Source organism: Acinonyx jubatus, chromosome B2 (assembly GCF_027475565.1).
Source record: "Acinonyx jubatus isolate Ajub_Pintada_27869175 chromosome B2, VMU_Ajub_asm_v1.0, whole genome shotgun sequence".
Lineage (NCBI taxonomy): Eukaryota > Metazoa > Chordata > Mammalia > Carnivora > Felidae > Acinonyx > Acinonyx jubatus.
In genome coordinates, this window is record NC_069385.1 from 580,896 (window position 1) to 1,150,964 (window position 570,069).

The 570,069-nt window shown below is 51.2% G+C and overlaps 6 protein-coding genes and 8 long non-coding RNA genes across 22 annotated transcripts; 9 read left to right on the forward strand and 5 right to left on the reverse strand.

Annotated features, from left to right (window-relative positions):
• Nucleotides 1-7,404: 7,404 nt before the first annotated feature.
• On the forward strand, nt 7,405-13,978 carry LOC128315442 (uncharacterized). The gene is made up of 3 exons (XR_008298192.1): nt 7,405-8,618; nt 10,466-12,146; nt 12,943-13,978. It is a non-coding gene; the product is annotated as an uncharacterized LOC128315442 (long non-coding RNA).
• Nucleotides 13,979-47,147: 33,169 nt separating this feature from the next.
• On the reverse strand, nt 47,148-53,976 carry LOC113598569 (uncharacterized). Its single transcript, XR_003419169.2, has 3 exons — nt 52,952-53,976; nt 51,323-51,935; nt 47,148-47,856 (listed from the first exon to the last, which is right to left on the reverse strand). It is a non-coding gene; the product is annotated as an uncharacterized LOC113598569 (long non-coding RNA).
• Nucleotides 53,977-69,891: 15,915 nt separating this feature from the next.
• LOC128315443 (uncharacterized) lies at nt 69,892-72,684 on the reverse strand. Of its 2 annotated transcripts, none has more exons than XR_008298194.1 (2): nt 72,082-72,684; nt 69,892-71,311 (listed from the first exon to the last, which is right to left on the reverse strand). It is a non-coding gene; the product is annotated as an uncharacterized LOC128315443 (long non-coding RNA). The 2 variants fall into 2 exon arrangements; XR_008298193.1 differs by lacking the exon at nt 72,082-72,684 and adding an exon at nt 71,824-72,060.
• An 11,797-nt stretch (nt 72,685-84,481) lies between these two features.
• On the reverse strand, nt 84,482-113,334 carry ERMARD (ER membrane associated RNA degradation). The gene is made up of 19 exons (XM_015076353.3): nt 112,925-113,334; nt 111,849-111,925; nt 109,922-110,090; nt 109,269-109,408; nt 107,974-108,075; nt 107,364-107,453; nt 105,284-105,381; nt 104,704-104,840; nt 102,944-103,058; nt 102,107-102,209; nt 99,236-99,265; nt 97,461-97,529; nt 95,953-96,126; nt 92,774-92,857; nt 91,032-91,105; nt 90,326-90,451; nt 89,781-89,999; nt 88,779-88,892; nt 84,482-87,337 (listed from the first exon to the last, which is right to left on the reverse strand). Exons 2-19 carry the CDS (start codon nt 111,918-111,920, stop codon nt 87,154-87,156), a joined length of 2,100 nt encoding a protein of 699 aa, XP_014931839.2. The 5' UTR covers nt 111,921-111,925; nt 112,925-113,334; the 3' UTR covers nt 84,482-87,153.
• A 74-nt stretch (nt 113,335-113,408) lies between these two features.
• DYNLT2 (dynein light chain Tctex-type 2) lies at nt 113,409-130,733 on the forward strand. 3 transcript variants are annotated; one of them, XM_027056422.2, is made up of 4 exons: nt 113,409-113,595; nt 125,569-125,775; nt 127,991-128,149; nt 130,464-130,733. In XM_027056422.2, exons 1-4 carry the CDS (start codon nt 113,485-113,487, stop codon nt 130,572-130,574), a joined length of 588 nt encoding a protein of 195 aa, XP_026912223.1. In that variant the 5' UTR covers nt 113,409-113,484; the 3' UTR covers nt 130,575-130,733. The 3 variants fall into 3 exon arrangements, 1 of the variants encoding a protein (XP_026912223.1); XR_008298190.1 differs by lacking the exons at nt 127,991-128,149; nt 130,464-130,733 and adding an exon at nt 127,019-127,975 and having other exon boundaries at nt 113,451-114,920; XR_008298191.1 differs by lacking the exons at nt 127,991-128,149; nt 130,464-130,733 and adding an exon at nt 127,019-127,975 and having other exon boundaries at nt 113,451-114,280.
• A 730-nt stretch (nt 130,734-131,463) lies between these two features.
• Nucleotides 131,464-140,821, reverse strand: LOC113598572 (uncharacterized). 3 transcript variants are annotated; one of them, XR_003419173.2, is made up of 5 exons: nt 140,385-140,821; nt 139,839-140,003; nt 135,110-135,798; nt 131,952-134,674; nt 131,464-131,723 (listed from the first exon to the last, which is right to left on the reverse strand). It is a non-coding gene; the product is annotated as an uncharacterized LOC113598572 (long non-coding RNA). The 3 variants fall into 3 exon arrangements; XR_008298195.1 differs by having other exon boundaries at nt 139,839-140,821; XR_003419172.2 differs by lacking the exons at nt 139,839-140,003; nt 140,385-140,821 and having other exon boundaries at nt 135,110-137,477.
• A 955-nt stretch (nt 140,822-141,776) lies between these two features.
• On the forward strand, nt 141,777-160,557 carry PHF10 (PHD finger protein 10). 2 transcript variants are annotated; one of them, XM_053221946.1, is made up of 12 exons: nt 141,777-141,935; nt 144,009-144,115; nt 146,444-146,574; nt 147,174-147,251; nt 149,126-149,259; nt 149,356-149,505; nt 150,144-150,253; nt 151,776-151,929; nt 154,150-154,305; nt 158,739-158,847; nt 159,112-159,300; nt 160,368-160,557. In XM_053221946.1, the coding sequence occupies exons 1-12, from the start codon at nt 141,849-141,851 to the stop codon at nt 160,451-160,453; spliced, it is 1,491 nt and encodes a 496-aa protein (XP_053077921.1). In that variant the 5' UTR covers nt 141,777-141,848; the 3' UTR covers nt 160,454-160,557. The 2 variants fall into 2 exon arrangements, with proteins under 2 accessions (XP_053077921.1, XP_026912136.2); XM_027056335.2 differs by having other exon boundaries at nt 141,778-141,935; nt 147,168-147,251.
• Nucleotides 160,558-161,144: 587 nt separating this feature from the next.
• CB2H6orf120 (chromosome B2 C6orf120 homolog) lies at nt 161,145-162,382 on the reverse strand. Its single transcript, XM_027056424.2, has 2 exons — nt 162,254-162,382; nt 161,145-161,963 (listed from the first exon to the last, which is right to left on the reverse strand). The coding sequence occupies exon 2, from the start codon at nt 161,920-161,922 to the stop codon at nt 161,368-161,370; it is 555 nt and encodes a 184-aa protein (XP_026912225.1). The 5' UTR covers nt 161,923-161,963; nt 162,254-162,382; the 3' UTR covers nt 161,145-161,367.
• LOC128315445 (uncharacterized) lies at nt 162,219-172,483 on the forward strand. The gene is made up of 3 exons (XR_008298198.1): nt 162,219-162,536; nt 170,102-170,204; nt 172,128-172,483. It is a non-coding gene; the product is annotated as an uncharacterized LOC128315445 (long non-coding RNA).
• Nucleotides 172,484-172,492: 9 nt separating this feature from the next.
• On the forward strand, nt 172,493-323,181 carry WDR27 (WD repeat domain 27). Its single transcript, XM_053223181.1, is given in 25 exon segments — nt 172,493-172,691; nt 178,700-178,841; nt 183,150-183,274; nt 185,353-185,466; nt 186,687-186,738; nt 188,267-188,337; nt 190,109-190,226; nt 191,853-191,985; nt 193,358-193,461; nt 194,443-194,510; nt 194,709-194,829; nt 195,225-195,308; nt 200,572-200,650; nt 203,002-203,079; nt 206,104-206,201; nt 207,400-207,489; nt 212,212-212,333; nt 213,172-213,354; nt 217,604-217,747; nt 231,908-232,005; nt 233,011-233,113; nt 246,688-246,786; nt 246,916-247,058; nt 322,960-323,135; nt 323,138-323,181. Coding segments are annotated over 25 exon segments (2,778 nt in total). The 5' UTR covers nt 172,493-172,502.
• Nucleotides 307,202-311,344, forward strand: LOC128315444 (uncharacterized). Of its 2 annotated transcripts, none has more exons than XR_008298197.1 (3): nt 307,202-307,693; nt 307,735-311,030; nt 311,308-311,344. It is a non-coding gene; the product is annotated as an uncharacterized LOC128315444 (long non-coding RNA). The 2 variants fall into 2 exon arrangements; XR_008298196.1 differs by lacking the exon at nt 311,308-311,344 and adding an exon at nt 311,183-311,302.
• Nucleotides 323,182-323,534: 353 nt separating the features above from the next.
• LOC113598571 (uncharacterized) lies at nt 323,535-327,300 on the forward strand. Its single transcript, XR_003419171.2, has 2 exons — nt 323,535-324,766; nt 325,382-327,300. It is a non-coding gene; the product is annotated as an uncharacterized LOC113598571 (long non-coding RNA).
• A 137,211-nt stretch (nt 327,301-464,511) lies between these two features.
• Nucleotides 464,512-489,127, forward strand: THBS2 (thrombospondin 2). Of its 2 annotated transcripts, none has more exons than XM_027056425.2 (22): nt 464,512-464,905; nt 467,462-467,533; nt 469,137-469,693; nt 470,850-470,934; nt 473,399-473,595; nt 474,625-474,765; nt 475,299-475,395; nt 475,854-476,024; nt 476,164-476,340; nt 477,006-477,179; nt 477,876-478,003; nt 478,074-478,226; nt 478,683-478,901; nt 479,823-479,930; nt 480,525-480,684; nt 481,890-482,008; nt 482,565-482,799; nt 484,234-484,461; nt 484,911-485,182; nt 485,640-485,737; nt 486,145-486,284; nt 487,162-489,127. In XM_027056425.2, the coding sequence occupies exons 2-22, from the start codon at nt 467,482-467,484 to the stop codon at nt 487,167-487,169; spliced, it is 3,519 nt and encodes a 1,172-aa protein (XP_026912226.1). In that variant the 5' UTR covers nt 464,512-464,905; nt 467,462-467,481; the 3' UTR covers nt 487,170-489,127. The 2 variants fall into 2 exon arrangements, with proteins under 2 accessions (XP_026912226.1, XP_026912227.1); XM_027056426.2 differs by lacking the exon at nt 464,512-464,905 and adding an exon at nt 464,969-466,323.
• A 70,125-nt stretch (nt 489,128-559,252) lies between these two features.
• LOC128315795 (uncharacterized) lies at nt 559,253-561,158 on the forward strand. Its single transcript, XR_008298869.1, has 3 exons — nt 559,253-559,315; nt 560,233-560,340; nt 560,438-561,158. It is a non-coding gene; the product is annotated as an uncharacterized LOC128315795 (long non-coding RNA).
• Nucleotides 561,159-570,069: the final 8,911 nt, after the last annotated feature.

The window sequence follows — 570,069 nt, forward strand, 5'->3', positions numbered from 1 at the left end:
GTCACTTGGCTTTGCTCCTGAAGCCGATACCGCACTGTATGTCAACTAACTTGGATTTAAATTTAAAAAATAAAATAGGGGTGCCTGGGTGGCTCAGTCAGTTGGGCGTCCGACCTCAGCTCGGGTCACAATCTCGCGGTCCGTGAGTTCGAGCCCCGCGTCGGGCTCTGGGCTGATGGCTCAGAGCCTGGAGCCTGCTTCCGATTCTGTGTCTCCCTCTCTCTCTGCCCCTCCCCCATTCATGCTCTGTCTCTCTCTGTCTCAAAAATAAATAAACGTTAAAAAAAAATTTTAAAAATAAAATAAAATAAAAGGCAAAAAACAGAAGACATTCTAGTCCTCCTGTGGAAACGAAGGGAAAAGTGCAGCTGTCGTGGAAAGGTGTCCACGTCCCCGGGGTGAACCGTGTTCCGAGGAGTTCGAGTCAAGGTGTTTGGGAAATGTGGGAGCGGCCGAGGGCAGATGTGCTCCCACAAACTGGTGTGGCTGAAACGTGGTGCTGGGTGAGCGTGCTGAATGTCCTCCTTGTCGGTCAGCCACCCCAGAAGCCCGAGTGGCTCCGGGCACCCGCCGGGGACACAGAACCTTCTCTCAGGCACCCAAGGCCTGGCGGGTCTCAGAAGACTGCCCCGTCGGGGCCACAGAGTCACACACAGTTTTCCTTTGCTGTCACTACAGCACGTGACTGGTACACCTCGCTGCAGCCTCAAGGGTGCGGTTGGGGAGCGGACGACCCCCTGCTCTTCCGGGGGCTTCTCCCTGGCTGGTTTGTCAGATGCCCGACAGAAGCCTCCGTGGAATGGGAGCCATATGGCTTAGGAGCCACCACGTCGGCAAGATGGTTCTGAATTCCGCAGAGAAGCTTTTCACGAGTCTAACTTCATGCCCACAAGACCCTCGACAGGCAGGTGCACCGAGCTCACACAGACTAACAAATGCTTGTAACGGGCAAGTACGTGTGGAGTTTAACTGCCCACATTTTCGGAGAAGAAAACCAAGTTTTAGTGAAACACAGTCAGCTGATCTCTGCACTCGTGCCTCCAAGCCCCATCTGGGGCTTCCCGCCCCTGCCCCCCTCGCCCTGCTCCAGGTACGAAAGGCCCCACCCCTCTCCTCACGGCCCCTTCGAGGAGGAGACAATGTCACCCTGGGACTGGCTTTGCTGGACACTCTGTCAAGGCAGTCACCGTCCTCACAGACAGGCGAGCCCTTCCTCCCAGGGACCGGCCGGGGACTCAGCCCAGAATCCAGACACCAGGCCCCCTCCTGACACCAGCTTTATCCCCACTGCGACCGGCAGACCCGAAGGCCCCCTCAGCCCAGGGGCGGGGTCCGTTCGGCTTAACTTAGCCTCCCAGAGCCCCCAGGTGCCACCCAGCCCACCCCTGCATGGGGCTCACCGCCCTCCAAACAGACGCCTGCCCCACATCTCCCTTCCACGTGGCCTCCAAATGTGCCAGAGCACACGGGCATCATTGATGACGAAATAGGAAAAGTCTCCTTTGGTTTGACGGTGTGTGTGCATGTGCCTTGTGTGTGCATGTGTGATGTATATGTGCATTGCAGGGTGTGCGTGTGTGTGCCCAGGTGTGAGTGTGTGTGTGCACGTGGTATGAGCGTGTGTGTGTGTGATATATGTGGTACACATGTGTGTATGTGTGACCTGTGGTGTGCGCCATGTGTGTGAGCACACGTGTGTGCATACATGTGTGTATATGCGTGATCATGTGTGCGCATTGTGTGCGTGTGTGGGCACATGTGAGCTTGTGTGTGCGTGTGTGAGTACGTGTGCGCATATGTGTGATCATGTGTGTACGTGTGCACGCATGTGTGCGAGCATGTGTGTGCGTGTGTGAGCACATGTGAGCGTGTGTGCATGTGTGAGCATGTGCGCACGTGTGTGAACACATCTGTGCATGTGTGTGATCATATGTGTACGTGTGCGCATGTGTTCGAGCGTGTGTGCGTACATGTGCGTACGCGTGTGTGCATGTGTGAGCACATGCGAGCGTGTGTGAGAGCATGTGTGTGTGCATGTGTGAGCATGTGTGTGATCATGTGTGTACATGTGCACGCATGTGTGCGAGTGTGTGTGTGCGTGTGTGTGAGCACATGTGAGCGTGTGTGCATGTGTGAGCACTGTGCACATGTGTGAACACATCTGTGCATGTGTGATCATGTGTGCGAGTGTGTGCGTACATGTGTGTGCATGTGCATATGTGAGCATGTGTGTGAGCATGTGTGTGTGAGCACATGTGTGCGTGTGTGTGTACACGTGGGTCTGTTTCTCTTAAGAACTGATCCACCTCCCCAGGTTCACCTGTCCTCTCCGGGTGGGAGAAGGGGACTTTCCAGGGGAGGCAAATGCACTCAGTTCACACAGCTGGCAAGCCACAGGGTCCTTGCTCTGGGCATCACATCTGCTCACCTTGCAAGATGGTCCTTGGCCCCACGTGAACAGCACTTTCCTGAGGACATGGTGACACTCTTGTCAAAGCCTGAACTTGCTCCTCTGACCAAGGGCTTAAGGGCTCACAGCCACCGGCCTCATTCTGCGGCAGAAACCTGGTCGTGGGGTCCCCAGCAGCAGCGTGGTGGGAACACGTTCTGCTCTGCAGGTGCCTGGCCAGGGGCGCTGGGGAGTCCAGCAGCTGGGCAAACCCTGAGGACAAGGGCGAGGGCTCCGTCCCGGGCCCAGGTCCCGGCGCCCGAGTGAGGCGGCCTGGGGGGATGGCAGCGCCTCCTGCGGCCCAGGGCCTGGGGACAGCAGCTCATGCATCGCTGCCTTGCTGGCTCGAGGTTCTGGGAGTTGGAAAGAGCCTGTCCTGCAGGCGGCCGCTCCAAGGAGCCCCCGGAGCCCGCATCAGACCGCGAGTGTGCACGCTGTGGTGTCCGGGCCCACCCCGGACGGCTGACCCACCAACTCCAGCCGGCCGGGGGACCGCATTTGGGATCCCCCTCGCCAGGTGACTTCCCACGGGCCAGAGCTCCCGGGTGCAGATGGGAGGGCGTGGGGGCGGTGGGGGGCAGGGGCGGGTCACAGCCTGGATCACGGGAGGGTCTGTGCACCACCTGGCGTCTGCAGTGCTGGGGAGGCCGTTCCGGGGCAAACGAGGCTGCCAGTGTCCACTGAGGCACGTGGCCTGCAGCCACCCGCTGCTCAGGGGCTATGGGTCCAAGCTGTGGGTCTCAGGAGGCCTGTTCTTACTGTAATTTCTGGAAGGCAAGGCACAGTCATTCCTGAGGCAGTCTTCGCTTCCTCTAGGTGGTGCCAAGCCTTCCTTCCTCTCACACAGTGGAAGTGGGGGCCGCTCACCCTCTCCACATAACGCGGGCCCGTCCGTGAGCCCCGGGCCTCCCCTGCTCTCTGCTCACCTGGCGCTTTGTGGTGGGGAGGCTGAGGGCTCCGGCGTCCGAAGAAGCGTTGGGCCGGTTCCCCCCCGGGCCCCCAGAGCCTCTCCATTGCCTTCCACCTTCTGCCGACCCTGCAGGGCAGGGTGGTGTCTGAGTCCGCACGGAGGTGGCCCTGTTCCTTCCGGTGAGGCCCAGGGCTCTGCATTTGCAAGGGCCTCAGAGACTCATGTCGGAGCAGGGCTTGTGGGAGCCAGTGGGGCCTCGCTGTGACGGGACCCCAATAGACCGGGCCGCACATCGGGTCCTGGCAGATTCCCAAGAACGTCAGGTCCCGGTTGTGGGCAGGGACACTATCTCCCTGGGTGCAGTTTCCACCAAGAAAGGTGTCTCATAACACAGGCCACGGCCGGAGCATCCCCTGCCTTCGTCCCGGCCACGGGTGGGGACCGGTGCGGTGGTGGATGCCCAACACTCAGGGTCATCGCTGTCAGGTCGGGGCAGGATGACAGTACTCTTGGTACAGGGGGTGGGCAAACCCATTTCTTAGGCACAAAACTTTCCATGAAGTAGTTGACCTAGATTCTTCCAACGGTTCAAGATCAGGCAAGTTCTTCTGTCTGGAAACCTCACTTTGCCTGTCAGATGCTTACGAGCAGCACACAGCCTTGTGGGGTGTCTTCTCTGCTGAGAAGAAGGACTTTCGGCCCTGGGGTCCGAGCCTGCGGCACATGCTTTCAGAGCTTCCACTCCTCGTAGCCTCCCAGGCCGCCAAGGTGCAGGCGAGGTGCGTTTTCTGCAGCAAATTTCCCTCTTTGTCACAGAGACAAGCACCAATCCAGGGTCCAAGCCGCCCACCTGCGCCTGTCCTGGCTGACGCTTAGATGACCCTGCACGTCCCCTGGCTTCACATCTGTCTCTCCAACTGGACCCTTTGATCAGGGGAGAAAGGGGCTGCTCATCAACCAGGACGTGTCTAACACCTCGGAAAGTTGCCGGCACTCGGAAAGGGCTGGAAGGCAGGCCTGAATCCACAGCCGAGGGGAGAATCAAGCGGCGGCTGGTGGTGGCCCCAGGACTGTCAAGCCAGCGTCTTCCCAGGCTGGCCTTCCTTCCAGTGTCTCTGAGCTGGGCTGGACGGGGTGTGCTGGGAGCACATCCTCTCCCCACACACGGGACCCATCGGCCGTGCAGCACAACGACCCGGAGGGCAGCCCACACACACGCAGCTCCAGGAGAAGTCCTCCCAAGGTCTCAGTGCCTCGAGCCGCAGGGTCCTCGCTGGAGGAGCCACAACCCAGGCCGAGCCCGGCGCTCTGCTCCCCACAGACTCAGGGCACCGCACATCTTTGGGGGTTTCAAATTGCTCGGCCTGTGCAAGAAAGAAAGAAATGTCCTGTCACTAGAAGAAAAGAGCCCATCAGAATGGTTTCAGGATGTGCTTGGGGACGGAGGAACCTGAGCCACGGGGATGCTGCTGTGTGTGAGGGCAGGACACCTGGGAGGCTCTGACCTCACATATGAAGGGGCTCTCACCCAGTTCCAACCTGCCTCATGTTGCCCTGAATGCGTGAGCTCCAGGCGACACGTGGGTGCAGACCACCTCCTGACAACAGTGACCGAAAAAGACATGCTTCCTGCAGCCCGAGGCATGTAGACAGACGTTCACACCAGAGCTGCCCAGGATGAGCACGGACCTCCACACCGCGGGCTGCCCGGGGGGACACGGACGTCCACACCGCGGGCTGCCCCGGGGGGACACGGACGTCCACACCGCGGGCTGCCCGGAGCAGGGTGTGGAGACCTTCGGTTGTGACACACGCTTTTCCACTGGCAACTTTTCAAGGCTTTTTTTTTGTTTCCTCAGCACAGGAACCGTCCTGCAAAGGGCCTGAGTCATACGTTGATTACATCAAAGACTGTTTGTCTTGGTCTGCAGCCTGTTTGGGTTCAAACCAAGATAAATTGCAAACTGGCTCAAGCTGCTAACAAACACGCACGTTTTCAGCCGTGCCTGGCGAGGAGAGCACCGTGTGCTCAGGGTGTGTGGCCCAGCACCCCGTCCTGTCCTTATTCAGCAAGTCGCTGATGGAACACAGCAAAGGGCACGTGTGCAGGCCGCCCGGCGCCCCTGCTACTTGCTGGCACCCAGTGTGCTCTGGGCAGTGGCAAAATTGCCCTCTCGCCCCCAGAAGCGGGGGGTGGGGGGGCGACACAGAGGGAGGCCCTGCCCTCTGCCCCAGCTTCCCACAGCGGAAGCCGGGACCCGTGGGGCGGGATTCCCACCAGGGTCTCCCCGGGCTGAAGCCACACTGCTCCCTGCAGGTTCCCCTCCCTGGGTCATGGAACTGGGGCTCCCACCTCCGTCCCCCGTCTCCATGGGGACGGCCCTCAGCTCCCAGGGGCCGCGACTCACGGCTCCTTGCCAGGCCGTCCATAGCGTGGGCATTTGTGGGAAGATTACAGCGCGTCCTGCAGCCACGGGCCGGGGAAGACGTTGCTGCCAGAGGGCCTGACTGCCCGGGCACCTCCCTGCTGCAGGTCAGCAGCTGGGGCCCTAAGCACACCCACCCTTCAGGCTGCACATGCACGGGGTGACAGGAAGGGGCTGGGACCGCCGGGCACCAGAGCTCTGTCCTCACGCCCCTCAAGGAGCACTTTTGTGACCTTCTGGGATGCAGGAACCTCCCCCTCCCAGAGCCAGACTGGAAGGAGGAAGAATGAGCTGGATGTGGCTGGGACACGCTTGTCCTACCAGCGCCACAGTGACGTCTGCTGTGATGTGAGATGCTTTGTGGGTCTGTCTGGTTGCTCTTCACTCAGCAACTGCTCCCGGGTCACCTGGAGCTGCATGGGAGCTCTCCTTGTCCTGGAGGAGGTCACACGGCCCTGGCATTCACTGGGGACTCGAGGAGTGTGCCGTGACAGGAGCTGAGGAGCCCAGAGCCATCGAGGCACGGCCAGCGTGCTCCCAGCTCCAGAGCTCAAGTGCTCTGTGTCCTGACCCAGGGGCTGCTGCTCCCAGACTGCACAGTGACAGTGCAGAACTAGGTCTTCCCGCTGCAGAGGGAGGTCAGGGGTCCTCCTGTCCACCGTCCCCCTCCCCCCACACCGGCCCCCAAACTCGAGACCCGCGAGTACTCCCGAATCGCTGGCTCACTTCCGAATACCTCCTGTGCCATGCACTCTGCGCCTGGGGTCCGGGGGCGGAGACAGAGCAGGGCACGGGACCTCAGGGACTCCTCCTTCTCGAGGAGCCTGGCTCTGGTCGAGCAGACAGGCGAGAAGCAAACGAGGTCGCTCAGATCACAGGAAGTGGTTGTTGGGGGAAATAAATACAGGACACACCAGACTTGCCACGGACAGCGGGGCCTGCTGAGGCCAATGAGGAGGAGCGAGGGCCAGGACCCAGTGAGCATAGAGCCGCTGTGTGGACCGCGCCGTGCAGAGCAGCCGCGCAGGGTGGCTCCCGCCAAAGACCCGGGATGGGACGAGCTCCAGTGTCCCGGCCGCAGACAAGGCTGAGGGCCGTCGCCTCAGCTGGAAGGGAACGGGGCTGCCCTTGGGACTTTGCGGGCCTGGGAGGAGCCCGATTTTACCCTAAACACAGTGAAACCAAGCCACCCATGTTGCCCGGGAGACGGAGAAACCCCTGAGCCGGGCCAGTGAAGCAAGCGGCTGGCACGGCCCCTCCGGTCCCCTCGCCTCATCACTGTCACCTGCACACACACTGGAGGACCCTCCACGGCCCTCCCTGTGTGTCCACGTTGGCACACGGTGAGCGCAGAGCCCCTGGAAGCCCGGTGCCAGGCAGACCCGGGCCCCAGGCTGGGTGGCGTGCCAGTGCCCAGGCAGCACCAGGGAGAGCGACCGGCTGGTCAGCCTGGAGCTGGAGGCCGGGCTCTGGCTGTGCCACGTGAACTGTCCCGGGCCCAGGGAGTGCTGCACCTGCGGAGCCTCGTGGGACAACACGCAGTGGCCGGAGGGCGGGGGGCCGGGTGTCCATCAGGTGCCTCCATCAGGCCCTGAGGGCAGGGCCACCAAGCCCCCCAGGGTCTGTGGGCACATTAAGTGGGGCTCTAGGAAGCTGTCTGGATGGGAGAACAGAAACGTGGCCTTCCCGGAGATGAGCAAAGCGTTTGCACGGTCCCGGAGGTGAAACCCGCGTGCTCCAGTGACTTCGACAACTCTCCCGCACAGCCGCCTCCCGTCCGGGGCCGTCTGGACGGCTCCCAGCGCAGAGCAGGCTCGGTGCGTGAGGCCGGCCGGTGACCTGGCCCGGGGCGGAGCGGGCGTCCCCGGCCCGCCTCCCTGCGGCGGCCTCCCCGGGCATTCCCCGCGGTGTCGGAGAGTATTTTCTCAGTGATAACTAAGAAAGAAAGCAGGTCACCGGGCACTTCCCCCCATTGTTTCCCCTTTTTATCGCCGGCTGAACAACCACAGCTGCCCCCCCGGGGCCAAGCCCGGCAGTCTGAACACAGGAAGCCCGGGCTCCCAGAAGCCGGCCTCTCGGCGAGGGCACTGAACACGGCCAGAACCTGTGAACACCTGACCTGACGGATGTCGGGTCCTCCCGTTCCGGAAAGGGCAGGCCCGGGTGCGAGGCTGGGGAGGAGGGCACAGGTGCTGCCCCAAGTGCTGCCGGAGAGCCGTCCGGGGGCCCCCCGAGGCCGGGGCCCCACCGGCGACTCATGCCTTCCTGAGCTTGTTGCCTCAGCGGGAAATCCAGCCAAGTGTCCCGTGCGCCCTCCCTCACGGGCCAACAGAGAGGGCCAGACAAACTGTAAAGTGCTGTGTCAGCTACCGCGGTGTCAGTGGGCGCTCCTCTGGCCCTGCGCTCCGCCCCCGGCAGGGCGGTGTCCTGAGAGCGGCTCACCCGGCAGGCCTAGGGGTGCGAGGCCGGGAGGACTGGCAGGAGCGGACGTGGCCGTGGCCAGCCCCGGCGTGGCAGGAGACACCCCTTCTCCCACCAGCGAGGGGCTCCTCCTCAGTTTTGGAGGACATTTTCAAGGTCACCTGGGTCATCCTTCCGTCACATTCTGGACTGTTCCCAGCAGGCCCCATGGTCCTGGTGGGCCGCGCTCCCCGAGGAACGTTCCGGTTCTGGAGACTGCTGAGAGCCACACAGTTCCCGGATTTCACCTGCAGGTCTTGGCCACACCCCTTCAGAGGATGCGCGTCACATACAAGTCCTCTCCGCCACGGCAGCCCCTAAACGATGCGAGGAGCAGGAGTGCGTTTGTCGAGCGGCACCCGGCAAACAAACGGTGATTATCTGCTTTTGTGAGACACTGTGGGTTCAGAACGAGCAAAGCACCATCGCTTTTTTGCTAGGGCTCTCAGAGAAGAACAGGCTTTAAATAGATGATGGATTGTCACAGCGGTAACAAGAATGATGACGATAGACCGATGGAGAGACAGAGATGATGGGTAGGTGCAGATGAGTAAGAGATGATAGACAAATAAATGGCAGACAGACAGACAGACAGACGCGGACAGATGACAGACGTTTGTTTTCGAGACGACTTGGGACACATCACGGTGGGCTCGAGCAAGGTGCCTTATGAAGCCTGAGAGAGGAGCTCAGTCCGGGAGTTCAAGAAAACCTGATGAGGAGGCAGAGCCTGCAGTGGGCGCCTTAGCGTGCTCTCACAAAACAAAATGCTTTTATTCCTCCGAGTAACACGGATTAAATTCTCCTCGATGTCCTGGTCTTTTTCCTTTTCATATTCATCTATCAGTTTCATCTGCCATGTGCAAGCGCTGGGTGCAGGTGCAGGGCCTGAGAGACGCCCAGAGGCCGCCCGCGGTGCCGTGGGTCTGGCGGGGTACACGGGGCACAGCAGCTCGGCGATGAGGGTCGCTCAGGGCTGTGCATTCACGGAAGGTGCGCCCAGAGCTGGGGGCCGAGAAGGTTCTTGCAGGAAGTGTTTTCGGGGCATGGACAGATGACGAGGATTAGTTAGCAGGACCAGGGACCCCGGGTATGGCTGGAGTGTAGATGTAGGGGGCCCTCAGGCATGGGGACATTGCAGAGGCAGCAGGACCACCGTATTTACCCTGAGGACCATGATGTGACCCAAGGAGGCCTTCCGAGCAGAGGGGTGACATGATGGCATGGGGGCCTGGCCAGGAGGGTGGGAGCCAGCCCCCAAGGTAACCCAGGTGGGGAGAGAGGCCTGGCCAGGTGGGGGTGCAGGCAGGGAGGCGAGCCGGGAAGCAAGACGCAGGGGTGAGGCCCCAGTTCCTGACAGGCAACAGGGCCCAGGAAGCTCAGAGAAGGCACCTGGAGGACAGGTCTGTTCCTGACACAGCGCATGTGACGATCCTTGGACTCCATCGACCTGACAGCTGTGGGGACCTGGCCGGGGAATCGGACGCAAAGCTGTAAACATGGGCCTGTCACGGAAGGGGCTCTAGGACCGCAGGACCCCTGTCGGCAGGTTTGCTCGCGCGGGATGGACTGCGCAGGGGAAGGGGGAAGTGGAGGAAAGAGGCCACGCAAACCTCAGTGCCAGGCCTCGTCTGTTGTTGCCACGTTCACACACCCTCTGCTCCAGGAGCAGATCACAGGGTTGCCGACCTGAAAGTGACTTTCCTTAGGCCCCCTCCCGGCAGCATGCCAGGGCAACTCTGCCAGTGTAGACACCACACAAGGTCAGAAAGTAGACAGCATGCAAGCCCATTTCGGTGGCATCAGTGAGGGTGGGTCCCTGGGAGTGGGTTCCTGGGAGGATGGGCTCCCAAGGATGGGCCCCAGGGGGTGGGTCCCCAAAGATAGGTCCCTGGGAGTGGGTTCCCGGGGGGGGCGGGCTCCCAAGGATGGGCCCCAGGGGTGGGTCCCTGGCCCTGGGAGCCCCACCAAGGACAACAGGTTCCCCAGTGTGTCCGGTCCCTGGGCCTAGTGCCTTCTGCACTGGCTCCCAGCTCTACTAAGATTCTGTAAGTAATTCCCTACAGAAGGAATCTCCAAATATCCAATGTGGCTTCTGCTGTCCTGAGGGCCACACAGAGAACTGTGTGAGAACAGCATTCATGGGGGGAGCGGTGAGAAAGGGGCCAGGAGGGTGGCAACAAGAAGCTGTGGGTGGTATAACCAGGGCGGTTTTGGCAGCCGGCACAGAAGCACACCGCAGACTGGCGTGGAGAAGAGACCCGGGGAAGCAGAGGCCGCTGCTCGGACACACCATTGTGTTTTCTGTGGAGAGGAAAGAGGTGGGACACCTCTGTTTGGCCCTGGGCACAGGTAGCAGGCGGGGCACAGGGGCGGGCAGAGGTGGGACCGCTGGGGGAGGGTCTGCTGGGGGCGGGGGGGGCGGGGGCGGGCTGGGTGTGCACAGGAGGAAGGGGCCGGGAAGGTGCCCAGCAACACGGGTGTGGGGGTCACGGGACGGAGTGGGGCCGCGGCAAGGCGCCTGGGGTTGAGGTCACCGCACTGACTACTCCGGGCACCACACACATTGCTGGCAGGGGGTGCCGCTGGCCGGCCGTGGGTCTTTCATCTCTCCCTTCTCGTCCACGTGGCGCCCCTGCAGGTGACCGAGTGACCCTGGTGCCCCTGCGGGTGACAGAGTGACCCCAGGCTCCAGGCAGGAACGGAGTTCAGAGCTGGACAGGCATCTGGGCTGGGGTGGCCCAGCATAGGAGGTGTGGCCACACCCCGGGCCCTGCTGGAGGAGCTGTGGCCCCAGAGCCCTGATGCTCAGGGTGAAGTTGCTTCACGGGCCCCCAAGCTCCAGCTCACGCTGGGAGGCTCCCAGAGCCCGGCCTGCCCAGTCAGGGCCCCACAGCCTGGGGGGCCCCGGCGGATGTTCAGGCTAAACGGCCTGCTCTTGGAGGGCCCACCCACCGCAGGCTCCCTTCCCTCCACGGGCTCCTCGGGGAGGAGGTATCCAACAGGTAGGCTGAGAGCTTCTGACGGGTCCAGACCCCTGCTCAGGCAGCGCTGCCCCCACCTCGGAGTGAAGGACCGCGGGATCAGCGCAGCCCTGCGTCAGCACAGCCTGCCGAGCGGTGTAGCGGTGTTGAAAGTGGCCCGCGGCCCACAGCGACATCTGGCCGTGCCACGCAGGGGAGAGGGCGGACAGGCGGGAGATGGTGGAGGTGGGGCCCGCGGCCCTGTGGCTGATGCCACCCGACGTTTCCCTGGGGGCCTTTACCGCTGAGTCACCTGCAGAAGATAAGGCCGGAGAGTTCCGCAGGAAATCGAGGCGTCTCGGGGACGTGTGTCTGGACCTGCGGGGTCATCACGTGAGACAGGGTATTTGGGAGGGAAAGTAGGGGGGCCCCACCCCCTACCGCAGAGGAGGGCACCCACGGCCCATCCCTCCTTCCTCCTCCTCTGGGCCTGGGCCGTGCCAAGTTCGGTCCACCTTGGTTCTCACTCACTGAGAGGCCTCTGGAGGTGACAGTGTGCCTGTGCAGCTCTTGCCTGAAAGCCCGTTGGAGCTTTTCACAAATGATATGAAAAGGCCCCCAGACCCTGCAGGTCCCGCCTCAGCTGCTCTCAGTCAACCCACACGGTTTCCACTCCTGGTCCCAGTTTAACTTCTGGAACCCAGTGGGGTGCCCCGGTTCCCTCACCCCTGGGATCCCATGGGATCCTGTGGGACACCCCTGGTTCCCCCTGGGATCGTGTGGGATGCCCCATTCTCTTCCCAGGTAAGCTGACTATTGTAAACTCACCAACAGCTATCACACCCCAGGATGGTTAGCTCATGTGTCCGCCTGGCTGGGCCACAGCACCAGCATTTGGCCAAATACCTGTCCAGATGTCACTGTGAGCATATTTTCAGGTGAGATCAACACTTAAATCAGCCAACTTTGAGTAAAGCAGATGATCCCTCACAGCAGGGGCCACATCCAAGCAGGGGGAGACACCGGGACACTGGGAGAAACTGAGGTCCGTGGAGGAAGGAGGAATCCCCCTCCAGAAGGCCTTACTCTTCCTGGCCCACCCTGTAAATCTCAGACTTGCCAGAATCCACAATTTTATGAGCCAATCCCTTAAAATAGATGTCCTTCTCTCTCCGTCTCTTTCTGAACATGCAATTAATGTTCATTCAGCAAATCATTGTAAATCTTTTATCTACAACTGTATCTCAGGACCTATAACATTGCCCCACACATAGCCAGTGATCAAAAACGTATTTTCATCAATAGATGAATATTTTGGATAGATGAATAGAGAACAGTGAGTTAACGAGTACCTCTTTGCCAACTCTACACTGGGTATGCGAGACACTTTGATGTACAAGAACAACATAGTACGGTCTCCAGGAAACTGACAGTGCCCTCCTTATGTGTGGACCACAGCTGAGCACAATGCTCTAGCAGTTGCCTGAGTGCAGAGTAAAATGGGTCTATCACCTCCTTTCTTCAGGACCCTATGCATTTGTTAATATGGCCTAAATATTCCCCAGGGTTGGAGGCTGTTGTAGACTGAACCTACTGCTCCTCTAGGTTTCATTTCCAGCCGCACCCAGGGAAGGGAGTGGTAAAGGGAGCAGGGTGCACTGGGAAGGACATGGGGAAGGAGCGATGGCAGGGCTGAGCAGGCCTCTTAAGTCCCTGACCACGTTCTCCCCACAGCACTATGTATCTGATTCTCTGTCTGGCAAGCATGTTGGCCTCTTCGTCCATCATGGCACAATTTTCACCCTGTGAGGGTCTGGAGGGAAGCGACCGTCTGGAGTGACTGTGCTGCTCCTTCTGAAGATAGTGCTAGAAGCCTGGGGAGACCCAGCAGGAGGGGGACCGTGGGGTTGTCTGAGGAGAGCTGGCCCCACAAGTCCACGTAAATCAGAGTCAAGTTAATCCTGTGGCATGCGGGAAGGGGCCAGGGGAGCACGGACTCCGAGAGCAGAGGATAAAACAGCCATAGCCGGGGCACCGGGGACTGCGTTGGGGAAGAGACGGCCAGCCCCTGCAGGGCCACTCACCACTCGATGGCTCGTCCCTGAGCGCAGCGCCTCACGTATTCTAGGCGGGGTGTTCTCCCGTCCATATGCGTGTGACTTCAAAGTACAGCAGCATGAAGGTGTCTTAGTCGCTGATCATTTAAATAACAAGAAATCATACACTGAAAAGAAACCCTGTATCTTTTTCTACCGAAATATAATTTCATGATATGACAAAAAAGTAGAACTAGAAGCTTCTGTTGCCATGAGACATGATGAAACCACTTCCCACAAACCCACAAGGGCAGCGCCGGCTCAGGCTGCCGGAGGCGACCCACGGCGAGCAGGGAGGCCACCCGCCAAGGGGCATCCCTCCCGCCCACACCCTCCCGCAGGGTGACTGGAGGGTCCTTGTCAGGCCAGAGGGCCCCTCTGCGCCCAGCTCCTGCCACAGCACAAGGGCACGCTGGCCAGCACAGGGCCGTGTTCGAGGAGGGGCAGGAGACAAGGAAAGGAGGGACTCTCCAGCTCCAAGCATCCCCCACACTCTTCTGTTCTGACCCCTGCCCCCACCCCCTCAACCCTGGCCTTCGTGCTGGGCCACAGGCAGGGACCTGCCCTCTTTTCCTTTGGTTCTAAGACATTAGCACCTTACGTGATGAAGCCAGTTCCCCTGTGTGAGGCCCCCTGTGCTCCCTCCCAGCTCCTCTGCTCTCTCCCGACCCCCCTGTGCTCCCTCCCGGCTCCTCTGTGCTCCCACCTGACCCCCTCTCTGCTCCCTCCCGGCCCCCTCTGTGCTCCCTCCTGGCCCCTCTGTGCTCCCTACCGGCCCCTCTCTGCTCCCACCTGGCCCCCTCTGTGCTCCACCTGGCCCCCTCTGTGCTCCCTCCCGGCCCCTCTGTGCTCCCACCTGGCCCCCTCTCTGCTCCCTCCCAGCTCCTCTATGCTCCCTCGCGGCCCCTCTGTGCTCCCTCCCGGCCCCTTTGTGCTCCCACCTGGCCCCTTCTGTGCTCCCTCCCGGCCCCCTCTGTGCTCCACCTGGCCCCTTCTGTGCTCCCTCCCAGCCCTTTGTACTCCCACCTGACCCCCTCTCTGCTCCCTCCCGGCCCCCTCTGTGCTCCCTCCCGGCCCCTTTGTGCTCCCACCTGACCCCCTCTCTGCTCCCTCCCGGCCCCCTCTGTGCTCCCTCCTGGCCCCTCTGTGCTCCCTACCGGCCCCTCTCTGCTCCCACCCGGCCCCCTCTGTGCTCCCACCTGGCCCCCTCTGTGCTCCCTCCTGGCCCCCTCTGTGCTCCACCTGGCCCCCTCTTTGCTCCCTCTCAGCTCCCCTATGCTCCCACCTGGCCCCTTCTGTGCTCCCTCCCAGCCCTTTGTGCTCTCACCTGGCCCCCTCTGTTCTCCCTCCTGACACCCTCTGTGTTCCCTCCCGACCCCTCTCTGCTCCCTCTGGGCCCCTCTATGCTCCCTCCTGGCCCTTCTCTGCTCCCTATCGGCCCCTCTGTGTTCCCACCTGGCCCCCCCTGTGCTCCCTCCCAGCTCCACTGTGCTCCCACCTGGCCCCCTCTGTGCTCCCTCCCAGCTCCTCTGTGCTCCCACCTGGCCCCCTCTCTGCTCCCTCCCGACCCCCTCTCTGCTCCCTCCTGGCCCCTCTCTGCTCCCTACCGGCCCCTCTGTGTTCCCACCTGGCCCCCTCTGTGCTCCCTCCCAGCTCCACTGTGCTCCCACCTGGCCTCCTCTGTGCTCCCACCGCCCCCTGGAAGCCAGTGATTGGCAGGTCCAGCTGCAGCGGCTGCCGCAGGCCCCTCCAGGCTCCCCTGACAGATGTTTTAATCTACTGTTTGAAGAATGACTTCTGCGCAGCTCTGGGGCTCACACATCTGTTTCTGTTTAGAATGCAGAGGCGTTTCAAACAGCCAGGCTCTGCCACCCCGGGAACTGTTTAACCGGCGGCCACGTTGCTTACATTATCCATTACAGCCAGGGAAGGATTTACGGCAGGCGGGCTGGACATACTTTTAAGCTCTGTAAAATAGATCACTCATTTCAAAAAAGAGAACAGTTTAGCTTCCTAAACACATCCTTTTTTGAAAGGAGATATTTACTTTATTAACCCATAAAAACATCAGGGAGCATAAAGCTTCCAGAACCGTTCATGTTTCAGCCGCTAGAGCTCCCGTAAGGAGGCAGCTTCTGGCCTCACCCCTTGGCTGTGACCCCTGATCTCACCGCTCACGGTTCCCGTGCTCCTGGCAGCACAGCCACTCGGCAGGTCCCTGCGAGAGGACAGGTCCCGCAGGAGAGACGCCAGGGGCGGAGTGACCTGGCGTGCAATAATCGTTTATTAAAATAATTTAAGAATCACTTTCTGGGGCGCCTGAGTGGCTCAGTCGGTTGAGCGTCCGACTTCGGCTCAGGTCATGATCTCCTGGTCTGTGAGCTCGAGCCCTGTGTCGGGTTCTGTGCTGACCGCTCGGAGCCTGGAGGCTGCTTCGGATTCTGTGTCTCCCCATCTCTCTGCCCCTCCCATGCTCATGCTCTGTCTCTCTCTGTCTCAAAAATAAATAAACATTAAAAAAAATGACTTTCCACATAAACTTGAATGCGGGAAAACCAAGAGGTATCTGTAGGTTATAAATATCAGAGGTCACTTTTGAGAGCATCAGGGCCTGTAAACCAGGTGTTTAACCAAGTTGGAGAGAAAGGAAAAGAATTTATTGAGTGAATGCTGTGTGCTTGTTGCTTCCCCATCACCATAAAGGGACTAATGGCCCCTGATGATGGGTTGGGGTCACATCCCACACACATCTCTGTATAGAACCCTCCCAAACACTCTGTGGTGGGACCACCCCACGCCGCAGAGGCAAACCCGCAGGAAGTGGCCCGCCTACGGTCACTTAGCTCACCCGCGGGGCCGAGACCCACCGCCCCAACCGCTGCGCGGCGGCCTGGGCCAAGGACTCGAGACGAGCGGTCCCCTAAGAACACGGCACCAGCTCTGAAAAGCTGTAGGGTTCCAGCCAGGTCTGCCTGGCACCAAATCTCAAGCTTTATTTCCAGGAAATATACCAGGTAGCTTAAAGCATGTGATGGGTGCTGGCGTGTCTGGGCAATGTCATTTGGGGATTTTTCTTCCCAGTTCTGAGAAGAAATGCTTCTTTTATTTTCCATAAATCTCCATTTTTCTACTAGCAAATACGAAAAGAGGAAGAAGTAGAGACACCATCTCTCTGTTCTTTGCGGCCACCTCTTGTAGGGCTGAGGGGCAGGGACGCCCCGTCACACCCTGGCTGGCTGCCGCAAGGGCCCGAGGGGGCACTGGAGCACCATGTGCAGAAGGAAGCCCGTGGCTGGTGCTCAGGTGGCCTCGTACTCAGAGATGGAGGGACCGCGTGCTGGAATCGTACGGTCCCCTCCTCACCGCCTCTGCCCCTGCTGCCCAGCCAGAGGAGACGAATGCACGTGCAGAAACCCCTCCTGGCCAGCACCCTGCCGCCGGGGTTCTCACGGCCCCAGCCAGCTGCTGAGTGCACAGCACGCCGTCTTCAGTTCCACACCACGTGGAAACCGTCACCTCCGCTGGGATTTCAGCAAGCGAGACTCCAGACGCCACGCCAAGCAAAGAGGAAGCCTGTGTTTTCCATGCAGGGCCGTGGACGTCCTACTCTCCAAACCCATCAACGGCACGGGCCACTCCCAATATTTTCGTGCAAACGCAGCCTGCGCAGCCCATGTCCTGAAAACAAGGTGCACACTCCCCAAAAGGCACAGGTAAATTTGTATACAGTCTTTTTTTTTTTTTTTTTTTAATGTTTATTTCTTTCTGAGAGAGCATGAGCGGGGAAGGGGCAGAGAGAGAGGCAGGCACAGAATCCGAAGCAGGCTCCAGGCTCCGAGCTGTCAGCACACAGCCCGACGCGGGGCTCAAACCCACAAACCTCGAGATCGCGACCTGAGCTGAAGTCGGACGCTTAACCAGCTGAGCCACCCAGGCGCCCCCACTCTTTTAGATGAAAAAAGTGTTTTACAAAAAGTAACTGCAAATATTGGCTTTTTCACTTTGAACTATTGTGCAGGCAACAAGCCGCCTCTCTCAAGGAGATTCGTCAACGGAAATGACATGAAAACATCAGCTTGGAATGATCTGCCCTGGGAAGGGACACAGGCCTCACGTCCCAGGAGGGGGACAGACAGCCAGAGAAGTCAGCTCAGAGAGGACATCCCTCCTGCCTTGAGAAGCACCAACAGGCAGCACAGAAAGGCCACGGGGATCCCTCCATGAGGCCAGCCTCGCACAGGGCTGCCCCGCCGAGAACAAGCAGTATGTCCCCCGCACCCAGTATTGGGCCCATTTTGGGTGCGATTCCGTGTGCCAGAGCAGAGCTCTTCAACAGAAAGTGAGCTTCTGAGACCACAGGGAAGCCGGTGGCCAAGGACTAGAAAGGGGAAGGGAGACCCCACAGATAGCCAGGGTGCCGGCATGTCAGGAACCCAGGATGACGCGTACCTGTGTGGAATAAACGTGGCCACCTGTGCCACCGAGGGCCAAGTCCGGCCCAACCTAAGCCCTAGGTACCTGCTCCCCTCACAAACAAGCTTGAGGCCCCATGGCCAGCACGAAGGCAGCTGTGTCCCGCCACAGGGTGGACACTTCCCACTGGACCCTGACAGAGAAGCACAGAAACGGAGGGAGGGCAGGCCCTTGGGAACAGCTAAGGACGTTTGAAAAGGCAATTTTATGTCTGTCGAAGCCGACAAAAGACAGGAGCTTGTGTTTTCCATCTTGTTTCATTTCATTTTTAGAGGAACTCATTTTATTGCACTTTTCAAAAGGAGATAACAAATAGAAAATAAAATTTTGAAAACTCTGGTTTTCATCGCAGGGAGTTGGGGAAGTACTGATTGAAGCAGCAGAAAAACTCGGGTAAGAGAAAAGAAAAAGTAACATGTTAGGTCTGTTCTCTCGGTCTCCCAAATACAGGAGAGCCTCGCAGGGCACAGTGTTATTTGTCTGCAGCACCAAGAATCCAGCTCCACGTTCTTTTGGATTCTCCGCCTGGATCTCGGGAATTGGTTCAGTGTTGGCTACAATGGCCCAGGCAGCAAGGAACGGGATACAGTGTAAACAATTCGGTAAATTGGAAGTTCTCGGTTGACACACGGCTGAAGCGTGATACCAACTCTCTGACCACTAGATGACAGTTTTAGGTGGCTAAGTATGAAGTTTGATTTTACAAAATGTTTGGTAAGATCTCATTGAAATTTTTAAAAATTAAATTTAGATGTGGCTTTAGTTAAATTTGAATCAAAATTTTGATATTAATTAAATATGATTAATTTGCATTTTTCTATTCTTACAATAGAATCCTGAATATTTAAAAGAAATACATATTTTAAGACAAATTTTTTTAATTTATTGTTTCTTTATATTTAATTTATTTTGTGATGTAAATTAGACCTTTAAGGGCAATAGAACATAAATAACAGGAAAATCGTGATTTTTTATCAACATAGCTTTTGCAGACTATGTAAAACTTTATGAATTCTGTACGCTTCTAGTTTCATATAATGTAAATGTTAACAACCCACCAAGAGGATACCCAAACAGGCACAATAATAATTGAATTAAGCTGTCTCTGTTATTTTTACAATTTTTAGCAAATAAACATAATTTTATACATTTTTTTAATTTTCCTTGCAAATCTCTAGTTTTCAATGTAGAAAGACAGAAATATTTTATTTACCAGCTTGTTAACTCAGTTTATAAGTTTCCAGGATTTCAGCCTTGTGGCCCGGGCCCTCCCCCCCCCCCCCCCCCGTATTTGCTCTGAGCCCACACTGAGGGGGCCTTGACATTAGAGTAAATCCACTCGAGACTTTATTCTTCTTTCCTGGTATCATTCAGCTTTAGAGTCCAAGGCCAGAAGAGCCTTTCCAACCGGCCCGACGCGGGTCCCTTGTCCCTTCCCAAGGGGCAAACGGGGGTCCTCAGTCAGCGGAAACTCTTTGGGGCGTGCAGGCAGGCGCTCTCGGCCGCTCCGGGGCTGCAGCCTTGGCCTCACACTCACACACCTCCCTCCCGTCAACCTGCGAGCTTTGGAGAAAAGCGTGAGGCTTGGTAGGCTGAGGCTCAGGGGAGTGGGGTTCTCCCCAACCTAAGAAAAGGTTCCAAGAGACCCCAGGGAGGCGGCGGAGAGCCCGGAGGCAGGTGGCAGGCGCTGAACGCGACAGAGGCTTTCTTGCCCGTGTCCCAGAGGCCGACAGGAATTCCGCTCCTGAGGGGACACGCGCTCTGCCCCCACCGGCCCAGCTCTGCGCACACGAGAGCACAGACACTTGTTCGTCACTCACTAGTGTTAACTGCACGGTTTAATTAGGTGAGCCTCATCCTGATCCAATCCGTGCATGAAAATAGAGTCATCGTGTCCACGAAACCTAAGCCGAGTGCTTTGAAAAGAGTGCAGGGAAAAGTCACAGAAAAAGACCTAGGTGTGGATGAGACACCTGTGAATAAATGGAGGAGAAGTCACAAAAATCCGGTCAGATTCTGCTCTCGGAGCCCTCCGCCCGCGTCCCCGTCAGTCGGTTCTTGCTCGGCCTAATTCCCCGCCTCTCCTGATCGTTTTCTAGTGGATCCATCTCACCGTCCGGGCTGGATTGAATGGAGGGTTGGCCGAGAAAGTGCCTCCTTGGTTGGGAAGATAGACGGTCAGACGCAGCGACGAGCTAGTAAATGTTCACAGTCTGCTGTCTGGAAAGAAGACAGGGCCCTGACTTAGACCGGTGCCCGGTTTCCCAGGTGGAAAAGATGCCTCACAGACCGCTTAAGGCCACGCTCGGCGTGGAGCTGGGAGACACGCGCACAGGGTGGCCAGGGAGGCGTGGGCCAGCAGCAGAGTGCACGGGTCAGATGGTGGCCGGCGAGGCGTGGGCCAGCCCTTCACCCTCTGGGCCTCACCAAGCCCCGCCGGACGGGACCGAAGGGCACCGAGGATGCAGAGGTGCGGTCATGGACAATGCCCCCCGCACACACTTCTGTCCCAGCTGGAATGTCAAACTTGGCATGTTCAGTGAGCAAGGTCAGAGAGGGGCCGGCTGGCGCCGACGGTTCTGACCGGGCTCCTGTGTCCATGTGTGCCGATTCCCTCCCGCCCCTCTGCTGTTCACTGAGACGTTTTACCCCCGTCGGTTCACGTTTCTCCAGAACCTGCTGTACAAGGGCTCTGTCTGACCTTCCTTGGAAACTGAACCCAAACAGCATGAAAACTCGGTCACCCAGAATCTAAGAAGCTGGAGGAGGCCTGAGGAAGACCGTTTTAGAAGCTGGACTAGAGAGTGGGAGGAATTTGGTCTTTGTGTTTTCTCTTGGCTTACTGGATGTATTCTTTATTCCCAGAGATAGATAATAATAAAATGAAACATGTTCTCCTGAAATGTCTACACTCTTCTGTGGAAAAAAGCCACGTGGTGTTTGCTTTCTTATTATTCTCAACGATAGCAGCATTTGGAAGGGAAATGGCGCTGAGGGGCCAGAGCTGGCCAGGGCGGGGTGCAGAGCAGAAAAGAGGGGTAAGAACCATCCCTCCCGATTCTTCTTTCTATGACGAATCCAGAAAGTCACCGACAGAGGACACGTGGGAGGTGCTTCAGGACCCCGGGCGTCCCGGGTGCTCGGGGTGGGTCCCGCCGCCGTGTTAGCGGCACAGGATGCTCCCCCCGCCCCCACACGAGCGAAGCTGGGCTGTTCCACCTCCAGCCACACAAGGAGGCCCAGGCTCCCCGGGTCTGCACATCTGTGGCCTCGGAGATTAGCAGTGCGGCACATCAACCTCCCAGCTTATCGTGGTCGCCAAACCCAACTGCATGTTGTATATAAAAATCTTGATCTTGCGATCTTGGCCTTCAGATTTCACTCCACTGTAATCAATAACTTGTCACGTATAAATAAGACAAACGCTACCTAATGGCCCCATGTTTATCGAGTCAATATATGGCGTGGAGGGAATTCCTTGGCATTGTTTGTACGCGGTATAAATATTTAAGATCTCACCAGTAACAGGAGTTTCTGTGTATATTATACAGAGTTCTCTTCTATCCGGTTTGAAGAAGGAGTATGAAGGAGCGGATGCAAATTGTCCAAACAAACATTTGTTTCTTCCTCCAGCTGGGCAGGTTGCCATCACTCCTCCGGGGGAACCCCGGTGGTCCCAGCTTGTACACTCAGGCGGGGCACCGCTGGGCTGGGGTTGGGAGAGGTACGGGGCGGGGGCTGACGTGTTGTGCAGCGTGCTGTGCCGTGCCGTTGTGAGTGTAGCGAGGTCTCGTATGGCGTCATCTTACAGGTGTGGTATGATGCGCTGTGAGATGTAGTGTGGTATGTGGTGTGTTGTGAGGTGTGGTATGTTGTTTGAGGTTTGGTGAGGTGTTGTGTGGTGTGGTGTTGTGTTGAGGCGTGGTGAAGTGTAGTACGTTGTTTAGGTGTGGTGAGGTATTACGTGGTGATGCGTGGTAAGGTGTTGTGCGGTATTGTGTGTTGGGGTGTGGTGAAGTGTAGTAAATTGTTTGTGGTGCCGTGAGGTGTGGTGAGGTGGGTGGTGTTGTGAGGTGTCATGCGGTAAGGTGTGGTGAGGTACACTATGTTGTTTGAGGTGTGGTCGGATGTTGTGTGTTGAGCTGTGGTATTGTGAGGTGTGGTAAGATGTTGCATGGTGTTGTGAGGTGTGGTGTTGAGACGTGGTGGAGTATGTTGCGTGAGGTGTGGTGAGGTGGGTGAGGTGCTATGTGGTGAGGTGTTGTGTGGTGAGGCGTAGTGATGTATGGTGAGGTGTGGTGAAAGGCTGTGAGATGCGGTAAGGTGTGTGTGTGGAGGTGTGGTGAGGTGTGGTAAGGTGTTGTGTGGTGAGGCGCTGTGTGGTGTTGTGAGGTGTCGTGTTGAGGTGTGAAGTGGAGTATGTTGTGTGAGGTGTGGTGAGGTACTGTGCGTTGAGGTGCTGTGCGGTGTGGTGAGACGTGTGAGGCGTGGTGAGGCGCTGTGTGGTGTTGTGAGGTGTCGTGTTGAGCTGTGGTGAGGTGGAGTGGAGCATGTTGTATGAGATGCGGTGAGGTGTGGTAAGGTGTGGTGTGTTGTTGTGCGTTGGGTTGCTGCCTGCCGCCCCTGCGGTTGGCCAACTGGAGGAAGGTATCAGGTCCGGCTGGCACCTTGGAAACATCAAACCCTGCGGGGAGGGGAAGCGCTGACGTGTGGGAAGAGGCCGGCGACAAAGCGTCTGGCCCTCAGGCCCCTGGGGACCCTGAGCTGCCGCTGTGAAGAGTGAGTTCTGTCTACAGAGCGACCAGTCCTAATGTCAGTCCTCCGGGCTTCCTCATCTTTATGTCCCAATAATCCAGAGGATGCCAAATTCTTACCTGAGCCAACTCAGGTAAGTTTCTGTTTCTAGAACAGAAAGCGGCCAGGATGCCGGTGGGCTGAGGGTCTCGCGTCGGAACTCAGCACAACACGCGTCTTCGGGAAGCCGTTTCTCCACCTTGGGTCCTCGCTCTGTACAGGATCCCTCCTTCACGCGTTCGCTAGCGTGTGCTTGCGGGAAACATGACACACAGGGAAGGAGACGGTGTCCAAAGTGGAGGCCCCGCTGCGGCATCCGGCAGGTCCTCTCCCGGGACGCCGCGGATCGCCGGGACCACGTGGGAAGTCTGCAGAAAGGTAGTATCGTTGCCCATTTCTGCCTGGCGGACCTCTACCGGCGACACGAAAGTGGACAGGAGATGTCGCAAGCCCAGCTCGGATGCGGCAGCAGCGGCACACTCACTTAAGGGGGGGCGGAGAGGGTCAGCCGGCTTTTCCCGCCAGCTACCGGGAAATAAGATGCCTGGTTAGGAATCACGTCAGGGGCAGGATTGCGGGGCCGCTCGGGGTCTCTCGCGGAGTGGCTGGGGTGGTGGGGGGGGACAGTGGCCTCAGGGGGCAGGTGAGTTCCTGAGACCTCCTCCGGCCAGTGATGCCAACTCTTGGTGAACGTCATCATCTGAACGGTTTCATAGTCTTGTCGTCTCTCTCTTGTTCTCTAAGGAAAAAGGAGAAAGAAACAGACAAGTTACCAAATGCAGGACCTTGGGGGTCCCCTGCAGGGGGACCGGCCACAGCTGGGCAGGATCCCCACCTCCCTTCACAGGAAGTACTTCCTGAACCCCACGGCTCGGCTCTAGACCAGAACGGAGTGTCTCCTCCTCGGTCCTGCCCGCCGTGAGCACAGCGGTCTCTCAGCGCTGCACGCAGCCCATCCGTTCCAAGGTGCTCCATACAACGTATGAAACAGTAAGATTCCGCACACTCTCCTGCGCGTGCTCCCTGGTGACCAGCAGACAGCAGCCCCGGAGCTTCGTCCGTCTCATCCCAGTACGTTGTCCTGTTCTGGGCTCGGCGTGGCCCTGCAGGATTTGGTTAACACACTACCTTTCATCGTCTGTTTCTCAAGCTCGAAAAGGCAAGACCGTCTCAAAAGTTGCTCTCTGACCCCCAGCTAGCTCGGATTCTACCAGAAGAGTAAATCTGTGTTATCTTCTCGAATGGTTTAGGAGCAGAGCTAGCAAATTGGATGACAGGCTTCTAATACTATCAGGAAGCCCTGCACCTGTGAAACAACCCGTTTCCAAGTGTGGGGAGAACATGGGTGAGGAGGGGGCAGGGGGTGAGGGCACCGAGAAGGAAAGGAGAAACGCGTGGGGTGAGGCAGAGGGATTTGCACGCGGTGGGAGACAGGGCTCACACGTGGCAGGCTCACAACCACGCAGGCCTGGGAGGGACTTGGCCTCTCTGTGCCTCGGTTTCCTCATTGCCTCAAATTGTTCCAAGCCACTTTAAGCCACTTGGGAAGGTATCTGCAATGCCGTGCGCACCGTCCCCACACAGGGCACGCACCGTCCACAGACCAAGCAGCCCTGAGTGAAGTAGCCATGGCCTTGTGTGTGTGTGTGTGTGTGTGTGTGTGTGTAAGAGAAACAGAGGAAAGAGGGCAGGGACATCACTGAGTGGAATTTCAATGCACAGCGACAAGCATTTAAACAAGCACGGCCCTCGGGCACCGTGTGCAGAAGGAGTCACATGAACGTCCTTCCCTTGAGAGGTGCCGCCTCATCTGCTAAAAGGGAAACATGAGAGTGAGGCGAAGCCTTCCCAATACGAGAAAAGAGATTTTCTGATCCACCGGGGAATGCCGAGCCGGCCCCCGAGCGGCACCCCGCGTGTCCGGCCATGCCGCCGACCGAGCTCCAGGACCGCGGGGCCAGGCGAGTGGACAGACGCCTGCCCGGGAGGGGCTCCTTCCAGAAGTGCCAGCAAAGCAGGCTGCTGGCTCTGGGGGCAAGCCCACCCCCTGCCGCCCCCTTTCAATGAACCGAAATCGGCTTCCAAAGAAAGGCCCGGTCCCGAGCCGGTGGCTCCGACTGGGGTTCAAAAGCAGCCGGAGGCTCCCCTCCGTCCTTCCCGTGGACCCGCTCGGAGCAGGGGGAGCACCGGATGGGCAAGCCGCACGCAAGGTGCCTGTTCACACCCAGAGCAAGGCCCCCGGGGTGGCGGGCTCCACGCGCAGGAGCCCTGACGGGGCCGAGGGTGCACGCCGTGGCAGGGGCAGGCGACGTCCAGGGAGCGGCAACTTCGTTTTGGAAGAGTAGGGTCTGCACCTCAGGGACGGAGGGCCGACAAGGACCCAGAGCTCACGGCTCCGGGTCTCAGAGGGGACGAGCACACACGCCAGCGTGGCCACCAGGCTCCCGTGCGTTTGGTGCCCGATGCTGAGGAGAGGAACACCGGCGACCACGTGGAAATGACCGCAGAGGGGTCCAGTGGCCGGCATGTGGCCTCCGGGTATTATCGGTGAAGCGAGGGCCATGCACCTGCCCTGCGTTGGGCTCCGTGGCGCCGGTTCGAAGCCACACTAGGGCGCCTCAACCCACACGCACGTGACTCGGCAGCCTGACGGAGCCCTCCTCGCGAGCGCTGCCTGGGAACGTGTTTGCTTTTCTGAGGACACTGCCTTTGTCGGAGGGACGCTGGCCATTTCCCTTCCCACCGGGCCCACAGAGTCCGCTAGCCCCCTCGACACCTTCAGAGGGGGCATCTTCAAACCTTCGGGGTCCACCCAGCCAGAACGCCCCCCCCGCTGAGCCGAGGGGAATAGCGACACCGAGTGAGGGCACCAGGGTGACCACGAGGTGCCACACAAAGGGCTGGAACGAGGCCCTCCGTGGCCCGTCGGCAGGTGCTTCTGACCGGCTCGCCTCGGTGCCTGCAGACCTCCCACGCAGCTTGTTCAGAGGGGCCACGCGCGTGTAGTCCTCCCGGGTTCAGACTCGTCTCTCGAAATCCAGCCTCGTTGTCTCCGTTTGTCTGAAACGATGTCTCTCCCTGCCCTTGGGCAGCGTTTAGTTGGATGGAAAACAGTCGTGTATCCCCAGCCATTGGGCCCCGACGGCCGCTGCTCGGCCCCGACGGCTCCGCCCGCCTCCCCCCCCCCCCCCCCCCACTGCAGACACGGCCATTGGAGGCCCGCGGCCCGCGCTCCGACTCGTGTCCCCTCTCACCAGCGGCGTGGCGGTCGGGACGACACAGGGACGGAGGGCCCCGAAGGAGAACCTGCAGGACAAGAGGCAGACAGGACACACCCGGAAGCTCTGCCTCACAGCCGGCCCATCGTCATGGGGGAATGTCCCTGCCGGCGAAGCCAGAGGCGCAAAGTGGTTTGCTCCCTCCGTGGGGCCGGCCCAGAGCGCACAGCCAGGTGGGCCCCCCAGGCGGAGCTCTGCGGGGGCCGATCCCGTCTGTGCACTGGCCGTGGCCGTGTCCCCAGGCTGTGCCGCAGCCCCCAGTGCCCGTGACAGAGGCCGTGGTTCGGCAAAGCCTGACAGTTACCGCCTGGATGTCCACAGCATTTCCGTCCGTGGCTGTCCCCCGTTCTGATGGCATAGGGAGAGGACCCCATGCACTCGCACGCAGAGAGCTCACCAGGCCAGAGCCAAGTTGGGGTGCATGCTGAGACCCCTGGCCACCCAAGGAAGGAGGCCACGAGGGACTCAGGCCATGAGGGACCCAGGGAGGGAGACCACGAGGGACCCAGGGAGGAAGAATACAAGGGACCCAGGGGAGGAGGCCACAAGGGACCCAAGGAGGGAGGCCAGAGAGACCCAGGGAGGGAGACCACGAGGGACCCAGGGAGGGGGAATACAAGGGACCCAGGGAAGGAGGCCACAAGGGACCCAGGGAGGGAGGCCAGAGGGACCCAGGGAGGGAGACCACGAGGGACCCAGGGAAGGAGGCCACGAGGGACCCAGGGAAGGAGGCCACGGGGGACCCAGGGAGGGAGGCCATGAGGCACCCAGAGAGGGAGGCCGCGAGGGACCCAGGGAAGGATGCCACGAGGGACCCAGGGAGGGAGGCCACGGGGGACCCAGGGAGGGAGGCCATGAGGCACCCAGAGAGGGAGGCCGCGAGGGACCCAGGGAAGGAGGCCACGAGGGACCCAGGGAGGGAGGCCATGAGGCACCCAGGGAAGGAGGCCACGAGGCACCCAGGGAGGGAGGCCACGAGGGACCCAGGCCACGAGGTACCCAGGGAGGGAGGCCACTAGGCACCCAGGGAGGGAGGCCACGAGGGACCCAGGCCACAAGGCACCCAGGGAAGGAAGCCACGAGGGCCCCAGGGAGGGAGGCCACGAGGCACCCAGGCCTCCCGGGTGCTGCCGACTGCTGCCTGGTCTCAAGGGACTTGTGTTCTGTTGATGTCGCCAGACTTCTCAAGCTGATACCACAGGATGGGAGACCCCAGGGTGCATCGTGCTGAGACTCGCGTGGGGATGAGAGCTGAACAACTGGTCTGTCCATGTCTTTCTTTTGCAATCTAGGCCCCACGTGCCATCTGTGCACAGGGAGGCGTCCACAGCTCGGATGTGGGTGGGGACCGGGGGAGCCAGAACTGCCTGGGGCTCTGACACCACGACTCTGAGAGATCAGGATTCCTGTGGTTAGAGACACCTTCCTGCCCATTGGTACACAGTCAGCACTTAATAGATGACCACTGCTCCAAAGAGCCCCTCAAGAGAACCCTGCTTTGGGGCAGGTCCCCTGCCTGGCAGGCAGAGGCTGTCACCCAGCTCACCCAGCCAGGGGACAGGGCCCAGCAGGCAGGGGACAGGGCCAATGGCCCTGAGTGGCGGGCACTCAGGGGACAGGGCCCAGTGGCCAGGGGACAGAGCCCAGCAGGCAGGGGACAGGGCCCAGCAGCCAGAGGACAGAGCCCAGTGACCAAGGGACAGGGCCCAGCAGGCAAGGGACAGGGCCCAGTGACCAGGGCCCAGTGGCCAGGGGACAGAGCCCAGTGGCCAGGGACAGGGCCTAGCAGGCAAGGGACAGGGCCTAGTGGCCAGGGGACAGGACCCAGCGGCCAGGGGACAGAGCCCAGCAGGCAGGGGACAGGGCCCAGCAGACAGGGGACAGGGCCCAGCGGCCAGGGGACAGGGCCCAGCAGGCAGGGGACAAGGCTCAGCAGGCAGGGGACAGGGCCCAGCGGCCAGGGGACAGGGCCCAGCAGGCAAGGGACAGGGCCCAGTGACCAGGGGACAGGGCCCAGCGGCCAAGGGACAGGGCCCAGCAGTCCATGCAAAGGCAGGAGGGCTGCCAGCCTGAAGGAGGCTCAGGAATGGGTGGGAGGCCCCAGTCAGCCCAGCCTGCTTACGGCACGTCCGCGTCCCTGTGCAGGGCGCCCACCCCTCGTGTCAGGGCCGCCCGGTGCAGGTGGCAGGACACACATGACACTTGGCAGCAGGGCCGAGGCCGGGGCTGGGTCCTCCCACCTCCCGACTGCGGTGAGCCCGTGTCACCGGTGCGGGACCCACGCTCAGGACCGGCTCCCGTGGCTTCCGTAGGCTGTTCCCACTTCTGGACCACGTGTGTGGGCCAGCACAGCCTTCCTCGGCACAGTCCCACCATGCACATGCTCACACACACACACACACGCCAGACACAGTCACACACAAGCACGCACACTCGGCGACACGCATTCACACACGCACACAGACTTACGTCACACATGCACACTTACTGATGAGCGTTCAGACATGCACAGCATTCAGACACACATAGATTCACATGCACACGATTGTGACAGGTGTTCACACACGCACGGTATTCACACAAGCACACGGACACGCACACGTGTGCACGCGCATGCACGCTCACACCCACGATGACACGCATTTGCTCACACGCATTCACGGGCGTGTGCTCACACACACATTCACATGCACACACGTGCGCACTCACTGACACGTGTTTGCTCAATCACGCACACTCTCAGACACACAGTCCACAAACGAGCAGCGGATTTCACCTCCTCTCTGAGGAGCTGGAACGCGACACACACACACAGCCGAAGGGACGGCCATGACACCGTGTCACGCAGAGAAGCGGTTTGCAGAGCTGTTTCTGTGCGTGTGTCTTTCCATCTTTGCTAAAAAAGAAGGGAAGTTAAACATAAACAGACAAAATTGTTCCTTTGGGCCAAAGTGTCTGGGTTTTAAGCCGCTCTTCCCATAACATTGCATTCTTTGTGTCAAGTATTTAAGGCACGGAAGTGAGACAGATGGAGAGGAGCGTCCGTGTGCCCACGTAGACACATCTGCCCGACACGGGGCAGTCCCGTGGTGGCGTGTGGAGTGACACTAGATTGGCATTTATCCCCGGGGACATGACGTGGCTGAGGGAAGCATCAACAGTATATCGCTGGTTACACGACGCAGCCCGTCTAAACCAGAAGGGCCCCCGAGCCATGCGGAGAAGGCAAAACACCACTGGCCGTCCGGGTGCCATTTCCATAAACGAGGAGCCACCGCCTGGCCACTCCTCCACCTCCCCACCTCGGGAGCAAGTAGGCGAGCCCCGCAGTTGGCACCCAGTGGAGTCCCCACTCAGATTACCCTTGTCCCGTGCGGCTGGCACGTGGCGGTTACGCGGTGAAGAGACGCGCACCGCTGGCCGACGCGCTGCCCCCGTTTGAGGGGCGGGCTGCCAACTTGGGTGTTTGGTTTATGGCAACGCCGGGCTCAGGAGCTCTGTGAACCCACGGGCGGCAACCACGGGACGCTCTGTTAGGTGTGACCCGGTGGCCGCCCCTAGCCACACCTGCTGACCGGCCCCGGGTGGACGGACGGCCCGTCTGGCCGCTCACACGCAGCGCACGACCCGCCCACGCCCGCAAACGGGACGCTGGGGATTCAGGACACTCGGGAAACGCCTGCCACCTTCCTCGGGCTCCGCGACTCCGAGCCGCCCAGGATGGTGCCGGGCAGTGCGCGTTCTCCCCGCAGGCGCCCCGCGGGGCGCCCTGCACCGCTGTCGCCTGCACGCCACTCAAACACACGCGACCCGTGTCCACGCTGGTCTGATCGCCAGGAGCCCGGGCAGACCCACCTGCAAGGACACACGTCCCAAGCCAAGCTCTGCAGGATCCCACGGCTCCTTCTTAGATGCCGGCGAAGCCAGACTGTGTCCCTGGAATTGTTCCTTCACCCAGATACTCAATCTATAGTTTACAATACCCCAATTATTGTGGGTTATTATATAATTATGTGTATCTTGATATACAATATTAATTTTTAAGATGCAGCTTTAGGTCCCCCTCCCCGGCAACCAAACTTAGAGTCCGGCCTGAGGAAAACCAGGCTCACAGACCGGTGCTCCGCGTCAGTGGAGAGAGATCATCTTTAACTTTGTCTCTGGGGTCGCCCTTCACGGAATCCAGAGGAAGCTGCTGCTAAAGGGTTGGGTTTGGGAAAACCAGCCTTCCTCTCTCTGGGATGGGCCAGCACAGCACGTGACCCTGGGAGGTCTGCATCCGGGTGTCCCGGACAGGGCTGTGGCCACGGGGGCATGAGCCACGCTCCCCTCCTGCCTGGGGCGGCAGCCGGCACACTCTCGCTGAGGGAGTTCAGCCCCGAAGTCTCATCCGAGGCGTGGTCAAGGTCACAGGGACGGCCGTCCGGTGCCCCAGCCCGGCCTCTGCAGCCTGGCACGAGGGGAGCTTCTGGACCATCCCATCCGGAAGAAGCACCTGTCACCCCCGGGATCTCCCATCTGTGGCTCCTGCGCTCCAGGCCACCATAGCAGGAGCGAGCAGGGCAGACGCACTAGCTTCCCGACACCGGCTCTTGATGTGGCCCCGCTGTTCTTGGTGACAATCCATCATTGGCCATCACGTGGCCTCACCGCCAGCCCTGGAGGGGTGTGGCCAACGTGGTGACAGCCAGATAGCATCTGTCAGCACAGACGATCACCGTGACCGTCACTGGCCCCGCCGGGCCCTGTGCTCACACGCGCACCTGGCTACACCCGCCACGTTTGTCCACGCAGGCCTCGCCCGGGCCGCACAGCTCGCTCCACACAGCCACCGTTTCTCTCTACCCGTGGAGGGGCCGGGTCACTCCACCTCGGAGTTCCAGAACCGAATCGGGAACTCAGTCTGCTGGGATTCGAGCGTGAGACGTGAAGAAAACGACACCTTGCAGGTCGAGGATGCAGGGGACAAACACCACGGCCACGGGGGTTCCAGGCCCTTTGTGGCCAGAAGGGAGTGGGCCATGGCTGGACCTGGGGCCACGGGACCGGGGGGCAGGTGAGGACCATGGGCTCTCCCCTGCAGCCCAGCGTGTGCGAGACGTGCGGTGGGGGCAGGGAACCAGGGAACCAGGGACAGGGCATCCGGAGCCCAAGTCTGGGTGTGCACGGCCAGCGGGTCCACCCTGCGGCAGCCACCCCACACTGGCCCAAGAGGTGCGGCCTGTGCTCTGGGGACACTGTGGGCTCGAGACAGGAAGCCGGTGACCCCTGGGCCTGCACGGGGAGGTGGGAAGAACTCATCGGCCACAGGGGCGCCGGGGAAGGCGGCACCTCTAGACTGCGGGTCATGGAAAGTGTCCCCTTAGACCAGGGGGCACGCACGATAAACACACACAGCAGGCGGACAGGTGAACCGAAGTCGCGTCCCGGGAGCGTGTGCACCTGTGCTCAGGGCAGTGAGGAGCAGGCTCCAGGCCTCCGGAAGCACGTGTCACCCGCCTTCTCCCACTGCCCTGGGCCTAGGGACGGAGGGGAAGCAGAGGCCCCACCTTAGGTCCAGACACCGCTTGCCACAGGCAGGCCCCATCTCCAGCCCTGGACAGAGAGAGACAAATGGTTTGTGCCCCAGGCCGCCAGACTTAGACCATGCTTGGCGGGCACTCTGCACACAGATGTCACCCGGGGGAGCTGCTGGCCGCCTGGGGACACATTTACCGCCTTACCTCTGCTGTCTCACCTGTAACATGACGGCACCAGTGCCTGCCTGCCAGGTGCTGGGAGGGTCGAGTGAGGAGCCTGCGAGCAGCGTGAGGGCAGCTCCACCCTCATGGGGGCGGGTGGGTTGGGGGTGAACGTGCGCCCTGCTCTCAGGGTCTTCCAGAAAGACACAGCAAGCGTGTGTGTGCTGTGTGTGTACGTGTGCACACGTGTGTGTGTCTTTAGGGAGAGAGGCAGAGAGGTCTAGGCAAGCCGCCGCTGGGAGATTCCCCATCCCCGGGCGCCTCAGACTTCCCTCCCTGTGGCCTTCGGCTGATTCGACGAGGCCCACCGCGTGCAGAGGATGATCTGTGTGACCCCTTCTGCTGGTTTACATGGTAGTCTCATCCTAAAATCCCCTTCTAAGCGACATCCACAGTAACGTTTAACCACATATCTCGGTGCTGCGGCCCCACCAAGTGGGCACATAAAGTCGGCCACCCCGGCCAGCCTCCACAGCGGCCACACGGCATACGTGCCTGACGGTGAGGTCGGCCCCTGGCGGGTGCTTCCTTCCCGGGAAATGTGGACGCGTGGCGCTCGTCAGACCCCATGCTCCTCGTGCCAGCCGTTAAAAGAGACTCCCTGAGTGAGCATCACGGCTAGACTCGTGTGTCCGCCTAGCCGGGTCATGGCGCCCAGTTGTCTGGCCAACACCGGCCCAGGTGTTGCTGCAAAGGTGTCCGTGGATGTGGTGTCTGAGCACAGCCGACGTCCTCGGTGGCTGGGGGTCCCATCCAACAGCTGCAGGCTTTAGGAGTAAAACCGGAGGTTTCCTGGGAACAAGGAATCCTGTCACGAATGTGTCCCACGGAGACCCTCCGGAGCCTCCGGCCAGCTGTGGAATCTGCACACCCGCCAGCCTGTCAGGCTCTTCTGTTCCTCACAGGACCCCCTGCACCACGTGGCCCATTGGTCTGTTTCTCTGACTGATGTGGGGCTTCCAAAAGGCCACGCGGCCCAAGACCCTGAGGGAGGGGACGGGGCGAAGCCACAGCTGATCCCGTTCTTGCCTGCACGACCCCCAGAGCGGGTTCCAGAGCCCGATTCCCCGCACTGACAGACACACCCTGGACGGCCAGGCACGCTGACCTCCTGTCACCGCTTAGCACCGAACAACTACCCGCTTCCAAAGGCAATGATTCCAGTTTTGTTACGATGTGTTGTGCTATTTTCCCAGGAGAGACCAAGGAAACCACTTCTGGAGACGACGCCCTGACAGTGACGTGTGCCACGGACAGAAGAGACCGGACGGCCCTGCGGGCCACCAGCCTGGACTCCACGCGGGCCACGCAGGCCATGTGGGCCACGCCAGGTCCTAAATTAACAGGTATTTCTAGCCTCACCTCCCATCCCTATGGTAAGGAGAGAGAACAGACACGTCTATTCTAAAAGCAGTGTTGTTGGGGGGCGGGGGGGGCACCTGGGGGCTCAGAAGTTACAGCAGGGGCACCAGCAGGGCTCAGTCAGTTGAGCACCCGACTTCGGCTCAGGACGTGATCTCATGGTTCGTGGGTTCGAGCCCCGTGTCGGGCTCTGTGCTGACAGCTCGGAGCCTGGAGCCGGCTTCGGATTCTGTGTCTCCCTCTCTCTCTGCCCCTGCCCCACTTGTGCTCTGTCTCTCTGTATCTCTCAAAAATAAGTAAACATAAATAAGCAAATAAATACATAAATACATAAATAAAAGCAGTGTCAGTGAATGATTCGGTTTTCGTTCAGGGCATTTGTTCACTTGCTCTTAGCTCACCAGAGCAGGTGTGGGGCTGACCTGATTTTGTAATTAGGAGGGCCCAGAACAGCGCATGGGGTCACCCCAGCACAGATCACACTGACAAACGGTCCTGGGGCTGCAGGGAACGTGCACTTGGACGGGTTTACGTGAGGACTCCCCCGACACCCCTCCAGTTATCTGCTTACAGACCCTGATTTCCATGGGAACAGAGGGGCTCCCCGGGGAAGCTGCCTGCCGCCCATAGTTAGCATACAGACATGCGATCCGGGAGAATGGTGAGAACAGAATTCAAAATGGGATGAAGGAAACTGGAGGCAGAAAGGACGCTGCCTGCGGGGTCAGACGGGGGCGTCAGGAGGTCTGGGGCATCATATGACTGTCCCAAGCCTATCACTGTGAGACAGGCACACTCCAGAGCAGCATGTGTGCACACGCAGGAGCACACACGTGTGTGTATGTGTATGCATGCCGACTCTCGTGTGCACATGCACACAGGTTCCTACATGTGCACACGTACACATGTGCCTGGACGTGTGTGTGCACCATATACACACATACATGTGAACACACGCAGACTTGTGTGCGTGCATGTACGTGTGAATGCACAAGCATGTACACACGTCCACGAGCACACACGTGCATGCATGTCCACAGGTACACACATGACTGTGCGTGTACCGCAGAGGGGGCCGTGGTCTCAAGTCGTAGGCTCCTCTGGCAGCTGGAAAGGTAAGGAAGCAGATCTCCCCTCGGGCTTCCGGAAGGAACGAGCCCTGGAAACACCCTGACGTTGACCCTCTGAGACCGAGTGTGGACTTCCAACCTCCGGAAGCGTAGGAATAAATCTGTGCTCTTCTATCCCAGTGGTTATTTTTTGCAGCATCAATGAGACACTGATACAGACACCGCTGTGATTTATTTCACTGAACTGTAAGGACAAAAAGATTAAAAAAAAAAAAAAACTATAAGGACTTCCATAGGCCACATTTAACCTTAGACCCTAACTCTATTTTCTCCGTAAGATTTTATGATTTTCAACTACAGATTTTCCTGTGATGAAGGTTTACGGAAACATAGCTCGTAGTCTCAGGAAAGTGTTAGTTCACCGAGCATCTTTCAGTCTCTAGTATTTCATCAAATCTCTATTTTCACAGGGTCTCAGGTTTTCACCACAAAAAGGAGGCAGTATTGGTCAAAGATTTAGCAGCATTGCTAGGCCAAACTCCAGGTGAGACACGGGCAAAACAGAGTCCCAAAGTCAGGTCCCAAAGCCCCTGGAGGAGTTTTGCACACACCTCCAGGTCTCGATCCGTGGCACGCCCCCCTTTGCACACGGGGAGAGCACTTAGGCGTGCCGCACGCTGTCCTCTTCTGACATTTCCTCCTCTACGCTGCGCCCCGGCCGGGGGTGGAGCTGGGGCGTCCCCGAGCCCAGGTGATCTGCGCACCCTGGCCAGCCTGTACACGGTCTCCCGTGGGCACACGTCCTGGAGGATAGGCCCAAGGGCCAGGCTTTCTGCTACCGGGCAGCTCTGTGTTTGCTTGTTTGCAAGGGTTGCGAGGCCAGCCATGACCGAAATACTGATGCAGGCTCATTCAAGGTGAGCAGGGCCGGGCGAGGAAGTAGGTGAGTCCAGAAAAGGGCATTTTAAGTTCGAGACATCTTGTGTTATCTGAGCAGCAATACCCAGCACTCTCTTTTTTTTAATGTTTATTTATTTTTGAGAGAGAGAGAGAGACAGTGAGTGAGCAGGGGAGGGGCAGAGAGAAGGGGAGGCATAGAATCTGAAGCAGGCTCCAGGCTCGGAGCTGTCAGCACAGAGCCCGACACGGGGCTCGAACTCACAGAGTGTGAGATCATGACCCGAGCCGAAGTCGGACGCCTAATTGACTGAGCCACCCAGGCGCCCCAATACCCAGCACTCTTGCAGACACCCACACCTGGAGAGGGAGACCTGGGGCAGAAATATGAAGTCGGGAACCACGGGCTTGTACTTCTCAGTTAGCAGTACAGGACTGAGCGGGACAGCCCAGGACGAATGTGCAGCTATAAGGGGAGGCGATCAAGGCTGGAATTGGGGAAACGCCAACATTAGGACCCATGCGGAGAAAGAGCATTTAGAACAATCACAGAGAGGATGTCACGGAAACTCTCCGAGAAAGGAGAGTTTCAAAAGAGAGAAAATGGATCAAAACCAATGGCAGCTGAGACCCTGTTGGATTTGGCCACTACGGCTCCTCGTGGCCCTGGTGGTGGCAGCCACGGGGGTGAGAGCCAGACAGAGAGAGGGGAGGTGGGAGAACAGGACACATCGACACGACTGCTCAACACAGAAGAGGCTTCAAACACCGTGTTGTGCCCTGAAGAGAACACAATACTGAACGTCAGCCGTACCCAGTGAAAATAGGTACAAATAAACAAATAACTGTGTCTTTAGAATGATAAACTAAGACAGAGAGAGACTCCCGCCTCTCTCTACAGCGGGAAGAAAAGCCAGTGGCCGGGCCGCGGGGAAGGGGTCGTGTACAAAGAGGGAAATCTTTCGGAGATGGAAACAGGGGGTATGTTTGTGGATCTCGGGCCACGGCTGACGGGCCTCCCACATCGGAAAACGTCGGCCTAGCGTGGTAGTTGCGTCGAACTTGTGTCTTCTTCAGAAACCCCCCCTTGTGGATTTTCCTGAGCTTGGAAGTCGAGGACCCTCAGCCTAACGTCCTGGCCTAGAGCAAGAGGGAGCGGAGGGCTCCCCCTGGAAGGGCTCCTGCCACACAGATAGAGAGCCCGGATCTTGCCACCTGAGCCTGCATCTAAATGCCAATCTACAGAGGAAGCAGAGAAGACAAGGAAACGCCACAAAGATGCAGCAGCGACGCCCAGAATGGAGAAAAATAACCAGGAAAAATAACCAAGTTTCTTCAACAGAAATGTTGTTTCTGAAAGGGGTAGGAAGCATCCCAGACGAAGGGACACGTCGCCCACACGCTCCGTGTGGGGTGAGTTCAGAGTCATCCAGCACGAGGACCCTGGCCAAACACCGGGGGAAAGCAGGCCTTGGACGAAATCAGGAAATTATTCTTAAGTGTGGTCGCTGAGGTAACGGTATCGTGGTGGCGTCAGAGGCATGGAACAAGCGGATGAAATTATACGTGCCCATCAAATCCTTGTGGGGACACAGCTGAGCACGAGGACCAGGACGCGGCCAATTCCTGGCTCTGCTGACAGAGTTCACCACGCTTCTGTCTTTGCTTTGGGACACGTTTGAAAAGCTTTCGCGTAAAGGGTTCGGAAAGAAACGGGCTTATTGTTGCCGCTTCCACTGACCTCCGTGTATTTTTGCCACCCGGTGTCCACGTGTTCTGAGCTCCCTGTCCACGCACATGACACCCCGGGGTCCCCTGGCGGCCAGACACCAGGACGGAAGGACGTCGGCCCGGCAGACATCGGCCCCTCCGCACAGCCCTCCCCCCCGCCCCCCAATGCGCGGCGACAGGACCTCAAGGCTGCCAACGTGGGGGCACCGCCGACACCCAGATCGAGGACACGACCGTGCCTCGGCCGGGTGCCCGCCAGCCCGACGGCCCCCCGGACGTGCCGGCCCACAGAACCCGGCAAGTGAGAGGGCTCGAGGGAACGGAGGGCGGGGACCAGAGGAGGAGGGTCAAGATGGAAACCGCGGCTCCGTGACAAATATATTTTAATGAGTTCAGCTGTGCCTTTTTGTGCCCGGGATCAATAGGCAGCGTGTGAACGGCCATTGATGAGCAGAGGTCACAGCTGTTGAATGCGGTGCGCAAGCCGGCCTGCGGGTTTGGGGTGCGGCTCGCGGCTGCTCACTGATTTGTTACACTTGGCGGAGCGGCATCGCAGCCCCGTCGGGGGCGCGGGACCGGCCGGCCTGCCGGCAGCGGCCGCCTGTCCTCAGAGCAGCCGAGGGGCTCCCGGCACCGACCCACCGGAGCGTCGGGAGCTCCACTCTCGCGGCCGGGGCGGCCCAGGAGGGGCAGTTGCAGGAGAAGGGAGCCTCCCGCGTCCAGGGAGGAACCGTCTGTAAAATCCAAGGATTCTCTGTGACCTCGGTGTGCACGCTGTCCGATAAAACACACACCCTTTATTATTTTTCTTTTCACCTGAAGCTGGCATGTGCACTCGGTGGGTCCCGGGGCCGGCGTCCCTGAGAGGGTCCCCATGTCCCCGTGGAGCCCCTGACCCGGCACCATGGCCACAACCACGAGGACGGGGCGCGGGCGGACGAAGGAACGACAGACCACACTGGCCTCTCCTGACACACGCCCAGGGGACGGCACGCAGGGGCCCGAGGGGGACATGGGCCCAGGACCCCGGGAGCAGCGGCTTCTCCTGCCTGGGACTTGGGCACCCCCGCCACCGCTCACCGTGTCTGTGCATCCGTGCGTGGCCGCAGGGAGCTGTCCCGCCCTCCTGGGCCTGTCCCGGGGTCCTGGGGTTCCAAGAAAGTCACTGCTCACGCTGTTCCCGAAGGAGTGCAGGGACACGGCCCGGACGAGGCGGGAGACGCTGTCCCGAGAGAAGAGGAAACATGACGCGCATGCCCTCGGGACCGGCCTTCAAATTACGTCACCACACGGTGTCGGGGCCACACCAGCCACCACCACTGACCTCCGGAGGGACTGGGGCTGCTTTTGACAAGCCTGGGGTCCAGCGGGGGACACCGCAAATCAGGATGGCCTTGTCGGCCCGGCCGGACCCTCCCTCAGCCTGTGACGCCTCAGAAGGAAAGCGGGCAAAGCCACCTGGAAGGGACGGGAGCCGTGTTGTTCGTCCGGCCAGAAGAATGAACAGAAGGACTGTTCGTTGGTTCGTGTTATTTGGCCAGAAAAGGAGAAGAAAGTGCTACAAATCGCGTGAGGCAAACCTATGTGGCATCCGTGCTTGTTAAGTAGGACTGGCGGGCAGCTACGCGGCCCCCAAGCCTGCCTGAGCCCCGTCCTCTTTCCTGTACGGGCTCACGGCGCCCGGCCAGATCGGATTCCACACGGACCACTCACCTCCTGCTTTATTTCCCTCTGAGTTTATCCGTTGTTTTCACCCAGATTATACTTGTTGGGCCCATACTACGTGCTGCGCACACACAGGGGCGAGGGGGTGATCCCTGCAGCTGCGCAGGAGGGAGCAGACGGCGTCGTGTAGGCCCAGCGGCTGGGCAGAGACGCGTTGCACCGCGTTGACTGCTCAGAGCAATTATTCCACCCAAGTCTGTACCCGGTCTTGGACGGTGGAGCCGGGAAGGTGTGAGGGACGACAGAGTGAGTAGCTCTTTGCACAGGCCTTAAAAGTTACCATGGGGCTCTCTGAACATCCCTGAGGCATCATAAACACCTGCCATCTTCTGTGGCCACAAATTCCTAAATCTACGTTAGTACCAAATCGTGCACCGTTCCCACGCCATCGTGTTTGGGCCGTTTCTTGGTGTTAATGTTGCTCTCTTCTGGCGATACAGCTTCCTGGCTATTCACTCATTCATTTCCACGTGTGTCACTACCTACAGATAGTATGCAAGCCATCTGCGAACACACACCTGAGAACGACCCGTGGGTCCTACCGTGTCCACCACGGGCACCCCCCGGGAACTGGGGGTAAATGCAGAAAGTCGGGCCTCACTCCAGACACACTGCAGCCGTCTCTATTTAGTAAGATCCGCACCCAAGCTTGAGAAGTGCTGGGCCAGGGGAGAGATCGCACACGCTAGTGCAAAGACGATTGGTGTCTGTGCCCCCGCAGAACACCGGGGGAACAAGTGAGCCCCGGTTACGATGGCCTCTCACACGGTCACTATCTTAACTGAGCTCTACTAAAGCCTCAGAAGGACATTGTGACTGTGGAGGTCTGCTGTCCGTATTGATGGAAGACAAAAACTGAGGCTTTAGAAGTAAGCAGAGTGGTTTGCTCCAGTCCACTCGGCGAGTAAGTGGGATGATGTGGACTCAAACCCGGGTTTTTGTCTGAACCTGACAGGTCGTGAACCGCCATCTGGTGATCACGTCACAGCTGTGGTTGCCGTGGTTTACAGGAGGCTCTGTCCACGTGGCTAGGTGACCCCCCCCCCCCCTTAATACCTGCACCTGTCTGACTCGTTGGGACCTCTGGGGACCTACCCCTAAGGCACCACCTTCAGTGTCAGGCCTGACCAATGCGACCTCTCTCCGCTCATGTCCTCCCAGACCCTTCCAGCCCCCAGGAACCATTGGGGCGGGGGGTGTGCTAGGGCCACAGCAATGGGTGCGACTTCACGTCCCAGCAAAGGTGAGGCTCAGGAGGGCCGAAGAGACAGAGAAAGGGAGGAGGTGTTTCAAACAGGCTTTCGTCCTCTACAGAAAATGCGACGCTCGCCTGCATCGTATGTGACCTTGCAAAGCCAGTCTGGGCGCTCTGGTTCCCCTCTGCACTGAGTTACCCCAGGGGAAGTGGTTCAGCTCTCTGCCTACTTGGTGAAGAAAAGAATGGTCAGCATAGTGACAGCGGGGCCCTAAGTAGACAGAACTGTTTCTCAGGGAGAAGGTCCTATGGGAGATGAGAGAGAGAGAGAGAGAGATGCAGCTTGCCCCCAGAGTGGTGTCCCAACGCCAGGCGTCCCCTCCTGGATGGGCAGGAAAGACTCTGCAGCCCCAGAGCCCTGCCAGGCCAGCGGCCAGAGAAGGGTGTTCGCTCAAGGGAAACAGGAGCCTGCCACACCCCGAGGGGACCCGACACCGACTGCCCCCCGGGAAGTCCGCTGCCCTAGGGAGTGAGCCTCTGTCTGTCGGCACAGCTGGTCTCTCGAGGGCTCACATCTGCCACGATGTCTTAGTGCCGCTGAACAAAGGAAGAGCCATACAGAGAGAGTCCTAAGTGATAGTAAACGTGCCAGGGGACTGCCCCCCGCACCCCGTTCAGCTATTTAGCTGCGGGAAACCCACTAGTAGGTGAGGGTCTGTGGGACACGACCAAGTTTATTGGGTCCCTTACCGCACCCTAAGGGTGTGGGCTTTTGCATATATGTGCAAATGTTTTCTATAAAATTCATTTTTATGTGCAAGTTAAAATTTCTTTACACTGTGTCTCCAATAAGGTCCCAAATTCATAACTGCACAATGTGATATAGCTCATTGCCTCTTGCTAACTGGTACCATAAAACATGTGATTCCGTGCACATGTGTCTTCTCCTGCTGGCTCCACAGCAGCCAAATACAGAGGCCATTTTAATCCTGCTTGATATCATCCTCAAAGAACAAAATGGTCACTCCTCCTGGTGGAAAACACCAGCCCAAAGGGAAAGCCAAACCATCACATATTTCCCTTGTACGACGGCCACAGCTGCAGCTGAATGACGGTCACTGCAAGTGGTCTTGTGCAGGGAAGGTGAGCGTGATGCGGGTGCGACCTGAGTCGGAATTCCTCCCATCGATCAAACGTCGCTTCAAAGAGTACGCTTCCCTCCATATTTTAAGCAATTAGACTTTTCTTTTAAAGTATTTATTTATTTATTTATTTATTTACTTTGAAAGCGGGGGAGGCTGGTGGGCGGAGAGAATCCCAAGCAGGCTCCCAGCTGTCATCACAGATCCCGATGCGGGGTCCGTCCTGTGAACTGAGAGCTGAAATCCTGGTTTCAGCTGAGCTGAAATCAAGAGCCAGATGCCCAACCGACTGAGCCACCCAGGTGCTCCAAGTAATTCGAATTTTTAAGAATGCACATGCACTGAGTAAAATGAGAGGCATCTGAGAAAGTATGTACTGGCTTCTTGGAGGAAAAAAATCAGTATACTTGGGTGTCCCCATGATCCAGTCACACAACTCGAACCTCTCATTAACATACAAAGTCAAGACAATATTAATGGCAAAAAGCATTACTATGGTGTCGCAATCATTCCTCTGGAATTAAACCTTTTACTAAATGCCAGATCTCCATCCAGAAATTGAAACCACATACAACGGGCTCAAGGACATAATTTCTATTTTCATAGCTGTTGATCATCTGCTACAGGTGAGACAATTCACTGGGCTAAAAGCTAGACGTCGTCCACATCAGTCTTCTTCACTTGGAAAAAACATTCTCAGAAGTCAGAAACTAGGTAGTCATTACTGTTCATTTATAGTTATTGAAATAATCACTTTATTGTGTATAAATTACATACAGAGGCCAATCACAGGCTCCACATGTCTTGAGAGAAAATAACCTAGTTGGGCAGCTCTCCATCCCACGGACAAACTGCCCAAGTACACGCAACCCAAACCAAAATGGCACCCTGGTTGAGATGCTCCCATTTTCCAGGAAGGAAATGGGAAGATCCCAGATGTCTCATGTTCCTGGTTTGCCCAAGGACTGAGCCGTGGAAGCTTCAAACTGGCCCTTGGCATTTGCACATGGACCCGTGCGCCCTTTCTGTTCCCCAGGGGCACAAACACAGCTGTGGGTGCGGTGCCCTCTGGTGGGAGGGATGTGCAATTGCAGGGTGGCGGTTGAAGCCACCCCTGCTGCTCTGGAAAGACTTAGCCTCCTGGTCAAGCTACCTGACGTTGAGCAGGCCAAGCCCCAGGATGCGGGTATAGTTAGAACTGGTGGTGATTAAATACCAGCACAGTGTAAGATTCCTCCACCCTTCCCTGGCAATTCCCCATTGGCGTCTCAAAATCTCATGAGGAAGGGTCAGAAAGTAGCAGACGCAGATAAATTAAAAAGGTAGAATGGGGTGCCTGGGGGGCTCAGTCAGTTAAGCATCCGACTTCAGCTCAGGTCATGATCTCACGGTTCGTGGGTTCGAGCCCCACATCGGGCTCTGTGCCGACAGCTCAGAGCCTGGAGCTGCTTCGGATTCTATGTCTCCCTCTCTCTCTGCCCCTCCCCCATTCATGCTCTGTCTCTCTCTCAAAAATAAATAAACATTTTAAAAAAATTTTAATAAATAAATAAATAAGAGATCCTTCAGCAAAATGAAATATCCCAAAATGACTCACGGGCCGACTCCAGGCTCGCGCATAACACCGTCACTCCAGCAAGGAGGCCGTGAGCTACATCGGGCCTCCCAGGCTGAGACGGCATCACCTGCACCAGACCGAAGAAAGAGCAGGTGTCCTGGCTCGGAGAGGGGACTGCCCCCAGGGGTCACAGGCAGGCAGAATATCCCACAAGGGGGCTGGGCTGGCCATATCTCCCAGACCACGGTGCCCATTTATCATTTCCTGCACGTGGGTGACGGGGGCTCTTGACCCAGCGTGAGGAGGTAGGGTCTTATTCCATGGCAGGCTTCTCATGCAGCCACGTTCACCATAATCAGGAAACATTCCCGAGCCGAGGTCTGCGGTCAGTGGACTGCTTCCACTGAGGCAGGTCAGTCCCACCCGTGCCACGTGGGTAGCAGTGAGGATGGGCACGTCCCAAAGGGGAGTCCTCGTGTGGTTAGGGAGGAGAGGACAGGAAGGCATGCCGGGCGGGCAGCCAGGGGCCCTGTGTGTGGACTGGTGTTATTTTGTCCAAAAAGAAAAATAAGGGACCACCCGGGTGGCTCAGTCGGTTAAGTGTCCGACTTCGGCTCGGGTCATGATCTCACAGTTCGTGAGTTCGAACCCCGTGTCGGTCCCTGTGTTGACGGCTCAGACCCAGGAGCCTGCTTCAGATTCTGTGTCTCCCTCTCTTTCTGCTCGTCTCCCTCTCGTGCTCTCTCTCTCTCAAGAATAAATAAACATTAAAAAAAATTAAAGAATAAGGTAAAATACCCAGGCAAGATTAGTGGCAGGTATATTTTTACGGAGACTGTTCTATTTTCTGCAGCCTCAAAATCATGCCCAACCACAGATCCTCAGAGCCTGGAACCCTAAAATGAGTTCCAGAGTGCCCCTAGTGTTTGAGTCCTGAGAAAACAATATTCCAGAAGGAGGCAGGGCAGTGGCTGCCTCGCCGACCGTGGCGCACTTCCCGCTGAGGCCACCACGTGCCGGCGGTAAACGTCAGAGGCCTGAGAGGACCAGGCGACAGGTGCGTGGCGGGAGAAGCACATCATGATGAAAACACCAGACTGGGATGATGAAACGGGCTGCCTGCCTTTCCTCAGAAGCAGGAACCACCCAGGAAACCTCGTGCCTGGTCGACACGGGGGCCACGCCAGGCGAATGAAACAGAATCAGATCGAGCCCCGGTTCAGACAGAATAAATAGCCTAAAGAAGTCAGGCATCCGCACAGACAAGAGAAAGCAATGATATATAAAAACTAGAAAGAAGCGAGGAAGGCTGTTTGCAGATGACGGGACGAGATTGGTCTGAAACCCTGTTCGAGCGGAAAATGCAGGAAAGGGCTCCACGCGAAGGGGCACATGCGGGCCTGCCAGGCCCGCGAGGGGCCCCGGGTCTTCCGGAGCCAGTGATGGGAGCCCCGTGGGCGGGCGCCCAGCAGGTGCCGGCGAGCAGCGAGACCAGAGGGGTCCGGGCGGCAGGAAGAGGGGCGCTGGGCCCTTGTAGACGGCTTGAGCAGGAGCGCAGCGTGAGCTGACAGGGATTTCACAGATCCCGAAGACAGAAAGGCGTCCGCACTGGATCTGATTCTCAAGCTCCTTTGTGAGACAGTGAGACGCGGTGTGTAAACTTTACACAGAGGGGACACCTGCTGGGTGGAACCGGGCCAGGGAGGTGCGGGCACGATGGGTAACCGTGGAGGTCGGGTGGGGGGCGCACGGGCCTCCGACCCCGCTTCCTTCTCTGGGGCTGCTGTGGGTCGACCCCCGGCCCAGTCCTGCAGGGAGCCCGCTCAGCGTGCCAGCAACCTCGAGGCCCTGAATGGGCTGCAAAGCCCGGTACTCGCTCTCAGGGCACAAAGTCAGCTTCCTGGCCCCCCCCCCCCCCCCCCGGCCCTTCCCCGCTCATCCCGTTCTTGCCACGTGACCCCAGCCTGGTTCTTATCCGCCCTGTCCCTGCCCACACCTGTCACGGCCGCCGTGTCTGCGGATGTCTGGCTACCACACCTGTCTCCCTTTTCATTTCAGTGAATTGAGACACTAAGTGCCCCCCCAGGGACTCCCCTCAGGCCTCCAGTGACCTTTCCAGAAAAAAGTGGCCCCTTCAGTGGGAAGCCTTAACTGCTTCCCTGCCCAGATTCCAGGAGGTTCCCTGCTCAGGTTTCAGGAGCTGCCTGCCTTGCCTCCCCACCGACCCCCCCCTCCCCCGGGGCCATTCTGTCTGCCCAGGCATTTAATTAACTAATTACAACCTGCTCACATGAGTCCCCAGAACATGGTGTTCAGAGTGCAATTTTTTCCTTCCAATGCATTTATTATGAGCCCAGAATACATCTGATAGGCTCTCCCCGAGGGGATGCAGTGATAATTGGTCCCCCCATCTGCCGAGTGGCTCTGAACCGTCGGTCGCGCACGCTGCGTCTGGGGTGCACAACAGGGAGGGCAGGGGGGCGTCTGGGACGTGGCTGGCACTCAGTCGCATGAGCGGCCACAGGGGACCCACCCAGGCTGTGACTGCGGGGTGGGGCAGACAAGCTCCTGTGACCTGGCTACGCTGTCTCTCCCGCCCAAGAGCAAGCCTGCAGGCCGCTGAGGGGTGGAGAGTCGGGCCCCAGCCCGAGACTGGTTCCTAATCGTCTGGCAGCAAACAAAAACTGCCTTGGGTTGTGGGTCCCAGATCCGCTGGCCCGGAAAGCCCCCGGGTTTTGCCGGGGTCCCAGGGCAGCGCCCCTCCTCCTGGGTGGGGTGGAAAGCTGGGGGGAGCCGCGCTGCACCCCTGTGTCTCTGGGTCCTGGGCTTCGAGATGACCCAGCAAGTGTGCGGGGGGGGGGGGGGGGTCGGGGGTTTCTCAGCACAGCGACGCCAAGGAGGGGCTCCAGGGCCCGGCCTGGAGGGGCCAGGAGCCAGGGAGACACGAGTCGGCACCCCTTTGCTGTTGTGACCAACGACTGTCCCGCAGCCCCTCCCATCCGGCCTCACTGGGCTGACCTCAGGGGCCAGCAGCTCTGGGCCCCTTGGGAAACTCAGGACAGGACCTCTCTCAGTTCATCTTCCGGCTTCTGGAGGCTGCCCGTGGCCCTTGGCTTGGGCCCTTCCCCACCTCCAAAGCCAGCGAAGCCCTTCCCACGCCCCACCCCTCGGACCACCCTTTCTGCCCCCACATCCACCTGTGAGGACCCTGGTGATGGCATCGGACCCACCCGGCTGTGCCAGGATAACCTCCCTGTTTTAAGGCCAGCTGCTTGGCAACACGAATTCCATCTGCCTCAATTCTCTGTTATGTAAACTAACGTATCTGCAGGATTGGGGATCAAAACATGAACGTCTCTGGGGAGCACGTCTTCTCCCTCCACACACCCTAAGAAAATTTTAAGGTGGAAGCTTTTAAAATTGCAAAGGAAAAACTCTATCAGCGCCTGGCAAGAACGATGGAATTTCTCTCTCCGGCTGGTCCGAGAAATCTGTGCCTCTCCCGTCGTAGGACGTGATCCACATAGGTCTATTGTGCTGGGAAATAGTATTTGCCGATGAAGCCACCTGGACTGGAGTCCATGCTTTGGAAGATTTTTAACTAAAAAAAAAACTAGTTTCTTTAATAAATGCAGACTATTCCGTTTATTTCTTCTTGAGTGTGCTTTAATAGTTTGTGGCTTTCAAAAAAATTTTTAAGTTTATTTGTTGAGAGAGACAGTGTGCACACACGAGTGGGGGAGGGGCAGAGAGAGAGGAGAGAGAGAGAATCCCAAGCAGGCTTCATGCTGTCAGAGCAGACCCCAACTCAGGGCTCGATCCCACAACCCTGGGATCATGACCTGAAGTGAAACCAACAGTCCGATGCTTAACCAACTGAGCCACCCAGGCGCCCCTCAAAATTCTGTTTTGAATTCATTCCTTTCCTCTATTGTTTGCCGGTTTCCGGTTTTCACATAGTTCAAAATATATCCTAAGTTCCTCGCATATCTTCTTTGCCTTATGGCTTATTTAAGCGTGTCACATAATTTTCAAGTAGTTGGAGGGTCTCTGAATATCTTTTTGCTATCAATTTCCACATCAATTTTATTGTGGTCAGAAAACATGTTTTGTATGATTTCAGTTCCTTTAACTTTATCATAGCTTTTTGTAGCCCAGGAGGGTTTATTGGGTGGATTTCGTGTCCAGCCAAGAATACACGTGTGTTCCTGTCACCGAGGCTGCGGGGGGTGCTGTGCTGGTCTCGGCCCTCGCCCTGGTGGGTCTTCCACCCGCGGGTGCCGCCAATTACCGATAAAGGGGTACTGAAGTCTGCGACTACAGTCATTGATTCCTTATTGCTTTTTTCAGATATATCAGTTTGTATTTCGTGTATTTTGAAGTTCTTCTATTAAGCGGGTGCTCACTTAGGATTGTAAATTGGTAAATTGACCATTTATCATTACGTCGTCTCCCTCTTCCTTGCTCTGAAGTCTCCTTGTCTGATATCGATGTAGTGCCTGCAACGTTTCTTTATGGTCGTTCGCGTGGTACAGGAGGCTCCTGTAAACAGCACAGCTGGCTTTTTTCTCTTTTTTTTTTTTAATTTTTTTTTTTTAACATTTATTTCTTTTTGAGACAGAGAGAGACAGAGCATGAACGGGGGAGGGTGACAGAGAGAGGGAGACACAGAATCTGAAACAGGCTTCAGTCTCTGAGCTGTCAGCACAGAGCCCGATGTGGGGCTCGAACCCACGGACCGTGAGATCATGACCTGAGCCGAAGTCGGACGCTTAACCGACGGAGCCACCCAGGCGCCCCCTGGCTTTTTTTTTCAAAATCCAATCTGATAATCTCTCTTCTTTAATGTTTGTTTATTTTTGACACAGAGAGAGAGAGAGAGAGAGAGAGAGAGAGAGAGAGAGTGAGTGGGGGAGGGGCAGAGAGAGAGGGAGACACAGAATCCGAAGCAGCTCCAGGCGCCGAGCTGTCAGCACAGAGCTGGACGCGGGGCTCGAACCCGCGAACCATGAGATCATGACCTGAGCCAAAGTCAACGCTCAACCAACTGAGCCACCCAGGAGCCCCAGATAATCTCTCTTTTTTAATTAATATGTTTAAGCCATTTGTATTTAATTCAGTTACTAATATGTTTGGATATAAGTTTACTATTTTATTGTTTTGTTTGTCCCCTATATTTTTCATTGTTTTCTTTCTCCCTTTCTGTCTTTCTTAGAATTCTTAGAATATTTTTTACTCTTCTATGTTAACCTCTCTGTTGGGTCTGGTCTATGTCACTCTGTACAGCTGTGTGACTATGTAGTCGCTGGAGTTAATAAATCAATTTAGAAGTTTAACTTTTCACTGTCTACTTAGAGTTGAAGTTCTTCTGCAGAACAAAGAGGCTAGGCTCAGGGGGTCCATGCTCAAGGGGCCACAATCTGGGAGGCCTCATGCATGGATCATGCTCTTCGATTACTGTCTTGAAATCGTTCACGACTGTGGACGGGGGCCTCACGTTTTCATCTTGCTCTGTGTCCCGCAGTTAGTGTAACCAGTACTGAGTGTGATGAGAGGTCCAGACATTTTGGTTCTCTTCTTACAGATCTGCATAAAACATGTAATACGTAGTTTTTGAATTGGGGGGTGATGGGTTTTTTTAAGTCTTTTTTTTTTTAAGTTTATTTATTTATTTATTTTGAGAGAGAGGGAGTGGGGAGGGGCAGAGAGAAAAAGGGAGAGAGAGAATCCCAAGCAGGCTCCACGCTGTCACCGCAGAGGGCAACTAGGGGCTTGAACCGTGAGATCATGACCTGAGCCAAAGTCAAGAGTCAGACCTCAACCGACTGAACCATCTTGGTGCCCCAGTACGTAGTTTTTAATATAACACACTGTCTATTAAGTTAATCTAGGGGCAAAAAGAAACATCACGTCTGGGACTGGTTTGCTGTAAAAACATGCTGCTCCGTATATGTGTTTCTGACCCTTGGGGTCCTGCCCTCAATCCGACCTCAGAAGCCGAGGCTTGTATAGCTCGCTGTCCCCTTAAGTGGACGACACACAGCCTTGCCTTTGAGGAGCACACAGGCTAATAAGAAAAACAGTCTAATGGGGAAACAAGTGCAGGCCATGGAGGAAAACTGACGTGCACAAATCCCAGCATTTACGGGGTGCTGTCCTGGGACTTAGGAGACCCTGGAAATGTCTAGATTCTGCATAGTCAGGTTTGGTGTCACCAGCGAGATCAAGGTCAGGACCTGTGACCCACCCTGTGGCCTCCTGGCACTTCCACCAAATGTGTTTAAACTCCAGGGATCTTGCAAGAAAACCCACAGCACATAAAAGAAAATGTTGACGTTTTTATGTGTATTTACTTTGTATCTTATCCCACGTAAAATTCTACATTTTTCTATATAATGTAGATATATTAGAACACTGCTTATGGATGTGAGTTATAAATACATAGGCATAGGTTAGCCATGCTCAGTCAGAGCACTAACTCTGGGCGCAATCGAAGGCGGGGGCAGACAGTGCCTCTGAGCAAGTCCCAGAGACACGAGATTGGGGTAGGCTAGAGTCTCTCAGCACATCCTTAACAAACATGAAAGATGCATGGCCAGGAGCGTTCTGGGGGCTCAGTCAGTGGAGCACCTGACTCTTGATTTCAGCTCAGGTCATGATCTCAGGGTCATGGGATCAAGCCCCCTGTTGGGCTCCGTGCTGACAGCCTGCTTGGGATTCCCTCTCTCTCTCTCTCTCTTCTCTCATTCTCTCATTCTCTCCCTCTGCCCCTCCCCTGCTGGCGCTCTCTCTCTCTCTCTCAAAATAAATAAATAAAACTTTTTAAAAAGATGCATAGTTAATAAATAGGTATATTTCTTTTTAAAAAGATCCCACAAGACCATACCCATATAGAGCACAGACGCCCACAGGCACACAAGAAGGCAGAGATCACAGCTTTGCCGGGATGAAGGAAGGCGCTTCTATGCCGCGGGGGGGGGGGGACACTGTCCTGGCTGGAGTCGACTGGCCCTCTGAGTTGGGGTGGCCGGGGGATCCCTGGGACTTCATGGCTTTGATGGAAGCAGCTGGTAGGTTCCCTGTTTGGGGGAGGGGCAGAGTCGGGGGGGGGGGGGTGGAGGGAGGGGGTTATACCTGTTCTAACAGGCCTTTCCGGTAGTGCTGTGGGCCCCTGGGGAGGCTCAGCCCAGCGGCGGGCGGGGGGGGGGGAGCCCAGCAGCCCAGCAAGCATACCAGTGTGTGCTCAGACACCAGCAGAGCAGGTATATCAAAAAACCAATATCATAAAAAGATGAAGAAAAGTTCGGCTTGGACAAACTTACCAAGAATTTTGTAATCGGAAGACCTAGGAGGACTTTTTTTAACTCTTTTCATAGTTAAAGGTATGTCTTGTTCCAAAACACAGTTTGCACTTGAATTACATGTGGGAGAGAACCATGGGGGCTGTGAATGGGGGCCTAAGTGCTCACCCCCGCCCCGCAGGCGAGGCCGAGGTCACTGCCCTGCGCCCCTTGTGCGGGCCCCTTCGAGACAGCCTCCCCTCCTGTCCCATTGGATGCTCTCCCTGCGAGGGGCCTCCTCGAGGTCGTTGCCCCCACCAGGCATCTTGGCTGGTTCTGGCAGGGAGGCTTCAGCCAGCGGCCAGGGGGCCCCACCGCCTGCTGCCTGCCCCCCACCCCCACCCCGTGCTCCTGTGTAAACAGCCCCACCAACAGGGTTTAACCCTTGGTCCTAGTCTCCCCAATCCCCAGGCAGATTCCACCAGCTCCAGGGTGCACCCGGGATCTGCCTGCGCCACAGGGTCAATCAATCCATCGATCAAGCACGCCCACCTTTGTTAGCAGAGCCTTGTCCCCCCTTTCGCCCCCCTGCACTGCACCCCACCCCCACCCCCCTTCTGGAGCCCCCAGGGCCTGGAAGGCGGGACTAACTGGGCCACTCCCAGGGGCACCTGGTCCCCTAAGGCAGCCTCCCTGCCCCCACCCACCTGCAGCAGGCCCCAGCCCGGCCTGGCATTGCCTCCCTTCCTGTCTCCTCTCTCTGAGGGCCACCCACCCCCACCTCAGGCTCCCCTCCCCTTGTACTCACAGCACTTACAGGGGCTGAGGTTGCCCTTTACCGTTTGGGAGGCCCGAGGGAGCAGAGCCCCTTGCCACCTGTCCCCAGACTTATTCCAAGAGCCACCAACAGTGTGTGGTGCACAGTGAATGCTGAATTCATAAAGACGACAGAGGGAGGCAGGTAAGGGCAGTTGCAAATTTGGGCCAATGACCCTAATCTGGCCTGTAGATATGTTTTATTTGGTCTCCGTTTCTCTTAAAAAAAAAAAAAAAAAAAAAACATGTTTATGTTAAAATCAGGAGGTCTCACACTGAAACCCAGATTTCCAGATCCTTGAGGAAAGGCTGCTGGCGGCCTGGCCTGCTCCCCCAGCCTGGCGGTAGCTTCCTGCACCACTCTGGGTGGCCCTCTCCTGCCCACGCAAGTCCCTGCCCACGTCCGATGTGGAATGGAATGTGCAGAGGCCACGGGAGGCCCGACGGAACCAGTAGAGGCCCCCCCCCCATCTTTTCTAAGAGCGAAGGCCCTGAGGAAACGCTGGGCACCTGTCTGCCCGGCTCAGGCCGCTCTCTGCCCTCGCTAGACCTCAGCCCTGCTTCCAGAGCCTCACGGCCGGGCACGCACCTTCACCTGCACTGTTCAGACGGGGTGGAGACTGAGCCTGGGACTCAGCCTGGATCTGAAATTTTCTCCAGCTACATATTTTCCACCTGGGCCCCAGCGCAGGGCCCCCATTGGGGGCCACCCCCCCCCCCACACACACACGTCCCGCAAGCAGGTGGACGATTCACCTGACTGTGTGTGTTAACTGAACCTTGGAGGCTGAGCTGGGCGGCTCCTGGGACCAGGTGGGTACAGCCTGGGAAGTGCCAGGATCCAGGGCCACGCTCCAGGTGCCCCGCAGCGGCCCCCAGGCACACACGCTGAGCCCTCAGCCCACATGGCCTCCAGCGCCCCCCCCCGCCCCCCCCCCCCCACTCCCCCAACTGACCAGCCCCTCCTGTCCGGCGCAGACCCCGATGTGCTCCCTCGAGATGCTTCCTCTCAGGGCAAGTCTTTCCTGCGATTTGAAGTCGCATGTGAGGGGACTGGTCTGCAGACAGGGGGCCTTGCTGAGCAGCCCCAGGTGAGCAGTCTTCTCCCAAGGGGAACCTGTTTGAATTCAGACCGGAGCAACAGCGCTCACCTCAGTTCCTGGTGAGACATGGTTGAGGGTCCTTCTTGGGGGGCACCTGTCACTTGGGGGTTACGGGCTGGCCCTTACGCATGCTGATGCCTACTGGAAGGAGCAGTAGATTTTTTACCAAAGGGGGCACCCGGTGGCTACAAGATCTCAGATCCAATGGGCAGAGTGCCCGCACCCCAGCTGGGAGAGACGGCCCCTCTCCCCATCGGCAGGCGCCGGTCCTGGAGCTCGGCCTGGGCACACGGCTTTCACAGAACTCACAGACAGAAACCAGGGAAACGCCGCGTCGTCTGCCCCCTCTGCCGGCTCTCCCTGTGTGTTACCGGCCATCATCCACCTGCTGACGGGCTCCATGAAAAACGGTTTCAGGATTCCAAGGTGTCATTGAGGGTGACACTCTTCATACTTGTCATTCAGGCTGCATTAGACAAAGATAAATACAGGAAAAAGACAACTCAGAAGACGGCAACTTCTCAAAGAAGGTGCGTTCAAACAGGATCCAGGAGACACCTCTGCCACACACAGCGGCTGCAGGGGCCGTGGCCGGAGGGAGGCAGGAGGCAGTGGGAGCAGCGGGGAGCAGGGCCTGAACTCAATGCCGCAGCACTGCCACCTTCTCGTAGTTATTTGGGGATTTGCAAAACACCTTTCTTCCAAAAAGCTTAAAACATTTTAAGCCTGTTAACTCTGTGGTCATAATGGACAAACCAAGAGGCAACTTTTGTCTCCTTCCGGGTGAAAACGGAAGCTCTGTGGTGAGGGAAGAGCATGTGGCCACAGCTCAAACCACAGCTCGGACCGTGGCTCGGACCACAGCTCGAACCACCCACTCCCCACTGAGGTGAGGGCAGAAATGCCAGTAAATGGGATCTTTCCCGTTGATGCTCCCTCTCCTGGGTGCCGCAGCGGACCTGCCCTCACCATTTAATTCTTGCAGCAGAAACAGGGCCGAACAGAGGCGGCCACGTCCTCTCAAACAGGTGCAGGTTGAAGGAAAAGCCTGCATCTTCAACTAAGAACCTGCGTGCCAGCCCAGCTCACCCAGTGAATAAACAACACATGATGTCTGGGCACCGAGAGGCCAGCGTAAAATTAGTTCGTGGATTCTCCGTGGAAAACTGGCTGTGATTTACAGCATGTCCAAACCTCTCACTGATGCTTTTGTACAAAACACTTGCCCCACACCCTCAGACATTCTTCAGTTGCTAGGATCTTACTGGGGGGCCTGGGGGGCTCAGTCGGTTAAGCATCTGACTTCGGCTCAGGTCATGATCTCGCGATCGGTGAGTTCGAGCCCCATGTCGGGCTCTGCTGACAGCTCGGAGCCTGGAGCCTGCTTCGGATTCTGTGTCTCCCTGTCTCTCTGCCCCTCTCCCGCTCACACTCTCGAAAATAAGTAAACGTTAAAAAAAAGAAAAAGCTATAGGATCTTACCATTTGATTATGTCCCCGAAGGCAATGTGCCCTTTCATGTGACTCATGTTCCTTACGAAGAGTCACACAAACGGCCCACTTGAGGTAGCAACTTCCAGCAGCAGGTGCAGAAAAGGCTCTACAGCCCGTGGAAGATCTGCTTGGCTGCACGTGCGTGAACGTACTTCCAACCCGCCGCACAGCGGCCAGTGGCTCCCACAGTTCTAGGTCTTGCAGAACTCACAACAGCTTTATTTGATCTGAGTAGTTTCTGCTGATGCACAATTCAGATTCCTCCAAGAAGGAAACTCAGCGTTTAAAGTCCCTCCCCTGGAGAAACAAAGTCTAAAAACGCCCACACGTTTGTAGTGCGTAGTGTGCCAGCCTCTGAGGAAGAGGGTGAGGGACACGTGTGTGCACACACACTCGCATTCTCCAGCTCGGTGGGGGGAGGGGTGCTCTGCGGCTGGCACAGCCAGGTTCTGGAAACCACCCCACATTCCTGACAGGCCTGGAGCTGCCCGTGGAGCCTGCCAGGACACGGAGCCCCTAACGACCATTTTCAAGACCTAAATCCCCAAATAAAGCTCATGTTGGAGAACAGGACTCCGTGTTTAATTCACGCATGATGCCGACAAAGTCAAAGTCACGGCCTTGCTCTGTTCTGCAGGTGCAATCTGTAATTCTGTCCCGGATAATCGCCTTACAAACGCACGTCCCTGGGGACAAGTCTGTCTGAGGGAAATCACTTAATTGGAGAGATGCACACTCTTCCCAATTAGCGACAAAAATTAAAATTCACGCCCAATCCTCATGTTTAGCCATAATTGTGGTCAGTGACATCATCACCAGACGGTCAGCAGACGGTATCTGTGAGCCTTCGTCCGCCTGTGTCCCGCACCACCGCACGCCCAGGCTGGCTCCGGGGAAGGGCCTGAGCAGGCTCGGCTCACGGGGAGGAGACAGAGACCCAGGACCGAAGCCTGGGGAGCACCGGTGGGGATGAGCCACGGGGCCCGGATTCAGAATGTGGTGTCCAAGCCCCAGAGCTGGGACGCCCAGAATGGAGGCCGAGCTCTGTAATCAGGGAGTCGCCTCCAGGCCGGCAGGCAGAGCGCCTCAGGGCACACCTGTGCAGGGGTGAGGTTGGCGGGCAGGAGGAGGGGGAAAAGGCAGGGGAGGCAGGCCGGTAGGGTGCGGGGTCCGCCATCAGTGGTGAGGGGAGACGCGGTCGGCACGCGGGACAGGAAGCTCACCCGTGACGATGGCACCCGGGGCAGGAGGTGTGCCCCTCAAACCTAGGCTTGGAGGTGAAGGAAGGCTGTGGGGACTGCCGTGGCCTCCTGCGTCCACGGGGACCATCGCCTGCAGAGGGCTCCGCAGACGGTGCGGGCAGGACGCGGGGTGAGGCGGGCTGCTTCAGAGAGAGTGCTGGACGCAGCCACCCCTGGTCCCTCAGACCTATCCCACCTGGAACGCCGCCTCTCCGACGGCAAGCCGGCCACCCTCAGCGGCCTCGGGAGCAGCCCCGGAGGTCCCACTGCACAGAGAAGGGGGTCGAGGCCCCGCGGGCAAAGCGATCTGCCCCAGGTCGCGTGGGCTTGGGAAACCAGCTCGAGTCCCCGCAGTGGGCTTCCCTTCCTTCCCACCACCCGGCTAAGCAGACAGCGGGGTGGCTGTGGACACGGGAGGCCAGCGGGGACACCAGAAGGCATCTAGGCTTTGAGGGTCTTTGTGCTCAACCCCCCTCGCTCCCACGGGGATGCCAGAGCCGGGTGCCCACCCGGGCTGAGCCCGAGTTTTCACTTATTTCCCTCTTGACAAACCCCATTGTCCAGCTAAATCAGCTGGCAAAGCCCTGGGAGAACGCCCCCAAGGCCGTCAAAGGACCCGGGTCCAGAGGCACAAAGCCCACCCTCAGCCCCCAGCCGCATGCCAGGGGCAGCCCAACACAATGCTACCCACCGTCCCCAGACCCCAACCGCAGGCCTCTGCTGCTAGATTAAGACGCTAATCCACACTTCATCTCCGGTCCTTTGAGGCCGTTTTTAAAGGTAATTCAGCGCTACCATCTGGGGACTTGAGACAAAACCTTGGGCAAGAGTGACCTTTGATTGCCTTGGAGGCGCTAACGAAGGCTTCCACAGGTGAAGCCTTTCTGTTCCCTCCCTGACGATGCTGATTGATAACACGGAGCTAATCTCTCGCCTTTGTTCCCAGGGGGCAAAGGTTCGAGAGCGCCTTTCAGTCCAGGCCTTTCAACTATCCAGCGAGTAAATCATAACAGGACCGGAGGCCCCGGGATTAATTCCCTGCGGGAAATGCTCTCCTGGGTCCCTAATGAGCACGGCCTCTCCGGGACAGAAGGGGCTTCTCCCTTCCCTTGGAAACGGGAGAGATTCCCGCACCTCGTGGCCAGTGTGCCATGAACGAGAAGGGCAAAATCAGAGGGTTTAACCATGTGCAGTGTTCACGCAGCTGATGTAGACGGGCGTCAGCGACAGGAAGAGGGAGATGGCCCGGCGTGCCTGACCGGCCGCTCCGCTCCTGACAAACCCCCGCTCGGGTGCCGAGTTTTCCCGGGAGCCCCTGACTCGGCGACACCTTGTGTCCGGGGGTGTCTCCACACCTGTTCCAGCCATGTGTCTTCACAGGGCTTCACGCCCTAGACCAGCACCCCCAACAGAGACACAGCGAGAGCCACGGCAACGGTCTCTTTTCACATATGTCTTCAGAATCTGGGGTGCGTTTTATGCATATAGCACGTCTCGGTTCAGAGGAGCCTTGCGTGGCGGTGGCCACGGAATCGGCGAGCCTGGTGCTCTCCGGCACCGTGGCTGGGCTCCTGACCACAGCACAGCGCTCACAGGACCCATGTGTGCGAGACGGGCACTCACACCGCAAAGAGCAATCTTTCAGAGCTTACAGGCATTTGAAGAGTGACCTCAGATACGTAATGTGCAAGTCACAGGAATGAATGTGTAATGGTAGAATGTTGTCAGTGGATGAGGATATTAGAAGGAAAGGGAGTGATTTTCAGAATCCCTGTAACCCGCCACGTGGCTGCCTTCACAGGATGGCATGTATTTAGGTTCAGCTCGCCATTCCAATGGGGGGACGTTCCCAGACACCAGCCGGGTGGGGGTGTCTGTCTAGTCAACTCAGTTCTGACACCATGTCCCTGGAGATAGACTCAGACCCCACAGGTCAGGGGCTCAGTCCCGGAAGGCCGTCCCCCACTTCGGATGCCAGTCTCCGGTCCAGACTGTCACCTGTGCTCCTGACCCCACCGGCTGTAGATCAGAAGTGCCCAAGACCTTCTGGGGTTCAATTAATTTGCTCGAGCGGCTCACAGAACTCAGAGGAGCTTCGGTTTATTATGAAAGAACGGGACTCAGGAACGGCCAGATGGGAGAGGTGGGCGCAGGGCAGGTGTGGGGACGGGGTGGCGACCTTCCACGCCCTCTCCACGTGCGTCACTCCCCCCAAATCCCCGCGTGTCCACCGACCCAGAAGCCCTCCAAACCATCCATGGGGGTGGCGGTGGTGGCTCCTTTACACCTGCGTGATTGACGAAACCCTCGGCCACTGGTGGTTGAACCCAACCTCCGCCCCCCCCCCCCCATGGAGGTCAGGGGGTGGGAGGGAAAATTTCAACCTGTAATCCTGTGATTATTTCCCTGGCCAGCTGCCCCCACCCTTAGGGCTTTCCAAAGGTCACCTCGTTAACACAACAAAGGACACCTTGGTCACTCTCTTGGCTGAGACCAAATACATACTCATTTTAAACCACAACCTGGCACTATGGAATCGCTTCTCGAGAACAAATGCGATGAGCTGAGAAGACTAACGATCCACCAAGGAGAGACGCAAGTGGACAGGGACAGGTCAGGAAATCCCTCCTTCCAGAAATTTCCACCTTTGAGAGACATCAGAGGGAATGAGATCTCATGGGGATGGGAGGCACCGATGGGCTCCAGACCTGCTGCCGAGGCCCTTGGGGGTAGAAGACCTTTGCCCCGGGTTGGCTTAGCCACAAAAAACCTCTCGGGGTCCCGGGGCATGAGTGACAAACGTCCTTAGTTCAGCAATCGAGGACACACGCGCACGGAGTGGCTGTGAAGCCACGGAACTGAAACAGCTATGGTGCACAATGCCTGGGCCCGGCCGAATCTTCAGGAAGGGGCAGCCACGGCCCCGGAAACACAGCCGCCAGGGCTCGGTCAGGAAAGGAGAAATTCCATTTCCAGTAACCTTTCCCTCAAAGTTCCCCGGGAAGTGGAGAAACTAACCTCAGGAAGACAGCTGCGGTGGGGGTGGGGGGCAGCCAACACGGGGTTCCCTCAGGTGAGTTCATCGTAGGGCAGATCTGACAGAGACCATAATGTTGGGGTCTCCTGGGGGGCTCACTCTGTTAAGGCCCCACTCTCGGTTTAGGCTCAGGTCATGGTCTCACCGTCTGTGAGTTCCAGCCCTGAGTCCGGCTCTGCCCTGACAGCATGGAACCTGCTTGGGATTCTCCCTCTCTCTCTGTCTCTGTCTCTCCCTCTCTCTCTTTCTCTCTCAAAAATAAATAAATAAATAAATAAACAAACAAACAAACGTTAAAAAAAGATATAGGCACACCTGGGTGGCTCAGTCAGTTAAGCATCCGACTTCAGCTCAGGTCATGCATGATCTCATGGTTCGTGAGTTCGAGCCCCGCGTTGGACTCTGTGCTGACGGCTCGGAGCCTGGAGCCTGCTTCGGATTCTGTGTCTCCCTCTCTCTCTGCTCCTCCCCTGCTCACACTCTGTGTCTCTCACTGAGCCCCCAGGGCTCACATATATGTGAGTATGTATGTCAAGATTATATGTGTCCATATTCAGATTATATATGTATTATATATTTAGATTACATATGTAAATCAGGGTGCCTGGGTGGCTCAGTCGGTTGAGTGTTTGATTCGGCCTGGGTCATGATCTCACGGTTCATGGGTTTGGGCCCCGTGTTGGTCTCTGTGCTGACAGCTCAGAGCCTAGAGCCTGCTGCCGATTCTGTGTCTCCCTCTCTCTCTGCCCCTCCCCCGCTCATGCTTTGTCTCTTTCTCTCTCTCTCTCTCTAAAATAAAAGTAAACATCTTTTTAAAGAGAGAAATGAAGAAAAAGCATCCATTTTTAAAACACAGCATTATTGAATGAAAACAGATGGAATTTTTAAAAAGCAGGTGGCTATGAAGAAGCAGTTAGAAATCTCAGAACTAAAACTGTAGCCACTGACATTTTTAAAAACTCAACAGGGGGAATAAGCGTCAGCCGGGACACAAGAGAGCTTCCGTGGCTCAAAAGACAGGGCTCTGGGCTCCAGGCTCTGGGACAGCTTTCGTCCCAGCCTCAAACCATTAGAGGCACGGCTCACAGGCCAAGAGGAAAAAGCGAGAGCTCCGATGCGCGTCTTAATGGTGATAAAGTGTCCCCTGAAAAACAGAGAGCTGAGGACTTTCGCGAATTAGAGAGGCAACTTCAGGCCGGTGGGACATTCGTGTCCAGAAGGAAGCAAGGCTGCAGAACGGCCCCGCGGAGGGGAGATCGCCACTGCCGGAGGGCGGGAAGTCGGGCTTAGAGCCTTGGCCCACGCCCCACCTGCCACGGGGGTTCCGGGGACACAGGAGTGACGTCCCCACGGTGGCAAGGGGAGCGACGTGAGCCATGGTGTGTGCTCGCCCAGTGTCATTTAAGAATGAGAGAAAACAAAGATTTCCACAAATAGCTAAGGGTGTTTTCTACTTCCAAACCTCCCAAAAAGGATTGTTAAATGAGTATTTTGGCGAGAAGAAAAGCAAAAGCTAATAGATGCAGGTGATATTAGGACAATGGTGAGCACGGACATGGTGTGTCCGTAAGTTTAATTAAATATTAAATGTAAATGAAATGGATAAGTAGGGGCGCCTGGGTGGCTCAGTCGGCTAAGCGGTGACTTTGACCCAGGTCATGATCTCGCGGTTCGTGAGTTTGAGCCCCGTGTCGGGCCCTGTGCTGACAGCTCAGAGCCTGGAGCCTGCTTCGGATTCTGTGTCTCCCTCTCTCTCTGCTCCTCCCCCGCTCATGCTCTGTCTCACTCTGTCTCTCTCTGAAAAATACATAAACATTAAAAAAAATTTTTAAATCAATAAGTAATATCATGTTGAAATGTAGGTAGTTAAAAACATTAAAATATTTTTCCTGTTTGGAAGGATAGTAATACCAAGCAGACTCTGAATTGTTAAAAATAAAATTATAGTAAGATACGCATGTTAAGATGTTAGGGTAGATTTCAAAAGAAGAGAAATTAAAAACAAAAAAGAGGGGAGACGTGTGGGGTCTTTGGGGAGGTGGCATTCAGACACTGAGAGCACGAAGACATCTGCACAAATGGAACGTATGCGGGTCACGTGGAACTCATGGACGGGAGGGCTGGTTTTGCAAATACAGCAATTGTCCCCCTTACGGGCCTATGAGTTAAATGCTGTTCCAATCAGAATTCCTGAAAGATTTATTCTGGAATTTGACCACCTGACCCTAAATGTCGTTAGAGCAAAACTTAGGAATAGCAGAGAATAGCTGAAACGCAGAGGGGATGGGACGACGGTGGTGTCGTGACGGGCGGGGACACGGACAGAACAGAGGGTCCAGAAACAGGCACACAGATTTCCAGAATGTTGACCTGTGGCAGAGGCCTGCAAATGAGTGAAGAAAGAAAGCACTACTAAAAAGTAACGGTGAGGGGCGCCTGGGTGGCTCAGTCGGTTGAGCGTCCAATTTCGGCTCTGGTCATGATCTCGCGGTCTGTGAGTTCGAGCCCCTGCATCAGGCTCTGTGCTGTCAGCTCAGAGCCCTCTTTGGATTCTCCGTCCTCCTTTGTCTCTGCCCCTCCCCCACTTGTGCTCTTTCAAAAATAAATAAACATTAAAAAAATAAAAAGTAATGTTGATATGACATCAAAAGCACAGACAATAAAAGGAAAAACAAAAAATCACATCAAAGTAATCACTTCTGTGCACCAAAGGACACTACCAAGAAAGCAAAGGGCCTACACGATGGGAGAAAATATTTACAAATCACATATCTGATGAGGGATTAATATCCAGAATATATAAAGAACTCTTACAACTCAACAAAAAACAAGCAAATTTTTAAATGGGTAGAGGACTTGAATAGGAGTTTCTCCGAAGAAGACACACACAATAAACACATGAGAAACGCTCACCACCATTAGTCATCAGGGAAACGCAAATCAAAACCACAATGAGATACTGCTCCGCACCTGTCAGAATGGCACCCTTGTGCATCGTGGGCGGGAACACACAACGGTGCAGCTGCTACGGAAAACAGCCTATTGTTCCTCAAAAAGTTAGACATAGAATTCCTGCGTGGCCACTGCTCAATACATGCCCAGAATAACTGAAGGCAAGAACTCGCAGAGATGATTGTCCAAGCGTGTTCCCATCAGCATTATTCACATCAACAGGTGAACAAAACATGGCCACTATGTACTGGGAATACTCTCCAGCCGCAAAAGGGAATGAAAACTGGACACGTAGGTGGACATGGAAAGCGTGACGCTCACCAAAATAAACAGACAAAGGACAGGTTCTGCGTGCCTGCCATGTATACGAGGCGCCAGGACAACAAAGTCACAGGGACAAAAGGTAGATGAGAGGTGGGGGTCAGTGATCACCAGGGACACAGTTGTGGGTAAAGACAGCGGTGACGGTCACATATTTAAGGTCTCTGCAAGGCACGCTTACGCAAATACTTCCATGACAGATGTACTGTGTCTGTTTTACATTGAAAAATAGCCTGCAAAGTTGTTTATGATAAAATAATATTCCTCCCTCAAACTTTACTCATACATAAAGTTCCTGGTGGACTAAAACCATCAAAGTAAGAAGCAAAACATTAAGGTTTTGGAAGTAAATATAGGAAAATATCTTTATGATCACCAGAGGGGAACTTATTTTAAAATACAAACAAACATGACCCCTCCCAAAAAAGGTGAATAAATCTGACTCCCTTAAAATGAACAGTTTCTGTGCCCGTGTTGGTGTCTTAGTTTTGACCAACGTAAGAGGGCGACACAAGATGAAGACGGGGAAGCCGGTGAGGGGTCAACAACTTGTTAAAAATAATCATTTCTGTGAATCAGAATAGGAAAAGATACTTAACACACACACACCCAGCGAATATTAATTTGCAAAATTTGAAAGCGTTCCTACAAAGCGGTTTAAAAACTGAGCTCGATAGGAAAAAGGGTTACGGCGAGCAGGCAGGCACAGAAACATAGACGCTTATGTGTCACACGTCTCAGCTTCACTATTGACCAGGAAGCGCAAGTGTAAAAAGGAAACAGGTATCATTCCACACCCTTTAGGAACGCGAAACTGTACAGCATGAAACACGGTGGTGTGCTCGACGGGGGGGCCAATCCGGCGTGTCAGCCTCACGCTGAATGTGGACGCGCCCTGGGACCCAGAGCTCCCACAAGAGCACCTGCCTGAATGATCCAGAAGGTCAACGGAAGCGCCTGAACAGCCTGCACAGATCGACAGCTCAGTGAACTGTGGATCATAGATGCCACGTGGATGCCACGTGGAAACTGAGATGAGTAGATTAGAGCACACACACCAACTAAATAAACCCAGAGGTGATTTTTCAAAACAGTCAAGGACCAGTAAGTAACAGGCTCCGAGCAAACAGGCCGGCGCCCACCGTGAGCCCCCATACCTGTGCGGACGGGTAACCACCAGCCCCGGGGAGGCTCACAATCGTCTGCTGGAACTTTTTTGTTTTCGAACTTTTCACGACATTTCCCATCGGCCGCCTCTTTCTCCGCCACTCGGGAGCAGAGCTTGCACAACCGGCCCTCGCGTGGCCGCTATATGCCCAGACCCCTGGCCCTGTCGCAGGCTGGGTGAGGTCCATTGCAGCCTTGAAGGAAGGTCCTCAGCTGGCCCTGGGCGCTTGGGCCACGGGATGAAAGACCCAGGTGGTTGTTGTGAGCTGCCTGACCACCCTGCTTCGTCCCACAACCTGCAGGCCCCTCTCTCTGGCCGTGGCCACAGACACCCTGCACCTCCAGCTCCCAGGCCCCCCTGGCTCCGCTCCTGCCCCCACTGCACCTCACCTGCTGGTGGTTACAGGTCCAGATTCCCAGGCCACACACTCCATTGGCCCGAGTCATTTCTGGGCCCCGCCACGGAGACCACCAGGCTGACGGCTGCTCAGGCACCACCCAGGTCCCACACTGTGGTTGGTTGCAGGGGCTGGTATCTGGTACAGGAGGGCAAGGTTTGCAGGCCAGAAGAGGACACACACAGGCAAAGGAGGAGGCGGGACCCATGGGGCAGCTGGGCGTCTGGATGGGGACAGACGGGCAGATAGAATGCCAGCTAGAGAGTCTGGGCTCAGACCACGGACTGCGACAGTCATTGCTGTGTTTTGAGGACAAGAATGACATAAAGGGCCATATACCATTTTCGTCCCATTTCATAGGTAAGGAACCTGCAGCTTGGGGACCAGGGAGCTTGTCCGGGGACACAGCTCGTCCCTGGGGCCAGAGGACTCCCCCCCCAGATCCCTGGTTCCACTGCCCCACCTCACGGCACGAAGTCAAGGGCAGCTCTCTGCTGCCAGTGTTGGGGTGCCCTCAGGGGGGCCCAGAGGATAGATGGGCGCCCCATCCACATTCCTGCCAGGCACCTGCTGGTTTTCTTCTGCACAGGGATGGCTGCTCCCATGCAGGGACTTCCTCTGGGGCCGATTGCTCTCCGAAGCATAAATGCCCACCGCGGGGCATGACACCGGCTGGTGCAGCCCCTGCCTCTTCCCTATTCCTGCCTCTGAGCTGCATCCTTCACAGGCCCCTTGGGAGGGTGCCTGTGACGGTGTGTCAGTGGTGATGGGTGCAGTGACGGGCACTGGCCTCTGGGGCCCGTGCAACGTTCACTCAACTGCACCTGTCAGATCCAGCTGCCTGGGGCGGTGGGGACAGGAGCAGACAGGTGGCCTTGGCCGTGCTCATCTGAGAAAACTTGCAGCACGGGGGAGACGTAAGCAGCGGGACATCAGGGAGGAGGGACCCGGGTGCCCCAGGATGACGTCCGGGAGCATTGGACAGCAGGGCCAGCTGACGGGAGGGGCATGCTCTGGTCCTCGGAGATGGGATCGAGCGTGAACAAAGGTGGTAACCTAGAGACGACTGGAGTGACCATTCTGTTGATGGAAAGGTTGGCCTCAGAGCACATCTTCGACCTCCTGCCTCCTGGCGTGTGTTTCTGGGGACACATCTCAATCCCATGTGCCCAGGCCCTGGGGTCGGTTGGGCCAAGGGGTCGGGGGCTCGTGTCTCATGGGCCTCCTTCTGGCTGGGCAGCCAGCTTCTGGAAGCTGGTGTCTTGAGTGGGGACAGTGACCCTGGTCTGCGACGGGGTTGCTGGGATGCTGTCAGAAAGGGGAGAGCCCCTTCCCGGCCTCTAAGAATACAGCCACACACGATCTGTCTGGGACGTGAGCAGACAGGCTGAGGGCCCATGGGAGTCCCCGAAGTGCTGAAATCCATCCCGAGGGTTCCCAAATCAGTGCCCGGGTCCCCTCCCTTCGGGCTAGGGTGATGGCCTTTCCATGGGAAGCCGGTCCACTCGGTCCCGGGAAAGCTGAAGACAGACACAGGAGCAGCCTCAGCTCCTTGCAGATGGACAGCCGGACCCCGTGTTCTTTGTGGAAATGAACGTGCCCGTCCCAGGACAACCTCCCGCCCCCGGCCACCCCAGCTCCGCTCCCCACTGCCCAGTGTGCCTTCCGTCCACGCGGTTCACCTGCCATGCCCGCTGCCCAGAGAGACCCTCCACGGGCCGGCCTCCGCCTTTCCGTCTGGCAGAGATGCCCGTGACCAGAACAGGCTCAGGACGGGCCAGTGGGGGCTCAGGAAGCACTGACCTCCCCCCGCTCCCCTGCCCCAACCCACTCCGGGGGCCCTGCCCGCTGGCGCACCCTGCAGGGCCCGAGCAGCCGGCGGCGTGGACGGAGCAGCCAGTGTAGATGAACCGCGTCCTGCGGTCACAGCAGCCCAGGCCAAGCCCGGAGCCGCCACCAGCTGGAGGACAAAGCAGGCTGCTGGCAGGAGCTTCCCCTTGGAGGGAAAATCGGATTAAGGGCTCCGTCGGGGCTGCCAAAGCCCGAGCCTGAGACCGGGCGGGAGCCGTGGGGGCAGGGCAGGCGCCTGGCTGCGGGACGCGGGGACAGATTGTGTTTTGGCAGCTGAGGGAACGGCTGGCAGGAAGGGTGGTGTGCGCGTGGCAGCACAGACTAATGATGTGTGATGGTTGCAGGCGCTTGGCTGGGACACCAGGTGAGAGAGGGGACGCGCGGGCACGTGCTCCCTGCCGCCCGGCCGAGGGCGCCGTGTGCGGGGGCCAAGGACAGAAGCGTTCCCGAAGTCGCAGGAGTGGGTCCCTTGCGTCCTGGCTTCGGGCACAGTTCACCGTCAGGCAGGCCCACCCGCCCCCCCCTCCCCCCCCCGTGGGGCTTTCCCTGGGCTGACGGGGAGCCGGTCTGTGGATCAGACACCCTGCGGCGGCCGGGCCACAGGGAGGGGCGGGTGCCCACCGTCCCAGCGTGGGGGCCTCCCGTCCCCCCGCGTGAGGAGCGGGGCTCCGCACACGGCCCTCTGGCACCTCCCGCAGGAGCCTGGCTGCGTCCCTGTGTTGGGCACATATCTGTCAAGAAGATTAGTTTCAATTTGCCATGAATGTTTTCAAACTCCTTCCTTATACATGAAAGTGTCACCACCTCATCTCAGCCTCTGCCAAGTTGAATGGCAAGTGTGTAAGAGTGAGTTTTCTGTTTTCTGGGAAAATAAATAAATAACACTCACTTTACATAATCCCTTGGCCCATGCCAGCGAGCTGGTTCCTTGCAGGGAGATCCCCTGGTGCACACGGGTCCTCCTGGCTGCGGCGTGTGCGTTCTAGTCTGAATCGTCCTTCAAGAAATCTAGGCCGAAGCAAAGACCTAACGTTTTGACTGAAATTTTATATTACATTCACAGAAGCTGGGCTCACAGGACAGGCTTGGACCAATGCTTCGTCACTTTATAAAAAGTAAATCCCATCAAAACCTGTCCTTCCAGAGGGCAGAGAATAAAGGGACAAGAGCCTGCAAGTCCTACCCACCAAGCACACTGGCTGCGTGCGTGGCAGGGCGCCTAGGGTCTCACGTGTGTGCCGCACGCCTTCCCGACAGAATGGGAGACTTTCGAGAGCCGGGGACACCGCCACGCTTCCCAGATTTGCTCTGGGACAGAGCTGAGCGTGGCCATGCTTCTCCGGTGCGCTCAGGCCCGTCCCTGACTCTACAGCTGCTTCTTTAGCAAGCAACCTTTAAACCATCGAAGAAGCTCTCTCCTTCGCCGCCCTGCTCCTGTGCCCAGCCATCCTCACCCCTGGAACATGCTGGAACCAGGCTTGAGCGGTTCTTGCCTGGTTTACTCACTCCCCAAGCTTCCTCTGGATGCATGGCCTCCAAACTGGATCTGCTGGCTTGCAGCCACCGTGGCCTCCCCATCCACTCGAGGTACCCTGCTTTCTAAAGGCCTCCCGCTACACGGCACTCGGCCCCATGTACACGTGAAGCCCTTTTAAGATGCATCCAGGAGTGACAGCCGTGGAGAATCAGCCTTCAGACAAGCCCTGGAAGACCAGAAAACAGGGCTTGATTCCACATTGTTGCTGGACTGACGAGTTTTGTTACTGTTGTTAGTGATGGCTTGTGCTTTTTGGGACATGGCCGCGTCAAAGCTTTGAAACTCATGCATCATAAGAAATCACTGACAGGGCACCTGGGTGGCTCTGTGGGTTGAGCATCCGACTTCGGCTCAGGTCATGATCTCATGGTCCGTAAGCTCGAGCCCCGTGTTGGCTTCTGTGCTGACAGCTCAGAGCCCGGAGCCTGCTTCGGATTGTCTCCCTCACTCTCTGCCCCTCCCCTGCTCACACGGTCTCTCTCTCTCTCTCTCTCTCTCTCAAAAATAAATAAATAAATAAACATTAACAAAATTCTAGAATATTGTTTAAATTTCCTTTGGAAGACAACAGAGAGAGCCATACCCCATGCTGAAATATGCTTCTAGGGGCACCTGCATGGCTCAGTCCGACTTCGGCTCAGGTCATGATCTCGCGGTCGGTGAGTTCAAGTCCCGCGTCGGGCTCTGTGCCGACAGCTCGGAGCCCGGAGCCTGCTTCCGATTCTGTGTCTCCCTCGTTCTCTGCCCCTCCCCTGCTCACGCTCTGTCTCTCTCTGTCTTTTGAAAATAAGTAAACATTAAACAAAAAAAAATTAAAAAAAAAAAACACGGATTAGTTTAAACAACCACGAATCTGGAGTGTGAGCAGACCCCATGCTGGAAGACCCCGCGTTACGCAGTCACCCTGTGGAACCCCTCACCCACCCGGAGGCACCACTGACCAGGGAGGCAATCCCTATGGCAGGCGGCTCAGGGGAAAGCAAGCATGCCCCAAGTTAATAGCTCTCGATTCCACAGTTCTTGATCACCTCCCCCAGCTTCGAGGTGATATACTTATTTCCAGCTTCACTGCAGAGGAGACAAATAAATAATCCACGTGTCTGTGTTGTAGACCATTTAAAGACACCTCCGTGACACACATACCATCAAACACTGGATACTGGGTGTGATGCTAGAGATTTATGAGTCCAGACCCAGTGCTCGGTCTCCCCGCGTCCTTACTCAATTCCCAGGAGATCGACATCATTTAAAAGCCTGAAGATTGCTTCCTTTTAATGTCACATGCCCACTCTACGTTGGAGGTAGAAATGTTTTTCCACTCTTGATTCCCAGTCAGCACAAAGCCATAATGTGATCCTGCAGAATTGAGAGGTTGACAAACAAGGTCAGGACACAAAGGTGTTTCAGAGACTGCGGCATCCCCTTGGCCCCCCGCCCCTCCCTCCACGGTTGCCAAGGAGACCAGGGCTCAGGCCCGTCCATCTTACCAGCAGGCATCTGTGGACTCAAATTTCCTTGTTTTCTTGCTTATTTTTTATTTGATTTTTAAAAAGGGCTTAAAAAGTGTGCATCATGTCAACTTAAAATTACCGACTTGATTTTTACGTCGCCTACTTACCAACATACCAACCTCTGCCTACCCACCCATACATGCCTGCTTTGTTCAAGAAAGAATTTAAGATGCCATACTGAACATCACTTTATTCATCTAAATAAATATGTGTATGTTATATGCATAGATTCTGTTTCAAACTCAGAGGAAAAATGTAAACTTTCAATACTGGCACAATTGCACTAGCTCTGAGTTTTTTCTGCTACAGTATTTTCTTAAATTAACCCAAGACGCCGATGAACTCCAGGTGTGCAAGAAAACGGCATGTCTTTATGGAGAATGGGGTTTGGATGATACGTGCCACAGGCTGCAGCCGTACATAATTACATGTCAAAATAAGATTCAAAACCTTGGTTTCAAAAGCTGCTTATGGGAACTTTATCTTGCAATAGATCCAAGGTATTTTAAAAATGGGATCATCTTCATTGAAGCTGAAAAAGTATTTAATAAAATTCAGCAGTAAAAACTTTAATAAAATAGAATTAGATGTTTTCTTAACATGTTAAGATACATCTATCTAAACCCAAAAGACAATAGCAAGTGAAAACCAAGTAATAAGAAAATTTAGTAAGATATCAGAGTATAAAATTAATATCAAGAAACCAACAACTTTATAAGATACAATGGAAAAAATACCCCTATTTAATAAGCCAAGGAAGATAAAGTATCGGGAATAAATTTAACAAAGTTAAGATCTACATGAGAAACATTTTATTTGAACAAGTGGAGAGGAAGACTCGATATCACAGAATGTCACTCTTCCCCCACTAATTTTATAAATCAGCGTATTAATAAACATGCAATTAATGAAAAAATAAAGATGCAACAAGGTTTTTCTGGATCTTTGTGGGTTTGTTTGTTTGTTTTGGTTTTGGTTTGTTTTTTTGCAGAGAGAAGAGTGGACAATCTTATCCTAATGTTTAAATAGAAAAAAAAACAACAAGAATAAGCGGGAAAATCCTAAAAGAAAGGGTTAAGAAAAATACATAGCCCTACTAGCTCTTAAATCACATAATAACCTTAATAATTAAAACATTGCTGTGCTGGCTCACAACAGACATACAGAACAACATAAAACCATAGAAAGTATAGGTAAATGCAAAACTACGTGAGAAATTAGCATAAAGCACACATGACATTTCAGATTAGTGTTGAAAAACATGACTGATGAATGGCATTAGGGACGACTGAGTCGCTATCCAGCAAATAAATAAAAAATAAAAGCCACCCCCATATCTCATATTACACATCAAATTCCAAAAACATCAAATACTTAAATGTTAAAAAATAAAATCGTAAAAGTAATCATTGAAATTATGGCAAATATCTTTATCACTTGGCAGTCAAGGGAAGACTCTGCTAATTTAAGCCAAAAAGCCAAATGCAGTAAAAGAAGGATTTATAAATTCAACCACATAAAAACAAAACTTCTGCATGAAAAACTTGCCATCGGAAGTCAAGATGGACAAAAAAAAAAAAAAAAAAAATATATATATATATATATATACGTATATATATATATGTCATCTCCTATCACAATCTATATCCTTAATATATAAAGAGCTCCTAGAAACCAATATGAAAGATAAAGATTAGCAACCCAACAGATAAATGGGAAATTACTTTAACTAAACAGTCCAGTGAAAACACAGGAAGATGCTCAACCTTATGAATAATAGAAAACCTATTCAGTTGGCAAAATACTCAGTTACTTAGACTGTGGAAGTAGAGGTGCTTTCATACATTAAGAGGGTAAATTTTATAAACCATATGGACAATAGTTTGGAAACAGCTATAAAATTTCAAAGAAGTCATATATCCTTTGAGTTATTTTTCTAGTAGGAACTGATTCTAACGATAAGTGCAAAATGACATATATCCAAGGCTTTTAGTCCAGCATTATTTAACGAAAGATTCGCAACAACTTAAGTATACACCAACAGGAAACATCCACACAATGGAATACCATGCAGCTTTTAAAAATGGAGACGTTCTCCATGTACTAATATGGCAGATGCTCCAACATATACTGTTAAGCAAAAAAGCAAAGTGTAGAACAGTAAGTATGCTACTGCTTGTATAAAAAAGCACAGGGAGAGTGGAAGTGAGCATACATATTCATCCTTGTTTGTACCTGCATTAGGAAACTAGGTGTACATAATAATCACAACTCATATCCTCAACATATAAAGAGCTCCAATCCAAGAAATCAGTAAGAAAGACTTTTTTAAGTTTTTGTTTATGTTGAGACAGAGCGAGCAGGGGAGGGGCAGAGAGAGAGGGAGAAAGAGATTCCCAAGCAAGCTCTGAGCAGTCAGTGCAGAGCCCAACGCAGGGCTCAATCTAACAAACTGAGAGACCATGACCTGGGGTGAAATCAAGACGGACACTTAACCGACTGAGCGACCCAGGCGCCCCAATAAGAAAGAATTTTTTACACAGGAGAATGTAGAGAAACTGGGCAGAGGGGGACAGAGATGAAAAGCAGACATTACACTGAATACGTTTTCATGTTTTTTATTTCTAAACCATGTGAATTATTACCCATTCAAAAATTTAAATTTAACAAATAGATTTTAGGGGGTAAACTTATCTTTTTTATTTAAAGAACACTTTTATGTTTGAGCTTCACATAATGTATATTACTATTTCCCAACTGGACAGACTGCCACTGACCTCATGGACCAATTATTTTAGCATGATAGACAACAAAAAATTTAACTTAAATATTATATGGTTTGTGTTTACTCACAAGTTCAGTCAACACTAATATCTTTTCCTACAATATGATTTTCTGTTTTCTCTTTCGGTCTCTACGAAATATGGACTCTGCAAAACCCCTTGATCAGCTAGCTCCCTGGAACTGTGTTTGGTCACATCCTGCAGAACCGGAACAACTCTGTCACCAGTCCCCACAGCACCACAGGCCAGCTTCTGCGTGGGACAGGTGGAGTCAGGCATTTCCGGTTACTGGAATCACAGCCACGTGGTTCGCTGGGATGTATAGTCAGAGAGGAGACCCCTGGGCGTGTCGAAACCCGACGTCTGAGGAAATCGACCCTCCAGCCCCGGGAAGTCTGGGACTCTGCAGACTTCGGTGGGGGGCACCGTCTCTCTCCTGCCACTGTTCCTCTCTGTCCTGTGTCCCAGCGGCGCTGTTTCACCCCAGACATCTGCAGTCTGCCAGTCCTTTCCCGGAACTAGTCAGTGGCCAGCCAGGGAAAAGACGGGAACCATCGATCAGACACAAGGGAGTCTGGAAATTTGTGACGTTCCCGTGGAGGCTGAGGCTCCAAGTCCCGCGTTGCTGACAAGGCCACAGCCCAGTGGCCTGCCCACGCACAGCCTGTGTCCCCCTGGCATTCGAGTTCCTCTACCCTCTTGCTGACCTGCAGGCCTCGGCCCAGTTCAGGGGCCCTGCTGACCACCCGGCCTGCCCACCTTGTCTCTTGGCCCGGGCTCGGCCCCTGGCCCGCTCGGTCGCTCTGTGACTTGGGTAGGTGCCAATCCCCGTGAAGAGCGGCCGCCGCCTCGCTGGGTGAGCTCGAGGTTGATGATGACCGTGGATATAAAGGCAGGCGGCGTCTAGAGGGGTCAGTGTCCCCACAGTCACACCCCTTGGGCTCTGTTTCTGTCTCACCCACCTCTACCCTAGGCAGGCCCCGCGGACCCCTGTCCTTTCTTGTGAGGTGTGCTCGGCCGGGCCCTGGGCTGACGGCCACCGGCCCTGTCTCTGCTCCTGCGCCCGCTGGCTCTGCCACGCGGGGTTCTGGAGGCCACAGCAAAGGAGTCCCGTGGCCGAGCCACCGCGTGTTCTGGAAGAGGTGATGGGGGGGGGGGTGGGATCTGGGCGACATGGCAGAAACCATGAGATCGGGCAGGAGCGCCCCAGGACTAGCTGAGCCGCTGGAGGACAGCATTTCTCCGAGGTGCTGGGCTCGCGGTCTGGGGCTCTCAGCCGCGGGGTGTCTCGGGATTGCTCATTAGGCACAGGCAGAAGGCAGGGGGAATGCCATCGGGATTCGTGCCAAGCAGAACCTGGCACACGGGGGCCCTCGGCAGCAAGACGTGTGTGCAGAACCACGGGCGGGGGAGGGACGCAGGGGCGCGGCTGGACGTTCCGACGCCATCTGGACGCGTCCCCACCATTTGTCTGCCGGCTGGATGTCGCACCTCCTGGGTCCCTGTGGGGCATCTGCAGCCATCACACCTTCTTGTTGTGTGTTCCTGATCTGCGCAAACACAAGGCAAATGGGCCCCCTGCTGACTCATCAGGTGCCTGACCATTCCCAGGCCACACTCGGCGGGCGTTACAAGGTACTCAGGGCTGACCCGCTACCCGCCTCCCTGGGAAAGAACAGGAGCCTGGAGCTGCCCGCTCCTCCCTCCTCCCAGAGGTATGAACGCAGGGCTGGGCCGGACCTGGTGTGCCTCCCTAACCGCACCCCTCCCCTCACCCCAGCTGCCAGCCCCACTCAGACCCCTTCTCCGCCTCGGAAGCCACTCTCCGGTTCTGTAATTTAACGGTCTCACGGACCGATCCTCAAATCCCTGCTTCCTGCTGCACTCAGCCACATCCTCCCCACTGGTGTCCTCCGCCGTGCCCGCCCGTGCCCGCTCAGGGCATGCTGACACTTTCCCGAGGCCCAGGGCCGCCCCCGGCTCTCCTGGCCCCGACCCGCCCTCCTCAGCGCCCGGCCTCCGGGCCGAGCCCCACGGGGCCACGCGTGCTCCCTCCGCTCACCCTCCGCCACCGCCGGGTCCTCCAGGCTGCTCACATGGCCACCCAGGCGCCAAAAACACGAGGCTTCCCGGGCCTCACCCCCGGTCACATCTCCAGGGCATCGCTCTCTTCCCCCGACTCCCTCCCGCCCCAGCTAGGTCCTTCTCCTGCTTTCGGTCCGCTTTTCTGGTTCTCGCCAGCGTCCTGCCCTCCTCTCCCTCCTCACACCACAGACCCCACGTCCAAGCAGACGAGGCTACGACCCCGAGACCCACTCACAGTTGGCTCCACGAACAGAGAGAAGAGGAAGCCAAGAGGGCCCTGGTGACCCCGATCTCTGCCCGCGCCTCCCTGCTGCCCGGACAGACTGAGGACGACGAGCTGAGCCTCCGGGCGCCCACGGCACGGCACCACTCTCCGTCCCCGGCCCTCCGCCACCGGACCTCTCTCCCGCTGCCCTCGGCCCCCCTCTGCGCTAGGCCGGGGGTCACATCTCAAATGCCGGAGGGTCCTTGAGCCTCCCCGCAGCACGTCACCCCCACAGTGACTGACTGGGTCTATTTTTATGTAACTTGCATACAAGCCACAGAATCTGAATAATCGGCTGCCAAAGGGAAGGGAAAGAAAGAACCTGGAATCCAATCCAACCCAGTCCCTAGAAAGAACCGAGAAGCAGGAACCCAGGCCCTCGAGGCTCTGAAACCAAGGGGAGGCCGAGATTTCTCAGCCACCTTAGGTCTGCCAAGGTGGGTAGTGAGGGCAGGAGGACAGCTCCGGGCCTGGGGCTGGCGGGCTGGAGCAGAGCTGGCCTTCTGCCTGTAGGGCCTCACCTCTCAGACCCTCCCCTCCTCACCTCTGAGACCCTCCTCCCTCTCAGACCCTCCCCTCCTCCCCTCTCAGACCCTCCTCCCCTCTGAGACCCTCCCCTCCTCCCCTCTGAGACCCTCCTCCCTCTGAGACCCTCCCCTCCTCACCTCTCAGACCCTGCTGTCACCTCTCAGACCCTCCCCTCCTCACCTCTGAGACCCTCCTCCCTCTCAGACCCTCCCCTCCTCCCCTCTCAGACCCTCCTCCCCTCTGAGACCCTCCCCTCCTCCCCTCTGAGACCCTCCTCCCTCTGAGACCCTCCCCTCCTCACCTCTCAGACCCTGCTGTCACCTCTCAGACCCTCCCCTCCTCACCTCTGAGACCCTCCTCCCTCTCAGACCCTCCCCTCCTCCCCTCTGACCCTCCTCCCTCTCAGACCCTCCCCTCCTCACCTCTCAGACCCTGCTCTCACCTCTCAGACCCTCCCCTCCTCACCTGAGACCCTCCTCCCTCTCAGACCCTCCCCTCCTCCCCTCTCAGACCCTCCTCCCTCTCAGACCCTCCCCTCCTCACCTCTCAGACCCTGCTCTCACCTCTCAGACCCTCCCCTCCTCACCTCTCAGACCCTCCTCCCTCTCAGACCCTCCCCTCCTCACCTGAGACCCTCCTCCCTCTCAGACCCTCCCCTCCTCCCCTCTCAGACCCTCCTCCCTCTCAGACCCTCCCCTCCTCACCTCTCAGACCCTGCTCTCACCTCTCAGACCCTCCCCTCCTCACCTGAGACCCTCCTCCCTCTCAGACCCTCCCCTCCTCCCCTCTCAGACCCTCCTCCCTCTCAGACCCTCCCCTCCTCACCTCTCAGACCCTCCCCTCCTCACCCCCTCGGGGTTGCCGTGGGGATCTGTTTCTGGACGATGTGCATCAGGATGACCATCTGCAAAGGCCCCACGGAGGGATCCAGAGGCCGTTTGCGGGGAGCCACAGGAGGGGCACACGGCCGCCCGCTGGGATGTGCTGTGGGGGGGGCGGGGGACGTGGCCCAGGGCGGCCTCCCTGACAGGAGAGGCCGCCTGGAAAGGGCCAGCTACCGTTCTCCTTTCCCTCACACGCTCTCTGAGCCTTAGTTGCCTCGCTCTGCACTGGAGTTAATAACACCATCTGGCTCGGGGCTCCGCACAGACGTGAGCCGTTAACGATGGCCACGCACTGTGTGTGGAAGCGAACGGCTCGCTCGGCTGGGCGGTATTTGATATCTATGGTGATGGGCTGTGCCTGTGGGCTTCACAGACTGAGTTTATGACTGGATTTTGAAGCTAACGTTAAACGCTTTAAGGCAACTAAATGATGTGTCAGAAGAGCTTCCTGCCTTCACGCAGGGACTTGCACAGATGAACTTAAGATCTGATCTTAGATCCTCCGTAAATCCTCCCGAAGTCATTCGTGTTGCCCCTTCCCACGACCCCAGGGCACCCGGCGGGAGGAGGCTGGTCCGGGTCTTCTAGAAAGCAGCCCGCAGGCCACAGCCGCTCAGACGGCCGGAGCCCTGGCAGCCGCGTGGGCAGCTTGCGGTAACAGCCAGGTGGGAACTGGTGTCTACACTGACAATAACCAGTTGTCAGAAGACACTCCCCACGGCACACCCACACCCGCACGCCCTCCCCCGCGGGAAATCCAGCCCGCCCTCAAACAAAGAACTCCCCCTGCCCCAGACGGCGCCCGCAGTCCCTCTGGACCACCGCCCTGCTCTCCCATGCAGGAAGGGCCGCGCTCCCATCCTCGCCCCTTGTAAGTGGACGAGTCAGTCAGTGAACCCATGGTGAGCCCCGCACCGACCAGGCGTGGGTCCTGCGGGCCCTGTCCCCCATTCCGGCCCGGTGGCTGGCATGACGCCTTCCCCCCGTGTGTGAGCAGCGCTGGGGACAGAGGCACACGTCCCCCCGTGTGTGAGCAGTGACAGAGGGACGTGTCCCCTGTGTGTGAGCAGTGACAGAGGGACACATCCGATATGTGAGCAGTGACGGGGGGACACGTCCCCCTGGGTGTGAGCAGTGACAGAGGCACATGTCCCCCTGTGTGTGAGCAGTGACAGAGGGACACATCCGATGTGTGAGCAGTGACGGGGGGACACGTCCCCCCGTGTGTGAGCAGTGACAGAGGGACGTGTCCCCCCATGTGTGAGCAGTGACAGAGGGACACATCCGATGTGTGAGCAGTGACGGGGGGACACGTCCCCCTGGGTGTGAGCAGTGACAGAGGCACACGTCCCCCATGTGTGAGCAGTAACAGAGGGACACGTTCCCCCATGTGTGAGCAGTGACAGGGGACACACCCCCCTGTGTGTGAGCAGTGACAGAGGCACACATCCGATGTGTGAGCAGTGATGGGGGGACGTGTCCCCCCCGTGTGTGAGCAGTGACAGAGGCACATGTCCCCCTGTGTGTGAGCAGTGACAGAGGCACACGTCCCCCATGTGTGAGCAGTGACAGGGGGACATGTCCTCCCGTGTGTGAGCAGTGACAGAGGGACACATCCGATGTGTGAGCAGTGTTGGGGGGACATGTCCCTCCGTGTGTGAGCAGTGACAGAGGGACGTGTCCCCGTGTGTGAGCAGTGACAGAGGCACACATCCGATGTGTGAGCAGTGTTGGGGGGACGTGTCCCCCCGTGTGAGCAGTGACAGAGGCACACATCCCCCCACGTGTGAGCAGTGACAGAGGCACACGTCCCCGTGTGTGAGCAGTGTTGGGGGGACGTGTCCCCCCGTGTGTGAGCAGTGACAGAGGCACACGTCCCCCTGTGTGTGAGCAGTGACAGAAGCACACGTCCCCCCGTGTGTGAGCAGTGACAGAGGCACATGTCCGATGTGTGAGCAGTGTTGGGGGGACGTGTCCCCCGTGTGTGAGCAGTGACAGAGGCACACGTCCCCCATGTGTGAGCAGTGACGGGGGGACACGTCCCCCCATGTGTGAGCAGTGACAGAGGCACACATCCCCCCGCCCCCCCATGTGTGAGCAGTCCTGGGGGCGGGGGGACACGTGTCACCTGACCCAAGGTCACAGAGGCTCACCTCCAGGGTGGCCATCATCAGCTACAGCAAGGAGGTGTCAGTGCGAAGTTCCTTTGCTAAACGGCGCCACCACGCGTGTCCTGGAGAAAATGCACACGCCCTGTGTCACTATGGCCTCCTCACGCTGCTCTGGGAAACCCCAAGTCTGTTCCCAGGAGCGGCTTGCCAATCAAATCTCTAAAACGCAAAACAAATGTCACCAAGACATGACCAACCATGTTTGCGCAGACAGCCCCCTCTGGATAGGATCTTGGGCACCAGGGCCCCTGCCCTGAGCCTGGAGCGGGGAGCACACTGTGAGCAGTCGGGGGAGGGGGCCGCCAGCTCTGAGCTGGGGGGGAGGGGGAGGGGATGCCCCTGCCCTGAAGCAGTGGTGGGGCTGGTTGGGGCGGGGGGGGGGGGGGCTGCCTGTCCTGAACTGTGCAGGCATCCCGTGAGCAGTGGTGGGGAGACGCCCCTGCCGTGATACAGGGGGGGATGGGGTGCCTCTGCCCTGAGCCAGGGGGGCTGTCTTGAACGGTGGGGACATCCCCATGCAGGGTGGGGGAGACGATGAGCCGAGGTGGGGGCACCCCGTGAGGGGGGGCGGAGGGAGGGGAGAGGACGCTCCTGCCGTGAGCCAAGGTGGGGAAGGAGAGGATGCCCCTGCGGTTAGCACGTGGTGGCGGGTGGGCGGGGGGGGGGGGGGGGGGGCCCTGCCGTCAGCCCAGGGGACAGACAGGCCTCTCTGTGCACAGGCCACGAGTCACTCCAAGTCACAGCCCAAAGGGTATTCCTCGGGTCGACCCCACGTCACTGCTCACCTCTAACCTGAGGCAGAGGACCCATTGACCTGACACAGCAGCTGGGGAAGGCAAGCCACGCTGAGGGTGTTGGGTACGTGCCGTGGGTCAAGTCCCCCGCTGCAGGGCAGAAGTCCACGTGAGGACGGGGACTCTGGCTGGCAAGCTGCCTGCGTGGCGGCACCCTTCAGCAAGTCAAAGCGAGAGGGCGTCTGCCCCTTGCTGGTGAGCTCTACGTGACTTCGGCTGGGATGGGACCAGCACAGAGACAGGTGACATCCGTGGCTGAGTCTGCAGGAAGGCAGTGGCGCCTCGGTGTAGGTGAGTGTGCACCGGAGGGTCAGCAGGGCCTCCCGGAGGCAGGAAGACAGCCCCGGCCACTGCACCCATCACCTGCCCCCCAAAGTCCCCACACTACTCTGTACAGGAGGCACGCACTGGGTCTCAGGGCTCCCGGGACCTTGTGCAGGACATCCTCACGGAGGCTGGCTTTTTGCTGCATATTCCCAAGGGGAGACACTTGTCCCACCGCTGAGCTCAGACCATGCAAGCTGAGTGTCCGGGGCTGGCTGCGCCACTCTTGAGGCCCGGCACAAAATGAAACTCCAGGTGCTCCGCCGGAAAGCTGTTCTTTCCTCCACGGTTTCCGTTAGGGGCTGGGTCGCGTCCCCAAAGTGCGTTATGTTGAAGTCTGAACTCCCAGACCTCGGAACGTGCCTGTATGTGGAAGTAGGGCTTTTAACAAAGTGATTAGGTTAAGACGAGGTCTTCATGTTGAAGACGAGATCGACACCTACAGCCAGTGGCTCTCGGTAAGCAGATGGCCCTCCACAGTGTGTGGGCACCCTGGCCACCAGCTAAAGGCCTGAACAGCTGCGACAGAGCTTCCGCACAGGGGAAAGCCTTCTCCCCGTGGCTGGAACACGAGGTCTTGCCCCAGTGTCCAGCCTGCCCTGCAGACTCCAGCCTTGCCAGCCTCCAAACCCAGTGAGCCCATCTCCAATTTCTCACCAGAGGCCAGACCCACACAGGGTTCTGTTGGTCCCGTTTCTCTGGAGAACCCTGCCTGATGCTCCCCGTGCCAAGGCCTGGGGCTCAATCACGTCCACACGCTCCCTCTCACCACAGAAGGTGCCCTGCTTGCGGGTTCTGGGGATGAAGACACGGAGGTCTTGGTGAGGTTGGTGGCGGCCCCCGGCCTCCTGCAGCCGCAGGAATGAAGAAGGCCTATTCTAGCTTCCTCGTTTGTGTCTCTACAAACACTAGTTTTTTTTCCTTTCTCTCTCTTCGTATTTGAAGCAAATGCTGGTTCAGACTACAAGCGTGGCTCCCCAGAGCCGTCAGCGCCCTCCCCTGCCCAGCCCGTCACAGGAAACGTGCCTGCCTTGATCCGCTTATGCAGGCTGTGCCTTTCCAGGAGCCCTTCCGTTTCTTCAAGGTCGTCCAATTTGTTCACAGCAGTCTCCTACGACCCCCTGCAGTTCAGTGGTGGCAGCTGTAATGTCTCCTCTTCCATTCAGGATTTATTTGGGTCCTCCCTCCTTCCTTGGTAAGTCTAGCTAAAGTTTTGTCAATTTTGTTTAGATTTTCAAAAAAAAAAACCCCACTTTTGTTTCTATGTCATCTCAGTCTCCATTTATCTGATTTATCCTTCATTCTGCTAAGTTCAGATTTAGTCTGTTCTTGTTCTTATCTGGTTTCTTGGGATGTAAAGTGAGGTTGTTTCTGGGAGATCTTGTTTCATAATGTAGGCATTTATCACTATAAACTTCCCTTCGGAACTGCTTTTGCAAGTTGGGGTATGATGTGTTTCTGTGTTAGTTTGTCTCACGATTTTGAGACAACTTTTTGATTCCCTTTTTGAGGTCTTCTTTATCGATGGTTGAGTGTATCAATTTCCACAGATTTTTTTAGTTTTCCAGTTTCCCTCCTGTTGTTGATCTTTAGTTCCACAACATTCCGATTGGAAAAGGTACTTGATGTGATCTCACTCTTCTTAAATGTGTTGACACTTGCTCTGATGCCCGTATGTGCTCTGCTGGAGAGCGCCACATGGACACTCGACAAGGATGTGCGTTCTGCTGTTGTTGGACGAAATGTTCCCTGTTAGGTCGATTTGGTCTGTTACTCAGTTTCCTTATTGATTTTGTCTGGATGACGTACCCACTGTTGAAGTGGCACTAAAGTCTCCTGACACCATTGTATTGCTTTTCTTCCTTTCGTTCTCTTAATATTTGCTTTATGTATTTAGACGTTCCAATGTTGGGTGCGTATGTATTCACAGTGATCAAACCCTCTTGATGAATCGCCCCCTTTATCACTATGTGATGATCTTCTCTGACCCCTGTGACAGATTTTATCCGAAAGTCTATCTTGTCTGATGAGTCCAGCCACCCCGGCCCTGCTCTGGTTCCACGTGCAGGAAAACCTCACTCCATTCCCTCACTTTCAGCCTGTGCGTGTCCTTAAAGCTAACGCGAGTCTCTTGTAGGCAACATATTGTTGGATCTTGGTGTCTGCTTTTTTTTTTTTTTTATCCAGTCGGTCATTCTGTGTCTTTTGGTTAGAAAATTTAACCCACTTCCGTTAAAAGTAACTAATGGTAGGTAAGGACTCACTATTGCCATTTGTTCATTGTTTTCTGATGGTTCTGCACTACTTTCACTCCTTTCTTCCTTTCTCAGTCTTCCTTAGTGACTTGTGGGGCTTTTTTGTGGTAGCCTATTTTGATTCCTTTTTCTGTAACTTTTGTGTGTCTACTAGAGAGGGTTTCTTTGTGGTAACCCTAAGACTTACCTAAAGTGGCTGATAGTTACAAGTCTTTCAAGCTGATAATAACCTCATTCAATCATACACAAGCTCTACACGTTCATCCCCATCAGATGCTACTGATGTCACATTTGACATCTTGTAAATCGTGTGTCCATTAACAAATTATTGTAGCTAGTTATTTTTATTATTTTGCCTTTTAACTTTTATACCAAAGCTACGTGATTTATGCCCCAACGTTACCTATTACAGGAATCTGAATTCACTATGTATTTACCACTACCACTGAGTTTTAGAAGTTGTGGCTTTACCAGTTTCCAGTCGAAGAACTCCCTTCAGTATTTCTTGTAAGGTAGGGCCAGTGATAATGGACCCCTTCAGCTTTCGTCTGTCTGGGTAGATCCTTATTTATTCTTCATTTCCAAGCAGAGCATTCTTGGTTCGCGGTTTTTACTTTCAGCACTTTGGGACAAGGACCTACTTCGGAATCTGCGGTTGGGTCTGCTGATGGCGGCCTGTTACCAGGTGTGTAGACCAGTGTGGTTCCCACGCAGTCCCTGGGCCGGCAGGACTGGCCCCAGATAGCAGCTGAGATGGGGCTGGCGCCAAGTGGCAGGGCTAATCCGGGCCCACGGCCAGGACTGAGGTCTGCGGGATCGCCTTTAGGGGCACACACAGGTATGCTTCCTGTTGGGTCCCTGGGCAGGTGGGTCCACTCCCAGACCACAGCTGAGAGGGGCTTCAGGCTCCACAGTCCGACGGAGCTCAGTGGGCCTGCCTCCGGGGACACAGAGGAGCAGTGACACACCCACCTTGTGCCCACTCTGAGTCTCGCCGAACCCCCACACATCACGGGTCCACTGGCATATTTTGTTCATGAGGCATCAAGAACACTGTTACGTGGACGAGGCAGCAAGGGATGGCAGACAGGTACCTCCTCTGTTCACACAGAGCCCACGGTCCGCCAGACTTCACTTACAAAATTCAAGTTCAAAGATAAAGAAGTGTCAGAAGATGACACCACAGAGCAGCAAGCCCAGTCAGTCCTCTTGAGTACAGGGTCCCTCCCATGTGACCATGCGGTCTCACTGCCATGAGGCCAGCCCCGTGTGTCCTTTGTCACACAGCCTTATCAGAGGCCACCCACGAAGGAACTAAGGACACAACTCCCCAGAGGTCCCATCTCCCCACCAGGGGTGGCCTGAAACCTCCTCTCCGATCCCCCAGACAGCCTTCCACACACAAGCCTCTTAGCGAGATCAGCAACACTCTCTTAGGGCTCTGGATTCTCGCTCTCTCCATTTTGTCCCACACAGACTCTTTGGCCCCTCAGCTTTGCCATGCAGAGTATGTGCCCAGGGGTTTTCAGCTGGAACTGTTTTCCAAAATAGTTCCTTCCCCTCATTGCCAGAAGCAGATATCCAAAGAAGACTTCCTTAACTAACAGAATATATCTACAAGAAATCACTAAGGGACACATGGCTCAGTGATGGAACATTAGAAGGAACAAGAAGTTGTTCCTTCCTTTCCATGGTGCCAACTCCTGTTCTCACTTGCAGAAATGCCCGTGCACAAGGAAGTGACCTGGGAGATACGTTCCCACATGTGGTGGCAACGTGGAGAGCCTGGGACACCATGCAAAGGAACCAAGATATTTTGCACAGAAGGTGTTTATTTAGAGGAAGAACGTGACCTGACCAGTGGCTGGGGAACACAGTTCTCTGGCCCAGAGAATGGGCTGGAGAAGTGAGAGAAGCTAGGGTCTCGAGCAAGCCGTCAGATGGTGAGCACGGGCATGGGCAGCACCAGAGGTGGTGGGATGGAGGGGAAATTGTGAGGTGAATGCAGGCACATGCTCCTGAAGTTTCTAGCACTGATGTCTGGGATCCTGCTGGTGTCTTTGGTCAAGACGGAGCACACTCAGGAAGGACTCAGGGAGGAGGAGGCTACACGAAGGAACGCGGTCGTGGGCGCTGGTGCTAAGCGGTCCAGGAGGCAGAAGATTGCCTTAAGGTCAGGGCTTGAGATAGTTGGGAGTCATCGGTATAAAAGTGGGGAAAATAACTTGCAATTTAGAGCAAAATCCTATCACACCTTTTTGTGCCTCCTGAGTGCTGGGCCATTCATCTGGGTAGAGAACTCTTGGGTTTAGAAAAGCAATCTGGTTGGACATCTTGTTTGAGAAAAGTAAGACTCCCCCTTGTAATAGCTTAATGGGAGGTAAGAGCAGAGAAAAATTAATTTCTTGGTAATATGAAGTGAGAGAGACTGAATCCCCTTGGACAGCTCTAGATAGAGGAGGTGAGAACCCAAACAAGTGGGAGAAAATGGGGATGTAAGGAGCACTAGGGAAACGGGGTCGGGGTCCCTGGGACAGACAGACACGGTCAATGAGGAACCCCAATGACGGGCTGTTTTGGGGGAGACTGAGGACTGATACTCAAGTGGAAGCGGCTTCCTTTTCTGTATGACTGCGGGGGCTTCCACAGAAGGTGGCCCCACAGCCAGCCCTTTGCTGGGGTGCTTGATGGGCACGGGGGGGGGGGGGGGCCAGACCTGGGGCAGCCACCAGCACATGCAACCCCTCCTTGACCCAGTGTCTGCGTCTTCTTTCTTTCACACTTTTTATTTCCAGTCCGCATGAATCTGCTGAAAGCCTCAGTTTTCCCAAACCAACCCAAGTGCCACCTCGTGGAGCACCCCAAGTCCGCCCCGGGGGGAATGCGCGCTTCATCCACGCACACCATCTATTTCAACAAACGCTCACTCCACTTGCTCTCGCTCTGACATCACTTCCGCCACTGACTCACCCGGAGAGGAACGTGCTCATTTACAGCCTTTGGTGCCGCTAGCCCCTCACAACAGGGACAGAATCTGTGTTCGTGCAAACTTGAGCCATCTGGTTTTGTGAACAACATTTCTAACTGCAAACCCACAAATCGGCATTGTTGGTATTAGTGTTGTAAACTCGAACTTGGTTAACGGGAAGGATGACTCTGCCTTGGGTGTGCTGACAACAACCAAATTTCTGTGCCTGCACAACAAAGGCCATACACTTGGCAAAACCCAAAGAGTGGGACGAACCTGATGTGCAGGGGCTCATTCTGCTGCTAAGAAACTGACCTCTTCCTGCTGCTTTCCAGAAAACATCCAGGAATGTGTCCTCCGAGTGGTCTGCCCAGGTCCTCACACCTGAGCAGTGGACAGGCACACGGCCAGGGTCTAGGTACCAGTCTGGGAGGAAGAGAGGTCGTGTGGGCGTCCAGGACACTTCCGGTTGGAGACGGGGGTGCCCCCACACGTGTGGGCAGAGCACAAGGCTGGGGAAGCTCGCAGGGGCCGTGGGAGCCGGCGCCCGGACGGATCACACACAGAGCCGCTGTAGTGGGTGCACAAGGTAGGGTCTGGTGGCCTCCAACCCCAAGTTCCAGAGAGCCCCCGGCCGCAGGAACGTCCTCCCACAGTGCCTGAGGCTGGCCGCTCCTGAGGCTGCTGCCAGGAACCCTCACAGATCGTCACCTCTGCTTCTTCCTGCTCCCACACAGGTAAGTGCGTCAACCCCAGCAGGCACAGTGAAAAGTACAAAGTTCCACCCAAAAAAAAAACTGTTGAATTTTTCCAGATTGTATCGGCAGAGTACTGGGGAGCACACGCGGGGATCAGTAACGTCTAGGTGCTGGGTGATAAAGAGACAATACTGACCCAGGCACAAGGCCCTGAGTTCTAGGCTTCACGACGGCCGCACCAAGCACACGCACTTGGCCTAGCTTCCCTGACGCACTTCAGAGGAAGAGGCCCCAAAGCTCAGGGAGGCAGGAATATTTGAGTTTTGTTGGTTGTTAATGAGGGGACTACATTGCCAAGAGCATCTACAAGCAGCGTCCAGACACTGAGAAAACACACTGGCAAGGGGACCCTGGCATCCCGGGCAGGTCCGCAGCGCTGTCCCCTTCAGGCGAGGACAACAGAAGAACTGCCACAATCTGCATTACTCAGTTTTATCGGGAAGGACCTAGAGCGCCAGGTCCTGGAAGGACTGGAAAATAAGAGTGTGCATGGGCACGGTTCTGGCCACGGCCGCGGGGTCCCAGCACTAAGCTGGCGATCAGACCCGCCAGCTCACCATGGGGCTCCACAGGCAGGAACATGTGGGCAGTCCTGACGTCACCCTCGGTCTGGTGGACGGAGATGCCACTAAGGTCATGCAACAGAGACCCCCCCCCCCCAACACACACACACCCAGCAAATTCCCAGGACTGAGCCAGTTCGCGGGCCCAGAACCTCTTTCTCAGAGGGATGGCTGGGTCCCCTGGCCCTCAAGGTCTAGTGGAAAAGGGAAGCTTACAGCATGGCCTCTTACCTCCAAGATGGTGAAACCAAAAGCCATATTGCTTTGATGGGAATTTCTGAGGTGAGTCCCCATGTGACCTGTGCCCGTCTGGCCTATGAGAAGGCAGCCAGATGTCGGTGAGCGGGCACGGGTTGAGCGGCCAGCTCGGCTGCAGACGCCGCCCCGGATGTGGCTTCTTCAGATCAATACGGCCCAGCCTCTGGCCTGCAGCCTGCCGCGGCCCCGCCCTGTCCGCCTGCTACCAAACCTACTGGCAGCAGGCCAGACAGCGCACCTCCACAGGCTTGTGTGCGGGCTGGGCCACCTCCCCGGTTCTTCAGCACATGCCGGAGCCCAAGGCCGTCCCGCGGGCCAGTCCACCCGTGGACGATGTGTGGCACCCAGGAAATGAGAGATACTCCAGATGTCTGGATGAAAGACGTGAAGGCCAAAGGGTGGGGCACAAACCCACAAGAACGCAGGGGGTCGCAGTCCGGAAGGTTCCAGGGACCCAGGGATCAGGGAATGTTCCAGTATATCCTGCAAAGGGAAGAGCTGTTTCTGTGTCTTACGCCCACTGCCGCTGGAATGAAGCAAGTTACCAGGGAGCCTCTTTTGGGTTCTGGGAGTAACACTCGGCCTTGCTGTTCTGTTCTATACAACCGCCAGCTTCGCAGGAGGTCCAGAATAAGAAAATGCTCCACAACGGGTTGATGTGAAAGCTGCTGTCCCCCTCAGGCCGTGGTGCCGCCCGGATCCCACAGCAGGACGCACCGCGGTGATCATCCTGCAGTTCTTCTGCGGCCCAAGACAGACTAAGACTGCACTGCGCCATGGAGCCGGTCAGAGCGTAGCTGACCCTTTGTGCCATTAGGCCGGGCAGCTGCCGGGGCACTTCAGCACTACACAGAAGTCTCGCACACACGCACACACACACACGGGCTCGAGCGTGTCCCGAGGGCACAGGCTGCACACGCAAATGGTTCAGACCCCAGAGCACCTACCCTGCTACACCGGCCCTTCGTCGGGTACCCACGGTCTCCCGGAGTTTCCACTGATCAGACGCCCGATGTGAGAAGGTCCTACTTGATTTCTGTACAAGACCACTGACACCAACTAAAGACGAAAGTTGTAGCATCACAGCCTCAAGGGTGACCCTAAGGGAGGATCGCCAGGTGTCCCGTGGCAAAGCACGGCCTTAGGCGTTATCTGCAGAACAACTACCACGGTTCTGTCCCAGAACGCTAGGGGCGCGTGCCTGGGAGGGGGCCCTACCAGGGCAGGCACCACACGCAGTTGTCCACGTTCCCTGGACACAGCGGAGCCAGGAGGACGGAGCTACAGGAAAACAGGCAACGAGAAAGCGCTTGGCTAGACGGTCAGTGACGGAGTAAGACTGGAAAATCGGTGGCAAGCGGTGTCTAAGCTCTGGACAGGGACCGCGGAAGAGGGAAGTGCTTAGGCCTCCTGAGAAGAGCTGCGGGCAGAAGCCGTACCCCACACGGGTGCCCACCACCGGCACCCGGGGACGCAGTGGCCTGTCCCTGGACGTGACTGCTCTCAGTCAGCGGGCTCACAAAGCCTCCCTCACCGCCGTCGTTCTGACAGCACTGCTTCCGAGAAGCCCAGCAAGGAGGCCCGTGGACCACACCCGCCACGCACTCCGAAGTGGCCAGCTGGAGGACGTGGCGGGGGACAGACGCATCTACGCTGGCTGGCAGCCGTGCCTCGTGGGGTTGCTGTCCCCTGAGATGGGCCTCATGCCCCGAACTGCCACTCAGCTTACAGCGCGTCTCACTGCCAGCACACAGGTGGCGGAAGCACGAGCGATGGGAACAGTTCCTCTCCTTACAGTCCCTGAGCCACTAGCCTGTCTCGTAATTCTGGACTGTGCTGGCTGGAAGGTTCCTGAGAAGCTTCCACAGAGGGACACGGGTGCCCCACTGGCCTGCAGGCTGAGAGGCCGCCCGTCTCCCCGGATGCCTCGTGTCAATAAACAAAAAGGCCAAGAGGGGTTGACCGTGACGGTGTGGGCGACTGCTCCTCACTCGCTTAGGGACAGGCGTGCTGCCAGACAGGGGAGCAGGGACGAGTGTGTCTGGAATCGAGGGGTCATCTGGGGAACCTCCGAGTATTCCCACGTCCAGGGATCAGAGCTGGTGGGGAACTAGTTGGCAAAACCGGAAAGACTTGAGAGAAACCCTTCGGGAAAGCAGCCTGGGCCACCCTACCAGGTAAGTGGCCAAGGGCAGAGGAACACGGAATGTGCTGGAGAAAAGGGGATTTTTAATACCAACTTCTGCAGATCACCAGGTGCACAGGCCCCACCTATTCCTTCGCAGGTTTGGTAAGTATATGGGTTCTCTTGTCTGCCCTTTTCCGGTCCAGCTCCAACATCAGCAGGGTTAAGAGTGGTTACTCCTACAAATCGTCACTTAGATTCTGGCCAAGGGAGGTTGTGACCACCTGCCAAAGAACACGTCCCAGGAACAGAAACGGGGACTTGTGGGATTCGGGGTCTACACTTGCAAACAGCAAGGATGCTTTACAGGGGCAGAAGCTCGGTGCTCTGCCTTCACCCAGGAGTTTAGTTTAAAAAAGGTGTGGCGGGTACGGAGTTGGCAAAGGGATGGACGGAATGTGCCAGAATGTTTGTCATCCCACAGCACCATCCCTCGACACCGTTCTCCGACAGCAAAGAAGCCAGAAACGCACGTGCTGGATGTCCTTCCTTGGAGGGCTGTGGGTTAGAACCTGCCGGCCAGGTTTGCAAAGCAGAGAGGAGGCCACAGTTCACTGTACGTGGCCTAGCGCACATGCAGACCTGGGGTCCGGACAGCCTCACGGGGGCCCTGACGGCTGCTGGCTTTGCAGCTGCCACCTGAGACAGACAGACAGACAGCTGCAGCGGCACAGGGAGCCCTGGAGAAACGCAGACCGTGGCTCTCTGGGCTGGACTGAGGTGGCTGCACCCTGTCCCTCACCCCTCCGGCTCTCCCTGCTCCTGCATGGGACTCTCCTTACCCTGACACGTGCCCGGGCTCCTGCTCTCCCAGCCATGTGCTGCCCGGCACCCACGTCTGCCTGGCGTACCTCCCAGGAGCTGTTCCTCCTGACCCTTCCCATGGGACCTGGATCGTCCAACCTCACTCCCAGCTCCGGGGATGAGGCCAGACTGGCCCAAGCTCACTCTCTGTGTCCCGGTGGTTGCTCAGGACTGGACACCTACACAGCTTGGCCAGTGAGTACAGACGGTGGCAGGGTCCCGGCCACAGTGACAGTTTTCAAGAGTTCTCTGGGTGACATGGGGTGAAAAGCACCCCTGCCCCTGGACACTGTGTCATGGCGGGGGGGGGGGGGGGGGGGGGCACCAAACTGCCACGGCCACTTGATTTTGGGATGGGACCCAGCCTGAGGTTCACACCGACTCAGGAACAGCAAATCAGAAAACCGCAGAGAAACGGAATTGGATCCCTGATCAAACAGACCCTGGAAACCACCCTACCTTTGGATTTTCAATTTCCATGCAGGTAAATAAAGCCTGTGTGGACCGGGTTTCTGGATGTCGCCCAAAGCATCTTGACCTGTAAGTGCTTTCACAGAACCCCTTTACTTGTGGATTTCCTGGCTAAATGTATTAACATCTGTTTCTTCTCACTGAAAGTCCAAATTTTCAACAGAGCTGTACGCGTAAGAACGATCGCTTCATTCCACTTGTTCCTCTCTTGGCTGGTGTAAACCACCAGGTTCTCCGTGTACTGCAAGATCGACTTTAAGAACCTGTTTTAATAAAAAGAAATGAACTCCTTTATTCTATCATAGAATGCCCCAATGATTTAAATGCACTCTCTTCCTTTTGGGATCCAAACTATTGGACTTAATTTCTGTCTGCAAACTCGAGAGAGAGAAGTACATGCAGAACGGAAACGGGAGCACAGGAGTCAGAGGGAGATGCCGAGACGCCTCCCGATTGGAGAGGGGGCTGGACTCCCGCGAGTTTTACACACCCGGGGGCCTTTTCAAACTTACTCTCAGCTCCGGTGAAATGGTTTTAGGAGACAGAACTGAGTTCCAGAAAGGGTGTTAGAGTCCACATGGATTAAATGCCACATGATAAACACACACGCACGTAACGGGGAACAGGCGAGCCCCGGGGCCCCGCGTGCGGGCTGCTCTCAGTCCTGGGCTCCTGTGCACCCGGCGCCTGCCCTCGCGACGAGCCCTATAGCTGCACCGCCTCGTGGGACACCTTCTGCTGTGGCAGCACTGCTGACATGCGTTCACCAAACTGTCCACATCCCTCCTCCCGACTGAGAGGAATCAGTCACGCTTGTATTTTCCAAGTTCTCTCCAGTCTGCCAAGTAGTCTAAGATGTTTTCCAGAGTCTAACTCCAAGTATTTTCAAACTTGGAAGTTAAAAGAATAATGCACTAAAAATCCACAGATGCTTCGTCTAGAGAGTGGTTCTCAGTTGGGGAGGACACTGTATCTGGGGATGTCTACACCACTTATGGCTATCCCGGGGCGCCGCTCCCGCCCTGCGTATCCACACAGCCACCGCAGAGGACCCCCCAGCCCAGAGCATCAGCAGTGCTAAAGCCACCAGTCATTAACATTCTGCAAGTTCACTGCCCTTGTTCCCACTTGGGTTCCATGATTCTTTAAGAAAACGTCGGTCATGTTTTCGTGATCATTTTTTTTTTTATTTTTTAAGTTTAGTTATTTATTCTGAAAGAGACAGAGAGGCAGAACAAGCAGAGGAGAGGCAGACAGAGAGAACAGAAGATCCGAAGCAGGCTCCACGCTGACAGCAGAGCGCCCGACGTGGGGCTCGAACTCACGAACCGTGAGATCATGACCTGGGCCGCGGTCGAACGCTCAACCGAGCCACCCAGGCACCCCTCATATCCGTCGTAAACACGAGGTACGTGTTACCTCCAAACTAGCAGCAATACCCGTCCCTGGGTGGTGTCGCTACACAGAGTGAGGAATTCTGAAAGCACTCACAAGTGCGTCACATAAATTTTCTGAAGTGAGCCTACACAGTGTTAGTTTGAAAGGTTCACAAACTTGCCCCAAAGTCCAAGAGAAAAATGGCGAAGAGCCAACCAAGACTGGGGGGTTTCAAAAAAATGTATCAAGGAAAATAACCAATAGAAGTGAAAATTGCTGACAATTACCAAGACATAGTTTCATTTCTCATAGGCAGGACATACTTACTTTAGATACTGTTGATATTCGCAAGTATTTTTTCCATGAACCACATGAATGTTGACCAATTCCAGCGCAATCAGCAGTAAAATCAGGTAAAGCACAGGAGACAGAAGCTTAATACTAAAAACAGACAACAAACAGTTAAAATTTGACAAACGAAAGTATTTTTCACTTTCATGAACGCAAACCCTTTTTCAATAGTTTTTTCTTTTCAAGGGAACTGAAATGCAAACTTCTCAAGAGGAGGCTGCCTCTGTGGCAGTTTCCCCGTGTGCCCCCCCCCCACCCCTTTGCTGCCGCCACCTGCCCGCCCCGCCCCCCCTCAGGAGCAGCCTCTCAGGAGGCTGGTCCCCAGCAGGACGGTGCCCAGCTGCCCAGGAGCAGGACTTGCTAGCAGGCTCCACACCCCGTGCTTCCACCGGCCCTGAGTCTCTGTGCCACCAGCCAGCATCTTACTTCTAGTCTGATGTTTGGCAAAGGACTCTCGCAAGAATAGATACGCCTATGGCTGTAACGTGAAGACGTGTGCAACGTCTCCAGGACTCAAAGATACTACAATCAAAGTAAGATACTATCTCGCCCGTGAGACTGGAAGAGCATTTTCTCAAATACACCATTTGGGGAAGGATGTACATACAATAGCTGCTAAGAGTGTAACTGCGTGTTACCTTTCAGAAGCAGCCAGGGAACACCTGTTAAAAGTGTTCGAGACACAGATGCCACTCAACCCAAAGCTCTAGTAATCTGTCCAAAATTGTAATTTCCTAAGGATGGAACACGTCCTGAAATACACACAGGTGAAGACACCAGAAGGCAGACGCACCCAGGTTGACCTGCTGTTAATATTTAAAATCCGAATATTCTTTCGGGTTGGTAACACCCATATTCTCATATGCCCAAATTGCAATAGTGTTTAAAATCACGTGCCAGAACTTTCTGAAAAAGCATCAGAACCGCATCCCGAGAGAACTCCTGCCCAACAGGGACCCGGGACGGCGAGCCACACACCTACTCAGCATGTGCAGATACGTCTGTCTCTGCCGGGAGCGCAGCCTCCGTTCCACCCACTGCTGCTGTCTGAGCTCCGCGGAGGCAGCGACCTGGCTGGACACACGGGCACAGTGTGCTGTGATGTTTCGGAGGACAGTGAGCACTTCCAGAACGGTTCTGGGACAGAACAGAGTTGGCACGGGGGTGCCGCAGAGTTCACGGATCACCTGGGGCCACCTGGGGATTAGAGCCTGAGTTCTCATGGGGCACGTGCACCGCCCGGGCTCCCTGGAAGGTCAGCTTCCGGAGAGCGTGGCCAGTCGTGCACTGTGCCTAGGCCAACATGACACACGGCAGGCGACACACATGCTGGACTGGGGGGGACGGGGCACAGGACCGGCTCGTCAGGCACAGCGCACGCGCACAAGCCCGTCGAGGCTCATCTCCCCGCTCCCCTGGCGGCACAACCACCGTGGGATCTGATGCCGCCACAAGCTCGCCCAGTTGGAGACACACACAACGCGGAGTCTGTGACCACGATTCAACAACTCCCAGACGCTTACTTCTCAGCAGGAAGGCTGTCCAAGCCCCTAGCGACACGGTGATCCTCAGGCAGGTGGTGACACAGCTCAGACATGATTTCTGTAAGTAAAGAGTTGCAGGCATCGGTCTCAGAATGACCTTCTAATCTGAAAGACAGAATATTTAAAGATACAGGATGACGATTAAATGCCAATCGGTGCCCGTGCGCGATGATTATTTCAGTGGTTCACTGAGCAAAGCACTTCATCTGCAACTTAGTTTCCCCAGACATCAAAGAAAACAGGCTCCGTCGAGGCAGTGGTACGAGCACAGTACGACTGCTCACAAAAGGGACAGGTCACCCGTGCGTCCTCCAGGAGAACCTGGGACCTGCTACATCCTGACTCCAAGCGACCTCTCCACCCCGGCTCTCTCCTCAGCTTCAGACCCCGCTTCTCACCACCAAGTCTCGCTAGTGGACACCACCCTCCTCCCTCACCGCCCGGCCCGGCCCCCTCCCCCCACCCCCGTGCAGAGACCGAGGCTCACTCTGACCCGCCCCGCACTCGGTCGTTCCCCCTCCCCCCACGTCACCCCCCCCCCAGCACTCGGTCATCGTCCCCTCCACCCACCCCCGCACTCGGTGATCCCCCGAGCACACACACCCCACCTCCCCACCCCCTCCCTGCACTCGGCCAGCACACCTCTCGAGGCTGGCGTTCGCCGGGGCCCCAGGATGGAACTCACCTGGCAGCCTCCTCGGCTTCTGTGGGCAAAGACAGGAGGGGCCAAGCCCCGAGACTCTTCTCACAGCTCAGCACCTGCAAGGAAAATACCCTATTGCCCTTAAAGCTTTTATAGAATGGCCTGGAAAACACGTTTGCAAACTGCTACAGACGTAGCAACCAACAGCATTCCGGAAGACGCATGTTGGTAAAATTGTTACAGATCTTACATTTTAAAACTAGATGGCAGGGCTTGGCTATTCAATAGAATCAGATAAGGGAAGGCCGGTGAGGTCAACAGGGGATTGGAAGGTAGTTAACACCTGGACTAGCTGTAAAACTTATCCCCAACTCTTTTGGCGCCTCTCGTTTGAGAGCCGAGGTCAACAATTCTCCTCCATCGCCGAGTCAGGACTCGCTGTAGTGAGTGGCCTTCACCCAGACAACACAGCAGAAGTTAGGCTGTGTGACTCTGGACGACAGGTCACAGAGGGCTGGGCCTCTCCTGGGGAAGCCAGCAATCGGGAAGCCCTGCACCAACTTCTCATCCCCTCACACGGAACACCGAGCCAGCGGAGCCCAGACTTCTGATGCATGAAAGTGGGAGCATGTTAAACACTGCTGTTGACACCACTGAATGTGGGTAATTTATGCGGCAATAATAAGCAAGCAATGACCCTACAAGGGACAGGATACAAGACTGCCTAATGAAAAACGGATAAACAACGGACAGCAGGAATAAGAGGCTGCAGGCAAGGGTGATCATCTGAAACACCCACTGTGGGGCACGGAGGGGCCATGGAAGCAGCAGCCAAGGAGCAAGGGGGCCTCGTGGGGCTGGAGATTCAGCCGCAGAGGTCCACGGACAAAGCCTGCCTTCCTGAGGCCTCTCCTCCTTCCGGGACCTCCCTCCCTCCTGTCTCTGCGTGTGGAGTCCTGCAGGCAGCTTCCGGTGGCCTCCCTGCCAGCGACTCTTGTTGGGAAGCTCAGAGCCACGACGGGCAGGCTAAGTGGGCGGTGCAGCTATGTCAGCCCGATGTCTCGCTGCCAAACTAGAACCCACCGGACCCAGCTATTCGGGCTGAATTCTCTCACATGGCCCCAGCACGGTAGAACACCCCTCACGTCGACTGCCGACAACCCCTTGGAAGTGACACTATTTTTCTTGGGACGTCATAAATCGGTGGACAGAGTTCCCTCCAGCTGCCACTGCAAATCTCTCTCTAAACCCCTTACGTGCGGATTTTATAGCTTCCGTTGAGGGGCCAATCTCACCGATGAATTTCTAAGTTAGCAACTGTCATGATCATGATGTTCTCGGAGGCGACCCCGTTCTTGCCCCTCGTGCCACATTCCTATCCCCCTACGTGTGCCTGAGGTAAAGTGCCGAAGCCAGTTTCCACACTGGAACTTCCTGGCGGAACCGCTCTCAGGTTTGTGCTTTGCTTGCTTTAATTTAGGAGCGGACAAAAGCTGGTCTTATGTGGTTAAAGGAACATGGCCATTCTTCACCACCGACGGACAAAGAGCGTCAGTGGTCCTGAGTCAAAGGCAATAATAATGACAAGAGCCCACCAGGGCCCCACGATGATCCAACCACCATGCATCAGGTACTAAAAACACCTGAAGAAACAAACGCTCCAATGACTTAAACTGCCGGAAGCGGAACAGGAGGTTCAGAGGACGGAGCCACCTGGGGCCCACAAAGGCTCCGCTGCACGGGCCCGCGCGTGCGCCCCTCCCGGAGGCCTGGGCGCGACTCACCTGTTTTCTCAGCTGAGACACCGGGTGGACGTGAGCACGGTAGTTTTCGGCGACACCGACCAGTGACCTTGTCGCCGCCTTTTCCTGGTTCAGAGAAAACAGACCGCGGTTAGGATGACGTCTGGTCAGGCCTGTACTTTTCTTCTACCGAATGCTAATCACACGGGAGTCCCAATTTCCCATTACCTTCCTTCACAGAATCCCACTCAGCTGTAACAGAGCAAGGCTCTTCATTAAAACAGGTTCGAGGCAGCAGTCAAACCATAACCAACACGATTTTTTTAAATGAAGCCAATTAACAATGATAAATAACAAAGGCCATGTCTGCTCTTTGTTCACGATCAAGGACGCTAGAAATAAGTGAGAAAGAAGAAAACGATTCCAAACAAACAACTGGGAACGTAAGAACTTCTCGTAAGAAACCAGAATGGGAATCTAGACATTAAAAATCAGTACAACCAAAAGTTATATCACTATGAATACTTCATTACTAAACACATAAACGTTGAAGAAAATAGTAAAATGACATTATTCACAGCTGACGTAACCGTGTAACCTGAAACTCCAAGCTGGCTGGCTAAAAACCATCAGAAACAAGTCAGTGAATTGCCTGCTGACTAATTTAACACACCAATAATCAATGAACGGCTTCCCCACACAGAAGCTCTAACTACCCAGAATTCTCAACGGCACAAAGCAAGTCGCCAAGTAGCCAGACGTAAGTTACGTGAAGAAATACGCTGACCCTGTCATTCGCTCGAAGACCCAAGTCCTACACGCAGCTGATGGAGTTCTGGGCCACGTGCACAAGACCCACGGACAGCCACGATTCCCACGTGGAATGATCAGTGATGAGCCACAGAGGCCCTGGGGCCCGGCAGTCGCCAGAGCACACGGCTTCTCCTCAGAGGGGATGCGGCAGCGGGAGGGCGGTGGACACGAGGAGGGGGCGTGTGGAGGATCGCTCTGGCAGCCGTGCAGACAAGAGAACAGAGGGGCCATCGCGGGGAGGGCAGGTGGAGGGTAGGCAGGGGGCGGGGGAGCAGCTCAGCCCAGCAGGTGCACACGGTGCAGGGAGAAACGCGTCGGGACATACACTAGGGTGGAGGACGGAACACGGCGTGCGGTCATGCAAAGAGAGGACTCTGGCCTTGGGATGGCACTGCCACTCGGGGGAGGCTCGGGGAGGGGAGGCTGAGGACGTGGAGACACCGCGTTGGGGAATAATGTTCACTATTATAAAAAAAACATCAAATATCCCTACGTTAACCCATCATCTCATTCCTGTTTGTTGCCTGGTTAGTCTTAGGCTTTGTGTTTATTGTGTAATTACACAAGTTTGGCTGCAATACTAAGTAGAGAGGAGGCAGGGAAACTCTACAAGGTAAGACAGATGGGAAAATAACCCTACAGATGCTCAGCTCCATCACGAAGGTCAGTACAGATACACCCCGAGCACCCAAGACCAAGGCCACTGCACACAGCACAGAGATGCTGTCTCCTAAATGCTGCTGGGCCACCTTGGAAGTGACTTGTCAAAGAAAAAGGGCCAAGAAAACAAAAAACAACAAGTAAATCTAGATTCTCTCACTCCCAGATGAAGTAAGTTCCAGCTGGATCAAAAGACCTACATGGGGGGGGGGGCTGTAAAGTTACTAGGGAAATGCGTAAATATGTTTATAATTTTGGAAAGCAAAGGATTTTTTAAGAATAATTCCAAATGCATAAGCCAAAATGAAAAAAACCTCAAAACTGAAGTAGGCAGCAACAGGCACACTGGAGAAGGCGCACACGGCTAATAAACCAGTGGGGAGAAGCACAAAATGGAAAAAAACATTAACAGTTCACAAAAGAACTACACACTTCCAACAGCCACAAGAAAAGATAGCCAAGTCACCCCCAAAATACAAGAAGATAAAAACAAAGTCTCGCCGGTACCTTCTGCTTCAGAACTTCACTTTCATAAAGTCACTTACACAAGTGTCCAAATGAACAGTGTCCTTCAGACATTATAATTAGGAGCGTTCCCCACGAGGGAAAATTAGAATTCAGCCGTCAGTGAAGGACGACTTACGTAAATAAGGGCATACTGATACAAATGGAATGTCAAGTCGCAGATAAAAATAAGGTAACACACTGTTCGTGAAAACGCTAGCTACAGAACAGAACGTGTCTGTGCAGCGAGCCACACTGCTGTGCTCGTGGAAAGACACAGACAGCACATGCTAACAGTGGTCCCCTCAGGAGAAGGCCTGCCTCAGTGCCTTCTCACGTCAGTCTTTCCATCTTGGTGGAACTTTTCAGACAATTTTTACAGTAACTGTTACATGTATGATTTGAAAAAGGATTAAAAAAAGAATAACCCAAATTGTTTTAAAATAAGAATTATGGTTTATCGATAGATGCAAATATTCTGCCCCATCGATCTGAGTTGTTTGTAAAATTTTCTGATTTAGTTAATCCCATTTACACTTGTCTGGTTTGTAGCATCTGTGAAGGATACATTTTTTTTTAATGTGCATCCAAGTTAGTTAGCATACAGTGCAATAATGATTTCGGGAGTAAATCCCAGTGATTCATCCCCTATGTGTAACACCCTGTGCTCATCCCAAGTGCCCTCCTTAATGCCCATCCCCCATCTAGCCCATCCCCCCCACCCACTCCCAGCAATCCTCAGTTTGTTCCCTATATTTAAGAGTCTCTTCTGTTTTGTCCCCCTTCCTGTTTTTATATTATTTTTGTTTCCCTTTCCTCGTGTTCGTCTGTTCTGTGTCTTAAAGCCCTCATGAGTGAAGTCGTATGATATTTGTCTTTCTCTGACTAATTTCGCTTAGCATAATACCCTCCAGTTCCATCCATGTAGTTGCAAATGGCTAGACTTCATTCTTTTTGATGGCTGAGTAATTTTCCATTGTACATACACACTCCACATTTATCCGTTGAAAATACGTTTTTAAGAACTAGGTTAAATTACTTTAGATTACATGATGCTCACCTACTTGTTGCGGCAAACGCATGCGCAACTGTAATCAGGTCACAAGTGTCGGTTCTGCTGGAGGCATACTGTAACTCAGATGCGTTTCCACAAAAGATGATTAAGGCCGAATGACATGTGAGAACAAACTACTCTTTCACAGCCGAGTAACCGCGAATCCCCCGGTTTTCTCCCTGTACGTTACCTTAAGCACTGACAACAGGCCTTCGTCGACGAATCGGAGTAAAAGCACGGTGGAAAATGCAAGCAATTGGTTCGCCGCTTCTTTTGGAAATTCGGGGAAGTTGATCTCCCCGTGGCTCAGATGGTCTCTTACACGAGGACCCTCCTGATGGTTCAGGAAATCCCAAAGAAACTCCTTCGGGAAAATGAACAGAAGAGACTTTGTCGGGTTTCTCAACCAAGGGAAGGAAAGCGCCGAGGCCCCGGACGGACCATCCTGACGGTCACGGAGCAGCAGCGCTGGCTTGCAGAGACGAGAAAACCGAGCTTCCAGACCGGAGTCCTCGCTAGTGGTGCCCAGGTACGTGCGGGCCTCCGGCTGAGGGGGCCCCCAGGCCTCTAACTCTGCCCGTGGCCCAGCTGCCTGGCCACAGCGACAAGAGGCCAGCTCCAGCGCTGTAGGGCCCCCGCCCCCCCCCCCACCTGCGTCTCACTCCTGTCGGCCCTGAGCCAAGGGGCTGAGGCATCCACACCTGGAAGCGAATTTGCCTTCCACAGAGCAAGCACCGCTGTCCCCCCGTGAATACAGCCCCCACATCCCCCCCACCTGGGGCCGCTCCCTCCCAGCGCCCTCTCTCCCATCATGGCCTCCTCCTCCATGAAGCCTGATTAAGACAGCAGCTTCTTTCTCAATAGCACCGGCGGGGGCGGGGCACAGAAAGACAAAAAACTGCCAGTGGACGGAAGAGTCACAAAGATTGAGGATGGAAACAAATGGCGGATAAACTAGCTCAATCATCCTAATGTCCTGACGGCAGAAATGACGCCCCAAGAGCACACAGAGTCTCGCTAATGTCCCACAGGGACTAGAATCCAGGCTGCAAAACTCTCAGTGAAAGGAACAAATACAGGGGCGCCCAGTGGCGCAGTCGGTTAAGCGTCCGACTTCAGCTCAGAACAGGATCTCATAGTTCGTGGGTTCGAGCCCCACGCTGGGCTCTGCGCTGGCAGCAGAGTGGGTCCTCTGTCTCCCACTCTCTCTTTCTCAAACATAAACAAACATTTTTTAAGTTAAAAAAAGGAATAAAAAATTCTACTTACAGTCCAAAGTAGCTACTATAGTATCTTCATAAAGTAAAAAAAAAAAAAAAAAAGAAATTGGTAACAGGAAATGGCTCTACATAATTCTCTGTCCTCTTCCAACATGCACACTCGCACACTCACTAGTCACACCTGACTTCTGCCGCTGCTCACAAGGCAAACCTGGCTCCCCCAGCAGCCCACACCACACAACAGACCCAAATATACTTTGGAAAGCGGGTCTTAGATAACCAGCCAGAAGCCAGGCCCCGGAGCTGCAGTCACAGCCTAGCAAGTGTCTGTGACACGTGTCAAGTTGACACAGCGCGGGAGTGGCTCAGAAGCACTTTGGGGAGCACGTCACAGGTCAAAATTAACCTCACTTTGGAGAAGTGCTAATCACACCCATAAATGTAAGAATATTGGATCAGAAAAGGCCTAGAATTTTACCATTGCAGGCTCTCCAAGGAAAAGAGGAAGTTGATTGAGTTTACCATCATTCAAGTGCTTTGCCAATATCTAAAAGACCAAAAATAAATATATGGATTAATTAGTACACACACACACACACACATACACACACACACACACAGTACCTTCAGCATCCAAGGAGATGTATCGTTGATACGACATGCTACGTAAGCACAAAGCAAGTTAAATGTAACAAGGACAGTCTTAAAAACATGGCAGCCACCCGTTAAAGAAAGCTTTTCTTAACCAGTATAATGACTTTAGGAATAGATATGAATGTATATATATCTTAACTGTGTGAGTACATGTGTGTTTACGTGTATTTATATGCATATGTGTGATAACATATATATGTGATGCATGTATTTACACGTGTGTACATCTATGTGTATTTGTATGTATGGGTACGTGTGTGTTTTGTACGTACATGTGTTGATGTGTGTTTACATGTATATGCGTATGTCTACATGTGTGTTTATGTATTTGTGTATATATGAGCACATGTGTTTGCATTTATCTGTATATGTTTATACAGATCTATGTACATACGTATATGCACGTGTGTATCTGTGTTTATAAATGTGTCTGTGTGTATGTGCATACTTCTATGTGTGTGTGTGTTTATGTATATTTATGTGTGTGTTCACGTTGCATTCATATGCATAAGTGTGCGTACATGTGGATGTGTACAGAAGCATCCATCAGAGTTACTTCAAAGGCCACTTCTTAATTCACCAGACTTTGGAACCCAGCCACCCAATCCACTCCTACAGACCTAATCCTATACAGATAGGACTACACTATCTATTTCAATCTTCACAGTATCAAATGCATCATCTATTTAAACCACAGCAAATTATTTACCTAATGGAATAAAGTTTGCAGGTAAACTGGCACACAGTTTAATCCCACCCACCCATTCACTTAAGGAATCTAAGCGTTCTCTTAAAGGCGAAGTAATCTGAACACTCAAATCTCTCCACAGACACTCTCCCTTTGTTTCCTCCTGTAGGCTAACTCTGAATCATACTTCAAGCTAGATAAGAATCATTAGCTACCCACACAAAACCCTCTATACTATAAAGTGATAAAAGGTATTTTCAATGGTAATTTTTACTATTCCAGATTTTCACATTCAGAATCACACATCCAAGTCACAGAATAAATGCCTAAGTGTATATTGTACACACACAGAGGTAGTTCACTTATATTTCATTTGAAAAATAAGCAAGTGTCAATCTTAAATCTAAAGTGTAACCTCCAGGGGCACCTGGGTGGCTCAGTCGGTTGAGCGACTGACTTGGCTCAGGTCATGATCTCGTGGTTTGTGCATTCAAGCCCCGCGTCGGGCTCTGTGCTTACAACAGCTCAGAGTCTGAAGCCTGCTTTGCATTCTGGGTCTCCCTCTCTATCTCTTTCTCTGCCCCTCCCCTGCTCACGTTCTCTCTTTCAAAAATAAACATAATAAATAAACAAGTAAATCAATAAATGAATAAATAAGTAAATAAATAAAACCTCCAAATAATTACAGAATATAATATTAATATCTCTTGACATTTTCCAATATGTGTCCTTCTATAACTCGAGAAACAAGGTTAATGATACTGGATCTCAAAATCAGTCTGGAAGACTATACTTAACTCTATAATAAGGGTGATGTGGCTTTTTTTTTGGCATATATGACTACCAACATTTTCCTGTGTAACAGACAATAATGTTTTGTTTGTTTCAAGATATTCTGTAAGTTTACTTACTTCATCGAAGGTGGTATAAAGAGCTGTTGACTTGAGAAAAGGAAAGAAAAGAAATAATTAAAGCAAAATGTGAGTACAGTAACGTTATTCAAAGCAGGAAAAAAATTCTAGTACATGGCCACAAACACGAAAACTTCTTCCAAAAATTATCTGGCAACGCTTTGGGTAGAATGTCCTATACAACGTAACAGCACGAAAGGCTGTCCTGTATGACGTAACAGCTTGAGAGGCACAGGGCCACGTGAAGACACCACTCCCACAGCACTCTGGGTCAGAAACCTCCCGTTGCCTCACAAAGCACGACTCACACACACGATCTTGGCCGGTGGCTCGTCTTCGCGGGCAGGAGAGCACAACTCAACGTGCCCTCCAACGAGCAGCCGTGTTTTGCGTGCTTCCTGGTGTAACCACTACTGTTTACACGCACAGGCTCCGGAGCCGCTGCCCCAACACATAAGCCCAGCTTCCACCCTCCCCGGAAGGGAAGCCCAGGGCACCTCCACACGTGGGCTTCTCTGCAAATTGGGACATGAGCAACTCCTGTCTCAAAAGGCTGCTGGGGAATTCAGGAAGATTTTGCACACGCTGTGATGCAATCGGTATCTTGTGGGAACCAGCTCTCAAGAAAAGTGTCTCATCTCTTAACGCTTATTAATGTATTTCCAATCTAACATTATGAAATTACCTCCGACGTTTATGATATAGAGGATTACGAAGTCTGTATCCTTCACTCCCAAACCTATACCACTGACCCTAAAATTTCTCTAAGCGCTCTTCTAAACATCCGACTGCCTACTCAAGACCCCCCGACCACTTCCTCATAAAAGCTGAACTGCTCATTTATCCCCATAAACTGCACACATTAACTTCTACCTTGTTTTACAGAATTGGTACAAATGGCTTACCTGTCACCCCTAAACACGTAAGCTTCTTAGAAGACACAAAGTCTCACTCATTTTCTTCCTATCTGCCACCACTCTCAGAGACCTTATGCTATAAGTATTCAGTAAATAATAGCGTGTGCACAGCACTTTATGGCTTTATAGAGTATTTTCGCGTGTGTGTTGCCTTATGAACAAACTGATGCTATGTTTATTCTGAACAAGAGCCTGGGCGACAATTTAAGATATTCTTTGATCAATTACTTCCTCCGTGGAAACAGTCCTCTTTTTATTTGTGTGGTCAAATAACAATAGCCGGATGTGTTTAAACCGCATAGCGGTGAGCACGCTGCCGTGAAGAAAGCCCAGCGGTGCTCGAGTGAGAGCTCTGACAAACGGGGGTTCTAGCTCTTTCTTCCAGAAGGCAGATGCCGCACAACAGTGCCCGGCACTGCCCTGGGCAGAGCCAACGTGAAAGGCACCAGGCGTGGGCACCAGGGGCACAAATGTGAACCTTCCGCTCCTGAGGAACCTGCACCAGAAACTGTACACAAATGCACAGAAGGCAAAGCAGAACAGCCTCGAGATAAAACAGAAACAGGACGCAGAGGAGCGAAGTTGGAGAGTCTGCGTGGATGAGGCTCTGGGGGTCACTGATGCGGCCTGAAGTGGTCAGGCAGGGGACGGTGGGCACAGCCCTAGGAGAGACACACATGTTCCGGAACCAGGGAGAGGCCTCGATTAAGCCGGAGGAACTGGGACAGGAGACAAGCCACGGGAACGCTGGGCCGCACGGAGGCCCCAGCAGGCCACACGGGAGGACGACACTCGCTGCAGGCACCGGGGTGCCGCTAACAAGTTTTATGCAGATGAGACCATAAAAGACAGAAGAATATTCATCAGTGTGTAAAACAACTTGCGGTAGGGTGAGAGAAGGATCAGAGTCATAAAGAGCACTGGGAGGGGAGCCAGACGAGGCCTCAGCACTGGAAAGGAGGGACCCAGGAGGAATCAGGGGCAGGACAGACGGGCAGGGCCGGGAACTGAGTGGCCGGGGTGGTGCGGAAGGCCACTGCGAAGTGACCAAGCGAAGGAGGACAACAGGGAATACCAGAGAACAAATCTGTGGGAGAGAAAACAAGCTTTTCAGAAGTATGGTAGTTTGAGACGCTGGGGAAAACCCCTACGAAAGCGTTTGGTGAACATGTGTACACCTGACCCGGGAAGTAGGGGAGAGTGCTTCCTTGGGGGGCACTGTGGCCCATGCTAGAAACTTCCATCCTGGCACTGCTCTGGCTACATCCACAATGCTGTGTATGCTGGCTTTCATTTTCATTAGATCCAAAGTATTCTCTAATCGTTCTTCCCGCAGAGGTAAGGCAGCTGAAGACGTGGCAGTAAGATCTCCCAGGGGGCAAATGCGGGAGCACTACGCTGAGAACAGAATTTTGACAGATGTTTCTAGAAAGGGGCAAAATGGAGGAAGCTGAGCTGGTCAAAGAAAGAAGAGGCCAGGTCCAGCGGCCCCTGCCGCTGGCCCCCAATACAGACCCCTCCTTTCCTCTACCCTCCGCATCCTCTGACGGTCAACGGGGCATGTGGCCACCCAGAAACCTCTCCAAGCCACCGCCCAGAGGAAGCGGTGTCCTTGAACGGCCACACTGTAGGCCACGGACCACCTCATGGGGTTACAATGGTACACCAATAATAACGGCTATGGGGACAAGATAAGTGGTTTCTACTTCTCTGACACCGAGTTTAAAATACTTGGGAATACTACTATCAAAAACGATCACAGATAATCCTAAGTCCTCTAAAATCGTTATAACAGGAAGCCACAAAAAATGGCACTCAAGCCTTCCAAAGAGAATTCTTAGCTAAAAAAATTCGTTTCATGGTGAACAAAAAGAAGAGATTCAAAACGTCAGCAAGTCCAGAAAACGGGCAATACAGCAGCAACCACCCCCATGGATCACCGAAGCACAGGTACCTCAGCCGTCAGAAGTCTCTGTGGACACTTGTTAACGACGGCAAACACTCTCCTGAGTCCCATCTCCAGCTGCGGCAGTAACAACACGGCACAGTCAGCAAACCTGCAGACAGAAGTAACCAAGTAAATCCCGGAGCTTTAAAAGCAAACACGGGCGCCAACCCCAAGTGACGCCGCTTTATTCCAGAGGTCACCCTCGTGTGCTCAAAGCCTGGAGGGCAGAGGGCACAGCAATAAAACCGAAACGCAGTCTCATTTGCCTGGTGATTTTAAACTCATTTCCGCTGTTTTTGTGTATCAGAGGAAACATGTTTAGAAGCTTCAGGAGAATGACATGTCATCACGGGTCGGCCTGATTCTTCCCATCACTGGTAAGAAACACTCAAGTACCAGGATTTCAGGGGTTCTCGGGGTACAAGTACCAGGATTTTGGGGGGTTCTCGGGGTACAAATGAACACACAATGACAGAACCGGAGGGAAGCAGAGGTCATGCCTCCGGAGCGCTTCTGCCCCGCCTTCAGGAAACAGCCTGGCTTCTCCCCTCCCTTGTCTCCAGCAGGGGACCCACAAGAGGCCCTCCCAGAGTGAGAACTCCGTTGACTCTGAACAAGAACTGTCTTTGTCGACTGTTCCAAAAGGACAACACGAGGCGTTTAACACCCAATTACAGCTACCTTTTCGCTCACTGTGAGAGGATATCTTGTGCTCGACCCTCCTGGAGGAAGCCCCACCTCTCTTCCATTCCAGCAGCAGAAAACATGGACAGTAAAGGGTTTTAAGAGGGACCAGCTTCCTGACTATCAAGAACCTCTGAGTCCACACCCTCAGTTAGTTACCTGTGTGCCTCGAACCTGATTAACGCCTCTTCCCAGTATGGCAACATGATTTTTAATATAAAAGTGGATTTCTTCATCACTTCTTCTAACACTGGAAGTACCTCAGAGGTCATATCTGCAAAATAACAAACATATATTTTTACATGTTTATTTAGAGAGACCTGGAAAGAGAACATGCACACAGGAGGGGCAGAAGGAGAGACGGAGGGAGACAGGGAGAGGCGGAGAGGGGGAGTGGGGGAGTGGGGGAGAGGGGGAGAGGGGGAGAGGGAACCCCCAGCAGGCTCCACACTGTCAGCACAGAGCCCAACAGGAGGCCTGATCCCAAGACTGTGAGATCCCGACTTAAGCCAAGATAGAGCCAGTCATTTGACCGACTGAGCCACCCAGGCCCTAAGAGAAAAGTATTTTTAAGTACCGTCACACTCATCAACTGAAGAGACACAGAACCAGACCGCGGAGGGATGCCCATGACCGACCTGTCCAGGCTGATGAAGCAGGCCTGGGGCAGCGGCACACGCCGTCCAAGAGTGAGACCGGCAGACTGGAGCCCGGCTGTGGGTGGCCGTGGACACCCTGGGGCCAAGGGCACAGGGACAAGGGTCCCCTTGGCGTTTTAGGCTACGACAACTTTTGAGCAGAAGAGTTCAGGGCGGACCAGCTGACCACGCTTGACCGAGAAAAGTGAAATACATTTTCGGAAGACAGGAGAATAGGAGTGGACTATGCATGACGAGGACACGTAGGCTCGTCCTTGGGAACAAATGTGCCCTCTGGTGGGATGCTGATGGGGGGGGAGGGGGTGTCTGCACCTCCCCATCTATTTTGTTCTAAACTCAAAACTGTTCCACAACTAAAGTCTCAAGAAGTATATGCGATCGGCAGTCAGCAGAGGACCCAGCAGTCCGCGTCACCAAAGGCACGGACCGGACCCCCGGACCCAGGACTGCAGAGATCTGGGCTGCGCCCCGTGACGCGCGTCAGAGACCCCGCTGCCACACCCCTACAGCCCCGGGGAGGGGGGAGGAAGGGGCTTGGAGCAAACACATGTTTAACTGTGCTTTCCAGGTTTTGTGTCCCCTGCCCCCATTAATTTGGTAAACGGCTCTGCCATAGAAAAAAGAAGACGGAGGAGGCCATCTATGCTGTTGGCCTTTTTGGCATAATGAGCATGCGCACACAGGCACAAGAGCTAAAAGGAGAAGGGAATGCACGTTTCAAAATGGTCCTGAGCCACCTGTGCATCAACATGCCCGGAGGATAAACTCATAATTGACTCACGCAGCCACGACTCTCACAGCCTCCCCACCACAACCCACGGAAAGAGGGAAGGTTTCTTGTTTGTTATTGAATTAGACATCTATTTCATGGTTCCATTGGCACATTTTTTTTTTAGTGTTTATTTATTCATTTACTTATTTTGAGAGAGACAGAGAACGAGCAGGGGAGGGGCAGAGAGAGAAGGGAGAGAATCCCAAGCAGGTTCCGCACTGTCAGCGCGGAGCTAATGCAGGGCTCCGTCGCTAACTGTGATTCATGACCTGAGCTGAAATCAAGAGTCAGATCCCGACTGAGTCCCCAGGTACCCAGGGAAGGTTTTACGTAGCAAATTTAAGAGGTTCTTCATGCAACTTTTGAAGGCATCTCGCCTCTGGAGCATAACAGTCCACCTACAGGGTTCAAGTCCCCGTGCTACTTAATGACTTTATACATATCTGTACGAAGACACATCCAGGACAAATGGGGAGCGTAGTACTTGCCTGGGAAAACGGCCAAATCCTCAAGGTCTGGAAGAGCTCTGAAAGGTCGGTGCACCAATGCAAATTTAGTTTGTCGCAAGTAACTCTTTAGCAGCTGACCCAAGCCCGCTGTCAACAGCGTCATCATCGAACAGTATCTAGTGTGCAACACCATAGCATGTTAGAAAATGAACCACCATCCACATAAAGAGCTCTACTGTCAAAGAACAAGCTTAAAATTAAGAAAGCAAGCCATCATTAAATCGCAGGGAGGTCCCCCTCGCGGCAGGGATTAACCTAATGCAATGGCGGGAGGTGGGGGGTGGGGGGGGGAGCCAAAGCCTGGCAGACTCGGGAGCCACCCTCCAGGAGGCCGAGCACCCCACCGCTTCCGTCAGGCCCACCCTCAGAACTGCCCTTGGGGTGGATGGCAGCGGAGTCCCAACCCCGTCACCACGCCAGGTGTTCATCCGCCCCATTTTATCTTCAAATTCTCACTTCAAAACTCTCATCTTTTCCAAAATACACTCACGGGAAATTCAAGACAAACAAACTCTTAGTGCACTAAAGAAGCGAGAAAATGACTTCATCAGCAACGTACTTCGGAGGGACTTCGTGAGGGGACGCAAACCCATGCCACAGGATGTTACGCAGATTGAGCCCGCGGGGAGATCCAAGGAAGACTTTCAGTACGTCCATCTGACCAGGTTAGGAACAGCAGATTACTGAATGGTTGCATAACTACTGGACAAACCGATATAACATACAGTGGGAAGAGGTTTGCTTTCTTCTTGAGAACAGACCCAGGGCTTTGGCTAAACAGAAGGAGCAGTAACAGTAGTAACACGCAAACATTTACTGGGCGTGTAAGACATCAGACACATTTTGTGTGTATTTATTGCTCATTCACGCTCCCAACAACCTCTGGGAAGGCACGACTATTATTCCCACTCTGCAAATGAGAAGTACAGCATAGAGAGGTGAAACCAAGGCCTCAGGGAACCCAGAACTATAAAGGGGGATGGGATCTATCCCAGGCTCCGCAGCTTTCCTACTGGACATCAAGTCTGCCTCCTATCTAGACCAAATAAAACCATGCGGTGAACAGAAACCTCACAGAAAGTAGCGTGTGTTCGCGCGGTAAACTCCAGGAAGCAGACCCCGTGAGGGGGCCAGACCACTGAGGCTCCCATCCCAGGCCTCCCCGACCTCACTGTCTGACCTGAAGCCTCACCTGCCTCTGTCCCTCCGCGCATACGGTCAAGATGCCCCTGACGGGGTTCCTGCTCATCAGAATGCAAGAGCCACACACGTCTGTGGGCTGCCTCTGGGCTTGGAACGCCACGCTTGGGAACAGAGTCAGGAAAAAGGGAAGATATGCAGACACTCAACTCAAAAGCGGGCCACGCGAGAAAGAAGAGTGAGCATCCAGAAGACTCGGGAAAGGACTGAAAGCCTCCTGGCGGAGGAGGAAACAGACCCACCGTCACGTTCTCTCAAAGGCAGGGTGAGCCGGAGAGTTATAAAGAGGGGTTCGCCCGCAAAATGGCTCTTCCATGCAACTCCAGACACCTCCTGCTCACATTGGTCCTTACTCCTTTAATATTCGTATCTAATATTGGTAATCACGATGATATTCATTTCACTACATTCGTTTTTAACTTAATACTAACTTTAGTGAATTGTTCACACCACCTGGGCCATCAGAAACACACAAGCCAACGAGCCGGTGGACCCTCAAGGCGCTGGGCGTGGCTGCAGGCAGGAAAGGCCACCGGCACCCAGGCAGACAAGGAGACAGCCCCAGACCATGGGATCTGTTTCAGAACTCAGTGTAACAACAAGACTTTTGTACTTTTCTTTACCTCACATTCTCCACTAAAGAAAATGATCTTTCAGCGACAAGGAACCACTGTAAAGTGGGAGAGCTTTACTGAAAACAGATTTCTTACCCCCAAAATAATGTATTAGAGCTTGTAACATGTTACAGGATCATTTTAAACACCTTCCAGGCTTGGCGGGCTCCACTTTCTGCGGGACGCTACCCTGGCTCTCCCCTTCACCCTGACCCTGCCTCATCAGTTGCCTAACGGTTACTCATTAGTCTTAAACAACTTGGGTCACATGGCCTGCAGAAGATTTTGAAAAAGTAAATAGCTCTGCATGTTTTTCAGTTGGCACCTAATTTTTTTTCACCCTAAAGTCTGAGCAGTTGCAAAGGGTATAAATTCCCACACGTTAAAAATACTGAGATTTTAGGATAAAAGTATATCACTCTTTAAATGGTTAAAATTGTATTCTAGAATAAGTTACTGTAATTCTTAATATAAAATTAATGAAAGCAATAGAGTTCAAGCTGTCCACCTGGTGGCCCCACAGCTCATGACACCAGAGGCACCACACTGCAGGTTGTCAGCCCGAGGACAATACCGCCCAGCTCAGCAACTATAGCTCATCAACCAGAGGCTATTCTACCGCACTGAGACTCAGGCTGAGAGAGAGGTGGAAAAGTGGCCGGAAAAGTGGCAATTTTGAAAGGGGCGGTGGGAAAGGAACGTATGATTTAATTATTGACATAATTTTTTCTTAATGCAGCATCAATTTTTAAGGCACAAAACTGTAGCTAACACGAACTGTTTTGTGTTGTGCCTACTCTCCCAGTTTTAGAAGAACAAACTTACCACAGACTGCCCAAAGACCTGAGCAAGCTCCTTAGATGCAAGCAGATCTCTTAAAAGAAAAGGACATTCCTTCCCATTCAGTAAAAATACCTAAAAATCAAACAAGAATTGTATTACAGTCCCATTATGAGACAAAAAATGTGAAGAAAAAACTCACCCAAAAGTCACTGATTGTGCAAATGAGGGGAGAAAAGCACTGAAGACATCAATGTTTGATTCCATAATCATTCAAAAAGAAAAATATTAAAATCTCTGTCATGGGGCGCTTGGGGCTCAGTCGGTTAGGCATCCGACCTCAGCTCAGGTCACGGTCTCAAGGTTTGTGAGTTCGAGCCCCGCGTGGGGCTCTGTGTTGACAGCCTGGAGCCTAGAGCCTGCTTTGGATTCTGTGTCTCCCTCTGTCTGCCCCTCCCCGAGTCATGTTCGTGCTCACTCTCTCTCTCTCTCTCTCTCACTCTCAAAATAAATAAATAAACAAACATCTGTGTTAAATGATTACATTTAATAGAAAACCAGTAATTAAAGTCAAGAAATCTAAATACAGCTGTAAAAGTTTTATGTTCATTCAGATACTTTACTAAACCAACAAAGAAAGAGTTCTCACACTTACATCACCCAAAGCCCGTTCTAGACATGCTGTCAGTTTCATTAAGCTAAGAGAAATAGCAGGAGATTGAAGGCTTTCCAAAGCATCAAGTATTTCAGGAAATAACTGTTGAGAGTAGGACATACATTAGAATTAGTGCTCAACAAGAAATATTACTCAAAGTAACAATAGTATTAATGAAATTCAAACTTCTAAAGGTTTCACCTGGTATATTTTTATGACTTTTTTGGTATAGGTACACATTTTCTACATAAATATACAGTTGAACCCTGAACACGGGGTTTGAACTCCACAGGTCCACTTAGATGTGGATTTTTTTTCCATAAATATAGTACAGTATTGTGTGTTTTTTTCTTCATGATTTTCTTAGTAACTTTTCTCTAACTTACTTTGTTGTAAGAATACAGTATATAAATCATAAAACATACAGAACATGTGGTAATTGACTGCTTATGCTACCAGTAAGGCTTCTGGTCAAGAGTAGGCTGTTAGTGGTTAAGTTTTGAGGGAGTCAAAAGTTACATGCAGATTTTCAACTGGACAGGGGGTGACCACCCCTACGCCCGTGCTGTTCAAGACTCAACTACAATAATATCTAAAAGATCAAAAAAATGTTTAATACGTTAGAAGTTTTTCAAAAGTTTTTTCTTCAATGTTTATCGAAAGCAATAAATCTGTCATAAAAAGTCAAATATCTTGACCTAAACCTTATTTTCTATTTTGATTAGTTCTTAAAAAAAAACAAAAACAAAACCTGTCCCTTAAGAGCCAAGAAAAGGGGAGAAGCAGTGACCCATCTACTCCACATCAGAAAACTCTAAGTATTTTAGAACTAGACCTTGTAGAGCTACTGCTCTGTTGTGGACATTTAATGTGCCAGCTGGAATGGCTGGTTTGAACCAACCAAGAAACCAACCCAACTGCGTGGCCCCAAACTACCCCTCCCCTCTTTGATTCAGCCTCAACAAACCAAGCATCCCCACCCCATTTCTTTGTCCCACTGTCTCAACAACACCTTACTGTCTGTCCACAAGGTCTTTTGTTCTGGAGCGGTCCATTCTCGTCTGTCCCAGGACCAGCACCCATGTGCCTAACAACCTCCCCAGCCCCCAATACGGATAATGCATCCAAAAACTTCCTTTGTTCACAGGATGTGCTTCTCAGCTCAGGCCAAGTTTTCCCTTTTCACAGGTGGAGGCTAGAGGATGAGGGGACCCCTTTAAAGTTAGCAGGTAATGAGGGCCTCTAAGTAGACTCTGTGAAGTCTTCTATTTCTAAAGACTGTTTGTAAGCCAAACCTCTGGAAAAGCTGTCCACTGCAGCCACGGTGTATAACAGATTTCAAACTGCTCCTTGGTCAGAGATAACAAATGTGAGTGGACGGCCTCACACACAGGGCCCAGCAGCCTCACACTTCCTGGGTAATCCAGACTCTGGGCTTCAAGGAGAAGGAAACAAGTGTTAGTATCACAGCTTCACATTCTGTGATGAAAATGCCTAAATCATCGGGGCGCCTGGGTGGCTCCGTTGGTTAAGTGTCCGACTCCTGATTTCAGCTCAGGCCACGATCTCACAATACAGGCGTTCGAACCCCACCTCGGGCTCAATGCTCGTGGCGTGGAACTTACTTGGGATTCTCTCTCCCCCTTCTCTCTGCCCCTACTCTTTTCTCTCTCAAAATAAATAAATAACCTTAAAAAATTAAAAAAGAAAATGCCTAAATCATCAAAGAAAAAACGTTTTTATTATGAAGTTTCCACAAAATCAACAACCAGTTTATAATTAAACTTACAATAAAGATACTCAGTTGTTGCTGGAAATAAGTTACATAGCACTTATCTGGTAATAAAAGAAAAATACACTGTCAGTAGGGTTTAGGGAAATTTTACAGGCAAGACACATTCAATGGAACAGTACGGACAGATACCTGGGGCACAGAGAACATACAGACCTGATTCTGTATAAATCACGCAGTCTGTGATTGTCTTCCAGCATACTTCACCCCTCTGAGTTACAATGCTATTGATATCACAAGTTTCTCTGACTTCAAACCCAAATTTACAGATCATATCGTAGACTGAGGGAGAAAGACAAGTGGCAATAGGATCTTCTAATAGCATCTGAAATACAAAGAAGACACTATTTAACAAGTAAAAATGGAATATCAATTATATATTCAAGTCACGAGGAAATCCTATTCTCTATCCAGGTATAGCTACTGTTAACATACTTTCTGGCTATGGTGAGAGCTGTATCATTAAACATGATTAAATATTTTTTTAATGTTTATTTATTCTTTCAGAGAGAGAGCGAGCGAGCGAGCAAGCACACGCACGTGAGCAAGGGAGGGGCAGAAAGAGAGGGAGACACAGAATCTGAAGCAGGCTCCAGGCTCGGAGCTGTCAGTGCAGAGCCCGACGTGTGGTTCGAAGTCACAGACCATGCCATCATGACCTGAGCCTGAGCCGAAGCCAAAGCTGAAGCCGGACACTTAACCAACTGAGCCACCCAAGCACCCCAAAATGTGATTAAATATTAATTAAAGATAGTTTACATACATGTTTTCAAATAAATGTTGAAGGTTTGAAATTATTAATAATATTTAAGACATGAGTTTACAAAGCTCAGCACATCTGCCTTCCTATACTATCTCACAGCTATCAAAATGAGCAATTTTTTTCAATGGGGAATGGAAAGGCAGAAAATCAAGCATAATGAACTAAATCACAAGTAAAAAGCTTGCCTCTGACTCTTTATATGGTGTAAAAAGCAGCAAACCACACTGGTTTTCCATGAGGGATCAAATAAAATCAAAATCCTCAGCATTATCCCCACATTACACTAACATCATTCTATAAACCTGCAAAGGAGTCACACTCTGCAGCTAAAATTATCCTGGGGTCTTTATTTGATGCATCAAGGGGTGTCTGTCCTAACATCAGGGATTAAGCCCTGGCACTCCCTAGACTGGACGCCGGCCCGTATCCAGTGTCGCCCGTTCGCCCCACCTGCTCCCCAGTTTCACCTCCCACTCTCAGCCCCACCTGTCAACCCATCTTCCACAGGCCCTAGCAATTCGGGTATCGCCCGAGAAACGTGCACCAAATAACCAGTGATGCCACGACCCTACACACCACACTCTACTCGGCCACTGAGGGATGACAGGCGCCGCAAGACAGGACCAAGAGGGGACCTGCTCCCACAGCCTGGGCCTTCCTGTCCACTTTCTGTTCCTTTGAGCTTCTCCGAGGCAGTGGCAGCGCCTCCTGCTCCAGCAGCTGGATCCGGTCTGAGGCGGGCCCAGCTGCATCACCGTTCCCCCAGCAGACCACCACCACCTGTCCAGTATCTGCTCGTCAAAGGTCCGCTTCCCAGAATTGCCAGACCCTCCAAGTAGCTGAGAGGCACCCCCTCTTCCTTAGAGATCCAAGCTTCACTAGGTGGGACCTTCCTCCCAGCTCCCAAGTTTTAAAATTCCAACACTTCCCTTAGTTCTCAGAGTGCAACAGGTAGTGACTGCTTCCCGTGGTTACCACCTCCACAATTCTTTTAGGGATCTCTCTTTATTCTTTTTATAACAATTCTATACCTTGTTAACTCTTTATTAAATACTCTTAGTTCAAAAACTAGTGTGGTTTGTCACCTAAATGATACGGAAATAAAACCCTAAAGAATTACTTTCGTATGAAAAAGGACTCCTTGCATTTTTAAAAAGCATTTGAAATCTAAAGGAATGAGCTATAAAGTTCTGGAGTGACAAGTAGCAGACAAATATTTTTGCACAAGAGCCCATCTACTCCACCGCTGCAGGCCCTGGATGGCAACAGAAGTCTTAAGAAATATCTTCTCTTCTGGCTGTAGTCACCCGATCAACGTACCTGCCCCAGACTGTCGTATCCTACAGCACCAAGGTCAGGTCTTCTACGAGTCGTACCCCCAGGACACAGCATGGCCCCTGCGCACCGCAAACGTACACAAAGAGTTAACTGAACGAGGGCTCATCCTACGTGGAGTCTACCTGGGCTCATCTTCAAGTTCCTACAACCTTCAGCTTTTGGGAATAACAATATCCTACCCCCTACCAAGACACAATGATAGAAGTTGGCTTTTATGTTAACTTTCAAGCACATACTCTCTTGTACAATTAAGGACCTCACGTTAATTAAGAAACAAAAATCCCACTTCAAATCAAAGAAATATTACATACTGCCATATTTTGTCACTTGTGACAATTAAATACATTTTCCTGTATATTACAGTTACAAACAAGCCTGTCCTCCCATTAGAAGCCAGAAACCCTGCATGTGTGCGTGTGCGTGCACCCATACCATTACTCTTGGAAACATCAGTGTCTTGTCCAGAGCTAGTATGGGGTAGCGCAAATGGCCTATGCTCAGGGGCTAGAAAGACTTAAATTTGGATTCCTCCTTACTCGTTGTCCCTCTTGCCTTGAAAACGTTAGTATTCTGGGCCTCCGTTCTAACTGTAAATGGTGCAGGGTATTATCATCTTCCGCGCTGCAGTAATTAGAGATAATACTTGAAAAGCGTCTAGCACATTGTACTCAAAAAGTAGCTATCGCTAAAAGTGATGATAGATGTTTTATATTTCACTGCAGGAGGGCAGAAAACAAAACCCTGTGGGGCAACCCCATACAATCCGTGCTACAGCCATTGAGACCTTTGTGATTTATTTAATGTCACCAAAACGGCCTAAAAACGTGGAATTTCAATTTCAAGTATCCACTGCAAGGGTAATTACTACACAGCGCTTCCCATATTACTTCGTGCACTACACAAACCTCCTTTAGGGCATGGAGACCAGTCTGAACACACACAAGTTATGGGCGTGTGCTGCTTGCACGACCCTGGCTCCAGGCATCCATAGAAACGTGGCTGTTGCTGACTCGGAGCCTGTGAGTCCCCGCGCGCGAGAATACTACATTATTTCTTACACTATCTACTCGCGAATTTCAGCCTGGGACCTGCAAGGTGCGGGGAACTGCGCCCCTGGAACAACTGGGGGTCGAGGCGGCGCTCAGAAGAACGAGGGCAAAGGGTGCGTCTTCGGGGTCAGAGTCGGGTGCCCATCTTCTGTCTGGTCGCGGACGAGGGGCGGGCAAGGCCGACCTGCTTCCGCGGCGGCGCGCGCGCAGACCCGCCGGAGCCCCGGGGACGCCGGCCGAGGGCGCGCCCCGCCACGGCCCACTCAGCCAGATGGGTACCGCCGACGCTGTACCTCCTCCTGCCCGCACCGCGGCGGGCACCCGGCACGCCCACAGCGCGCTCGGGGGCGCACCTGCACCTCACCTCTCCCCGCCCCGCTCCTCCTCCAGGACTTCCGGCTCCTGTCGGCCGGCGCCGCCAGATGACGCTTGCCTCTCCCCGCCCCTCCCTCCCGGCCGCACTTCCGGCTGGCGCGGCGCAGGCGCGCGACTTGAGCTCTCGCGGGACGCGGCCTAGGCGCTTGGGAAGGGCGGAGGCGGGTCGCTGGGCGTGGTGGCGAGCGGGCGGCATGGAGAAGGGCGGTCACGGCGGGAAATCGGCGGCCGTCCCGGCCCCTCACTTGCAGCCGCCGCCGCAGCCTCGGAAGGAGAGGAGGCCCAGCATGTTCGAGAAGGAGGCAGTGAGTGCGGGGACGGCGGGGCTGCGCCGACCCCCGCTGGGGCTCGGAGTGCGGTGGCCGGCGGCGCGGCGCGGCTGTCGGGAGCGGCCGTCTCCCTCCACGCTCCGCTGGACGCCTGATGCCGGGGTGGTTAGTGCCACGCTCAGACCAGGGCCGTTGTCCGGCCGGGCACGTGTGTGTGCGCGCTGCCTGGAAGGAAGGAAACGTGGCGCGTGTGCCAAGCACACGACGAGATGTTTTGAGTTTTAAGAAACACCAGCGGGCTCGGTATTTGAGGGACATACGGGAGGAAAAAAAGTTAAATTGAAAATATTCTGCCTATTAATTTCTAGTCTGGAATTAATGGAAGATGCCATTCAAGTGTATTGGTGGAATAACACCGGGATTTCTGGAAGACCGTAGTCCGAGTACCATCACTGTAATCGAGACTCCCATCTTGTATTGAGACCTAAAGTGAAAAGAACATTTACAGTACAAAACTGTAATGACCGAGCTGAGACTGGAACCTATGTCCTGGGACTGCTGGTCTACTTGTGTAACGGTTTCTTCTACTTCGTCGGAGCCGAAATGGACAGGATGCAGGAGAGACGTGATTGCAAAGATTCTTCCTTAGTGAAGGGATAAGATGATAGAAGGAAAACCGAATCAGAAGACCCATATTATATATAAGGAAGAAATGGTAGAGGTGTGAGTTTTCACGTTAGAATCTGTCATTTTCAAACCACACACGCATGCTGTATCCCCAAGGGGATCGTTGCAGTTGGAAGCCACTGTGAAGGATGCAGTGTAGTTGTACCCCTTGAGTATATTGTGGGGGGAAAGAAGGCAGTTACTCTAGAGAAGCATTCTCTTAATAGAAAAGAACAAAATGCAGATTTTGTTTTGGGGAGGTGTAGGGAGCTAATAATACCTCTTTTTTCCAACTGACATGTAACACAGGCTGCAAATAAAACAGATTTCTGATGAAGGACTTCTACTTGCAGCCAACATGGAATTACTCCTACCAGAAACTACTGATAATAGCACAAGATGTGTGAAACAGTGGTTTTACCATTGATGGGATGTAAAACAAGACAGGATCCTGATCTCAGGGGGGGAGAAACAGGAACAGTGAACCCCAAGATTACCCCTGACTGCTTGATGAGGGATTGCAGCCCACACCTGTGGAGAGGTCTTGCTTAGCTGAGAAGGATTTGGGAGCCAGGGTAGATAAAGCTGGTATGAGTGCAGAGCAGAGTATTGAAGAGGAATGAGCTGTACAAACAGCCCCAAGGATCTGCAAAGGATTTTCCTCAAGTCTTCAGCTTAGTGCATCAGTGCATCTGGTAAGGAAGCCACCAAAGGGAGCAGAAAAAAAATCCTTGCACTCCCACAAAATCATTTGCTTTCCCCCCAGTAAGTGTGGAAAACCATAGGGCATTGGTTAGAGTGCCAAGAAGTGTGTTGTCTCAGTACTGGGGGAAGAAATAGCACTAGACTCCAAGATTTTTCTAGGCTGGTCTATCAGAGCTCAAAAGCAAACCTCCAGAGAATTAAACTGTTTCTGTTACTACATGCTAGAAAAAAGCTCAAGAGAACTCAAAGGAATGCAGAAGTACATACCAAAAATGAGGGTGAAATTTACAGGATCTTGTGTCCAATAAAATATTTGCAGACTCTCAAAGAAACAGGAAAATACAACCTAAAGTGAGAGGAAACAGTAAGAGCACTCAGAAATGACAAACGGCAAAGACAGAGTTAATATAAAAGATCTCTAGTTACTGTGAAAAAATTACTGTATTAGTTTTTGTCAAATTAAAACAGTTATATAATATTCATATTATAAAACAGTTAATGCATTCTGTATGTGCAAAAATGTACAGAAAAAATTGAGTATGTGAAATCCAAATGAAACCCTACAGTTGAAAAATAACAATGTCAGAGATGTAGAATACACTGAATGGAAATAGATTGGACACTGCAGAAGAGAGGATTGGTGAACCTAAAGACAGCAATAGAAAGAAGGCCTGAAGAAAATATATTAGGAGACAAAATGAGATGTGGGGAAATTTCTGATACAAAATATATATATATATATAGAATATCAGAAATTGACAAACAAAACTATAAACCCACAAATCCAAGAAACTCAGTGAACTTCAAGCACAAGAAACATGGAAGAAAATTATGCTGAGACATGTAGTAGTCAAACTGCTTAAAATCAATGATTTTAAGCAATGGAGAAAATCAGAAAACTAAGTACTGAAGAATGATGAAATGAAAATAGGTTTTTCACCAGAAACAATGCAAGCCAGAACACTGAAGCATCTTTCATTACTTTAAAGTATCTTTAAAGTTGAAAGAACCATCAACCTTGAATTCTATACCCAGTGAAAATATTTTTCAAAAACAGAGGCAAAATAATGGGTTTTTCAGATATATGAAAATGAAAACTCACCAACAGACCTATGCTATCTGATATGTGAAAGGAAATCCTTCAGGCAAAAGGAATATGATAAGAGTTGTAAATATCTAGATGAAAGAATAGAAAACATTGAGAGTGGTAAATATGTAGGTAAATATATTTTTTTTCAGCATTACTGTGGGGAGCCTGGGTGGCTCAGTTGGCCAAGAGTCAGACTTTGGCTCAGGCTGTGATCTCACAGTTCATGAATCTGAGCCCCATGTCAGACTCTGCTGTCAGCACAGAGCCCACTTCAGATCCTCTGTCCTCTCTGCCGCTCCCCTGCTTGCATGTGCTCATGCACTCTCTCTCTCTCCAAAAATAAAGTTTTTTTTAAAAAGATTATTGGCTGATTAAATCCAGAATAACATATTTTGGGGCTTGTGCCCCCAAAACATTTTATTTATAGAAGTAAAATACATGACAATTCTAGCACAAAGACCAGAGAGTTGGCAGGAGGAGGCATATTCCATTGTAGGACTCTTGCTGTATGTGAAGTGGCATAATATGACTTGAAAGTAGACTGATAGGGGCACCTGGGTGGCTCAGTCGGTTGGGCGTCCGACTTCGGCTCAGGTCATGATCTCACGGTCCGTGAGTTTGAGCCCTGCGTTGGGCTCTGTGCTGACAGCTCAGAGCCTGGAGCCTGCTTCAGATTCTGTGTCTCCCTCTCTCTCTGACCCTCCCCCGTTCGTGTTCTGTCTCAAAAATAAATAAACATTAAAAAAAAAATTAAAAAAGAAAGTAGACTGATAAAGATACATACTATCAAGCCTAAAACTACCACTGGGAAACAATAAAGTTACTAGGCCAACAGATAACAGGTGAATCATGAAAGATACTTAAAGGAAAGCCTAAAAAATACAAAGAACAGGGGCACCTGGCTAGCTCAGTTGGTAGAGCATGTGACTCTTGATCTTGAGGTTGTAAGTTTGAGCCCCATGTTGGGTGTAGAGATTACTTAAAATCTTTACAAAAATAAAAGCAAAGCAAGGATTAAACATAACCATGATAATTACGTTAAGTGTAAATGTTATAAATACCCCAATTAAAATTCAGATTACTTATGAAATCTGAGTACAAGATTGTACTCAGTACAAAATACAAGATGAAACTATATATTGTCTACAAGAAACACTAAAGAAAGGATGGGAAAAGATATACCATGTGAAGACTAATAGAATACTGGAGTACATATATTAGTATCAAACAAAATACATTTCTAACAATATTATAAGAGATAAAGGGAATCATTTCGTAATGTTGAAAAGTCAATTCATCAGAAAGGCCTAACAGTCTTAAGGTTTTTTTGCACCTAAAGTCAAAGCTTTGAAATACAGGAAACAAGAATTTCATGTATCCTTACAGAAATTGACATCCATAATTACAGATGGAAATTTCAATATAAGTATCTCTATCAATAATTGATGGAACAAATAGACAAAAACTAATAAAGATATAAAAGAATATAAAGGAACAATAATAACTTGTATTAGTGCACTTTAATCACATACTCCATGCAACCTCAGCTGAGTAAATGTTCTTTAGAAGTGCACATGAGGGGCACCTGGTTAGCTCAGTGAGCTCAGCAACCGACTTCAGCTCAGGTCATGACCTCATGGTTCCTGAGTTTGAACCCCACATGGGGCTCCACACCGGGAGTGTGGAGTCTGGGGTTCTTCCTCTCTCCTCTCTCTGCCCCTTTTCCACTCAAACTTTCTCTCAAAATAAATAAACTTAAAAAGTGTGCATGAGACATCACTAAGAATATCTCCTGGGACAGGAAACAAGTCCCAATAACTTTAAAAGGAGTCAGGTAACACAAAGTATTTTGACCAAGATACCAAAGTATCTTTGACCATAATGGAATAAATCAGAAATCGTTAACAGAAGGGTATATTGAAAAATGTAAATTGTCTGAAAATTAAATGACACACTTCTGAATAACCCAGGGTAAAAGAAAATGAAAGAAGATATTTTCAACTGAATGAAAATACAACATTTCAAAAACTGTAGGGTGTACCTATAGCAGTACTTGGGGAAATTTGTAGCCCTAAATACCTATATTAGAAAAATTTCAAGTCTAAACTCAAACAAAAGTCAGGAGGTAATAAAAAGTGAAAGTCAATGAAATAGCAAACTAAAAACAAGAAGATTAGTGAAACCAAAAATATTTTGGAAAGATCAATAAACTTGATAAACCTCCAGCCTAAAAGTTGACAAACAACAGCCTATAGGACAAATCTAGCTTGCTACCTATTTTTGTACAGCCTATGAGCTAAGAATGGCTTGTATGTTTTTAAAAGGTAATTTTAAAAGGATAGATGGAGACGGGGGATGCAGAGGAGGAAAGGGGACAGTTGGAAGAAGAGAAACAGTGGCTACTACCACAGCTGGCCCGCAATGCATAAATATTCACTAGCTGGCGAGAGAGAGAAAGTTTGCCAACCCTTGCTGAAGCCAGACTAATCAGGAAAAGAAAATAAAAAGACCAATTCTCAATACCAGGAATGAAAAAGAAGAATCACTACAGACCCGATAAACATTTTAAAAAGATCATAAATACCAAAAACATCTATGATCCTAATTTCAACAACTTGGATAAAATGCACAAGTTCCTTGGAAAACACAAATATGAGTTGAACCGTGTTCCCCTAGGATTCATATGTTAAAGCCCTAATCCCCAGTACCTCAGGATGTGAGGGTATATGGAGATGGGGCCTTTAAAGAGCTAACTAAGTTAGATTGAGACTGTTAGGGTATGCCCTAATCCAGTCTCACTTGTGTCCTTTTGAGAAAAGGAGATTAGGGCACAGATACATAGGGCAAAGCATGCACAACAGAATAACTGTGTGAGGAGGCAGCAAGACAGCAGCCATCTGCAAGAGAGAGGCCTTAGGAGAAACCAATCCTGCTGGCAATTTGATCTTGCATTTCCAGCCTCCAGAATTGTGCGCCAATAAATTTCTGTTGTTTAAGCTACCTGGTCTGTGGTATTTTGTTATGGCAGGTCTAGCAAACTGATATATAGACAAACTACTGTAGCTCACTCTAGAAATAATAGATACCCTGAATGGTCCGTATATCTATTTAAAAAAGTGACTATGTTGTGTAAAACCTTTCCATAAAGAAAACTCCAGGCCCACATGGCTTTTATGGTGAGTTTTGCCAAATATTCTAGTGTTCTGGAAAAATGAAGAGAAGGGAATTCTTCCCAATTCATCCTATGAGGCCAGCATTTACCTTGCTGTCAAAACCAGAATAATAACAAGAAAACATACCAATATTCCTCATGAACATAGATGCAAAAATTCTTAACAAAACTCTAGCAAATTAAATACAACAACATAGAAGAAAGACAAAATATATATATATTGTACCTAATACAGGAGCCCCTAAGTACATAAAGCAAACACTAACAGACATAAAGGGAGAAATAGCAATACAATAGCATTAGGAGACTTTAGCACCCCACTTACATCAATGGGTAGATTATTCAGACAAAAAGTAAGAAAACATCAGCCTTAAATGACATATTAGACCAGATGGACTTAACAGATATGTACAGAACATTCCATCCAGAAGCAGAATACACATTCTTCTCAAGTACATATGGAACATTCTCCAGGACCTATCACATGTTAGGCCACAAAATAAGTCTTCATAAATTTAAGGAGACTAAAATATGAAGCATTGTTACCAACCACAATGGTATGGAACTAGAAGTCAATTATAAGAAGAAAACAAAAACTCACAATACGTGAGGATTAAAAATATTCTAGGGAACAACGAATGTGTCAATGTAAAAATCAAAAAAGTTTAAAAATTCCATGTGACAAATGAAAATGGAAATACAACATACCAAAATTTATAGACTGCAACAAAAGCATTTCCAAGAGGGGGTTTCATAACAAATGCCTATATCAAAAAACAAAGATCTCAAATAAGCAATCTAGCTTTATACTTCAAGGACTGGAAAAAGACCCAAAGTTAGTAGAAATGAGGAAATATTTGAGCAGAAGTAAATGGAGACTAAAAGGACAACAGAAAAGATCAGTGAAATTAAGAAGTTGTTCTTTGAAAAGATAAAATTGACAAACCTTTATCTATATTCACCAAGAAATAAAGGGAGAGGGCTCAAAATCAGAATGAAAGAGGAGACATTTCAACTGTTACCACAGAAATACAAAGGATCATAAGAGATTACTACCAGTATTACTACCAGATATGCCAACAACTTGACAACCCAGGAAAAAATGGATAAATTCCTAAAATTGAAAAATCCAAACAGAGCAATTACTAGTAAGGAGATTGAATCAGTAAACCAAAGCCTCCCAACAAACAAAAGTCCAGGGCCAGATGGCTTCACTAATGAATTCTAAACATTCAAAGAAGAATGAATAGCAATATCCTCAAATTCTTCAAAAGAATAAAAGAGGAGGAACACATCCAAACTAATTTCATGAGACCACATTACCCTGATACCAAAACTATACAAGGATACCACAGAAGACTACAGGCCAATAAACATGATGAATGTTAGATGCAAAAATCCTCAACAAAATATTAGCAAACTAAATTTTACAATATATTAAAAGGATCATACACCATGATCAAGTGGGATTTGTTCCAGAGATGCAAAGGTGGTTCAAAACCTCCAACAGTACAAGATAGTGCGTTAGCAAAATGAAGGATAAAAATCTTAACATCTCAATAGATAACAGTAAAAGCAGTGAGTAAAACTCAATCTCCACTTATCATAAAAACACTCAACAAAGTGGTTATGGAGGGAACATACCTCATCATAACAAAGGTCATATCTGACAAGCTCACAGTGAACATGATGCTCAATGGTGAAAACCTAAAAGCTTTTCCTCTAAGTCCAGGAATAAAATAAGGACACCCACTCTCACCACTTTTCTTCAACATTGTATTGGAAATCCTAGCCAGAGAAATTAGGAGAAAGAAGGAAAAGGCAACCAAATTAGGAAAGGAAAAAGTAAAACTGTCACTATTTGTGTATGACATGATATTATAAACCCTAAAGACTCCCTCAAACAACTGTTAGAACTAATAAACAAATTTAGTAAAATTACAGGATACAAAATCAATGTACAAAAAATCGATTGCATTTCTATACACAAACTATCAGAAAGAAATTAAGAACACAATCCCATTTACAACTGCATAAAAGACAATAAAATGTCTAGGGCTAGATTTAACCAAGGAGGTGAAAGTCCTCTACAGTGAAAACTATAGGACACTGATGAAAGGAATTGAAGAAGACACAAATAAATGGAAAGATATTCAATGCTCATAAATTGAAAGAATTAATATTAAATTGTACATACTACCCAAAGCAATCTACAGATTCAGTGCAATCCCTAATAAAATTCCAATGGCATTTTTCATAGAATAAGTAATCCCAAATTTTATATGGAATCACAAAAAACCTTAAATATCCAAAGCAATATGGAGAAAGAAGAACAAAGCTGGAAGCATCTCACTTTCTGATTTCAAACTGTGTTATGAAGCTATAACAATCAAAACAGTATGGCACTGGCGTAAACAGACACATAAGCCAATAGAACGGAATAGAGTCCAGAAATAAACACACACATTTATGGTGAATTAATTTATAACAAAGGAGGGGCACCTGGGTGGCTCAGTTAAGTGTCTGACTTCGGCTCAGGCCATGATCTCACAGTTTGTGGGTTTGAGCCCCGCATCAAGCTCTGTGCTGACAGCTAAGAGGCCTGCTTCGGATTCTGTGTCTCCCTCTCTCTCTGCCCCTCCCCCATTCACACTCTGTCTCTCAAAAATAAATAAACATTAAAAAAATTAATAATTATAACAAAGGAGCCAAGAATATATAATGGGGAAAGGACAGTCTTTTCAATAGTTGGTGTTGGGAAAACTGGACCACTATCCTACATGTACACAAAAATAAACTCAAAATAGATTAAGGCCTGAAACCATAAAACTACAAAAAGAAAACATAGGCAGTAAACTCCTTGACCTCAGTCTTGGTGATGATTTTTTGATCTAACTCCGAAAGCAAAGGCAACAAAGCAAAAATAAAAAGGTGGGGCTACAGCAAACTAAAAAGTTTGTGCACAGCAAAGGAAATCAAGAAAATGAAAAAGCAACCTACTGAATGGGAGAGATTATTTGCAAATCACATATCTGATAAGGTTTAGTATCCAAAATATATAAAGAACTCATTAAACTGAACAGCAAATAAATCTAGCAATTGAATTAAAAAATGGCCAGAAGATCTGCATAGGTATTGTCCAAAGAAGACATCTAGATGGCCAACAAGTACATGAAACAATGCTCAAGATCCCTAATTATCAGGAAAATGCACATCAAAAGCACAGTGAGATGTTACCTCACCCCTTAGATTGACTATTGTCGAAAAGACAAGAGATAACAAGTGTTGGCAAGGATGTGGAGAAAAGGGTTCCAACAAGGGTTGGCAAGGATGTGGAGAAAAGAAGAGGGTTCTCTTGCACTGTTGGTAAGAATGTAAATTGGTACTGCCACTATGCAAAACAGTGTTGAGTTTCCTCAAAAAATTAAAAGTAGAACTACCATACAATTCAGCAATTCCATTTCTGGGTATTTGTCCAAAGAAAATGAAAACACTAATTTTAAAAGATATATGTATTCCTATATTTATTGCAGCATTATTTACAATAGCCAACATATAAAAACAACCTAAATATATATATCAGCCATAAAAAAAGAATGAGATCTTGCCATTTGCAATAATGCGTGTGGACGTTGAGAGCATTAGGCTAAGTGAAATAAGTCGGACAAATACTGAATGATCTCACTATATGTGAAATCTAAAAATAAAAATGGGTGAAGGGCGTCAAAGGTACAAACATCCTATAAAAGATGATGATGATGATGATGATGATGATGATGATGATAATGATGATGGTATATTAAGTTTAAGTGAGGTTTTTTCCAGGAATTCAAGGTTGGTTAAATATTCAAAAATCATATAACCATATTAACAAACTATTAATGATGAAAAATAGGCCGGCAAATGGTAACCTTTCTACTCAAATTAAATCAGCTGACCCAAGTAGTCACGGCACAGCTGGACAATGACGTATGTCTAAGATGATGGCCTATCTCTACGAAATATATGCGGTGGTGAGACAGGTGATATGTACTTGTTATAATCAGATGTGAAGAGAAGAGCTGGAAGACTACACTAAACTGAAAAAGAAAAGGTTCTTTCTCTCGCCAACTGCCCAGTCAGATAAACCCCCTCAGAGGGGTGCAGAAGGGGAAGTGTTGCTCCAGTGCCAGTTTCAGCCACATATAGAAGCATCAGTGGTAGAGAATAAATACTCTCTCACAATACTCGTAGGATTGTGATTTTTAATATATACATTTTAAACTATTGGCCTCTGCAGTAAGATATGAAAAGGAGGAGGGAGGATAGAAATATGTAGACCTGTATTATATATTTAGAAAAATCTAGAAGTAATAAACATTAAAATAAATAAAAGGTTAATAGCTGGGTGCAGCAGTAATTCTACATTAAAACAATTCCTAAAACCATAAAATGTGTTTTTAAGTCACCTTAAAGGCTCATCAAAAGAACACCAAAATAATAAATGCTTCAGAATAAATTGAAAGATTTGTGTTAACATAAAAAAAATCCCGGGAAATAAAAATTCTTTTTTTTTAAAAAGTTAATTTATTTTGAGGGACAGGAAGAGAGAGAGCAAGATCAGGGGAGGGGCAGAAAGAGAGGGAGAAAGAGAGAACCCCAGGCAGGTTCCATGCTGTCAGCACAGAGCCCCACGTTGGGCTTAATCTCACGAACTGTGAGATCATGACTTGAGCAGAAACCAAGTCAGGAGCTTAACCGACTGAGCCCCTCGGGTGCCCAGGAAGTACAGATTCTTACACAAATGTCAAAGCAAACCATGTGCCTGGTTAGAAAAGTGATTATAAATCTATGGAGTTGTTTAGTTAACATTATTTGTTAAAAACATTGTAAAGTTATTACCTTCATCCAGGCCCTGATCTCCCTGTAATCCACTCACCACACCACCAGAATGACCTTTTAAAACTGTAATTTAGAACATATCACTTGCTCGCTTAAATTTTTCCAGCGGCTTCTCACTGTTCTGAGAATAAGATCCAAAGCCCTTACCACATTCTATTCAGTGCTGCACAGCTTACTCCTTGGTTGCCTTCCTAGCTTCGTTGTGTCACCACTCTGCCTCGTTCAGAACACTTGAGATACACCGAGCACAAACCTGCTCTTAGAGCACACTAAGTTTTTGCCTTGAAGCCTCTGCCCTTTCTATTTCCTGTTCTTTTGGGGCTGAGGGGCCTTCTCTGATCATTCAGTCTAAATAGACCTTCACAGGAGTTTCTACCAAGTCATGGGATTTTATAGCAATTGCCACTATTTAAGTTAGCTTGTTTTCCTAAATACTTTTTTTTTATTATTTTTTATTTATTATTATTTATTTTTTTTAATGTTTATTTATTTTTGAGACAGAGAGAGACAGAGCATGAATGGGGGATCAGAGGGTCAGAGAGAGAGGGAGACACAGAATCCGAAGCAGCTCCAGGCTCTGAGCTGTCAGCACAGAGCCTGACACGGGGCTCGAACTCACAGACCATGAGATCTTGACCTGAGCTGAAGTCGGAAGCTCAACCGACTGAGCCACCCAGGCACCCCTCCTAAATACTTCTTAGTTGTCGATCAGCCCTCCTCTCCACTAGCCGGATAACTCCATAAATGCAGATGTCTTGACTATGAATTAACACAAGCAGAACAATTAATTCCTAGCTATTTCAATAAGGCTCACCCCTGTAACTTCAGAGCCTCGGACATTTCTCTGGACCATATTAGGCACCAAATAAATATTTCTTTAAGGAGTGTTGAATGTCACAGAATGAATGTTGAAAAAGCATAGAATAACGTATGTACCAAATCAATACATTCTTTTCAACTTAAGATTTATGTAATGTTATGTTATGTAAATATGCAAATGACTTATGTAAATAATAGTATTAATTAGTCAAAGATGACTAAATAAAATTAAAATAATTAAAATTATAAGGAGACAATAAAGGATAATATTTTCATAACTTCGGGGTAGAAAACTTGAGTTTTCTTTACATGACTGTCTCCTAGCCACCCAGTTGCCCTCTCTGCAGCCTGTCTTCTTTCCAGGTCTTTGTATCTTCCATGGATATTTTAAATATATGTATGCAAATTTGTGTTCGTATGTGTTTGTGTTTATAGATAAATAGAGGGATGACAGCTAGCTAGCTAGATTCTTTTTTTTCTCTCCCCTTTACCAAATCGATAGCCAGGAGTGAATTAGTAAATGTACGATTTAACAACCTCTTAATCACGGAAGTCAGAATGGATTTCCAAAGTCTGTGTCAGCTTTGTCCCATTGCACTAGGGTTCTTAAATCTAAAATTTCATTTTACAATTTAAGAAATAATCTTTCTCTCTTCTTCTCCCCCCCTCTTTTCAGTATGCGCAAATTTTGAGAGAAAGACTGAGAGAATCATTTCATGATGTTCAGTATGTAGAGCCTCCATTTGATGATTCAATTGCTGATTTAGGTAAAGAATGGAAGAGTGCCCTGGCAAAATTAAAGTTTGCTAATTCATATAGAATGGAGCCATTGAAAAAATTCCAAGCTCATTCCGTGGAAACTAAAGTCCAGCAGATATTAAAGGTAGGTTGATGAGTACATATGATAGCAATATCTAAGCTTCGGAGGTTTGATAAACTGTGTTAAGCTTTATGACCGTATATTTACCCTCACTGACTTTTTGTAGCATTTATCTCTGAAAATATGAAAGTACTTTGTATTCATACTCAAGAATCTTCACATCGATGCTATAAGCTAGATTTAAAGGAAATATTCTTTTGTTATTTCATTCAACTCCTAATTATCCATAAATTATTTATCCCTTACATTCCACGTTTGCCCGTATTTGGAGGAATGAGTTAAATAAAACACACTGTGTATGTGTGGAAAGTTGGTTCCTGTGTACTAACACGTCTAAGGACAGGCAGCCGCCAATGATGCATAGGTTTTCTTCTTTAAACTTGCTGGAATCTAAAGTTCTTTTAAGACAGTTGTTTGAAACTCAGGCACTTGTTCCCAGACTAGTCCAAAATAGCTGCTTCAATGTAACGAACTGAATACTGTATTACTAACATGAAGACCAATGTTATTTATACTAGTATTGGTATCTGAAGGCTGCATTGTTCAGATGAAGATAATTCCTTCATCACTTTTCTTAACCTCCAGTTTACAAGGTACATTCCTTCAGTAACAACTGATGTGAGCTAGCTGTTGGGAAGAAAGCATCTAATTTATTTTGTATAAATATTTAGTACTCCTTTAATCATAGCAAAATTAATTCTTTAAGTGAATTAACTTTTATTGATACGGAAGAATATTTAGGAGGCCTACTCTAACCTCCCTCCACTACTATAGACAGGTACATTTCTAACCTAAACTAATAACTGTCGGATGATATTTGGCAATGATATTATGACTCATGGCTTTGGGAAATAGAGAAATTCAACTCAATTTGATACATTAAAATAATTATTGATTACCTTCTTCTCCTATCTAATTAACAGCAAGCATTTGTGACATGAAAGTATACATTATCACGTGTCCCTTGCTTGGCCTTACTACATAGACTAAGTTCAGACTTACTGATTTCAAATTGTATTTACATAGGATAATTTGCAGAATTGCACTGAGCATCATGGGGCCTAAAACAGCTGATTGGATATGTAGGTGGATGACTAGGGGTCATAAAGAGGCCAGGGATTTTCCCTTGGGTTCATGGAAAATTCAACATAGTTCTACATGCAGAAATAATAGTGTTTCCTGATGGAGCTTGCGGGCATCTTCCTATAGCAAGCACTCATTACAGTCATTACTTGTTAAATAACAGCATCTGGGGAGGCGAAGCCTGAGGTCCGTTGGGCAGATTCAGAAGAGAGAATGGATGTTGCGAAGCGTTTGAAAGATGGAGCCACAGCCAAATGCCTAAGGGAAATGAATGCTTCTACACCCAGTTTTAGGTCCAGCAGCATTCTAGAAGGGACTCAAAACTCTTTGTTTTTACTTGCCTATACAATTAGCTGGTAGGAGTTCATCTGTTATGGCGGGACCCAGAACTGTGGTTAATTCATTGGTCTGAATCAGTAGGTCAAAGTCAGTCAAAGACGCCTGCAGTCTGCTCACTAGGTGGTCCAGTCTGCTTCCGGTTTGTAGGAACGCCTCGCGCTTCATGGCTCACATCTGTCTCCCCAGCTGTGATTAATCCACAGCAGACATGGCCAGAAGCTTTCCATCTCCTCAGTGCTCGCCGGGAGTCCACAGAGAAGCCATGGGGAAAGGGTTGGAGAGGTGGCTTCGGTTCAGGAAGACTGCGAAGGACAGGATCACAGAGTACAGGCCGTGGAGGATGGAGATCACAGCAAATGGGCCACGGAGGATGGGATCACAGGGTACAGGCTCTGGTCCAGGAAACCCAAGCCTTAGGAAAACTAAAGTCTGAATTTTCACAAACATGTAAATTATAGAAAGATTTCCTTTGTCTACCCTAAGAATTCCCAGAAGCATTCTTTTAAAATTCCCCTGTGTCTCCCTGCTGTCTGATGGGGTGATCCAGTGAAGGAAAACTTACAGCCCGAGGGTTGGTGATGGAGAGCAATTGAATGTAATTAAAAACCAAAATAAATTTTATTCAACATTGTTATTGAAACAAACTGGTAAGCACAACATACATTTCATATCATTTGGTTAGGAATGCATGTATTTTTTTAAAGTTATATGTATTTTTTAGATACATGTTTTCTTGAATTTTTATGTAGAAGATATTTGGTTTGAAGATTAAAATATTTTTTCTATTTTTTTGAAGGAAAGTCTTAAAGATGTCAAATATGATGATGAAGTCTTCTCTCATTTGTCACTTGAATTAGCAGACCGCATATTGTCAGCAGTGAAAGAATTTGGGTACCACCGTTACAAGTTCATTATAAAAGTATTATTTATTCAAAAGACCGGCCAGGCAATAAATGTAAGTACTATAGTGATCCAGCATCTATCAGTTAGAGCTCTAAGGTCTCCTCTGTGGTGATGTGATAATTACCGTGATGCCTGTCTCCAAGGCACTTTAAGACCCCGAGGTGCCTCTCTAAGAAGGATAATTGTGTTAACTATCTCTTCCTTCACTGCATATTATTTGAAAAGTACTAACCCAGAAATGGCAATTTTCTACTGATAATTTACAAAATTGTATGGCTATCCTGTTCCTTGATCATACCCAATTTGACCATTTAATGTCATTTGATAATTAGCCAGTAAGTTTATTTTGAGCACTAATGGGTGTGAGGTACTGAGAAAAAGACAGAGAATGAGACATGGTCCATGATTATGATTCTCAGGGAGTTTTCACTGCACTCAAGGAAAGAAAGCAATGCAGATGGGAGTTTAAGAAATGGAATAGTGTACGGGGCGCCTGGGGGGCTCAGTCGTTTGAGCGTCCGACTTCGGCTCAGGTCATGATCTCTTGGTTCGTGGGTTCAAGCTCCAGGTCGGGCTCTGTGCCGACGGCTCGGAGCCCGGAGCCCGCTTTGGATTCTGTGTCTCCTTCTCTCTCTGCCCCTCCCCCACTTGTGCTCTGTCTCTCTCTGTCTCTCAAAAATGAATAAACGTAAAAAAAATGTTAAAAAATTAAAAAAAGGAAATGAAAGAGTGTGGACGGGGGAGCACATAGGTGCCAGAGTCCAGTTGGCCTAGGTATGAACACTGGCGGCGACAATCACAGCCCGTGATTGAAGAGCCTGGGCTCTTCATCTATAAAATGGGGGTGATACACCTGTTGGCTGGAGGGGCTCTGAGGATTACACGAGACGGGCCATGTTACCGTCCTCAACCCAGTCTCCAGTGCAGAGCCCTCGGTAATCAGCAAGGCTGTTGTGCTCAGTTACGAATGCAAACACACACCTCTAGGCCACGTGAGAGTGAATGTGTGGCAGCTGGGCATATGACGTGCACCGCGGGTGGGGGGGAAGTGTATCCGGAAGCAGGGCAGGGGGCTTCTGGCCACACAAGAGTCAGCAAGACAGACGTGGTCCTGGCTCCCGGCGAGAAGAGAACGCCACCACATACTCCTAGATGGTGATAGGTGCTCCCGAGAGGAAATTAAGGTAGGACACTTTGATAGAATGGCAGAGCGGCCGCCGGGATTGTCTGGAGACGGGGAAGCCCCCCTAAAATCTGAATGGCAAGAGAAAACCGGCTGTGCCAGAGACCCGGAAGAAGAACTTGCAAGCGGAGAAAACGTGAGTGTGAAGACGCTAAGGCAGGGGGACCTCCGTGTGCTTGGTTGATAGCCTGTGTGCTCGCGGTACGTTTCGGTGGTGGGGTCCAGTGTGATGTGTATCAGCACCACACAACACACCGCCCCAGGTTTAGCCTAACACGGCAGCTGTTTCTTTGCTCGTCATTCTGCGGAGCAGCCCCGCTGCCGTACCGGGTTTTCCTGCTGGTCTCCCGACACCCTGCCCCCGGTCCCTTTGCTGGGCCGTGGGTACAAGCTCATCCTCGCGTCTGCTGGCCGGCGCTGGCTATTGGTTGGAGCACCTGGGATCTCCTGCACGGGAGCCACCGTCGTCCAGTGGACTGAGCGGGTTTCCTTACGTGGACGTCTCCTCACAGGGCTCTGAGAAGGCTGGAGCAGAAGACCTCTGGAGACTGGGCTGCCAAGTCACCCATCACATTCTTTTGCTCAGGGCAGGTCCCAAGGCGCACTCGTACTCAAGGGGTGGGGAAATAGACTCACCCTCTGGGAGAAGACACAAAAGGTTTGTGGCCGTTTAGAGCCGCCATGGAAAAGCAGGCTGTAGTCAAATTGTGTGTGGCTTTGTAAGCGAAGCAAAGGATTTAGAATTTTCTCCAGCAGCCAGCTGGTATAAGCAACACCGTTTCTTTATTTCAAAACAAGGTTCTGACAGACTTTCACTGGAAAATATTGTAAGGATGGAAAGGAACATTCTGTATCACGGGCTATGACACGGCAGAGAAGTAGTGTATGCAGAAGTCTTAGACCCGGTTTTCAGGGGCTCCCGCTCTTGCCCCGGACACTCAGACGCTCGCTGCTGAGGTCGAGTCTCTGTGTCAGATAAGACTGGCTCCAGGAAGAAGAGGGGGCCCAGGAAGCATCACTATGAAGTCTTCAGGAAAGGGGAGATTGGACACACTACTTTTTAAATATCACTTTCTAAGATACTTACGCATCTTAAAAAAATACATCAAACTTGTATAGACTTAAAAATCGTTTCTTAACGTGTTCAGTCTAAGGTTGGTCTTTTGCAATTGGTCTGTCCCAGGTTGCCAGCAGATGGATCTGGGATGTGGCATGGGACAGCTGGGTTGCTGCGAAACACGAAACGGAAACGTACGTGGCCTTGGCCCTGGTGTTTGCTCTTTATTGTGAGTAGGGAGTGTTTACTCCTCAACTTTGCAGAGACACAGGACATCTGTAGATCTGTGAACCTCACCGTAGACGTTGATTCCCTGCACTTTGGCCTCCAGTTGAAGCTTCATTGTATCATTTTAACAGCAAACAAGTAAAGGCTGGATTGTTTTTACCTTTATAATTTACTAGTTATCATATTTATTAATGCTCTGTTACCCCCAAAGTAGGAAAGTATGAGTGAGTGACACATAGAGATAGATAGATATGAATATATAAGTGCTTAGAGTGGATTCTAAGATAGGGAAATTATCATTCTTGTTAGATTTAAGACAATCAGAATTCGCTAGAGGAAATTATGACACAACTTAGTAAAGCGTCAATTAAATGTTAAAATCGATTTTGGAAAACTTCTAAAGGCAGATGTACTTTTGAATGGTATTTTAATATGTTGTATGTGTTCTTTTGAAAGGAATTACCAAGTTTGAAAGAAAGACACTTTCTATAATGTAATTATACACTTTCTAATAACGTAGTTAGCACATCCCTAGCCAATCAAAATGCTTAAAATGTGTGGGTGTTCTATTTGTTAGTCTGTTAATTAAGTGCTTTTTAGATGCGGGAAGTGAAACACCTAACCCATTTGTTTATTTTAAAAAGAGAGAGAGAGAGGCACCAGGGTGGCTCAGTTGGTTGAGCACTTGACTCCTAATTTTGGCTCAGGTCATGATCTCACGGTCCGTGAGTTCGAGTTCCGCGTCAGGCTCTGGGCTGATGGCTCGGAGCCTGGAGCCTGTTTCCGATTCTGTGTCTCCCTCTCTCTCTGCCCCTCCCCCGTTCATGCTCTGTCTCTCTCTGTCCCAAAAATAAATAAACGTTGAAAAAAAAAATAAAAAAAAAAAAGAGAGAGAGAGAGAGAGGCACCAGGGTGGCTCAGTTGGTTGAGCACTTGACTGTCAATTTTGGCTCAGGTCATGATCTCACAGTCAGGAGACTGAGCCCCATGTCGGGCTCTGCACTGAGCGTGGAGCCTGCTTGGGATTCTCCCTCTCTCCCCCTCTGCCCCTCCTCTGGTTCTCTCTCTCTCTCTGTCTAAAAGATGAAAATTTTCTTTTCCAGGCACTGGATCAGGGATCCAGTTTCTTCTGTCTTTCTCCTCTCTCCCTAGACTTTTCTGTACATTTGTTTAACTGGGTATAATTTTTTTTTAATTTTTTTTAACGTTTATTTATTTTTCAGACAGAGAGAGACACAGCATGAACGGGAGGGGCAGGGAGAGAGGGAAACACAGAATCGGAAGCAGGCTCCAGGCTCTGAGCCATCAGCCCAGAGCTTGACGCGGGGCTCGAACTCGTGAGATCGTGACCTGAGCTGAAGTCGGACGCTTAACCGACTGAGCCACCCAGGCGCCTGTTTAACTGGGTATAATTTAATCATGTTCTTATCTATGACCAGATGGGTCAAATTCACTCCTCGGGACGGGGGCTGTATCCCCCTTTGCTGAAGCACCCAGCTACATGAAAAGAGTGGATACAACTATAAATCAGGGCTCGTCCAGCAGGAAGCAGGGGTGGGCTTGGAGCAGGCAACCGATAATGTCTGTGATCATACGAGTTTACGAGTGATTATCAGAACATGAAAAACGGTGTCAAACTTAACGGATGGTGAAAATACCCAGTAGTTAGTTTGAATAATCCAAAGGCTGGAAGATAGAAAGGTAGAGGAGAGTTTTCTTTTCACTTATGATGACCCAGGACTAAGAGTTCCATGCTACGCAGCATAAACATGATAGTTGTCACCCAAAGAATCTTCAGGACAGGAGTTCTGAGTTGTGAACCTTGGACACAGAAGAAGTTAGTAATAAGAAGCCTATGTAACCGCTCATGTTATGCAATGTACCTTCCTGGTGAACTTGCAGGATAAATTCATTGTAAAATATACTGCCTCATCACACTGTTTGTAAAATGAGGATTATACCTTCCTCCTAAGGTCAGTGTGTGAATTAAGTGAGGTAATAAATAACCAAGAGCCTATGCCCAGCACTTGACAGCTCTGGAGACCATTACCTGCTTTCGCCATCTGGTTTGACATCTCAGAATCACCTGCAGCTTTTCTCGTTCTCTTCCCTTCTCCCAACCCCCGTACGTGTTCAATTGTTAAATTCCACCGACTCTAATTTTTTGAAGTGACTCAGAGTCAGCGCCGTGGCTCGTCCGGGCCCCCACTTCTCCCGCATCTATCCCAGCGCCCCTTTCTTCCCACGCACTCATTTGTCAGAGGTTCTGTTCCACCACACCCCGCGTCCACTGTGTCCCGGCACCGTGTGAGGTGCGGGGTGTGGAGCAGGGCCCTCACCAGACCCCATGGCACGGGCGACCTGTGAGAAATGAGTGTGCCTCCGGGAAGGCAGCGGCGTCCCCCAGGGCGGACCCGGGAGCACACGCTTCGCCTCACGCACGAGACTGGTGATGTCGCCATCTGGATGTCACCCCCTGGGCCAGGTCCCCTCAGTTTCCTGAGGTTTAATGGAGTCCGGGTGCCTGTAAATCTCTCTGACCCCGGAGTGCTCCTCACTGCTGCCCCCACTTGACCTCCCCTGTCATCAGGCTGCCTTACACGCCCTCCTGTCTCTTGCCCTCCTGTCTTTTCCGTTAGAGCCTCCCTCCCACCACAAAGACCTCTTCCCATCTCTCCTCCCCAAGCCGGATGGAGGCCTCTAGCCACCTCTGCGTGAGCCGGCAGAAGGGGGCAGTCACCCTGGGGCCGCTGGACCGTCCCGCCACATAGTCAGGACCGTAACTTCTGAACCAGTTTCCCACTGTCCTTAGCGAGCCCTAAGGATGAGTCGCAAGAGATGTGACGCGGATGTTTGCTTCAGCCACGAGAGAGATCTGCACCTCACTGATCTGACTTCCTGCCTCTCCAAGCTTCTCACGGCGGGCTAGCGACCTCCCTTTGCGCCTTCACAGAACAGCATCCTCTCCTCCAGATGTATTTTGAGTTCCTTTTGCTTAACAAGGCCTGGCTTGTCCCCACGGAAGAGGCCCTGTGATGTGGAAGGGAGATATATGCAAAGCAACCTCCAAGACTGAAGGAGCCATCAGACCCAAAGGAAAAGGCCATGCCCGGCTTGACAAGAAGTGGTTTGTGGTTCTGTACAGATGGAAGCCTGTCTCTGGGGGGCAGGGGACAAGGAGATCTCCACGACCCTACCTTCCTTGAGACCTGCTTTTCTAGCCCTGGGGGCTGTGTGGACGTGGGGGACCAGCCAGGGGGAGATGGTTGAGAATCTGTGTGTCTCCTAGTCCCCCCCACCCCCAACCCCGCCCCAGGCCCGAGCAGGCAGGTGGGCCCGAGAGTGTGTCCAAGAGTGTGCCAAAGGGTGTGGTTGAACAGGGGGAAGAGCCTGGTCGGGCAGGGAGGGGGGCTGCGTCCCAGAAGGCCACAGGTGGCAAAGCGGTCCTCATGGCTGGTGCGGCTCGTCCAAGATGACGTCAGTCTGACTCACACTCCCCACCCCAGTCCCTCAGCGAAAGCTGCCGGGAGGTACCGCGAGCGGCCCCTCTGACCTTGAACCACTCCAGCTCCTGGCAAAGTGTGCCGTGTGGGTTCACAACTCTTCACGTGTGTGCACCGCTACTGCCCACGGCCCCTGGCTTGCTCCTTCTCGTTAGCTACTTGGAGACGTGAGCCAAGGGACCCCAATCCCCATCTCCACTCGACTCCTGCTGCCCGTTCTTTGTGACTTCGATATCACGCAGATAACTGTCCACTAAGGCAGTCCTCACTGGGGCATGTTCTAGTATGCACAAATTTTAATCGCCACAGTTTAGTTAAACAGCACCGGTCCCCCAATAACGGGGGTCAGATTTCAGTTACCACGCTATGTTGCTATGTTAACTGCGTGACTGCATCGGCTACAAACTTCACAGCCAGTTGTCAGGCCACAGGTCGCTGTGTTAATGACTGACCTGCATCATCAACCTCCCTGCAAAGCCTGTCGGTGACTCGTCACCGCACTTCAGTTATCCAGCGGCTCAGGTCACAACACAGCAACAAAGCAGGTTCTCGCATTGCCTCCTTGTCTCCCGGTGACAGACCCACATGATGTTTTACAACAATGAGCTGTCAAAGGAAAACTGTTTTACGTTAAAATTTCATTTTATACAATTTACCAAAAAAGTTGAAAGTGTTAAAGAAATAAGAAATGAGGATGTTGAAAACAAAATTGGATGTGATTAGAAAATTTGAAATTGACAAGAGCAAAGTGAGCTACGATGAGATCTAAGCCCGCACGAGGTCCCTTAGGAACCACAGGGAGAAAGCCCGATGAGTGAAGAAACATGGTAACGTTGGAACCACATCCTTTAGTTTAAATTGCTCGAGGAACAGAAAAACTTTCTTCTACTCTGGATGGAGGACCAATAACAACAATGATAATGATAATGATAGTAATAAATCCTAATCAGTTTGGCCAGCATTCAGGTCAAGTGTTGATGGTAGTTGCCATGTTGAAAGAAAACTGTGACTACACAGAGAGACTGGTAGACAAGCTCTTACCGCAGTAAAGTCCGGTTTCATCATCTTGGAAGTGCACAAGACTTGATTAGCGCTGAGCTCGATGGTTAAGCTGCGGGCCCAGGCCAGGGCACTGCTGGGAAGCCTGCACCCAGATTCCACGGGTCAGGTAGGGCAGGTGGTCCAGACAAAGGATGCAGATATCTCAAGGAGGTGACATTGGTAAACGACTTCACATTAAAGACACTTAGAGATACTATACAACATTGAAAATGCAAAACAAAACGTTGGGAGGAGCAGGGAAACTTATCAAGGCCCAGAAAAGGGAAGTGATATTATGAGAAGGCAAGCACCATTCAAACCAGTCTTGGTAAAGTCTTTACACAGAAATTAATGACTAATTCCCAGTGTTTCTCATTTTAAAATACAGGGTACTAAATAAATATTAGTTTTACAATTAATAAAATTCTCTATACATTTACAGGTGGCAGTAAGGGAGTTTTAAATGTTTCACCAAAAGTTTTTTTAAGTCATCAGACAATTGTGATTTTTCTCTTTGATTATTATGATCACTTTGCATGGTTTCAGTTTCTGTGCTCATTTTTATGGTCCTGTGCTCTCATGAAAACTAGGATGTCTGTTTTCTGGCTTCTTAATTCCTTGACCCACTCATCGAGTGGCCTTTTCCTGTCGCCCACCTTGGTCACCTACTCCTTGGTTCATCCTGTAGACTTTGTCATTATCAGTGATGTGGGAAAACAAAGACAGAAAGAAATGTAGACAAAATTAAATTTCCTCATAACCTGCAGCCCATTGACAAATTCTTGAGGCAGGCAGAGTAAAACGTTCCTCCAGGAACAACCTACGTCTTAATGTTAATGCTTTGCTAGAGGGAAAAACAACCTTAGCCGGACGACAGCTAGGCCTCTGGTATCTCAGGAGTCCTCTTTAGCATATGAAAGTCCTTCTGGAGGCCTCCCTTTGATTTACCTCCCCCAACTCCAAGGTGTGTAACCAGTCACTCCTCAGGACCCCCGCGCAGCTCTTTCGGCCCACAAGTCCTGTCCCTGTGCTTTAATAACATCACCCTGTTGCACCAAAAACATCTCAAGAGTTCTTTCTTGGTCATTGGCTCTGAACCCCCGCCATCCCTCCAAACCTCACCAATCAATATAAGTATGACCTCTGAAACCTCACGTTCTAGCTGGCTATTCTCGCAGTCATTTCCTGTCCTTAGAGCTCAGCACCTATAGACCCTTACTGAAATCTGTACACCGTTTACTAGCCCATCGTTACAATCACTCGCTCACAAACACAAGTTCCTTTGCCCCTCTTACTCATCTGGTAAAACCCTTGTGAACGAAAAGCATATCCACTTTGGACTAGCCTGAATTCAAGCAGCCACATTTGCCAGAGAACATGGAAAAACCAGACCGACTGGTTTCACTCCTGAGTTCTCCACCACAAAATTCCGGGAGGCGAATCACTTGGCCTCCTAGGAACTTGGCCTCCTTGCTCTCCGCACCTTTCCCCCTACTTCCTATATTCCTCTCCTCTCCTCACTCTCAGGTGACGGCTTCACCTCGTATTTCATTCGGGAAAGGAAAAGTATCAGAGGTTCTTTACCACTCAGTCTCAGAAACCATGTGCGTCTGCAGCCACATTCCGTTTTCTAAGTCGTCACAATGTATGCATTGAGCGTAGTGCTGTCAGGGGCTTACCCGCACCTGTACTGGCTTCTGGCCTTCCCAGAGCTGCCTCCCAGCCTCCCTCCTTCCCTTGCTCTCTGGCCCCGCGACTCCTCCTCTGCTCCTCCTCCTCAGTGTGCAAACTTGCTCAGGTCCCACCTTGAAGACAATACCCCAGCTCCCCAGCTGCCTCCTTTCTCCAGTACTTGTTATAGCCCAACTTCTCATACTAGTCACCTGCTCCCTCCTCAAGGGGCTTCCCACTAGTTTCTGAAGCTGCCGCTCCTTTGAGACACCTCAAAATAATTAAGTGTGCTAACTCCCCCCAGATTGCTAAACGCACTGGACATTTTTCTCTCATCTTATACAACCTCTCATTTGACATAGTTGACCAGTCCTTCTTTTCGAAACACGCTATCCTCTCAATTTATAATACCTGTCACTTAGTTTCCTGCTCCTTTTTTTTTTTTAATTTTTTTTTTTTTTACATTTATTTTTGAGAAACAGTGAGACAAAGCATGAACGGGGGAGGGGCGGAGAGAGTAGGAGACACAGAATCTGAAGCAGGCTTCAGGCTCTGAGCAAGCGGTCAGCACAGAGCCTGATGCGGGGCTCAAACCCACGAACTGTGAGATCATGACCTGAGCCGAAGTCGGACGCTCAACCAACTGAGCCACCCAGGCGCCCCTCCTGCTCCTTTTTTTTTGTTAATGTTTATTTATTTTGAGAGAGAGAGAGAGAGAGAGAGAGAGAGAGAGAGTGTGTGTGTGTGTGTGTGTGTGTGTGTGTGTGTGTGTGGAGCAAGTGGGGGAGGGGCAGAGAGAGGGAGAGAGTCCCAGGGGCTGGGTCCCACGACCCGGAGATCGGAGATCGTGACCTGAGCTGAAATCAAGAGTCAAGGGCTTAACCCACTGAGCCACCCAGGCGCCCCTCTGCACCTTTTCTGCCTTTTTTTTAGCCTAGTACATATTAAGATAGTATTTGGTGAGCAAATGAATAATTCTTTATATTTCTATCACCTAACGTAATTCTTAGTTCATAGTTGCTTTCTGTAAAATATTTGTGAAATAATTGAGTGGACATTATTGTTTTAATCCTACAAATGAGGAAACGGAGGGTCAGAGAGACTAAAAATTTACCCATTATTAATGGCCATGTGGCCATTAAGTGACACAGTTGGTATTGAAACCAAAATCCTCACTTGTACCCCAATGTCTATAGTGGCACTCTCAACAATAGCCAAATTGTGGAAAGAGCCTAAATGTCCATCAACTGACGAATGCATAAAGAAATTGTGGTTTATATACACAATGGAATACTACGTGGCAATGAGAAAGAATAAAATATGGCCCTTTGTAGCAACATGGATGCAACCGGAGAGTGTTATGCTAAGTGAAATAAGCCATACAGAGAAAGACAGATACCATATGTTTTCACTCTTACGTGGATCCTGAGAAACTTAACAGAAACCCATGGGGGAGGGGAAGGAAAAAAAAAAGGGAGGTTAGAGTGGGAGAGAGCCAAAGCGTAAGAGACTCTTAAAAACTGAGAACTGGGGCGCCTGGGTGGCTCAGTCGGTTAAGCGTCCGACTTCAGCTCAGGTCATGATCTCATGGCGTGTGATTTCAAGCCCCGCGTCGGGCTCTGTGCTGACAGCTCAGATTCCCGTTTCAGATTCTGTGTCTCCCTCTCTCTCTGCCCCTCCCCCGTTCAAGCTCTGTCTCTCTCTGTCTCAAAAATAAATAAACATTTAAAAAAAATTAAAAAAAAAACTGAGAACTGAGGGTTGATGGGGGGTGGGAGGGAGGGGAGGGTGGGTGATGGGTATGGAGGAGGGCACCTTTTGGGATGAGCACTGGGTATTGTATGGAAACCAATTTGACAATAAATTTCATATATTGGAAAAAAAAAAAAACAAACCAAAATCCTAATCCTAACTCCTAATCTTTGTTTTTACCATGGCATCATACTGGCGCCCTGTGTATTTCACTCCTGGAATTTGCCTTTACATACCCCATTCTCAAGCCACATTGGAATGGTTGATGTTCCTAAATATGCTTCCTATTCCCCCCCCCCCCCCTCAGTCTTTTTCAGGCTTGAAACCCTGTTTCCATTTCCAATTGTGTATTTCCCTGTAATTGCCCTACCAGTCTCTTAAGATACTTTTCAAATTCTGTGTCAACCTTAAAATCTTAACTTTTGTACTTGCAAGTAAATTATCTGCTGCCTAAACTGCCTTTAATAATATTTATATATTTGTATAATATTTGGCATTGAAACTGCCCACGGACAGGGACTGTAATCCACGGAGTGCACCTTAATACTCTGCCTTACCTTTCATGCTGAAAGGCTGAATCCGTATTTAAAAAAAATTTTTTTTAACATTTATTCATTTTTGAGAATGAGAGAGACCAAGCATGAGTGGGGGAGGGGCAGAGAGAGAGGGAGGCACAGAATCTGAAGCAGGCTCCAGGCCCCTTCGGAGCTGTCAGCACAGGGCCGGAACTCATGGACTGCGAGATCATGACCTGAGCTGAAGTTGGATGCTTAACTGGCTGAGCCACCCAGGCGCCCCTGAATCAGTATTTTTTGGCTTGGAATGAAGAGTTTTAAATTTGTGTCTGATCTAGAGACAGAATACCCAAGGGAAAAGAGTAGACCTGAATAACTGAATGTATAGATATATACATTCAGTTATATTCTGAATATATATATGTATATATGTGGCTATATATATTTATTGTTGAATTCTATCAGGAGAATCTGAGTGAGGGCCTTGATCAGTTAAGAGAATTTGGGAGAAGTTGATTGTCTTTCCCAGTGGACTCAGGCAGGCTGTTTCCTTCAGGGGGTAGGGAAATAGGGAGCTCGTCTGACTGAGGTTGTGAGTAAAAGCAAGGTTTAGCTTAGGAGCCATTTGTGAATCTTCAGCTATTGGTGCCATGTCTTTTCTGATGGGAATGGAAATCAGGAGTGGGTGGGCTGGAGGAGCCATGGGCTAGAAGGAGTGCAAACTTTTGCAAACATAATGAATGAAAGGGAAGCCACATGGTACTCTAAATCCTAGAACCTTTGTCTGTTACCTTGAAAAATCATCCACACTCTCAGCTAATACCGTCTGCTAAGAGGTCAACTTTTCACAAATTTCCGGAACTCTTGTGGTCACAGCTGCCTGCCATGTTCTTTTAAGGTTCAGTTCCAAACGTGTGTGTGAGAAATCCTCGAGGTGACGAGGTGAAGTCTAACAACTAGAATTAATAATAAATTCAGTTCCCATCATGTCGGTGCCTTCTGCGGACGGGCCTCCCACTTTACCCTGCATGCCCTTTGCAAAAACGCTGAAGACCCAGGCCTTCTCCTCACTGTACACAGGAGACAGGGGGACGTGATCGGCCATGTGCAGCGAGCAAGGCTGGGCTGGGAAAGGTCGGGAGGGTCCACAGCCTTTTGGGGGCAGCTGACCAGCCTTAGGGAGCCCCCAAGGCAGCCTTCCAGGCACAGCTTTCCGTGCGTGCCCGGCCCACCTGCCTGTCTGCCTGCCTGCCTAGGGTCTCAGCTGCAGGCTGCTGCACAGAGCACATTCCAACCCAAAATTACACGCACGCAAGTTGAATTTCAGGCACTCTTACACTGTAGGATTTCGACAGGCCCTCCGGTGGCTGCGCGTAAACTTTTCAAAGGAGAGCCGCCCAGGGTGTCATTGGAACGCACGCGCTCCAGGGCAGGTGGCTCAGGAGCCGCGGAGAGCGCGAGGCCGCCGGCAGAGAACAAAGGCAGAGGCGGGCAGGGGCGGTGGCGGAGGACGCAGAGCCAGGAAATGGGCGAGGGCTCCCACAGCCCCCCGAGACACAGCCCACCCGGGCGGTGCCGGGACGAGGGGAGCCCGGGGGGAAGGGGGCGGGGCGCTCGGGATTGAGGGGGAGGGGCGGCCCCCCTGGAGAGAAGGTCCCTCGGGAGAGAGGAGTAGGAGGACGGGGAGCCCCGCGCGGGGAAGGGTGCGGAGGCCGCGGAGGATCCCTTGGGGGGAGGGGAGGGGAGGGGCCCCGGAGGGTCCTTCGGGCGAGGAGGGGGGAAGGGCGGCGGGGACCCCTGTGGGGAGGGGGCGGAGGCCGCGGCGGGTCCCTTGGGGTGGCCGGGGTGGGGTGGGGAGAAGGGGAGGGGGAGGCGGAGACCCCTGAGGGAGGGGGCGGAGGCAGCGTTGGGGCCCCGGGGTGAGCCTTGGGGGAGCGGTGGCGAGGACCCCTGGGGGTTGGGGGCGGAGGGACCCTCGGGCGAGGAGGGGGGAGGGGCGGCGGGGACCCCTCCTCCAGGGGGAGGGGGCAAAGGATTCCCCCCGCCCCTCCCCCCCACCCCGGGAGAGGCGGGGCGGCGGCGGCGGGGACCCCCGGGCGGGGCGGCGCGGGCGCGGTGGGAGGAGAGGGGCTGACGTGTGGCGGGGCCGGGCCGGGCCGGGCCGGGGGCCGCGGGGAGGGGGCGGCAGCGAGCGCGCCAAGCGGCGGCGGGCCGGGGCGGGGCTGGGGGCTGAGAGGACGGCGGGAGGTGGGGCCGCGGAGCGCGCCGGGCTGCGGCGGGCCGGGCGGTGGGGTGGCGGCGGCGCGGCGGCGGCGGCCGGAGGATCGCGCGGGGCCGCGGCGAGCGGCGGGGCGGGAGCGGCGGAGGGCCGGGGGCCGAGGGGGGCCGCGGCGGGCGGCGGGCGGGGAGCCGGCGGCGGAAGGGCGCGGCGCGCGGGGCCCGGGAGCGCCGGCGCGGCGGGGACGGCCGAGGCCGGCGGCCGGGGCGCCGCGGCGGAGCGGGCCGGCGCGGCGAGCGGCCGGCGGGGCTGAGGCGCGCGGGCCGCCGGCGGCCTCCTTCCGCCCCCTCGGCCGCGGCGGCCCGGCGGCGCGCTGGCGGCGGCCATGGCGGTGGCGGCGGCGCTGGCGGGCCGCGGGGCGCGCGGCGGCAGGGGCCGGCCCCCGGGCGGCGGCGGGCGGGCGGAGGGGGCGGGGCCCGGGCGGCGGGCGGCCCGCGCGGCGGCAGCGGCGGCGGCGGCGGCGGCGGCGGCCGGGACGAGGCGGCGGCGGCGGCGGAGGCGGCGGCGCGGGGCGCTAGGGCTGATGGCGGCGGCGGCCGGCCCCGGGACGGCGCTGTCCCCGCGGCCGTGCGACAGCGACCCGGCCACCCCCGGAGTGCCGTCCCCGAAGGTGAGGAGCGGCGCCGGGCGGGGCGGGGCGGGGACGGGCCGGGGGCGGCGGGGGGGGGGAGCCGAGGCGGGCGGCGGGGCCGGGCCGCGCGTTTCCCGCCCGGACGAGCCTCAGGCCGTGGCGCACTCCCCCACCCCCCACCCCCGAGGCCGCCCGGCTGCCCGGTCGGTCCCCGAGGCGGCGGGGGGAGGCCTGGCCCGCGGGTGCCGGGTTCGGAGAGCGCCTCGCGGAAGCGGCCCCGGGGCTGCGGCCGGTCCGGCCTCGTGCGGGGACTCGGGCCCGGTGGAGCCCCCGGGCGCCCCCGCCAGCACCCCCTGGAGTCCGCTAAGTCGCAGGAACTGAGTGGCGGCCGGCGCGCGGCTCCGCCGGCGAACTTAGTTTTTACCGCCCTTGGGGACGCAGCCCCGCCGATGGCTTGTGCGGAACCGCCGGGGTCGGGGGTGGGGGGTGTCGGCTGCGGCCCGGGGGCGGTCGGGGGCGCCGGGGGTCCCCCCGGTCCTTCGTGCACCTGCGCGGGCGGGGGCCGCGGCGTCAGAGCACCGCCCGGGAAGCCGTGCCTTCAGCTCTGCGTTTTTAACTTTTCTGGACTGTTTCAACTTTTTAAGCAAGAGGAGTATACTTAAATCGACATACAAGTGCTCAAAATGCCCAGAAGCGAGTAAAACGGCCAAGGAAAACAAAACAACCAAAAACCAAAAAAACGGCAACAAAACCCCCCTTGAATCAATTTGCCTAGAGGGAGTTATGCCTGAAATGTTGACTCTGAACTGTCTTAATCGTGATGCTTACTGTTAAATGTTATTTTTTTTGGGTACATTTAATTTCTGCTCTCCATCTCTTACCTGGTTGTCTTTCTTAATAGGAATGTACCAGGGCTCTGTAATTGAATGGTGCTTATACGGAAACCCAAACGGACAATGTAGCGTATGTTTATCTGTTTGGGAAAGAATCTGAGTAAATTCCTAGTGGCTGGAGCCGTCTGAGGCTAAGGATCATCACGGTGATATGAACTAACTTTATAGGGCACTCAGTATCTGCTAGGCCTTGATCTAAGCGCTGCCCAGTGTTCAGCTCATTTAACCCTTCCCTTAGGCAAGCCCTGCAGGCTCAGTGATGGTCTCAGAACTGGAGCGCTGGCAGACAGCCCCTGGGCTGGTGAAGGGTAGTGCCCTGTGAGCGCCCCCGTCCAGCTGTGGCATGGCCAGCGACTTTTATAGTTGTCTTCTACTTTTTACAGTTGTCTTTTATATAGCAAGAGGACCATGGTATTGAACAGAATTTTGTCTTACAAATCTATGTTTCGTTGATTATTTTTTTTAAAAGGTATTTTTGTAAGCGTGACAATCATCAAGCTTTAGCTAATATGTGAGTAAGTCAGTTTCCTGACATTTGACGCATCACTCCTGAGTGGATGGTGCAACTTGGTCTTGATGTTACTGTCTCCTCACGGACAATGTCGCCTAAACATGTTGAAGCCTCCCGTTGGCTGGGGTGTGTACTGTGTGCTGCTGTATAGACGAATGACTCTTATTAGGGCACGTTTTTGCCAAATGTTTGCAATGTAAGAAAAAAATGAACAGGATCGGTAACTTGTCCTTAGCCCTCGTATGCCCTTTTCCCATGGGAATAGAAATATGTAAGAGAGCCCGTTAGCATAGGCCGATCAACCAGCCATATGTTGAGTTAAACACTAAATGATCCATACGTTTGTTTTTTTTTTCCCCTACCTGGGATAGGACGCTTTGCTTTAATTTAAGTGTTGTAGCAATTTTACGTGTTTGTTTAAACCACAGGGCGTTGTAAAAGGTCGGTTTAGATTTACAGGTTAATTGAGAATTTTCTTATTTTGATTATTGCAGATCACTTTTTAGTTGTTTTTTTTTTTTTTTTTTCCAGGTCTCGCCAAGCCAGAATCTTGGCCCCTTTTAATTGCAGTAGAAAGTTAACATTTGTGTAGTAGGTTGTCCTTAAAAAGCCTTTAAGTTGAGCCTTTTAGCAGGTCTGGGATGAGACGTAATCCTGTGTTCCTTATTTTTTATTGTTTCTTATGTTTTGAATGTTTTAAATGTATAGGATGATAATGAAGATAATTCAAACGATGGGACCCAGCCATCCAAGAGGAGGCGAATGGGCTCTGGAGATAGCTCTAGGAGCTGTGAGACTCCAAGTCAGGATCTCGGGTACTGTCGTTTCATTGCTCAGTAGCAGTCCTGTGGTGTTTCTCTCCCTGCACCCTCTCCCTCCTCCCTCCTTCCTCCTCCCTCCTCCCCGCCCCGGCCAGGGCAGACACTACCCATGCTTTTGCTACTCCGTGCAATTAAATGTTTTTATTGTGATAAAATACACACAAAATTCACCATCTTAACTATTTTGATGGCATTCACAAGGTCGTAGAGCTGTCACCACCAGCTTTGTCTAAAATGTTTTCACTGCTGCCAACGGAAACTTCGTAATCATCAAGGAATAAAAGTTGCTATTTTTCTCTTTCCCCAGCCCCTGGCAACCGTTGTTCGACTGCCTTAATGAATTTGCCTATGTTAGGGGCGCCTCGTATAATATTTAGGGAATCCTACAGTGTTTGTCCTGTTGTGTCTGGCTTGTTTCAGTTAGCATCGTTTCTTGAAAGTTCCTCCGTGTTGTGTGTGTGTTAGGACTTCCTTTCTCTCTAAGCCTGTGTCGTACTCCACTGTGTGGACCGTGCATTTCGTCGCACTTTCCTCTACTGACGAGGTAGGGTTGTTTTCCTCTTTTGGCTGTTGTGAATAACGCTGCTGTGAATGTGGGGGTATGAGTACCTGTCCAGAGTCCCTGTTTTAAAGTAATGTTTTTGTAATGTTTATTTATTTTTGAGAGCGAGAAAGGGTGTGAGCGTGAGTGGGGGCGGGGCAGAGAGAGAGAGGGAGACACAACCCAAAACAAGCTCTAGGCTCTGAGGTGTCAGCACAGAGCCCAACGCGGGGCTCGAACCCATGAACCGTGAGATCGTGACTTGAGCCCAAGTCGGACACTCAACCGACTGAGCCATCCAGGCGCTCACGGTCCCTGTGTTCAGTTCCTTTGGGTATATCCCGTGGAGAAAAATAGCTGGTTCATACTGTAATTCTGTTTTTAGCTTTTGAGGACCCCCCCCCAAACTGATTTCCGCAGCAGACTCCCCATTCTCTGTTCCTACTAGCAGTGCACACAGTTGCAGTTTGCTCACGTCCTTCCCGATTTGTTTTTCCCAGTTCTTGTGATTGTGGCCGTCCTAAGAGATACGAGCTGGCACCTCACTGTGGTTTTGGTTTGAATTTCCATAAGGACTAGTGATGTTGACCATCTTGTCATGTGCTTTTGTGTAAATCTTTTGGGGAGATGTCTACTTAAGTGTTTTCGCTCTTTTTAAGTTGGGTTGTTTGTTTTTTTGTTGTTGAGTTGCAGTGTTTTAGGCATTCTGGACGTTCATCCCTTGTGAGGTACGGGACTCGCAGATACTTTCTTCTATTCCATAGTTTGCCTTTTCACTCCATTGGTAGTGTCCTTTGATGCGCACAATTTTTAATTCTGCTGAAGTCCAAATGATTACTTTTCTTTTGTTGCTCATGACTTTGGTGTCAGATCTACGATCCATCGCCAGATCTGAGATCATGAAGAGCGACTCCTGTGTTTTCTTCTAAGAGTTTTCTAGTTTTGGTTCTTGTACTGAGGTCGTTGACCTATTTTTGAATGTGGTAGGAGGTAAGGGTCCAATTTCATGCTTTTGCATTTGGATGTCCAGTTTCCCAGCACTAGTTTTGAAGAAACCTCTTCTTTTTGTTTGTCACTTTTAATTGGGTTCATAAAACCGTCCCATTCTTGCCTCTATTGTCCGTTGATGAGATTTAGAGGTTGCGTTGGCCAGGTCCAGAAACCTGTAGTCAGCTCTTCAGGATTGGGGTCGATGGGCAATACACTGGCACCATCAGACTAGGTCTGTTCTCTTTCCGTTCTCTTCTGGATTTGTGGAGTCTTTGAGAACAAACGACTGGTCTGTAGTTCAGTTCATTGAGTAACGGGTTTTGGAGTGTTGCTTTCTTCGCTGTTTGTGACTCACTGAATAGCAGATGGGAAAAAGGTTGATGACTTGTACTTGGGTGGACGAAAGAGTGGGCATTGGGTGTGAAGCCTGAGACTGAGAATTCAGAATGGGTATCACCACCGTGTTGTGGCCGTGTAGATCTCTTACGCTACAGAATTCCTTTACTCCTCCCGGTTGTGAGTGGCGTACGAAGTGTCTGGTGTTCCGTGTTTAGTGGCGCACGTGGTTGCTTCCTTTCCCTCTGCCTGTTTTGTATTCTTGGGACACACGTGAGACCTGGGAGCTGGTTTGTATTGCAGAGTCAGAAGACGGAGTGAGCACTTAAATAATTAAACTAGTTGTACAAAGTTCTTAAAAATAAACATTCTCAAAAATAGATCCCCCCAAAATAGAAATGATTAAAATTTAATAAAAGCCACATTTAAGGCATAATGCGTATTTCTGTGCTTAGCTTTAGCTACTATCCAGCAGAAAATTTGATAGAGTACAAATGGCCACCTGATGAAACAGGAGAATACTATATGCTTCAAGAGCAAGTCAGTGAATATTTGGGTGTGACCTCCTTTAAGCGGAAATATCCAGGTATTAAGTCTTAGTTTATGTAACAGATTAAGTCTAACTTTTAACTAATTGGGATTCTTTCGGATAGGTTGTCAATTTCCGAATACTTGAGTATGGATCATTTGTAACGCACTTTATGTTCTGCTGGCTGCTTTTCATTTGCTGCTGTCACCCAACATCTCTCTCTACTCCTAGTTGACTCTCCTGCCTTATAAACTGACTTAAAAGCGAAATGAGGAAGGTGAATTTCCTGGGGAATGTTGTAGAAAAAGTCATTGTATAGCCATAAGCATCAGGGCTCTGGTCCTTGACCCTTGCTCCCTGACCTTCGCCACGGAGGCAGCTGCACGGGCTGGGTCTGCATTTGAGAAAGGCTGTCTGTGTCAACTAAGTTAGTCTTGCTCTGGGTTAACTTTTATTTCTTAAATTCGTAAGATTGCATGGTCTCTAATAATCTTCGGAAAAGATAACACGCAGTACTTTTAAATCTGTGAAGAGTTTAACTTTTGAAACTTTTTAAGAAGTTTTTTAAGTTTTTAAAGTTTTACGTATGCATAATGTCACAAATGTAAAAGACTTTTTAATAGTCTTCTGGTTTTTTTTTTTTTTTGGAGATTTAGAGCGACGAGATCTGTCTCACAAAGAGAAGCTCTACCTGAGAGAGCTGAATGTCATCACAGAAACTCAGTGCACTCTAGGTAACGCTCTGCATGCGAAGGTTGAGAGCGTGCGTTCACGACGTGGTACTGGATGGGCATCGATCCCCTTTCTTAAAGGATTTTACAAAATTAATAAAATAGATTGAAGTATTTAAGTGCTAGATTGTTTACTTTTAGTTTTTGTGAAAATAAAGGAAAATGACATTTTAAAGCAATATCATTTTCTATTAGCTTTCACGGAAGCGTCAGAGCATGTGTTACGTGGAAAGTTTTACAGTAGTTTTTAAAAGTGTTGGTCTTTATCTCTTAAAAGGCACATTTTGCTCAGTTTTTAGTTCTGTATCATCTCCATGCTTGCTTTGCAGTTTTTCTTACATAAACATAGTAGTGCAATGTGGGTACTTTTTAACACAAAACCGTGGGTGTTTGTCACAGGGATTGGTTTAATCTGATACTATGAGTCTTGAAAATTACGTGTATGGCTTGTGTGTGTGCTGATGCTTCTGTTGAAATTGTAATGGGCTTGTATAGTGTTTCTAGTGTATTGATTTGAAGACCAAGAATTGGGATACATTGAAAAACGTTTTTTTTCTTCTAATATCATTACTTAGTTAAGGATATTGGATTAGGAATAATCCTTGGGGCGCCTGGGTGGCTCAGTTGGTTAATAAGCGTCCATGACTTCGGCTCAGGTCATGATCTCATGGCTTGTGGGTTCGAGTCCTTTGTCAGGCTCTGTGCTGACAGCTCAGAGCCTGGAGCCCGCTTCAGATTCTGTGTCTGTCTGTCTGTCTGTCTGTCTGTCTGTCTGTCTCTTCTCTCTGCCTCTCCCCTGCTCACTCTCTCTCTCAAAAATAAACATTAAAAAAAAAAAATCCTTAATCTTGAATTGTCTATGGTTAGTGTGCATCATTATTTAGCGATTGTTTTTATTTTCTATTTTTTTATTAAAAAAAATTTTTTTTTAATGTTTTATTTATTTTTGAGACAGGGAGAGACAGAGCATGAACAGGGGAGGGTCAGAGAGAGGGAGACACAGAATCTGAAACAGGCTTCAGGCTCTGAGCTGTCAGCACAGAGCCCGACGCGGGGCTCAAACTCACAGACTGAGGTCATGACCTGAGCCGAAGTCGGCCGCTTAACCGACTGAGCCACCCAGGCGCCCCTTAGCAATTGTTTTTAATAAAGAGATACATGTTTTTAGTACTTTGATCTTAAAAAAATTTTTGGTTGAAAAATTGATATATTTTCCTTGGACTCTTTGAAAAAAAATTTTTTTTAATGTTTATTTTTGAGAGAGAGACAGAGCGTGAGCAGGGGAGGGGCAGAGAGAGAGGGAGGCACAGAATACGAAGCAGCTCCAGGCTCTGAGCTGTCGGCACACAACCCAACGTGGGGCTTGAACTCATGAACTGCAAGATCGTGACCTGACCGAAAGTCAGACGCTTCACTGACTGAGCCACCCAGGCGCCCCTCCTTTGCATCTTTGATGAGCTTTTATTTATTTTATTTTTTTCAATTTAAGTTTATTTATTTATTTTTGAGAGAAAGAGAGTAAGCAGAGGAGGGGGCAGACAGAGAGGGAGAGAGAGAGAATTCCAAGCAGGCTCCACACTGTCAGCACAGAGCCTGAGGTGGGGCTCGAACTCACAGACCTTGAGATCATGAACTGAAATCAAGAGTTGGACACTTAACTGACTGAGCCACCCAGGCGCCCCCATGAGCTTTTTAAAAATTGTTTGACTTTACATTATGAATATTGTTTTACTATTTTTGAATATATTACAGTATTTTCCTTGGACTATTGGAAAACCTTTAAATAGTAGTTTGAAGGAAAAGCAAATTTTGAAAAATGGTTTTGTTCACTTAACCTTCAAAGAGCTTTTCTACTATCCTTTTTTTGTCTACGATAGGTCTAACAGCATTGCGCAGTGATGAAGTGATTGATTTAATGATAAAAGAGTATCCAGCCAAACATGCTGAGTACTCTGTTATTTTACAAGAAAAAGAACGTCAGCGAATTACAGATCATTATAAAGAGTATTCTGTAAGTATTGAGTGACTGCCATCTTTTAGTGGGTTTAGGGAGAACGACATTTTGTAAGGTCATATGTGATTTCCGAATGTAATATTTTTATTTCAGCAAATGCAACAACAGAATACTCAGAAAGTTGAAGCCAGCAAAGTGCCCGAGTACATTAAGAAAGCTGCCAAAAAAGCAGCCGAATTTAACAGCAACTTGAACCGGGAGCGCATGGAAGAGAGAAGAGCGTATTTTGACTTGCAGACACACGTAGGATTGCTTACATTCATTAGTTCCTGAACCTCACTTATTGCTTGTTATGGTAGAGTGCTTAGTACCTCCTTTATTATTGTTATTTTTTGTACCGGCAGTTGTGTCCTTTTCTGCCCCAGAACTTAAGATAGAATTTTTAACGATGCGCCAGTGACACTCTGTTCGCACGCGCGCGTGTGTGTTGGTGGGAGGGACCTTTTGCTTTGTGGCTGACCTGCCGAACGAGACTAATAGGTATATATCATACTTGTTTGTCCCAAGGGTCGTCGTAAGGCATTTCTGCGTTTATCGACTTAACTCTCACAGTTGCCCTGTGAGGTTGAAACTAGTCATTTTCTCATTTCATGGACGAGGACGTTGAGCTGCAGGGGTTTTAGAAGTTGCCCGGGCCCCCTTGTTCTTTGGGGGTGAGAAACACACCGCCTTTCCCCAGACACGATGGCCATGGTGAAGAGCCAGATAAAACTCACCTGTGCGGCTAGTAACACCACCTGCCCTTGGCTTCTAGTTCTTAGTGTCTCCGATATTTTAGCTTTTGGGGGGAGGAGTGCAGTGGAGCACAAGAGGGATTTGTTTCCTAAAGCCTTGTTTCCTGGCGTGGAATCAGTTTTGTATTTCTCTTCATGTTACCCTAGGTTATCCAGGTGCCTCAAGGGAAGTACAAAGTGTTACCGACAGAGCGAACCAAGGTCAGTTCTTACCCAGTGGCCCTCATCCCGGGACAGTTCCAGGAATATTACAAAAGGTATTCGTTGGTTTTATCAGCATTTCTATTGGGTGTTGGTGAGGGACTTCAGAGTCCTGTGTACTTGCCTCCAGAAAGTTTCTGCTCTGTAAGTCCCGCCCTAACATGCTGTGTGAGGTCTGTCCCTGCTGTCTCCTGTGGCTCTGCGGTGAAGGACACCCTTCGACTGGAATTTGAACGTCTGCTCCTAAAGCCGCCACTGCCCGTCTCCTGCCCACCTCCTGTGTCTCCGTGGACAGGTGCCGGAGCGTCCACAGTGCACTTCGTGGCCCCGTGGCACCCGTGTCACTGAAAGCTTGCTGGGAATACAGACTCCCAGGCCTGCCGACTGTTGGCCCCGTTTTTACGGCCGCCCGCTGGACAGTACCGGCTCAGTCTGCAGAGCGTGTGGAGCGCGGAGCGCGGCCGCCCTGGCCTGGCCGCTGCTCCCACTCCGTGGAGCAAGAACGTCACTTCTCTCTTTCCCAGGCTGGGGGGCACTGAGAGCGAGGCTAACACAGGACCATCTTGTTTGAGAATCTCCGCTTTTACTTCAGCTTTAAACCTTATGCTGTTTAGGATAGAGACTGTTCTTTATAGGGTTTAAAACTGACGATAGGATCATACTATTTGAAAGTCCAATTTAAATCATAGGTTAGCGGATTTTAGTTTTTTTATTTTGGGGTCAGCAAATTATTATCTTTTGTTTACTTAAAAAATTTTTTTTAATGCTTATTTTTGAGAGACAGCATGAGTGGGGGAGGGGCAGAGAGAGAGAGGGAGACACAGAATCCCAAGCAGGCTCCAGGCTCTGAGCTGTTGGCACAGAGCCTGACGCGGGGCTCGAATCCACAAAGTACGAGGTCATGACCTGAGCTGAAGTCGGACGCTTAACCGACTGAGCCCCCGGACACCTCTGTGCCTGCTTCTTAACGCAGGTTTTCCAGTGCGGACAGGGTGCGAAGCGGCGGAGGGCGGGCCGCGGATGGGAGCGGCGACAATAAGTCAGCTGCTGCGGGTGCCACCCGACTCTGGGCGAGGGGTTGTGATGTCTAGTTTTGGACAGGATAGATGATGACACTTGTTAGAATACATGCTTCATAAGTTTTTAAGTAACTTGCTGCTCAAAATTTTGTTCCTTAAATCCAAGTGTTTTGTCTGCCTGTGGCGGACCCACAGATCGCGAGGACTTAGGGAGCTGGGAAGGAGGGGGCGTCAGGCGGCCTGGGGTTTGTGCGGGGTTCCGCCTTCCTCTGCTGATATTTTTATTTTCCTCCTTTTTGGGGTTGAGGATAAAGGACGGAGACATTCTCTTTTGACAGAAAGAATCAAAGGAATATTTTATGCTCTTAGCCTGATGAAAAAATGTTTGGGCTTTTTATGTATTACTCTCCAAAATGAAAACTCATTTATTACATGTGTAATCATTTTCCAAAAGTATTTGTGGTTAACTGAGAAAATTAGGGCCATCTTTGTGGCTCGCAGATTCGTTCGTTCACGTTCCTAATAAAAGGGAACTGAAACCCGTCCCTCTGAACCTCAGGTACTCAGCAGACGAGCTGCGGTATCTGCCGTTAAACACGGCCCTCTACGAGCCCCCGCTGGACCCTGAGCTGCCGGCCCTGGATAGCGACGGTGACTCGGACGACGCCGAGGACGGTCGAGGCGACGAGAAGCGGAAACATAAAGGCACTTCGGTAGGAACATCTCTCTGTACGAGGAGGCGTCTCCTTTAAGTGCGTGCTGACTGCTCTCCCGGAGCACGTCACCCTCTGTTTCAAGGTCGGCGGCCTGTAATTCCCCGAAAGCTGCCATTAGGAAAACGACTCTGTGCTAGACACAGACTGTGTGCCTTTGTAAGTGTTGTTAAAGTCGCCCCTTTGTAGTTCTCACAGGCAGGTCAGGGAAGGGTACAGACCTTACTGTGCAATTCTGTATTCGGCTGTCTTGGTTTGGGGAGCACGTTCGCTTGTGTGCCTGTTGCGTAATTAATCATCGTAGGCTTCCTACGGGAAGTGTTCAGAGCACCGATCCGTTACCGGGCAAGGTGGCGGTGTCCGTGGGAGCGAAGGAGAGCAGACGCTGTGACGGCAGAGGATTCTGGTTTGACTCGGCCCGTGTGTCAGGCGGCTCGCCGCTCTCAGCCTTCACGGGGTCCCACCTGAGTCCGGGAGCGGGCCACCTTCTGGGGGCGGGCGTGTTTGTCACCAGCAACTTCTGAAACATTTAATGATGCGTGTCGCATAAGATCAGATGCCGTTCGAGTATTAAAGTGACGATACCGCTTCTGTCCTGTCATTTTGGGAAAAGGGGCGCTGTGGTGTGGCCAGGACATGTTGGAGGTGACTTTCCTTCATTCTGCTTGTAGGAGTATAAATGAGTCCAACATTTCAGGAGAGCATTTCATGGTATCTACCAAGATTTTTAATTTCCTCAGAATTTGACCTAGCAAATACACTAACAGTTTATCTGAAGGATAAAATTTAAGTAGGAAAAAATGTCCATTGGAGTGTTAACGGTAGTTTTATAATGAAAATTAAGAATAAACCTCATGTCGGGGTGCCTGGGTGGCTGAGTCGGTTAAGCGTCCAACTTCAGCCCAGGTCACAATCTCACGGTCCGTGAGTTCGAGCCCTGCGTCGGGCTCTGGGCTGATGGCTCAGAGCCTGGAGCCTGCTTCCGATTCTGTGTCTCCCTCTCTCTCTGACCCTCCCCCATTCATGCTCTGTCTCTGTCTCAAAAGTAAAATAAACGTTTAAAAAAAAAAAATTAAAAAAAAAAAAGAATAAACCTCATGTCAACAGTGGGTGATATATTTACACGATAGTAATGAAGTTCAGAGAAGATTTAGTGATGTAATAAAATGCACACAATACTTAATTGAAAAACGTGTATACACAGTGTAATCCAGTTTTGTGTTTTATTTATTTTTATTTTTTTAAATGTTTATTTTAGAGAGAGTGCTTGTGTGTGCATGCACAGGCGGGGGAGGGGCAGACGGAGGGGGACAGAGGATCCAAAGCAGTCTCTGCGCCGACAGCAGAGCCCCATATGGGCTTAAACTTGCAACCCTTGAGATCGTGACCTGAGCTGAAGTCAGTCGCTTAACCGACTGAGCCCCCCAGGCGCCCCTCAAGTTTTGTGTTTTTTGTGTTTTTTTTTAAATGAGGGGATATGTGTAGGTGGGGTGTGTGTGTGAGTGTGTGAATCTGGTATCTGTGTGTGTGCAGACACACCTAGAAAAATTAAAAGGAGATGCAGTCATGTTCCCAGGAGTTGTCTCAGAATGCTTACCGGAGTGGTTATGGATAACCCAATTTTTTCATTTATAATTTTCATAATTTATATGAAAGTAACATTTTTATTTTAACTAGAAAATTTTAAGTCAACAAATGAAGCATTAGATGGTCATATACCAAGCTTTTAAACTTTGAACACCTAAAACGTATCCGATGCTGTCGTGAAGGCTCAGTGATCGCTGCACTGGCCTACGAGCGCGTACTTGAAGAACTTCTTTAGTGACGTTTATTACTCGGTAAAAATATCCTCGCTTATTTAAGACAGTTTATTCCTTAAATAGTTTTTTCTACGAAACAAGTAGGCTCCCTTGTGATATGGCAAAATGGTGTAGCGCCGGCTGGCGTAGATCACTCTGCTGGTGTTGATTAAGGCGGGACACAAAGTTGGTTAAGGTACAGTCAGCTTTCTGCTGTCATGTGTAAGACAGATAAGTGATTTTTAACATGACCTGTTTAGTCTCTACTGGGAAAAGTTTTCTTATAATTATCTTTTTATTTTTAAATTGACGGAACTTTGAAACCTTTTTTTTCTTTTTGAATGTTTGCTGTAGTTTTCAGAATTCGCACTCAAATCTGTGTGAATTCCAAGGAATCTTTGTCTTTGCCTTTGACCTCCAGGACAGTTCCTCCGGCAACGTTTCTGAAGGAGAAGGCCTTCCCGACGGCCAGGAGGAGCCTCTCCCGGGAAGACAGAGATCCAAGGACAAAGCTGCTACTCCAAGAAAAGATGCTTCCAAACGTTCTGTACTGTCCAAGTCAGTCCCTGGGTACAAGGTAGAAGAAAAAAGCCCCTGACTCCGCTTCCTTCCTGAGCAGCCTCTCTCCCCGAGATAGTTTAACTCTGACTCCGAGCGGTGGAGGCCTGCCTGCTGCGTCCACTGCTGTCCTGTGCTGTGTGCCCTCTGTCAGCTTCCTCCTGTTGTGCTTTATTTTCCTGGTGGCTTTTCTGTCACTTCTGCCTATGGTTTAGCTTCTGTTTTCTGTATATGTACAATTTATAAGAAAATCTTTTTTTGTCTTTTAAACAATAACCAGGCAAGTATGGATTTTAAAAAAATTACTTCCTAGCAGAACTTTGTACTTTGTTTCTTTGGGGTAAAGATCATAATTATCTGGCATTTGAAATATCCTAGTATTTCGTATAGCTGAGCATGCTAAGCTGTAAAGTCTGGGTGGATAGACTCTTAGAATAAGCTGCCTCTCCTGGAGAAAGATCTGGGTTTAATTTAAGATTACTTGATCCATTTGCCAAATTCAACGAACTCTGTGATAGAAAACAGGAAAACCTGTTATTTACATTGTGGTGATTTTTAGCCTGACCTTGGCAAATAGTCTCTATGCTTCTATGACAAGGATTGAAATGTTATTTAGTGACGTGATCTGGCTTCTGTCTGTATATACTTGTTAACTTCCGGTCTGGCTGTTCTCAGAGGAAGGTATTATGCTATCAGCAATATTATTTTTGTGGTTCCTCCTGCTGTCTGTCCCTTCCCCTCCAGAGGCTTAGGTGAGAGGTGAGTGGCCTTATCCCTAGATGGGGGGTTAGGAATGTCCTAAAAAGACTGGAATTAGCCGCACAGTTTTATGTTCTGGGTGGTAATAGTAAAAGTGACCATTCATAGGGTCTGGAATGTGTCAGAATATGCTTTCCATTGTGGTTACGAAAGTGTTTTGAAGGAACGTTTTCCAGTAAGGTGATTGGGTAGTTTTACCGAGTGGGATTGTTAAACAATTGTCGTGTGTCAGATTGGGGTCGCGGTGGATGATCTGGAAGAACAGGGGCGAGCGAGCTGCCAGCCGGCTTCCCTTCCTCAGCCAGAACCTTCTCATGGTTCACTTCCCTTTCTTTTCCTGAAGTGAAAAAAGCAAGTTAACAAATGTGTGTATTCAATCCACATTTAATTAGAAAATGCCTTTATGTGATGATCAATTTTGAAACACACACGTTTTTCCGGCCGATGGCGAGCAAATCCCAAGCTTCATTCGCATCAGGTGGCTTGGGGGGGCTGCGGCCGTGTGGTTTTTATACTTGTTTTTACGTATACGGCTTACCTAATTTTTTAAACTAAAGACGTAAATTAATGCTTAATAATCAAAAGCAAATGAACTCCAAAGATTAAATCTTGGAAAGTTAGCCTGGTGTGTGCGTGCTGGTCTGCAAATGGGAGCGGCCGCACAGAGCACCCTGTCTGCGTTTCGGAGCCCTTTCAGAGTGAGCCTGAATTCATCATGGGTTCAGAGTGCAGAGTGTCGAAGCAGATGTTTAATAGGGGCTGAAAATGAAGAATTATTCCACAGTATCATTGATTTAATATGCAAGAAATCATATAGATTAACTTACATTGATATGACTCAAGGGAGTGTAATCGGCAAAATACACATTTTATGACTTCTGTGAACATTTTTAGTAGTTTAAAGTGTTTCAGGTATTTCAGAGTTTAGAACAACCAGTATCTAGACTTCATACATTAATATGAACATGTTTATTAAAAGTAACCTCTCTATGAAAAATATATTAATAAGCCAAGATGTGCCTAAACATTAGGGTACTTCAAGCTGAAGCTCATATATGCGAATGTGCTGGAGTTAAGGAAAATGATGGCGTAGCTGATGTCTTGCTTAATAAGATTCACTAGTGCTTGCCCTTAATTTGTAGGACAGTATTATTTGGGTTACATTAACCTGAAATTAAAGCATATTGTTAGGAGTCAGGCCTGGGTTGCGAGTATATAATTAAAATCTATACTATGCTTCTGCTGCCGTGAAAGTCTCGCTTATCTTTGGTTATTTTTCAAGCAGGAAAGTAAGGGTATCGTGAGCCTTGTATTTGAGATGGTGAGAGCTGTTCGGATGAGTATTTTAATTTTCTTATCAGCAGTGACACTTTGATGTTGCGGTTTCTAGAACTGTCTCTGTCAGACACGGGGTTCTGTTCCACCCGTCTTCGCAGGAGTTCTGCACACTGTTCCCTTCCTACTCCATCACAGCAGTCTCCTTCAGACACTGGCTTCCCAGCTGGTGGAACTGGGTGTGAGCAGTGTGGCTGGCTTCTCAGAGAGCTGAGTGCTTGAGCGAACAGAGAATTGCCATAGAAAATGCTGCCGGGCTGGCTAGCTCGCTCGCGCTCTCTCTCTCTCTCTCTCTCTCTCTGTCTCTGTTTCTCTGTCTGTCTCCTCCCCTGTCACTCCCTCTTTTCATCAAGATGAAGACTATTGGGTAAGAAAAATTCTAAGTGACTTAACGAAATACTATGATTTCAAGCTTAGAAGTAAACCTAGAATTTTCTTGGTGTCCCTTTTTATCATAGGTGTTTAATGTATGTTTTAATGGCTGTAGAACTTGAATTGCTCTAGAATGTGAATGACTAGCCTTGTGTTTTCCTCATTTTTGACTTTTGTAAGGGACCTCCCATGAGGAGTTCTCCTTTTAGAGTTTGATACTGTGTAGTTACTTCCCTGACTTCAGTGAAAGATAATCCAGTACGTGGTATGCCAGTGTCTAACTTCAACTACACGTATTAAAGAAGTAGATCTTTCACATTCAGTGCAGGCGGCATGACCAAAGGAGGTGGTTATTTGGCTGTGCTGAGAGGTAGCTTTCTGCTGTATATTACGGCAGTTCCAGATTTGGTCGTCACTGAATCGGAACTTGGGTCCTAGAAGTGCACTTGTAGCTATTTTTTATTTACTGTAGGAAACACAGTGAGAACCTTATTCTTAGAATGTAGCAGCAACAACGGAAGGGGACTGCTTTGTAAGACGCGCACGGTTGAGCACGTGACACTGCCCTTGTGTTGGGGAGCAGGGTATAGAGATACACATACAGGAGATGTAGAATAGTTAACGGTAAAGTTTTATATGTATGTTTTAACTCCCATGATATTTATTATTTTGTAGAGACGTTTGTGATTGTTTAGAGTTATTGTTTTTATTATATTTATGTATAAGGTTGACTTTTTTTTAAATAAATAAGCCAAAAATTATTTTTGAACGCCTCTGTCATCTTTTGCAAAAGAAAGACAATTAAAAAAAAATAAACTTAAAGAATTAAGAACAAATTGTTTAGGCCTTGCAGGTTTTGAAGGTGGCAGTGAGACATTTCAAAGCTGGAATACTATATACAAAGTTAGAGTTTCCTTTAGGCTCCTCTTTGGTTTAATAACTTAGGAGAGGGAAATAGAAGATGCATTTGGCTGGGTTGGGATAAAGCAGAAATACGGCAATTTGGTAACTTCCCCCCACTTCCTGTAGACACATGGTCCTAGCCCATCCATCTTGGCCTACGCTCGCTCTCCTTTTTCTGCCACAGTTACTTACATACTCATGTAGCATGAGTGAACATCATTTTATTACGGTCAAAACTGGGATGTTTGAATGTTCTCCCTCCCCCGGTAATCGTAGGTGCTGTGAATCTTTTCTTCTTTGTCCTTTTCCATGTGTCGCTAAGTGTGTTTTAAAACCCAAATATACCTTCGTTGGATGGAGCAAATTTTTAATCTGAAAAAAAGAATGGTACTCAAAATATGAGGGTGTCTGTAATTTTTTATTATTTTTTTTGCTTGCTTGAAAACTTTTCTCTTTTGTTTTGTATCTCATACGAATGCTTTCCCCTAAGTATAAACTCTTTTATTATTAGATATGCAAAGGGAATAATCACAGCTGTTTCCCTGAAACATTTGTGCACGTGACAATGTATGGATGAGACATCTTCCAATTAAAAATATTAAAACATTGATTTTATAACTTAGGTTTTATAGATCTATTTTTACAATTTGGGAAATAATCAGTTTTTAAACAAAATCAGTATATAAGCTGCTTAAGACTGAGTCTTCTGTTTTATAAGAAGCCTTACTTACGTGTAAAGGTCATTTGGTACCTGAATTTCTTCTTCCAATTAATAGTGCAGTTTGACATTGCACTTAGTTTTTTCCCCTTCCAGCTCATTTTGCAGATCTTACTGTGCATGTAGGGAATGTAGAATGCTACACTTAATCCGGACGTAGATCATGCTGTTGACAAAATTTTAAAACGAAACCTAAGGCTTTAGTCAGTAGGCCGTTGTATTTTGAAAGCTGACTCTCTCAAGTTAGGTCTTTCTAAAAGATTGTTAACAAGTTACTAAAAGTAAAGATAAGGCAGTGACAATTCCTTATGAACCCATAGTGAGTACTTCTGGCATGAATTTATAGCCCTCTTCTACCCTTCCAGCCAAAGGTCATTCCAAATGCTCTATGTGGAATTTGTCTGAAGGGTAAGGAGTCCAACAAGAAAGGGAAGGCTGAATCACTTATACACTGCTCCCAGTGTGATAATAGTGGTAAGTATTGACATGTCTTCTTAACATTTTAACCATCCTATTTGTTGCTTCAGAAACCAGGATTTTTAGTTGTCAGACCTGAATCAAATCTCCAAGTATAGAGGGTAACTTGTAACGCATAGAAAAGAAGCCCATGGGTTTTCATCTCTTTGGTGATTGGACACTGTAGCCATTCTTGAGAAATCCCGATGCAAACTAGCATTTTATTGTGCCATGTTAAGTTCCAAGCTCTTTTGTGAAATACTAATACTGGTTTTGGTTTAGGCCACCCTTCTTGCCTGGATATGACCATGGAGCTTGTTTCTATGATTAAGACCTACCCTTGGCAGTGTATGGAGTGTAAAACTTGCATTGTATGTGGACAACCCCACCATGAAGAAGAAATGATGTTCTGTGATGTGTGTGACAGAGGTTATCATACTTTTTGTGTGGGCCTTGGTGCTATTCCATCAGGTAAAGATTACAAAAAGGAGTGAAGGGACTGTCCCGTCATTTTTTTAAAGGCTGCATAAACACCGTAAAGATCCTTCTATTGCCAAGAAGTTACCAGAGCCGTGATTCTCCACATAGTGTCCATGTGCCTTTCATCCCTAGGTAGCCCGGCTAAAGGACAAATGGGTGTCAGGGGGCCTCGTCCAAGTTTTGGAATAGGGCTCAATGTATAGAATGAACTCAAGTCTTTCTAGTGAGAGCTAAAGCAAGAGCATCCGTTTGTTTCAAAACCTTGATTTTATTTTTATGTCCTCTATTCAGAAACTTAACAAAAATGACTGCTATGCCTTTATAAATAGTAAACCAGATTTCTAGAAAATGAGGCAGCATGACAATTCCAGATAACTTTGGAACAAAGCTGAAGAATAAATCACAGTAATTGGACTAAAATGTTACATACGATTGTGTAAATTTGAACTGACTTGCATAGTTAACACTGTACAATACTTTATGAAACACACGCCTAGAACGGTTTCCTGGGAGTCGTTAAGAAGCAGGTGACTTAAAGTTCGGTAGTAAATCAGATGGAGGAAGTGCCTAGGTGGGGTTCACCGCTGTGCGGTCAGATGCTTGAGACGTTTAAAGTGCTGTGTCTGGTGCACCAGGACTTGAGAGGACGTTTGCACATGCAGCTGCCACTGAGCAGCAGAGAAAAAGGCTGAAGATAAGCCCAAGTCAGTAACGGGGTTTATACAGGATATGTACTTTTGAACTTCTAAAGGATGACAGTGTTTGGGTTTCAGAAAGGATTGTGGTAGTTTTTTAAAGGTCCAGATCATTGTATGGTATTGATCTCCGCCCCTGCCCCGCCCCAACTTGCACTGGATTTTACGTGGCATTGATTACACTGGTTGTCCTCAGGGAAGTTTCCGTTTTTCTCCTTAAATTAAGTAACTTACAGGTGCCTCTCACGTCACACATCCACAAAAAAATATCACTAGTGGTAGCTAAGGAAGGAGAGCCAAATAGGTTTACAATTCAGTCCTAAAAAATTAAATTTCATACTAAACTAACAATTTTTCTCCTAGGTCGCTGGATTTGTGACTGTTGTCAGCGAGCCCCCCCAACACCCAGGAAAGTGGGCAGAAGGGGGAAAAACAGCAAAGAGGGATAAAATAGTTTTTGACCCCAACATTGTAATACGGATTTAAATGAACTACTTGGTGCCAATTTATTTACATTCTTGATTTTATGCCAATAAAAGATTTCTGAAATTCATGATGTGCTTAAAATGTTAAGTTGATTTATTTGTTATAAGCTACTATTCCTCTTAAAACCAATTTCAGGTAGAGAAATAGTTCATTTTTCTTTCTTTCTTTCTTTTTTTTTTTAAGTCTCTTAGGGCTTTGGCTCTCTCCAGAAATTCAGTGGAAATATATGCAACTTAATTGAAGTACTTAACTTTATTTCTCTTTGGCCTGAAACTTTATTTGCATGAAGTTTTCCTAATCTGTATTGTTTCTGGCCAGTCATGGGTAGCATAACAAAATTACTTAATAATGGACGAATTTTAATTGCTAAGATAGCTGCAGGTGATCAATGCAAATGACCTTAACCGGCAGGGGGCAGGGGGGCAGGGGCACACCTGGGATCCACCTGGGGCGCAGGCGTGGAGCTTTAGGCCGCACCCCGGCGAAGAGATAGGAAGGGGTACATTTCGGACCTGTTCAAGGTTTGCACCTCACCTAGAACCGCTACCTGGAGTGAAGGTGCAGCTGCCGACCTGTCCATCTGAGCCGCGCGGCGGCAGGAAAGGTGCTGCATTTTGCCTAACCCTCCTAGTCCCCTGACAAACCGATCAAACCGGAGTTTAAACATTTTATTGTGCGTATTCCTCTTACAGGAACTTTGAGGACTGAAAAAGCAACATCGTTCTTGCCGCTTTCCCTACTTTCGGGGTAAATGAGGTAACGAAATCCTATGGCTTTGTTTGGAACGTGACCTCCCGGCGGATAAACGGAGCCGGGTTCGGAGGCCCGCAGTCCCCGGCACGTCTTATCAGGGTGTCTTCCGAGCACGTCCGAGGGATCAGAAGAGAATCTCAAGTACCAGTTTCAAAACACTAATTAAGACGGTCCAGAGCACGGACTCCTCCTCCGGGGGCGCGTCCTCGGGCGCGGACGCCGGCCGCTGGCTTGGGCCGGTCCCGTCGGCGTAGGCCGCCTCCCCGAACGGGGACTGCTCCACCGCCCGGTCGTAATACACTTTCATCTCGAACTCGCTCTCGTGGTGGGACGGGTGCCCGTACACCCCGATGCCCACGGGCCGCCGGAAGTGCGCGGGGATGGACACCGCGTCCGGGCCGCACGTCACCGACTGCAGGTCGTAGTCGTCGAAGCTCGGGTGCAGCGTGCTGTCGGACACGTACAGGTCCGCGTCCCCCCTCACGCTCCGCATCTGGAGGACGATCTTCCCCTCGTGGTTCAACCTCAGGTAGCTGTAGTTCCCCGCGCCTATGTGCCCCTGCACCACGTGCAGGAGGAGCCACTCCTCGGGAACCTCCTCCTCGTCCGGGGGGCTCCCCGACCACGCGAGCTGCGAGGCCAGCAGGAGCAGCAGAGCGCGCCGCCAGGCGGCTGCCATGCCCGACGCCGGGGGCCGTCACCTGCTAGTCCGCGGGCGTCCTGCAGGACCAGAGGGGACACTCAGCGCGCCCGCGCCGCCCGGCGCCAGGCCGCCGCTGGGGGCCCGGGGAGGGGGAAGAAGGGGAGGGAGGAGGGAGGCGGGGTGGAGGAGAGGGAGAGGAGGTGAGAAGGGAGGCGCGCGGGAGGGTGGAGGAGGGGAGGGACACAGGGGGCGCGGGGCCGAGCGGAGGGGCGGATCGAGGGGAGACGACTCCGCCAGGGGCGGGAAGGGGGGGGGGGCCCGCGGGCGGCGGCGGGGTGGCGGGCCGGCCTCCGGGCCCTGGACTCACCGCCGCTCCCCGCCGGGTGCCGCGTCCGGAGCATCGGGCCCAGCGCCGGGCCGCCGCGCCGGAGCAGCCGGAAGTGGGGCGGCACCCGGAAGTGAGGCGTGCCCGGAAGCGAAGGTCCTTTGGGCTCTCGCGGGAATGACGAGAGTCTCGTGGCCTCTGAGCCGCGGCGGCTGGTAACCAGGGCGACGGCGGGTGGGGCGGGCCGCCGGCTCCCAGCTCTCTAGGTGCTCCCAGTGCCGGAGCGTCCGCCTCGCGGGCCGTGCGGGGTCCGAGCCGCCCCCAGGTGACAGCCCGGTGCGCCCGAAGAGACCCTTGTCGGGGCGCCTGTTACCCGTCCTGTGCTCGCCGCGACCGAGCGTCCGCCTCGCGGGCTGTGCGCGGGGTCCGGCCGGGCCCCAGGCGAGAGACCCTTGCGCAGCGCTTGCTATCTGTTCTCCGTTCCTCGTAAGAACATGGTACTTTTTCAAATTCTCCTAAAAGAGGCTTCAAAATGTAGTTGTGTTTATTTTCAGGATACTTTGTTAATTTGGAACCTGAGATTAAGGGCACCCTATTGGTCATTTTCGGCTCAGGTCATGTCCTGGTTCATGGGTTCGAGCTCCGTGTCGGCTCTGTGCTGACAGCTCGGAGCCTGGAGCCTGCCTCAGCTTCTGTGTCTCCCTCTCCCTCTCTCTACGCCTCCCCCACTCATGCTCTGTCTGTCTCTGTCTCTCTCAAAAATAAACATTACAAAAAATTTAAATAACAAAAGGAAAGGAGTTTTATCATTTTAAAAAATTTATTCACTTAGAGAAAGCCTGCGTGCGCACGCATGCAAAAGTGGGAGAGGGACGGGGGGGGGGGTGGGTGTAGAGAATCCCAAGCAGGCTCCACGCTGTCAGCACAGAGCCTGATGCGGGCTGGAAATCAAGAACCCTGAGATCATGACCTGAGTTGAGGTCAAGAGTCTGATGCTTAACCAAGTGAGCCCCCCGGGCGCCCTGGAAATGAAAACCAGTGTGGTAGCGACAGTCAGGAGTCAGCGATTTGTGCTCACCTAACAAGTGATGGAGGCACAAAAGTGCGCACTGCGTGGTTTGAGAATTGACAGTCTACAGAATCAGCTTCTCCAGTCTGGCTAACAGAAAGAGGGCATAGTCTTTTTTTCGTTTTTTTTTTTTTTGATTTTTTAATGTTTATTTTTGAGAGAGAGAGGAGACAGAGAGAGATAACATGAGCAGGGGAGGGGCAGAGAGAGAAGGAGACACAGAATCCGAAGCAGACTCCGTGCTCCGAGCTGTCAGCCCAGAGCCCGACGTGGGGCTCGAACTCACCAGGCGCGAGATCATGACCTGAGCTGAAGTCGGCCGCTCAACCGACTGAGCCACTGGACGCCCCCATTTTTGTTTTTAATTAAAGCAGCTGTATAGAAAGAGTACTATTATCTTTAAATCGTATTTTAGGGGCTCGTGGCTGGCCCGGTTGAGCGGCTGACTCTTGGTTTGGGCTGGGGCGGTGATCTCCTGGTTTGTGAGTGTGAGCCCTGAGCTGGGCTCTGCATTGTGCCCAGAGTCTGCTTGTGATTCTCTCTCTCCCCGCTCCCCTCTGCCCCTCCCCCCACTCGCACCCACTCTCTCTGGATAAATAAACTTAAAAACATTTAGGGAAGGACTGATGGACGCAGAAAAGAGTGTGCATGATCTGGCGCCCTTCCCACACCTTTGTCATCAGCCGCTGCTCCGTATTTCAGTAGTTGTAGCCTCAGGATAGCTGGAGGTCGAACCCCCCTCCTGTTCTGGCTCGGTTGCAGAGTCATCAAGGATACTTTGTCATTTTCTCCGACCAGCTTACCATGAGTCTTTCTGAGGTGGCGAGCACTTTAACGGCCTTTAAGTGCTTGACCTGTGCCCACCGATGTCCCCAGCTTTTTTGGCTTTCAAGACTCCCATTAGCTATTAGCCTTTACTTACTACGAAATGTTATTCACCTGAGGTCTGGTGCTGGACCCAGGCCAGCTTAAACTGGGCCCAGTTTTTTAGGTTGGACCCAGTCTGGTACCACCAGCAGTTCCCAGTGTGGGATCCAGGCAGAGTCAGGAGAGAATTTGGGGAGGGATTCCGACCAAGTGGGGAACCGTGGAAATGGAATTAGGTGAGGAGCTCAGCACGGAGAGAGCAGAGCTCAGAACCCGCAGGAGCGCACCCACGGCCCTCCGGAGCCAGGACAGGCACTCACTGTGGCCGCAGGGTACCATGCCTGTGCGTGTCCTCGTCCCGCCGCTGTCAGAGAGCGCTCCAGACCCCAGCACGGCTGCCACGTCCGGCACCTAACAGACTCGGCTGAGTAGATTGAAAGACCAGACTGGCTGTTTCATGGTGCTTGAGTCGGGCAGCATCCCATCTCGCAATGGAGAGGAGCTCTGCTGAGCTGGGGGGAAGGGAGGGTGGAAAAGGAAATTATTAGAGAATGCGTTGTTTCCGGCAAGGTCGCCTTCCTCAGGGGAGTGGATGGGGTCTGTGGGGCACATCAAATCTGGTCACTAGAGCTGAGCAGGTAATTCTGAGCTGCGTGGTAAGCAGTTACGTTCCTGGGGATGGAGACTGCAGTTAGATGTTAAGTCTTGGTCTGCTGATGGGATTTAGCGCACTGACTACATTTAGGTCCTGCTGTCTCCTTTTTAACAATTCAAATATTTATTGAATACCTAACACGTACGAGGTACTAGGACACGTTTTTTCCCTTTCCCAGAGCTAGACGTTAATCGGTTATATACTCTTACGTGTGTGTATGTATATACACTTGACCTTTGAACAGCGTGGGGGTTAGGGATGCCCACCCCCCATGCAGTTGAAAATCTGTGTATAACTTTTGACTCCCTGAAAACTTTACTAATAGCCTGCTGTTGAGTAGAAGCCTTACCCACAACATAAACAGTTGACACACATTTTGTATGTAATCTGAACTACGTACCATATTCTTACAACGAAGTCATTAGAGAAAAGAAAATGTTATTAAGGAAATGATAAGGAAAATACGTTTACAGTGCTGTACTGTGTTTGCTGAAAAAAAAATCTGTGTATAAGTGGACCCGTGCAGTTCACACCCGTGTTGTTGAGGGAGGAGCAAATCCGAGGAATGAGCGGAGTCACGAGGGGACGATGAACGGCGCTGGGGCTGTGGTGTCAGATGAGCTCCGGGCCCAGGAGTTTGCTCTCCCTCTTCAGAAAGAGGGGCAGCTGTGGGCAGCGGCTGAGCTGCCGTTGTCATCATACCCCTGGTTTGGTCATCCCTTGATTGTGGCCCAGAGGGAGCTCCTTAGGGAACTAAATTCCCCTCAGGCTGCCTAGGGACGAGGCATGGGAACAGGTAAGGATGCCTGGCCTGGGAACAGGTGAGTCTCAAGGAGAGCGCGCTGGCTTCCTGTAACCCAGCAGCTGGCACCCTACGGGTAATCGAGCCCAAACAGGGAAGGCGGTGCCCCACATGCAATGCATGTTTATTGCAGGAAAATGCCAGGCTGCCCACGTGGCAGCAGTGCAGCTAGAGACCTCCGTCCGGGGTGGGAATTGGTGTTGAGTGAGTGCAGGCGGTCACCCCGCGGGTGTGGGCCGCGTGCTGTCAGCATCGCAGAGCCCTGTGGCCCTGTCGTCATCGCTACCTGCCTGTTTCCCACAGGCGGCCACTCTCCTCCCTAACGTGTGCGTTGAGCTCTTCCAGCCGACGAGCTAAGACCGACCAGTCGCTCTCGCGTCGCGGGACGCTGTGCGGTCACCTAGGGTGCGCATGGGTGCCATCGGGGTGGAGCGGACCGCTGCCGCGAGCGCGCCCCCTTGATCAGGTGCTCTCCGGCGCGGAGGCCCGAGTGCCACCCCGAGGACTCTGCTCTGTGGCCCCTGTTTCTCAGTGCGCGCGCCCAGCAGAGAGAGACCCGGCCCCGGGTCCGTTTTTCTGCGTGGTTCTTCAGCCGACACTCCTCCTCCTGAGGGTTTGGAAGTTGGTCAATACTGTGTCCCTCTCGTAGTCTTTTTGATTTTAGCCATTCTGACGGGGGTACGGTTTTCATTTTTTATTTCGACTGGCATTTCTCTGGCGATTAGCGAGGACGAGCATCTTTTCCGGTTAATTGGCCATTTGGAGATCTTTCATCCAGTGGCTGTTGCACGTTTTTCTACTGGCTTGTCTGGCTGAGGATCTGTACGAGTCCTTTGTAGGTTCTGGATACGCTTAGCTTGAAGAGTTGCTCATCGTTCCTACTTCGCAGCTTGTCTTTTCGCTCACTGGTGTCTTCTGAAGAATGTAAGTTTTGTGTTTGTGGATTTTATTATTATATTTATTATTGTGGATATATCGTATAGGAGTTCATCCTTCTTGAACATCTGAATGTTAATAGGGACTTAAATGCACGTGCTTTTTTTTTTCTCAGTTATCTATTCCTCTTCTGACAGGGACACTTGAGCCCGCTTCGGTGGCCGCTCTTCCCTGTCCTGGCCGCAAGGGTCACGGTCCGTGCCCCCTCAGGCCGACCGGTCAGCATAGTTTCATCCCTCTGATCACATGATAAAGTCAAGGCCAAGAAGTGGCCCAGACTAGCCCAGACTCACACAGCGTGTACGGGGTTGGATGGAAGAGATGGCCGCTCTTCCCAGTGCACCAGAGCGTGGGAGGGCGACCGTGGGGGCCGCTGGCCACCGTGTTGCCGGCAAGTGGCAGCAGAAGGTGGAAACTGGAGCCCACACACACACGCGCACAGCTGCAGGCTGAGAGGCCAGGCCGGGCTGGCTCGGGCTGTTGCGTGGAGTCCCGCACAGACCTTCCAGTTAAAGGTCTGTCCCTCCAGAGAGTTCTCTTTCTTCCGGGTGGATTAGGCTGAGCTTCCTGCGGTTTACGCTGAAAAGGCTCTCGCCGATGTGCAGAGTGAACTGTCTTAATGTCATCTTTTTAAATGTCAACACTGTGTTCCGCTGAATGTAAGGACTGTCATTGCATTTTATGTTATAATCAATGCTACTTTGGGAAATGTACGATGATTTACTTGTTCTAAATTTATGGAATGGAAATTTTTGAATCAAAGAATATGTACCTTTTAAAACATTTTGATACACGTTGCCGAATAGCCAAAGCTTATGTCCATTTATTGTCTTACCAGCAGTGAATGAGAAAAAGTCTGCATCGATGATATTTTATATTGGGCACTGGTATGAATCCTTTTGTGAACTTATTGTTCCTGTTTAGTTTTTTGAATTACAAAAATACTTTTATTTATTTATTTTTCCATCGTGATACATGTACTCTTTAACCTCCATCCCCTGTCTCCCCCATCCCACCATCCACCTGCCCTCTGGTAACCACCCATTCGTTGTCTATAGTTAATAGTCTGTTTCTTGCTTTGTCTCTCTTTCTCTCTTTTTTTCCTCTGCTTGTTTGTTTTGTTTCTTAAATTTCACACACGAGTGAAATCATATGGTATTTGTCTTTTTCTGACTTATTTTGCTTAGCATAATACACTCTGGTTCCATCTACATCATTGCAAATGCAAGATTTTATTCTTTTATGGCGGAGTAATACTCCATTGTGTATATATACACCACATCTTTATCAGTTTATCAATTGATGGAGACTTGGGCTCCTTCCATAATTTGGCTATCCCTTTGAATTAGTGTTTTTATATTCTTTGGGTAAATACCTAGTACCCAGTTTGCATTCCCACCAACAGCGCAAGAGGGTTCCTCTTTCTCTGCATCCTCATCAACACCTGTTGTTTATTGTGCTGTTGATTTTAGCTATTTTGACAGGTGTGAGGTGGTATCTCATTGTGGTTTTGACTTGTGTTTCCCTGGTAATGAGTGATGTTGAGCATCTTTTCATGAGACTGTTAGCCATCTGGATGTCTTCTTTGGAGAGATACCTCTTCATGTCTTCTGCCCATTTTTTAAAGTGAATTGTTTGTTGTTTTGGGTATTGAGTTTATCAATTCTTTATATGTTTTGGATAGATACTAACCCTTTATCAGATATGCCGTTTGCAAATATCTTCTATTCCGTAGGCTGTCTTGCAGTTTTGTGATTGTTTTCTTCACTGGGCACAAGCCTTTTATTTTGATATAGTCCCAGTAGCCTATTGTTGCTTTATTTCCCTTGCCTCCAGAGATGTGTCTAGAAAGAAGTTGCTACAGTTGATGTCAAGGAGGTTATTGCCTGTGTTCTCTAGAATTTTTATGCTTTCAGGTCTCATATTTAGGTATTTAATCCACTTTCAGTATAGTGTAAGAAGGTGGTCCAGTTTCATTATTTTTCACATGGCTGTCCAGTTTTCCTGATACCATTTGTTAAAGAGGTTGTCCTTTTTCCGTGGGATAGTCTTTCCTGCTCTATCAAAGATGAGTTGACCATACGGTTTTGGGTCCATTTCTGGGTTTTCTATTCTGTTCTGTTGATCTATGTATCTGTTTTTGTGCCAGTACCATACTGTCCTGATTACTACGGCTTTGTGATGTAACGTGGAAGTCCGGAATGGTGATGCCTCCAGTTTTGTTTTTCTTTTTCAAGATTGTTTTGGCTATTTGGAGTCTTTTGTGTTTACATACAAATTTTAGGATTGTTTGTTCTAATTCTGTGAAAAATGCTGTTTGATATTTTGATAGGGATTGCATAAATGTATAGATTACTTGGGTAGTATAGACATTTTAACAATGTTTGCTCTTTCAGTCCGTGAGCATGGAATGTCTTTCCATTTCTTTGTGTCATCTTGAATTTCTTTCTTCAGTGTTTTATTTATAGTTTTCAGAGTACAGGTCTTTCACCTCTTCAGTTAAGTTTATTCCTAGATATCCTAATTGTTTTTGGTGCAATTATAAGTGGAATTGTTTCCTTAATTTCTCTTTCTCCTGCTTTCATGTAGAGGAATGCAACAGATCTTGTACATTAGTTTTGTGTCCTGTGACTTTAATGAATTCATTTATCTGTCCTACTAGTTTCTTGGGGGAGACTTTAGGGTTTTCTGTATATAGTATCATGTCCTCTGCAAATAGTAAGAGTTTTACTTCTTCCTTACCAGTTTGGATGCCTTTTATTTCTTTTTCTTGTCTGATTGCTGTGGCCACAACTTCTAGTACTATGTTGAATAACAGTGATGAGAGTGGGCATCCTTATCTTATTCCTGACCTTAGGGGAACAGCTGTCAGTTTTCCCCTGCTGAGTATAATGTTTGCTGTAAGGTTTTCATATGATGCCTTTTATTGCTCCTCTGTGGTTTGTCTTCTTTTTCTATTGAGGTTTTATTTCTTTATAATAGCTCTCAAATATTAAGGATGTTAATTCTTTCCTTTTATTTTTACAGATTTATCACTAGTTTTTTGTTTTTGAATTTTCGATAGTATTTTATAATGGGCAATCTGTCTGAAATTTAATTGTTTTTGTTATTATTTCCCAAATGGTTATGTAGTTGTCCCTGAACAAATAAAATGATTTGTTTCGTGTAGCTGAAGGTAACATTCTTTCATCCTTTATTCCAGTTAAGCTCCAGTTCCGTCCAGGGGTTCCTGCCTCAGCAGGGATTTCCAGCAGCCTGTGGGTGGAAAGTTAGGAGGGCCGGCAGCCCAAGGCCAAGGGGACTGCAGCTCTGTCCAAGGAAAGGCCAGCAGGAGCACACGCATCGCTAGTGACTCTCAAGGCAGCACAGATAGAATGAGTGGGTTCTGGGGTGGCCGATTCCTTCTGAGAGGCTGTCTGGGGGCTGCTCCAAGCCCGGTCACCAGCAGGTGGAGTGGGCGTTGTTACAGACGCCAAGCCATTTAGAGCAGCAGTGAGTGGCTGAGCCGGTATCTCCCCTGCAAATCTATTTGACCGTGAACCCACGCTGCTCCCTGCACAGATTGCCGCTGCTGCTTTCTTAGGTCAGTGGAAGTGTGAAGTCACCTGTGGCCCCTGCTCTGTGTGTGCCATGGCAGAGGTGCCACCAATGAGGAGTCAGAAATGTGAGTTCCCACTGTGGCAATGCCACTAATGAGTTTCATCGAACCCTTACTAACCCTCTGATTTTTTCACCTGTAAGATGGGAAAAAACATTTAACAATTTTAAAGCTCTATTGTAAGTGTCAAATGATATCACATATTTATTGATATACCCAAATCTGCATGTTAATATGTAGAAAAATGATTTTTAAACTGTACATTGGTGTACAGATGCTATGATTTGCTATAATGGTGCTGAATGTTACAGGGATTACAGAAGAGATCAAGACAGTTCTTGGTTTATAAAAGTTTATGTTGAAGAAATAAGATGAGATTTAATCACAGTCTTATTTGGTAGACTCTTTGGTAGAATGGGTAGATTCTTTTCTGTTAAAAAAAATTTTTTTTTTAATGTTTATTTATTTTTGAGAGAGACAGAGACAGAATGTGAGTGGGTTAGGGGCAGAGAGAGAGAGAGAGAGACACAGAATCCCAAGCAGGCCCCAGGCTCTGAGCCGTCAGCACAGAGCCTGACGTGGGGCTCGAACCCACAGACCGCGAGATCATGACCTGAGCCGAAGTTGGACGCACAACCAACTGAGCCCCCCAGGGGCCCCTCTTTTTTGTTTTTTAAAAAATTTTATGTCTTTAATTCTCATGAAAATGTAAATATTTTACTCGAAGTAGTGCTTCTTTCTCTTAAAAGTTTTTTTTTTATTCAAGTGTAACTGACATACGTTGCCAAATTAGTTTCGGGTGTGCAATAGAGTGATTCGGCACTTCTGTACTTTTCTCAGTGCTTGTCCCAAGTCTGCCTGTCACACGTCGGCCACCCACCTCCCCTCTGGTGACCAGTGGTTTGTTCTCCGTATTTAGGTTTTTTTGGTCTGTTTTTTCCTTTGTTTTATTTCTCAAATTCCGCATATGAGTGAGGTCATACGGTATTTGTCTTTCCCACACTGACTTATCTTACTTAGTATTGTGCTCTCTGGGTCCACCCATGTCATTGCACATGGCAAGATCTCATTCTTTTTTTAATGGCTGAGTAATATTCCTGTGTGTGTGTGTGTGTGTGTGTGTGTGTGTGTGTCTGTGTGTCTGTCTGTCTCCCACATCTTCTTTATCCAGTCAGTGGGTGAATTCTTAAGATTTTGAAACATTTGTAATGTTTAATATATTCTTTCGTCTGTTTCTTAAGATTTCTTTATGCTTTGGGGAAGCAGTGGAAGGAGCTACATGGTAATTTCACTTCATCCACTTGGGACACTTTCTTTCATCACCAACTATATGCCGGCCACTGTGCTAGGGACTGGGTACTTCAAAATGATAAAACCCAAAAAGCAAATTGTGGTAACTTTGAAACATTTTGCTATTTTTTTTTTTTATATGAAACTGCCTGCTGTGTCTTGGCAATTGCAAGAATAATAAATAAAGTTTATGAATTGGGGAAGAATGTGCATTAATATATTCAAAATGTTTTTATTTTTTCCAAATACTGCACAATTTTCAAGCCTTTAAAAATCACCTCTTATTTGTTATAAGAAAGAATGTTCGTTATATGGGAGATCGTGGAGTGTGAGTCCTCTGACTGTACTTTGAGAACTTTATCACTTGTACTTCCCCCGTAGCCTGGTATCTTGGCCTTATACATGATAGAATAAGGGTTTCTAGTCAGGTCCTGGAAACACCGGTGCATCTGAGCCAGCGTCACACAGCAGGAGGATTGCCGCCCAGGGGCCTGACCCCAGCCCTGCATTCTGCCTCTGCAGGGGTGACCTGGGTCAGGGTTGTGAAACGGTTAAATAGATCCAAGGTGGGCAGTAGGAGATACAGATTCACATTGCACTTTACCACCAATTTGCTTGGAAAATTTGGAAAATGATTTAGTATCTCAGTTATCGATAACAGTAATCAGTCTCAGTGGTAACTTTCTGAATACTCCTCAGTGCTAGCGCTGGGCTCACGCGCCGCAGACCACGCCATCCCAGACCGTCTCTGTGAGGCGTAGCTCTGTCCATCTCCGGTGGTGGAAGCAGATTCCGCAAGGCTGAGCGAGGTCTGTCGAGTAGGAAGAGGGGGACTTGCATCAAGGTCTGTTTAATCTGGAAGCCCCTGGGAGGAGGGAGCTGTTGTGTGTACAGAACCTTCAGGACTTTGAGTAATCCCTTCTTTTTCCTGGGGGTGTGGTGTAGGAGGTGAGTAAGCAGCTGTGGCATACTGTGTGTGTGATCACACTCATCATGGTGAGTAAACAGACCGTCGTCTGTGTAACACACCAACACCTTCATTGTCTTCTGCGTCCCTGCGTTTTCCGATTGAGGATGGAAGAGCCACAGGGGTTTTTCTCCACTGGTGACGGCTGTGTCGGTGACACGGTCACAGAAAGGTGCCTGGTCGAATCTAAGGAGCCCGTGTCCCATGTTCAGTTTGCTTGTGGCCTGTGGTTCTGCGCTTTCCCTTTAGATGGGAATGAACTTTGCGTGTGGAGCACCAAGGACCCCTCTTACCAGGTACCGAAAAAGTTTTGTGTGTTGTTTGATGAGTCCAGGGACTTGGAGAGCCTCGCGGTCACCTGTCCGTCCCTCTGATGCTGTTCGGGTGATGCTACCTTCCGCGGACTCAGCCACCAGCCAGGGGAGGAGAACGTCAACAAAACAAAACCGCTGTGTTCGTTTTTGAGTTTTAGACAATACGCTGCCTGGAATCACTTTATTGAAGACGTTTTTTCTTTAATAAGAATATAAGCAAGAAGAGGCTCATCTTAATCAAGATAAGGTGAATTCTTCTAGATTTTAGATATAGCATATTTAAGGAAGTTCGTTACGTTTTTTGCAGAATATTTCACATCAAACTGACAGCTTTAAAGACATGAGTTTTCATTCAAAGATTACTCCGTGACTAGTGTGACTATCTCAATGCTCTTAAAAGCAAGTTTCGTTGTACAAAATGCAAAAGTAAATTCTGTCAGCATTTTTGGCATCGGGATAATCCTTATCTTCATTTTGGGCTTCCGGAGTTGGAGGCCGATGATTACCGCACATGCCTCAGTGCTGTGTCTGCCTGAGAAGCCCCTCTAACGTGCCATCTTACTGGCACCCACTTTACTACGAGAAGTCGTTCATCATCGTTGAAGAGAAATCTATAGTTTGATTTTTTCCTATTGAGTTACGAGAGGTTTTTCTGTGTTTCTTCACCACAACTTATGCTGATGAATTGGGCCTACATTCTGATGTCCAGCTTGATGTTTCTCACTTTTTCAGTGGGGTGTGGAAGACTCAGAAAAATGTGTCCCGGATATTACGTGCCATCGTTGCGATTGTAACAAGGTGAACACCACTGGGTAGCTACCATCCAGGCCTCCTCTCAGCCTGTGCTCCCTTCTCTCCTCCCTCAACTCCTGGGGCCACATGCTGGTTTTGCTCCTGTTGGAACTCTGTGTGAGTGGGGTCGTGCATTGTGCTGGACTCCTTGATTCACTGTTAGGTTCGTGGGACCCGTCCACGTTTTCATCACTGCGTAGTATTCCACTGCATGGATAGACCACACTTAATCCTTTCCCTTATTGGTGGAGATCTGTTTCGTTTCCATGTTTCAACTGCTACAAGCATGTTTGTATATGTTTTTTGGTACACTCGTGCGTACAGTTGCTGAGGCGCATTGAATGCGTATATTTAGTTTAGTAGATAATGCCGAGATTCCCAGAGTGTTGTACCAACCTGCACTCCGTCAAAGGGTGTGTAAGAGTTCTAGTGGATTCACATCCTCGCCTGTACTTGGTCTTTTTACTTTTGGGCCTTTTGGTGAGGGTCAGGGTACTTATTTGTAATTTGCAATTCTTTGATGATTAAAGTATTGGCCATTTGGACTTTCTCTCTTGTGACATGTGTTCAGTTTCATGCTATTTTTCTGGTGGATTATCTGTCATTTTCCTATTGACCTGAAGGATTTCTTTATGTATTCTAAATAAAAACTTCACATTAGTTTGCATTTTGTAGAGTTTTATGCCAGTGGAATCAGACAGTGCATACTCTTTGTGTCTGGCATCTTTCACTTAGAGTGACTATTTTGGAAGTTACCTGCTTCGTTGCATGTATCAGTGGTTCATCTGTTTTCAGTATTGAGAACATTTCCCTTGTGTGAACGTACTATAATTTATTATTCATTCTCCTGGTGGTGGGCATTTAGGATATTGTCAGTTTTGAGTATGACAGATAAAATGCTGTGAATATTTGCCCATCTCTGTTTGTAAATGTCAGGTCACATTGCTTGATCATGTTCTTTGCATCTTCTACTCATGACCTCTGGTTCTGTCACTTACTAAGAGAGGCGTATCGGAGTCTGTGGCTAGACGTAGCTTGTCTCTTTTCCTTCCGTCAATTTTGCTCCGTGTATTTTGGAGCTCTGTCATTAAGCACATGTATGTTTAGTATCTTTATAGTCTCTTGGTGAATTGACACTCTTAATGTTATGAAGTGACATTTCTTTATCCCTGGTAATATTTCTTGTTCTGAAAATTTGGCTACACTTTTTCTTTTTAGGGGCTACTTTTTACCTTTTTTTTTTTTTTTTAAGGACTTTATTATTTTTTCAAAAGCAGTTTTAGATTGACAGCAAAATTGAGGGGATGGTACAGAGATTTCCTATATGCCCCCTGTGTCAACCCCACCAAACACACAACCTCCCCCACTATCAGCACCCTGCACCAGAGTCCTGCATTTGTTGCAACTGATGAACCTACATTGACACGTCATCATCACCCAGAGTCCACCATTTACCTTAGGGGTCAGTCTTGGTGTTGTACATTCTATAGATTTGGGCAGATATATAATGATGTCTGTCCACCGTTTAGTATCTGTCTTCTTATTCTCTTGGTGTTGTCTTTGATGGAGCAGAAATTTTTAATTTTAATGAAGTCCAGCCTGTCAGTTCTTTCTTTCATGGATCATGCCTTTGGTGGCTTATCTGAAAAGTCATCACCAAATTTAAGTCATCTAGATTTTCTCCCGTGTTATTTTTTAGGAGTTTACAGTTTTCTCTATTGTATTGCCTTTGTTCCTTAGTCAGAATTCAGTTGACTGTATTTCTGGCTCTCTCTTCTCTGCCATTGATCTATTTTTCCTTTCTTGTGCCAATACCACTGCTCTTGATTAGAGTAGCTTCACAGTAAGTCTCACAGTCAGATAGTGTCAGTCCTCCAATTCTGTTGTTCTTCTTCATTATCATGAGACTATCCTGGTTCTTTGCCTCTATGTAAACTTGAAAATCAGTTTGTTGATTTTGATTGGGTTGCATTAAATCTGTAGATCAAGTTGGGAAGAACTGACATGTTGATAATATTGAGTCTTTCTATCCATGAACATGGAATATCTCTCCATTCATTTACTTTTTTGATTTCTGTCAACAGAGTTTTATTTTTTCTCATAGAGAACTTACACAGTTTTGCTAGATTTGTCCCTCAGCATTTCGTTTGTTTGGGTGGTAATGTAAATGGTATTGTGTTTTTAATTTCAAATTCTACTTATTTATTGCTGGTATATAGGAAACCAGTGGAATTTTGTGTACTAACTTTGTATCCCTACAAGCTTGCTATAATTCTTAGTTTCAGTTTTTTTTTTTTTTTTTTTGCCAGTTCTTTGGATTTTCTACATAGGTGAGCATATCATCCATGAACAAAGTTTTATTTCTTTTTTCTCGGTCACTATACCTTTAAACTTCCTTTTATATTGTTATTGCATTAGCTAAGACCCCCAGTATAATGTTGAAAAGGAGTGGTGAAGGGGACCTACTTGTCTTGTTTCTAATCTTGGTGGGGAAGCTTATAGTTTCTCACCATTTAATACATTAGCTTTTGTTATGTTGTGGATACTCTGTATCAAGTTGAGGAAGTTCCGTCTATTCCTACTATACTGATAGTTTTTATGATGAATTGCTATTGGATTTTGTCAAATGCTTTTTCTACGTTTTTGATATTTTTATGTGATTTTTTTTCTTTAGCCTGTTGATGTGATGGATTAATTATTTTCAAATGTTGAACCAGCCTTGCATATTTGGAATAAATTTCCAAATCTCACTTGGTCATGGTATATAATTTTTTATACATTATTTGGTTTGATTTGCTAATATTTTGAATATTTGTTGAGTTCTGGATCTATGTTCATGAAATATATTGATTTTTAATTTTCTTGTGATGTCTTTGTCTGGTTTTGGAATTAGGGTAATGCTGGCCTGATAGAATGAGTAAGGAAGTATTTACTCTGTTTCCTCTGAAAATAGTGTTTTCTATTTTCTTTCTTCAGTCTCCTGAAAGAGATTTTGGAGAATTAGTAAAATTTCTTCCTTAAATATTGGGTAGAATTCACCAGTGCATCCATCTTGGTCTGGTGCTTTCTGTTTTGGAAGGTTATTAACTACTGATTGTTTATATCTCTATTTAACCTTTTGAACATATGGAATAGAATTAGGACTGTTTTGATGTCCTTATCTAGTAATTCTGCAATCTGGATTGGTTCTGGTTTTGTTTCAAGGCCATCTGGATGATTTGTCAGTAGGTGTTTTCCATGGGTATGTATTTCTCTTGGTTTTTGACTGAATAATCTTGACTCCTTGAGTACCTGATTATTTTTGATTGACTGCTAGACAGTCAGTATTAAAAAAAAATGCACAGCTGGTTTGAGGCTCTGGATGACCTTAACTTCTTGCAGAGATAATTTATGTTTGCTTCTGATAGCTGGCTGGGTGAGGAGGGCACTGGCAATTTCCGGTCACTCTAAGCCAGTCAGGGATTATGAGAACTTGGAGGTGGGCTTGTGAGCACTCTTCTATGGCCCGTTCACCTCTCCTCCTTGGACCTGGTCCTTTGGGTCACTACTCTAGCCCTGGGTGTTTGGCAACATGCCCTTCCCTCCCACTGCAGTGGGCTGTATTCTTTTTTTAAAGCAGTGTTTTAAAATGTGGTGTTTTAGGGGCGCCTGGGTGGCTCAGTCGGTTAAGGGGCCGACTTCGGCTCAGGTCATGATCTCGCGGTCCGTGAGTTCGAGCCCCGCGTCGGGCTCTGTGCTGACAGCTCAGAGCCTGGAGCCTGTTTCAGATTCTGTGTCTCCCTCTCTCTGACCCTTCCCCGCTCATGCTCTGTCTCTCTCTGTCTCAAAAATAAATAAACATTAAAAAAAAGTTTTTAAATGTGGTGTTTTAAGGAAAAAAAATGCACGGAGTCCTCACCTTAAGGCTGTCAACTCTATTCTCAGAGGTACTTTGCAGGCAGTGGAATTCTTTGCCCTTATCCCAATAAGATAATTCTGTTTGTACCTGAAAATGATGCATTTAATTACGCCACATTTGTGCTTCTAGTCCCGTGAGTATCTCAGCTTTCAATGGCCTCTACCGGAATTGTCAGAAGGCTGCGTTTTGGTAGAAGTCTTCACGGGTGAATGGCCTCCCATGCTGGATCCCTTCTCTCAGTTTCCTTTTTCTCTGGTCTTAATTCTTTGTTGCTTTCATTGCTCTCTGGTGCCTTATCTTGCTCATCTAGATTTTTTTTTTTTTTTGCAAATTTTGCCAGTTTTTCTTGTCGTTCTCATCAGGAGGTTGGTACAGATGAACTGGCCTGCCATGAGCAGGTCCCCCTGTTTGCGCGATGGCCCTCACGTCAAAGCACCTACTGTGTGCTGGCTGTCAGCTCGAAAGGAGCTCCCTTAGCACAGCCCAGACAACCTCTGATCTTTCCTGATTCCGTGCCGTCTTCCTTATGCCCCCATTCCCCTAGGGATTCAGCCCGAACACTGATTACCTTTGCTCTTGTCCCTCTTCTATCTCGCGATGCCCGTTGGTCACAGAGCCTTTGGTTCATTGTCTGCCCCCGTCTCCATCCCTGTCACCCTAGTTCAGGCCTTTACTGTGCTGTCTTCGGAGTGTTTGGTCTCACTGTGTCCCCAGTATCGTCCCTCTTCCACCCTTGCAGCAGTGTTACAAGTCTGGTCACAGATTCCTCTGCTTGCACGTTTCTGCCGGCTTCCGGTTTCCTCATGCTTGGTCAAAGCTGTGAACACGTTCGTCACAGTGTCGCACTTGCCCAGGCTTTCTGTGGCCCCATCGCCTTCCTCGCTTGTACCAGCAGCCTCGTAAATGTGCCTCGTCTCCCAGCGACCGGAACACTCCCCTCCTCTTGCGGATCCTTCTCATTTCCTCAGCGTCCAGCACAGCAGGACCTCTGTGGCACACTGCAGGGACGCGACACACATTTGCTTAATTCATGACTGATGAGGAAATGGAAGAGTCAGGTGACCTGTATCATTTTACTAGTGCGCGTGATCCACGATGTTGAGTAACGGTAAGATGGTTCACCTGACCGTAATTTAATAGTACATTCACAGGAATTTTAATAAGTGAATATATGAAAGAAACATATTTGAAAAATTCAAGCCATTTGGTTTCTTAGGTTTGAGGTTATGCCATTATGTTCCTTTATTCTTTAAGTGTTCTCTGTAGTTGATGATATTTCTCTTCTTGTTAACTTTGTTAGCCTCTAATCCTAAGAGGACACCATCAGCCGATCACTGCTGTGACATTTGGAAATACAGTGAATCCACTTCTCATCTGTTCCGCATCACAGGATTATGTTATGTTGTGGAGTCTGGATGAGTGCAGACAGAAAGTGCTTCTAGGTAAATGAACCCTTAAAATACATTTAAAAAAGTATAAAAGGGAACGACTCACCCTTAAATAGACTTGGTAACATACAGGGGCTTGGGAGCATTTTTGACTCCTTTACCCTTGAAACTGAGTGTCCAAGCTGGATGTTCTGTGTGGGAAGCTTACCAGGCATTCACACGTGCTGACTTTTGCCGTGTGTGGATCTGATGTGATAGGCTCATTAGTTTTAATCTTACGTATTTCCTTATTTTGATATCTGTGATTTTTTTGGACCTCTGAAAACAGGTAGGCAACTGAAGTGTTCTTTCCTTACAGAGACCGTGAGGGGAGGGAAACACATTTCAAATAGGCAAGTAACTGGTTGTTGGTTGTGGGGAGCGCAGCAGAGAAAGGCAAGGTGTCGACAGAGGACGTGGGCAGGACACGTCCACGTGGTGTCATCTCTGGGGAGGTGGCTTTTGAACTGGGGGATGAGGAGGAGCTGGACGCAAGTGAGGGCCGGTGCCGGACGGTGGCCCCGTGCCACGTGGGAGCGGCGTTGCTGGCAGAGCCGGCCGTGTGCGCACGGGCCCTCTGTGCGCGGAACCTGACCTGTCTGAAGAGCTGAGAGGGAGCCTGCGGAGTGGGAGCATGGGGACATTAGAGCTTGAGCAAACAAAGTTGAGAAGTTAGGTGAGGACCACGGTAAGGAGTGTGAACATTATGTGATTAGTGACACTGAGAATCCGTAGGACTACTCCAAATAGGTGTCAGGGGACCTTAGGCGACCGTGTACATGATAGTAGTATATGTCCGTGTGTATAAAACGCAGTTAATAGAATGGAAGACCTCACTTCATTTAATTTGTAGCGTGAGCGCAGTATCAGTGTATCACCACAGCACACACACACGTACTTCTGTGATACACACGCATGTGGTACAGACGTAGCCACACACACATACACATAAATAGTATATACATATGCTCATACATATGCAGTGCACAAACATACGTAGTGCACGCAAGCACAGTGCATGCATGAATGTACATACGCATGGCGCACCCACATAGAGCACGCACACGTATATAAACGTGTCATGCACATGCACGATACACATCGTACACAAAGCACATACACGTATAACATACACACATGCACATGTAACATACATGCATGTGCAAATAGTACATACACACCTGCACATATACACACGTAGTATTTGTACGCACATATAGCACGTACATACACACCCACACATACGTGCACATATTCGATATTTATGTAGTACCCACACATGTACATACATATGTGGCTACGCACATGTAAACCTACACACATACACCTACACAGATAGTGCACACATACATATGCATGCACACACATAGTACATAATGCATGCATATGTGTAGATACAATAGTACATACATACAGGGATGTGCATACAGGCATGCATGTATACGTATAGTGCACATATATACACTTATACGTATACATGCACACAGAGTATATGCAGACATACACAGATACACACATAGTGCATATACATTCATGCACGCAGTGCATGCTACACACTACATGCATACGTGAGCACATATGCATATGTGCACGCACACGTATATACGCAGTACATAGACCTGCATACACATACGTAGATGGACACATGTGCATATAGTACACACATAAAGCACACGCACACACATGTACGTATGTATACAGCACACACAGGTATACATGTACACATAACATGTACACGTGTGCACAGCACACACATAAGTATATAACCCATGTACATTTGTGTATATGCATACACGTACACACGTGCATACCACACATGTGAATATAGTAATAGCAACACACATGTGCCTATGTGTATAGCACGTGCACACACACGTGCGTCAGCATACAACACGCACACATGTACCTGTGTGTATAGCACACACACGTGTAGTAAGCACACACCACACATGTACCCATGTGTGCAGCACATGCTCACACATGCATGTAAGCATACAGCACACACATGTACCTGTGTATGTAAGCACACAGCACGCACACACATGTACATGTGTATCTACCATGTGCATACATGTACGTAAGTATACACATGTGTACCTGTGTGTATAGCACATACACGCACGTACATAAACACAGAGCACTCACGTACATGTACATGTTGTGTAGCACGTGCACACACATGAATGTGTGTACACAGGGCACGCACACACATCTGTGCAGTGAACCCCATGTTAGTGATTTGTTCCCCGTATGGGTCTTTGTCAATAAGTAGCCTTCCGTGTTGGAAGGGCTGTGTCCCAAGGTTTATTTTTAAGTCGCCCTTCAGAACTCCTGTACGTTTTGACACACGTGGTCCACTGCATGGACAGGGGGTCGAAGCTGGGCCCTGGGGCACAGCATTCACGCTCACACGGAGCTCAGTCTGGTGGGTGTGCCAGGGCTGCTCTTGTGTCTTCAGCTGTGGCAGTGGGACCGGAACGGGCTCGTTCTGCCCTCACTGCAGGGATGGGGGTGCGGTTCTCAGAAGCCGCAGGCTGCTGCCTGTGCCCCCGTGGCCTGGGCCGGGTGCAACGCAGCCAGGCTTGGTTTCTGCGCCCGTGGAGAAGGCAGGCTCACTTACAGTACCTTTGCGTCCAAGAGCGATTTGTGTTTGCACTTGGACTTGGGACACGGCATGTGGCCTGGGACCTTGGAGTGCTCCATCATTGGTCACTTGTCCTCAGTCTCCTTTGCTGGCTCGTTGTCACTCTCCCACCTCTTAACGTTGGCACAGGGGCTTTTCCTGTTGCCCCTCAAAAATCACTCCCTTGATGACAGCCAGGCTCTGACAGCTGCCACCTGTGCTCTCGCCGAGGCCTCGGTCCCGACTGCGGCCTCGGGTGTGAACTGCCCTGGACGCGCCCACGTGCACAGCTGATAGCTCTGAAGCTTACCTGTCCTGACCACCTTTCCCGCACCTGCCTCCCATAGCTTTCCCTGCGGCCGCTCCGGTCAGAAGTCATGGCATTGTGTCCTGTCTTCCTTCCTCGCCTCCACGTCCTCCCAACCCACGGCTTCCGTCTGCTCTCCCTTCAGAACACATGCAAAGCGTGGATGCTTCTCACACCTGCCTTCACCGTGCCCCACAGGTTCACTCACTGGCGCATTGTGCTGGCGCTTCCCGCTCCCCCCGTTCTGTCCCAGTCCTGTCCCAGGGCTCTGCTCTCAACTCCACAGCCAGGGCTCCCTGCGAAATTGGAGTCTGAGTGCATCACACCGCTGCCCAAAGCTCTCCAGGGCCTTGCCGACAAAGCTACAGGACCCCTACCTCTACCCCCAGCTTCAGGGAACAGTCCAGGCATAGTGGCCTACCCCCAGGGCCATCTCAGGATCCCTGCTGATTCTGCCACATCCAATTCTCCGGTGCCGTGGGCCCTTCTGACCACCACCCTGGACCCCAGTCCCCTTTTGTGCTTTGCTTTTTCTTACAGTGTTCACTTCCTTCTAGCACTGTATGTAATTCATTGACATATTTTGGTTATTGGTGTCTAAGTGCCCCCACCTCCTACCCCAGAGTAAGCTTTCCATGAAGGCGGGACTTGGTTTTGTTTGTTGGTCTATCCCGAGTGCCTGTAGAGATGCCAGGGGTAGCATCGGTGCCTGCTAAATACTCGTGGAGGGGACCCATGGGATTAGCCTGGCCAGACTAGAACTCCCACGTGGTGTGTGCACGGCTCCCTTTCTGTAGGCTCGGGGTCTTGCTGTTGACATGACCTTGCTGGACAGCAGGCAGCCTCAGTCCCACGGCCCAGCCCTGGTGGTGCTGAGTCCTCACTGCCCGGTGCTGGCTTGGTCGAGGGGCCCTGCTTGAAGCTGAGGGCTGGCTTGTGTCGTTGCCTTGGCCCCACAGGCCTGCCCGGAGACGTCCTCGTGGTGTGGGCAGGTCTCGGAGGCTCGGATGGGCGCCCTGTGCCTTTGCCTGTCTGGAGCGAGCCCGGGCAGCTCGCGCGGCCAGGCCTGGAGCAGGTGTGGTCACGGGGGGAGGGACGAACCGGGACCGTGGGCCATTCTGTGTGACCCTCACACGTTCGCACGTGCAGCCTTCGCAGAGGCCTGTTATCTGCAAAGGCACAGAGTCATCTTCCGATGGACGGTTCTTGCGTTCCGCATACTTCCAGAAGAACTGTTTGGACTTGATGGTTTTAGTACCGTCGAGGAGCTAACGTCATGTCAGAGTCCTTGTTACTCCGCATCACGTAGAGAGAGAGGGCTGCATGGTCGGTGATTCCCTGTGGCTCGTGGGCCACTCTGACGGCCTGACACTAACAGTGAAACTCCCTCTAGGGCTGACTCCTCGAGGGCTCGTCCTGGGCACTCTTCTGGGGAAGGCACTGTATTTGAGGCTGAGCCCGGACGACCGAGCAGCTGCGGTGTGTGCCGGGAATAAAATCTTTATGCTGGATACCGAGGTGGGTGCCGCGTCTGCCGGCGGGGCCTCCTTGGGGCCCTGCCCGCCTCTCATCGACAGTATTTTCACGTGGGCGTATTTTCGTCAGGGTGTTAGGGAAAGCGAGGGAAAACACGTCTTTGTCCTGCGCTGGGAAAAAGCCCCCTGAACCAGCTACTGCTGTTTCAGGCCAGTTAGGAAACCTGTGCACGGAATCTGGCTATCAGGGTGCTGAGTGAGGGCGCTCAGTCCGATCTCGTTTCTCTCATTTCCTTCTCCTCTGCGGACCTCTCAAAGCCCTCACAGAGTGCCGCTTTCGTTGATCTCTTTTACAAAACTTGCTTTCTTCGGGAGCTGGATGTTTCTCACTTATCTCTTCACTGGGATGGGTGTAAGGGACTGTGTCTCCCCTTCCTCTTGGTGACTTCAAGTCTCGCATCTGATTCTGAAATGGGAGCCCTGGAGGGTCAGCCAGGTGTAAGAGAGCAGGGGTGGGGCGGGAGGGGGGGGGTTGAAGGAGGCCTCTTGTTTCCTCAGGGTTACGTCTGCCAGAGACTTTGGGGACAGATCATCCAAGGCCTGGTGTTGTGTCTTGGCTGCTATTTGCCAAATGAGTGCAGTTAACAAAGCTCTTAGCCTATGAAGAGTGTTTTTGCCACACCCACTTAAAAAACGCTAGGTTATGGAGAACGTTAGGCATGAAATCTTGCTTGAGGATTAGCTGATGGCAGGCTTTCTGTGTGCTAGGCAGTTTGGGGCCCAGAGTGTCCATTTCTGCGTTCAAGTGATTTTTGGCCAAATTGTGAAATTGAGGCTCACACAAAGGGCTAGTGTTGTCGGTGAAGTCACAGGTGAGGGGACGTGTCCTAGGGTTCAGAATGGCTTTGGGGGTTGTTCGGCGATGCAGGGCTCACCGCCCTTGTGGGACGAGCCAGGAGGGCAGAGAGCCCTGTCCGTCCCGGAAGCAGAGATGCAGGACCGGAGTCAGGTGTCAACCCCGCGGGCGAGCAGGGAGGTGACGCCTGTTGGCTCCACCGGCCAGCCCACGCTGCCCTCTCCCTTCCTTAGCGGCCTGTACGAGGTGAGTGCGGGCTGCCCATGAACCTGGGGTGTGGTAGCACCGTTCCCCGAGCACTAGGGAGGGCCCGGTTTGTGAGACTTGCTCTGAGAGACTTTAAATGAGTGTGAGCACTTAAACTAACGTAAGCCATGACCATAAGTACTGAGAGGAAATGGGGTATTCTTTAGGACAGTGTCGTGTTACGGAAGTTGGAGGCAGCAGAAATGTGTATGTCCTCACGTCCAATCTGGAAGTGAGCCTGTTCTTGTGCACATCGCCACCTCGCCGTTTGTTTTGGCCCATCTGGTGACGAGAGGCAGAAGTGGCCGTGCCGCACAGGGGTCTCTGGTCGCTCTGGGAACGTCTTCTCGGTGTAAGTGCTTACTTGTTGGTCAAGTCGCTGTGTGGATACGGCTGCGTACATATTCCCCGCATGCGTGTGCGGGGACATGATCTTGTCTGACCGGATGCTGTAGGGGTTGAAGAGCAGTCCTGACCCCAGGTGCCCGGAGTCCCAGGTGAACAGCACCAGCACCTCTCGGCCACGCTATGTGATTCCGGCTTGTGACGCTGTCTTCTGGGGCTGCCTGGTTGTAACAGGCTTCAGGGGCTTAGGAGGAAGGCTAGCTTGGTAGTAGATGAACACGCTGTCCTGTGTTATCTCAAGACGCCGTCCCCACCCCTGCAGGGCTGTTCTGGGAAGTCCTGGCACTGGAGGGTGGCTTCAGGGCAGCACACGGTGTAGATGGGAAGGTGCGAGAGCCCGGCCTTCCTGCTGCCTGGCTCTGTTCTGGATCGGCCTCAGTTAGCCTTGTCTCTAAACTTGCCGTGCACATGGCCCCGGGAGGCCTCTGCTTCCTTACCTCTCAGCTCAGCCATCTGAGTTTGAACTTGTAGGTTTATATACAAGTACTTTTCACATTTGGAAAAGGGAATTGTGTAGACTTTAACAGAAACCGTTTTCTGTGAGATGTATGTAACTTCTTAACAAGAGTTGCCAGAACATTCAGTTACTGATCTTCCTTCACAAACTCTCCCAGAGCCGGTCTACACTAGCTGTGCTGGAGGGTCACTGGGGCCCCGTGACTGCAGCTGAGTTCTGTCCATGGCAAACACATATCATCATTTCAGTGTCTGAAGACAGAAGCTTTAAGGTAAGGGCATGGGCACCGGGATACTTCAGATGCTTTCTAGAAGGACTTTCTGGTTTGTGGTCCCTGCACATACACTCTTGTGTCGGCCAGGAGTGTCCCAACGTCCCCAGCTGGGCTTGGGTTACCTGCGGGCCCCTCCTCCTCAAGTCCAGGGCCTTCGGGAGCTAGAACATCAACTTTACTTCCATGTTACTTCCTAAGGGCCCAGAGCAGAAGAAGCATCTTCCGGTAGCAGAGGATTCAGTCAGAACTAAACTGAGGTTGAGAAGGAAAGAACTTAAGAAATTTTTTTTTAACGTTTTATTTATTTTTGAGACAGAGACAGAGCATGGACAGGGGAGGGGCAGAGAGAGAGGGAGACACAGAATCCGAAACAGGCTCCAGGCTCTGAGCTGTCAGCACAGAGCCCGACGCGGGGCTCGAACCCACGACCCGCGAGATCATGACCTGAGCTGAAGTCGGACGCCCAACCGACTGAGCCACCCAGGCGCCCCGAGAAGGAAAGAACTTAAAAAGCCAGCTAAGCTCCCATCAGGCTCCAAGCCAGCCGGTATTAGGTCTGTTATCTTATTGGCCAAGTGAGGACTTCTCCATGGTGACTGGAAGAAAGGTTGAGGGTAATTTAGGCACATCTGCAGAGTGACAGAGGAGAGAGACGGAAAATACTTCTGTTGTCTTCTGGAAGTTTCTGCCCCGTAGAATTGGCCTCACGGGTGCTGTTTCCCGTGCTGTGAGCAGGCCGCCTGGGCTCAGCTCCAGTCCTTCCAGCTGCTGGTGATAGATGAGCGGTGCTGTGCCTCACTTTTCCTGTCTTTAAGATGGACTTTTCCTGTCTTTAAGATGTCTCACGGGGGCTCGGAGAATGGGAGCTGATGTTTGGAGAGCATTGGAGGGTGCCCGAAAAAATAAACATGTACTTTTAGTCAGGGTATCAATTACTGTGGCCTTCACACCTCTTCTTGGCAACATCTCCAGCCTCGTCTTGGGTCTTCCCAAACCCACAGATTGTTATTTCTGGAAATGCTAGCTTTCCCCCCTGTGATTCTGACACCTTTTATGGTGTTGCTACAGTTTTATTGTTTATGTGCCTGTTTTATTACTATTTTCTCCTTTAGGTAACCGTTCACGTGAATTAATTTGTAATTGAGCAGAAGCATTAGTCCACGCTGTGTCAAATGGCAGAATTGTACCTCCTCTAAAAACCAAGTGTCTCTCCAAAGGTCTGGGACCATCACGCGGGATCACCACTGTACAGCTCAGCAGTGCTAACAGGTGACTGGACCTGCGGACAGATGTCCTGTTGGTGGGCCGCGTGCTGCTCTGTAGGCTGGACGCGCCCCATCCAGGGTCTCCGTGCCCCTCACGAGCAGCTGTGTCGCACCCGTCTGCACAGTGTAAGGATTCACTTCACAGGCACATTTCCCGAAGTTTTTAACTTAAAATTGAGCATGTGTGTGCTTTCTGGAAGCGCCATCCAGTGAGGCCTCTGCAGGAGGCATCTGCCCCACGGGCCGAGCGTGTGGTCGGGCAGAGTTTGCACGGTCCTGTGCTGCAGGCCATCCTGTGCCCTCCTCACACTGTCTGTGCACCGGTGAGTCCCCGGCATGCGTCGGCAGGTCCCTGCAGAGCGTGCCGTCCTGGCCTGCGGTGCCCTCTGCCTCCCTCCGCCTCCAGGGCTGCTGTCCCAGCACCCTGAGCGTCTCCTACTTCACATGGGGGAGGGGGCAGAGAACTAACAGAAGACGGTCCCTTTCTTGGGATGAGTCCCGTGAAAACACAGCTTAACCGACATGCAGCTGCCTTGTGATCTGGTGCAGTTTCTGCTATATTTCCCAAAGGATTCAGCATTCTTCCTGGTACCACTCATCCGTGTGTGGAACAGAATGTTTTAACAACTTGAATCCGTTTGTCAATCACAGGGACAAAGCACATCTCTTAGAATTATGTTGGAATTCTTTTCCTGAAATTAATTATGTGGAATTATTTGTCAAGAAAATAATTACAAACTTGATTTTGCATATCATTTATAGTTTATGTAGGGCATACAATGGTTAAAAAAATTTTTTTTAACATTTATTTATTTTTGAGAGACAGAGAGACAGAGCACGAGTGGGGGAGGGGCCGAGAGAGAGGGAGACACAGAATCCGAAGCAGCTCCAGGCTCCGAGCTGTCAGCCCAGGGCCCGACGCGGGGCTCGAACTCACGGACCGCGAGATCGTGACCTGAGCCGAGGTCGGACGCTCAACCGACTGAGCCATCCAGAGGCCCCGGGCATACAATGGTTTTAAATGTCCCATTTATTTTAATTCTCCTTCTGAATTCTTGACAATTTAGATTCAGAATAAGTTTTAGATTAAATGACACATGCTAGGCCACAATTTAAACAGTAGGCATCATTTAATTGGCGTTTTCCTGACTAGACCCACGAGTTTATTCCTGTTGCAAGTTTAATGCCATTTGGGCACTAGTGCTGTTGATGGTGTGGGTGTGGGGCTGCCTGGCATCGGTCGTGCGGGAGAGCTTTGAACGGACCGGTCCATTGGCTCCGACCTGGACTGGAAGCTTCTCCCCACCCCCGCCACGTCCCCCCCCCCCCCCCCCCCGCCCTTTTTCTGGTGGGCGGTGTCGCTACTTCCCTCACACACGTTCTCAGAACGTGTCTGCACTTGAGGTTTTTATTTGCTGGTGAAGAAGTTACTTCAGGATAGTTCAGACTTGACTAAAAATATGTGTAAGTAAAACCTGGATAGCTTTCAGTTTAAATATTTACAGCTCAATTTTTACGTATTCCCACTGTAGCCTCCCCGCTCCTGAGTCTCCTCGTGGATGAAAAGAGCCAGCAGTTGGTGGCAGGATGTGCAGACGGGCAGGTGAGGGGACCGCAGGCTGGAATCTCAGTTCCAAACGTGACGGTGACCGCACGAGCGTCTGCAGAGAGGTCTCTGCTCCGACGCTCGCGTGTGTTCTTTCTGGTTTGAAGACACCGTTGACCCCAGCAGCCGAGCTGTTCCTTCTGGGGTCGCGGCATCCGTGTGGGGCTCACTCGCACGCACCCACAGCCTGTGAAGAGCCAGCTTTATGGAGCTTGAAAAATTGGAAGATACTTGATCTTTTTCAGAATTTAGTTTCTCAGGTGAGCCATTCAGGTGTGCTTCCCCAAGTATGGATTCTGTTCTCTTCTTACACAGTTGCTGTGGAGAAAATTTGGGCAGGATACTGTATTAGGAAGTAACCAAACACCCCCATTCAGGCACTTCCGGTCAGCACACGTGTGGGGCTCCCCTCGCCAGGCAGTCCTCCACCACTCTGGCTGGACGGCCTGCAGTTTAATTCCGTTCTGACACTGTCTAGGTGGAGACCCACAGGTTAAGGGCTCAGGCCGTGAGACTCCACCCCCCTTCAGATGCCAGTCACAGGTGGTAGGTCCCCGGCTACTCCTGCCTGCAAATTGGAGGTTCCCACGCCCCCGCTTGGGGTTCGACTAATTTGCTAGAGAGCCTTGCGGAACTCGGGAAGCGTTTATTTACGGGTTCACCTGTCTATTAAAGGGTGTGATGGAGAACACAGACAGCAGCCAGATGGGGGGTGTAGATGGCGAGGGGGGGAGGGTCCCGCGTGTAGAGCTGGGGGTGGGGTCAGCCTCCCAGTGTGGACGCGGCCACCAGCCTGGAAGCTGGGTGTAACGGAGGCCTCGTCAAGTAGGTGCGATTGATTAACTCGTTGCCCGCTGGTGATTGAACCCAACCCAACCTCCAGGTCAGGGGCTGGACCGAAAGCTGCCAGCCTCTCATCACCTGTGGCTCCCCTGGCCACCTGCCCCCACCCTTGGGGCTTTCCAACAGGCACTTCGTTCACACAACAAAAGACACCTTTGTCCTTCTCTTCACTTGGGAAATTCCGAGGGTTTTAAAGGAGCTCTGTGTCAGGAACAGGAAATCCACATACATGGATTTCTTAGTTATAAGTCACAGTATCACGGGTGTATTTTTGGAAACGAGGAAATTTTATCTTTCTTTTTTTTTTTTAATTTTTTTTTTTAATGTTTGTTTATTTTTGAGACAGAGAGAGACAGAGCATGAACAGGGGAGGGTCAGAGAGAGAGGGAGACACAGAATCTGAAACAGGCTCCGGGCTCCGAGCTGTCAGCACAGAGCCCGATGCAGGGCACGAACCCACGGACCGCGAGATCATGACCTGGGCCGAAGTCGGAAGCTCAACCGACTGAGCCACCCAGGCGCCCCTATCTTTCTTTTTGACAAAGGTGACTGCTGTCACCTGTGTCTTTTGGCCGGGTGACACGTGGGTGTATTCGCACCTGTGTGTCCGTGCCCTTGGGCTCCGAGAGACTGGCGTGGACCGTGGGGGTCAGAGCACATCGCCCTCCTGGGCGGAGTGTTGTGAGTCAGAGGGGGCGTCTGCACCCAAGTCGGGGGGCCGAAGAAGCACCCGGAGGCTCCGCTGTGGAGGGAAGGGAGGTGTCCAAGCCGCCTCTGAGGCCACGTGCAGTGTGTCTCCCTCTCCTGACCCGTCTTTCTCCTTGGGCTCGAGCCACGCCCACCTGTGATGACGGGCTTCCGTGCGTGCGCGCGCGCGTGTGTGTGCGTGTGCGTGCGTGTGTGTGCGCCTGCTCTGCTTTCTCAGCTTTGGGTCTTCAGTTTGGTTGAAAGACATCATTATCGTTATGTGACCCGAGTTGACCTAAAGAAGAAGAGAGAGACTTTCTCCAGGAGGGTCGAGTCCAGGTTGTGCAGCCTGCCAGGTAATGCCACTCAGACCCCCGCCCCCCCACCCTGCCCCATGGGGTTCCCGCCCTGGTGCTCTCCAAGCTGATCAGCCTGCGAGGGTCCTGGGTTACGGGAGGGGGCCGGAGAGGGGGCGGGGACAAGTGGAGCGTCTGACCTCAGAGCTCCACCAGCACCGGGCGGATCTTGTGAGGGAGGATGGGGTGGGCCAGTCACCCCATCCTGTGTGCAGGGCGCTGCGGTCCGGTGACCAGGAGAGCGTGTGTTCCCCGGCCCAAGGCAGCGGCTTCCTGGCTGCTGTGGGTTGTCATGGTGCTGAGGGGTCCAGGGTGGACAGACCTACCTTCCAGAGCTGTTCCATGCCGAGCTGACTGAGCAGACTGGTGCCCTGCGTGTCCCCATCCCCCACCCTCAGCCGGCCTCCCCTGCGTGCCCACACCCCTCCCCCCCTCCCCCCGCTGCGTGACCCCATCACCTCCTGGGCCTCCTCTGTGCTCCCCTGTCCCTCATCCCCTCCCCCCCCAGGACGCCCCTGTGCGTCCCCATCCCCTTGGGCTGGCCCAGTCCCTTTGCTCTGCACTATTCTCCCTCTGCCCACAGTTGGTTCTGATGGGGGAAACAAAGGCAGAAAGACGTGATAAAGTTGAAATTCCTTATACCCTGAAGCCCACTGACAAGATACTTGAGGCCGGCAGAGGAAAATGTTTCTCCGGGAACTCCCTTTGTCTTCACGGTAGTGCTTTGCTAGAGGGAAGAACCACCTTAGCCTGGCAATAGCCAGGCCTCCAGGATCTTAAGTGGCTACTTTAGCAGACGAAAGTCCTTCTGGGGACCCCCCTAGTCTTTACCTCCCCCCGCTCCCAAGTGCATAACCTGTCACTCCTCGGGACCCCAGTGCAGCCCTTCCTGCCCTCGGGTCCCGTCCCCGTGCGTGCTTTAATAAAACCGTCCTGTTGCACGGAAGACGTCTCAAGAATCCTTTCTTGGCTGTTGGCCCTGGACCCCCACCCCCACTCCAGACCTCATCAGCCCCTACCTGGCCACACCTCCCTCCCTCACCCTCTGCGCTCGTACCTACCACAGTGTCACAACGGGAGTGGATGGTCTGTGGGGAGAGCTGTGGACTTCCCTCCTCGGTCCAGCCTGGGACTCCTGTGGGGCACGGGCAGTGCACTGACTCCCCGTCACAGCGAGTTCGGCTTTTCCCTGCTGCCCCCAAGTCTCTCACCATTCGTCCTGCTCTTTGGTGTAGCTTGTGTCTCCCCTCCCCTCCTCTGGCCTTCCCGAAGGTCAGAAATTACCTTTATTCAGTGTACCTGCTTTCTTCCCAATGCTTTACATCTTGGTTTTCATGACCTCTCGTGCAAAGGCCCATGTTTTAGCAGGTAAACCTGATCCTGCCTTAAGAACAGGGTTAAACTCTAGGTGTGCCTGACACTCCACGTTCCTTCTTTCCAGGCCTCACGTATGGGGGCTGCTCTGTATTTGTAACCTTGTTCTTTACCTCGTGTACGTCTGAGGGCCTTCCTTGACTCGTGACCTGATTACTCTAGCCCACGTGTATTTCCATCAACATCCCGTGGTGCCAACTGTTTGCCTTTAACTCGACTGACCATTTTAATCTCAGCTCAGATTATCAATAGTTCTGTTCCTAGAGGAGAATCAGCGTCCCTGTGCACACGGCCTGGAGGAAGGAGAGGACATGGAAGGAAGCCTGCCTGTCCTGGGCCTGGCTCCCTGTGACCTTTCGCCCCTGCTCAGTTCTGAGTGTGGATGGCGAGTATGATGAACTTGGCCAGTGCCATGTGAAGAAAACTTTACCAAATTAGGTTCATTTTTGAAGAACGATTAAACTAAAACCAAATTATTTTTGTCTGTTAGAATAATAATAACTGTGAAGTGTTTTTAGGACTGCATGCTTCGAGTCTTAAAGTTGGTAAACTTGGTCAATTATTTCTAAGTCTATTTAATAAAAGAAATATTAATTTTAATTTCACTCACCAAAATCTAGGCAGATCTTAAAAAAAATATTTTTAATGTTTATTCATTTTGGGGAGACAGAGTGGGGGAGGGCAGCGAGAGAGGGAGACACAGAATCTGAAGCGGGCTCCAGGCTCTGAGCTGTCAGCACAGAGCCCGACGCAGGGCTCAAACCTACGAAGCGTGGGATCATGACCTGGGCCAAAGTCGGACGCCCAACCGACTGAGCCCCCTAGGCGTCCCTAGGTAGATCTTGATTGCATAATAAGGTAAAGGAGGATATAATCGTGACTCCCTCTAAACTTCCCCCATCTGTCTGTATATCAGACACTTAAGAATGTATCATGATGGCTTTTACTGAGTGTGGAAAGGTCTAGGGACGACGGGGCCTCTGGTCTCCCTGGACAAGGGGGGTGCTCCCCTGGACGGGGAGCTGGCCGTGCTGTAGGGCCAAGTGTCCGCACAGGTGCCAGGCTGGGTGGGAACACACATCTGGCCTGTGCTTTGGTCAGGGCCAGGCCTTCCGCCCCTGGGGTGCACGTGGGGTGGCAGGGACCCACCTGCTTGGCCGCCTTCTGGACGGCCGCGGGTGTGTGTGGGCCTGAGAATGAGCCCAGAGTGAGAAAGAGACAGTCCTAGAGCCGTGTGAGGCTCCAGGGGACCGAGTGGCAGGCGGGAGAGAGGGCGTGGAGAGTCCTTCAGAGTCCAAGTCTGGCATAGCCAGAGGAGGCCTATTGGCCCTTTGTTAACGTTGACCCTGTTTGCGCATCAATGGAAGAGGAGGCAGAGCTGTGGTCGGTATCTCCTGAGCTCTGCCACGGTGGTCTGTTCCCTGTTAGCAGGGCTCCTCATCTCCAGACACCACCTGGCAGGACGCAGGTGCCACGTGGCCGCCTCGAAGGGATGGACGTGGCACCGGCTGCCACCTTGAGCTCGGAAGAAGTGATAGCCTTGCAGGTGACAGTCGAGTTGCGGTCAGGTCGTGGCCGTCTCGTCTTCACTGGACAGTGGGTTTCCAGGAAACCCGAGACCGTTGAACACCAGCCTGATCGAGTGCGGTTCTGGGTCATAAATGCCGAGAGCCGGCTGCCTGCTCAGTGGCAGCTGTGGGACGGAAGCCTGAGGGGTGAGACCGCCACGTCATTCTCTCTTTTTCTTTGAAAATTAGCCTGCCTTCTGAGAGTGCCCCGTGCCTGTGGGTTGGAAGCTCCTCTGGCTTACTCATACTTAACTTGGCGAACTTCGAATTGGAAGGCGTTTTACGTTACAAGGGTAAGGTGAAAGTTCAGGTCACCTTTGATCTAAATTTCATGTAACTTCTATTAATGTCTTCCTCTGCCACGGGAGGGTGACATCTTCAGCGTAGAAAGTCTGGTCACCAGAACGTGCAGACGAGGCGTGTTCGCCATGCGTCAGGCCACGGGCAGCTTCTGGGTCCCAAGGCCATGCTGTTAGCTCACTCCGACCTCTGGGTGGGTCTCCCTTCCCTTGGTCCTCGGTGCCCCTGTCTTCTGTGCGCAGGGCTCCGAGGGACACTTCTCAGGGCTGCCGCGCCTGTCCCGAGCTTATACCAAGGGCTTTTGAGTCCACACTGTCCATATTTCCTGCTGACGACTTGACACCTGTGACTGGACAGCCCCCCAGCTTGTCCGACTCCACGGTCTGGACTGACCTGGGGCGGCTCCCGTCTGTTCTCAGATTCTGCGGCCTCCACGCCGGGAGTTGCCCTGCCAGTAATGTGGGCGTGATTCCTGACTCCGTCCCTCCTTCCCTCCCCGAGCTTGCCCCCCTCAGGAGCCTCCTGCAGGCACAGCCCATGTCACCTGTAAGAGCAGTCTCCCTACTTTCTCCTTTAAGGCCCCTGTGTTTTGGGGACAGAGTCCGTGTTCTTAGCCTGGCCCAGCCCAGCCTCTCTCCTCGTTGGAGGTCACTGCCCGTTTCGACCGTCACTTACTTGCAGACTTTGCTTGAACCCTCCAAACCTCTGCTGACCTGAGTGCCTTCTTCTCCTCCCCCTGCTTGCCCTTGAAGGTTCACCGGAGCTCCTCTTAGATCTGGGTGTGTGTGTGTGTGCCCCTGGAATTGTGTTACCGGGGCTCGCCCCAGCTGCCCTATGCCTTCTCCGCCGGATTGAGCTGCCCCAGGGCAAGGGCTCTCGGGAGCGCACAGGCCCACGTGCGGTGGCCGTGCAGGCACGTGGGGTTCGTTCCCCCGTAAACGTTGCTTGTTTGTCTCTCTTTGCTGGAAATTAAGATTTCAGGAGCCTCAGCATTCAGGTTGCCGGATCGTGCGCAATGATGAGCAAGGCCGGCGGGCAAAAGGTGAGACCTGAAACGTGCCGTCCTCAGACCCTGCCGAGTGCATCGGTACGCGTCCTTTCCTCCACGTGGTGGAGTGTGACCTCGCGTGTGACGTTTGGCACGCGATAACTGCCCACATGACAGGAGCAGCCTTACTCTGTGTGGTTGGGGTCACGGGTGTGTGCTCACTGTTGACCGTGTGACAACTGCCCCGTGCAGGCCATCTGCTTACTGACGTCCATGTTTGGCGGTCAGATCGCCGTGTTGGAAATCCGTCTCGCGGCTCTGGTGCGGTCTCGGCAAGGTCTCGGCGCCGGAAGGAGCCTGTCGGTGCTGCCTCGGTAGGGTCTTCTCTGGTAGGATTTCCGCATGCGGCTTTCCCCGCTCAGGAGCTTACGTTCCTGTCGATTCTAAGAATTAAAAGTAAAGTTGAGTGAACGCCCAACTCCCCTGACCTGTTCGAAAGAAATTCTTGCTCATGGCATTGCTTCTGTCTTGTTTAAAAGTAAATGATTCATACTTAATTTTCAACGTAAAAGTATTTTATTTCAGGATAGCATGTAAATTATAAAAGAGCCGTTTTGTTAAGAATAGTAAAGATTATTTCTTAGAAGAAGAGGAATAAGCTTGATCGTTTCCAAAGATCGCACATCCGTGTCTACACGGGCTGATCCCTTGTGATGTCCCGACAACGTGCATTTTGCGAGTTTGTTCTCCTGGCGATCTGTCTGCCTGGTGGCTGTGTCCTGTCCACGTCTCCGCTGCACTTCAGAATTGCTGAGGAGCACAGGACCCCACCGGCGCCTCAGCGGCGGTCCGGTTAGTACCCCCTGCTCTGGGACGTGGCGCACTGACCTGCTCTGTGGATTCGTGTTTGTGCGCGTGGAAATTCGGCATTTCCTCTGTCCATCGCTGCTTCGTTTCTCTGCCTCTCGTGTATTTTTTACATGCTCTTTGTGGTAGGGAATGTGCTAGATATTTTGTTTTCCTGAATCGGGTATCATTCATAGGAATTCAAAAACAAGTGCTCTAGGGGCGCCTGGGGGGCTCAGTCGGTTAAGCGTCTGACTTGGGCTCGGGTCATGATCTCACGGTTCGTGAGTTCGAGCCCCACGTTGGGCTCTGTGCTGACAGCTTGGAGCCTGGAGCCTGCTTCGGATTCTGTCTCCCTCTCTCTCTGCCCCTCCCCTGCTCATGCTCTGTTTCTCTCTCTCTCTCTCTCTCTCTCTCTCTGTCAAAAATAAATAAAAACACTAAAAAAAAAAAAATTAAAAAAACCAAATGCTCTACCGGCCAGAACATACATGTGGATGCCCAGTTATTGATCACGGGACTGATTTTTTTCGTCTCTCTTTGCTGAAGATTGTAAAGCCATTGCCAAGCATCACATCGTTTTACCCCTGCAGACTTGAGTATGCGTTTCTAAAACACAGACGTGTGCTTAGTGGCCGTGATGCCATTATCAAAACCAACAGCGATTCTTTCGTGTCCTTTATTAATTAGCCAGCCCAGATAAGTTATTCCTCATTGTCTCAAAAATCTTTCTCATTGTATTATTATAAGCAGAAAACAAATCCGCATGTTGCTTTTTACAAAGAAGTAATTTTAAAGTTCTGTTTTAAGATGCCAGACTTCATTACATTTTCCATTTATTTTCATTGTTGAGAATCACTGACAGTGATTCTTTTTTCCCTTTTGTTGACCAACCCGGAGTCCTAATCAGTGTGGTTAAGCCGCTTGTTGACCTAATTACAAAACAACAGAGGTGCTCAGTCTGCTTGTATCTCCATCTTTGATGAGGGACCCCAGCTCCTGGAGGGGGCACGACTGCAGGTGCAGGTGCCCTCCTGCTAGGTCGTCCTGGCTCTGGCTCTGGAAGGGCGGGGGGCTGTGCTGTCATCACACCCGTGTCCCGCCGCCCCCTCCCTTGTCCACGAGACCTTCTGAAGGCCTCCACTGTTCTTAACTGTGTTGCTCTGTGGCTCCCCCAGCCCCACCCAGCCGAGTCCCTCTGGGGAAGGCGTGCACGGACTGTCACCCTCATACCTCCCCTCCCACGTGGTCACTGCAGGCCGGGTCCCCTCCTTCGGGATCTGGGATCCCCTCTGCTGGGTTTCTGAGCCGCGGCCTCCCGTTCTTCTGGCTCTGTCCCTCCCTCAGTCCGAATACCCAGCCCTGTGTCGCTTCGGGAGTAGAAGTCCGTCCATCCTTCAATGGCGGCCTCCTCAGAGAAGTTTAAATTCCTATGTAGTTATGTTAGTGAAAACCGAAAGTCTTTACTAGGCATATGTTACGGCTTTATACTTAATTGGTGCGGTAAAAGTTGTTTTTCATATTCTTTTTAAAAACATGTTCTGTTCATTTATTTCTTCTTTCTTATATTTTTCATTGTGGTAGAATATGTATAATGTAAAATTTAACATTTTAACCATTAAAAATTTTTTGTAAATATTTTATTTATTTTTTTGAGAGAGACAGAGCGTGAGCAGGGGAGGGACAGAGAGAGAGGGAGACAGAATCTGAAGCAGGCTCCAGGCTCTGAGCTGTCAGCATAGAGCCTGACATGGGGCTCGAACTCCTGAACCATGAGATCTTGACCTGAGCTGAAGTCTCACAATTAACCGACTGAGCCACCCAGGCGCCCCACATTTTAACCATTTTTAAGTGTACAGCTCATTGGCATTAAGTGCCTTCATATTGTTGCATGATGTAAAGTCTTTTACAATAATTTTATTAATACCAAAAATTATGTATATGTTTTTATTAAAATTACTTGGAAAAAAGTTGTGACAGATATTAATTAAATTGCTAATTAGTTGGAATATTAGGTTGCTTAGATAATATTCCGAAATTCTAAATACATTTTTACTCAAAGAAAATTACTTAGACTGGATGAACTCTATGTTAAGTGGCCACTGATGCTCTGTTTTTTACCTCTAAGTGTGGCCAGTTATTTTCATCACCACACATGTGACTTGGCATGTCAAAAGCATAATCTTATGGCTCCTCTGTATGGAACTCTGTTATGAAATGAGACACATAATTTCCTCTTTCTTTTATTACCTCACTCATTTCTTTAGATTTTATTCTTGTTTTATTTAGAGTACCCTTAAAAATGTTTTTTTTTTTTTCATTTTTTGCTAGTATGGATCATCTTATTCGGATGAGTCTATATGATATACCATGCTTCACAGCTAAGTGATGCGTAGAACAAAACCTTTGATAAGAACAGTCGTGTAGACAGTAAGGCTTATTACGGAGATTATAATTTCTCTGTAACCAGGGACAGGTGCAATTTCAGACAGTTGATTTTTATGACAGTTTTATGTCTTGTTTAAAAAGTATTCATATGGAGAGTTAATGCAGATGACCGATTTATAGTTGTGCTAGAATCTAAAAATTTGCATCCCTCTAGTTGCAAGAAGCATAATAGAAATAAACACATGCAATGAGCTGATATATTTTAATACTTAAAGCATTTATTAAAATAATATGCCCTTCCATAAATATGAACTTTATTCTAGTACTTTCAAGACTTTTTCATAACCAAGTACCCAAATGCATCTGTTATTTTATTATCTGATTTGGAAAATATTTTCCGTTTGCTTTGTTTTTCTCGGAGATTTTTTCTCCTTCACTTGCCACTGAGGTGGAGAGAGGTTTTCTGGGTCCCCCCTGGGAGCAGTTGTATTTCCAGGCCTTCCCCGAGGTGCCTCGTTCCCCGGGTGGGGCTCTGCCTTCGGCGAGCCGGATGCTTTTTGGGTTCCTGGTCACGTGGGTGTCATTTTAGTGATTTGCTCACTCGCTTCACTTGGTTTTTGATGGGTATATGGTCCAGGTTATCAGGCTTGAAATAGTGCCAGATACAGAACTGAGTTTCTTTGTTAAAAAACAAAACAAAACAAAACTATTTTCAAAATAATGCAATACTGTGCAAGTATCCGTTTTTTCTAAAGCTACTTTATACTGTTGTACAGAGTATTCATATTGGATACCAAGTATTAAATGTTTGTAAAAATCAATACTTCTGGCAGAATTTTATTTTGCCTGAAAGGATTTGAGATTTGTAAATATTTGTGTTAAGTTCATGCAGTGTCAGAGTTTTTATCAGTTGGCAGTGCTGTGGAAAACTTAGTAGGATAAGAAATTTCGTTGCCACTGAGGTGCACAGGTGTAGTCATGGTTAAGTGCTTTATCTTTCTTACTGCTCTATCATGTGGTAAACGAGTACCTGAGAGAAATGTGAGCTGATTTAAGATCATTGCTGTTCTTGTTTGTAGAAAAGATCTATTTGTCACAGCTTTATAGAGCGAGTTACTCCACGATGGCTGGTTTCTAGTGTGCCACGGACGGGATTTCACATAGACGGGTTCTGTGTGTGGCCTGTTTTATTACGACGTGAGCTGATGTGTTAGTCTACATGGTGTTTGGAACATGTGCTGTTGAGCACATACTGCAATTCAGTATCGTTTGAGGAATGAGAAAACGTTTTTTGTTGTTTTCTTATACTTGCAATACCCTTGATTTAACCTTCTTTGCTGGTATCGGTTGGTTTGGCATTGCGTGCGAAACCTCTTCGGTTTATAGTGAATGGCCTCCTTCCATGCATGTGAACTTTTGTGTTCTCAAGGAACTTTTTTCTCGGCATGTTACACATTTGCTACTTTTTTTCTATAATTTATTTATTTTTTATAATTTAAGTCCAAATTAGCACATGGTGCAACAGTGATTTCAGGAGTAGATTCCTTAAGCCCCTTCCCCATTTAGCCCACCCCTCCATCACACAACCCCTCCAGCACCCCTCTGTTCTCCATATTTTAGAGTCTCTTATGTTTTGCCTCCCTCTCTGTATTTGTCTTATTTTTGCTTCCCTTCCCTTATGTTCGTTCATCTGTTTTGTATCTTAAAGTCCTCATATGAGTGAAGTCATACCATTTTTGTCTTTCTGTGATTACTTTCGCTTAGCATAATACCCTCTAGTTCCATCCACGTTGCTGCAAATGGCAAGATTTCATCCTCTCTCATCGCCAAGTAATACTCCATCGTATATATAAACTACATCTTCCTTATCCATTCATCCATTGATGGACATTTGGGCTCTTGCCATACTTTAGCTATTGTTGATAGTGCTGCTGTAAACACGGGGGTGCATGTGTTCCTTCGAAACAGCACACCTGTATCCCTTGGATAAATACCTAGTAGTGCAGTTGCTGGGTTGTAGGGTAGTTCTATTTTTAGTTTTTTGAGGAACCTCCACACTGTTTTCCAGAGCGGCTGCACCAGCTGGCATTCCCACCAACAATGCAAAAGAGATCCTCTTTCTCTGCATCCTCGCCAGCATCTGTTGTTGCCTGAGTTGCTAATGTTAGCCATTCTGACAGGTGGTATCTCATGGTGGTTTTGATTTGTGTTTCCCTGATGATGAGTGCCGTTGAGCATTGTTTCATGTGTCGTTTGGCCATCCGGATGTCTTCTTTGGAGAAGTGTCTCTTCATGTCTTTTGCCCATTTCTTTACTGGATTATTTGTTTTCTGGGTGTGGCGTTTGATAAGTTGTTTATAGATTTTAGATACTAACCCTTTATCTGATTAGTCGTTTGCAAATATCTTCTCCCATTCTGTCGGTTGCCTTTTAGTTTTGCTGATGGTTTCCTTTGCTGTGCAGAAGCATTTAATTTTGATGAGGTTCCAATAGTTCATTTCTGCTTTCGTTTCCCTTGCCTCTGGAGACGTGTTGAGTAAGAAGTTCCTGCTGCCAAGATCAGAGAGGTTTTTGTCTGCTTTCTCCTCAAGGATTTTGATGGCTTCCTGTCTTACATTTAGGTCTTTCATCCATTTTGAGTTTATTTTTGTGTCTGGTATAAGAAAATGGTCTAGGTTCATTCTTCTGCATGTCGCTGTCCAGTTTTCCCAACCCCGTTTGTTGAAGAGACTGTCTTTATTCCATTGGATATTCTTTCCTGCTTTGTCAAAGATTAGTTGGCCTTACGTTTGTGGGTCCATTTCTGGTCTATTCTGTGCCATTGATCTGAGTGTCTGTTTTTGTGCCAGTAACATCTACTTTTTAAACTCGTTTCACACAGCGGTACGGAGCACCGTTCAGGACCAGCCTCTGGTTTTCCACGGCAAAGTGAGGTCATCTGGGTATGCGACCGCCCCGCAGTGAGTAACTAGGCCTGGAGAGGCGGGAAAGATGTGTGTGGAGGGCCACCCCCGGGTGCAGGGCAGGGACACGTGGACAGCAGTCAACACGAGGCCGCAGCAAGCCCCTCCTGTGTGCTCGCCATGTGCTCGCCTCTCGGGCGCCCTTTGGTCCTGATTGACGGCAGCGATGGTGCCTGGTGACCTTGTCAGGTGCCAGGACAGGGGCGGACCTGCCTGGGAGAGGGGGACGCAGGGACGGAGACCTGGCTGCCGGGGCTTTCTGGGAGCAGTAGATGCAGTGTATTCAGACCTGGTTTGGTGGGTTGGGGAGGGAGGGAGTCAATGATGACGAAATTGGGAACAACGTGGTATCTGGGGAGTTTCAAGTACAGCAGAGCCTTGAAATCCCCTTGTCTTTCCGGAATGCCGCATTTCTTGGAAGCGGACTTTGCTTTTCTGTGTGAAATGCACGTCGGCCTCTGACGTCTTCTCACCCCAAATCTTGATCTGTTCCGTGCTCTTCACATACTGAGCGGAACGGTCCTGGGGGCCCCACTCGGAACGCAGGTCAGGGCTTTGGGAGGCTCTCTGGGGTCACCCGTCCCCTGACCCGCTTATGCCATGCTCTCCCTCCCCCTCGCCCCTGGCCTCCGCGTCCATCCCTCTGCCTCAGGGCTCTCCATCGGCCCTTTCTTCCCCCTCATGCGCTTCCCTGAGGCTCACATGGGTGCTGCTTATGGGGCAGCCAGTCTTGCTTCTATCCAGGCTGCCTGGACACCATGCCCACCTCTGCCGTGATTCCCTCTCAGCCCTTGCCTGCTTTATTCTCTCTGGCACGACTGGCTAGCATGACTTCGTGCTTTACTTATTATTTATTCTTTAAACCTCTGGTCCTGGTACAGCACTTGGCACTTAGACCCTCTCACAAAGTACTGATGGATGACGGATGGACAGATGGATGGATGGATGGATGATAGATGGGTGGGTGGATGATGGATGGATGGGTAGGTGGATGGATGGATGGATTCTGGATCCTTGCCTCAACAAAATTGCACACTAGTTCATACACCATGCCTGTGGGCACCAGCTGTAGTGTGATCTGCTGTGTTCAGTGTGGACTTCTGGGGTCCCTTATATTAAGGCACGTCTTGAGTTTTCTTTCCTGTGTGGGTGCCCAGGGGGAGGAAGAGGCCAGACCACGAACAGCCCTGAGCACCAACCTGGGAGTTTGAACTTTATGGGAAAAGTACAGCATGATGTTACAGTATTTTAAATGTCAAGGATCACCTTGTCAGGATATGCGGCACGGTGACCTGTCAGAGGCAGTGGGAGGGGCAGATGGAAGGAGGCGAGCCCAGCCCGGACCGTGTCCGCCTCCCTCCTGGTGTGCTTCTTGTGCTCCGGCAGCATTCTGGCTCCTTCTCACATGTTCCCTGCTGGTCCCCGCTCAGTGGTCTCTTACCCTTTGTTCTCTTTTCTCCCATCCTCAAGTGACTGGCATCCTCCCTCCTCCGGGCCCCAGGGGACTTTCAGATCCTGTGGCAGTGCAGAGCCTCTGGCGGTGGCCCGGGGCCAGGCCACCCCCTCATGCCCCTTGGTCTGATGGCTCCGGGCACGGCCCGAAGCCAAGCCTGCTACTGACACTGCAAGGCTTGGATGCGGGTGTGGGATGGGGGTGTGGCTGTCCCTCGTCTGTCCCCGGAGCTCAGCACCATGTGCCCCAGCATCTCTGGGAGCTTGTTTCTTCATCTTAAAAACCATCTTAAAAACAGGTGCCTGTTCAGCCACCGCCAGCATTTAATCTAATTCTGTTCAAGAGAGAATTCAGTGTGACTTGCCAGGAATTTCTCTTCTGTCTCTGAGTAGGTTTGCAAAATAATGTTCACAAGTGAAGTTTCGTTTCTGTTATGATTATATAAATTTATTCTCCAAAAGGAAACAATATCATAAGAATCATGTTTTGTATTCACTTTAAGGGGATTCTGACTTTGGGAGCAGTTTTTTGATTTATACATCTTTCACACACACCTCACAAAATGGGACCAATAGATAATTTGCGGTGTGATCTTTACACAGAAATGGTTATCTTAGTGTTTTTCTAGTAGTCAAAATTTGTAAGTGAGTAGCTCAGTATTATCCAGAATTTTTATGTCCAGATATATTTTCAGCAGTGCAATAGCCAGTGTAGATATATAATTGAAACAATAGCTGTTACAATTAGAGTAAGTGAGTGTTCGCTTTATCACTAGTTGGGACACTGAAAACGTCTATATGTTTATATGTTCTGTATGTTTTGCTGCAAAATACAGGTCTCTTAAGAAGCTTGGAGCTGTCATCTTTGAGATGACGTAAGAGTTTTCTTTACACAGCGTCACTATGTTTTCACCCAAGACCAACACCAGGAATAACGGTGACAGCCCTTCACGCCGCAGGAGCAGTCACAGGTGGTGCGTCATGAACTTGCCTTTCAAGGTAGATGTAGCATACTTTGGGGAGGCCCTTTAAATACTGTCAGTGAATTTGTTTCAAACAGGTGTCCAACCTTGGGAGTACCAGATGTGTACATGGCCCACGTATACACAGCGTGTGCACGTTATTCGTATATGTATGTCCTTTTCCTCAGATTCAGTTCTTCCGTATTCATTTTTCAGACAGGCTGCTATTTTTACCGTCTTGACAACTTGGCAATATTTTTTTCTTTCTTTAAATCCAAGTTAGTTAACATATAGTGTGATAATGGTTTCAGGGGTAGAACCCAGTGATTCACCACCTACACACGACACCCAGTGCGCATCCCAGCAAGTGCCCTCCTCAGTGCCCATCACCCACCTACACCATCTCCCCCCACCTCCCCTCCAGTGACCCTCAGTCTTCAGAGTCTCTCTTGCGGTTTGCCTCCCTCTCTGTATTTATCTTATTTTTCCTTCCCTTTCCCTATGTTCATCTGTTTTGTTTCTTAAATTCCACACGTGAGTGAAATCATATGGTATTTGTCTCTTTCTGACGGACTCATTTTGCTGAACACGATACCCTCTGGTTCCATCCATGTTTGCTGCAAATGGCAACACTTCCTTCTTTTTGATCGCTGAGTCATAACCCATCGTGTGTATACAAACCGCTTCTTTATCCATTTGTCAGTCAGTGGACATTTGGGCTCTTTCCATACTTAGGCTATTGTTGATAGCGCAGCTATAAACGTTGGGGTGCCTGCGCCCCTCAAAACAGCATCCCTGTATTCCTTGGATAAATACCTAGTAGTGCAATTGCTGGGGCATAGGGTAGTTCTATTTTTAGTTTTTTGAGGAACCTCCATACTGTTTTCCAGAGTGGCTGCACCAGTTTGCATTCCCACCAGCAGTGCAAGAGATCCTCTTTCTCCGCATCCTCACCAACCTCTGTTGTTGCCCGAGTTGCTAATGTTAGCCATGCTGACAGGTGTCAGGTGGTATCTCCTGGTGGTTACGATTTGTATTTCCCTGATGATGAGTGATGTGGAGCATCTTTTCATGTGTCGCTTGGCCATCTGGATGTCTTCTTTGGAGAAGTGTCTATTCATGTCTCTTCCCCATTTCTTCACTGGATTATTTGTTTTTTGGGTGTTGGGTTTGATTTGTTTATCGTCTTGTGGATACTAACCCTTTACCAAATATGTCATTTGCAAATATCTCCTCCCATTCCATCAGTTGCCTTTTAGTTTTGTTGAGAGATTCCTTCTCTGTGCAGAAGCTTTTTATCTCGATGAGGTCCCAATAGTTCATTTTTGCTTTTGTTTCTCTTGCCTCTAGAGGCAATAGTTAATTTTTGTTAAAATACTGTTTTAAGAAAGTGTTGTAGCCAGCGATGGATCATTCTTGATAAGTTTCTTGCTTAATAATTGGACAGAAAAATTTGATCAGTTTATGGGCTCCAGGCGAATATTGAATGGCCGGCGATGAGCTCACTGACATGGATGCGCTTCTTGTGGGACGCACTGCTGCCCACGATGTGCGGACCGTGGCCAACCTGCCGATCCCCAGGCCCCACGTGCCTAGACGGGAAGGTGTTTGGGGGACCTCTAGGACCTAGATTCCCTCATTTGGATGGAGACTATGGCTGGTGGTATCAAATTATCACCCACTCCAGTCTACAGCCCGTCTACACCCACACGGGGATGGAGACTATGGACGACGGGAGTGAAGTGTCACTGACTCCAGTCTGCAGCCCGTCTGTACTTGAGCAGTCACTTGCCAGATGCTGGTTTTGCCCATGTGTTGTGACGTTTTTCTTAAGCTCCATTGCTCTTCCTGCCCGTCTGTGCTGCTCCTGTATCAGTGGGTCAGCGACGGTGGGGATGTGCCCGCAGCAGGTGCCCTCGGACCCTGGGACAGCTCTGCTCAAGAAAGAGCCCTGCTCAACTCGGATCTTTCTGGTGGCTTTTTCCTATGAGAGCCCAGCTCTCCAGACAGAGTCAGCTGTCTCTGCTGCAATTCCAGCCCCGGGGGCATTGCATTGAGGGGTTTCCGGAGACCCCAAACAACGTCCTGGGCACAGGCAAGTGTTTCTCAGGGAGAGGCTCCTCTGAACACCCACCAAATTTCCCTTTGAAGGGACGGTGCTGCCTGGCTGGGGGCGGGCCTGCAAGCCCGTCTTCCCAGCTTTTACTGCATTAGAGACATGAGTAAATGTGTCTAACTTGTCTTCCGTAACCTTCAGCTTTTACAACAACCTGTCTTCAGATCATAGCTACTTTCCTTTCTGCCCTGTGCAGTGTGCCTGGAACTTTCCACGTCCCCCTAACCTGTGGCAGTGCTGCCTGACAGGTGGTTTTGTGCTCTGTTTACACTGGATTCTGGGACTGCGGTGGGAAGGACGTGGAGGCCACGTGGGTGCCAGTGAGGGGCCTGGGCTCCTGTGCCCTGGCCAGTCCCCAGGCCTCTGGGCCAGCTGCTGCTCAGAGGCTACCAGGCCAGCTGCTGAAAATGAACAACGGGGGGACTTTGCCTAAAGATCTGAATGCCTTCCGTGGGCTGTGCTGCCTTGCCCCCAGGCCCTGCGGGTTCCACGCCACCCAGCCTGCCCCTGCACAGGGCCCTGACCGTCGGTCCTTCTCCCCAAGTCCATGGTCTCTCACAGACTTCAGGTGTGATTATTTTCTGGGCAGGTAGAAGCCATTTGCAGATTGTCTGAGTAATTAGTGGATAGTCACCCACACGGAATCTGAAACTGGGAAGTGAAGTGTGTTTTCTCTTGCTAAGATGCTCTCATCTGGTCATCCCAGGGTCCCCTTCAGTTATGTGAAACAGGAGAAATCCTTGACATTTTGTACTTAAAACATGTGCATTATTTCATGGCTTTGAATGTGTTTCTGTACGTTCAAAGTCGATAGAATAAAATCGCACATCTGGATAGGCGAACCCTTTCTAGTTTATTTTTTTATTTCTAACCTCACTTTGAACTCTCTTGATTTTCATTTTCTCTCATGTTCCTTCAAGTAAGGAGTACCCTCTGGAGAGTTCTCCGCCAACCAGACTCCACAAGCGGCGTGTGCTTGCCCACGGGCCAGCCGCCGCGCTCTGTGTCCAGTTCTCGGGTACGCCGAGTCCAGGGGCCGCCATCACCGCGTGTGCGAGGGTCTCTTCCCTGCCGCTGCTTCACTGGAAACGGAGTTCAAAGTCTTGGTTACTTGAAGTTGTCTGGCGTGCCGGGGTCTGGACGAAAGCCAGCGGCACCTGGAATGGGGGCGGTGGCCCTTGTGCCGGCCGCTGATGGGGTGCAGGAGCCTTGGGTAGGGGCTCTGCCCGCTCCCTCTGCCGGCTCCTCTTGGGGGGCAGGGGCGGATGACCTCGGGGTCCCACGTCAGCTCCCTCCCTCCCTTCCCGATGGAGCCTCTCCGAGCCCGCGGGTGCTTGTCTCTCAGGCACAGGCACAGGCAGCGCCCCTTCCAGACTGATCCTCCAGACCCTCAGCGTTTTTCCTGAGCAGGTTTGCAGAAGTGGGGAGCCGCTCTCACCTGGGCGGCTCTCCTCTTCGAGGCCTTTTTTCAGAAGCACATGTCGTTTCCGGATTTACGTGGAGTCAGTCAGGGTGGGGAGAAGGCTTGTGTCTGGGGGTCAGGACCCGCCCCACCCGTCTCCACGAGTGTTCCACCAGCCGTGCCCCTCAGGACTTTAAGCGCATTCATTCCCACAGCTTATCGTTACTTACAGCTGTTTTTATATAATTCCAGCCAAAGCATATTTTGAATAATTTTGGGAAATTAGGTAACGTACTCTCAGTGGTCAAGTATCTTTGTGATATTCAACGGGCTTGCTTGTGATTATATGATTCTATGAGACGATTAGAAATAAGGTAGGAGCCTCGGGTTTGAAAATTACAGGTGGGGAGGGGTTCTGTAGTTTAGTTCTGTACTGTTTTAGGGATCTGTTTAAATAAGACTGCTTAGCTGAATAACGTGTGTCTGAAAAAATCTGTTGATGGGAGGCAGGGCGCCCTGGGGATTAGGGTACTTTGGGTTCAGGTCCCAGCGCTGACTCTTGACTAGCCCTGCAGCCTGGGTGTGCCGCCTCAGCTCCTGCCTCTCGGGCTCTCTCTGAAGGAAGCCGGGGGGACGTCACCTGGTGGGCCCTCAAAGGGTGCTGGTGGCTGTTGAGCAGATGCTGTTTGCTGTAGATTCTCTCACTACCTGGGAAACCCAGCCTCAAGCCGGCTACCAGTTCTGTCCCCCTGTTTTGAGTGTACCTCCAGTGAGCTGTGACTTTATAGGCATTTCTCTTACTCTTTTTATGCAGGAGATGGGCGGTGGCTGGCCTGTGGCTTAGCCAACCACTTGTCGCTGGTCTTCCGTGCTGATCTTACTGGGACACCTGCTGTCTTCTCAGGTACAGTGTGTGGGCTCCTTTGGTCCTGGGTGTCGGTTGCCACGTGCCCTTCCAATCCCTTCAAGATCAGAACAGAATAGAGCTGAGGCCCTCGTGGAGGTTTAGCAAACTAGATCGGCCCCACCACGCTGGGTGGAGGGTGCGGCCGGGGCAGCGGGCACTTCTGGCACAGGTGCCCCGAGGTCAGGGAACAAAGCTTTTGCAAAGGTCCAGGGGAGGGGGTACAGTCAGATCTCGCAGACGTGTGACCGAAGCACATTCGGAAGGTCAGGAGGGCTTGTATACAGACATTTTTATAAACATAATGAGGCGAGTAGACTCGAAGTGAGGGCAGTGGTGTGGGAAGTCTCACTGTTTTAGTTTCCTGATAGGTTCCTGGTCCTGGAGCCCTGAGTGACCCCCCACGCTTGCTTGGGCTCCTGGAGCCGCTCGCTTTAAGACTCACACTCAGTACGTGTTTTAGCAACAACAAAAACCCAAAAAGCGAATGCTGTCAGTCCAGGTGTTTCTGTGATATAGGTGGATGGGGTGCAGGCGTGGGGGGGGCACAGGTGTGGTGGTGGGGACGGGGGTGCAGGCAAGGGGATGGGGGGCACAGGTATGGTGCAGGTGTGATGGGGGCAGTGGGGTGCAGGTGTGGTGGTGGGGGGACAGGGCGTGCAGGCAGGAGTACGGGGGGGCGCAGGTGTGGTGGGGGGACGGGGGGTGCAGGCGGGGAGCAGAGGGGTACAGGTATGGTGCAGGTGTGGTGGTGCAGGTGTGGTGGGGCCGAGGGGGTGCAGGCAGGGGTATGGGGGACACAGGTATGGTGCAGGTGTGGTGGGGAGATGGGGGCAGCGGCAGGGGGCAGGGCAGCACAGGTATGGTGCAGGTGTGGTGGCGGGGGTGGGGGCAAGGCGCAGGTGTGTGTGTGGGGGGCAGGCGCATGCTCCCCAGCATCCTGCGGACTCAGGCTACCTCATCTTGGCAGCAAGGAGTAGGGGCCCCTGTGGAAGGTGCTCATCATCCCCTGCGCATCCTGTGGCTCCTTCCTGGCTCAAAACCGTCATCCTGAATGTTCTCGTTAAGGCACCTTCCGTGTTCTGGTCTTTCTGTTGCTCAACAATTGTTATAAGTAGCAATTATGTTGGACGTGGACATTTCTCTGTATTTTATTGCAGGAATAGGGCTTGTGGCTGAATTAAGATAATGCAGTAGATTTTTTTTTTTTTAATATTTATTTATTTTTGAGACAGGGAGAGATAGCATGAACAGGGGAGGGTCAGAGAGAGAGGGAGACACAGAATCTGAAACAGGCTCCAGGCTCTGAGCTGTCAGCACAGAGCCCGACGCGGGGCTCGAACTCATGGACTGCGAGATCATGACCTGAGCCGAAGTTGGACGCTTAACCGACTGAGCCACCCGGGCGCCCCAATGCAGTAGATATTTGAACTCGCCTATTTGTGTTTTGGGGAAGAGTCATTCTTACCCAACTGTTCTTACCCTACCTGTTCTAGGACATCGTTCCACCTTATGCAGCTGGTTTAATAGTCCTGTAATTCAGCTTTGAAAGAATGAGTGCTTTTTCAACACTTACTGTGGGAAGCAGGAAAATGGGCGCTTTTATCGCCATCATCATCCAAGACAGAGATATAAATCTGGGTACTTTGTTGTGGGTAGAATCGGACGCTGAATTAGAATTCCCTTTGCAGCACTTGGAGTGGATTCTCAGAGGGCACAGCTGGGTGTGCCTCCTGGTCTGAAAACCAGTGTTCATGATGGCGTTCATTTAATAAGGGTGCCCACGTTTGTGCTGTAGAATTTAGGACACTTTCTGTCCCACCTTGTGCAGCACCAGCCTTGGAACTTCTGCCCCTCGTCAGCAAGTGCTGGGCACAGAGCAGACGGGGGGGACGTGCCTGAGGCTGAGGGGTGTTAACAGTGAGAGTCTGGGGCCAGCCACTTCAGGAGATTAGATTTAATTAAGACTTTATTAAATGTTACAGAATTGCATAAAAACGTGTTCTTAAAAAAGGTGGAATGAGGTTTAGAACCTCTCGCCTCCTGGTGTCAAGTTCTCTGTCCGCTGGAGCTCAAGCCATGCCATTGGCGTCCACGTTCCTTTTCTGTGGTGCGGGGGTCACACACCCCGGGTGTGGCCGTGGCCCCAGGGAAGGAGAGGACTCAAATGTGTTTTGTGCCCTGTTCATTCGATTTCTGAGACTTAATGTCCCCAGCACGCACAACACGGGCATCTGCCATCCAGGTCCGCGTGGTCCAGCGAGAGGGCCGTGTGTGCAGCACAGAACTGAGCACAGGTCAGCCTGGGTCCTTCACGGGCACACTGAGCAGCTGGAGCTGGGGTCCCAGCGCCAGGCCTTGAGGTCACAGCTGCTTGTGTGCAGGGTGGAGCTCGGAGGAGAAGGTGCCATGGGGGTTCTGGTTGTTCTCATTCGGAGTCAGAGAGGTCTGTCCCTCCCCTCTGAGCTGACGCCCTGGGTGGGCTCCTAAGGGCCGCAGCGACACTGGAGGACCAGCGGAGGGCGTCCCTTTAGTGTCTGCATCAGGAGTGCTTCTGCCTTCTCTGGTGACTCAGTTGGCCTTGTCTGGGTGCCCAGGCTTGGAACAGCAGTTAGCGGTGGGAGGGGTGGGAGGGACACAAGGACAGGAGGAGGATGTCCCCATGCTGCAGTGGGTTATCACTTAATTGGGAAGAATGACACCCAGCGAGATGCAACCTGCGGCTTCGGCCTCATTCCCTGGGGGAGGCGGTGGGGGAGGGGCCCTGAGACACTTCAGTGAACCCTCCCGGGCGCCCTCTCCGGTGGCGGTTACAAGCCTCCTTCCCCTGGAGGCCCCAGCCTTGCTCCGCGGCCCAGCAGCAGTGATGATGCCCCTTACGGGGCCTCGGTCCTTCTGCTGAAACTCCCACAAGCCCCCACCAGGGGGCAGCAGCGCCACTGCAGGTGAAATTCTGGTTGGACTCTTTATAAACCTTTCCTGCTTCCCCATCTTTCTCCTGTTGCTTTTCCTGCGAGTGTGATGTGATCCTGCAGTTCATGGTCTCATCTTTGGTGGTCTGGCCGCAGCAGGAACGTCTGCACGATGCCTGGGGCTCCATCTGCGTTCAGGCAGGTGGGCACCGCGGCAGAGCCAGGTCCCGGATGCGGTGCTCGCCTGGGGTCCCTCCCCACAGTCCTGGCTGGATGTGGGGATGTGGTGCCTGCGCAGGAAGGCAGCCTTGTGTGGCGCGGGGGCCACTGGGCCTGCCACATGGGTCCAGCCTCCCTGGTACTGCCCACCCTCTCTGTTCTCACTTCTGAAAGCCCACTGTTTTCATATCTGAAACCGCACACGCCCCATGACTGCCTTGTCCCTGCCTTTCCTTGGGCTCCTCCCCCTGTCAGAGAAGCAGGTGGCCGCAGGGTCAGACTGGCTTTAAGATACCTCCCCGGGGTGACGACCTTTCTAAGTGGTCACCCATGGCCTTGCTCTGTGGCCCAGCAGTGGTGGTGACTCCCCCTTACAGGGCCTTAGTCCTTCTGCTGAAACTCCCACAAGCCCCCACTAGGGGGCAGCAGGTGAGCAGCAGCCCGAAGGGAGGAGCAGGACCAGCGGCCGGGGTGGGGTCCAGGGACCGAGTCCATCCTCTGTGGTCAGCTCAGAGCTGGGGCGCACGGTCGGCCTATCCCACTGACCACGTGTGTGATTGGGGGAGACACCCCGTGGGTGCCCCAGCCCTGCACCGGGGTGCATGTCTGTCAAGGGGAAGGTGCCGCAGAGACCTCCCGATGCATGTAAACGCAGAGGTCCGGCCTTCCCGTTGCCCCACATGAGGATGGGGCCACCAGAGCGCGCGTCTTGGCTGTTTGACGCCTCCGCGGCGGTGGTGGTGGCACAAGTCAAGGGGTCACAGTGGCCCAAAGAACAGACTGCACTTGTCATTTTAGAACTTGTCTCTAGGGGTTTTGGTAAGAAGTGGGAAGCAGGTAACTGCTGTTTCTTGACCACTTTTCTTTCTTTTCAGCTGTGTGTGTGGCTCCTCTCTGTGCAGCACATTTGACAAACTGTTGGGGGACGGCCTGTCTACCGACTGGCGGCCAGCAAGGGCCTAACAAATACTCACACTGTACCTGACTGTGGGCAGTAAATCCTCATAACTGTTCTCTTCAGTATTGAAAGACCAACAGTTCCTTGAGATGTGTTATCATGAAGTCCATGGATTTTTTTTCTTTCTTTTAATATTTTTTAACGTTTATTTATTTTTGAGAGAGAGAGACAGAGCATGAGTGGGGGGGGGGGCAGAGAGAGGGGGAGACAGAGTGGGAAGCAGGCTCCAGGCTCTGAGCTGTCAGCACAGAGCCGGACACGGGGCTCGAACTCACGAGCTGTGAGATCATGACCTGAGCCGAAGTTGGACGCTTAACTGACTGAGCCTCCCAGGCACCCCTGGAGTCCACAGATTTCTATACATTTTATAAGTTTCTGCATTTTGTTTCTTCTTTAAAGACACAAATGCACACATACTTTGGGGCTTTATGTTTCAAGTATGATTTCTGAAATCGCTCTATCAATAGCCATGTCAAGTCTTTAAATGAGGCAGAAGTCACCTTCTCCATCTTTGGTTTCACTGGTGTCACCGTGGCTTGGGAAGCCCTCTGGCCTGGCTGGTGGTTCCTAGAAGCTGCACTCGGCTGTGCCGCATGAAGGTTCCAGGCGCCCCCTCTGTCTCCCTCCCATTAGGTCACGACGGGGCAGTGAGCACCGTGTGCTGGAGTCATGATGGCCGGTGGCTGCTGTCCACTTCCCTGGAAGGGACGCCGAGGGTGTGGTCGCTGCGTAGGGCGGAGCTCGTGCTGTGTGTGGTAAGGGACTTCACAGTGACCACGCGGTGTCACAAGCTCACAGCGCCTTCTCGGGGCCCCAGGTTCTTGCCCTAACTGGGAGGCTGAGGCCAGGGTAAGCCGGAGATGCATCAGAACCGACAGCGGCTGATGATGAAGTGTCTTCTTAAATGTGTGCGTATGTGTATTTACCCACACACCTGACGTGCACACACACAGCTGCGTGTGAGCATTTTAATGTGCTTGGAGGTGACCGTCTGGAGACAGTGGGTGAGGCACGAAGGGAAGGTGGGATCATCTCACGGCCAGGATGGGAAAGGGGGGTAGTCAGAAGAGGAGCCCACAAACTGCAAATTGTCAGAGATGTGGCTCTCTTATTCCCGTGAGTCGTGTTGTTAAGGGGGGTCGAGCCCTAGGAGAATGAGCCGGGAGGGGAGGCGCGTCAGACCTGGGGCCCTGAGTCGAGAAGTTTGGCAGCAGGTTCAAGGGGACGCACTTGCTTGAGGGCCGTGACACTGCTGTCTCGGACGTTCTGAGATACAGGCTGAGAGCAGAGCCCTCAGACTCCTCGTGGTGAGAATTTTGTCTCTATTAAAATCCTTGCTACTCCACGTGTTCACTGTCAAGTGTCAGTCTTCCTTTAAAGTCTAAGTGGCCAGAATTCCAAATATGTACTACTTGGAACATCTTTTAGGAGTAGTCAGGGAGAGGGAACAAAATTGGAAACCGGTTCTAACACAATCTGTCTGTACATTTAAGGTAGATGTTTGGGGTTAACACGAAGACTGTCCTGTTTCGAGCAGTGGAGTTTCTTGCTAACGTCTGTTGTGTTGGCAGTAACTACCGATCTGCGTTATAGGGCAGAGACCTGTTCCCGAAGCCCATGCAGTCCGCCCAGTTTTACTACCTGGACGCTTTTATATTGTGTTCTTCTGGACCTGAACTTCAGCTCCTGAAGTGTCACATTGACACGAGCAAGGATGAGATAAGAAGGTACGTAGCCTCCTCTTTTACATTTTCTCTCTGTAGTGGGGGGCGCTGTGTTTCAGGGCTGACGTTATGAAACAAGAGTGTTTCCATTTGAATGTTATGTACAGGGTGGTCACAGCCTGGCCAGCTGCTGCCAGGAGCTGGGTGAGCGGTCTCTCCCTGCCCGGGGCCGCGGTGCGGGGCTTCGGAAGGTGGCGTTCCCGCCTCGATGGACGTTGTGTGGGACGATTACTACTGTGTTTATGGTGAAGTTAAAGATGAAACGTTTCCTACACACGCACACACACACGTGCTGAATATACTAAATGCCTGTTTAGCTACACCTCCCTTTGGCAAATATTAACACTTTTTTTGTTCGTTTCCAAAGTTTTTAAAGAAATGAAAAATTACAGGGATAAATAGAGGGCTGCCTTTCCAGGCCTTTCCTGCCCCTCTTTCCTCTGCCCCCTTTTTTGTTTTTTTTTCTTACCAGGGTGAGGGTAGCTGCCATCAGCCCAGTACAAAACTACCAGTACCATTGACCGTATTTCCTTGTGCTGCACTTCCGTCCCTGACCTTGACCTCCCCTCTGCCAGCCCCCAGTTCTGTACGTATGAATCTGTTTGTGTTTCGTCGTTGCTTGTTTTTAGATTCCACTTGTAAGTGCGGTCATACGGTGTCTGTTTTTCTCGGACTTACTTCACTGAGCACAGTACCCTCTGGGCCCATCCTTGCTGCAGATTCAAGACCTTAATCTTTCTTGTGTCTGAGTAATATCCCATTTGTGTGTGTGTGTCTCTGTAGGTCTCTCCCTCTGTGTGTGTGTGTGTCTCTCCCTGTGTGTGTGTCTTGTATGTGTGTCTGTCTATCTCACTGTGTGTGTGTGTGTGTGTGTGTTGTGTGTGTGCGCACGCGCCGCGTCCTCTCCGTCCATCAGTCAGTGGACACTGGGGCTTCTCCCGTGCTGTGGCTGTTGTGACTTCCCTCTTGCTGAGACCCTGGTGTGTTTGCTTCCCATCCGTGGTTCTAGGTTTGCTGTATCTCTAGGTTTCCACGCGGTTTTATTGAGTCTTTAAACGCAGCACGCCTTTCATAATAATCAAAATTACGCCTGTGAGACTCAGCCGCGCTCACGAACGGAACTTTGGTCTGTTTGCGCACCGTCGTGAGATTTTATACGGTAGGAACGTGCCGCACGTCCTCCCCCATCCTCTGGTTGACCGATACCTGCGTCTTCCGACTTGTCATTCTCACCGGTGCCTTAGGGACGGATTGCGGGGTGCCTGCCTGGAAGTGGGGCTGTGGGGGCGCGTAGGGTGTCTTCAAACCCGCCTTCTGGGTGCCTGGCAGCAAGCTGTGTGCGGCACACACGGTGAGGGCAGGCCGTGTTGTCCTCCGGAGGCTGTCCGTCCTGCCCTCCTTCCTGTAACTCGATGCCTGATGATGGCTTTCCCGGCACGTCCCGAGCCACCCGGAGGTGGGAGGTCCATGGGGTGGACCACCCCCCTGAGAACCGCCCAGTGCCCTCAGTGTGTGCTGGTTGCCTTCTGTCGCTTCTCGCTTTATGCCGTGAAGGTGGCTGCCGTGGCTCCAGGCATCACGTTCATATTTCTTATGTGGCAAGATGAAGGGGGAGACTTTGCTGAAGCCTGCAGGCTGCAGGCCCCTGGGCGCGTGGCAGGGACTGTCAGAATCTGTAAACGAGGTTCCCTTACACAGCACATGTGGGAAGTTGCCCCTGCATCGGCTCGCCTGTGCTCTTGCTTTGGAGCATGTGGGTTTGAATGAGCTAGTGTGAGCTCGGGGTCTGGCTTGCGAGTCACTGTGGGATCTGTTTCATCCCCGTTGTGCCCATTGGGAGACCCATGGGTAAGTTTTCAGCTTAGCGGCCTTACTGGATAGCTTTTTAATTGTGGATGGAGGGATCCATAGCACACATCCCCAGATCTCAGCCGGAAGATCGGCCTACTTCTAGGTCAGGCCGGGACACGGGTGCCGAGGCCAGGATGGGTGTGGGTCAGGTGCGATGGATCCATGAGGCCGCTCCTGCGGCTAGACAGACGGCACAGAGTGCCCTGGGCTTCCAGTAGCGTCTGCGGCCTTCCCCACGCACACTCTGCCTGGCACACACACTCACCCTCAGCCCGTCCCCGGAGACCCCCTGCGGGCCACCCGGCCTCACTGCCCAGGGGCCCCAGCCTGCGGTGCTGGGGTGACGACAGGGCGGGCTGCCGGCCCCTCCCCCAGCCGTGTGCAGTGTTGCAAGGAGGAAGCCGCGACACAGGGAAGTCCCCGTCGGAAGTAGGAAGGCGGGGGACGGGTGAGTCGCGTGTCAAGTGACGTCCGTCGGGACCCAGCAGAGGTCCTGCCTGCCCCGGGTGGATTCCCCGGGAGGACCTCCCTCGTCTGTACGTCCGGCTTCGGGCCCCCCGTCCGTCGCGGGTGCTCATGCTCCATGTGTCCTCTGGGCTGCGGTGCGGCACCGCGCGCCGGCTGGTCTGAGTGACGTGCTCTCCGCCGGTGAGAGTCTGGGGCGAGCTACGAGGATCCGGAGGCTTGCTGGCTGTCGCAAGCCCAGCGTTTCCGTGTCGTCTTGGTTTTGATGATACAGGTCCCGGGAAAGAGGTACTGGGCCGGCTTCCAGTCCAGCGGCCAGAGCCAGGGCGTGCAGGCGATTCCTCCTTGCACACCCTGGCCTGGCACACGCTTATGTGGCCCGAGCCTCCGGTGGGTGGTGGTGTGCAGCCAGGGGAAGCCTCCCCCTGCTCTGTCTGGGGAGGGGCCCCTGTGGCAGCTGCTGGAGAAGCGCCTGTCCCCAGGCCTGTCGCTCAGGCTGCAGCGTCTTCCCCACGTGTCCCAGCGTCAGCTGGAGGTGGTGACTGTGAAACGGCCGGGGCTTTGCATGATGGGACTCTGAACCTTGCACAGACTGCAGGCGTGAGCGCCTCTCAGCAGGACTGTCTGTTGTTCCGGAAGGCTGCGGGCCGGCCCCTCGGTGCACACTTGCTCTTGTCTGGGAGCAGAGACGGAAGTGCCGTGCGCCCAGCGGCACGTCCCCCCGCCCCCCTGCCCTTCCTCTCCCTCTGAGCCTGAGGGGGTGCATGGCCCGCGATGCCACGGGAATGCGGTGCCCAAACGGGGAGTCCCCATGCACCCCCACTCCCTGTGATTTCAGCCGTGCGTGTCCTCTCTTTGCTTGCACCCTCTGTTCTTTCTGAACAGCGTCGCCTGGCCTGTGCTGTCCACAGACGGAGCAGCCGCTCTCTGTCCCGTTAACCACCTGCTGTGCGGTCCAGCGCCGGTTTTCAGTGGGGATGCACAGTAATTTATGGGGTCTGTGCGCTGGCACTGAGCCTTACTGCCGACCTCCTGTGACTCCACTCCATTTGTCCCTCGAGCCCCACAACCCTGTCCCCAGGACCTGTTCTCTGGGTGCCCGTCTCTGTGCCCACCCTGATGTCATGGCCCCAGGCCCCCCGCCCAGCCTTTACTTCTCTCCAGGAAGGAGCAGGCTGACGGCCTGTTTCACCCTCCACGTCAGCCGCCACCCCATATCTCCCTCCACCCTCCCCACCCCTTTGCCCATCACCCACCTGAACCTGCTTGTGGCAGTTCTTACCCAACTGGGCCGACCCGCCGTCTCCCCTGGGCCCTCCTGGGCCATCCCACCATTTCCCCAGGGCCAGCCATGCCCTCCCTGGGTTAGGGCCACATCCTGAGATTGCCAGCGGGTTCCTTTCCTGTACAGAATTATTGTTAGGAATTGTCGAGGCTGTGTGTGTGTGTGTGTGTTTTTTTTTTTTAATGTTTATTTATTTTTGAGACAGAGAGAGACAGAGCATGAATGGGGGGGGGGGGGGTCAGAGAGAGAGGGAGACACAGACTCCGAAGCAGGCTCCAGGCTCCGAGCCGTCCGCACAGAGCCCGACGCGGGGCTCGAACTCACGAACCGCGAGATCGTGACCTGAGCTGAAGTCGATGCTTAACCGACTGAGCCACCCAGGAACTCCTGTTTTTTGAGTTTTTATAGCTAGCATCATCCCTTTTAATTAAAAAGCATTGATTTTGATTTATTTAGAAGGAGAGCTCTGACCTTTAGGAATTCTTAGAAAATTTTCATTTATTCAAAGGTCTAAGTTACATTCTTCTGAATGTAATGGGCGGTGGGGGGGGGAGATGGGGGGAGGGGGGCCAGGGCTGTGACCACGTCTCTGTGGAGCTTCCGAAAGTCACAGCCAGTCACCCGCTGTGTCTCCTGGTGTCTCCAGAGGTGGTACCAGAACGAATAGGCCTGTTCACTCCCCGAGGTGGGTTATTGAGAGGAGTTCCCTAACTGTCACGCAGACCTGGTGCTCACCGCGGGCCGGGACAAGACCGTGGAGGTGTTCGACCTCAATGCGGGCTGCAGTGCAGCCGTGATAGTGGAAGCCCATTCACGGCCTGTGCACCAAATCTGTCAGAATAAGGTGAGTTTTGACGGTATGCGTCGTGTGCCGAGTGTTGCGTTCACAGTATTTAACGGGTACAAAGTTTGGTGCAGTTTTGTACCAGTTTGCTGCGAAACTCAATGCTCGTTTTTAATCATTACATTTTCCGAGCCTTGATGTTTGACCTTAGAAGATATTTTACTATCATGTTGAACGTGAATTTTTGTACTTCTGTCTTTATTTTATGGGCCCATTTTTCAACTTTACTGTAATACATTACCTCTTAAAACTTGATGGAGAGTTTGGGTGTTTCAGGCACTCACAGGGTTGAGTGATGGTCACATAGGTCCTGCAGTGATGTGAAGCAGCCTTCAGGGGCCAGTAGTTTCTCTTTTTAGGACGCAGCTACTCTGTGTTAGAGACGTAGCTTAGAACTACCTACAGCTGAGGGCTGCAGACCTGAGATTGGAGGAGGTGCCGTGTTGATGAATTCATTGTCTCATAGTTTAGTTTAAAAGACACTTTGCTACCCAAAAGTACATCTAAGAGATTTATGAGAAAAGCTTTTGTTTTTAAGACTCATCTACAATTTTGATTTTTGATATATTTTGAATGACATTCCAAATGAAGGGTTTAATTTATAATGCCTTCTGAAATATGCATTATGATTTCAAGAGTATTATTGCTTAAAAATTTTTTTTTTTTTAGTGCTAGCATTTATTTTTGAGAGAGAGAGAGAGCAAGTGCACAAGCCGGGGAGGGGCAGAGAGAGAGGGAGACATAGAATCCGAAGCAGGCACCAGGCTCTGGGCTGTCAGCACAGAATCTGACACGGGGCTCGAACCCACAAACCGTGAGATCACGACCTGAGCCGAAGTCGGATGCTTAACTGACTGAACCACCCAGGCGTCTTAAGAGTGTTATTGTCTTTAAGTGAAGTCTTACTGGATTGGTTAAAAAGTCTTTGTTATCTATAATTTCAACACACTATTCCAGGTTTCCTTTAAATTTCTGTTTAATGGGGCAGGTGTGGTCTGATAACTCTGCAAAGTTTTGTAGCTGGTTTGCCTGGGAAAGGGCACCAATTCTGGAGCGCGGACTTGCACCCTCCCGAGGCAGACGCTGTCCTTCTGGATAAACGGGTGCGGGAGCTGTTGGGTCCAGAGTCAGACTTTGTCCACGTGTAGGCAGACCTGTGGCTCCTGTGGGTGGTCCCCGAGAGCTGTCAGTCTTCATGGCTCCGTAGGTGTGGCCGAGGGGTGTCAGTGAGCCTGGGTCAAAGTCAGAGCATTGGGATGGGGACAGGGAGATGCCAGGGGAGGGTGGCAGACCTGAGAGATGTGACATTGTCGCTTGCTCCCATTTTGTGGGCATCCTTGGTCTTGCGGGGAGGCCCTTTGAAGGCTCAGACGGGCATCTCATCTCCAAGGTCTTCGCAACACTGTGCCCTTGGAGGTTAATCATTTTGTACATTTCGCATTTTGGCAGGAGAAGGTTTTTCCCATTTGCAGACACCATGGGTGGAAAACACCAGCCTGAAGAAAGGTGTTGAGGAGAGTAGTATTTATGTACTTCTTCCTGTATTTGTACAGACTCTTATGTAAAAACGGAACAAAGACATTTTAAACCCTGGGCGGTAGGTCTCCCAGACGAATGAAGCAATTCTTTTGAAGAATTTTGTAACATTTTATGAGGTTACTAAAATAGCAGACTTTAAAAACATACGGCATGTGAGTCATAGCAGCTCTGTGTGAAGATATCCCGTGTCTTCTGGGAAGGCTGCGAGGGAAGGGGGTCAGCTCGTTAATGGCAGGAGTGGGCAGGACCACCTTGTCATCGTGGATCTTCTGTTGCTAATTTCACAGTAAGATCTGTCAAGATTGGGTTTAAGATTGATTATTAAACCTTACGAATTTCTGGACCTTTAAATGAATTTGATAATTGAGCCACATTTAAAATGATTGTTAACCTAATATCTGTCTTATTTTTTAGGCATTATGATATATTTATTTTTATTTTATTTTTTTTAATGTTTATTTTTGAGAGAGAGAGAGACAGAGTACGAGTGGGAGAGGGGCAGAGAGAGAGAGAGAGGGAGGGAGACAGAGAATCGGAAGCAGGATCCAGGCTCTGAGCTGTCAGCACAGAGCCCGACGTGGGGCTCGAACCCACGAATTGTGAGATCATGACCTGAGCCGAAGTCAGATGCTTATCCAACTGAGCCACTCAGGCGCCCCAATGATTTCTTTTAAATTCGGGTGCAACTCAGGTGTTGATAGGTGACGTTTTGATGTCAAATTTTGGAGGATAATTGTGACTTGTTGAAGTTGTTGAGTGGAACTTTCCGGCAAAGGCCTTGGACTTTCAGTGCAGACGGTCACCTTTGTGGCACCTAGAACAATCCTCTTGCTTAGAATCTGCTCACTCAGGACTTGCCAATTTGAATCACGGCTAACTGTTAACCAGCAGAAGCAGTTCCTTATTTAGGAAATGACACACAAATGCAGGGGGCAGTGGGCTTCTTAAACAGACCCACCAGCACATAGGTTTTGGGGTTAAGTTTTGACAAATAGCCTTGAAAAATGTTTAAGGTATTATTCTCTAAATGCAATCTATAAAATTTATCTAGATATAAAAATTTCCAACATTCATGTCTCTCTCTTGAAATGTTATAAAGTTAGATATTTGGTCAGTTTTTCTAGAATTTCTGTGGGTCCTTGTTAATACAACAGGTGAGAATTGACTAATTTTACCCAATATTTCCATTCTTGAGTTAGAATGTTTCAGTAAGATAAATGTGGATTTCATGTGTGATGTTCTTTTATGTTGTAATTGTTGCATTTCAAATATTTCTCACCATTTCTCACACTTGTTACTTTTTGTCTCTGATATGAATTAATAGAAAAAGATTTTTTCACTTAATTTTTGAGCTTATTCCACATGATTCTTTATTAGAGGGAGTCGTTTCAGAGCCAGTCACCCCACCACCAGCACCGTCACCACCGTCATCACTGATGGCGTTTTGGGGTGATGGGGGGTTCGTAGCCGATGGCCAGGAAAGAGAGACAGGCCCCGCTGTCACCACTGTCATCATCACTATCACAGTATCATTTTTTGTTTATGGAAAGTGGTTTATGAACATTTCCCTTGTGAGGCTCTATTTTCTTTTTCTTTTACTTGTTCTGTTCTTTATTTCTTTCTGGGGTTTATCACAGAGCCATGAAGACTTCACCTACATGAAACTTGTGTATCAGAGCTCAGTCTGATATTTTTTTTTTCCATCTGGCTCCAAATTTGTTTTTAAATGGTTTCAGCTGATTAAATTGGAAGTGCAAGATACAATTTTGGGCTTTTAAATACTTTTTACTTATAAAAAATAAAGCCCTAGCTTTAAAATAACGGTAAAGACAGTTTTTTTTAAACTTAACCGATTTTTCTCATAGGCGATGAGAGATGTGACTGCAGTGATGGGGGCAGGTTTTGTGTCCCTGGAGACTAGAGAAGGCTGCGTTTGCCTGGGACTGTGTGGTGTCTCATGTTGTCAGGTAGAAGTCGATTCTATGAGGGGTTTGAGGCTACAGAGAATAGAGAGGTTGCCCGCGTCCATGCAGTTGTGAGTCTGGGCTGAAAGCCGGGCTCCTGTAGACAGACTCCTGCACGTGAGCCGTGGACGTGGGCCGATGTGCAGTGTCCCTGCGAGTGTGCCCCGTGCTGTGTGTCGCGGAGGCCGCACGTGAGGGAGTGACTTCCGGGAGAATCTGCACGCAGACTCTGCTGCTCTCCTGCGTCATCCCATCTGGTGGCCTCAGGTGTTGGCGTGGACCTCCGGTCTCAGGCTGGGCCCAGGCCCTTTCGTTGTTCCGTAGGCGGCTTCTGTGGGACGCCTTGAGGCCCGGTGATTTTTGGCTCTGTAGGGGGCACTCGCCAGGACAGGAGGCAAATCCCAGACGTTTCCCTGTTGCGCACGTAGAGGTGAACATGCCGTAGCTGGTGTGTGCTGAGCTGCCCCACGTCCGCACGTCACGTTCTTAGCAGGCGTGAACTCAGCCTTTCCGGGACCCTGACTCCTAGGCGTGGAAACAGAGACCCGCAGCCCGGTTCCAGAGACGCACCGGCACCGAGTGTGCCCCCGGCAGGCCGTCTGGCCGCAGAGCTTGTGGCGCAAAGCCCCGCGGGAGGCCGTTGTCTGGGAGCCTCCCTGCTGGCTTCTCTGCATCCAGGCTCGGGGCTCCCCCCACCCCGATGAGGAGCCTCATGAGCACAGTGGTGATGCTGTCACTCCACACGTGCAGCACTTACCACTGCGGGGTCTTGGGGGGTGGCCGAGACCAGACGCCCCGGCACCTGCCCCTTTGTCCCCAGCACGCCTGTGGCCTGGACTGTATGAGGGCTTGCATGCACGCACGTGTATGTGTAGGTGTGTGAGCACCTGTGTGTGCGTGTGTGTACGTGTCTGTCTTAACCTATTAACTCATTCATTTAATGTTTATTTGTTAATTTTTGAGGGGGGGAGGGAGGGGCAGAGAGAGAGGGAGACAGAATCCCAAGCGGACTCCACACTGCCAGCACAGAGCCTGATGCGGAGCTTGATCTCGCGAACCCTGGATCGCGACCTGAGCCCAAATCAAGAGTCAGATGCTCAACTGACGGAGCCACCCAGGCGCCCTCAACTAATTCACGTAAACGTGTCTCTGAGCAAGTCTGCACCTGGCCTGTGCTGAGCGCTGGGACATGTGCGTGAAGGGGAGAGCGGTGGCCTCACACTTGAGGACTTTGTATCCTTACAAAAGAAGTGGGTTCACACGACGTCGGACACCCTGTGCCAAGCCTCCTCTGGGGCTCCTTTCCGAGGAGGTGATGTGGGCAGCGGGCACGTGAGGTGGGTGAGGGGCCAGGTATGCATCAGGAGGGCACCGTTCAGGGAACGGGCACCACTCATGCTCCAGCCCATGTGGTGGTGAAGCCAAGAGTGGGCGTCGGGCTGCAGAACCTCTGACTGGGGGCAGGCTTGTTGGCCCTGGTAAGAATCTGGGTTTATTTATGTATTTTAATTTTTTTTTAACTTTCTATAATTTATTTATTTTTTATAATTCACATCCAAGTTGCACATTGTGCAACATGATTTCAGGAGTAGATTCCTTAAGCCCCTTACCCGTTTAGCCCATACCCCCTCCTCAACCCCTCCAGCAACCCTCTGTTTTCTGTATTTAAGAGTCTCTTGTGTTTTGTCCCCCTCCCTGTTTTTATATTATTTTTGCTTCCCTTCCCTTATGTTCATCTGTTCGGATCTTAAAGTCCTCATGTGAGTGAAGTCATATGATATTTGTCTTTCTCTGACTAATTTCACTTAGCATAATACCCTCCAGTTCCATCCATGTAGTTGCAAATGGCAAGATTTCATTTTTTTTTTGATTGCTGAGTAATACTCCACTGTATATATGAACCACGTCTTCTTTATCCATTCATCCATCAATGGACATTTGGGCTCTCTCCATACTTTGGCTATCGTTGATAGTGCTGCTATAAACACTGGGGTGCATATGCCCCTTCAAAACGGCACACCTGTATCCCGTGGATAAATGCCTAGTAGTGCCATTGCTGGGTCGTAGGGTAGTTCTATTTTTAATTTTTTGAGGAACCTCCACACTGTTTTCCAGAGTGGCTGCACCAGCTTGCATTCCCACCAGCACTGCAAGAGATCCTCTTTTTCCACATCCTCACCAACATTTGTTGTTGCCTGAATTGTTAATGTTAGCCATTCTGACAGGGGTAAGTTGGTATCTCATGGTGGTTTTGATTTGTATTTTTCTAATGATGAGTGATGTTGAGCATTTTTTGTGTTGGTTAGCCATCTGGGTATCTTCTTTGGAGAAGTGTCTATTCATGTCTGTTGCCCATTTCTTCACTGGATTATTTGTTTTTTGGGTGTTGAGTTTGGTTAAGTTCTCTATAGATTTTGGGTACTAACCCTTTATCTGATATGTTGTTTGCAAGTATCTTCTCCCCTTCTGTTGGTTGCCTTTTAATTTTGTTGATTGTTCCCTTCAGCGTGCAGAACCTTTTTCTCTTGATGAGGTCCCAATAGTTCATTTTTGCTTTTGTTTCCCTTGCCTCCAGACATGTGTTGAGTAAGAAGTTGCTATGGCCGAGGTGAAAGAGGTTTTTGCCTGCTTTCTTCTCTAGGATTTTGATGGCTTCCTGTCTTACGTTTAGGTCTTTCATCCATGTTGAGTTTATTTTTGTGTCTGGTGTAAGAAAGTGGTCCAGGTTCATTCTTCTGCATGTCGCTGTCCAGTTTTCCCAGTACCATTTGCTGAAGAGACTGTCTTTATTCCGTTGGATACTCTTTCCTGCTTTGTCGAAGATTAGTTGGCCATACGTGTGTGGGTCTATTTCTGGGTTCTCTATTCTGTTTCGCTGCTCTGAGTGTCTGTTCTTGTGCCAGTACCATACTGTCTTGATGATTACAGCTTTGTAATACAGCTTGGAGTCCAGAATTGTGATGCCTCCAGCTTTGGTTTTCTTTTTCAAGATTGCTTTGGCTATTTGGGGTCTTTTCTGGTTCCATAGACATTTTAGGATTGTTTGTTCTAGCTCTGTGAAGAATGCCAGTGTTATTTTGATAGGGATTGCCTTGAATATGTAGAGTGCTTTGGGGAATATTGACATTTTAACAATATTTGTTCTTCCTATCTAGGAGCATGGAATCTTTTTCCATTTTTTTGTGTCTCCTTCAATTTCATTCATAAGCTTTCTATAGTTTTCAGTGTATAGATTTTTCACCTCTTTGGTTAGATTTATTCCTAGATATTTTATGGTTTTTGGTGCAGTTGTAAATGGGATCGATTCCTTGATTTCTCTTTCTGTTGCCTCATTGATGGTGTATGGGAGTGCAACAGATTTCTGTACGTTGATTTTATATCCTGCACCTTTGCTGAATTCGTGGATCGGTTCTAGCAGTTTTTTGGTGGAATCTTGGGTTTTCCATAGAGAGTGTCATGTCATCTATGAAGAGTGAAAGTTTGACCTCCTCCTGGCTGATTTGGATGCCTTTTATTTCTTTGTGTTGTCTGATTGTTGAGGCACAGACTTCCAATACCATGCTGAACAATAGTGGCGAGAGTGGACATCCCTGTTGTGTTCCTGACCTTAGGGGGAAAGCTCTCAGTTTTTCCCCATTGAGGATGATATTAGCAGTGGGTCGTTCATATACGGTTTCTATGATCTTGATGTATGATCCTTCTATCCCTACTTTGAGTGTTTTTATTAAGAAAGGATGCTGTATTTTGTCAAATGCTTTGTCTGCATCTATTGAGAAGGTCATGTGGTTCTTGTCCTTTCTTTTATTGATGTGATGTATCACATTGATTGCTTTGTGGATATTGAACCAGCCCAGTATCCCAGGTATAAATCCCACTTGGTCGTGGTGAATAGTTTTTTTTTAACGTATTGTGGGATCTGGTTGGCTAGTATCTTGTTGAGGATTTTTGCATCCATGTTCATCAGGGAAATTGGCCTATAGTTCTCCTTTTTAGTGGGGTCTTTGTCTGGTTTTGGTATCAAGGTAATGCTAGCTTCACAGAAAGAGTTTGGAAGTTTTCCTTCCATTTCTATTTTTTGGAACAGCTTCAAGAGAACAGGTGTTAACTTTTCTTTAAATGTTTGGTAGAATTCCCCTGGAAAGCCATCTGGCCCCGGACTCTTGCTTTTTGGGAGATTTTTGATTACTAATTTGATTTCTTTACTGGTTATGGGTCTGTTCACGTTTCTATAACTTCCTGTTTCGGTTTTGGTCATTTATGTGTTCCTAGGAATTTGTCCATTCCTTCCAGATTGCCCATTTTATTGGAGTATAATTGCTTGTAATATTCTCTTATTATTGTTTATATTTCTGCTGTGTTGGTTGTGATCTCTCCTGTTTCATTCTTGATTTTATTTATTTGGGTCCTTTCCTTTTTCTTTTTGATCAAACTGGCTAGGGGTTTATCAATTTTGTGAATTCTTTCAAAGAACCAGCTTCTGGTTTCATTGATCTGTTTATTTTGGTTTCGATAGCATTGATTTCTGCTCTAATCTTTATTATTTCCTGTCTTCTGCTGTATTTGGGTTTTATTTGTTGTTCTTTTTCCAGTTCTTTAAGGTGTAAGGTTAAGTTGTGTATCTGTGACCTTTCTTCTTCTTTAGGAAGGCCTGGATTGCTATATACTTCCCTCTTATGGCCACCTTTGCTGCATCCCAGAGGTTTTGGGCTGCGGTGTTAGCATTTTCATTGGCTTCCATGTACTTTTTAATTTCCTCTTTAACTTCTTGGTTAGCCCATTCATTCTTTAGCAGGATGGTCTTTAATCTCTTAAGTATTTGTTATCTTTCCACATTTTTTCTTGTGGTTGATTTTGAGTTTCATAGCCTTGTGGTCTGAAAATACGCACGGTGTGATCTCAAGCTTTTTGTACTTATTGAGGGCTGATTTGTGTCCCAGTATGTGATGTATTCTGGAGAATGTTCTATGTGCACTGGAGAAGAGTGTATATTTCACTGCTTTAGGATGAAATGTTCTGAATATATCTGTTAAGTACATTTGGTCCAGTGTGTCATTCAAAACCATTGTTTCCTTGTTGATTTTATGTTTAGATGATCTGTCCATTGTTGTAATTGGGGTGTTGATGTCTCCTACTATTATGGTATTATTATCAGTGAGTTTCTTTATGTTTTTGACTAATTGATTTATATATTTGGGTGCTCCACATTTGGAGGCTAAATGTTTACAATTGTTAGGTCTTCTTGGTGGATAGACCCCTTAATTATGATATAATGCCCTTCTTCATCTCTTGTTAGAGTCTTTATTTTAAAGTCTAGATTGTCTGATACGAGTATGGATACTCCGGCTTTCTTTTGGCAATCATTACCATGATAGATGGTTCTTCATCCCCTTGCTTTCAATTTGAAGGTGTCTTTAGGTCTAAAGTGGGTCCCTTGTAAACAGTATATAGATGGATCCTGTTTTCTTATCCATTCTGTTACCCTATGTCTTTTGATTGGAACATTTAGTCCATTGACATTTAGAGTAAGTACTGAAAGATATGAATTTATTGCCATTATGTTACTTGTAGAGTTGGAGTTTCTGGTGGTGTTCTCTGGTCCTTTCTAGTCTTTGCTGATTTTGGTCTGTTTTTGTTTTTGTTTTAACGTCTTTCCTCCCCTCAGAGAGTCCCCCTTAAAATTTCTTTCAGGGCTGGTTTAGTGGTCATGAACTCCTTTAATTTTTGTTTGGGAAACTTGTATTCTGAATGACAGCCTTGCTGGATAAGTAATTTTTGGCTGCATATATTTCTGCTCCTGGGGATTCGCCCTTCCCACCAGAGCACTGCCAGGTATGGAGCTGTGGAATTTAAGATTCTGCACTGCCCCTGTTGATAGAGTCTTAGTGGAATTTAAACCCTCTCCTTTCTCCTTTCTCCCATTTTAGTTCAGTCCCTTGTGTACTCTTTGTTTCTCTCCAGCTGATTTCGGGAGGGTGGATGCTATCCCATACCCTCCCCGTCTCTGTCCTGTCTCCACAAGCAAAAACAGCTCCTTGCCCCCCTCCCGCGGCTTCTCTCTCCCGCAGCTGGCCTCCCCGCGCCGCGTACCTGGTGAGTTCTGTGGTTCAGGTTGCGCACATCGTTTTCTAGGTGTGCAGGGTGGTTGTGTTGACCTGGCTGTATTTCAGGGATGAGAGATGCAAAAAAGCCTTCCGGGCTGCTCCGCCCTCTCGGCCCTGCTCCCAGAATCTGGGTTTCTGGCAGGTACCTGGCAACCGTGGTGAAGGTGGGGCAAGAAGGGGAGTGGCCTCACTGATTCTTGCGCCCGTGGGCGTGAGCCGCGTGCGCAGACGCGTGATGCGGCCGTAAGGCCCAGCTGCGCTCCGCCCCGTGCGCCCCTCGGCAGTGGTGACTGGCACCCCGCAGACGCGGTTGTGCTCTGTCAGCTCCCGCCGGCCAGGAGGCAGGCTGGACAGGGAAGGGGGGACGTGCTCGCGGGCAGCAGCACCGGCCAGTCGGGGCCCCCTTCGGGGCCTCGCTCGGCTCAGGGGTGACGGCGCCGGCTTCTGAGGTCCCCTTCGCCGCCGGTGTTCCTGGCCTCGCAGCTGCGGCCGTGTCCCCGTGTACCGCCTGCTCCTCCGGCCGCGAGCGGCTTCGTGGCGGGGCCTCCGGCTGCGCTCTTTGGCTGGCTCAGCGCTCCCACGTGCGGCCGCCGCTCCCACGGTGGGCTCGGGGGTGGGACCCGGAGAGGCCGGCTTCGGCGGTCCTGGTGGGACACGGTGGCCTCCCGCTGGCAGCGCCCCGTGGCTCAGCCTGGCTTCAGGGAGTGGGCTCAGGCTGGCGGCCGTGTCCTGATGGACTCCCGGGTCTCCGTGACAGTGTCTGCGTTTAGGTGGCACCCAGACGGAGGGCTAGGAATCTTCGCCCCAGAGACATCCGGGAAGACCGTGTGGCCGCCGGCAGCCGGCGCGGAACCTTGTGAAGATCCGGCTTCCCTGCCCCTTGGGTGACAGCGTGACCATTCCGTGTGTTCCTCTCTCATCAAGGCCTCTTTTTGTTACGAGTTACGTTGCACGTGCTTTAGGAAACTGCGTCAAGTTTCTTCCCCGTTGAGTAGCAGCGTGTGCAGTGACCGAGTGTTCCCCAAACTGACATGGTCTTTCAGTGACTGTGATATTTTGGGGACCATTGTGGTGTGCTCTTGGATGAGAGGTGGGAGGGAAAATAGTCCTGAGGTTTCCAGTGGGAACACAACTGGTTTTACTTCCTGAGAATAACCTTCTGAATGGTGTATGATGGGAGGGGAGTGGGATGTAAGGCTCCAGAGGCTCCCAGTGTTTTAGTAGCTTGTTTTCTTAAACTTCTGTCGAATTTTTGTTCAGTTACACCACATACATCAAAGTGTTCCAACTAGCTGCAGCCATATGGGAGCTGCTACCCAGGAATTGTCACGGAACAAGTCCCAATTTAGGAGAAGCACAAATGCTAAGTGGCCCAAATGTCGTATTTCCAGGAAAGTGTAAAATAGATCTTTGCTAATTTCTTTTAAGCTTAGGACCCGCAGAGCTACATGCGTCACACATCAGTAATGCCCTTTTGCAAGCATCCCAGTGCACGGTCCCAAGAATTGCCCCTGCGGTCGCTGGACAAGTTTATCACATTAACAAGAGTACCATATGCATCAAAAAGCGAGGGCCACAGTTTCCTCTCTTTAAATTGTGTTATATCATTGAGTAGCTTATTTTTACAATGAAAACACATACATCTTTTATGGCTTATTGATCACTTTAAAAATCATAGTGCTTTTTTTCATATATATATTAAACACTTGACTATTACTTTTGTTTCTGTGCCTACATTAGATATATGCATTTTTGTGATGTAAATACATAACGCTAGACAGCTAATTTGAATTGGAAAATTAAATATGTAAAGCTTTAACTAGTTTTCTAACAAAAACATATTATCACACAGAAAACTTTAGTTTCTCAGAAATAATGGTCACTAGGGGTGCCTGGGTGGCTCAGTCGGTTAAGTAGCTGACTTCAGCTCAGGTTATGATCTTGTGGCCCTTGAGTTCGAGCCCCGTGTCGGGTTCTGTGCTGTCATGACAGCTCAGAGCCTGGAGGCTGCTTTGGATTCTGTGTCTCCCTCTTTCTTTGCCCCTCTTCTGTTCACGCTCTCTCTCTCTCTGTCTCTCTCTCAAAAAATAAATAAACGTTGAAAAAAATTAAGAAGTAATGTTCACTAAAATCCATATAATTGCCTTAAAATATATTGCTTTATCTTTAGATCTTGTAGTTTTATTTTTTTAAAGAAATGAAATGGTTATGGATAGACAGTTCTGCTCTTTCTGTCTCCTCCTTTGATAACCACAACTGAATTTGGTGTGGATCTTTTGCAAGTATGTGTTCAGAAATATGTCCGGTGTTGTGTGGTACATTGTTCTCTTAGATACTAGCAGCAAAGTACCTATTTCTGCTGCCTGATTTTAATTCCCATTATAGGTATGAATTTCATCCATTTCTGTGAATTTATGGTGTACACATTTAAGCCTACAAAGTTCCCCTCAATACTGCGTAAGCTGCAGTTTCCAGGTTTTAGCATGTGGTATTTATTATTTAGCAGTAAATATTTTCTAATGTCCATTATGATTTTTTTAACCTAGGCTTTATTTAGATGTGCTTTTAGATTTCCACATATATAAGCTTGTTTTCAGGAATCTTCTTGTTACTGATTTCTAATTTTATGGCATTGTATTCAGAGCACACGCTCTATATAACAGAGTCTCTTCTGTCTGGTAAGATTTTTGTACTTACTGAGAATCTGACTCTCTGGTTGGTTTTTATAGGTGTGTGTGTGTGTGTGTGTGTGTGTGTGTGTGTGTGTAACGAATAAGCTCTTGGAACATGTTTGCATAGATATCTATTGGCCCAACATTATTAAGTATATTCAAATTATTCAAGATTTACTAATTTTTTTGTACTCTTGGTTTTTTTTTAAGTAGAGAAATGTAGTTAAGATCTTTGTCTCTCTGACTGTAATCGTGTCACTTTCTTCTTATAATTCTATTAATTTTAGCCTTATGTATTTACAGGCTATATTATTGGGTATATTTACGTCAGACTTCTTATATTTTATAGTACTTATAAACTGTTTTTAATTAGGTCTTATTTGCCTTACATCTATTTCTTCTAGTACTTATGCAATCCATCTTGCCTTCTTTTATTTAATACATGCTGTTTTTCTCCTACCTTTCACATTCAGCCTTTAAAAATAATATGTTTTAAGTGTTTTTCTTGAAGTCCAACTAAGAATTTTTTTACTTGTTTCGTCTGTTTGCGATTACTGTGATTGCTCATACATTTGATCTTATTTTGTGCATTGTCTTCTACGTTAAAGAAAAAAAACCTTCTGCACTGTCTATTTATCATGAATTTTCTTTGCTTCTTCATTTCTTCTTCCTTAGCCTCTATTGGACTGATTGAAAACATTTTTAACTCTCCTTTTATCCCTGTGAAAGCTTTCAGTTTTTTACTGGTTGGCTTCAGGAGACTAGCAATGTTGTAAGGTACTTTAAATATACAATCATCTGCCCGTCTGCCTTTCTGTGAAACTATGTCTGTGTTTTATTCTTCTCATACTCAGTGCCTTGCAAAGTGCCCACTGTTTAGTAGATGATCCCTGAATGTTGCTGGATGTCTGTTGAATTGTCGGGATGTTATGAGTGACCTTGTGTCGGCTCGTGGACCGCTAATCCACATTGAGATCAGGAGCTGGATGGCCGTGAGAGGATTCCTGATTCCTCTGTCTCGTGTTTGTCACCTGAAGTGGTATAAAATAGTTTACGTCTCACAAGTTTGTTAAGAGGATGAAATGTTCAGTGTTTAGAATGCTGTCTGGTACAGAGTTAAGACTCTCTCCCTCTATGTATTAGTTTATTATTGTTATGGATTTATGTAAACCTTCATTTCCTGTTTGTAACTGAAGAATAACTTCTACATATGTCAAGATAAAAGCTTTCAGATATACTTCATTAAATTTTTCTTAATCGTTTGGATATTCTTGACATGGAAGGGAGAGGGAAATTGTTATGAACCATAATATATTTAATGTTTGAGGCCAAAAATTGTGCTGTAGATGGAGTGCGCTCCATTCCATGAGACATTTTAAGTCGCTAGAGCGTGAGGAGGGGTGACGATCAGATCAGAGGCGGGTCCTCAGAGGGACCCTGCCCAGTGACATGGGCTGGATTTCACACAAGTCCGTGCACAGACAGCTGCATGGGGGTCTTAGGATGTTATGGTCGGCAGATTAACAACTGACTCCAAACCTCGAATTCCTTAGTAAGGGCATCTTTCAGATGATTTACTGAAGATGGATTATGTTCTGCACTTTAAAAATAAATTTTGGTGTATTAATGTTATAGTCTTTGGATCTTTTATTGTACTTCTATAACTTTCAGTGGCATTTTGCATTTGGAAATCATACACCAATAATTCTCAAGGTCAAAATGTACCATTAGTAATTATCCAGAAGGAAGTTCTTGAAGCCCAATTCTGAAATTGTTATAAATAAGAAAAGAAGCTTTGTGTTAATTTCTTACTTTGGATCAGTGTAATGTTTATTAATTCAGCCTTTAAAGAACGCATCTTGTTTCTTCCCCTTACAATCACAGGGATCATCATTCACGACCCAACAATATCAGGTTTATAACCTTTTTGCCACCACAGCCATTGGCGATGGGATAAAGCTGTGGGACTTGAGAACCCTGAGGTGAGGCCTTGCAGCTGCGGTATGTGAAAGACGCTTCTTTTAAAGCTCCCGAGGCCCTTTGCCTCAGTATCTGTAAACTCAGTTTGATCTCTTTTTCCCAAATGCGACAAGGTTGTGGTGAATCTGTTCACACTGACCAGTCTAAGAAAAGTCTGATTTCTACACGGAACAGGCCATCTAAGTTTGGAATGTTAAAATAAGAGGTGCTGGTATTTGCTCTGCGGCGCGTGTGACATGTGGCCTCTGAGGGTCAGAGATGCACGGGGAGGTCATTAGATGCTCATAAACCACAGCATATACATGCATGTTCCTGTTCTCTAAAAATATACGTATTTGACCGTTGTATTATGGGGCATAATCACTAAATATATAGTGTGTATAACAAAACGTGGCAAGTATTTGTGTGTGTATATGCACACCTGTGGATTCACAAGGACAGAATTAACAGTCTTCGCTCTCGTCTGTAATCGCTAAAAACAATGCAAAAGCCCCTCCGACACGTGGAGGGGACGTTCTGCGAGGCCATCTTGGGCAGGCACTGAAGTTCTGGACCAGGGGCTCTGTGTGACACCGCAGTGCCGCCTGGAGCCCAGCCCCGTGCAGGTGACAAAGGCTTTCTCAGGGCTGCCTGGTGACCCCAGAAAGTGCTGGGCATTTTCTCAGTAAAACCAGCATTAGTTCCCTGACCCACGTTACAGTAAACAGTTGTGCGTCACACTTCGTGAATAGTTGGTGTGGCCCTTAATCAGCCTTGATAGAATGTTGCGCCTCCCAGAAGTCTTTGAATCACTGATGCAAATGATTTATGACTTTAAAACGTTTTTATATTTTAAAGACCTAGAATAGCCTGCTTGTCGCACAAGAATTCTCACGCATAAGCATGCTCTCTCACTGCCGATTTGTGCATTGTTGTGTAGACGAGCCACAAGTCAGTGTCTTTTTCCTCATTTGTGTTAAAATTTAAAATATCATTTTTTTTCCTGGTATTTCTTCTCTTTCCTGTAGATGTGAGCGCCGTTTTGAAGGACATCCAAACCACGGATACCCATGTGGAATTGCTTTTAGCCCTTGTGGACGCTACGTGGCTTCTGGTGCCGAGGACAGACACGTATGTACTGCTATGGTGTGTTTGTTGGTCTTTGGTCATGAGATCCACTCATTCTTGTGGAAACCGTTTAATGTTGTTGCACATTAGGATAAAAATTGATTTTAAAAAGCTTAATTATCGGCCAGTGTTTGAGACTTTAATAGTATTTTTTTAGGTTTATTTATTTATTTTGAGAGAGGGAAGAGAGAGCACAAGGGAGGGGCAGAGAGAGAGAGGGAGAGAGAGAATCCCAAGCAGGCTCTGTGCTTGAACTCACGTCCCGTGAGATCGTGACCTGAATCGAGATCAAGTCGGACGCTTAACCCATTGAGCCACCTGGTGCCCCATAAGTAATAGTATTTTAATAACAATAATGTAGGAGGTTTGAAAGGTCATCGTGGTATTTTTGGTGAAGCGTGATTATTTTACACTCCATTCATTCATTAATTTATTTCTTTATTCATTTATCAATCGTTGTACAAATTGCCTTCCACGTGAAAGGCATCGCTATGTGTGTATTTTCTGTGACTCACCAGATAACGCTAATAAATAAAATACCAGATCAAAGTATTTAACCGGGAGTACTCCTTCCGCTATCTTAGGAAACGAGGTACTTATTTCATTTTTATTTTCTCTCACCTCCCAAAGAAGTGTCTTTGTTTGCAGGGCTTAGGAGGGAACCACGCTCCAGGGAAGGGGAATTCCGGAACGGGCCCCGGTGTAGTTAGCATTTGGCAGCGTCCAGGCTGCCGTCTTCTGTGCTTATTGGCCCCCGCCCCCAGGTTGTGAGGACGGTTCCCCTGGTCTCTCCGTTGCCCCTGTTGGGCCCCAGCGACTAGCCCTGAACTACTGAGCTCTAGGTCTGCCCCACCACCTTGCCCAGCTCTTCGTCAACACGAATTTCCTAACTGCCAGCGACTTCCTTTGGGCGTGACTTGTTCCGTGTGTAGTCTGGAATGTGGCATTAGGGATGCAGTATTGAGGGTGTCGTCTGTCAGGTTATACTTAAGGATTTGGTCGTTGGTGGTACTGGATGTGAGAGACGGATGTGTTCCCCTCGGTCAGCCAGGGTGTCAGCCTGTCGTCTGCGGTGGTGTCGCACCCGTGGGACTCACCGTGCCATGTCGTCTGCGGCCAGTGGCTGCACGGTGACCCAGGGGATCTCCCTGAGCAGCTCGCGGGTCGCCCTCGCCTCGGGTGCCCTCCAGGTAGAGCCGCAGGTCACTCGTGGTCCACACGCCCCCGTGGATGTGGCTGTAGTCCTCCCTACGTCCCCAGAGGGCGGCGTTGGGGAGATGAACACCCGCGTTCTCCAACTCACCTGGCATGTGTTTTACTGTGCAAAAGTGGCAAAGTCCAAGTTTACGTGTGGAACAGCTCAGCAGGACACACACCTCCTCCCGCTGATTAGTAATGGGTCATTGATGGATAGAGAGGTCATGTAGCTTCTTCAGCGGACGGGGTCACGGCTGTTGGGGACCACTGTTCGATCTGCGAGAGCATGTGGATCAGAAAGATGCCCTTTCCCTGGGCTTTGCCGCCGGGTTTGCCAATCAGGAGCGGGAGGGGCTCTGAACTCCTGAGCAAACTGCTGCAGCCAGCGGGCAGCTGCAGGTGCTGAAACAAAGTTCCGATGGAGGTGTTTTCTGCTTTCAGCTTTTTCTGCCGGAGAACCCTCCTTTTTCTCAAGCTCTTCCTGTAGCTTTTAATATTCTTCACAGTCACATCTTTCCAGTCACTTCTCAGTGGCTCAGAAAGTGGTTGACCACGTGACTGTCTGAGACCTGATAGCCAGTTGTGACACTCAGAATGTTTCTGTTGGTTTTCACCCTCATCCGGTAAAAATTGTGATGCTCATTTGTCACGTGGACCCACTGACTCCTTTCAAAGGTACTTATCAGCACTGACTTCTCAGGATCAGTGACCCGTTTCACTTTTCCTGCCACAATCCATGGGTACTTATGGAGCTAACAGGAATGTGCGATTTCTCTCCACTTCGGTTAATCGTGCCCCAGGTTCTTACCTGGTGTCAGATTGTTTCCGGTCACCTCCCTCTGTGGGTACACAGTGTGGAGGAGCACTGAGCAATGTGGAGCAGAGTGCCTGGGCCACACCCTAGCTGGCCCCCAGCCCCAGCCCGCCCCCCAGCCCGCAGATGCCTTTTCAATATACAGATTTAAGTAATCTGTGAGAAAGCTACAATTTTAATGTTCTGTTCAATTATTGTCTGAAAAAATTTTCTTCAGGGACTCCAGTTATATGTAGGTTGAGTCTCTTTTGCCCGATGTTTGTATCTTTCATCTTGAATGTTTTAATGATTTTCTTTACTCAGTTATGGATGTATTTATTTTTCTCCCTTATATCCTCTTTTTCCCTTATTGTGCTTTCTGGAGTATCTACTTTCTACTACATTCATTCAAATTTGACCTTCATTTCTGAAAATTTTTTTCTAATGCTTTCCTAACACTTACCAGTTTTCATGTAACATAGTCCTGTGTCTAGTAATTTTATTTCTGAGCTCTTCTGTTTCTACTTTAGCAGTTCTGTTACTGTTTATGTGTTTTCTTTTCTTTTTTTTTTAAATGTTTATTTAGAGGGCGGGAGAACTTAAGTGGGAGAGGAGCAGAGAGAGAGGAGACAGAATTCCAAGTAGGCTCTGTGCTATCAACTTGACACGGGGCACGAACCCACGAACCATGAGATCGTGACCTGAGCTGAAATCAAGAGTCAGTGTTTCGACTGAGCCACCCAGGTATCCCAGATTTATGTGTTTTCTTGATTTCTGTCAGTTTATTTTCAAATACATTGTTAGTTTTCATCTGCATAGAAAACACATTTTTCTGTGTAGTCTCTTGTCTGTGAGAATTTCTTTGGTTCGTGCTCATCTTTTGTAGAAAGGACTGTCATATCCAGAGTTTGTATCATACATGCAATAGAAAACGGGACATCTGGGAGAAATAGAGACAAAGTTTCGACAGGCAATTTGGAGCATATTTTGAAGATTCTTGTATGCCACTAAAGATACTTGGTCTGTATTCTCCATGACATTGGAGCACTAGTAGAATATTTTAAGCAGAAAAGCATCATGATCAGCAATAATTTGTAGCCATTAAAATCAGTTTTTTAAAGTCTTCCATTATAATTAAGGATTTTTTTTTCCTTCTTAAGGTTATATTACTTTTGCTTTTTCTATTTTGCAAGTACGTTATCAGGTGCATACAGATTTAGAATTGTGATATTTTCTACATAGATTGGCGTTGTTATCATTATTAAAGTCCCTCATCTCTAGTAATGCTTTAAGCCTTAATGTCTACTTGAGACTTACATATTCTCATATCACCTTCATTTCCCATCTTTCTATTTTCAGTGTTTCTGTGACTTTATACTCTTAATTTCAATTATTATATTTTCTAGCTGCACTCAGAAATATGGTGAATAAAAGAAAATGGTGGTCAAAAATTTCAAGAAAATTCAATGTGTATCTCGAAATCTGGGATGGTATGCTTCCAGTGTTGTTTTTGGTTTTCAGAATTGCTTTGAGCAATCTACACATTCAATACAATTCCTTTACAGAATTAGAACAAATAATCCTAAAATTTATATGGAACCACAGAAGACCTTGAATAGCTGGTTTTTTTAGTGGCAGAGGAAACATCCAAACATGAAATAAAATCATAAAATGAAAGCTCTCTTTGTTTATAAGTACAGCTGACCATTTGAAAACATGGGGGGGTAGGGGTACCGACCTCCTGCACAGTCAAAAATTCATATACAACTCTTTTTTTAATGTTCATTTGTTTTTGAGAGAGCGTGCATGGGGGAGGGGCAGAGAGAGAGAGGTAGAAGATCTAAAGCCGGCTCTGCCCTGACAGCAGAGAGCCTGATGTGGGGCTTGAACTCTTGAACTGTGAGATCATGACCTGAGCTGAAGTCGACCCTTAACTGACTGAGCCACCCAGGCGCCCCCAAAAATTCACATACAACTTTTGCTTCTCCCCAAACTTAATTATCAGTAACCTACTGTTGAGCAGAAGACTTAACATGACACGAACAGTTGCTTAACACATATTTTCTGTGTTATATGTGTTGTGTAATGTATTTTTTAATGTGTTTTTATAATAAAGTCAGCTAGAGAAAAGTCACTAAGAAGATCATAAGAGAAAATAGATTTGCAATATTGTAGTTATCAAACCAGTCTGTGTATAAGTGGACCCGCACAGTTTAAACCTATGTTCAAGGATCAACTGTATAATTAAAAATAAAACAATTGGACAGAACTGAGATCAATATATTGATTATATTAGTGAGTTCAAGTAAAATAAATTCAAGTTTTGAAAGAAAGACACTCAGGGGCACCTGGGTGGCTCAGTTGGTTGAGCGCCAGACTTTGGCCCAGGTCATGATCTCATGGTTCGTGGGTTCGAGCCCTGCATCAGTCTCTGTGCTGACAGCTCAGCGCCTGGAACCTCCTTCAGATTCTGTGTCTCCCTCTCTCTCTGTCCCTTCTCAGCTCACACTCTCTCTCAAAAATAAATAAATGTTAAAAAGAAAAATTAAAAAAAAATAAAGACACTTAGATTGGATCTTATAGATAAGAAGAAAAATCTGAGTTTATGCTGAATACAGGAAATGTTCTAAGCCTAGTGATTCAGAAAGTATATATATAAAAAAAAGATGAGCAAATGTGTATCAGGCAAGAGAAAATAAAAGTAAAGAAGATTATATGGTCTTGATATTACATATGTCATAATTTAACCCCCCAAAATTAATGAGGCAAAGATACTTTATAATGCCAAAGGATAAAACTCCCAATGAAAATATAACACGATGTCTGTTCATCAGTGAAAATAAGCAGAAGAGAAAATTCATAAAGCAGACATATAAGAAATGAAACAGTAAGTAGCCAGACACCAATAATGAGGACTTTATCATATCCATCTTAGTCCTCAACAGATCGAAGCACTTCCACAAGCACTGGAATGTTACAGAAAACCTATACCATGTAATCAGTAATGCATCATCTTATAGACATGCGTGGACGTAGTCGCACACCAACAAGGAATGGTACTTTCTTTCCACATGCACATCAAATGTGGGAACATTAACCATACATGAAACCATAGAGAAAAGCACAACAAATTAAAATGAGAACAAAAATGTCATTCTCTCACCACAGTGCAGTCAACCCATAAGTTGGTAATGGGATACAAAGAAAAGTTCCTTCTGTATGGATACAGAATTTCTATTAATGAACTCGTGGTTTAATAACGTAAAGAAAAATGGAATTGTAGGATTTCTTAAAAATAATGATATTTATAACATGATGTGTCAGTGTCTCTGGGATGCAACTAAACAAATGCGTGGAGCAGGTTTTAAGAAAGGGAACGATAATGAACTAAATATCCATCTAGAAAGCAAGAGAAGGAACCACAAAATAAATGAGCAAGGAATTGATAGAGAGAAAAGCAGACAGAAGAGAGAAAAAATGAAAGTGTTTATTTTTTAAAAAAATGAACTACAAAATAAACTTTAACCCAAATTTCTGAGAAAGAGACAAAGCTTAATATATAATTAATAAGAAATGATGAAGAGGAAAAAGGAAAAGAAACATGGAATAGGGGAACTTTTCAAAACCAAGAAACTGCTTTTCATAGTTTATGCAAATAAATATGAAAGCTATATAGAAATGGATAAGTTGCAGGAAATATATCAAAAATTTCCCAAAAGACAAGTAAATTAATGGGTTAGTTTTTATAGAAGAAATTTTTAAAAAAATTCCAAGAGCTTTTCTACAAAAAATACTAGACCCAGATGATTTCTTAAGGGACTTTACCAAACTTTTTAAAATCCAGTGGTCTCAGATAACTCTAAGATATAAGGAAAGCATCCAGATTATTTTTTTGAAATGAATACAACTTAATCATAACTCAATAAAATTTCAGAAAACTATGTTTTACTTGTAAATATAAATTAAAAAAATCTTGAGTAAGAATAAGCAGAATCTGACCACAAAGTCACAATAACTTATCTATGCTCCTGGAAATCAAGGATGGCCCAATAATCAAGGAAGCCATTAACTAATGTAATGAGATTGTGCTGTCCTCTCCATATAAACAGAAAAGCCATTTTAACACAGTTCCCCATTCATTTCATGTAAAACACCCCTTACAAGATAAATGTATAAATACTTCTTTCAAATGATAAAATACTCATCCCTGCCCAAATGAGACAACAGTAGAAGCAGCCTCTGATCAGGAACAAAGTAAGAACGCCCATTGATTCCATTACTATTTTATAATGTTGGGAGTATTTACCTATAAAATTAGGCAAGATAATGAGAGACATTATAGTTGAAAAGGAACAGTTAAAACTGTCTAGATTCATAGATGATAAGATTGTGTATCTGAAAAACCCAAGAGAATTTATTAAAAAAATTTTTTTAATGTTGATTCATTTTTTTTTAATATGAAATTTATTGTCAAATTGGTTTCCATACAACACCCAGTGCTCATCCCAACAGGTGCCCTCCTTAGTGCCCATCACCCACCCTCCCCACCCCCCCCTTAAACCCTCAGTTTATTCTCAGCTTTTAAGAGTCTCTTATGGTTTGCCTCCCTCCCTCTCTGTAACTTTTTCCCCCCATCCCCTCCCCCATGGTCTTCTGTTAAGTTTCTCAGGATCCACATAGGAGTGAAAACATATGGAATCTGTCCTTCTCTGTATGACTTATTTCACTTAGCATAACACTCTCCAGTTCCATCCACGTTGCTACAAAAGGCCGTATTTCATCCTTTCTCATTGCCACGTAGTACTCCATTGTGTATATACCCACAATTTCTTTATCCGTTCGTCAGTTGATGGACATTTAGGTTCTTTTCATAATTTGGCTATTGTTGAAAATGCTGCTATAAACATTGGGGTACAAGTGCCCCTATACATCAGCACTCCTGTATCCCTTGGGTGAATTCCTAGCAGTGCTCTTTCTGGGTCATAGGGTAGGTCCATTTTTAATTTTTTGAGGAACCTCCACACTCTTCTGCAGAGCGGCTGTACCAGTTTACATTCCCACCAATAGTGCAAGAGGGTTCTGTTTCTCCACATCCTCTCCAGCATCTATAGTCTTTTGATTTGTTCATTTTGGCCACTCTGACTGGTGTGAGGTGATATCTGAGTGTGGTTTTGATTTGTATTTCCCTGATGAGGAGTGACGTTGAGCATCTTTTCACGTGCCTGTTGGCCATCTGGATGTCTTCTTTAGAGAAGTGTCTATTCATGTTTTCTGCCCATTTCTTCACTGGATTATTTGTTTTTCGGGTGTGGAGTTTGGTGAGCTCTTTATAGATATTGGATACTAGTCCTTTGTCCTATATGTCATTTGCAAATATCTTTTCCCATTCCGTTGGTTGCCTTTTAGTTAGTTTTGTTGATTGTTTCCTTTGCAGTGCAGAAGCTTTTTACTTTTATGAGGTCCCAGAAGTTCATTTTTGCTTTTAATTCCCTTACCTTTGGGGATGTGTCAAGTAAGAAATTGCTGTGGCTGAGGTCAGAGAGGTTTTTCATTTTTGAAAGAGAGAGACAGAGAGACAGAGACAGAGAGAGGGGAGGGGCAGAGAGAGAGGGAGACACAGAATCCAAAGTAGGCTCTAGGCTCTGAGCTGACAGCACAGAGCCCAACATGGGGCTCGAACTCACAAACCACAAGATCATGACCTGAGCTGAAGTTGGATACTTAACCGACTGAGGCATCCAGGTGCCCCTGGAAAACCCAAGAGAATTAATGGTCGTTATAAACAATAAAATAATTCAAGAAATAGTGGGACTTAATATATGGAATTTAATGTTTTTTACATATAAAAACAAAAACCTGTGAGATGATATATAAGAAAGAGAATGCATTTAGAAGAGCCTTAAGAAGGATAAAATGTTCAGGCATAAACTTAACAAGAACCCCGTAAAACCTCTATGAAGAAAACTTTATTTTTTTCCAGAAATGTAATCTTGAAAAATGCAATGTCTTAACTTTTCTTGAATGGGAAGATTCTGTCTCATAAAGAAGTCAGTTCTTTGTAGGTAATTTGCAAGCTTAACACTTCCGCAACAAAAATTTCAATAGGTTTTAGGGGCACCTGGGTGGCTCAGTCAGTTGAGCGTCTGACTTCAGCTCAGGTCATGATCTCACAGTCTGTGAGTTTGAGCCCCGCATCGGGCTCTGTGCTGACAGCTCGGAGCCTGGAGCCTGCTGCTGATTCTGTGTCTCCCTCTATTTCCCTGCCTCTCCCTCGCTCAGTCTGCCTCTCTCTCTCTCAAAAATAAATAAAAACATTAAAAAATTTTAAAAAATTCAACAGGTGTTTCTGTAGGTAGACAATCACATTGTAAAATTATTTCAAAGAATAAACAAGTAACAATGGTGAAGACACCCTGGAAAAAAAAAGAGCATTATAATGGGGCGGGGGGAAACCTTGCTTTAGCAGTTATTCAAACATGTTAGAAAGTCTCTAATTAAAGCAGTGTGGGATTGGTGCACAAATGTGAAAACAGGCACATGTTAACTAGCATCAGCCACTGAAAATGTTCAGAAGCACTGACATTCCAGCATTGCCCTTCATGACCTGTGGCCCCCTCTACCTGCTGTCCCCACTGATGGGAACCAGAGTTCTCTGATGAATAGCTCCTTTCAGGTCTGTGGCAAAAAGTTCACAGATGAGCCAGGGACACCTTGTGCTGAAAATGAAGGAAGGAATTGAGGAGCTGTGGGGTCATATAATGTGGCTGCAGGAAGCAACATTAAAAGCTATTGACCAAAGAAGGCGTAATGGAGCATCGAAAGAATAATGACTGTAATTGGCTTGAAAACATTATATATCTAAAAATCTCACGAGTTTTAAATAACAATCCAAAAATTAGATAACTAAAAGCAAGACAAAAACAAACATAAACAAAGCCTTATTTTTCCCATTTGGAGGTACCTAGGGTACCTTACAGAATCATGTCTTTTTAAGGGAAATAATTCAGCTTTTGTCTTGCCTTTCCTGTTTGGACTATATTTCAAGTTAACCCGATACCCTATTTGAAGAAGAAAAGTTATTTTTGAGAGAAGAATTCCAGACAAGTGGGATGAATGGTAGAATTAGAAAATCACCCTCTTGTGGTCTCAAACAATTGATTTTGGCGAATGTCATCATTAGTGAAACTATCACGTAAAGATTGGTGGTCCCCAGGCAGCCTGACTAGACATTTCTCCAAAGAAGACACACTGGTGGCCGGCAGGTACAGGAAGTGGTTCTCAGTATCACTCATCGCCGGGAAAATGCAGATCAAAACCAGTGAGATACCATCTCACACCTGTCAGGATGGCCGTCGTCAAAAGACCAGGAGGGAAGGACCAGCAAGCGTGTGGAGAAATTGGAACCCTCGTGCACTGGTGGTGGAGTATCAGCCAGTGCAGCCGCCATGAGAACAGTGTGGAGGTTCTTTGGAAAATTAAAAATAGAATTTCCATAGGATAAGGTAATTCCACTCCTGGGAATTTGTCCAACAGAATTGAAATCATGACCTCAAAGATTTGCTCTCCCACGTCACTGCAACATTAGTCACTGTAGCTACGATGGTTCAAGCCACCTAAATGTTTATGGATGGATGAGTAAATCTACATGATGGGATGTCATTCAGCCTTAAAAAAAGGAGGAAGTCCTGTCATTTGCAATGACATAGATGAGCCAGAGGACGTTATAGTAGGTGAGATAAGCCGATCACAGAAAGAAGGACAAATACTGCCTAACTGCACTTAGATGAAGAATCTGAAACAGTCACACTCATGGAAGCAGCGGGTAGGGTGGCGGCTGCCAGCAGGGAGGGCAGCTGGGACACGTTGGCCAGAGGGCACAGAATTTCAGTTGTGCAGGACGAAGTGGTCTAGAGCCCTGCTGGAGAACATTGTGCTTGTGTAAGTGTGCCGTATTGTGCGCTTACACATGTGTTAGGTGGACCTCGTTACAGTCTCCGAGGGACGTCATGTCACAAGCCAAACCTCCTGACCAACATTAGCGTCACTCACTGTGCAACAGTTTAGATACTGTACATTCCTCCTGCCATTTTGAAGTGCACACCCATTAATATCCACCATAAAGTATTCTTGTGGAAAAAAGGTAGAGCCTGAACCGAATTGAGTATGCATAATTTCTGGCTCAGGGCCCATCCACAGGATGCTGGAGCAAGTCGAAAGATGTCACACACAGGCAGGCCGACGAGGTCTGGCTGGAATGTTCTTCTGGACTCGGACCCCATTTCGTCAACAAGTCTATGGCATGGAAGACAGCCAGGGAGAGAAAGCGTTGCTCCAAACAGCGGTGCTGGAAAGACGTGACAGCAACGCACAGATCTGCTCTGGGTCCTGCTTACCCAAAACAACTGTGACCAGTGTGACCGGCCAGGACTTCCTTTATTTTAGGTCAGCGTAAAGTGGCAGTGTAGGTGTGTGTGCAATGTCCGTATTTTTAGAGATACTTATAAAGTATGTGGGACGTTATGTTAGCAGTTGGCTAAAAATACTTCCTACTTATCCAGCCACAAAAACTGAAAGGGAAAAAGCAAAGAACAAAGGTATGGCAGTTGAAGCAAGTAGAGCAAAGTCTTAACGATGTTGTGTTTGGTTCTGTACGAATGGGCTGGTTGTGCAATCCACCGTACTTTGGTATATATTTGAAACTTTTCGTAATAAAAAGCCAAGCACGGACTTTGGAGATAGAACTAGACACAGAGGACCGGGGTTTTCCATTGTGCGAGCCCCCCTGCTGGAAGGAGGCTGTCAGGTTCTAGAGAGGTGGACTCTGAGGCCCCGTCTCTGACCCTCGGAGTCTCCCCTGTAGCAGTGCACCGTGGTGTCCGCCGTGCGGGTAAACAGACGAGCCTCCTGGCTGCACTCCTGGACACCTGCTTGAATCTTACGACGTGGACAGCTGTGGCTGGACTGCGACGGCTCCCTTCACATGCTGCCAACGCTGAGGGTTGACGTAAGCAGCTCTTTTGCCAGATCCCCCCGCCCCGATGTTTCACTATAAGATCACATTTTCAAAGAATGAACTACCAGATACTAAGATGACTGGCCATGTAATTGGTCATAGGGCCAAGGACGCTGAGAGAGACCGGCTTGTTATTAGAGACGAAGTCGATGAAGGTTTGCTCAGGATTGTTGAAGCGGCTGCGGCCGCCAGCCAAAGTGTATGAGTCTGTCAGGTGACCAGCGGTCCATCCGTGGCGGCCAGGGACCCCTCGCGGGGCTCCTCGAGGGGAAGGGGCAGGGCCAGGGCGGAGCTCATCACGGCGTCTGCCGGATCTTGATGGAGGTTGCCGAGAGAAGGGGGTCGTGATTCTACCTCCAAACCTGAGGGACAGCCCCGCCATCAACGTCCAGTGTTCACCTGGTGGTGGCCGCAGAGCTCCACGTGCCCGAATCAGGGGCTTTCGGACAGAGTCTTGGTTTCTGCAGGAGGTGGGCGATGTTTCTGTCTTGATGGGATTTTAAGTAGGGCTCTATATTAAATCTTGAACACTTTGGCCTTCTTAGAAAACTTCACAAGTTTTTTGTGAACTAAAAATTCAGTGATCTAAGACAATATGCACAGTCCTGAGAAACATCCTTTCTGGAAATACTTTAAAAAACAAAGTGAATGTCTGTGATGTGATCGTTGGTTCCCCCGGGGACGATATCAACACCATTAAGCTTCAGACACAGAGTGAACTTCTGTGTGCGATCCTTTTGTCCGTTTCTTCTGTGGAGAAAATCCAGGCAAAGGGAAGTGAAGGACACGTGGTAGGAATAGCGTGAGACAGAAAAACGAAAGCAGCTTCACCTTCAAGGATGCGGTTCAGCAGAATTACAAAACATTCATAATGAACTGGTCTAGTTGTGTTTGCAAAACGTCATCTTTTTCACTGGTACGTTCAGTCCCGGACGGTTTTTGTGAAACATCTTGAACAGCGAAGCGTCTTCCCTGCTCCCGGGTGGGCTGGGCCACACCCTCATCCTTTGTGAGAAGACGCTGCCTGTTCTCAGGGCTCATTAGTTTCAGAGTAAGACTGACTTTGTAGGGTTTTATTTTACGTTTCGTCTTTCTGAGTACGTTTTAGTCACGGCTTATTTCCCTTTGATGGGGACAGGTGGCTTCATGAATCGAGTAACTAGTATTACATCTAATCAAAACACTGTGTTCCGCACACGGGTTGCAGCCCATTCCTGTGTTTTCAGCATCAGACAAGGTGCATCTTGTCCGTTTGGGCCGATTGTTGCTGCTGTTTGAAAGGGCAGGTTGTGACGAATGTGAACCTAATAAAGTATGTCTGATATTTGTGGCTGCAGACTGTCGTTCTCATGGTTCCGGTTTGCCATGGCCAGAAAGATTCATTTCATTCAAGAACCTTCTGGTTCTTCTGGGAGAAAAGGTAGGTTTCATTTAAAAGCATTTGCATACAGGAAAGGAGAGTCAGTTTCTTAAATAACCATTACTGATTCTTCTCTCGCAGCCTCACGGCGTCATTTATGGGTGTTGTGAGATGTCACGCAAATGCCAGGCGGCATGCAAGGCGGTGTCCCGTATGTGGCCACAAACCTCAGTGTTACGGTCCCCAGAGTGGGGTCCCTGGGCCCGCAGCAGCAGCCTCCTTTGGGAAGTGTTGGGAGCACACACGTCAGTGGCTGCTTTTCAAATAAGCACGTTTCCAATGAGAACAGCAGAAAAAAAACCAACAAAAACATGCTTTAAATATTTCCGCTTCAAGATGTATACAATATCTGTTTGTAGACTTTATTTCAGGAGTTGCTGTCCAGCCCATGACAGAATCATTTGGAAGTTGTAAATTTGAAGGGCTTGTCTGTCCATTGAAATAGACTTTTTGTGGAAGAAGGAATCACGTAGATGTCTTGCTTTTTCTGTGACGTGGCATTTCTTTTTTATTACCAGTAGAGTCCACAAACCACTTGTTTGCACATTTTGTTACCTAAAAATTAGAATGGGTCTCTCCTCTCTTATATCACATCGGGATGGGGTCCCGATACCAGATTTGTGTCCCTAAACTGAAGTATTTGATGGCGCCTCTCTCTCTCTCTCTCTGTAAATATGCATGCATCTGTCCAGCTCTCTCTATACATATCTTTTATATGCATATGGTAATACCATCAGACAGTATTGTATGTTTTTATTTAAAATTTTAAGAACAGCTGTACTATAGAAAAAATTCCAAGTATTTGAATTGCTCGATTCCAAGCTAATTTAGTAGGAAGCAAGGTGTGTACATGATTTTGTTTCAAATTTATGGAAAAGGACATAAACATCACTTTTTCACTCCGCTTGGGACTTGCAGGCAGGGCTGAACTGTGGAGGCATCAGGGGCTGTGGGTCCACTGAGACAATAAAGGTCCGAGAGGCAAGGAGGAGAGAGGCTGAGTCACCGAGTCGGGTCTCCGGCTCAGGCGGCGCTGGCCTGTCAGGTGACCGGCTGCTGCGGAGTCACCAGGCTGTGGGGTGCGCTTCTGCTGTGGGCGACTCACGTGGACCGTTGGCCCTTTCGTCATGGAGCCCCGTCTGTCTGTCTTGCAGGCGTACGTGTATGAAATGCGCTCGAGCACGTTTTCTCACAGACTGGCCGGACACACGGACACCGTCGCTGGCGTGGCCTTCAGCCCGTCAGCCCCCCAGGTACGGCCTGCTCGTGTGGGCGGGGCGCGTCTACTCCTGACGTGGCTTCCGGCGTGTTTCCTGTGTTGGCCTGTGTTTGGTGAAACCCTGGAACGCTGAAGGTGACACGGCAGTGTTCGTCACGTGCAGGGAGACAGACGTGGGAACCAGACCTTTGCTGGGGGAGAAAGGGAAGCGCGGGGCGTGTTCTTCCGCGTGGCGGCCTGTGTCATCCCGTTCGCTTGCTGGGAGCCGAGCTGCGGGTAACGCGGGCGGGCCGAGTCCCAGGGCAGGTGAGAAAACGGTTTTGGAATTTCTCATAAAAAGAATTGGGAGCAGGAGGAGGACCACAGCATTTAAAGAGATCGGCCTAACTAGGAGGAGACATGAAAACAAAATTACATCAGCTTCACGTCAATCACACGGAAAGAGTGTGTGGTCCCGTATTAAATTGTGGAGGGGTTTGTATGTGAAGACTGGTAATGCTTGGTAACGTGAGCGTACGGGGATGTGGATTCAGAGAATCACATCGGCGTGCGATTTCGTGGGTCCGGCTGGTGTGTGCGTGTGTGTGTGTGTGTGTGTGTGTGTGTGTGAACAAAGGTGGACCGCCCCCGCCCCCCCGCGGCACACTGCTGCCGTCAGGGGCACCCTAGACTCTCGGGCACGTCTGGCTCCTGGTGACACTGAATGTCGAGGACCGGATGCGCGAGGCCGGTCACGTCACTGACCACAGAGCCCCCACCCCGTGCCGCTGAGGTCCTCGCGCGCCTCGTCCCAGCAGTAACCCTGATGCGGCCGGCGGCCCCCTGCTGCAGGCGCTCTGGTTGGAACGTTTTCTGCTCGTGTGGTCACGATTCGCTCACCCCCTACGTAATCAGGCCACGCTGCAGATACCGTCGGTCCTGGCCTTTCTGGTGGGTAATCCGTGCTGTCATTGCCCATTCTGAATCTCTCCGGCGTGTTTTTCGAAGTCGTTGGATTCCTTTCTGAATCCTTTGACGTTGCGCTGGTGAGATGGCCGGGCGGCCGGGAGGGAAGAGAGCAGAAGATAGAAGCAGGTTAGAGGCGCGCGGGGCGGGGCGGGCTGGCGTCGGCACCTGTCCACGGGGGGATGCCGGCTGCTTTGAGAATTTGGTATTGGCCTGGAAATGCCTTTTGGCATAACTGAGTGAGGAGCTGCTCCGAGTACCTGCAGAGTTTCAGTTGGACGACGTTGCGTGGGGCTGTATCGTCGCGGGGATGGTTCCGGTGCGCAGAAGCGGCAGATGTGACCTAGGAGAACGGGATTTCAAAATGCTCCCCGCTGTTCGCGTCCTTACCGGTCCGAATACGAGCGCTTTCATTACCTTTGTTAAGTTCGTTACGAAGACACAGTAGCTCATCATTTTAACTCGCCTTCCTTTGGACACTGTGACGGTTGTGCGTCGTTCCATATGCTGTTAATGAGTTGAGGGTTTTCTTTCATTTCTAAATGGCTTGTTTATATCCTTCATGTCTTGATCTGTGGGCCCAACGTTTTGCTTCCTGACTGATCCAGCTTTTAATTTAAAATTGCCATATTGCCCTCTGTATTTACAGTGTGTTTTGTAGATTCGGTTTTGCTTTTTACTTTGTTGTTTTCTCTTTCAGGTACGGAACCTGGATTTGTTCTAATTATTCTAGGCCAGAAAATTTTTTCTCATCAAAGATTTATTTTTCTGATGGAATTACAGTAGGATCTTTAACTTATTATTGTAAGATTTAAGTTCCTGCCTGACTGTGCCAATATCTGGGTCATTTCTGAGTCTAGCTCTGTTGGTCGCTGTGTCTCCTGACAGTTGGTTTGCTTACCTTTCTTTCTGATGTGTTGTCATTTTTTAAGGAATTCTGACTGTTGACTGTGGAAGGACGCCTGGATGAACAGGTCTCTTTTTCTGCCAGGCTGTTAGTTTGGTAGCGTTAGGAGCTGAGCAAGTGCCATTCGCTTTAATTATTAAAACTACGATTATAGTGAGGTCAGTAGAATTAATCAGTGTGGATCATTACACAAATAAAAGTACACAGAAAATACTGTTACTTTTAGGAACTTTAAAATACCTGGTATTCTTCCCAAGTCACCTTTTGTCAAACCTTTCAGAAAATTTTATTTCCTAAGCATATGAGGAAGAAATTTAAATCTGCATGTTTCAAATAGGTCACCTAACTTTAAGTTCTGCTGAGGAAAAATAACCTAAGTGTATCTGGGAAGGGGTTATTTTCCTTGGTTTTTAAATTGACTAAAAGTTTGCGATTGTTTTAGCAGTTTGGATTCGTAAGTTCAGAAGTAAGATTACGCTACATCCCTGTAAATCCCCATCTGCGAATAACCTGCCCCTGCGGCTGGCGTGAAGTGACCTTTGCTGAGGGAGGTGAGGGGCGAGCCGTGGGGACCCTGCTCCTGGCGAAAGTATTCTATCTCATGAAGAGCGGTTTCCCAACTTTTTTTGTGTGAACAGCATAGTTTTAATGACTTTAATGTAAATCTATTTCTACTGGCCTCTGCACATAAATTTACAATACCTGTATCTCGGTGGACAAAGATGTTACTGGAAAGACACATCGGATACAGTGTCATTTCAGGGCCTTGAGCACAGCTGCTCACGTATGCTGCCACAGTGATGTTTACGGTCACTTCCATCTAAAAGAAGGGAGACGTTACTTGGAAGATGTTACTTTTTATACGTGGCGTCGTTTCAGTGAGTTAAGCATTGGCTAATCCCGTATGTGTCTGCACATAACTTTAACACTTGTGTCTTTTTTGTTGATTTCATAACTTTAAAATGAACAAAAGGGATTAGTTGAGAGTGAGTCAAAATACGTTCCATAAGGACAATTTTAAGATTTACTAAACGTATTTCTGGACAAGGAAGTATCAAATATGCACCATGGGCCTTCTTGTATCCTCACTCAAGACACCACAAAGTGGTTGAGAGGTCGCACTGTCTCTGACCTATGCTTTCTCTCTGCATGTTCGGTGGTCTAGAGCCCTCATCTGGGGTGAAATCTCTGCTCTCCTCTTCCGTTTTAGTTCCTGTGTTTGCCCTTGTTCAGTTTTCGACTATCCGGTCAGACTCCTGGCGAAGGCTTTGCTCCTCCCCAGATTCTCTATGAATGGTGCCTATGGCTTCTTTGTGGTCTTGACTTTGATCACGAAGCCAGAAGGAACCTCAAGAGATACACTGGATCCATGCGGGTGCATCATGGCCCCAACAGACTGGAAAAGTGGATGCGAAGGAAATAGCACTTAATCAGGTGGTGGAGCTGAAGGAGACCACAAGCAGTCAGGTGTGAGCGAAAGATACCCAACGGAATGACGTCACACGTTTTCTCAGAGACCTGGGAAGACGGTGACCTGTCTGCGGAGGGCTGAGTGCAAGCAAAATCCAACCAAGATGAGGAAGAAATGAGCTGCTGGCAAACGAGGCAGAAGAAGTAGGAAAAGATATTATTACCTGGACCTCAGAGTCACAAACCCCTGTCAAAGGGACTCCCGGCTCCCCTGGAACGGTAACCCCACTGGTGTCTCCAGTGGTTGGAATTCGTATGGAGATGAGGTGTTTCAAGCTCATGGCGTTAATAGTTTTCCATGAACTTAGGAATATATCTGAGAATAATTAATATTTTAGGTGTTTGTAGTGTTTTAAGGATTTTGATATATTAAAATATCTGATTCCAATTTGAAATATGAATCGATTTAGATTTGTAACTTTTTAGTGAAGAAAAATGAGAAAATTTTTCTCTTTGTCAGCAGCATTTGAACTTTTTATTTATTACTTCGTTTTTTAAAGTTCATTTATTTTATTTTGAGAGAGAGAGAGAGAAAGAGCACAAGAGGGGGAGGGGCAGAGAAGGAGGGAGATGGAATCCCAAGAGGGCTCCGTGTGGTCAGCACAGAGCTTGATGTGGGGCTTGATCTCGTGAACCATGAGATCATGATCTGAGCTGAAATCAAGAGTTGGATGCTTAACTGACAGCCACCCAGCCCGGTGTCCTGATGATTCTAAACCATGAGGCTGAGCAGGGGTGGGGGGGGGGGTCTCCTCCCACTGCTCCGCCCCTGCGTGTGGCCCGGCTCCACGGGGAGCTCGTGAGGACCCAGACTCGCTTCTCAATCTGACTGCTTTAGTCGGTGGTTATTGGGAAATGGGTCTCAGCCCCACTCAGGGCTCCTCCCACGGTTCTGGTTCAACCCGGAAAACTCCATTTAGAGAGACACATTTAGAGAGAACCCGAGGACATCTCCGGTGATGGTTAATTGAATGGCACACACTTGTGCAGCTGTTCCTGCAGGCACAGACATGGGTGGTGGTGTTACCAAATTCAGCTCCCGTACGTTCTGAATTCTCCAAACGGAAACGCAACTGTCCTTTTTAGAAACCGTTTCTCCAATTTGGCTTCTTAGATAGGACTTTATAGAGAGGAAAGATAGGTGAAGAATGTTTTAGGGTCAGGACCAGATGGTACACCTAAAATAGTGATGTTCACCAACTTGCTTATGTGGGAGGAACCTGCTTATTAGGTTGATGTGATAGTCACAGTGAAAGTGAGTGGTTGGTTATTATTGTCTCTGCTTCCCATGGGGGAAAGTCCGCTCGGAGACATTGCCCGGGATGTGCACTGCAACACCTTGTGCTAAGTTACGTGCCGCGTCTAGTAAAAGTCGGGGCCGGGCGCTGGACTCCAGGGATCATGCTGTTTCCTTGACTCACGTTTATCTGAGCAGAGGCTCGAGGCTGAGACGCACAGGTTCCTCTCGGCCTCGCGGTCGGTGCGGTGGCTGACGGAGGAGTGCTACCGCCGCCTGCCGTCCGCTCGCCGCCGGATGCTCAGGTACCTCCCTTTTCCCCGCAGACCTGACCCGTTACCAGCACTCAGCCGTGGGAGGGACGGTCTCTTCCATTTTGCTTTCAAGATGCTTTTGCAGATTGACACAAAGAGGTCTAATTTCGATTTAACTTGAGAGAATATTGAATTTCAGGTGAGTTCAATAATCAGAAAGCCTGGTTTTTTTGTGCAGGTTAGAAATGCTCATTTTTCCCGTTGGTTCTGATGTAGAGAAGAATGAGAACCTGGGTGCCGAGTTATTCCTTCCCGTGGCCTTTAAGGAAAGTCTGCATTGGTAGGAGGTTTGCTGTGACTAACGGAAGTGACAAGTTTAACTTAATCTTTCCCACAGGACGTGTCCTAGGCCTGCCTGTACCTTACAGGTGACAGTGGAGGGTGGGGTGCCATGTGCTCCCCTCCAGCCCCACTCTGGGCGCACCCCCACACCCCCATTTAGCTCAGGACATTTTGCAGCTTCTCCTTTGACTTCCTTGCTGGTCTGCGGGTTCTCTGTTTCCAGGTATGTGGGGACTTGCCCCCCATCTTTCTTTATTGGTTTCCACTTTAACAGCATGTGGTCAGAGAACATACATGGTGTGGCCTGAAGCCACCGAACTTGCTTTCACGGTCTGTGTCTGCTGTTGGGGGAAGATTGTGCTGCGGACATCCGCCTGGCCAGGGGACTGCCATGTGTGTCTCACGTCCTGTGTCCTTGCCGACTGTGTCTTCATCAGCTGGTAAGACTGGTGTGCATGCCTCTGTCTAGAACTTCTTACTCCCTCTGAAGCCCACAGATGTTGTTTAGGGTGTTTTGAAGCTCCTTTGTTAGGTTAGGATTATGTTCTCTTGGTGAACGGACCCCTTCACTCTCAGGAAATGGTCTCTTTCTTTACTTGCTTTGAAATACACTTTGGGGTGAAGATAGCCACTCCAGCTCTCTTTTGATTAGTGTTAGGATAGTATTTTCTCTATTCTTTTTTTCTAACCTGTGTGGGTCTCTTATTTGAAGTGCAATTTTTTCTTTTTTTTTTTTTTATAATTTATTTTTTAGTTTACATCCACATTAGTTAGTTAGTTGTTAGTTAGCAACAATGATTTCAGGAGTAGATTCCTTAATGCCCTTTACCCATTTAGCCCATCCCCCCTCCCACAATCCCTCTGGCACCCTCTGTTCTCTATATTTAAGAACTCTGTTCTGTTTTGTCCCCCTCCCTGTTTTTATATTATTTTTGCTTCCCTTCCCTTATATTCATCTATTTTGTATCTTAAAGTCCTCATATGAGTGAAGTCATATGATATTTGTCTCTCTCTTACTAATTTCACTTAGCACAATACCCTCCAATTCCATCCATGTAGCTGCAAATGGCAACATTTCATTCTTTTTGATTGCCGAGTAATACTCCACTGTATACAGATACCACATCTTCTTTATCCATTCATCAGCCAATGGACATTTGGGTTCTTTCATACTTTGGGTGTTGTCGATAGTGCTGCTATAAACATTGGGGCGCATGTGTCCCTTCGAGTCAGCACTCCTGTATCTTTTGGATAAATACCTAGTAGTGCAGTTGCTTGGCCATAGCATAGTTCTATTTTTAATTTTTTGAGGACCCTCCACACTGTTTTCCAGAGTGGCTGTACCAACTTGCATTGCCACCAACAATACAAAAGAGAACCTCTTTCTCCGCGTCCTCGCCAACATCTGTTGTTGCCTGAATTGTTGTTAGCCATTCTGACAGGTGTGAGGTGATATCTCATTGTGGGTTTGATTTGTATTTTCCTGATGATGAGTGATGTTAAGTGTTTTTTCATGTGTTGTTTGGCCATCTAGATGTCTTCTTTGGAGAAGTGTCTATTCATGTCTGTTGCCCATTTCTTCACTGGATTATTTGTTTTTTGGGCTTTGAGTTTGGTTAAGTTCTCTATAGATTTTGGGTACTAACCCTTTATCTGATATGTTGTTTGCAAATATCTTCTCCCATTCCATCGGTTGCCTTTTAGTTTTGTTGATTGTTCCCTTCAGCGTGCAGAAGCTTTTTATCTTGATGAGGTCCCAATAGTTCATGTTTGCTTTTGTTTCCCTTGCCTCCAGACATGTGTTGAGTAAGAAGTTGCTATGGCCGAGGTGAAAGAGGTTTTTGCCTGCTTTCTCCTTGAGGATTTTGATGGCTTCCTGTCTTACATTTACGTCTTTCATCCATGTTGAGTTTATTTTTGTGTCTGGTGTAAGAAGATGGTCAGGTTCATTCTTCTGCATGTCGCTGTCCAGTTTTCCCAGCACCACTTGCTGAAGAGACTGTCTTTATTCCATTGGATACTCTTTCCTGCTTTGTCAAAGATTAGTTGCCCATACGTTTGTGGGTCCATTTCTGGGTTCTCTATTCTATTCCATTGATCTGAGTGTCTGTTCTTGGGCCAGTACCATACTGTCTTGATGATTACAGCTTTGTAGTATAGCTTGAGGTCTGGGATTGTGATGCCTCCAGCTTTGGTTTTCTTTTTCAAGATTTCTTTGGCTATTTGGGGTCTTTTCTGGTTCCATAGACATTTTAGGATTGCTTGTTCTAGCTCTGCAAAGAATGCTGGTGTTATTTTGATAAGGATTGCTGAGGTGCATTTCTTATAGGTGGTATTTAGATTGTTTTACTCTCTTAACCAATTTGACTCTCTCTGCCTTTTAATCAGTGTTTAGACTGGTCCATTTGATAAGATTATTGATAAGATCATGTTTAAGCCTCTACTCTTGCTTTACCTTTTTTATATTTGCCCATTTGATACTCAGTTCCTTTTCCCTGCCTCCTTTTGGTTCAGTTAGATACTTTTGTACAGCTACTTCTTCACTTTTTCTGGCTTTTGTAACTCCTTGTTTTGTTCATTTGAGATTGCTGTGCCACTTATATACAGTAAAACTGTGGTTTGCGAGCTTAATTCGTTCCAGAAACATGCTTGTGATGCAAAGCAATTGCATATCAAAGCGAATTTCCCCATAAGAAATGATGGAAACTCAGATGATTTGTTCCACAACCCAAAAATATTTGGATAAAAATGATTATACTGTAATATAATACAAAAGAATAAGAAAATACAAAATATAAAGAAAAACGAATTAACCTGCACTTCCCTTTGAAAACCTTTGTGGCTGGCGCGAGGAAGACAAGAGAGAGGAGGGTTACTGTGTAGGACGACTCTCACTATCACTCACGGAATCACTGCCGTCTGTTGGCTCAACGGAATCTTTTTCTTTTCCCACAACTTTAACAAGGAACCTATCGGGTGACGTTTGCTTTTGCCTCCTTTTGAGGATTTCACAGAAATGTGACATTGCATCGTCGTTAAACAGATCCATCACTCTCACTGCTACAGCCGTATTCGTCTGGTGCTTTTCTACAATATTTTGCACCATTTCCCACGTTTTACACATCTCCCTAACCTCATTTGAAGTGAGGGATTCCCCCGCCCTTTTCTCCTCCTCCTCTGCAGACGAGACGCAGACGTAGACGTCTTGTAAACTCTTGCAATTTCGGCCGCTCGCATACCTCGTTCGTACTTCTCGATGATTTCCGTCTCAACTTCCACAGTAAGCATCTCCTTCCTACCGCCTTTCTTTTCCACGTTTTTCTGCACGGGGGCCGCTGTATACACCTACACGGATATTGACTCAGTACAGTATGAATAAACTCTTGTCATCTACGGTATTTAACGTAAGCGGCAATAAGGCAGCAGAGGAAAGGGTCTGTGTCTGCGGGAAGCCTGATGCAGAATGAGGCAAAGTGCTCCTAAGCTCACTCTTGTCCGGAAAAGCAAAGGACTCTTCACAGGTGCCTCGAAGTGACAAAAAACACACTAGTCTCAGTTGCGGGCGCCTTCCCACGTTCCGAAAAATCACCGATTTCTGCCAGACCCGGTGGCCTGAGACCGAGCATCCGAGTGTGGGGGACGATCACCCACCGTCCCGCAGCGAGAGAAGAGACAGAAGCACCATCGGCTCAGCTGTGATCATGTGATGTTTGGCGTCAGGTACGACTCATATTGCAAGACATCGCTCGTTTATCAGGTTAGATTTATCAGGAATGTTTGCTTCTCTTGTGGAACGCTCGCAGAAGTGTCACTCGCAAGCTGAGGCTTTAGCACGTATCTTTCATTGGGACTGTGGGCCTCCACTGTCACCTGCTGCCACCGCAGTGTGGGAACCTTATGACAGATAGTAAGCATCTGTTTCTCCTGTCTAGGTCTTCATGCTATCTGTGTGGCACATTTTACTTTCCAACATCATAGACTCCACGTGTTACTATTAATTTTGTTTCCGCAGTTAGTTATCTCCTGAAGAGATTTAAGTGATAACGATGAATCCTGTATATTTGACACGTGATTCCACAGGAAACGTTTTGAGCCTTGATTTTATCTGTAAAATTAGGTGGTTGAATTTTACGATCTCTGTGATTGTCAAATCGCTGTCTTCTCCACTGAGAGGATTGGGACGATGTGGGATCTGTGTGCGCGTGTGGTAGTTTTTGGATCTTGGTAGACATGGTCTTTATTTTGTGTTGTATAAAGCGTGCGTTTGTGGAACATGCGCACAGATGTGACACAGTACAGCGTGAAGCAGGCTTTGTGACCCTGTGTGCACCGGACGGGTGCCGGAGGGCCCAGGGTGCGCTGGCCAAGGCCGTGTGCGCAGCCAGGGTCCAGCCCTCCTTTTTCTGGATTCAGACCGGGTGTCAAGTCCAGTTTTCCTTTTGTCTCTGAAGCCAGCGCGCTTTGCCGCCAGGTTGCGCGCCAGCCTCCGTGCAGATGGCTGGAGTGGATTTTGCTTAGAATTTTCTTTCTTGGCCACGCACCCAAGTCTAATTTCTACCAGGAGCCAAAAAAAAAAAAAAAGGTTTGAGTTCAGTGTAAGCATTTACTTGTACTTGACAGGTATTTACTCTGTGACAGTCAGCATTCCACGTGCTTTATTTAATCACATTCTTAGGAAGCGGACACTTAATCATTCATGGAGCAGGCGGGTAAGGAAACTGCAGCACAGAGAAGCTGGCCTGTGTGAGCTCAGTGGTGAGCGGTAGGATTTGGGCTCCAACAAACGGACTTTAGCTCCTCGGTGCACCCGGCACGGCGCCCCCACGGCACTGTGTGAGCACAGGCACGGGAGCCACGGTGCCACCAAGGGAGGGCCGGGAAGGGGCCCTGGAGGGAGGCGGGACCAGAGTGCGTGGGACCTTCGTGGGCAGAAGTGAGAGCGGAGCCTATGTCCTCCTCTGCAGGGAGGCCCCGGGCACGAGGAATGTTTTTCACTCTGGATTTGTGCACCAGAAGTGACTTCTAAATCAAGATTTCAAAACAGTTGCTTATTTTTATTCTATGGAAGGCAATATATATTCTATTTTTATTAATGTGGGAATAACACTTTTTTTTTTTAGCCATTGAGTGCTTTCAAATTTGTTTTCATATACAACATTCTAGTTCTGAAACATATATCGTTCTCAGATGTTTCCTGACCATCTCATCAAGCCCACATCCTGAAAGCTAATTTCATCCTGAAGAACCTAACAGTCCAATTACCTTCCTTTCGGAAAACGTTCTGCAGATTCTAGCAAAGTCAACAGCCAAGCCATAAATTTAAATGTAACACAGCCTAGAGGAATAGGAAGCCTGCTTTTGTCACATAGCTTATTTTCATATTCAAGTAATTTTCTAGAAAAGCCAAAATATTGTACCAGAAACCGATCCTTCGCGGCAATGCAGGCTTAACCTATGGGAGGAATAAATCAAGAAGAGGAAGCACAAATGTATATAAGGCGTTGGTTTCAAGTTCTGGAGGCTCCCCGGAGTTGTTGGGGGGAAGGGAAGGAGGCGGAGCCACGAGATGGTCGGCCTGTCAGGGCTCCCCTGGCACAGGGAGGGCGCCTTGGAGTCCGCGTGCAACACAGATGATGGGCAGCGCGCGCCATCTGTGGCAGCATTGACTCCAGGACTCGAGTCGAGGGAGGGCGACTTCCCTCTCGCCAGCAGTGGTCCGGAGGAACAGCCTGCGCGGCTGTGGATTTATGGCTCACATGCTCTGGACGAATACCGCATCTATTTCCACTTGTGCTGGGAAATTGTGGTAAGCAAAATGAGTTTACCTAAAGGTCTAGTAAGTGTTTCTTGAAATCATGATGTTTTGGCCCCTGTCCTAGACCTTCTGTTTCCGCAGATGCGTGGAAGATGCTAGAAGTGTGAACTTCCACAAGATCATCTGAGGTTTGGAGTTTTGGGACAGGCGGGCCTCAGGTCACCCGGGAGAGATTCTGCATTAAGTTACTGGGAGCTGGTGTCCTGGCCACCCTTCTGAGACCGCTCAGCCTGCAGACATTCGTCTCCTGGGTTGTAACCTGTGGCTTCCACCCATTTTCCCCAGAAGACCCACGTGTGTCATTCAGTAGCAAGGATTCGGCTGGGACCCAAGGCGTATTTCTGAGTACAGTGGTGCACCTGCCTGCCTCCTGCCCAGCCAGCGACAGACAGCACCCGCGTCCCAGGGTGAACAGCAGTGAGAAAATTCCAAATTCAGATGTGCTCAAAAATCGCTAGTTACCCTGCCTTAAACACGGGACTCTTCAGTGAGTCCTACTCATTTATAGGAGATGGTAAAGTCAAGAGGAAAATTGAATTTAGAGCACTTTCTAATGAAATGAAGGTCACACTTGCTTGAACCCAGAATGTCTCCGATTATGTGGGGAATATGATGACGTGATTTACACAACACCCTCTTACTTTTTACAGATTGTAAGAATGTCTTGAAGTGAACAGGGTCTTACAGACATCAGGGCTCCTGGGAACAGTGCAAGAGGCATCTGTCAGATTTTACACGGTCAGTGCACATTCAAGTCTAAAATGTCGTGCAGTGTAGAAAACGGCAATGAAAACAGTCTCCGTTTTATTACTAACCCTCATCCTGACCATTTTTTTTCAAGTATGTGAAGGGGAAGGCAAGATAGAGAAAGCAATTTTCTATACTTTGGTATTTTTTTATACATAATTTTTTGTTGGGTGCCTGGGGGGCTCAGTCAGTTGAGCATCCGGCTTCCGCTCAGGTCATGGTCTCAGGTTCGTGGGTTCGAGCCCCGCGTCGGGCTCTGTGCTGACAGCTCGGAGCCTGGAGCCCGCTTCGGATTCTGTGTCTCCCTCTCTCTGCCCCTCCCCCGCTTGCATTCTGTCTCTCTCAAAAATAAATAAGTATTTAAAAAAATTAAAAATATAATTTATTCTCAAGTTAGCTAACATACGGTGTATACAGTGTAGTCTTGGTTTCGGGAGTAGATTCCCGTGATTCATCACTTACATACAACACCCAGTGCTCATCCTAACAAGTGCCTTCCTCAATGTCCATCACCCATTTCCGTGCCACCCAACCCCTGCTCCCTTATCGACCCTCAGATTGTTCCCTTTATTTAAGAGTCTCTTATGGTTTGCCTCCTTCTTTGTTTCTAACTATTTTGTCCCCTTCCCATCCCCCATGGTCTTCTGTTAAGTTTCTCAAATTCCACGTATGAGTGAAAACATATGATATCTGTCTTTCTCTGACTGACTGATTTCACTCAGCCTAATACCCTCCAGTTCCATCCACGCTGCTGCAAATGGCCAGATTGCATTCTTTCTCATTGCCAAGTAGTATTCCATTGTATATATAAACCACATCTTCTTTATCCATTCATCCATCGATGGACATTTGGGCTCTTTCCATACTTAGGCTATTGTTGAAAGTGCTGCTATAAACATTGGGGTGCATGTGCCCCTTTGAGACAGCACACCTGTATCGCTTGGGTGAATTCCTAGTAGCACTGTTGCTGGGTCGTAGGGTAGATCTATTTTTAATTTTTGAGAAACCTCCACACTGTTTCCCAGAGCGGCTGCACCAGTGTGCAGTCCCACCAGCAGTGCAAGAGGGTTCCCGTTTCTCCACACCCTCGCCAGCAGCTATAGCCCCCTGATTTGTTCACTTCAGCCACCCTGACCGGTGCGAGGTGGTATCTCAGTGTGGCTTTGAGTTGTATTTCCCTGATGAGGAGTGGCGTTGAGCATCTTTTCATGTGTCGGTTGGTCATCTGGATGTCTTCTTTGGGAGACATTACTTTGATATTTTTAATCAAAACTAAAATATTTTTTGAATAAGAATTAAAAAGGAAAGATTGAAGGTGAACGCAGTCAGTGTTGACGGTTTGTCTACAATTGTGTTAAATAAGCATGTGCTCTGAGTCATGTTGGACGGCTGACTCTGTTCCTCCCACAGAGGTACTGTGGTCACACTCACTTGAGATCCAGACTGCGGGTCTGTGAGTGTGGACAGGTGCACGCTTGTGTGACCCACGCTGCCTGTAGTTGCAGGACTTCCCTTCACTGGGACCTTCCACATGCCTTTCCCAGTCAGTCCCCGCGTCCACACCTGTGAGCAAAGAGCATCCCAGTGTCAGTCATTTCCAGAACTCCATGGCCACGGGACCTTTGTCTGTGCCATTACGTGTCGCAGCAGCCACTCCTTTATGTGATGGAGAGCTTTTCTGTTGTGTCAGCCAAGGAGCCTCTGGTGTATCAGTTTGGCGATCGTGAATAAAGCCACTTCTGGAAAGGTCTGGTGGTGATGCGTTCCTGGTTCTCCTGAGCAAGCAGATGGGGGCAGGGCTGCTGGACCAGTGGGGGGATGGAGGGTGGGAGTGGGGCGGCCACGTGCTCAGCCTCAGTACCCGCTTGTGAGCTTTCCGGAGTGGGCGCCGTTCACATTCTCGCCTGCTCTGCGGCAGCCTTGTTTTGTGAGTCTATTTAATTTTAGCTATTGTGGTATTTTTTTTAATTAAAATTTTTTGAAACATTTATTTTCAAGAGACAGACAGAGCACAAGCAGGTGACGGGCAGAGAAAGAGAGAGAGAGAGAGAGAGGGAGAGGGAGAGGGAGACACAGAATCTGAGGCAGGCTCCAGGCTCCGAGCTGTCAGCACAGAGCCTGACGTGAGGCTCGAAGTCACGAGCCGTGAGATCATGACCTGAGCCGAAGTCGGATGCTTAACAGACTGAGCCACCCAGGCGCCCCTATTGTGGCATTTTTATTGTGGTTTTAATTTGTATTTTTTTAATAATGAGTGATATTGAACACTACATCATGTGATTATGCCCTTATTTTTAATTGTTTGTTATTACTATTAACAAGTTGTAGAACTTTAAAAACAATGTATTCCAGATACTATCATAGATCAGGTGTACGTGTTGCAAATATTTCCCCAAGTCTGTGGCATGTCTATTTGTGTTATAATATCCTTTAATGACATAAATGCTGAATTTTTACGAAGTGTAACTTTTATTTTATGGTTGGTGCTTTCTGGCCTGTCTGAAAAATCTTGCCAACTCAAAGCCCGCAGTGATTTTCTGTGTGTTTTCTTCCGGGAAGTTTTTGTTTGTGTTTAGACCTCTGGCCCATTGTGTTTGCTCCCGTTTGTCCCCTAACGGTAGGCGGACCGTCGAACAACACGGGGTGGGCTGTGCGGCTCCACCTGGACGCGGTCCCCCGGAGCTAGAGCACAGCCCCGTGCTCGTGCTGCCTCTTGGCCAGCTGACCTCACTGTGAATACTTAATATGCAACACACGTGGCACACAGAATGTGTGTTAACTGACTAGTGGTCAGGCTTCTGGTCCGTGGCGGGCTATTAGCGGTTATGTTTTCGAGGAGCCAAAATTACGTGTGGATTTTCGACAAGCAGGGGCCGGCGCCCCGAACCCCCACGCCGTTCACGGGTCCGCTGTATCAGCAAAAACGTACTGTGCTGAAACACCACACGTCTGTTCTCACGGTTTCTGTGGGTCAGGAGTCTGGGTGTGGCTCACCGGGTTCTCAGCTCAGGGTCTCCCGGCCGTGACCGAGGTGTTGCCCAGGGCCCTTGCTCAGCCAAGGGTCTCCTGGGACGGATCTCCTTCCGTGCTCGTCGCGTCGTTGGCAGGTTGGGATCCGTGTGGTTGTAGGACTGAGAGCCTCAGCTTCTTGCTGGCTACAGACCGGAAGTGGCCATCGGCCATTAACGGGCCCCTGTTGGCGACCCTTCCTCACGGCTCCCCCCGCAACGGTGCCGCAGTCTCGGGTGTAACTGTGCACAGGCTCCGTGCACAGGGCCCCCCACCCTCGGGGAGGGGTCACGCGGGGCAAGAACACCACGTGTCTGGCCTGCACAGCCACCGTGCATTGACGTAGTTTGGGGCACGGAGAAAAGTCTACTCAAGGTTTTTTTTTTTTCCCGTGAATATCTGTTTGCTCCAGTAATACGTGCTAAAAATACTTTTTGCACTGAATTTCATTAGTGCCTTCGTTGAAAATCAGTTGACTCTCAGAGTGTGGGTGAAGTCTCCTGTTGAATACTTAATCTTTTACAACTTGAAGAGATGGTTTAGCTTCATTAACTGGGTTTATTCTCCCGAAGGTATGCGTGTCACTGTAATCGTCTGGTGAAGAACATTATTCTCTCTCCAAGCACCACCCCCGAAGTGTTTTACAGTCTTCCTGTGATCCCATTGTGAAATTGAAGGCTCATTGATTTGTTCTGGAAAATCACCCTGTCTAATCACCGGATTATGTTGGAATCAACCTCACGCATCTAGTATGGTCACAGTTTTCTTCTTCTATGTCACAGTTTATATTTTTTCCTCTAGGTTTCTAGGTTTTAGGAAAATGTAAGTGATAATTGTTTTCCTCCTCCCCACTGCCCAGTGGATTTGGTCCAAACGCCTCAGCTCGGCCAGTCAGGTCCATCCGGCTTCGCCGAGCCTGCTCCCACCCCGCCATCCAGGCCTGTGCCCCGGGGCTCCGTGCCCAGCCCGGTGGGGTCCCCGCTCTTCTGTGGACACCATCTCTGGAATGCGTTCTCACTGCCGCTGTCGGCCTTTGGACCCCGTTCAAATGCCGTCCTCTGTGACTTTCCGTGAAGTCGAGCCGGCGTCTGACCCTCAGGTGTGAACCGCCAGCTACAGACCTGTGTGCAGCATGCAGGGCACTGTGCCCTCAGCCTTCCGGTTCAGATGTCGGCTTCTCCACTAGAATTTGAGTCCCTCAAGGAGGGTGGCGTTGTCTTCAGTCTGATCGCCAGAACAGAACAGACGGATGCTCGCTGAATTCGGGTAAAGTAAGTCCATCTGTGTTCTGGTGTCTCATGGCAGCACAGTTATTTCTAACATCTTTACTCATTTCTATGTTGCCTAGAAATTACAGTATTGTTCATCTGAGGGCATGTATCTCATGGATGCAAAAACGCACATCACACAGAATTCTAGAAAATTAACCTCTGAAAGCGGTCTGCTTTGCAACCCTTCAAAATAGTAAATCATTAGAAACACAGAGTGTTTTATGTTTAAAACTTAGGCTATAATACAACCTGGGAGGGTTTCATCACATACCCACTTGGGAAGTATGACTGACCCTCCTTCGCGACTCTGCGTCACATCTGCTGACCAGAGCAGAGGCTGGCCGTGTGGCCACCACCGTGGCGGAAACAGGGACCAGTGACAAAGGAGCTGTGCACGAACGGCATTCATTTTGCGGCTCCAAGAACTTGAGATGTGGGATCCTCTGACATTGACGTTTTCCAAGGATCCACGCTGCTCCGATACTTCCCGTTGGTTGTACCCCCACTGCATCCCACACTGTTTTCGTGTTTAAAATGGCACATTCCCAGTAACGATTTGAACCAAGATGCTTGAGTCGCAAGTAGGGCTGTTAAGGAAAGCACGTTGCCAGCAGGTTACGCCTCTTTTTCGCATTTCCTTGGTCAGAGGAATTGCTGGTGTTCGCGGCACACCTCTTATCCTCGCACAGACCGTCAGGTTTCCTTGAGCCGCGCACGTCCACGTCCGTCTGCCCGTCTGTCCTGCCGAGCCGCGAAGCTCTTCCAGACCTTGGGGTTGAAGCCGTAAGCCTCAGATGCGTGGACTTCGCTGTCCAGCTTCCGTGGTCACCTCAAGTGGGAAGAGCGTTCCTCTCGGCGACGGCTTCCCTCCTCAGATAATCACGGCCCGTTTGTTCCTCTCTTTGTTGATGTTCAGTCTGAGCTGAACTAGAACGGCAGCATCTTGGAAGGGACACAAGGGGCTGGTTTTTCTGTTCCTGGACCCGAAGTGTGGCGTGGCTCGTGGCACTTTCCTGCTGTGTGTCCCCTAACACGCCCCTGTGCTTGCGACCCAGGCACCCCTCCCAGCTCTGTCCCACGTGGCTTCTGGGTTTGCCGGAAGACGAGATGCCAAGACCGTGTGCCTCCGGGGCCCACAGGCTGCCACACCGGCCATGGGGAGCCGTGATGCCAGTGCAGGTGCTGAGGCTCCAGTTGTGGCCGTGGCTACGGAGAGCTCAGTATGGACAGAGGCTCGGATCACTCAGTGACTCAGGAGCCTGACTGCCTTCGGTTCAAGCGGGCAAACCATTCAGCAGGAGGGGCGCCAGTTACCTGCCATCAAAGATATTTGTGTGTTGAATATTGACGATTCTTTACCACAAGTGGGAGCACAGTAGAGTCTAAAGAACTTAAAAATCTACTCAAGTAGAACAACAGGGGAACTTGAGGCGCTCCGCGATAATCTCCGCTTGCCAGTTGTTTTAAAATGTGCTCAGACGACGCGGGTGTGCTTCCTTGGAGTTTCCAGGATGAGCACGTCAGACACAGAAGGGGGCCGTGTGCACGCTCAGTGATGGTTAGTCACGCGCATTCATTCGGCAGTGTCTTTGCACAGACGCACATCCGCGTGGAGGAGCTGGCAGGCTGTTGGCATTGAATCTGTTAAATGGTGAAGCTCTAAAGAGTCCATGGTGCTTTAAGTTTAAATCCATTTTCACATTCAGAAAACAAAATAAACACAGGATAAATTATAGAAAATTAAAGCAGAATCACAAAGTAATTTCATTAAAACATAAGAATTGGAGACATCTGGACAAGCTATGCAGAGTGGTCCCCAACTCTCCTTTCTCCCAACACCTGAGCACAGAGTCACAGAGTTGTTACTGGGGCTGCGGTGAGTATTCAGACCAGCAAGGCTGTCTGCCCCCAGGACTCAGACACAGTTAGATCTCGTCAGAGGGGGTCTTCTAGTCAGCTCTTGTCCATATGCCTTAGTATCACTGTTAAGGAAAGAGCCATGAAATGAAAAATAAAGTCCCTCCTCCCAATGGAAGGAAAGAAAGAAAAGGAAGGAAGTAGGGAGGGAGGAAGGAAGGAAGGGAGAGAGGGAAGGAAGGAGGGAGGGGGGAGGGAGGAAGGAGGGAGAAAGGGAAGGAAGGAGGGAGGGAGGAAGGAAGGAGGGAGGGAAGGAAGGTGGGAGGGAAGGAGGGAGGGAGGGAAGGTAGGTGGGAAGGAGGGAGAAAGGGAAGGAGGGAGGGAGGGAAGGAAGGTAGGAGGGAGGGAGGGAAGGAAGGAGGGAGAAAGGGAAGGAGGGAGGGAGGGAAGGAAGGTAGGGAAGGAAGGAGGGAGAAAGGGAAGGAAGGAAGGAAGAAAAAGGAAGGAAAAAAATGCAGCCACTGCAGTGAACCCAGACATCCAACTTTAGACTACTTTTCCTAAAACCGGGATGGGAAAAGTGAACAAAAGCGGGGCCTCTGCATTTAGATGTCACTTCAACCAGGGGACACTTCTGGCCTCTGTTCATGTGTTACCAGAGGGAATCACATTTGCCAGGTGCATTCTTCTCTGGCTACTCGGACGCTGACTGGAGCCTGTGTCCACAGGTCGCTAGGGGTGGTTCGCGCCACGGTGGGAGGGGGGTGTCGAGGACACGTCCTCTGTGGCACGCACCCCGTCACGCTCTGGGTGCTTCTGTGGCCCTGTGGGGCTTCCACTGCCTGCTGTGCTCTTGCCAACCCACCGTTTGGGTTGAGGCAACCCCAGAGCAGGGAGATGTGCAGACCTGGAGCAGCTACCCCGCAGAGGCAGTGGGTCCACACGAAGGCGGGACTATTGCCGGAAACGTCAGTCGTGGTTGCGGCCAGATGCTCGTCTGCAAGTGGTCGTTCACATTCAAGAGTCTCTCTTCAATTTCTTCTCGAGGATTGCTCTGAAATTAACTCCTGGTGCACAGACTGGACTTGTGAACGAGGCGGCTGTAAGCTGAAGCTCGGACTGGGCTCACCGTCCTGTGACGGGTCCCCCGTGGGACCCACCTGAGGTCAGTGCACCGAGGTCATCAGGCCGCCTCAGTCCTGGGCGCCATTTTGGATCATGGTGCACTGGAGGTGCTTTCTTGCAGTTTTTAAGCAGTCACCACGACAACAGTGTTTATTCCTGACCAAAACATAGGCTTCTGCTCGCCTCTGGAGCTCAGGTCTCCACTGAGGTGACAAGTTGAGTTTGCAAAACTGCCTCGTAGGCTGGAAATGGTGCTCGGATTACACCTGGAAAGGTGGTCCTTGTGCCTCGGATGTGCCACGTGACTCCACGGTGCTGTGTGTGCCCACGGTTCACCTCAGGCTAGAACCAAGCCACAGCCAGCGACAGGCCACAAGCCTTGATGTTCTAAATAACATCTAAGTACCGATTTTAGCCTGACAGTTGTACGTTACAGACGGCTACTTCAGCCACTTCTGCAATAGATGAAGAATTCTGTATATTTTTTGAAAGTTTATTTTGAGTGAGAGAGTGCGAGAGCGAGCGAGAGCATGTTCATGAGCGAGAAAGGGGCTCATGAGAGAGCCCCTTTGAGAGAGAGGGAGGGAGCGAATCCCAAGCAGGATCCACGCTGTCAGGGCAGAGCCTGATGCAGAGGGCTCGCTCTCGAGGACCATGAGATTGTGAGCTGAGCCGAAATCCCGAGGTGGACACTTAGGCCACTGAGCCACCCAGGTGCCCCTGTCCTGTGTATTTTAAATTCCAATAACTGGTTGGTAGTTGCACGGAAAGTAGCAGTTAACACAAATAGAGTGATGAGCGTTTTCTTTACTGCCTGTCAAACCGAACGACTCTTCTCCCCCGGCTGCCTAGAGGTTGGCCACACGATCTGTCTGCTGTGTACCCTGGGCTAACCCTTAGGGCGTCAGCACTGATGGAAAGCTGTGCTGCCTCACACGGAAAAGACCCTGACCTCACGTCACAAGAGTCTGTTTGGCATTCGTGGTCTTACGTCACCTTCCAGTTTGGATAGGACACTGTGCACGTGCTGATTCAGGGTGAAGAATTCAGAAATTTTAGGGAAAGGACTCAGTGCCAACTCCGACCGCTTTGGAGCTCGAGAGAAACAGCTGTCGACAGTCACTCAGGGCTACTCATCTGCTCCCCTTGACCTGGAAGAAACAGCCCAGAACTGGGGCGTCACCCCACCCGTCCCGGGACAGACCAAAGGGATGCCTCGAAGTCTCTGCGGTGAAGACCACGCGGGGTGCGGGGCGAGCGAGGTGGGGGTTTTCCCACGAGATTTCTTTCCGAATATTGTCCTCGGGTCCAGGCCGCTCGTGCCCCCTGGACCCATAGAAGCTCTGCTCCAGGGCTCACGTGGGGGCACAAGGGCAGAGCCCTAACCCACATGTGCAAGTTGCACGGTGCTGTGTGTGTGGGGGGGGGGGAGGGGGAGCTGTGGCCCAGAGAAGGGGCAGCAGCAGGTGCAAGCGGGGGAGGGGTGGCACTGCCCGCCCCTGCCCCTGCAGGTGTCTCTCGCCGAAGCTGAAGCTGGGTGGCTGGCCCTGCCTCCCAGTGAGGGCTCCTGGATGGCGAGGAGGGAGCGGCCTGGGAGAGCTGTCCTGTCGGCTCCCGCCAGGCGGGTGACACCGCAGCGCTGTCGCTGGTCCCTCCGGGGATGGGGTCGTGGACACCGCTGGCAGGGGTCCAGAGCGCCGCCCACGTGAGCCTCGCCCCGCCCCAGGTGTCCGCCCAGCACGGAAAGCCGGGTTGTAGGCCAGGCTGCCAGGAACAAATGGCAGGTATTTGTTGAGAAGAGAGCGCTTTAAGCTGGGCTGATGGAGGGTGCTGGCTGCCGTCCCAGTCCCTCTGCAGAGGGAGGTGGGTCCTTTCCTCACCTTACCCTAGACGTGTGTCGCCTGTGACTGTCGGGAATGCGTGCACGCACCACAGACCCTCCCCGTTAGGGTCACCCTCCACGGGAGCCTTGTTGCGGTCCCCGAACCACGTGCACGGACATGTCTCCCAGAGCCCGCCCTCAGTGTTGGACGTGCTGGGTTGGGACAAATGTGCTGTGACGTGTGCCACCGTTACAGGATCAGACAGTGTCACCGGTGTCACCACCCGGTGGGTCTGGGGACCCCGCCTCCTCATCCCGCCCTCGCCCTCTCTTTCCAGGGCCTGGTGGCTCTTTCCTGTCGGCGTGGAGTGACACTGTAGCGTCTGTGTAGGAGCTTTGCTTCACCCGTGTCTGCACTTTAGATCTGCCTTCCTGGTTGCCCTGTCCGAGAGCCTGAGCAGAAGTGCGGGAAGAGGCCTGGCCTGGAAGGAAGTTTCCGGTGCCTGCCTGTGGAGGATGGCTTTTTTTTTTTAATTTTTAATTTTTTTTATGTTTATTCATTTTTGAAAGAGACAGAGCACAAGCAGGGGTGGGGCGGAGAGAGAGGGGGACAAAGTATCCGAAGCAGGCTTCAGGCTCCAAGCTGTTAGCACAGAGCCCGAGGCAGGGCTCGAACTCATGAACTGTGAGACCATGACCCCAGCCGAAGCTGGATGCTCAACCTACTGAGCCACCCAAGCACCCTGAGGATGGCTTTTGACAGACAGTCGCTGTCGGACTCAACATGTCTTAAGCATGAATCGTGTTGAGTTTTATCAAATGTTTTTTATGTTTATAGAGAATATAATTTTTTTGTTTTTTTCACGTTTGTTTATTTTTGAGAGAGAGAGCGTGCGTGTGTGCAAGGGAGGGGCAGAGAGACGGGGACAGGATCTGGAGCAGGCTCTGTGTTGTCAGTGTCCCCATGGGGGGCTCGAACCCACAAACCGTGAGATCATGACCTGAGCTGGAGTTGGACGCCCAACCGACTGAGCCACCCAGGTGCCCCTTCTTTTTAGAATTTGTAACTTGATGAACAGCATTTAGTGATTTTTCTGTGTAGAACCCCCTCTTATTCTTCCAGAAAACTCAGATTGGACACGATGTATCGTCCTTCAACAGTAGCTAGGTTACCAGCTGCAGTGACTCCTGTCACTTTACTGTCTTTGTCAAGATTGTCTTCCTTGTCATAGAGCATACGCCCTTACATATAAATTTTAGAATAAGCTGTGTCTGCACAAGTCCTTGTTGAGGTTTTCACAGGGATTGTATTCAACCCGTACGCACATAAAGTTGGGGATAATCGACATTTTTACTCTGAGGAGTCTAACAATCCATGAACATGGTTTGTCCTTCCACTTACGTTGATCTCCCCTGTCAGTATACTGTAACGTTCAGCTTACAGACACTGCAGATGCTTCTAAAAGTTATACTGGGTGTATCATTTCTAGAGTAACTATAAACGATACTGCTTTTAACGTTGTTTTCCACATGGCCATTATCAGTATATGAGGTGAGATTGAATTTTGTGTGACGTGACTTCGGTGGGTTCACTTATGAGCTCTGGGAGTTACTTCTGGCTGTTGTTTGTTTTTTGTAGAGTTGTTGGATTTTCTGTGTAGACGATCATGGCATCTGCAAATAGGGACAGTGTTGCTTCCTCCCTGCAAGCGCATGTGTTTTCTGTCTCACTCTTGCCTGACTGCAATTGCCAGAGCTTCCAACGCCGTGTTGAGCAGGAGCAGACATCCCTCACCGCCCCAGTCGGGGGGAGCATTCAGTCCTTTACATTAACGTGGTGTCAGCTCCGGTGTTTGGTAGATGCTCTTTACCAGGCTCTCCTAAATTGCGAGAGCTTTTATCATCAGTGCGTGTTGGCTTTTGCCAAATGCTTTTCCAGTATCAACTGGCATCGTGCGATTTTTTTTAGCTTGTTGATATGGTGAATTGTGGTATTTTGACATCGCATAATGTAATGTATCAAGATGTGAAGATCTGCATAACCAAGTGAACTGTATTTTTCACACGATTAATGCATGATGTTAACAAAAGCATGCGGTGGTAAAGACCCTTTCACTCACAGTGGAAGATAGACCAGTAGATTTTAATGGGTCAGAATACATTCACCGATACAGTTTCAGATTCCACAATTCACATGGCCTTTAAGAAACATGCACTCATCATATTTTGGAGATTATTTGCAATTATCTGAAAGGACTGTTAAGAGTAGTTCTTCCTTTCCAAATAGTCTTTAACCAAAATGACGTATCGCAACAAACTGAGTGCAGTGGCAGGCCTGAGAATCCAGAGATCATGCCATGCATCTTGCTAAGTTTATTTTTGTTTTGGAAAACATAGTTATTTTTCATAAAAGAGGTTACTTGTGTAAAAATATAATGGCGTTATCATTGCTAGGAGAATTAAAGTATAAATGTGTTTTTAAATTCTCAGTTTTAATTTATTGGTAGATACAACCTATATAAACAAGAGGTCCTTGTGGTTCTCAATAATAAATGTTAAGAGTACGAAGGGGTATTAAGACCAAAAAGTTTAGGGACTGATGTTTTATGATAGGATTGTGCTGGCTTTAAATAATTTCTTAGATTGATTTTGGTAAGAAGTTTTTTGGGCATTTGTGCATTTGCTAAGATTTGAAATGTATTGGCATGAATTTGTTTATTGTATTCTCTTACCACTTTTTGTTACTTGATTTTTACTGTTATTTTAAAATTCTGATAGTGTTTGAAACTTACATGAAAATTGCAAGAATGGGGGGGGGGTGCCCAGGTGGCTCAGTCAGTTAAGCATCTGACTCTTGGTTTCAGCCCAGGTCACGATCTCAAGGTTCTAGTTCGTGAGTTCGAGCCCTGCGTTGGGCTCTGTGCAGACAGTGCAGAGCCTGCTTGGGATCCTCTCTCTCTGCTCCTCCTCTGCTCTCTCTAAATAACTATATAAAACTTCAGAAAAATTGCAAGATTAACACATGAATGTTCTATGTAGTTTTACCCAGGTTAAAGAATAATTTTATTTTATACCATTTTTAATTGGCTTGTTATTTGTCTATCCTTCCTCATTAATCTCTGCCTGTACCTGTTAAGCGCTTGAGGTTTGGCTAGACGATCTATAAATCTAAAATACACAGATGATCTATAAATCTAAAATACACATCAGATTTTAAAGACTTGGTACAAATGATACAAATTTTCTCATTAATTTTATATTATGTGCTGAAATAATATTTTGTATGAGTTAGATATCAAAATTAAAACATTTGTTTTATTTTTTAATGTGGCTTCTAGAACATTTTAAATCCTACGTATGGCTTGCATAGTATTTCTTTCAGATTGCATATATACAAACTTGTTTTTCAAAACCATCAGAGTACGTTGGAGAAATCTTCCCCCTTTAAGCCTGAACACGGTAGGATGCCCTTCCTAAGAGCTGTGACACCCTCTTACGTACGCAGAACATGTTATAAAAGTCAGGGAATGTAACACTGACGTGATGCTGTTCTCCGCTTATCTAGTCCACAGCTCACTTCTAGGTCGCGTTTACAAATCCTTTATAACGTGTCCCATCCCAGGATGATGCATTTCATGGAATTACTATGCCTTCCCAGCCTCTTCCAACTTGGAACAGTTTCTCAGGCTTTGTCTTTCTTGACCTTGAGGTCAGTTTCTTCTCTACGATTGGTTGCTACCTTTGTCACACACAAGTGGTGTGTCCTTGTATCAGTAGCATCTTGATACTGTTTTGTCCCAGTTACCTGGTGGACTTTCGTAAGTCCGCTGAGATACTGTAAATCAGGCTTCTCTTTTGTAAAGTCAGTATTTCCCCTTTCGTGATAACTAAGCAGTTTGGGGGTGGATATTTAAAAACGATATAAATATCCTCTTTATTATTAAACTTTTGCCCACTGATTTCATGAGCTTTGGCATTTTTGTGTGATTGATCTTTAAAGAAGACGACAGACTGAGGATTGCCACTGCACGCAGGGTTTTCAGTGTGTGGAGCTGGACTGTGTTCACAGGCATGTGTGCATGAGCCAGAAACGGGGGAGCCCTTGATGGAATGGCAGGGTCCCTTAGGGGAGCTAAGCCAACCGGATTTGGGGACAGAGGAGAAAAAGGGGTGGGAAACTCTTTCTAAGGATGATATCCCCGTTTGGTTCTAAGAGTGGTGCATAGGGTCAGAACCTTGGCTTCTAGAGGCAGGATAGCTGTCCTCAGGTCTTCAAAGAATTCTTTGGTGGATGAGCCCACTGCCTCCTTGACCTGTGGCCTCTGCCTCACTGAGTCAGGTCCTGTGTTGGAAGTCTCAGAAAGACTGATTTTAGCTCAATGTAACAGGGAGCTTTATACAAGTTTCAGTGGTTTAGAGGAGTATATTCTGTTGTCAAGGAGTTTCCACCCCAGGCAGGACTGGAGGGTGACCTGTGTGTGGATTCACTGTCCCCCCGGGACCTGCGTGGCCACCAGAGTCTGGCCACCCTGCCTCACAACCTCAAGTATTTTGTTATGGAAAAGTTTAAGCACATGCTCCGCATGTAACGGGTCCCATGTGCCCATCAGCAGCCGAGGCTCATGTCTTCTCTCGTTCGCTTTCCCCCACCCCCAACACGCACCGAAGTATTCGGAAGGAAATCCTGGTACTGTGTACTTCTGGCTGTAAGTATTTCCGTACACGGTGGTGTCTTCAAAGTAAGGACTCTTGGCCACGTGCTCCACACGCTCCTCAACGTAGTTTTGCCGGTACCTCCTTCTGGCTTCCCCAAGCTCCCACCCTCTTCCTTCCCGTCCTCGCTCCCCCTCCTCCCACTCCCCTGCCTCGGCCTCCTTGCCGCTTCCCTCCCTCCTACCTCCTCCCTGCCACCTCCAACCACCTCTCCTCCAGGCCTCCCCAGCTCTCCCCTCCCCCACCCCCACCTGCTCTCCGGCCCCCTCTCCGCCTCCTGGGTGTCAGATAGGCTCTACCCACATTCCTTCTCTCCCCAGGCTTCCACCTCCCCCCCTCTGGCCCCCTCCCCACCTCCACCAGCTTCTCCTTCCCCCCCTCTCCAGCCCCTGCCCCCTCCGGTCCCCTCCCTGTCCCTGCCAGCCATTCAGTCCCTCCCCTCCCTCCCTCCCCCTCCAGCCCCTCCTCCCTCCCCCCTGTCCCACAGGCTCCATCCACAGGGGTCTCTGTTTCATACCAGGCTTTCCAATTCTGGGACTTTGGCACTTGCCATACTCCCTGACTAGAATGATCTTTCAGAAACTTCCTTATGAACGGCTTCTTGTCTTTCAGATCATGGTTCATAGATCGTAACTTCACAGAGAACTCCAGCCCCCCATCCCTATCTCTGTAGTGTCCCCATATTCTCTGTGTCATGGCACAGAGTTCTCTAAATGCGCCCTGTGTGGTGCCCCTTGGCCATGCTCCTCACTGCTCCTCCGATGGAGTAGACGTGAGGGCAGGGGCTGCGCCCCAATGCTGGGCAGAAGGTGACCTGTTTCTGTCCCAACTACTGGGACACCAGGGGCGCTCCAGGGGAAGGGAAGAAGGCAGGTGATGACCAGCCTCCCGGGAAACAGATCCGGGATTTCCTGGACCACATGATGCTATTAGCAGGATGTCTTCTAGTTTGCATGTGACACACGTCTGTGACCTGTGGGCCCGGGAGTCGTGGCTTCGTCCGGAGTGCCACCCTCACAACGTGACCGCTGGCCACGGTGCGACCGAAGCCCGTGTCTGACTCTGAGACCCCGGGGAAGCACCTGCAGGGCTGCCGGGGCGTGTCTGGCCTCCGCCTGTTCTCCGGGGCCTCTGCGTGGCCCTGGTCTCAGCAGGGCCGGTACCCCCGGGGCCTGGGAAGAGCTCCCGTTCCCGTGGGCCTGATTTACTTCCTGTGCGATCAGTCTGTGAGCTGAGCTGCCTCAGCCCCAGAGCCTGCGGCCACGCTCGGCCCAGACACTTGATGGCGCTGGTTGCAGAGATGAACGCTGTCATGCATTTTGGGGCGGGTTAGCCGGAATGAAAGACCCTGCTTTTTATGCCACTTTGTCTTCATGCTGAAGCAATGCAGGTCAGACTAGGCCAGTTTCATCGCTTCCATACTTTGGTGGGATACTCAGAAAGCTAGAAGGACACCGAGACTTAGAGTGACAATGACTAGAACCACGTTCGTAACGATAATGACACAATTTGCAAATCCGCAGTGGCTGTGCATGCCAGCAGCCGGCCCACGTGGGGTCGGGGAGGAGGACAGAGAGCGTGTGCGCTGACACTCCCAGCAGAGGTGGCTGATATAAGGCTTGCGACTATGTTTCCGGAAGCTTCCTCCAAAGAGAATCTCAAAAGGAGAAAGTGTTCCAGTCAGAAACAAGCACAGCGTCCACTGTCGTTGGGGCCGAGCACAGCACCTCCCCTCCGCCGGGACTGTGAGTAAGGCACCTCCCCTCCGCCATCATCTGACTCCTTTGGGGCCTGTTTTAGCTACTGGCACAGAGGGATGCTTTCGTATTTTCCAGAGATGGTGTCTCGTGGGCTCACCGTGGCCTCTGTGACGTGAGCCCGACTCTTGGGTGTGCTTATGTGTCCTGATCTCCATAAGTGGAAGGGGGTGGGGGGCGCAGGGCTTGCCGGAGACAGTCTGGGCTGCGGGCCAGCGTGGCCGGTGGGAGTACACTGGGCGCAGACTCGTGTATTCATCAACAATGTAGACGCGAATGTGCGGGAGGCCGTGGGACCCTCTGAACCTCCCCTTTGACCTCCCTTCTTGTCCCTTCCTCCCTTGCCCAGTTGTGCCTCATGCCAGGTGTGGGTGGTCTTCGATCAGGCAGGCAGCCCGCCCTCCGCTCATCCACTGCGTCTTAAAGCCAGAGTGCGGTTGTCTAAGCTGTTTAAATACATCTGGGCCACACTTACCATGCCTCATTTCCTGGGATAAGTGAACTACTGGAAAATGTCTCATTGCTTTTTAATTTTGCCTTTGCTTTTCCATGATTTATGTCCGACTATAAAAGAAAGAAAGGGAAAGGAATTTCTAAATATGAGTCGTTTTTTTCTCCCTTTTGCTAACTTTAAGAAATGGAAATACTTCAAGGTATTCTTGCATGGCTCCGATGCCTTTCAGTTGTCGGACCCAAGAGAAGCTAATAACAAGTCTCTGAGTTCCATAATTTTTTTTATGTTTATTTATATTAGAGAGAGGGAGGGGCAGAGAAAGAGGGAGACAGGATCCAAAGCAGGCTCCAGGCTCTGAGCGCTCAGCAGAGGGCCCGACGTGGGGCTCGAACCCACGGGCCGCGAGATCATGACCTGAGCTGAAGTCGGATGCTTAAGCGATTGAGCCACGCAGGCGCCCCAGTAAGTCTTTGAGTTTTAAAATAAATGGTGAAGGAGGAAGATGGTCACCAGGCAGCGTTACCTTACGGCTGGCGTGCCGGGAGACCTGTGTTCACTCTTCCCTTCTGAACGGTTTTATCCGCTGGCCCTCATTGCCCTTTGGCACCGATGGGAATGTAGGAGCACGCCCTACTGCCGGGTGACAAATCGATGACTAAGTGTCAGTCACAGGTGGGGCCCTGAAATCACTTGATTCTATCTGTAGTCTAAAGAAAATGGGACTTACTGAACATTAGAGAGCCAGTTCTTAGCAGGACAAGTATCAGGAAGTCCCCAGGGTCCTGTCAGTCCTGTTCGCCCACCAAACTATGGTGGTCTTTCTGGACGATTTAGAATCTTACCTCTGAATGGTTACATGAGTCATCTTATAAAATTATACTTTAAATGGTTCACAGAAAAATTCAAAAGACATTTATGGAAATCTTTCATACGAAAATAGCCTTATAGATGAGTAGAAACTGCAAATAGAGGTGACCCACGAACCACACAGGTTTGAACTGTGCCGGTCCACTTGGACGTGGATTCTTTCAATAAATACAGTACATACCGTAAAGGTATTTCTCGTATGATTTTCTCGGTAACGTTTTCTTTTCTGTAGCATATTTTATTGTAAGAATACAGTATGTAATGCATATACAAAATATGTTTTTATGGACCATTTATGTTACTGGTAAGGCTTGCGGTCAACGTTAGATTGTTGTGCTTAGGTTTTTGGGGGGGTCACAAGTTATATGTGTATATTTGACTAGGCAGAGGTCATCACCCCTCACCTCCCATATTACAAGGTCTGCTGTAATTTCAAGTTTTACCTGGCTGAGAAATGTGGGTACCCAGATGTTGGAATCGGTGAAGTTGCCAAGTAGGGAGCTGACCAAGGAAAAAGAAAGGAGGCTCCAGGTACTGAAAGCAGAAGTACGGACACGCTGCTGACCTCGCTGACGAGCTGTGGGCAGGAGGAGGTGAGGAGGGTAGGTAGCCTGAGTCAATGGAAGAATTCATAGAAAGGTGCAAATTATTGACAGCGACTTAAGAATAAATAGGAAAATTTAAGAGATTTATAACAACTAAAGAGTTCAGAAGAGTGATTAAACAAATAACTTCCCACAAAGGAAATACCGGGACGAGATGAGTTCACCAGTGACTCCTACCAAACATCTAAGGAAGAATTAATTAATGACACTTCACAAACTTTTCCAAGAGATTAGAGGGGACACCAGAACTTCCTCAATGAGGCCAGTATCACCCTGATTACAGATTTAACAAAATCAGAAGAGAAAACTAGCACCAGTGTTTCTCATGAATGTAGCTGCAAAAATCCTCAATAACTAGCGAATCAAATGCCTCCATATTGTAGAAGTGAGCTTTATCCCAGGAACACAAGGTCGGGTTAACAAATGAGAACAAATTAACACAATACATCCCATCAACAAATAAAACAAAGCATGCGGTCGTCTCACAGACACAGAAAAATCATTCGACAAAATGATGGCCCGTTTATGAATGATTCAAACAGCAGTGACCACACAACTTCCCCAGCCTGATAAAGTCCGTCTACAAAGACCCACAGCTAAATCTTTCTTGATTGATGGACGGAGGAAGAAGGGCAGGATGTCCACTCTTCACTGTCATCTGTGGTTGTGCCGGTGGCTGTGGGTGGGACCGCAGGCAGGAAATGTGTGCATGTGGGTGCTGACATCTTGGGGATCACTCCCTGTCGGGGGTCCACAGGTGCTCCCCAAGGCCGTCGTCCCCCCAAGCACTGGGGGGTGGGAGCCTGGGCCTGGCGTATGGCGGCTCTCTGAGAACGGGGAACTGTTTCCTGTCCCCGTGGTATCACTGCGTGCGGTGCCCAGACGTGGAGTCTCGCCGTGTGCCACTGCCTCTGAGTTTCCTGTGTGGGCACGGGGACATGTTTCCTTTTAAAGGCAGGCCTTGGCTCCAGTTGGCCATGTCTCTCAGGGCTCTTGCTCAGGAGAGGGAAGGAGTCCCGCTGGTCCCTGTTTCGTCCCCTCTGTCCCGCCCACGCAGGCACATCTCCGTAGTTGGCTCGTGGGCGTGGGAGACAAGACTCCTCTCATGTCTGCCACTGGCCCCTCGGCCTCACCTCCTCTCCTCCGGTCACTCGCTGGCCCCGCCGTGCTGTGACCTTCCCACAAGCCACGTCCTCGCACACAGCTGGCCCGTTTCTTCCTTCTGGAAGACATGCTGTCCCCTGTCCCCCCGGCTAATCTGCCCCTCCATACCCCGCCTGCCCAGGCTTGCGCCCCTCAGGCCGCGCTCCCTCCCAGGCGCTGAGCCTCCCCCAGCCCCTCTGTAAACCTTACTTTACTTCCCTGCTCCCACTCTGCGCTGTCCTGCCCCACGAACCCTACCCCCACCCCGTCTAGCGCGTTGCCCTGTGGGGGCTCAGAGGTACCCGTCGGAGCGATGTCGGCAGCTCGATGGCTGCATCGTGACGCAGGTCCAGCGATAACCCCTCTTGGGCATAACCTCATCCTGAGCATTTACTTCTCCGTCCGTGTGACTGTCCCGGGGGCCCCGGTGAGGCATTGCGGGGAGCCCGAGCCTGACATTCTCATTTCAGGTAACGCACGGTGAAAAGGACGTATGTTACCCGCCCACCCTGACAGACGCGCATTTGTCATATGAGAATTGGAAAATGCACGTAAAGCTGTTGAGTTTCGTGTGACCCAAGCTGACGAACTTTCGAAGGTAGGCTCTGCGGCAGAGTGAGCGGGGAGCGAATGGCCCTCTTCTGCCCTTTGACGCCGAAGTGCCCTGCGGATGCCTGTGTGGACCCCACGACCCGAGGGCAGAAGTACGGCCCGCATGCGGGGCGCCCGGCCGACGGCCCCCCGCCTCTGCCCGCAGATGCACGGCCCGCGCGGTGGGCAGCCGTCTGACCGTCCAGAGGTGCTCGATGGCACACCGGCGTGACAGACGGCCACGGTGGGAGTCAGGCGGGATTGGCTGCCGCGGGAACGGGCCACGAGCGTGCCACCACGGGAGCGCGGTGACGGCGGAGAAACGCTAAGCACAAAGCCATGGAGCTCACCTTGTGTTTCTGCCGCGGCGTGATGGCGGCAGGAAGGTCTGATTCTGTTCGCGTCCACACGGGGAGAGAGCGCGTGTGGAGACAACCGCTGTGGAATCCAGGACTGCGAATGCGGCGAGGCGGCATGGCGGATGCGAGTCAGGGCTGAGCGTTCACACTGACGTCCTTTACTGGTCGGAGGCGAAGATCCGCACAGACGAGCTCCGCGAGTAGACAGGCTGAAGGTCGAATATTGCTTTTGAGTCCAGAAAACACAGACGTCGCTGTTACTTTGGAAACCGTGGTGCGTGGTGTTACATTTGCACGTGTTTTACAGAAAAGCAGTTCCCTAGCGGTGGAATTCAGACGTGCGGCTCAGGACAACTTTAGAACTCAACCTCTTGGTACTTGCTGTCCTGTTCTCGTTTAAGTCACAGCGTGGCGCGGTCGTGTGCGTTGTCCGCGAGGGGCGGCGGGGAGGCAGGGCCCCGGGAGCTCCGACCTGCTGCCAGGACCGGGCCCGTGACCCGGCTGCAAACACCCTCAGCCCGGCACCCACCGCCCGTGAGTGCGCGCACGAAACCCCAGGAGCAGAGCCGAGCGTGTGCCATGGTTTTGCACAGTGGAGGCCGTGCGCTCCTGTCCTGCGGCTGCACGTGTGGGACGGCGGAGGGGCTGGCGGTAGCAGTCAGGGGTAGACGTGTCTGTGAATTTGCACGTGGGTGGAGTGGGAAGACAGAGGCAGTGTCTGACTTTGGCCCCGCGGGCTCGCCACGGCCTCCCATACGGCAGGCCGTGCGTGAGGTTTCTGGGGTGGGAGCCGTGGCGCAGGACCCGTCGGTGTGACAGACGCAGCTGCTCGTAGCTTTGGCCGCGGGGGACGGCGCCTGTCGTGACTGGCGGGTGTAGGCCTCCTCTCTGGCTGCTGCGGGCATCTGTTCCCGGTGGTCTGGCAAGGCTCTCGGCTCTGCAAACACTCAACGGCCGTGGCCTCCAGCCTCGAGCACGGTGCGGTCACAGTGCAGGAATGTGACAGTTGGGCTGTAATTTGAGTCCTGCTCAGTTTCTTTGAAAACGACTTAGAAGCCCAACTTGAAAAACTTATCTTTAAATAAGTTGCAGCATTTCAGTGTCCTCAGCACATAGGATTCTCGTGACACATGGCTCTGTTCTGACGGGTGACTGCGCAGTGCTCGTGAGGTTCATGAGTTATGAAAATGTGGCAACTGTGGCTTTCCACACACAGAAGTAGCATTTGAGGGAACAGCTGTGTCATAGCAGGGAGCAGACCTCGCGGGGGGCGGCTGTCTAACGGCACCCTGGCCGGGGCCCCCCTCTCTCCGGGGTTCACGGAAGGACAGCCGGGGCTGGAGCACAGGCCACCTCGCAGCTCTGGGTCCCTCAGTCTTTTTACCGCCAGGGGGAAAATAGTCTGTTTTGGGCAGGATCCTGAGAATATGCAGTCATTTTATGGGAAATTTGAGGTGCAGATACACAATACATTGGTGTCATTTTTAATTTTTTTAGCTTCAGAGATGGTTTTATGTATTTGTTTATTATTTTAGAGAGAAAGAGATCGCACGTGTGAGCAGGGGAGGGGCAGAGAGAGAGGAGAGAGAGAATGCCAAGCAGCCTCCGCACTCAGCACGGAGCTCGACGCCGGGCTCCGTCCCGCGACCCTGGGATCGTGACCTGAGCCGAGATCAAGAGTTGGACGCTCAACTGACAGAGTCCCCCGGGCGCCCCTGTTTCTCATGCTTTCTGTACTTTCTCGCATTTAAAAAGCATATCGTTCTGGAAAATGGAAAATACACATGAACGAGGGGAAGCAAAAACAACCACAACAACTCTTATTAACTGTCCCAAACTCAGCTGCAACTGCTGTTACCGTGGTAACATGTAAACTTTCGGGTTGTCTTCTCCCGGATCTGTGTGGATGTGTGGATGCCTATACACTGACACAAGACGAGATCCTATGCAAACACAGTACTGGTTTTCACCAAATTAGCCTGGAGAGTTGCATCTCGCTCTACCTTATGGGCGTGCCACAATTTCACTAATCCTGTGTTGTTGCGCTCAGGTAGCTCCTAACTTGTTTGGATGTACGCACATTGCTGTGATGAACATCCTGATAAATGAGTTTCTCATGACTGTGTGATTACTTCCCCATAATAACTTTTGTAAGCGTAACTGCCGAGTCAGCGTCCTCACTTTTTAACAGCTTTTGCCGAGTTTTCTCCAAAAACTTGGGGCCAACTTGTGTATCTTCTAATAGAGCGTGAGGAAAGGAAATGGTTTACGTCAAACAATAACAATTATTATTTAGACGGCATTTGTCAGCACAGGTCACAGACCTGGGCCCACACAGTCAAGGGCAGGAAGGGAATTAGCCCGGGGCTTCAGGGCTTGTGGACAGCGCCCCTCGCTTCCTGCGTCCACACTCACGAGGGGGCTTCTCGGGAGCAGAAACTGTTTGGGTGTTAGCGCAGAAAGGAGCCCTGCGTGGTCGGGCAGTTATATTTCTTTTTTCGTGCATTATCTAGTGATGTTTTAAATGTTTTTCATTGAAATACCCTCTCTTTCCCCTTGAGATACTAACCCCTTACCATATGTTAGCACTCATTTTTCTCAGTTTGTGGTATTAAAAATTCTAAGATCTGTTTTTGTTTCAATTTTTTAATGTTTTTATTTGTTTTTGAGAGAGAGAAACAGAGCACGAGCAGGAGAAGGGCAGAGAGAGAGGGAGACACAGAATCCGAAGCGGGCTCCAGGCTCCGAGCTGTCAGTACAGAGCCCGACGTGGGGCTCGAACTCACGAACCGTGAGGTCATGACCCGAGCCGAAGTCAGACGCTCAACCGACTGAGCCACCCAGGCACCCCCTGTCTTTGTTTTTAGACTTAGGAGAATTTTCCCCTGAGATGACATATTCATTGATATTTCCTAATTTTTTTCTTGTTTGTTTACATGTATGGTACTAGGTAAGTCTATTACCGATTTATTTTTCTCCCAAAGGATTAGCCAGGTACCCAAATTACTTTTTTCCTCACTAATTTGAAATGCCAAACCTTTCATATGATATTCTCGTCTCTGTTACTTCACGTTATTTTCTGTTCCAACACCGTCCCGACACAGTTCACCACCTTTGATAATGTAGCCTTATAATAACTACTCCTCAATATCCCTTTTAAAAAGCTTTGCTTAGTTCTTCTTTTAAAAATAATTTCATAGGGGCGGGCCCCTGTGTGGCTCAGTCCGTTAAGTGACTGACTCTTGAATTTGGCTCAGGTTGTGACCTCACGGTTTGTGACTTCAAGTCCCACATCTGGCTCCATGCTATCTGCTTGGTACACTCTTTGTCTCTCTTTCTCTCTCTCTCTCTCTCTCTCTCTCTCTCTCTCTGTCTCTCCCCCGCTCATACACACACATTCTCTCTCTCAAAATAAATAAACTTAAAAGAGAATAATAAATTTATAATGCAAAATATCAAGTGTATCTAAGAGTGGGAAGAATGCCTTGATGACCCTGGTGTTTCCATCCCCACCTCACACAGTTAGCAGCCCCCAGCCAGTCTGTTCACCTCTTCCGGCCTTTCCTCACAATTTTTTTTGAGGCAAATCCCAGATGGCATTTCATCTGTAAATATTTCAGTGTGTATCTTCATTGACTGTTTTTATTGATACATAATTTACATGACTTAAAATTTACCACTTTTCTCTGTGCGGTTCAGCTGGCCTGAGCGTATGTATATATTGTGTAACCACTACCAGCGTCCATCCGTTCCAGCATAGCTCCATCACCCTGGGAAGAAACCTGTACGTATTAGCCGCTGGTCCCAATTCCCACAGCCCCAGATCCCTGGCCACCACCGGCCTTCCTCCCGTCTCCTGGGTTTGCCTTTCCTGACTGTGTCACGTGAGTGGAGTCCTACAACACGTGTCCTTTTGTGTCTGCTGTATCCGTGCAGTAGACATCTCTACACCTCATTCCTTCTCATGGCTGAAAACGATTCACAGTTTGGATAGCCCACATCTTGCTTATGGACCTTTGGGGTGTTTCCACTTTGCGGCTGTAGTGGATAACGCGGCTGTGAAGATTCAGGCACATGTTTTTGTGTAAACGTATCTTGTCCGTCCTCTCGTGTATGGACCTGGGAGTGGAGTTTCTGGGTTGTGTGGTAATTCTGTTTTTAACCATTGGAACAGATGCCAAACTTTTATATATGGTGGCTGCATTATTATTATTTTTAAATGTGTATTTATTTTGAGAGAAAGAGAATGAGTAAGTGGGAGAAGGGCAGAGAGAGGGAGAGAGAGAGCGGGGGAGGGGCAGAGAGAGAGGGAGAGAGAGGGAGAGGGAGAGGGAGAATCCCAGGCAGAGCCTGACACAGGGCTTGATCTCACCAACTGTGAGACCACGACCTGAACCGAAATCAAGAGTCAGACACTTAAGTGACTGAGCCACCCAGGCGCCCCGGCTACATTATTTTAGATTCCTGCTAGCAATGTGTAAGGGTCTTGATTTCTCCACCTCTTTGCCAGCACTTATTTTTGATTTTTTTATTATAGTGTTTCTAGTGGGTGTGAAATGGTATCTTGTGGTTTTGATGTGCGTTTCCCCTGATGATTCATTAATGTTGAATGTCTTTATATGTGCTTGTTTGCCATCTCTGTCTGTACATCTTCTTTGGAGAAAACCTTTTCTTTGGAGAAATTCTACTCAAATCTTTTCGAGAAATTCTGTTGAAATCTTTTGTCCATTTTTAATTGGGTGGTTTGACATTTACTATTTAGTTTTCATAGTTCTTTATATTTTCTGGTTATCAGATCCTCATCAGATGTAAACCTGGAAACTATTTTCTCTCATCCTGTGGACTGCCTTTTCACTTTTCTTTATAACATCCCCCCAACATGTGAAGTTATTAAATTTTCCCCGTAACGTGAAGTAAGGGTCCAAATCTACCCCCCCCCCCTTCTTTTGGGGGCTTGTACATATGTGGTTATTTCATACGATTGGTTGAAAGGTTCTTCTCCTTTATTGAATAGTCTTGGAACCCTTGTTAGAAATCAATTGACCATGGATTATAGGTGTATTTCTGGGCTCTCAACTCTATCCTGTGCCTCTTTATGTCCGTCCCTAGGCCACTGCCAATGCTCTCTTGTTTACTGTAGCTTTGTAGTCAGTGTGGAAAGTGGGAAGTGTGAGTCTTCCAACTTTGTTTTTTTTTCCAATATTGTTTTGGCTATTCAGAGTCTCTTGCAGTTCCATATGAGTTTTAGGATCAGATTGCCGTTTTGAACATACAAAAAATTTTGATAGGGATTACATTGAATTCTTTAACTGAATTTGGGGAGTATTGCCATTATAACAATATTGTTTCCCATTTATGATTATGGGATGTCTTTCTGTTTATGGAGATCTTATTTAATTTCTTACAACAATGATTCATAGTTTTCACCGTAATGGTCATGCATATATTTTGTTATATTAACTCCTGGGTATTTTATTCTTTTTGATGCTGATATAAATTGGTTCCTTGATTTGAGAATGTTCACTGGTAATATATAGACATGTAACTAATTTTTGTATACTGATCTTGTATTCCACAACCTAGTTGAATTAGTTTATTAGCTGTAGTAATTATTTTTAATCAATTTTTTTAACTTTTATTGTATAAGATCATGTCATATGCAAATAGAGATAGTTTTACTTCTTCCTTTCCATTCTAGATTCTTTCCATTCTTTATTTCCTTTTATTGTCTCATTGCTCTGGCTCCATTCTTTATTTCCTTTTATTGTCTCATTGCTCTGGCTGGAACCTCCAGTACAATGTTGTATGGAAATTCTGAAAGCAGACATCCTTGTCGTGTTCCAGATCTTAGGGGGAAAGTTGTCAGTCTTTCACCATTCAGTCTGTCCTTCATATTTACCTATTTAGTTACTCTTGCTGGTGTTCCTGTGGGCTTGTTGTTACCTGGTGTCTGTCCATTCAGCCTGAAGGGCTCCCTCCAGCATTGGTTGTAGGGAAGGTATGCTAGCGACACACTCTCTTAATGTTTATCTGGGGATAGCTTACTTTCTCCTGTATTTTCAAAGGATAGATATGCTGGGTATAGGATGATTGACTGAAAGATTTTTTGTTTCTTTCAGCACTTTGCATATGGCACCCTGCTGCCTTTTGGACTCCATGATTTCCAGTGAGAAATCAAATGTTAATCTTATTTATGATCAGGTGTACATGATGAATTGCTTCTGTCTTGCAGCTCTCAAGACTGTCTTTTTGTCTTTGAAAATGTTCTTTATAATGTATCCAGGTATTCTGTGAGTTTATTTTATTTGGAGTCTGTTGAGTTCCTGGATGTGTCGATTAATGGTTCTCATCAAATTTGGAAAATATTCAGGTATTACTTCTTCAAATGTTCTTACTACTCCTTTCTTTCTGGGACCATCATTGTGTTGTGTTGTACATTTGTGTGTTTTGGTACATTAGATGGTGTCCCACTGCTCTGCTCCTTTTTCTTCATTCTTTTTCCTTCTAGTCTTCAGATTGGATGCTCAGCTGACCTGTGTTAAAGTTCTCTGGTTCTTCCTTCTGTTCATCTGAGTCTGCTGGTGAGCCCCTTTACTGAATTTTTCATTTCAGTTATTGTGCTTTCCAATTTTGGAATTTCTATTTGGTTCCTCTTTCCAATTCCTAACTCTGTTGATATATTTAAAAACATTTTTTAATGTTTATTTTTGAGAGAGAAAGAGAGACAAACAGAGAGAGAGAGGGAGAGCGCGAGTGGGGTAGGGGTAGAGAGAGAGGGAGACACAGAATCTGGAGCAGGCCCCAGGCTCTGAGCTGTCAGCACAGAGCCCGACATGGGGCTCAAACTCATGAGCAGTGAGATCCTGACTTGAGCTGAAGTTGGACACTTAACTGACTGAGCCACCCAGACGCCCTTAACTCTGTTGATATTTTAAATTTGGTGAGACATCATTCTCAAACTTTCTGTTAGTTCTTTAGGCATGGTTTCCTTTTTGCCTCTTGAACATATTTAAAGTAGCTGATCAGAGTCTGTCTGGAAAATCCAGTGTCTGGGCCATAGTTTCCTGTTTGCTTCCATGCCTTATACTTTTTTGTTGTTGTTGAAAACTTATTATTTGAACATTGTAAAGCCGTCCCTCTGTAGAAATCAGATTCTCTCCCATTCCCAGAGTGCTTTGTAATTACTGCTTATAGTTGTTTTCATTCACTTTTTTTTACTGACTTTTCTGAACTAATTCTGTACATTCTGTATGTATTACTTGTCATTTGTGGCCATTTAAGTCTATACCCAGTCAACTTAGCTGTGAACCAATGAGAAGACAGAGATTTTGATTTCCTTATATGCCAAAGACCAAGTAATTTCCCTGTCTTTGAATAGGAGTTGTGTGTGTGTGTGTGTGTGTGTGTGTGTGTGTGTGTGTGTGTGTTGAACACTCAGCCAAGCAGTATACGACACTTTCTCTCAGGGTCATCCAGAAGCGAGAACTTAGTGCCTTCCCAGGTCTTTCCTGAGCATGTGGATGGCCCTAAGCATGCATGTGGACTTTTAGATCTCCAGGAACACAGCGGAACTTTTCACGCTCTTATGGCTGCCTTCCCTTCCGAGGTTTCTGCTTTGACTGTTGTTTCCCCAAATGTTATCTATCACCCAGCCAGCAGCAGACTAAAGCATTAGCCTGTGACTGGTGTAGACAAATGCTTTAGCCCTGACTGGGTCTGAATTGCATAAGACGGGACGAGCCTTCTGGGAGACATCATCAGATAAGTCAAAGTAAACGATCAAAATTCTTGTGAATGAGATCCATTCTGCTCCAGCCCGTGTAGGCAGTACAGGTAGTAATTTTCGTGGCTGCTGCTGAGCCAGGGAGCCGGAGTGGACAGGAGTGTGGCAGCACCTAGAGCGTTGGGATTCCTGCCGGGAATGGACCGGTGTCCGGAGCTCTTGTGTTGAGTAAATGCTCTAACGGTTGCTGCGAACCTTTGACCAGATCTCAGATGTGTGAAGAAAAGCTAATCCTGAGAGTCATGCCAGTGTCTTACTGCCTTTATGGAAGCACACAAAGTGGAGTTTCTTATTTTTCTGCTGTTTTGCCTTTAGCTATTCTTACAATTTCCTTCTCCAGCTGAATATTAGAGTTACTTATTTATACTTAGATTTTGATTAGGATTATATTCAATTTGGGGATCAATTTTCAGTGAATTGAGATCTTTATAATTTGAATATTTCATCCAGGACCATGATATGCTTTTCTGCTTATTGCTGTTATGTGTTTCTTTATGAGCTATTTCAAGAATATAGAGTTCCTTCGCAATTTTAAGTTTTTGCCTCCTTATTTTACTTCTGTTTTTCTAAAAAATTTATAATAGGTAAGTATATAATAAATACGTCTACTTGTTTGTACTTACAATACTAACATCTTTTTTCTGTTGTTGTCCTAAGAATGTATTGTCTGTATGAAAGAAAGCTTTTCATTTGCAAATAATTCTTTCCTTGAATACTTTTATTCACATGACATCCTTAAGTTTTTTCTTAAGTAAACAGTCACACAAATAGGGATAATTTTGACACCTAATTTTCAAATTTATGCTTCTTATTTTCTTTTGTTCCAGAATTTCATCAGATAGCATTTCCAAACTTTGCTCTATCCGTGTGGTCACGGCAAGCATCCCTGTTTAATTCTGATCTGTTTTGGATGTAGTTTTTAAAAGTATAAAACAATAAAATTTCTAGCAATGGAGAAGTTTCAGTAACTGTAGATACGGTATATATGAGTTTACTAGAAATGATTATAGGATGTAAACATTAAGCATGCTTCTTGCTGTTGGCTTGAACTTTTCTTCATCATTTACAAGAAGCGTGTTTCGCTAAGAGATTTATGTATTCTTATCATTATTCTTTCTGCATTTTCTTTTGTTATGGTGAGATAAAACACAGGAAGGACACGTATATCAAACGAGTGCATACAACTCCGTGATTTGTCATTGAATCTTGTACTAACATCGTTTGTATCCATTTCCCCCAAAGCTACTTGTATTCTAGCCCTTATGATCATCATCTCCTTGGTTTTATTTTAACTTTGAAAACCTACATCCCTATAACGTATTCCTCCCTGTTGAACTTTTTATACACGGCACACAGTGTATTTTCCCTTGTTTTGATCTTTGTGATTAATGCTATCTTGCACATTCTTACATGTCAACACACTTCAGTCGTTTATATAGCTACGACAGGAACGATGGGTCATAGGTGTGGGTGTGGTCAACTGTAGCAAATAAAGCCAGGGTTCCAGAAAGGCTGTACCAAGTTAAAGACCCGTCATCCACGAATGAGTTTCAGGAGCTGCTTATACCCAACACTTGGCGTTTTAATTTCATTCTTTATGATGTGCATGCAGTGGGATTGCTTGTGGCTAAATGAACATTTTCTGGTTAATATGGTTGAGTGCTTTTGAAGATGTGTATTTTTTATTAGGGTATGATCTCTTATTTATTTACTTTTTTTGAAGATCAGCTTTTTGTTGAACAGGTCACAGAAGAGGCTTAGTTCATTTACAAATAACATCGTCGGACTCCTCTGTTTCTTTGCTTTCACCTCGTTTTCCTCCGCTGGGGCAGCCATGGTGGAGGGCCAGGGCCTCCCTCTGGGGCAGCACCAGCTGCTGGGGCCCCTGTCCAGCGGCCCCTACACCGTGGGTGAGGCTCCCTACGCTGACGGTGGTCAGGGTCTTTGCAAGCAAGCCCGGCCGGAAAGACTGGACGTTTATACCCGCTGCTCTAAGGGGGGCATTGTTTTTAACCTGGCGCAGGGTGAGGGCCAGGTCGACCAGGTGAGCTCTGAGAGGGAGGCTGAGGGTGGACGAGGGTCGCGTGGGTGCCGCCGGGTGCAGGAAGGGCCTGCTCCGGCGCGGCCTTGGCATCCTCGGAAGGACCGAGCACGTCAGCGGCAGCTGAGGAAAAGTAGGGTGTGATCACGTATGAAGTGTCTGTGGTGTGCCACCCATTTTATTTTGTCTGTTGATCTTTATGTTGTTGATTTGTAAGAAGTTTTTACAAATTCTGTTAGTTTTACGCGTTGACCGCGTCCTCCCCAAATTGTTGACTTGGCTCACTGCTCTAGTTTTGGCGTGAATTGAGAAGATGTATGTATATATGGACGGATGGACACAGTCCAGTTGATTAATTCATTTTATGCCTGTGTCTTTGGGTCCTGTTTAAGAAGTGGTTTGTCTTGGGCGCCTGGGTGGCTCAGCCAGTTGAGTGTCTGACTTCGGCTCAGGTCATGATCTTACGGTTCCTGAGTTCGAGCCCCGTGTCGGGCTCTGTGCTGACAGCTCAGAGCCTGGGGCCTGCTTCGGAGTCTGTGTCTCCCTCTCTCCCTCTGCTCCTCTTCAGCTCGTGCTCTGTCTCTCTCTCTCTCTCAAAAGTAAATAAACATTAAAAAAAAAGTCATTTGTCTTGCAAAGCATGGGGACTGTCTCCTTGATTACCTGCAGAACCCTTATTGTGGTGCCTTTCACATGGGGCTTTCAGTCGGAAGTTATCTGGTGAAGGGGGTGAAGGAGGTGCCGAGGTCACAGTTGTTTTTCTCATCTGGCTGAGTCCTCCCGGCGCATCCAGGGAGACCACCTGCCCTCCCCGCCCCTAGGCGCCTGTACCTCTCGGCCCCTCTGGCGGGCAGCGGGGCTGCTGGGACCTGTTGCTTTTCACAGGAATTCTAAATAATATTGTTTCCGTGAAAGATACCTTATGGGGATTGGACTGGAATGAAATGGAATCCATAGATCGGTGGGACGATGTCTCCACAATCTTGATTCTTCTGGTCTGTGAACCGGCGTTCTTTTCTGTTTATTTCGGTTTTGTCTTGGCGCTTTACGATTTTCTGTGTAGGATGTCTTGTGACACCTTTTGTTAACTTTCTTTTAGCTACCTGCAATTTCAGATGCTATTTAAAATGGTGCCTTTTTAAAAATGTTCAATGTTTTTGTTCATATATAGAAATAGAATTTTTAATATTCCACATTCAGCAATCTTGCTAAACTCTGTTGTTAGGAAAATATTTTAGTATAGTCTCTTCTACATAATCATATAACCTATGACTAATGAGAATTTTAGTTCTCATACATATAATTTGTAAATGATGATGGCTTTTTTCTTACTTTAAAATCCTTTCACTTTTTGTCTTTCTTTTCTTCTCCTGTGGTGGCTAAATCTTCCAGCACCGTGTTAAATGGAGGTGGTGGGATCTCGTTCCCAATCTCATGGGGAATGTTTTCAATATCTCACCATTAGGTTTTTATGTTTGCTGTAGATTCTTTTTAGTATCATCACTTTTTATAATTAGTCTTTGTCACATAAAGAAATTGCCTTTATTTCTTCTAGTTTTTTAAGCTTAACACTATCTCTGCAGCTATCGAAATGATATTTTTTCCCCTGTTAATTTGGTAGGTTAGAATGATGTTTTTAAAAACGTTAAACCAACCTTATTTTTAGGATAAATCCAAATTGGTCTTAATATATTACCCTTTTAATATATGGAGGGATTTATTTTGCATGTAAAAAATTTATCTTCATGATTGAGTGGGCTTATGTGTGTATATATATTATCTTTAATCATTATATATATTTTTTACATTCTTGCAAAATAATTTCACTTACAAAGTATGGATGAGCCAGAGGAAAATTTTTTTTGGTTAAAATTAACATTTATCTATGTATTGCTTTTTACATTTGATCCTCAAACTTTATTCATCTTATTTTTTATTCTAAGTTTTTAAAATTTTAAGATACTGTGTTAGTTTCAGGTATACAATACAGTGATCCAACAATTCTCTACATTTCTCAGTGCCTTTCACAAGTGTGCCCTTAATCCCCGTCACCTATTTCACACATCCCTCCCCCACCCACAAACACCAGTGTGTCCTCTGTGTTTAAGAGTCTGCTTTTTTGTCTCTTTTCTTTGTTTTTTTGCTTGTTTTGTTTCTTAAATTCCACATGTGAGTGGAATCATATAGTATTTGTCTTTCTCTGACTGACTTATTTCCCTTAGCGTAATAGTCTCTAGCTCCTTCCATATTGTTGCAAATGGCAGGATCTGACTTTTTTCATGGCTGAGTAATATTCATTGTGTACATACACCACATCTTCTTTATCCATTCACCAGTCAATGGACACTTAGGCTGTTTCCATATCTTGGCATGTTGGCTATTGTAAATAATGTTGTGACAAACGTAGAAGTGCATATATTTTTTTGAACTAGTGTTTTCATTTTCTTTGGTAGTGAAATTACTGGATCATATGATAATTCTATTTTTAATTTGTTGAACAACCTCCATATTGTTTTCCACAGTGGCCGTACCAATTTACATTCCCACCAACGGTTTATGAGGGTTGCTTTTTCTCCACGTCCTCACCAACACCTGTTACTTCTTGTGTTTTTCTATCAGCCGTTCTAACAGGTGTGAGGTGGTGTCTCATTGTGGTTTTGATTTGTATTTCCCCGATGACTGGTGATGTTGAACATCTTTTCATGTGTCTGTTGGCTGTCTGTATGTCTTCTTTGGGGAAATGTCTATTCAGGTCCTTTGCCCATTTTTAAATTGGATTATTGTTATTATTTTTTTAATGTTGAGTTGTATAAGTTCTTTATATATTTTGGATACTAACCCCCTATCAGATATATCACTTACAAATGTCTTCTCCTCCATGGGTTATCTTTTTGTTTGTTGATGGTTTTCTTCACTGTGCAAAAGCTTTTTGTTTTGGTGTAATCCCAGTAGATTATTTTTGCTTTTGTTTCCTTTGCCTCAGGGCACTTATCTAGAAAAATGTTGCTACAGACGATGTCAAATAAATTACTGCCTCTGTTTTCTTCTAGGAGTTTTATGGTTTCTGGTCCCACATTTAGGTCTTTAATCCATTTTGAGTTTATTTTTGTGTGTGGTGTAAGAAAGTTATCCAGTTCCATTCTTTTGCACATAGCTGTTCAGTTTTCCCGATACCATTTGTTGAAGACAGTCTTTTTCCCATTGCATAGTCTTTCCTCCTTTGTCGAAGATTAAATGACCATAAATTGTGGGTTTATTTCTGAATTTTTTTATTATGGTCCATTGATTTATGTGTCTCTTTTTGTGCCAGTATCATACTGTTTTGATTACTCTAGCCTTGTACCGTATCTCGAAATCTGGGATTGTGACACCTCCAGATTTTTTTCTTTTGTGGGATTGCTTTGGCTATTTGAGGTCTCTTGTGGTTCCATACAAATTTCAGGATTGTTCTTTCTAGTTCTGTAAAAATGCTGTTGGTATTTTGATGGGGATTGCATTGAATCTGTAGACTGCTTTGTGCCATATGGACATTTTAACACTATTAATTCTTCCAATTCATGAGCATGGTGTATCTTTTCATTTGCTTACATATTCTTCAGTTTCTTTCATCAACGTTTTATTGTTTTTGGAGTATAAGTCTTTCACCTCCTTGGTTAAGTTCATTTCTGAGTTTTTGATTATTTATGATGCAATCATCAATAAAATCATTTTCTTAATTTCTCTGCTACTTCATTGTCAGTATGTACAAATACAACAGATTTACGTATATTAATTTTGCATCCTGTGACTTTACTGAATTCATTTATCAGTTCTAGTAGTTTTCTGGTGGAATCTTTGTAGTTTTCTACATATAGTATCATGTCATCTGCAAATAGTTCTAGTTTTATTTCTTCCTTACCAATTTGAATGCATTTTATTTCTCTTCCTTTTTTTAAAAAAGTTTATTTATTTATTTTGAGAGAGAGAGCAAGTGGGAGAAGGGTCGATCAGAGAGGGAGAGAGAGAGAATCCCAAGCAGGCTGTGCACTGACATTGACAGTGCAGAGCCTGCTATGGGGCTCGAATTCATTAACCAGGAGGTCATGACCTAAGCTGAAATCAAGAGTTGGACACTTAACCAACTGGGCCACCAGGCGCCCCTGCATTTTCTTTCTTTTTCTTGTCTGATTGCTGTGGCTGGGACTTCCAGTGCTCTGTTGGATAAAAGTGGGGAGAACAGGCATCCTTGTCTTGTTCCTTATCTTAGAGGAAAAGCTCTCAGTCTTTCACCTTTGAGTGTCTTGTTAGCAGTGGGTTTTTATATATGACCTTTATTATGTTGAGTTTCCCTCTAAACCTTTGTTGAGGGTTTTTATCATGAGTGGATGTTGTAGTTTGTCAAATGCTTTTTCTGCATCTATTGAGATGATTATTTGGTCTTATGCTTTTTTTCCCTTACAAAAGTCTTGTTAGGTTTTTATTATCAAGATGTTGATTTTATTATTTTCCGTCTTTATTCATCCTGAAGTAAAGTGAGTCTTCTCGAGACCTTGAATTTTCGACAAACTGTGGAGATTGTCGACTGACAGTCACTTTTCCGTTTAATATATGTCAGGGAGCTCTGGGGTAACAGGAGCCACTGTGAAATGCAGTGTCTGATAAGGGCTTCACTCTATAAGCTTACTTTTTCCTGCCTTGCACTCTCTGCCACTTCAATTCTGAGAGGGGAGGACGAAGATCACGTGCAGCTTCTTTGTTGCCGTGTCTGTATCTACTGGCCTAGGACTTGGCAAATAGCAGGCCCTCGAGATGTAGTAAGTAGTTCCACGGGTGAACGACTGACTACAATATCTAGCATATTTGCTGTTAGAGATTATTCTTCAGAACCTTGTCTATAAGTAATATACTGCTTAAAGTATTCTAGTCCTAGATTATCCTACGTAGGCCCGGTTGTGCTTTGGAAGTTGTTGTCTCTGAATGTATGCAAATCTTATCAAAGTGGATAAATTCTGAGTCAGGGGACAAGCACTGGGGTTCTGAATGTAAGATCTTAAAATATGGCTACAGATTCTTTGGTGCTGCTTTTATTGTGAGGCGAGTGTGTGTCGTCCCCTCTTGAATCTGGGTATTCTTACGACTGTTTTGTCGGTTGAGTATGACAGAAAGGCTACCGTATGACTTCCAAGGACAAGTCATAGAAGCCCATGCAGCTTCTACTTGGTGTCCTAGATTGCTCACTCTTGGACCCTGAGCCACCCCATAAGAAGCCCTACTGTGTTGAGGCCACCGTGGTGGAGAGGTCATGCAGGGACTCCTGGAGCGGTCCCAGGTAAGCCCAGTAGGTGACAGTCATGAGTACAACACAGAGCAGAAAAGTTACGCAACCGGACCTGCCAGTAACTGACCCACACATGGTGAAATATAAGAAAATGGTTATTATTTTAAACAACTAAGCTTTGGGATAGCTTGTAAGCACTAATAAATAATTGTTACATCTTTTTGTGATTTTTGAAAATGTTTATTTATTTTGAGAGAGAAGAGAGCAGAGTGGGGGAAGGGCAGAGAGAGAGGGAGACAGAGAATCCCAAGGAGGCTCCATGCTGTCAGTGCACAGCCCAACGCAGGGCTTGAACCTATGGACCGCAAGATCATGACCTGAGCCGAAACCAAGAGTTGGTCACTTAACCGACTGAGTCACCCAGGTGTCCTGTAGTTTTTCATGTTTTTATTTTATGAAGTATATTTTCTTAATCTACCTCCATTTCTTGTGGAGTCAGTAGTGATTTCACCCACACTTTGGCATCACTGTTTCTTGGTTTTTACATCATCTCTTCTCTGTCTCTTTATAGATTTTGCTTTAAAAGGATGAGACTGCATCGGGCCTACCAGACAGGCACTATTTTTTCATATTCTTTCTTGAAACATTTAACATGACCTTCTATTAAGGGGGCTGAAGCCATTATCTCTAAAGCTAAAGAAGCAAAATTAGACAAATGGTTTTATTCCAGTGTTGAAACGCTCATGTTGGCAGTCTTGAAAGAAGCTTTAGATAACATAATTAAAACGTAACTTGCATGTAGTCTGGAAAGCCAGTGTGATTGCATGATAGACTCTTACTGGCTGTTATTAAACGTTTCCTTTATTAATTTTAGCTCCCTCTAGAATAAAGTCGCTAAATGGAAGAACATAATGTGATGTTACTTTGGGGCTCCATGATTATACTTCATTTTGTAGACTTGATTTCAAATTTTAATTTAATTTTTTGGTCATTTTGGTATCAAATTATGGGTAGGTTTTGAAATGTTTGACTTTTTGACTTTCTGCCCTTTGCGCATTAAAATAACCTGGACAGTATAGTTAAGGAAAAAGAAAGCTCTCACTACAGTGCAGACTAGTCGCTTCCAACCGCGGGCGGGGTGGGAGCCCCTCGGATGAAGCCTCGGGGTCATTTCTGCGCAGATGTGTGTGGCACGCAGCTGTCACTCCTGGGTGACTTCGGACAGCATGGCACGTGTCTACAATTGTCATTCGGGCGCCGCTTGTCGTCAGAGGTTACTTGACTGCAGGGTAAGTTCTGCGTGAGTGTTGTTTGGCCTTGTAGTTTTAGGTTGGATTCACTGGCGCAGTGTCAAGCTGAGTCTGCGACCGTTCCGGGTTTCGTGCAAATGGTGGAAGGCAGTTCTCACCTGGAAAACTCGAGTGTCCACCTTGACCTGCGCGGTTGTGGTAAAACTTCACCACGGCCGCACGGTCGGCTTCAGACAAAGACTCACAGACCTCTTCCGCCTCCTGGTGCCTGCTGAGAGCACAGTAGGTGACCCTGAGCTTACGAAATTTTTTTTTTTAATGTTTATGTGTTTTTGAGAGAGAGAGAGGAGAGAGAGAGCACGAGCAGGGGAGGGCCAGAGAGGGAGGGAGACACAGAATCGGAAGCAGCTCCAGGCTCCCGGCTGTCAGCACAGAGCTGGATGCGGGGCCTGAACCCACGTACCGTGAGATCATGACCTGAGCCGAAGTCAAACGCTTAACCAACGGAGCCACCCAGGTGCCCGTAGGTAACCCTAAGCTTTAAACACGTCACAGCTTCGCAAGAGCTGTAAATAGCACACCTCAGCCTTCTCCTCCTCCGCCTGTACTTACTTTCACACCGCCAGGTACACCACGTCATAGAAGATTCCACTTCAGGTTAGGCCAAATCCATGTTTTCTCAGCTTTTCAAATATTTCTGGCTGCAGTTCTGCTCAGGCTGGTCACAGAGACTGTGTCTTCAGTCCCTTTAGACCACTGCACTGACTTCTTTCTTTTTCTTTTTTGAAAGAGTGAGTGAGTGGGGGAGGGACAGAGAGAGAGGGAGGGAGAATCTTAAGCAGGTTCCACACTCAGCACGGAGCCTAGCGTGGGGCTCGATCCCACGACCCTGGGATCGTGACCTGAGCTGAAATCAAGAGTCGGAGGCTTCACTGGCTGAGCCCCCCAGGCGCTCCCAGAGTCCCGACGTCTTAAATCAGCAACACTGAGCAATGTTCTCAGTGACGTTTATTGACGCATGAACGCTCAAGGAAACGCTCTCCAGATAACTTGCCTTGTTTCTAACGAACAGTGGAGGTTGCTGTCATTGCCCTCAATCCCGAACGCGTCTCCCAGTGGGAAAGCTGCCAGGGCCACCTACCCGTCTCAGACGAGCCACCTGGGAGTCCGTTTCTCTGGCTGCTGCAGTGAACTGTGATTCAACCAGGTCACGGTTTGTCAGTGGCTTTCCTTATTTGGCTAACAAATGAAATCACTTATAAATCACTTATAAAATCACTTTGCAGCCTGGCTGTTGTTTTTAAAAGAAATCATGCCATGTTCAGACATTCTGTTTTAAAGTTTCTTGCTCTTCCGACCAAGCCGTCTGTGAGTCGCGACGGAGGCTCCATCTGGTGTGTGCGTGGTTGTGGCGTCCTTCAGGCTCGGCCGTGTGTCGGCGTAATCCACACACTGTGCACCGCAGAGCACCTATCAGAGGCCACTTTTCTCCCGCTTCGATGTGATGTATGCTCTGGAAACAAATGTCACGGCGCCGCAGTGCGTGGGGCACTTGTGACGCTGCCCTCTTGTGACTGCGGTGCCCTGAGCACCGACATGAAGCTACCAGAGGCCACGTCTGGTCCCCGTCACGGCCAGCAGCCAGTGACCACACTTAGCAGGTGGGTGTGACTGTGCCAGTGTGCCTTTGTTCATGGACGTGGGAACTTGAACTTCATACCGTGTTCAGGTGTCACAAACTCTTCCTGAACAGGTTTTCAACCGTTTAGACACGTAGAAGCCGTTCTTAGCTCACTGGACGTAGAGAAGCAGGCAGTGAGCCGGTCTGTGCTGACTCGTGGAGGAGAGTCACAGGGAAGGTGGATGGGGTTTCCTCGCCGCAGAGGGGAGGGTACAGTTGGGGGAGGCTGGGCGGGGTTAGGGTGGAGCACGCGCCCCCACCCCCGGCAGCTTGCACGACGACCCCGTCCATGCCCGGAGCTGCCCTGCTGTCCCCCAAACGCACCTACACACCTTCAGCCTCCTTGCTCCTCCCCTTCTATCTCGTAACAACTCTGGTCACAGAAGGACAGGAAGGGGAAAAAATGCTGCTTTGCGAAGTCACATGTCTGCTTTTGTGCTCGTCTTAATCCTAACCGAGTCTGCTGTGGAAAAAAAGGTCAGAGACCCAAAGTACGATTTGGAAAATCAAATCTAAAGCAGAAAGCATAGTGTTTCAGAACTCAAACAATTTTAAGTTTTTACAAACCCTAAATTGTTTAAAGTAGTGTTAAGTCAGTTGTTCTTGTCTATCGTCAGGACATCTGCGGTGTCATTTGAAATCACTCTGATCTGTACGGAGATGCACTGAATTCAGGGTTAAGACAGGAAGATATTTTAAAGTCCATGTGCCTCAGTAAGTAATAAAGACACACACTTTCAGTTTAGCAAAGTCACGGGTGGACTGCTGATCAGACCTGATGCACAATACGGAAATGGTGCGGGGGCCGCCCGTGCGTGGTGTGGTCTGCGTGGCTCGGCTTGCGTTGCACACGACACAACACCTGCTCTGTGCTATTCACCTTCGTCCCGCGAAACCTGTTAACACAGGCGGTGGGGGTTTGGTGCAGAAGCACCGGTTTCGAAGCTGGTGACGGTAGCCGTGCAGCTGACGCGTGACAACTGTATCCTGCCTGTTCTATCTGTGACGGCTGTAGTTCTGCCCCATTACTGTGCTTCTGTAAATTTACCGGATTCTCCTGCTTTCTTCCATTCTTGGAATCAGTGCATTTCCCTAGTCATTCAGCCGGATTTGTTCTTCAACTTGGCACAATGTGTTGCTTTCTTTGGACTTCCAGATAGTGTCGTGGGAGAGGCAGGATTTAGATTATAAACCCAGACACTCGGGAGAGTTCTTCACCAGGGTAGGCTCCACCAGGACGCTTGACTTGTTTGGATTGTTTCGAGTTCTGTTAGCAAACGGATTAGAACTAATGGTTGCTCAGTACTTGTTACGTGAGGCAGAGTATTAACGGCAGACGAGTCTTACATGTGTCCTGATTACCATCTCCCTGGAACCCTCAGATGACTGTAATGTGTGCCATCTGCCTTCAGAGGGAAGACACGACTGAAATGGAGAGTGGGGAGAAATTGGTGCTTGGAATCCCTCCAGCTGGAGCTTGTACAGTTGCAGCCTTCCAGTTCTTAGACAAAATGCTGCACGTTTGCAGAGAAATTCCAATTCCACTGGAAACAGGAAAAGGTTGCAGAAATTCAGATGTGCCCTGTAGAGGTCGTTTTTGGAAGTTTGTGAGTTTACCAGCTTGGAAGATGTTAGCAGATAGGTTCTGATAAGCACAGCAGCTCACGGGGTGTTCGGAAGCAGTGTGGAAAAGTGGAGTGTTCCTGAGTGCGCTCCCTCGACCAGCAGCATCAGCGTCACTTGGGAACTTGTTAGAGATGCAGGTTCTTGGGCCCTCCACCCTGTCCTCCTGTCTAGAGAAGTCTAGGGGGTAAGGCACAGCGACCCACACATGTGTATTTGTTTAAGTAGGCTTCATGCCTAGCACGGAGCCCCGTGTGGGGCTTGAACTCCCAACTCTGAGATCGAGACCTGGGCTGAGGTCAAGAGACAGACGCTTAACCAACTGAGTAACCCAGGTGCCCCCGCCGGCAGTCCGTATTTCAATCAGTCTTCCAGAGGATTCTGGTCACAAGAAAATCTGAGGACCTCTGGCAAAATGGTTAAGGGAATTGGAAGCCTCTCCCACGTCAGTGTCCTTTGAAACTCCGGGGAGCCTTTAAGACACAGGCTCTAACTGGGTCGGTCGGGGTGGTCCAGAAACTGCATTTCTGATAAACACAAGTGCCGGGGCTGCACCCGGGTTAACGACTCAACCCACCTGCGAACAGAAAGGGTCACCGCTGCACCTGTACCAACGGGGAGACTGGGGGGCGTGCCCTCCTGTGGGAGAGCTCGATGGACACAGGCTTCTACCATCATTTTTGCGGGGGGTCGAGACCGGTGGCTTAGCACGGGTGGGAACGGGCGAGGCAGGAGACACTCACGACGGCCGCTTTTCCTGTCTGTCTCTGTCTCTCTCCCTGAATTGATGTCGGCGCTGCTGATGAGCAGGTGATTTTTAACTGGCTGCACTTACAGAGCCTCAGGAATACTCTACAGGGACTTAGCCGGTGGTAGTAGGCTGGTCCACGTTGGCGCGTTCTGCGGGGGCAGGCTGCTGTCGTGTGGAATGCCGTGTGACACTTAGGAATCCACAGGCGGAATGATGACCACGCGAGGCTGTGGTCCGTGGCGGGTCTTGCGAATGGGTCTTTGGCAGATCACACAGGAAGATGAGGTTTCACTTCTTCCGTAGAAACAGCTCTGCTGCCTGCAGTGATTGATTTTCGTCAGAGCCCTCAAATGACGCAGCCCGTGTGACCAGACCGTGTCGTTTCAGAAAGAGGGCTGCTGTGTTTCCCAACATTATCATGGGTGTTCTGCTCCACGGCAGAGTTTAAGAGTCTTGTGGTAAACAGGTGAATTCCGTTATTTAGATTTCTACCGTTAACGTTGTACCGCCCCTGCTTTACCACATGACTGTCCGCCCGCCCGCCCCGGTCCCCTCGGTAAGCCATCTGATTTCAGATGTATTTCACCTCAGGACACTTCCCCTAAAACCTCTGCAGTTAGCATACTTTTAACCTGGTACCACTTGGTGGCCCAGAATTTTGTCCCCACTGTTAGCAAACCTTCCTTTTAGTGCAGAGGAGCTCGGTGCTGTGCCAGGGACAGAATTAACAATAGGCTGTTTGGTCTTTAATATGGTGGCTTTTTGGCTGCAGTCTCGTGCAGGTGCCCAGCTAGATCGACAGAGGTGTAGACGAACGGGGAAAGGTGTGTTAATGACCACACTTTGATTGAAAATTAGTTCTCCCCCTTCATGTGGCTGTGGGAATGCGGGCAGGCCCAGGAAGTCACAGCACAGATGGAAAATGTGACAAGCCACACGCACTGAAAAGTCCCCCAGACATGCAGCTAACACAGGTATGCTCGCGTGGTGTTTTCCAGTCCCTTCCAAAGAAGGGAGCCTGTGATGAACGAGTAGATGACAGGCTGTGACGTCTGGGGACGCTCTTGGAAGCCAGAAGGTGTCCTGTTCCCTGGCTTCGCAGAACCGTTTACACAGGGCACGGGTGCGGGCCTTCTGGTGACCTGGGTGTCAGCACACGTAAACGGCGGTAACTCTGGGCCCTTGGAAGGTCCCTGCAGGGACCTCCGCTCCCGCAGCACCAGGTGGCTGTGACCCCACGGTTGCCAAGCCCACACCCTTGCCAAATTGCGGGAGCAGGCGCCGTGCCTGTCCCACACCCGTGCTTCCTCTGGCGGATTCGAGGCCGGAGCCTTGCTGTCCCAGGATGCGAGCTGCAGGGGTGCGGCCCGGTCTCTGTGAAGGCACAGCACCTGGCGTGGCCTCGGGCCGGGGGCCTTGCCTGGATGGAGCAGCCAGGGGACTTTCCTCCGCACTCGCCCACGAGGAGGACCTCAGCAAGCGAGGGGGGTCCTGTTCCCAGCTGCCCGCCTCTGCCCTCCAGCCTTCTCCTGGCGCGGGGACGGCAGGGCGTAGCTCATTTCGCTCGGAGGAGAGAGGCTTCCGTGGGAGTCGTGGACAACGAGAGGCATGGGGGCGCTGCCCCCTGGGCCTTGGTGGGGTTTTCTCCTCCACCCCCAGCTCGCGAGGGCCACCCCCAGAGGACCCGCCGTTCGTCCCCAGAGGCTGTCTGGCAGGAGTGTGCTGCCGAGTGGGGCTGCTGTGACCCCAGGTCAGATGAGGCCGGCCCCGGTGGCCCTGAGGCGGGAGCTCAAGCCGGGACGTGGCGTCCCCGTGGCCGCGCTGGGCGGGACCCACCTGCAGCAGCATGCACGCCTCGGGTGCCGTCCTGCCGAGCACACACCGCGCACCACAGTTTGCCGAGAACTGCGTATGGCACGCAGGCCACGTGGGGATTACAGGAAACAAAACTCCCCGTTTTCCAGGTCTGGCAGGGGTGGTGTCCACTTCCCCCACGGATGCGACGCTGCTCTTGGCTTAGAGTTTTGGGCTGAGGAGAACTCCAGCCTCCTCCCCGACAGAGGCCCCATCCGTCGGGCAGGGAGCCGGGGCTCGCGGGGGACGGGGCCTGGGGACCGAACGGGGCCAGTGCGCGTGCTGGGACCGGAGCCTCTGGGGTCGTGCAGCTGCCTGCGGTCGGGGCCATGTCCCCTGAGCCCCCGGGATCAAAGCAGCCTTGTGAGCCGGGCTCCAGCATCTCCGGGGGAACAGGGGCCTCACTGGGCTGGCGTCTTCCTCGGGCGCCCCGGCCCCAAAAGCTCAGTGCTCACGGCTTTCTCAGACGTGTCCTTGTCTCATTGCGGTTTCCTGATCCTGCGGGAACGGGCTGTCATAGGTGGGGAGTGTCATGGCCTGGGTGTGGTGTGTGTTACACATGAGTCCACGATCCAACAGCCGTCTTTGGATTTCTTCCTGGACATCATTCCAAGATGTGTCTGGCATATCCACCCCATTCAGCACAGGCCACCATCGGGCCCCCGGGAAGCAGCTGGGACCACGTGTGACTGACTCTGCCCTGGGCGCCTTCTCCCACTCCTGCCTGGGCCCCCACGCTGCACCCTACGGGCTCCCTGCCTTGTGCCGACACGGACTGGCTCCCTTCCGCAGCCCCTGGTGCGTACTGAAACTTGGCTCCAGGTGTCACGGTAAAGGGACACGCTGGGCAGACCATGCAGGGGGTGTCGTCATGGTGTCTCTGAGGGCTGCATGGAGGAGGGGGCACACTGCCCCTCACCATGAGGCTTAGTGGGATTCGAGTGTAAGTTACTCTGCAACCCAAGGTGTTCATGTTCTCATGTGACTTGCGCGCGCGCGTTTGTGTGTGTGTGTGTGTGTGTGTGTAGCACTTAGGCATATGCAGTATTATCACACGTGTATCCGCAGCATAGTCAAGATCCAGAACATTCCGTCACCACGAGGATCCCTCCTGAGTCCGTTTTGTGGCCACACCCATCCCCCCACCCGTTCCCTTACTCCTGGAAGCCGGCAATCTCTTCTTTCTACCATATTGTCAAGAATGTTACTCTGTGACCTTTCACGATCGGCCGCTTCCCGTGGGACGGTCCTCTGAAGGTTCGCTGTGTTACCCCTGGCAGGACGTGGGCGGGCCCCAGCCTGGAGCTGTTACAGGTGCCGTGGGGCTCCAGGGCACACGGATTCCCATTTCTCCGGGAACGGTGCCCCCGCGGCGGCTGCTGGGCACCGCGGGCTACGTGCATGCCCACGAGGAGCTGCCAGCCTGTTTCCCAGGACGCGTCACTTGGTGTTCCCACCAGCCAGGGATGAACGACCTCTGTCCTTCACCATTGGCTGCTGGAGCTGCCCTTGCTGCACGGAACGGACCGCTGGGCGCATTCGTGTGCCTCCGTTTCAGGGTCTGTACTGTCCCCGCGGGCCGTGTGCCGGCTGTGCGCCCCACCGTGGCGTCCTGGGTACCGTGTGCGTGGGGCCTTCTGCCCACGGTGTTTCTCCGTCCCGCGGTGTTTCAACTATCTGGCTATTCTGTGGACTTGTCTGTCAAGTTTCTTCCAAAAACGCTGAAGATCGGAGCATTGTCAGAATTGTATTCAACTTGCAATGTTTTTCTATCACTTTTCATTTCACTATTTATACCATTACATAGTCTGTAGTTCTTACCACAGTCATGATTTTTAGAGCGAGCGAGCGTCTAATTTAATGTTTGTACAACTTCTGCCTCCACGTGATGCACAGCGTGAATACTTACAGGCACACAGTGCTGTGTCACTGGAGCATTTTAATAAACGCTCCTGTGCCTGTTTCAGGGTGCACGGATACCCGAGCTGCGGTACCCAGAGGGAAACTGGTCTCCGGTCAACAGGCTGCCAGATGCCGGGAGTCCCCTAGCTGCCGGCTCTCCAGGTTTGCACTGGGCAAACTGCCTGGCCTGAATCCGGGAGCCCCGCGAGCGGCCACTGCACCACCAGGCACCCCTTTCTGCTCAGAGAGGTGTCTCCGTGGAGGGAACACCTGTGTTGCAGCAGATAGAAGGATCCAGGGAATAGGGCGCCTGGGTGGCTCGGTCCGTTGAACATCTGACTCTTGATTTCAGCTCAGGTCGTGGTCCCACAGTTCAGGGATTCGAGCCCTGCGTTGGGCTCTGCACTGACAGTGGGGAGCCTGCTTGGGATTCTCTCTCTCCCTCTCTCTTCCCCTCCCCTGCTCATTCCCTCTCTCTCTCTCTCTCTCTCTCTCTGTCTCTCTCTCTCAAAAAAAAATCAAATGGAAAAAAGATTAAAAGAAAAAAAGGATCCCGGGAAACACATGTTTGATGATTTATGTGCGTGTCATCAGTTTGGCTTACTCTCCGGGCTGGAATTTTAGTCCCTGTGACTAAACCCTGTCATTCTTCACTTTATTACAACTGACATTTCCTGAGAACTCACACTTGATGGCACTTTTGCACACTCTCCCGGTTAACTCCGTGACGGCACAACGGGAAAGGCACTATTTTCACCATCTGTCAAGAGGGGAGCCTGAGCTCCCTGAAGGTGAAATGTCTTGCCCAAGATACCGCGTGGAGCCACGACTCAGCTACAGCTCAGTTTTCTGTTTCACATTCCAAGTACGATACGGCAAGTCCCTGGTGGCAACATGCCTCGCCGTGTGGACTAGCCTAGTGCCGGTCCTCTCCGGGCGCGATTTGGGACGCGTAGTGAGAATAAAATTTAGCGGATCATTTCTGTATTTGGATTAGCTGATTAAAAATGAAAAAGAAAACTAGGCGCCACGGTTCCTTTCCCCATTTATACAATACACAAGAAAGGTTGGCACGTTTATTTGCACCTAAGTGTAACTAACAGTTGAAAGTAGCGGGATCCCAGGAGGTGAGAGCCTCTCCCCTGCAGCCCGCTATCGCTGGAGGGTGTTTGTTTCAGGAGGGAACTTCCTCTTCTGTATCAAGTGGGGAAAGACTGAGCCATCTTTCCCTATTTAGCAGCATTGCTGTATGTGCTCATTATTTCTCAAAAACTCTGCGGGGCTCACATACATAGACATACACACATCCTGTATGACATACTACATATAGTATTCTAAAAACCATATTAAACGTATGGCCTTTGAGTTAACAGCCTAATATATGAAAAAATGTCACTGTAATAGTATCTCTTCTCTATGTGCAGAAAAATGTAGGATTTTAGCATACTACAACCAGCAATATTGTTAGCTGTGTGGTACCTTTGAGAGAGTTTATTTTTTTATTAAAAATTTTTTTAATGTGGCGCGCCTGTGTGGTTCAGAGGGCTAAGCGTCCGACTTCGGCTCAGGTCATGATGTCACAGCTCGTGGGTTCGGGCCCCGCGTCGGGCTCTGTGCTGACAGCTCAGAGCCTGGAGCCTGCTTTGGCTTCTGTGTCTCCCTCTCTTTCTGCCCCTCCCCTGCTCGTGCTCTGTCTCTCTCTCAAAAGTAAACATTAAAATTTTTTTTTTAATTTAACATTTATTTATGAGAGATAGAGACAGAGCACGAGCAGGGGAGGGGCAGAAAGAGAGGGAGACACAGAAGCCAAAGCAGGCTCCAGGCTCTGAGCTGTCAGCACAGAGCCCGACGCGGGGCCCGAACCCACGAGCTGTGACATCATGACCTGAGCCGAAGTCGGACGCTTAGCCCTCTGAACCACACAGGCACCCCTCTTTAGGATATTTGAGTGATATTGGTCTTTAGTTTGATTACCTACTGTTGTACAACAAGTCAAAGGCAGGAGGCAAAGAAGTTACTTGGTTTGTGACGCAGGACACGGTAAGCAGTGGTTTGCAGGAAAACAGTTTGCAGGGGGAGAGTCCTGTGAGGGACCGCAGGACACAGGCTTCTGGAGCCTTCTCTCCCTTTGCTGTGGCTGGCGGTCCGTTCTCTGTGCCTGCGCTGCTAGCCTGTGCGTGCCCTCCTTCACCCCGCGGACTTGGCTGGAGAGGGCGGGTGTCGTCAGTGGTTTCAGACACAGCCCGTGTCTCGTTGGTCCTCGCTGGAGTTTCTCTCCCACGTTAGTTCTTGCTCTCGTCCTGTTTCTTCGAGCCACACCCACTTCTCCGGCTCGTTGACCTGACTGTGTGACCTATTTATTTTCAGGCTTCTGTTTTCTCTTCATATTTACATTTACAGCTAAAACTTCCTCTCAGAGTACCCACTTAGTTTCAGCCCACGGGTTTGACACGAAGCACTTTGGTTTTAATTTAACTATTTGAAATTTCCATTATGGTTTCCTTTTTACTCAGCCTTTCCCCCCCAAAACCACGTGACTTCTAATCAATTATTTACAGAGATTATTTTGCCTACGATCTGGGCCCCGGAGCTAGTGACCTACTTCCTGGCTAATTTTCATGAAATTTCCCGTGTGTCTGAAAAAGATACATAATTGTAGCTTTGTTGTTACAGGATTCTTCTACTTAATATCTGTTCTATCACAGCTGTTGGGTCAAACTTGTCCATGTTGTTTATGACCTCACTATTGTATTTCTGCTTTGATCTGTACATTTATAATCGAGATGAGGGAAAGTCTGCCCCCGGTTCATGCTTTCGTCCGTTTTCCTCCTAATGCTTCTTGCTCTAGGCATCTCGATACCATGTGATAGGAACTTTGTGTTTGTTGATCGCCCAGGGTTTGGTTTGTGCTATTTTGCATTTATATTCTTTCCTACTTATGGTTTTGGAGTTAATTTTCTTCTGTCTTATGTTACTAACAGTGCTAAGCCTACTTTACTTAACATTTACATGGTCCACCTTTCCCCAACTATTTACTTTCAGTCTTTCCAGCTGAATTTCATGATTCAGTGTATAGTTTGCTGTCTTTCAACTGGAAAATCTAGCACATTCACCAGTTTTGACTCCTGATATATTTAGACTTACTTTTACAAGTGAATTTTGCTGGTTATTGTCCTCATACTTTGATTCTTTGATTCAACCTCTGCAAGGTTGACTTTTAGCATTTTTACCGGTGTTGGCTGCAAACTAAAGATTATACTTCTATTTTATTTTAACTATTACTCTTAATATTGTAACTTCTATACTTAGCTATAAAATTTAATTTTAAAAAATCTGAAGTTAATTCTGTATCTGTTTCTTTGTGGACAAGAATAAGACCTTAACAGGCGTATGTAGCGTGGGAAGCATTGTTGTCCACAGCTTGTTGTGATTGTTGGAGGTCTGGGTCAATTTCTGTGTCACTGTGTTTCTCTTGGTTTCCGGTAGGTTCTTTCCTCTTGCCAAAATATATTTTTTCCCGGTATCTTTTTCCATTAAGGTATTGAAAGTAAGTGATAACATCTCTTGGTATTTGTATATCTGAAAATATCTCCTCTTGCTCTCACACCTAAATGAGATTTAGCTTCGAATAAATGTCTAGACTGACATGTTATTAATACTCTGAAAATATTATTTTATTGCCTTCTGATACCTAACATTGCTGATGAGAAATTTGGTATCTGTTTCCTCTTCAAACATCGTTTCTCCAGAATTGCTTTTATTATTGTGTTTCGGATTCTATTCAATATATTTTTTAAACTCTCAAAGTATCAATCATGGATCTTAACTGATCTTTCACATTTTTAAACCAGTTTATCTCTCAGCGGAATTTTCTGTTTCTGTGAACCAGGCTTCCTTCAAGCGATTTTTGTCCAAGCTGACATTGTTCTGCCATTTTTAAAAATCCCAGTATGTCCTTTCACATTTACTGCAATTTGTAAAATAATTCCTTATTTTTGTTTGGTTGTCCATTCGTCTCCTGGGGACTATAAACATAATTATTTTACATTATTTCTCGGGCCCTGTTATTTGGTCTACCTTCTTCACATTCAATGTAAATATGCGTTTTACAGTTTTAATTTACAGATTTATTTTTAGTGGAGAATAATGTCCAGCTTTCTCTTTCTCCACTTCTCTCTCCCCGGACTTGGATTTTGCTACTGCTTTTTTCCAGATTCGCTGGGGCCTCAGCGCAGGTCCCGGGAGCAGCGTCTCTCTCTCCTGCCTGTGATGGAAGGAAGGAGTGGTTCCTGCCACCCCAGGTCCCAGGGCAGCCGCCGTTCAGATGCGGGGCCTGTGGGGGGCGCTCTCGTCCTGCCGCGAGCCAGGAGGCCCAAGGCAGAGCCTGAGCTTCTGTCTCATTTCTGCTCATGGAGAAATTGTCTTGTTTTGAGCCTGGCTAGGCCAGTTTTTTTTTTTTTTCCCTCTTGTTATATTTTATATATAATTTCTATATGCTTGAAGTAAAGGGGATGCCTTGAAGCATGAATTAAAAACTTGATCTTAACTAGACGTTGCATTTTGGAAATTGAATAATGTAACTGTAAAGGGGTTAGGAATTTCGATTTCACATTTCGAGTATAGTTCATAAACTTAAAACATAATTTTAAAGTCACCCCACTTTCCACCCTACCCCGCAATAGGCACCCGCTAGAGTCATTGCCGTGAATTTCATTTCACTTAGTCTAAGAAAGCCTGTTAAAAAGTTTTGGTGCCTTCCCTTTCTGGAAATGATCGGGTTCTCCCATCGGTCAGCCCCGCCTCAGGTGTGGCCACTTGTTGACTGCTCATTTCCCAGGAGGCTCTGAAGTTTTCTTATCTTGCCCAGTGATCTTCTTCTCCTTTGACAGAAATCCCTGGGTCCTGTAGCAGTGGGAAGATCTTCTACTTGATGCAGTATGTGTGATTATCTCCGCACAATATTCTCTGTGCAGTGCTGACCTGTGTGTGCACGCACGTGGGCGGTGACAGGTGGGTAGTTTGAAACAGCCCATAACGTGCATCCGCTGTTTGGCGGGTCAGGTCCTAAACTTGAGCCTGTCATCGGCTCAGATGGGGTTTCTGGGGGATCAGGGTCACCACGTTTCCTTGTCTGGAGAGTTCCGGTCACGACAGCACTGCTCAGTTCTTCGCAAGTGCAGGAGAGACGGAGATGCTGTGCTGCTCATGTGTGTAGTCATTCGAGGCTCACACAGGCCATCCAAACTGGAGCTGAGAATGCCAAGGAAACCCCCCACCAGCTTCTTGTCTGGTTTTCCGCCTGTGTCCCTGGGGCATACAAGGCATCGCTTCACATGCAGAGAGCAGGCAGGGGGAGGGAAGTTGGCCAGCGGTGGCCTCCTTCTGTGGTAGGTGAGGACTGACCGGCAAAGTGTCACCTTCCGGCCCAGGAACAGACTTTACCGGGTTGGCAGATTGTTTCCTTCCAAACACAGAAGCGGGAGTCCTGGGAGTCCGGGCGGCAGCCCAGGTCCCCACGATCCGACCCTTGGAGCGCCTGCCACGCCCCAGGTCCCCACGACCCGACCCTCGGAGCGGTTATTTGAGAGAGAATCTGCGTGGTTAGGAGTGGAGCTCATCTTGCAGAGTCCCCAGGCTTCCCGGAGACAAAGCCCCGCGTTCTGTAAGCCTCACCTGGGGCCTGTCTGCGCGGAGAGTGGCCAGGTCCGGGGCTGGCCACAGTGCCAGCTCCCCCTGCTTCCACGGGAGCCCCAGAACAGGGCTTCAATCCATTCTAGTCAGAACACGGGAGTCTCCGCGTCAGGAACGACACAATTGCTTCGATTCCGTTCTTGCCAGGACACCTGGGCGTCGGCCGTCGGGTGAGGCACTAAATCTGCAGTCCACGCCCCGCGCCTCTGCCCTCAGCGTGTCCTGAAAGCGGTGCGGTTGGGCTGTTCCAGGATTAACACCTCCTTGGGCTACTGGTTCCCACGGACTCACCTGGGAGGCTCCAGCCAGGACGGAGCTCTGTGTCCGGTCAGCTCTGCCCCGGGCCCGCCTCCCCGCCTGCACACGGGCGCAGAAACACCGCAAGGCAGAATTACTTGGGTAAGTCCAAGGAGAGGCCGGAAGGCTACGCAAAACCCTGCGACATGCCGGACGTCGGCGAGTTTCAACCAAGTGGAGATGTTTATCCTGGATTAGAGACGTTTGAGAAGTAATGAAATTATGGAACTCGAGTGTTTGGACAGCTCCGTCTCGGCTGCACAGCGGGCCCTCCTGCCCATCCCGGAAACTCTGAGTTATCGATCAGGAGGGTCTGCCTGGCTACCAGCGGCCGGTCCTTCACGGAGCCTGAGTCGTCGCGACGGGCGGGCTCGGGCCGAGGCGCCGTGTTCCCATCAGAGCGGCCAGGCAAGAACTGAGGCGGCGTGTGACGCGGCGTTTTCTCTTCTGAAATCCGTCAGACGGATGAAGTGGGGCAGCGGGCTGTGTTCTCCAGTGGTTTCTGCCCCGAAGGCTCATGGAACTCACACTTTCAGATGCCGCCTGGTTTGAGGCTTTTAATCCAAAGTAAATCTTTGCACTTACTGCCTCTGTCAAGGCCAATACCTGCGTGAGGCACGGTCCCGGTTTCTGTGCGGAGGACGTGCCGCGTGTTCGGCGAAGGACTTCAGCACGGGGCCTGCCGCGAGCAGGACGTCGGTGCCCACCCACGTCTGCTCCTTTCGGCTCTGCGACTTTTCACGCACCAGATTAGCAACATAAAAGACAGACGCTAGATTTTCCTCTAAGATTGCCTTCACCTCTGAAAGCGTATGACTCACCTGGAAGCGGGTACGGGGACTACAGGAAGGGTTTAGTCAGGGGGCGCGGCCAGCGACACGGGCGTGAAAATGCTTCATACCCGGGGTCTTCAAGTGTCACGACATTAGTCTTCCTTAGGCTTCAGGACCAGATCGTGCTGCGAAAGATGAGCTCAGGGAGGGAAATCAAGGGCGGATGCAAAGTGACTCCATATCGACCGCGTGGCTTGTACGCGATGCGTTGTTTGCGCCATGAAGTGGCCGTGTTGTTGTATGTGTCATGCGTGTGCGCACGTCAGTCCGTGTGCCGAAGCACGATCGTGTTGTTGTCCCCACTTGGCAGATGGTAAAACCAAGGTGCAGACAGAGCAGATGATTCAGCTGAGGTTACGTGACTAGTAACCGGTCCGCCGGCGTGGGCCTCCGCCTCGTCTGCGCTGCGATCACAGCGGGACTGTTGGTCTTACCACTTTGACTTCCTCCTGGCTTCCGAGTCTCGTTTACGAGGCTAAGGGGAAGAGGGGGCTGGAGAGCTCGCCTTTCCATTATTTGCCGGCCACCAAACAGACCAAATTCGGAAATGTCACAGGACGAGGGGGTTAGTCCTGGGTTGAGCGAGATCTACACCAGCACACTGTGCCGCGCACGTCAAGAAAGGCAGTTTGAGCCGGCCGCGCACCAGTGGTTCCCACGTTGCCGTGGGCTGACTTTGCTGCCTGGTCGCATTCGAGGAAGTTGGGGAAGAATGGCAGTGTGGGTTATCATCTTCAAATCTTGCTTCAGGAGACACTGGAGAGTCTCATTTCTACATTCCTTCGTCTGCTGGAGGACGCTGAACAGTAGTTTCTTTGTGAAGGAATTTCAGACCTTTCCCCCCACCACAGAGATCTCCCCAAGCACACAAAAAGGTAAATCCTGGCACCTTTCACGCATAGAGACAAACAGTGGCTGTGCCAGAGTCTGGCGTGGCTTTTCCACGCACAAGCACGTGTTCTCAGGGGCAGGAATCCAAGTCTGTCACGAGTAAATGATGAATTCCTCTCTTCATTCCAGTGGCACATCTGGGTTTTGTCTCCCTTCACGACTGTTCTGTTAGGTGAAGTGTCCGTGAAGACGGACGGCCGTCTCCAGGAGTTACGAAAGTGGATTCCCCATAGTCCGTGGTTCCTCTCTTGGCGTTCCTGTGGCGTCCTCGTTGCCTCCAGCGGCAGGGACGGAGACTGGGCCCCTCTCACGGGTGCACCTCCCTCTGCTCCCCGGGGGCCGGCCAGCCTCCCGCCGGGAAGCCCGGAGGAATGGGTCAGACCACAGGCGGGCTTCAGGGCTGATGTCCAGCACAGCCACGTTTGGTGGCCTCACCTTGCATTTCAACCTGGAGCTCCTCCTCTCTAAGCAGTGCTTCTTTATCCTCTCCTTCAGCTGTACGTGGAGCTCACATGCAGAATCTGGAGTTATACGTGGCTCTTCCCATGTTCTCCCCACCGTGGAGGGGACGTATGCCGGCTTGTCCTAGAGGAGGGTGGTATTTACACTATAGAAACGATAGCGCTTCCCATGTGCCGGCAGAGTTCTAGACTCGTTCTCAGGCCCTTGAAGTGGACGCTGTGATTATCCCCATCTTAGGATGAAGACACCAAGGCACCTGAGGTTGCACGAGGTGGTGTGAGTGCAGCCTGGCCAAGCCGTTCTGAGCTCTGTGTCTTCTATTACTGATGGGGAAAGTAGGAAGGTTCCAGAGAGGCTTGAGTTTGGGGAAAAGTGGCTACTTTCAAACCTGTTGTTTAGACAACAAAATCTTGTAGGCAGAGCTGTGTGATCTGCCCTGCCTGCTGCACGCTCGGGAGGTGGTCCTCGGTGAGCAAGAAAAGGTCCCAGTGCTTGGGAAAATGTGGAGAAAAAGGAGTCTAGACATTTGGAAACATGCCTCCAAGTGGAGGAAGTCAGGACACGTGGAGCCTGCATGAGGTTTGAGGATGACGAGCAAACATGAAGCGATTTAGCAACATGTGTTGTTAGAGCTGGATTTCACTTAGGTGTGCACCAAGCACGAGCGCCCAGGTGTGCACCAAGCACGAGCACCCAGGTGTGCACCAAGCACGAGCGCCCAAGGTGTGCACCAAGCACGAGCGCCCAAGGTGTGCACCAAGTACGAGCACCCAGGTGTGCACTGAGCACGAGCGCCTAGGTGTTCACCAAGCACGAGCGCCCAGGTGTGCACCAAGCACGAGCGCCTAGGTGTTTACCAAGCACGAGCACCCAGGTGTGCACCAAGCACGAGCACCTAGGTGTCTACCAAGCACGAGTGCCCAGGTGTGTACCAAGCACGAGCGCCCAGGTGTGCACTGAGCACGAGCGCCCAAGGTGTTCACTGAGCCTGTGGACCAAGTATGAGCACCCAGGTGTGCACCAAGCACGAGTGCCTAGGTGTTCACCAAGCACGAGCACCCAGGTGTGCACCAAGCACGAGTGCCCAGGTGTGCACCAAGCACGAGCACCCAGGTGTGGACCAAGTATGAGCACCCAGGTGTGCACCAAGCACGAGCGCCTAGGTGTTCACCAAGCATGAGCACCCAGGTGTGCACCGAGCATGCGCGCCCAAGGTGTGTACCAAGTACGAGCACCCAGGTGTGCACCAAGCACAAGTGCCCAGGTGTGCACCAAGCACAAGTGCCTAGGTGTTTACCAAGCACAAGCACTCAGGTGTGCACCGAGCACGAGCACCCAGGTGTGCACCGAGCACGAGCGCCCAAGGTGTTTACTGAGCCTGAATGCTTAGGTGTTCACCAAGCACGAGCACCCAGGTGTGCACCAAGTACAAGCACCCAGGTGTGCACCGAGCACGAGCACGCAGGTGTGCACCAAGCACGAGTGCCCAGGTGTGCACCGAGCACGAGCGCCCAAGGTTTTCACTGAGCCTGAGTGCTTAGGTGTTCACCAAGCACGAGCACCCAGGTGTGCACCGAGCACGAGCGCCCAGGTGTGCACCGAGCATGAGCGCCCAGGTGTGCACTGAGCACGAGCACCCAAGGTGTTCACTGAGCCTGAGTGCTTAGGTGTTCACCAAGCATGAGCACCCAGGTGTGCACCAAACACGAGCACCCAGGTGTGCACCGAGCATGAGCGCCCAGGTGTGTACCGAGCACGAGCACTTAGGTGTGCACCAAGCACAAGCGCCCAGGTGTGCACCGAGCACGAGCACCCAGGTGTGCACCGAGTACGAGCACCCAGGTGTTTACCAAGCATGAGCGCCCAGGTGTGCACCAAGCACGAGTGCCCAGGTGTGTACCAAGCACGAGCACTTAGGTGTGCACCAAGCACGAGCGCCCAGGTGTGCACCGAGCACGAGCACCCAGGTGTGCACCAAGTATGAGCACCCAGGTGTTTACCAAGCATGAGCACCCAGGTGTGCACCAAGCACGAGTGCCCAGGTGTGTACCAAGCACGAGCACTTAGGTGTTCACTGAGCATGAGCGCCCAGGTGTGCACCGAGCACGAGCGGGAGTCTGGAGTTACGACCCAGAATCTTGTCTGCTTCCTCCTGCATTATTCAGTTACGGAAACCAAATTTTCCTCACCTCTGGCCATTAATCATTTGTCAGGATTTCTCTATTGTATGAACATAAGATGTGTGATGTTAAAAAGTAGTCTTTTATGTGTTGCGTGCAAACACCCAGAGCTTTATAAAATCTAGCTGATGACGTAGCACTCTTAGTTCTTCAGGTGAAGTATTTCTGTAGAGGCGAATCTCGCCTGAGATACAAACATGGTTACTTCTAGCTTTCACATGGCTGACGACACAAAGGCTTATTGTTTTATACCCATAGATACTTGGATGTCATTTATTTCAACAATCTTTGGCAGCTCCTGTTATCTACATCACTTAGTCCTATATGGTGGCATTTATTATATTTTTACATTAAGGTTTGATGATAAATCGTTTGTACAGAGTAGAGTTCATCTGATGGGGTTTGAAATTAAATAAGAGGTGACAGATGGATGTACGGCCATACGACCTGCACCACAGTCAAGCTGGAGATGTTTCCCCGCCTAGGTCCCTGCAGGGTCAGGACGGAGACCCTCCCCCCACCCAGGTACTGTGAGTCCCTTCGTACTCAACTTTTTCTTCCGACCCCAGCCGCTGATTTGATTTCTGTTCCTTATGTCTTTTCAGGAAGTCACACACAGTACTTTGAGTAATAAATACACCACGTGTTTGGCGTGTTTATCCTTTCATGCAGGGTGGTGGTCGCGAGACTTTTTATACGGCTGCATGTCTGACTGGTGTGTCCCATCGTACATTTCACACTGGTTTATACCAGTTTGGAAGGTTTGGGTTTTCCAGCTTTTATGTGGATTATGAGTAAAGCTACAGAAACGTTCGTGAACAGTTCTTTGTGCCAATGTATGTTTTTAGTTTTCTGGATAAATAACTTACATATGGACTTTCTGGGTTGTATGTGAAGTGTATGCTTTATTTTATAAGAAACTGCCAAGATGTTTTCCACGTGGCCATCTAATTTTGCCTTCCATCAGCACTGAATGTGTAAGAATCCCCCTGGTTTCTCAGTGAGAGTAGGGTATTTTTTTTGTTCTAACACCCGCTAAACACAATGCAATGTGATTATATGCCAGATTCGGTTATAGACAAATCTGTGTGGATCCAAAATAGAACCTGGCCAACTGGATTTAACTGTGCACTTAAAAATGCATCTTGATTAAGTAGGATTTATCTCCAAATACAAGATTGGTTTGACATTGGAAAATCTAGTGACTTAATCACCACTTTGATACAGAGGAAATATTTTGTATTCTCTCAGTAGATGCCGAAAAAGCATTTAAATTCGTTACTGTTTAGGATTAAAAGAAAGTCTACCAAACTAGGAATAGAAAGGAGATTCTTAATCTGGTAAAGGTTATATGCTAATATTTATAGAAAATATTATACCTAGTACAGAGATTTTACATTCATTCTCTTTAAAACCAGGCATATGACAAGGAGAACTACTTTCACAACTCTTTTAACATAATATTGGATATTCTGAATGATAAAACAAAGAAAGAGAAACAAATGAGAGTAAAAAGCCTTGGAGGAGGAGAGACAGAACTCTCATTGTTTGCAGATGATTTGATTCATTTAACTGGAAAATCTAATAGAATCATTAAACTCTTAGAACTGGTGTCATTCACCAAGGTTGCCACATGTAATATCTAGTTACAACAATCAAATTATCAGTAATAACTAACTGAAATTAAAATAAAAATAAGATTTCCTTTATAATAACAACAAATAACACTTTAGGAGCTTAACTGAGAAAAACAATGGAGAAAACTATGGAGAAAACTTTAAAATGCTAATAAACTGTAGAAGTTCTGAATAATATTCCATATCCTTTCATAGTTTAAGTTATAACTTAATATAAGAATGCCAGTTCTTTACTAATTTATAAATTTATTGCAAATCTTTTTTTAAAAAATTTTTAATGTTTATTTTTATTTTTGAGACAGAGAGAGAGCATGAATGGGGGTGAGGCAGAGAGAGAGGGAGACACAGAATCTGAAGCAGGCTCCAGGCTCCGAGCTGTCAGCACAGAGCCTGAGGTGGGGCTCGAACTTATGAACCGTGAGATCACGCCCTGAGCCGAAGTTGGACTCTCACCTGACTGAGCCACCCCGGCGGCCCCCCTTCCGCAATTTTTACATTTATTTATTTTTGACAGAGACAGAGCACAAGTGGGGGAGGGGCAGAGAGAGAGGGAGACACAGAATCCGAAGCAGGTTCCAGGCTCCGAGCCGTCAGCACAGAGCCCGATGCGGGGCTCAAACCCACAGACCGTGAGATCATGACCTGATCCGAAGCCGGACGCCCAACCGACTGAGCCACCTAGGCGCCCCTTTATTGCAAGTCTTAATCAAAATTCCAGCAGGATTCAATAAACTTATCCCAAAAAACATTTATTGGAGAAAAAAGATCCATAAAAGGCTAAGTCTACTTTATATTTTCTTTATCAGATAATAAGCAATATGAGACCATAGAAATAATGTATCATTGATTCAAGAGCTGAAATAAAGCCAAAAGAACATAATAGAGGATTCAGAGATAGACCCATGTATATTTGAGGACTTAATACATAGTAATATGGCACCATGAAACAATGGAGAGAAGATGGATTATTTGGTACAGTGTTTAGGGAAAATAGGTCTTTATAGTGAAAAAAACCTATTTTTATTTAAACGTGCATAAACCTAATGATTTCAATATCCAGATGTGAAAAGTAAAACTATAACTAAATAGAGGAAACTGTAGAATAGCTTTGTGATGTATGCTTGGGAAAGATTTCACAAAACTGAAAAAACTTGGAAGTATAAAACATGACAAAAAATTTGATGACTTCTGTCTTCCTGAAAATTAAAAATTTATTTTTAATGAAGGACACCTGAGAAAGTTAATGGCCAATAACTGGCAGTAATATTTAAAATTGAAAAATGAGTCATATGTATAAAAGGGACCTTAATTCCTGACACGCCTCAGAGTCACTGGGAGCCTGTGTTTTGGTGTCACCTTTGTGCCTCACCTGCCTTCTCTGTAAGTGGGGATGGCTGCCCGTATTTATGTAAGCCCACTCCATGTGATAGAGATTCAGGATGAGGCCACCAGTTGAGAAAGATTGTTGTGGGTATTGTCCTGGAGACTTAATATAAACGTAGTTGTGGGTTTATTATTTTTTATCTTTCCTAGAACTCATTTTGTTCCCTCAATGACTATTTGATTTTTCCTTAATTCTGGATAATTCTGGCCATTATCCCTTCAAATATTTTCTCTTGTCCAGTCTCCTTGTTCTTGCCTTTCAGAACTCATTTTACTTTATTTTTATTCTTATTTTCTTACTCTTACTCTTATTTTTTGAGAGAGAGGTGGGGGCTGGGGGAGAGAGAACCTTAAGCAGGCTCCATACCCAGCGTGGAGCCTGATGCAGGGCTCCGTTTCATGACCCTGAGATGATGACCTGAGCCAAAATCAAGAGTCGATAAGCCACCCGGGCGTCCTTGGAACTTCTTTTAAGTGAATATTTGGACTTAGTCTGCCATCTGAAGTCTCCTTCATGTTTCCCATCCTCTCAACTCTATGAGCGGCATTCTGTGTGGTTTCTTCACACCTGTCTTCCAGTTCACAAGCCCACTGTTCAGCTGTTTCTAATCAGGTCTTAACCCACCAACCGGAAGTTTATGTTCTGTTGCCCTGCTCTTATTTCCAGCTTCACTTTGGTTGTCTTCAGTCTTCCGGTTCTTTATTATAACAGCTTATTCTTTGATTGTGTTCCTAGCCATTTTAAACATACTGATTTGAAGACACATGTGATGGCTCTGTCGTCTACAGTGTTGAGTACTCCTTCCTGCTGGCATTGTGTCCACTAACTCTCATTCATGGGAAAACCTCCAGAGATCCTTTAGCAGAGCTTACCTTGAGGGTCCTGCAAGGCTTTAGTGGAGGAGTGGTCTGGGGGTTCTTAGGTTTGCTCTGCTGGGTGCTCCAGGAATATTAGTAGCTGAGACCACTTTTTTTTTTTTTTTTTGGTTAGTTTCTTGATATGGATTTCCTTTTATCACACAGCACAAACTAAAACTGCAAACTCCCTGTTAGGCAGCCCTCTGCTATGGATTTTGGAGGTGATTTCCTCACCTCAGGCTGAGACATCTCATCCCCTGCTGTCTGGATGCCCTTTCTTGTCCATGCTTCACTCAGGTCTAAACGTGTGAATCTTCTGGCTTCGTGCGGGGTTTTTGGCCCAACTCCCTTTATCATGAGACCCCGAGTCCTCACCTTCTGTGTCCGTATGGTGATTAAAGCCTGAGATCCCCCTCCAGCACACACACACTTGGCTGTAACAGAGACTGATTTCCTTGGGCAGAAAGTGGTGTCATAAACTTGTCCCTCTGGCTGTCATTTCCTTCTCCAGGCTTGTCGCTGTTTTCCTGCAACTCAGCCAAGAGCCAGTTCTCAGGCTCTCCAAGCCTCAGAATGCTGGTCCCTTCAGTAGTCACCACCCTCGACCCTGCAAGAGCTATGGTGAGGTCAGTGCCCCTGCAGCAGTGGGATGCATGCATTCACTCTCATGGGACGTCCCGATTTTATTGAAGGAAAGGACTCGTCCCTGTCCCTCATAGTTTATCTTTCTGTCTCACTGCCTTTCTCAGACTTTCCACCCACGTGGTTGTCACGGGAGCAGCAAAGACTCAACACCTGACCCTGCGTAGGCCACATTTTGAAGCTGGAACTCAGAGAAAGCAGTGGCCGAAGCTGAAGGCCGGTAGCATAAGTGAGATAAGACTTCTGTTGCCATCTGTCCACAGCTGTGGCTTTTCCTGACTCCAAAATCCATTTTTGTTGTTGAGCACCTTTAGACATTCCAATAACCATATAATAAAATGCCTTTCTACTCAACTCGTCCAAGCTGGCTTTCTGTCCCTCACCACCAAGAAAGTGAGTCACACGTCTCTCCAGGCAGAGCAGTGGGGAGAATCTCCCTGTCCCCCTTCTCGGTTCAGCATGGCCACGTGGCTCCAGAGGGACTCGTCTCGCATCCCGTGTGTTTAGACAAACCTCTCTCACTCGCGTGCCATCCTCCTGCCCTGGTGCTTCCCGTGCAGCCCCAGCCCCCCAGGGCACCCAGACCGCAGGGGCCCACTGATGCAGACAGCCGGGGACACACTGCTTGTGTTCCACTTACACGGACGAAGGCCTGACCTTCAGAGGCGGAATTCCTCGCCAAATTCAAACGAAACTCACAGGACTCAGAGCTACTGTATTTATCCCCCGGACACTGTTGCTTTTCGTAATGGTTCAAAAGTTTGGATATAGAAGTGACTCAGCCATCTGAAAGTTATTTTTCTGTTGTTTGAAGATCTGTTCTAAGAAAGGGTTATTAATGTTGTAAGATGTCATTAGTATGAGATTTGTAGCGGTGTTTTGCAGACTGAGGTATTTAGAACAGATAAACCTCATTTTTTTGTTTTTGGTCCCAGATGTGTGTGGTTCATCATCGTCTCTGATACAGTTCAAGGAAAGAGAAACTTTAAAATAAATTTAACACATGTCCGTGAGTGTAAGATTATTTGGGGACTTGTGAGTAAGTGAAGTTTTGCTCCAGTGTGAAATCTGACTTTCTTTTAACCGTTTCTTTGAAATAAGAACTAAGTTCTCCTTCCAAAACAATAAACATTCTCAGGCCACAGTCTGAACTGTAAGCATCAGTCTGTTTCTCTTGGGTTATGTAAGTTGTATACTCGGTCTGAAAACTGCAGAGTTTTGTATCTGTCCTTTCTCTGTTTGGTCCTACACCGACGCCAATGTGGTGACCTCCGAGTGCGCCCAGGCGCCTGGTTCTGGCAGGTGCTCTACATGCAAGAACCGATACGGCCCTTCTGACTCCTGGGTCGGTCGTGTCACCTGGTGTTCATCCCAAACAGAGGTCGAGAGAGGGCACTTGCCCCATACTGGATGACAAATGTATGGTAGGACCAAGGTCTGACTTCATAGCACACATATGTCCGGGTTCATAGCACACGGAAACTCTGGAGAGGATTTAACGTTTTAACCAAGTAATGAAAGTCTGGATGCCTCCGCACTACCTCCGATGGCCCCACCAGTATCCTATCGGGCAGGATATCTCGACTGATTCCAGTCTTCTAATCGGTGTCAGTGGAGACCTCCACCACACGGGGCACTGCCTATGGGCTGCGAGCGCCCAGAAATCGTGCTTATTGTTATTTCTGCGTTTCTGACGTTTAATTCACTTAATCATTCATGGAAGCGAACGTCGGTCAGTGTCAACGAAGAGAAAACGTCCTCCCAGGGAGCTGTTGCCAGGCTGATGGCTCATCGCCTAGGAGATTACCGGGACGTCTTGAACCCAACAATTCTAAGAAGAAAACTGATGGTTTTAGTGAAGCTGAGGTGATCTGGGGATGCGTTTCCTGAGGGGGATGAGGTGCCGACCTTCGGGGCGCCTGCAGGTGCATCACAGTGTGTGCGAGCCAAGCCCTCGGGTCGTGAAGGGGGTGGAGGAGACACAGGACCGGAGCCAGAGTGGGTCACGGAGACCACCGAGCAGACATGGTGTCTGTGACGGGCGTCAGTCTCGGCAGACGCAGTCAGATGTGTGTCTGTGCCCTGCGCCCCTGCTTGTGGACGGAGCAAGTGTGACTCCCCACTATCCCAAACCCTCACCGGGGTTCTTGTCCCCCTCTACCCCCCAGAGGTAGAAGGCCAAGCCCCAGTGCGTCTTGTTGGGGGGGGGGGGGACTGTTGTGAGGTGCGTCGTGTTAGGAGGGGGGACTGTCGTGAGGTGTGTCGTGTTAGGAGGGGGGGACTGTCCTGAGGTGTGTCGTGTTGTGGGGGGAGACTGTCGTGAGGTGTGTCGTGTTAAGAGGGGGAGACTGTTGTGAGGTGCGTTGTGTTGGGGGGAGACTGTCATGAGGTGTGTTGTGTTAGGAGGGGGAGGACTGTTGTGAGGTGTGTCGTGTTAAGAGGGGGAGACTGTCATGAGGTGCGTTGTGTTGGGGGACTGTCCTGCGGTGCGTTGTGTTGAGGGGGGGAGACTGTCGTGAGGTGTGTCGTGTTAGCGGGGGGACTGTCGTGAGGTGCATTTTTTGGGGGGATACTGTTGTGAGGTGCGTCATGTTAGGGGGGAGACTGTTGTGAGGTGCATCGTGTTAAGAGGGGAGACTGTCGTGAGGTGCGTTGTGTTAGGTGGGGGACTGTTGTGAGGTGTGTCGTGTTGTGGGGAGACTGTCGTGAGGTGTGTCGTGTTAAGAGGGGGAGACTGTGTGAGGTGCGTTGTGTTGGGGGGAGACTGTCGTGAGGTGTGTTGTGTAAGGGGGGACTGTCGTGAGGTGCATTTTTTTGGGGGGTACTGTTGTGAGGTGCGTCATGTGGGGGGGAGACTGTCGTGAGGTGCGTCGTGTTGGAGGGGGAGACTGTCGTGAGGTGCGTCATGTTAGGAGGGGGGGACTGTCGTGAGGTGCGTCATGTTAGGAGGGGGGGACTGTCGTGAGGTGCGTCATGTTAGGAGGGGGGACTGTCCTGAGGTGCGTCGTGTTGGGGGGGTACTGTCCTGAGGTGCATCGTGTTTGGGGGGGGGAGACTGTCGTGAGGTGGAGCCCTCAGGAACCGGCTCAGTGCCCCCCCAACAGCCCCAGAGTGGGCCGTGGCCCCTTCCCCCAGGTGAGGGCCGCACCGGAAGTCTGCAACCTGGAGCCCCTAGGACCCGCCGTGCCTGCTGACCTGGGTCTCCTGGGCTCCTGACCGTGGTCGTTTGTCCCCTGGCCCGAGCTAAGACAGGCTCGCGGGTGTCGGGGCGTTTCTGGAGCACACCCGATGAGCCGGAAGACAGGCCCTCGTCGGTGGCCCCCCCGGGCCGTGTCTGTGCAGACCTCGGTGGGCTGGGCCCGCTGTGCAGCGTCTCGGGCCCAGGGCCAGGGCCCGGGGCGGCGGGAGCTCCACGGCCCATCTGCCCCCTGTGCCGCACGGGGTCTGCTGCCTCGTGGCTTGTGCTCCGGGCGGGGCCCCCGTGGCCGTCTGGGTGCCTGGCACCTGCTTCTGCAGGGAAGGATTCTGGGCGAAGGTGGGTTCCTGGACCTCTGTGAGGACCCATGGAGTTGGAGGGCTTGCACCTGTTCCCCTCTCTTCCTCCCAGCCCGGGAGTTTCTAGATCTGCGGGGACAGAAGCAGCAAAGTCTCCTCTTGACTCTATTAATGGATGTTTTACCTATTCTGAGGCAGAGGCTTTTAAAAACCAAAGGTCACAAAAGTACACGCTGCTCCCCTGCACATCACCTTGTTCTTGGCGCGGCCGGTGGGCTCAGCCCGGCTGTGGCCCGGCCGAGGGCGCTGTCCCAAAATATCGGCAAAGATACCGAAAGTACAGGTTCAAGTATCCAAGTTGTGTCGAAGTCCTGTACCATAACAGCAGTAACAACCCAGCGTGGGAAGGTAGGAAAGATCAGTTGTGGAAGGCTCTGGGAGCACGCCCGAGAGATGGGGAAGGAGAGAGACAGGCTCGAGGACGTTTCCACACCCCCAGAGAGGCACAGATCCGCACCCGACCCCGCGGACGTGGTTTAGATTCTGGACCGTAACACCAAAGGGGTCGCACAGCGACTTGGTGGGGCTGAATTGGCAGACGTTTGCAAGGTGGGCTCGGGGCCGAGTCCACACGGCTCCGGGAGGAGCCCAGGACCTCAGCTAGTGTGGTGGCCGGCGGGACGCGGCGGGAAGGCGGCGCTGAGGTACCGCGGGGTGAGGGCTCTGGTGCCGATTGTGTCGTTTGAAGGAAGAGAAGATTCGTAGGTGGGGGTTGCGTGCCTTCTCTGGGCAAGAGCGTGAGTTGATTGGAGTTGAGGTCCCACCGGATGGCCACGTGGCGATTTGTGCAATGCTTCGAAATGCAGAATTTCCGCGTGGCCGCTTACAAATATCACACGGCACACCTGCGTTGGGTCCATGTGGAAATGACAGGTGAGGTCGTGGTGCACCTGGCCGGGTCCTGCTGTTTAAATGACCCTGCGTGGAGCCGTTCACGAGCCAAGAAGCCTATGTGTCGGCCGCTCTGGGTCCTGCCTCTGGAGCCCGGTTCTAAGGACAGTCTTCAAACCGTGGGTTTGTAGCCACTTCCTTGGCCTTAGAATGAAAGTCTCTGTTTTTGTTTGTTTGTTAATCAGCCCCCACCCCGTTGTGTATCTCTAATGATAAAATCCACTGCCGTTTGGCGGGAAAGAGACCACTGGGGGTCTGTGAGGTAAGCCGAGCCAGTGCTGGTGGACCCAGGACGCTAAGAGACACCGGGAGCTTGCAGGGGTGACCGTTGGCTGTGGACAGCCACGTGCACCCCACGTAGCCCCTCACGGCCCAGAATGAAGAGCGGGACTTGGGGCAACAGACCCAGCTCCGTGCCTTAGACCAGACTCTGTAGTGAGCCAAGTTCAGACTTCACCAGAACCCCAGGGAAGATGAGGTCTGTGGCCGGGGGGGCCCGAGCCCCACGTGGGAGCTGCCGTGTGCTCACCACCTGGTCTCAGGCCACTCGTGGGGTCGGTGCCCGGGACCCATTTCCCCACTCGAGCCCAGAGGCAGGCGGAGGTGGACGGAGAGTGGCCATGGGGGGGCGGAGTGTCTGTATCGCTGAGAGCAGAGTGGGAAGGCGCAGCTTGTGTCTGTGCCGTGGACGGCAGGGCCGCCCCCCTCGCCCGGGCACACGGTCGGGCCCTGACCCCCAGTGTGGCTCCAGTTGCAGGGAGGGCTCTCAGGAGGCAAAGCTGGGGGCGGCCTAGGGGCGGGTTCCTTGTCCGATAGGACCGGCGGCCTGACACAGAGGGAGAGGAACCAGCACCTGCAAGGAGGAAAGGCCGCGTGAGGACGGGGGAGGGTGGCCGCCCACAGCCGGGCGAGGGGCTCCCGCTCACACCGGGTCGCACGCCTTCTGGCCTCCGGGGTTGTGAGCCAACAGGCATCTGCGGAGTCGTGTCCCGACAGCGACAGCAGGAGACCTGGCGGGAGGGCACTGCCTGGATTTGCTCCCCAGGACGCGGACCCCACCTCACTGCATTAACGGGGCAGAAGGAGGGCATCTGCCCCTCCCCCCCACCATCTGTCCCAGCCTCCGAGCCAGCTGCCCTCCACCGCCGCCCTGGGCTGTGGCTCGACGCCCGGCCCGCGGGAGTGGCGAGAGCTGGCGGGCACGTCTGGAGGCCGCCCTGTCCTCTCCTGATGCTCCTCTCGAGCATCAGAGCAGCAGTGACGTGCGGTTCGCACCCGTCGAGTAGAATACAGCACCTGCCACACGTGGAGATTTTACTGTTTTTGACGCACTCGGTTCTGTGGTCTAGAAAATGGAAAATGAGGCAAACGCCTGCAGAAAGTGCCCTTGCTTCCTACCTTACAGGACCCTCAGCTAATGAAAGTGACTGAACCACATTTTGTCTTCAATTGCAGCTTGCCACCACCACCCTGGACGGCAAACTGCAGCTGTTTGTGGCCGAATAACTCACCGTGGGCCGGTGCGCCGTGGGCGCGAGGGGGACGTGGCCAAGGCTGCCGGATCCCGAGCCGCTGCCGCCCTGTGTCCCTCATGCTGGCAAGGTCTCCTGCCCCACGGGACGGTCCCCCTTCCCGAGACGGAGTTGGCCTCCAGCACTCGTGCGCAGAACGTGGTGAAGTTACAACGGAACGTTCTTCAATAAAAAGTAACCCAGTGTTTGTTTCCTCCTGGACTTTGTGGGGTGGGGGCGGGGGGTCCACACTGGCACGGTGGGCTCACAGCCTCCTGACGGCCTGCCCTGCTGCTGCCTGGGGAACGGGGCCTCTGCACACAGCCTGGCTTCTTGGCCCTTCCTCCCAGTTGAGTCAGGGCCCCGCTGGCATACGAGGACCTGCTCAAGACCTTGCCTTCAGTTGCATCGGATGAATTCCCAGAGGTGCACTTGCTGGGTAACACGGCAGTGCTGTTGTCGATGTTTGAGGAAGCTCCACATTGAGGAAACCACAGCACCTGTGCCGTTGACCACAGGAGTGTTTGCTTGTCGTTAACACCCCACTGCTTTGTATAACTTTCGTAGCAACCATTATTTGTCTTACATATTGTTTGCATTTTTATATGGATTTTCTCCAAATTAAGTTCTGATTCCAGTTTTATATGACTTGGAGAAAAAGAAACTTAAAATTATTGGATGTCAGTAATAAGAGCCAAACAATATTTTAGAGAAAAACTAATATGTTAAAAAAAAACCCCAAACATTACCAAGCTTTACTAGGGAAAATGCAGGACAGAATCAGCTTGTAAAAGCCATTGCTGAGGTGAGAGCCGTCCCGAGTTGCTGGCCCGGTGGCCGCCAGAGGCAGGGACGAGAGGGAGAGTGGACAACAGAGACCTGGGGCCGCCTCTGCCCCGGCCCGGGCGGCGGGTGTTGGTGCCATGGGAGCTGACTTGCTGAAGGGATGTGTTGTGTTGTGTTCTTTATCGGCATTAATAGCAGTTGTGTCTTTTCAAGCAGCAAGCAGGTGCACTAACGTGAGATTGTTTGGTCCTTCCTCCTCCATCGGAGAGCACTGGTAAAATAACATATTATGTAGAGCTTCTCACTGAGGGGCGCCTGGGGGGCTCAGTCAGGTGAGCGTCCCACTTCGGCTCAGGTCGTGACCTCACGTTCGTGGATTCAAGCCCCACGTTGGGCTCTGTGCTGACAGTTTGGAGCCTGGAGCCCGCTTCGGATTCTGAGTCTCCCTCTCTCTCTACCCCTCCCCCACTCGCGCTCTGTCTCTCGCCTTCAAAAATAAACATTAAAAAATTTTTAAAAATAAATAAAATAACTCACTTTTAACTTGATTTCACTTCATTACCCAATTTTTATGAGAACGCTGAGTTTGGTAGGAATTGTCACTAGATTCGTTTTCTTAACATTGGACAGAAGCTACATCAGAAGGAGGTAGTCGTGGAATTTCATCTTGGAAAACCCATTTGAAGGCATTCTGTTCACACACAAAGTTCATAGACTGAATTAGGCCAACGGGAACTGGCCAACCCCAGGGCGTGCGGGAGAACAGTGTCGCCGACTCTCTGAGGTGTCGCCAGGACAGAGGTTCTGACGGTTTTACACCTGAGCCCGCAGGTGGACGCAGGTGATGGAGGGCATCCTTGCCCGGAGAAAGGGGGCCCCATGATGCTTCTGAGGACACCTGGCTGGGAGAAAGGGCCAGGGCGGAGGCGGAGGTGGGGTCCGGAAGCATTTTATAGTTTGTGAAGGTAGGTTAACCTGTCCATCTCCCCCGATGCTGCCGGGCTGTTCGAGGTGGCACCCATCATTTTACAGGAAGGAAGACTGAGACCCTCAGCACGGCTGCTGGGGTGGCCCGTTGGGTGTGCCGTCTGTGGGGGGTGCAGGAGTGAGCGGAGGCAGAGTGGCGGTGGGCAGGAGCTGGTGGGCCAGCTCGGGGGGCAGGGGAGGGGCGCTGGCCTCTGGGGGGGGCGGCGTCCTGACCTCCGATGGGAAAGTGTCCCGTCTGCTCTGGTTTCAGTAAGTAGGCCACTGTGAAGATTCCCTTGTGGGATTTGGATGACAAAGTGATTCCTATTATGTGGTGTGTGTCATGGGGTTTACACGCTCTTGGCACACCCATGTTTTTGTAGACAAGAAAGCAGGAATGTGATCGCAGGCTGCCCAAGCTGGGTGCGGAGGGGTGGTCTAAACAAATTCTGGAATAAACAGATTCTGCTCATTTTTGACATTCTCTGAGGTGTTCTTTTCAGATGGGGACTTTGCTTTTCATTAGCTGAAGCAGCACTGACTTCGTGTTTCAGACCTTGGGGGAAGGCGCCGGGTGCTTTGCAGTAAAGGTGCTGTTACTTGTGTTTTATCAGCTTCTCCATCTGATAGCCAGTCATTTGCAAAATCTGGGATTGGACCTGGAGACCCATCAGCCTGGAAGAAGGGCTTCAAGCGAGGAATGGACGACTCAGCGTTTGGAAGGATGTCTTTTCCAGGTACCTAGTAGCTCCCTGGTGTTGACCTTATTAGGTTAAGCTGTGTAAAATTACCAGCACGCAGCTGGTTTTGATCCGTGAGAAGGGCAACTTCATATGATCCAGCCAAATATGTGTTTCAAAGGAAGGATTGAACACACACGCCAACCCTACCTCCCGCCCCCTTCCTCCCTGCCTTCTTCCTGTCTTCTTTCTGACAACAGTTTGGTTAGTGCTGACTTTGTTTCAGGCCCTAATTCAAAATGACCTGTCAACTTGTTTCTTCCCTATGTTCCCAGCCCAGCGTAATTTTGGCTGCTGTTAGTAGCTTCACGGGGACTTCTGAGCACCTGGGGCCGCTGACCCAGGGCGTCTGGGGTCCGGGTTTGTTGGGTGAGTGAAACTCACACTCCCTGGGTGAGTGACTGACTGCTCTGCCACTGGGCCCTGGGTGTGGCCCTCGGGCCAGGAGAACCTCTCCTGCTCACTGGGAGCCTGTTGGCGTCACATGCACACTTCACCTGAGGGTTTCAACAGAGGACTAATTGATGGAGCTTAGGCATAGGATAGGAGGACCAAGGTCCCAGAGGAACAAGAATTGAATGGAAGTAAAGCAAGCAACACTAGAGAGAAGTAATGAGTTTGAGTAGGAACCAAGGTGGCTGTGCAACTGTGAGGTTGACGGTGAGAAAATCGAGGCCACAGAGGGAAGGTGGCCCTCACAGGCTTCCCAAGGAAGATGGGGACAGGCAGGGCAGGGTGGTGGGATGGCGGCGTGCCCTGGCATGGGCGGACGTGAGGGTGGGCCCTCCACAGGTCATGTGCCCAGGAGTCAGGGCAGGGAGCCCGGTGCCCATGGACCTAGGTGCACAGCATGCGGGACCCTTCTATCCAGATCAGCATCAGTGCAGGCTATGGGGTTCTGCAGGAAGACATTTCATTCCACTGTTGGCACTGACATTGACATCGTCACAGGAGGAAACAGCTCTTCTGTTCACTTTCTGGTCGGTTGTGGTGGGTGGAGTCCATGCTGACCCACGTGGAATCCGGGAGCCTGCCGGCTTCGTGGCTCTGGCACGTCCGCCGCTGACACCCTTGATGTCAACACGCGGTTCTCTACCTGCAGACATTAAGGGCCGTTGTCACCTGTCATTTGAATAGCAGTGGCACCTGCTTACAGACAGAAGCTCGGAGTTGAATCGTGGGTATGAAGATTATAGTGACACGGCTGGATGAGGAGGGGAGGATGCAAATTGTCTTTTCCTTCTGCAATGCAAGATTCCGCCAAGACAGTCTCCACGTTTAAGCCTTGGCCCTCCTGGGCGGTAATGCCGCCCTTATCTGACACCGTGCTTGTCCGTGGCCTCTGCTGTTCAGCCCTTGTTGCCATGTGTTCTCGAGTGGGCCTCTCGGTGCCCTCCTGAAAATGCCTCCTTTGACCCAGACCTCAGGGCACCTTCTGGTCCTGCATCCTGTTCCTGTCCCCCACAGCAGCCTTTCCATATGTGACCCTCTTCAGAGAATGCCCAGCAGCCGCCTGTTCCCCAGAGAGCACTGTGTGTCCATGGCTCAAGTATTTACCAGGCATCAAGAAAACAGTAAACTTTCCTCCAAAACCCTGAAACTTTGCTTTCAGACCTGCGCCGGAAGTGCCCTGGCACGCCAAGTCACATTCCAGTGGTAGCGGATCAGCCCGGGGTGGCTCAGATACATTACAAGTAGATGAGAAAATATGAAAACAAAAGGCTTCCTAAGTGAAACCATACTGGTTTTTCTTCCACTGTGAAATAAATAAAATAATGTTTTTCTTTCATAGATATGGAATGAATCCATGCTGTTTGCTGTGGTGGGTTTTTTTTTAATTTTTTAAATGTTTATTTTTGAGAGAGAGACACACACGAGCATGAGCATGAGAGAGACAGAGAGAGAGAAAGAGAGAGAGGAAGGGAGGGAGGGAGGGAGACATGGAATCTAAAGCAGGCTTCAGACTCTGAGCTGTCAGCACAGAGCCCGATGCAGGGCTTGAACCCACAAACTGTGAGATCATGACCTGAGCCAAAGTCAGATGCCCAAATGACTGCGTCACCCAGAGACAGCATAAGGAAAGTTAGCAAGCCCCAGGACAGTAGGAACACTGATAATACAACCTGTTCACTATGTCAGGCAGAGGCTTGTGTCTACATAACACCAGAACCACTATAGTTGGTAATAAAAAGACAAACAACCAAAAATGGGCAAGACTCATGAACAGGCACTTTGTGAAAGAAGATGCATGACGGCAATTTGAAAGGAAACTCGCTCAACAGCATTCATCCCTGGGGAGGCTCAAAGTAGACTAACAGTGGGGCCCTTCTGCACACTCACGAGACTGCCAGAGACTTGAAGGGACTGACTGGGTGTTGGCAGGGGCTCTATTCCCCTGGAGTGTGCAGGTTCTGCCAATGGAACACCAGATGGTTCAGTTTGGAAACATGTTTGGCAGTTTCTCAAAAAGCTGTATATACATACATCGACCCTGGGTCTCAAATTCCACTCCAAGATGGAGGTGGAGTTGTGTGAGAATGTGTTAGAATGTTCACAGAGGCTTTATTCTTGGTGCTCAGACCCAAACTAGCCCAAAGCCCCCATCATGGGAGCGGACAGACTGGTACATGCACGCAGCAGACTTCTGATAAATGCAGGGGCAGGATGGGTCTCAAGCAGTGATGCAGAGTAAAGGAAGCCACATAGAATACAATGCACAGTCTCTGACTCAGGTTATAGGATGTTCTGGAACAACTGAACCCTACAGCAGTAAAGATCAGATTGTGGTAGGGGCCAGTCTGGACAGCATCACAGGCTGGTTTCTGGGGAGATGGGCAAGTCTGTCATCACATGTGGGTTTCCTGAGTGTATGAGTTTGCAAACTAAACACGTGGTATGTAAAGGACACCTCAAGAAAACATTCTTTAAAATACACAGAGAAGGTTGTATGCATATTTCCAGTAATGGTTGGGTGATGGCATGTGACAGAGCAATGTTTTAGCTGTAGAGCTGGGGATCTAAAGTCCACACTACTTTGTTCCAGCACCTCTTCAACCACGTGTGCCCAGCACCTGCTGTGTTCCAGTCCCGCTCTGGGCCCATGGGAAACAGATGGCCTTCCTGTAAGCAATGGTGGGCTTTCTTCCCCAGGCTAGCCTCCCTCTGCTAGGCTCATTCATACAGAGCAACTTCTATGGCTTTGTCCCTATGGGGTCTTTGTAATGATTTTTTTTAAGTTTAGAGAGACAGTGAGAGAGCACACGAGCACGAGCTGGGGCGAGGGGCAGAGAGAGAGAATCCCAAGCAGGTTCTGCACTGTCAGTACAGAGCCCGACTTGGAGCTTGATCCAAAGACCCTGGGATTATGACCTGAGCCCAAATCAAGACTGAACCACCCAGGTGCCCTTATAATGATGTTTTAATTACATGAAGGCCCACCACTCAAACTCCAGAAAGGGTCAGAGGCCAAGGCTTTAATTCCACCAGGTATACATGGAAAACAATATATCTTGATGAGTGAGAATTCTGGACGAGAGGTAAGAGAAGTAAATGCAATAAAACATTTATGCAAAGGGGAAATTTTAAATATTGAGTGATGAGAGAGCATAGGGCAAGCTGACAGGCCTCAAACACCGGCCCCCCCCAACCCCAGGTAGGATATTTATGACACCCCTCAGGCCCTCCCGGCTGCCCAAGAACAAAGGAAAGGGGAAAAACAAATGGTTAACTGCTAAAGATCACAGTCCTGCGGGACCTGAGTCTCCCATCAGTTCACAATATCTTCGTAAATTACAAGAAAAAGGCAATCTTATCAATAGTCTAACCTCCAGAAGCCTATAGACCCAGTTTCCTGGAGCCCCAACATCACCCTTCCCCCCTCAGTGAGAAGGGGCACAAAGGCAGAAGGAAATGGCAGAACTGCTTCCCTCTAACCACAGCCCCCTGACACAGACCTGAGGCCCGCAGACAGTAACATTCCTCCAGGAACTCCCCGTGTCTTCGCTAATGCGTCGCTAGGGGGAAACACAACCGTAGTTGGACAACAGCCAGGCCTCCAGCATCCTGTGTCTTCTTCAGCATGAAAATCCCACTGGAAACTTCCCCTTGGATTTACCTCCCCCCAAGTCCATAAGCGGTCTCTCCTCGTGGTCCCTGGGCAGCTCTTCCTGCCCACGGGTCCTGTCCCTGTGCTTTGATAAAATCACCTTTTTGTACCAAAGGTGTCTTCAAGCATTCTTTCTTGGCTGTGGGCTCCAGACCCCCCTCATCACCCCAAGACTTCATCCCTGAGTACTTCTCCATCCCGTGTTCGAACACCGTTTCTGCTTCTAAGTGACGGTGCTGCCTTCCCTTCCTTCTTCCCATTCCCAGACACTACTGCAGACACGGCACACGGGCTCTCGTCCTTGAGCTTAGTGTGTTCACAAAGCCGTGCTGCACAGACATGTGCACACGTCTCCCCTCCGCCCCAGGAGGCCTGTCGGGTGGAATGTGTGCCTTTCTGCCGCCTTGTTCTCGGAGACCCTGCTCTTCCGCCCGCACGTGAAACCTTACTTCCCTCCCCGTGCTGTCCTGCCGTGCGACGTCCTCCGCCCTGACATTGAGGGGCTGGTCGAGTGCCGTCCCGGCACGAGGCAGTGGGCACGGGTCACGTGGGGCTGTCTTGCACCCACGGGCGGCACCACAGCATCGCGGTGCGTGTGTGGAGTCAGGTGGCTCGGAGGCCCTCGGTTCCCATCTCGCCTACCTGCTCATCCTCTCCCTCATGCGACGTCCTACCTGCTGCGTGTGTCAGGGAAAAAAACCATCATTGCTGCGTATTTTTCCTTTGCAACCGATTCAAATGCTGTGAGGTTTCTCAGGATTTTCCTGGGGTTTGAGCCAAATCCTTGTATCTATTTTCCCTCATCTGTGCAGGACAGTGCAGCTGGACGCCTAACCTGTGTCACATAGCCTACGTTGCACAGGACACGCCTCACCCGGACCGCGTGAAACCAGAGCATGAGGGAAGCCGTGTCGGCCTCCAAAACGGTTCGAGCTGCAGGCAAATTATGTGACTGTCCCAGAACATACTGCTTATGTTTTAATTCTCATCATCTCAAGCTGGTGATAGTTTCCGTGTTGGTTGTGAACCATAAGGAAACAGAAGAGGTAAAGAAATCTTGGAAAAGAGGTGTGCACTCGCTGGGATTTTTCTGCAAAACAAACTGCCCACGCCTGCTGGCTTCAGGCTCACGGGCAGGGCAGAGCCTGTGACCCTCACCGTGGACGTGCGCCCCCGGCGTCAGCGTTTCCCGAGGCGGAGGGTGAACGTGCACGTGGCCAGGGGCACTCTGTAAGCCACCTCCGCCTCTGCCACCACCGAGTCTGTTCGTGTTCCAAAGTAAACCCATGACCACACTCAGATCACGAACAGGGTGGAGTGGGGTGGTCGCCGCTTCGAGGGGGCAGCAGAGTCGCGTGGCAGAGGGCCCGGGATCGTCAGAGCCCGGGAACGTGGCACGGGAGCCGCGGCACATCCCCGCGTCCTAGAGCGCTGTCTCGGGCTGCGCGGCTCCAGTGCCTTCCTCGTCCGCCACCCACTTCCGAGCCTGGTTCCGGGCCTGGTGGCGAGCCTTCCCTTCGGCGCCTGCTCCGCCCCGGGTCGCTGGGGGCCGCATCCCAGAACGGACGCTCGTCTGTAGGGTTCCCACTGCCCGGGTGTGTCGGCAGGTCCAGGGCCGGCCCCCCGGGCCCCCCTCCTGCAGCAGCCCGATCTCGGCGGGCGGTTTCCATGGCCGGTGTTGCCTCGAGCTGTCGCACTCTGGCTTCTCCGCAGTCGGCGGCCGCCTGTCGGCTCCTGCAGGACGCTTCCAAAATCCCAGTATCTGCGGCCAGGTTTCTCACAGCCTCGTGGGAGTTGTGAAGTGGCCTTTTTGGGGTCCTTATGTTAAAATATATGCCTCAGAAGCCCGACTTAGGAGGAAGAATTTTGAGCAAAAGCACCCAGCAGGTGTGGTGGTGCCTCACAGAGGTTGCATCTTCTGGACGGTTCCTCTCGCACTTTTGCAGGCAGGACGATGCCGCCACCCAGGGCGTGAGGCCTCTGCGCTCTCAGTGAGGCCTGTGCCCCGCTCCTGCCCCCCGAGCCGGTTTGGGGAAATATTCCTGTTGCGTCTGTGCAGGAAGAACCTTCCCCCTTGACACCTGGTACGTCCCCTGCACTTGCCCCTGGCTGTGCTCGTTGGAGGGGATCATGATGTTGGTGAGTATTCGAATGCTACAAGTTTGATATCTGTTCCTAAAAAACCACTGCAGAATTCTCGGCGGTTAGAGTGGTAGCTGGTCCCATCTGTGTGGCTCTGTCTGCTCTGAGTCACAGAGATGATGATGAGTCGGGTGGCTAGATACTGCTCACACCTTCCTCCTGCTCCTGGTGCCTCCTCGTCCTCCTGTGGGGACACCTCGGGCCACGGTTTTCTTCTCCGCAGCAAAATTGACTTTAAATGTGCACGTAAAATACTCAGCTTTGCCTTTGATTTAAATTTCTCTTGCTTTCTTACTATAACGGAGTAGTAACACATATTAATTGCATTATTTTCTGCTGTTAGATGTTCCCTCCCTCTCCATCATCCATTTCCATAAACTGGCCGCCTAGTTATTCTAGACACAATTTCATAATGAGTGATTGTTTTATTAAGAGGTTTTTAAATACTGTTTATGTCTGATAACAAAAGAGTAAATTGGTTTATTAAAGGGATGGTAAGCTTTTAAATGATTAGAAAATCAATTTAGCAACAGATTTTGATTACGTGATTATAAATAATATATATTTTGTGACTTTTCAGGTTTTAAATACCAATTAAGTGAAAGCCAATATTTTTGTAGTTATTGATTTGCTTACAGTGTGGTGAATTTTACAAATTTTAATGTATTTTGTTTCCGACTACAGGATGCAAATGACTTTTTTTAAATTATTTTTTTAACGTTTATTTTGAGAGAGAGACAGAGTGCGAGCGGGGGGAGGGGCAGAGAGAGAGGGAGACACAGAACCCGAAGCAGCTCTGGCAGCTCAGAACCCGACGCGGGGCTCGAACTCACGAACCGTGAGATCACGACTTGAGCTGAAGTGGGATGCTCAACCGAGGGAGCCCCCCAGGCGCCCCAAAATCTGGCAAGATTTTTATCGGAAGTGTTGTTCAAACTCGGTATCTGGTGGCGTCCCTAACGCTGTTTTCCTTTCCTCTCTCGGTTACACAGTACGAAGGCGGAGGGGTGGGCCTTCTTTCCCCTTCCCCTGTGGATGCCCCACGTGCTCTCGTCTGCCGCAGAGCCCACGCAGATGCTTCCCCGCGGGCAATGGCGCGCACCTTGGGGGGTCCTGGTGCGGCACAAGCCAGACCGTCTCGCGGCCTCCGCGGCACACAGGGCCCTCCTCCGCCAGGGTCCCCACCACCATCCCTGAGGGGTGTGCTCTCCTCCCACGTGGGAGCCCCCGCTGCCTCTGGTGCCGAGGCCCCGGCCCCAGGCCTGCACCGGCTCAGGCGTCCCCACCGCCCCCCCCCCAGCCCGAACTCCCCGGAAAGCCAGGCTGCGGCCCTGACCGGCTGTGCCCTCGGCTCCTGCCGCGAGGCCACCCCCCGGCTCGCCTCACACGGGAGGGGCGTCCCGTCTTCAGACTGTGGCCCGCGGACGGACCCCGTCTCAGGTGGGGCCCTGCCCCGCGGCCTCCCCTCCCTCCCGCCGCGACCCCGACGCGCAAGGCCTCTGGGGCTCAGGGGCTCACGGAAGTGACACTGTCCGTTGGCCGCCACCTGCTACTGGTGGCTCTCGCGGGGCCCCGGGGGCCGGGAGTGCCCGCGGCTGCGCGTGCGGCTGGGGGTGGGCCGGCGGCCGCCAGGCCTCCACCGGCGGCGGGTGCAGGCTCCGGTGCGGGCCGGGTGGCGAGAGCCACTGGTCGCTACTCACTGCGTCCGCCCCGTGGCTGTGCTGGAGCCGGTGGGAAGGCTCCGTGGTGGCGATGAGTCTCGTTTTTACACTTCCACTCGCAGCGACGGCAGCGCCTCGTGTTTGCGCAGCGCTTCTGGGGGACGGGCAGCATCTACGACCTGTCCACGTGCCAACTCCGTCTGTGCTCCCAGCAGTGTCACAGCCCGGGGGCCTGACCGGGCCCGTCTTACGGCCACGGACGCTGAGGCTGAGGAGGGGGCTTGCGGCCCGGCTCGCCGCCACCACCCGGCTGCGGGGGGTCTCCCGTGGGCCTCCGTGGGCGTTTCCGGCAGGAGACGGGGAGCCCACGGGCCCACTTCGGTCCCTGAGCTTTTCCACGTGTTGGGGGAGGCGCACACCTGCAGGCTGTGTGAGTGAGAGCCCAGAGCAGCTCCTCGGGGTGGCCCGCTTTTCCGTGGTGATTCGGTGCTTCTAGTCACCGCGGCTCTCCCGCGGCCTGACGGGAAGGTGGCCTGAGCCCCTTCACCTGCACCTGCGACCGCATCCTCCCCTCCCCCGAGCCTGGAGGCAGAGACGGCCTGTCTCCGCCCTGCTGCGGGCTCCTCCCTGGGAGACAGGACAGGAGGACAGCTGAGGAAGGCCGGGGCCCCTGGGCAGCCCTGGGGTGGCCTGAACCCAGGACAAGGGGGACGCCGGCTGTGTCGCCCGGCCCGGCCCGCACAGTCCCGCTGCCTGGGAAGCTGCGGGTCTGCACCGGGAGCTCCAGGCAGCAGCATGGCTCCGGCCTGTGCGCCCTGCATGTGCTGCCTCGGCTGCCACTGGGTGGGGGGTCCGAGATTTGCCCAGAAGCCTGTTTACTAAAGTAGAGGAATGGAACCACGCTTAGTACCGAGACGGGCCGTTGCTATTAACGCTGGTGTTCCGAGGAGTGACGAGAAGGTGGATAATCTCCCAGGCGGCCACCAGCCTGTGAGGGGGGACCCCGCAGAGCAGGGGTGCGGGCACACGTGCCCTCGCGTCCATTCTGCGGCTGACGGGCGGGGTTCTGGGGTGTGGGGCCTGCACGAAAACACTTTACTGAATAATAGAAGATCCTGAGGAAATAAGAGAGAAACACACGTTGTTTCACCCACAAAACAGACGGAAAACAAAGGCCAGGAGGAAGTTTCCCGTCGTCCGCGGTCCTGGGGTCCTGGGGCCGTGTGTGTTTGCAGGAGTCCTTTGGGCAGAAAACGGGGGCACGCGTGGGTGGGGCCGTTGCTTCCATGATCTCGGAGGCTGCTGGGGGCCCCACCACCCTTCCGGGGAGCACGTCGTGGACAGGAGGAGGGGAGCCGTGTGTGCCCTGGACGCGGGTGTGACTGACAGGTGAGGGCGGCGGGGACCCCTCGGGGCACAGCCGAGTTTCTGGGTTCCAGCCTGACTTTCCTGGAACTCGGCAGTGATGGCGACGGTCAGGTGGAGTGTTGGTCCTGTTCCTCTGTTGCGACCACGAGTGAGCCCGGCCGGAGAGGCGCGTGGGGACGGAGCCTCCCTGGTGGCGTGTCCGCGGCCGCGTGCTGCACAGCTGCTGTGTGTCCGAGTCGCGGTCCAGGGGACGTTCCGGGGGGCCCACGTGCCAGGTGGAAGCGGCATTCACAAGTCTGTTGAACAGCAGTCACTGCGGGCACAGCTCTGTGCTCCGGGGCCCTGCCGGGGCGTCAGTGGGGTCCTCGGGCCGACTGAACCTGCCTCCTCCCCCTCTTGTGGGGTCACAGGTTCCCGAGGGCCCTCGATCGCCTTCCAGCCGGCATTCAACAGCCCGTGGGGCTCCAGGCACCGGCAGTGGACACACGGGTGGGAACAGGAAGCCACCGTGGCTGCCCTCGCGGGGCAGGTGCCTCTGGCTGTGAGTCCCCGGAACGCTGATCCATAGTAGACTCCCTCCGTCACACCACACGACAGATTCTAGGCAGCCCTGCCCCCAGGCGTGTCTGGCCCAGCCACGCGGCCCTGCCCCTCGCCCCCCGGGCGGGGACATCTCATGAGCCCCTCACAGCGCTTGCTGGCCCCACCGCCCCTACAGCAGTGCCGGGTGGGGTGTGTGCTCCCCTCCTCCCCCACAGGGGTGCTGAGCTCCCTGCTGAGCCTCCACGAAGCAGCTGTGGCCCCGTGGCTGCACGTGGGCCACGGGCGTGTTGGAAGAAATGAACGCTCCTGGGCTGGCTTCAGGGCCCCACACACAACTCTATGTTCCTTCTCTTCTGCGGCTCGGGTTGGGGGACGCTGGAGACAGGAGGGACCCTGGTCCCTGACACTTGGCTGGGAGCAAGGCCCTCATCCAGAGAACTGGTGTGACCATAGCGTGCAGGGCAAGCGTCTGGCAGAGCTGCTCTGAAGCTACTTGGAGGCAGACCCCTGCCAAGTAGCCCGACTCCAGGGCGGTGTCTCCAGACCCACGGTGTCCCCACAGGCAGCTAGCCAGTACCATCTCCGGACTGGCGAGAAGTGCGGATGTCCGAGCTTGGAAATGGGGGAGGCGGGGGGTTGGGTTGCAGTATCTGTGTTTCAGCAAGCCCTCTGGTGATCCTGCTGGAGCCGATGTTCCAGAACTCCTGCTCAGGAGGTTAGCGGGTTGGTATACTTGAGTTTTGTGCTTTCACAGAGCATGAAAGAGAGGATCCCAGGAAGGAATTTGCCAAATAGAAATGACAGAGAATAGAAACAGCCCAGTCACGTGAGTCTTGAAATGTGAGGAAAACCCACTGCTTCTAGATTCCAAACAATCAGAAACAAAACTCAAAATGGCTTCGAATGACCCAGAAAGACTTCTCAGTGGGGGGAAAGACTCAGGTTTGCTGTGGAGATAAGGCCACCATGTGCGGTGTGCCGCCTTTGCACAGATGTGGGGTGGGGGGCCACGCACGACAAGGCAGGGCACGTCCTCATGCTGGAGGAGACCCCGGGCGGTGACCCGGAGCAGCCACCGGCCACGTCGGCCGGAAGCAAGACCGGAGGCCTCGCAGTCTTCGAGGCAGCCTGTTGCCAAACGATCCAGAAGCCGGGACTGCCTTTGGCCACTGAAGCCCGGAAGCTACCCCTGGTGCCACAGACTCGCGCCAGCGGGCAGAGGGCTGAGGAGGGCCCTCGGGAAAGAGGCCCCTGGGGCGGGGAGCAGTGGGCAGGAGGTGTCTGTCGGATGGGGCACCAGGGGCCGGTCAAGGCGCTTGGCCCACGCCCCCTGTGGGCAGGATTTCACCATCTGGGCGAGTGGCACTGTGTGTGGTCTTCCCTCCGGGGCGAGAGTTCTGTGGCGGGAAGCCCGTGCCTGCTCTGTTCCCCTCGGATGGCGCACGTGTCCCTCCCCACCCGGACGGTTCGGAAGGCCCAAGGGTGATGAGTGCCCGTCCTCTGCTGGGAAGGGACGGAAGCCTGGCTGGGCGCCTAGAGGCAGAAGGGATGGGGCTTGTCTGCCAGGCGGCGGGACCCGGAAGGGGCTGAGCAAGAGGAAGCCCAGGAGACGCCCCAGATCAGCTCTGGGCTCCTGGTCCCGAGGGATCCACACAGCGGCTTCTCCGCCCACCCTGTCCCTGGAAGTGCCGGGCTGAAGAAGCCTGAGCAAGGAGGCGTCCAGCCAGGGGATCTTGGTGGGGCCTCACGGAGTCCGGCCCTCCCTCGTGGGTGCTGGCGGGGGACCGGTGAGCCCACAGGCGCCGTGGGGGGACCAGGTGGGCTCGGCGTTCGGGACCCAGGGCAACGGTGGTGACGCCGCAGCGGAGGGCAGGTGCACCTGTCAGAGGAGGAAAGCGGGGAGCGCGGCTGGCCAGATCTCATCCCGGGGACTCACTAGACCAGGACAAGGATTGCCCTGAACCGGCAAGCGCAGGTGGGGGCGGGGGCCCAAGAGCCCAGTTGACTTAGATGGACGCGGTTTCTGTGTCCACAGCTGCTTCCACTGCGCGGAGTGGTTGCTTTCCCCAGTGCGCAAGGTGGGCCTGCTGGTGTCGGTTTTCAGGTGAACCCGGGGCCCCAGGTGCTGAGAGATGCGATCCGAGTCAGGCTCAGGTCGCAGGCGGTCCTCGCGGCAATATGCTCCTCACTTTGAGGGAGCCAAGGCCCTGGACATGGAACCCTTCCTGCTCGCTCCATCGTGCAGCCGAGGGTCCTGGGAAAGGGACATGGCGAGGACCCGGGGAGCAGACTCGGGTGTGGCGAAGATTGGTCTGGGGATGATGCCCGGGGGGGGGGGACGTGTAGGTGTGCAAGCCCACACGGTGTGTGAATGTGCATGGGTGTGCGAGCCCACAAGGGTGTGTGAATGTGCACAGGTGTGTGAACCACACGGGTGTGTGAGCCCGCAAGGGTGTGTGAGCCGCACGGGTGTGTGACCCCGCACGGGTGTGTGAGCCGCACGGGTGTGTGAGCCCGCACGGGTGTGTGAGCCGCACGGGTGTGTGACCCCGCACGGGTGTGTGAGCCGCACGGGTGGGCAAGCTGCATGGCTGTGGGAGACTGGGGTTGACTCTCCTGAGGAACGAAGGGACTCACTTCCTCTGCTTTGCTGTCCACGCGCTTTCCTGTGACAGCTGGGTGCCAAGCGGAGCCCACGCGCTTGCCTGACGCCCGCGGGGGACGAACGAACCTGGCGCTGTGCTGGAGGACCCGTCCCCCCCTCGTTCCCTCCCCCGTCAGAGGAATTTCATTCTTGGCTCAAGACCTTGGCCCCAAAGGCCCACAGGCCTTAGAGCAGCTCCGTGTTGCTGCCCCCCATGCGCCCCCTGGGTGAACGCGGCGGGACTCTGGTTTCTGGGCCTGGCCCAGGGTGGGTGACTGCCCAGCCTGGGCCTGCGGTGCAGGAGGGAGGGGGCGGGGAGAGTCCAGACCCCATCCCCACCCCCCAGGGCCGCTCACATCCTGTCCCTACCTGCTTGTCGGGCTCCAACCAGCCAGCGTGGCTTTCTAAGCTTGTTCAGATCCCAAAGCCTCCCCTGTCCCGGGAAACCCTTTACCCGTCGGGCCGTCTGTCACCTTCTCTGTCCTTGCGCATGGCCAGCTGTGCTCCAGGCAGCGTCTCGCGCTCCGTGGGACCCCAGCCGGACGGCCCCCCGGCTGCTCGGAGCTCCTTCCTGCTGCCAGAACCCTGGCTCCCTTGGCGGGGGGGGGGTGGCGTGTGCACGCGACTGCGAGGTTCGTGTCACCGTGCAGGGCCCCGCGGTGGAGCAGCTGGGCGGACGGCGCGCGGTGGGCGCTCTGGCTGCCACACGCAGTGTGTGTCCTGGGGCTCGGGAGGGCGCCCTGCCCCCCGGTGGTGCCACTGTGTCAGGGGTTCGGTAGCTGTCAATCTTCTCTCTCACCTGGGCCCTCCGTGCCCGCCGACCGTTCAGACGCGTAGGTCCCGCAGCTTCAGGACTCAGCTCAACTCGCCACGGACTGATGCGCCTCTGCCGTCCGAGGCCGCGGGTGCGGTGGGTCCGGCAGAAGCAGGCTGGTGTCAGCCCCGCACCGCGCTCACCTCCCACGCCAGCTGCACTCCAGCCCCGCGAGCCTGCGAGACGCTTTCCCGACACCCCCTCAGTCTCTTGGGCGAGCACCTCGGGCCTCCTTCCGGCCTCGCACACCCGCAGCCGCGTGAATGCAGGATTGTGGAGGATCGCCACACGGGTGCCCCCTGCCACGGGGGCCTCATCTGGTGCCAACAACCCACCGCACCGACTAGGGAGGACAAGTCTGCGCGGCTCAGCGAGGACTCCCGACGTGTGTCACCCATGGCCCAGAGAAGGGACCCCCGGCTGAGTGTCTGGGAGACGCCTCACACTCCCACCTCGTGGCTCGGTGACGTGTGCCGGCCTGTCAAGAACACGTCACACAGCATGGAGGCTGTTGTGTTTTCTATACGGTTCCCTGACATTTAGGCCACTAATTACCCTTTCCCTCGAAATCTCTGTTAGTCTCTTCACGGGGAGTTCTGGCTTGGGCTTTGGAAAGTACGCGTATGTTAAGGAAAGGTGATGGGAAGGAAGGATTCAGACCTGGCTTAAGGTTCCAGATCCCAAACACACCTGTAAACCCTCTCAAGCGGCTGGACCTTTGTTTCCTGGCTGGTTAGCGTTTGGTCCAGCCCTTAGAGCCCACTCAGAAGACATCAGTGGGGACGAAGGCTGGCACGGGAGGGAGGCCTTGTCTGCCAGCTCTCTGTCGGAAGGGCTGGGCTTTCCACTCTAGAGGTTAATAAAAACATAAAATAAAAATAAAAATTGCTATGCTTTCTGAATGACTTTATGTTTTTCCCCTGAGACTTTCCTGAGACGATGATTCAGTCTCCTGTTTTGTAGCTGCAGAGATTTAAAGCGGGAGTTAGACCTTCGGTGTTTGAGAAAATGTCTAGGTCACTTCCCTTGGGTGCTTGCACCGGGCTGGGTCCTCAGCACCCTGAAGGCCGCAAGCTGACTGTAAGCGGGTGGCGGTGAGCTCTTGGCTCCGTGCCCCTGGCCCCAGTTTATCAGAAGATGTGGGCTTTGCTGGAGCCTTCGGGCCCATTTGCCTGGAAATGGGCTTTTGTTTCTCTGCCTTGGTCCAGAGGAAGGAGACCAAGTTGGCTGGGTGCCTCCTGACCTTTCCTTGGCCGAGGTCCTCCTGCCCTTTCCTGACCTTTCCTCGGCCACCCCCCGGGGGAGGGGCTGGTGGGAGGCAGACGGAGTGAGCTCAGCTCTGTGGGATTCCGAGTCCGCAGATGCTGGGACACCGGACATAACTCTGCTTTGTCAGAACACGCTAATGCACCTCTGGATTTAGGAGAAGAACCCAAAACCTTTGCTTACGAGACAGCTTCCAGAACAGCCGAAGGGATCTTCAAAGCGAGCCGGAAGACACAGGGTCTTTGGAGCAGGGCGGCTGAAGGGTGTGGGATGGACAACATTCTGTGGCCCAGACTTCCAGAAATCGGCCCCACACCCAGCGGTCCTGTGTTTTCTGAGTGACCTTGGAGTGTGGAACTCGGAGGAATCGTGTCCACTGCCTGGGTTGACGTTGAGCAGAGACAGCATGCGCGAGATGACCAGGAAGGAAATACACAGGCCGCCTCTGAAGCCAGTCGGCACCCAGACATGGGGAGACCCCGTGGGACCCCATCCAGAGTGAGGAAGGACTGAGCCACGACCCTGGGCTGGTGCTGGCCGTGCGCAATAAGTACCGAGGAGAGTTCACGGTCAGAAACGGGAGAATGAAATGGCTGGAACGCGCAGGGTGGCGTGCTGAGGGAGGGCCAGCCGGTGCAGGTGCGGTGGCGGACAGGAGGTGGCGGGAGTGTGGCTCCACCGTGGGCACGGCGAGCCGGCCCTGGCCGCGCCTGGCTGTCTATGCAGGAAGCGGCCGTGGGGCTGTGGAGGGCACAGAGTTTTTCGAGCACGCCGGCTCCGCGCACGGATGGGGACACAGAGACCCGCGAAGGGAGAATGGGATGTACTTCCAGGGGTGCCCATGAGGGGTGTGTATTCCGCCCCGCAAGACATGAAGCTTTGGGAGGGTGTAACACACCGGGCGCCAAGAGATGAGGGCAAAAGCCCGGAGCAGACGCGGGCCCCGCTGGCCCGCCTCTGAGCACCTGCTCGTCCGCGGTGCACCTGTCTGCTGGAGCCCCGGGGGGGGGGGGGCAGGGAGCTCTCAGCGTGTTCTGTCACCGAGTTGGCGCATGGCGAGGGCGAGTAGGGTACAGGGTGAGGTCACGTGCCTGCGAGCACGAGACGAGCGCCCATTCCCACACCCCCCTGCGTTGCCATCCCCCCCGAGACCCTCAGAGGGGATTCCTCATGATGAGCGAAGTGGACGCTCTGACCCAGTCCTGTTCTGTGCCAGGGTCACCGCGGCCCCTTTGAGCCAAACCTACCCCACGGGGCTCCTGCGAGGGCTCCGCCCTCCAGCCCTCAGGTGTCACGGCCAGCTTCCCGGCTGCGTGCGCCCCTGCCGCCTGCTCCTGGAGCACCCGCACGACGCTCCTTTCCCTGGAAGGTCGTCATCGACATTCCCTCCCACCTTCAGGGAACGTCCTGGCCCCGGAGAAACGCCACCGTTCTTCCATCAGAGAAGGACAGTGTGGCCCTTGGACCCTGTCCCCTGGGCGTTGAGCACAGTCGTGCAAGAGGCCGGGGGAATGGGGCCGACACATGCACTGCTCACAGCCGGCCGTGTGCCCGTCACCTGTGCGCAGACTTCCTGGGCTGCTGTGTCACGGGGACGGATGCAGACTCAGTCGCCCGGGGCCTCACGCCCGCAGGGCAGGGTGGATTCTGGGGTCAGGAGCAGCGTTTCTTCCCTGGATTTCTCCCGAAAGATCGCCCTCGCTGCCCAGACACTTCTTGGAGCTCTAAGCCAGGTCTCCCAAGACAAAGTCAGTGATCAGAGTGGCTGATTTGCATACTGACGGAACGTAAGACTAGAGCCAAAATGGTTTCATTGGGTTCGCTCGGCAGCTTCTTAAAAAAGTCCACTCGAAGGAGCCCAACCTGGTCTGCGTGAGTCCAGAGAGCGTCGCTGGGATTGAGGAGACCCTGCCATTCGCCCTGACGCCAGATTTCGACGCACGAATTGTCCCTTCAAGACACCCTCTCTCCCTCGGCAGCCCTTCCGCCCCAGCCCTCGTCCCCCTCCACCCCTGCCCACGTCCCCCTCCGCCTCTGCCCACATCCCCCTCCGCCCCTGCCCTCTTCCCCCTCCGTCCCTGCCCATGGCAGCCCCTCTGCCCCGGCCCTCAACCCCCTCCACCCCTGCCCACGTCCCCTGCCACCCCTGCCCACGTCCCCCATGGCAGCCCCTCCGCCCCTGCCCTCATCCCCCTCCACCCCCACCTTCAGGTTTCAAGTTAGTCAATCGCTTTGTTCTCCTACGTTCAGAAGACGGCCTGCGTGAGTTTGCTGAGTGCCTGAGACACCCCCATCCCCACCAGGGTCCCGGCACACGTGGCTCCCACCCCACATCCTTCCCGCCTCCCAGGTCCGTCTGCCTGTCTGTTCCTCCGGGCCGGCCTCAGGTTTATCACAGACAGAGACCTCTCCTCACCTGTTACTTCTCTCTCTGTCTGCACACTCTGGGGAGGGCAGGCCCCGTCCTTTGGTCCTCACAGATGCCCCTCGCGTGTCCGGTGCCCGCCTGTCTGTCTCAGAGCTGGCAGTCCACGTGAACAGAGCTCGCAGGGCTGCGTCCTCGCCGCGAGACGCATGTGACTTGTACTTCGCGGTGTTTGGAGAAAGACAAACAGGACACGGAGGTGGGGGTCCGGGGCGGTGTCTGTTCAGGGCGATGCGAGTGGCTTCACCGACAGGATGGAGGTTTGGGGACAGCGGAGAAATGACGGCTGCGCGCTTTGGGTGGCTGCGGGCTCCCCCGACGGGAAGCAGGATGCGGCGATCCTGAGGCAGCTTCACGAGGAGACAGTGGGGAGGCTCCCGCCTGAGCGGAGTGCGGAGGGTGGAGGGGGCTGACTCCAGAGGCCACCTGTCTGCAGGGGTGGGGCGTCCTCGCGACGAGGCCCCAGGAGGCCGCTGCGCGGACTTGAAGGCCGCTGGCGCACGGAGGGTGGTGGACGTGAGGGAGTGACTGGGCTTCCAAAGCCTTGCCCTGGTGCCAGGGGGTCAGTCGGTGAGAAGTCAGAAGGCACACGCTCTAAGGCCGCCCTCGCTCTGGACTCCGGCCCAAGGTCTGGCCTCAGGTTCAGAAATCCGCTGAAGAGCCACGGGCCACGTGGAAACTGATCTAGAGACGGCCACAGCTAATCGCAGGGGGAAACACAGAGGAAACCCAGCCGAGGGTCGGGGTGGGGGGCGAGCCGGGGGGAGTCCAGGAGTAGGACCGCGGTGGGGCCTCCAGTGCCCTCTCCTGAGGCCCCTGGGCTCTGCCAGCATCCTTCCGCCCCTCGTGGTCAACCAGTCAGCCGCGCTCAGTTTTTCCTGGGGCTCCGTTACGTGGGCGTGATTGACCGTCCGTGCGGCTGAGGCGCACAGGCCCGCGGCCCCATCACCCTGTTACCGCCTGGCCAGCCCATGGCCCAAACACAGACCACGTCCTCGGACCCGAGGACCCAGGCCGGACCTCTCCCGGCAGGTTACATTCTTTTCTGCGCGTCTGGCCACTGTGTGGACGGGAGACCATTAACCCTCAGGGAAGGCTGTCCGCTCTGACCTGAAGAGATCTCAGCCAGAGCAGGAGTTATGCAGCATAAATACTGGCCGGACTTCCTCGGGGAAAGATGAATTCTTCCAGGCTGATAACACGTCCGTGTTCTCTGACTGGAGAACCGTGGTAACGAGGGAACGGCCAGCGGGAGGAGTGGTGGCTTGTCTTCCCCATCCCGCAGGTAGGACGGCTCACAGCCCAGCGATTCTGGCGATTGAAGCACAATGTGACCCGGATGTAATGCAGGACAGACTAAATATTTCCGGTTGGGATTCTGCAGGAGACGGAAGAATCAGGAAAGACCCCGCGCTTCGGAGGAGACACACACACCGTCTGTGGATCCTGTCAGCCGAGCGCCAACCACTCTGGGCTTCCTGGTCCCGCCAAAGCCTTGCCCACTCGCTGTGCAGGGACAGCGGCTCAGGGCCCAGCCTGGCCCTGACTCCTGTGTGACCGTCGAGGTTATTTAGCCTTTGGGACCTCGGTCACGTCCCTGTTTGGAGGCTTCGGAACAGGGCCATCTTGCCAGGGGTGACTCCTCTCCGGGCTGATGAATCCCCGCCCCAGTGGACGCCCTGTGCCTTTACGACTGCTCTGTTTCTTGGACTTCCAAGTTTTGCAAATTGCAAGTATGTTTGGGAAGTGGTGCAGTTTGTTTCTTAACTGCTGATTGACAGCGCCAGAGCAATTTAAAAATGCGCATAAACTTTAGAAACCCAGGGTCAGTACAGTGGACGTTTCTTGGTGTTGTTCTCCTAACACGTGAAGATTCAGCATATCCGGGACTTTCTTCTGTCATTTCTGATGATCATGTTCTTACATATTCTGAGCATGAAACTGTCCCACACTATTTGGTACTTCCTACACAGCTGCCACATTTTCTCTAGTAAATTATTTCACAGGCGTCGTCACGTGGAGTAATGGGCCGTGTTCTCTTCCAACAACCTGGACCTCAGGCCTGGAACAGTGTTCTGTGCTAAGAGAACAAAAGTGTTAGTCCTATTAATCCTTGGAATAATAACAAGAACGATGCCTAATATTTATTTTTATTTTCCCCGGATCTTTTACAGATGGCGGCAAGAAAAATACATGTGGTCCTTGGAAGCAGAGCCCAAAGTCCATGTGATCATATTCGAGCCGGTAACAGGAAACGAGAAAATCATTTCCTACATACAACACCGTTCAGTATTTCTCATGCAAAAATCACTTGAATTGCCTGCTTTGTGTCCTACTTCATCATAGTCGGAGTTAGATAATACACAGTTGTACTCCGTTACAGGATTTGGGGGTTCTCTTTCAGGACCTTTCATCAAAGTTACATCTGCATCTAATAATGTATTTGTACGTGTACATGCAATTTTTATTACCCTTTCCAGGGAGGAGAAATTTTGAGGCTTAAGTTACATCTGTAATGCTTTTCTCAAAAATAAAACCCCAAAGCAATATTACAAAATGACATTCAGTAGATGTGTGTGGAGTGGTGGGTACATGGGTGTTTGTTGTATTTAATCTTGGTGGATTTATAGTTATTAGATTATTTCAAGTGTGGCTTCTGGTTTAAGTCTGTTTGTGGGTCAGGGGGTTTTCTGTATCCTTTTATCTTTGATCGTGAACAATAAAACGATCTTTGTGTCACCCTAACTAGCGGGCGTGCTTTTGGATACAGAAGATTCACCTGAAAATGACTGAAGAAAACATAAAGGCTGTTCCTTCACGTGATAAGAACCAGAAGTAGTGGCTCGTGCGGGTCGTGGAGGGGCCACGCTGGAAAGAGGGCGCTGGGGAAATTCCTGGGCCTCTCAAGACTTAGAAGAGGGTCAAGGAGAAAATGAAATCTTTTTCAGACGAAGATAACATATGTCAGAGCTTCTACTATTTTCTCACCGGTGTCAGGCATTCGAGAAAAAGCACCAGGCCAGAGCAACCAAGGAGGCACAATGACTGAAAGTCAAATAAGGGAAACAGACCTCTAGGTGACTTCAGCTGGGGACAGTGGAATACATCAAAGCAGTGTGTTCAAGGAAGCAGAAGAAAATGTAGCCAATTCAATCCGGTCCCTGCAATCTATAAAGAATCAAAAGGACATTCTAGAATTAAGAACCAGGTTGGCTGACATTTAACACTCAGCAGGTGGATGTAACAGCAGGTCACGTGTAAAACAAAGAGAAGAGAGCAGAAATCTCAAAGGACAGGTGGGCATCTGTGACACTGTGATGTGGGAGACAAACTGAGTTCTAGAACCAGAGGAGACAGAATGAGGTAGTAGCCAAGCTAGAAGCAAGAAACACTGGCTGAGATTTTTCCTAAATCAAAATGAATGGCATCAAGCCATAGATTGAGCCTACAACCCTCGAGTAGGGTGGGCAGAAGGGAAGGTCACTAGTCACTTCACAGGAAGACCACCGAAAACCAAAGATGGAGAGAAAATCTTAAAAGCAGACAGAAAAGAAAATGACTCGGATCATCCTCAAAGGAACTATGACAAGAATGACCAGGAACCACGACAAACACAAGAACTGGGAGGTGTCTTCAAGGTACACGGAGGAGACAAGTGCCCATGTAGAATTCTACAGCTGATAAAGATGTCCTTCAGGGACAGAGACGCTTTAGAAGAGTAAAAACTGGTAGGATTTGTCACCAGCAGATCTGCGTGAAGGAATCACAAAAGGAGTTTCTCAGGAAGAGGAAAAGAGAGGGGAAAGTGGCCCGTAGGAGAAATAACACACCAGAAAGGTTACACGTTGGTAAATCGGAAGGAGTATCCAAAATGAAAGGGGCATTATTCAGAGTTTAAAATATGTGCGGAGCTAAAGTGTTGGAGACAGGTGCATGGAGGGTACAGGGGGTGGAGGTGGGAGACGGGATGAGGTGCCGGAAGGTCTGTGGAACCTGAGACGCACGTGGAGGCAGTGCCCGGGGCCTGCAGAACCACTGAAAAAAAGCCATGTCTGTGGCCATGTGACCTATAACTGTAACCTAATGGATGGCAAATAGAAGGACTAAAAAATCGGATTCATTCGAAAGAAGAAATGAAGGAAATGAAGAAGGAAGTATCCTATATACTCTGAGTTCATACTCAGATTAAAAGTTGGAAATTCTCAGATTCATAAGAAGGCAAAATCTGTTTGCTCTTCCAAGAGACGCATCCTAAAAATAAGGATGCAGAGCGTTTGAAAGTGAAGAGGTGGAAGGAGGTTGTGTCATTTCACTTGGTACAGTGTCCTCAGGGTCCATCCGTGTTGCAAACGACAGCAGTCCCTTATTTTTAAGGCTGAATAATATTCTATTGAACGTATTTACCACGTCGTCTCCATCCACGGGTCTTGTGAATAATGCTGCCGCGAACCAAGAGTGTGGATGTCTTTTCAAGACCCGGATTTCAGTACCTCTGGGTAAATAAATATGAAGTGGGGTTTGGGGATCATATGGTAGTTTTATCTTTAACTTTTTGAGGAGCCACCATACTGTCTTCTACAGCGACTGCACCAGTTTGCCTACCCACCAGCAGTGTAAGAGGGTCCCTCTTCTCCACATCCTCGCTGACACTTGTCGCTTATTTTTTAAAATAACAACCATCTTACTTGGTGTGAAGTTATATTTCACTGTGGGTTGATTTCCATCTCCCTGAAGATTAGTGACGTTGGACCCCCTTTCACATGCCTTTTGGCATTCTGTATGTCCTTTTTAGGAGAAATATCCGTTCAATCTTTTGCCCATTTTGTAAGGTTTGTTTTTTTGTTTTGTTTTGTTTTTGCTATTGCATTGTGGGAATTTCCCGTGTAGTTTAGATATTAAACCTTACCAGGTACATGGTTTGCAAATATTTTCTCCATGAAAAGGTTGCCTTTTCATTTGGTTGATGTTTTCCTCTGCCGTGCAGCTTTCTGGTGTGATGTGGTCCATTTGTTTACTTTTGCTTCTGTTGCCTGTGCCTTTGGTTCATATCCAAGAAATTATCGCCAAGACCCGTCAAGAAGTCTTTCCCTCATGTTTTCTCTTAGGCATTTTATGGTTTCAGGTCTTACATTCAAGTATTTCATGTATTTTGAGTCAATTTTTTGTATGGTAATAAAAGGTCTGATTTCTTCCTTCTGGGTTTGGATGTCCAGTTTTCATAGCGCTGTAGACTGACAAGGTGTCTGCTTCCCATGATGTGTTGCTGGTGCCTTTGCTGGACATCAGCCGACCGCATAGGCACAAGTTTTTTGGTGTTTCTGTTCTGATCTGCCAGCCTGTGTGCCTGTTTACAAAACACCACACTGTTTTGGTTACTATAGTTTTGTACAAGTTTTGAAGTTGGGAATTTTAATTTTGAAAGTTGCTTTGGCTTTTTGTGTTTTTTTTTGTTTGTTTTTGGTGGTTGTTTTTTTTTTTTGGTGGTTTCACTTGAATTTTAAGATTGTTCTATCTTTGCAAGTGTTCTTTTCTTGGCTAGTCAAGCTGAGCGCTTACCAGTTTTGTTTATCTTTTCAAAAAAACAATTTATTTTTTCTTTTGCTTTTCTATCATGTATTTCATTTATTTCTGCTTTGGTCTTCATTATTCCCTTCCTTCTGCTGACTTAAGTCTTAGTTCTTCTGTTTCTAGTTCATTGAGGTATAAAGGGAGGTTATTTATTCAAGAATTTTCTTTTTTTTACATTTATTCATTTTTCAGAGAGAGAGAGAGAGAGAGAGAGAGAACACAATTGAGGGAGGGGCAGAGAGAGAGGGAGACACAGAATCCAAAGCAGGCTCCAGGCTCTGAGCTGTCAGCACAGAGCCCAGTGCGGGGCTCAAACTCATGAGCTGTGAAATCATGACCTGAGCTGAAGTCTGACGCTCAACCAACTGAACCATGCAGGCGCCCTGATTTTTCTTCTTTTTCTGATGAGCATTTATCATTATAAACTCTGCTCTTAGCATTGCTTTTGCTGCACCCTGTAAGTTTGGTGTGTTGTGAGTTCATTTTTGCTTGTTTCAAGATATTTTCTAATTTTCCTTTTGATTTCTTCTTTGATTCAATGGTTCTTCAGGAACATGTTGTTTAATTTCAATGTGTTTGTGAGTTTCCCAACTTCCCTGAGTGTTATCCCTTGTGTTTAGACAAAATACTTGGGATGATTTAACCTTCTTTGGTTTAGTAGGACTTGTTTTGTGAGCTAGCGTGGGATGCATCCTGGAAAATATTCCAGGCACACTTGAGAAGGGCATGGGAGCTGCTGCAGGGTGGATTTTCTGTGTCTGTCTGTGGCTGGTCTGCGTCCATCTGTGTCCATTTGTGTCCATCTATAGCTGGTCTGTGTCCATCTGTGTCCATTTGTGTCTGTCTGTGGTTGGTCTGCATCCATCTGCGTCCATTTGTGGCCATCTGTGGCTGGACTGAGTCCGTCTGCGTCCATTTGTGGCCATCTGTGGCTGGACTGCATCCATCTGCGTCCATTTGTGGCCATTGGTGGCTGGACTGCGTCTGTCTGCGTCCATTTGTGTCCATCTGCAGCTGGTCTGCATCCGTCTGTGTCCATTTGTGGCCATCTGCGGCTGGACTGCGTCCATCTGCGTCCATTTGTGTCCATCTGCGGCTGGACTGCATCTGTCTGCGGCTGGACTGCATCCGTCTGCGTCCATTTGTGTCCATTGGTGGCTGGACTGCATCCGTCTGCGTCCATTTGTGGCCATCTTCAGCTGGTCTGCGTCCGTCTGCGTCCATTTGTGGCCATCTGTCGCTGGACTGCGTCCGTCTGCGTCCATTTGTGGCCATCTATGGCTGGACTGCGTCCATCTGCGTCCATTTGTGTCCATCTGCAGCTGGACTGCATCCGTCTGCGTCCATTTGTGTCCATTGGTGGCTGGGCTGCATCCATCTGCGTCCATTTGTGTCCATCTGCGGCTGGACTGCATCCGTCTGCGTCCATTTGTGTCCATTGGTGGCTGGGCTACATCCATCTGCGTCCATTTGTGGCCATCTGTGGCTGGACTGCGTCCGTCTGTGTCCATTTGTGGCCATCTACGGCTGGTCTGCGTCTGTCTGCGTCCATCTGTGGCCATCTGCGGCTGGTCTGCGTCCGTCTGCGTCCATTTGTTTCCATCTGTGGCTGGACTGCGTCCATCTGTGTCCATTTGTGGCCGTCTGTGGCTGACCTGCAGGGTTGCTCACTGCGCTGCTTCGGGGGTAGAACTGAGGAAGAGCCGGCATGCCTCTCTGGCTGCCTCCACCAAGACTGCAAGGTGCACAATCTTGGAAAACCATGGCTCTCAGCGTGTTTCCCTTAGGCACACAATGAGCTGACATGCTTTGTGCAGGAATCCGCCGGGTGGTGCTGGAAAGTCTGAGTGCAGATACCTCAGATGTACTTCATGAGAGAACCCCCCCCCCCCGCAATTTATGTAGAAGGGTTATGTTTGATGAAGCGAAAAGAATAAACACCAAGAATGTATTTTATATCTTTGTTAATAATTAATAATTAGACTATATTTACTGAAATGTGAGTTTGATGTTCCTCATACCACTGATAAACAACTTAGTTAAGACACTGTCTAGAAATTCTGAGTGGTATGTATTTGTTTTAAAAATATTAAAATCAACTTATAGAAGTTTGGGACACTTATTTATTTATATATTTTGGCCTCCCTGAAGCAGGGCTATATGGGATGGAACTTTATTGGCTGAATTATTTCAGTGTTCTGTGCTCACCTTCCCTAGCAAATTGCTTGTGGTTCATTTACATTGGACATACAGACCTGGACAAAATGCCTCTTACTAAAAATTATTTTGGGATATTAACATAAGTATTACTTGAACAAAATGTTGTAAAATTGGATGGAAATATACATATACATTTCCAAGTTCTTTGCTGTTCATTATTTAACCAGGCTCCAAAGTTTCCCAGAAAATACATTCTAGTTTTGAAGCTTGTCTCCTGCAAAATTGTTTTCAGTACAGTTTTCCTTCCCACCTACCTCGATCCGTCCCGCTCTGCATCAGCCTGCTGTCGCCTAGCAAAGCAATTGCGGATACCCACGTGTCACAGCCAACCTTCCTCCACAGGACGTGCTCCTCAAAGTAAAATAATATTAATAAAAACCGAGTCAAAACCTGAGTGAATATGCCATTGTTCCTATTATCTCTGATCTGCTGTCACCACTGCACACTGTCAAGTTCGGGGAGTGACCTTCGGGAAAATAAAATTATCCTTTTGGGGCCAAAAGGTAAATTAAACAAGATAAACCTCGGTGTGCTGAAAGGAAGGCAGTTGCTCAGGACAGTTTTCATAACCCTGGCAAGTTTTCGTTTGGTTGGAAAACAATCAGACATGATGAAAATCGCATCTCTGCCTAGAGTCACAGCGCATCATCAGTCGGGACCACCTCATCCTCGGGGTGCGCACAGCTCTCCCGTGAGCCACTGAGCCGTGTGGGGCAGAGAGAGAAGACATCAGTACCCACGAGCTGTGGTGGGGAGAGTTGTTGATGTGTCCCTGTGTTTGGTGCCGGTGGGGACGCGTGCAGGTGGCCCGGCTTTCTATCCTCAGCTGCTTTCGGTCCTCAGTTTCTCGGCAGCAGGAAACTCTGAATTGTTTTTCTGCTTCTTACTTCTGTGAAAAAACCGCCACATTTTGGAGAAGATGATGAAATGCAGAGAAATAGGTATCATGATAACAACGGTGAGAAGATATTTTACTCGAAGTATTAATAGCGCAATGCACGCGCATTTCTATTTTTACATGGTCACAATGCAAATCATAACCTCCCTAAATTCACTCTGATTTCACAGGTTACCATATGCAGGGAAATAAATGCAGCACCCAAAGATAACAGCAGCGTCTTTCCTTCTTGCTGCTTAGTCCAAGAGAACAAAATATTTTCCACTTTATAAAACTTTTAAAGCCGCCAGGGGAGATGTGCTGGCCTGAGTGTTGGAGCGGAGTGAGCTTCAGCTAACCACATGGAAAAAGCATAAGGAGACCAGATTTTTCCAGACCGCAACTCAGAAGAGCTGGGGCCTCCCTTCCAGCACCAGAAGTCTTAGGAGGTGGTGCCTGGTAGCCTCGTGCACTGCCCGGTTCACAAAGTGGGATAAAGGAGAGTGAAGAAGGATACTTGTAGACGTGAAGCTCCTTTTTAAAATCATTTTACGTCTTATTATTATTTTTTTTTTTTTGTGATAAAATCCACCGACCCTATCCATTCATCAGTCGATGGACGTTTGGGCTCTTTCCATAATTTGGCCGTTGCAGATAATGCTGCTATAAACATCAAGGTACATGCCTCTTTTTGAATTAGTGCTTTTGTATTTTTTGGGTAAATACTCAGTAGTCACTAACAGCTACCCTTGTTGCTGAAATCCATGGCTTTGTTAAAACATGTACGGGGCAAAGGCCCTAATCCAATGAAGTTACCACTATTTCTAACAGGTTTCTCTCCCTCGTCCCATGATATTATTGTAATTTATTTTATCCATATCAACTGTCGTGTATAGTGTGGCTAAATAAAAACTTTAAACACACTGCCTTCTGTTTTTAATCCAGCAGAACGTCTGAGAACACCTAACTTGTTGTGTTTGCCACCATACCTAAGTCAAATGTGCCTTCAGCATATTTGGGATTTTTCTACATATGTGATCACATATGAATAAATGAAAATAACTCACCTCTAAAATTATGTGAATGCTTTTTTTACTATTGCTTGGAGTTCTTCCTAGAATAAAAACACATACAATTTACATATGTAATCCCAATCCTATTTGTTCCTCAGAAAGCCTATTCCTTTCAAAAGTGCATTCAAAATAGAGGTACAAGTGTCTGAAGTGAAGGCTGTTCCTGAGCAACCATATCCAACGTCACAACAAATACAAGTGAAGACAGAGATTCTCGAAATTAAACGTTCTGACAAATAGAAAACCTAGTGTCGGGACACTGCAGTGACAGGGTCCAGGAACGCCGAAGGGGGTGGGCACAACCGATCCACAGCCCGCTCTCGAGCTTCCCAGGTGACATCCGACGGGGGCCCCACACGCGGAGTGCAGGGGCAAGTGAAGAGGGACACAGCCCCTCCCCCACGGCAGGTGGCGAGTTTGAGAAGCAAGGGGAACTTACACACAAGGCTTGGGTGACATTGAGAAGAGTAGACCCCTGCGCCTGCCCACGGATCTGAAATGTTTATGAAGAGGCTGTGACTGGGCTCCATCACCTGCATCGTGAGGCTGTGTCCTTGGGGCGGCTTCTGGGGGCAGCACGCGGACCCATATCCACGGACAGGGGATGGGGTGATGGCTGGGGTCCAGCTCACAGGCCAGCCAGTGGTCATGGCCTCTCAACGATCTCCTCTGGCACTCCGCCCCTCCTGATCTGCTCTAATAATCTCGCTCACCCCCTCTTTTGACACAGGTCCCCAGGGCTCAGCAAGGGGTGTCACCAGCATGGAGGTGGCTCTTTGGGTGGCTGGCTGGCTGCCTGGAAGGCAGAGGTCACAGCAACAACATAGGTGCTTGCAAGAGAAAACAGATTTAGACTGTGATTCCCCAAATCGGTGACAGTGTTTTCACCAGGAACCCCATGGTCTGACCTATCGATTTATGTATCGAATCCCCTAGGTTGGGGGTCAGATCACTCGGGGCACTCCCTTGTGTCCTATGTGTTTTAGTAAAGAGGATACATCAGTAGACTCATCAAGTGTGAACACACGCGCTCTGTTTGGATAAATGCACAGGTGCCTTCCTGTGAGGTGGTGACTGTGTCCAAGGCCACCCTCTTCCGAGGACAGCTCTTCTCATCGGAGACATTTCGGTGTTCAGTGAGGACGGGCTCTGCCGGCTACTGTTCAGGGCTTCTGTGTGCACTGTAACTTCCTCCAGGGCAGTGGAGGGACAAGGATCCTGTCAGTGGAAGACAGAGGTGCCCACCTGGCCTTGAGGGGGAGGATGGCCATTGTTGTTACCTAGGCCAGGTTCTCCCCTGTGCCCCGGGGGCACCAGCCCAACTGTCTAGGGGGAAGCCACGGCCAGGGATTTGTGCCACAACCACTGGGTCTCATTGGGGGCCACCCAAGACACACCTGGGCAGGGAGACCAGTCAGTGCTGGGCCAGTCACTGTCCCTAAAGTGCCCGGATGACTGCACATCCCTGTGGTTTCCATCCCCTGTTGCTGGCACAATTGGGCATTGTTCCAAGTGCTCAAATGTCTGTAACCTCGGATAAGCCGCACAAACCCTTCCCAGATCTCAGTGAAGTCACCGATGGCTCTGGTGACATTTCCAGGATGCTTCTGTTCAGCAGTTTGATGGGCTGCGTGTGGAGCATGATTGACAGAGAAAAAAACACCCACGCCTAGTGTCACCGGTAGCGTGCACAGATTTCTGGGTCAACACCGGTGATATCGGGCGAGCTAAGAGTGCTCACCCAGCTTGTTCATCCCTAATGTACTGCTTTCGGGCCTCCAATCCCTTCCCCGGTGGGGTGAGACCCGCATGGCAATCCTGACGAGCCAGAGAGGGGGGCTGCCCACACGCTGGCAGCTGGAATGATTTCTTTGTTGGACATATGAGTGGGCCTTTCCATCAGGTGCCCATCCCATGACCAGACACCACGAGGGCAGCAGGAGTCTAAGTCAAAATGATGGATACTTAGGAGGAACTTGTGTGTGTGAGTGTAGAGTGTGTACATGTGTGAGCCTTGTGCACGTGTGTGAGCATGTACACACGTGCATGTGAGCATGTGCACGCGTGTGTGAGCGTGTGCATGTGTGAGCATGTGCACATGTGTGAGAGCATTGTGCACATGTGCATGTGTGAGCGTGTATGCACATGTATGTGTGTGAGCATGTGCAGACATGGGCGTGTGAGCGTGTGTGCACTGTGTGAGCATATGTCCACACATTTGTGTGTATGTGTGCACATGTGCATTCGTGAGCATGTGTGTACATGTGCATGGGTGTGAGCATGTGTGTGCAGGTGCGTGTGTGTGCACATGTGCATGTGAGCATGTACACGTGTGAGTGTGTGCATATGTGTGTGAGAGCGTGTGTGCACATGCGCATGTGTGAGCGTGTGCACATATATGTGTGAGCGTGTGCACACATGTACACGTGAGCGTGTGCACACGTTTTTGTGTACATGTGCACATGTGCGTTCGTGAGCATGCGTGCACATGTGCGTGTGAGCATGTGTGTGCAGGTGCGTGCGTGTGTACACATGTGTGCATGCCTGTTCCTGGATGGAGAAAGCACTTCTCTGAGATTAATGAAAGAATCCCTACAGCAAAACATTCTGGCAAAACGTTTTAAAAAGAAGAAAAAAATGTTTGCGACGTTCTGATGGAAAACACACTAATTAAAAACAGATTACAAAAATCTGGCTGGCCTGTGTGACGGTGAAGTCCAGAAGACCAGGTGGTGACATGGTGGGTTCTTGGGAGTGTGTGCCGCCCCGTGGGGCTCCGGGGTGAGGGCCGCAGCAGATCCTGTAACTCGTGTTGGCTCAGGAAACCTAGATGTTCTTGAGTAAAAATTCCCTAAAGAGATAATTTTACACTGTCGGTGACATAATGGGAAGTGAAGGTATTTGAGCGGGTAAATTACCTTAAAAACCTGTGAAAAACCTGGCTGATGGAACCTACTGAGGCCGCATGAATGCCTGGGGCCTAACATACACCCGAGAGCCGTGCATCGCTTGTTTGCCTAAAAACACGAATGAGAGGTTCTTCTTCTCGCCATGACAGGGTAGCCACCTGTTTCACCTTTCTGTTTTCAACAACTCTCATGCTAGATAAGTATTCGAATCATTAACATGGGATATTAAAACCCTCTATGAGTTTGAAAAAGCTGAAGAAAATAAAACAGAATAACAACCATAAGAAACACAGTTAGCGTAATAAAATCACTCACAAGAATGACATTCGGCTCAAATGGTTTTATGAGTATATTCTATGACGCTTTTTGGAAATGGTAAATATTCACACTATTTGAGCACTCCTAGCATCTAGAAAATGTAAAAAAATTAAACTCTCCATTTTATGATGTGAGCGTTGCCCAGTTACCAAAACCTGACGTCAGCAGTCACGTTGGAGGCTGTGAAGACAGGAACGTGACGGGAGATGTTAATAAATAAACCCAGATTATTTAAAAGCATCAATACATTATGACAACACTGGCTTCACTGCAGGAAGAAAAGGTGTTGGTGTTACGCCCAGAATTCGTGATCCCCAAAGACCACCAGGGAGCCGAGTCCGATGCAAAAGCAAAGAGCCTTTACTCGAGCTAGCTCGAGCTCGATCCCCTACCTGCACCGATGCAGCGGTGAGATACCGGGGAGAGAGAGCGAGTTTCAAAAGCACAAAGGTTTTATAGGGATCATGGCCTTAGCCGATTGGCTGGGGAAGGGTCGTGGCCTCAGCCGATTGGCTGCCAAGGTGTGGTCCCAGATCAGCAATTATCAGCATCACGTGGAACTTGTTAAAAATGCAAATGTTGGGCCTGGTGGTCACAGACCCACTGAATCAGACACTCTGGGGGTGGGGCTCAGCAATCTGTATTTGAACAAGTCTTCCAGGAGATTCTGATGCACCCGAAGTGTAAGAACCACTGTGTCTGAGGGTCTCTAACATGTTTGGCCTCAGCGTATACAGAACGTTTCTCACTGGTCACCTATTAACCATTGGCTGTCAGCCTTGCTGTGCTATGTAAATACTTAGCACCAAACACCATCCCCAGAGACTCTGATTTAATTGGTTTGGGGAGGGGTAAAATGCTTCCGGGTCATTCTAAACCTGGACAGGGTTGAGGGCTCCTGCCTCCGGCCCCAACCTGAGAGAAGCCCTCCCTCTTCTACTCACACTTTCCACGCCTCTCACACTCCCCTTCCTCCCCCCTCAGACTTGTGAAGAATGCATCAATCGGTAGCCTGCTTTCTTAGAAAACATAAGTTACTCAAGGGGAGGAGGCGTGGTCTGAGGTTTGAGCGGGAACTTCTTTCTTCTGCCACGTCGGGGACATAGTCACTAGTCAGCCGGCCTAGGTCTGCTCTTTCGTTCGGTATTGGAAAATGTGTTAGCATAATTCACAGCCAGTCGTGGTCTCGACAGCAGCCAGTTGAGATCATAACTCATTAAAATTCTAAAGGTAATATTCCACCTTGACAGAAACCCAGCAGATGACCTGGCCACTGCCACGGAGGCCACAGAGCTCAGCAGGGTGGGACCGGGCCAGGGAGCGCGTCCACATGCTCGAAGGAGACCAGAAAGACAGGGCCGTCGACATCTGAAACGACAGGATCGGCTCCTCGCAGACCTGGCCAGAGTCACAGAAGCGTAAAACACACTGGGAACTGTCATATCCACAGTGATGATGGGAAACCCTCGGGAATAACCGGACGAGAGACATAAGGCCCTTCCTGGGAAGACTATAAACACTTTCCCCAGGGAGTGTGGATAAAGGGTGAAGACACTACAAAGTATTTCAGGAGTTACGTTGTTTGACAGGAAACTGTCACTTTTGTATTTGGTTCAAGTAAGAGCCCAGGTGGAACTTCAGGAGACGATGAAAACGCTGATCTGTGTTTCTACGTTCTATAGTGTTCAGAAACAACCCGAAGTGGAAAGGTCTGAGGCCATGCCATACATTCAGATGTTGAAAAAAAAGTGCTTACCAAAACCAGTGAGGTTCTCAAAAACGTGCCTGGGGGAACAGAATAGTGTGTCCAGAAATCCGCTCAAAAATATGCAGGAGTTTGTAGACCTGAAGTGATACCTCCAACCAGCGAGTAAAGAAAGGCTTATTTTCACAAGTCGCATTTGATGGGTATCAGAAAACAGCTCGGGAGTCGATGAAATAAAGTTAGGGCTCTTCCTTACACCTTCCGCTGGGACTAAATTTCACAGGATTTAAAGTGTGAGTGTTAGAAAAATAGAACAGGGGTGGCGGGAAACACGGGCTAACCGCTGCTCTTCTACGCCCGACACCACGGGTTGTGCGACAGGAGGGAGGCGGGCTGGAAGACACACGAGCCCTAAGCTCTCCCGTGAAGAGACGTGAGTCGTCAAGGACGAGGTCGCCGCCTGGATAGATCCAGGTGATGCACCAGGACACGTGTGCTTGAGGACACGGCCAGGCTTCATTCCTGCGGGTGGGGCGCAGGCCGGATGGCTCAGGCCTCCAGGTGCCACCCGCCCAGCGGGGCTGGGGCCCCGGGGGAGGCGGGAGCGCGGTCCTCAGCCCCCAGAAGGAGCCTTGCAGCGGCGTCACCTACCCCCGCCTGTGGACACGGGACCCTGATGACCACAGACACGGCTGAGAATAGAGCCAAGTTTTGTCTGCGCCCCAAACCTTTGATCTCAACACCTCTGAGCAATTCAGTTTGTAAGCGCGAAAGGGACATGCGGTGAGACTCACGCTCCTTACTCGCTGCCCCGATGTCACAGACGGGGAACCGCCCTCGAGTGGGTGGGGGGTCAGCTGGCCAGTGAACTGGCACGTGTGCCACGGACACGGGGCCGTGTTCACCAACCGTCGCTGGTGCAAGAACGTTGGAGACGAGACATCTCGAATCATCCTCGGGATCAGGAAAAGCTGATCTACACTGGCACAGCCCAGGCGGCGCTTACCTGCAAGGAGGAGCACCTGTCCTGGCCGGTCATCTGGGCCCCCTTCTGTAATCGTCCCCCCGGGTGTGAGTCTGAGCAGCTGCCCTCTGCTCTGGGTGCAGCAGAAACACAGGGGCTCCCTGACCCCAGGGGTTATGGTTGCCGCCCTGCTGACAGACCGTCCCGTCCCAGGTGTTTGAGGACATGGTGTGCTGAGCAGGCCAGGGTCCCCTCCCAGGATGACTCTGGGTGGGAGTCAAGTGTAGGGGAAACTTGCATGAGGGCAACTCCTCCCTTCCTTCCTCTTTCTTTTCTCCTTCCTCCTTCCTCTCTCCTCCTTCCTTCCCTTTCCCCTTCCTTCCTTCCTTCCTTATGCCCTCCTCCCTTCCTCTGTCCTCCCTCCTTCTATCCTCCTCCCTCCTCTCTTCCTCCTTCTTTCCTCCCTCCTCCCTCCTTCCTTCCTTCCTCCCTTTTTCCTTCCTCCCTCCTTCTTTCCACCCTCCTTCCTCCTCCTCCCTCCTCCCTCCTTCCTTCCTTCCTCCCTCTTTCCTTCCTCCCTCCCTCCTTCCTTCCTCCCTCCTTCCCCCTCCTCCCTCCTCCCTCCTTCCTTCCTTCCTCCCTCCTTCTTTCCTCCCTTCCCCCTCCTTTTCCCTCCCTCCTCCTCCCTCCTCTCTCTGTCTGGGACCCCAGGCTGGGAAGGGCCTACCCGTGCATCCTGTCACCCTGTGCTTCCTGTCTTCTCTTCCCTGGCTCGCCCAGGAAACCCCTTCCCACTGACATTTTACAAAAATTAGATTATTTTCTAGTGGGGTTTTTTTGGTCTTTTTACATCAGGTTTGAAAACATTCAGCAAGTCTTGCCAAGTGCTGCGTGAGTTTGCTGTTGCTGCTGTAACAAATCGGCCATGGGGTGGCGTCCGTGTGGGGGAGCCGCCTGCGACTGCATGCCTCCCGAGGCACTAGGTGCGCGCTTCCTCCTGTCCAGGCACACAGGACCCGCTGCTGCCCATCCTGCCCCCAGAGGCCCTTAGGAAACCCCGTGCCTGTCTCGCTTCCACCCAGACCATCCGGGTGGGCTCATTTCCAGCCCGAGTTCCCGCTGCAGCCCCACCCTCCCTCTTGCCACATAACCTCACACGTTCTCTGGTTCCAGGACTTAGGCGGTGACATCCCCGGGCCACCACAACCGCCCACCCTGTGGGTGCCGACCTCACCTCGTCTGACAGCCGACCTCCGAGCGCAAGCCTGTCTTGCGGAGGCGCAGTGTGGTTTGGGGTGACATCCGCGAAGGTGGCAGGGGGCTCTTCCTCCAACACGAAAGGGAGCCTGGCTGTTTGCGGGGGGCCCCGTGCACACCTGTGGGGAGGTGAGAGCAAACTCCCCGAGGCCTTGCGTGAGGAGAGTGAGGTGTGTTTACTCTGCGGTCTGGGGAGCGTGGTCCACACAGCTGAGCCGCTGGCCTCCTGGGGGGGGGGGGGGCGCTTCCAGAGGGACGTGGGGGAGGGAGCAGAGAGGTTCACCAGCCCAGGCACAGGAGGAATCTGGAGGAAGGTTAGATTTTAGGTGGAGAGTCGGTTAAGCACCTGCAGATTCCTTCCCTCGGTTTCCCCACTAAACCTGCAGCTCCCGTTAGGAGGTCTTCCCGATGTCTTGTGAAGTTGGGCCTTTCTGTAACGGGGTAACGAGGTACTAAATGCGGCCCTGACATCCACGTGAGTCGAAGACGTGGGCGATTCAACTACCGGCTCACTGCACTCATTGAATAAATTGTTTATTTTCTCGGAGCGCTTGACCAAAGTAAAGGGCTGGGTTTTCACGTTTCCTTCACTGGTGAGTGTGGTGCTTCTGGGTGGAAAAGGCGGGAAAAAGTGGACTCAGATTGTGGCGGACGCTAAGGCTGCCACGTGCTTGGTGAGACCAGACCACAGCGGACGAGGGTAACTGATTTTATTTGTTCATCCTGACGTTCATGAGATTAACACCACAGGTCTGGACGTACCGGACATATTAGGAAAGCATCCAGGCCCCGACAAGGCCAGGGGCTAGTGAGCACAGGGGCAGAGGAGCCACAGCACAGCGTGGAAAAGGCCTTGTTGCAAAGAAGTACCAGGGGGCTGGGGGCCCGGAGGCGCCCACGCCGTCTGGGGCGCCTTCTGCACCACCGTGAGGACCACGTGGGAGCCTTTGCAGGAGGAGAGGACAGCAAAGGTCAGGAGAGGAAGCGCACCAGGGTATTCTGGAATGTTCCAGGGCTAACAGTCCTCTAAGCTGCGTGCATGAAAAAGGAGAGACGTTTGTCCCCATATCCACGGTCCTGCTTTTTAGCTCCCGGGACTCCTGCAGGCGTGAGCACTTCTGCTGCTTTTCCCTGCTTGACCCTGACCCCCCACCCCACGCCCTCCCACGCACATGCCCCGCGGCCTGCTGGTGGACTTGGCCCCTCCACCCTCCCACCCCGACTTTCCACACAACATCCTGGGACCTCCGGCTCACCGCTGCCTGACACCCAAGGGAAGGCATCTGTTCTCGTCCATTTCTGCTCGTTTTCAGCTCGCCGACCCCAGTGGCACCTGCCTGCAGGTTCTGGAATCCAGGCTGCTTGGGGACGTCGCTGCTACGGTTCAGCCCCGAAAATGTGGCTCGAAGCCCAGCCAGAAACCTGGGCTCAGCCTGCCCCAAGGTCACATGTGTCACCTTTCTCCAAGCGGGGCAACATCTTTTTTTGTTTTTATTTATTTTGAAAGAGAGCAGGGACGAGCGGTAAAGGAACCCAGAGAGAGACAACATGCTTGCACATGAGCAGGAGAGGAGCAGAGAGAGAAAGAGAGAGAGGGAGGGGGAGAAAGAATCCCAAGCAGGCTCCACACTGTCAGCACAGAGCCCGACACGGGGCTCGATCTCATGAACCGTGAGATCGTGACCTGAGCCGAGACCAAGAGTTGGACACTCAACTGACTGAGCCCCCAGATGCCCTGAGCAGTGTGGCTGGACCACACTACAGGCTGGACCTGAAAGTGAAAATGCAAAATATGTTTTCCAAACAGATAACACATTTTTGGAATGGTCACTTTCAACATCTTGGATAAAGATTCACATACAGGACTATTTTTAGATGTATTGTTTCTGCCACTTACCACTCTGATTTCCTGGGGGAAAGAAAAATGCCTTTTAAAGAAGAAATGTTTTTCAGAAAAGAACAATTCTAAATCTCCCCCTTAAGAGTGAAATACTGTCTGTTCCTCACGCCCTGAGGGGGCCGCCTACAGGAGGACTCTCCTGGGCCCGTGTGAGCGAAGACGTTTGTGAACGTCCCGTCTTGAGTGCAAGGATGGTCCCTGGCTGATGAGGCCAGGCTCTTCTGCCCCCCGGGCTGTAAGCATGTGACCTAGAAGGACTCCCATCAGATCGTGTGTCCTGGAGGCTGGGAACTGGAGTCCGAGCTGAAAAGTGGGCATGGGAGCTGCGGTGTGGCTCTGTCCACGTGGCTCCAGCCACACGGTAGCAGGAGAGCAGAGTGGTCATGTGTGTGAGGCCAGCTGCCCTCCCCCTCCCCGGCGTCACCAGCTGCCCTATGGCCTTGTGAACAATGCCCCATTTCTTTTATACCAGTACAAGTGGGTTACTATTTACTGCAACCAAATGGCCCTACTGAGGCCTGTTACACCTTGTGGTCAATGCTGGATGTTAGACACTCGCAGACGGGTTCCTGTGGACGGGACTTCATGTCCCAGCTGCAGAGGGGGCCAGCCGACTGAGAAGGTCTCCTGACCTCATGTGCAGGCACCATGAGAGCTCACACTTGGATCCCGCATTTGAGGACGGGGTGGGGACACGGTAGGTGGTCATCATGGTGCTTTTCCAGCGTTCTTCCTTCCAAAAATTAAGAAATGTGAGGCTGGACCCCTTCTCTTCAATTTCAGAAGATCTCGGGGGTGTGAAGGAGCCTGTGTGGGGACTTTGCGAGCAGCACGCCTGCCCCACGGTGCCACGTTTCCCTACGCGGTGACTTCAACCCGGGGCCTCCGTGTTTTCAGTCGACGGTTTGCGAAGCACTGGCTGGAATCTTCACAAGGGGATTTTGGAGCCAGGAGAGGCTCTGGGGAGTATGCACACTAGCCTCTGCATTTTAGACTCAGAAGCCAAGGCTTTGGAAGGATGAGTTAATCCCCGAAGTTACAGAACTAATTAGAAGCAGATTCTGGGACTAAAACTCTATTTTCCCCAGATTTCGGTCCAAACACCCTTCACGGTCTTAACTATTTTCAATGACTTTTTAATCACTCGTATTCGCCTCGCCGAAGTGCCTCTTTCAACTCGTCCCGAGTCGCTGCCTTGAGCTGGATGGTAACCGCCTCGCTGTGCGTCTCTAGGACGGCTGAGAATCAAGAGCCCTGTCTGGGCAGAAATCCACGGTTTTCACTAGCTTCCTGCCAGCTTAGCTACAGACACTCTCTTTCTCCTGGGCTGTGTGAAATAATTAAAATTTCCCGTTCCTCCTGTCTTGTGTTTTCTTCTCTCTGGCCGAAGGCAAAACACAAAGGAGCCTCCATCTGGTCATGGCTGGAAGCGAAGTGTGTCTGCACATCTAGCAATGCGAATTCTCAGGTCTGCCTCATCAGAAGAAACCGTCTCAACCTCGCTTCTCACGTGCGTGCGCACGTATTCATCTTCGGTCTGTTCGGCAAAGCTGCTGCTTCAACGTTGAGAAAGTGCCGAGTTTGCTCAAACGTGCTGCGCTGCGTCAAATGCCGTCCACGGCGAAAATGCTCGGAGAATTTCCACAAACGTTTGAGCCAAACTACGGGCTAGCGTGAGAACGGCTGACCCACAGTCCGAGCTTCCCGAAGCACAGAGATGTGCACGCTTGAAGGAAGCCCACTTTCCTATCAGAGCCCAGAACAGCACTCTGCCTGCCGCGTGCTGCTGCCTTCCGACGCCTTTCCCTGGTCCCCCATCCTTCACACGGAGGTGTCAGGAAGAGTGTGCCCGTGCAGGTCCACAGGCGTGGGCGTGCGTGCGCACGTCCACAGGTGCGTGCCTGCGTGCATGGCCACAGGTGCGTGCATGCACGTGCATGCGTGTGCCTGCGTGCATGGCCACAGGTGTGTGCAAGCGTGTGTATATGTGTGTGCATGTCCGTAGGTGTGCATGTGTGTGCGTTTCCACAGGTGTGTGCACGTGTGTGCTATGCACAGGTGTGCATATGTGTGCGTGTGCTTGCATGCATGTACACGTGTGTGAGTGCATGCACACGTGCCCGCAGGCTTGTGCATGTGTGCAGGTATGTGCATGCGTGTGCCTGCGTGCATGGCCACAGGTGTGTGCAAGTGTGTGTATATGTGTGCATGCGCGTGCATGGCCACAGGTATGCATATGTGTGCATGCGTGTGCATGTCCACAGGTGTGCGCATGTGTGTATGTGTGTGCTATGTGCAGGTGTGCATATGTGTGCATGCGTGTGCACATGTGTGAGTGCATGCACACGTGTCCGCAGGTGTGTGCATGCATGTGCACGTGTGTCTGTGCATGCATGTCTGCAGGTGTCTGCAGGTGTGTGCATGTGCTAGAGCATCCATGAGCATGTGCATGTGTGCACGTGCACGCGTGTGCACAATGCATCTGTGGGTGCATGCATGTGTGCAAGTGTGTGAGGAAGCACACGTATGGGTGAGCAAGTGCCTGCTTGTGAGTGTGTGTGCGTGTTTGAGGTCACCGGTATAAGACCGTCCTACAGGCAGCGAAGGGATCGCGGATCCTGACTGAGCTGAAGAGATCTGAGAACCTACTTGTAACAATGGCAGCCTATGCTCAAGTGTAAGGGAGGGTGAGCGTTTCAAGAAATGGTCAAGACAGTCAAGCTTTTCTGGACAATGTGAGAATATGATCTCTACCTGAACCAGAGTCAGCTCCAGATGTGTTGGGTTGTATGCAAAACTCTAAGTTGGAAAGGAGTCTCTCAGTCTATGGAGCGGAAAGAATTGGTTGAAAACATGATCTCATCTCTCATTCCCTCGTGGAAATGCACAGATACCAGAAAAGGCAATCTTGTTAAAATAAATAAATCCGGAAGGATCTGATGTCCAGGAGGGGATAAAATGGCGATACAATTTGGGGAGACGGAGAGAAGTCGGATTAAGGGGGGTGGGTTTGGCAGACATGATGGGATCCTGAGGCAGCCACGGGCCGAGCTGGGACCCCCCTGAGAGCTGTGTCGGGGGGGGGGGCTCTTCCAGATCCCCAGGCACAGCAGCACCAGCCACCTCCCAGCTGGGGACCTAGGGAGCTAAAATCAGGCTCGAGATCCCCTCCTGGTTCCTGCCTGGGGCACAGCCCTGACCTTGCCTTGCAGGTGCCCTGATGGTTAAGGGGCCAGGTTCTAGAGAGGGCGTGGCAGCTGTTCCAGAATGCAGGGCTCCTGGCACAGCCCCCTCCCCATTTGGGTCTGTAGGTACGAGCAGGAAGTTAGAGCACTTCGTGTCCACTGGCCTCTGGAGAACTGAAGACGGACACCAGGTGCTTCCTGCCAGTGGCCCAGACAGACAACCCGCAGCCAAGTCCACCCCCGAGCTTCCCAGCAGCTTCTCGCCCCCTGTCATAACTGTGACCAGATAGCCAGGATGGAATGGTACTTAAGGGGGCCTCAGGCATGAGAGACAAAATTGAAAAGCACAAGCAGAAAAATACAACTGGGAAGGGTCAGAAATTATGCTCACAGAAGAAAAGTCAGTCTGTCATTAGCACCCCTAGAGATAGAAAGAGACATTGCACCCATGAACCAAGAACAGGACAATGCAGAAAAGGAACGTTTAGAAAAAAGAACAACTCAGGGAGAAAATGTGGTTTTTACCGCTGGCAGAAATTAAAAACTCATCAGAAGATTTGAAAAATAAAAAAAAAATCACAAAAAGATGGAACATGGGAGAGAAAAATCATAGAATATTACAAGATCAGCCCAGAAGTTTCAATATCCAGATAAGAGGTGATACAGAAGGGGGAAGAAAGTATGGAAAAATTAACGATCGCAAAAAATTTCCCCAGGCCAGTGAGACCTGCGTTGCCAGATGGAACCAGGTGCCCAGGGTGACAGGTGCAAACAGGACCACCGTGGTGAGCCGTCGGAGCACAGGGGCAGCAGCCGGTGCCTGGTGTCTCAGCAGAATGACGGGCACATACGGACCTTGGGCTTCCCAAAAGAAAGGCCTGGTAGCGGGAAGGCCGTGGAGAAACACCTTCCTGATTCTGAAAGAGACTGATTTCTAACGTGGACCTCAATGCTGAGTGTCGGGATAGAGGGAGAGCATTTTCAGACAAGAGGTCTGAACACTTGTGTTGCCCGAGCACCGTTTCTCATGCAGCTGGTGGGTGATACGTTCCAAGAAAATGCAAGGGTCACCAGAAGCTAAGAGGCTGGGAGGACAAGGGGCTGCCCTGCGGAGGAGAGGTGGGCACCGGGCCGGACCCTGCACCCTTCCACCCCTGGCGGGGCGCCTGAACCCCGTCTTGCTCGCCTGGCCCAGGTGATGAGCTCCCCGCCCGCTCCCACACGCCGGCCCCGGATGGCTGAGTCTCTGGCTGCACCTGCAGTTGAAGCACGGCCAGCTTGGGGCGAGGACCGGCTCTGTCCAGCTTCCCGTGGGGCGTCCCCGGCCTGGTCGCAAACAGCCAGCGAAGGGGCCCTGGCCGCTGTGGTGCTCGCGGGGGTCCTTGCGTGTCTCGGGAAAGCTGCCACCGTCACAGCCCAGAGACCCTGGCCTTCCTTGGGAGCTCCTGGCGTGGGGTGCCCTCACCTGCATGAGGTGGACTGATGGACTGGTCCTTACCTACGTGCATGCAGAACTGGTACATTTTTGAAGATGGTCAAGGCACATGTCCAAATAGTGGCTGCCTCTGGGCACAAGGTGGGAGATTTGATGGCGGAAGGACTTTTTCCCTATGAATTTGGGTAAGTGTAAATGTATAATTAATTACGAATAATACTGAAATATCCTCCTTAAAAAGTCAGCACTTGACCAAAAATTTCCAGTAACAGATTCCTCCTCCCCCCAATTTGGTTGTTTTTTTTTTTTTTTCATTTCAGTTCAAAAGCATAAATAGGTAGATGGATGCTGTATGCATCTCTCTCTCTCTGTATCTGAGCATTATTATTTTTTGGATCCAAAATAAAAGGTGACTAGGAACCACACCACTGATTTGTTTGTTGTGAATTATCCTCCAGATTCAGCACAAGAATTCGTCTCTTAGGACAGCCCTCGGAGTGGGCGCAGTGGCAGTGACTGCGTACGCTCACCCGGGTACTCTGTGCTATGATTAAAATTCGGTATTATGCTTAGAAGTTAATAGTAGTGTTATTGTTTTGATAGTTACGCCCACAACGTAGCCTTCATCCCTTTCTGGTCTTTAAACATGTAATAAAGCAGACAGAAACCAATAGAAGTCAATACTGGCTTTTGAACGTGCTCTCTCTGGACTTAATTACAGAAGAAAACGTGAGAGGAAAGGAGGAGGTCTGGCGAAGCTGTCCCTTGGAATCTTCGGATCCGCCGCCATGATGCTCCCGGGCCAGGAGCCGCCGTGCTCAGCTTTGTCTTGCGTGACTTCGGTCACCCCGCCGCAGAGGGGGGCCCAGAGGTCCTCCGGATTCGGCAAACATTTCTAATTAAACACGAAACCTTGGCAAACACGGTGTCAGTAACACTGCCCAACGCTTCCCTGTTGACTTTTCCAAGCGTGATAATCCGGAGGAAAATCCCATCCGTGTGTTCAAACAGAGTGAGTTGGTAGCACTGAATGACTATTTTAAAACCGTGAGTGCGTCAGAGGCTTGATTCCCTAAGACGAGGGGCCACACCGTGCCATCCGCTCATCTGCCAAATGAGTGTGCGCCCCGCATCCTGGGTTCCGCTGGCCTTGGAGGGGTGCATGTGGCCTCTGGGGGCGCCCCCAGCTCGGCCTGCCCTGGCCGGTGACTGGCTGTGTGGGATTTCACCTTCAGTGCCCCCAAGGCTGCCCCCACCCCGTCCCCCTATGGCGCCCGGTCCCCCTCCGCTCCGGTGTCCCCATAATGCGCAAAGCCCCGCGGCTCACGGGCGCCCTGCTTGTTGAACCTCAGTTCGGATGGAGGTCCGCGTGCAAAGGTGCTTCAATCCTACCCCCTCCTCTCTTCTCAGGTGGGGGTCTCGGAGCCCCATTGTCGCCAGAGTCCGTCTCGGGGCCTGGGTGGGAGGCCAGGGGCAGTCATTGCAGACCTGCCTGGGACGTCCCGCCTCGTGGCTGCTGGAGCAGCCCGGCGTGGCCTCACGTGGCAGGGCGGCCTCTGGGCCTCCCCCTGGGTGCACACGGGCCCTCGGGGGGCTGCGGGCCTCCCTACTCACCTGCAGCCCCCTTAAGCTGACAGTCTACGTCCTGTGCGGAGACGGCCTCTCCTGGTGGGCGGTCCCTGGCGTGAGCTGTTGCCTGGGCTGCATCTGGTGACCTTGACCGAGAACCCAGGTGCTCGTGGGTTCTTCCGGCACAAAGCAGAGCTCACACTGCTGTCTGCTGCCTCTGCCCCGGGCCGCGATCACCGTGTCCCTGTTCAGATGGACACAGAGGGACGTCCCAGCGGACACAGCGTGGCGGGGCGTGAGCTTGCCGTCCCCCGGGTGGGGACACGTGGCTTCAGCGGTCATGGCCGCCAGGTTCGTGGGCTCTTCTCTGGGGGCTGCTGGTCCTGCTCCCACAGCCACAGGTGCTTCAGCCCGGGGCGGGTGGGCACCAGGTCTCAAACGGCCCAAAGCCACCAACCTCCCTCCCTGACATCTGGTGGTGACACAGGGTCCCGGCTGAGGCCAGGCACTCCACCTGGCCTGGCCTGAGGGAGACTGCGTCCTCTTAGCGGGGAATGCGCGTGGGCAGCAGACTTTCCCCACGGCTGAAACTGCTTCTCCTTTCTTTGTGGATGGATGTGCAGTGGAACCTGGCGTTCTGTGAGCCGATAGTGAGATTTAACTACTGTTCCGTCGCCCCCCGGAAGATCTGATGCACGTGTTTATGAAGTTCAGGACCCCAAATACACATCACTTCCCACTAGCGTGTCACTAACGGTCCTGCCTTGGGAGCCTGTCTGTGCAGAAGGAGAATGAAGGCCGGCTTGTCAGGCCGCGGGGGCAGGGCCGCCGGTCCCCCTGCTCCGAGGCCCCGAGGGGCTCCCGGGGTTCCCGCTGTGCGCTGGGAGCGTGGGGGCACTTCCCGCGCCCCCTCTCCCTTCCCTGACAAGAACAGGTCTGCTCCGCCACAGGACCCGCAGCTCAGGGCCGCGCCTGCCCGTGTGAGCCCGTGTTCTCGTCAGGTCCTGCCTGCTGCAGGGGTGACGGGGCGAGCCAGGCTCCCCCACCACGGTGCCCACGTCCACGAGCAACACCCTGCCGCTTCCTGGAGGGGTGGCGGTCAGCGGGCCGCCTGTCACCTTTTCTCCACCCCCCACCTCACTGCCATTGATTCCGGAGCCGCGTGAGGAAGGAGGCGCAGAGGATCCCCGAAAAGCATCCAGTTATGGTAGGGACAGCGTGTAAACAGTCAAACCTTCTTACACAGGATGCTTCTGTTGCTTTATGTTTTCCTGGGCCTGATTTTGACGTTGGGCACTAACAGACCTAACCGTGTTGGAGACTGTCAACTACATCAGCAACCGTGCGTGCTGGGCGCTGACGAGGTCTCCTCTGGCCCAGCGCCGCGTCTCAGCAGCGAGGGGCTGGTCGCGTTCAACCACGAAGTGTGGAAAGACCAGCACCCTTGCCCCGAGGGCGGCACTGTGGCGTGAAGGATGCTGTGTCCCGGTCCCCTCGCGGGGGGTCCCGGGCTTGCAGGGACTGAGGGGCGCGGCCCAGGGCCCAGGCCCCGTGTGGGGATGAGCCCCACGCAGGTGCCCTGAGGTCCCTCCCTCGGGAAATGACTCTGTTCCTCCCGCAGTCCTAGGACCCCGTCCCTGCGCCGTCCCACATCATCACTCCGGCAGCACAAAGCCGCTGCTTGGTGCCGAGTTCGAGGTTGTCTGCTGTGCCCTGTTGCGTCGAGGTCTCTCTGTGCTGGCCCCATGGCTAACTATGCAGGACAGTTTTGTATCTTTGTCAAAAGCTGGCTTCTGTTTGGAAGAAAATCCAGTCAGTTTTCACGCTCCAGACAGATCTGGGCGTCGGCGTGCTCACTCATCAACACGCCAGCCCTGCGTGGACTGTGGGCCGGACGAGGCCACCGGAGGGGTTAGTGACACACGGGAGGTCCCTGAGGTCCGGCAGGAAGGGACACGTGCTTTAATGCCACAAGCTGGAAAATTAGAGAAACCTGGGGAAACAGGTGGAACAGCCCATAGGGAAGTCGAGGAAAGCTGCACGGGCCCACTGTCACCTGTGCCAGGGACAGGGAGTGTTCCGGAGGGACCCAGAGGGGTCAACCGAGTGGACGGCTGCTGCGGTGGGACTGAAACATGTCACAAGTGCCAGGGACAGGAGTTGCTGGTAGTTCACTGGCTGTGGGGCCAGGGCCCGTCTGGGGAGAGGGCGGAGGCAGGAGGCAGGGCTGACCACGGAGATTTGAGAAGGTGCCTGCAGGCACCAGGGGGGCTCGGCTGGTCATCAGAGGGCTCGTGGGGGCCGCAGGGAAGTCTGAGGTGACGGCCTGAGCACGTGGACGTGTCACTGCATGGACGTGGGGCGCCCCGAGGGGCGGGAAACCGGGGTCCCAGCCGGGAGAACAGAAATCCCTGCCTGTCCTGGGAGCCCCATGACAGGAGGGAAGCCTGCTGCTGGGCTCAAGGGGACAGGATGGCAAGGAGAGCGTGGGGCCCGGGGGGTGTGACGGATGCTCGGGGAGATGTGCAGCTGAGGCCAGCGGTGGTCGTCCGCGGTGGCCTCCTGGGCAGGCACCGTGTGTGGCTGGCATCACCTTGGGGAGGCTTCTCCGAGTGGATGAGATGAAAAGGTGTTGGAAAGCAGGATAGGACCTCAGTTTTAGGCGGAGGAATGCCTGGAGAGGACGAGCACAGGGTTGCTCTGATGGCTAATTTTATGGGTCCCCTCGGCCGGGCCATGGTGGTCAAACACTTGTCTGGATGTTGCTGTGGAGGTACTTTTAGATGATATCAAACGTTTAAATGAGTGGACTTTGATGACAGCCGATGAACGCCCCTCCATAATATGGTGGGCCACATCCAAGCAGTTGAAGTCCCACAGAGAAAAGTCTGAGGTCCCCGGGGAGGCAGGGTCCTCCAGACTGTAATGTGGAAACCCTGTCTGAGTTTCTAGTCCTCAGACTCAAGACGATGCTCCTGTGGGGTCCGGCCTGCGGGTGTGCCCTGTAGAATTTGAACTTCCCACTTCTCTCAACCCTTGAAATAAATCTTGACAGACAGACAGACAGACAGACAGGTCTCCTTCAGGTCCTGCTTCTCTGGAGAACCCCGACGGTGCACCTGGCTGATGCCGAGCCCTCTGGGGACCCTGTGGAATGGGCGTCGTCAGATGTAGGGAGGGAGTGGAGGGGGGGTGGTGACCACGCAGCTCTGTGGGTGGCGCCGGGACCAGGGTGAGCCGAGAGGGCAGGGCTGGGGGGGTGTGTCCCTGTGAACGCGGGTTATCCAGGAAGGGGGTGGAGGGCGTGGCTGAGGGGGTGGGTGGCAGAGTAGCTGGTGACAGGAGGACGAGAGGACAAGAGAAGGCGGCAGTGAGGGGGGTCCGGCTGCCTGATTTTTATTGGCACATCGGGGGGGGGGGAGGGTGTCTCTGGGGGAGAGGGGAAGAGCAGGCATTTTCGATAGGAAGGGAGAATATTTTGGAAGCAGAGGCCACACAGGACTCGTGGTCAGGCCCGTGATGTGTGGTCACCGTGGAGAACCAGGGCCTCGAGGTCCAGGATCACGTGAAGTACCCTCAGAGTTGGAGAGAGGACTCCAGAATGTTCTACGTCAGAGATCTAGGATCAGGGCTACAGGAGCGAATGCTTTTGAAACAAGATGGCGGTATGCACGGAACTGTTGGAACCGAAGCCAGCTTCCTTCGGTGGAAAGAAAGACAAGGAAATTCTAACCCTAAGGAATGGTGACGTCCCTGAGGAGTGAGGTCTGGAAGACACAGATGAAGACGTCTTTGAGGTAATTTTAATGTGATGACAAATATCTACATGGAATTTGAAAAGGTGGAGATGAACCGACTGTGTGTATTTTTAGTATTTGAAAAGATGCTTTAATATCACCATGAGACTTCTTTTCCCAAAATGTTTTTCTGATAGATGTCATTAGTGAAAAATAAGAAAAATGAAAACAAGCAATTTTGACTTCAAGTGCCTTCATAATTCCCCAAAAGATGACACTAAGACACCCCAAGATGTCTTCCTGCATTTATCTCTGGTTCCTTGTGTGCGGAGGACCCGATGGTGGGGACCGTGGGGACGGTCTGATTTTGATTTAATAATCGGGGCAGTCCCCTGCTCGATCTGGAACGTGTGCTGGGATCAGCGCAGGGGCTTTGTAGTAAAATTAACTGCTCAGATTTTCCTCACCAGAGATCCAGACCATCCTGTTCACAACACAGCGATCACGGCGAGCGCGCTCCCGGAGAATCAAGTCTGGAGGCCCAGTTTGGGATAAATTCAGGAGCGGGGCGATGGAGATGATGCGTTGAAGCCAGAATGTCACAGACGTCCATGGTCACGCTCTCTTGGTGGGACGCGGGGCTGTTTACACCAGGCGGGACAGGTCGCTTGAACTTGTGTCCTTAATCGGACATTTTTTTATGAGACCTGAGGAAATGACTTGTAACAGCGGTGTCCTGGGCAGGGAGATGGTGCGTCTCTGCGGGGATTTTGTAAAAGAGGTTCTGCCTTTCATACTCTGGCCCTCAGCCCCCTCGCTCTCTGCCTCTCATATGCTCTGCTTTTCGACCCGACTTGATGTTATCTTTTAGACCAATATTTACCCCTCTCACTGGCCAACAGGAGGAGTGAGAAACACATCTTCGTCGTCGGCCCGTTTACCCAGCATCTCCTGGCGGGTCTGTTTGCACCTCCTGACCCTCAGGAGGCGGGGATTTCCTAGGGACACACAGAAAGCACTAAAATAGCTCCAAAAAGAGACTGGGCCTCCTCAAAATTACAAACTTCGTCACAGGTCAGCGTCAAGGGCGCGAAGAGGTAGGACACGCTCCCCTGCGTCCACGGTAAAGACCCTCCACAGATCAGTCAGAAAACCCGCCAACCCAGCTTAGCGGGGTACCGACAAGCCACAGGCTGTATGAGGGGCTGATGGGGCCCGTCACCTGCCGAGAGGAGGCAGCGTGCGTCCGCGGGAGGGGAGCCGCACCGTCCCCAGGAGGGTCGGTGACTGGAGACATGGAAATAGCGCCCTGTGAAGATGTGCACCGAGGACCCTCATCGTCGCGGTGCGTGGGTTCAACCTGTCTGGGTCAGCTGCCGCCCCACTTGCTGAATTCAGATACCCGACCCTGTACGTCTAGCGTAACCGCGAGCAAGCGATGAGCAAGGCCATCAGAGGACACGCCCGAGAGCGCTCACGACCCCTTCGTTCACGATGGGCCGAGAACGGCCCGAGCGCCCATCGCCAGGTGGTGGCACCAGGTGGTGGACTGGCGTGGAGTGGGAACACCGAGCCAGCGGCACACGCGGCACAGGGGTGAACCCGGCGGGCGGCACGTGGTGCAAAGAAGACAGACGCGGCGCTCACCGTGCGTGGGTCCGTTTCTGTGAAACCAGAACAGAGCGACAGAGGTCAGAGGAGTGCTTATTTCCGGAAGGGCGTACGGCCCGGGAAGGGCGAAGGGAGAGCACGTGTCCAAGTGTTGAGACGAATACTGGACCCAGTGGACACTCCAACCATGTTAGCGGTGGATGCGTAAGTGGTTTCTGGTGTGTGTGCAGTGTGTCTGGGAGTGGCATTCTAAGAGCTGCACACGGCTGATTTCCCCGAACTCCTACAGAAACGCTGGGTCAGTCCTCAGGCCTCCTGTGCCTCAGTTTCCTCATCCATTGGAGGTAATGACGGCGTCCACACACAGCGCCCCCACCAGAGTGGCTTTTGCATTTTGCGGTCAGTATCCCGCTCACGAGTTTGATCTTTTATTTTTCCTCCATTTCGCCGTTGGAGGGTTTACCTTTCCTTTTTATTGGTGAGAGGGCGTTAGTCCTCTGACATGCAGTGCAAGGGTTTTGGCGTGTGCGCTAACGCTCGTGAGCCTGGACGCTGCTTCGCTGCTGTTCTGAGACCGAGCTGGCAAAGTCCACCGGGGACATCCTAAGTGCCACATCCCACGGGTCCCTCTCAGACTTCACCTGCTCCCTATGATGTCGGCCCGTTCTTCTCACCCATCTCCGCCATTTCCCTGTCTTGTCCTGCACGTCAGCATTCCCGCCTGGTTCCCCTGCCGCCTTTCTGCCCCTTCTCAGTCTCGGTTATAGGCTCCTTCTCCTTAAAATACCCCAATGTCCCAGGGTGCTTCAAATCGACCGTCTTTTCTGTTGTCAAAATCTCCAGGCATGACCGTCCCACGGTGCAAACGCATCGAGGAAGGCACGCACTGGCCCCCAGATGTCGTGGCCGTGCCCTCAGAGACACACATGGGGAAGAACGGGCAGGGAGGTTGAAGCTCTGGGTTACACAGGCATGACGACCCAAGAGGTCATAACGGAGCATCCTCAAGTCACAGCCGCGACTGTCCCAGTGCTTGGGGGAGCCTTCAGTCTGGGGAGGACACCCCACTGATGGGTGGGCTGATCTCGTCCTCTCCTGGATGCGGCTCCCAAAGGGGGCAGGGTGGACAGCCCACCCCAACCCACACGCCTGCGTTTGCAGACCGTGGTCTTGAGTGTCGAGGTCCAGGAGAGCTTTGCAAACAGCTGGAGCTTCTCCCGGCGTCTGTCTTATGCACCTGCTCTCCCCACATCTGTTCCCTGCACCTGCTCTCCTCTGGTGTCTGTCCCATGCACTTGCTCTCCCCAAGTCTGTCCCGTGCACCTGCCCTCCTGGCGTCTGTCCCGTGCACCTGCTCTCCCAACGTCTGTCCTGTGCACTTGTTTTCCTGCAACAGGAAGTGGTGTCCCTTGCCCTGACCTTCCCCTCTTGGGCTGCTGTCCACGTGCCTCTGACAAATCCTCTGTCCACGTTGGTGTCTCTTCCACACAAGAGCTTTGGGCAGATCTGTGCTTGCCCACCAGACGCTCTGCTCGCTGTCCTGCACAGGCGTCCACACCCACACGCCTGAAAGGAGCCCAGCGGGTGCCTCTGCGCCGTCCGTGCACTGAAGGCGCAGCCGTGCAGACCGTCCCTCACCTCGCGAGCGGCGCACTCTTGGCTCCTCACCTCGGTCTCTCTTCCCACGCCCCCGCGCCCCGTTCCCACACGGGTGGCCCAGAGGCTCTCGTTGCCCCTCGCAGCCCACGGTCATCCAGAGCCGACGCCACTCCACTGGGCTGTTGTGGGGTCTCCAAGGTCAAGCAGCCTCCTGGAGGCCCCTGTTCCCGAGGGCAGGACAAAAGCCAGGTATGCACCAAGCACTCCCCTCCGAGGTGCACACACACGCCCCGGGATCTGCATGCAGTAAGAGCTCTGAGATGGAGACAGAGAGACAGAGACATCGGGGAGACATAGAGACAGAGAAACAGAAACAGAGTCAGAGAGAGAGAGACAGAGACATCAGGGAGACATAGAGAAACAGAAACAGAGTCAGAGAGAGAGAAACAGAGTCAGAGAGAGAGAGAGAGACAGAGACATCAGGGAGGCATAGAGACAGAGACAGAAATGGAGACAGAGACAGAGAAATAGAAACAGAGTCAGAGAGAGAGACAGAAACATACAGAAAGAAAGAGACATCAGGGTGACAGAGAGACAGAGACAGAGAAAAAGAAACAGAGTCAGAGAGACAGAGATAGACAAGAGACAGAGAGAGACAGGGAGACATAGAGACAGAGACAGAGACACAGAGACAGAAAGATAGACAGAGATAGGTAGGGAGACAGAGACAGAGACAGAGATCGACAGAGACAGACGACAGAGAAACAGAGACAAAGACACAGAGATAGACAGATCGACAGAGACAGAAAGACAGAGAGACAGAGCTAGACAGAGAGACAGAGACAGAGTCAGAGACACAGAGATAGAGAGAGACAGAGATAGAGACAGAAAGAGACACGAGACACAGACGGAGACGGAGGCGGAGAGAGGGACAGAGCTGTCTTTGCTGCTGGACAGATTACCCGGTCTGCCGAGTGCAGGCGGTCTCCAGGGCGGTCCCTGGGTCAGTGCTGTCAGCAGGGACGCTGGCCCTGTGCCGGTCCTAGCCAGACCTGCTGCGTCGGAGGCGGGGCTCTGGGGTCTCACGGTCTCTTTCGGGAGCCCTCCCGACCCTCGGGCGCTCCCTGGGGCCTCCGAACCACGGGCCAGGCGGCTTCCAAGTCCTCGGGCACAGGGGGCTGACGGACGTGGTCTGGGGCTCAGCCGAGCCCGTCGCTCCCGGCGGCCGAGACGCAGCCGGAGGGGCTGAGCGCTGTCCCCTGGAGCCTCGAGGAGTGACGTCGTGAGCCGATAGGACGGCTCGTGGCCTGGCGCTTTACTGAGCGGGGGCGGCCCCGTGGTCTCGAGTGTCGTGGGGGCGCTGGCTGGCGTCCCGGGTCGCTTGCGGAGGGGGGGGCCCCCGCGGTCCTCGGCGCCCTGCAAACCTGGGCGGCGCTGGCGTGACCGCGGCTCCGTGTGGGGCCCCTGCTGTCAGCTTGCCTGACCCGTTTCTGAACGACTTGTTTTCTTGGTGACCAGTTTCAGGTTTGTCTGTGGAGATGTGGTAACCGGGACGTCTCCCTTAGGAATGCCGAGGAGTCATCAATTTCCTACAGAACGTTTCCTGAGTGTCTCGTTAGCCTTGGCCGCAGGACGGCCGACCAGGACGGTTTTCCGTGGGCGCCACGGTTGTTAAGAACAGTGGTGGGATGGGGGTGCGCGGTCGGGAGGCGACTCAGCGTCACCGCCACACAGCAGGGGCGGCTGGACGCAGCTGCCCTCGAGGAGTCGCGTCCCGGTGTCCTCCTCGGCGGCCAGGGGCCAGCGTCGCGGCCGAGTGCGGGGGCGGGCGTCGGCCACGCTGGGGGCGCAGCTCCGCCCCGTGGCCACAGCGACGCTGGGCCCCGTGGCTCCTGCATAAGTCGTTTACCCGGTGGCTTATTCCCTCGAAGCAAACCGACAAATGACGTCGGTGGGGAAACTCAACCTTACTGACTGCTGAAGTTTACTGCAGACAGAAGAGCCGGAGTGAGGACAGTGGTGGCCTGCTGTGGCATGACGTGGTGGGACGTGGGTGATGTTGGGAGCACCCGCCATTTCAAACAGCTGGACTCAAACATTGGTTCCTGCCCACCGGAATGTCGGGTTTCCAGAAGCCAGCTTCGAAAGCACACGTGGGGCTCCTCGTACCGTCGGGCACAGAATCGCGGGCACCCACACAGCCAGACATCTGCTCTGTGCAAAGCGCGCTCTGCCCGTGCTGGCCCCGCCCCCAGTCCTCCTGGGGCTCATCCCGCTGGTCACTAGGTTCTCCCCACAGAGGAAAAAATAGCCAAGTGAACGTAGCACTTTGAAAACCCTGCAAAGGAATCGAACCAGAGGTGAGATGTCCGGACGTGAGGTGAGCTCTTGTGTTTCCCTCTCTGTTTCATTTCCAGGCCAGAACTCTGTCCAAGCACCGTGGAAAGTTTAATAATTTGGAAAGAAAATTTTCCTCCAGCAAATGGCTTTTTATTTTAGAAGGATCCATTTACACTGGAGTTAGCATTTATGTGGATTCTAGTCTTGCTCTCTACCTATGATGTCTTTGGCCACGCTGGTATTTATTGAAGCAGAGAGAAGCGAGCCCACGTCGCCGAAGGGAAAAACCCGTGTGTGACTTTGGGTGCAGACTGGTCTGGCTGTGAGAAGCTCGGTCAGACCTCCGCCATGGGCTTGATTGATTCCGTCCCGTGTGCTGTCAAAGCTCTTCTGATTTGCCAAAAGTGTGGCTCTCTGATCGTGTTCTCGGTGGTGAAACCGTACTGCTTGCGTCACCCGCGGTCAGCCGTGGCCTTTGTCAGCCTGTCCTTGAGAAACTGCCTTCAGTTGTTTGCCCCTACCCTAACCGGCCCTCTTATTTCCTCCCACTGGGTGCATGAGACTATATATTGGCCCAAATTTTTATTTTTTACAGACTGCAATGACTTGAGTTGACATTTGCTCACTCAACTGCAGCCGTGTTTACTGCAATCCTGGGAACAGAATTCCAGCCTTCAAATCCCTTGTCAGAGAACCGAGTAACCGGGTCTGGTGTGGTTGCACTATGTCAGGACCAAGGACCCAGTTTCTTCCTCCACTGGGTGACGTCTGTGGACAGAACACCTTGCAGGCACATCCTCAACCGAGCTTTATGTGTTTGCTATGGCGGTCATGACAGTAAGAATAACCTTCTCTTACTGTTACCCTAAAACCGATTTTCGAGATCGCATTTACTATTTTACAACCCATCATGGGGAAATTTCCAGGGCACCTCTCTGATGAGCCCTGTGCTCGCAGCGAACACTTATCGTTGTAACATTTTCTCCGGATTTCATTTCCGTTTTGGCTTTAATTTTGCCTGATTGTATTTGGTTGAAAATATCTTTCGAGGTGCAAGTACTTTGCCAAAGAAAGTCCCTAATCTGCTCCTTCCCTCTCCTTCCCCTAGTCAGAATCAGAGGGCAGGTGGGTTAGTTATTTTTAAGTAACGTGAAATAAATAGTCATTCAACAACTCTGCCACCAGCAGTAATGACTTATTCTTCAGGGTTTCCAAAGATGACACTGCTTCTATGACTCATGTTAAATTATATATACATTTAATAGAACATTAGTGTAGACGTTCCCCCTCCTGTCCCCAGGGAGCCTGTGGGGAGGAGGTGAGTGAAAACAGGTTCAAGGTTGGTCGGGTCTCTGTGGGTCTCGTGGGACCCTGCGCGACCAAACAGGACAGGCTCCCCACTTCTCCAAGGCTACACCGTTTCCTGTTCCTGTTGTGAGTGAAATATGCCAAGCTCCATGCCTCTGATCCAGATACTGAACTGTAACCGACAATATTTACGTCATGGGCTCTCTGTGCAAACACCAGTCCCATAGTGTGTGAGAGAGGTAGGGGAGTGTGAGGAGAGCTCGGGGCCAGATGAGGGCCTGTCATCAGCTCTGTCCGCACAGCATCCACATCCTTGGACACCTGCTATGTGACAAGAACCACACCAGACACTGTTTTCACTTTTTAAATTTATTTTAAAACTTTTATTTTATTTTATTTTACTTTATTTTTCCATCATGATATGGGTACCCTTTAATCCCCACCCCCTATTTCAGCTGTCCCCCCATATCCCCTCTGGTGACCATCAGTGTGTTCCCTGTAGCTGAGAGTCTGTTTCATGGTTTCTCTCTCTCTCTCTTTTTCTTTGCTTGTTTGCCTTATTTTTATTTTAAACTTCACACACGAGTGAGATCATATGGTATTTGTCTTTCTCTGACTTATTTCATTTAGTACTTTTTCCTTTAGATCCATCCATGTCATTGCGAAGGGCAAGATTTCATTCTTTTTTATGGGTGAGTAATATTCCATCGTGCGCATATAAACCACCTCTTCTTTATCCATTTGTCTGTTGGATGGGCATTTGGGCTCTTCCATAGTTTGGGTATTGTCGATAATGCAGCTGTAAACACTGGGGTTACATGTACCCCTTTGAATCAGTGTTTTTATATTCTTTGGGTAAATACCTAGTAGTGCCATTGCTGGGTCGTAGGGTAGTTCTATTTTTAGTTTTCTGAGGAACCTCCATCCTGTTTTCCAGAGTGGCTGCACCAGCTTGCGTTCCCACCAGCACTGCAAGAGATCCTCTTTCTCTGCATCCTCGCCAACATTTGTTGTTGCCAGAGTCGTTAATGTTAGCCATTCTGACAGGGGTAGGGTGGTATCTCCTGGTGGTTTTGATTTGTATTTTCCTGATGATGAGTGATGTGGAGCATGTTTTCATGTGTTTGTTGGCCATCCGGATGTCTTGTTTGGAGAAATGTCCGTTCATGTCTTCTGCTGGTTTTTAAACTAACTTTCTGTTTTTTGGACATAGAGTTTTCTAAAGCCCTTATAGATTTTGGATACTAACCCTTCATCAGATATGTCGTTTGCAAATATCTTCTCCCATTCCATTGGTTGCCTTTTAGTTTTGTTGATTATTTCCTTCATTGTGCAAAAGCTTTTTATTTAGATAGAATCCCAGTAGTTCATTTTTGCTTTTGTTTCCCTTGCCTTAGGGGACATGTCGATGGCCAATGTCAAAGACATTTCTGCCCATGTTCTCCTCTAGGATTTTGATGGTTTCTAATCTCGCATTTGGGTCTTTCATCCATTTTGAGCTTATTTTTGTGTCTGGTGTAAGAAGGTGGTCCGGGTTCATTCTTCCACGTGTCGCCGTCCAGTTTTCCCAGCACCACTTGCCAAAGAGTCTGTCATTTTTCCATTGGATATTCCTTCCTGCTTTGCGAAGATAAATTCATCATATAGTTGTAGGTCCGTTTCTGGGTTCTCTATTCTGTTCCATTGAACTGTGTGTCTGTGTTTGTGTCCGTGCCATACTGTCTTGACGATGACAGCTTTGTAGTACAGCCCGAAGTCCAGAATTGTGATGCCTCCAGCTTTGCTTTTCTTTTTCAGGATTGCTTTGGCTATTTGGGGTCTTTTAGGATTGTTTGTTGTAGTTTTGTGAAAAATGCTGTTGGTGTTTTGAGAGGGGTCGCATAAATGTGTAGATTGTTTTAGGTGGTGCAGACATCTTAACAGTATGTGTTCCTCCAATCCATGGGCATAGAATGTCTTTCCAGTTCTTTGTGTCATCTTGAATTTCTTACATGAGTGTTTTATGGTTTTCGGAGTACACGTCTCTCACCTCTCTGGTTAAGTTTATTCCTAGATGTTTTGTTGGTTTTGGTGAAATTGTAAATGGGATTGTTTCCTTATCTTCTCTTTCTGCTTCATCAGTCGTGTACATAAATGTGATGGATTTCTGATTTTGTATCCTGTGACTTTACTGAATTCATTTATCTGTCCTAGTAGTTTTTTGGTGAAATCTTTAGGGTTTTCTATGTATAGTATCACGTCACCTGCAAATAATGAAGATTTTACTTCTTCCTTATTGATTTGGATGGCTTTTATTTCTTTTTTTTTTTAATTTAAAGATTTTAAAAAATATTTTTTTTAAGTTTGTTTATTTATTTTGAGAGAGAGAGAGAAAGTGGGGGAAGGCCAGAGAGAAGCAGAGAGAGAATCCCAAACAGACTCCACACTGTCAGCATGGAGCCCAACGTGGGGCTTGAACTCATGAACCGTGAGGTCATGACCTGAACCCAAGTCAGACACTAATAAACTGAGCCACCCATGCCTTTTATTTCTTTGTGTTGTCTGATTGCTGTGGCTACTGTTTCCATTTAAAAAAGTCATTTATTCATGTATTATGTTTGTATTTGAAATGATGGCTATGATTATCATGCTCTTTGAAGGCAGGAACTGTCCCAGCCTTGGGGTTATATCCCTAGAGTGTAATTCAAAACAGCACAGGCAGGTCCTCAGACAGGATTTGTGGACTGGAATGTCAGACTCGGGGACTTTGCTTGGCCTGAAAGACAGACAGATGCGTTCTGGTGTGGTTGGGGAGGAGGTTTGCAGGAGAGAGGATGGCAGAGGATGAGTGGGTGACCACCTGCCTGCTGCTGCTTGAGGTTACCACTGCCCACCGTGGCAGCGGTCGAGGGGTACCTGGCCTCCACGGCTGCCCTGGGCAGCAGGACAGGGGAGCAGCAGGCTGTGGGGCCTCACAAACCCAAGGACACCAGCTGAGTCACGGAAAGGCATTCACCGTAAGTGGTGTTCCCGCGCCGGCAGGCTGCAGAGTGACGTGCGAAGGATGGTCTTCTTCCTAGGTGTGCAAACGGCGGTGCGCGTGAATTCGTCCATCCGCGCACCCAGCTCCACACCCAGCAGGTGTCAGCCTTCGTTGGAGGGGCTGGAGGCACAGCAACAGACAGACGGAGAAAGTTCCTTTATATTTTATAGGAAAAAAATGGAAGATACAAATGTGTAACCATGTTAATGGTTGATCGTTGTTTTTTAGAATTTGGATTACGGGTTATTGTTTCCTATGAATCTCGGCCTGTTGATATGATGCGGCTGTGAAACAAAATTTGTGACAACGTGGATGGCCCTTGAGGGCGTTGTGCTGAATGAAGCGAGTCAGACGGGGAAGGCAAATGCCGCAAGGCCTGTTACAGGTGGAATCTACAATGAGGCAGGGAGCTCCGCTGGTTGCCAGGGAAACGGGGGCAGCGTGGGAAGGAAAAAGGAAAAAAAGAGAAAAGGGTTGAGGACCAAATACTCAGGACACACTAAGTCCGCGGGAGGCACAGCGGGAGCCAGCTGGGAGCCCACAAGCGTGCACCCTGGGTCCGGTGACGCAGCCTCGTACAGCCTCACCCCTCCTCGTCGCCTCGCACCTTGTCGGGCGGTGGGGTGAGGCTGAGGAGGACCAGCCCCCGACAAGGTCTATGCTCTGTGCACCTCTCAAGGTGGCTTTCCCTCTGCTTCCTGCTGTGTGTCCTAAACTGAGCCAATAAACTTGGTATTTGGAGCTTAATTTGGCACAAGGGTGTTCAGAACATTCCCTCACGACCCTTTTCCTGTCCGAGAAAACTAGAATTGCCAAGACCCGCGGACCCTGGAGGGTGAGCCTGCTGCCCCTCGCACAACCCCAGGGAAGGGGGTCCAGGGGCGCCGAGCTGGGCTCAACGCCACCCTGTGTTACGGGGATTATTTCATTGCAAGGAAAAGAAACAGAATAAAATAGCTGTAGCTATTTTAAGAAAAATGAGGTTTTGAAAATAAAGATTCAGAGGGGTGCTGTGTGCCCGCAGAACAGGAACCCTGCAGAAGGCACACAGGAACCGGCTGCTCGCAGTGAAGGCTTTCCATCCAGGGACGGAGAAGCTGCTGGAAGGAGGCGACCCCTCCTCTCGTCCAGCTCACAGGGTCTCCCTCTTCTGCCTGAGAGACTCAAAGACTTACCCTGTCGGGGCTCCTGGGGGCTCAGTCCATAAGGTGTCTGACTTTGGCCAGGGTCATGATCTCACGGTCCGTGGGCTTGAGCCCCGCGTCGGGCTCTGTGCTGACAGCTCGGAGCCTGGAGCTGCTTCGGGTTCCGTGTCTCCCTCTCTCTCTCTGCCCCTCCCCCACTCGTGCTCTGTCTCTCCCTGTCTCTCTCAAAAAATAAAGCAAGAAAGACCCTGCGTTCTCAGGACCGCACAGTAGCCGTGGCACAACCATGGTTTTGCGTCCGTCATCTTGTTCGGTCTCCGTGCTCTGATTTGTTCCATCTGGCCATTTGTCCATCAGTGGTGAGTCGGGGTGGCCAGTGGTGCGGCCTCTGTGCCTGGCCCCTCAGCAGGGCGCTGGGGGCCTCTGGGGCCAGACCTCCAAGTGTGCCTGATGTCCCCTGGCATTTCGTCTCTTTGTCTTTGGGGAGGGGGATATTTACTCGCCAATTCTTATTTTCTCTCAAATAGATGGAGTGATTCAGAGTTCTCGGTGAAATTCATTCCTATGTTCATTTGACTTTCCAGCACTGTTTACTGAGCACCTACTATTTTTCAGGCACCATGCTAGGTACTGGAGAACACCGGTGGGTAGAAAATGGTGTTTCTTCCCCATTTCATGAGTGTATATGTGAACAAGGAAGCAGTGATGACACACAACTTAAAACAAAACCCACAGACATTCACTGAGCACCAGTGGCCTTCTCCGGCACTTTCCTGCGTGTTGGAACAGAAGCTGCTCCGGAAAGGAGAGAGCTGCTTCAGATCTTTAAGCCCTGAGGCATCTCGAGGGACCAGACGCCCATTAAAGTAAAACCCCAGACTTTCCGCTGCAGACAAATACCGTCCTCTTCCGCCAGCGCAGCTTACGTTTCCAGGAGTTTCAGGTTTTGCCGATCCTTCCAAGTGCGTGCCTGAGGGCGTCCCGGCCCGTCCAAAATGAGATGGAGGGGGGACCAGAGGACCCCGTGTGTCCCCTCAGCCAACGGCCGTGAAATGGCCCAGGTGGGTGTCGGTAGCACCGTGCTCTGCAGCACGTTGGGTCACACGGGAACGAAGGCTGAGGGCAGGTTTCTCGGGAAGCCGCTTCTGGGACTTGTCCCCGCAGGAAGCTCCGTGTGCTCGGGCAAACGCACGGCGGACGACAGGTGCCTCCGTGCCTCCTGCGTGGTTCCCCGCTCTGCCTGGAAGACGCTCTTCTCCCCTTTTCCTGGGTGGACCCTCTTTATTCTCTGCGCCTCCCTCAGAGGCTCAGCGCCATGTCTCCCCGGTGGTCCTTCTGTCTGCTGGGCGCCTGCCACTTGCCCCCACCGCCTCCGCCCTCCTGAGGGATGCACTGGGTTTCCTCCCTCCCCTCGTCCCCCTGCTCCCCCTGCTCCCCCTCCCCCTCCCCCTCCCGTCTTCCCCTCCCTCCCCTCCTACCCCTCCTTCCCCTGCTCCTCCCTCCCCCTCCCCTTCCATCTTCCCCTCCCTCCCCTCCTCTTCCCTTCCTCCCCCCTCCCGATCCTGTCTTCCTTCCCTCCCCTCCTCCCCCTGCTCCTTCCTCCCTCCCCCTCCCTATCCTCTCTTCCCCTCCCCTCTTCCTCCCCATCCCTCCCCCTCTTCCCTCTCCTCCTCCCTCCCTCCCTTCCCCCTCCCCATCCTCCTTCCCCACCCCCTTCCTCCCCATCCCTCCCTTCCTCCCTCTCTATCCCTCCACTGGTCTCCAACCCTCCTTCCTTCAACAGATACTACTTGTGCTGGGCTCTTGGGCCACTTCTTGTACAGTGGTCAGTATGGCTGTCCCGCCACCAAGGAGCTCAGGATCTCCTGAGGGAGAAAGCAGGCCGGGGTGAGAGCTGGCCTGCAGCCCGTCCTTCCTGGCAGCACACGGGGCACCAGCCCACTTCGGGGGGGGGGGTGGGGTGGGAGAAGCCCTCTGGGAGCCCTGAAGGCTGGCAGGAGCTCGGGGTCTCAGGCAGGGCTCCAGGACCATCAAGACCGGGGTGGTAGTAAAGAGACCCTGCTGACCCAGGGCCTGGGGGACAGGAAAACGGCTGTGTGTTCTGAGAAGCTGTGTGCCTCACTTATCAGACCAAGACACGGGGCAGACCAAGACAGTGGCCAGGACGTCTGTGCAGAAGGTGTCGCTGGCATCCTGTGAGCGCAGGGAACGCATCGCCCGGGGCCTGGGGCCCAGCCCCTATCGGCCACAGCCTCGGTGTGTTTGGTGCACAGAGGGGCACCTGCTCCGGGCACTCTGTCTCCCCCGGGGCCCTCCCCTCCTCGCCGGCACCTGCCCGGCTCTCTCTGCCACCTCCGGGCCACCTGCAGGGACTCTAACTTGTCCTCCCCTCCTCCTTCTCCTGTAAGAGGCTGAAATGCCGGCGGACCCCCCAGAGCCTCCCGTCTCCGTCCCCTCTCTGTCAGCTCTCAGCTCCTCTGGTTCATTCTTCCCGCTGGGGCACGCTCGGCCCACACTCCCCACGGGGACCGGTCTTAAGGGCAGCTTTATCTGGGAGGAGGTTCGTTCTGATAAAACACGCCATTAAGGAGATAGCTTAGGCCCGAGGCTCACCTGCCTTACTCGCCCTCCTTGGATCGGTCTGTCCAGCAGGACAGTAGATGAGGTCAGCATCCCGACCTACGTCATTCAGAGTCACCGCGGTTTCTCAGATGGAGCCCTTATCGGTGAGGCCACCGCTTACAGAGGCAGGCAGTTGACAAAATGAACTTCAGTTAGCTTACCTCAGTGAACTCTGAGTCCGGAATCGTACGTGTGACGTGACTCTCAGACAAATGTGAGAAGAAGCATTTCCGGAATTGATGCGTGGAGGTTGTTTGCTCTATAAAAGGCTACTCTGCCTTACTAAATGATGTATCATGGTGTTATTTTAATGAGTAAAACCCTTAAAATGCTCTTGAAAGACTAATTAGTACTTTCAGACCAAGGTTGCATCTTGCTAATGTTTCCTATACGTCTGCTACACATCAGGGAAACAGAAAAGAAAACACAAAAAACTAAAAAATGTGCTGTAGAACAAACGAACCGTCAGAATTTTATGATTCATGCAGCAGGGCATAATGGGGCAGATGAGTCTGAATTATGATTTTTAAAACTCTTAAAATCTTCCTCTCATGCAGCCTCTGAGACTCGGGAGTCTGGACCCCCCTTGTGGGCACCCGCCCAGATGCTCAGAGGTGGGGTCCCCTTGTCAGCATCCAGGTGCCTGTCTGCTTGTCCCCACCACCACCAGAAGCCACCCTGTGCACGGACAGGAGACCGCGGCCCGAGGCACTGAGACAGACACCCCTCGAAGTCTGTGAACTGCTATAGGCTCCTGTGTTGCAGGTCTCCTATACTTGAAGCGGGTTTTTTTTTCTGGTTTAAGTTTGAAAATTGGACGTGGAAAATGGTAGAGACCTTGCAGGAGTCTGGCAGAGAGAGACTCAAAGTCTTCTGGACTCGGAACGGGACAGTTTCTCCAGCTGTCAATGCACCAGGGAGATCTCTCCAGCGCCAGACTGAATAGAAAGCAGGATTCGTACCTTCCGTCGGCATAGACTTGAGTTTTCCAGAGTTTGTCTCATTTGTGTTAGAAATGAGTTTCTATGGTATACCCAATTATTTTACCGTAAATTACACATCATAAAGTGTAACATGGCCGGTCCTCTGTCTCTTCGCTTGCATGATCTGGTGCTTTTTAAAAATGCTCGTCTTTGAGAGTCACCTTGCCTCAGGTATATCTATTGGAAACAGAACATTAGTTGAGCATTGCCTTGACAGTTTTGGATTCATATTCGAATAATCACGTCATCTACAATAACGATCGCTCGCGTGATACGCTGTTTAAGCGGCCATTTAAAATATCTGCTACCAGTGCTGACGTTATGTCGGCATGGCGATTTACGTATCTCGTCTAAAACCAGAACCAGCTCCGTAAGGTAGGTTTTGATGCCCGTAGTTGACAGATTAAGGAGTGAGACCGAGATCCTAAACGCTCCATCTGAGCACATGCTCTCTGACACTCTTATCTTTCTTCCGGTCGTCAGGTGGGTCCCAGTTAGATGTCTCCAGTGTCTTGTGGAACTCTTGAAGATTTCAGGAAGGGCTTTATGGGTTGAATTGATCTCAGTTTGGTGCCGACTAGAGAATGTCTTTCTATGACTGTTGCGTTCAAACAATAATCTCTTGTTCCCCAGCCCTGTCAATCTCATGAGGGCAAGGAATCTGTTTCATTCATGGCTGTGTCTCTAGGAACTGGGGTAGACTCTGGAGGACAGTGGGGATCATTGCATGTTGGTTGCATGAATGAATACGTGAAGGGAGGATTTCTATTTAAACAACCTTTCTTCAAACTGTGAATGTTACCCCATTGTTCTCTGGCACCTGAGAATGGGTGCTTGGGAACGGGAAGCCAGGGAGAGACCCCAAGATGTGGCAGAATCCTGGTGATGCCAGAGAAAAGCACACTTAGTGCTGGTTGTCTTTATGTCATTTGTTAGGAGAAGCGGAGCTTCCGCGAGGCTGACAGTGACCTGCCAGGTCCCCAGTGGTATGTTCCTGCTGCCGTGTGTTGTGAGATTGTAACAGGCATTTACGACTGCCTCTTTCCAGCTCCTGTTTCCGCTGTGGGAGGGCTCTAAGACCGCTGTAGTGCCTTTCTGTGTGGGCTAAGGGAAAGTGAAATCGGGGTGCGTTTGGTTAGCTGTAGTAGGATGTGTGACAGCGCTGTCACCCTGACACTGGTGTGACTTACAGAAATCCTCCAGCCACCAACTCTGCTGCCCCTCTCAGAGTCCTGATATGAATACTTAGGGAGAGAAGATAATGCAGTGTGCAGAAAGTGCAGTTAGAGAGGACATGCTGTGCGGCTAAATGATTAAACCATCATGCTGTTTCCTGGACTGTGTGATGCTTGTGGCAACTGTCATCTTAAACAATTTTAATTTATGTTATTCTTATATTTTACATAAATATTATCATGTGTTTGTAGTTTTATGAGCCTAATTGTCTTAAGGAGAAAATTATACAACATTCAAACCTCATAAAACCTGAAGTCCCATGCCTATTAAAGTCATAAAAATTAAGTGGACTTTTAACAACTCTAGATTTTTATGCACCAAGTAACATGAAATAAATTTTTATGGAACAAAAATTTGTAGAGGTTACAAGAAGAGATTGCCAAAAAACACATTAGTTGTTGTAAGAAATAATATTTGTCTCTCTTGCCCACCATTCCACAGATCAAGACGATAAAAGATATAGAAGATGATCTTATGAAAGATGCATTTATGAAAAATGTGTGTGCGTGTGTGTGTGTAAAACAAAAAACAAAAATCTGAGAGGAAAAACAGAAATGAATAATAAAATGCTACACTGTTTTAAATCTTATCAGTAATTACATTAAAAGTTAATGGTCTACACACTCCAAATAAAAGGCAGAGATTTTCAGGTGGATAAAAAGTGAGTAGAAGCTATATGCTGCCTACAAGAGACCAATTTTCCATAAGGAGACACAGATAGGTTGAACATAAAGTGTTGGAAAAGGTCAACCATGCGGATGTTGAGAGGAAGTCATTACGTCAGAGAAAAGAAACTTCTGCGTGGTGGGCACGGCTGGGGATGAAGGGGGAAAAGAGGGAGCTTGCGGTGGTAAATGCTCTCCCTTCCATTAGGGAGTCAACACAATTACAAAGGTGCAGGTGCCCGATGAGAGGCCCCCCAGTACATCAAGCCAAACTGAGCAAATCAAAAGTAGGATTGGTCATTGCACAACCAGAGCCAGATTTTCACCTCCCCTCTGGGCAACTAATAGAACAACTAGACAAATAAAGTCTAAAAAACCCTCGTCAGGCCAAAGCCTGACCCACAGCCCAGCATCGCTCTGAAGAAATTCCTGGCATGAGCTGGTCTGAACGCAGGCTCCGCGCAGTGGGGACCTGGCTTGTGGTTGCAGGCCTTTTGTGGGGGAGGCTCCCCCTCTTGCACGGTGTTGGGCAGCCCTCAGCTTCCGTCTCAGGCGAGGCCCCCTGGCCTCGCAGCACCTAGAGGAGCCCGCTGTGCCCTTGGGGCGCGTCAGACTCCCCTGGGCGCCCCAGCTTCTCACCCTTCCATGTGCCCTTTGGGGTCGGGCCACCGAGGCTCCCGACTTAACTGGCCAACTGTCGGCAGTTAGCAAGACGATTTTCAAATTGCATTCAGCACCTTGTTTCCAGTAAGAGAGCAGTTTGTCCCGAGGGCAGAGATGGAAGCTATTTTCTGGAAAACATGGTAATATCGGCAAATACTTGTACGCCATTGCCCATTACCCTGCTGTTTCCAGCAACAGAGAGAGAGACCACGTGGCTAGCAAACGGAGGGTTAAATGGGACGCCCGCTGAGTGCGGTTTTCGGCTAAGGCGAGCGGGGAGCTCACAGCCGTGGATGTGACCAGCAGCTTCCGAGAAGGAGCTCTGTGTCTCCTTGTTTGTTTCCAGCAACTATTTGAAGTGCTTGCCATTTGTAGGAGTCACCCCGGGTTCCCAGGGACCACAGGCCAAACACATTCCTCTGGAGCCGCCAAGCAGCCTTCCTGACTCGCTGCGGGTACGAAAGCGCAGCCCTTCATTTTCATTGCTTTGTGGAGTTTCAACCTGATGGATGGAGGGATCCGGGCTTGACTCCCTGCCGGACCCGGGCCTGGCCGTCAGGGACGAGCTCCAGCCCCCAGCTGGCGGCCCTCCTCTCTGCGATTCGTCAGTAGCTCCTATGAACCCACGTCCTCTATTTCTTCTGCGTTGTGAAAATGAATCGGAAAAGCAAGTATCACCCCTGAGAGTCACCGATGTCACTTTAATTAAATACACATCCCCTGTGGCTTTGTGAACAGTTCGGTCTGCCTTGAAATGCAGTTGTGAAGTCCTAGAACGGCGAGCATCGTGGAAACCATTCCCCCTCCCGCTCTCCTCACCCCCTTCTGGACGTGGCAGATTGAATGCTCGCCTCCGTGTCAGAACGAGAGACTTGGCCACGGCTGATCTCTCGCTGCTACTGCAAAGACACTAATAACAACCAGCTGAGTGAGGAACGGAGTCCAGATTTGGAAACAGACAGAGCCTCCCTGGACGAGGGCCGCTGCCGCGGCAGAACCCTGTGCTGTGTGGGCCCCGCGTGGTGGGGGGACCCAGGGTCGGAGGGCCGTTCTGTTCTGCCCCGAGCGGGTGACCAGGCCTCTGCTGGTTTGCTAGGGTGCGTCTGAAATAAATGAGCACAGTGGAGGGATTTTAGAAAGGAAAGTCTAGGGCACAGTCGCACGATTGCTTCCTCAGAGGAAAAGTAGCAAACGAATCAAGTCAAAGTTTGATGCTTTAAAGCCAATGTATTTCTTAATATGAGTATGAGTGGAAAACAAAACAACTTAGCCAATATTCCCCCAAGCTGCCATCATCCCTCACCTCGGGAAGAGATTCCATCCCAAAAATAACAATAAGGAAAATCAAAATAAATATGAAGCAAAACTAACCTTCGCCCACAAGTGAGTACTTCAGCGAGTGGCCCGATTTGGATAAAGCAGGAGTTGGCAGCTGGCGATGGGCAGAGGGCCCCGCGGCCGTAGGGACTCGGGGGGAAGGTGTGTCTGTCTTGCACCAGCGCCCGCTGGCTCCTGCACGCCAGGACGTGGGGCAAAGCCAGCTCCCGACTCAAGTTTTGGACCCTTGATCCCTCAAGCAAGGGGGGCTTTCTCTCTAGAAAATACACGTACAATAAATATGATCTATTCCTTTAATGAGAGACCGAGGGAAAGAGAGGAGGGACAGCGACAGAGAAAAACAGCATTGATTGCAGAGAACATTTCAGAACGTACTTCAAAATTCTTTAATTAATTGAGTTCTGGATGTACAAATTTCAGTCTGCGTTAGCTTTTTACAGCGGTTACTCTGACGATATTCTTTTTAAAAAATTTTTATTATTTTTTCATGTTTTATTTTATTTTTGAGAGAGAGAGAGAGAGAGAGAGAGCATCAGGGAGGGGCAGAGAGAGAGGGAGACACAGAATGCGACGCAGGCTCCAGGCTCCAAGCCGCCAGCACAGAGCCCGACGCGGGGCTCGAACTCACAACTGTGAGATCATGACCTGAGCCGAAGTTGGATGCTTAGCCAACTGAGCCACCCAGGCGGCCCAACCCTGATGATATTCTTGGCTGTGATGTCTCTCGCAGTGTCCCCACCTGATCCAAGCATAGAGCGTGAACCAGCCCTGTGGAGCTGTGCATGGTGGGAGACCCTGAGACCTCGAGTAATTGTCTTCTCCAGCAAAGACTCGATGTGTGTAATTTCTATGTTTTAATGAGATAACAAAAGACTTAGAACTGTAAGTCGATGTATTTTGTTAACAGAACACTTCAAACCAGGATGAGCGTCTTCTCAGGATGGCGTGCTTTCTTCTCCCATCTCCAAGGGTGGGAAGCAGAGGAAGAGGGCCTGAGCTCTGGGTCCCCGGCTGCCCTCTCGATGCCTGCGTCTGAGGCACTTTGGGCCTCTGTGACACGGGGAGTGTCACGTCAAACATGTTTGAGTAGTGCAGGGTTTTAGCTTTTAGCCAGCTGGATATCATCTCTTAAAATAATTTGAGAAGCATCTATAACTGATTTTGATGTGTAGGACCCCGGGGTTATTGATAGTTTTATCTTTTCTCTTGCAATCAGCTTCAGAACAAACGTCTCTGCTTTGATCATATCCTCGTTCTAAACCTTCGCGTAGCTTTGCATTTATCGTGGGGTGAAACTCACACCTGTTCGGGTTCCAGAGCCTGCAGCGGGTGGTTCTATCGGAACGATAAAAGGCCTCCCTCCAGCATGGGGCCGTGGGCTGCATGTGGGAGAGGGTGCCAGCTCCAATGGGAGGCCCTGGAAGGTGTGGGCGCTCCGGGCCGAGGCTGGTCCTCCAGGGTTCCTGGCGTGTGGAGGCTTGTGGGGCAGCCCCGAGCAGGCCCTCAGCCCACCTGCCCCTCACCTCACGGCTACATGACCACGCAGGTGGGAAATGGAAGGTAGCCCACCGTCCTTGGAATCCGCGGCTGTCTGTTTAGCTGAGCAGGGCCGACTGGTGTGGGAGCCACCTCCTGCCAGAGCATCCGTCCCGGGTCCTTGCTGTGCGTCCGTTCCTGGGTCCTTGCCAGAGTTGTTGATTTGAGTCACAGCCCTATTCCAGAAGCGACTTTTAACAGAAGCTGATAGAAGACAGTGCCCCACATATAGTGAGGAAATCTAACACCTACACCTCCAACACACACGCATGTTGAGTGTCGTATCTCTCTGGGAGCATAAGAACCTGTCCTGTCCACCACCTGTTTTCTTGAGCTCATGCATAACTTCTCCTGGGGCCTCAGAGCTGGGATGAGTCAAGATTCTTTCACTGTGGAATCACTGAGAAGATAATAAAGGAAAAAAGTGCTCAGGGGCCAGAGCTTCACGTTTGACCCTGGCCGGCCTGGGAGGCCGACCCAACGTGAGATATTACCCATCTTTCACATTTTTGCCAACCTGATGGCCAAAAATAGGTATCTCGTTTTCACCGTATTTTCCTATTTAATAGTGAAACCGCAGATTTCCCACTCATCTGCCATTTTTGTGTCTTTCTCTAGATTGTCTCTTGGCATCTTTCAGGTTTCTTTTGAGCTATTTGTCTTTTTCATAATCTTAAAAGATTTAAGATTAGGGGCGCCTGGGTGGCTCAGTCGGTTGAGTGTCTGAGTTTGGCTCAGGTCATGATCTCACAGTCCGTGAGTTTGAGCCCCACATCAGGCTCTGTGCTGACAGCTCCGAGCCTGGACCCTGCTTTGCATTCTGTGTCTCCCTCTCTCTCTGCCCCTCCCCTGCTCATGCTCTGTCTCTGTCTGTCTCTCAAAGATAAATAAACATTAAAAAAAAGAAATGCCACTTTGAAGGGTGTTTCAGTTTTCTTGAAGGTATTTATACTGTGGTTTGTGGTACGATAAATTATGTACTGGCTTAATTTTATCCAATTAGATGCTAGGATCTCGGAGAGTAGGAGTGGTGCGTGTTTCACCTCCTATTTCTCGTGGCACGCGGCACACACTTTCAGCCGCGTCTGGAACAATAAGCCCTCCTTACTCCCCGCGTGTTTCAGGAAGTGCAGCCTTGAGCAGCGCCCACAGGCTGCCGACGCCGCCACGCCTCCTGCATTGAGGGAAGTCCCAGGACCTCGTGGGGTCCTCTCCGCACGGACCTATGTGCATCTCTTGTCTGTCCATCCTTGCTCAGAGTTTATCCACTTTCACAGCAGAATTGGAATACTGAGATGAAAAATTCTTTGAATTTTGGTAAAGACAGACATTTGACAAGAATGTGATTGCGTGTGTGTGTCGGGGACTTGCTTGTCATCTTCGGAGAAGTTCGGGGAAAGTCACCCAGGGCTGTGGGCGGGAGGCAGAAAGAGCCGGTGGCCAGCAGGGTGGGCTCACGTGGGCCGTGGTCAGGCCAGATGACGAGCCCTCAAAAGACAAAAGGACCGATTTTGTCACGTAAGGTACAGCTTCTGTTGGTAGAACGACGCACATTTATAATCGGGACATTTACCATGAACCAGCCTACACTGCCTGCTGGTCATTCGTGATTACGATGTTTTGTGCTGTCCCTGATTTCCCCAAAAATGTAGAGACCACTTTGACTTCTTAGTTGGAGGGAAAATGCAGAAAAAAATGGCATAGTTTTCCTCAGTGTCACAGTTACAGTTTTGGCTCTTTGTTCTATAATTAAAGGACTTATAATTGTGGTCTCTTATGGGATGGTCCGAACGTGTCCTGTGCTCATGGGTTTTAATGCTTCCTGCGAGGGAGCCAAAATTACTGCATTTCTCGTTTTCACCGCATCTTATTTCTTCAACATTCTTGTACTGCTGTGGTTTATTAAAGTGTATTTTACGTAAGATTGAGTTATTTTAAACGGTGTTCAGACTCAGAATACCAACACTAGTAATGCTGATGGTCAAATGGTAGACGCGTCTCTCTTTTCATGAGTTAGCGGTGCACGTGTCCTCGTGGGGTGTAAGTGGGGTCCACATAGTTTATCACCTGGATGGGGACACCGCTCAGCCTGTTGAGACCCCTGCACCACCGCCAGAGACCAGGACAGGCCCTGGAAGAAGCCGCACAGGGGTCACGCTATGAATAAGCCCAAATATAAATCTAAGATCTGCCTCCCAGGGCTCCTCCCTGGGCACCGTTCAGACCCTCGTGCCTCGTTAGCTCCCTTGCCTGGCTCTCTCTCCCGCTGCTCTTTCTGAGCGAGGGCAGGAGGGATGTGCCAAGAGCAGCCCACTCGGAGAAGTTGGGAGTGACGTTCATTTAACAAACGGACCCTGAGCTCGACCCTCCGGAAGGCCAACCTAAAGAGCACCACCCGGACCACGGTATCATCTCGCCTTCAAGACTGGAGCCGTGTCCCCTGTGGGGTCACCTGGGTTGAGGAGGACGTGACACAGAACAGAGGCAGAAGCCACATCCCGAAGGAATTCGTATGCCACGTCAAGGAGTCTGGACAGGGACCAAATCGGGGAGTTTGAGGGTGGCGAAGCCTGGCCAGTCGGGGACACCGGGCGGGGGCTACGGCGATGGTGCTGGCCATACAGGCCCGGGATTTGGGGAACCTAAAACTTACGTAGCCTAAAGGGCTTTCTTTACAAGAAATAAGGAATTAAAACTGTAAGCACAAAATTCGTAGGACGGTATTTATTCCCACGTCAATACAGTTGGATGCAGGCAGATTCCTGAGGCTGTTCCTGCTTCAGGACCGCCAGCAGCGAATCACTCACACAGAAGCACTCGGGGCCGTGTGGTACATCTCACGGAACCAGAACTGAACACTCCCCAGTGCAAAGCCTCAAGTGAGGCCCCGGGTCACTCCAATGTCACCTAACACAGAGACGGACGCAGTGGCCTTCACCATTTTCTGTGACCGTCTCCAACTTTTGCAAGTAGAACAGGCATGCACGCACCCACCCAGGTGAGAAGTCTTACAATTCAAACTTCTTGAGCCTCATGGCAAGTGGGCCAGGGGTTTTCAGGATCGGAACACTCCAGTGGCAATAACAGAAAATTAATGGGATATTTGGGGAAAAGGATCCTCAGGATGGAGGTACTAGGTGGGTGTGGCCAGCAGGGGAGCCCCCGGTTCTGACTAAGGCACAGATCACGCACTCAGAAAGTTTATTTTGTGGGAGGCAAGACTTCTTCTTTTTTCTTTAACGTTTATTCATTTTTGAGAGACAGAGAGAGACAGAGCACGAGCAGGGGAGGGGCAGAGAGAGAGGGAGACACAGAATCCAAAGCAGCTCCGGGCTCCGAGCTGTCAGCGCAGATGGGGCTCGACCGGAACTGAAGTCAGATGCTTAACCGACTGAGCCCCCCCGGACGCCCCGGGGTCTTAAAAGTCAGAATGTGTCTGTGAGGCCAGCAGAGAAGAAAGGCACGGCGGCCTTGCGGAAGGAACGAGGACCACGCCAGCTTGTGATTTTTGTCCCGCGGCTTTCCCCTTCCTCCACGAATCGCTGCCTCAGCACAGACGGGGCTGGAGAGATCTGGTGCCAAGTGAGGCCATTCTGCGGGGGGCGGGATGAAGCAGTGGGTGGAAATTTCAGACGGTGAGATGGTTTTCGTGCCCTGACTCGAGCGGATCGTCCACGTTTGGACCCGATGTCAGTGATGTGTGACGCAGGATGTGATGTGACAAGCCTAGCTTTGCCAATAGTTAACGGTCCGCGCTCTCCTACAAAGAGACCGTGATGTGCACCTGCCGTGGCGAAGCCCTACCAACCCTGGTGTGCAAGGGAGCGGGGCTGGGCAGGGCGATGTGAAGAGGCCCTGCAAACGTCTCAGTCCGGGGACCACGCACGCGCGTGTGGCTGTCTGCACGCAGACCGTGCCGCGGGGGGCGCGTGGGAATGGCACCCAGGGTGGCCACACAGCAGGGTCCCCCAGGGAGCAGTTCAAGGGTTGCGGGAACATCTGAGTGCCTTGCCTTTCTTACACTCTCTCAGAGTCCACGCGTGAGTGTAACGGCTTACGTTTGGAGTGAGCCCTGGTTGTCACCAACAAGAACCGCTCACTGACGGACACATCTTGCCGAAGCCTCAGCCGGCCCCTCACTCTGCTGCTCACGGCCTGACCTGCCAGGGGTCAGGGGCTCCCCGGGGCTGCCCTCTCCGGGGAGCAGGCACGGACGGGCGCTTTCCACCGGCTCGTGGACCCAGCCTTCTGGGAGGATCGGTGGCGTCCTCTCCGGAAGAGTCTGGTGTGGGAGGATTGTGCAGCTCCCGGGGAGAGCTTTCCGGAGCAAGCTTACCTACTGAGCACTCGGCCCGTCTGCTGTGGGAGGACGGGGTGTGCCCCACCGGCTCTCCTTGGGCTCCCGCAAGGACGCAGAGAAGCCTCACCGGGGGCGGGCACGTCGTTGGCGCTCTGGGCCGCGAGTCCCCACGTGTGTGGGGGGCGCCGTGCTCACCGAGCACATGGAAGACCCTGCCCGGGCGGGGGCGTGGCGGCCCGGCAGGTGAGACCACCCCAGAGCTGGCGGGGGGGGGGGGGGGGGGGGAGGAAGCGCTCGAGCCGGAGACGCTGGGGACGCTGTGCTGGGTGCGGGGGTCCTGCGCCGGCAGGTGAGGGCGGGGGCCCGGACACCCTTCCCTTGCAGGCTGCCTCTGGGCTCCTTCTCTGCAGCCACATCCGCTCACCGATTCTGTCGCGTGGTTGAGGCTCCAAGTGGCTGTCCCGCTCACAAGAATTCCAGTTTCAGCACAGCCGTGCCACGCTCCGTGGTAGCCATGAATGGTGGGGTCGGCAGGTGGGAAAGGAGCGTCTGGTGATGTCTGCGCACAGGGACGGGGGCTTTGTGACAGTGCCTGGCGGAGACAAGGCCGCGCCTCGGGGACGCTGGTGACGGGCAGCCCCCCAGAGCCGGGGCCCCATCGCCGGGTCCATCCATCGTGTTGGGAAAGGGCCGAACAGGGCACCCGGTGCTCCCCTGGCAGGGGGCTCGCCACCCCCCTGTGAGGGTCGCACGACTTAGAGTGTCTTAAACGCTCGGAAGGGAGACGAAGACGGCAAGAGGCCGTCCGTTGTGAGGCCTCTGCTTTGGGTCAGTTAACATGCTCTTGGCATTCTGTTCATCTGCGTGCGTGCTGTCCTCTCGGGTTCCACCTCGACGAGCGTGAAGTCGCCAGGCCTGCCGTGTGGGACGCGGCTCTCAGGATGCCACCCTTGTCACAGAAACCGCCGGCGCCTCCGCTCCCCTCACAGCGAGCCAGGGCCCGCAGTAGCATCTTCCCTGCGTGCACCTCCCGCCCCACCCCTTCCCACGGCCTCCCGGACGTTCGCCGTTCCTCTGTTCACACCCTTCACAGACGCACAACCCGCCCGACAAAGAAAAAGAGGCACATCCGATACCCTCTTACTTGGACTTCCCTGATTTTGTCCAGAAAGAAGTTCTAGTGAACTCCGGGCATTTCCGGGGAGGGAGGTCCCCACGGCCACCCTTGCGGCCGTTCCTCGTGAGGCACGGAGTCCGTGGCGTCACTGGCATTGCTAGCGCTTGAACTCCACACCCGAAAACCCGTGGTGGGGAGGGGTCCCTGGGGGCACTGGTGCGGGCGCAGCAGGGACTGTGAAGGACGGGATGAACCTGCATGAACGGGGGACGTTGGGGGACGTTGGGGTCCAACTGTAACAGGGCTGGTGACTTTCTTTTTTTTTTTAGTAATCCAGCAATTTCTTTTTTTATATTAAATATGATTTATTGTCAAATTGGTTTCCATACAACACCTAGTGCTCCTCCCAACAGGGGCCCTCCTGCCTGCCCATCCCCCACCCCCCATCCCCTCTCAGTTTGTTCTCTGGATTTAAGAGTCTCTGAACGTTTGCCTCCTCCCTCTCTGTTTGAAACTATTGTTTGTCCCCCTCCCCCTCCCCCACGGTCTTCTGTTAAGTCTCTCAGGATCCACATATGAGTGAAAACGTACGACACCTGTCTTTCTCTGCCTGACTTATTTCACTCAGCGTAACACCCTCCAGTTCCATCCACGCTGCTGCAAATGGCCAGATTGCATTCTTTCTCTTTGCCACGTAGTATTCCATTGTGTATATAACCCACATCTTCTTTATCCATTTGTCACTTGATGGACATTTGCGCTCTTTCCACAACTTGACTATTGAAAGTGCTGCTATAAACATTGGGGTGCAAGTGTGCCTGTGCATCAGCACCCCTGTATCCCTTGGGGAACTTCCTAGCAGTGCTAGTGCTGGGTCATAGTTTCTTCGGAGCTGTTGAAAGTCCCAGAGAAGCAGTTTTCACCGTGTAGACGTGGCTCGTAGCGTGCATCCAGGTTTGGTTGTGTGGATAAGGTGGCGCCTGTTTCTGACCCAGATGGCATCTCCCGCTCTAGGGGGGTACGGCCGTCCCCATTTGCTGGCACACTGGCAGGCAGATGATGTTGCCCTCGAGGGCTGTGCCTGTCCTGGAGGAAGGTGGGCACGTTCAGGGGCAGGGATGGGGGACCGAGGTCACCGGCAGGCCTGCCTTCGGATGGAGGGGTTAGCGAGCTGTCGTAGGCGCACGTGGGTAGTCTCGGGTGACGGGGCACGGGGCCAGGAGCCCACGGGGGCTGCGCGCAGCCCTGGCGGCCGTGTTGGAAGTGAACAGCTGCTCCAGACTGCGAGCAGCCCGTGCACGGGCTTCCTGTGCCTGAGACACCGCGAGTGATGGGGAGGGACAGGAGGGGAGGGTCCGTGGGGGCACGCGCACCCGCCTTGCAGGGACCAGGGCCGTACCCCAGAGCTGCCTGGAGCGCCTGCAGCCACCAGCAGCAGGCCGGCACACAGGGCCGGCCCCGTCACCTCAGTGGCTTGCAGAAGTGTCCTTGTCTCCCCGCACCCTTAGACTGGGTGGATCCCCTCAGTGTGCTGGTGTGCTCAGAGTTCTGCCTGCACGCTGACCCGCCGCGACAGAGGGACAGCTGCTGCCCCATGCCACCCTGCCGTCCTGGTGCCCCTGACGAGTGGCCAACACCCCGTGTGAAGTGCCCGTGGCAGGGGCGAAGTGAGTTAGGTCTGGGGACGTTCTCGGCTTGCCGACCCCACTTCTGACAGAGGTGAGCTGGGAGCCCTGCAGAGTCCCCTGGACGGGGATGCAGGTGCTCGAGGTACGTGTCGCTGCACTTTTCCCTGACAGGCGCCTGCTTCCTTGGACCCTGCAAGCTCCCAGGAGTGTCTGTGAGTCATTGTATCCATGTGCCGAGAATTATGTGTTTTCCTGCCCCGCCTCCCGATTTTCCCAGGGGAAACTGAGGCAGGACAGTAGAACTGATGACTGATACATCTCGCATCACCCATGACAAGGTCAGGGCAGGTGATTCCGAGCTCACGTCTGAAGAATGAGCAGAGGCGCTCTGTGCTGCCTTCCCATGATTTCATATCCCCAGCTCAAGGCAAAAGGGCGCTAAAAACTTCCTCAGTTTGGAGCCTGGGTTAGGGGCTGAGATGGGGAAGGGAGGAGCCCTGAGACCGTGGGTTCCGCTCAAACATCCGAGTGCCGCCCTCTCTCCCTCCCGGAGACGGGACCTCACGCTAGCAAGACACGGGTGGACGGTGACGGGCGCGGCTCCTACGGGCCGGAGCACAGCGTCTCCAGGAGCTCGGGAGAACCCCGGGGGGCAAGATGGCAACAAATCATGAGACAAGTTCAGACACCAAGGGTAAGGGATACGGTCGTGAAATCTGCAGGGCCAAGGGCAGACTCAAAATGTTTCCAAAACCAATTGTCCGGAGACCGCTGTTGATGGAACCGGAGGAAGGCGTGGTTGAGAAAAAGCAGCAGATGCTCCAGGAGAGCCCTCTGGATGCCGTGTCTTCTCTCTGAGCCGGCGGCCGTATAGACCGAGAGCGGACGCGTGCTTCAGAGGCCAGAGGCTGGTGGGGACACCACGGAGGTGGCCTTTCTCCTTCAATAACCGTTACTCCTTCATGAGTCTCTAGACAGACTTCTCTTAATGAAATATGTTTCTATTTGATGGTATCCCCCTCGTATTACTCCATATTAAACGATTAAATAGTTGGCATATCCAGTTTTTGAGAAGACTCCAACTACATTTTGAGATTGATTCCACATGATGTGCGTCTTCGAATCCAACATCACGTGGTCCAATTGAAGAAATATTCAAATAAGATTGGAAGCACATGCTGGTTTCTCTTTTATCATGATTTATGCAACGCGTGTTGTTTTTTTTTAAAAAATATTTGGAGATTTAGAGAACATTCAGTAGAATTTTGTTATTCTAGTAGTAAATTTAGAGTAATTCTATTGTGTCATTTAAGAATTTTGGGTGCGTACGATTCATGTGTTCCTGTGAGGCAAATATCCTTGTATTATACTCGGAGGAATTGTGCATTTCTCAAATTCCTTGATTAAAGCCACTGATTTTATTTGTTCATAATGCTCTCAGTATCATCAAATCAATTTACCTTTAAAAGCTTGTGCTACAAACCACGAGTTGGGTCCAGGCGCTCAAGGGTCATCACAGGATTCTTGTTGTCCTTCTTCCCAAGAGATCCTTCCAGGAGCCACTGGGATAAAGCTGGGGAGCCAGGAGTCGAGGCCTTGCTGTGGCTGAGGGTGCATACAGGTCTTTCCAGCCGATTCGAGATTCACTGACCCCTCCAGAAACACAGCCCCATGACTGGTGTCTCACTGGCAGACTGCTCTCAAATGCCTCCGGACCTCAGATACATGCACCGTGGGTCTGCCGGGGCCAAAGGCAGAAGGGTATCTTCCCATCTCAGTCTACACCGAGATTATTCAGAAAACAATTAAAATACCTTCATCGTTCTGTTTTTACTCATCTTTTGTTACCTGATTTCCATAGGTTCTTCTGAGGCGATTCCTGAATGAGCCCACATGCAACCAAGCATCGTCTGGGCAGGTCCCCCTGGTGTCACCAGGAAGTCACCATCAGTTCCCCTGTGACATATCTCCTGAGAGCTCAGTGTGCCGTCAGACACTGCCGAGCAGGGGACCAAAGGAAGGTGAGGCTAGGTGGCATTTACGGTCTGCTTTTCTTTCTCCACTCACGGGGCTTCTATTCGAGAGGGCAGCAGCGGGCTCCGGTATTGTCTGCAGCCTTCTATGTCTCTCGAAGCAAATTATACTTTGCTTTGGCCTCAGGTACCTTGAGTTTTGTGATTTAACTAGATGGCCAAAGCTACATATGCCATTTATAAAATAAAAATCAAATAAAACCAGATATAAGGACAAGAATTCAAGATATTCATGGGTAGCTTTAAACAGACACCAGTAAATACGGTATTTGTGTGCATTCAAAAACACAACCTCTAGTAACCATGTGCATGAGAGGAGCTAATCAAATCTGTTGCTAATATTTTAGCTTTTTGCCTATATAGCTCTGTGTGTGCATGTCTGTGTCCTTGCCAATGACAGAAATTAAGGATACCGCCCAGTTTTGGCATCCTTCTCTCGTTCCAAGTAGATTTGGGATAAATTATAATAAAAACCATCATCGGTGAATAATTTAATCTCAAAGTGAATTATATATACACACAAATATATTTTATATGTATCTATAAATTATTTGTGTGCATATATATATGTATAAAATTTCTCCTATACATATAGCGTGATGATGGAAGATAGTATGGAGTCTAGAACCTAACTGCCAGGGTTCAGATCTCAGCTTCATTCTCACTTGCTGTGCGACCTTGGACAATTCGGCTCACTTATCTTCCTTAATTTCCTTATCTGTAAAATAAGGATAATGATAGCACCGCCCACTTGTTGTTAAGATCTTTGAATGAGTTACTATTTGTAAAGCATTTAGACGGTGCTACAGAAATATTTGCTAATGCATGCACACTGTCTCATCTAGTTTTCTTCATGGCGCTGTGAGGTGATTGTACTCTCCCTCTTATAGAGAATGAAGATTCTGAACTCTGAGAAGGGAAGGGACTTGCCCCAAACTATACAATGTCTTTATTCTCTCAGCCCCGGATTTTTTCTGCTTTATTTAAACAGAGGTATGTTGTGAAGCAGTATGTTCTCAGACATTTTTCAGTGTAGATGGAGAGCTTTTTAGACCACCATCACCATCACCACCATCATGGCCACGATCACCATCACCACCATCATTATCATCATCACCATCGTGACCACCATCATCACGGCCATGATCGCCATCACCATCATCACCATTACCACCATAACCATTACCACCACCATCACCATCCTCACACCCATCATCACCACCACCATCATCACCACCGTCATCATGAGCACTATCACCACCACCATCATCACCATCACCACTATCACTGTCATCATCACCATCATCATCGTCATCACTGTTACCATCATCACCACCACCATCATCATCACCATCACCACCCTCACTATCATCATCATCACATCACCATCATCACCATCACCTCATCATCACCACCGTCATCACCATCATCACCATCATCTTCATCATCACCGTTGTCATTAAAAGACCTTCATTCATTGCTTTGCTATTGCATTGGTCTTCTAGAAGCTTTGAAATGAAGCCAGTACATATTTTCCTTATTCTCTCCAGCGTGTCTATCAAGCACTAAATAGAGGCACCCTCTTATGGAAAATGTCAGGTTTAGTGTTTTTCTTACTTTTCAGCCTCGTCCTACTTGTGGCTAGAGCCTGATTCTTTAAACTATTACTGATTTTACATAATCCATTTCACCTGCTCCCCAGGACTTCCAGGACTCCAGAGCAGCTCCTGACCCCAACCTGGTCTCAGTCCCCTGTTCTCATAGTAAGAAGAAAAATCCATTGAGCCAATTAATATCAAGCTGCAAATGTTTGCTATTACATATGTAAATGGTTAGAAACCAAAACCAAATGTTTCAAATGTTTTTTAGTCCTAAGATTTTGAGTTTATTCCATCTGATGACCATGACCATGGAACACTTCTCAAACTATTGGAAGATGACACACTTATGAGTCAACAGTGTTGTCCTCAAACAGTCATAAACAGTGATCCATTGGCCATGGAAAATACATTAAAGGTATTTTGTGTTCATAGAAAAGCTTTGGGTGGAGAAATTATTTCAGAATTGTCTATAAGTTACAATCCCACAAACACCTGCTTTCCTGACTACCAGTATTACCCAGTGCATAAGTGAGAGGAAAATATTCTGAGCGGTGTATATTTTTTCCCATAAAATGATGACCCTCACAGCGCCATGTTGGATGTATGCATGTTTGCAGCTCACTTTGTACGTTTATAACATTAAAAAGTGCGTGTGTCTGTGTGCACTTTTATTATGTCTACTCACAGCCATGCAAAGGGTTTGAGGGCTCATGTGTCAGTCTCATCTCACGGATGAGAAAGCTGTGGTGCGGCGAGGTATTGCGGGGACCGGAGCATCCTAGCTCTCGGTCTGGCAGACTCTCCACCTTGCTTCATGACCTCCGCCTTTGGAAAAACCCTGTGACCTTTCCAACCAAGGCCTCTATCTTTTCCTTTTTTTTTTTTATTGAGGTGAAACTCACAAAATGTAAAATTAAGCGTTTTAAAGTGAATAAAATAGTGGCTTTCGGCGCGTTCACAACAACACCCACCACCTCTATCTGATTCCTAAACATTTTCACCACCAGCAAGGAAACCCACACCCTGTAAGAGGACCCCCCTTCCTGGCACCTGGCATCGGTCACTTAAGCATCCGACTTTGGCTCAGGTCACGAACTCGCGGTTCATGAGTTCCAGCCCCACATCGGGCTCTCTGCTGACAGCATGGAGCTTGCTTGGGACCCTCTGTCCCCGTCTCTCTCCCGCTCCCCTGCTTGCTCTCTCACTTTCAAAAATAAAAATAAAAAACATTAAAAAAAAGAGGATCCCCTTTCCTGCCATCCCAGCCCTGCCGATCGGAAGTCCCCGGGGATTTCCTATTTGGGGCATCTCGTGTGAATGGAATACTCTGTGACCTTCTGTGCCCGGCTTCTTTTCTTGCACTTAGCGTCGTGTGGCCTGTGTCAGAACCTCATTCCTTTTATGGCCAGGTAACGTCCCGTTGCACGGTTGTGCCCCATTTTATCTGTTTGTTGATGGACACTTGGTTTTTTTTCGGGTTTCAGCTGTCGTGAATAGTGTTGCCATGAACACACGTGTACATCTGCATGTCTGACCTCTAACATTTTTGAAGCCTTACTAAAAGGAAATTTCGTCTTTGGAAACAACGTTAATTCATCAAGAAAACATCATTAGACATTTAATGTGAAAAATAAAAGATAATTAGTTGTATCAAGATACTTTGAGCTTTGATGTTCCTTATTAAAGCATCAATGGTTATTTAGAACCCCGCGGGACTTTTAAACTCCACTTGCTGTCCTAAATTGTATGATTATTGTGGGGAATGGTATTTATGGTTGAACATTTTACAAGCATTAAACATGTAAACTCTCCACCGTGACTACTTCATCTGATGTCAGAAAAATCGCCCTGGGTCCTCACCGTCTGCAGAGGGCCAGGGTTCAAACTGGTTAGAAACCAGCAAATTTAAAAACGCTGCACTTTTATGGACATAACCTGAGGTTCACAGACTGGAAGGTCATTATTAGCAAATATGTAAACAGCTTTATCTAGGCTACCACAGGAGATTTCTGAAAATACCAGGATGCATAAACATATTGAAAAGCATAGAAAAGAGCTTCACGCTGTTGAGAGAAAAGATTAGGGGTGCTATTTCCCTTACTTTCTGTTCCTAAGCAGAGACAATACACAACATATGGTCTTACAAGGCTCACGCTACACAACTTTCCTCTCTTTGTCTCATGTTTGTGACTTACCTCTCCAAATAGAAACTTGAAATTATTAACGTATTTTCTTTGGACTCATGGGTTCAGAATCTGGGGCTGTGAATTCAAATTGTTACAGGTACTTTGAGTGAATTAGAAGGGAGTGCCTGGTAATTATAATTAATTCACTCAGTAATTTATTATCTATTTAACAAATACGGTTTTGACATGATTTCCTGCCCACCGCATTGCCTGGTGGGGAACAGAGGGTAGGTTCTGTCATGCCCCAGGTAGATGTTGAGGGAATACTTTCTCAGCATTAATTGTCTACCCCTCCTTAGAGGTGAGTAGGGTAGCTGTATAAAATATTATAATGTTACAGAGTGAAATATTTACCTAGTGAGGAAACTTACACCGTCCTATGGGATCAGGAAAAGAGGCAAGTGTCTTCAATGACAAATAATGTCTTTATCTTGTTAAAAGGGAGACAGAATACCTTTAGCAGACGGAGTCGCTGCCCTAAAATAGGAAAACAGCTCAGGAGGCAACTTGAAGTTGAATACTCAGAATCCACACGCTGGGCCCACGCACTACGGACACACCCTCTGGCACCAAGATGCTCGGCTGAAGGCGGGTCACACGCATCTTCAAAGACACACGTTCAGGGGCACCTGGGTGGCTCGGTCGGTTAAGCGGCCACCTTCGGCTCAGGTCATGATCTTGTGGCTCGGGGTTTGAGCCCCGTGTCTGTGCCGACAGCTCAGAGCCTGGAGCCTCCTTCGGATTCCGTGTGTCTCTCTCTGCCCCTCCCCTGCTCACAGTGTCTCTCTGTTTCTCAAAAATAAATAAACATTAAAAGATAATCGAAAAGCAGACACACGTTTGCTCCTCTTCCTCAGAGAGCAGTACGTGGGGGCTCCTGATGCTGCGTGGCCCCTACATTTCTGGTAATACCTGGTGCAGGTAAGTCACTGTTGCGTGAAAATAGGTGTGCGTGCCCTGAGACGGGCCTGGAGGTTCTGGTGACTTGTGGTGTGGTTACTGTGGACGCCTCTGGCGGTACCGGGTATTTGTCTTGTTGGAAACCTGCACACCCGGCCTCACACCGAAGACGGGCTGAGGGGGCAGTTAGGTAATTCTCTATGGCGTGCAGGGATGGGGACAGGCGGGGCAAATGCCAGGCGGGGCTGGGGGGCCGGCGGGGAAAATGCCAGGTGCTCGCACAGGAAGCTGTTACTGTCTCAGCTGCTACAACGGGTCATTGAATTCAAGGTGAGCGGAACCCCAGCTGGCGGCCTGAGGTCGGACTTCGAAGGGCGCAGATTCCAGTCGAGGCGAACTGTGGCTCTTTGTGGGGGAAAGGTGCCCCGTGCACCAACCTGCCACCAGGCGGCTGCTGGGTTTTCTCAGAGGACACTGGCAGGCTCAGCCCCGGTTTCTGTGACGAGGGGTTAAAGCTCTGGCAGCGGATGCGACAGCTGTGGTCAGTGGAGCCCGTGCTGCCGCCGGGCCCCTTCCCTCCCGAGTCCGCGCGGCCCCTGTGCCCGCACTGGGCTGGCTAGGGCACAGGCGGTGAGTCATTTTGTCCCTGTGACTTGTGCGTGTGTGGGGGCCGCGTTGTGGATCTTCTCGGCACAGGAATGACACACGTGTCCTAACAGGAATGTCATCCACAGGTGACCTCCACTTCCAAAGGGTGTGTGCCCAAAGCACAGGCCATGATGCCTACGTCACTCAGGAGGTGCCCTCTCCACAGGTGATGAGGACAGTCCATAGGTGATGGTGTCCACTCCTCCACAGGGGACGGTGACACTGAACAGGTGACGACACTCCACAGGTGCACCCACAAGCCCCTTCTTCTCCAGTTCCCCCATGTATGTCACCTCTCTCCCTCCAAGGCCCTATGGGAGCTGTGGGACCCTCTGTCTCTCCACAGACGTGGGGCAGCTTGTGTCCATGTGTCTGTACGTTCTCACTCCAGGTGCTGAGATGACCAGGTGTGTGGCTGAGCTCCAGGGCCACCCCGACCAGCTGTCATGCAGGGACAGCCGTCTGTTTTCGGCTGGCCCCCACACGCTGCCGTGTCCCAGCCGTGACCGAGCCTGGCCCTGCCCTCCTCCATCGGTGGGTTCAGGACCCGATGGAGGCCGCAGGTGTGAAGAGGGGCAGACGCCAGGTGGACGGTGGGGGGCGGCACGGCTCGCTGCACCCGTGTCGGCATTTTTGCTCCGTCAAGGGGGGCCGTCTCCAGCTCCGGAGCCTGCCTCACCACCTGGGTCGCCTGTGGATGCAGGTCCCCCGACGTCTCCAGACTAGTGACTCTCCAGGACCCGCCTTTACGAACGGCAGATCACCTGTCTCCTGTGAGATAGACTTATCCTAGCAATTCAGGGGGAACCCTGGGATCCTCCTACTGGGGTCTGGTGTGAAGGCTGTGCAGGCACCCCCTCCCCGGCACAGATCCGTCTAAGCCCACGGAGCCTTCCCGGCCGCGGGGCCCGCAGTTGGGCTGCGTCACAGCTCGGACTTCTGCTGGAGAGATCGCCAGCAGCTGCGGGCCCCTAGCTTTGTGGCTAAGGACCGAGCCCCCAGCCCTGATCCCACAGACACCTCTCCCTTTTACAATATAGGGGAAGCAGTTTTGGGTGTTGGCAGCGTAAGGGTTAAATTGTAGTGTAAGGCTAACACCTAAGCTAGAAAAATAACAGCTTGGTTCTGACCCTGAAGGCCAAGAGCTAACAGCCTTGCTCTACTCTTGTAAATTACGAGTCATTCTCTTGTAAATCAGGCTTCACCAACGAAGGAAACAAAAGCTCAAAAAAAGAGCTTCAGAGGCAGGGTCAAGGAGATCCACCGGTTGCAACTTTGCGGCAGAAAGTCTAAAATCCTCACCTCATCTGGCAACTGTTTCTAACTCGTCTGGGAACTGTTTCTCTGTTCTGTTCCCAGGTGATGATAAAACGATGTGATCGGCTATGAAAACTCTGTACCCCGGCTGTTCGAGGCCGCGCTCTGATCAAGAGTGTTGGTCCCGATGGGTCAGCCTTGCCTCTCATTGCAATAAACTTTGCTGTGACTGTCGCTGGTGCCCGTAGCATTCTGTTTCAGGAGTCGTGTGGATGCAACAGCAGTGTATTTTCTGTAACTCACTCTAACGGTGGTCTCGTTGAGGAAATACTTATGAGTAGTAGGAAATGTGAGCGTTTCTCCTTTGACCCGGCTTGACCTCCCGGCACCTCCAACTTTCCAGTTTTTAAACCGCACATTAGGAATCATTTAAGTGGATGGCAGAGCAGGGTTAGGCTCCGCAAAGTGTTTTCCTGCAGGCTGGAATTCGAAAATCGCGGACGACCGTGACACCGTTCCTACTCATCAAAACAAGGGTAAATATTGTATTCCCGGGGGATAAGAAGTCACCGGAAATGAGACCAATAAAAGAAGATTGTATAACCCGGATCACTTACGACTTTTTCATCTGCTGCCGACCCAAATGACTCCTTGTGATAAAATAGGCAGCATTTTTTCGCTGAGTGTTCAAAGCGCAAAACCCGGAGAGGCACCCCTCCCTGCCGTAGCGCCCAAGCCCTCTGGTCAAAGCTGTGGGACATCTGTCTGTCACTCGCCTAATAGTGTCGCCTGAAGGAAGAAAATGTGAAAGTATTTACGTAACACTTTAGTAATAATTGCCAATTCCAGGAAGTGTTTCTACCCAGGAGCTGAGTGACCCATCAGCAACCTTGCCAGGTTCTTGGATTAAGTTTCTGGATCTTTCTTTGTTTTCTTTCTCTTCCTTCCCCCTCCCTCCCTCCCTCCCTGTCTCTCCCTCTCTCTCTTTCTTCCTCCCTCCCTCCCTCCCTCCCTCTTTTCTTTCTTTCTTTCTTCCTTCCTCCCTCCCTGTCTCTCTCCCTATCTTTCTTTCTTTCTTTCTTTTTTCTTTCTTTCTTTCTTCTTTCCTTCCTTCCATAAAATAGGTTGTAAATGACAGAGCTGACAAGTACATTTGGATTGTTTTTAAAAATTTCCTTTGATTTTCCTCGTGATAATTTTTGCACACAACTAGAAAAACACTGAAATCTGCTTCTGTCTCAGTCTTCTGTGGGACGCCTGCTCTGGGCATCGGGTCTGTACCCTCCTGCCTCTTGGCAGTTTGCTTTGTCCAGGGACCAGCTTTACCTTCATGAACGCTGTTTTTAGCAGCATGCATTCCCACCAAGAGGAAGGAACCCGCTTTTCCAGAAGGAGAGTTTTGATCCGGGCCACGAGGAGATTTAATGTAAGGCAGCTGGGACACGCGGACTTGAGGACACATGCTCCTTTTAGGCGCTTTGGTTTTTAATGGAAATGACTGTCAGTAATCTGGTATCCACATTACTTTGTGTTAATAAAAATGGGGTAAGCAAGGAAGAGGTTATTTCTTCACATGTGTGCAGTTGGAGGGAAATGACTCTTTGGAAAGATGGTAACATATTTTTACAGTGTGCTGAAATCAGAAGCTGCAAACACTGGATGCCTTAGAGTTCCCAGCTGCTGGCCTCGGCGGCGTGGGTGCCCCTCTGCTTCCCCAGCCACGGGGTTCTTCCTGACGAGGGGGCCGGGCTGGGGCAGGAATTCTCGAGAGGCGAGGCTGCCGTCTTGCTCCCGGAGCACTTAGCTTTTTTGGGGTGCCTCCCTGTCACCGCCCGCATGAACGGCAGTGGGGCTCACCACTACCTGTGTCCCCCTCAGTCCAGGGCACGTCAAGGTGACCGAACATTCCACTCTCACTAGCTGTCATGCCGTGAAAAGTTGTCAGCAAGACTGGCTTAAAAAAACAGATTTAGTTGAATTAACTAACCCTGGGGCAAATACCTCTTTGATGCGGAGGCGGAAAGTGTCTGGCCACAGATACCCAAGAGGGAGGAGAGACGAATATGCAATCCGGCAAAGGGGGTCGTGTCCATAAGTTATCTGACAGTTTGGAGCGCTCCCGCCCAGTCACTCTGAGCTCCATGGAAACGATTAGGCTTTGTCACCCCGGGGATGCTGTGGTCGCCCCAGCGGGACACGCTCCCTGATGTGGGGAAGTGATTTGGCCTCTTTCCCGGTCCTCCACCTTCTGAAGCTCGGAGAGGAAAGAGGTCTCACCCCTGCCTGGACTCCGCTCCGGTGGCAGAGGCTCTCCGGAAGGCTGGGAAGATGCCGAGGCCCGGAGGGAGCAAGGCCGGCCAGGCTGCCTCAGAGCTGCAGCGTCCTGTGGAGCCCATCTGGTTACGAGGATTTACTTCTGTCCCCTATTGAGTCAGGAGCTTATAGAGGAATGCATTTCTGTCTGGTGTCTCTTTGAATTTCCCAGAATCGCGGCTGGTTACCCTGCCTGACCTCAGTCCACTACAGTCTCTCCTGATTCCTGTGAGCCTCTGGATGCCGGGCCTTCCCTGAGGATACCAGGCGCCTGAGCTGCCGGAACAGAGGCCCCCGATCCCTTGGTCCACGGCACCCTTAGTGCCGCAGTAGTTTCCTTCATGATGCCCCTAGGCTCAAGGAAATACCCGACAGTTCCATTTGTGAAGTAGTTAGTTTCAGAGCCTAATGAACCTGTGTCCCCTTGAGCATAGCGTGCGTGGTTTCTTGAACTTTGAGATCTTCTTTTACTGTTGTTTGAGAGAGAGAGAGAGAGAGAGACAGCATGAGCTGAGGAGGGGCAGAGAGAAAGAGGGAGAAAGAATCCCAAGGAGGATCCATGCTGTCAGCACAGAGCCCGACATGGGGCTCGATGCCACGACCCTGAGACCGTAATCAGAGCTGTGCTAAACCAAATGAGCCACCCAGGTGCCCCATGGTTTCTTGAACTTTGGAAGCAGACTGGACGCGGCCACCCTCGCGTCTTCACTTCCACAGTAATTTTCGAAGGGTACTTGCTTTCAGTCACAACGACTGGAGAAAACTCAGCCAAGATGCGCCACGTGGAAAGGGAGGTGGGTGTCGATGGAGGTGAACTTTCCCAGCTGGCGGTTCCACAGACAGACGTCCCCGCATCTCCCAAGTAGCAACAATCACGCTCCAGAGAAACCTCATTGGCTACGATACTGCCACTGGGCAAAGCTCATATTTCTCAATTTAAAATACCCTGTGGCGACCCCGTGAGTTTACTGTGACACACAAGGAGCCGCGGGACAGCGCTGGGGGCCTTGGACCAGCATTTTCACTTAATGACCCTCCGGTGCCCTCTGGGTGGAGCGCCCAACTGCCCATGGGTCACCATGCGACAGCCTGTGGTCCTGTCCTTGTGCCGTGCTGTCCGGTCTTCTGAAAGCAGGGCCTCCGGCCGGCTCTCGGGTGGCACTGGCTGGGCTGGACAGCCTGGGAGAGGGTCAGAGGCAGCGGGACGGAAGGAGGAAGGAGTCTGACCAGGAGGGAGGAGAGGGCCGTACGGGTGCATCTGCCCAGGTAGCTGCCTGGACAGGGAGGCTCGACCTGTGAGGCGGCCCCTCCGAGGGACGCTGGCTAGGGCGCTTGTCCGTGGGCCCGCTGCGCCAGCCGTGGGGCTGCCCTGAGGTCTCTCGCTTGCCCCGGATCAGAGGAGCAGGGTGAGGCAGGTGCTGGCCGGGGAGCACACAGGACCGCCCAGCACGGCTGTGGCCGTGAGCAGAGGCCGCTCAGGGAGGCGACACGGGCACATGTTCTCTGCTGCGCCACTGATTCGCAAGGAGCCCAGGGTTGTGGTTGTGATCCCGTCAGGGGGATGACGAGACTGAGCCCCGGAACGGCTGCTGAGCACCCCCAGGTCCCGGCGGGTGCCTCCAGCGGGTGTGGAGCCTCTGGCCTTGCCGTGGCGCTTTGCAGCCCCCGTGACTTCCTTCACCGCTCGGGCCCTCACTGTCCACTCCTGTCTCTGCTTCTGTGCCACGCGCGCGAGCGGGGGGTCCCCCGAGATTGCCCGCGAAGCAGGCCCTGAATCCCGGGCGGAGGCGCTGCGGGCCTTCTCTTCCTGACTCAGCTCCGCAAACCACCAAGGGCAAACTTTCTGTGTTCTAAGTAGTGGTGAGCTGTCCTCCTCGTCATTTAATGGAGGCGAGCAGGCTCCCGGACCATGCTGATGAGCCCGACCTTGGGAAGGGACTGGATCGCTCGTGTCCAGAACCCACAGGCCTTCCGTGGAAGGCAGGACGGTCGGTCCTGCCGATCTGGGCGAGTCCCCCGCAGAGGCCCAGTGTGAGGGAGAGAGGCCACCGGCTTCAAAGCACGACTGCGGGTGAGGGAAGGGCGTCTGGGCCGTGGTCCCAGATGCTTCCACAGACTCGGGCCTGAGGACGGGGACCCCCGTTTCCCGTTGCCGTCGTCACGAATTACCAGACACCCAGTGGCTTCTAGACTCTTCTGCATTTATTATCTTGTGGCTCTGAGGGTCACGAGTCTGAAACAGTTCTCAGAGGATAAAATGGAGGGGTGAGCAGGGCCGCGTTTCTCTCTGGAGGCTCCAGGGGAGAAGCGACTTTTCTTGTCTGTTTTTGTTTTTTGCCTTTTCCAGACACTGGAGGCCACCTGAATGCCTTGGCTCGTGGCCCTTGGATTTTCAAAGCCAGCGAAGGCTGGCTGAGTGTTTCTCAAGATGCTGTCCCTGGGTGTGTCCCTCCCATGTTAGGACCCTGGTGATTGCATTGGGCCTGTCTGGATAATTAGCCTCCCCATCTAAGGCCAACCGGTTAGCGACCCTAACCACCCACAACCCTAATTCCTGTTTCCCGGGTAACACAGCACACTCACTGAGGGGATCTTTGGGGGGACGGGGGCCACGCTGGCCCCACAGGGCTTGTCCTAGCAGAGAACAGGACTACAGCTGGAAGCCCCCTCTGGACCCCCCAGCAGTGCCCAGCACCTCACAGAACAGCAGCTCGTTCGTGTGCGTCCGGGAACGGGGCGCCAAGGTCTGCATGAGCAAGGCTGTGCCTGGACCTGGGACCACAAGTGGAATCAGCTATGCAGGGTGAAGGCTGACAACTCCCTCACTGTGCTGTCAGTCCTGCTGATGTCTAGGCCTTCCTCCTGATAGATGAGCTCATTTTCTTGCCCCTCCTTTTCCGTAGGAATGCTGAATGCCCCATCCCCTATCAGTGTAGCCCTGCGCATCCACTTTTAGGTGCCTTCACGCTGTATTTTATATCTACTTTTAAGCTCATGTGCCCTTATACTTAATATGTGCATTATTTTTACAGCATATAGGTGTTTCAAATCCAGCCTGACAGCCTCAGTCTTTTCATTAGAGTATTTAGTCGATTTATAGTTAATGTAATCGCTGTTATATTCAGGCTTATAGCTACCATCTTCCTATTTATGTTTGGCTTGAGCTATGCAAGAATGTGTGTTGAGCAGAAACACTGTTGGAGAGAGGGGTGTGAGCAAGCTCATCCCGTTCTCCGGGACTGTGTTGGTGGGACGTGTCTGCTGTGTGGAATTACAAATGGCTCCCTTTGGGCGTGGACTCTCCTGGGGGTCCGGGAGTACGTCTTCTGCAGGTGCTTGTGTTGGGTAAAGTATGTGTGGCTCACATGGGAGTCACATGACTTCCTCTATTAGTGATGGCTGACTTGATTTGTCCCTGAGCTGGTGACACTGGCCATGGCCCTATTAGTTACGAGCCTGTCCTGGGTTGTTCCTCAGTTCCTCACGTACCTTGGTTTCCCACAGCTGATGCCATGACCTCACAGAAACGTGGTGGCACCCTGCATCTCTGAGACACAACCACATTGTTCTGGGCTCATGACACTCACATTCAGCCAGTCTTGTTTGTTTGATTCCAACAACTTTAATATAATTTCATCATTTTCCTAGACGTTTTAGTGACCGGCAGATGTGATGTCCCTATCAGACAGAGGGCATTTGGGAGTACAATAAGCATCCACATGTTATCCTGGTCAGTGGTCCCTTCTCCACAGGATTGATACTTCATTCACAAGTAGGGTGTTTACTGAAAGAAGGTGCTTTACATCTGGTGTGTTAAGGCTTCAGAGGTTTCAAGGGTGAAGCTTGGGTGTGAAGGCAGCATGATCGGTCATCACGTGGCTTGTGCGGTCAGGCTGTGGGCTTTTAGTCACTTCACCTAGAGTTGGTCAGGCTCTGGAGAAGGGTCCCTGCCACCAGACTCCATTGACAGTCTCCTGTGAATGTCACAGCCAATAGGAAGCTTGCACCAGTCACATGCACTGGGCCACCTTGTGCCAGGGAGGTCTTCCCCGATGGAACATCTTGGTCCACGTGGAAGTCTCAGAAGATCCTGTGTCCTCCTCTGTGGGGAAATGGGGTGGAGGGGGCTCCATCTGCTTGCTCCTTGGTGTTCTCATGAGGGAAACGAGTGGCCATTCTTACCTCCTAGATTTTCGTGAAGACTGAAGCATGCTTGGTGCACGGTCATCACCCCTCTGCCTTCTCATCCCTCCCACCTTCAGAACGCCAGCTCATTGTCACGGAGATGAAAGGTACAGCCTGGAGAAGACAGCCAGTGACACGGTAAGGGCACCGTATGGTGAGAGGAGGTGGCCGCACTTGGCCAGGAGAACACGAGTAAAGCACAGACCTGTCCAATCACCAAGCTGTCCACCCGAGACCAATGTAACCCGTGTGCCAGCTACACTCAGTGATGATATGACATCTCAGCTCTTTGGAGATCGAAGTCACGTGTCCACATTAACTTGCTCACAGACGGCTTCTGCTGAAATAGTCAATAATTGGTTCTAGACATAAGAATCGAGCACGTCCTTTTCTCAACAGCACTGCAGACGTATACATTAAAAAAAAGGCATTACCTCCTAACTTTGCTTTTTTCATGTCTCCTTGTTGCCCATGTGACAGATGTGTCCATACTTCCTCAGGGCACAGGGTCTCATTCCTGACTCTCACGATCATTCCTTTTGACCCACAATGTGTGCAGATATTATCAGTACCACCCTTATGACTCATTATGTCACCCTGTGTTTGTTCCTTCTTCAACGTTCTGTTCATAGTCCTATAGGTGATTCCTAACCACCAAACCCTGGGGTGTCCTGCTCGCGCAGGCACCTGGCACAACCTGCCTCACAGACACTCTCCAATACTTACGTGCACTTGGAGTTTTACTAGAAGCTCTTGAATTCATTAGTGTTCATCTCAAGATCACTTACTGAAATAGGGACCCAAGTGTGAAATATGCTACACATGGCTTCTTAGAATTTTTTTAATTATGAAAAATAAGGCAGATTGGAAAGCGGCTGCTTGGGAGTGTAAGGAAAGCTGAACCCTGGATCTATGATAACACATCTGTGGAAATACTTTAGTCCTCACATACCGAAGGACGTCGTGTCCCTGGCTCCTCGTAGGAGCGGTAGGGCCCGCTGCTCGGCAGCTGGACAGCAGGCTGGGATGATGTCTAAGGTCTTGGTCAGATTTTCTTGAGAATCAGAGGGGAAGCCACAAACCTGGCAGGTTCCAGAGAGCGGGAGGGCCAGCTGGAACTGCCTCCCCTAGAAAGGCAGTGGCACGACGTGTAGCCCAGAGCCCTGCCCAGGGGCAGCAGTGGGCACTCCTGAGAAGTCTTCTCCACAGGTGCGCTGGCGGACATCGCATGGGACTCCCAGCCTGTGACGACTACATCCTCCTGGAACCCCCGCTGGGCGATCCCTAGGAAGCACGTGTTTTCTGCCATCTGAGGTTGGGAGGCCGTCCCTCCAGGACATCACGGTGTCACTCCGCTGCACAGGCCTGGGTCCGGGGCCGCTTTTCCTCTCGCTCCTGGCACATGGGAGCCCCCGGGACAAACCCCGTAAGCTCCTGGGTGGACATCCACGGGAAACCCTGGGCTCTGTGTCGGAGGGCCCTCCCCTGGGCGTCTCCCTCTGAGGAGGGAACGGACACAGAGGCCGAGTGAGCCAAGGTGCTCCCATGTTATTTCTTGCCCTCACCCTCTCCACGTGCAGCAGGCTCTACCTGGAGCCCGGTGCCATGTTTGTATAATGTCAACACCAGGAACCGAATGGAGAGGGGCCATTCATGACAGATAGACAAGAAAAAGGGCTGGCTGTGGGGCTCTTCCCTGACAACCACCTCACTCTCACAGGGATGGCCTCTCAAGTGTAAAGAGCCCCAAGGGAAGGTAGAGGGCACAGGCGGGTGCCATTGAACCCCAGTGAACCCCGAGTGGGGAGGCGGAGCTGGAATCGGAGGAGAGTGTGACTTCCGATGTTACCTTGGACGGGACTCCCAAGTTGGACTGGCTGCTCGGGACCCCGGCAGGGGAGCCAGGTTGGGAGTGAGCAGATGGTCTGCTCCTGTCGGTGACCGTCTTCCCATCCAGCTATAACTCCATGGTGGCAGTGAACAACCCAGAGGACCCACTTTTCCTGCAGGGCTTCCGGGCTGTGGAGTGAATTACCTAGCTGTGAGGTCTCAGAGAACTGGTCTTGTGTGCCCCACACTTCTGGCACTGGCTTCCGTGGTGGGCCCCCGATTCTCTGAGAAGTCCTCTACTGCTTTCTTCCAGCCTCCTTTCTTGTCTGAGTCTGGGACGCCCTGGCACCCACTCATATGTGCCGATGTGGCCAGGGCGCGCCAAGTTGAATGGAATGCGGACTGGTGGAAAATACCGAAAATCCAGCAGGCCATTAACCAAAGCCAGCCGACCCCAAAGAATTTCCACAGGATTCAATTTCAAGCTTTGACCAAGACTTTGAATACTTTATTCCCGAGCCACTCTGGGGCAAAACTGAAATTGAATAAAACGTGGTTTGGGGATGGAAAAGGCTCCTCGTTTCCTGCCGGTGGAACCTCTAGTGTCTGAGCCCCGTCCGCGAACATTCCCACACGCCCCGCAAGCAAACTCGGGGCTCTGTGTGTCTGGGTTACGAGATTGGACCTTTGGCCTCAGGGAAGTTTCCATCTCCTTGAGGATGTGATACACAAAAAAATAAAATATTTAATAACAATGAGACAAAAATAGGCCATTGTCCCAAAGTAGCACATGCTATAAAGGCAACAATGGTCGCAGGTGTTTAATTGAGAGAATTGTTTCAATCTAGGTTACTGCAAGGAAGCTGTGCCCTCCTGCAGACGATTAGAGCCATACCTGCCCATGTTGCAATGTGGGGAGAAACCCACAGGTTGGTGATTTAAACACAATTCTATTGAAAGTTGGTCAATAAGGGAAGGAAGATACAGTCGGAGAGGGACAGGGCAGTGACTGTGACTAACTTCTCTGTAACTTCAGAATCTCCAGAGGCATCACATCTGCACAATTCCCAGTTGACCGCATGAGTCAGAGCCCACGTTGGTGTCAAAAGGCCTGAGGGCTTTAGATCCTGGGAGACCAGGACAGGCCCTGAGGTCAAGGGTAGTTGGGTGGTCACTTTCTGACCTGACCTTGCAAGCATGTGGATGATCACAGCAGTGTGGGGGAGGGAGCGGGAGGTGGGGTGGGGTCAGAGGGCATTCCAGGTGGGCTGGATGGTGGGAAAGTATCAGGGACATGGGAGAGCGAAAGGTTTCCCAGTGTTGCGTTTAAAAACTTCATGGAGGATATTCCTTATGTTGAACCTATTTGGAAAGCGGATCCACCGGCGCTAAGTTTCAAAGCGTGGGCTTCGGACGGAGAGCGTCATCTGTGGATTCCACCTCCTTCTCAGCCCATTTCTCCTCTAAAGCTGTTTCTTCTGTGTCTGTGACTCATTCTTAGAAAACTGCGTGGAACATGTGTGTGAGGACCGCCAGTGGGGGTGTAGTGCGGGTCACGGGGGTTCATTGACGTTGGTTGTCCAGTTGCCACACTGGTGATATTAATTCAATAATATGTATCATTTAACACACTATATCCCAAACGTTACCATTTCAATGTGTAATGAACATGAAGGTCATATCCTATTGCTCTCGTGTACCGCGTGTACAAACTGCTGTGCGTTAAGCACTTCCCGCACATCAGCTTGGACCCCACGTGGCCCCCGAATTCCTCCCTGGAAGGAAGAGGGTTCACATGGTTAAACTGGTGTTTACAGTGAGCAGAGCTGATGTTCGATAAACACCCAATGCACCAGGTTCTCCTAGCCTGTATTTTTTCCTGTCTGGCTGTATTTCACATACACTTTTCATTAGGCATTTTATGATCCTCACTTCGGTCACTGTGCTTTTGAGAACAGTCTGTATCTTTCCTCGTAGGTGAGCCAGCTCTACTGGGGCATACAGCCACACATCAACCCCACATCCCAGCTGGCTGAGAAACGTACACCACTTGTCAGAAGAACTGGGCCGTGGGTGAGGCTGGGTCAGCGGGAGTCCTCCTGTGCTTGTGGAAAGGAAGAGACCTCGAGGCTGAGAATAAGGGCCAGCCTGTCCAGGCACAGGGACGAGGCCACATGGGAACCCGCAGGAACCTGCCACGTGGCAGGCAAGTTTGGGTCTCCGGTGATTCAGCGTCTGGTCATTGGAGGAGATCAGTAAATGTCTGGGGAGTGTGTAGACAGGTGAATGAAGTAATGAATGAAGATATGATGATTTAAAAACATCTTTTAGGTCTGCCTGCCCATGCCAATTAGGTGTGCCTGTTCAGAACCAGCTATCAGAGTTTCCATCAGAATTATTACGTTTTAGGGAGAACTCTTATTTATTTTTTATTTTTTGAAGCATTCATCCCAGTACATTTATTTATATTTTATACATACACAGTCCTGCCAATCTATATATTCAAGAATAATAAAGCTTAACTTCTTATGTTGAGTTAAAAATAAGCATAAATGAAGTTCTTCTTTAAAAATAATTTATTGTCAAGTTAGCTAACATACAGTGTATACGGTGTAGTCTTGGCTTTGGGAGTAGATTCCTGTGATTCATAACTTACATGTAACACCCAGTGCTCATCCCAACAAGTACCCTCTGCAATGCCCATCTCCCATTTCTGCACCCCCAAGCCCCCACCCCTATCAACCCTCGGTTTGTTCTCTGCATTTAAGAGTCTCTTATGGTTTGCCTCCCTCTCTGTTTGTAACTTATTTTTCCTTCCCTTCCCCTATGGTCTTCTGTTAAATTTTTCAAATTTCACATATGAGTGAAAACATGATATCTGTCTTTTCCTGGTTGACTTTTTTCACTTGGCCTAACACCCTCTAGTTCCACCCACATCTTTGCAAAAGGCAAGATTTCATTCTCTTTTCTTTTCTTTTCTTTTCTTTTCTTTTCTTTTCTTTATCACCAAGCAGTATTCCATTATATATATATATACCACATCTTCTTTATCCATTTATCAGTTGATGGACATTTGGGCTCTTTCCATACTTTGGCGATTGTTGAAAGCGCTGCTATAAACATTGGGGTGCATGTGCCCTTTCGAACCAGCACTCCTGTATCCTTTGGATAAATTCATACTAGTGCTATTGCTGGGTCATAGGGTAGCTCTATTTTTCATTTTTTGAGAAACCTCCACACTGTTTTCCAGAGCGGCTGCACCAGTGTGCATTCCCACCAACAGTGCAAGAGGGTTCCCTTTCTCTGCATCCTCACCAGCATCTGTTGTTTCCTGAATTGTTAATATTAGCCACTCTGAGCGGTGCGAGGTGGTATCTCAGTGTGGCTTTGAGTTGTATTTCCCTGATGATGAGTGACGAGCATCTTTTCATGTGTCAGTTGGCCATCTGGAAGTCTTCTTTGGAAAAGTGTCTGTTCATGACTTCTGCCCATTTCTTCACTGGACTATTTGTTTTTCAGGTGTTGAGTTTGGTTTTTGATACTAGTCCTTTATCTGATATGTCATTTGCAAATATCTTCTCCCATTCTGTTGGTTGCCTTTTAGTTTTGCTGTTTCCTTTGCTGTGCAGAAACTTTGTATCTTGATGAGGTCCCAATAGTTCATTTTTGCTTCTATTTTAGGGAAAACTTTTAATAAAGGGTCAAACCCCAGAAGCTGTTCCCTTGATTCTTTTCTGACACTTCTCCAAAGAAGGTTCCTCCCGGGAAAACAAACACATTTAACTGGGATTGCTCGAGAGTCCTCATGTGCATCAGAAAGCCTGAGGGGCGCCTGGGTGGCTCAGTCAGTTAAGCGTCTGACTTCTGATCTCACCTCAGGTTATGATCTCACGGTTTGTGAGTTCAAGCCCCACATTGGGCTCTGTGCTGACAGCCCAGATTCTCTCTCTCCCTCTCTGTCTTTGCCTGTCCCTGCCTCTCTCTCTCTGTCTCTCTCAAAATAAATAAATAAAACTGAAAAAAATTCAAAAATAGAAAACAAAGCAAAAGAAAGGCTGAAAGCACACCCAGGTAGGAGGCGTCTGGACTGTTGATGGAGCTGCTCCACGGCGGGTGTAGCAGACATGCAGCAGCTTCGGATACAGGCAAGGGGGTGTCTGGCAGGCCCAGCGTTAAGGCGATGCCTGGACTTGAAAATCGTCTGGGCATCACATCACAGTCCCTGGTGGCTGTGTGCTTCATTATTTTCAACCTTCTTCTCTTCTGTTACAGAAAAAGACAAAGGCCAAAACTCAGCTTGAAAAAACATAAATCTCTACCAGAAGAGTCACCTGACAGTCGTTTCTTTCATCGTCTGCTTAGATAAACATCTTTGTCAGAGCATCACGGGGCACGGAGCATCTTGCCGAGCACACGGGGAAGTGTGCACGGGGCCAAGGGACGATCTTTACCTCTTGCTTGAGAAATAGGTGCCCACGGGAGCTCAGCCGTGGCCAGAGCGGTGGCCAGTGCCGCCCGCCAGCCCACACTCCCCTGTGAGGTGCCCCCTGCTGGCTTCCAAGGATATTGTGGACACGGGACATTGTTTCAGCTTCTTTCTCACCCTGTTGTGCAGCGAGGCTCACTGTTATAGTGAGTAGCAGCCCACCGAATAAACATACTACGATTTATGTCCCCGCAGTAGGATGGTTTCCAGGTGGGACGATGAATGAGATGGTTACGTACACGTCTCCCGACCCAGGCGGGCACGGGGAGCCTTGGGCATCACGTGGAGGCAGGGACCCTGGGCACCACACACCCACGCCCCGGGCTGGAGCAGGTGCGGCCGGAGGTCCTCACCAGCTTCGGGTCAGACTTTCAGCTGCCCCACTTTTTATTATCAGTCACTGTTACCCATTGCGGCCGGTATACAGCGGTACCTCCTTCTGGATTTACTCATAAAGATTTCCTCCCACTACTCTGGTGCGTGTGATTCCCCTGTTCTCACGTTTAGTGTCCGGCTTTCTTTATTTCTCTTATTTTAATTTTGTCTGTAATCCTGTTTTCATTCTGTGTAATACCTTCAGAAGTGTCTTCTGGCCTACAAAATCTTTTTAAAATTATATCTATAACGTCGTTTAAAGTAACGGATTTTTCATGTGAAATATTCATATTACGTGTGCGTGTGCGCGTGCATTTTGGAAGTTCTGTTTGCTTCTTTCCCAAGTCTACCTGTTGATTTTTATTGTCTCCAGTTTCTTCCTTATATTTTTAATTTTATCATCTTTTAGGTTGTTTATGCATACTTGTTGTATATGCTCCATCTGGTAATTCTAATGTCTCAAGTCCTCCAGGGTCTAATTTCGCTCTTGCCTTTTCTTGTAGAATCTTGCCTATGGCAGCTATTTTCCTGTGTTTTGTAATTAAAGACTTCAAACTCGTAATCAGCTGATTCTGTGGAACTCTAAGGGGGCAGCAGTATGTATGTGCTCCTTCAGAGAGAATTACTGGCCTCAAGGGATCCCTTCAGGTTCATTTCTTTGCTAGGGGTTTACAGCATCTGTGGTAGCCACCAGCCAAATGTGGCCACTTAAATAAAAGTCAATTGAAAGTAAGTAAAGTAAAAGCAGTTGCTCATTCCCACAAGCCACATTTCAAGTACTCAACAATCACACGTGGCAACTATAGCCTGTTCCCGTCACTGCAGAGAGCGGTAGATGAAATTTCTGTCCCGGATCATGACATTGATACAAATTTGAACCCCAAATCAACATGCAGGACTATAATGATAACTTCTGAAATGAACGGTGTGTCTTCCACATGGAAAGGGAACTATTCAGTCCTCCAAGGAACTTATATTTATACAGGGGCTTTGTTCCAAATCCTTACTTTCTTGGGCTGAAGACTTGTCGCCATTCCACGGCGTGGTGAGCGAAACCCAAGGCCTTAGATTTCTCGTAGAGTCAGAATCGTCCCCAGGGGAGCTGAGACTTCAGTTCCTTCTACTCTGTAGGAGTGTCTGGCCTCTGGGATTTCCCTTAAAATATCTTTGAGCTTAACTAAGCATTAAAAAAAAATTAGTTGTCATTCATACAGTTTTCTGAAGTATTTGGTAGGACGGTACTTTCTCCCCCACCCCCCCGCAAAAAAAAAAAAAAAAAAAAACAACAAATTCCCCAGTTATCCTCAGCTCAGCATATGTCAGGAATGAGATGTTTCCCCCTTGGAAGCATTTCCTGACCTCAGGACAGGAGGCGCGCATCTCCGCATTCCTTCTTGGTCCCTCTCTATACCCTGTTCACGCTGTCGCTGTGTCCTGACTTTTATGGCTGCTTTCCCGCCAAGTCTGTGATCTTCGTCAGAGCAGCAACTGTGCCTTCCTCACCGGTGCAGCACCTCCACCCGGCGATGCCCCGCTCCAGAAGCCACTGATCCACACTCTTTATTTTGGCATTCGAAGCATTATCTGCTAAAGTTATCTTATTTGGGCGGTCTTTTGCATGAATAAAAGGTATCTGCACAGAGTTGAGAATACCAGACTTGGTGACCCCGCTGTCACTGCTGTGTCTTTTCCAAGGCGAGAGCTCTCTGCCCTTACGAGTTCACAACTGAGGACTTCACTCCTGGATTTTAACGAGCATAAGTCCGGAGGAAGTTTCATCTGAAGAACTTTGGGCTGAAGACGAAGGGTTGGTCAGTAGTCACAAGGGAGCTGACGCTGGCCACCTCCTGCTCTGTTTCTTGAGCAGTCATTACTCACCCACACCTGAGTTATGCCACCAGGAGACCACAGTAGCGTGTTTTCCTTCAAGGTCTGCTAGACAATTCCTTAGCAGAGAAGTCACAGAAAGTCTTTTTAGTTCCATTTTTAATATTTTCTTTGTGTGTGTGTGTTTTTTTTTAACAAAGAATCTGTAACACAAAGCAAATATCTAGGGCTGGTCACTCAGTGCGGTTCTTTGATGAATCTCCACTCACCGATCCTCAGTTACCCACTCGAGGGCTCCTGTAGTGGGATTGAGTTTGTACAGAACGTTCCTGTTGATGTTTTTAAAACACTCTCCCATAACCCCCGCAGCCAAGTTGTAGACCTTGTTTTCAAATGTGATGCTTATAGAAAAATCAGACCTTTAGATAAGCACCACCTGAACGTTCCCCCCAACACAGAAACACATTTATTGGACTTAAAAAAAAAAACCTTTATTTTCTTTTTTAGAAATTGCCAAGCATGAGGCATTGTCTAGTGTGAGCCATTCCTTTACATGATCAAAAATGGAATGTGTTTGGTTAAAATAATGAAAATTGTTAAAGTAGCAAAGCAGTCTTACAGCAGTAAATGGCCAACTCCGTGCTGGGAAGAAAGTACCTTGGTCTTCAGTCGTAAACCTGCAATCTTAGAGACGTTGAAGGCACACATGCCTTACAGAGGACACGGGTGTTGAGTAAGACAAACTGAGGTTTACGTCTGAACACGTGGCTTTCTAGGTGTATGACCTGGAGAAAGTTACTTCTGAGAGTCAGTTTGTCATCTTTAAATCAGAGACAATAATTCCTGCTGGATGAGATCATTTGGAGGACTAAATGAGATCAAGTGTGTAAAATCCCTGGCATGTGGTAGACACTCCCTGTTGTAACAATATCATCGGATAATTCCGTTATAGCTCCCCTTCTTCCATGCAGGTGTGCTTCCGCGAATGGAGCTAAGTGAAATGTTTTGGGTTATGATCGTGTGCTGTATGGTTTTTTGCATTAAAATCAAGGGTCAGTATGGAAAACACTATATAATATAGCATTTCTTGTAAAAAAAGAAGGATGCCAATGCATATAACAAACCAGAGAAATTGTGAAGTTCTCTAGTTTAGGGTAGTGCATATATCATAATACTTTATCGTAAAACAGTACAGACTTCTCTGAATATAACTTGCACATTTGACTTTGGTGTCATAGAAATTCTTTACATAAGCATAAAATGCAAATAGATTTTTAAATTTCAATTGCTCGAATGCCAAGTATATAAAGAAACAAATGAATGTGAGTGTGTATATAGTTGGTAAAATAACAACACATAGACAAAATATTAAAATGACTCTAAAACACAGTATATTGTATGTTCTTTGTAAAGTACATATTAAGGATAAAAAGAACTGTAAAAAGCTAATACTTTTTTGTTGTAATCATATTGTTGGATGAACATGTTGACGTTGTTGTTCTAAGACTGTTGGGCGTGGTATTGTGGGATAAGGAAAATTAGTAATTATATATTATTTCATTCTGCCATTTACAGTATTATTTAGAGCCAAATTTCTTGGCATGGGATAAGGAAAGCACAGATGTAAGATATAAGAGGTTTAGAACAACCCCGAATTATGAATGTAATTTGCTGCATCAAGATGAACTCATGCCGTATTTTATATTTAAAAAAGAACCCCTTAATTTTGTTCAGTGGTAATGAGCACCTCTAGTGTCCAAACTGAAGTCCTGCGATACCATTTCCCACTAGAAGGAGTCAGCCTCCTTGAAGAATTGCTGTGTCTAGACCCACAGTCAGAAATGTGTAAGACGACCCTGGACCGTCTGGACGTACTGCCGGCAAAGACACAACCAGAGACAGCTCGGATGGTGCCGGAAGGTTGCGGGAATAAAATGAGCTAGTTCCAGCTGACCAACTAATGGGTCCCAACTCCAGGACGTTAATGGACTAACTCATTATTTTGAAAATGGTAAACTAATATAGAAAACCCAACAGTTATCTGTCCTTTCCTGTGCTGACTGTAAGTTAACCAATCGCAGATCATGGGGGTTTCTTTCACGGAAGTATGTTAGCTAGAGGGTGCAGAAGGGACAGGAGGGTAAGATTCTTCCTTCCGTAAACCCTAACGAGTCAGTCAAGCTAGACGGTAACCATCAGTGGCTGCTCATGACACAAAAAGAGGCAGCGGGACATTTTGTTCCTTCTTTGAATGAAAATAATCCATCTTTTATAATGTAAGAGAAGTCAGAACAGAACCTCATCAAGCCTCTATAGCCAATTGCCAGTCCACAGGAGAGAGGACAGAGTAGCCTGTGAAGGTGCCATAGGACACAGTCACAAAATGCAGGCTGTAGACAATGGTTAACACAAGAAATCCACTCTCCAACAACTGGAAACAAACGAGAGACATGGATGCAGGATCTGTCGATATAAGATTTAAGAGATGCACGAACCAGTCACGGTACGCGGATCAGAGTCAGTCATTACTATCAGAAACAAGTGGCATGAGATAAGTGAAAATTTGAACACTGACAGGATGTTGGAAAATAAGGATTGACGATTAATGTTTAAGGTACGATAATGATATTTTGGTTAATTTAAAAATAGACCTTGTATTTTAGGAGTACGTACTATACTATTCACAGGGGAAACTTTGTGGTGAGTAGATTTTGGGAAAGATAAATATCGTTGGGGCCAGGTTGGGGGAGCAGGTATGGCAGTAGATAAAATATAATTAATACGACATGATTAGAAACAAGCAGTGTTTCCATCTCTAATCTATAGGAGTTAAGATAACAATGCACAATCTCTAGTTTCACTTTCTAAATATTATATGGACAAATATAAACTATACCTTGAAAAGTCAAAATACACCTCACTTTACATAAAATAATAAAATTACCACATCTGGGAAGTAGCGTAATCCAATATGAAGACTTTTTGGGATTTGAATAAAGATGAATACACATGATGTAAGTGGACAGACCTCACTGACACCCTTGGAAGGTAGTGGGGACCCGGAAATGTCACTTTTGGTTGGAGCTACTGTAGACCAGCACTGGTAAAGCCCCAAATGAAGCTACAGCTGCTGCACGTTGATCGACCAGTTTACCAACTACTTGTGGAAACACAACACTCTTTTTTGTGGTAAAAATTTTTATACTTTGAATTAGCTAGCTAGACTCGGTTTAGGCAATCCCCATTTTGTTGGCACCATCCCAAGCATCATAGTCAGGAGAGGTTGAACATGTGCCTTCTTCTCTCCATCACACTCGACCAGGGCATTGGCCTTGGCCCCTTCAATGTCCTAGGCTTCCCCACAGCTGTGGACCACGTGCTTGCTGACCTTGATACGCACAGTGAACACAGTGTTGTGTTTCCATCTCCCATCTTCTTCATGGCCAACTCACTGCTTAGAGTGACCTCCATGGCCACACAGCGGTCACGCTTGCTTCTCTAGGGGCTGCACTTCCAAAACTACGTGTGCTGTCGTCTTAGGCCACAGGAAGGAGGGTGGTACCTCCCAGCATTGCTTCCTTGGCCTTCAAGGCCTTTGCCTTAGCTTTAGCTTTGGGAGGGGAAGGCCCTGGGAAAGCAGACATGTGAGGGTGAGGGATGTAGAACTCCATAACTTCTGGCATCTGACAGTGAGTGCCCCATGTCACATGTGCCCCACTGTTCCCTTGAAAAACTCAACATTCTTAAAGGAAGGAAAAACCACCCAGGCTTTTTATGGAGAAACATTTACCATGTCATTAATCAAATCAAAGTGGATAAACCATTAGAAAAAATCACTAGTTAGGCGTAGAAGCAGGAAAATGTGGTCTGTGAAATGATTAGGAAGGCAGCAAATAGAAACCTACTCCCAAACGACACAGATTTAGGTAGGCAAAAAAGGGACTTTAAAACAGCTTTGCAAACATGCTTGTGGATTTAGAGTTAAAGGTGTAGACATTGAGTAAACAGAAGAGAGCTAAGTGGAGAAATGGAAAAAAAGAGAGCAAATGAAAACTCTAGAACTATATAAATATAATGCCTGAAACTAAAACAAAACAAAACAAACGAACATTAAAAGTCTAAAGAAAAGATTGAACCCATAGAATAAAAGATCAGTGAAGTTTAACAAGTCAATAGAAAGCCGTCTGGCAGCTAAGACTCCAGTGGAATCCCTGCTGACTTCCTGGTGGAGGAAGCATGGATAGAAGCCATGGACGTTGCAGAGTGAGGCAGGAATCCAGGAGAGGAATCTCCTTATTCTGTGTGTAAACCCACACCCATCTCAGCCTGAACCCTGACTTAAGGATGCATGGAATGACCCAAATTAGCATAGCCAGGATTCAGAGAATTAAATGTTGATTTGAACTAGTGCTCATAACAGGTGAGAGAGAACTTATGGACTGAATTTAACCAGGTGGTTAGCTTGCTAAAACAAAACTAACCGTGTTTTCAAGAAGAGCAAGACATACAAGAGACTATACAAGATAACATTCATCATGTCCAGCATACAATAAAAATTTATTTAATATACGAAGAACAAGAACATGTGACACAGTGTCAAGAGAAAAGACCATGAAAAGAAGCCAAACTTGAGATGATTCAAATGACGGAGCCAATGATGAGTTTAAAACAGTTATTGCAACTGTGTTCTTTGAGATAAAAGGGGAAAAAACCCACTTGAAATGAGTGCAAATATAGGAATTATCAACAGATAAATGGAATAATAATATCAAATGGAAGTTTTAGAAGTAAAGAATACAATCTGGAAAAAGTCATGAGATGACCTTAATGGCAGAATGAAGGTGACGGAAGAGGGAACTTGGACAGAGGCCAACTGAAATTATCCATCTGAGGTCGAGAGAAGGAAGAGATTTAAGACGATGAGCGGAACCCAAGATGTGTAGACCAGTATCAGATAAGGCAGCATTTGGAATTGGAATCCCAGAAGAAGAGGAGAGATTGGGGGAAGTGTCAGTCCCCTAGGGCTGCTCTGACAGAGCACCACGGCTGCTCCACATCGGCCTTGACTTAGCAGCCAGCAGCACACCTGAAAGCAGCTGTACTGGGATGCAGACCCCTCCTTGGGCACACGCTCCTGCCGGCACACCGGCAGCAGGGACTGTGGCATGGGTGCAACACGTAACGCTATCTAACCGATGCCACAGACTGTCCCGCCATTGACCCCCACTCCTGGTACACAGCAACATGAAGACGTGCGCAGGAGCATGAAGGGGTGTGAAGGTGTGCACAGGAGCAGAAGAGGCTCACAGGAGCATGGAGACAGTGCACAGGAGCATGAAGACGGTGCACAGGAGTGGGAGGACGAGCACAGGAGTGTGGTGATGTGCACAGCACTGTTACTGACTGGAGGGTGGAGGCTCTGTACAACAGATCCGTGTAAATTTAACCCCAAAAACCCTAACAGTCTGTGACTCTTTCTTCAGCTTCCCAGGAACACAGATGTACAGAAGAGCTTAGCGGCACTGACTGCAGCAAATGCAGACTGTGTCTGTGGATCAGGTTTCTGTGGGAGCCTTCCTCAGCAGCCTCGGCTACTTTTCACCGTCCACTTAGTGGATCCGGTAATTTACTCTCTATGTGTGTAGGGCTGATGCAAGCAGGATCCTAAAAAAGCTCTGAACCCTGATGAACCCTCCTTCAAAAAATGAAAACACGCTAATTAAAATTTTTTTTAAATTAAAAAAAAAAGAAAACACACACAAACTGTATATTGGGAATAAGCTTTGTATCCTAACTTACACACATTAAGGGAATTTTCATTATTTAAAAATTTTTTTAATGTTTATTTTCAAGAAAGACAGAGACAGTGTGTGTGAGTGGGGGAGGGATAGAGAGAGAGGGAGACGCAGAACCCGAAGCAGGTTCCAGGCTCTGAGCTGTCAGCACAGAGCCCGATGTGGGGCTTGAACCCACAAATCATGAGATCATGACCTGAGCTGAAGTCAGATGCCTAACTAACTGAGCCACCTGGGTGCCCCCATTAAGGGAATTTTTTAAAATCTATGATGTTTGGATGAACCGACCACCGTTCAATTTTGTTTTTTGGGTGCAAACGTGGTGTATTTTGGGTGATGCTCCGTGTGAGCTTGCTGGATGGTTCTCTCTGAGCACTAACTAGATCGAGTTGATGAGTAGTCCTGGGCAGGTCAGCTCTGACCTTGCCGATGCTTCTGTAACGGATTGGCGTGTAAGAGGCACTGACGCCCCAGCTGTAACAGGCGTCTGCTTCTCCCTTGTACCTGTGTCGGATTTGCCTCACGCATCTGGAAGCCTTCTTGCTGTCTGTACGCATGTTAAGGGTTGTCACGTCTTCTTGGAGATGAGTCCTTTATCATGATTTCACATTCTTTGTTATTGCTCTAAATTTTTCTCGTGACGTTTGCTTTCTCTAAAATCCACGTAGCCAATCCGACGGTCCTTTGGCTAGTGTTTCTGTGGTACAGCTTTCTCCATTCTCTTATTTTTAATCGTTCAAAGTTCTTACTTTGAAAGTAGATCTCTTGTAGACAACTGGTCGTGACGTCTTGTTTTCTTATGCACTCTTAAAATTCCTCTTTCAACTGGTGTTCTGAGGCCATTCACACTTCAGGTGATCAATTACTGGCCCAGCTGCATTGGTATCGCCACGTCTCTAGCTAGTTTCTAGTCACTCTGCTTGTTCTTTGTTTCCATTTTTTCCATCTTTTCTTCCTTCTCTGGTTTCAATGAAACATTTTATGATTTGATTTCAGCTCCTATCTTAGGGTATTATTCATACTTCTTTCACAAAAAATCTTATGTGTTGTCTTACAGTTTGCAGTATGAGTTTTCATCGAATAAGAATCTACGTGTGAATAACACCGCACCGCGTCACGGGTGATGTAGACGTCTGACCTCACGGTGTTCCCAATACTTCCTCCGGCCTCGATGGTACCTGTGCCACTTCCTTCATTGTCTATACGCTACGGATGCCCAACACATTGTTGCTATTAGTGCTACGACATAGACACCTTCTCTCTTAGATCACTTAAAAATTAGAAAAATAAAGGATCTTACGTTACCTTCATTTATTCCTCCTCCGGCGCTCGTTCCTCTCCTAAGGCATGTTCGCATGTCTGGCACGAGTCAATCCAAGGGTTTCTCGTGTGTCCTGTGTGCGTCAGCTGGCGATGAATTCCTTCAGTTTTTGTTTCTTTGAGACGTTTTTTCGCGCTACTTTACTTTTGAAGGATACTTTTTCTGAATACAGAATTCTAGTTTGATGGAGTCTTTACCTCTTCACTTTTAACATTCATTCCACTCTCATCTTGCTTGTGTGGTTCCTTAGGAAAATTTAGTTATAATTTATATTCTTGCTCCTTATTCCTGTTTAGGTAAATTGGGTATCTTCCCCCCTCTGATTTATTAAAAGATTTCCTCTTTGTCTTTGTCTTTCTGTAGTTTTTATTTTTTTAAAGATTTTTTTACATGTTTACTTATTTTTGGGGGGGGAGGGGCAGCGAGAGGGGGAGGGAGAATTCTAAGCAGTTCCTTGCTGTCAGCACAGAGCCTGATGTGGGGCTCAAAGCCACAGACCCTGAGATCGCGACCTGAACTGAAATCAAGAGTCAGACACTTAACCGACTGAGCCACCCAGGCGCCCCTGGCTTTCTGCAGTTTAAATATGACTTCCTCTATGCCAAAGTGTCCGTGTGTGTGTATGTGTGTATCTATGTATTCAATATTTATTCTGCTTGGTGTTCTGAGTTTCCTGGGTCTGTGCTTTGTTTTCTGTCATTAAATTTCAAAAGCTCTTTTTCTTCGGGCAAATACCCAGTATCTCAAATATTGGATGGTAGGGTAATACTATTTTTAACTTTTCGAGAAGCCTCCACACTGTTCTCCAGAGCGGCCGCACCAGCGTGCATTCCCACCAGCAGTGCAAGAGGGTTCCCGTTTCTCCGTGTCCTCGCCAGCATCTGTTGTTGCCTGGGTTGCTGATGTTAGCCACTCTGACAGGTGTGAGGTGGTGTCTCAGTGTGTTTTTGATTTGCATTTCCCTGATGATCAGAGATTCTTGGCTGCTGTTACTTCAAATATTTTTTGAGCTCCACTATTTCTCCTTCTGGTATTATAATAATGCGTTTCTTAAACATGTTAAAGTTGTCCTTCAATTCTTTTATACTCTGTCCTCTTTTTTTTTCAATTATTTTTTCTGTTTGTATTTTAGTTGGAAAATTTCTACTGACGTACCTTCCGGTCACTGACCTGTTCCTCAGCTGTGTCCGGTCGACCAGTGGACCCTTCGGAAATTTTCCTGATTTCTGTTACGGTCAGTGTTTTTTATTTATGGCAGTACCTCTTGATGCGTTCTCCTCACATGAGCCATTTTTCTTGCATTTTGCACACTTACTTAAATTAGAGCCTTACCGTACCTATGACCATCACTTTAACGCTGGTCTGATAATCCCTACACTCGTGGCGTATCTGAGTCCGGTCAGTGTGCGAATTCTCATCACCCTGCGCCATTTCTGGCCTCTTGTTGCTGGTTGGGTTACAGCGGACGTAGTGAGCTGCGCAGGGGGCCTTCCATGGGCAGTCGGGTGGGACATGGGCTCGGTTGTGTCCTGTGGCTGTGGTGTGAGCTGCCCCCTACCCCTCGGTGACCCTGTGCTCGTTTCCCTAAGATGTTCTCCTTAGCCAGAGTCTTTAGGCCGAAACCAACTGTTGTAATACAGGTGCCCACCTGCACAGCAAGGTGTGGGAGAGGAAGCGTTTCATTTATTTACTTTTTCATTGACTTTCCGCGTGTACTGGGCTTACGCCCCCGGGCTGTCCCCTTCACATGTGTCTTAGCTGTCTCCCCCTTAACAGACCCAAGGTTCCATCTTCAGGTCTGTCCACACTCAGCTCCCGCGCTGCAATTCGTCCAAACTGCCACCGTGTGTGGCCCGTGTCCCCGTGAGTCTGGGTGCACTGGGGTGGAGGCTTTCCCTGTGACCCCAGCTCTCCCATGGATCGAAGCAAAGTCGCTGAGTTTCAGTTTGTTCCGAATTTCACTGTTGTGAGGATGATACCAGCGTCCAGGCTCTGTGTGTCAGTCAGAACCTGGAATTCTGTTATCATGTGCTTCATTTTGGGGGCTCTGCACATGCTCTGACATTTCCTGCTTTCCTGAGGCCCATGCTTGTTTCATGGACGCAGTGTCTTCTCTGAAAATATGAATTATAGTTTCTAATTACTTTGAAGCCATCTGCTGCTTTTCTGAGGTAAAAAGAATAAAAACAAAAGCCACACACTGGCAGAACGTGTTTGCAAGCCATACATCTGATCAAAGACTTGTATCCAAATATAAATAGTTCTGTCAAAACTCACAGTAAGACAACAGCCTGTTTAAAAGTGGATAAAAGGGACGCCTGGGTGGCTCAGTCGGTTAAGTGTCCAACTTTGGCTCAGGTCATGAGCTCTGGTCCGTGAGTTTGAGCCCCCCGTTGGGCTCTGTGCGGACAGCTCGGAGCCTGGAACCTGCTTCGGATTCTGTGTCTCCCTCTCTCTCTGACCCTCCCCAACTCTCTCTCTCTCTCTCTCTCAAAAATGAATAAATGTTTAAAAAATGTAAAAAATAATACAAAAGAATAAAGTATTTAACTGACACCTCATCGAACAAGATATGTGGGTGACAAAAAAAATGCATGAAAAAGCGCTCCATATCACTGTACGTCAGGAATACACAAATCGAAGCCCCTGAGGGAGCACCGTAAGCCTGTTGGAACGGTCATGATCGGAAGGTCTGGCCCCGGCGAGTGGCGGGGGGAGGGGGTGGGTCTGTCGGAGCCAGTGGTCTCTTGTCTTGCTGTTGGGAACGTACAAGCTGACTGAACACAGACTCTCGGTGCTCCCGCTCGCACTCCTACTCACCTAGGAGAAACCCAAGCCTGCGCCTTCACCAAGATTTGCACGTGGATGGTCACAGCAGCTTTATTCTTAGGAGTCAAAAACTGGAAACAACTCAAAATTTCCTCAGAAGGTGAAAGGGCAAACACGTGTAACATCCCAACAGCGGAGCCCTGCTCAGCGTCCAGGTACACGTGGCAACTCGGAGGACTTGGGACTGGGACGCCGACTGGGGGAGGCCAGGCAGAAAATCACGTGTCCCGCTGGTTCCAGGTACAGAAAGTGTAGAAAACTCAAGCCAGTCTGTAGGGGCGACGGCCTGAGGACCTTGTGGGGGCAGGGAGGTGCCAGGGACAAAGATCCAAAGGGCCTGTGGGGTCTTGTGGGGAGTGAAGCACAGACACATTACATTGGTCCTGGGGACGGTCTCACTGGTAGCACACGTCAGAACGTGCAGATCGTACGCTTCAAATATGTGCACTGATCTCACTTTCCTTATCCGTAGATAAAGGTCCTCGAGAAAAACCACCAAGGGTCACACACCGTGCAATTCCGTTTATGGGAATCGTGGAGAAGAAAAAGCCAACCCTTGGTGACAAGGAGGAAGTCAGCATTTGCCTGCGGCCCAGATGGTGGGGAAGTGTCACTGCAGAGGGGCACGTGGGAATCTGGGGTCACGGGAATGTCCCGTATGGTGAAGGTTCGCCTGTCAAAACCTGTCGGACTGCACACTTGAACTGTATGCGTTACCGTGTGTAGATTACATCTCAGCGTATTCTGTCTGGTTCCTGTGTATGGTGCCCTGGGGCTCGGCTGGGGACAATCGCAGGCCTGCACAGCCGCCGTGGCAGCCGTGGACACGCAGGTACCACACCGACCGGTGCGATTTCTTCAGGGACCGAGTGGCTCATACGCTGCTGTGTTTCTGAGTGACTGGGCCTCATGTCTGCGTCAGACAAATATTTGTAAGATATTTGAGACAGTGAGACTGTTCATTTTGTTTTCGTGCAAGGAAACCCCACCTTAGAATTGGCGTTGACATGAACGAAAAAACTATTTGAACTGTAAGGAATTCATGGGGGCAGAGGATACACTCTGTTCTGAGATTCTGATTCAGTCCACCTAATTTTAATTATTATTCTGCAATGGGTGAATGAAAACCATCTGATTCAGTCATGTTTGCAAAATGCTCTGATTAGTAACTACTTTGAATTTTTTAATTGTCTCCTTTTATATGAGTTTGGTAAAAAGACCCCTCCCCCCCCCCCCCCCGCCGTTTTAGTTCATATGTACAGCTTGGGTGTCACGTGAGGAACGTCCACGACTTTCGGTGCCTGGGACAGTCACGTGTGATGTCCAGGAACATCCTGTTAGCCTTTCCTCAGTGGGCTCCCGCCCCGAGAGGCTATGGATGGTTTCAATTATTTATTGAGAGCACAAGTCTATAAAATACTAAACGATGATGCAACGGAAAGAATATTTTGAGGCAGCTACAGACGAAACCCTGCCTGTCAAGATGAAAGGCGGAGTGTGACTCACGAGCAGAGGCCGATTTGGTCCCGTTTCCTCTGCGAGGGGTCACGGCTGTGGGCCGATTGCACAACCGGGTCGGCCTTCTCAGCATGGTGCCGCCGGGCCTGGGTGGGAGGCCGGGTCAAGCCCTCGGGGCAGAGTGGCGCCACAGAGGTCCCCACACCGTGCCGAAGGGCACCTTGGGGATCCCCGGTGCGGCTACGTCTGCTTCAGAGGAGAAGACCCGGGTCTGAAAGTGTGTGCTCGTGGACGAGCTCGTGGGCGTCCTCCCCAGTCGTGGCAGACATCGCTTCAACGGCATGGAGCGTTCACTGGAGGTCCAGGCACGGACAGTGTGGCTTTCATTCAGGTTTTGGGGGTGAAATGGTTTAAATGAGGGAGTGACAGATTATGGAAAGGCCAAGGAGACTTTTAACCAGGATGATGCCATGAATTCATGGTTTCAATACCCAACCCTACGGCGAACACAGTAGGGATGCGAGAGTGATAAATAACGAGCTGAAATGTCCGTGAGAGAGAGTGGAAGGAAGCACCATTAGAAGCAGGCTTGGAACTTCCGGCAACAATCTTCAACTCGGGGAGGCTCAGGCTGGTGACGGAGGCTTGCTTCCTGCACCCCGACACAAGGCTGGGTCACAGGTAGAAATCCTGAGCGCGGAAGACGAGGGTGACAGTGTGAGTCACAGGCAGGGGGACGTCAGTCGCATTTTGATTATGACCTTCTCTACTGTTTCCATGGCTTTTCACCACCTCATCTAAACATTTGCCCCTCATCTGACTGAGCGGCTCAGCACTGTCATTGCCACCCTTGGTGTGAGTGGCCTCTAATGTGTGAAGGGCTAGCAGCTCCTGGGACTTCATTGCTGCCACTGTCAGAGGCCACAGGCCCTGATTTTAGTACACTTTACGGTGGCCACACTCTAAAGGGGGTGATCACAGCACTGAATCGTGATGTGATGGGGGCTCCGAGAGAGGCTGGCGAATACCGGTGTCACCTGAGAACCGGGTAAGTGTTTCTCTAAGAGGGCCCAGCCGTAAGGGTGCCCGCGGCACTGGAAGGGGAGCTGGCCGCTGTGGGACGCACCGGGAGGAAGGGACTGCAGGACGCAGGGCGGCACGTAGGAAGTCAGTAGACCGACAACCCTGTCCTCAAGTCAGCCACGTAGATGGGCAGCGTGTTTGCTGTGGCACACGTCACAGGGTGTCACAGGAGCGTTGGCGGGGACGGCACCTACCCTCGTTGCTGGGAATAAGGAGAAGTTTCCAGAGGAATTGCCTCGGGCTGAGTGTTGAAGGAGAAGAAAGTGGTGCCCGGGTGGAGAGCCAGGATGGGGCAGGAAGGCCGTGCAAGACAGCAAGGGCACCGAAGGGCCGGAGAGAAAGGACCGGGCGGATCTACAACCTGGGCGTCTTCAGAGGATAAGGGCAGGTGTGCAGGCTGTGAAGGTTCCACAATGTTTCCTGAGAAACCTAGGGTTTGTCTGTTGTCAACAGAGAGCCGCTGGTGGCACCAAGAACCGGAGGAGACCAGACCTCCTCTGAACGGGACCTGGTTCGGGATGACGCGTGTGGACTCGAAGGACGGCCCGGCAGTCAGAGATGGTGGGGGGTCACATCAGCAGCTCTGAGCCTCCGCTCTTCCGTGGGAACATGCCCCGAGCCGTGGCCACCTCGTGCCGGGACCCCAACGAGTTGCTCCGTCTGCCTGGCGCGTTGGCTGCACGGAGTGTGGTGCTTTGACTCAGAGAATGGGTTTGCAGCTAGACAGACCTCACTCCAATGACGGTTTCCTGCCTCGCCAGCTGTGCGCAGCAGTTGGTGGGGTTAATTTCTCGGAACTTCAGTTTTCTTATCTATAAAATCCCAGGAATAACAGTCAGCCCTTCTGACGGTGGCGGGGGCTAAGTGTGCAATAGCTGGAAACTATTAACAGTGCTAATTACTCAGCTGGCATTTCTCCCCTGCGGGCGGCTCGCTGAGGGTATAACGACATGTCCGGGTGACCTCAGGGGACGAGGTCACGGGATCAGGTTGGGAGACACTCTGGAGGCAGGTCTGTTGAAGGAGCAGAGAAATCCTTGCTGCCGCGACCTGTCCCCGGAGATCCGGGGGGAGGCTCAGGACAAGATAGTCAAGGTGCTCTGTGTTGGAGGTGAACCCGAGACACCAGGAAACATCTGGGTCAGAACATCAGCCTGTGACCGGAAACGCGGACCTCAGAGCACGTGTGGGTCCAGGTTGTGGATTTCGAAGTACATAAGTGAACGCCGTGGTCACGGGGCTGGATGAGGTTCTGCAGAACGTGTGGGAAAGGGACCCCCACGAGGGACCCCGCGAGGGGCTCGGGGGGAGGGGCCCAAGCGCGGGCGCACCGCCGGTGTCCTCTCGCCTCCACGCCAAACACGCGGTGGAGACTTGTGATTGTTTCGGAGTTCAGCAGAGTCCACTTGTTAACAGCACATCCTTACTTGCCCCGAAAAATCCACTGATGGTGTAATTAGGCTTGTGCTTCCTGCTTTAGGTATGGGAGCAAAGTGCTGTGATCACGTGACTCAAAATCCCAGCTTCCAACCTGATAAAATACGTAGCCTGTATTTGCTAACCAGCGCACTCTTTTCCCGCTCTTTTTTCCCTCTCCAGCATCGCAACTCGAGAACCCCGCGCAGAAGCTGTTCTCGCGGTGGAGGAATGTGGGGGCTGACCCGAGGGAAGCACGTCCAGGAGCAACGGGGGGCTGCTGGCTCTGGAGCGTGTGTACTGCCCACATGAGGGGCCGCGAGGGGGTCTCTTCTCACGGGGGTGGGAGGGGGCTGTCCGTCTGCCCCTGGAACCATCCCTGGGGCGTCTCCTCAGGAACCGTCAGAGGAGCAGAAGCTCGGTGTCTGCGTTCACCACAGATCACACGTGCCGTGAAGACGCGTGTGTGCACACACACAAACACGTCGTACACACTTACCCTACACACCCCACCGGCTTGCCTCTGGCATCACCCGAGCTTCCTGCTGTGGGGTGAGTGACTGGGCGGCTCCTCCGTCCGGGGCTCACTTCCTTTGGAAGATAAACAGGTTCAAATGGTGTTGAAGAGTCTCCAAAATCAAATATTTAATTAACAACAGCTCTGTTCTATGCTTCATTCCTGCAAAGCCTTGAGTCATAGATGTGTCAGCACACGGGTGAGTTAGAATTTAATGCACTGCGTTGTGGGGACAAGCTTTACAAATGGAGTGTGTGTCCCCCCTGCTTCCTCTCCCAAGGCCGCCTACGTGTTATCTGTTCTGTGTGTCAGCTTTGAAGAGCATGCAGTGTGGACTGGGACTGAGTGCTGTGGAGCCTCGCCCGGGTGCACTTGGGGCTCTGAGTGTGAGGGGAGGAGGGTACGGCAGAATGGATGTCCGCAAGGCCTGGCTAGTGTGTCTGAGAAGGAGGCCAGTGACTTTTGTCATAGCGTCGGGTTGTAGCAGTGATCGGCAATGAAAACTCATTTTACAGAATAAAATTATCGTATATCTGGTGTCATGTACACGAGTATCAACTTATTAAATATCTTGCAACATTACCTGTCAATTACACCCGAGTAAAGCTGGAACAAAACAAGCCCATCTTTTTTTTTTTAATTTTTTTATTAGTTTTCCTTATTTTTGAGAGGCAGAGAGAGAGTGCGTGTGGGGGAAGGGCAGCGAGAGAGGGAGACACAGAATCCGAAGCAGGCTCCAGGCTCTGAGCTGTCAGCACAGAGCCCGACGTGGGGCCCGAACTCACGACCTGTGAGATCATGACCTGAGCCGGAGTCGGACGCTCAACCGACTGAGCCCCCCAGGCGCCTCGTTATAATCAAAACAAGCCCATCTTGTGGCAAAGCTTCCTTGATGAATGCGTGCTTTTATTTCTTTCTCACTAACACTTTTATCATAATATTGATCATAAACTAATAAATAGGGGAAATCAATTTAATCAGATTGATGTATAATAAGCTGTGTTGACTGAGAGCCTTTCCATGGTTTATGCTCGAAAAGTAATGCTCATTAGCTGTCCCTCCTAAAACTAGAAGACACAGAGTTGGGGCAGCGTGTGAGGTGATGGATGGCAGCCACGCTCGTGCACAGGCAAACACGCTTGTCGAATACCCGTGCTGTACATGCATCATTCAAGCAATGTCGTGTGTCAGCTACACTCAAATAAAGAAATTTAAAAAATCTCCCCCCCAGGTTGTACATCTTGGGCTTCAGGATGAGAAAGGGAGAGGCACCAGCCTGCTTCAGGGGCGAGTGCTTCTGTGTCCCAAGTGTCACCGGCGGTCGAGCAGCTCTGTGTCGTGGAGTCCCTCCTCCTCGTTTGCACATGTAGGGTTGTGACCATCACTTAACTTGGGTTTACTCGTGTTGTTTCGCTGTAACTCGAAAAGACTGGGGTTTCCCATGGAGGTGCGCGTCTGAACACCCTGATTTTGTTCTCAGCACAATATTTTGTGGAAGTGGATGGTGCGTATCGACTGGTCTTCACTCGGGGTCTTAATGATAGAACTAACAGGACTCACAGGTGAAGCACCATCGAGTCATGTTTGTGAACAAAACCTTCAATTGCTTTTGTAGGTTAGCATCCAAATACTCTTCCCCTGAAAAGCTGATGGAGGTGAAGCAACCAGTGGTGAAGCCACCAGCGTCTGGCTGCTGACCCAGGACATGTGCCCCCAGCCCGGGGAGACAGGACATCGCGGTTGGCCCTTGCACATCGGTGCCCAGGTCCAGGGGCCCGAGAAGTGCGTTGACTGTAAAATCCGTGTCTGATCACATGCAGCTTATCGTCGTATGTTGAGCGAGGCACGGTATTCGTGGGAACACACGCTTGATGGACTGGTTTTGTACCTGCCTGCCTCTATCTACCCCAGGCCAGGAAAGGACATGTCTTCTTCTGCTTTTTCAGCATCTTGGCGACATCAGATCCAGTTCCAGCCCAAATCTACTCGGCAGAGAGAGGTGGCCGAGAGGAGCCGTGAGCAAAAATGTCCAATGTGTTTCATACCACACACGGGTTGGCTTGAACTTGGCAATGAATATTCAACTTGACTCTTTTGTCGGAGTGGCTTCAGAGGGCTGCCTGGCTGTCTGGAGGAGGATGGCCGTGCCTGCCTCTCCTCAAGTGCTGGGTGGCATCCACAGGGCTACCTTTCCAAGTTGACTGAGTCACGCCAAGTGAGTATGGCCTTTTCAGAAGTGTGCTGGAGAGGGCCCGTGTTGGTCAGTCAAACATGATATTTGAATTTTCAATGGATTGAAGCTGTTTAGATTTAAAAGTGAAGACTCTTCCTGGGAGATTTTGCAACTTTGAACTTCTAAATGTGTGTTTAAACACCGTGTAAGGTTTACTGTCAGGAGTATGTCACATGAACCTTCATGCGAACATATGAACCGAAATCCAGAGGTGCGTGGGAAACTGGATATTTGTAACAAGAGCGATTGGGGTTTCGGAAGCAGAGGGCTGAATAAGGGTCTCTCACTGCAAATATCAAAAGGGCGGAGAACGCACAGCTGTCAGAAGCTTGAAACGGTGGGTCTGTGAAATCGACATTGAGTCTGGCCTCCATCCGACCGCCATGCTGCCTTCTCATCGGGTCGGGCTCAGGGAGCGGTGGGTGTCACTGCCTGAGACTCCAGTCGACTCTGGGCCACTGTCCTTTCTCGGAACCTCGGGACGCCCTGCCCGTCCCCTGGCCTTCATGCATTGTCTGGTCGGGCTGACCCACCTCGTGGGAGCCCTCTGGACACTTCTGGGCCGGCAATGGAGAGAGCCCACCGCTGGGGGAATGTGACTCACGGGTCAGTGGCCGTGCAGGTGTGGGCGAGTGTACTCATTCCAGCTCAGGTGGTGCCGTGGCCCCAGACGCAGGGGGTGTGTCATTCTCTGGGGGCCTGTGGGGGCTGAAGGCGCACAGAGTCTGTCTTAAGGACCCTTATGCTCCTAAGTGGCTCATTAGTGTGTACAGAGGCCCGGACAGGAAACCGCGGTGGTGTGCCCTTAGGGTCCTTAAACGTCTCCCACGCCAAAGCCTTTGATGGTGGGCCCAGGGGCATGATGGGAAACTCCCTGGTCTCGAATCGTACCCGAGAGACTTCCACGGTGTGGCTTTGTGTCATTTCAAAGGACACTTGGTTTATAACGTTAAAGGTGGCTTCTCCCTTGAGGTAACACTAAACACACGTGTGTATTTGCAACAGTTCTGAGGCTTCCTTCTTCATTTTAAAAAGAGAAAAGTGTCCGTGTTGGCACGGCGGCTCTGTCTGCAGAACAAGGGTTACGCTCCCTTGTTAAAGTGTCAGGAAAGTAACGGTTTCTTCCACCTGGGATGCTAACCCGTGACTTCGGAATGTAGAACATACTTACTTTCTGTTTGTGTGAATAAACGAATGACTGAACTGTTCTCACTTAGGTGGGACATAGACGTACAAATGTGAGAATCCAAAGGAGGGTTCATTTCAGTGGAGACACTCACAGTGCTCGCTGAGAAGGGCCCCTCTGAACTGGTGGGCAGGGGGCAGGGGGCAGGTGGGCAGGGGGGCAGGAGGCAGGTGGGCAGGGGGGCAGGGGGCAGGTGGACAGGAGATCAGGCAGACTGGTGAGCAGGGGACGGGGGGAAGGAAGCAGGAGGGGCAGGGGCAGGGGGCCACTGGGGCAGGTGGGCAGGGGGACTGATGGGCAGGGGACAGGTGGGCATGTGGGCAGGGGGGCAGGGGGCAGGTGGGCAGGTGGGCAGGGGGTCAGGCAGACTGGTGAGCGGGGGCAGGGGGAAGGGGGCAGGAGGGGCAGGGGCGAAGAAGCACTGGGGCAGGTGGGCAGGGGGGCAGGGGGGCTGGTGGGCAGGGGGCAGGGGATACGGGGCTGACCAGCACTCAAGCAGTGCCTCGTCAATTTGGAGCCTCAAGTCCTGTGTCATTAATTCCCCCTCCTGCTCTGAAGGATGAAGAGGGGACAGAGGACAGAGGACAATGAGGGACACGGTGTCAGTCGAGTGCTATCATCCAGTGCAGGGCCGTCTGGAGGACATGGTGGGGTTTACTACCTCCTGCTGGCCACGTTGTGCAGGAGACCGGAGCGTGAAAACCACACCTGATTGTGCCAGGGAGAGAGAAAACACGGTGACTGGTCGTCCACAACGAAAGGAACGTCACGGAAGTGTTCTGGGGATGCAGTGGGTCACGGGCTTCTCCAGTGTGGAGCCCCTGCTCCACAGGCAGCATAGATGACAAAGCTGGGCATCCAGCCCGCCCTGGGGGACCAGGGGAGTCACGGATGGGGCCGTGTCTCTCCCCACTAGAGGGGCTGATAGGTGAGTTGGTTCTGACCATCTGCACACTTTTTGCTTCTGTCACTTGGCTCAAAGCTGCTTTGTTCTAGACCTTTCTGGGTCCCACAAGATCAAAGGTGGCGTTGGCCGTGTTCCAGACGTCAAGGATCGGTGACCAAGTGAAGGGAACGTATTGATCCCAGTGACCCGCATTTGCTGTGAACTTCATATGACCGATTATTCCCTGCTGTTCAAAGTCCCACCCCCCACAGTCACTAACATCAGGATGCATACAATACTGCTCTTCTCGTGCTGTCAACACGTGCTCAGCCAGCCCACGGGGCACACGATGTGGTTAAACGTAATAATACAGCAATGCCATTATCTTTATTTTTAAAATTTTTTTTAATGTTTATTTATTTCTGAGACAGAGAGAGACAGAGCACGAGCGGGGGAGGGGCAGAGAGAGAGGGAGACACAGAACGCGAAGCAGGCTCCGAGCCGTCAGCACAGAGCCCGACACGGGGCTCGAACCCACAAACTGTGAGATCATGACCTGAGTCGAAGTCAGATGCTCAACCGACTGAACCACCCAGACGCCCCGCAATGCCATTATCTCGACGTATCCCTGGGGTCTTAAGTTTTATGTAAATTACTACGTATCAATTTATTTAAATACATCTGAGATGCGGTGCAACCCGCCCACCATGACACGGCTGGTAGGTCCCCGATCCCAGCTTGCACAAATCGGCAGTAACAGTCCTCATTGCCTATTATTAATCCAGAAATCAAGAAATAGAAGAGAAGAGCACTTTTCCGATTATCTGGCACGGGAAACGACAGAAGCAATGTCAGGGCAGAGCTTCGTGGAAATAATTGTGCACGGTAAGTGATGTCATCACAGGATATTTAACATTTGGTGTACACTTATTTCCAAATATCTGGTTCTCAAGAATCGGTAAAAGCAGTGAGTCATGTCACTAAGTTTTGATTGAGTAGTTTGGGGCCATTCGGGAAGTTGCAAAATTAATAAACTTGGATAAAAAAATCACTCCATAATTATTTATAGCCTCTTGACTGAGTAGAAGCCAGCAAGGTGTCACGTTGAACTGGCCGGAGAAGCCGGCACTCGGACCAGTGTGGAAGGCAGCACGGAGGCCGGGCCCCGCGAGGCGGCACCCGCAGCCACGCCACGTTCCCAGAAGTGACGCCCGGACGACAAGGCGCTGAGGCAAAGGCACCTGGTGCTTATTTTACACACATGCTTCCCTGATTAGGTTTTCCAGAGCGCGGACTTACACTAACGGCCTGCGTCATTGAACGCCATTGGAAAATACAATCAGAGCGAAAACTCCCCCTCCCTGCTCTTTGCTGTGGACATGGGCGGCCCCGGCCACGCACCCTCTCAGGACCGGTTGCGTTCCGGGGTCGCTGCTGGAGTCGATGTCCAACCGGCCGGCGATGCTCCCTACACATGGGACGGATGTCCTCGCTCCCTAGGCGGTGGATGATGCCGGGAGAACAGACAGGCTGGCTTTTGCAGCATTTCGGGTGATGGCGTCACAGGTTCATAGCTGCAGCTCCCGGGAATCTCAGCGGAGGGAGGAAGGGACTCCTGGAAGTCAGCACACGTGTGCGGGGTCCTCATGTGAAGGCGTCAGCCCCTCTGAAGGCCATCTCCGGGGTGCTTTCTCCTCCAACAAGCCACCAGAGGTGGTCCTTTCATCCAGAACGGGAAGGATTCTGTGTCTGTCCGCGTTTATTTGGCTGAGGGGTCTCGAGGTGTTGCCGGTGTGCCGGGCTCTTCTCCACGGCCCCTGCCTCCCTTCCCGCTCTCCCAAGTGCTTTCTGTGGGCCTCCCAAACCCAGGTCCACCTCCAGTCCCCCTCTGACCCTCTTCTCAAGTCCTGCACCCAAACCAACGTGTACCTGGCAGGTCCTCAATTAGCACTCCCCTTTGTCCCCTGACCTGCCTGAATCCTTCCCCTTCCACGTGTGGCCCATGGTCAAAGTCTCAGCCCCCGTCAGTCATGGGACAGACAGGTAGTTCTACCTTCCCTGCACCTGCGACCCAGTGCCCCTCGGCCGCGCTCCCTTGTGGTGGAGGAGGTCTGCGTGGCCCTTGCATGGACGAGGACAGAGCTGGGGCCTTTCCCTGTGTCTCACGCTGTGGCCAGGACGGTCCTAGACGTGGACCCGGCCAAGGGATATGTCTGGTTAAAAACCATCACCTGCCCTGATACTTGGCTGGACGCAGGGTAATGGGGCACATTCTGCGGGGGGGGGATTTGGCCATAGTTTTCAAAATTAAAAATTCACCGTCGTAGGTGACGTAGGGCACACCAGTGGCATAAACGCTGGAGCAACGTGTACATCAGCAAAGCCTGGAGGTGTCGTGACCGCGCCTCAGCAGGGACACTGGCTGAACCTCCAAACAGTGGGGTGGCATTCATTGCCACCAGAGCTGCGGCTCGTCCTGTGCCCCACAGGGAGGCCTCCGGGATGTGCTGTGGCCCCGCCCAGCCCCCCAGAGCCCCCGGCCCCTGCCCCCCATTTCTGTGCACACTTTTGCCAGCTCTGAGGTCCGTTCTGGCCTGCTTCTCCAGGGAGCCCTGTCTCAGCGCGTCACTCCCATGACCCCTTTTTAACACCTGCTCCTGGGAAACCTAAGTGGGGACAGTTGTTCAGCGGAGAAAGTGAGCTGCAGAGCAGTACCTAGCATGTGCCACCCACGCTAATGACGTTTGCCCATGCGTGGCGCGGGCTGGTGATCACACGTTTGTCTTCTGCAGACGCGAGAAACTGGGAGCCCTGGCGGGTGGGGCAGGAGTGCACGCGGACAGAGAGGCTTGCTTTTCACAAAATACCCTTTTGGATTTGATTTTAATTTCATACCATAGGCGTTTATTACTCATGTGAAAAAAATGAAAGAATATTGAGACAGACAAGCAAAATCCCGAGCCCCAGTGTTGACAGAGCGGAGGCTAAGCTCCTGTGAGTCCAGACCTTCGGTGCGTGGACCACCCGGCTTCTGTGGCCTCCCCGTCTCTCGCTCCCTCCAGGAGCCGGGGCGCAGCTTCTGTCCAGATAGGCCTTGCACACCTGTGTCCTCCCCTTGCTCAGGTAGCCTCCTCCTCCCAGGGCCTCCGCTGCGCCCTCTGGCACTCGATATTTCTGGTGTCCCTGCAGCCGTCCTGGCCACTTCCCCGGAGCGCTGGTCTTTCCTCCTACCCAACTCCGCTGCAACATGTTTTCAGCAATATATTTAAAAATGTAAATAGAACATTTCACACTTTAAATTTCTAACAGAGCGTACCATGCACATAATAGAGGCCCACGAAATAGTAAATGACTCCAGTCAGGTTTTTACCTCTAGGAGCTGAACGTGTAAAGTCGAGACACAACCTCTGGGTCTGTCTGGAGACACAGACATGCTCCTTCACATGATCTGTAGCAGGAAACGTTTGGTGCACGGCATGTGAGCGCGGTAGGCAGAATCCCGCCTCGTGCGTCGCCCCTGGAGGGAGGCCGCCGTGGGCGTCACCTTGACAGAGCTGTGCACATTTCACGACAAGCGTTCCCATCAGCAAAAGCTACTGATGCACCTCACCTAGTAGCTTTGTGTATTGGCACCTAGCTGTTGACTTTTCCTTTAGAAAAATGACACACTGTCTCCCCACGGGGCCTGACTATGTCCGGAAATTAGCTTTGATTTGGGGCCAATTAGTTCAGAGTAAATAAATGCTAATAGAAAAAACTTACAGCCGATGTTGACTCCTAAAATTCTGTTTGAAATGTGGTCAGAATCGTATACAAAAATATGCGCAGCGAAGCAAATGAGGAGATATTCCAAAATCTCTGGGATATTGAGAGATGTCAAAGATGACTTTGGAATGGTGGGGGCGACCAATTACTTATTTATTTCTAAATTCTTCCTTTGATTGTCTTGATTTTCTGGAGTGCCCTTCTATAATAATGGAAAACCAAGTTTCGAAAACTGGCTAATGGACGTGCAAGCTTTGCACGCAGCAGCTCTGACCTTCGAAAAGCGGTCAGGTGGCCTAGCAGGTTTTGAATGTCAAGGTGTCTTGTAATATTTCTTCAGTTGTCCTCGTAACCCTTCTGAAGACTGAACGCCTGGCAGATGATTCAGATCAATACCCTTTCTCCCACTTGACAGAGAACAGTCATCGTTTACCCAGTTCTGTCCTTCTTAAAAGACGGTTTCGGGACGCCCTGTGACCTTCGAGGAGATCCTTAGGGGCTCAAGGCTTACTGTATTCTGTTCATCAAATCTTCGCGGTGTTTAGCCTTCTGTGTCCCTTGACGGCTGTGGGGATACTTGGCCGTTTCTTGCCGATAAAGCGCCAAGGTTAGCGCCTGGCTTGCTCGTGTGCGCTCATCTGTGGGGAAAGTTCAGTTCACAAACACGCTCAGGTAACGGCGCTCAGCCTCCGCCGCGTGTTCCTGCGTCAGGTGCTCTTGTAGAACTCTTCAGAGTTTTAAAGGCAGAGTGCCGTGCCTTTAGGAACAGCTGTAAACGCGTCTGCCACGGTTAAGGACATTTGGCAACATTTTAGAAGGAAAATTCACTAGCATCATCTTTCTCTGCAGAATGTGTACCAACGTCTCAGAAACATATTCCTGGATGTGGACCGCGGTCACGTTGGCCGCAGGTTACAGGACATCATGGTGACGACCCCGCCTCACGGTAAGGACTTCCGGAGTAAATGGAAACGGACACGTCAGGACCCGGCAGCGAGCTCTTTGACAGGACTTGTGTGGTTCGTGTTTCCTCAGGACGACACGGCCGAGTGGGCCCGGCGCTCTCAGGCCCTTGTGGAAAACGGGACCGCAGACCGTGACACGGGCTCAGTGGCCGTGTTGGCTCACATGCCAGCAGGACCACGTAGAAGGTGTAATTACACTGAAAGCTCTGTGAGTCTGTATGAGCTCTGGGCTTCGTGCTGGTGTTAATCGTGTCTTGCACTTTCTAAGTGCTGTGTGCTCACCAGCCTGTGTGCCGATGACACCAGAGGGAGGCGGACGCACGCTGTCGCTTGGAGGAAGGGGTGCTGATTATGGAACGACTTTCTCCAGTGGAAAGCTGGGCGGTGTGATGCAGCGGACGAAACATGCAGGCCCTCTCTTCCTGTCACTGTCTTATCTGATTGAAAAGTTCTGGGTAAGTGCCCAGACTTCGGCTTAAAATCTGTGACGCTTAACAGTGCAGCTCAGCCCTCAAGGACATCCATCGGGGCCTGGACGGGACCTGGAGGCAGTGGCCATTGGCTTTGTTTTGGTGACGAGAGCCCTGAGTGAGAGACTGCCCAGGTTCATACAGCTGTCTTGTGACATGACCGGTCCCCCCAGCCCAACAGATTTCTCCCGCGTGGGACGTGCCTTCCCACGTGCAGGTGGGTCTATGCCAGCTCGACCCCGCGGCTGGGTCTCCGAGGGGACGCTGGGTGCCGTGTGCTCGTAGGCCTGGCTCGGGGACTCTGCCCCCGTTACAGGGTGATTAAACTACGGGCCAGTGACGACACTGCTACTTTCTGGAAGCCGTGACCACGTTCTAGATCCGTGTGCCGGTTCAGCCCCCGGGTGGGAGCCCGCAAATGTGGGCAAGTCCCTCCTTGCGGCTCGTCACCTCACTGCTGCCTGGCGTTTGTCCTTCCTTCCTGGATTTTCACAACAAGTTGTGTAAAAACCCCTACAAAATGGGGACGTCCTTGCAAAGGAGTTTGTATATCTAACAGTTGTTAACACACAGCTAGCATTCTGGATCAACCACACCTCAGAGAGGTGCTGAATTCCAAAGCAGCTCGCGGCGCTGTTTCCCCCGCCCTGGAGGACCGCGAGAGTGATGGTGTGGAGTCCAGGATTTTGTGCGTCAGTTAGATGCTCTGGCCTCACCCCCATCCTCAGAAGGGGCCGACGAGCCCAATGCTGTACTCACGGCCGCCGCACAGACGAGGAAGGCCACGCTTTGAGAGGTGAGGATTGCACCCCAAAACAGCGAGCGGAACTCACACCTGGGTCTCCCAGGCTTCTCCCCTGAGCTGAACCTCCTCACCAGATGCAGATTCAAGGCAAATACCATGATTGTATTTTTCCCTCAGTTCGCTAAATGCCTTCAGGCTCAGCTTTATGCACATTGGGATACTTGTGCTCTGTTTAAAGTTATGAAAATACTTGTGGACATTTAAAATTCTCCTACAAATTAGGCACACGTAGTTGGTCTTTTGCAATGTACCCAGTGCATTTTATGGTTGGAAACTAAGTGTCTCGGACAGATTTTTCATCATATGAAAGTGATCGTGAGCCTACTTACGATTACGTTGAAACAGATGTTTGAAGGTACTATATTATAATCTGAGGGCGAGATGTGCTATATAATGACCTTGAAGGCATTATGCTCGGGGAAATAAGTCCGACAGGGAGACAAACACTGTACGATCTCACTTACATGTGGCATCCAGAACCAAACAAACCAAAGCCTAGGAAAAGAGATCAGACTTGTGGTCACCAGAGGTGGGGGTGGGGGAGGGGTGGAGGGTGTGTGTGGAGAAGGGTGTCAACAGGTGCCAACTTCCAGGTGTGAGAGAAGTGAGTCCTGGGAATGTCCCGTGCAGCGAGGCGACTACGGTGGATGCGGCTGTGGGGAGCACAGGGCAGCTGCAGAGAGAGTGGATCTGAGAGTTCCCGTCACAAGGAAAAACCTCTTGTTTGTACCACACGAGACAATAAACTTACTGCGGCGATCGCTTCACGATGTACACAAGTCGAATCAATATATCGTCCACCTTAAATTCATATGGTGCGGTGTATCAATTACATCTCAATAAAGCTGAAAAGAAAAAAGTTATTGGAAGCTTGAAATACACATAAGTGTCGAATGAGGATCGACTACAATAAAAAGAGACAAAAACGCGAACTAGAATGTTAAAGATAAATCTACAGAGGACGAGCTCCCTCAAAAGGGGTGCAGAAATGCCACAGAAACGGGGAAGCGGTAAGGGCCGCTTACACTTACATACGGTTTTTTCTGCTCTTCCACGAAAAGGGTTCGTTCGTAGCCACAGAAAATGTGCTTGCTTTTACAAACGCCACCTGGCATTTTTAATTATTAATCTGCCATCTGCTTTGGGAGACAGAGAACCAACCACTACCGTGATTTAACGAGCATGCCACTGATACTAAAGCAAAGAAATAATTTTAAACATCAAAAATTTAAAACGCTCCTTTTAAGTCCATCACAAATGTTGCACACACAAATAGTTATTTACTGATCTTCTTGTTCTGCTTGAGCAAGAGACTACTCTGTCGTTGGAACTTCAAGTTTCATCATAAAGTAAGGAAGCAGCGTAGGTGGACAAAAGCTAAGAATCTTTCGGGGTCTTTCTATGTAGAAGAACGCATTGATATAGCTAGCACCCAAGTAATTTCTATCCTTTACAACTAAAAATTAGAAGTAGTTAGATCATCTCTTCCTATAGAGCTTAACAGACTTTCACCCATGTTTTTTTTTAAGCCAAGTGCACTCCGGGGTGAGTATTAAATCATTCATTCATTGATGTATCCATAAAAAGATGAACTCACCACAGCAAGCAGGTACCCGGCCAGACGCTGAACCTCTGCTGGGGAAGAAATGTGATTTCTGCCCTCCTAGAACCAGGCGTGGAGTCAGGTGAGCGGAGGGATGGGGAGATGCGGGGAGAGATTTCCAGGCACAGAGAACACTGTGCTCAAAAGAGCACTGTGTTACCTATATGTAATCAGATAGTTTATATGTTACCTACGTGTAACTAGAAATCAAAAGGAAAAATATTGTCCACAAGTGACTCCATATCCTCTGACCCTATTTTTATGCCTCTCAGTCCAGCGTTGTCCTGGCAAATGTCTGTCAACCAGCCTTTGAGGAAAACAGGTGTATGAACAAACGAGCTTCTTTCCGTCACGTAGGTGGTCCCAACACAGGGAATCACAATCCACCGATGTGATGTTGACTGGCTCACAAAATCATGAACATGTAACAACTGGATTTTGCAAAGCAGAACAATGTTCTAGCACGTTGTTATTGTTTTCGGCTTCAATGAGTTCTGATTGTGTGTGATAAATTTCCCGTATCTAAACTTTAAGAGCATATGCTTTGACATATTTATATGCTCAAGAAGCCATTACCACACACAGACAATATCCCCAGGATGTCTGTCGCCACAGAAATTTTCTCCTGCCTTTTTGTGAGTCCTTCCTCCTTGCCCCCCAAGCCACCCCTGCACTTGAAGCAGACCTTGATCTTCTGTCTGTCACTATTGATTAATTTGCGCTTTCTAGAGTTTACATAAATAGACTCATACATTACATATAGATTTCTTCACTTGGAATGATTATATTGAGACTTACCCATCTGTTGCATGGACCACTGGCTCATTTGTTGTTATGGATGAATAGTGTCCGTTGACTGGATATGCCACATTGTAGTTAACCACTTACTTATTGACGGACATTGGGTTGTTTCCGGTTTCGGGCTACCACCTAGAAATAATAGGAACATTCTTGTACAGGCTGAGTGGAAACATGTTTTTATTTCTCGGGAGTAAATGCCTGGGCATGGAATGGTCAGATCTTAGGAGAGGCGTGTGCTTACCATTTGAACAAAGGGACAGACTGTTTTCAAAAGCAGCTGTGTTACTTTCCCTTCCCAACACTGGTGTATGAAATTTCTAGTTCAGTTTTCCCATGTCCTTGCTAATACTGGGTAAGAGCAATCTTTTTAATTTTAAACATTCTCGCAAGTATGTAGTAGAATCTCACTGGGATTTTAATTTTCATTGACTTGGTGACTGCTATACTGAGCATCATATATTCTTCGATGAAGTGCCTGCTCAAATCTTGTAAAAGATTTCTCTCCCTCTCAAATAAGGATCTTGCTGTATTCTGGATATAAGCTCTTCATCCGATATAGGATTTGCAAATGTTTCCTACCAGTCTGAGGCTTATCTGTTCATTCTTTTAACATTTTTTTTTTGAAAAGCAGTACTACTTAATTTTGATAATGTCCAATTATCAATGCTTTCTTTTTGGATTATGCTTCTGATGTTGTAGCAAATAAGCCTTTGCCTTAAGTACGGTCACAAAGATATTTTCCTGTGTTTTCTTGCACAATTTTTAGAGTTTTAGGTTTTACATTTAGATCAGTCATTTATTTTGCATGAATCTCTGTATATGGTGCAAGATATGGATCTAAGGTTTAATTTATTCATTTTGTTTTTGTATGTAGATATTCAATTTTTCCAGAATCATTTGTTGGAAAAACTATCCTTTCTATACGGAATCTTCTTTGCAACCTTGTCATAAATCAGTTGTTCATACACGTATGGATCTATTTCATAACTCTCAACTCTGTTCTATTGAGCTTTCTATTTTTTCAACAAAAATTGAAACTGTTCTGTCAATACAATCTGTCTTGATTTGTTTTATAATGAGACTTTAAATCAGGTAGTATTAGTCTTCTAACCTTGTTCTACTGTTTCAAAACGATTTTGTCTATTTTAGTTCTTTGCATTTCCATATGGGTATTTCATAATCAGCCTGTTGATTTCTACAAAAATATATGCCCATATATTGATTGAAAATGTACTGAATTTATAGGTCAGTTTGGGGATCATTATCATCTTAAAAATATCCAGTCTTCCGATGGATGTACATGGTATATCTCTTCATTTACTTAGGACATCTTCAATCACTCTCACTGTTTTATGGTTGTAAGTGGACAGACATTGCATTAATTTTGCATGATCTCTGAGTATTTCATATTTTTGTTATTGTAGATGGTATCTTAAATTTCTGGTGATTCATTACTAAATGTGTAAGTACAATTGTTTTTTGTATATTGACTTTATCTTCTGCAACCTCACTAAACTCATTATTCCTAGAAATTTGTTGTAGTTTCTATTGGATTTTTTTACATAGATGATCATGGTGTCTGTAAATAAAGGGACAGTTTTACTTCTACTTTTCCACCCTCAAAACTCTTTTTCTTGCTTTGTTGCACTGGCTAGCACTTCTAGTACATGGTGAATAGGAACAATAAGAGAAAACATCCATGTCTTGTTCTGCATCTTAGGAGAAAACATTCAGTTTTTATCATTAAGTATGTTGTTAGCTATAGGATTTTTACAGATGGCTTTTATCAGGTTGAAGAAATTCCCTTGTGTTCTTATTTCCCTCTTGTATTTTTATTTTCTTTTGTTTGATAGACTTCTTTTAACATTTTGTATGTTGCAGGTCCACTGGTGATCAATTATTTCCAATTTGTTTATCTGAAAAAGTATTTGTTGTCTTTTGTTTTTGAAAGATATTTTTGCTGGGTATAGAATTCTAAGCTGATAATTTTCATTTAAGTACATTAAACATGGGGCTTCATTGTCTGCTCATTTATATTGATTGTCTCTTACAAGAAATCTACGGTCATTGTCAGTTTTGTTCTTCTAAATGTAATGTGTTGTTTTTTTTCTGGTTGTATTTACCCTTTTCTCTTTATACTGATTTAGACAATTTGACTGTTAAGGACCTTGGTACAGTCTTCATTTTCCTTAGGAGTGGGGTTCATTGGGCTTCATCAATATGTTGTTTCATAGAGCTCTGTACATTTGGGAACTTTTGGCATCATTTATTGTTTCCCCCCCTGCTTTTGGGGACTCCAATTACAAGTATATAAGTCTGCTTGAGGTTGCCTTATAACTCACCAAAGCTTTGTTTATTTTAAAAAATCCTTTGCTTGCTCTGTGGTTTGTTTGGTTTTTTTCTTTAATAAAAAGTGGCTCTTGTTAGGTCTTCAAGTTCATGGATCTCTTTTTCTTTGATATATAATCAGAACACATGCATTTTCCAACTCACACATTATGGTTTGTATCTCTGAAGTTCTATTTGCATGTGTTTTATATCTTCAGTGTATCTACTTAACTTTGGGGATACATGGAATACAGTTATAAAAGCTCATTTATACATGAGTTATAAATGAGATGAGAGGGAAATGGGGACCTGTTGTTAAATGGGCATAGAGTTTCAGTTTTGTAAGATGAAAAGATCATAAAAGATAAATCCGTCTTTTGTGGAGATGAATGTTGGTGATGGTTACACAGCATTGTGAATGTATTTAACATCACTGAAGTAAATCAGATGGCAAATTTTATATTAAGTATATTTTAGTACAATAGAAAACTGGAAAAAAATGGCAAGATAAAGTCTTGCCCAGACCAACAAAAATTGAGGGAGTTTGTCCCCCAAGACCTGCCTTCAGGATATGCTAGAGGGACGTCTGTAGTGTGCAATGGAAGAACACTGGGGCAGCACTGAGGCAAGTGAAGAATGAACCTTGTGGGCAGAATAACGATGGGGCATGAACGGAATGCTGTGGTACTCCCAAGCGGCACATAAATCACTTTTAACCTTAGTATGAAGTTAAAACACAAAAAAATCATTAAAATAACTGTATAGGGGCACCTGGGGGGCTCATTTGGTTAAGTGTCTGACTCTTGATTTCAGCTCAGGTCATGAACTCCTTGTCTGTGTTTCCAAACCCCACATTGGGCTCTGCACAGACAGTGCAAAGTCTGCTTGGGACTCTCTCTCTCCCTGTCTCTCTGCCCCCCTCCAAAAATAAATAAATAAACTTAGAAAAATAAAAAAAAATAATAAATAGCTGTATAAAAATAATAAATTTCTTTTAAAAAATTTTTAATGTTTATTTAATTTTGAGACCAAGAGAGAGACAGAGCGCAAGCAGGGGAGGGGCAGAGAGAGAGGGAGACACAGAATCTGGAGCAAGATCCAGGCTCTGAGCTGTCAGCACAGAGCCCAATGTGGGGTTTGAACTCATGAACCTGAGATTGTGACCTGAGAGCCGAAGTCAGATGCTTAATTGACTGAGCCACCCAGGTGCCCCAGTAGATTTCCTCATTTGGCCAAAGACACGTATATTCGTAGAATAAATACAGAGAAACAAATGCTGAAATCCGAGTAAAGTTGTAGCATTTTTATACAACACTTGTTGGTTCTTGGATAGCCCAAATGTTACTTTGTTTTTCACAATTTTCCTTTGGCTTTGGACCACTGGCTTCATTTTTGAATTGACAATTTCAATGAAAAATGTGCATCACTCCTAGGTTCTTAAAACCGTGCCAGGTGCTTTATCCAATAAATTAGTAGACTCTTAAATGAAAAATTTTAAAGTTTATTTATGTATTTTGAGAGAGAGAAAGAGCACGTGCACAAGCAGGGAGGGGCAGAGAGAAAGGGAGAGAGAGAATCCCGAACAGGCTCTGCACTGTCAGCACAGGGCCTGACACGGGGCTCGATCTCATGAACGATGAGATCATGACCTGAGCTGAGATCAAGAGTCGGACACCTAACCCACTGAGCCACCAGGTGCCCCAAGAGAAAAATGAAAGGAAAACATCTCATGTGGCTTTTCTCAGTGCTCTTCTGAATCAACATAACAAAATACTTTATTAAGCTTTTCAATTACAGAAAATATCTGTTATTTTTTCCCATTTTTCAATAGCTTCAAAATCAAAAGAATGAAATGAATACGATACGAAGCACTTTCAGATTAAAGATTTAGACCAACAGTGTTTGCTTTTATGACCTTCGTGATGTCAGCTGTGCAGACCGGTCTGTGCCTGATATGGGTGGGCCCCCTCCGGTCAGTGGAAGGCGTATACAGAACAAAAAGGCAGAGCCCCCTGGAATAAGAGGACACTCCGTTTGCCTGTGTGAACTGGGACATTGGCTTTCGAACTCTAACGAAAACATTGACTCTTTCTGGGTCTTAAGCCTGCTGGCCTTCAGATGGCAATGACATCGGTCCTCCCGGTCCTCCGGCTGCGTAGTCAGGCTGGACCTAAACTACTGGCCCTCCCCCACCGGTTTCCGGCTGGATGCCTGCACATCCTGGGTCTCCAGCCTTGTTGTCACGTGAGCCAGCTCCCTCTGGCAAATCCTGTAGGTTGTGGTTCTGTTCTATTGGTTCTGTTTCTCTGGAAAGCCCCGGCTGATACGTCAAGTTTGCCAAGTGCTCTTGAAAACAATCCAAAATTGACTAGAAAATGAAGTTTGTGAGCCCTTCTCATGAGGTTATGCAGATTAGGACGTCTTGCAAAATGAGGCCTTATCACCGACTTGCAATGACATTGAAAAGAAAGAAGAAACTTCTGGACTCTTTCCTGTGATTGCACTTTGCAAGGTTAAGCTTGCTCAATACTGGGAGTCACGTTTGTATCTGTCCTGCTAGCTGGGGTGTTTTATAATCACTGGAATTCTTCTGCCCTTTTTGACTAAATAAAAATTCCATAATAACATGGTGCACACATACGCACGCCGAGTGAGTGGTGAGTGAGCGCAAAGCCGCTGGCCCAAGCGTCTCCCCTTTGTCTCTGTGCTCAGATTCCTGCCTAATCACAAAAATATTGTGCAAATGTCAGTCACATGAATCTGTTTGTGAAACCCCGTTTCCATGTGCGTGTTCTCCCAGGACAGCGCGCGGGGTGATTCAGCACCAACCCGATTCCCTCCCAGAAGACACCGGGTGACACGATGTGGGGCAAAGCCCTCCTGAAGGTTAGCAAGTATGGGCAAAGGCTGCAGAGACGCCCCCGACACTAATGCAGGTGCGCTGGCCTGGCCGCGTCTGCAGCAGTCGGGACCCTCTGGGGCCCCGGTTGTTCCAGAAGGTCGAGTGTAAGAGCGCGGCCATCTCCAGGGTGTGAGGCAAATGACAGCACTAGTCATCCGTATCACGTTTGACAGCACAAACGTACATAATGAAAATCTCCATGGAAAGAAACTGAGCACACACTCTGCTCTCACCGGCCTCCTGAGCACGGCAGCTGTTCCGCGGTCTGTGGAACACATGCCGCCTGTAAGTGGATTTGGAGCCAGCTTCTGTTGGGGGTGATGTCTGCGGCCACCTTGCAGAGGCCTTGTCACCGGGTGTCTGGGCATCCGTGAGAGGCGAGTGCCGATGTCACCTGTCGGGCTGGGGACGCAGCCTCTGACTTCTCCAGGGAGGGGTCACCAATTTCCTTCCTGCTTCAGTCACAGGAGATGCCCCTTTTTCTCTCTATGCTCTTGTTTAATCCCAACTCCAAAAACCTTCTGGGATTGGAAGCTGCCCAAAGCCTGGTCCCGAGACCACCCTGATCTGGCCTGTCACTGGGTGACAGGGGGCAAAGGCCAGCAGCCTCTACCATGCCTTGGCTCGTCCCTGGGGTTTGCCCTGCTGCAAACCCAGAACCCCATTTACAAGATCGCCGGGTTTTCTTTTGAACGTTGTTTCCTCGTTGAACCCAAACAAGGCCATCTGTGGTCCCTCTGGCTCCCCAGGAGCCTCACACCCTGCCTGGTTCCGCTCACTCCCTTCCCATGGGACACAGCAGCAAGCCGGGCCAGGGACACCCCAGCAAGCCGGTCAAGGGACACCCCAGCAAGCCGGGCGACACAGCAGGGCAGGAGGGCCAAGGTTTGGGTTGGTCAGCGCTGCTGCCTGGTGCTCCCAACAAGCTACTGTAAGTTCTCGACCCTTAGTTTCCATAAAATTCGGCTGATAACGTCCACCGCAGGGTCTTATTGTGACAGCCGAGATGGGCGTCTAGGCAGCAAGGGGGGGGGGGGGCTGGCACACAGTAGGCACTTAATAAATGGTGCCTTTCGCAGCCAGTGCAGAGTGTGGGGGCGACTTCCACCTCTGGTTTCCACCAGTGATGCTCCAGCGGCCGGTTGTTTGGAACCAGATCTGTCCTCCCCTCCACCCGGGCCAGGCATGCCCCTCTGCTGGTGCTCTGTCTTCTGAACACGGCCGCTGGTTCCCTCCCCTGCTCCCCCTGCACACGGGGCCCCGGAGCCCTGTCTGTCTGTGTGTAACCGGCCCACCGTGATTTGCAGCCTGAGAAAGCGACGTGGACGGAGGGTTTCTGCCAACACCAGCATGAGCGCCGCTCCAGACGGTCCCCGCTCCCGGTGGCGGCAGCCGCGCTTGCAGACTCCCTGACGCGTCCCCAGGCTCAGCTAAGGAGTTCGGTGAGAAGTCGGCCCTTGGACGCCCCCGCCCCTCTTGAGGCCGAGCCTCACGACTACAGTGAATACACTCAGTTTCCAGTGTGGTGGCTTCCGGCATGTGGTGTTTATTACTTTTATACCGATTGACTTAGCAAGTGGGCAAAGATGTTAATTAATGAGTTTCTGCTGGGCGATCAGACATTCTCCTCCGATAGCACATGTCAAGGATAAATTGGATTCCGGATGAAACATGTACGTGACTCTCCATCCTCCCCAGCTAGCCGTGTCCCACACACACAGCTGAGAGCAGGGCATCCTCACGGACACTTGTTCATTCAACTAATCTGGCCAGCATTCACCCCGAGCACTTCTTCCAGGTTGGGCCACAGCAGTGGTGAGGCAGACGAGCCCTCACTTTCTGGGGCCTTCTGTTCTAGTGCAGAGCAGAGTGTGGCGAGAGGAGAGGCACACCATGGAGCAACAGGAAGTAGGGGAGGTGGTGAAATGCCATGCAGGGCTGTGGAGGCCAGTGCTGAGTAGCAGGGATGGGGGAGGGTCTTGGGTGGGCAGGGATGGAGGGAGGAAGGTCTTGGGTTGGACAGAATGGGTATGGGAGAGGGGGTCTTAGGTTCATCTGGGATGGGTGGGAGGGTCTTGGGTTGGCTGGGATTGGTGTGGAGGGTCTTGGGTTGGACAGGACGGGTGGGAGGGTCTTGGGTTGGCTGGGATGGAGCGGGGAGGGTCTTGGGATGGAGCGGGGAGGGTCTTGGGTTGGAGAGAATGGGTATGGGAGAGCGGGTCTTAGGTTCATCTGGGATGGGTGGGAGGGTCTTGGGTTGGCTGGGACGGGCCGGGGGAGGGTCTTGGGTTGGCTGGGATTGGTGTGGAGGGTCTTGGGTTGGACAGGATGGGTAGGAGGGTCTTGGGTTGGCTGGGATGGAGCAGGGAGGGTCTTGGGTTGGCTGGGAGGGAGCGGGGAGGGTCTTGGGTTGGAGGGAATGGGTCGGAGGGGGGGTCTTGGGTTGACTGTTCCTGGAGGAGACTTTGGACCTGAGACCTGAATAACTATTAGTAGAAAGAACCAACCATCTGAGCAGCTGACAGGAAAAGTTTTCAGGCAGAAGGAACAGTGTTTGAGACATAGAAAGGCGATGGTGCCAGGGGAGGAAGCCTGAAGGAGGCAGGAAGTGGGCAGGGTTGACCACAGAAGACCTTGGGAGTGGGTTTATTCTCTGGACGATGGTGGCCACTGGGGCTGTAGCAGGGCACAGCCAGTGTCATTCACGCAGTGTCCCTCTGGGCCCCCCGGGGAGAGGGCAGAAGGGCCCAACGACGGGAAACCCCAGCAGCAGCAGGCAGCTTACACGTCCTCATCGTCTGCCAAGCAGTCCGCTGCAGGGGCTCTCGGTCTCCCCACGAGAAGGCATTTTCCTTTCCCTGCTCGCCTGGAGTCTTCTCCGTGCAGAAGGATTAGTGGGACTCCTGGGGTGCAGCTGCCCGCCTCGTGCCTGCTGTCCCCGGGGAGCGTCCTGTCGCAGCAGGTGGAAGGCGCAGCTGGCGGCTGGGGCCGGGGTTCAGCAGTGGGCCCGGCGGGGGACGGCGTGGGGCTGCCTCACAGCCTGGCACCCGGGGCGGAGCAGGGGCCTCCCCGGAGAGAGAAGCATCTGGAAGACGGGCGTCTTCGCCTGAGAAGCTACGTCCCCACTGACGCCTGCTCATCTGCGAAAGGCGGGTGGACAGCCTTCTTGTCCGTGGGGGCTGGGAAAGTGAGCGTATCAGGGCCCCTTTTGTGGATGTGGGGTTCGTGCGGGGCGCGTTTGGACAGAGGCGGGTGGCAGGGCCTGGAGCCACATGGGCGGCAGCCAGCGAGGGTGAGGTTGAGGCCCCTGCCCGAGGCGAGGGCGCAGAGGCCGGGAGGCGGCAGAAGGGCGTCAGTGCCCGGAGCTGAGCACCAGCATCCCGACCTCGAGCAGGGTCCTCCCGCGTTCCCCGGGCACCCCGCGGCTGGCTCAAGGGGTTCGTGGTCCCCGGGCCACCTACGCAGCTGGAGAGCGAGCAGCCCCCGGCGAGGGGTTCTGTTCTTTTCACAGCACCTCAGATGTTTCCGAAGCCAGATGAGCCCCAAGGGTGCAGGGGCTTGCCGCTCCTGTGTCCACATCCGGACGGCCGGGCTCCAGCGGCCTGGCCTCGCCCCTCTGCTCCCGCCTCCTGCCCGAGTCCCGTCCCTGCTTCCTCAGCGGCCCGAGGTGTGTGGGGACCCCTGACAGGTTGCTGACGCCCTGGGCTTGCTGCGTCACTGGAAGGGCAGAGGGGAGCCCTCGAGGCCGGGGCTTCTCCACCTGTGCTGTGCGCCCAGGCCGCCTGGACCGGCTCCGAAGCCGCTTCTGACTCGATGTGCTCTGGTACGCGCCCATCTCACAGAGGAGAAAGCCGAGGCCTGGAAGCAGACTTAGCGTCACAGAGCGGGCGTGGGGCTGCCCCCGGGCTTTCTGCCCATCCCGTCTCATTTTATCACCTCTTCCAGGGAAAGGGGTCTCCCCACAGCCCCTCTGCCGCCTGCCTGCCCGGCGGCCCCGCGCATCTGACCCCCAGTCCCGCCTCTGGCATTTTTGTGTGAGGGCTCGGGACACGCCAGGAATTTAAATAGCCCGTGACCTCATCCTGCCGGGCCTCCAGCCGCATGAGCTTTTTTTCCAGGAATTTTCTCCTCCTGCTACCAGCCCTGGGCACACTCACAGAGGAGTCATACTCCGCTGCGCCTCCCCCTTCCTGGAAGCCTGGCGCCCAGAGCGGGGGCAGGAGCAGCCTCTGCTCACTCTGACCCAGGCAGGGGTGAGGGGAAAACACATGTGTGACGCTGTGGGATCGCACGAGCCAGCGGCGCCCGGCCCTCGCGTGTCGCGCAGCCCCGGCTGGCCCGTCACGGAGCCCGGGGCTGCCCGCCGTGCCCTCCGCGCCCTCCCCTGCCCCCCGCGCACCCAGCAAGGGAGGTCCAGTTGGCTTTCCCCTGCCAGCCCGCGCCCCTGACCCCCAGCTTCGCGCAGGGACTCTAGACCCTCTGCGGGTTGGCCTGGAGCCCTGCGGGCACCGGCCTGGGCTGCCCCTTCCTCTGATTCCATTAAATGCCCCCCCCCCCCACTCCTAAACTTGCTGCGTGGAAAGGATCCCAGAGGCCATTTTATTCATTTGTGAATCCATTCGTTCACCCTTTCACCCAAAGATACTTATTCATCATCTGATATGCACTGGACCCCGTCCTCAGGTGCTGGGCCAACAGCCATGAGCCTGCCAGAACCCACCTGCCTTTTCGTCTAGTCCTGCCCGCCGCCCACCACGTGGACACCCCCAACCCCACCAGCCGTGTGAACTGCCTCCCCCACTGCATGGCCCACCCCCCAACCCCGCCCACCGTGTGGCTCCCTTCCCCCACTGCATGGACCACCCTCTTCCAACCCCACTCGCTGCGTGCCCCCCACCTGCTGTGTAAACGACAGCCCCCACCACCAGCACCCCCCCCTCTGCCCGTGGTGCCCATCGGTCAGTGGACCCTCCAGTACCCCTCCTGAGTGGAGAGTGGCTCAGCAGGCAGCTGTCAGCAGTGAGCAGGAACACTAACTGTGCTTCCCTTGGGCATAAATCCTAAATTTGTCCTGAACTCACAAACTCCGTTTCCCCGTGCTTCTCCAGATGGCTCTCCACCCTGTGGTCCTTGTCCCCCAGCACCAGGGTCACCTGTGTCCTAAAATACATTCCTGGACCTGAGCCAGTGCCCAGGGGCCATGAGCACGACCCGAGCCAGGACACAGGTGCCCACCCCCACCCCCTTCCACCGAGGACGCCAGGATGAGGTGGAGTCTGAGCCCCAGGGGAGTGTTCGTTTTATTCTCCATAAGGAGCCGCCTGGACCCCCATTTGCCCCCTCCCCGTGACTTCCAGTCTGCAGACTCAGAGCAGCTCCCACGTCGGGACCGTTCGTCAGCCCAGGGGCAGCAGCTCAGAAAACCCACTCCTCGCCAATCTCCATGCTGGTGACTCTGGCCTGGGGCCCGACTCCAGAACCAGCCCCACGCTGGGCTCCAGCGCTGAGAGCACCCCTGTCTCTCCTTTCCTGTCCCCCTGCTCCGTGCGACTGTCCTCCGTCATGAGACCATTCCCGGGGGTCCTGAGTCACACCCTCCGGGTTCGGACCTGGGAGCGCCTCGCCTGCTCTGCCGCGACCACAAGGAAGGCTGGAGCAGCCGGCCAGGGACCACCTGTGGGATGCGGCCGGGGTCACGCACCGGGGGGTCACCCCGGCAGGGCAGTTGTGGGCCCGTGCGCTGCTCCTGAGCGGCCGGGCTCTGCGCCCCTCCGGGTGCAGCCCGCCCTCTGTCGGGTGTCCCTCTCTGGTCTGTGAACCCCCTGAGGGGCAGCCAGCCCTGTCACTCCTCACGTGTGTCCTCCCATCGTCACCAGCGCCCAGCCCACAGTGGAGCCCGGTCACCGGCTCTTTACCAGGTGATGCTGCTTTTCTGCCCTACGATGGGGCCTTTCTTCCTACCCCTTCCTGTGCTCCCCGGCCTGGCGACCGGCCTGGCAATTCTCATCCAGGTGCTCAGGCCTCACCTGCTCCTCACGGGTTCCATCTATGTCATCTGTGTCCAGGTCATGCCCTGTCCCCGGGGCTGGCCCCCGTTGTCCTGCCTCCCTTCACCTCCCCTGAGTCTCCTGCTTCGTACCAAGTTGGGTGGTCTAGAAACTCTGGCCTGGCCCCATGCAGTGTCCACAGACAACTCTGAAGATCGGAGGAGACCCATTTTTTAGTCTGTTGGGATCTTTTGCTCTGTCACGTGATGCATTCACCGTCTGGGCTTGGCCAGCGCGGAGTCTGCTCGCTGTCCCCTCTGCGTGTGCCTCAGACACTGACGGCAGTGGTTACAGGCCAGGCCTGGGGGAGACCCTTGCACAGTCCCTGTTATGCTGTTCTCAGATCAGACCCACGCTGTGCCCTCAGCACCCAACACCAGTCTGCTCCCCCGAGGAGCTCGCATTAGGAACATAGACCCCAAGATGCATCTGTCAGAGGAGTGTCTGCTGCACAGGTGGTCCACGGGACCACACTGACACTTGGAAAATGATGCCTGTGATAACAGAAGTTTCTGGACCATGGCAGGGAATCTGCGGTAGGGTCCTAGGGTTGCCCTATTGAAACACGATATGCGGGGGAGCTTAAAAATGACCAAAATGTGTCGTCTGGCACTCCGGAGGCCCAACGTCTGCGATCCGGGTGGGGCAGGGCTGTGACCCTCTGGAGAACTCTTCCTGCCTCCTCCCACTTCTGTGACCGTATTGCTTCCACCTCTGCCCTTGCGCTTGGGTGTTTCTTTCCTGTGTCCCAATGTCCCGCCTCTTATAAGGACACTAGTCATTGGCCTTAGGACCCGCCCTGCTCCCACGGGGTCTCCTCTTAACCTGACTACACCCGTAAAGACCCTTTTTCCAACAAGTTTGCTCTCACAGGTTCCTCGTGGACACGATTCAGCTGTGTGCGGCCCACTGTGGTTCTTCCTCTCTGTCTCCCTGAGACGCACACTTTCCCCCAAGACTCAATGGGCACACTGAGAATTCCTGGACTGTCCTGCCATGCCACCAACTTAGCTTTGTGGTTTCATCTACACACTTCACATCATTACTTACGGTTTATGTCTCCTGACCAGCTACGAAGGTGGTCTCGCTGGGTTCTTTGCCCTCTTCTCCCCCAAATGCTAACCAGGGCAGGATTTTGTGTTTAAAGCACCAGTCAGGGGGGCGCCTGGGTGGCTCAGTCGGTTGAGCGTCCGACTTCAGTTCAGGTCATGATCTCACAGTCTGTGAGTTTGAGCCCCGCGTCGGGCTCTGTGCTGACGGCTCGGAGCCTGGAGCCTGCTTTGGATTCTGTGTCTCCCTCTCTCTCTGCCCCTCCCCTACTCATGCTCTGTCTCTCTCTGTCTCAAAAATAAATTAAAAAAAAAAAAAAAAAAAGCACCAGTCAGGGAATGTATGTTAGAGGAGCAAATAGATGAAGAAATGCATTCAAAGCATCTTTTGATGACACGGCAGAGTGAGGTATAAACCTGCACTTTCTGGCCACCGATGAGACCAATCAGGATGCAAAGTAAGGTGAACTTGGAAACAGACGAGTATCCACCAAAGGTCCCTTTTCCCTCGCAGGGCAAGTCCATGTTTGCTTGTTGAGGAATTGTTTTCCAAAGCGGCTGCACCCTTTCACGTTCCCGGCAGCACTGTAGGGATTCTTGATCTCTCCACTCCCTTGCTCTCGTCTCTTTTTTGTTATAACCATCCTATCAAGGGTGAAGGGATGCGCTACGTGGGTGATGGGCATCAAGGAGGGAACTCTTAGGGACCGGCACCGGGTGTTGTATGTAAGAGGTGAGTCACTGGGCTCTACTCCTGACTGTACGTTAACCAACTCGAATGCGAATTTTAAAAAAGCACAAAGGGGCAGGCTATGAGGATATGAAAAGGCATCTCTCCGGAGAAGGCATATGAAGAAGGCCAGCATACACATGAAGGAATGCACACTATTATTTTTTTTTAATTTTTTTAAATGTTTATTTATTTTTGAGATAGAGAGAGACAGAGCATGAATGGGGGAGGGGCAGAGAGAGAGGGAGACACAGAATCGGAAGCAGGCTCCAGGCTCCGAGCCATCAGCCCAGAACCCGACGCGGGGCTCAAACTCATGAACCGTGAGATCATGACCTGAGCTGAAGTCGGACGCTCAACCGACTGAGCCACCCAGGCGGCCCAGAAATGCACACTATTATTAATCGCTGGGAAACGCCAACCAAACCACGGAAGATTCTTGGAGGGAAACTGGGATACACATCCTTGGTTGGAATCAGGTAGCACTGACAGAGTCCACATACGCTTTATCCGAATGATGACTTTACAACCGACTGGCTGGCCGAAGGAAAATATGCTGCCTTAAGACACACCCATTCTTTGCACACCAGAAATTAGTACTCTCTGCCGGGTGATATGTACAGAGTTGTGTTTGGTCAAAGGCTTTCAGACGCCAACACGGTGAGCAAGAGTCACCACCCATCGCGTCGCTGCCCCAGCCTCTACCGGCCCCATCCCTGGGCGCCGAGGGACCGACCCACAGCCTGGTGTGCTGCCTGCTGGCCCTCTACGGCCCCAACCCCACTTTCTGGAACTCAGGAGGGACCCAGGTGAAGTGAAGGCCGGGTCTCTCATGATGCTACCCTGCTAATATGTATCCCCTGGCTTGGCGTGAACTCCACACACGCTCTCTCACATGCTTTAGGAACCACTGGGCATGGCGACTGCTGTGCACGTAACGTCCAGGGAACACGGGTGCCCTCTGTCCAAGAGCAGCCTGTGCATCTGACCAAATTCTCTGCTGTCCACTCTCCACCCTGGCCTCGGGTGCTGTCTCATTTTCCCCCTCTGTCTACCTCCTCCTCCTTCTGTCCACCTCCTCGCTCTGTCTACCTCCTTCTCCCTCTGTCTACCTCCTCCTCCCTCTGTCTACCTCCTCCTCCCTCTGTCTACTTCTTCCTCCCTCTGACTGCCTCCTCCTCCCTCTGTCCACCTCTTCCCTCTGTCCATCTCCTCCTCTCTCTGACTCTTTCCTCCTCCCTCTGTCCACCTCTTCCCTCTGTCTACCTCCTGCTCTCTCTGACTGCTTCCTCCTCCCTCTGTTCACCTCTTCCTTCTGTCCACCTCTCCTCCCTCTGTTCACCTCCTCCCTCTGTCCACCTCTTTCTCCATCGGACTGTTTCCTCCTCCCTCTGTCCACCTCCTCCTCCCTCTGACTGCTTCCTCCTCCCTCTGTCCACCTCTTCTCTCTGTCCACCTCCTCCTCCCTCTGTCTACTTCCTCCTCCCTCTGACTGCCTCCTCCTCCCTCTGTCCACCTCTTCCCTCTGTCCACCTCCTGCTCCCTCTGACTGCTTCCTCCTCCCTCTGTTCACCTCTTACTTCTGTCCACCTCCTCCTCCCTCTGTCCACCTCCTCCCTCTGTCCACCTCTTCCTCCATCGGACTGTTTCCTCCTCCCTCTGTCCACCTCCTCCTCCCTCTGACTGCTTCCTCCTCCCTCTGACTGCTTCCTCCTCCCTCTGACTGCCTCCTCCTCCCTCTGTCCACCTCTTCCCTCTGTCTACCTCCTCCTTCCTCTGTCCACCTCCTCCATCTGTCTACCTCCTCCCTCTGTCTACCTCCTCCTCCCTCTGTCCACCTCCTCCCTCTGTCTACCTCCTCCTCCCTCTGTCCACCTCCTCCCTCTGTCCACCTCCTCCCTCTGTCCACCTCCTCCTCCCTCTGTCCACCTCCTCCCTGTGTCTACCTCCTTGCTCTGTCTACCTCCTCCCGCCTCTGTCCACCTCCTCCTTCCTCTGTCCACCTCCTCCCTCTGTCTACCTCCTTGCTCTGTCTACCTCCTCCCGCCTCTGTCCACCTCCTCCTCCCTCTGTCCACCTCCAGGGGAGGCCTCCTGGGGGTACAGCCAGCACACGATGTGGGATGTGGATCCTCTCTGTCCTATTTCTTAGTCATCTAACTGCAGAAAGTAACATTTCCCGATTTCCCTTTAGGTTAAATATTTATTCTGCACATGATAAATTAATTCAGCCACAGAATAACTCCCTCAGCACATCGACCCCGGCGGCGTATGCTTTGCGTCTTCTTGGTCGTGACTTGTCTGCTTTGGAAAGACCTTCTCAGCCTGGCCGGTGTGAAACTTGTTTAAACCCTGGAACTTGCATTCTGTCTCTGAAGCCGAAAAGGGGAGTTGCAGCCAACCTCGCTGGTTGTATTTATAGCGTTTTATTTCCTGAGAGAAGACAGGAAAAGCCAGCGCCTGCCTGCCTTCCCCTCTCCCGTGGCTCCGCCTCTGCCGTCCCCCAGCTGGAGGGGCCGGCGGGAGCGGGCAGCCCAGCACCCGTGTGCCAGGTGCTCGGAGCGAATGCGAGATCGGAGGGGGATTATGTCACTCCTTCGAAGGACGGATTGAACGCGCTTCCTCCCGGGTCTGACTGACAGCACCACCCAGGAGACCGGAGCATATAAAGAGGAGGCTGCTGAGCCCCGCTCCGCACGCCGTGGACCTGGTCCTCCGGGCTGCGTCCCCGGCACCCAGTCGGCCCTCGCCACAGCCGTTCGACGTCCCAGGTAAGAACTGTATAAAAGATTTACCTTGTAAAAGTTATTAGACAGCCATTGCGTTGTACTTCAATTTTCAGAAAAGGCTGTTTTGGTTTCTGAGGAGGGAGAAGGAAAAGTGTAAAGTGGTCTATGCTGTAAGGTGAAGCTTGACCGTTAAAGCGTCTTCACACTTGGAAGCATCGCGTCCGCAGCGGCCGCGCCGCGAGCTCCCTCGGAGGTGGTCTGGGCCCATGGTCCTGGTGCCTTCCGCGAGCGTACCTGCCCGTGAGCCGGGGCACACGCTTGTGTCTTTGTCATTGATGGGGGACCCCGAGGAGGGCGTTAGAGAAAGTCCTCCTGAAAAAGTGAAAACGGTCACCAGAGAGGTTACAGACACTGCAATTCTAAGCGTCTCTGACAGTGAAAGTGTGCCTGAGTATCAGGGAGGAGCAGCATACACTGTGGGTGTGTGAGGAGCCTGGGGACCCCCGCCCGGCTGTGGCTACAAGCGGGGGACGATCAGCACCAGGAGAGGCCCGGGCGGCACCAGAAGGCGCTGCTGAGCCACGGGGGGCAGGAGGCTCCCGTGTGACCGAGCCCCTCTCGAGGGAGGGACCGCACACCTCCCGGTGGTGACCGTTGCTCGGATCGCTCGTACAAACGGGTGTGAACACGTCTGTGTGAGTTCTAATCACATTCTGCTGCAGAAAGTCTCTGGAGAAGATGGAGCCACAGACACACTGTGAGTGTGTGTCCGGGTGCCTGACTGCATGTCCTAGGACGTGACACGGCCCGGGTGCTGCCGTGGACCAGCCGTGGGCACGGAACGGCCGGCCCAGGGATTCCTGGTCCCGCTGTGCCCTCGCCGCCGTCGCGCCCCCACCGGACAGCGTGGGTCCCTCTCACTCATGTGACCGACGGCGGAGCGTGCATACCCAGAGACGCTCGGCTTTCAGGGGGCAGAGGGTTTGATTTTGTTGGAACGGAGTTCCGTTTACGCTGTGTAGCTGACACTCGGGAAGCTGGGCCCCCAGGACTTGAAAAAGCACATTTTGGACGGAGCCCGGTTTGCCAGAGCCAGCTGTCCCCTCTGCGGGGACAGACGGCACGCATCCGGTCGAGGGGACACAGGGGAGGCGTTCCGGAGGTGCTGGCCCAGTTTCCTCCTAAAGCACGAACGCGGCGCTCACTGAGCGCCAGGTGTGGCTCTGAGCACCCGGGTGTTGACGCGTGTGGCTCAGTCCGTTGAGGAACCTATTAGCGGCACGGCTACCCCCTGGAGAGCCGCGGGAAAAGCGGTCCAGGGGGCAGCCACGCAGCACGTTCAGCAGATGCTTCTGCGCCCACTGTGCCGCGTGAGCCTCTACAGTGTTAACTCGCCGAACTCATTTCTCGCAGTGACCTTGTCTGGCACGGGATTTACACAACTATTCCTCATTCTGCAGGTGAGGAAACTGAGGCAGGGAGGTTGGGCCGCGAGGGCTTGCCCGTCGGGGCCGGCCGCTCGCCGGGGCCACGTGAGAACCAGCGGCGCCCCGACTTGTTTGCGAGGAGGTTGTGAGCGGCGGGAGCCGGACTCCGGAGGGATCCCAGGGGCCTGCAGAGTGGCCTCTTCTCCTGGGGAACATTCCTCCAGCCCAGGAGGATGACTGTTTCCAGTTTACCAGATGCTTCTGGGGGGCGGGGGGGCACTCCTTAGGATTTCTGCGACCCCGAGGCGCTAACGAGCTTTGCCGCCGTCTGAGAGCCAGGCCGGGGTCTCGGTTTGGCTTCGGTTCAGAGCCGGATGCCGCCCACCGCTGGGAGGGAGCTCCGTGCCCCGCGCACCCCTGCGAGATGCTGGCACGGGAGCCCCGAGGCGGGGCAGGGGTTAACGGTGGAGCGGGCTTCCGTCCAGGTCTCCTGACTCCCGGCCCAGCGTCTGTTGGCCTGAACCATGCCAACTGAAAATCCTCAAGAATGGAAAAACAGGCCTGCAGGAAAATAGAACAGCCGAGTAAAAGTGATTGCTAAGTAGAATGCTATGTTTTTCTGTGGTTGGGACACACCGAGTTCAGTTTATTTCTCCTGCGTACAGTTAAGATTTATTCTAAGTTAGGTCTGACTTTTTTCTTCTTGGCCATCTGCTCAACGGTGCCTTCATAGATTATTGTCTCTATGGTGCCGGCATTTTTCTAAATTCACACTTCCTGGGTTTCAGGCCTGGCCACGCTCACCAGCGGCCTTGCTCTGGGCCAGCGCTTAACTTTTCCGGTCCTTCACTTACCCATCCGCAAAATGGGGATGATAACAATAGTATTTGCCTCTCTGGTCGTGGTGAGATCAGATAATGTGAATATTGGGAATGTGATCACGCCCTGCTTTGTCAACAAATGCTCGTCCAATGATAGGAGCTCGAGTTGGAGGAGCCCCACTTGAAAGGCCCGTTTCTTACCCGGCTTTTACTTCCCACAAATGCACTTACTGCTGGTTTCGACGCACAAACCGCATAAACGTTCGTGTGAGTGAAGACTGCGGTCGACACTGGAAATCACTGCCGTGCGTGTTGTGCGCCTGCGTAACCAGGGCCTGGCTTGTCCACAGGGTTCCTCTGCCGAAGCAGGATGCTCTGGGATCTGGTCCTGCTCGCCCTCTGGGCCGCGTCCGGCGCGCGAGGTGAGTGTGGACAGTGGCTCTGCTTGTCAGGGCTGCTCGCGCCCCTGCAGGTAAGGCTGTGGCTGAGGTTCCTACCAGGGTAGAACATTCAGAACTTCCTTTTAAATAAATATTTACTTATTTCTGAGTCCACATAGGAGGAAATTATTTCTTATTTTTAAATCTTTGCTTAAGTTTGTTAATTAATTAATTAATTTAGAGAGTGCATGTGCATGAGTGGGGGGGGAGGAGCAGAGAGAGAGGGAGAGAGAATCCCAGGCAAGCTCTGCACTGACAGCATGGAGCCTGACGCAGGGCTCGATCTCACGAACCACGAGGTCACCACCCGAGCCAAAATCAAGAGTCAGGCACTCAAATGACTGAGCCACTCAGGTGCCCCAGTGGGAAATTATCTCTTTTTGGAAAGTCTAGGTATTAGAGAAACACACTCTTTCGTCTGGTGACACAACACTGGCCATGCACAGTCAGCTTTTACATTTTTACACGCTAAGTTTCTAACACTGGAAGGGCTTGGTGTTCTATAACTTCTTTTTTTCCTACTTTTTTTCCTACTTGAAAATGCAACATCAGTGTTTTTCCGTGTGCTTATTTTCACACAACACGGCCTTTAATGACTGGATGATATTCCATCCAAAGATAGATCGTGCTGTTGTTTAGACCAGTCTCCAGGTACAGCATTACTCCAGTGTCGCCAGTGTAAGAGACGCCACAGGGAACCCAGCTGTGACTGCGTCTCTCCCGGTATTTGAGAGTATATCCCAGGACAAGTTCCAAAAGGAACGTTGCTGAGTCAGAGCTGTTAACTCTTTAAGCATTTTTGGCGGATTGCCCAGCGGCTCTGCCAAGGAGGTGGCCGGCTGACACCTCTGTAAGCAGCTCTGAAGCTCGTGCTTTGATTCGCCGCACAGGGGATGAAAAGCCATGCTTCGTTTGAACCTCCTGGTCAGCGAATTGCGTTGAATCATCTACCCTGTTACATTTTGGGAAGGTCCGGTCATCCAGATGGTGACTTAAAGCCCTTTACTCGCAGGCTTGAGACTCCCGCTGTCTCAGAGCCTTCCCCGGGGTGCTCAGCGGGGTTGTGGATAAACTTCCGCAAAATGGAGACACCAGTGTAACTTGTGGGAGTCAGGTGGTCTCCATAAGAGAGCGACGGGGAGAGCGTGGATAGCAAGGACAAAGATGCATTTCTTCTGCAGGAATTTTTTCTGGGCAATCAAATGGTAGAAGCAGGGCTGTGCCCAAGCCTCAGATCTGGGTGGGAGAGCAGGAGAGAGCCCGGTGCGGGACGGGTTCCGGAAGGTGCACCAGGGCCCAGCTAAGGGCAGCGCTGCCTCCCTCACCGGAGGCCTGGCTGCGGAGTGCGGGCTGATCCGGACACAGTCTTCTGGCGCCGGCTTGCTCCCGAACGGTCACGGACGAGCAGCAGCTGCCTCCGGGGCCCCACTGTGGGTAGCGGCCTGGGGAGAGAGAGGGTAGCGGTGCCATTAGCACCCAGCGGAAAGGGGACACCCCCTGGGATCAGGGTCTGCTGCCCCGTGTGTAAAAAGGCCCCTCTGAGTTCGTGCCCGCGGTAACCTCCCTGCTCTGTCCCCACGGGCAGCTGGTGACCAGGACGAGGACACCGCCTTCAACCTTTTCAGCATCAGCAACATAAACCGGAAGACCATTGGGGCCAAGCAGTTCCGGGGGCCTGACCCCAACGTGCCAGCGTATCGTTTTGTCCGCTTTGACTACATTCCACCCGTGAGTGCAGATTACCTCAGCAAGATTGCCAAGATCGTGAGGCAGAAAGAGGGCTTCTTTCTCACGGCCAGCCTGAAGCAGGACCCCAAGTCCCGGGGCACGCTCCTGGCTCTGGAGGGCCCCGGCGCCTCCCAGAGGCAGTTCGAGATCGTGTCCAACGGCCCGGCCGACACGCTGGACCTCACCTACTGGATAGACGGCGCTCAGCACGTTATCTCCCTGGAGGACGTGGGCCTGGCTGACTCCCAGTGGAAGAACATCACCGTGCAGGTGACAGGGGAGACCTACAGCTTGTACGTGGGCTGCGACCTGATCGACAGTTTCACGCTGGATGAGCCTTTCTACGAGCAGCTGCGGACAGAAAAGAGCAGGATGTATGTGGCCAAAGGCTCTGCTCGAGACAATCACTTCCGGGTACGTACAGCAGGGTCGCGGCCGCGGCACGAGGCACGGGGACGGGCTCTGCTGGGGGCTGAGCGGCGAGGGCATCTCTTAACGTGATGCCGTGTTGGAAGAGGTCAGGCCCGGGAGACACGCACCATGCAGACATACGTGGGCTCCCGCCACGTGCAGGCACACAGACGTGCACACACACACACGTGCACACAAACGCACCCACATGGATACACACGCCCACACCCAATCACACACATGTGCACGCACCCACCCACCCAATGGCACCCATGTGCACACAGTGTACATGTGTACACGCACCCACACAGACAACACCGCACACGTGCACACGCACACACAGAGCACACACAGAGGTGCACGCACTGACACACCCAATCACACGCATGTGTGCACAAACACCGTACTCATGCACATGTGTGCACACCCACACTCACATGGACAACACACGCACACGCATACACATGCACGCACAGAGCACACACCCCTTTCTAAACCACAAATAAGCAGGGCACGTGGTCCCGGTGTGCTTTTTACCTGGGCAAACAGCCGTCATTTTTCCGGCCGAAGACGGATTTGATGGCCAAGGAATCGGCCCCCTTGGAATGTTCTGGTAATCTCCAGAGTCCCCATTTAGCACTGAGAGGCGAGGAGAGCAGAGTAAGAGCCATGCTTTTCAAGGAGAGGGCTGTTGGTTTATGAGGGAAAAATTCCATGTTCATCTTAAAATATGTTCATGTTAAAATAGTTTTTGGAAGATCTTTCTAAAACCACACGGGTTTAGAACCTACAGCGCAGTGTTGGCACATCATCGTGTGTCTTCTGGGGAAACGATCGTTCGTTTAAATTCAGTTGAGCCCGAGGCTAGCGTCCTTACCCGGTTGTTGAACTGACTTCTGGTGGCCGTCAGGAAGCCCCCGTGGCCCTGCCGTGGGAGCACAGACGCTCACCTTTGAGACCGAGTGTCCACGTCCGGGACCGCGTGCCTTTCCGAGCCCGTCAGCCAGACACCAGACTGACCCACGATAAAGAGAGTTCCAGCCTGCTGCGTGTAGCAGCACAGGAATAAGATTACATCTTGTGTTTTTAAAACGTCATTTAGCTTGGCATCGTTTGATGTGTATCTGTTGCTCTATTTGTCTCCTCACGTGCATTCCAGGGTTTGCTGCAGAACATCTACTTAGTGTTCGAAAACTCAGTGGAAGATGTTCTAAGCAAGAAAGGTTGTCAGCAAAGTCAGGGAGGTAGGTGTGTTTTGAACAGTGTATTTCACATCTCATTTCTCGTCTTGGATGGATTTCTGCTACGACGGGAGTGTGTATGTGCACGTGTGTGAGTGCGTGTATCCGCGCGTGGGTGAGTGCACCTGTACATGCATTTGCGTGCCCGTGTGCGTGTGTGTGCATGTGTGTTGGGGGGCTAGTGGGGATTTAAGAAAAAATATTGTAATAAAGTGCCATTATTGTCTCTGAAGGAGTTAGCTGGTCAACTCGGACATGTTGACATCTAAAAATGATAAACTGCTTGAAAGAGTAATTTTGAATATATTTTAATAATACAAAATAATCAATTTCATAAACCAAAAGACCAATCTCTGCATTTTAACATGATTGCCCGCAAATTTTCCTGTCTGTTAATGGGTGACGATCATCTCTCTGGATAACGGCATGGGTATCTGTCGGCTACGTTGATGGAGGTTTTCTTCACTCTTCACGGCTGTTGACACAGCCCTATTCTGGAAACATTTTCGCTGCCTGAACCATTGACAGATAATCCTGCATTGAATGCTAATCGCACTTTGAATTTACCTCCAGCCATAATTGCCTACATTTTCTTGAGCATCTAATTTATGAAGTTCACTCTGCTGGGCTCTTTAAACTCAGTGTGTCACTGAATCTTCAAAACACCTTAGAGACAGGCTCGTTCATTTTACCATAAAGAAGCAGAGGCCCCGGGGGTCCCACCGCTGCCGTGCGTGACCACCTGTGTGCCCACCTGGGCTGAGAGTCTCCCAATATGGTTCACGTTGTGATTTATTTGCACTGAGGCCCCTTCCTCATGTCAACTGTAAATTATGACAAAGATAAATCGTTTTCTCATGATCAGCGTGTCAGGAATACATAGGATGTGATGTCTGTAACGCACAGGTGCGGCTCTGGGACCCGCATCCCCCTGGAGCTGGGAGCTGTCCCTCCCCCATCTTAGGCGCGGGGATGCCCGCTCTGTTCCTCAGCCTGCATCTGGCTGGCGGCTGAGGGTCCCCCACGGAGGCCTCATCTTTGTCTGAGGCTATCCCCTGTCCTTCTGTCCTATCCCCTGTCCCTCTGCCCTGTCCTCTGTCCCTCTGCAGATCTTCCACACTCACTCAGTGGAAATTCAGGGCAGGTGAGGATTAGAACAGCGCGTTTTGGCCGGACTGTGGCGTGAAGGGACATTTGTAACGGCTCCTGTGACCGGCCCCTCGTTTGCCGCAGCCGCTGCGGCTCAGACCTCACCCTGTGTCTGCAGCTTGGCTAACGTGCAAACTATTGGCCCCGTGATTTTAGCCGCTGACTTTCTTGGGGGAGGAAGTGGTCATTAAAAAGCAAAAGTTTCAGGAGGGGCTAAGATAGTGAACAGACATAGGACACTAACCCCTCCGGGAAGGCTCAACAACACGGAGGCAGAGAGCGGCTCTCGGGACCCTGACGGACGGACTGTGCTTGTGTTTACGTAAAAGCTGAGCGTCATGCCTGGTGGTCTGCTCTGTGGGCAGGGGGGGACATTTCACCCGTGAGGGGGGGAAGGGCACCCCGGTCCCGGTCCCAGCTCTGCCCCCGGGCGACCCTGCCAGGCCTTTCATCAGGGCGAGTGGACGCCCTGACTGTGTGTTGTCCTGTCCTGCTCTGGGTCTGTCTGAAATCAGGCCCCGGGGCACATCTGTGGGTGCGGGACCGTTTCCCATCTGATACCTATGGGCAGTGACTGACGCGTTTATGTCCGTGTGGTCTGCGCCCCTTTCCATGCAGCGAGCCAGGGGAACTCCCGAGGTCAGAGTGATGGCGGCAAGGGGTCCTGACCAAGTAGTAAGTCCCCAGCAGCAGTCCTGGCAGATCGGTACCTTCCAGAAGGTGTAACTCAGTAGCGAGAAGCTGAGAGCAACAGGGCATTTCACTCCTGTGACAGTGACTGGAGGGCTGGGGGCATGGCTGGGCCGGCCCGGCTCCCTCGGGGGATGACGCCTGTCTCCGGACCGGCCCAAGTAGTTTGCTGTTTGTGTCCTGGCCACGTACGTCCCCTGCGAGAGCCCCAGGGGGTGTGTGCGGTTTCGGGGGCAGCGAGGGCGAGTCCCCAAGGTCGCGCTTCTGAGGGCGTCTGCCCTTCCCTCCAGAGGACACGGGAATGAGGGAGAGGCAGGTGAGGTCTGGTGGACACTTCTTGGCATGAAGACCGCCGGCTGCACCCGTCTTGATGCGGAGCAAGTGGCCAAAACAAAGGGTGTTTGGATAGAAAACAGGGTGAGCGAGGAGCTGCGGGGTCACGTGCTGGGGAGCAGGCTCCGGGGCACAGGGACGGCTGTCAGCAAAGGAGGTGGTCACCTCTCCTCTGCCTGAGTCACATGTGGGTGCAGAGCCCCAGCCCCCGTGTTTCCCTCTTTCGTTCTGCCCCCAAGCCCACGTCTGCGCGGCCGCTCTCCCCCGTGCTCACTGCACCCACTGCTTCCCGCAGCCGAAGCCAACGCCATCAGCGAGAACACGGAGACACTGCACCTGAGCCCTCAGGTGGCCACGGAGTACGCGGGCCCAGGCGCACACAGGAGGCCGGAGGTGTGCGAACGCTCCTGCGAGGAGCTGGGCACCATGATCACCGAGCTGTCGGGGCTGCACGTCATCGTGAACCAGCTTCACGAGAACCTGCGGAAAGTGGTGGGTGCCTGGCGGCTGCTTCCTGCCACACAGGCGCGACCTCACCCGCAAGCCCCCTCTGACGCACTGACAAGGCGCTTGGCCCGAGCGCAGGGCAGTGGAGGGCAAGTGGGCGGGCAGAGGACCCTGAACGACAGATACCTGTGGCTCCACGTCCTCCAGGATGGCTCTTACCTGGAGGACGTTCGTGTCCCCGAGCCTGAACAGGATGGGTGTGGGAGGACAGGCCGCAGGTCCGGGACGTAAGGGGACGTCAGAAGGAAAACACCGTCTTGGGTCCCTTCAGGTTTAGAAAAGGGCACTGACGGGAGCCATGTTCTCATAGCTGCGTGACCCGAGACAGGCCCTCAGCTGGGCCCAGGGGACGGGAACACATGGTGCCTAACAGAAGTGACAGGGGCAGCGGGGAAGAGTGGCTGGGAAGGTCTGCAGGTCTGGGGTCGCCTCACGCCCTGGTGACGTCGCACAGCCGCTCGGCGGGCAGCCGTCCCCACCCTCTGCTCTACGTCAAGGGGCCGGGGATGGGGTGGGACCCGATCACCCCCGCTCCGTGGGCGGTCGGGAGAATGGGCACGGCCAGGACGCACGGGTGGGGAAGCACCAGGAGGAGGCTGTGCCTCTTCTGGAACTTTCCAGCAGGTGTGTGCCCCTGGGGCAGGAATGGGGGCAAGAGTTCAAACAGTACCCCCGCCCGCACCCACTGCCTCCCGCTGAGCACCCACCGTGTGCAGGAGGAAGAGGTAGGGATTCAGAGGAGGGCGGGCAGACGCCGTGGGACGCGGCCACGTGAGTGGAGCTCCCCTGGAGGGTGACAGGCGGTCGGCCGCCCGCTGGGATCGCTGGGACGTGACCCCGCGTGGCGAGGCCTCACGTGGCCCCGACTCTCCTCCCGCAGAGCCGGCCGCACGGCGGGTGGTGCTACACGGGCCGGGGGCGCCCTTCCTTGAGGGAGGAGCCTCCTCTCCCATCTGTGAGCGCAATGAGGACGTTGCTTTCGCCCACACGTAAACGTTTCCCTCGATCTTCCAGTCCAACGACAACCAGGTCCTCTGGGAGCTCATCGGCGGCCCGCCCAAGACCAGGAACATGTCCGCCTGCTGGCAGGACGGGCGCTTCTTCGCGGAAAATGAAACCTGGGTGGTGGACAGCTGCACCAAATGCACCTGCAAGGTGAGGGCCGGGGACACCTCTGCGCGGGGCAGGGAGGCGGGCTCCCCGGTCTCCCCCGCTGGCCGCAAACGCGCGCAGGTGCACCGGGACAGCTGATACGAGGGCGGGCACGGGGCACCGACCGTAAGTAGGGCTCCGGCCCACCTCACCGCGTCGCACACGAGAGACAAGCTCCAGGAGGTGACCGGTCCGGCTGGTGTCTCCCGGGAGGCGGGAGGGGGCCGGGCGTGTGCAGCTTCAGGCCGCTCCGGGGGACCTGGGGGTGCAGGTCACTGCCCACACAGAGGTCAGTGGGTAGCTTAGCCTCTTCCCCTTGGCGAACGCACCCCGTTCTCACGATGGCGGCCTCGGGGGTCGGGCAGCGCACGCCAGGTTGGTCCCCCGGCCCGCGGTGTGCAGAAGGCCCTCCTCTGTTTCCAGGGCCTGCGGCATCGGGACGGGCACAGCCGCCCTCTCGGCCCTTGAGTCCCGCCCTTGCCCTGACGCCTGCTTTTGGAGATGAGGGTCACACAGACACCTTTCTCTGCTTGCAGAAATTTAAAACCGTTTGCCACCAAATCACCTGCCCGCCGGCGACCTGTGCCAACCCGTCCTTCGCGGAGGGAGAATGCTGTCCTTCCTGCTTCCACTGTTAGTGTGCAAGGAGTGGGGGGGGGGTGCCATCTGCTTCGTCCGCCTCCCGCCTGTTTGCTGTCTTCCCGGTGACCCGCAGGCGGTGGAGGGGCTTAGCGGGATGGAGGGGAGGGATCAGGGCCGCTTCACCCCGAGGCCGTCCACACCCACGACCTCGGAGTTCAGGGTCTTGTCGTGTCACCTGGTGGGGAAGGAGCAGCACAGAGCGGCAACAGTAGGCTCCTTGGCTTCCATCACTCTCCATGGGCGTCCCCACATGCCCTCCGTCTTGCTGGGGAGAGCAGCTCTGAGTCCCAACCCAGGTGTGGGCGTCTGCCCCGCCGGGGACCCTGTTCGTGGGAGGGGACACACCTGCTCTCCTGAGCGCACGGACTCTGCCTCGTGGGCCACTTCACGGGCGGTCCGTCCGTGGCAGGGTGGGCAGAGGCCCGACAGGCCCTTGTGCTTCCCACCAGCACCGGACGGCGAGGAGGGCTGGTCCCCCTGGGCGGAGTGGACCCAGTGCTCCGCCACCTGCGGGTCGGGCACCCAGCAGAGAGGGCGGTCGTGTGACGTCACCAGCAACACCTGCTTGGGGCCGTCCATCCAGACGCGGGCGTGCAGCCTGGGCAAGTGTGACCACCGAAGTGAGTGTCAGAGGCCACTCCTTGTCCGCAGGGCGGGGCCAGATCACGGGGACGGGCTCTCCGGCTTGGGCGTGAGCAGACGCCTGGGACGGCCAGCCCCTGCCTCCCCCTGATGTCTCCGTGTTCCTCTGTGTGCTAGTCCGGCAGGACGGAGGCTGGAGCCACTGGTCGCCGTGGTCTTCCTGCTCTGTGACCTGCGGCGCGGGCAACATCACCCGCATCCGGCTCTGCAACTCGCCCGTCCCCCAGATGGGGGGCAAGAATTGCAAGGGGAGTGGCCGGGAGACCAAAGGCTGCCAGGGCACCCCGTGTCCAAGTAAGTGGGGTGGAGGCGGGGGGTGGGCCCAGCGCAGGACTGGGCAGAAGGGACGTGCTGTCCCCTGGCTGGCTCCTTACCGGAGCTGGCCTGAGGGTACATCCTGATGGTGAACCAGCTCAGTTAAATTACTGCTAACGCACAACTAAGGGACAAGTCAGCCTGACCCCTGGGCAGTGTGACGCATGCCCTTTATCGGGGGATGGGTAGACAGCATGGAACAGGGGGTCTCGGGAGACGACCCCCTGCAGCCTGCAGCCAGCTGGCCCCGGGCCCCGGGGTGCCAGGACCCTGTTCCGGAAGCCCCGTTCATGAAGTGCAGAGACAGCCAGGGATAAGGGGAGTGCAGGGTGATCCTCTCACTGCCAAGTTGTCCAATGAGATGAACTTGAGCTTCATGGGACATTTCAGATGCGAGCACCTCACCTGGCAGGTGTGCCTGTGTGGGCAGCTTTCCACCTCTAGACCCCGGCCTGTGGGACTTGAGGGAAAACAAAGCCAGCTGAAACCTGTCGTCCGCATCACCCCCGAGCTCAGGTTCAGGAAAGGATGCTCTTTCCAGTTTCCCTCCCACGTCTGGAGACCCCGCTCCATCCCGGCTCTTACCCCGGGAGCCCCCGTGTAGGTCAGGCTCCGCACTGACCCTCTGTGCTCTCTGCCCTCAGTCGACGGCCGGTGGAGCCCCTGGTCCCCATGGTCAGCCTGCACGGTCACCTGTGCCGGAGGGATCCGGGAGCGGACGCGCGTCTGTAACAGCCCCGAGCCCCAGCACGGGGGCAAGGACTGCGTGGGGGACGTCCAAGAGCGTCAGATGTGCAATAAAAGGAGCTGTCCTGTAGGTGGGTGTGCGGGCGGGACACGAAAGCGCCTGTGTCCCTGTGGTCTGCACGCTTCAGCCCCTCTGAAGAAGCCACCGCGTTTTTATTCTGGTTAAAAACATAAAAATAGAAGACATAAAAAGTAGAAAAGTAGGAAATATAGAAGGGAGAGATTAGTTCTATGCTCATGAGGACAACTGCTTTTAACACCCGTGCTCCTCCACGGTTTTGTGGAACATCCTGCGTGACGACAATCACCCATCAGCCACCCATGTGCCTATGCGCCTGTAGCCTCTATCTTTACTATTTTTTTATGTTTATTTATTTTTGAGAGAGAGGGAGACAGAGTGTGCATCAGGGAGGGGCAGAGAGAGAGGGAGACACAGAATCCGAAGCAGGCTCCAGGCCCCAAGCTGTCAGCACAGAGCCCGACGTAGGGCTCGAACTCACGCACCGTGAGATCGTAACCTGAGCCGAAGTCGGATTCTTAACTGACCGAGCCACCCAGGCGCCCCTGTCTTTTACTATTTAAAGATTACTATTTAAAGATAAATTCTGGGAGGGCAAGCACGTTGCCAGCATATACCAAGTGACTCAGTTTCCCCTTACTGAACCTGGGTGCTGGACAGACGCCTCCCCGGGCGCAGATGATTGCGTCCCGGCGGCCTCCCGGGTGTGCCCGCCCGAGCCGACCCCGCTCTGTGGCGTCCTTCGCAGACGGCTGCTTGTCCAACCCGTGCTTCCCCGGTGCCGAGTGCAGCAGCTTTCCAGACGGCTCTTGGTCCTGCGGCGCCTGCCCCGTGGGCTTCCTGGGCAACGGCACACACTGTGAGGACCTGGACGAGGTGGGTGCCCGGCCTGGGGAAGGGGTGCCCGCGGAGCCGGGGTCGGCGCTCACCCCCGCTTATCCCGCAGTGTGCCGTGGTCACCGACGTCTGCTTCACCGTGGGCAAAGCCCAGCGCTGCGTCAACACCAACCCCGGCTTCCACTGCCTGCCGTGCCCCCCTCGCTACAAAGGGACCCAGCCCTTTGGCGTCGGCCTGGAGGCGGCCAGGACGGAGAAGCAGGTGAGCAACTGACTGCTTGTGTTCTGGGAAAAGGCCGTAGATCAGTCGGGAAGAGCCCAGAGCACTGGGGGGCAGTCAGAGAATACCAGGCGGCCTCCCTGGGCGAGGAGGCAAGGGGTGCTGACTCCTGGGAAGCAGGAGGAGGGCTGTCAGAGCCTGTCCACCACCCTGACCGATCAGCCTGGCGGGGGCAGACCTGAACTTTCCCGCAGGGAGCCCGAGAGGACCGGCGTGAACACTGTATGCTGGCGACCCCACACGGTCACCTGCGGGCTTGGACCTCAGGATCGCTTCTGGAGAGCAGAGAGCACAGCTCCGAGGCTCTGGGTCCCTGCGGCACCCGGCGGGGGGCAGGGGCGCCTGCACCCCTGCCCTCGTCCCGGGGCGTCTGCCTCAGACCCGCACGTGAGGGGTGGGGTCTCGGTGCTTCCTAACCACGCGGCCGCCTTCCCGCAGGTGTGTGAGCCTGAGAACCCGTGCAAAGACAAGACTCACGCCTGCCACAAGCATGCGGAGTGCATCTACCTGGGACACTTCAGCGACCCCATGTACAAGTGTGAGTGCCAGACAGGCTACGCGGGAGACGGGCTCATCTGCGGGGAGGACTCGGACCTGGACGGCTGGCCCAACAAGAACCTGGTGTGCTCCACCAATGCCACCTACCACTGCATCAAGGTGAGTGCTGGGGCTCCCGCCTCTGGCCTCCTGCCTCCCCCCTACTTCCACCTCCAGCCTCCCCTCCACCCTCTGCTCCCCCCGCCGCTCCCCCCCATCCCACCTCCCACTGGCTCCAGGAAGTCCCAAGTGTGGCCACTTGCAGACAATCTGTTGTTCTGAAGAGCTGGGGGTGCGAGGTGGTTCCCAGCTGCACCCCCGCTCCACCTGGGCTTCTGCTCTCAGTGAGGGAACTTGCTGGAGAAACTCAGGTTTCGCCCACGTTCGTGGGACGGGGGGAGCCGGGCCACCAGCCCTTCGCTGGCTGCAGACAGGCCCCAGGAGCTGTGCCTCGATGGGACTTAGGTCCCTGTGGATCTGTTTGGAGGCCACTCTGGAACTTCTGAGACCCAAGGGTGAACACGACTGAAATACACGCTTCCCCACCGCCACACAGGTTTGAATTACAACTCGGCTCATTGAAGCCAAGTGATTTTTCTAATCATGCCGGTCACGGGGGAGATGATTTGGACTCTATGCCCTGGATTCTGAACAGAGGTCTATGCTTGACTCCTGGCACCTGTTGGCTGAGGAGGGCGGAGGGCACGGATGTGCAGAATGGGACTCTGACGTCGGGACGTGAAAGGTCTCCGGGTGTTCGGCCCTCCTCCAGGCTTCCAGAGCGGCAGCCCCTCCCTCTCCTCGGGTTTCTGCTCACCCGTGGCCGCCGGGGTCCTGGGCACAGGGCACGAGCTTCCCTGGTCTGGAAGCATGGGCGGCGGTGCGGCATCTCCAGGGCAGCCTTGAGGAGAAACACGCGTGTCCCTGGCCTCGCCCCCACTGAGGACAGCGTGTGACCCTGGCACCATCAGCTCCATGCCCGAGGGTTTACCCTCCGCCCCCCGAGTGTTGTTATGACTCGTGTGTGCCCTCTGATTGCAGGACAACTGCCCCCTGCTGCCGAATTCCGGGCAAGAAGACTTTGACAAGGACGGCACCGGTGACGCCTGTGACGATGATGACGACAATGACGGCGTGGACGATGAGAAGGTGGGGGTGGCAGGGAGGAGAGCTTTGTCCCGGGGGCCCCGCACTCGGTGGGATCTGTGATCCCTCACACGCAACCCAGCCCTGAAAGGGCGCAGGCCGTGTGCAGCGTGCGGTGACCGGCCAGCGCGACTGGCCGTGGGCGTCTGCGTGCAGAGGGACCGCCTGCCCTCCTGTGGGTGCCAGCTGGGGCACCGCTGTCCCCACCATGAGTGATGTGCTTGCCTTTACTGAAACCTGCGGGGAAACTGTCCACCAGGTGACTGCACATTCACAGAAGGGACAGACTAGGCTGCTTGTCTCCACACAGCCTCACCACACCTGCCTCTCCTGACCCACTAACCCCTCACTCACTCGCTCACGTGACACTGGCAGACGTGTTGTCAGCGTGACGTACATGGTTATGTCGTCTCTGCCATGAAATGTCTCCGTTTCAGCGGCAGACGCATAAATAATCAGAAAGTGGTTTGACGGCAGGAAAGCGTGGGGCTGAGGCCGACTGGCTCCGTGTGGGTCGTCCGATCCTCCCGGAGTGAGTGATGTGCAGCCCAGCGATGTCCTCGCGGTGTCCCGACCTCTTCCCTTGCCTTTCCGCAGGACAACTGCCAGCTTCTCTTCAACCCCCGCCAGTTCGACTATGACAAAGATGAAGTCGGGGACCGCTGTGACAACTGCCCGTATGTGCACAACCCGGCGCAGATCGACACGGACAACAACGGCGAGGGCGACGCGTGCTCCGTGGACATTGACGGAGACGGTCAGTTCTGCCCCTGCTGTGGACGCATGTCTGCCGCCTGGCGCTCCGTCCCGTGGGTGCCACACAGGCTCAGCCGCACATGCAGACCGGTGCCAGGGTAAACGGTGCCTTAAGCTGCTCTCGCGGGAGCCCAGCCTCGCCAGGCCCGTCCTTCCCAGAGTCGCTGGCGGGGTCGCCAGCCTCAGGAACTCCCTTTGTGAAACCATGGATGTGGCATCTTCCTTCCGTGACCCAGGCCCCTAGTCCTGTGCCCTGTGTCCTTCACGCTTGTGTCCCCTGTTGGCACTTGTGACCGTGTCACCGTCAGAGGCCCAAGTGTTCGGTCCTGTGTCCTCACCAAACCACACTGCAGGCAGGCGCGTCTGCCGCCCTGTCCCGGGTTTTTTCTGCCCACACCCTTACTTCCAGCTATTCACGGCATGGCCATGGCAAAGCACCCCGGGCGTCCCCGGCTGTTAGGAGCCTCGGACACCATCAGGCCACGTTTAGCCGGAGAGGCCGGTGCCCCGGAAAGGAGCCCATCCGCCAGCAGCAGTGGTCGTCCGCCGCCCACCAGGCGTCTGCAGGCTGAGCCGACTCACGCCTCTCTCTGTCTCGGCAGCGGCTGGAGCGCGCGCCAGCCCTTCTTGGGGGTCTGTTCCCGCTGCCCCCCGCCCTGCTCCCTCAGGCCCCACCTGGCCCAGGCGAGAGGCGCCTCGGCCCGTCTGGCGCGCTCCTCTCGATGCAGCGATCGTGAGGGTTGGCTGTGCCATCGGACGGGGTTGCTGCCGCCGCTGTAAATTCAGGTTTCTCACGGCCCCAGTGTCCTGGGATCCACTATCCACTTCCAGGGCTCTTGAAGTAAGGTATTGCACCTGCCAGCCTCTGCCGCGGGCACGCTTCTCTGTGTAGCATGTCCACGCTCAGTTCCTACGGGCTCGACACGGGGAGCTCAGAGGTGACACGTGTGAACACGGGTGACAGCTCCTTGCCATGCAGAATCACCCGGAAGCCTCCGAGAGTGGCTCTGTTTTAAACTAAGGCATCTTGGGCTTCAATGGGAAACATGACATACGTTCTTTCACGATCTGATAATATTTACACTTTCCCGTATTCTTAGCTCCTTTTTTACGAAACCGAAGTTCGGCTGTAAGTTACTTAGTGTGTCGGGAAAAGCTCTGTGCTTTTTCTAAGCTAGCACACTCATTTTCCCCGAACATCTGCAGACGTCTTCAATGAGCGGGACAATTGTCCCTACGTGTACAACACCGACCAGAGAGACACAGACGGGGATGGCGTGGGCGATCACTGCGACAACTGTCCCCTGGTGCACAACCCTGATCAGGTAATTGATTAGGTGACTGATGGGGGTATGTGGAGCAGAAGGGGGCGTCGGGGCACCTAATAGTTCATGGATATATGTGTCTTTGTGGCTTTCCATTAGTGCTGCCACGCAGGGACAGCGTGGGCTTTTCAATAATTTTAATTGAAAACTTTCATTGAGCGGGCTTCAATCTCGGTGGCCATGGCTGCGTTCGTGGGCCCTCCCTGTCTGAGGGGACCGGGCACCCGCCCTCCCCTATCTGCCTGTTTCCCTGACACAAACGTGGGGACTGGCTTCTCTTCCAAGACTTGCGTCTGGAAGACACAGCACGTAAGGTGTTGCTGTCGTATGTGGGATACACTGTTGCAGATGACGTCACAAAGGCGCTTGCTTCTCCGGCCTCTTCTTTCCGGGAAGCGAGTCCATGTAGCTGGGTCACGCAGGGTGCTGCCCAAGTCGCGCACTCGGCCGCTCGCCTGCAGCAGGGGGCGGCCCAGCCCCAAGGTCCGCGGCCACGACCAGCCTGGCGCCCGTCCACCCGGCAGGTGCTCAGCCCGTTCCCTGCCCTGTCCCCCAGACCGACATGGACAACGACCTCGTGGGAGACCAGTGTGACAACAATGATGACATCGACGACGATGGCCACCAGAACAACCAAGACAACTGCCCCTACATCCCCAACGCCAACCAGGCCGACCACGACCACGACGGCCAGGGCGACGCCTGTGACTCAGATGATGACAACGACGGGGTCCCAGACGACAGGGACAACTGCCGGCTTGTCTCCAACCCTGGCCAGGAGGACTCCGATGGTAGGTGCCCCGCCCCCTCGGATGATCCGTGCCCCGCCCCCTCAGACGGTAGGTACCCTCTGAGGTACCGTGCCCCACCCCCTCGGGCAATCCGTGCCCCGCCCCCTCGGGCGATCCATGCCCCACCCCCTCAGACGGCAGTCGCTCCGCCTCCGCAGACAGTATGTATCCCGCCCCCTCGGACGATCTGTGCCCCACCCCCTCGGGCGATCCGTGCCCCGCCCCTGTGCAGCAGCTTCGCGCGTGCCCGCCAGCCCATAGGCCACGGGCTCCACGCAGAAGTTATGAGCCGTCTCTGCAGAGACATGCCCGTCATGAGCGGGATGAGGTGGGATCTGGGCTCAGAGAGGGTTGGGGATTTATTCTTTCAAGGACAAAGCAAAGGAGAAAGGGGTGTGAAATGTCAGGAAAAGGAACGGGGTTCCCCGCGCGGCCCGCAACCAGTGGGCAGCGTCGGGGGCAGGGTCTTGAGGAAGTGGGGCCACGGGGAGGGTGTGGAGTAGGCGGCGAGGTGCACGCCGTGTTCGGGGCCCCGGGGGAGCCGTGAGAAGGTGGCTTCGGGGGCCCCTGCGCGTGTGGGCCGCCCAGCCTTTGGGACCGGAGATGGGCTGTGGGCGTCCGAGCCAACGTGACTCACGGGCGAGTGGGGGACCCGGGATCTGAGGGCGGCTCCGGGGGTCACGGCAGAGCCACGCGGGCGATTCCAGCAGGGGGCGGGAACCCTGCCTGGAGCAAGCGCCACTCGGCTCAAGCTGACCCGCGGGAGCCCGGGGGCGGGCCGGGGTGGGGAGAGGCCGGCCCTGAGCGCACGGTGTGCTTTCCGGCTCCTCCTGCGCGAGCGTGGGCCTCAGGTGCGAGCAGCCAGCCGAGCAGACCCCGAAGGAGGCGGCGGGAATTAGACGAGCTCGGTGCCTGTTCTCCTGGTGAAATGAGCTATAGCTGAGAACACTGCCGTCCGACCCCCTGGACGGGACAGCTGTGGGGGTCACAGGCCAAGGCCCTCCGCGCCTCCCCCCACCAGTGATCTGGGGGCCTGCCAGGCCCGCACCCCACCGGACACGTTGAGAAGAAGGTTCCAGAAAAAAGTCTGTACCTCCCCAAGGAAAGTCATTGGTAGAGTAAGAGCTCCGCTTTAAATCCGAATAGATTTCAGGCAAGGGTGATGATGAAAGTTGTCAGGAGACGTTCTGGAAACTGTCAGAGAATAAGCTGGAGGTGCAGCCCCCCTCACCCCCAGCCTGAGGCCTAGTCTCGGGGGACACCCGCGGGGGTGAGCAGGAGCCTGCTGTCCACACTCTGAGCACCGCGCCAGGCTCCTGGGAGCCCCCCAGCCCCACGCAGTAGGGAAGATGAGCATGGCCCCACAGAACACCAAGGAAAGGCTGACGGCCAACCACCCACCGTGTGTTCTCTTTCTCGGCTATCCGCCGCCAGGGGATGGGCGTGGGGACGCTTGCAAAGACGACTTTGACAACGACAGCATCCCAGACATCGATGATGTGTGTCCTGAGAACAGCGCCATCAGCGAGACCGACTTCAGGAACTTCCAGATGGTCCACCTGGACCCGAAGGGCACCACTCAGATCGACCCCAACTGGGTCATTCGCCATCAGGGCAAGGAGCTGGTGCAGACGGCCAACTCGGACCCCGGCATCGCTGTCGGTGAGCCTTCGAGATTCGCACCGCCCTTCGTGGTTCCTGGGGGCAGGGTGCCCACGGGGCATGCGGGAGGCTCTGTAGAGCCGCGTGGTGGGGTCAGGGTGGTCTCTCGGGTGCCCGTCCTTCCACGTCTGCCAAATGGTCTCGACCGAGGGAATGGGAAGGCAGGCATCCGTGAGGTCGTGCTCAGTAAGCCATCTTATGTGTGGATTTGATTTACAAAATACTATGTCATACAGTAACGGTCTGCCAGACTCAGGAAGTGGGGTCTGAAGTTGTTAGATCCCAGACATTCATTAAGCCCAGAGCCACGAAGCGGAGGTGGGTGTAAGACAAGGGCCCAGCCCAGCCTCCTCCCGCCCGCGCCCACCGGTCCCGGGGCCGACCCGGGCACGTCCTCCGGGGCTGGGCCCGCCTGAACCTCACCACCGAAAGTCCCCTTTGACATCCAGGTTTTGACGAGTTCGGGTCCGTGGACTTCAGTGGCACGTTCTACGTCAACACCGACCGGGACGATGACTACGCCGGCTTTGTCTTCGGCTACCAGTCCAGCAGCCGCTTCTACGTGGTCATGTGGAAGCAGGTCACCCAGACCTACTGGGAAGAGCAGCCCACTCGGGCTTACGGCTACTCGGGCGTGTCCCTCAAGGTGGTGAACTCCACCACGGGCACCGGCGAGCACCTGAGGAACGCGCTCTGGCATACCGGGAACACGCAAGGCCAGGTGAGGACGGCGAGGCGCTGGGAGCACGCTCAAGAGAGCCGTTCTCGCCCCGAAGATGCCCAACCTTTGTGTTTTCCTTAAGTGTAACCCAAGTGACAGTAATTTTAACAGTCTCGTATTGAGCGCCTACCTGATTAAAGACGCAATGCCTGGTCTTGGTGTTTCCGTAAACACGGTCGATGATCCTCTTGTAAGTTACGTGTGATTCTACTGTCTTCTAGAGGTGAGGACAACTGGGTTTTCAAAGGCTGTTTTGCCTAAGGTCCCGTGTTGAGGAAGCAGGGGATCCGGAATCGCATCCGTGGCTCTGGCTCTGACGCCTGTGCCGGTGGCACTGACCTGCTGGCCCCTGTCGGCGGACTTGGGTCCGCCCCCGAGGCTCATGGCCGCGTGAGCCACGGGCACTCCCGTCCGTGCTGTGAGACGGCACCCGTACTCAAGAGTGATGTTTTCTCAGGTGCGCACGTTATGGCACGACCCCAAAAACATTGGCTGGAAAGACTACACTGCTTACAGGTGGCATCTGACCCACAGACCGAAGACGGGCTACATAAGGTGAGTGTGGCCCAGTGCCAGCGACTTCTACCCAGTGTCCCCAGCACCAGTGAGAGGCCAGGACGGGGGAAGCGCAGACTCACTGAGCGTGAGGCTTACTCGCCCACGTGCTGCCCTCTTGTCAGGGAGCTCTCAGCACGTGGGGTCCTGCTCCGGGCATTAGGTCGGGGCCCCCTCCCTACCACCTAGGTTCCAGCCTAGAGGGTGGGCCCAGCACACGTGGCTTCAATGTCACCTGAAGGCCACGGGGAGGGAGGCTGAGGTGGTGGGGACTGGAGAGCCCTCTGGCTGAGGCTGAAGCACCTGTCGTGGGGAGGGGTGGGTCTTGGGGCGGCGCCCCGTGAGGACGGACCTCCCGCCCTCTGCCATTCACACCTTGTTTCTTTCCCCCGCACCCCTGTGTTCAGAGTCTTAGTGCATGAAGGAAAACAGGTCATGGCGGACTCGGGACCCATCTATGACCAAACGTATGCCGGCGGGCGGCTGGGTCTGTTTGTGTTCTCGCAGGAAATGGTCTATTTCTCAGACCTCAAATACGAATGCCGAGGTGGGTGAGAACACGGCTCTGTGGGCGGCTTGTGGCACAGAGTGGGGGAGAGACAGACGTGCATGTAACTTTGCTGCCTTGAAAGGCACATCACGGCAATACGCTGATGGCAGCTGCTTTGTTTGCTGGCTTGCGTCGTGTCCTGTTTCGTTACCTGTTTGTTTTAAATTGAACGTGAATGTCTCTGGTGGAGCAAACACTTTCCAGTTATTCCCAGGCTCTGCCCATTCACCTGGCGTTCCCTCCTGTGACTGTGCATTCCTTACAGCTTCTGGGCCCCCCATGGCATTTTAGATTTTAGATTGCTACCCTTGCTGAAAACAGGAAGGGGGGGGAAGAAGGAGGTGGGAAGGAGGAAGGAGAGAAGAGGGAAGGAGGAAGGAGGGAGGAAGGAGGGAGGGAAGGAGGGAAGAGGGAGGGAGGAGGGAGGGAGGGAGGAAGAGGGAGAGAGGAAGGAGGGAGGGAAGGGGGAGGAAAGGGGGAGGGAGGGAGGGAGGGGGTTCTCTGTAGTTACCTGTCTAGAAAGATAATTGGCTCACTGTACTGTCTGACCCCATACCTTCACGAGGACATGAAAACATTCCCTCCTACAGATGAGGTCAGTAAGGCTCTGAGATGCTTCTCAAAATTCACACACTGAAAATTACCCACAAGGGGAGAAAGGGAACGCGAGCACATTGCTTCTGGCGAAGTCTCCTTAGCCCTCCGTGGGGCAAAGACCTGACGCGTTCCCACACACGCCACCCTTCACACACCCGTCCATACTGTGGAGGCTTTTTAAAACTAAAATGATATTTCGGTTGCAGGTAAAACAAAACAAAACGAAGCAAAACCCATGGTGCAGCCACCCTCGTTCTGTGTATTGTTTATTTTGTAGATGTCTAAACAAGACCGGCTGCATTTCCAGAAACGTACTGTAGACGCTGTTGCCTAGACCCCTAGTCTGTGCTGGTGCTTCCGGCTTCGCTCTCTTTAGCAGCAGCTCCCGTCCTTGACCCTGACGCTGGGGGTCCTTCACCGACATCAACCCCACGCCCAGGCGCCTTCAGAGGGGACTGGTCGTGGGCCCCACAGGTGAACGTCCGGCCCAGAAGACAGCTTGATGATGCAGGAGACTCCGTGCAGTGACAATTGAGCTCGGCATTACATCGCTTCTTGTTTGTTTAAAAAGAATGACGTTTACATATAAAATGTAATTACTTACTGTATTTATGTGTATATGGAGTTGAAGGGAATATTGTGCGCAAGCCATTATCATAAATTAAGCAGAAAAAAATATCGCTGCACGACTTTCAGTGCTTAAAGCCATTTCCACTCTTGGGTCCGAACTGTCCCACAGCAGCCAGTCCTGTCGGGTTCACGGAGTCTGGAGTCGTGCTGGTAGCAGAGGTCGGGAGACCTCGTCCGACGTGGGGGGCCGGCTCTCTAACTGGAACTTGAGCGGTGGTCACGAGGACAAACGGAAGCCCCTTCCCCCACTGTCCCCCCCCACCCCCCACAGCGGTGGAGTCCGAAGTCCCGTACTTGGCCTCCGTTGGTGAAGTTAGCAGAGAGAAGTGGGCGCTCCCACCGCGGCGGGCTGGAGGGAGCTCCGCGTGTCCCTTGGTTCGGCTCTCTGAGCACCAGGGTCTCTGCGTGAGTCTTTTCCGGGGCCCGGCTCCAGACCACGCATCAGCAAGAGCACTTTAGCATCTAATTCCTCCTCTGGGCTTTGCAACTCTGCAAAAGTTGCTTACCTAGTTTGGCAACACTTTTCATTAAGGTTCCAGTTAGAAATGCTAATATTTATTAAATGACTTTAGGATGCAGCTTCATTCACCGTAACTTATTTTAAATGTGTCAAGTAACACACGTATAGCATGATTTCTAGGGATACACGTAGAGCACACATATGATACAAAGATGTTGTTACAAGGAAATACCTTCCTGCCGAGATACAAGCTTTACGGTATGCTGTTGTCACGACAAAGCGTGTTTCAAATGAAGGGGAATAAATAAATGATGACGAAGACTTGATAAAGGAACCTTAATTTATACTGTTGCCAACGCACTAATCCAGTATGTGCCCCTGTTCTCTGCTGTACGTAGGATTTGAAACCTTAAAGGCTGAAGAAAAATCATCAAGCCTTGCCAGACACACCTGTTAATCAGTCATACAATGATATACACGATTTTTTTGTTTTTGTTTTTGTTTTTTTGTTTTCGCTTTAAATTGCATGTTCTTTCTGCAGGAAATATTAATCTCCCTCCACATAAGGGGTTTAATAAGAGAAGTTTGTCTTACTTGTCTGATGCGGGCGAATCTTTCTCCCCTATTCTGTTCATAGTGATCTTGTTTCTATGTTTCTATCTCGATTCCATAGTGTGGAATACAGAGGATCCATAACTCTTGTCCTAACTTGCACATTTCATTTGATAAAGTTGTGTTTGTCGCTTCCTTTGAGGTTGACTTTTTGTTTTGCTGCACTTTCCACTTAGTTTTTGGAGCTGTGTTCCCAGACGGCGGGGGTTTGGGAACTGGACTAAACGTAACGGCCGCGGAGAGTGCACAGGTGTCCGTGTGGCTGTCGCTCGGACGAACAACGCAGTGCTGTGCGATGATGATGTGAATATTTAGAATGTACCATATTTTTTCGGTAAATTATTTATGTTTTTTTTTTTGAACAAACTTCTCTTCCAGATTGATGAAACCATTTGTTTTGCCAAAGACTGTAAATATTTATTTATTTGTTCACATGGTCAGAATCTCACCACTGAAACCCTGCTTTTATCTAGCTGCAGCCTCATTTTTATACTTTAAAGATTAATAACAGGAAATAAATTGTAAAAAGGTTTTCTATAAACGAATCTCTTTCCCTTTTTTAAGAAGAATTAGCAGGGTTCCTGCTGGGGGGAAGGGAGACATACCCCAACAGGGAGGGGGTGACGTGTTGCTCCCCTCAACGTGAGCCCGTTTGTCTGCAGGTCCCAGCTGTGCCCCCACCCCCCCCTCCCCCACCGAGGTTAAGATGTAGGTTTGGGGTCGTCGTGGAGAAGGAAACCCCGTGTGGGGCAGCCCCACAGCCGAGCGGGACATGGCCAGTAGGTGCCCCTTCCCGCCTGCGGCTCGAGCTGTGCAGCGAGTTTCGGGGGGCGTCCCCGAAGGGACTCAGAGGAGCACTGACCGCCCGGGAGACGCCCCGTTAACGCGAGCGGGACCCGTGCGAGCTGTACTCGTTCCAAACCAGGGACGGAGGTGCACCGGGGCCAGCGGCAGAGACACAGACAAGCCGGCGCGCAGCGGGAGGGTGGTGGGGTTTCTCTGGGTTCCCAGCGGCCTTGGGTTTCTGTTACGTCGGAGTCAAATATGGGGGGGGAACATGGGCGTTTGGCAGAAAGAAGCAGGAACGAGTCACACGCTGGAGCTACACGGCACGGGACCAGTCATCGGGGGCAGGAAAGCCCTGCTTCGATCTGGGGGCGCAGGGGGGATTCTGTGACATAAAGCGGGGGGATCGCAGGGCCCCTGCACCTCAAATGGGAGCCTTTGGCAAATTGAGAGAGAAGTCAATTAGGGAAGTGATTCGGGTTGGGCCGTGGTGGCTACTGGAGGGAGCGTCACGCACATTTTTCCAAAGACACAACCGGACACGCTTCAGGACGACGCTCGAGAGGCGGGTGGGAGTGTGAGACGCGTCTCTCCGGACGTTATTTCTGTGTGATTTATAGCAAGTAGAAGTGTGTGATGGACCCCGGGGCCGTCCTCTCCCAGGACTGACCGACTGACCGACAGGAATGCGGCGCCCCTGGAACAGGACACATTTCGTGTCCCACTCTGTAGTCCTCTTTTCCTTCTGGGCATGGTTCCCACAAATGTAACCCGCAATCCCCCAATCTTGTTGGTTCCGGAAAAAGCTGCAGCTGCATGGATGTGGGGTGGGCTTAGCTCCCGGTGCCGTGAATGCTGGACCCAGAGCCGGGTCCACTGAGCACTGGACCCAGAGCCGGATGCCGTGTGCACATGCCTTCACTGGCTCAGGAGCCCTGGAGGAGGCAGTGCAGCAGCCTCTCACAAGGATCTGGAACGGGGTCTGTTAGTGCCGGGGAGGGGAGATGGTCCCAGGACAGAGTCCGGCCCTTGGCCATCACCGGCAGCTGGCATCTCCAACTGTAGGTTACATGGGGTCCCTTCTGGGGTTTCTGTGGGTTTCAACATCTCAGGCAGGTCTTTCTCAGTTAGTCTGAGTTACACAGCGCGGTGTTTTTGGCAGGGACGGCAGGATGGGAACGGACGGCCACCCAGCACGCCCGGGCCCTGGGCTGGGGGCCTGCGGCGTGGACCCCGCACCTGCCGGGTAGGGCTCTGCGCAGAACGGAAAGACCCTCAAAGAGATCCGACTGAGCCGCAGCCTGGAATCCCGCGGAGGCGGGAACATCCCAGTACTCTGGGCACAGCCCGGGCCTGGCCGAGGCCTGCTCCCAGGGGAACGACTTGGCAGCCAAGGTGCGGTCTGGGGACCAGAGTAGCCACGGCCAGCGCCGCGCGGTGCCATCAGCTCCGGGGAAGCCGTGGGGCGTTCCTGCCAAGCGTCAGCCCGCGGCCGCCGGCTGAGCCTCACTGTCCTCACACAGCGTGGGCAGCCTTGTCCCTCCACGGGGTCCCTGCCAGGCCCCCCTGCGGACGGAGGCGGGCCGGCCCCTCGGCGTCACGGACCCGGTAGTCGCGAGCCGGCCTCGCCGAGCGGCGTCCAGCTCACGTCTCCCGGCACGGCAGCCCCGAAAACTCGGCGTTTCCAGATCCTGCCTTCTCCGGAGCGCGACCTTCCCCCCCAAGCACATCACACGCTTTAGGAGAAGTGATGTTTTGACACCACAGCCTTCAGGCAAGACACACTCGGAATACGCCGTGACGAGGCGGCTTCGGTCTGGGCACCGCCAGGAGCACGTCTAGGTCAAATGACCGCACGTGGGTGGACCCGGGTGGTGGGACCAGCTGCCCCGGAGGGGCGAGGGGGAGGGCTCCCCGCTGCCCGCGGGTCACACCTGCCTCATCCCTGAGGCCCCTGGGACGCGCCCACCTTGTCCCCTTGGCTCCCAGGCCGCACCCGAGGCCCCCGGGACACACCGGGGCTCAGCCCTCACTCCGCCCCGGGGGTTCCGTGCTGTGACGGCATGTCGCAAGGACAGTGTGACTGCAGGTTAACTGTGAGCATACGAAGGGTTTGGAAAAGAAAAGTCGAGCAAAAAGACCAAAAGGTGTTAGGATGATAAAACTGGATTATGCTTTATTTTATACACTATTTAGTTACTTCCAAGTTGTATTATTTGTATACATTTGTTTTATCATTCTGTGCATGTATTTTTCTATTTGTGAAAATTTTTCAGTTGTTCTGGGTTGGGACACAACGCACAGTGGAATTATTAACACGATTAACACTGGAATTATTTTTCTTTTTAATATGACTTTCTGGAACAAAGACCTATTGTTCCTGCATTGTTAAACAGGACCTATATATTAAATACATTACTATATATTTAATATGGAATATTTAAAGATCTATATTTAAGGTTGTATTTAATATTACGCACACAGTTGGGGTACCTGGGTGGCTCAGTCGGTTAAGCATGATTCGAGCCCTGCGTCGGGCTCTGTGCTGACAGCTTGGAGCCTGGAGCCTGCTTCGGACTCTGTGTCTCCCCCTCTCTCTGCCCCTCCCCCCACCCCTCTCTCTCTCAAAAATAAAAAACGTTAGGGGCGTCTGGGTGGCTTAGTCGGTTAAGCGTCCGACTTCGGCTCAGGTCATGATCTCATGGTTTGTGTGTTCGAGCCTCGTGTCAGGCCCTGTGCTGACAGCTCGGAGCCTGGAGCCTGCTTCGGACTCTGTCTCCCTCACTGTCTGCCCCTCCCCACTCACGCTCTGTCTCTCTATCTCTCTCTCAAAAATAAATAAACGTTAACAAAATATTATGCACGCAGTCAATGTGTACCTTACAGAAACAACTTCTCCGTGAGGAATAATCTTAGAAGTTGCTTCCTTGCAGGTAAGAATCGTTGCATTCAGGGACAGGTTTCCCACTAACTCTGGAAGGAGGAGGCAGGGGATTCACAGAAGGAGGATTCCATCAGATTTTGGAGTTTCTCTCTTGTGTTTGGGGAGAATCAGCCCTCACCTGGTGGGCCCTGAGCCAGCTCAGAGCAGGGGTGGGGACCCCAGACTGAGGCTTGCCCCAGGCAAGGGGACAAAGAAACACGCTCAAACAGCCTAGCCTGGCAGCGTTTGTACAGCTCACTACCCTTTGGGCTTTTGCATGTCATACGACACCCGACCATCCTGAAACCTGTTGCTAGAATGACCAAATATTTCAGTTAAAGGACTTTTTAAGGTAACATCCTTTTTTAATTCCCAAGATCTTTCTCTTCTAGTGCTGTAACTTTCAGAGATTAAAAAAGTGGGAGTACACCTTAAATTTAATGACAGTGTTTATATCAATCATGTGCCAACACGGAGGAAACAGTGGGGAGCGCAGCAGTTGAAGAGTGACACCGGGCGTGTTTCGACATCCCTGCGATACGTAATCCGAAAAGGGAATGAAGAAAACCATCCCGCTTACAAAAGCATCGAAGGCAACAAAATTCGTAGAAATAAACTCAACCAAAGAGGTGAAAGTGGAGTAAAACTGGATAATGTCGCTGAAAGAGACTAACACCCACCTACATAAGTGGAAAGACCCATCACGTTTACAGATGGGAAGGGTTATCGTGGGGCAGAGCCAGCAACCCTGGGCCTACAGACTCAGCGCTGTTCCGTCAAAGTCCTTACAACCCGATTTGCAGAAATGGAAAAGCGGAACATCACATTCCTAAGGGATGGCAAGGGCTCCAAACAGCCAAAACACTATTTCAGAGTGACAAGAAAGCTGAGAAGTCACATTTTCTGATTTTAAGACTTGGTACAAAGCTGCTGTGTTCAAAACTGCCAAAGACAGATAGAAGAGAGTCCAGATGATTTTCAAAAAGAGTTCCAAGACCACCCGGTGAGGAGGGAATAATCTCCAATCAGGGACACTGGATTTCACATGTAAAAGAATAAAGTTGTCCCTCATCTCCCACGACATACAAAAAATGAACTTAAAATGAATCAGCCACCTAACTCGAAGAGCTACGATCACAAAAATCTCAGATAAAAACACAGGTAAATGTTCACGACTGTGAATTTGGCAACGGATTCCTAAGTCTGACACAAAGAAGCTTGAGTAGCGGAGCAAACAGTGGACAAAGTGGACTCTCCCCAAATGAAAAACATTTGTGTATCAGAGAAGTAAAAAGACAAATCACAATGGGGCGCCTGGGTGGCGCAGTCGGTTAAGCGTCCGACTTCAGCCAGGTCACGATCTCGCGGTCCATGAGTTCGAGCCCCGCGTCGGGCTCTGGGCTGATGGCTCGGAGCCTGGAGCCTGTTTCCAATTCTGTGTCTCCCTCTCTCTCTGCCCCTCCCCCGTTCATGCTCTGTCTCTCTCTGTCCCAAAAATAAATAAACGTTGAAAAAAAAAAAAGATGAATCACTAATGGGAGAAAGTATTTACAAATCGTAGATCTGACGGAGTCTAAGAATCCATAAAGAACCCTTACAACCCAACAGCAACAAAGGCAGAAAAAACAAGAAAACAAAACAAAAAAAACTCCATTAAAAAATGAACAGCACACTTGGGTAGACATTTCTCCAAAGATGAGCAAATGGCCAATAAGCAGGTGAAGAGTGCCCAACGTCACTGGTCGCCAGGGAGAGGAGATGCGAGTCAAAACCGCCTGACACCCGCCAGGATGGTTACAATGAAAGAAAGATGAGTGTTAATTAGCAAGGACGTGGATATTGGGACCAACGGCTGGTCGGACAAAAAATGGATCAGTTGTTGCGGGAAAACCATGGCGGTTCTTCCAAAGGTTGACCGTGGAGATACCACATGAGCCCAGACATACACCCTAAGGACGTAGAAACAGAAGCTCAGACCGATACTGGTACCTGAATGTTCTTAACGCACTACCCACAGTGGTCCAACAGTGGAAACAATGCAAATGTCCTTCAGCAGGTGGAAGGTAAACGAAAGGTGGCGAACCAAACGTAAAATGCTGTTGTTCATCCATAAGACAAGGCAGCCCAGACATGCTGAATGGGCATGAATCTGAGTAATGGAAAGAAACCAGACAGAAGGTTACATGTCATACAATTAATTCCCTTCATTTAAAATACTCAGGGGGCGCCTGGGGGCCCAGTCGGTTAAGCATCCGACTCTGGGTTTCAGCTCAGGTCATGACCTCACAATTCATGGGATGGAGCCCCGCGTTGGGCTCTGTGCTGACAGCGCAGAGCCTGCTTGGGATTCTCTCTCTACCCCTCCCTCTGCCCCTCCCCTGCGCTCTCACTCTCTCTCTCTCTCAAAAGAGATAAATAAATGTAAAAAAGTAAAAAAAAAAACAAAAATTCAGATTAGCAAAGTCGCCGGAGACACGGAGCAGATATGAGTGGCCGCAGGGCCGTGAAGTGGGGGATGGGGCTGCTTGCTCAGTGGGCACAGAAGTGTCATTTGGGGTGGTGACGTTTTTGGAACCAGATAGAAGTGATGGTTTTACAACCTGGTGACAGCTCTAAACCCCAGTGAGTTGTGCACTTTACAGCAGCTAATTTTGAATTTCACCTCAATGAGAAAAAGGAGACTGAGGAACACACATCTAACTGTAGTCCATGAGCCAGACCGGTAACTCAAACTGATCTCAGGACGCTTACTTTGTGGGGATCAAGGCTTCAGGTGATCACGGACGCGTCGGCGCCGGGCCGTGTGCCCCGCGGCTTGTGGCTTCGCCCTGTTTCCTGGTCCCAGTTCCCACCAGGCCTCCTCAGTGCCACTAATCGTGGTGGGATCCTGACGTGGGAGGAAAGAGAAAACGGACTTAGTGGTGGGAACGGGCTCCGGAGTCGTGTCTGTGACCTGATCTCTGACTGTGACTTACAGCCTGAGCCTCGTTCCTCCGGGCCCTGAGCTTCCCTCAGAGGAAGGGAGACAAGGCCACAGTGACCGGGGTGGCTCTGCCCCTCCGTGTGGGCGCAGACAGTGTGGGGGGAGTGGGGTAGATCCACCGAGTGAGGAGTTCACGGAGGCTTAGCCCCACATCGGGGTGGGGGGGACCGCTGGGCACGCAGCTGAGTCTCTGTGGCCCAGCCTCCGTCCCCGTGCAGCCCTGCCCCTGCCGCGGACCCCAGCTGTGCCACGTGAGCCACGGGTCTTGCTGCCACAGGGACTCCCAGACTCCCCAAAAACCGCCGTGAAAGATGAGGGACACGTGCACCTGCTGTGCTTCCGACCAGTGAGTCCGCGGTGTTCCGTGTTGCCCAGAGATCTCCGTGACCTCCAAGGGTCGACAAACAACTACGTTGGGAATTTCGTAAGATGCCAGTGGGGTCCTCGGAGAGAGGACCCCCCAAGGCCACTGCTGGACGAGGTGGAGGAGCGGGCCATGGAGGTCACCGGCTGCCTGTTCCCCGTCGGGTTACGTTGCACGAGGCGAGACGGGAGGGGAGGCCGCCGGGTCACAAACGTGTTCGCCGCACACATGGCGGGAACAGAGGGGCAGGCACACTCCTGGTGGGGCCCAGGAGCCCCTCCCTGCTCTGGCTCCTGCCCGAGGGGATATCACAGAGCCTGTGCTTGGCCCTGTCTCCCAGGAGAGGTGTCACATGCACATTGGCGATTGGAAAGTCAGGACAGAAGGCGCTTTGCTCACAGGCCCCAGCCTCACACCTCAGGCGGGCGTGACCAGACACAGCTTGGAGACCCTGGGCCCTGTCCCCAGGCAGACGTGCCAGCCACAGGAGCAAGCCTTCGCCTTTGTCCCGCCCCTCACACACCCCGCGTCTGACCAGAGAGTCTAAGCTCCAGTTATAAGTACTTGGGACAGAATCCCCGACAGAGGGGAAGCTCTCCAGCCCTCGGTGTTGTGGTCGGGACGGGACGGGTGTGCCCAGGCTGGGTGCTCCTGGAGCCGCTCACCCACCGCGGGCTTCACAGACGGCCCTGTACCTGTAATGGAGCCTCTTCACAAGGAGAACATCCCTAAGGTTGCAGAGGCCCCGAGGAAGTGTGGGGAGGAGGAGGGAGTGAGCTCAGGACTCCGCGGGGCTCCGGGCTCCGGGCTCCTCTCTGCGTCCCCAGGGCCAGACCTGGGCAGGTGTGAGCAGGGGAGTAGGTAGCCCTCACAGGGGGGACGCAAGGCGGGACCCCGGGAGCAGCCAGCCTGGGGCGGTGAGGCTGTGGGCAGCAACCCCGAATGAGGCAGAGGGTCTCAGGAACACCCGAATTCGAATCAAAACACCCTGGGTGTGACCTCCCAAATGGATGCGTTTTTTTTGTTGTTGTTGTTGTTTTTAATTTTTTTTTTCAACGTTTTATTTATTTTTGGGACAGAGAGAGACAGAGCACGAACGGGGGAGGGGCAGAGAGAGAGGGAGACACAGAATCGGAAGCAGGCTCCAGGCTCCGAGCCGTCCGCCCAGAGCCCGACAGGGGCTCGAACCCCCGGACCGCGCGATCGTGACCTGGCTGAAGTCGGCCGCCCAACCGACCGCGCCACCCGGGCGCCCCAAATGGGTGCGTTTTTGAAAGCTTCGATGTGCCCCTCTGCAGGCTGGGTTGCGAAGAGAAGGCTGCGCTGTCGGGGAAAGGAGAGTCAGCCTTGGAGCCCAGACAGAGGGGCGGCGGGGAGGGAGGCCCGGCCAGAGGGCTTCCTGGGAAGCCTAGAAACGCCCAGACGGCTCCGGCTCCGTCCTCCAAGGACCAAGGCCGTCAGGCGTGATGCTTATCAGAGATTTGTGGTTACAGCTTTGATGATAACAAGGGATGAGGTTCCTGGGGTTCATTCTCTAACCACCCAGGAGACTTTGTAACTGGACTTTTCTTCGCTTGGCTCCCCTAAAGCAGAGCGTGGCCACAGGCGTGGGATCAGGTCATTTATTTTGGAGGTGGTTCTGGGAAGCTGGACGGGAGCTCGGAAGTGAGGGAGGATTAACACGCAGAGCGTGGGTCCCTGGGCGGCCCAGGCTGTGGGAGGAGCCAGGCGGCTCCTGTGCAAACCCGGCCCCATCCCCCGCCCTGGGCCGCGTTTGCCTGTGGGCCGACAGGCAGTCAGCACCAGAGGCTGTCTGTAGGTGAGGCAGGAGGGACAGACGGACGGGTCACATAGAGCAGGTCCGAGGGGATGGTGGAGACCGGGCAGCTCCGGGCGGCACAGGGCAAGTGCAGCCGTTTACATCCTGTGGAGCAGCTGTGTCCACCCCGGAGCCCCGGACACGGTAGCATAGGCAGCGGGCCCTGCGGTCTAAACTGCGCATCTGTGCTTTCATCCCAAAGACTGGCTGCGCACAGGCCCGGCCCGGAGGCCTCTTCTGGGGGCTCGTCATTCGAGTTGTACCTGGGACTCCGAGTCTGTTTCTGGGAAGGGGCCCTGCTCCTGGAGGGGTGGCCTGCAGTGGGTGGGGGGGCAGGGAGGTGCGGCCTGCAGGTGCAGAGGGGGAGGGGCGGCCTGCAGGGGCAGGGGAGGGGCCCCGCGCTGTCCCTGTTGCCGCTATGCTGTCTCCCCATCTCATGCCGAGCCCCGTTCTGAACCCCGATGTGAGCACGGCTGCTTCTGGAGCATCAAGATATGAGGATTTTGTTTCGACAGATTTGACTGATTTGAAGGGTTCGAGACCCTCGCAAGACTGGGTGGGACTCAGTGCAGGGCCTGGAGCTGGACCCCCACTGCACGCGCCCCCTCTGTCCTGCAGGGTCTGTGTGGCACGGCCTCCCCCTGAGCCCCGCAGGCTGGTCCCTGAGGCCATGAGGCCGAACAGAGCCCCGTGGGCTGGAGGCGGAGCTCAGGCCCTTCCCCTGCGGGTCTGAAGGAACAGACAGTGGGGAGGAGGGGAGAAGCCCCCTCAGACTCAGGGGGTCGGATCAGGTCACTGGGTCTTTGGCCGGAAATGGAGCGTGAGGGTGCGGGACAGCCTGGGCCCCGGGCCGAGGAAGAGTGAGCAGACAGGACGTCCCCAAGCAAGGGGACGCCGGCCATCTGTCCCCCTCCCCACGGGGGGCACCACCACAGCGTCCTCCTGATCTCCATCCTGACGCAGGATCGGTGGGGGCCGGAGGGCAGAGAAGTTCCTGCTGGGCGTTCACAGGGGCCGGCGGGAGGCGTGGGGTCTCCGAGTTCCCTGCCTCTTACTCCTGCCGCCCTCCCCAGCCTCCTGTGGCTCCTTGTGCTCGGCGGCAAGGCGACGAAAAAGAAATCGCCATCAAAATACATTTCGGATGTAGTAGAATTAAACTCAAAACACGATTCCATTATCAAAAGGAAAGGCAGACGTTACTTAGCTTCTCACTCAGTTCTCACAACAAATGAGTTACCCTTCCTGCAACCGAGGGCCCGGACAGAAACCCCCGGGAGCTGTGAAGGGACGGGGTGAGGGAACCAGGACGCCGAACTTTGACCCTGTGACTCTGAGGATGTTATTTTATAAGCTGTCTCTTGAAAAAAACACAAACCTTTCATGCAGGAGCACAAGTTGACTTTTGTAAAAAGCAGGCACAGCTTCGTGATGACAAGCAAGGCTTTCGGACACAAAGCCCAGCCGGTCCTTCCCGAGGCGGCTCTGTCCCTGGGCGCCGGGAACCCCGCTTTGTCATCTGCGGAACTGGAGCCCCGCAGGTGCGCGGATCTCCAGCGCCCCCCTGGACACACACGGGATTGGGGGGGCCGTCTAGCTTCTCTCCCGCTCCTCCACTGAGTGCTCCCACTGCTCCCCAAACTCACGCTTTATCAGGGCCTTCCTGGGGTTTCGGAGACCCCGCCAATCTCTCCTCCACCAGGGTTTGAAAGTTTAAGCCCTTCTCTTTGTTTTTCACTTTTTCTTCTTTGAGAATCACTTGAGGAATTCCCGACGCCGTTTTGAGTTCATTTTGTGTCTGGATTTCCCTTGTGCTTTAATAAACTACAAGTTTCGCATATTTTAATAACACTAAATTATGGAGTATTAATCTTATCCCGGTGTTTTGTGTATTTTCCTACTTTTAAACTGAAGTCGTGTCTTCAACATTTTACGTCCAGAAGTCTTAGGCAAGAAAAGCTCAAAACCCAGAAGTACGTATTACATCTCTTGCCAAAACATGACTTAAAAAACATTTCTTTGAAACAACAAATCAGCAAGTCCTTTGTGGTTCCCTTAATGGCTGGTGAGAATACATCTAGCTTTTTCTTTATTATGAAATGGAAAGTTTCAACATTTACCTTAAATAAGTAACATGAATTTCGTCAAACACCAACATTCCAAGTTTCCCAGAAAAGAGCAATTACGATGACCCAAGACAGGAAGAATCCAGATTCCTGGGGCTGATGGCCTCTGGGCGCGCACAGAGTTCCCCACACACATACCCGGACGCTTGCCTCTTCTGCGTCCCCTGTCGTGGGAGGGAACCGACCCACCGGGCCTGTGGTCAGGGTCAGAGCAGACCGGGGGCGGTGAGCCCGGTCAGGCCACAGTGCGCCCGGCTCCCCAGAAATGTGTTCGAGGGCACCCCAGGGCTGGTGGAGGGGGCAGGGGGTGGTCCAGGGTTCGATGCCCCGCTCGCCCTGAGGAAGCCTTACTCCACGTGTGTGAACATGGAGGACGCAGCGAACCCAGCAGGGGAGGAGCCCCCACACGTGGTCTTAGGAAATCTTCCCACCTCAAGTAATAAAGGGACCCCGGCGTGATCATTCACGGCAGCACGAGGCTGCGTCGTATCGGGTCCCGCTCTGAGACCCTGCCTGGGTCCGTGGGGCGTGGACGTGGGTGTGGATGACACAGGCCAGGTCCCTGTCCTCGTGGGTCTTTCACTCTCTGAACCTGCGGACAGAAGAGAACCGAGCAGAGCAGACACGGCCTCAGAGGAACGAGTCCACAGAAGTGGACCCAGCAGTCGCAGACGGTGTTCGGGCACTATGGGGCAAACCCGCTGGTCCCAGGGGGCTGTCCTGTGAAGTTGCTGTTGTTAGCAGGGGACGTGCTCGTGCCTCTGTGATTGTCCACGAAAACCAGAATGAAGTCTTATGTGCTGGATACTAAATACATACTTTGATCCTCTCAAGTAAGAATTTGGATACTAACGCACAGAAAATGCACGAGTTCACTGAGTCCTCCTCGGAAATAGTCACACTTGGCAGCTTCCTGTGTATCTCACGGCCCGCTGCGGGATACCCACACAGACCGAGTGCCCCTGCTCTCCCCGGCCTGGACTCCTGCAGGTGCGCCCCGCCCTGAGCCAGGGCCTGACCTCACCAAAACTGGCTCCTGGCTGTGACTGTGGGCCTGTGCCCAGTCGTCTCTCCCTCCGCCCCTCCCCACGCCCCGTCCAGGTGACCAGCCGGCTTCCCCAGAGGCCAGCCCACCGGCGCCTGGCATAGAGCTTGCCCTGTCCCGACTGTCGCCCCACCGTCCGAGGGCCTGACACCCTGCGCGATTTGGGGGCTCTCCTCCTGGGCCCCGGACTCTGCTCCCGGACCTGGGGGGTCCTTCCATCCCGTGACCAGCATGCCGGGGCCTGGGGCTGCCCCGGCTCCTGGAGACCTCTGGCCAGATCCCGGCTGCTCACTCTGCAAGTGTCGGCGGCACGTTCATGTGACAGGAGGCTCAGGAAGTTTCCTCATTTTACGGCTGAGGGACCTTGTCCAGCACCAGTGTTCCCAAGCCCCGGCTCCTCTCACTACGGCAAACACACAAGGGACGTCCTTTTGGTCACGGAGCCGACACACCGATGTACATGACGTAAACTAAGGCACTTAAGTGTTCAAAAAAACCTGATTTCTTCAGATCAAGACTTCTCCTCAGAACCATGCGTGTTTTTCACATGTTTTCATATATATTACGCTGTCCAAATGTGTGCACATTCTCTTTGTGTTATTACATTAAACTACATTCATCACTATTTTCCTGAAAACACACTATATTTTAGGCAGCGAACCCGTTTTGTCTACTTACGATTCCAAATACGCTGTGCTGTCTTTTAGATGACTATAGATTCAATGCCATATATAGAAATTTTCACAAGTCATTTGAGACTTCAATAAATCTGCTTCTTCTTTCAAACATGTGTTGTGGAATAAGGGACAGTGTTATAACCTATCTGTAGGGTAACACACTTTCTGGGTCAGGTGCGGTATTTACAGATATAAATTGTTTCCTCTCCCACTTCAAGTGCACACGAGCGCACACCTCCAGATGCACACGGGCACGCACACACACACCGTGCACGCACGTGCATACGCTGGGAGGGTCACAAAGCCGTCCGTGCACGTCTGCGAACATGCCAGGCGCAACAGACAAGGTGTCTCACGTTCCGAGACGCAGAGCGCACGAAGCAGGGTGGGTAGATGGAAAGGGGAAACGAGCCGGAGTCTGAAGGTACAGGATTGCTAACTATCCAAGGAAAGGGGTTGTACTTTGTAGCTTTTGAAACTAGGAACCAAAAAACTCAGCAGGTTCTTTGATCGCTGCGCTGCGCATGTTTCTAAACTTGAGCAAGGACCTTGACAGCCCCCCTCCCCCGCCCCCGCCGCCCATCCCACGGCCGGGGTTCTCCTGGGGCTGGGTTATTATGCACGGACTGTTTGTGCAAAAAAATACATGTGACTGCTAACATGTGGGGTTTGATAACATGAAAACCACCTTCCTCATTTCCTCTCCAATTTGTGTGCCTAGATTATTCAAAGTGGCGGTCCCAGAGTAAAGATTGTGGAACAGAGCTGGAATTTGCAGGAAGCAGTCTGTGGGCCAAAGTAACACGCACGTTGCTACAAAGTTGCGTCTACAGACCGCGTTTTCTTACTGCTGTAGTGATACAACACTCATAATTGCAGATTTCATCGGTAGGAAAAGTGACATCTGTGATTTATCCATCCATATCACTTACTGTTTGGGTGACAGACTGGAATAGAAAAGCTACCGCTAGGGTGGGTCACGTCCATACCGGGCCCACTGAGATGGGCTCACAGTTTTCTACAATTTCAAGGCTACTTCGCTTCGCAAATGCAGTGGAGTGCTTACTATGTTGTACTCCAGCATCTGCTTGTGATTCTGTCCTTCACGAGACAGAAGTTAACCAGGAACAGGGACCTTATTGCTTGTGCATGGACTGGTGTGAGCAGTGGAAATGGCCCCGGTTACCTTGGGAAAACAGGTTTGGTTGTAAATCTGCGCCCTGTGTCCTGGGCAGGGCCCCGGGGGGAGGCAGGCCCTGACTGTCACGGACAGATTTACCTCCAGCAGCAGCTCTAGATGCTGTCCCCTCGCCATGCGTGCTGAGGTTTTCCAGAGACCAAGAGGAAAGGCGAAACCTCTCGACTCTTATTCAGACCGTAACACGCCTGATGCAGACTCTGCACGTAGTGGGCGCTTTTTCCTGCTCATGCAGCCCTGAACGTGCCTTGGGGTCGAGCAGCCAGGGGAGGGGAGGCCAGGAGATCACGGACATGTCACCTAGGGTCGGCCGCCCTTCTGTCTACGGAGGCCTGTCCTTTGGGGCTGAGCTCAGGAAGCTTCCCTGAGAAGCTGGCGGTGAGCTCAGCCCCCTTATGGACTCGGGCTTGACCTGCACCCGTGATGTAGGGTTTCCTCGGCGGCTGCACAAGTGAAATCTGGTTACAAAGTGTGGGATATTTGACAGTCACCTATGCTCAGTGCCATGTCGCCAAGGACGGTATGATGCAGACACGTTGGATGAAAGACGGCGTCAAGGGTTAGCAACAAAGGCACCAAATTCCGTGTATTTTGTATCCGACGGCAAAGACGTCTGAGTTGAGGGCAGGGGCTTGAGAGGGTCTGGAGGCTCTGGGTCGTAGTCACAACCCATTCAGGAGGCGCAGAGGCCGGGTGAACACAGAGGCGCCTGCGTCAGGGAAGGCCTGGCCGCGACCAGCCGGGCCGCGTCTCGCAGACGCCCTGACGTCAGCCCTGGCTTCCGGAACACCCGCAAACCTGCCCCACCGCGGCGGCTCATGGGACATACGCTCTGCTGAGTAAGAGAGCCGTCAAAACCAGAGCCATAAAACAGGATGAGCCCCGCGAACGATCAACAGGCCACAGAAAGGGTTTTCCCGCTGCGCGGCCACCACCCGCGCTCTGGGGGGACGCGGCTTTCACTGGCCGGCGGCTCGGGTTCGAGAGGCTCTGCCTGGCCCACGTCTGCGCCACATGTCACGGCTGCTGCTGACCTGTCTCCTTGTCCCCGGTGATAAAAACAGTGTCGGCCTTTCTGCATCAGTGACGTTAAAGCATGAATACCAGGCTTTCTGGGCGAGGTAAGTGAACAAAACCCCACAAATATCTGTTCCCGATCGTCTGGGATGGAAAAAGGAGCCTCATCCCAGGAGCTTACAGGAGTTTCGTGTCCCCTTGGTTGTGGTGAAGTGTGTCCGTTGCACCACGCTGAGGGCAAAGCACCATGGGCAGCAGACTTCCCCTCACGCAGGCCCAGCGTGAGCCCCGCGCTCAGTACAGATGACACCCTTCCCCCTTCACTCCTCTTGAGCTGTAACAGACCGTTGCTAGGGTGAGTGAACGCTACCCTGAATCATCCAAGCCTCTTGTTTGAAAGTCAAGGTTTTTTGTGAAATGTGCCGTTGCCACGATCTGTGTGGCATCGCTTTTTGTAAGGAAAAGTCTCAGAGGGTGGCCTCCCCTGGTGCCACGTCCTGTAACTTAGGCCACTTGCAGGTATGAGAGCCCGGTCATTCCTTCCCGGCCCCCTCCCTGCCCCCCTCAGCCGACTTCCCTCTGTTCTCCGCCTAACGGATAGACGACCTCTTGAAAACAGAACCCTGGGGACGTTTCTTACCTGCTTAAAACCTTTTGGTGACTGTTGTTTGAGCTCAAGTCCAAGCTTCGACGTGAGGAAACGCGGGAGCCATCGCACGAGGTCAGGTCTGCAAAAACGGGGACCCGGAGGAGGGACGGGTCCTTTGGTGCTGGCTCCTCTGGGCAGGGTGGGGTCTTGCCGGGCTGGTGTCCCCCGAGGCAGTGACCCTGCAGAAGGAACCCCACCATGGGGTGCAGGACGCCATGGGACCTGGAACCACCCGGGAGAAACAGGGTCCTTCCTCCTGTCCAGCCCCCTCCCCACAGAGCCCCCCAGGCCCAGCCCAGCAGGGCCCCGCTGGCAAGGCAGGTGTGCTGGCACAGTCCCGGCATCTGGCCCAGCTGACGGCCAGCCTGGAGGAGGCGGGAGCTGAGGAGCCGGGGCCCCTCACGGCCACCCTGCTCTGCCATGAGCCCGTCTGAAAGCCACTGTGGGAGACAGACTTGGGGAGTGGCCACGTCTCCATCCTGCTGACCTCGCTACCCTCACACCCCACTGATGTCAAACTGGCTCTCTGGTGCCTGAAGCCATGCTGGCAGGTGCCCTGGAGACCAGAGCCTGGGTCCTGTCCCCTCGGGGTCTCCCCACCTGGAGACCAGAGGTTGGGTCCTGCCCCCCCCCCCGGGGTCTCCCCGCCTGGACCAGAGGCTGGGTCCTGCCCCCCCGGGGTCTCCCCACCTGGGACCAGAGGCTGGGTCCTGCCCCCCCGGGGTCTCCCCGCCTGGAGACCAGAGGCTGGGTCCTGTTCCCCCCCCCCCCCCCCGGTGTCTCCCCGCTGGCCAAGAGTGCGGTGGCCACACTTCCAGAGGCACCTGCACCCACGGGAGCCTCACCAGCATCCAACAGGGCGGGGGGGCCAGGGCGGGGTCAATTAGTGGGTTTGGGAAAAGTCGTAGCGAGGAGAGTGGCAGGTCTTGCTGGTTGATGGGGTGAGGCGGGGTGACTGGGGCGTCTGGGGAAGCCATGCTTGCTGGCGTGCTAACAGCAGAAGGGACCGCGGGAAGACACCGGAGGCATGGAGGAGGCTCGGTGTGGACGAGGTCAGGACTGGGCTCCCGCGGTGTGGACTGGTCCCGATGCCACGTCTGACGAGGAGGCGAAGAGAAAATGAAAGTGCCCAAGTGGCCGGGGTCTGGCTGAGCGGCTGGATGCAGCTTTTGTCTCTGGGCTCCGAGGGGGTTGTGAGGCTCCGGTCCCCGGCACGAGCCTGGTGCCCTGGTCCTCCGTTAGAAGCTGTCTCTGTTCAATGATGTCCCAGAACCATTAACTCAGAGAGCTTGAGAACCGAGGTCTTCAGAATATTATCAAGGGTTGTATCCGCAGGAACAATCCGGCCACATTTGCACACGAGTCTCCCCTGTCACCGAGAGACATTCGCGTTCTAGGTGGTGTTTGAGGAGAGGTGGCGTTTTATGGCAAGAGGGGAGGGTGGAGAATGGAAGTATTTCAATTCTCTGAGCTTCTCCGTGAAACTTTGCCTCAAAAGTTTGCTGCGAATCTGTAAACTTTCCCGAGGAAGTGAAACCAGTGCATGAGGCATACTCATAATTCGATCCGTAAGGAGACGTTCTTGCAGCCTGGGAGCCACTCCCCGCCCTGGGAACGTGCTCCAGAGCCTCAGGGCAGAACAAGGAGGGCGCCATGCTGGATGGAAGGCACAGCCGCGTGAGGCCCTCCTGGAAGAGGCGAGCGTCCTTCCTCAGGCTGCCGTAACGCTGCGTGTGGTTCGAGCCACGGAACCCACGATGAGGCCCATTTGTGACGGTCGTTTGCGACATCATATCCAATTCATAGTCCACCTGCCGCCGTCAGTGGTGACGAGGAAACCCACCTGCAAACTCTGAAACTTTCGGGGAAGAACAGAACCGTGATTCTAACCCAAAGGTGACACAGAATCCAGGGCTTTTGGTGAAGAAGCTTGTGGGTGCGGACGGGGCGCCTGGGGTGGCCGACAGCTGAGCCCTGCGAGGTTTGCCGTCTCGGAGGGGGGGTGGTGGAGGAGGGGCGGCCACGGAGGGAGGAGGGGGCATCACTGACCTGGAACACCCAGCTCCTGCCAGCACACGTGCCACCGGCGTGCTCCCTGTCACTCTCCAGCTCGCCCTGGGAAGCACGCGCTCCCAACAACAGTCAGTTCTCAGCGTCAAGTAAGACGCGGGTTCTGGGAGGTTCCTTTGATGAGAGATGGTCCAACTCTACCAAGCAGGACTGTGTGCTGTCCCCTGAAGTGAGCGGACTGCCCTCTGTCACGGGCTGGCCTCTCCGTGCGGGGGGCCCGCACCTCGGCCGCTTTCAGGGAAGCCGGAAACAAAACGGGACCCACAGATCCCGCGTCTCTGTGGGCTGGAGACCACGTGGTCTGGAGCTCAGATACCGGGTCCGCCACTGTCTCTCGGTACCGTCCTGGCTCCCGCCTCAACTCCTGGACGCCTGTCCCACATCTGTGGTGCCACCACCAGCCACATGCGGTGCACGTGGAAACCTCATCCGGCCTCCGGGAGACGCGTCCGCTTGCTGTTACAAACTCTTTGTCAAGGGGATGCATAAACGTAATGCGGTAATTGTCATAACGAATAACATTTATTTCTTCACTCCCAAAGGGGGATTTTTAAAAAATGTTGTGAGAGGTTACAGACGCGGTACTGAGAACAAACAGCAAGACGATGCGTTTTCAGGTCGTAAAATACTTGGAGCTTTTCCAATGCGAAGCACAGGCATAAGCCTAAACGTGCAATTCCGCCAGACAAAGTTGCTGGGGGCCTATTCTCAACCCTTCTTGGAGCATAAAGCCGACTTCTCTCTCCACTTCGGCGTGGCCGATGGCCCAGGCTGCCACGTTTTCGCGCCTGTGCTCTCTGGGGTGGCGCCTTCAGGGGCCCAACCGGACCCGCGTCTGGTCGAGAACTGCCGGCCGCCGCTCACGTCTTCGTGTGAACCCGGGCCGCTCGCTGGTTCCTTGGCCATCTTTCTGCAGGCGAGTGTCACCCAGGTGCTCCGGGAGGGCCGCTGTCCAACGCCGCCGCTCGTCTCTGACTGGCGGCTCTCGGCTCGCGTGGCTGCACAGAACCCTCCGCTGCCCGCACCCGCTTGCTTTCCGGGCCCCGGGCCCGATGCCGGCGAGACTCAGCCCGGACCTCAGCGTCTCCCACAGGGCACGTCCTCTCCCCCGTCGTCCAGGTGGAGTCCCGGCTTCTGCGGGGGCCAGCCTTGGAGCTCACCTTCTGTGGGGGCGGTGCCCTGACGGGTCCGGCTCCGCCGCCCTGGGCGCGAGGCGGGTGTGTGTCCTGTTCACATTTCTGCGATTCTTTGGGTTTCAGCGTCATCTTCTGTGAGGGAGACGTGCCCTTAGGCTGACACGGTAAGAGCAAGGACCTTGTCAACGGCTCAGCATTGTACTGATCGAGGCCGTGCTTCCCGTCCCTGCCACCCACCTCATCCAGGGTGACCCCAAGGCCGCCAGCCCTCTATTCCCGCGTGCCCGTGTGGCACGGTCGTTCCTTCTGTCACACTGCGTCTCTCTCAATGACTGACTTTTGGTTCTCATCACTGGACATCTTGGATGCCTCCGTCCTGTGGGCACCTGCCAGCCACTTCCAGGTCCCTGTTCCCCTAAGCTTGGGGTAGTTAGGGGCTGAGAGGTGGCCGGTCCTCGCCCGCACGTGCCAGGGAGCACCCGGGAGTGACCCCTCTGTGAAGAACGTAAAGCATGGTGACAGCGTGGAGGGGCCACCGAGGCGTCAGTGGGGGCCTCTGTAGAGAGGTGACGTGTGACGGGCACGGTGCCTGGGCAGGGGCCAGTGTGGGCAGCAGAGGGAGCGGTGTTCATTTCAGGAGCCGAGCCGCTGGGAGGGAAATGCGCGGGAGAGGGCTCGGAGGAGGACAGGCTTCCCCGGGGAGCACGTTCGGCCTTCCCAGGAGTGTTCACTGGTGCTGACCGGCGATCCCTTTCCCACTCCGTGCGCACGCGGTGGCCCCGGGTGTGGTGGTTCTCCTGATGTCCGGGACACAAGGCTCGGCCACCCCCTTTCTCTCAGCCCCAAGGCTGACGTGGCACATCCCCCCAGGCTTTCCGGGCAGGGTGAGCAGGCCTGGAGCAGGGCGGATGTCGGGTCCTCCGGAAGCGGCGTGCCGAGGTGGAGCCCACCGACCCCAGGCACAGCCAGACCTGGTGCAGCCCGTCTGGGGCCCCAGACGGACTCCGTTGTGTCTTCCAACAAAGTCTGAAGAGGCAGCTTTTTAATTTCAGAACAACACTGTTGAACATTTTTCCTTTTTCTCAAGGAAGAAAAGAGGCTACATGGGGCAAAACGTCTCTCACGCGTCCCTCCCCCCATCGTCTACCCCAGGGATCCGTGGGGGTCCCGACTGAGGGGGTCTCTGCCTCGGAGGGTCACGGAGGCACAGGAGGCTCTCCGGCCCAGGATTCCCAAGTACTTCTGCACATTGTCGCCATCCCTGGACACAGATGTCAGGGTGCCCCGAGTGGACACCGAGAGCCCACTGCGGAGGGAGGGTCCGGCCCGGAGGAGGCCGGGAGGGCCCTGGGCGTGCAGCCCAGACAGGAAACTCCTGTAGAGCTCTTCTCACCCTTCCCCATAACAAAGTCTGGGTGGATCCAAGACCTACTTTGCAAATAGAGCAAACAAGATTGTACCTCTGTGCCCTTCAGTGACCGGGAATCAAGTGGTTACATGACTAATCATGGTTATTAATAATTAACCATAATCCATCGTGGCTAATCACAGTTCTAGAACTAATGAAACATCATTTATTTTAGGACTATTTCCTTTCTCAGACTTTGATAAATCACTAAATTAATTAAAATCTTTAAAATATTCCTGCGGCGCCTGGGTGGCTCAGTCGGTTAATTGTTTGACTTCGGCCCGGGTCATGATCTCACGGTTCGTGAGCTGGAGCCCTGCGTCGGGCTCTGTGCTGACAGCTCGGAGCCTGGAGCTGCTTTGGATTCTGTGTCTCCCTCTCTCTCCGACCCTCCCCCGCTTGTGCTTTGTCTCTCCTTTCTCTCTCAAAAATAAACATTAGAAAATTAAAATATTTTAAAATATTCCTTAAATATTTTATGCTTAAAATATTCGTTCAATGCTCTAAGGCATCCTTCCAACTAGCACCAGTTTCCTCCTGCCACATGTCACCAGGTGAGCCCCCCACAGCCTGGGGGACAAAGAAGTTCCCCTGTGGGCTTGCCTGGTCTGGGCTGTTACCTCCGACTTTGTTTTCGCTTGAACTTTCAGTTTCCTATTTGCCTGTGATAACCTGTCATTAGTTACCACGTTACGATTCCCAGTTTGTCAAAATTCTTGTGGCGGGAGCAAGAATGACCTAACGGGATATTTGGGGAGGAAGGCGCAGCCTCCGTGCCCCCGGACGCGCCGGCCTCCTGGGTCTCTGGGCGTCTGGAGACCCAGGGAAAGCATTCCTCAGTGTTGAGCCAGATGGGGAAAAGCTTGTCCTATGGCTGGAAAGGAATAAACATTGAGTCTTCTTCCGCGAGATTGCAGATAAAGAGAAATCGAGGCGAGGAGGACCAGCTTGGCACACTGCCCACGGAGGCCGTGCGGGTGGACGGATTTGTGACCCCAGCCTCGCTCCCAACCGCTGCTGGCAGGACGTCAGCCAGAGCAGGGGGCCTCTGGGAAGGGGGGAGGCCGCGGAAAGCCTGTTGGTGGGTCTCGGGTTTGGGGGCCACTGACGCACTCCGATCGGGGGACCAAGGACCGAACTCCGGGCAGGTGCTACATTTCACCTGTGTTCACCTGGACCCTCCCTCATCCGCCTGACCGTCCTCTGCTTACGGGGGGCCTGCCTGCGTGGGGTGTGTGCTCTGGCCCTTTCCCAACGTGGGCCTTGGGGAAGTCCATCCACGCCCATCAGCCAGGCCCGGGGTGCGGGGACGTGCGAGGAGAGTCCGTGCCAAGTGGTTCTGCAGAGCCTGGCACCCGCGTGCTCTGACGCGCCGTCCGTGAGACGCCCTCCGTGACTAGGTGCGGCGGGGTGACTAGAGATGGCCGTCGGATGTTCTGTGTCCTCCTGGCCAGGCCCTGAGCTGTGTCGACCTGAGCAGTGGCCGACCCCGGGCCATCCCGGTCTCCTGCCCGGGCCTGACGGGCCATGGTGGCCAGTCCCCGTGCTGTCTCTCCTGCCCCATTCAGGCCCTGCCTGTTCTCCAGCATTTCACTGGGGCCCAATTTTCAGACGCAGACATGTCAACCTAAAAACTCTCCCACAGTGACAATTCTTCTACATCTAGCCGCCCAGCTGTCACTCAGCCCAGAACCCATGTGATCGAGGATGGGAGCTTTACCCAACAGTACATCCTAGAACGTGTGTCCCATGGAGGTCTTCTCAAAGACACTCCCCCGTCCACGGTGCGGACAGACCCCAGACAAAGCAGCTGGCCCTGTGACCGACGGGGACCCGGTGTGGCTGGGCAGGCCCGTTGCTCAGGCTCACGGCTGTGAAAGTCGCCACCTTGACCACAGTTACTCCCGTGATGGGAGGACTCACCTGCATGGAGGCCCTCCCTCCCCTGGTGACAAAGCACAGCTGTTTGGGAGACCGGCGGTTTGTGGCCAGGTCTCGAGCTGGCATCCAGGGAGGTTCCGCGGGATCAGCACCGTGTGCTGGCGAGGCCTCGCGTGGGCTTGCTGTCACGTGTGGCCTGAGGAGGGCGCAGGTTCTGTGGATGTTAGAACATCTCTGCACTGTGCCCCCCACACCTGTTCTAAAGGTCCCTTCCCTGGAGGTGCCCTCTGGGTTGGACACCACTCGGGAGGCAATGTCTCCAGGAGGGAGCTGACGGGGGCGGCGTGGCCACACAGGGCTCTGGGTGACCGGATGGAAGCAGCAGGGCCTTCCGGTGGGAAAGGTTGTAGATGTCCCCCCCTCCTTAGCCCATTTCAGTGGACAGACCTCCCTTCTTGGTGGAGGGACCAGGCAGCAGAGGGGATGTTAACGCTGTGTAGACTTCACCAGCCAATCTGCCCACCAGGGAGCCAAAAAGTCAGCGGCGTCAGTCATGGGCGGTGCCGCACCTGTGCTCAGACACATAGGTGTGTGTTCACACTTTTTGGGGCCCAGTGAGTCCCCCCGGCTTCCTAAAGCCTGTCCGGAGATTCTTCTTGCTAAAGCTTCCTTTGCACGCCTAACTGTGGTTGTTCCATAGATAGGTAGATGATAGATAGATATAAGGATAGAGATAGATAGATACACAGGTAGGGACAGACAGATAGACAGACAAGCATAGATGCTGGTAGGTGGGTATTTTTCCCCCTCTCCTTAGTAAGGGGCAGTCCTTTGGTTTACATTTCACACGGTTTCTACATCACTTCTCAGGAAATGGTAGATGCATGTTTATTTTCTCGTTGAGTCCTGTCTCAAGCTGGGTATGAGATGTTATCCACGTTATGGAGGCCTTGGCCACAGGCTCGCGGGCCGTCGCGAGGTATTGTCAGGTTCTCCAGAGGAGAACCCACAGGGTGCACGTGGATATGTACGTAGGCATCGGCTCACGTGGTTGTGGGGGCTGAGAAGTCCCTCAATGTGTGGCTTGCAAGCTGAGATGCAGTGTCGCCGGTGCTGGGATCAGTGGGGCGGAGGGCCTGGGAACCGGGAGCACGGTGTCCGGGGGCAAGAGAGGACGGGCGGCCCGGGTCAGGAAGAGGGTGCGGACTCGGTCTTGTTCCCACCTCTCGCGCCGTTCACCTGCCCACAGGGGTCAGGGCCCCCTTTATGTGCCCCTCGTCTACGGCCTCAACGCTCACCCCTTCTGGAATCTCCCTCACGGACACACCCGGAAATGACATGTCTCCAGCTCCCTGAGTCCCTGTGTGGACACGCACGGAAGATGAGCCCTCACCAGTGCCCTATGGAGGAAGGACCTCGGGGCGCCACCATGTCGCAGGGAGTTAGCAGGGGGTCATTAGCGCATGGGAGCAGCTGACTGTGCAGTCTACACCGCTGACCTTTAAATGGCCTCAAATATGAGGACCAAGGAGGGAGTCTGTTTTGACCAGCCCAGGTCACACCAGAGCAACTTGACTTCAGCACCGATGAGCCTCCGACAGGTTACCTTTTCCAAGTTTTTAAGTTGAGGAAAAGGAATACGGAACAACAGTTAGGTTTTTGGTTTGTTTTGCTTTTTAAGCCTCGTATCTGAAGACAGAGGTAAAACGACACACTCTGATGCGTCAGCCACCTAAATTCCATCACAAAATTGTAAATGTACCAGGGAAACTGGATCACCTCAGACGCAGTTTATTTTCAGGTACAATCAGGCAGTGAGGAATACGCCTCTGGGTCTGCACCGGGTACATCACTGACTTGTAAGCACTGAGCGGAGAAAGCACGAGCACCCAAAGAGCCTAAGAGGTAGAGCACTGGCAGGACTTTGGTGAGAAAAAGTTGAGTCAGAAATGAAGACCCTACGGGCCGCAGACCCTCGGTCCACGTCTGGGCCACGTGCAATGCCCAGGGACCGGCCCTGACCTGTCACTGGGGGCGTTTTCAGGAATAGATTGGAGAAGAGTTTACAGTGACTCTCACATGCCTACTGACACACTCTTTACGTAGTGAGCGTTTGACAAGACATTTCTAATTCTGTAAAAGGATAAAATATTTAGAATCCTGCTAAGGTAACACATTTACATCGATAATACGTAAGTGGCTTTCTAATTCCTCTCTTCCTGTCAATACATAACACTGAAAAGAAAACAAGTAATCCAGAATGTTTATTTCCAAAATTGGAGCCTGATTCATTTTTATTAATATAGGGGTTTCACAGGCAGAAAATTGACTTTTATTATGTGTTTAAACAAAGCTGTGAGCGGAGAGCATCTTAGGGGTCGGACAACATAACAGGATGTTGCGAAGGCGAACCCCATTGCGGTGGCTGGGGGCCACCGTCTGCGGGCAGCGTCTCGCTGGTGAGGGCACGTCTTCCTCGTTAGCCACCCCACGTCCTCTGCGAATGTGTAGTGTCTCGTGGAGGACGGGGCGCTGGACCAGGCCCGGAATCCGTTCCCCTCCGCTTCCTATTTAAGGATGGATGTGAGAAACAAATATGAGATTCCTTAAAAAATACAATGCTTTGCGTTTTCTCCAACAACTTGACAGCTTGATGAGTAACGTTTTTCGAAAATAATAAAGCACTCGAAACCACAAACCCATTTCACTTTGGAGTGAATGTTCTGTTCTTAACTCCGTAGCTGGGAAACACAGCAGTGATTCCTACCGGGGATTTTCAAAAAGCGTTAGTGCAAAGACCACAAATAATGTCACTCCAGCAAGGGGCACACTGTTGTTTCTGTCCCTCACCTCCCCGTGCAGGAACAGTTTTAGCTGCAGGGTGGAGGCAGGGGTGGCTTCAGAGCCCCCTGGGAAGAGGTGATGAAAACAACGCAGACGAGGCTCTGGGCCCCAGCGAGCCCTGAAAGCCCACCAGCACCGCCTCAGTGCTGCAGCCGGCAGAGTGGGGACACGGGCTGCAGCCGGCAGTGGAGACACCGGCCGGGGGGGGGCCACGTGCGTCCGGGCCACCTGGCCCCACCTGGGTGGCTGTTGTGCAGAGGAAAGGTCACGCAGGCCCTGGCCACACTTGGTCATCTCTTCCTTCCATTTTTCTCTGTGACTCGTAACCTGCCACCAGCGTGAACGTGCCAAGGACCGAAGAAAATCAGGAAAACACGCCAGGTCCCTCCAGTTTCCTCTCTGGAAGGATGATGCCGTCTCTTCTTGCGCCTGAAGGGGCGATCGGTGGGCTTTTCTGGCTGACTCTCGTTTGCCGTGTTAATCACCCCTCCTTTCCCTAAAATAGATGCTGCAGGTGCGCGGCAGACGGAAGTCGCCCGGGGGGCTGTGCCGCGTGTCCCAGAACCAACGACCCCGCCCCCACCCCCGAACTCTGAGCCCTCAGGATGTCCCCCCACCCTGCGCCCTCAGGGGGTGGGAAGCCAGGTCTGTACATTGCTCCAAAATCAACACCCGCCACCCCTCTCAAGAGACAAGACCTGAGGGCTCTGGGTCAGACATGCCCTGGCAGGGGGGCCCCTGTGCCGGTGTGACCCCACCTTCTGTGCTGGCGGGTGTGAGGACCCTGCACCTCGGGAAGAAAGGGGGGGACAGCAGAGCGTTTGTCCTGCTCTTTCCCCATCTGGGAGGGGGTCTGCCCAGTGCCCCCCCCCACCTGCCCAGTCCCCCCACCTCCTTCCCGGTGCTGCCCCCTGCCATATGCCTGGTGCCCCCCACCTCCTGCTCCGTGCCCCCCACCACATGCCTGGTGCTTCCTGCTGCCTGCCCACCCCCTGTGGAAGCCCCCCGGCCCTCCCCCACCCCAGCCCCCGCACCACCATCACCACTGCCAACTCTGTCCCCCTGCTCCGGAGCCTTCTCGGTGGCATCCTCCTTCCCTGGCTGGCTCCTCATGTTTTCCATTCCTGGGGTGACCCATCCTGGGCTTTTCACCCCTGTGTCTGAAGTCTCCCCAGGCATTTCTGTTCTCCCGTCTGGCGCTGGCCAAGGACTCCTGCTCCGGAGGTTTGTTCACTGCAGATGCGGGGCGGCACCGAGAGGATTTAAGGGCCGGATTTTAAGGCTGCGCAGTGCTCGTGCGTGGGCACAGTGCTGACGCCAGGCTGGTGGGGAGTGTGAGGGGAGGACCAGCGAGGACGCTGTCTGAGCCGTGTCTGGGTTGTGACATCCACGGGGACAGGGTGCAGAGCTCCTTCCTGGTCCCAACGTACAACAGGAGTGACGTGGCGTAGACTGCGTGGGTGAGCGTGGCCTGCAGAACCACACACGGCCGGTCACGCCGGGTGACTCCGTGGGGATAATATCACCCCAGGTTAAGTGTCTTCATCCATGATTGCAAACACGAGCGCCTCCTCGCGGCCAATGCAAGGACTGAGCCCGGAGCCCGGTAGACGGCGGTCATCCAGGGGACGGCAGGGGACGGCTGCCATCCCATCATCAAAGCCAGCCTGTGGGTGCCCACCTCCGCTGAGGGTACGCGTGGTGCATAGAATTTATCAGCTAAAAGTTAAATAAAGATCCTCGGTGGCGTCCCGAGTGCAGCTTACGGTCTAATAGCAGAAATGAGGATGATCGCAAGTAAGCCAAGTGCACGGTTTGTCAGAAGGGCTCTGGGAAGACCCTCCAGGCCGGGAGGGGGAGGGCATGAGGGTCGGGGCCACCTCACAGAGCAGCTGCTGTGAGCGCGTGAGAGGTGGGATGGGGGTCTCTGGAGCGAGGGGCCTCAGACAGATGAGGAGGAAAAGGCCAAACACTGCCGGTGCCGCCCGAGGGCCGGGAGACACTGGGACCAGATCTGGTCACCAGGCGAGCAAGGCCGGGGGTCGCTGCGGAGAGAAGGGCTGGTTCTGGGGGCCGGTGGGGGGCACGTGGGGACAGGGCTGGGCTCTGGAAGTGTCCACAGCAGTGCAGGGGGCAGGGGGGACGTAGCTGGCAGGCAAGTGTGGTTCCAACAAGCTTTCTGCTCTGTTTTGTTTTGATTGTGTTTTAAAATAGGACAGATAACAGCGTGCGTGCTTGCTGACGGGAAAAACCCAGTAGGAAAACAACGGAGCCAGGGAAACAAGCAGCGATTTGTTGGAGGAACACCGTTGAGCAGGCGGGATGAGATGGGCCTGGTGCACACGAGGGCGTCTGCTTTGTCTCGGACAAGGACAGTCATTGCGGTCGGTCGTCAGGACGGAAGGCAGGGCTGTGGGCACAGATGGGGACATAGGTACCTTGTTCTGATTGCCCCGGCTCTCCGGGAGGCCAGAGGTGAGCACCGGGTCAGCGCTGGTGCAGCGAGGAGGGAGGAGGGTGAACAGACAGGCAAATGGGCACCCCGAGCGGGCCCGGGTCCCTGTTTATGCTACGCGGTCTCGTGAGCGTTCCCCAGCTGCGGTCATTGGGTGGCTGCAGACACAGGCTGCAAGGGCGGGCGGTTTAGCCACCTAAGAGCCACTAAGTCAGCAAAGTAAGGGAGGTCCATCCGAAAGGTTGAGATCGAAGGGATGTTTCACGGCACTTAAGGAGAGTCAGGTGGGGAGACTGGACGTCTAGATGAGAGCACGAGAGCTCGACCCTAAAAAGGTGATGAGGTTCAAAGGATCGGAGGTCTAGATGAGCCCCTCCGTCTGGCCCGGACGGAGGACGCGGGGAGGACGCAGATGCCCAGGCTGTGGGGCTAGAGGGCGTGGCCGTGGGACTGCTATGGAGGGTAGAACGGAGAAAGTTTATGGGTCAGGGTAGGGAGCCGTGTGGCAGAAAGGGTGAGTCTCCTGGGGTCACGGAGAGGAAGGTGCCCGTCCCTGTCCCTGTTATCCACGAAGTGAGCCTCCCCGAGCTCACAGGTTGAAGCCCTCACGCCCCGTGGCTGTTCTTGGAGATGGGGCCCTTTGGGAAGCAATTCAGGCTAAGTGAGGTCACTGGGGTGGGCCCTGATCCCACAGGACTGTCCCTACAGGAGGGGCCGCCCGAGGACACAGCGGGAAGGCGGCCGTGGCGAGCCCAGGCGAGTCCTCACCTCGAAGCAGTCCGGAGGACACCTCGACCTTGGACCCCCAGCCGCCGGGACCGTGAGAAAACCGGTGTCCAGTGTTTCAGCTGCCTGTGTGGTGTTTGTCAGGGGGCCGGGCTACTGACTTCAGGGTGACCGCTCGGTCTGGACAACGACGGCCCTGAGCCTGTCACTTGGACCGGTGTTCAGGTGACCTTGGTTTGAGGGGCATCCTCGCACGCCCACCCGAAGCACCGGGGCGTCACCGTCCGCGGGCGAGTGTCGTCCACCAGCTCCTCCCGCTGCTGGACCAGGAGGGGCCACGTTCCCACCGCTACTCAGGCCGCACCCCACGCCGGCTGTGGCCACAGGGACTCCTGTGCCCCCGTCCGGGTCCAGGCTGCCAGCACCGGGGCAAGGAATGCCCAGTAGGGACCCTGGACACTTGCACGGGAACGGGGTGTCGCCGAGCAACCTGCCACCCTTGGAGAGTTGCCACAGGGCATCTCCAGGCGGCCCCGGAGCGGGAGGGTCGGCAGAGCGTGGCCCTGGGTTAACGCGGGGTTTGCGGTGTTGTGGACCCGACCTGCACGTTCACTGTGATCTTAATCGTCCGCCCTCTGTGTCGGTCTCACGCCACCGAGGCTGATGCCCATGGTTTCCTCCCGCGTTCGAGGGCCGGGAGAGCCCACGGGGAGGCCGCCGTGCGCTGGGAGGCCTGGCCTCCGCGGCTGCCACGTCGCTCGTAGCTTCTGGCAGCAGGAGCCCCGGTCAGCTGGCGTCACCCCAGCACGGCAGGAAGTCTGTAAGTGTTCGTTTTTTTCCCTCACAGACGAAAAATCTGACTCCAGAAGGATTTCCAGGAATTACAGTATAAGAACGTAGCATGTGAGATTTTAATTTTCTTCCTAAAAAAATACAAGTGAAATCAAAGCACAAGAAACCAGACGGGGCACAGCTCACGTGGGCACATTCCACTTTGCAGGACAGACGCAGGCTCCCCCCGCTGCCTACCTCACCCGGGGTCTGGCTGGCGGGGAGCCCAGGAGAGTGGGACTGTGGGCCGTGGGTTGGGGGCCGATGGCAGCGGCCAAGGGAGGCAGGACCAGTGGGTGGTGGCGTCCCATCCTCTCCGACTCCGATGGCACCTGTGCGCCTCCCTGGAGGGGGGTGTCCTGTCCGTCCTGTCCCGGGGAGTCTTGTGGTTGGGCCCGTGCCCTCCATAGGCGGCCTGTGAGTAGCTGGTACGGCCGTCGGGGGAGGCCCCGTCCCCACGATGTCCCTGACCTCCCCTCCTGGCCCTGACATGTGGGTAATACTCTCGCTTTCACTTTGTAAGTCTTCGTGCTGACCCTAGTTCACGGTGAAGCGTGCTTTCAAGAGAAGCGATCAGGACTCCGGAACCCCACCAGCACCCACGGCCCACGGACGGCCAGTCTGGAAGTCTGGAGGGGGCAGATCTCTACCACTGGTGACACAGCCCGCTCACCTCCGTGGTTTCCACGTGTCCCCACGGCGCTCCACAGGGTGGAGTGTGCTCGCGCCCATAGGGGGGGTGCCTCTGCCCTCGGTGGTCCCGTTACCCCCAGGAGGGTGCCGGTGTGACCAGAGAGGAGGCGTGGGATCGTCAGGCCTTGTCTTCTACGGAAAACACCGTCAAGCCAGAAGTTTTAGGAAAAGCATAGCCTCTGATCACTGTGGTACAAAGTCAATTGCAGGTTTCAGTGGATTTTTTTGTTTATATAAACATGTAAGTTGCCCATATGAGATGATGTTTCTCATTATGGGGAAGAAACAAGCATTTATGATTTGACTTGTGAACGGAAGCATAGGACACCTCTGAGCTCCACCCTCCGCTGCTAAGTGTTCACATTATGGTTGGGCTTGATGAAACGAACACATTTATTCGTAAGTTTATCCCAAAGGTAACTGTGAATATTTATAAATAAAAAGAATGTGCTTGTTTCTGGCCAGAAATTAAATCATCCTTACATTGTCCTTCTATGTCAGTGTCAAGATAAGACTGATTTTTAAAGTGAAGAAGATGAATTTTCCATAATTTATTGTCTCAGGTCCAGTGTTCACGTGCAAACCCGTAGGGAAGGGGTCACATCTGGGCCCTCCTCAAACGTGCTGTTGTGGCATTAGGTGCACAGACATAGTTCAAGGTGTGGAAAGGACAAATCAGACTGGTTCCTGTTCCTGAACTTGCACCGGCATGGGCCTCTCCGTGCAGAAATGGCAACTGACGGAAGTTGAAAGCTTATTCTGTGCTAAGCTGTGTTTGGCACGAATTAAGTCACCTGGGCCTCCCGGGGGTCCCCCAAGTAGGGTGCTGTTATCGTGGCCGCAGGAAGGCTGACAGTGCGGAGCCTGCTTGGGATTCTCTCTCTCTGCCCCTCCCCCACTTGCGCGCTTTCTCTCTCAAAATAAGTTAATAAATTTAACAAAGTACGTAAGTGGAAAAGTATTAAAAAATCTGATGTCGTTAATTTGCATATTTTTAAAAAGTTTCTGATGTGATCCATACTATTATTTCAATGCCTAATTTATTAAAGAAACGTAAAATAGCACATATTTTATTAGGTATTAAATATAGATGGAAAATTTGATGGGAAATGCATCCTTAATGAGCCAGGTAGGGTTTCTTTCTCAAGTATTTCACATGTATGTAGATAAAAGTTATTTAATGCTCTGATTAGACAATTTAATGTGCCAGTTAATAAAAAATATTGTTGGATTGGATTTAAATGGGAAAACTTCATTATATGCTTCTTACACAAGACCTTGTTTAAATGTACAGACACAGCGGAAGGATATACATCACCAGAGACAAAGACGTTTCTAGCATCGTGGAACAAGGAAGAAATTCCCACAGTGGAAAAAGAGGGGCTCCGTGGAAGATCTACCGATTCTGAATCTAGGTAAAATTTAGATTTCAATCTAATAATACGATATTAACGCACCCAAATAAAATAACCTTAAAATAATGCTCAGAACGGGACAAATCTAAAGCAAGGACTGGGAAATCTACAACCATATTGGAATAATTCAGTTCACCTTCTATAGAAGCTGATAAAATGGGTGAACAAAAATCAGAGGCAGTATTGAAGAGACAACAACGTGGTAAACAAAACCAAGCTGTAGATGCATCTGGGACGCAGGCAGGCAGTGCCCCGGCACCTTCTCAAGCGCACAGGGACTCTTCCCCACAGGTGACCGCATGGAGCAGTGGAGAAACCCTCCACATAATTGAGCAAATGCACAGTCAAGGAAACCGTGTCTCTGGGGCTCTGTATTTCCCCAGACTAGATGACCTTTATTTCCTAACCTCCTTCTTATCTCCAGCTCGGCCTGTCTCTCTGTCTCTGTCTCTCCTGGCTCTCGCACTGGATGCTTCATGAAGGCAGGGTTAAACATGTGTGTGCTCACAAATGGATCCCAGGGGTAGCAAGGCACGTGGTTTATCACACACGCTCCGTAAACGCTTGCTAAGTGAATAGACAGAGGCTATTTCACAGGAGCTCGGGTCGGGCACAAGCTTCCTATCGGAGGTTCTCATGACAGTCCACACTCCTGCACTCTGTCTGTCTTCCGTTTTGACCTGATTTCCTGTGGGCCGTCAACATTAGCACCTCTTGAACTGGAAAAGCCTGGAAAGTCTCTCCTGGGGGGCTGTGTGTCAGCTACCGAAAGGCGGACTCCAGGGCACGTGACCCTGGATTTCTTGTCTCTATCCGCTTCCTCAGACACCAGCGCTTGGGACCCGCCGTCCGGGTGCTGACGGAGGCTGCCCCCCCGCTCTCTGCGTCTGTGCTCCCCATCTCCAGCTGGCCCGAGCTGCGTGGCAGACGTGATCACGGAACGACGGGGCTGTTCTGAGACAAATGGCAGAGGGTCTAAGGAGGCCCCAGAGAAAAGCAAGGACGTGACATGAGCTCGCCCTTGAGAACTCGGGGCGCCCCAGAGCAGGGGGTCTGTTTGTGCAGGCAGAATACCTCAGCGGCAGCCACAGTTTCCAAGGAGTGCCAAGTGACATACACAGTCGTCATGGGAAAGAATTCGCAGACGCTGTATGTAAGGACCGGCATATTTCTGTCGATGGGGAGGGCATGCGGGCCTGTGGCTTGTGTTGAAGACTTAATTTTGGAATCCTGTGACCGGCTTTTCTCCAAATCTGGAGCCCCCTCCTTTCTGGATCATCTCCCACGACAGGCTGCTAATGAATTGCACCATGTGCTGTTCTGAGTCGGCGCCACGAGACACAGATCCGCTGTGGCCACGAGGGCAGATGGCGGCCGTGGAGGAAAGGAGGCAGGACAGCCCCTCCTGCTACAGATGATGTGTCTTTGTTATTCCTTCTCTCCAGGAGGGAAATCACTCCATGCGTTTTGATGAAAGAGACGATCCTGCCCCTTGTAAGACAACGGAATAAACAATCCTGAGGCCAGTTGCTTAAAAATTCTCCCGCTTCTACATCAGTTTCTGCCAAAGACCATGAAGAAGCGAGTTGCTTGCTGGCCTCTCCGCCCTGCAAACACACCGCATTCATCGCGTGGCTTGTGTTTTGCCCGGAGTGAAGAATGCCAGGGACTTGCCCTGGGGCCCACTTCAGAATGTCTGCTTTATGCTTTAATTCTTCAGAGCAATGATCTCCTGCCTGTGCGGGAGGCTCTGGGGACTTGTGAGCATCTCTCCAGCCCCTCACCGTGGCCGTCGGGGGAGCCGCCCCGGCATGTGCTGGGGGTGCTGCCTGCGGCCCGCTGGGCTAGAGGGGAAGAGGACGGTTGTGCTTACGGAGAAGCCGCTGGTCAGACTTGTGTTTGGAAACCGTTCTTTTGTTCGTTTTGGTGATGCCGAACTATGTCAGAGACCCCGGTTGCCATAAAGTATGAGCTTGTGATCTTTGCCTCCACTGATGCAGCTTACGATTTCTTTCTTTACTTGTGTTCTGTAATTTTGCAAATCACTTTAAAGTGAAATAAACGCTGGCCCAACAAAAGCATCTAAATGCAGCTTACTTGGCACGGCTTTGCCTCAGTTCGTGATCTCATGGTCTTGGTCACACATTTTATAGTGCATCTATTATTTTGTTAGCAAATCTGCATCACTTCAGTTTTCAAATTAATTAACACATATTTATTCTAGAAAATGAGGGTTAGCAATGAACAAAGCAAGCAAAATCGTGCTGCTATAGCGCTTCCATTCTGGGGGGTAGCGATAAATAAAAGTACGTAACGTGATCTCAGAGGCTACAGTGGAGAAAGACAGACTTGGGGGTGGGGTAGAGATGACGGGCTGGGAGGGCTGTGTTGCGTGGGTGGGGGGCTCCGTCCGGGGATGCCTGGACCACTGGCAGGGTGGCCTCACCGTGGGAGGAGCCCAGCTTCATGAACGGGCAGAAGGTGCCTGAATTAGATGCGGAAATGTAAATAGCGTTTTATTAACCGTGTGCTTTGCCTAAAGTCTCTCAATATGCAATCATAAGATTTCCTTCCTACACATTTCCGAGCCCATTAAAAACAACAACAAAAAAAAACAAACAAGGGATCCCTGCTGGCTCAGTCCTTTGAGAGTCTGACTCGTGGTTTTTGTTCAGGTCATGAGCTCATGGTTTGTGGGATCGAGCCCTGAGTCAGGATCCTCACTGGGCATGGAGACTTCTTGGGATTCTCTCTCTCTCTCTCTCTCTCTCTCTCCCCCACTTGCAGTTGCACTCGTTTGCTCTCTTTCAAAAAAAATAAACAAATAAGCAAACAAACAAACAAAGCAAGAACAGTTTATGCCCAATAGCTTTCCTTGTCTCTCCCCAGTACACAGCAGGGTTCATTGCACAAGTATTTTCCTAATTGTACAGAGAAGCTGTTTTACTTCACATTTATTTTAATATTAATTTCCCAGGAATGCTTATATTGCTTTAAAAATTTATATTTATGAGTGAAGACAGTTTTGAGGTTAGTTCTGCAGGACTAGTTTTTGTGGTTTTGTGGTTTCGGTGGTTGTGATATTTGAGCGTCCTCAAGTAGGGGGAACAGCTGTCTCCGCGTTGCCCCGCGGAGGGAGAGCCGGTGCGTGCAGTTAGAGTCAGTCAGTTAATTAAATTCAGCCCACGCTCACTGCCTGAGCCGCCTTCAGCAAGGGGTTGCAGATGTGGGTCGCAGCTGGCCGTCGGAGGGAAACATGGGCTCCATCACGATCAACACCCAGTCCTGCCATGTGGCGGCCAGCATCCTGAAGGTTGACACTTGGCAGGAACTGGACCCATTGTTGACGGGGACAGCTGCCCCTTGAGGACTCTGAGAAGCCTGTGTGTCACGGGAGGTGGGCATGGAGGGATTTCTGGCATTCCAGGCCAGGGTCAGATGAAAGAACTCATGTGTCGATTGTCACATGCGATGCTCTGTTCGGGAAGGTCTTTGGTGCGAAGATCCGGAAGGACGGGGGTGGGATCTACCAGGCTCCAGGGCAGCTCTTGCCTGTTCTTTCAGGGTTGACTCGCTCTACCTTCCCTGAGCCCCGCCCGTGCAGGCCGGGGCCCTTCTCTGCACCTGCAGGTTTGCTCCAGCGATCAAACGCAGTGTGCAACGCTACGCTTTAATTCCTTGCGGAAACCACCTTCTGCTCCTTGTGCTTAGTGAACGCACGGTGCCTCGCTGCCACAGCACTGCTCACGAGGGGAAATGAGTGCACGCAGGCGCAACTACCGACAGAGCAGGGTCACTACTCTGGGCAGGTGCGCGTCTGGCACGCCTACGACCTGGTGCATCAGGGCTGGCGCAAAGAGAACCGGACTTTCGTCAGGAGACGTTGTTGTGTTGCCAACTTGTTTCTGAGCAATGACTCCTTAGGCCATGCCGTCTGCTTTGTGGGATTTGTGTTTGGGCTCACGCACCTGTCACCGGTGGCCCACCCCGTGACACTGCAATGTTCAGGCTGTGCGTGAGGCCAAGCCGAGGAGGCCAGGGTCCCCTGGGAGAGGACAGGCTTCTGAGAGCCAACCGTGCCATCCCGGGGAGGCGGTTACAGGCCCGCTGGCGGCTCACCAGCCCCGACGCGTGAGCCTCCGGTGCTGCCCTGCTCACTGGGGTGTCGCTGGGAACCACACAGAAGGCCGTCATGGTCTGTCCCGAGGGCGGATGCCCTCTTCTGGCCGTGGGCGAGTGGGGCTCACAGGGGCCGAGCTCTGCTGCACAGAAGCCGAAACGTGGAGGCGGGTTTTGAGGACGTCCGGGTGGATCACGGGGCAGGATGGCAGGTGGCCCCCGGGCGGGCAAGCTCTGTGAAAAGGCCATTTTGCAGGGCGCCGGGCTCACAGAGGGCGAGGTTCCAGGAGTCGCTGGAGCCCATCAGTCTGGGAATAAGAAGAGAGCTCCGGGCCAAAGCCCAGCAGGAGCCAACCATGATGTCGCCATGGCTACCAGTGGTGCTGAGCATCTGGGCCGCGGACTGTGGGTCCAGGCCAGGGCTTTGAAAGCCAAGCTCCTGGAGGCCCCTGAGCCTGGGGATTGCGCCACAGGCGACGACCAGCAAAGGGGCTGGTCAGGGTCCCTCCATAAAGCCTCAACAAGATGAAAGTTGACGGGAAGCCTTCCGAGTCCTGGTCTGCACACAGCCCCAAGCGGCCCTCTCCTCGCAGACACTCCAGTGGTCCTGGCGTTGCAGGTCCTCACCTGCTGGGGTCACACCGGGGACAGTGCATCGAGGGGGCGAGGGGACGACAGGCAGGGCCTGAGAGGGAGGGATGGTCACCAGAACTACCCGACGACGGAAAAATGTGCCCTGAAGCTGTCCAGCCTCAGGGGCCGCGCCGTGTCCACAGCCGTCCAGCCACTGTGTTCTCCTGGAGCAAACTGTCCCGGACCCGGCGTGGGGTTCCCTTCCCAGGGCTGTAGTGGGGGCCCCCGCGTCAGGTGGCGGCAGGCTCGCCGGGCTCGGCGACCTGCCTGGAAGCAGCACAGCTTCCAGTTCCTTCCGGAAGCTGCGCTTGGGCTGAGGAGGGGCAGTGAGATCTTCCGACCAGAATTCTTTCATGGTAGCAAGGCACGCCCTCCAACAAGGTTTCCAGAAACAGCTACAATTTCTCTAGAAATGGGGTGCTTCTGTTTATTTATTTATGTTTAGGTATTCTGGAGTTAGAAGTTGCCTTCTTACTGAGGAGGACCCAGGGCATGCCGGGACGCTTGGTCATTTTTGAGAATTATGTGTCTGCCATTTGCCTCGGACTGTATATCCTGGAATGTTCTCTTCCAATTCAGATACGGCACTGACTGTACCCGTGTCTCTACACAAAGGCCGGGAAACGCATCGCCCGGGAGCTGTAGCCACATGCATGTGCTACGTGCGAAGTCACATCCTGGGCCGCTACTTAGACCGACCGTGAGCGATGGGACTCCCAGCTCGCACCGGCTGGAAACAGGAGAATTGTCCTCGGCAGGAAATCGCCGGCTGATTCGTAGCGCCCTTCGAGGGAGCAGGGACGTGAGGAGCCAGCCTTCCCGTCCGTCTGATGTCTGCCTCATCCTCGGTGTGCTGTCCCCACCTCGTGGCTGCTGTGTGTCTGCTGTCTGCTGCACCTGAGTGTTCCAGAAAGACACTGGTCAAGAGACAGAAGGGACCGGAGGAGGCAGAACTGTCTTGCTCGTCTGAATGGCGTCCCATGCTCACACCTGGGAGCGTGGTCACTGGGACCTCGGGTGGAGTGTGCCCCAGAAAGAGATCCCTGCACCTGCCATGGTAAGTGTGACCTCACTCGGAAACAGGATCTTTGCAGAGCTAATGGAGTCGGGATGAGGTCACACCCAGTTATGCTGGGCCCCAATCTAGTACGACAGGTGTGCCTGTAGGAAGGGCAGGGGACAGGCCGTGGGAGGATCGGGGCATGTGCAGGCCACAGACCGCCAAGACCCTTCCAGAACCTTCAGAGAGAGCATGGCCTCCAACAGCAACAGTACATTTCTAACGTTTTAATCCAGCCATTGGAGTTGCTGGTGAGGGCGGCCCCAGCAAACGTATGTGGATGGGGAAGGCGATTCTCTGTGTTTACAGCCCCCTCGGTGGAGGCAGGCACAGGAGAGGGGTCTGGACCCGGGAGGAGAGCCAGCTAATCCACGGCCTCTGTCTCACGTCCTTCACAGCCCCGGGCAAGGTGGGTGGAGTCCTTCCTCAGTTCTGTGCTCTGTGGCTGCCACGCTGGCAAAGAAGGAAAATACCATATGATTTCACTCATATGTGGAATTTAAGAAACACAACAGATGAACACAGGGGAAGGGAAGGAGAAATAAGATAAGATAGAAACAGAGTGGGAGGCAAGGCATAAGAGACTCTTAAGTACAGAGAACAAACTGAGGGCTGCTGGAGGGCGTGGGTGGGGGGAGGGGCTAGACGGGTGCCGGGCATTAAGGAGGGCACTTGTTGGGATGAGTATCATAAGTAAGAGATGAATCACTAAATTCTATTCCTGAACCGTCTTTACACTAGATGTTGACTAACTTGAATTTAAAAAAATAAGAGAAGGAAATTGTGAAGTCGTGAAGCTTGGCGCTGGACCCGTCAGCAGTGCCGCGCGGGCAGATCGTGACCTTGGCGGAGGCTGACTAGGAACTAGAGACAGGCTATCGTGTCCTGGCAGGCACACGTCCTGCCTCCAAAAATAACTGCTGAGGGGCGAGCGAAACAAACGAGCCACAACGGACAATCGGACCTCCGTGCCGGGACGTGGCAGATGCAGGGAAGAGACCCAAGGGTAGGTTCTGAGAGGAAGTCATTCCTTCATTGACGTGATTACTTTTTAAACCACCGTTCATTGATTATTGAGCTTCATCCTGGCCATGAGCTTGGGACCACCCTAGGAGCAGGTGGACAAGACAGATTAGGTCTGGACACCGGCTTTCTCGCGAAAAGGAGACCCCGGCACCGAAGAGCGGGCAAGTGGAAACGTTAAGACAATCTCTCAGAGTCCCGGGAAGAGAATGAAAGGCTCACGACAGGCCACAGCAGTCAGCGGGAAAACCACTGACTCTGAGAAGTTCAGCAGCTCAGGGATGTCCCTGGAGGTTGTGGCCCCAGGGAGGACGGGGGAGAACTGCCCGCAGCCAGAGCCTGGTCCTCCAGCAGCCACGCCCCGGGAGCTCACAAGGCATCACCGTCGGGGAGCATTTTGCTCCCGAGTCCTCTTGTGTAAGAGCGCTGGGCGTTCCAGAAATGCACAACACGGAAAATAAGGGGAGAAAATCCCAGAAGCAGCACAGAAAAATTTCAGAATTGAATCATAATTTGCTAGACAGAGAGGGCCCTGCGCAGATGATGACTATTCCCACGCCAAAGTTAAGTGTCTGGGTCAACGGCAGGTCAGGCACTTCCCAGGAGAGCTTGAACAGGTGGGACTCAAATGAACCTTAAATACCAGGAACTGAGAGCAATTTGTCATTCACGCTCCGACACGACAACAGTTCCCGAGTGTCCTGGATGCTCCCTCCATCCGGTGTGGACACTCGCCTGTGTTCCCACACCGGTCCGATCACGGGTGTCGCCACACAGACTACGGCGTCCGTTTCTGCAACAGGAACACATGATGTCTTCACACTCACCCTGGACAGCGGTCTCGTCACTCTTCTGAGTGAAAAATGGCCTTGACTCCTACTAGTAGTTCCTGAACCGCATCCGGAAGAGTCAGGGACAGGGGCCAGCCACCCAGAACCAGATTTCCCTGGGTCCAGCCCAGTCCTAGTTCCATGTGAAGTCCACAACGTAGGGATAAGGCAGCAGGAACCCTGGTGGATGGGCATCCCTTAAAACAATGGCTCCACCTGGCTCACGGAAGTGGTCCTGATTTAAAAAAAAAGAAAACAAAACAAAAAAACCCTTACTTATGTAAAGTTAAAACAAATCAAAGCAAAAGAAAACAAAAACAGTAAAAAAAAAAAACACGTTAAAGAGGCTATTAAGGGTTGAAGTCAGCAACTCACACCATTCTAGAATCGTATTTTACGTAGCCTTCTGCTTATATGAGTCATTACTTGTCTACTTCCCTAAAATATCTTTCTATTCACCGTTTTGGTTTTGGGATTTTTTACTTGGGGGCAGCAAAATGAACTCCTTTTGGTGTAAAGTTCTGAGTTTTGATGCGCATAAAGTCATGTAACTCATTCCCACCCTCAAGGTGTTTCTCCAACCCGCTAAGAATTTTAGCACACTAACACTTTAGGGTCAAACTGTCTCCATACCCCTAGCCCTGAGAATTCCCAATTTTTGTCAACATCCCCAGGGGTTTCTCTTTTCCTGGATCTCACAAAAATGGAATCATGCAGTCTAACATTTTGAATCTGGCTTCTTTCACCAGTGTAATGCATTTATTCATCCACGTCCCTGCACGTAGCAATAATCCATTATTTTTTCTTACTAACTACTATTCTGTTTACCCACTGAAGAACATTTGAGTGGTTTTTCTACTTTTTAGTGATTATAAATAAAGCTTCTATAAAAATGTATGTATAGGGTTTTGTGTGGCTGTAAGTTGTCATTCCTCTAGGGTAAATACGTGTGGGATTACTGCATCATTTGAAAGTGTGTATTTAACTTTGTAAGAAAATGCCAAAATGTTTTCCAGAATGGCGCTACCATTTTGTGTTCCCACCAGCAATGTTTGTTTCTGAACTATACATTTCCTGTGAGGTCATATCCTCACTAACCCTGGGCAGCCTGTGTGTGTGTTGTGTGTGTGTGTGTGTGTGTGTGTGTGTGTGTGTGTGTGATTCTCACCCACATGCAATGGTAACCCTGGTGCTTTGAATTTGCACTTCCCTAATGAGCAATAGTATTTAATGTCTTTTAATGAGTTTATTTTCCATCTGTCCATCTTCTTCCGCGAAGTCTCTATTTAAACCATCTGCCAATTTTTTATTAGATTTTTGATTTCTCATAGTTGGGTGTTGAGAGTTCTTTATATACTATGTATATAAGTCCTTTGCCATATGAGTGTTTTTCCTATATTTTCTCCCATACAATCTTCTCTTTATATTTTCTTAACAGCGTCTTTTGCAAAGGTTTTGAATTTTGGTAGAACCAATTTCTTGATTTTTTTTTCTCTCATGGATGGTGTGTTTGGTTTTTGCTGGAAAAACTGACACTCTCACATCTAGGACCACCTCTTTCTCATCCTTTGGTTAGAAGTCCAGGTTAGCCCGTGTGCGCTGTGACACCCTTCATTTCAGGGACACAGCATTCTTCATGCCACGGAGACCCATTTTCATAGTTTCAAGCTCGATCCAATGAGGACACTTCCACCACGATTTTCTAAAATAATCTTTCATTCACAGTCTTCTCAAAATATTCTTCTTCTTCTTTGTTATGCCAATTCATGTAACAAAGGGGACACAGGAGAGAAGGCTGGTGTCGTGTATCCCAGGAGCCTGACCTGTCCTAACTCACAAACTGGACCACAAGAGCATCTGGTGCCGTGCCTCCAAAATTCTGAATGACACCCATCGCATGTGAATAACAGGAGAAATGGTGATCTTCACCTCCTGCTCTCAGAGGGGAAAGAGGTTTCCACATTTTATGTGTTACCGGGAAAGAAACAAACCCATGCAAGTTATGGCTCTTTATAGCCAGTATTTCTTAGATTTATGTCAGCTAACGAAGGAGGGGCAATCTGGGTACATTTTCTCATTTTTTTGCATGTAATGCTAATTTTATTTTATGTCGGTTTTATTTTTATATCAGTTTTATTGCCTTATGCTGTATAGGATACTGCTAGCGAAAAATAAATTAATGTTTAACACCAATATATTAAAAAGTAAATAAAAGTGGCTCAACGTCCATAAAATTCCTTAAAACTTAGAACACATGTGTGAAATATGAGTGAGGAATATGCTGTTGATTTATAGACACGGCTTGGGAAAGTGACAACGTTTTGAATATTTTCATTGGGTCGCTGCAGCTGCATTTCTGAAGTGTGCAGACGGCCCAGCTTCATTTTTAATATCACAAGCGACTGATGTTCCACTGCACGAGTCCAACTTACTTTTCCATGAAAACCTTCCAGCTCTTTCCCCATGTGGGTTGTTCAGTCTTCCCTAATTGCTGCTTTTGAACATGTCTCTCAATGGGAGGTAGGCCATTTTTTGTCTAGGAAATTCTTTCCTTTGGAGTTGAGCGTACAGCTTCTGGAAGGGTGCCTGCGGAATGGTGAGGGGAGAGGTGGATACCACTCAATTTGCCCAAACAGCCCAAGTCAGCCCAGGGGGTCCAAGGTGGGCAGAGGTCACGGGAAGCTGCCCTCACTCCTGCACCCCTCCTGCACCGTTGTTTTCCCTTCCAGGAGAGCCCATCTCCTGTTCCATTGTCATTCACGTCTGTAAGTCAGCAGGAACTCATTCCACTTCTGCGTTCATAGAGCACAGTACGGACTTTTCCCATCTCAGAGTCTTCGCTATCCTCAGGGACTCAGCACTCACTCTCCCCATGCGGCACCGCACTTTCTTAGGTTCTTGGTGAGGGCCTAGGTCTCCATTGTCACCCTCACCTCCGCAGAAGCTGCAAGGCTCCACGGGGCCCCCGCCGTCAGATCAGTTCTTTGGAGGCAACTCCTAGGAAGCTGAATGTGACCGGAGGTCAATCAGGTGGCTACTGTCTCTGGACGTTGAATCTTGAGCAGGAGGACCCAGGATGAGGAGTGGTTGATGTTCCTTTATTGTGGTTACAGTGCCCTAACCAGCCTTCTGTTGCTCTGATTTTCTTCTTGTGGTTTCTATTTCCCAGAAGTCCTGAACTTTCTTGATTCCAGAACAAACAGTTCTGTGAGCTCCTGATGTTCTACAAATACATTGTCCCTCTCTATCTCTTTCTTTTTTTAAGTAATAAGCCCATTTCTATTGCTTTCAACCAAAGTAGTCCAATGTATAAACCGTTTACAGTTTACATTAACTGTCAGTTGGGTCTTGGGTTATTAGGGGCAATGCTTCCCAACTTTCTCAGGCCATGGCACACATAGAATGGCACTGATCTAACCGATTCACGGGAGTCGGTGGATAAGCTGTTGGTGGCCAGAGGACACCGTTGGGGGAGCCCTGACTGCTCCTTGCCCCACTTGGTCACCTTGTGGGGCAAGAAGCCAGTGACCTGGCCCACCTGTAAACAGTTCCACGTACACATTGCATATAATTAAAGATTTCTGATTTAAGATGAGGCTATTTAGTGTTTCATCCACACGTGACATGTCTCCAAGATAAACAGTATACTCTTCGAGGATGAAGACGGTGAGTTGTGACACGTTTGCACTGGTCACTATTCCTGATAAAGTCATTGCTGAATGGGGAGATGGTTCCAAAAGAAATGAGGCTGCGTTGTCAGCTGATGAGGGAATGAATAAAAAGGCATAAACATTTCATTATTGAAGATTTTTTTGAGGTAAATAAAAAAAATTAAACCAAATCTGATTCCTTGGAAGCATGATGTTTATTGATTCATTTACTCAGCACATACTGAGTGCTTCCCACTTTTTAGATATTGTTTTAACACGAGAGACACAGAAAAGATATGTCTCTGTTTCAGCTTTCCAGGAACCTGTGGGAACTCATTTGTACAACCGAATTCTCAGTATGCAGACTTATAGGAAGGGCTAGAATTGAACCAGTGGTCACAGCACAACCACGCTGGTCCCGACAGCCAGCACAGCCTATTACCCGTGTTGAAAAAATACTATAATATTCCCCCCGATTGCAAGTTCTGTACCAGAGGAGAGTGCAGGGCCCCGGGCACATAGAAGTTAGACAAAACGAGTGCCTGCTGATAGCAGTGATGGAGGTGAAGACAGAAGGCCTTCCAAGGTCAGGGAGAAGGAAAACATGGCACCTGGGATGGGAAGTGGATTGTTCCCCAAAGACATGAGGGGCAGACCTATGAAAACATTGGTGTTTCATATTTCCAAAAGCTAATTCCAAATCTTAAGCTACTTTAATTTTTTATGCTTTAAATTTTTAAAAATATCAAACATCACAGTTGAGAATGCCTCAAACAATTATTTATAAAGGGGAAATATTGTCATTTTGGTTAGAACTCAATGTTAAAACTACAGCTATAAATCTTCTTGAAGAAAATGTGGGAGAAAACCTTTAATCCCATGGGTTAAAAAACATTTCTTAGATGTAACACACACAAAAATAGCCTCTATCAAAATTAGAACTCCCTTTGAGAGAAAATATCAAGGGGATGGAATATTATTTGTGCATATAATAAATATTTGTGAATATTTGTGAATCATGTCTGATAAGAACTTGTATCAGAATATATCGAAGACTCAAATCCCATCAGTTCAAAAACAAAAGAACAAATAAAAAATGTGAGTATTTGAGCAGACACTTCATCGAGGAAGATCTATGGGTTTCCAATGCTATTCAGCATCGTTAGTCACGAAGGCGAGGTACTTATCACGTGGTTACAATCAAATAGACTGACCACGCCAAGTGTTGACAGGGATGTGGAGGAACAGGAATGCTCACACGTGCTGGTGAAGATGTAAAATAACACTTTGGAAAAGTGCTATGGAAAACACCTCGGAAAACAGTTTGGAAGTTTCTTAAAATCCAAAACATACAGCCATATATCCCATTGTAGACATTTAACCAAGAGAAATGAAGATGTATATCTGCACAAAGACTTGCCTACAACCACTCATAGCAACTTTGTAATAGCCAAGTACTGGGAGCAACCCTAATGTCCACTGGTAGCTGAGTGGGTAAATGTTATTACACAAGAATGCTCATCAGAGATACAGGGAACAAACCACCAATACAAGTCACAACGCGGATGAATCTTTTTTTAAAGTTTATTTATTTTGAGAGACAGAGAGAGAGAGAGAGAAAGTGGGAGGGGCAGAGAGAGGGAGAGAGAATCCAAAGCAGACTCCATGCGGTCAGCCAGAGCTCCATGTGGGGCTCAAACCCTCGAACCGTGAGATCATGACCTGAGCCGAAATCAAGAGTCAGATGCTTCACCAACTGAGCCCCTACGTGTCCTTTATTTTGGCTTTTATTTGCACTGCACACCTTCTAATCATCAAGGGAGGTATAGTTCAGGTAATTTCCCCACATTTTGCCATCAGATATGGGTTTCTCTGAGCATCTCATGAGAACAATCCCCCAAGCACACTTACATGATCACGGGACATGTAGCTAAAGGCTGGGTACCTGTGATGGATGGGGTTAGTGGAGTGAAGGGAAGGTGTATCATCAGCAGAGCCCATTTCTATTTCTATACAGATGGTCCCTTATTCAAGAGTTATGATTGGAGAACATTTTCCATTCATTTGATAGATTCTCAGAGAGTGCAGACTTTCTATCAGATATGTTCAAGGGCCTGGGGTGGGAATCCAGGCACAAGAAAGACAGACACATTTTCTGCTCTCCTGAATTATTATGAACAATTTCAGATGGTGAAACATGCTCTGAGAGAAAAATAAGTTGGTAACGGAATGGGCCCAGAAAATGTAATTAGGAATAATGAGGGAGGTTGGCACGAACACTTATGAAATCTCCTTAATTGATGGAAATCTGGAGCCAGAGTCACAATGTGCTGGGGCGGAGGGGCCGTGGTGATCAGGGTGTCAGGGAGGGCCCTGCTGGGTGATGGAGCGAACTGGACCCGTCAGATGGGCCCTCAGGGTGGCAGGAGGAACAGACTTTCTGCCACAAGGGGGTAATCTCTGTGCTCGGAGAGCCCGGCTCAGGATGGCAACAGACAAGGGACGGTGGACTGGTCTGGAGACAATTTGCTAAATTAATTTGAAAAACGTATTTTACGGTTTTCCTTAGACTAATATCCGAGTTTTACCCAATCTCACCATGCAGCCAGTACGATGACAGCGGGACTTTATAATCACACGTGACTCTTAGAGATAATCCCTCAGAACCCCTGTTTTCATCTGTATCGTGTTAGCACGTGTCTGAGACTTACATGAAATGTGAGTGCGGGCTCCAGAGCAAATGTGCGGGCGTGCTGCTTGCCTCCTTCCTGCAGGAAAGTTCTAGCACCACTGCTCCAGGCACATGAGAGTCATTTCCCACCCTCTGACCTTTCTCAGAACCCCAGGCTCCCTCTCAGACCTGGCTTCCAGGGCCTGGGACCGGGTAGGGTGTGGTGTCTCCATCACATATTTTCATGTTTCCCGTGTGGCTGCCTGTGTCCCCTGTTGGACTTTTTAGCTCATTGAAAGCAGTGGCTTCATCCACTCGGCCACAGTTATATCCCCAATGCCTACAGCGCGGTCAGCATTTGATAAATATGGGCCTCACACATGAGCCAAGCGGTCATTGCCAAGTACAGTCAAAGGAAATGATGCTATGAAGTCTGTAGCTCATGGCAAGGGCTGGGCAGGGAGTGGGCGCTGGGGGTGACGGCAGGACTGTAGAGAGCGGGCCGGCCGGAATATTATAGTACAGTCTTCTCCTGCATCCGTGGTCACCGAGGGGCCACAGCGTGGGGTGCTGGGGCACCATGGGAGGTCACCACGTTTAAAGGAAAATGTTGCAGGGTTTTCTGCCCTGGGAAACGTGGCAGATGAACCTCTGTGGGGTGACTCCAGACAGACAAGACACTCACCCCCTTCCTCTCTCCACAGTGAGGCCCAGACCTTGGGGAAAAACCCCCACCTGCACCTCAATCCCCTGTCTTCTGACTGTCCAGTCCCACTCGTTCGCTTGTAAATTTTTGGAGAAATACCGTGCTTCCCAGCCTGGAAAGGCAGCGTTAATAGTTCTCATATGTGACTTCAGATTATTTTTATCTTGGGAAAGGAAAACTTTGACCAAGAACTTTTTATTTATTTACTTTAACATCTCTTGAATAGAAACACATTTTCTTTGTTTTACTTTGTCCCTCAGCTAGCATTCTGGAAGACTCGAAAGGAAAGGAGTTTGAAAAAGGCAAAAGGGAGCAGGGCTTTCTGTTTGCCTGTTTTTTTTTTTTTTTTTTTTTTGAGCTTTTAATACATCAGGAATATTTAAACTCTCAACCTTCTGGAATATTATGAAAAGTATCATCCCAAGATCTCAAATCTATTATTGTCAATGTCATGGATCCAAGCTTTTCCTGTGATGAAGTGCATTTGGATTCTCCAGGAATTTCTGTCTGTGTTGACACACATCAGAGAGGCCAAATGCACTTTGAGTTCTTTTAGAGAAATGGCAGCAGGGAGGACTGGCCACACAGGGTTCTCCCATCTACTGAGCGCTTTGTCCTTCATGAGCCGCGTTCTAGCACATTGTTTCATTAGTTTATCACAGCGCGTGACTTAGCTGTGATAGTCTTATCCCGAGGAGATGGACTGAGGCTTAGAAATATTCATCAGTGATGTCGTGCACCCAGACCCCAAGGCCATGTTCTCCCACAGTCTCTTCCACCAGGTGGAGAAGGGCGATGGGTCTTGAGAACAGAATGAATCAGAGCGAATCTGATCTGGGGGCAGATGGTTCACACGAGGAAAGACAGTGAAGGGGGAAGAGATCTTTGAGGCTAGTGAACTGTGGCGTGCGCGCTGGGGACAAAACCGTAGGGGACAGAGTCGGAGACTTCCGCGTCCTGCAAATAAATCGGTAGTTTGTGACAATGCCTTAGCCTGAGCTCCTATCAGAAGAAGGTCCACCCCCCATGGGAGGGGGTTGCATGGCCCAACCTCCCCATTCCTGCCAGCGTCGTCCATCTGTAGCACGGAGGAACTCCCCACCCCACGATGGAACCCCCCGGTGCTCCCTTACCTCCCGAGAGACACACGCACAGAGGGTTTCCCCACCTGATGCTACTTTTCCGGTCTCGTCTCTCGCTTCTTTCCCCCTCACCTGCACTGTGTCCACATGGAGTTCTGGAACTTAGTGTAAAACCTCTCTCCGTCTCATGGTCTGGAAGTACCTGTCCCATATCCCACGCCGTGACCCTGTCGCTACTTCTGTGCATCTCCCCGAGTCATCAATATGTCTGTTTCCATTTCACTGCACAGGACAGAAAGCTTTTCTGCCACAGGATTCCTGTGTTTCCAGCCCCAGGGGGTGTGCGGTGGGGCAGATTGGGAGTGGGGCGGATGGAAGGAAATACAACGCTCCATCTCCTGTATTGCTGATAATCAAAATATATTGTTTAACATACGTAGGTGGTTTTATTATAATCATTTTACATGCTTATTGAAGAAAAGGGAAACATGATAATGTGTAAGGAGTAAACTAAACATAACAGAAATTCTACTTTGCAAGAATAAATATAGATATGAGACCGAGGAGAGACTTTCCTATAACAGGAAAGGCGGTTCCAGGCTAAGGATTTGAGCTGCCTGCGAGCTCGGTACAGTTCCAAGTAGTAATGTGGCCACTCCTGAATTAAATGCTTTACGAAGGAGACACACCGGCTTTGTTCTCCTTCTACCCTGACCTCTTGCTGTGTGCTGGGCACTAAGTCGACAGCTAGAGGTGTAAAAGCAAGAGGGGAGTACCCCTATTTCATGTCTCAAGTGTCGAATTAAATACCCAGCGACTTAAAAATTTTGACAAACTGAAATACATTTCCAGAAAACCAACAATGTAGTGAGGAATCTTGAAGCAGATGGACGTAAAGATGTTGTATGTCAAGGGCAAGTGGCTAAAGCCTCCCCGTGGCGGGCATCTAAATACCAGTGGCTTGGAGTGCCACAGAGAGGGCGTCATTTCCCTGGGGACAACCTGCTCCGACGTGTGGACAGCTAATTCAGCTCAGTAAAGAAAAAACGCCACCTAGCAGGTTACATGTGAGGTCTCGGAACCCCCACCCTGCCAGACTCCAGTAAACTCTGAGCAACGGTCAAGTAAGGGAGGAAATGTGTGCATGGCCATTATTTTTCTAAAACCCATTCAGGAAGCTGATTCTTGCTTGTCTCAAATATCTGCAGTTGACCGTGGATTTCAATCACAATTTGCAATTGCATATTCAGTTTCCAAAGAGAATGCCTGGATGATGTGGGGGGAAAGTGCAGTGATCTGAGCATTCTTCAAGCTGTTGTAAATTATTCTGGAATATACATCTTTGCTTAATATTACACCAAGTCCTCGTTACTGTTCCTTATCTAACATGGCCTGATTTTACCCTTTGGCTGTGTTTGTGTCCTGGCACCACATGGCCTACGTCTCCCTGCTTGGATTCAGGGCAGGGCTGTTCACATCTTGGCCAATGCTGCAGGCACAAGTTGGGGGCATTCACTACTCCCCAGATTTAATCGTCTTGTTTAAATCATAATCAAGTTTACATTGGACAGATCATTGGGTCATGTCAGGATTCTTAACAGCTCCACTCCTTACAGGAACAAAAATTCATTTTTGCTGTGGGACACAAATTCAGTCTAGGAAATTACTTTAATGTCGAAAGTATACATATTTCTTATCTTATTTGCTATATAAACTTCTCAGAAGATTATGGTTCTGGGAAAATTAAACAGATGCCAAAAAACAGCTGCTCCTGAGGAAGAAGTCCTCATTCCTTTCTGATAACCCATTACAAACAAAAAGTAACTGTACATTCTTCGTAACTACTTTTAGGAGCACAGTTAATATTCATCTCTTTAAATGGGTTTTTAACAAGTTCTCAAGACTTGGAATTTACAGTAGATTAAGACAAGCTTCCCCTCCAAAGTCACACCTTACATAGACGTAAGAGCTTGTCTTGGGGGCTCAGAAAGTCCAGTAAATGTGTGTTTCCACAGTAACTCCACCAAAAACGCTGGTTTGGAAAGATGTGGAACACTAACATTCCAGTGGGAATTGCTTGCCCCACATTCACTAGGGGCGGCGTGTGGGCATGCTCACATCCTGTGTGTTTTCCCCGTCTCTGAGAACGTTTCTTCCCTTTGATTGTTTTCATACCTCATGGAATGTTCCATTTTCCAGGGCATCGTGTGTGTGGAAGGGGGTCTTGGGAGCAACTGAAAACGTACAAACCGTGGTGTTGTGGTGGTCCTGGCTCCTTTCTTTCCCCACCGTAATCAGAGACGGCTGGTATTTTCCTTGATTTTCTCCGTGTCGGGCAGGTTAGGTCCTCGTCCGTCACTTTGCTCTGACCCTTGCTCTCCACATGCTCACGTGACATGCGTCCTATCCATCAGTTAAGGGACCGACTGGAAACTCTGTTTTTGTAGTTTCTACGAGCTACGCACTTTTTCACACTGTGCGCGTCAAAATAATTTACATGACTTCATCACAGAGGCAAACTTCAGTGACTAAAATAGGTTTCCTCTTCCTAATTAATCATTTATGTTTCAAGATATGCATCTTAAGGTGTCCCATCTCAAGTAATAAGATTTGACACTAAGTTTGGCACACTTATTAGCGTGCCCTTTGAACAACCAGGAAGACTGAAATTATGTCGACGGTACGTTCTGATAAAATCATCGTTTTCACGTCTACCTTGAGTATAGCTGTTGTGTAATTAAGCACACTTGTAAGTTCGTGGCTGTGGCTGGCGCCATGGGATTTCTATCTTCAGCCTCCATCGGAGAACCGACAGCTGTAGGCAGTGTGCCAGTTGTGTAGACACAGCTGTGTCTAAATGTGAACAGCATTTATGGATGATCAGTGACCTCAGCCGAACTGAGACACTCAGAGACGTCTTGGAAAATGGTAGAAAGCTTGCTTGGGAGGAAGATGGTGACCGCTGGGGCCCCGGGTGCCTGGTGAAAGACCCCTCCCACAGGGCCATGGGGGCCGAGCGTCATTACAGATGGTTGGAAGGTACAGCCACACAGAGAGAAAACGGAGTAGGCTTCTTGTACCCAAGGACCTAAGATTTGGGGAAATGCGTCATGGGCCCGACAGAGTGCAGGGCTCAGAAGCAACAACATCTGGCCGTTTCGGGTTGGTAGAGTAACGTCTCACTATTCTTGTGGGATGATGTCGGCATGTGACGTCGGCCAGTAACTGAACCACGTGTAATAACTTTGTGCTGGGGCTGCAGCTGGCCAAGAAAGGGCACTCATACATACGCCATGGGCACAAAACGCTCTTGCTGTCTTTGTCCACTGGGAATTCTTGCCGTTTCCCCCAGTAGCTGGTTCTGTTGGCTGTGCATACCATCGACCACGAAGCCCAGGCCTTCTTCAGGCGAACTTGGTGAAAGAGGAAACGCAGTTCTCGTCTCAGAGTCCGGGGTGTGGAAGCTGCTGGGAAGGACGGTGGACGTCAACGCTCCCCTTTCCTCGTCCCTTAACGTCCTTCCTGCAGGCGCAGTGCTTGACCTGGTGGCCTGGCCACACGGTGTGTGTCGCCTGCAGTCTGGGCATTTGATGGCAGGTGTGGGAGTGTGGCCACGCTCAGAGCCACGGTGGCAGAGCCCTGCCAGCCCGAGCAGGTGTGTACTCTCAGCAGCGGCCAAGGGAAAGCTGTGGGATGGCTTACGGGGATGGCTCTGGCCGTGCAGAGTGTCACTTGGTGACACTCACTGGTGATAACCTGAAGGAGGATGGTGCCGCCCGGACCCCGCAGTCCTGGGAGAGGACGGTGGGAGGCGGGTGCTCACCGCACGCACCCGTTACTGGTGGCTGCACTTGACAGGCTCCACAGAACAAGGAAACAAAAACGTGAAGTGAGACCAGTGACCGGTTTGTAAGTGGGAAGAAAAGGGAACAGAGACACCCCAGAATCTGAGGATGAGGTTGGGGAAGTCAGCTGGTTTTTGAACATAACCCATAAGAGTTAAAGACAACAGTGATAACACAAGAATGAGGGCCCGAGAGACTCTGAGCTACTCACTCACACTGCTGCTAGGAGCGCATCAGGATGCAAGCTTCCCCTGCCCTAAAAACCTGACTGAATTAGGACATCCCAGGGCAAAGGCACAGTGAAGGTGTGAAGGGTCCGGTTCCAGCAGAGTCCACGCTGGGCTTCAAAATAGAGAGTAGACTATGGCGCCTCCACGGAAGCCTGGGGCCTGAGAGAGAGAAGAGGCATCAGCAGAAGAGTGCGCAGACATAGACCGAATCTACAAGTTTTTCTGAAAAAGAACCAGGGCACGGTTGTTGGCCCAAATCTGTCCAGAATCAAGTAAAAGAGAAACACACACACACACACACACACACACACACACACACAGAGAGAGAGAGAGAGAGAGAGAGAGAGAGAGAGAGAGAGAAGTGGGGCTTGTGCTCATCCAACATGGGGCTTGAACTAACGAACCATGAGATCATGACCTGAGTGGAAGGTGGATGCTTAATGAGCCACCCAGGCGCCCAAGAGAAATCTGCCACGTGTTTAAGAGTTATGCTACAAAAACAAAGCAACAGCGAATCATGTGCCTGGATGTAAGTGTCTGAGACTTTCTGATACATAAGGGAATCCTTGTGGCCCCCAGCCCTTTCTGGGGGAGACGTGGGCAGCAGGGGAATCATCCCCAGGACCTGTATCAGGTGCGGCCACAAAGCATAAGGAAGGTCACAGCTCTGCCGGGGTGGCCCATGGGCCTGGGGACCCCGTCCTGGTGGGTGTGTGCCTTGCAGAGAGGAGGGTCAGGGACTCGAGAAGGAGTGCTTCCTCCTGAGGGCAGGGACCTCACGCACTTGCCAAGCTCCCCCGGCTCTGTGTCTGCCCTGCCATGCAGACACAAGTAGGTTGTAGTCCTGGCCCCAGGTTTAGGGGAGGCCGGGTGAGAAGCTCGGCCAGTGTGCTGTGGGGGGAGTGGCCAGCTGCACTCTGGATGTAGGCTTTGCCTGATGCCTCCTTGGGCTCGGACGGGCTCTGCACCGCAGCCCCGCTGGCACCTGCCCATGGTGCTGTGAGTAGAGCCCTGCTGAGAACCACATGGGTAAGATCTGGCCATGGTCCCTGTAGCCCAGGATGGGAGGTGGGCTTGCTCGTTACATGGCACAACCTTCCCTGTTTCCATGTGGGTGTGCAGAGGTTTTGCAGATTTGGTTTTGCTACTACATGGGTGAAGTTGATCATTAATCCTTGATTTTGTGGTTCCAAACTTCCTAAATATGAGGACTTTCTTCTTCAAATGTCAGGCAAGATATTGGATTACTTGTATATGTAATAAGTGTAGTTTCATAGATGAAATGTGCAGATAGGCTCCATATTCCCACAGACTCCAGAATGTTCCTAAGCGCTCGGGAGAGAATTCAGACCAGGGGGCAGGAGTTGCGGCTGTCCTGTTCTGGAAACCAGAAGTCTGAGGTCAAGGTGTGGGCAGGGTTCCTTTCTTTGAGGAGGAATCTGCTTCCCCAATCCTCTGCAGCTTCTGGGAGCTGGCGGCATCTTTGGTGTTCCTTGGTTTGTAGACACATCGCCCCAGCCTCTGCTCTTGTCCTCACAAGGCACTCTCCCTCTTTACGCATCTGTCTCTATAATTCCCCTTTTTATAAGGACAGAGTCATATTGGATTAGGGCCACCCTAATGGCTTCATTGCCTCTTGACTTCCTGTCTAGAGCCCCCATAACCACACCAGGTCACATCCTAAGGCACTCGAAGTTAGGACTGAAACATGAATCTGGGGGGAAGCACAATTCAAGCCATGACATAGAGCAGTTACAACATTTTAGTGTTCTAAGTAATGTTGTAATAAACACAATTTTACATGAATCCTTCACTATTTTTTTTTTGTATTAGTATTTTCTTACTGTAGATTCTTGGGAGTAGAAATATTAGGTCAGGCAATGACCGTGTAGAACATTTATGATACGTGTATCCAAATTGCCTTCCGGAAAAGATCTACTAATTTTCATTTCTAGAAGCATTGCACATTTTAAAATTTAAGTCTTGAACAATTTAATATGTATTATCTGATGGTACTCCGTCGTGCCTCCCTATTTTCATAATGTGTCTCTCTGATTTCTAGAGAGGTGGACATGACATCACATGATTTTGTGGTTGGTGCAGGATCAATATCTATTCTGGTGTTGTATCGTGCGGGAACGCCTTTACAATCCACTAGTTGAAATCTGAAGCTGGAAAATTCCTCTTACCGAAATGGAACACAGTATGTTAAACCCAGTGATGTCATGGATTATCTCATAGGGTGGCTCCAGGTCCCACGGCACCACCGTTCCTGTTAAATACCATGGGATTATTCCTTCACTAAACATTTCTTTGCTGAGGTGGGGTCATTGATGCAACATGTTTTTCGTAAACCAGAACTGGTGTCCTAATAGCAGTGGGCGGGTGGAACACTGACCAGAGAGCACTGTGTGGACCTCCAACACGGGTGGTGCCTTACCCAGTCTGTGTGCCACCTTCAGGAGAAAGAGGTGCATTTGCCAGTGGACGCATGGAAGCTGAGACATCATGAGCGGGAGGCAGTCGGCCATGTGTTATCCTTGATTTAATGTGGGCAACAAAGTAGTGTTGAGGGAAAAGCTTTTTTTGTTGACAAATGAAATATGTCCACCTTACTCAGTAACTGAAAGCCTTGAGGTGTCACTTAATTATCTCTTTGTCGGATGAGCGATCATGGAGCTTAGTTTGATAATTATAATTGAAATAACATGAGCAAGAAAAGATGTCGTAGACTCTGGGTCTGTCTTGTCCAGCAGGAGAGCAGACACAGCATTAAAATGCGAGAGAGGCTAATGTCCGGGAGGAGACAAGAGCCCCGATTATGGGTCCTTGTTCCATTTTTATTAGGATGAGGAGGTTTATAAGCGTGATGGATGTGCCCAACGAGACAATGAAACCGTGAACATTAACTCATGGGTGGGAGGGAAAGGCAGTTCTGAGGATATGTGGTGTTAGGGGTGTGGGTCAATGCAAAGCAAGGTCCTGGTGCCGGGCAGATGGCTGTTTATGGCAGGCATGAGGCGCCATGTCTGTTCATCTTAGCTAGCTTGGGGACAAGACAGAGCCTGCTACTTCAGGGTCAACAAGGCACCTTTCTTTTGCTAATCAGCTCCACTCTGGGCAACTTCCCCCTCAGTGGTCTATAGCCCCGGGTTGCCTGTTTACCTAATTTGGTTCTTCTTTCCTGTGCATACAGCTTTATGCTATAGTGCTAAATTGGGGTGCATTTCCACCCTAAATACCTACCTAATCTTGGATGCTTTCATCCTGAGGCTTCCTATCCCTAAGCCTTGTTAACCCATGGGTGAAAACTCAGGGAGTTCCTAAGCTTGTTCCCCACAAAAAGAGCCTTGTGCTCTCATCTGCTATAGTTGGTTTCATAATAAGTTATTAGCTGATTCCATATTTGAGATAATTTGTCATAGAATTGCAGAATTGTGATGTGCTCCGAAATGAAGATTCACATAGCAAAGTTCGGTATAATACAGCCTATAAACCGCCAGTCCAAGCTAGGCAAGAGAATTTTGAGAGACGTGTTTATGTGTTTAAAGTGCTGTCATATAAAAGAAGTAATAGCTATGTTCACGGTGTGGAAGTCTGAAAGAGGTGATATTGTTCTCTGTGGCTCTAGAAATTTAGGTCAGTGGTTATAAAATTGATTGGATTGAGAATCTCACCTCATTAGAGGGTAAGTTTGACTTTGTCCTCATTAATAGCTACCAAATGGGCTCTGTTGGGTTCCTATATTTTGCTTTCATAGTAAGAAAATTCTGGTCACCGTCAATGGTTGTAGAATGCATATATGTGGATATATACTCATATATGGGCGTATGCATACACAGCTATCCCCTGCTTCTCAAATTTCATGAACCGCTACTTTGCTTTTAGGAATGACCTACATTAGTACCTGTTTTCAATAACTGAGGGAAATCTGAGGAGGACTTTTACTTTTACAAAAAGGCGAAAGAAGGAAAAGAATGTTCAGTGTCGGTCCGCAACAAGCAGGCACAGGGGTGGCAGGCACTGGGCACCCCCCCTTTCCCTGGAACCACATCAGCATCGCCATCTCCAGCCCCCAGAGCCCAGGACCGTGTCTGTGCACATTGGGGCTTCTTCTCCACGTGTGTTGTGCGTCTGTTAGCAAGATGTGTCCTGAGGTATCAGAGAGGCCTACGACAGGTTGCTTTGGGTCTGGGAACGCTCAAGAACTTTCCACATAAATTAGCGGTACTTGTTGCTTTGCTTACACCATTCTGGTTTTTGAAAGCTTTCATCGGAAGGCTCTATTTCGGATAGCAGGGAAAGCGGTGCGTTTGTATACACACATGAATGTGTGTACGTGTGCATAAAAACGTCTGTATCTATGTACTTACTATTTTGAAATAATTTTAGACTTACAGAAGAGTTGCAAAGGCAGTAGAGACACTTGCCCGCACCTCCCCGGCCTCCCGGATGCCAACTCTCACACAACCATGAGAGCCACAAGGTCCACATTGTGGCTGTTGACGAAAAGCACAAACTATTCTTATCTCTTTGGTTTCCCCCTCGGTCCCTCTCCCATCCCGGGTCTGACAGGAAAGCACGTGGCGTGTGGCTGTCAGGTCACATGGCCTTCTCTGTGTCCCAGGACCTTAACGTTTGTCAGGAGTCCTGCTCAGTCTCTGTGGAGTGTTCTGCGAACGGTAGTTAGGCCGGATGGGCTGACTGTGGGGCTGGCATCGCTCCTGTCCGTACAGATTTCCTGCCTCTGCCCTACAAGCAACTACAAGGAGTGTCTATGTGTGCAACTCTGTCCACGTGCCCTGGCGGTTCCAGAAGGTACTGTCAGGCGCGTCCATACTCAGCGTTGTTACATCTTCTTAGAACACCGACCCCTTTATCATTAGGCGCTCGTATCATTCCCCTTGGTCTGAAGTCTACGTGGACTTTGAGGTAGCTACTCCCAGTCTCTTGTGGTTGGATTTGGCATGGTATCTCTTTGCCCAGCCTTTTACCTATCTGCGTGTTTATGCATAGAGTTTCTTATGAGAAGCATAGATTGGGTTTTTTTCTGTTGTAGCCACTCTGAGAGTCTTACTCTTTTAGCCGATGTGTTGAGAACATTCACGTTCGAGATTATCACTGACGTGATGGAATTAAAATCTCCCATCTTGCTACTTGTTCTCTGTTCTCTGTTTCTTTTTTTCCTGCTCTTTCCGCTTTCCTTTGAGTACACTGAGCACTTTTTAACGACTCTGGTTAATTTCCTTTATTATCTTGTTATTTACACATATTTAAAAACTTTTAGTGGTTGTCCAGGTGTTTACTGTACATTTTAATTAATCTCAGTCTGAAGTGCCCACACGGACGTTCAGGGCGTCACTCCCCTGATTCATCCCAGTCTTGGGGTCTCAAGCTCCTTTGTCCGTTGCTGCCTCGGGGCTGCTGTGGGGTTCACCCGTCCCACCTGCCCAGACCAGACACGTGATGGACAAATCCTTCTTCTGTGCCGGGCAGTGTCTCGTGCTGTGCTCCTCTCTGCCGGAACCAGGAACCTCCCTGGCCAAGTGCAGACGATGTAGACGCTGGCCAGAGAATAAGCTGTCTGTCTTCAGCCGTGATGGAGCCCCCATGGCGCCCCCTCCCACACACAGCCACCTCCCCAGCCTCTGGAGGCGGAGGGGTGCGGTGTTCCTCCCTGGCGGGGTGGAGCGGGTGGTGGGCTCGATGCGGGCAGCTTCTGTCCCCGCCAGTCCCGGTCTCACACGGCAGGAGGGAGCAGGTATGCTTGCTGAGCACCCGTGGTGGGGGCACGGGAGGGCTGGTGCTCTGGGCTCTACAGCAGCTGGTCCTGGGAGACCCTGGAGGCCCACACGTGGGGCATCTTAGGTCCTGTGTGTTCTGGGCCCTTGCAAAGTCCAGAGGACAGGGGGCTCCCTGGGCCCTCCCCAGCTCCAGACAAAGTGGACAGAGTCGTTCCCACAGCTAGTGAGGGGCACAGACACAGGACCACCCTGGGGCCGTCCCCTCCCACTGGATCGGGTCCGAGGAAGGGTTTGGGGACTTGGCGTTTGCATCAGATGCTTCTGCGCTTCTTGTCAACCCTGTTCTGCACTTAAGTAGCAGGAGATTGGAGGGACTTCAGTGTTCCTATGTTATGAATTTCAACTCATGTAATTCTGTCGGCCTTTTTCATTCATGAAAAACAGACACAACTAAACACTGACATCCTGTTTTGTGAGGCATAAGGTGTCAAAAGCCTCAACACTAGCGATACTGGGTTAGTGATGAATTCATCCTGGGAGAGGAGCACAGGTCAGCAGGACAGGGTAAGCCAGCAGCCGGATGGCTTTTCTCTTGGCCTTAACGTCTGCTTTTCTTTGCTGATACTTCCAAAAGCCTCTTGTAGTTGGCTAGCAAGGCAGATCTGCATCGTGTCTGAGCCGCTTTTCTGTAATAGCCTTTAGGAACTATTAAAAGCGATGTGCTTTGTGTCACATTGTTTAAATTCCAAACGCAGTAAGTAAGTTGATGGGTTTTTATCTGTTAAAGAAATGGAGTTATATATACTTTTGGTTTTAAATAATGTAAAAGGTACTTTTTATGTATCTCGAGTTACGGTACACACAGAGAAAAATACAAGAATGTAAAAGATGCATACTTTTACGAGGTTTTTTTTGTTGATTTTTAGTTGAATACATGTCTCAGCAAACCCAGAGATCTGTAAATATTAATATTTATTTGTATTATTGTCTGATCTTATATAAATATTAGTATTTATTTGTATTATTGTCTGATCTTATATAGTGCAACACACTCTGCCCTAAACTGTTTCCAAAGAATCCAGTTAAAATGTATTTCCACGTTCCTCAAGGTGCTCAAATTTACCCACAGATTTTGGATGGGTGGTAGGAAAGCGAGGAGGAAAGGGAATATTCGTTATAGGAATTATTTTTAACTGCGTTTAGTTATAAATGGAAAACAGAGTGATTTCTAAAACTAGATGAATTTAATGTGTTTCTTCTTTTAAGTTAAAACATACCCAGCTAAAGATTAATTATAGTAACACATATTAAAACTATCTCCTTCCAGACATCTGGGTGGTTCAGACGGTTGAGCATCCGACTCTTGAGTCTGGCTCAAGTCATGATCCCAGGGTCACGGGATCGAGCCCCGCATCGGGCTCTGTGCTGGTCATGGAGCCCGCTTGGGATTCTCTCTCTCTCTCCCTCTCTCCCTGCCCCTCCCCTGCTCACACATGCTCAGTCTCTTTCTCTCTCTCTCTCAAACAACAACAACAACAACAAACCTATTTTCTCCTTCCAAAGCCTCAGTGAAGCGACGGCACAGAAATTCTATCCTTCTGGAGAACAGCACCCCTGATGTGGGTGCTGGCCGGGCGAAGTCGGTCAGGCAGGTGAGGCAGGGCCCAGCTGTCTGGGCCACAGCGGAGGCTTTCTGGATGTAGCTGGGCCCCTGTCTCTGTCCCGAGACCCCGCGGTGAGGCCGCAGCCCCAGCACGCAGCTCCGAGGACGCGGTGCTGGGCACACCTGCTTCCACCTCCTTCCGGCCTCAGCCCCACAGACCTGCACGCGGCCCTCCGTGCAGCGCGGGAACCTCACCGCCTTCTGGGCACCTGGGCGGACGTGCGCCAGCCTCTCCGCACCTCCTCTCCGGACGATGTCCGCGCAGCTTTAACCAGTAATCCGTGCCGCTTCCTCGATGGGAGATGATCACGCGTGGTTGTGCACCTGCCGCCCTGCAGTCCCACTTTTATGACGCGTGTGTGTTTCTCCAGGTCGCCGCTCTGGCAGGGGCTCCCACGGCCCGAGGGAAGGGGCCTGAGGCGCCAGAGACAGAGCGCCCGCTTTCAGCGGAACCCCAGCAGGACACAGTTCTCCGCACACGTGTGTTGGAACTCACTTTTCGCCGCCATCGTCACGGAGTGCAGAGGGCTCGGATGCCCCAGGGAGCACGGACCCAGTGAGCGCCGACGGCCCCCTGCAAGGCCCATGGAGGTCTCGGAGTCTGCAGGGAGCATGCGTGGATGGAAGCGCAGGCAGGGGAGGGCGTGCTCAGCCGGGACGAGCAGGGCGCCGGGTGGGGAGCACCCCTGGCCCGCAGCCCGTCCTCCGCCTCTCGGACGGACGGCCGCCAGTCTCTGCCTCCGGCCTCACAGCCACGCTGCCCAGCAGAGAGGGCTGCGTCCACGTACCAGGAGGGACGGCTTTCAGCTCCAAACCACAGAAGCCTGCCGAGCGTCAGCCCAACGCGAAGATTTGTCCTGGTAACAGGGAATCCAGAAGTCAGGAGTCGGGGTGAAACCACAGCCGTGGCTCCTTCCGGCTTCCCACTTGTCTGCCCCGTGCCCCGCTTCGTCCTCACAGCCGACTGTCCGGGGCGGCGAGAGGGGAGAGTGAGGGCAACAGCCAGCGTGGTCGAGTTCATCCCTGGAAAGCCACAGCTGTCTAGCAAGTCGTGTCGGAACGCTACCAAAATCACAGCCCTAGCTGTAAGAGAAGCTGGCAGATTTGGTTTATGGAACTTCACCTTTTAAACCTGGGCACTGGGATGAGCCTCAGAGAAACAAGCCTGATGGGGAAAGAGTAAGATTGCATGTTCTAGTTCTGAGCCCCCTAGGGTCTGCGCGGATCGCCCCCACGGCGGTCGCAGGCCGGCCCCCCTCTGGGACTTCTGGATCCTCCGCCGGTCCAGGGCCCCCGCTCACGAGGCGTCCGGCACCAGGGACACTGCTGATTCTAAAAGTCCCCTTCCTTGGACCCGCCTTCCTGACTTTCTTGACATTCTTTGGTTTCACGTTTTCAGCCCCCACAGAAGCCTTGTGTTTCCCTCCCTCCCTGTGATGTCGGGGTTTCTCCGGGTTCTGGCGTGTCCGAGGTTGATCGTTGACCTACAGATGGTTCTCTTCCCGACCCAGACCTCCACGCTCAGTCCAGAACCACACGTGCAGCTGGATGTCTGATTTTTCACTTAGAAGTCGCGACACAAAGGACATCACGTCTTCCACCCCAGGACCAAACCAACTTTTCTAAGCGTTAGTATCTCCTTCAAATGGCTGTCGGCCCATCCGTTAGGCAACGCAAGCCAGGGACAGAGGGGCCGCCTGTCCACCTCCCGACTCCGGGAGGCCTCCTGTCACCCCCGTGAGGATCCACGGAACCACCACGGTGGCCTGCAAGGCATGGGTGTCCGCACGCCCCTCCACAGCCACACACCCATCTCCCTGCCGGCCCAGGTGTGTGCCCTGTGTGTGCCCTGAGCTGGGCTTTTGTTGCCCGGCTCTCGCTTGCTGCTGTGGAGCCGGTCGCTATCCGGCTTCTGGGACACCGGGGCCAGAGGGTGCAGATGTGCAGGCTCATTGTGGCTCGGACATACATTTATTTTATTTTTAAACGTTCTTATTTATGGACAGAGCCAGAAAAGAGAGAGAGCCAGTGGGAGTGAGGAGCAGAGGGAGAGAGCATCCCCAGCAGGTTCCATGCTCAGCACAGAGCTGGACGCAGGCTCGATCCCATGACCCTGGGTTCACGCGGAAATCAAGAGTCAGGTGCGACCGAGCCACCCAGGCGCCAGATGTAGATTTCTGGCATAAATTCAGATGCAAATTTCTAACTGCACGCTGGACTCGGCCAGATGACTCGGCTCTACCTACTGCTGGCAGAACCCAGGAGAAACCCCCTGAACAGGCCAGGGTTTCCGAGCAAGCTTGGGCACGATGCAGGGCTTACGCAGCGTGCCTGTGCCCGTGCAAACCCGTTGCACGCTGCGCTTGGCGCCGGCCAAGGTGCAGCCCGTGCCCGCACTCCCCTCGCCGGCAGGGCAGGAACGCAGCCACCCCATCAGAATACACAAGTGTTTTATTCCCCTTCTCATTTATTTTTGATCCGACTCTTTGTGTTAAAAGTTAGGAGATACGTGCAGTGTCCGCGGACCCTGAGCTTCACAGCTTCTCTGCTTGGCCCCGGGGACGGCAGAGGACCCACGTGTGCTGGGGGCCCACAAGTCCTCGTCTGTTGGCGTGTCTGGAGGCTGCCTGCCCTTTGTCTGAGGTGCTGGCCACGTGCTGGCCACAAAACCAACACGTGCTTCCCAAGCTCCTCCCAAACCGGGGTCAGGGCTGCCCACCCAGCGCTTTGCGGCTCCTCCTGGGATTCTGGGCTTTTCCTGAGTCTCTGAGCGCATGAAGCCTTCAGCACGTAGTTGAAGCAGAGTGTTTTTTCAGGCACCGATATTGTCTTACCTGTGACTTTGCCGGACTTCTCCACGGAAAGCACGTGATAAATATTAGCAACTGTTTATTTAACAACTGCTGGCTACCAAGTAGCCAAACACAAGGAGCCCCTGCCTCCCCGAATCGCCAGCAGCACCTGCTTACCCCGGACGCTCCGCGGGGAGCTTACGCACACGGTCCCGCGCCCGGCTTGGCTTTGGGCACAGTGTTGGAATGTCACAGCGTTGGGCAGCCCTTGGCTGAGTTCCAAGTTGCCCAATATGTTTCATTTGTTCTGAATCCACCAAGAATGAGAAATCTGCACCCCGGTCCCCGGTGGCTCCTGGGACCTGCAGGGACCAGAGAGGAAGAAGCACACAGACACGTCGGGGGCCAGGATCTCACCTCATGGCGGTGAGTCCCCTCGGTGGGTGTCACGATCCTCCTTGTAGGAGACACAGTTAATTTCACATGCCACCTATTCTGAGCAAACACTCGATAGGAAAGCAATAAAAGTATAGTAAGTACACGTGTGGCCATCGGTGGGACGGGAGTCAACACTGGCACACGTTTTCTTGGGACACCATGCCCAACAGTGGGGTCTGCGGCCTGTCGGTGTCGTTCTATAGATTTGTTTTTAAATCCCCTTCCCTTGTTCTTAAAAATACATCGATTTCTATCTCTAACAACAAGGCTTCTTCCTGGAAATAGAGCCCAGTCATACCAGCAGTCGCCAGGGCCTTTGGACCCACCTGCTGTCTGCTCCCGAAAGGCTGACTTACTTTTTCCCCATGTTATGTGTCTGAGGACTGAGGCCTCAGGTCGGAAAACTCCCTGAGACAGAACAGCAGCCGTGGTGCTGGGATCTCAGTCTTGGCAGTCTGACCACAGGCACGGCTCTTTCTCCTAGGAGGCCCTGCCCACACGGCCCAGCTCTTTTGTAGCCCCAGGAGAGTCTTTGCTGAAGGGCAGGTCACATAGTTTTCTGAGTCTGCAATGCAGCGATTACCTAGGGTCGAGATGAAGGATTCTGGAAGAGAGGCAGCTGGGATCTCTTGGTCAATTCCCAAATATTTCTATAGCTACGGTATATTTATTAAGGCCCACGGCGATGGTCAAAATTCCAGCTAGGGGTGTGGAGAACTCGGCGTGACCCCGGTCCCTCGCTACCCTTAGTTCAGCGGGAGCCGCTCTAGGGCTATGCATCATCGCCAGATAGGGGATGGAGAGGCCCACGTGTCATGTTACTTTCTGTGGGCCACCTAGAGCTCTGGGGATGGGGCCGGCTGGGAACCCCAGCCACCCGCCGGCCAGTCTGTGCATTAATGCAGCTGCCGGGACAGGCGCTCACGCACAAAGCTCACGGTGGGGTGTGATTTCACCACTGCTTTAAGGTCGCCCCTGAAAATCTGGTTTTCATCATTTCTCAAGTGCGCGCTTTTAAATAAAAAAACATTTAGCGTCAGGTGCCTCTGTTGGTCTCTGTTCCATGCAGTGGGTCTGTTCAGAGGAGGTGCTGAGGGAAGCCAGGTGTCCTGTGCTTTCAATCAACCCGGGGAACCCCAAATAGTGTTCTTCTCGGCAGGAAGGCCGGGGGCTCTGGGGCTCACAGTCCCCGCTCCAGATGGGCCCCAGCTCTTCCCTCCACTCCAGTCAGTGTTCCCTGGTCAAGACATCCCCCAGCTCTCCGCAGGGACCCCTTCAAACACCTGCAGTTTTCTTCAAACTGTAGACGCGTCCCCTCGTCTCTTATCCTGTGAGCAGGACGTCACTCGTGTGTGACCAGAAGACCGTGGCTGTTTGACGGGCCGTCTGCAAATGCCTGACAGCACACGACCTTCCCCACATGCTCACTCCCCCATTTTCCTTCGTTTTTTAAGGTTTTTAAGCTGACATGTAGCCTAGACATAAAATTCACTTGGGTGGGGTGTGTGGCTCGCTGAATATTTACATACCCACGTGACTGACACCTGGGCCACCATGTAGAGCGTTCCAGCTCCGGAAAGTCCCTCATCACATTCCTGGTCAGCACCCTCTCCTCACACCCAGACGTGACCACGGTTACAGCCACCCACTAGCCTTGTCTTTTCTGCTGCTTCTTATAAGCGGACTAAGCCAGCACGTGTGCAATCGGTGGTCCAGATGCGTCCACTGAACACGGTGTGTGTGTGTCCGCCCTGTTGTCACTTTAATTAGCTTCTTATGGGTCCTGCTATCCTGTCACGTGGATGTGCCACATTTTCCATTGTCCCGTTTAATGGCATTGGGCCTATTTTTAGTTCGGGAATCCTATGAATAAAGCCGAGATAAATATAAGCACAATTTTGATGGAGAGATGCGCTGGGCTTTCTTGTTTTTGTTTTTTTGTTTTTGTTTTTGTTTTTTTTTTTGGATGGTGTTGATTTTCTATCATTGTGTGACAAATTCCTACAGACATTGTAGGTATTTATGATCTCATAGTTGCTGTAGTCACAAGTCAGGCTCTGCCCAGCTGGGTCCTCTGCTCAGCGGGTCCCAGAGCCGTGGGCAAGGTGCCAGCAGGCCATGACCTTTCTGGAGCTGAGAGTGTCCCAGGTTGCATGGTGGTTGTCACGCAGGTCCTAGAAGTTGTGGGACAGGCCCTCAGACACTACCTGGAACCCCTGCCATGTGGCCTTCGCCTCAGCTGGACGAAGTCACAGAAGTATCCTGACTGTGACGTCTACCTGTGCTGTAGATGATCAGTCCGAGGCGGTGACATCTGTCACCTCTGACAAAAGACACAGTAGGAGGCAAGTCACAAGCTCAGGGCACTCGAGGAGAGAGTCAGCACCAGGAGGTAGGAGGTGACATTGGGTCACCTCGGTGTCCACCCGCCTCACGTGTATGTGCTCCTGCCGTTGAAATGGTAGAATCAGCAGGTCGGCCTACATCTTGCCTCAGTGACCCTGACGGCAGCCAAGTGCATGCACTGACTTTCTTTCCAGCGGTGTGTCAGAGTGGAGGGCCATCCCGGCTTTCCCAGCGCAGGGGTTGACAGCTTGGGTGGTGTTGTTTTTATTAAAAATTTTTTTGAAAATTAATTTATTTTTTAAGAGACAGGGAGCATGGGAGAGGCAGGGAGAATGGGAGAGAGAGAATCCATCCACACCGTCAGCACAGAGCCCAGTGCGGGGTTCAAATCCGTGCACTGTGCACTGTGAGGTCATGACCTGAACTGAAATCTAGAGTCACTCAGGTGCCCCTTCATGTTTTTAATTCGCTCCTGTAGTGGATGAGTTAGAGTGTCCCTGATGACGTTGAACATGGTTCCAGACTCTTATCAGCCACTTGGATGTGTTTTTCAAGGTACCCGCTCCATTCTCTCTCATTTCTGAAGTGCCCACAATGCTGAAGGAAAGTGATATTCTACACGTATGTGTGATGCCTGGAAATTCCCCATAAGTGGTGGAAAATAGGTTGTTTCAATCAGTCAACCCTTATACTGGCAAATATATAAAATGCTAAAACTATTCTAGGGTACTATCCCTGGGGACATGACTGAGTACGTAGGAAACAGAAATAGTGTAAAATAAACGATTGGAATTTATAAGTAAATTTAGTAAGATTAGACACCACAAAGTCAACATATGGAATAAATCGCGTTTGTATACACCAACAACAGTGAAAACACAGATACAAAAAGAGAAATTAAATTTAGATGTTGATAATATTTACAAAACAATAAAAAACTTCAGCAGGAAAAAGTCTAGGGAAGATGTACAACACACACACACACACACACACACACACACCATCACTGACAGAAATTTAAAAATACAACACGGTGGGATGTGTCAGGGTCGTGATCTGAAGATTGAACACAATCCCAGTCAACATACAGACTCTATTTCTGTGAAAACAGATGATATTAAAACGCACGTGGAAATGCAAAGAGAGGCAACCTTGACCAAGGGAAACCAGAAAGGACTCCCGCTGCTCGCTACTGAGACTTATTGCAAATGTACAACCATTAAAGCAGCATGGTGTTGCACGAGAAGAGACCAGAGCAAGCACAGAGACATGCCTGTGCATGCTCGTGTGCTGGTTTATTAAAAAAGGCAAAGCGTAGGTCATCTGCTGACACACAGCAAAAATACATAATTTGACCCTTATCCGAATCCTCTCCCAATTGCAATTTCTGGTTGATCGTCTATCTACGGCATAAAGAACATCTCTGTGAACTTGAGGTAGGCAGGGTTTTTTCAAGCAGACCTACAAAATATTAACGATAAATGGGAAAATGATACCCTGGTTTATATAAGAATTACTGGCTTTGTTCATCAGAGAAACCCCACCATAAGAGGGTTAAAAAGGTAAGTCTCAGAAGATGTTTGTCTCCCACCAACCGATCAGGAACTGGTGTGGGGGTTGTAGGCAAACTACCAATCATACGAGATAGAAAATGCAGGGTGAAAGTGGGCGAGTTCTCCGGTCACCCCAATAAACGGGTGAAAACGTGTCTGTGTCCTCGATGGTCACCAGGGACAAGCATGCCGAACCCAGAATGAGGTGGTGATGGGTGGTGCCAGTCACGGCGGGGCTGGGGCCCAGGACCCCATTGCAAGGCTTGTGGGGAGCAGGCACCTCTCTTCTGGAAGACGGTCAGGTGTTTCCTACTAAATGTCCATGCTGCACCCCAAGACCAGCGAGGTCACTTTCAGGGGAAAACCTGTCTTAGGACAGGGACCCCCAGAAGCCCCTCCTTGTCCAAGAATTCAATTTAAACTCATTTACTTAAATGGTGTTTCCAAGATATTGTGCATGGAAACTATCATCACGTGGTATGGTAAGTATATGTCGATAAAAATATCTCAAAATTTAAAAAATTGGGGCACCTGGGTGGCTCAGTTGGTGAGGTTTCCGACTCTTGATCTCGGCTCAGGTCTTAATCTCAGGGACATGAGTTCAAGCCCTGTGTTGGGCTCCACACTGGGCATGAAGCCTACTTTAAAAAAGATTAGAAACTAATTAAAAATAAATGGGAAGTGTCCCGAGAGAAGCTGGTAACCGATGGGATAAGATGGAAAATGCCAGACAAGGACAGGATTTCAGGATGACACCTGGCCTCAGCCTGGCGAATCAATGCTTGGAGACACTCGTTGCCTCCTGGAATCCACGCGGCCTTGGCTGTGCGTGTGAAAGCCAGTGACACTGATGCCAAAGGGTACGCTTTGCCCCTGCGTTCTGGAAACACAGCCCACAGAGAAAAATTGACTGGCAGAAGCAAGGACGAACCCTGTCTGAAAATCATCATCATCACCACGACCCCTTCTAGGTCACTCAGCCAGAGCAGTCTTTCCTACGGGGGCTTAATGCCACGCAGGACCTGAAAACGAGGTCCAAGTCGTGACAGTACTGAACACGTTCCCCAGTGTGGGATCGCTCGCCTGTACTGCTCAGGCTCAAGCACGCCTTCTGAATTTGTCCCTTCATTTCCAGTTCCCACCCCTTTGAGATCCGTGGGGGACTCACGGAGACTGGAACCCCTGCATTTTTCTCATTCATCTAAAACTACCTGAAATTCGCGGGTGGGCCAGTGGGCACTTACTCCACTGAGAACGTTCAAAATTATCCCAGACGCTAACCCAGACCTTGCTGCCTGGAGACTACAAGGAAATGGGAACCACCTCTAACCCCCACCACACCGCCTCCACGCACAACAAAAAGATGCTGCTGATTTTCAAAAATTACATTAGGCGAGTGGTGAGAACTGAGAATTTGATGGGCTATAGTGTAACTATTTTAAGCCCCTTTGCCTGTTTTATGTGCAGTGAAGTGATTCAGATGGGAAAGTATTGAATTTTGGCAAATGGGATGTGGGGCAGGCATGGCTTGCGGGAGGGGCCACATCATGCTGTAGACTCCGTGGCCCGGCGTCTGACATTAACCCTCTGCCATCCGCCGGCGACACTGGCCCTTGTTAAGTGCTGGTCTTTGTGACTCTCTGGGAAGGACTCTTTCCTTCTCTGCTCTGAATCTTTTTTTTTTTTTTTCTTTCTCTCAGTCTTTACATAAGAAAGTTGGTGACTTTTCTCGATTTCTGTGGGTGGGGGGGGGAAAGAACAGATCTAAGTGAAGTCATTGTGGGAACAATACCATTTTGGCTGTGTTTACGCCAAGCAAGTGATTCCTGGTGCTGCTTTCTGTGGTCTGATCTTTTCATTCTGTGGTAAAAGCATCTTACAAAATGGAGCAGGAACTTTCTGAGTCAACGGACAAGTGAGATTCAGATTCTGAGAGCGTCAAGCCGTTTGCGTCTCTGAACACCAGTCTCTTGCAGCTAATCCAACCACTGTAAAGACTAGTTACCTTTTTTGAATTACTGAAGTATTTTTTCTTTTTTAAAAATTGAAGCGTAATCAACACGCAGTGTTATGTTAGCAGACACATAGTGTACAATATGGTGATTCAACGTTCGGCCCATCACTCAGCGCCCGTCACGACCAGGGCAGTCACCCCACATTGTTACGATACTATTGACGGTGCCCCCTGGTTTGTCATCCCTGTGACTTGCTTATTTTATCACTGGAAGTTCATACCCTCTTAATCTATTCCCTTTATCTACATCACCCCTTTCTCCACCCACCTCCCCTCTGCAAAATGCCAGTTTGCTCTGTTTTCAAGAGTCTATTTTTTGTTTGTTTGTTCATTTATTTGTTTTGTTTTTAAATTCCATGTATGAGTAAATCACACAGTTTGTCTTTCTCTGTCTGACTTATGTCACTTAGCCTAACGCCTTTTGGGCTCATCCATGTTGTCACAAATGGCAAGATTTCATTCTTTGTTATCTCTGTCATATTCCATTATATATATAGACCACATCTTTATCCATTCGTCAGTCAATGAACACTCGGGATCTCTCCATAGTTTGGCTATTGTAAAAAATGCTGCTATAATCATTGGGGTGCATGTTCGTCTTCAAATCAGCATTTTTGTATTCTTTAGATAAATACTTAGTAGTACAGTTGTGGGTCATCGGGTAGTTCTATTTGTGACTTTCTGAGGAACCTCCACACCGTTCTCCAGACCGGCTGCACCAGTTTGCATTCCCACCAACAGTGCCGGAGGGTTCCTCTTTCTCCGCATCCTTGCCAACACCTGTTGTTTTCTTGGGTTGTTAATTTTAGCCATTCTGACAGGTGTGAGGTGGTATCTCATTGTGGTTTTATTTATATTTCTCTGATGATGAGTGATGTTGAACATCTTTTCATGTGTCTAAAGTAGGGGAGATATTTTGACAGTGTTTTTAATTTAACAAAACACAACATAGATTTGTGCTTTAGAGTTTACAAAGCATTCTCTCTTTTTGTATATTTGTGTTTGTATTTCCCTGATGATGAGTGAGGTTGAGCAACTTCCCATGTGTCTGTTGGCCATCTGGATGTCTTCTTTGGAATAGTGTCTATTCATGTCTTCTGCTCAGTTCTTAACTATATTGTTAATTTTTTGGGTGTGGGTTTGATAAGTTCTCTATAGATTTTGGATATTAACACTTTATCTGATATGCCATTTGTAAATATCTTTCATTGGTTGCCTTTAGTTTTGCTGATTGTTTCCTTCACTGTGCAGGAGCTTTTTATCTTGATGAGGTCCCAGTAGTCCATGTTGGCTTTAGTTTCCCTTGCCTCCGGAGACAAGCCTAGTAAGAAGTTGCTCTGGCTAAGGTCAAAGAGGTGGCTGCCTGTGTTCTCCTCTAGGATTTTGATGGTTTTGTGTCTCACATTTAGGCCCTTCATCCATTCTGAGTTTATTTTTGTGTATGGTGTAAGAGAGTGGTCCAGGTTCATTTTAAAATGTTTGTTAACATTTATTTATTTTTGAGAGAGAGAGTGAGACAGAACGTGAGCAGGGGAGGGTCAGAGAGAGGGAGACACAGAATCGGAAGTAGGCTCCAGGCTTTGAGCTGTCAGCACAGAGCCCGACACGGGGCTCAAACCACGAACCATAAGAACATGACCTGAGCCTAAGTCGGACGCCAGACTGACTGAGCCACCCAGGTGCCCCTCAGGTCCATTTGTCTGCATGTCGCTGTCCAGTTTTCCCAGCACCATTTGTTGAAGAGACATCTTCCATTGGATATTGGATTTTTCCATTGGATATTCTTTCCTGCTTCGTCAAAGATTAGTTGGCCATGTATTCAATGGTCCATTTCTGGGTTTGCTATTCTGTTCCTTCGATCTATGTGTCTGTTTCTATGAAAGTACCATACTGTCTTGATGACTAGAGCTTTGTAATATAGATTGAGGTCCAGAATCATGATGTCTCCAGTTTCATTTTTCTTGTTTAGGATTGCTTTAGCTATTTGGGTTCTTTTGTGGCTCAATACAAATTTTAGGATTGGAATATTACTTAGCCATTCAAAAGAAAGAAATCTTCCCATTTGTAAGCACATGGATAGAGCTAGAATGTATTATGCTAAATGAAATCAGTCAATTAGAGAAAGGTAAATATATGATTTCACTCTTATGTGGAATTTAAGTAACAAAACAGATGAACACATGGGAAGGGAGGAAGGGAAGAGAGGGAAATAAACAACAAGAAACTCTTAATGACAGAGAACGAATGGAGGGTTGGTTAATGGAGGGAGGAGCATGGGGGATGGGCTAAATGGGTGACGGGGATTAAGGAGGGCACTTGTTGGGATGAGCACTGGGTGTTATGTGTAAGTGACGAATCACTGAATTCTACTCCTGAATCCAATATTGTACTGTGTGTTACCTAATTAAAATGTAAATAAATAAAATAAAAAATAAATAAATAAATGCCTTGCTGTGGGTCACACAGAGTGATTCTCAAATCCAGCCTCTCAGATCCTGTATCTGACATTCTGGCTCTACCTTGTAATCCCTCCATAGAATTATAATATGTCATATATTCCTTTGGCAACAGATTCTCCATTAATGTCATTTGGAGAAATACCTTTGTGAACATATTCATTCATTTCTTTGCTCATTCATTCATATATTCACATAGCAAACAGTAGTTAAGCACTACAGACTTTTATGCTGACATTCTGAAAAATACAGACATTATCAGTCCTAAACACATATGAATATGTGGGCATTTATTCGATGATATTAAATTATGTTATTTTCTATAAATTTATTCAAATTTAAAATAAAATATTAAGGCATTAAACAACATATTGAGAAATTGAGGATATAGAACAGAGTCATTCATGTACGTAGTATGCACCCAAGTAAATATTATTGGATAAATATCAATTATCTTTGCTTAAAAAAACCCAGGCAACTTTGTAACAGCATTACACCTGCTGATGCTGAACACTGGCCTGACACCCCCAGTCTGTTCTCCTTTACTGGCCGTCTCCCCATGCACATAATCAGGTAAAATACAGACATTTAAGAGGCAATCCTAAATTATTTCCAGATTCTTGGGTACCAAACTAAAGCTTTCAGATAATTGAAATGGTGATAAAGTGATAGATATTTTAAATATTAGTTATTTCTTCCATTACATGCCCTAGAGGCAATGCAACTATGAATTTTTCTTTTCTAAACAGCATAAACATATAAATATATTGGGGACTTCCTGACTAATAAATAGCTCCTGCTGTTGAAAACACCTAAATGCAGAGAGTTTATGTAAGTTTTAGTGTCTGAGAAATTCTGAGAAATTTATTGCCGACTGAAACAAGTAAAAAGTAAACAGAAGATTTGTTTTTGCAATTTAGCTACCCTGTGTTGAGGTTGTATAAGAAAGAGTTATGTACATTTTGGAAACAAAAACTGACATGGAATAATTGAGTAAAAGTATAATGAAAAAAATATCTGGAAGATATTATGCAGTAAAACATGTTAGTCGTAAAAAATGATAGAGCCTAAAATTTTTATAGACATCCTGGAAAGAGTACGAGTTGAAGTCTTTCTGTTCCCTGAAATGTTTATATTTGCTAAATGTGTTTTACACAAATGAGTCTTCAGCTAAGTGACCATTACCCAGTTTAAATAATGGAGCCACAATTTAGAAAAGTGTGAAATGGGGAGAGTGGCTGGCCATGAGAGGAAGGTTTGGAAAAGTCAAGTGAAAGGAATTTTAGAGGGAGTAATGAGCGGGTTAAAGTAGATTTATATGAAAAAATACTGCCTAGAGCATAACCACAAGCACATAAGCATTACTCTTTAAGGCTGTGAGTTCAGCCAAGAATAAAGATGTAAAAAAAGAAATGAAAATTCTAGCCCCAAGTATATGAGTTTTCTTTTCCAAAAAAAGATCAAATATTCTTTGAAGTCAACATTGAAAGTCATTACTACCATCAAATAATGTGAGTCTTTATATATTATTATTCACCTTAAACAATAAAGGAATTCTTAGAGCTGAAAAGTTAGGATGGGTAATCAAGATGCTGCAAGAGAAAGTATTATTTTCAAAATGTGCTGGAACCTCTTTTTTCAACAGTAAAAGAATAGTCTAGAAATACTTTTCTATCAGGATTTGAACAATCAGGTTCAGAGGAATTAACACTAAAATGTGTAACTTTTATTTTTCTCTTTTTCATCAGCACCCTCCACTCCATTTCAAGCTTCTGAGGAAGGCTCTGAGCCTGAGACCCTATTCGGTGACTTCTCACTGACCTTCCATGTTTCAAAACTGAACAGTCTTCAAAAGGGTAAGCAAACAATTCCAGGTTATTTTGATATTTGTTTAAAAATTATTTAAAGTTTGAAACATTTAAAAATATTGTTTCTCTACAATCTCTTTCACAGGTAGAAGCAGAGGGAATACTTTCTAACTCACTGTTTGAGACCAGTTTTACCCTACTACCAAAGCCACACAAAGACGTTGTAAGGAGAGACAACTACAGACCAATATTTCTCATGAATACAGATTTAAAATTTCTCAACAAAATGTTAGTCAATCGAATCCAACAATGTATAAAAAAACATACATCATGATCAAGTGGGATTTATCCAAGATACACAAGGCTGGGTCAACATTTGAAACCAATTAATGTAATCCATCACATCAACAGACTAAAGAAGAAAAATCATATGATCAAATCAACAGAGGCAGAAAAAGCATTTGACAAAATCCAACATCCATTTATAATAATAAGCTTTCTGTAAACTTGAAATAGAGAAGGATATCCTCAACCTGATAAAGAATTATCTACAAAAACCTACAGCCAACATCCTACTTAACAATGAGAAACATAAAGCTTCCCCACTAAGATCAGGTATGAGACAAGGATGGGAAAGAAAAAAAAAACAACTATATTTATAGATGACAGTACTGGTATGTAGAAAATCTGAAGGAACTGACCCCTCCCCCCCAACAAAACCTCTTGAAACTAATATGCAGCTATAACAAGGTTGTAAGACACAAGAGTAATATATAAAAATCATTTGCCAACAATGAACAAATGGAATTTGAAATAAAAAAAATACCATTTACATTAGCACCCCCTCAAAATGAAATACTTAGGTATAAAACTAACAAATTATGTATAAGATCTAAATGAGAACAACTACAAATGTCTGATAAGAAAACAAAAAACAAATAAATTAATGGAGAGCTATTCCATGTTCATGGATAGGAATGCTCACTATGGTCAAGGTGGCAGGCTTTCTCAAATTGATCCATAGACTCCATGCAATCCCAGTAAAAACTTTAGCAAGTTATTTTGTGGATATTGAAAACTGATTCTGAAGTGTATATGGAGAGGCATAAGACCCAGAATGGCCAGCACAATATTGAAGGGGAACAAAGTTGAGAGACTGGTGAGTCAAGACTCACCATAAACCTGGAGTTGCCCAGACAGTGTCATATCGGCAAAAGAATAGATGAGCAGATCGATGGAACAGAATAGAGTTCCCAACAGTACACCCCCATTTAGTCCATTGAGTTTTGACAAAAGAGCAAAGGCAATGCAATGCAGCAAGACAAACTTTTAACAAATGGTGTCAGAACAACCTGATGTTCACGTGCAAGAAAAATGAGCCTAGACACAGACTTACATTCTTCACAAACATTAACTCAGAATGGATCATAGACCTGAATGCAAACCATAAACTATAAAATTCCCAGAAGATAACATGAGTCAGCCTAGATAACCTCGGGTATGGCGATGCCTTTTGAGATAAAATACCAAAGACACAATCCATGAAAGAAATAATTGATGAGCTGGACCTCATTAAAATTACAAATATACGTTCTGTGAAAGACAACGTCAGAAGAACAAAAAGACAAGTCACAGGCTGAGAGAAAATATTTGTAAAGACGTGTCTGTTACTGGACTGTTATCCAAAATATACACAGAACTCTCAAAATTCAACAATAAGAAAACAAGTAACCTGATTATAAGATGGGATAAAACCTTAGCAGACACGTCACCAAACAAGATGTACAGATGGGAAATAACATATGGACAGATGGTCCATATCAGATGTTATCAGGGAAATACAAATTGAAATAGTGAACTAACATTACAAGCCTATTCAACTGGCCAAAATCTGCAACACTGACACCAAATGCTAGTGAGTATTTGGAGCAACAGAAACTCTTATTGTTTGCTAGCAGCGATGCAAAATGGTGCAGCCACTTTGAAAAATAGTGGTTCTTTACAAAAGTAAACACACTCTTGCCACGTGATCCAGCAATCGTGTTGCTTGGAATTGCCAAACCTTGGAAGCAACCAGTAAGTCCTTCAGTAGGTGATGGATAGATAAACTGTGGTCCATCCAGACAATAGAATATTATTCAGGGCTAGAAAGAAATGATCCATATAAATCCATTCCAAGACATTTAGGAACCCTCAGTGCATACTACTAAGCGAAGGAAGTCAGTCTGAAAAGCCTGCATACTGTGTGACTCGAGTGAGAGACATGACACTCTGGCAAAGGCGAAACTATGGACAGGGCCGTCAGAGGGTCAAGGGTGGGAGACAGATGACTATGCGGAGCACAGAGGATCTTTAGGACACTGAAAATACTCTGTGTGATACTATAATGAGGGACACATGTCGTTATATGTTTGTCTAAACCCACAGAATGTACAACATCCAGAGAACTCAAGGTCAACTGTGGATTTGGGGTGATTTAGACCTATCAGTGCAGGTTCACGGATTGTAGCGAAGGCACCATTCTGGTGGGGGTGATGAGGGGGGGAGGCTGTGTGGGGAACTCTGTACCTCCCCCCCAGTTTTGGTAAAAAACAACCTAAATATGTTCTGAAAAACGAAATCTTAAGAAAAATAATTAAAGTGCCAACAGATTTTGGACTAATATCTCATACAAAGGCTCGAAATCGAAGATTGCCAAAAACAAACTACATGATGTATCTAATCAGTGTTTGGAGAGTAAAAAGTTTTATATTGTTAGCCATACAATATAAAATTCAGGAAAAAGTGATGAAAACACATGATTCAGCTTTAAAAAAAACACAATATTTGGTTTACATCTTTTTTGCATCTGTCTGCGTCCCCTGGAAACAGACGGCAAATTGGGGTCAAGAGGCACAAGAGACTGACTGGGGTCGGACGCCCATGGGGGGTTGGGGCCACGCGGGCAGGGGTCTGCAGAGTGACTCAGGTCGGAGGTCGGGAGAAAGGTGGAGGAAAAGGGGGAGTTTGGTACAGACAGCCTCAGACTGCTTCCCTGAGGACGACCTCCACGAAGTTTCCTGGGAAGGTTTGTGCCATCCGTGGGACACAGGGAATGAGGGGTCATGTGCCAGTCCCCCCAGGGCGAGGATGCGCTTCACGTCCTCACCGTCCTGCCGAAGTAACGTCCTCACCACACACTGTGGCGCCAGCCCCCCAAATCAATGCAGATATGCTCTTTGCTCCGTTCCTGCAAACCATGCAGGTTGGAAATGACTCATTGCCTGAGATCTCCCCAAAACAGTGGAGAGAAACGTGTCAGGTGCTGCGATGGAGGCAACCAGGGCGCTGTGCGGCTCCCGGTGCTGGACCAGCCCAGGCCCGCGCCAGGCCTCCCTGCTCCCCCTGCACGAGGCAGCAGCCTCCACTTGCCGTATTGTATCCATTTCCTGCCCCAGAATTTGAATTCCACGGAAAATGAAATTATTTTAGAGTTAGCTCTTCAGAACATAAACTATACGAAAAATGAATCTTTTTTTCCGCCGGACATCTGCAGTTTAAACCCCGGATCCAGACTGCGGAGCATGAATCAAACACATTTGGATTACTTTAATCCTGATAAATGCCTGTCAAAGCTCCAAGGTCTTTTTATCCCAGATTTAAATATGTCTTTCAAGACTCTAAAAAATCTGAAGTCTGCATCTCGTCACAACACAGTAGCTCGTGTTCCAACTTCCAGAAAGAGAAATTTCAGTCTGGGGAAAGAACCTGCGTTTAGGGCGATCCCAAGGGCTTGACAGTTTCCTTCACCTTCTTTCGAACGGGTCATTTAGAGCTCTGCCTTCCATCTCGGCCCACATGTGCTGGTTATTTAAAAACTGCACATGTGTTTCAACAGGAAATAGTGTAAACGTTTGGTTGTACTTTAGGAGAAAATAAAGCACTTTAAAAACTGATTTCCCAAATTTATATCTTGAACATTGAACCAGCAGGCAAAGCATCTAGTCGAAGAAACATTAAATTCGATTTTCGCATCGTCCATCATTTTCTCCTCCTATTTCAGTGGAAATTCTCCCAGCAAGCAAAGCGTGGCACTGTTGGGCAGGATGAAGGCCAGAATGTGTCCCAGGCCACCAGCTATCCGGTTCCCTTGGCTACGTCCTCCTTTGCATGTTGACTTGAACAGCGAATGCAATAACCACTTTTCCACACTAGGAACTTAGACCCAAAGAACAATAGCAAGATATTAAACTTGAAAGGAAGCTCAGAGGTCCTTTATTTTCATTAGTCCCTTTGTCACATAAATATAGAAACTGAAGCCGAGAGCAGGGACGCTGTTCGACCAAACGTCGGCAGACAGTTGCTTCCAGGGAAGACGGAATGTTGAAGGAGGAGCCGTAATGAAAAGAGCTATAATAAAAGTTCTCATTTGTCCAATTTTGATAATATGTTAGAAAACCATAAAATCAAAGTAATGTGGTCCAAGAGCATAATTAGGTGGACAGATCGATCCAAAAATAGATATAAATATATGCTAGAAGTTGATTTTTATTAAAGTTAATGTTAAAAAGAGCAGGGAAAGATCAAACAACTCTTGGGGAAACTGACCAGACTTGGGCCACAAACGTAAGTTGCACCATAAAAACCGTATGTCACGTAGTCTGAGATTTTACGGTGAAACCAAATCACAAGAACGTACCAGAAAGAAAGATAAGTTGATCTGCCTTGGTGTTCCCTGAGCTGCCTGGATGTGTGGTTTGGTGTCCGACATTACTTCGGGGAAATTATTAGCCATTGTTGTTTCAAACACTCTTCAGTTCCTTCTCTCTGCCTTCTTCTGACTTCCCCACTATGCATATATAGGGTGTTCTGCTCTGTTTCTGTCATTCTTTCTTCCCTTTGCTTTTCAGCGTTGGAGGCTTCTGGCTCAGAGATTTTCCCTCCTCTGTGTCAGGTGTACTAACGAGCCCATCAAGGGCATTGTTCATTTCTGTTATGGCACTTTTGATCCTCGGCATAGACATACATTTTGGTTCTTAGGATTTCCACCTGTCTGCCTGCACTGCCCATCTGTTCTGGCGCATGTCTACCTTATCTACTAGCGCTCTTAGGGTGTTAATCACAGTGTTTTAATCCCAGTTGGAAAACTCCAACATTCTGCCACATCTACGTCTTCAAATTGTATGTTTTGTCTTTCAGTGTCCTTGTGATTGTTTCCTGATGGCTGGACGCGAAGTATGGGGTGAAAAGAACCGTTCCCTGTAGGCGGTTGGCGCTGTGCTATGGTGTGTGTGTGGGGCGGTGTTCTCCAATCCTGTGACCAGGTTCAGTGTTGCCCCTGTTTGTGGGAGGAGTACCAGGAGGGTTGGAGGGGGGTATTTTCCTTCCTTCCGCAGGTGAGGCCCTGGTTGGCCGGTTTCCCCTGAGGACAGGCCTTGTTGGGAGGACAGTACTCTGCGGTATTTCAGATCTACTCTGCTTCCCTCCCTCTGTTGGAAGCCAGAGGGGAGTTTTCTCTTCCAGGGAGAGTCTGAGGGACAAACCTCCTATGTCAGGGCCCCAGGTACGTTACCTCTGTTCTGTCCCAAGAGCCTCCAGCAATTCCTCAATCCCAGTCCGGGTTTCCACCCCAGCACTGGGCCCTGCTCTCCTAAGTTGTGAGCCTCTGTCGTTCCCCCAGTTTCTGGAGCAGTGGTTTGACCTGTGACATCATTGCTCATACAGATCTAAGGGGAAATGGTTGGCTTTTCATTGTTGTTGGCATGGAGTGCTGACCTCCAAATTCCTTACATGCTGGGCGAGAATGTAAACTTAAGACCGATACTGATCAGAAGTTGATTATAACACAGGGAGTTCCCCTTATGAAATTCCATAATTATTAGACACATCCAACATCCCAACAGTAGATGGCTGCTCAAACAAAGTATGGTTGAGCCATGATGTTTGAGAAGAATATTTTGTGGCATGGAAAATATCCCCGATATTAATAAACGAAAGTGTATTAAAGGGAGAATAAGAGGGGTCTTGCTGAATATACAGTCAATATATATAAAATCTGTGTACACTTTTATGCCCAGCTTCATGAAAACAAAAATGAAATATTTTAATCTGTTGTACTGGTTGTCAAAACAGATGTGTTACTAACACAACCTGACCGAAGGAAAGATGCCCGCACACAAAGGTTACAAGACACTCTCGTAAAAGTGCTGATTCTCCCTCAAGCTGGTCTGTGACCTCAGCCATCCATCACATCCAGTGCTGGGCGTGTGTAAGTGTGGGTCAACAAGCCCGTCCTCAGGCTTCCGTGGAAGCACAAAAGGTCAGTAACAAACTAGGAGGGCTCGCTGCCCTTAGATCAGGATCGATTATTAGGCAGTAATAATAAAGACACCTTCGTGTCGGACCCAAACGTATGGTCGGCTGTCGGATCTAGAGACTGGAGCTCACCTCACACGTATGGGCGGTGCATACACGACAAAATCACAGCACAGAAGAGTCAGGAAATAGGGTCGCTGTTAATGAATGGAACTGGAATACTGCGTTCAGGTGAAAAAGAAAGAAAAACTTTATAAAATTAAATTCGAGGTGGATCTTAGACCTAAGTGAGGGCAAAACAGGGAAGGTGTCAGAAGATCACAGAGGAGGATTTTCTCAAGGTCTCGGTGCAGCACGCGCTGTGCGACTGGTCCCAGAGAAAACGAGAAATCAAACTGTAGTAAATCTAGCAAGTTCTCTTCAACCACAGGGATTAGAGGCAGAGATCTAGTCCTCGTGTGTGCGGGGCGGGGGGGGGGGGAGGATGGCAATCTATAAACGTTTAAATTCTTTATTTGTGTCCACAATACATAAAGAAGCAACAACAAAAGGAAAGCCCGGAGAAAAGTGGTCAAGAGACTTGGTCTGGCCCCTTGCAGGGCAGGAAATCCAGATGGCTAATAAATACATGAAGCGGGTGAGCGAGCACGAGGTGACCAGTGAACTGCTAAGAGAGGAGACCAGACCGCAGGGACCAGTAGACGGAGCAGGACGGCGGTCCCACTACCGACAGAAGGGAGCTCGAGCGGGAAGATGAGCACAGTGGTGGCGAGGATGGGGGCCGGGACCCCACCTCTGCTGGGTGGCAGATGGCTGCAGTCCCCGTGGAAAGGCGATTGGTGTCACCCACCGCTCGGGAAGACGTGTGTCCCTAGGACCCAGAGGTCATCCAGGATGCGCGGCCCAGGAGCGGCACACTCGGGGGCAGCAGGTGCGGGACGCGGGAAGGCTCGTAGCAGCCTTGGGTGTGAGGTCGGGGACGGGTAACAAGTCCGCCCGTGGTAGCATTACCATGTGCAGTAATCATGCGACGGATCCACCAAAACGGATGAATGGCCTGTGTTTGCAGTAACAGAAGTTAGTCTCACAGACACAGTATCCGTCTAAGGGAACCGGCCGCCACAGAACACGTATTTTAAATTGCATTTGTGTACAGTGCTGAAACAGAAGTACAGATTAAACCGGCGACAGACGAAGCACAGGCCGGGGGCAGAATGATAAAAATAAAAAAAGACAAGAGACTCATGACCGTAAAAGGGAGGACAGAAGTTGGCGTTAAGTGGGAAAGAAACCCACAACTTCGCGTGGGGTTTTACTTTATGTAATCATTTTTAAGATCTGCGATTATGTTTTAAGCTTTAACAGGTATGTGATACTTTCAAAATAAGTAAGTTAAAAAATGTACCAAGCACGTTGCAAACTACCTAGAGGAATGAAGACATCCACATCTGCACGCATTTATGAACACGTTAGAGGTTGTTTATCACCGGTAGTGTGGTTATGGGGCATTGCCAGATTCGTAAGTAATCCATTTTTATAACAAATATATTTCTTTTATAGTTAGATGGGGGAAGACATTCAAAGCTGTGTGTCTAAGCTTTACAGAGAGACAGAAGGATGTTCGCACAATGTAAACTGTCAGCAGCGTGTGTATCAGGAGATCACCCACAAAGATGTTCTCCCCGAAACCTGGAAATTATCACAAAACGACTTAAATAGAATCTGGCAGGGTATTTTAATCAGGCTTTGTGATTCCTGTGATCCCAAGCTCAGCATCTTGTCGTGTGGCCATTTATTTCTGTAATGTTTACGGACAGCCATACGTATGAAAGCCTCGGATAAAGTTTGGAGCTCACGTCCCCAGAACCCGATTTCTGACACGGGGGCCGTGAGGTTCAGGAGGTGCGGGGCGGGGGTGTCAGCCGGCCACTGCCCCCCAGCGACTCCTCCCTGCGCCGGGCCCCGTGAGGGCGGGAGGCCCGCTTTCAAGCTGTAAGCTGAAACCTAGTGACATCTGTGTGAAATCACAAAATCCTATGTAATTATAAACGGCTTTTTTCCCCTTGACATACCAAGTTTGAACACCAAATTATATGAATTTAGTTGAGGATGTGAAGGCGGGTCCAGTCCACGCTCGGGAGATGAGCCCAGAGCCCGGGGAGGCCCGGCCACCGGTTAGACGCCCACAGGCTCGCAGTCTCATGGTGACATGTTAAAGCCCTATCGTGTTGGTGGTTTACTATTTCAGTTCCCATCTTTGACTGTGGGGGAGCTGCCTAACAGACGTTACACATCCTTCTAGTTCACAGGCTGTCCTGGTTGGTCCGGTCCCGGCACACGCCCCTTCTTCCCTCCTTCAGGCCCTGGCCTCGGGCTCACGGGGCGGGAGGTGCACGCATCCGGGTGTGAGTGACTCGGGTCTTGAGGGGCACAGGGGTTCCTGGAAGGTTCCAGGAGGGACGCGCAGGCTCCCACGGGGCCAGCGAGGAGGGTCTCACCTCTCACAGTGACCGGTGATGTCCCGTCACTGAGGGTTCCTGTGTCCCTGGAATGTCGCATTTCAAATCTTCACTCTGTTATCAGTCCGGTTATGGACCAACAGCACTTTCTCCTTGGTCCTTCCTGCCCACCTTCCACATCCCCCCACTGAGATCCACGTGGGAAATCTGATTTGTGCAGAAGCCGTGGTTGGACGAGGGCCCACAGGTCACGCTGCAGAGGAAACGCACAAAGTCACCTGCCAGACATTTCTTTTCTTTTGGAAAAACAAACGAACAAACAAACATTTTTTTCTCCCCTTCACTGTTTTCTCTCTGGCCTGACTGTCTTGGAGCCTGCAGTCTTTGCCTCCTCCCTTTTTCCTCTCTGTGCCACCTGTGACCCCAGCACCCGCCCACGTGTGAGCCCCGTCTGTGTCCCCAGGCCCACCCACACGTGAGCCCCGTCTGTGTCTCCAGCATCTGCCCGAGCCCCATCTGTGTCCCCAGCATCTGCCCACACGTGAGCCCCATCTGTGTCCCCAGCATCTGCCCACACGTGAGCCCCGCCTGTGTCCCCAGCATATGCCCATGTGTGAGTCCCATCTGTGGCCCAGGCGGTGGGTGGCACCCTCCTCTGCTCTGCTGGTGAGCGGGCCGTCCATCCCGCACGGGGCACATTTGACCTGCTGCCCCTCTGCAGTGAGGCGGTGTCTGGCTCCACGGCCTAGGTCCTTGGAGCCATCGTCCTGTCCCCTAGCGTCACCAGATCATTAGAGCAGCAGGAATGTGGCTCCTACCCAGCCGTCCTGCGTGTTCTGCTGTTGGACGAACGCCTACCTATCCTCCAGCCCCTCGGGGGTCCCCGAGGCCTCCTGAAGGAGCTGTCTCCTTCGCCATGACCTGCTCTAATGTGCCCCCAGTACCCCGCTGTCCCTCCCGCTAGCCTCTGGGGTCCTGAGGACGAAGGACGCGACACTCATCCATGAGCCTCAGGGTCTGGCAG

Bases quoted from the DNA above. Each gene is read 5' to 3' on its own strand.
- ERMARD (XM_015076353.3), bottom strand. From the start codon at position 111,920: ATGCTGTGTCCTGGGGGTACGACTCGTAGAAGACCTGACCTTGGTGCT. The intron at 90,000-90,325 runs GTAAGCGTCTGG...TCTAATCCCCAG, and splicing joins GACAGCCTTCCTGCTGAGAA to GTGGCCCCAGGTGATCCGTG. The intron at 87,338-88,778 runs GTAAGTATGTCC...TTATTAAAACAG, and splicing joins GAATATCAACAGTATCTAAA to GTTCTTAAAGTCGATCTTGC.
- DYNLT2 (XM_027056422.2), top strand. From the start codon at position 113,485: ATGGAGAAGGGCGGTCACGGCGGGAAATCGGCGGCCGTCCCGGCCCCT. The intron at 113,596-125,568 runs GTGAGTGCGGGG...CCCTCTTTTCAG, and splicing joins GCATGTTCGAGAAGGAGGCA to TATGCGCAAATTTTGAGAGA. The intron at 125,776-127,990 runs GTAGGTTGATGA...ATTTTTTTGAAG, and splicing joins AAGTCCAGCAGATATTAAAG to GAAAGTCTTAAAGATGTCAA.
- PHF10 (XM_027056335.2), top strand. From the start codon at position 141,849: ATGGCGGCGGCGGCCGGCCCCGGGACGGCGCTGTCCCCGCGGCCGTGC. The intron at 146,575-147,167 runs GTATTAAGTCTT...TTTTTTTTGGAG, and splicing joins CTTTAAGCGGAAATATCCAG to ATTTAGAGCGACGAGATCTG. The intron at 159,301-160,367 runs GTAAAGATTACA...TTTTTCTCCTAG, and splicing joins CCTTGGTGCTATTCCATCAG to GTCGCTGGATTTGTGACTGT.
- CB2H6orf120 (XM_027056424.2), bottom strand. From the start codon at position 161,922: ATGGCAGCCGCCTGGCGGCGCGCTCTGCTGCTCCTGCTGGCCTCGCAG.
- THBS2 (XM_027056425.2), top strand. From the start codon at position 467,482: ATGCTCTGGGATCTGGTCCTGCTCGCCCTCTGGGCCGCGTCCGGCGCG. The intron at 467,534-469,136 runs GTGAGTGTGGAC...CCCCACGGGCAG, and splicing joins GGCCGCGTCCGGCGCGCGAG to CTGGTGACCAGGACGAGGAC. The intron at 478,004-478,073 runs GTGGGTGCCCGG...CTTATCCCGCAG, and splicing joins ACTGTGAGGACCTGGACGAG to TGTGCCGTGGTCACCGACGT.